Here is a 493,073-nt window from a genome sequence, read left to right on the forward strand (position 1 = left end):
GTGGCTATGGCGAAGGTTCCCTTTTCTCCACATACTCAACAACGCTTGTTATGGCACGTCTTTCTGAGAGTGAAGTTGAGCATCTTCTCATGTGTCTGTTGGCCATCTGTATGTCGTCTTTGGAAAAATGTCTATTCAGGTACTCGACCCATTTTGTTTGTTTGTTTTTTGGTGTTATGTGAACTCTACATATTTTGAACACTAACCCCTTATTGGATATATCATTTACAAATACACTTATTTTAGGATTCTTTCTTTTCATTCTGTAAAAACTACTGTTGGTATTTTGATAGAGATTACCCTGAATCTGTATGTAGATTGCTTTGAGTAGTATGACATTTTAACAATACTAATTCTCCCAATCCATGAGCATGGTATATCTTTCCATTTGTTTGTGTCATCTTCAGATTCTTTCATCAGTGGTTTTTAGTTTTCAGTGTACAGGTCTTTCACCTCCTTGAATAAGTTTATTCCTATGTATCTTATTCTTTTTGGTGCAATTGTATAAGGAGTTATTTTCTTAATTTCCCTTTCTGTTACTTCCTTATTAGTGTATAGAAACATAACAGATTCCTGTATATTGATTTTGTATCCTGAAACTTCACTGAATTTGCTTATTACTTTTAATGGTTTATTGGCGGACTCCTTAGAGTTTTCTATATATAGTATCGTGTCATCTCCAAATACTGAAAGTTTGCCTTCTTCCTTACCAGTTTGGCTGCCTTTTATTCTTTTTTCTTGTCTGATAGCTCTGAGTAGGACTTCCAGTTCTTTGTCGGATAAAAATGGTAGAGTGGACATCCTTGTCCCTGATATTCAGGAAAAGGCTCTCAGTTTTGCACCTTTGAGTATGTTAGCTGTGGGTTTTTCATAGATGGTCTCTAATATGTTGAGGTATGTTCCCTCTAAACCCACTTTGTTGAGAGTTTTTATCATGAACTGATGGTGAATTTTTTCATATGCTTTTTCTGCATCTATTTAGATGCTCATAGGAATTTTAAACTTCATTTGGTTAATGTGGTGTATCGTGATAGATTTACAAATACTGAACAACCTTGCATGTCAGGAATAAATCCCACTTGCTCACAGTGAATGATCCTTTGATTGTTCAGTGTGGTTTGCTAATATTTTAAGGATTTTTACATCTATGGTCATCAGAGATCTTGGCCTGTAGTGTGTTCTCTGTCTCTGTCTGTCTGTCTCTCTCTTTGTAGTGGCTTTATCTGATTTTGATATCAGGGTAATCCTGGCCTCATAGAATATATTTGAAAGCTTTCCTTTCTCCTGTATTTTTTGGAATAGTTCATGGAGATTAAGTATTAACTCCTTTTTAAATGTTTGGTAAAATTCACTGTGACAACATCTGGTCCCAGACTTCTGTTTGTTGGGAGTTTTTTCAATTATTAATTCAGTGTTGTTACTAGTAATCAACCTGTTCATATTTTCTATTTTTTTATTGGCTAGGTTTTGGAAGACTGTATGTTTCTGGGAATTTATTTCTTTCAGGTTGTCCAATTTGTTAGCATATTATTCTTCATAGTAGTCTCTTACAATCCTTTGTATTTCTTTGTTGGTGGTTATTATTTCTCCTCTTTAACTTCTGATTTTATTTATGAGTCCTCTGTCTCTTTCAGGATGAGTTCGGCTAAAGTTTTATCAATTTTGTTCATCTTTTCAAAGAACCAGCTCTTGGTTTCCTTGATCTTTTCTATTGGTTTTTCAGTCTATATTTTATTTATTTTCACTCTTCCTTCTTCTAACTTTGGGCTTTGTTTGTTCTTCCTCTGGTTCCTTTAGGTGTAAGGATATATTGTTTATTTGAGATTTTTCTTGTTCCTTGAGGTAAGCCTGTATTACTACAAGTTTCCCTCTTAGAACAGGTTTTGCTGCATCCCAAACATGTTGGACCATTGTATTTTTATTTTGATTTGTCTCAGTATATTTTTTATTTCCTGTTGGATTTCTTCATTGACCATTGGTTGTCTACTGGCATGTTTTTAGCCTCCATATGTTTTTTTATTCCAGTTTTTTTCCTTATAACTGGTTTGTAGTTTCATACAGTTGCAGTCGGAAAAGATGCTTGCTTTTATAATTTCAATCTTAGCAAATTTATTGATATTTGTTTTATGGCCTAATAAGTGATCTGTCCTGGAGAACGTTCCATATACACTTGAAAATAATGTGCGTCCTCTTGTCTTTGGATGGAATGTTCTGAATGTATCTGATACATCCATCTGGTCTAATGTGTCATTCAAAGACACTGTATTGTTTCTTCACAAATTTTCTGCCTGGATGATCTATCCATTGATTGAAGTAAGATGTTAAGTCCTCCCACCATTGTTGTATTAATATCAATTTCTCCCTTCATATGTGTTAATATTTCCTACATGTATTTAAGTGCTCTTATGTTGGGCACATAGATATTTATAATTGTCTTTTCTTCTTGTTGGATTTATCTCTTTATCATTATGTATGTCTTTTTGTCTCTTGTTACAGTCTTTGTTTTAAAGTCTATATTGCCAGATATAAGTAAGTATTGCTACTCCAACTTTCTTTTCACTTTTATTTGCATGGTAAAAGTTTTTCCATCTCTTCACTTTCAGTCTGTATTTATCTTTAGGTCTAACGTGAGTCTCCTATAGACAACATATAGATGGCTCTTGTTTTGTTTGTTTGAATCAAATCAATCACTGTATGTTTTTAATAGGAATATTTAGGTGTGTATTTGTTGTCGTTTTACTCATTGTTTGGGGCATTTTTTAGTTGTGTTCCTTCTTTTCTTGCTCTCTTTCCTTATGATTGATGACTTTTTCTAATGTCATGCTTGGCTTTTTTTTTCCTGTTTGTTGTTGTGTATCTATTACAGGTTTTTGGTTTATGGTTATCATGAGGTTCATATATAACATTTTAAGTATGTAGCATTCTATATTAAGTTGATGGTGACTTAAGTTTGAAAACATTCTAAAATAACTTCATTTTTACTCCCACCTCTAAGTTTGATTTTCATGTCATCATATTTTGCATTGTTTTTGTTTTGAAAGTGCCGTTAAATAATTTTTTTTTGAATAATTTTTTCCAGTTTTATCCAGATAAAAATGGGGACAGATTCTTTTTTTTTTTTTTCACAGTTTCGCTGTATTTATTTATTTTTTTAATATATGAAATTTACTGTCAAATTGGTTTCCATACAACACCCAGTGCTCATCCCAAAAGGTGACCTCCTCAATACCCATCACCCACCCTACCCCCCCTCCCACCCCCCATCAACCCTCAGTTTGTTCTCAGTTTTTAACAGTCTCTTATGCTTTGGCTCTCTCCCACTCGAACCTCTTTTTTTTTTTTTCCTTCCCCTCCCCCATGGGTTTCTGTTACGTTTCTCAGGATCCACATAAGAGTGAAACCATATGGTATCTGTCTTTCTCTGTATGGCTTATTTCACTTAGCATCACTCTCTCCAGTTCCATCCACGTTGCTACAAAAGGCCATATTTCATTTTTTCTCATTGCCACGTAGTGTTCCATTGTGTATATAAACCACAATTTCTTTATCCATTCATCAGTTGATGGACATTTAGGCTCTTTCCATAATTTGGCTATTGTTGAGAGTGCTGCTATAAACATTGGGGTACAAGTGCCCCTATGCATCAGTACTCCTGTATCCCTTGGGTAAATTCCTAGCAGTGCTATTGCTGGGTCATAGGGTAGGTCTATTTTTAATTTTCTGAGGAACCTCCACACTGCTTTCCAGAGCGGCTGCACCAATTTGCATTCCCACCAACAGTGCAGGAGGGTTCCCGTCTCTCCACATCCTCTCCAGCATCTATAGTCTCCTGATTTCTTCATTTTGGCCACTCTGACTGGCGTGAGGTGATATCTGAGTGTGGTTTTGATTTGTATTTCCCTGATAAGGAGCGACGTTGAACATCTTTTCATGTGCCTGTTGGCCGTCCGGATGTCTTCTTTAGAGAAGTGTCTATTCATGTTTTCTGCCCATTTCTTCACTGGGTTATTTGTTTTTCGGGTGTGGAGTTTGGTGAGCTCTTTATAGATTTTGGATACTAGCCCTTTGTCTGATATGTCATTTGCAAAGATCTTTTCCCATTCCGTTGGTTGCCTTTTAGTTTTGTTGGTTGTTTCCTTTGCTGTGCAGAAGCTTTTTATCTTCATAAGGTCCCAGTAATTCACTTTTGCTTTTAATTCCCTTGCCTTTGGGGATGTGTCGAGTAAGAGATTGCTACGGCTGAGGTCAGAGAGGTCTTTTCCTGCTTTCTCCTCTAAGGTTTTGATGGTTTCCTGTCTCACATTCAGGTCCTTTATCCATTTTGAGTTTATTTTTGTGAATGGTGTGAGAAAGTGGTCTAGTTTCAACCTTGTGCATGTTGCTGTCCAGTTCTCCCAGCACCATTTGTTAAAGAGACTGTCTTTTCCATTGGATGTTCTTTCCTGCTTTGTCAAAGATGAGTTGGCCATACGTTTGTGGGTCTAGTTCTGGGGTTTCTATTCTATTCCATTGGTCTATGTGTCTGTTTTTGTGCCATAAATAATTTTTATAGATCTAATTGATTTAACTACTTTTGTGTTTCAATGTCCATACTGGTTTTATAAATGATTGTCCTGGCTTTACTGTATGCTTTCTTTTTGTTTGTTTGTTTGTTTGTTTGTTTTGTTTTACCTGTGACATATTTTCCTTTCATAATTTTCTTAATCATAATTATGGCCCCTTTTTTTCCAATTAATAAAGTCCTTTCAACATTTCCTGTAAGGCTAGTTTAGTGCTGAAGAATTCATTTAACTTTTGTTTACCTGGGAAACTCTTTAGCTGTCCTTCAATTCTAAATAATAACCTTGTTGGAAAAAGTATTGTTGGTGTAGGTATCTTCTTTTTAACATTTTAAATAAATCATTCCAATCCCTTCTGGCCTTCAAAGTTTCTGCTAAAAACTCAACTAATTCCCTTAATGGGGTTTCCCTTCTATGTTACTAGTCGTTTCTCTCTTGTTGCTTTTAAAATTCTCTGTTTTTAATCTTTGAAATTGTAATCATTATGTGTTATATGTAGACTTTCTCGAGTTCATCTTGTTTGGAACTCTCTGAGCTTCCTGAAACTGGGTGTCTATTTCCTTCCCCAGATTATTGAGGTTTTCAGCTATTGTTTCTTCAAATAAGTTTTCTTCCCCCTTTTCTCTCTTCTCCTTAAGGAATCCTAATAATGCAAATGTTTGTTTGCTTGATGTTGTCCAAGAGATCCCTTATCCTATCCTCATTTTCATGGTTGCTTGCCATTACTCTTTCAGATCACTGATCTGTTCTTCTTCATCCTCTAATCTGTTGATTCCTTCTAGGGTATTTTCATTTCAGTTATAGCATTCTTCAACTATGATTGGTTCTTTTTTATATATTTTCTATTTCTTTTTTGAAGTTTTCACTGAGTTCCTCCACTCTTTTCTCCAACCTAGTGATCATCTTAATGACCGTACTTTGAACCCTTTATCTGGCATATTTCTTATCTCCATTTCATTTAATTCTTTTCCTAAGGTTTTGTTTTGTCTTGTTCTTTCCTTTGGAGCATATTTCTTTGTCTCCTCATTTTGCTTGGCTTTCTATGTTTGTTTCTATGAATTAGGCAGAATAACTACTTCTCCTCATCTTGAAGGAATGATCTTCAGTATGGTCATTCCCTGTGTAGACTGTGTGTGCCTGGTGACTTTAGCTGACTGGCTGGAGCTGTATCTGGCATGGGCTGACAGGGAAGTTCATGCTGGGGCCATCCCAGTTGGATAGCCAGAGTTGAAATGGACACAGGCCAGGGTATTCCCAGGGTTCTCCACCAAATGAGCACCCTGGCAGATCAACTGAAGCCAAAGTGGGTACAAGCGGGTAGGTTTGGGGACTCTCCATGCTGAGGGTGCCCTGGCAGGACAGCTGAAGCTAAAGTAGGTACAGGCCAGAGGATCCCAGGACACTGTGCTGGGGGTGCCCTGGCAAGTCATCTGGAACTGAATGGTGTAGGCCTGGAGTTTTCTGGGATGCTTTTGACTATGTCCCCTTAGCAAGATGGCTGAAGTTGTCATGAGTGCTGACCAGGGGCATTTCAGTGTGCATGTGCTGGTGCCATGTTTGTGAGATGGCTGGGGTTGATGTAGGGTAGGGGTCTGGGGCTCAGCAAGATGGTAGGCTCTCTGGGACACCAGGACCCTACCCCATTTTCACTACCACAGTGGAGGGGAAAGTAGACCATGGTGCTTGCCAGTCCCTCCGAAGTAAAACGAGTTACAGCATCTCCCCTGCTGTTTAGTAGAGTTCTAGGGCTTGATCTTGTATCTAGTTGTCCTGGTTTTTCTTTGCCCCTGCAAAGGTGAATCTGCTCATAGTCCTTCATTTTTATCCCTCCCCACTGTAGTTCACAACACTGGGGGTGGAAGTTCCCCTCATTACCATGTCTTACCTTTGCCATTCTCTCTCTATGTGGTCTCTCTCTTTTTTGTTGCGCAAAAGATTTCAGTCAGCCCTGAACTCTTTTTTAGAAGGAATTGTTCTGTAAGTGATTTAGATTTAGTGTGCATATTGAATAGGTGAGTTCACAGTCTTCCTGTGTTGCCATCTTGGACCCTTTCTCTCCCACTTTGCTTCTTTTTTGTGTCTGACTCTTTTTGTCTGGTTCACACCAAAAGAGGGGATCCTGATTCACAAGTTAGATATGGAGTGGATGTACTGGCTGTAATTTTTGATTAAGTAAAACAGCCAGAAAACTATTGTAGTTTCTACTCCTGCGCTTAAATTATTTTTCTCTTACATATCAACACATTTTGGTCCTAAGATGATGTGGGGAAATATAATCTACTCCCTATAAAGATGTGCTCTAAAAAATAATTTTAGTTAGGAATATGTAAATAAGGGAAACCTACTAGGATTTACTTTTTATTTACAGAAGAGTTAGTTCTGCCACCAAATACATTGGTTTTTTTCCACACCATAGCCAATTCTTCAACTCTATGGACACCAATTGGGTATCTAATGATTCAATTCAATTTTGATACTGTGTACCTGGACTTAGGACAGATCCCACAGTTTAAGGGCTCAGACCCACAAGACCTCCACTTCACATGCCCATGGCAAGGAAAGAAGGAAGGGAAGTGAGAAAGAAAACAAAGGAAAGAAGGAAAGAAAAGGAAAGGAGGGAAGGGAAGTGAGGGAAATAATAGGATAGAATAGAATCTGATTCTGATCAAGGTCCTAGATCTAGTTACTGGTGATAGAGGAAAATGATCACAGAGAGATATAATGAACAAAGTCTAGACTTGAGGAATGCTATAGGATAAATGGCTGGGTTTCCTTACCAAATGGCTAGAAAAAAGAGGGAAGGATAACTGTTACAGATTAAAGTGTTTTGGGGTTGGTTTTTTTTTTTTTTTTTTGGCAGTTCATTTTATTATAGCTTTTTTTTTTAACTGTTACAGATTAAAGGGACTTGATACATATTAAGCGCATGGATGAATCTTGGTTAGACCTTGATACAAATAAACCAAATATAAAGCAAACATTTATGAGAGTTGCAGAAATTTGAACCCTAGCCATATAATTGATAATATTAGCTTTGTTGACTTTAGGTATACTAATAATGCTGTACTTATATTAAATATATAAATATAAAATTATATTAAAGAATGCAATTAAAATCATCCTTATGTTTTAGGAATACACACTGGCATATTTGATAATAAAATAATAAAATATCTACAACTTGCTCTTTAACAATTCAGGGGTGGAAGAGGAATAAAGAAATAGATGAAATGAGAGTGATGGTAACTGTTGAAGCTGCATGATGGGTACGTGGGAGTTCATAATAATATTCTTTCTTCCATGATGCTTGAAAATTCCATGATAGTTTTTTTTTTTAATTTTTTTTTCAACGTTTTTTATTTATTTTTGGGACAGAGAGAGACAGAGCATGAAGGGGGAGGGGCAGAGAGAGAGGGAGACACAGAATCGGAAACAGGCTCCAGGCTCCGAGCCATCAGCCCAGAGCCTGACACGGGGCTCGAACTCACGGACCGCGAGATCGTGACCTGGCTGAAGTCGGACGCTCAACCGACTGCGCCACCCAGGCGCCCCTCCATGATAGTTTTTTAAAACTCTCAACTGTAATTAAAAATAAACTAAAAAGTTTGGAAGTTATAGTGAATTAAAGGATTGAAGTTGTTTATATGAAAATGCAATCATTTTTAGAATCTATGCATCGGATGAACAGTTAAGGAAATTTAGCAACTGAATGAATGTCATTAAAGTTTAAATACATTATTTTCTAACCTAAGATGCTATTTATTAAAAACTTATTACCATAAAGAAAAATTGTTGAGAAATTTTTATCTTAATTATGTATTTTAAAGAGAATGTAAAAGACGGTATAATGTAAACATGCCAGAACCCAGTATAAGTCAATTCAAACAAGCAATCCATCTATGTGAAGTTGCTCCATATAAACTGTAAGAATTGTTCAGAGTTGTGCAAGAAATTCTTGAATTTTGCTTTGTTGTTGAGGAAAATGTGTTGTGTAGCATTGCAGATACTGTGAAAAGGACATGTATTCTGGATGCTTAAACAGAGGCTGAGCACCCGAGAAACTCCAATAATAGTTAACAATCATGGAACACTTTGGGAATATAAGATCTTGTGCTAAGCATATGACGTTACGTCTGCAGAGTAGTGGTTTTAATGTCTCTCTTCCCTCTCAGCTTGAGAAACCTGCAGACCAGAGGTGGGGACGATTTCCCTGGTCTCAGACCTGTGTTGGGTTTGAGCTCTGGCCTCTGACTTCAGAACTATAATTTGATCCTCAGTATAAGACGTGACTTGTGACAGAAGGGAGTCTGACTTACTTTAACTCACTTTATAAAATCCAAAAATCTGAAATCACGTTGTTCTCCAAAGTAATGCATTGTATCATAGCACGAAATCATTTCCTTACATTTTTTTATTGTTATGCTCATATCCACCAGCAGAGGGAGTAAAAATTCACCCATGACAGCTCACATCCCCAAAAGCAAATCAAAGAATGATAGAATTAAACAGGAATTTAAATCCTGTAATTTTATAAATTAAGAATCGGAGATTGCGAAGGTGAGGTGAATTTATAGCAGTTACCTGACTGACTAAGAGCGGGACCTGATGAAGCATTCACACCTCCAAGCTTCGAGAACAAGGCTAATTTTCACTCCAACTAAGTCTTACCCTTTGAATGCATACACTATTTCCTTCCTAGCCCTGTAGGTGGTCATATGAAATGTTTCAGAAAGTCAAGCTTAGTTTCTTACGAGTAAAACTGACGTAGTGGTCTCATAGGTGGGATTTCTCTTTTCTGTTTTAGGGTATTCTATACAGAGAATGATCAAACAAGGCCACGCTGGGGAATTTGGTATGAGTGAATTGCTGCTCTTTGCCTGCTAATAGGTGCTATACCTTTCCTACACTTGCAATATGCTGTTACACCAATTTTTCTGTTTCTGCTTAAATGTGCAAAGTGAAGGAAAATAATTGTGCAAGCCCTTTCAGCTCGCTCAGATATTTTTTAATCCTAGAATACGCAGGCACGTATTTATTTCGTGCGTGCCCTTTTTATTTAGACATAGTTTTTTTCCAAACCGTGTAAGATTATCTGAAAATGTTTCTCCGTGGAAGACTTTTAAATATTCAATGGATCCAGCTCACCTCAGTAAATACCTTGGAGGTAACTGTCCAAGCACATTTGGAAACCGAACAATAGTAAGAATAGTAACATTTCTGACTCTAAAACAAAATCTAGATGTAATCAAAAGCTGATAACCGGGCCTTCCATTCTCTAACCTGCCTGCTAGGGCAGCTCCTGCTCAAGCCGGTAGTAGTTTAATGATGACTTCATAATTGGGGTGTCAGTGGAGCATTTTCCCCACGATGAAAACTGTAGAGATTAGCCATGCGATTGTGTGTGTGAAAACTAAGGTGTGTGTTAACACTGAAGGCACCGTAAGTTCACCATACTTTAAATAAGTTCACCATACTTTAAATATATGCGCTAAATAGATAAAGCAGATTTTTAAAAACTGGAAGGTGTCTATTATGTTTCTCTCAAAGCAAAAAAAAAAACAAAACAAAAAAAAAACAAAAAACAAAAACCGCACACACTTCAAACATCCCCCACTGGTTTAAGATGAATTTCTGTGTAGCTAGGATGAAACAATTGCTGACAAATTTCCTAAAACTAACGTTAATGTAACAAATGAATATACTGAGCAACCTGGGGCGAATGTTAACAAAAGCCGGGTTGATAGCTAAAAAGAGACGGACTTTCTCTTTGGGTCTTTAAAAAACCCAATAAAATATTTATGTAATAAATTATTGGGACACCTGGGTGGCTCAGTGGGTTAAGCATCTGACTCTTTTTTTTTTTTTAATTTTTTTTGGTAACGTTTATTTATTTTTGGGACAGAGAGAGACAGAGCATGAATGGGGGAAGAGCAGAGAGAGAGGGAGACACAGAATCGGAAGCAGGCTCCAGGCTCTGAGCCATCAGCCCAGAGCCCGACGCGGGGCTCGAACCCACGGACCGCGAGATCGTGACCTGAGCCGAAGTCGGACGCTTAACCGACTGAGCCACCCAGGCGCCCCAGCATCTGACTCTTAATTTCGGCTCTGGTCAGGATCCCAGGGGCCTGGGACTGAGCCCCATGTTGGCCTCTACACTGGGTGTGGAACCTGCTTGAGATGTTCTCCCTCCCTCGTCCTCTGCCCCTCCCCCACTCATGCTGTCTCGAAAAACTAAATAAAAAATAATTAAACTATTAAATGTGTTTGAGTACATAAAGAACAAATACACCAAACTGAACTATAAATCAATGTCAAAATAAATGTTCGTATTTCCGTGTAGAATATGAAATCCATTTAAAACATCTTCTACCTAATCGAACTATAATTCTCTTTCGGCTGATAGAATTCTGAAATTCTGCTTGAGTCCTAAAAATGGGCTGGCTTATAAAACAATGGTGGGCAGTTTGTGGCATTAGAATACTGTTTAAATATGGAGGCTGCCCCAAGATCTGGAGTAGAAAGAGGGCAAGCGAGTTAGAACAAATTGATATTTTACTACTGGGTGTGAAAAGAGTATATTCGTAAGTCTACCTGAGAAAATTGGGCCAAAGGAAGGGTTGCAGTTTAAAAGTGGGGTGGGGGGACCGAAGGGAGGAGGGAGGCCAGGGAGCGAGAGGAAGGAAGGAAGGAAAGCAACCCAGAAGGTCTCTTGATGACTAGGCTTGTGAAACAAAAATTCCGGCTTCTGTGTGTTTTACACTCATCCATGGCTCTCTCCTTTACTTCCTGCCTGACAGGAAGCGAATGTAAAGCCTAACTTGCTCCTTGGGAGCAGAATGTTTTATCTAGCCATATCCACGGCTGTGTCCGCAATTTCTATGCCTGAACTAGGAACACAGACCTGCTTTGTACTCACTCTCATTTTTACTTTCCCTTTCTTCTTTTTCTGGTGATCACAGGAATGGGAGGTACTATTTCAGCCTCCGGGCCTGTGCTGAGTGTTATAATCCATTTGGGGTTTATTTTTGTGTGTGGTGTTAGAAAGTGGTCCGGTTTCTTTGTTTTGCATGTGGCTGTCCAGTTCTCCCGACGTCATGTACTGAGGAGAGTGCGCTTTCCCATCGTAGGTTCTTGGCTCTTAGGTCATAAATTAACTAATCATATAAGCGTGTGTTTATTTCTAGGTTCTGCTGATTTCTGTATCTATTTTTATGCCAATACCGTATCATTTGGATTACGGTAGCTTTGTAATGTAGTTCGAAATCATGAAGTGTGATGCCTCTGGATTTGTTCTTCTTTCTCAAGATGGTTTTGGCCCCAGGATGAGTATTCTAATCGAGACTTGTATTAAAGAGGTCTGGCAGTTATTAGGTGCTGACCTAAATACAAGCGAATTACACTTAAATGCACCTTCTGCTAATTTTTTCGTAGACGTGGTTCTAAGAGAGCGAGTGCAGGAAGGGAAGTGTGCCCTGTAAGCCTGCATCACTTCAGAGTTCCTGGAACCCAACAGACCCCACGAGAGCCACATAATAGCCACATCTGGTCTAAGAGTGAGTAGAGTTGGAGCAAACTGGGAATCTCCAAAGTTCCTGTGGCCCTTTAGTTTGAGGCCTACACGAGGCTCACTGGAGCACTTTCTTCAGGCTCCTAGCCTGGTCTTTCTTTTGCCTTTCAAGGCTAAAGACACCTACTTCCTGCATCCCTTGTTACACCAGCGACGTGATAGGAAAAGAAAAGAAAAAATACTTATCTAGGCCAGTTCTGTAATTGTTCGACTTCTCCAGGCAATACCTCTAACCTCAGCCCTCTTGTTCTTCAACTGTTTTCTTTCTTGGAAATGGCACTGGGGCTGAAACAAGCCCTGAGTCTTGTCAGAAAAGAGGCTCTAAATGCACACCCCCCCAGTGGTACCCACGGCAGACATCACTGACAGATCACAGCTCTCATTCCTGCTGAGGTTGGATGTAGTCTCAGAATCTTTCTCTACACAGTACTCAAGGCAACCACCACCAATGAAACTCGACACTCAAGGTAAAACACGTTTACCGTTCCTGCCGTTCATAAAGAACCAGAGCTGGGGCGCCTGGGTGGCGCAGTCGGTTAAGCGTCCGACTTCAGCCAGGTCACGATCTCGCGGTCCGTGAGTTTGAGCCCCGCGTCAGGCTCTGGGCTGGTGGCTCAGAGCCTGGAGCCTGTTTCCGATTCTGTGTCTCCCTCTCTCTCTGCCCCTCCCCCGTTCATGCTCTGTCTCTCTCTGTCCCAAAAATAAAAAAAAAAAAAAAAAAAAAAAATGTTGAAAAAAAAAAAAAAAAAATGTTGAAAAAGAACCAGAGCTGGACTCTAGTTATAGTGACAAGGACAAATTTTATTAAGAAGGTATTGCAGTAGAGAAGAAGAGACTTCAGTATAGAACTGACCTCAATTCTGGACACAACAAGTAGGGACTTATAGCCAAAGAGGAGAGTGAAGGAGTCAGGGGATGAAAAATTAGTAAGAGTAGATATTAAGGGTAATGTAACATCGAAACCAACATAACAGGATTCTTAGCAGGCCAGGGTGATCAGGTCAGCTACCAAAGGTGAGGGATGAGGAGTGTGATCAGGTATCGAAGGTGATCAGACGTCAAGGGTCGTGGGTTCTCGTGAAACTGACTTCGTGGGATTCTTGCTAAAACGAGTCTTCGTAGGGATAGACGTGGAATTGAAGCTCAAAATCAAGGTGTAGTTGGGGCACCTGGGTGGCTCAATCAGTTAAGCATCTGACTCTAGATTTTGGTTCAGGTCATGATCTCACAGTTTGCGAGTTAAAGCCCCGTGTCAGGCTCTGTGCTGGCAGTGCGGAGCCTGCTTGGGGTTCTGTCTCCCTCTCTCTCTCTGCCCTTTTCCGGTGCGCACTCTCAGAATAAATAAAGAAACTTGAAAACATTCTTAAAAGAAAGGATCAGGGCGTGGTTGAGAAGAGGGTTAAAAAGAGCCTAACCAGAGTTTGGTCAAGAGGGAGAGTCTTTGCCAAGCCCTAGAGTTGAGGCCACTCACTGCCTACAAAACCGTAGCTCTCAGCCTATAGTTCCAAATAGACAAAATCATATGCATAAATAGCTGGTTTTGATAGTGGACAGTTAGGGGCTCGAGGCTCAAATGGGTACACAGGTACCCCTTGCTCCTCACGTTTGCATTAGGTCACTCTGCTTTTGCAAAAGACCTGCTTTTCCTGCCTGTTTTTGCTAACTGAAAGAATTCTAGAGAGGACGTGTGCTTTTATGAAAAAGAGGCCAAAAGCGGAAATAGTGTTCAGCATTGGTTTATGGAGGCGACGCACATCTGAGCGGCTCCTTCCCTGGAAACCACGTTCAGCCCGGAGCCTCCACAGCTTTGGACTGAGTCTGTGAGCATCTGGGCCTAATCTCGATTTATTTTGTGCATTTGCTAGCAAGATGTGTCCTAAGGCATCAGAAGAGCCTAAGAGAAGTTATATTTTGGGTCTAGAAATGCCTCCCCCCAAATCTTCCCTATAAATTAATAGTAGCTGCATCTTGGCTTAATGCCGTTTCCGCTTAGGGCAGGTTTAATAGGACCGCTCTGCTTTTGGATAGCGGGGGAAGCTGTGTGTATGTATACATACACACACACACACACACACACACACACAAATTGAGTCATGTAGTACAATTTCCATCTTTCTTGGGACTATGCGGAGAAAACTGAACAAGCATTAAATAAGCTGCTTGGCAATTCTCTACGGCAGCTTTCTCGCCTTCCTCTCTCAGAAATGTCTACTCCACATTCTGGTTTAGGTCTGGGCTGCAGGCTGGAGGCTCGGCATTTACCAAGTACCCCGAGGGATTTTTATAATCAGCGATGGTTGGGAAACACCCCTGCAGGCAAATCCTCAGCTTTAGGGTATCAAATAAGAAAACGTTTTGGGGACGCCTGGGTGGCGCAGTCGGTTAAGCGTCCGACTTCAGCCAGGTCACGATCTCGCGGTCCGTGAGTTCGAGCCCGCGTCAGGCTCTGGGCTGATGGCTCGGAGCCTGGAGCCTGTTTCCGATTCTGTCTCCCTCTCTCTCTGCCCCTCCCCCGTTCATGCTCTGTCTCTCTCTGTCCCAAAAATAAATAAAAAACGTTGAAAAAAAAATTAAATAAAAAAAAAAAAGAAAACGTTTTGAAACAGGGGTGCCTGGGTGGTTCAGTCAGTTAAGTGTCTGACTCGTGGTTCTGGCTCAGGTCACGATCTTGTGGTTCGTGAGTTCGAGCCCTGCGTCTGGCGGATTCTCTCTCCCTGCTTCTCACTTTCTCTGCCCCTCTCCCACTCGCTCACTCTGTCTCTCTCAAATAAATGCACTTAATTTTTTTTTTAAAAAAAAGGAAAAATGAAACCGTTCAGTAATGAGTTTGATGTCTTTTATTCCAAGGGACCATAATTCATGGAGGGGGAAGTATGGTGCCTCACAGGCAGCCTGAGGGATTTTGGCCAAGAGCAGCTTTCATAGAGCTTTAGAAGTGGCGATGAAGATACAGGGCATGATTGGCTGGGGTTGCCTACCTGACCTTAGTGAGAGAGATCAAGGAACAAGGAAATGAACATAGATCCCAGCATTGGCTTGGAGTTTAGGAATTGGCTGACTAGATCTACTGTTTCTGGTCAAGTGGAGTATTTACCGGAACACAAAAGTTCAGTTTATTAACATGGCACCCCAGCAAGAGCAGCTCCATTTTGAGCACAGACATTTGTTTCCGTGAGGGGCTAAAAGATTTTCAAAACAAAGCCAAGGATTTGAAAGACCACACACAATGGAGAGCCATCATGGTGGTCACCCTTCAGGCTAGATTAAAGCTCTGAGTGGCTGCTTCCTCTGCAGACCTATGCAAGCCTGTTCCTTCTTGAGTAGCGGCAAAGAAACGCAACGGGATGAGGGAGAAGAGCAGAGACATAGTAAGGACCCCACAGACACCCTGAGTGGCTCTTCCCTGACTGGCTGACATTGAGCCAATGTTATTCTGTCAAGTCACAAGAAGTCTCAGAGGATTTGACAAGAATACACTTCTGCAGATATTCCTTCCATATTTTGTGGAAAGCTAAGCACCACCCTCTGTAACAAGATATTTCATAATATCACTTTTATCTCCTGACAGTGACTTTAATAACATCAGGGATTCAAGAGACAACCTTTGCAACTGACTGAGAAAAGCATCCAGCCAGCAGGAAAGTTTCCAAAAAAGACTCAGGGGGGCAAAGCTGGCCGGATATGAATGTGTGAGAAGTAGGGATGAGAGAGACCATGCGAGAGAACAAAGGGTAGCCAAGGACTTTACTCACAACCTCTTCCTCCTTGCAAAATTGTGCCTCCCGGCTCTGCAGACTGAGCCAAGTCTGGGCAGAAGTCTAAAGGGAAGCAAGGTTATTGTCACTGACCCTGCTTCCCAGAGTGGCTTCATGGCTTCTTCCCTGTGGGCTTTTGGGCTATGCTGAACCCCCAGAAAGCGTCCATCTAAGGAAGTGACATACCTTGGAGTTAAAGCATCAGTGTTCTCCTGTCTGAGAAATAGCGTTGTCCTAGACGAGAGGAAAGAGTGACAGCATGGTGGCAACTTTCTTGAGCAGAGGGTCTTGAGGAAAAGGAAAGCAATTTATGGAGGATGTTATGAAGGGTTTCCTGGGTTCCTCTGTGAGAACCACATGCTACTCTGCATTATTCCTCCAGGCTTCTGGAGTCACACTGACAAGGCTTTGAGTGCACTGCCATTTGAGAGACAAGTCACCAGGAAGCAGCATTGTATAGACACAATCACACTGCAGAACCCTCAGCCTTGCAGATCAGTGGCCACCTCTGCAGGGGAGGTGAGCAGCTTGACCACTAGGGGGCTCATGTGTGGTGGTGCTTTGGACCGCAGCACTCTGGGGACAGCGGGACTCCAGTCCCTGTCCTGCAACTGGGATTTCTGCCAAGCTGGTAAAATCTAGCAAGGGCATGGTTCACTGAGGTACCCTGGGACCTAAATGCAAAGTGGAAATGGCCAGAGGAGTTCTCCATGGGGGCATGGAAAGTGAGGGAAGCAGAGGGTCGCGTGCTTTTTCAGGAAAAGCAAGAAATCAGGATTTCTTTCAGTTCCCACCAATTTTCAACTCTAAAATAGAACCAAAGAGTACAATGATAGATGAATTTTGCACCTCTCCCCTTTTCAAATGAAATAAAGAATATAAGGAAAGTCAAGAAACTGCTCAAGACCTCTTAGTAATTGCAGGGGTCGGGAGGCACCGACTGCAAAGAAAGCAAGTGAGCTGCAAAGTGTTAATTTTTGCCAAAACCATAAGCGACCCTCCTATACCTCAGACTAAAGACAGCTTCTGTTTTCACCACTGCCCGCCTGCAGGAAGGTTAGCTTAAGCCGGACGGAATGAGCAGGGCACGGGGTTGAAAATTGATTGAACGTGAGCATGGTGTCCAGAGCGAAACGAATGTCTACAGGATTCACAGGCAACGTGTACACAGTGTCCCCAGAGGGACAGTGGGCTCTCAGTGGGTGGTGATTTGGACAACTCACTTGTGAAAGTTGCTTTGTACTTTCAGCACAAACCGGATTTAAAGCAAAGATTTTCTTTAAAAAGACAAAGCCCTGCTATGTACAGGCATACCTGTTGCAAATCAAAGATGACATTTAATTGCCAACTATGCTTTATTCTAGGAATGTGAGACTGGTTCAACCTTTAAACGATCGATGTAGTTTGGCATATCATACTAATAAAAGCTAAATCCTATGATCTAAATAGATGCACAGAGATTATTTGACCAAATTCCTATCCATTTGTAAGGAAAACTATCAGTAAACTAGAATAGAAGGGAACTCCAATGAGCTGATAAAAAGTCATTCATGAAGAGCTTACATTTTCTCTTTAATGATGAACATGAAGACTTTCCCTCCAAGAACAGAAACAGGACAGGAAGGTCAACTCTCTCAATTCTATTTTGTGCTGTATTTGAAGTCCGAAACAGTAAAAAGGGCAAGAGAGAGAAAGAAAGAAAGAAAGAAAGAAAAGGCATACAGATTTGAAAAAAAACAAACATAGGTTTAATATGCTTGTTTACATTAATATTGCAAATAATTTTTTTTCCAACGTTTTTTTTTAATTTATTTTTGGGACAGAGAGAGACAGAGCATGAACGGGGGAGGGGCAGAGAGAGAGGGAGACACAGAATCGGAAACAGGCTCCAGGCTCCGAGCCATCAGCCCAGAGCCCGACGCGGGGCTCGAACTCACGGACCGCGAGATCGTGACCTGGCTGAAGTCGGACGCTTAACCGACTGCGCCACCCAGGCACCCCAACAAATAATTTTTTTAAAAGCTATTGAAATAAGTGAGTTTAGTAAGGTTGCATGATCCAGGTCAATATATAGAAATCAAAGGTCTTTCCAACAGTGAATCATTGAAAATTTGAATTAAAAAACCATCCGTACTAAAAATGAGTGTAACGATTGAACATAAATCTAACGAAATATGTGCAAAACTTTTTTTAAGCTCTAATTTTTTTTTATTACTGTGGTTGACCTACAATGTTATATTAGTTACAGGTGTACAACATAGCAATCCCACAATTCTATACATTATTCAATGTCACCATGATAAGTGTAGTTACCATCTATCACCATACAGCATTATTACAATGGATACTTAGGTTGCTTCCATAACTTGACTATTGTAAATAATGCTGCAATAAACATAGGCGCTTACATATCTCTTCAAATTAGTGTTTTTGCTTTCTTTGGATAAGTGTCTGGTAGTGAAGTTATTAGTTCAAATGGCATTTTTAGATTTAATTTTTTGAGAAACCTCCACACTCTTTCAGCAGGGGTTCTACCAATTTATATTCCTACCCACAGTGCATGAGGGTTCCCCTTTTTCCACATCCCTGCCACCACTTACTACTTCTTGTCTTTTTTTTCTTGTCTTTGTTAGATTAGCCATTCTCATAGGTGTGAGGTGATACCTCATCGTGGTCTTGATTTGCATTTCCCTGATGATGAGTGGTGTTGAGCATCTTTTCATGTGTCCGTTGGCCATCTGTAGGTCTTCTTTGGAAAAATATCTTTTTAGGTCTTCTGCCCATTTTTCATCAGAGTGTTTATTTGGCGTTGAGTTTTATGAGTTTTTTTTTTATATTTTGGATACTTAACCCCTTATTGGATATATCACTTGCAAATAACTTCTCTCATTCAGTAAGTTGCCTTTTTGTTAATTTGGTGTAGTCCCAATAGTTTATTTTGTTGTTGTTTCCCTTGGTTGAGACCAATCCACAAATATGTCGCTTAGACCAATTTCCATAAGAATTACTGCCCGTATTTTCTTTTAGGAGTTTTTTGCTTTCAGGTCTTATGTTTAGGCATTTAACACATTTTGAGTTAATTTTTGTATATGGTATAAGGAAGTGGCACAGTTTCATTCTTTTACATGTAGCTGTCCAGTTTTCCCAATACCATTTGTTGAAGAGATTCTTTTCCCATTGCATATTCTTGCCCCCTTTGTTGTAGATTAATCAACCATATAAATGTGGACTTATTTCTGGACTCTTTGTTCTGATGTATATATCTGTTTTTGTATTAGTGCCATACTGTCTTGATTACTATAGCTTCGTGGTATATATTGAAATATGGAACTGTGATACCTCGAGCTTTGTTCTTCTTTTTCCAGATTGCTTTGGCTACTCAAGGCCTTTTGTGGTTCCATACACATTTTAGGATTGTTTGTTCTAATCCTGTGAAAAATGCTACTGGTATTTTGATAGAAATTGCATTAAATCTGTAGATAGTTTTGGACAGTATGAATATTTTAATGATATTAATTCTTCCAATCCATGAGCGTGGTATGTCTTTCTATTTGTGTCTTCTATGTTTTTCATCAGTGTCCTATTTTTCAGAGTCTAGGCATTTCACCTTCTTGGTTAAATTCCTAGGTATTTTATTCTTTTTGGAGCAATTGTAAATGAGATTATTTTCTTAACAATTCTTTCTGCTACTTCGTTAATAATGTATAGAAATGTAACAGATTTCTGTATATTAATTTTGTATCCTACAACTTTACTGAATTCATTTATTAGTTTGAATAGTTTTTGGGTGGAATCTTTAGGGTTTTCTATATATAGTATCATGTCATCTACAAATGACAGTTTTACTTCTTACCAATTTAAATGTATTTTACTTCTGTTTATTGTCTGATTGCTGTGGCTAGGATTTGCTTTACCAAGTATACTGAAAGTGGTGAGAAAAGACATTCTTACCTTATTTCTTATCTGAAAGGAAAAGCTTTCAGCTTTTCACCATTGAGTATATTATTATCTGTGTTTTTCATATATGATCACTGTTAGGTTAAGATATATTCTTCTAAATCTACTTTGTTGAGAGTTTTTATCATGAACAAATGAATTTGTAAAATGCTTTTTCTACATCTATGGAGACAATCATATGGTCTTTTTCCTTCCTCTTGTTAATATGATTTACAAATATTGAACCTTCCTTGCATCCCTGGAATTAATACTGCTTGATTTTGGTGAATGATACTTTTTAATGTACTACTGAATTCAGTGTGCTAATATTCTGTGGACAGTTGTGAATTCATATTCATCAGGGAGCATGGCCTGTATTTTCTTGTTTGTAGTCTTTATCTGGTTTTGGTGTCAGGGTAATGCTGACCTCATAGAATGTATCTGGAAGCCACAGCTGCAGGGCATGGGAAGGCAGGGCTTACTTCCTGTGCAGCTAGCTAACAAGTCCACCTTCAGGAACTGCTGGCAGGATGGTGTAAGGGCTTATCTTCCCCCATCTCCCCCAAGCAGGAGACATTTTGAAGCGTTCCCAGCCAGGGCTGCCTACCAGATGTGGTGGGGCAGGAGCTGCTTTCGACAGACACCTGTCCAGGCAGACAGGTTGGGTGGAGTGCATCCGCAGGGGAATGCCAGGACAGCGCATGTAATGCCAGCGGGGCAGATGGAGAGTGTTAGCACCAGCTCCATCAAGCTTTCAGCTCTCCAGGTAGAGAGAGGGGAAAAAGAATTAGTGGCTGCCAGCTCTTTTGTCCCCAGAGAAATCTCCAGATCCCTGCCCCTCCAGCACATGTTGTAAGATTAGTCAACAAATCTCCATCCTGATTACCCCAGATTCTTTTCCCAGTGATGCTTTCGTGCTGTGTCTCAGGCTGAGTAATTTAGTATCTGGCTTTCTAAGAATGGGGACTCAATTTCCTATCACGCGGTGGCTCTCCCAGAGCGAAGTCCCACTGGTTTTCAAAATCAGACGTGATGATGACTCTTCTGGTGCAGATCCCCAGTTCTAGGAGTATATGGCAGGGGTCTGATCCTCTTGATTTCCCCATGCTTGTGGTATCCCTCCCATTTGTGGTTAGTTGGTCTGGGGCTTTGGTTCCCAACTACATCTGCCACTCTTACCCCTTTCAAAGTGGCCTACCCTGAATGATTAGCTCTGGACGGTCTATTCTGCCTGTCTACAAATCTTTTTCAGAGTCGGTTGTATAGACGTAACTCTTGGTTTGGTGTCTCTGTGGGACAGGGTGGGGTCAGGATACTCCCACCCTGCCATCTTCCCTGAGCCCCACCACTTTAAAACATTTTTGATAGAAAAGAAAGTGGCCATAAATACATGAAGAGAAATACTGTGTCACGTCTAAGAAGACTCAATATTGGTAAGTTGCTCGTTCTCAAATCAACCTATAAATTCAACTGCAAATCCAATCAAAATTGCAGTAGGCTTTTTTTTTTCTTTTTGGTGGAAAATAGCAAGAACAAATCTAAAATTCCATGGTTCTTATTTTGTGCCATATCCAAAATGCAGCTCAAAATGGATAACAGACCTAAATATAACACGCAAAATTATAAAACATCTGGAAGGAAATGTAAGAAAAATCTCTGACTTGTATTAAGCCAAGTGGGATGTTTGGAAAACAGTTTAGACAGCTTATTAATTAAAAAAAAAAAAAAACCCTTACTATGTAAGGCAGCTATTCTTTTCCTGGGCACTTTCATTCAAAGGAACAAATAATTATATGTTTAATTATATGTTAATGTTATATATGCTACATACTTGTACTCTGGAATACAATTTAAACAGCACAGAGAATATGCAACGAAGACCAAGCTTAGCACAAAAGGCCTGGCTTTCTGCCTGTCTCAGCTTTGACACACACCTTCCTCACTAGGCTTAGTCATTTCTAGCTTTTGATTTAAAGTAAGACACATTCATCTCTAATATAGGGCACCACCTTATTCATTGTACATACTTAGAAATAATTTAGTTTATCTCATAATTCATCCAAGGAGGATGAAACAAAGAAAAAGAAGCATCAAACAAGGAAAGGAAGAGAGTTCTCGTTTAATAGAGAAATGTATTCTTACACTCTTAAGGACTGAGACCAAAGATACCTTTTTGGCATTTCTCTGTTTCCACGAGCAATCACTCTCCCCATGAGAGCCATATACTTGATGTAGCAGACATTTTGAGGGACATGTCACTGAACTACGTTTAGAAAAGTAATGTGACGGGGTGCTTGGGTGGCTCAGTCGGTTAAGTGTCCAACTTCGGCTCAGGTCATGATCTCATGGTTTGTGAGTTCGAGCCCCGCGTCAGGCTCTGTGCTGACAGCCTGGAGCCTGCTCCGGATTCTGTGTCTCCCTCTCTCTCTGCCCCTCCTCCACCTTCTCTCTCTCTCTCTCTCTCTCTCTCTCTCTCTCTCTCTCTCTCAAAAATAAACATTATTTTTTTTTTAAAGTAATACCACTTATTCTAAGTAAATATCTAGAAACCTTTCAGTCCTTAGGAAGCAAAAGAAGTGTTATATCTCCTGGCTACAACTCACAGATTGTCCAAAGGACAGAAGCAATGCACTCCGATACATGGTCAGCCAGTCAACTAACAGCTTTTTTCCTGAGTAGTGCAAGAATTCTTTGAGAGATACTTGTTTCAAAGAGGTTGAAATGCTACTCTACGTAATATCACATTTGAAAGAAAGAATAGATGTATGTTTCAATGTGTAAAACCACAACAGAAATTAGAATGTAAACTCCATGAAGGCAGGGGTTTGCCTTGTTCTCTGCTATAATCCCAGTGCCTGACACGTGTTAATTGGTCCGTAAATCGTCAATGATGCGAGTAAAGGTCATGGTGCAGACAGAATTGGAGTTTCCATGCCCAGTGTCTTTAAAACATAAAAAGACAAAGAGAATATATTTAATCCTCTGCCCCCATAATTTTAATTATTTCTCCTCTAAATTTATAAATTTACAAACCACATCTTGATGGGTGATTTTATCATTCAACCTCTCATGCACAGGACCGGGAATTAAAGCTGTCGGTTAGTGTATTAGGGGTCTACAAAGAAACAGAAACAGTAGGATGTATGTGATGTTTAATTTTGTATCAACTTGAGTGGGCCAAGGTGCCCAGGTAGGTGGTCTGGATGTTTCTGTGAAAGCATGGTGTTGGCAAGACATTAATATTTAAACCAATAGACTTTGAACAAAGCCCATTACCCTCCATAGCATGGGTGGGCCTCATCCAATCAGTTGAAGGCCTTAAGAACAAAGACTGAAGTTTCCTGAAGAACAAGGAGTTCTACAGCTTTACTGCAGATGGCTTTGGGACTTGAACTGCAGATCAGCTCTTCCCAGGTTTCCGACCTGCCAGCCCACCCTGCAGATTTGGGGCTTGCCAGCTTCCATAATCACGTGAGCCAGTCCCTTAAAGTCAGTATACCACTCTTTTCCCGTACTACTGTATTAAGTCAGGGTTCTTTGGCGACACAGTGAGAGAGAGCATATGATTATTTTAAAGAGTTGGCTCATGCAATTCAGGAGGCTGGCAAGTCCAAAATTGGAAGGATAGGCCAACAGTCTACAGACCCAAGGAAGAGTTTATACTGCGTTTCAAGTCCAAAGGGAGTCTGCTGACAGAATTCTTTCTTCTTAGGCGAGGTTGATTTTTTCTTAAGGCTGTCAACAGATCAGATAAGGCTTACCCATATTACAAAAGGTAATCAGCTCTATTTGGTCTACTAATTTAAATGTTAATCTCATTTAAAAATGCTTTCAGGGGTGCCTGGGTGGCTCAGTTGGTTAAGCATCAGACTTCGGCCCAGGTCATGATCTCACAGTTCATGGGTTTGAGCCCCGCATCAGGCTCTGTGCTGACAGCTCAGAGCCTGGAGCCTGCTTCGGATTCTGTGTTTCCCTTTCTCTCTCTCCCCTCCCCTGCTCATGCTCTGTCTCTCTCTGTCTCTCAAAAGTAAATTAAAAGTTTTAAAAAATTAAAAAAAATACTTTCGCACAAACAACTACAATAATGGTCAACTATATATCCGGGTACCGTGATCTAATGAGGTTGACACATAAAATTAAACATCCCAGCACAAATTTTTTACCTTTTTGAAAAAGCGAATTTAGGTCAAAGGCTTAAATCTGCTTTTCATAACATTTTATTCACTAGCATCTGAAAGCACATCATATAAACCTTGTCCACTTAGACTTCAATTTTTCCCAAAGAACTTTATTACCACTCTAATCAGGTATGGTCTTCTTCAAACTCAGTAAGTCAGTCCTTCAACATTTTCTTATCCATCACCCTGGTCTTTTCTGCCCTGGAAATTCTTACCAGGAAATTAGAATATCTATCTGTTTGCCTCTAAAGATACAGCTTGCAAATATGATAAAAATCACTATTTTCACGGTTTATCCACATGTCTTCCCATCTCTTTAAATAATTCCAATAAAACCATCACAAATTAAAATCTATCTTTGGAATCGGCTGCTTTCTTAATATAATTGAACATTCTGGTTCAGAATAGCATCCAGCTGGAATGCTCAAATCGTTTTTTTCTTTAGCTTCTAACTAAAATGCCAAAAAAAATTGGGGAGGAATGGTTAAAAATCATAACACAAAACAAACAGGCATCCTCATGTCTGACTGTGCAGCATTTGAACGGTGAGCGTGAAAAAGATCAAACTGAACTGAGAAAAACCCAAGCTAGAATTTAGCACATGATATCCAGGTTCACGCCACAAGACACAGACCGCTTTGAAGAGCTGAAAGGTTCATGTTTTCTGAAACTGAAGTATATGTAGCAATTTGTCCAAGTTTCTGGAAAATGGAATAATAGGAGTTAAATTTCTATCACCTTGGAAAGTTTCTTTATGAGCTCTGTTGTTGACAGTATTTGTGTCCCCCAGAAATGCGTATGTTGAAATCCAAATCCCCAAAGTGATGGGATGAAGGAGTGGGGCCTTTGGGACGTATTATGAAGTGGAGCCCTTAGGAATGGGATTCATGCCCTAGTAAAAAGATATAGAAGAACTTGCCTTTTCTCTCGTTCTGTGCTGGCCAAAACCAACCAAACAAACAAAAAAACCAGTCACTATGGCTATGTGACACATTACACCAAAACTCAAACGGTAAACTACAACAACAGGAATTTGGGTCAGGTATTTGGAGAGGGCAGAGCTAGGATAGCTTGCTTTGTTCCGCGATGTTTGTGTCTTTAGCTGGAAGACGCACAGGCTAGGCACTGGAAACTTCTGAAGGCTTGTTTACTCACATGTCTGGAGATGGATGCTGACTTTAGGCTGGGGGCCTCACTTCCCCTCCCCTTGAACCTCTCCAAATGGTCTCTCCACAGGGATTGGTTGGGACTTGCTCACATCATGGTCGTCGGGTTCTCGGGCTCAGGTTGAGTGCGTGTGAGAGAGAGACCCGGTATCACTACTTTAGCTGCGTTCAATTTGTCAAAACACTTGTAAAACCACTTGTAAAACCACTTGTAAAGAGGCAGGAAAGTAAATAGCCTCTTTTTTGTTTGTTTTAACTTCCCTTGACCTATTTCCCCTCACCTTACCCCCAGTAATCATCAGTTTGTTTTTCTCAGTGTTTATGAGTCTATTTCTATTTGTTCATTTGTTTAGTTTTTTTAGATTTCATATTTAAGTAAAATCATATGATATTTTGAAACGCCCAGAGTCTAAGAGACCCCCAAAAACGAACCACCAGAGTCCAGAGTCAAAGCTAAGCAGCAAAGGTCATTTATTGCAGGTTCGAACCTGGACCTCTGCGCCCCCGTTGCCGGTGACGCCAAGAGGCCCTGAGAGAGGTTTTCACACCCCTTTTATAGACAGGTACAAACAAGTCATGGGGAAATCAGGAATTTTCCACAGTTACAGAGCTGCGATTGGTTGGTGTTTAAAGTTGGACACTTAGCAGTATTCGATTGGTTCCTGCCTTTAGGTCAGACCACACCTGGGGGTACGGGTATCACAATGATTGATCAGGAATACACGGATGTGCCAGGCAACAATGATTGATCAGGAGTACACGGATGTGCCAAGTAACAATGGTTGATCAGGAATATACGGATGTGCCAGGCAACAATGATTGATCAGGAGTACACGGATGTGCCAAGTAACAATGGTTGATCAGGAATACACGGATGTGCCAGGCAACAATGATTGATCAGGAATACACAGGCGCGCCAAGCAATTGTACACAAGCGGAACGAGCTGGTTAAGCTTGGTTAGGTTTCAGTTTCCCGTAACTTAAGCTTTTAAGTTTTAATTTTCTCAGGCCTCTCAATTTGTCTTTCTCTGACTTCGTTCACATTGCATAATGCCCTCTAGGTCCATTCATTTTGTTGCAAATGGCAAGATCTCATTCTTTGTATGGGTAATAGTCCTATATGTATACCACATCTTCTTGATCCATTCATCTATCAGTAGACCCTTGGGTCACTTCCGTATCTTGGCTATTGTAAGTAATACTGCAATAAACAAATCTTTTTGAATTAATGTTTTCATTTTCTTTGGGTAAATACCAAGTTGTGGGGTTATTGAGTTGCATGGTATTTCTATTTTTAATATGTTGAGGAACCTCCATATTGTTTTCCATAGTGACAACACCGATTTACATCCCCACCAGCCGTGCACGAGGATTCCTTTTCACCACATCCTCACCAACAATTGTTATTTCTTGTCTTTTTACTTTTTATTTTTTTAATTGTTTTAAATGTTTGTTTATTTTGAGAGAGAGACAGAGCACAAGCAGAGGAGGGGCAGAGAAAGAGGGAGACACAGAATCCGAAGCAGGCTCCAGGCTCTGAGCTGTCAGCACAGAACCTGATGCGGGACTCAAACCCACAAACTGTGAGATTGTGACCTGAGCCGAAGTCAGACGCTTAACTGACTGAGCCACACAGGCACCCCTTGTCTTTTTAATACTCTCTCTTCTAAATGGTGTGAGCTGGTATCTCATTGTGGTTTTGATTTGCATTTCCCTGATGGTTAGTGATGCGGGGCATCTTTTCATCTCCATTGACCATCTGTATGTCTTCTTGGGGAAAATATCTGTTTGGGTTGTCTGCCCATTTTTAAGTCAGATTATTTGTTTTTGGTATTGAGGTGTATGAGTTCTTCATATATTTTGGATATTAACCCCTTATCATGTATATCATTTGCAAATAACTTCTCCCTTTGAGTGGATTGCCTTTTCATTGTTTGGATTGTTTCCTTTACTGTCCCACAGCTTTTTAGTTTAATGGGGTAGTCTCTGCCTGTTGATGGGAATGGAGAGATTCTTTAAGAACATGAAGAAATCTTACTGTGGTTATTTTGGGGAAAATACAATCTGCCACATAATCCATCAACTAAAAGTTAGATAAAGATATTTGGGAACATGCAAGAATTTAGACAGTTGACCACAAATATATGTTTTCTAAAACATCATTTCACAAAATCATTCATAGCAAGATAACAGAATTACGTTTGAGGAAATAAAAAATAGACATTTAAAAAGGGTGGGAAAGGTAAGTTTAAATTAAACAACGTGTAGTAATGTCTAAATAATTGCTGATATACAATGTTAAAATTCATAATCTGGAACTAAAATTCTGAATTATTTTAACGTAAACATGTTGGAGTTTTCCGCAATTTGGGGCTTTTTTTTAATGTTTGTTTTTGAGAGAGAACGAGAGTGCAGGGGAGGGGCAGAGGGAGACGGGGCAGAGGATCTGAAGTGGGGCTCAAACTCAGAGATCGTGACCTGAGCCAAAGCCAGATGCTCCCCCGACTGAGCCACCCAGGTACCCTGGTCTTTCCTCCATTTTTTAACACTAATTTTAGAAACCAGTAGGAAAATAACATACAATATATATTAGAAAATAGGAGAGTAGCTACTGGACAAATAGAACAGCATGATAAAACAACAATAACAACAAGAGAAGCAATGAAAATTCAGTTAATCCCAATGAGATAGAAAGGGGTCTGGAAAGTGGAAAGAAGCCCACCCACCCCACTCGGAGCGTTCCTGCACAAGCCATTGCAGCTGACAAGTAAGGTCTGAGGGACCCAACGGAGCTCCTGAACTGGGTTTTGAAGGGATGGTGCTGACAGAAAAGAGTCAGGAGGCTGGGTTTCTACACCACACACCGTCTTCAAAATTCACAAGCATTACATGTGAAAGGGGCCGTGGCTGGCAGTAAAGTGGCCTGTTGGCCTCCAGAGTTACCCCTGTGCTGATTGTCGTTTGGATTTAGGGAGAAACGCCATCCCTACAGACCGGATTACGTGTATATGTAAGGTGGGAGATGATACCAACTTCTGAAGCTTACTGTAAGAACTAGATGATATTTTTCAAAGACCTGGAGCGGGTAAGGAACATAGATGATGAGACGTGTGGGCCTCACGGGTGCCTGCCTGCGTGGCTCTGTCGGTTAAGCGTCTGACTCTCGATTTCGGCTCCGGTCACGAGCTCACGGTTGGTGAGTTCAAACCCCAGGTTGGGCTCTGCACTGACCGCATGGAGCCTGCTTGGGATTCTCTCTCCTACCATCTTCCCATCCCCCTCCCCCTCCATCTCTCCCTCTCTGTCTCTCTCAAAATAAATACATAGACATTAAAAAAAAAAAGAAGTGTGGGCATCATAATTTTCATAGCCAGCCTCACAATCTCTGAATTAGAAGATGGCCGCAGTTTTTCTCTTTTGCCTTTCTTCTAATTCACATAAGGATCACGTTGTGCTCAGAGAGGGAGTATAATAAAAAGGCACAAACCATAGAAAAGAAACAAAACAGGGTAACTCAAAAGCACGGCAAAACCAGCTCAGATACCGGAGTGCTAATAACGTCAACATTGTTTACCAAAAACACCTTACCTGTCTCCTGGGCTTCATGTTTAGGGTTTGACACGAAAAAATACCAGTTGAGGAGCTTTCTTCCTTTTTTTTTTTTTTAACGTGTCTAATTTTCTTTTTTCAGTTAGATCATTTACAATCAATTTACTTTATTTCATAAAGGGCCCAGAAGACTGCCTCTTGAAATGTAAGCTGTAGAAATAATGGCAGCTGGATATTATGATAAAAATGCTGACTTTAAAAGCACCTGGGAAGTAAAGCATATTGATTTTTATGAGAACATGTCCTGTTTGATATCTGTCCCGGAGAAAGCCAGGCCGACATTGCTGTAGTATGTTGTTCTAGAGAATGGAGTCAGCTGACTTCCATAGAAAGAAAGAAAGAGCGTTTGGCTATGAGTTGATACACTTTTAACATTCCCTTTTGAGAAATAGATGTAAAGCTCTATCAACCATAGCTCCCCCTCCCCTCCAGTCTTTTCTCCTGACTCCCCTGTGTGAACTATTTACCAGGCTTTTTGCTGCCCCACTAACCTATCATCATGCCCCGTCAGGCTCTCTCTTCCTTCTGAACGCTCTCCCAGTCTAGCTTATTCTTCAAGGACTAGTTCAAGGCCGACCTCCTGCATGAGCTTTTCCTGACCACTCAGGTTCAGTTATCTCTTTTCTAATGAGGAAGAACACTTCTTTTTTTTTTAATTTTTTTTAATGTTTTATTTTTTGAGGGAGAGGGAGACAGAGTGTGAGTGGGGGAGGAGAAGAGAGAGAGGGAGACACAGAATCCGAAGCAGGCTCCGGGGCTCCCTTGGCAGCACTTAGCAGTAAGAAATGGACATTAATGTTCCGGGAAAGAATGTTTGGGGTCCCTGCCAGCTCCAAATTACTCCTTCAAACCCTTGTCAGCTCTGGTGACACTTTCTTCTTCTGTATTAATCTTGCCCCCGGTAGAGCGTTACTGACTCTGAGTTAGAAGCCATAAGAATGGTGACAGGGGTGGTGGCCAGTGCTTTATCTGGTGAATGCAGAAATGAAAGAGGACAGTGCCCTCATCCGGTAATGATGTACATACTTCCAACTGGTTTATGTTATGTGGCCGTGAAGTAAGGTCAGTAATTACGGCCCAAATTAATTTTATCCTGTCATGTTCCCAAAAGTATCTCAAGAAACTACCAAAGACAGCCCAAGTTGATCTCGTCAAACGGAATTCCGACATCTGGAGGAGGTCTTTTTTAATGTAAAGCTTTTTTATCTTAGTAATTGTTCTGTAGATGGTTGGTTTCTATCAGAAACTGAGGCCAGGAGGCTTTAAGCAAAATCTGAACAACGTTCTGTTGTTTCTGTAGTAGGGTTTGCGTGATGCGAGGACCACTGTGTTAGGACAAGGCGCTAAAGGCAGTTTGGTACTAGGTCTTCTTACCCTGGCTCTTGTCCCCATTTTTCCATCTGGCAAATTCCTGTTCCTTCTTCGGTAATCCACAACCTTCAGGGCACCTCTGTGCAAACTGTAGTCTGCTGAAAAATAGGCAGCCCCCAGCAGATTGTGAAATGCCAAGGGTAAGAACAGAGTCTTACCAGTCTAGCTTATTTCGGGGTAAGAACAGTTTCATGGTCAGATGAACACTGGAATGATGGGACCCCGAAAGAGGACCATGGATAAGTAAGACAGTAAATAATTGATTAAACTGACTGTAGCCTTCATTCTGGGGCAGAGCAAGTCAATTTAACCAGTTGCTTATTTAAAATTTATAACCCTCTCCTCTTAGTTACTTGAATATATTTATAGATAATCTTAGATTGAGGCCCCCCCTGCATCTAAGAATATGTACTTCTTTCAACTTCCTATTATATTTACCACTAATGCCACTCAATATTTGGGTAATAGTCCAAAAAAATCTAGTGCCTTTTAAGCCACCTTGCCACCTAAGGGTCATTCTCTCAAAGTGCATAATAGGATGCCTTCCTGTGTATGCTGTGGATTTTAGGAGTTCTAGACTCCGATTTTTCTGCAGAATGGTAGAATAAGGCAGGGACTCCAAGAGTGCGACTCTTGGTTTCCATCCCTGCCCCCATCACTTACTGGTTGTGTGCCTCTGCGAAAAATCACTTAAACTTTCTGTCTCTAAACTTTTCCACATGTAAAATGAGAATAAAAATGGTCATACTTGGAGCACCTGGATGGCTCAGTCGGTTGAGCATCTGATGCTTGGTTTCAGCTCAAGTCATGATTTCACGGTTCATGAATTCAAGCCCCACGTCAGGCTCTGTGCTGACAGTGTGGAGCGTGCTTGGGATTCCCTCTGTCTCTCTCTTTGCCTCTCTCTCTCTCTCTCTCTCTCTCAAAATAAATAAACTTAAAAAAATAAAGATAGTCATACCTACATCACAGATCTGCTGTGACAATTTAAGTGACAGTAGGTGGGCCAGAGTCACCCCTTTACTTACAAGCTACTTGTGTAAGATGCCTGGCACTCAGCAGGTCATACCTTTCATTTTGATTGATTGATTGGCTCTTTTGTCAAGGGCCTTTCATATGGTTGATAATCTATGTGGACCTACATCCTAAGGCTTTGGTTGCTTCTTGTTAATGCCCAAGGAAAGCCCTACCCACTTTCTTCCCCAGAATCACTTCCCAAGACCATGAATGAGGTTGGGCACCCACTCTACAAATTCTTACTTCCTCATTCACCACCTTTGGTTCTGATCCTGCTCCCTTTCCAACTCGTCTCCATGGTTGTCTTTTTATGAGCCCAGGAAGCCTTCTAGGACATTAAGAAGGTCTGGAGGAACAGGAGAATGGAAGTTTGCTTCACTGTTCAGGGATTGCCAGTGGTCTCTGTTAAGGCATTATTCTTGGTTTGATACTCAGGCCTAGGCCTGGGGTCTTATATCTATATTGTGATACTTATTCTACATATCCTGCCAAGATACTTCTCTCTGGATAGTTTTAAGGTACAGCAGAGTCACTGTTTAATGTGAAAGTCCTAAAACGATTTCTCCTTTTTTTTAAGGGGCTTCATTGTGGTGTGTATGTATATATAGGTACATATATATACATACACATACACATATATGTGTGTGTGTGTGTATATATGAATGGAATATTACAGAGCCATAAAAAGGATGAGATCTTGCCTTTTGTGACAATATGGATGGATCTAAAGGGCATTATGCTAAGTGATAGCAATCAGACAAAGACAGACAAATATGATGTTGCTGCTTATTTGTGGAATCTAAGAAAATGACGAATGAATGAACAAAAAGCAGAATCAGTCCTATAAATACAGAAAACAAACTGATGGTTGCTGGGGTGGGGGGGTGGGATGTGCAAAATGGCTCAAGGGGAGTGGGAATACAGGATTCCAGCTATAGAATCAATAAGTCACAGGAATAAAAAGTAAAGCACAGGGCATATAGTCAGTGGTAAGATAATAGTGTCTTATGCTAAATAAACGTAGCAGAACGTATAGACTTGTTAAACTGCTGTATCATACACCTGAAACTAATGTACCATTGTGCCTCAACTATACTCAAAAATGTACTGGGGCACCTGGGTGGCTCAGTCAGTTAAGCATCTGACTCTTGATTTCCACTCAGGTCATGATCTCACGGTTTGTGAGATTGAGCCCTACATCATGCTCTGTGCTTACAACACAGAGCCTGCTTGGGATTCTCTCTCTCTCTCTCTCTCAAAATAAATAAGCAAAAAATGTACTGTAAAGAAAAGGAGTTTTAGAATCTGGGTTCTAAAAGGCCAAGCAAAGTGGACTAAATAAATAATGGCCTATTTAATTAAAATAATTGTCTATTTTCATACAATATAGGTTCAGTTAGATTTAAAATTTTTTAAGAAAATGCTTTATAAAGAGAAAAATTGGCCCACCATTTCCTAGGAGAAGAAAAAAGGCTTAACTAATTTTAGTTTAGAAGAAAGAAAACATGATTTAAAAGTTAAAAAACAATGATGATGTTCCTTCACATTTGAACCTTTCATAGTTTTAAAATGTTTCCTTCATAATTATCTGAATTAATGTTGAACAGTCCTTACCAAGGGCAAGGCCATCATTGTTGTTGACATTTTGCAGATGACACAGCTCTAGCTTAAGTTCACACAGAATTCTATCCTAGGTCCTCTCACTCCTGATCCGGTGCTCTTTCCAATAAATCTTACTGCAAGTGAGAGAAAAAAATGGAGTTAGATAAATAATAAACTCATTAAAGACATCACTTCCTGGGTTCCCCGGGTGGCTCAGTCGATTAAACGTCCGATTTAGCTCAGGTCATGATCTCACGGTTTGTGAGTTTGAGCATCACATCAGGCTCTCTACTGACAGCACAGAGTCCTCTTCGGATCCTCTGTCCCCCTCTCTCCCTGCCCCTCCCGCTCTCATTCTCTCTCTCTCAAATATTTTTTTTTAAAAAGGCATCACTCCCTTCAAAGGTGAGAATCTAAGAACTCAGCATGTAAGTACCATAATGGCGTACCCACACAAAAAAGGAACCTTCGGAAGGTCTTGAAAGAAACCTCTTCTATTACACACTTTCCTCCCACCTTGAACATAAATGGGCTTCTAGTAGTAATCATATCATTAGAAACATCCACCCTCCTCTAAAATTGTCCATGGAAATTAAAAGGTCATTGAAGAACGTTGCAAATATTATCAGCTGTTGCTAAAGTTGCAAAGTAAGAAATCTGATGGGCTGATCTGTGCTCCAAGGGGACTCTTTTTCTATGAAGACTCATTATCTCAACCCAGCCTTTCCAGATAATAAAAGAATTTAAAAAACATGTGTGCTCATATGGGGGGGGGGGGCGGTGGAAACAGATGCATGGTAAGCTAGTAAGACTTCAAGACAAAATTTTTCCTTAAGAATTATGAGTAATATGTTTAAGAGCATCTTCTCTTTTAAATTAGGAAGTACCAAAAAGTGTGATGTGGGTCAGGAAAAAAAATTATCCTTTGAAAACTTCATTTTTGCAAGTAATGGAGCCTTTCTGAGATGTCAGAGATGTATGTACTCAGACTTTTTATACCATTTGATGTTTTTAAGCTGACTTTAAAATAGACATAATAATCACACTGAGTTTAAACCGGAAATTTAGCAAAACCAGAAGAAATATAAATTGTTTACAACCAACCAAATGCCAGAGACAGAGAAGCAAATAAGATACCCTCTCTCCCTTCCCGGAGTTTACAGCAGTTTAGAAAGAAAACAGAAATAGAATAAGAAATGGGTGGTACTCAAATTGCAATTTGGCTAGCCTTCCAAAGTGTAGAGGCTGGTATGGAAATGAAGGAAGATTTCATGAGGAATAAGGTCTAAGCTTAGATTCCCCGCAGGAGTGACCTGATGACCTTTTGAAGATTGATGACTTTTCGGGGTTGTTCGTCTCAGCCCTTTATTTTCTTCCAGCAGCAGTCACGTACCTTGGAAAGAGCAGGCAGGTGGGGACCACTTAGATGGCGGAGGCAAGATGAATCATGTACTTTATCTCCTTAAGATCAGGTACTTAGCATGGTTTAAACAAATGTAGAAATCCTGAGTTATTTTTAAATATTTTTAAAGCTATTTTTAAAAAAATTTTAGGGAGGAAGTGTGCACAGGAGCAGGGGGAGGGGCAGAGGGAGGGAGGGAGAGAGAGAGAGAGAGAGAGAGAGAGAGACAGACAGACAGACAGACCCAAGCAGGCATCACACCCAGGGCAGAGCGCAGTGCAGGACTCAGTTTCCCAACCGTGAGATCATGACCCGAGCTGAAATCAAGAGTCAGATGCTTAACCGACTGAGCCACCCAGGCGCCCCCTTTTTAAATAGTGACCTAGCTGTTTCTGAGAGCATTTGTTTGTTTGTTTGCTTTTTATTAGAGTTATTCCTCAATTTGTAAATTTGTAGGAACGAGTTCAGTCTGTTAACAGTTTTGGTAGAAATGGGGCAGGATGCCTCAATGTGGTCTTGCTTCCCCAGTGAGACATTTTTCAAATTTGCAATGCCAAAGTTACACCACTAAAGCAAGGGGATTTGGTCTTCTGCCTCTACCCTCCACGTGGAATGTCCTTACAAGGACCCAAAATATTCACATTTGAGTGATCAAAGAATCCACTGTTTGAAAACTGCCACTAATTTAGTGAGTATATTTGTAAAAATCAAGAATATAGGGATCGGTACCATTTCCCCCTGCTCTATGACTTGTCTGGTGTTATCAGCCTACCTAGGAAGGAAGTGGATTTTTTTTCTCCCAAATGAGCTTTTTTTTTTTTTAAAAAAAAGCTTATTTATTTGTTTTGAGAGGCAGGATGTGAGTAGGGGAGGGACAGAAAAAGGAGGAGAGAGAGAATCCCAAGCAGGCTCCCCTGTGTCAGCACAGAGCCCAGTGTGGGGCTCAAATTCATGAACTCTAAGATCATGACCTGAGCTGAAATCAAGATTTGGACGCTTAACCGACTGAGCTGCCCGGGCGCTCCTTTCGTCGTAACCATTTTTAAGTGTGCAGTTCTGAGTGCTTGCAAGCAGGTTGTTGTGCCACCAATCTCCAGAGCTCTTTCTGTCTTGCACAGCTGAAACTCTGCATGCATAAAACCCAACCCTCCTCCCTCACCCCCTGGCCTGTCCCCCTCTGCTTTCTGTCTCTATGAATTTGACTTCCCTAGGTAGTCACAGAATTGGAATCATACACTACTTGTCTTTTCATGTCTGGTTCATTTCACTTAGCATAGTGGCCTCAAGGTTTGTCCGTGTTGTAGCGTGAGTCAGAATTCCCTTCCTTATTAAGGCTGAATAATATTCCATGGCACGTACAGACCACATTTTGTGTATCCATTCACCTGTCAGCGGACGCTTGGGCGGCTTCCCCCTTTTGGCTGTTGTGAATAATGCTGCTGTGAACACGGGTGTGCAGATATCTCTTTGAGACTCTGCTTTTAATTATTTAGGATACCTACCCAGAGTGGAATTGCTAGATCAAATGGTAATGCTATTTTTAATTTTTTGAGGGCCCACCATACTGTTTTCCATAATGGCTATACCATTTGCCATTACCACGCCAGGAAAAACTTACATTTCCAAGTAACACCGTAAGTGGAAGTATAGTTAGTAAAAAGTATACGTATGTCAGAGCACCTGGGTGGCTCAGCCCGTTAAGCATCCAACTTCAGCTCAGGTCATGATCCCAGGGTGTGTGAGTTCACACCCTGCATGGGGCTCTCCACTGTCCGTGCGGAGCCTGCTTTGGATCCTCATAGGAGCACCTAAGTGGCTCCGTCAGTTAAGCGTCCAACTCTTGATTGAGGCTCAGGTCATGATCCTAGGGTCATGGAATCCAGCCCTGCATCGGGCTCCACACTAAGCGTGGAGCCTGCCGAGGATTCATTCTCATTCTCCCCTCTCCCCTCTCTTCTCTCTCCCCTCATCCCTCTCCGCCTGCTCACTCTCATTCTCTCTCTCTTTCTCTCAAATAAACAAACAAACAGGATCAACATCTAGGGTGAATGAAAGAAGCAGGAATGCGCATTGAATTACATTGCAATGAAATCACAACAAAGGCCTTGGGCAACCCCACAGGGAGTTCTGTGGCCTTTAGAATGGTCTCAAGTTGGCCTAAGGGACCCAGGCCTCTAGACCCCAGTAGTCATAGGACCTGGGTGGTCCTTCAGGAAGAAAGCACAGTTCCGGGTGAGGCACCTCTCCTTAGTCTGTGGCGTGGCCCAGAGAGAGACCCCTATGAGACGCGTCAGCTGCTACACGTCAGTGTCAGTCTCGTGATGGAATGCTGCCGGGTCCACCTGACCTGATGACTCTGTGAGTCTCAGCCCCTGCTGAGCAGCTCTGGGTGCACTGGCTCTTGTTCGGTGGGCAGTGCTCCACCTTTACGAGGGACCAGGCTCTCTCTTGCAAAGTGCATCGTTCTGCACTGCGGATAGCATGGATGTACTCCAGACCCTAGGGGTCTAAACTGTAATTATCCCATTGGGGCTGCCATAAACTCCACACACACACAGCTGTTTTCACACCAGACGTACTTCTGCTGCGGCAACGTCTGCCAAGTTGTAGGACCCTCGCGGCAGAATCGCTTGTACTTGAGCCTGGACGTGCTGGAGAGCTGTTTTCTGCTCTGGAAACCACACAAAGCTGGTTGCTTTGCTTATCAACTAGTGTGGGGGGCAGAGTAGCGCTCGCATGTATACGATAAGCTGCCTCCAGAAACTGGAGTTGTGTTTCCATCTTGGTGGTGAGAGTTGCAGGGTGTAAATTGTGTCTTGTATTGTTGAGGGGATGTCCCAGCATGCCTCAGACCACCGGACCACCAAACTCTTCACTTTTGTGGCGTTCTGGAAGGCATGTATATTGTCCAGTCATCCGGTGGCTTTGCCACCTTTTGCTTATTTGGTCCAATTAACGTAATGCATCAATACAGTGGATCGATCCAGTAGATGGATGTGGTGCTTCGTGGGATGTCCAAGTGATCGCGATCCCTTTAGACTGTATTATGCAGGGGGGCGGGGAGTGAGCCCTGGCACAAGACCATGAACGTCCCAAGTTCACGCAGACTGCTTCCGATCCTTTCTCACGACAGAAATGGGGAAGATTGCACTGATGAGGTTAGTGACTGCTGACTAGGTACCTGAGACCATGTCACCCTGTCCCCACAGCAGCACAGCTGTGCGTGCAGTGGGCCTCAGCCAGAGCTGTTAGTAGTCCATTGTCATCCTCTTGGGCCCAGCTGGCCTTTCGAAGGGTCTGGCTGGTGAATTTAACGCATCCTCGCCTGGGATAGGTAGGCATCCCTGCATCCTTTGGGTTTTTAAGGCTGGCACTAATTTCTGTTGCCTCCAGGATGTGATACAGACAGTTCCTGACTTAGGATGAATTAACTTGAGACTTGCTGACTTGGTGATGATGTGAAAGAATTCAGTAGAGCTTGTACTTCAGCCTGTTGATTTTTCTGCCCAGGCTAGCAACAGGCAGTACGATCCTCGCTGGGGGTGCTGGGCAGCGGTAGTGAATTGTAGCTTCCAGCCTGCCACCCAGTCGGGAGAGTCGACAACCAATGCGCATATAGCCATTGTGTACCCATACGACCGTTCTGCTTTTCATTTTCAGTACAGTGTTCAATAAATTACATGAGCTGTTTGACACTTCATTATAAAAAGGCTTCGTGTAAAATGATTTTGCCCAACTGCAGGCTAATGTAAGTGTTCAGAGCACATCGAAGTCGGCTAGGGTAAACTCTGAGGTTCAGTAGGTTAGGTGTCCCAAATGCATATTTGACTTGCTATATTTTCAACTTAGGGTACATTCACTGGGACACAACCCATCGTAAGTCAAGGAAGAGCTATATCGTTTTCATTTAATACTTTGACCAAGGGGAGGAGGGTCATGGACAGTTTGAATTTCTTCTGTTTGTCTTTTCCCGCTACAATAGCTCTTGGCACTGGCCAAGGGACCAATGTCAGGGCCCTGTCAATGACAGAGTAAGCCCATGCCCGAAGTATATGCAGAACAAGGGAATGACCTCCTGGTCCCCATTTACCTTCATTCTAAGAGGGAACAATTATGACACTCTGATGATACATATAAATGTCACCTAGGACTCTATACCCAGTTTCCCAAATGTTTGGCTATTTTCTTTTCCCCAGTACACCACTGATTAAATGATGGAAGGTCTCTTTGGAAAAAGAGTGGCAAAATCACTACTGTATGTTCCTGCTGCGGTGTTTCAGGGTTGCTCCCCCTGGGAATCCAACCTCTCCTTTAGTCAATGGGCTCACAATCTGAAAACTGCTACGGGTGTGGAAACCGAGTAAGGGATCGTGGCTTTGTATTGAGGCAGCTTCTGATCATCCGTCTTTGGTTTCTTTGGATTTCTTGGATCACCCATCTATGGGTTGGCCAATACCTTTGCTGACTGGTGTGTTCCTATTGATCCTGAGCACAGATAGCCCCCTCCGGGTCAGGCAGAAGGCTGCTATTCCAACCTCACCAAGCATTACAATGATTGTGCCCACCTAGCTTCTGTAGGTTAAGTGCTGCCCCTTGGGCACTATTATTTTGACATCCCGATTGTCCTGCTTTCAGAGAGTCCAGTTCTTCCTTGGTATTTCCTACCTTTTGCTGAGTATAGAACTGGATGCCTACACCGAGCTTCTCAGTCAACGCCTCTTTCGCCAGTGAATTTCTTCTTATAGCTTTGATTTGTACCAGTTACTTCGGGCGCTCACACGGAGCATGGTCATCTGGTTGGGTTTCTGCCCAGTGATCTAGCTACTCTATACCCACTTTCTGAATCTTTTCATCCCTTCTCACAGCAACTTGAAAAGAAAATTTGAGCGTTCTGTCTCACACTTAGCATGAACTATCGCTTTCTTCAACTTTCCAAGAGCCATACTCCGGACGAGTTAGCACTGTTTCCTGGGTCTTTGCCAAGGTGTTAAATGATCACCCAGGAGGATGTTGCCATGTTGATAAGCTCTCGCTTGTACAACTTTCTGTTTCAGTCCCCTTGAACCAGCCACTTCAGGGTCCATATGGACTCCCTGGCCCTTGCCCATACGTGTTGGGGAAATTGCCCCATGATTTTGGGGGGGGGGATATAATCTCTTTTTTGTCTTACTAGTCCTAGCATTTTCCTAGCATACTTTTGGTGTGTTTTAACGCTGATGTCAAGGGGGCAGGAGGGGAGACGGCGGCAAATCCTGACTGGGGCATTTGTTGTCTTGCAAGGCAGAGGCTTCTACATCACCTTCAGGCGAGGGAGGAACAATAGACTTTACTGCGAAGAGTGGGCCATTTCTTCGGGTCTTCTTAGGGTCTGGTTATGATAAGCAGCTTCTAAAATGGCTTCCAATACTCCCTACCCCCTGGTACTTAGGCCCTTGTGTAATCACCAATCTTGAGTGTTGGCAGGACCTAGTGGCTTGCTTCTAATAAATAGAATACAGCCAAAGCGTTGGGATGTCACTTTGGAAATTCGATTATAAAAGACCATGCACCTTTCTGTGCACCTTTTCCCTCTTTGGTTCTGTTCCCTTGCTTGTTCTCTTACGAGCTTCTCTATGAAAAAGGCGCACATGATGAGGAACCGAAGGCAGCCTCCAGACAAGAGATAATGAGGAACCTAGGCCCTCAGTTCACACAGATCACAGAAAGGGAATCATGCCAACAATCGCAGGAAGAAGCTCAGAAGTGAGTATTTTCTCCAGTCAGCCCTGAGAGGGCTGCATCTCCTCAGCTGACCCCTAACCGTAGCCATGTGAGAGACCCAGCTTTGACCAGCCCAGCCAAAGACCAGAATTACCCACAGAAACAGAGGTAACAAGCGTTGTTGCTTTAAGCTTGTAAGTTTTGGAGTAACTTGTTACACAGCAACGGATGACTGATATGCCAGAGATTCAGGATATTTAAATGGACTGACCTGGATGTCCCCATTCCTGTTCTCTGTGTTCCACCCCTTCTGAATCACATTCCCGACTTGGGACAGCAGAGCTATTGGGACTGGGAACCCTACCTCCTCTAAAGCTCTGCTCTTCTCGTAATTAATTTCTGAACCTGATCTTGAGTGTTTTTCTGCCTTCTAGCTAAAAGAGGTGAGAATCTTGATATTCTTCTAAAGCCAGGTCCTCTGGCTTTTACAATTAGCTTTTAATTGGTGTTTAACTTTTCATTGTCTTTCTCCAGAGTATAGATGGCTTCAGCCACAGTGATCCAATTCTGTGTTCCTGATAGTTATGATGTCCTTACATTTCTTAAACACCTGATATATTGCACCCACCAGTGCGTTCTTTTCCACTAATAAATCCTTGAAATGCACAGTAGGAAGCAGCTACAAAAACTCTGAAGCCCTGAGAAAGCTATGCCTCGAAAGCCAACCTAAGATGCAGCTATCGCACTTAATACACAAGAAAGAACTCACAAAAGAAAACTGCAATCTGTATGTCTTACATCTGAAGAATAGTACAAGACCTACAAAAATTGCTTAGAATTAGCAACTGCCAATTCTTGGAGGTTTATTTTCGTTTGGTTTTTCCATGCAGGGGTTTCATTCACATGTATGTGTCTGTATTTGCTTTTGACCCCTGGTTCAAGTGGCTACCAGTTCTATATTTGAGGGTGGGTTTTTTGTACCCAAACTAAGAGCATCATGCAGGGCTCGGCCCCTGGGAAAATCGGTTATGTTCTGCAGGGAAGAGTCACCTCCAACATCCTGGCTTTGCCCATAAGTTTAATGAGACTAGAGTGTTGTGTGAATATGAAGCATTTTCTGATAAAACTGGTGTATTTTTACCTACTTCCAGAGAGGGTAAAAAAAGTTTAAAGCCTATTAAACTCAGAATTCCTATTGGGGGGCCTGGGGGGCCCAGTCAGTTAAGCGTCTGACTTCGGCTCAGGTCATGATCTCACAGTTGGTGAGTTCTAGCCCTGCATCGGGTTTTGTGCTGACAGCTCAGAGCCTGGAGCCTGCTTCGGATTCTGTGTCTCCTTCTCTCTCTGCCCCTCCCCAATTTGTGCTCTGTCTCTCTATGTCTCTCAAAAAATAAATATATGGAAAAAAAATTTTTTTAAAGAATTCCTATTAAGATTAGCTTATAGGAACTGATAAGCACATACAAATCTAACAAAGATTAAAAAAAACTTAAAAATATTGAAAAGAAGCTGAACTTTTATTTTTTAATTATGAAGTCCCTTTAAAAAAAAATAAAACCTTTCACAGAAACTAACAAACCAAATTATAATGATGTCATCACTGAGAGATGACAGGAAGTGCAGCCACTAGTCACACAAAAAAATAATAAATAATACACTAAAAAATCTGAGGCACTTCCAAGATTGATAAATAAATGGATATTTGTATTTGAATCTAGATTTATTTAATACTCTTAATTAATATGAATCCTTGAACAATCTTGGCCTCTTGAGGGTGGGTGGAATCCATTAATTTTCCCATCAAAATTATTGGAAATAAAAATATATATTTTTGGAAGTGTATGCTACTTGACTTTTCAAGTAGCAACAGAATTTTCAGACACAGTTAACAAAATCGCTCTTTAAGCGAGGAATAAAGGTAATACACTCCCGTGTTCTCCTTAGTCCTTTACGAAATACACAAGTCATGGAAAATTGTGTTTCCTCTGTGAGCCCTCCCACCCCCTCACCTGATTCTGATTACTCTAAAGCACATCAGACTTCAGAGACCTATCACTGTGTGTAAATATTCCGTTAGGGATCTCTAAAAGGCACTGCTTTTGTTTTAACTTAAAACACTTTTATGTCTTTTAAAAAATAATACTCTAATATTGTCAATATTTAGCATTTGCCTTTTAATTTTGTATTAAATAATTTTTTTTATTAATTTTTTTTAACGTTTATTTTTGAGACAGAGAGAGACAGAGCATGAACAGGGGAGGGGCAGAGAGAGAGAGGGAGACACAGAATCTGAAACAGGCTCCAGGCTCTGAGCTGTCAGCACAGAGCCCGACGCGGGGCTCGAACTCACGGACCATGAGATCGTGACCTGAGCCGAAGTCGGACGCTTAACCGACCAAGCCACCCAGGCGCCCCAATAATTTTTAAAATTATAGTTCATTTCAGGGCACCTGGGTGGCTTGGTCATGGAGTGTCTGTCTTTAGCTCAGGTCATGATCTTGCAGTTCGTGAGTTCGAGCCACACATCAGGCTCTACACTAACAGTGTGGACCCTGCTTGGGATTCTCTCTGTCCCTCTCTCTGGCCTTGACCTGCTCTTTCTGTCTTCCCCCCTCCTCCCTCCCTCCCTCAAGATAAGCTTAAAAAAGTTAAAACAAAAATCCATAGTTGTTTCAAACAAATCCATTTATTACAAGTGGTTAATAGGTCTCAATTCTCTTTTAATCTTTAGGTTCCCGGGGCGCCTGGGTGGCTCAGTTGGGTGAACATCTGACTTTGGCTCAGGTCATGATCTCCCGGTTCATGAGTTCAAGCCCTGCATTGGGCTCTGTGCTGACAGCTCAGAGCCTGCTTGGGATACTCTCTCTGTGCCCCTCCCCATCTCTCTCTCTCTCTCTCTCTCTCTCTCTCTCTCTCTCTCTCTCTCTCTCTGAAAAATAAACATTTTTTTTAAAAATCTTTAGGTTCCCCCCATATCTTTTCTTCATTCAATTTTTTGTTGGAAAAGGTAATGATTTGTTGTTGTTCTGGAGATTTTAGTGTAGTTTGAATTTTGCTGAATGCTTCCTGTAATGTTATATGTGCACCTGTTCCCTGTATTTCCTGATAATTTCTAGGTATATGAGTTGCAGTTTTGGAAGACAAGACTACTCCATAGGTGATGTTGTGTACTTCCTTCTAGTTGTCTCTTTATGATGTTAGCTGCTGAATATACGGTAATTATGTGTTACCACGCCTTTCCTGTGATGTGGTGAGCCCTTTGGAGAGCAAAGGCTGTATTCATCACTTTATCCGTACTATGTAGTACAGTTTAATATAATAGGTGCCCAATATTTCCTAAAAGTTTAGTGAATCCAGGTGCTCATGGTTCAGGGTCAGCTTTCACTAACTCTTTCTAGATCATTGGCAAGATAATTAATTTGTAATGAATCTTGTTTTCATGGTCGGTAAATGAAGAGATTGGCTTAAACATGGCCTCTATGCTTCCTTCAATGATTATATGAAATGGTCATACAAAGATCAAGAATATGAGCTATCTTTCCCACACCAAAGATTTCAAGAAGTAAGGGAACCCAGCCCACGTGCACATACTGAGTAAGAAACAATCTTTTCTGGGTTTTTCTTTAAAGCTTTCCACAGGACTACATTTGTAAATAGTGCACCAAATTTGGAATAGAATATAATTTGTTGGTTGCATCTATCAAACTGAAGCAAATAATGTTAAATTCCCTTCTATGATGGATAAGAATATATCAAATACATGATATTTGAACACATGTGAATAACTGAATAAATTCTGCTAAGAAAAATGCTCCAAGCAGAGAGAGAGCCAGTTGTCCATAAACAGGTACATAACTTAATTATCAAACCACCCTCCATCCTTAAACACCGTTTACTTAATTCCCACCAAATAGAAAAATGAACTAATCACCTTGAAGACGGTGATGAGAAATCAGTCATCTTTACATAGATATATACAATCATATACAACTGTTATTAGAATAAATATTAAAATTCATCTTTAGAAGTAACACAGTATAGACCTGAGTAAATGGAAGTAAAAAAATGCAAGTATATTATATCATGGGCTCTATTTTCAAATATATAAAAATAAACTGCCTTTTGAAAAAGGCTTTGTAGGTTTTATTCAAATTTATACCCAAATTACAAGAAAATATTTAAAAGTATAAAACAATGTCAGCTCTCAGATTACTGTCTTAGGTTTAACCTTACATTTGTTCATCTTTTTTTAAAGTTATTATTTCATTGTTCCTTTTAAAAAATGTTTTTAGTGTTTATTCGTTTTTGAGAGCGAGCGAGAGAGCACAAGTGGAGGAGGGACAGAGAGAGAGGGAGACACAGAATCCGAAGCAGGCTCCAGGCTCCGAGCTGTCAGCCCAGAGCCCGACGCGGGGCTCCAACTCATGAACCATGAGATCATGTCCTGAGCTGAAGTTGGACACTTAACCAACTGAGCCACGCAGGCATCCATTAAACTGTTAATTTTAATTCCAGTTAGTTAACACACAGTGTTGCATTAGTTTCAGGTGACTACGTAGGGATTCACCACTTCTCTACATTACCCTGTGTTCCTCACAACAGATGAGGAACATCTGTTGGAGAGGATTAATCTCCATCCTCTATTTCAGCCATCCCCCCGGTACTTCCCCCCTCGTAACCATCAGTCTGTTCCCTATAATTAAAAGTCTGTTTCCTGGTGGCCTCTTTGTTTTTATTTTCCTTTTGCTTGTTTGTTTTGTTTCTTAAATTTCACCTATGAGTGAAATCATATGTCATTTGTCTTTCTCTGTTGGACTTACTTTACTTAGCATTATACTCTCTATAATGGCAAGATTTCATTCCATTTTATGGCTGAGTGATATTCCATTATATATAATGGGATATAACACACACACACCACTCTTCTTCATTCATCAGGCAATGGACACTCGGGCTTCTTCCAAATCTTGGCTATTGTAAATGCCGCTATGAATATAGGGGTGCGTGTATCCCTTTGAATTAGTGTTAATACATTCTTTGGGTAAATAACCAGGAGTGCAGTTGCTGGATAGTGCATAAGGTAGTTCTATTTTTAACTTTTGGAGGAACCACCTCCCTCTTTTCCTTGGTGGCTACACCACTTTGCATTCCCACCCACGGGGCACAAGTGTTTCTTTTTCTCCACATCCTCAAAATACCTGTCATTCCTTCTGTTGCTGATGTTAGCCATTCTGACGGGTGTGAGGTGATAGCTTATTGTACTTTTAATTTGCATTTCCCTGATGGTAAGAGATGATGAGCATATTTTCATGTGTCTATTGACCATCTGGATGTCTTCTTTGGAGAAATGTCTATTCATGTATTCGGCCCATTTTTAAATGGGATTATTTGGATTTTGTAAGTTCTTTATGTGTTTTGGATACTAACTCTTAATCAGCTATGCCATTTGCAAATATCATCTCCCATTCTGTGGGCTGTCCTTGACTTTTGTTGATCATTTCCTCTGCTATGCAGAAGCTTTTTGGTTTGATGCAGTCCCTATAGTTTATTTTTGCTTTTATTTCCCTTGCCTCAGGAGACACATCTAGAAAAAAGTTGTTATAGCTGATATCAAAGAGGTTACTGCCTTTGTTCTCTTTTAGGATTTTTTGTTGATGGTTTCTGGTCTCAGTTTTAGGTCTTTAATCTATTTTGAGGGTATTTTTGTGTATGTTGTAAGTACGTGGTACAGTTTCTTTCCTTTGTATGTTGCTTTCCAGTTTGCTCGGCACCGTTTTTTGAAGAGACTCTCCTTTTCCCGTTGGATATTCTGTCCTGCTTTGTCAAAGGTTAATTGACCATATAATTGTAGGTTTGTTTTTTTTTTTCTGGATTTTCGGTTCTGTTCTCTTGGTCTATACGTCTAGACCTGTGATGCCTCCAGCTTTTCTTTTCTTTTTCAGGGTTGCTTTGGCTCTTGGGGGTCATCTGTGGCTCCGTACACATTTTAGGATTGTTTCTTCAAGTTCGCTGAAAAATGCTGTTGTTATTTTGGGAGGGATTATATTAAATGTGCAGACTGCTTTGGATAGGGTAGACATGTTAGCAGTATTCTTCCGATCCACGAGCATGGAATGTCTTTCCATTTCACTGTGTCATCTTCAGTTTCTTTCATCAACATGTTATCGTCTTCCGAGCAGAGATCTTTCACCTCTTTGAATAGGTTTATTCCTAGGTATCTTACTATTTTGGGTGCAACTGTAAATGGGGTTACTTTAGTAATTTCTTTCCGCAGCTCCATTTTTGTGTCTAGAAATGCAACAGATTTCTGTACATTGATTTTGTACCCTGAAACTTACGTAAATTCATTTGATCAATTCTGCCAGTTTTTTGGTAGTCTTTCGAGTTCTTCCATATAGGGTATCATGTTATCTTTAAATAGTGAACGTCTTACTTCTTCCTTACCAATTTTGATTTCTTTTATTTCTTTTCGTTGTCTATTGCTGTGGCTAGGACTTCTGATTCTATGTTGAATAAAAGTGGTGAGAGGGGACATCTTTGTCTTATTCCTGGCCATAGAGGAAAAGCTCTCCATGTTTCCTCATTAAGAATGATATTAGCTGTGGGTTTTTCATAGACTTTATTATGTTCTGCGAAACCCTACTTCGTTGAGGGTTTTAATCATGAATGGATGTTTTACTTTGTCACATGCTTTTTCTGCATTTATTGAAACGCTCATATGTTTCTTAACCTTTCTCCTATTGATGTGATACATCACATGTTTGGTTTGTGAATATTGAACCACCCTTGAAACCCAGGAATAAACCCCACTTGGTTGCAGTGAATGATTTTTTAAATGTATTATTGGATTCAGTTTGCTAGTATTTTATTGAGGGTTTTCGCATCTGTTTTCTTCAGGGATATTGGCCTGTAGTTCTCCTTTTAGTGGTGTCTTTATCTGATTTTGGTATCAAGATAATGCTGGCCTCATAGAATGAATTTGGAAGTATCCCTTCCTTTTATATTTTTGGAATAGTTTTAGAAGAATAGGTCCGGGGGCATGTAGGTAGCTCACTCTGTCACGTGTCTGACTCTTGGTTTCAGCTCAGGTCATGGTCTCATGGTTCATGAGTTTGAGCACTGATAGTGCAGAGCCTGCTTGGGATGCTCTCTCTTCCTCTCTGTCTGCCCCCTCCCTGCTCACACTCTCCCTCTGAAAATAAATAAGTAAATTTAAAATAAATAAATAAAAAGAAAGAGGGGGAAGAGAAGGAGGAGGAGGAGGAGGTCTGAACTCTTCTTAAATGTTTGGTAGAGTGTCCCTGTGAAACCATCTGTCCTGGACTTCTGTGTTTTGGGGGTTTTTGGATTACTCACTAACCTTTGTTGTTGGTTGTCAGTCTCTTCAAAGTTTCTAGTTCCTCCTGTTTCAGTTTGGGGAGTTGATATGTTTCTAGGAATTTATCCCATTTCTTGTAGATCGTCCAAGTTGTCGGCATGTACTTTTTCATAATTTTCTCTTATCGTTTGATTTCTTTGGTGCTGGTTGTTACTTCTCCTTTCTCATTTGTGATTTTATCTATTTGAGTCCTTTCTCTTTTTCTTGGTAATTCTGGCTAGAAGTTTATCGATTTTATTGATTTTTCCCCCCAAAACACCAGCTTGTTGTTTCATTTACCTTTTCTATTATTTTTCTAGGTTATGTATCATTTATTTCTACTCTAATCTTGATTATTTCATTCCCCTGCTGATTTTAGGTTTGCTTCTTTTTTCTTTTTCTGGCTTCTTTAGGCGCAAGGCTTAGGTTGTATGTTTGAGATTTTTCTTCTTGAGGTCAGCTTGTATTATTGCTATAAACTTCCCTCTTAGAACCACTGTTGCTGCCCCCCAAAGATTTTGAACTGTTGTGTCTTCATTTTCACTTTTTTCCACGTACCTCTTAATTCCTTCTTTGATTTCCTGGTTGAGCCATTTATTGCTGAGTAACATGTTATTTAACCTCCATGTATTTGTGGTCTTTACAGATTTTTTTTCTTGTAGTTTATGTCTCGTCTCCTAGCATTGTGGTCAGACAAGATGCATGGTGTGACTTTGCTCTTAATGAGTTTGCTGACGTTTGTTTTGCAGGCTAATGTGTGATCTATTCTGGAGAATGTTACATGTGCCCTCAGGAAGAACGTGTATTCTGCTGTTTTAGGATGGAGTGTTCTGGACGTATCTGTTAAATCCATCTGGACCAGTGTGTCATTCAAAGTCATTGTTTCCTTACTGAGGTTTTACTTAGATGATCTGTCCATTGATGTAATTGGGTGTTAAAGTCCCCTACTGTTATTGGGTTATTATCGATTAGTTCCTTTATGTTTTTTTTTAACTGTTGTATGTATTGGGGTGCTCCTATGTCAGGTGCATATTTGCAATTCTATCTTTTTTTTTTTTTTTTTGGATTGTTCCCTTTATTGTTACAGAGTATCCGTCTTTATCTCTGCTTACAGTCTTTGTTTTAAGGTCTATTTTGTCCAATACACGTATTGCTACTCTGGCCTTCTCTTGATATCCATTTGTATAATATTTCCCCATTCCCTGACTTGGAATATGCAGGTATCTTTAGGTCTAAAATAGGTCTCTTGTAGGCAGTATATAGATGGGTCTTGTTTTTTAATCAAATTGCCACGCTCTGTTTTGATTGGAGCATTTAGTCCCTTTACATTCAAAATAATCATTGATAGATTTGTATTGCCATTGTATTACTTGTTTTCTGGTTGTTTCTAAAGATTTTCTCTGATCCTTTCTTCTCTTTCTCTCATGTTTGCCAAATTTTCTTTAATTATATATGTGGATTTCTTTTTCTTTATCATGTTTATTAGTGGTTTTGATATACAGTTACCATTAGGTTGTGTATAACCCTTCTGCATACAGCAGTGTGTGTTAAGATGATGGTAATTTAAGTTTAAACCCATTCTTTTCTCCTCTCCTCCCCACGCTATAGGTATATATTGTTATATTTTATATCCTTTTTCATGAGTTCCTTGACTGATTTTTTTTTACAGAAATATTCACTTTTACTGCTTTTGTGTTTTCTGTATTTATACTGTCACTTTTGATCTCTCCTTTCCAATCAAAGAATCTCCTTTAAGATTTCTTGCAGGGCTGGTTTAGTGGCCACAGGTTTAGTCTTCATCTGGGAAACTCTTTATCCTTCCTTCTATTCTGAATGATAGCCTTCCTGGGTAGAATATTCTTGGCTGCAGATTTTTCCCATTCAGCACTTTGAATATATCATGCCACTCCCTTCAGACTTGCTAAGTTTCTGTTGAAAAACCTCCAGCTAGCCTTATGGGTTTTCCCTTGTAAGGTAAGGACTTCTTTTGTCTTGCAACTTCTGAAATTTTCTCTTTTATCACTATATTATGTAATTTTATTTCTAATACGTCTTGATGTATAATATGTCATATGTATAATACGAATATCTGCTTTTGTTAATTTTGCTGGGAGTTCTCTGTGCCTCCTGGATCTGGATGTCTATTTCCTTCCCCAGATTAGGGAAGTTTAGAGCTACTTTTTCTTCAAATCACTTTTCTGCCCCTCGTTCTCTCTCTTCGTCTGAGACTCCTATGACATGAAAGTTACTACACTTGATGGAGTCACTGAGTTCCCTAAGTCTGTTCTTTTTTTTTTTTTTCAATTTTTTTAAACATTTATTTATTTTTGAGAGACAGAAACAGAGCGTGAGTGGGGGAGGGGCAGGGAGAGAGAGGGAGACACAGAATCGGAAGCAGGCTCCAGGCTTCCAGCTGTCGGCTCAGAGCCCAACGCGGGGCTCGAACTCACAAACTTTGAGATCATGACCTGAGCCGAAGTCGGACACTTAACCGACTGAGCCACCCAGGCGCCCCTCTAAGTCTATTCTTGTTTTGCATAATTTATTTTCTCTCTTTTGGGGCTCTTGGATGGCTCAGTCTGTTAAGCATCTGACTCTTGATTTTGGCTCAGGCCATGATGTTACGATTTGTGAGATCAAGCCCCACTCTCAGCACAGAGCCTGCTGGGGATTTTCTCTCTCCCTCTTTCTCTCTGACCCTCCCCTGCTTGTGTGCTTGCTCTCTCACTCTCTCGCTCTCTCAGAAGATATATAAACTTAAAAAAAAATGTTTTTCTCTTCTGTTCAGCTTGATTACTTTCCATTACTGTGTCTTCCAGGTCACTGATCAGTCTTCTACTTCTTTCCTCCTGCCGTTCGTTCTGTCAAGCGCGTTGCCCGTTTCATTTCGTGTATCCTTTATCTCGACTGCGTTACTCTTTCTCTGTTTTAAACGTCTCACTCATGTCTCCCACTCTTTTCCCAAGTCCGGTAGGTATCCTTATGATCGTTGCTTTAAAGTCCGTATTTATCAGGTCTGTTACTTATCTCTGTTTTGCTTAGATCTCTGGCTGTGGCCTCATCCTGTTCATTGATTTCGGATAAATGTCTCCGTTTCCTCATTCGGTCTGCCTCTCCGTGTCTATTTGTCCGTGTTAAGAAATGCACCTGTGTCTTCTGCTCTTGAAAGTAGTGGCATAATTAAGTCACTGCCCTGCACTGCACTGTCTCCTGTTCACCGGAACCTGGCCCTTCGGGAGAGTGTCCTGTGCGTGTCGCTTGCGCCCTGCTCTTGTGTCTGGGTCACTTATCTTTTCAGTGAAGTCATCTGCGTTGACTCTCTGCCTGTCGCGGGGCTGTGCTTGCTCCCTGTGGCATTCGTGGCACCAGCCCTTGGGGGGCATACCACTGGGGAACTTGGGAGCAGAGCAAACTGAGCGCTGGGACACTTGTCCTATGCCTTATCCCCTGAAGTGCTGCAGCGGCCGGCAGCTGCACGCCAGGGGTATGCGGCTCGGCATGGTGTGGTGATTTGGCTCGTATTCAGCTATTTTGTTTTTTGTTTTTTGTTTTTTTTTTTTAAATTTTTTTTTACGTTTATTTATTTTTGAGACAGAGAGAGACAGAGCATGAACGGGGGAGGGGCAGAGAGAGAGGGAGACACAGAATCGGAAGCAGGCTCCAGGCTCTGAGCCATCAGTCCAGAGCCCAACGCGGGGCTCGAACTCACGGACCGTGAGATCGTGACCTGAGCTGAAGTCAGACGCTCAACCGACTGAGCCACCCAGGCGCCCCCCGTATTCAGCTATTTTGAATCGTCTCCACGTTTATTCGCTAGCTCAGCGGTCACAGAGCCCGTGGTCACATAGCCCCTTGGCAAAAACACACAGGACTCAGTAGAGCCTTGTTGAACTCATTATGGAATCAAAGTACAATTCATTTTTCTATTCCCAACGAAACTATTTTTCCACTCTGTGTTAACAAACCAGATACATTTGTATCATTCACTGGAAAGTAATGGTTGGATCAGAAATGAGAGTACCTGATTACCACCAGAAAAGGCAGATTCGGTAGGCAACGTCTAAAAGCAACAAAAATCAATTGGTTTTGAAACAGGCATCTTCATCATTGACCTCCCGTAATCGAAACAGAAATGTGTCCTTGTAATAAATGGTTTCCTAGGGTGAGAGCATTATTGCAAATAACAAAGCACAACATCTAAATAACCCTTTATTTTTTTTTAAAGCTGCGGATGCTATTATTATTCTTGAAAATCAACTTTAAAGATGAATCAGTTGGCTAAAACACATAATATGCACATGTACACACTCATACTCAAAAGCATTCTCTGATGTTAAACTCTTTAATGGGGAAAAAAAAAGCAAAGTAATTGCTTTTATGAATTTAAAACGTTTCTGTTCTAGAAGTGGTAAATACAAAATATGAATAAAGCTTATGATTCTAACATCATGATATATTCCTATATGTCGTATGATGTTCCACAGTTGAACTTAAATTCCTCTCTGTCACCTTAAACAGGGTGATTGCAAATGTGACTCCATTATCCTTCCGGTGGTAGACAAGCATGAGCTGACCCCAATTAGGATTTGCCCCAACATTTCAAGAATTTGACCCAGCTAAGATCATACTCCTCTAAACATTCTAATTACCAGATAATCTCTTGGTACCCACTCAATTTGTTACTGAATTCTTACCCTGTTTATTACTGTTACATTATATGTCCACGGAGATTTTGAGTACATTTTTCTCCATTTTGGCTTTGTCCTGTATTTTACAAATCCAGTTTACATTCAATCTTTGGTTGTTCTGTAGACCTCTGCTAAAATAAATACTTATCAACAACATAAATATTGAATAGGATTAAAACCAATACCACTTCTCCTCTAAATTTTCACCAACACACAGTTTTAGGAGTTTCACAAAAGTTGTGATCAATATAGGAAAGCTGATGTTACCATTGTGTAGAACATCGCACTTTTTGTACTGTACGAGATAATTTTTTTTCTTTCTAAATTTTCTTTTTTTTTTCAGTGTATGAAATTTATTGTCAGATTGGTTTCTATACAACACCCAGTGCTCATCCCAAAAGGTGCCCTCCTCAATGCCCATCACCCACCTTCCCCTCCCTCCCACCCCCCATCAACCCTCAGTTCTCAGTTTTTAACAGTCTCTTATGCTTTGGCTCTCTCCCACTCTAACCTCTTTTTTTTTCCTTCCCCTCCCCCATGGGTTTCTGTTAAGTTTCTCAGGATCCACATAAGAGTGAAACCATATGGTATCTGTCTTTCTCTGTATGGCTTATTTCACTTAGCATCACACTCTCCAGTTCCATCCACGTTGCTACAAAGGGCCATATTTCGTTCTTTCTCATTGCCACGTAGGACTCCATCGTGTATATAAACCACAATTTCTTTATCCATTCATCAGTTCATGGACATTTAATGCTCTTTCCATAATTTGGCTCTTGTTGAGAGTGCTGCTATAAACATTGGGGTACAAGTGCCCCTATGCATCAGCACTCCTGTATCTCTTGGGTAAATTCCTAGCAATGCTACTGCTGGGTCAAAGGGTAGATCTATTTTTAATTTTCTGAGGAACCTCCGCACTGTTTTCCAGAGAGGCTGCACCAGTTTGCATTCCCACCAACAGTGCAGGAGGGTTCCCGTTTCTCCACATCCTCTCCAGCATCTGTAGTCTCCTGATTGGTTCATTTTGGCCACTCTGACTGACGTGAGGTGATATCTGAGTGTGGTTTTGATTTGTATTTCCCTGATGAGGAGCGACGTTGAACATCTTTTCATGTGCCTGTTGGCCATCTGGATGTCTTCTTTAGAGAAGTGTCTATTCATGTTTTCTGCCCATTTCTTCACTGGGTTATTTGTTTTTCGGGTGTGGAGTTTGGTGAGCTCTTTATAGATTTTGGATACTAGCCCTTTGTCCGATATGTCATTTGCAAAGATCTTTTCCCATTCCGTTGGTTGCCTTTTAGTTTTGTTGGTTGTTTCCTTTGCTGTGCAGAAGCTTTTTATCTTCATAAGGTCCCAGTAGTTCACTTTTGCTTTTAATTCCCTTGCCTTTGGGGATGTGTCGAGTAAGAGATTGCTACGGCTGAGGTCAGAGAGGTCTTTTCCTGCTTTCTCCTCTAAGGTTTTGATGGTTTCCTGTCTCACATTCAGGTCCTTTATCCATTTTGAGTTTATTCATGTGAATGGTGTGAGAAAGTGGTCTAGTTTCAACCTTCTGCATGTTGCTGTCCAGTTCTCCCAGCACCATTTGTTAAAGAGACTGTCTTTTTTCCATTGGATGTTCTTTCCTGCTTTGTCAAAGATGAGTTGGCCGTACGTTTGTGGGTCTAGTTCTGGGGTTTCTATTCTATTCCATTGGTCTATGTGTCTGTTTTTGTGCCAATACCATGCTGTCTTGATGATTACAGCTTTGTAGTAGAGGCTAAAGTCTGGGATTGTGATGCCTCCTGCTTTGGTCTTCTTCTTCAAAATTACTTTGGCTATTCGGGGCCTTTTGTGGTTCCATATGAACTTTAGGATTGCTTGTTCTAGCTTCGAGAAGAATGCTGGTGCAATTTTGATGGGGATTGCATTGAATGTGTAGATAGCTTTGGGTAGTTTTGACATTTTGACAATATTTATTCTTCCAATCCATGAGCAGGGAATGTCTTTCCATTTCTTTATATTTTCTTCCATTTCCTTCATAAGCTTTCTATAGTTTTCAGCATACAGATCTTTTACATCTTTGGTTAGATTTATCCCTAGGTATTTTATGCTTCTTGGTGCAATTGTGAATGGGATCAGTTTCTTTATTTGTCTTTCTGTTGCTTCATTGTTAGTGTATAAGAATGCAACTGATTTCTGTACATTGATTTTGTATCCTGCAACTTTGCTGAATTCATGTATCAGTTCTAGCAGACTTTTGGTGGAGTCTATCGGATTTTCCATGTATAATCATGTCATCTGCAAAAAAGTGAAAGCTTGACTTCATCTTTGCCAATTTTGATGCCTTTGATTTCCTTGTGTTGTCTGATTGCTGATGCTAGAACTTCCAACACTATGTTAAACCACAGCGGTGAGAGCGGACATCCCTGTCATGTTCCTGATATACGAGATAATTTTTTAAAGGATATTCCTTAGAGAAAAGTAAAAAGTGGGAAACAAATTATAAAAATTGTTTTTAAAAAGAAAGCCTCCTGTATCCCTTGGGTAAATTCCTAGCAGTGCTTTTGCTGGGTCATAGGGTAGGTCTATTTTTTATTTTTTGAGGAACCTCCACACTGTTTTCCAGAGCGGCTGGACCAGTTTGCATTCCCACCAACAGTGCAAGAGGGTTCCCGTCTCTCCACATCCTCTCCAGCATCTATAGTCTCCTGATTTGTTCATTTTGGCCACTCTGACTGGCGTGAGGTGGTATCTGAGTGTGGTTTTGATTTGTATTTCCCTGATGAGGAGCGACGTTGAGCATCTTTTCATGTGCCTGTTGGCCCTCTGGATGTCTTCTTTAGAGAAGTGTCTATTCATATGTTTTCACTCTAATGTGGATCCTGAGAAACCTAACAGAAGCCCATGGGGGAGGGGAAGAAAAAAAAAAGAGGTTAGAGAGGGAGAGAGCCAAAGCATAAGATACTTTTAAAAAACAGAACAAACTGAGGGTTGGTGGGGGTGGGAGGGAGGGGAGGGTGGGTGATGGGTATTGAGGAGGGCACCTGCTGGGATGAGCACGAGGTGTTGTATGGAAACCAATTTGACAATAAATTTCATATTTAAAAAAAAAGAAAAGGCTGCTTATGCTCAGGCTATTTGCAAAAATAATAATTTGGTAATTTAAACTGACTTGAAATGTATCTAATTCCAAATGTGTCTGCTTATTCCCAGTGAAATATTTGATGATGTATCAGAGACAGTCCAAAAAATGGTCAAAATTATTATTCATTACACAACATTCAGGCTGAATGTGTTCACTTAATGAGCAATTATCAATTTAATCTCTAAGATTGGTCATCCTCCAGTATTACTTGCCAGAATATTTAAAATCAGGTAGTTCTGCTACTTTGTCAGGAAAAAAAAAAAAAAAGTCCTGTTTATACATGGAGATGGTTCCTACATAAATATTTGGTAATGAAATCTACAGCAGAGTAGACAAACTGAAATTATTCCTCCCTCCCCCCATCTGCAGTATCTATTAGTTGTAACCAAATACAATCCCATTTTCTGTGATCATGTAGCTTACATAACAATGTGTGGTCAGTATGTCCCAAACTCATCTGTTGCAAACAGGCATAAGAAATAAAGTAACATGTTTAAAAGTGACGTTCTCTAGGGGCCAGCAAGAATCCTACGTAATTTACATTTTTCATACGAGAATACAATTGAGGTGGTCATTCCGCTGGTAATAGTCAAATGATTTACTTAAATTAGAATGGTCAAATTCTTTGGTCTATCCACTTCAACTGAGTATTAGGAACTTAAATAATGTTAATAATTGCGCACGATTCTGGCAGTTGATTTCAGAAGACAATGATAGATGTTTTGCTATCCTTATTCCAAATCAAATGGTCTTGTGTAGATTTTACGTATCTAGAGTCTCAGAATCCACTGACTGTTTTTGAGAAAAAGACATCCCCCCCCACCCTGTTACGACATATGTACTGTTTTCAGCCTCACAAAGCCTCCAGCCTATACACAAGCTATACACAAACATTAATATATTTAGTTAAGGACTTCCTACTTATTAATTTTACAGTGAGGAAGCCACTGATAATATTTTGAATGTTTAAAAGACTTCTACAAGGAGATGCCATTAGAGGAAATCTGAGACTTTGCCTTTGATCTTGATGAGTTGCTTTCTTATTGTCAGTGTTTGAACAAGCTACTGTTTCTGTGTAGTGAAGAAAAACATTTCAAGACTTTAAAGTTACACACCTCATTTTCAGGTGAGATACTCTACTTGGCAGACAATTTTTAAAGGGCACAGTTTCTAGTCAGCATTTTTGCTATTGTATAAGTTAAGAAACAGAATTCTATAAAGAGCAAAGGAACATACAGTTAGCAACGTAGTAATTCATCCCCAGCATCAAGATAAAAGTGTCATACACTTAAAAAAGAGTTTAGCTGCCATGGTTAATATTTTTAAGGTTCAATTATATGAAATTTGGAACATGGATTTAAAACTCATCTCTACTATTTAGTGTTGGTTCTGACTAGAACATTTACACATAAATGACTCGATGGGTAAAGTCCTAGACATAACTTACACACACACACATATACACATACATTTGACTCCATAACCCCACCACAAACCATGACTTAATGTTTCTCAAATATCCTTGATAAAAACAGTTAACAGAAGAACCTTTTTAAAGCCATTGATAGAACTTTCCAAGGAGATTCTGATTATCTAGACAGAGATTAGCAAATATATGAGATCACTTTGCGTCTTATGTATATAGTTGCAAATCACCAACTCCTCCTGTGTGACAGTTTTGTTGCAGAACTTTATAACGCTAGAAAACATGTCTCTAATTTCCTGCAAAGCACTCCAGTAACAAACCTCAAGGTGGTCCTAAATAGCTTTTTGGAGTGACTGAGAGCCATAGTTCATGAAACCATAGTTTACCTGTGCGTTTTTTCCTTCTCCTAGACTTTCAGGATTATTAGAGCAATCAAATACTGAAATGAATTATTAAAGAATATTGTTTTGAAATATTTATACAAGGAAAGCAATCTGGTTCAGATATTTCCTTGCCGAAAGAGATTATCAATCTAGAGCACAGTCAGCACTCTACCTAAGGATCTATAGCTCTTTGATTCTTGGTACATTTTAACTAAACTCATTCAACGACTTCATAAATTACCAGACATCAATTCAAAACAATTTGCCAGTGACATGAATAATAATCTTCAGTGACAAAATAAGAAGCCAATGTCTAATAAAATCCAATAGAATTTTGTATTTCGCTATTGCTTTCAAATACTGTGGTTATTGAGAAGAGCTCTGCCATATAGTTCATTCTTTATCTAGTTGAACATGCAACACTCGAGAGAAAGAGACCACATTTAAAAATTTTTTTTTCAACGTTTTTTATTGATTTTTGGGACAGAGAGAGACAGAGCACGAACGGGGCAGGGGCAGAGAGAGAGGGAGACACGGAATCGGAAACAGGCTCCAGGCTCCGAGCCGTCGGCCCAGAGCCCGACGCGGGGCTCGAACTCACGGACCGCGAGATCGTGCCCTGGCTGAAGTCGGACGCTTCACCGACTGCGCCACCCAGGCGCCCCAAGAGACCACATTCAGAATCATGACTACAGTCACCCAATGCTACCAGTGCCAAGTGAAAACTTTGCTGTGGTTTGTTGCTGATGTGTTGTCATTCTCTGTTTTCAGCCTGTCGCTGTGTAATGAATCAGTCATCCCACTTCTCTCTTGTTGTTCCATTTGCTTGTGTATGACGGTGACACATCATTTGTTTTCCTACAAGAAAGCTTCAAAAAGTGGGGGGGAAAAAGCAAATGCTTTATGACACCCATTTGCAGTAAAACTTTGCACACTGTTTCTCCACGTGAATACATTTAGCATTTTTATTTAAAATCCTTGCCCGCCCACGCCTCTGTCCCTGAACCATATTCTCCAGTTAACATATAACTCCTACGTTCTGTATTTCTCTTCATAAGCAGAATTAGAGACTGATTCAAAAGGCTGAACCCACAGAGCTCATAAACTAGAGACAACCTCCTAAGAGTGCAGGTTTTCTCGACTACCCTGTGCTTCTAGGCATCTGTCAAGAGGGAGGCAACCACGAAAATGAGTAAGACCTTGAGAAGTGTGTATACCTTGTCAGCAATGCTTTGTGTTTTAAACAGACTCCACTTTTACTAGGTTCTTGTTGGTCACTAACGGAGAGGGTTTGCATTTAACCCTATCTGTGTCATTAGAACGACACACAGAGAACATTCTGGCTGTACACAGTGAGACTATAATTCTTCTGTATTCCTTTCTGAAATTTTGGTTCAGGAGCCCATATATAATTGCATTGAGGCAGCTGTTGAAATATGCCATATAGTAACTTGCCACAAATAGCCACTCTGGGATCCTGGGTACCATGCTGGCGGGGTCTGAAGCCACGGCAAGACCAATAAAGTTGAGAGGAGCCCAGCAAATGGCAAAAAGTACAAAAACCACAAACATGGTGACAAAGTTCCTGAAGTCCTGTGGTTTCATCTTGGGTTTACTGTCAGGTTTCACCCTCCGCCTGACCCGAAGAACCAGGATCCATATTCTCAGGTAGCAGAAGATGACTACGGTCATAGGAACGAGGAAATGAAAGACCACTACCGCGATTGTGTATGCTGAGCTGACAGACTGCGTAAACGTGCAGGAGTAGATCCTCGGGTCGTACTGCAGAGTGCCGGTACGCAAGTTGGGCACGATCGCCACGAGGGTCAGCATCCATATCAGGAACACGCAGCAGAGGGAATTCCTGTTACTGTACAGCTTGTCGTACTTGAGGCTGTGGCAGATGTAGCAATAGCGGTTGATGGCAATTCCGGTGATATTGAATATTGAGCCAATGACACTCAAGCCCATCAGGAACCCGCTAATTTGGCAGTGCAGATGGCCCAGATTCCACCCGTTGTTAAATATAGATATCAGCACCAAGGGGTATGGATACACGGCCACCACCAGGTCTGCAAGTGCCAGGCTCACCACGAATAGATTTCCTAAAAGAGAAAGGTTTAGAAAATACAGGTTGTTACCGATCTTGTGCGGATTGCAGGGGTTTTCTTTCACAGTTCTTTGTGCTCAAAGAGCTCTTCTTACAACTCAGCTAACCGGGCTTCACGGCCGCTGCCGCATGATAAATGAAACGGAGGCCATCTTCACCCGGAAGTAAGCCCACCATTGCCCTGGTCAAATCAGTTCTGCTGTTCACAAATTCCCACGTCCCTAAAACGAGGCATATTCCATGTCAGAAACTGATGTTCTTCAAACCATTTGGTTTCTCTTGTAATTAAAAACAAAACAAAAGAAAACAAAAAACTCGAGTTCAGTATACTCGTGTTACATATTTTGTTCTGGAATATTCTACATGACCTGAGAAACCTCATGTCCCACATTTTCCCAAGTGACGTGTGACTTCTCTGAGTTCTGAGCTTTCTGTCCCTCTAACTCTCCAGCCACCCTCAAAGGCTGCCTCTGACTCCTGTTCTTGGGGAGCAATAAATCCTTGGCCATAGTGTAACAGTTAAGAGGAAAAGGGTTCTTTCGTCAACTGTCTGGGTTAGAATATTGACTTCACCCCTTGCTAGCTGTCTCCCTGAGGCAAGTATCATCATCTCACCAGATGTCGACTTCCTCTAAGATGGGGATAATGATAGTACCTTCTTCATAAGGGGATGATGAGCGCGAATTGAGACAGTCTATGTCAAGTACCAAGCAGAATTTGTCACGTGATAAGCACTCCACAAATGTTGGTATTCTACAACACTCACCTCAATCCAAAGGAAAAGGGAGAAATACTTGTAGATTTCATAAAGAACTTAAGGTCTAAAAATTAAACCCTAAATATTTTCTATGTTAATAACGCAACACATTTTAAAGTCTACAAACAAGGAACTCTAGTCAAATTTTAGAAGATACTCTGCAAGGATGTTCTTTACTTTGGTGGCTCATTTTGTCTTTGTTTCTTACTCTTCTTTCTGCCTTGAATGGCTCCTCTCTCTCATTTTTAAAATGGTACCCATTTTTCCAAACCCATTTTCGATAGAAATGCCCAAAGCCTTTACTTATTTGCCCAACTATGGGGAAAACCTTCCTCTTTTGAAGGCGTCTAAATCACATTTTTATGCCACATTTAATTTGGATTAACTTACGATAAATTTCATTCAATAATACCTTACCGAATGCATTTAATAGGTGGTGCAGAAACAGAAATGTACAGTGATCCTATAATCCTTAAGCTTAGAAAAATAAGATAGAAAGAGTACAATACATACAGAAAAGGAATGCAGTGAGCATGAGAGAAGCGGGGAGGAACATTCCAGGCAGAGTGACCTTATGTTTTGCATTTTATTATATTTGTGCACTTCACTTTGCTATATTTCCAGACTGTAGTACCCTAAAAGTGTGTCCACCTCATAAATGCATCTGGAATAGTACCCACTTGGGACTTCTGTTCAAATGCTTGATGGCAGATATTAAATTGTCATCTCCCAATACCTGAAATAAAATCACCTTTGTAGGGGAAGTTCCTGTCTGGTTAATTTTATTTCACAGTCCTCCAAAAATTGCAAAGAAGTGAAGTAAAACAGTTGTGGCTAAAAAAAAAAAAAAAAAAAAAAAAAAAAAAAAAAAAAAAAAAACACAACTCATGGATTTGCCATTTAAGTAGGAATTTCAGATAAATTGTTGTAAATACAACTTCTTCAAAAGCTGGCTATACGAGGCCAAATTAAAGCAATCAAAACAAATTTATGTCTCCCCAGAGAACAATTCCAATCGCCAGTGAAATATGTAAATTCCAACGTGGGCATGTTTTAATGAATTTTTAACTCAAAGTGGGTAATACTTTAAAAATAGGTACCGTATGTGAAATTCAGCTACAACTTGTCATCGAAGCAGTACATTTTTACCTAAAACGTCATGATGACAAATGGACATAAATAGATTTATTTTTCAAGAGCCTAAAACTGAGATCATCAACCGTGTCACAGGTTTGTTTCATAGCATTCATCCTCTGCCCCATGTAGTTCGCAGCAATTAGGCTTCTTTTTTTTAAGTCGTTACATTAATTAAATCACTTGTTTAGTTTTCTTTGAACTAATCCCATTTTACCAGAGTTGGGAGAAAAAAACAATTAAGCCATAGGCTCTTTGTAGATGTGGCTAATAGTGTCTCAGCTGGAAGCTTTATCACATCTGCAATGTGTGCGTAGAGGGTGTGTGTGTTGGGGAGAAGAATGATAAGGTAAGAGTAATTAACTTAATCATGATCATCCACATTATAAGATCACCTATTTCATCTCAGCCCTGTGTGTGTCCAGATAGACCGCCATCTCTCCATTTTTGCAGACACCCAACCCTCTGTACAACCAGCACAACAACGCGTTATGAAATTTCAAGTAAGTCCTGTGAACGGCTAGCAATTCCTCTTCTGTTGGATTTACGTCCAGCCCTTGCCCCAGAGGAACTGTAGACTCAGGGGATGTTAAGATGGGGAGGAACACTAGTGATCATGCAGGATAATTCCTACTTTTTAGAGGTGAGGAAAGCTGAGAAACGGGGAATTCAACCGGAAGAAGTCATACCATGAATGCAAGATTGCCACGGCGCTGTTGATTTGTTAATGTCGCTCGGTGCATTTCCCTAAGAGAGTTCCTGTGGCTAGAAGTAGGTGAGGGTTGGGTAACGGGCCCTCTGGCCAGGCAGGCCCTGGCTTAGAGCCTCTTTAGGCATAATTCTAAAAAAGCATCTTAGAACCAGAATGAGGGGAAGGCAGTTACGGGTCTCTGTACCGGTAACAAGAAGATACCGCAAACAGCCTCACGATGATTAAAGACACGGGCAAACTATAAAGTGCTGAGCAATCATTCTGGTGAATAAAACCTTAAATTGTAAGTGAAATGTGGCACGGATGTGAATAAGATCAGATAGCAGACAGCTGAAGAGTTGCCTTGTCTGAACCGCCTCCTTCAGCACAAGTGCGGGGACTTCCCTCTGGGAATGGCCAGAGCAAGGGGTCATCGCCTTTCTATTTATAAGTACTTCTCTTCTTATCATCTTCCCACAGCTCAAGCTGTTAAGTCCATGAGGGCGGCACCCACCTTACACATCTTTCTCCCCCTACGACAGGGCCTGGCACAGAGTTGTGTCTTGACACAAAATGCAGAGTGGGTCTATCTTATATGGACTAAGCTGAAAGGGCATTTGCATGCAGAGCTTCAGGGTTTTCTGTTCCCCGGCAGAGACCATTGCATGAGGGGCAAAAGGTGGAAGCGAAGCAGCAGTCGAGTCCTCTGTGCGCTTCCAGGTGGGCGTACGGCCCCAGGCACTGTGGGGGCTCTGGCCCTCTCACTCCTGTCCCCGGCCTGCAGTGAGGGCTGCCGATGCAGGGGGCCCACAGCGTCTCCTGCTCCTTCTCGGAGCTCCAGCCTGGCTTGGAGAAAGGGAGACTGACAAGAGTTCAGTCCGTCCTCCTGGGTTCCAGCCCTTCCTCCAACGATCTCGTTTGCCCTTGCTTTCCCTCTTGACATCCATCTTTTCTTCTCAGGTGCCTTATCTATAGACTCTAGGCTCCTGAAGGCTAATTTGATGTGTCAGCACGACCAGGGTCAGAGGATGCTCAGGGAGCTGGTTAGACGTCACTTGTGGGTGTGTCTGGAAGGGTGGTTCCAGAGGAAATTAGCATTTGAATGAACAGACCTGGTAGAGCAGAGCCAATCCAGTAAGGGCTCCAACACAGCAAAGTTGAAGGAAAGGGAAACTCCGTCTCTCTGCCTGCCTCCTTAGGCTGGAACATCAGTCTTCTCAGTCTGTAGAATGGGATGACAGTACAGGTGCTCTCGGGTCTTGGGATTCAGACCGGAACTACACCAGCTCTCCTGGGTCTCCAGCTTATAGATGGTAGACTGAGGGACTTCTCAGCCTCCACAGTCAAGAAAGCCAGTTCTTGATAATAAATACAGTAAGCCAATATAATGTTATAGGGTATATAACATATTAATAAAATAGATCTATTAATAAACTAATAGAATATACTATTCTAAATAGAATATATACTAACACAATAATAGACTATTCTGTTATTTATTGTATATATCCTATGCCCTACTGCTATTTAGAGAACATATTCTCTGAATAGAATATGTTGAATATACTACTAGAATATATATATTTTGTTGGCTCCGTTTCTCTGACGAACCCTGGCTAATACAAGGCCCCGGCACCAGACACAGAAGCAACAGCTTCAACTGAATTGTTTAATCAGCTCCCATAATTGCTCTACTCATTTTGTTTCTCAGATTGATTGAACCCTGACTGATATAAAATTTGGTACTAGGGGCGCCTGGGTGGCGCAGTCGGTCGAGCGTCCGCGTCCGACTTCAGCCAGGTCAGGATCTCGCGGTCCGTGAGTTCGAGCCCCGCGTCGGGCTCTGGGCTGACGGCTCGGAGCCTGGAGCCTGTTTCCGATTCTGTGTCTCCCTCTCTCTCTGCCCCTCCCCCGTTCATGCTCTGTCTCTCTCTGTCCCAAAAATAAATCAAAAAACGTTGAAAAAAAAATTTTTTTAATTTGGTACTAGAAGTAGACCGAGAAACTTTAAGGAGGGTTTCTCTGTGTTGGTTCTTAGCGGCCTGGATCTAATTCTCTAATGGCATTAGATTTAAAGGCATTAAAAACCTTATTTCCGGGAGCAAGGAGGACCCTGGTAGTTCATGGCATACAGTGGCAAAAGAGTTATTTAAATTATCACCTGTATTCATCTTCCAAGGCGAAGAACGAGTTGGTGCATCACCCTCCTACCACTAAATACACACACACACACACACACACACACACACACACACACACACCCCTAATTTTGACACGCTGCACCAATCCGTTTACTGAGTAACCCAAAAAGCAGGCAGTTTCGAGTAGAGCCGAGAATAAGAAAAGTCTCTGAAAGCTATTCTACCATTGGACTTATATGATCCACTGGTGTTTGAATTGTTTGTTGTAGATCTGGAGATGTAAGGCTCCCTTACCAGGCCCACAGGAGTGACTTATACCCATAGACTCAACATTTTGTGACAAATCTACGCCTTCCTTTGCAGACTAGAATTCCCCTTTAGAGAAACAGTCATTGGCTTGCTCCTCAGCATTAGCAGAGTCTGAAAACTTGACCACAGATGACCAAGTGACCGTGTGATCTGAAAAATCTCTTATGGACTACGTATTGTCTGACCCACTAAAATCAATCAAGTTGGCATGCACCGTATAGAACAGAAGTGGTGTAGACAAAATCTGGCCCAAGCATGTATTGAGGGCACAAGGAAATTTCATGAGCAAGTGTCACAGATGCCCGCGGCCCACCTTCCTACCACATTGCCCCCTTTTTCACAGCCTCCACCTATGTCCTCATGAGGAGTCCCCTGTGGTCAGTTAATAAAGAAGGAAAAAACTGGCATGCTTTACTGATGGTTTCTCGTGACATGCTAGTCCTGTCCCAAATTGGATGTTGCAGCACTACAGGCCAACTATACCCAGTGAATAGAACTTTGAACAGAACTTCAAACTGCTTGTTGATTTTGCCTGGAAACAGAGATGGCCCCAGGCACACACTTACCCTGATTCATAGACAGTGGCTAATGGTATAGGGAGATGGTCAAGGACTGGAAGGAACAGGTTTAGAAAACTGGTAACACAGGAAGCCGGAGAAAGAGTAGGAACACAGGCCTCTCAGAATGGGCAATGAGTATGAAGATACGTGTGTCCCATACAAAACTCACGAGAAAGCAATCTCAGCAGAAGAGGATCTGGGGTATTTTGTTGGTTTTGTTTTGTTTTGTTTTGGGGGGTTTTTCTTTTGTTTTTAGCCAGAAGAGGATCTTTTTTTTTTTTAATTTATTTTTTAAATTTACATCCAAGTTAGTTAGCATATAGTGCAACAATGATTTCAGGAGTAGATTCCTTAATGCCCCTTACCCAAGCCAATCCCACCTCCCACAATCCCTCCAGGAACCCTCTCTTTGTTCTCCGTATTTAAGAGTCTCTCATGTTTTGTCCCCTTCCCTGTTTTTATATTATTTTCCTTCCCTTCCCTTATGTTCATCTGTTTTGTCTCTTCAAGTCCTCAAATGAGTGAAGTCATAAGATATTTGTCTTTCTCTGACTTACTAATTTCACTTAGCATAATACCCTCTAGTTCCATCCATGTAGTTGCAAATGGCAAGATTTCATTCTTTTTCATTGCTGAGTAATACTCCATTGTATACATATACCACACCTTCTTTATCCATTCATTTGTCGATGAACATTTGGGCTCTTTCCATACTTTGGCTGTTGTCGATAGGGCTGCTATAAACATTGGGGTGCATGTGCCCCTTCAAAACAGCACACCTGTATCCCTTGGATGAATACCTACTAGTGCAATTGCTGGGTCATAGGGTGAATCTACTTTTAATGTTTTGAGGAACCTCCATACTGTTTTCCAGAGTGGCTGCACCAGCTTGCATTCCCACCAGCAGTGCAAAAGAGACCCTCTTTCTCCGCATCCTTGCCAACATCTGTGGTTGCCTGAGTTGTTCATGTTAGCTATTCTGACGGGTATGAGGTGGTATCTCATTGTGGCTTTAATTTGTATTTCCCTGATGATGAGTGATGTGGAGCATTTTTTCATGGCTTGGTTGGCCATGCAGATGTCTTCTTTGGAGAAGTGTCTATTCATGCCTTTTGCCCATTTCTTCCCTGGATTATTTGTTTTTTGGGTATTGAGATTGATAAATTCTCTATAGATTTGGGATACTAACCCTTTATCTAATATGTCATTAGCAAATATCTTCTCCCATTCTGTCGGTTGCCTTTTAGTTTTGCTGATTGTTTCCTTCCCTGTGTAGAAGCTTTTTATTTTGATGAGGTCCCAGTAGTTCATTTTTGCTTTTGTTTCCCTTGCCTCCGGAGACATGTTGAGTAAGAAGTTGCTGTGGCCAAGGTCAAAGAGGATTTTGCCTGTTTTTTCCTCTAGGATTTTGATGGCTTCCTGTCTTACATTTAGATCTTTCATCCATTTTGAGTTTATTTTTGTGTATGGTGTAAGAAAGTGGTCCAGGTTCATTCTTCTGCATGTCGCTGTCCAATTTTCCCAGCACCACTTGCTGAAGAGACTGTGTTTATTCCATTGAATATTCTTTCCTGCTTTGTCAAAGATTAGTTGGCCATACATTTGTGGGTCCATTTCTGGGTTCTCTATTCTGTTCCATTGATCTGAGTGTCTGTTTTTGTGCCAGTACCATACTGTCTTGATGATTACAACTTTGTAATACAGTTTGAAGTCTGGAATTGTGATGACTCCAGCTTTGGTTTTCTTTATCAAGATTGCTTTGGCTATTAGCAGTCTTTTCTGGTTCCATACAAATTTTAGGATTGTTTGTTCTAGCTCTGGAAGAATGCTGGTGTTATTTTGATAGGTATTGCATTAAACATGTAGACTGCTTTGGGTAGTATTGACATTGTAATAAGACTTGTTCTTCCTATCCAGGAGCAGAGAATATTTTTCCATTTTTTTGTGTCTTCTTCAATGTCTTTCATAAGATTTCTATAGTTTTCAATTTTAGATTTTTCACCTCTTTGGTTAGATTTATTCCTAGGTATTTTATGGTTTTTGGTGCAGTTGAAAATGGGATCGATTCCTTGATTTCACTTTTTGTTGCTTCATTATTGGCATATAGGAATGCCACTGATTTCTGTGTATTGATTTTGTATCCTGCAACTTTGCTGAATTCATGGATCAGTTCTAGCAGGGTTTTTTGGTGAAATCTTCTAGGTTGCCCATATAGAGATCATGTCATCTGTGAAGACTAATTTGGGTGCCTTTTATTTCTTTGTGTTGTCTGATTGCAGAGGCCAAGACTTCCAATACTATGTTGAATAACAGTGGCGAGAGTGGACATCCCTATCTTGTTCCTGACCTTAGGGGGAAAGCTCTCATTTTTTCTCCATTGAGGATGATATTAGCAGTGGGTCTTTGATATATGGCTTTTATGATCTTGAGGTATGATCCTTCTATCCCTTCTTTCTTGAGGGTTTTTATTAAGAAAGGATGCTATATTTTGTCAAATGCTTTCTGTGCATCTGTTGAGAGGATCATGTGGTTCTTGTCCTTTCTTTTATTGATGTGATGAATCACATTGATTGTTTTGTGGATACTGAACCAGCCCTGCATCCAGGTATAAATCCCACTTGCTTGTGGGATAATTTTTGAATAATTTTTTAATGTATTGTTGGATCCAGTTGTCTAATATTTTGTTGAGGATTTTTGCATCCATATTCATCAGGAAAATTGGTCTATAGTTCTCCTTTTTAGTGGGGTCTTCATCTTGTTTTGGAATCAAGGTAATGTTGGCTTCATAGAAAGAGTTTGGAAGTTTTCCTTCTGTTTCTATTTTTTGGAACAACTTCAAGAGAATAGGTGTTAACTCTTCCTTAAATGTTTGCTAGAATTCTCCTGGAAAGCCATCTGGCCCTAGACTGGTTTTTTGGCAGATTTTTGATTACTAATTCCATTTCTTTACTAGTTATGGGTCTGTTCAAAGTTTCTATTTCTTCCTGTTTCAGTTTTGGTAGTTTATATGTTTCTAGGAATTTGTCCATTTCTTCCAGATTGCCCATTTTATTAGTGCAGAATTTCTCATAATATTCTCTTATTATTGTTTGTATTTCTGCTGTTGTGGTTGTGATCTCTCCTCTTTCATTCTTGATTTTATTTATTCGGGTCCTCTCCTTTTTCTTTTTGATCATACTGGCTAGTGGTTTATCAATTGTTAATTCTTTCAAAGAACCAGCTCCTGGTTTCATTGATCTGTTTTTTGGGTGATTTTTTTTTTTTTTTTTTTTTTTTGTTTCAATAGCATTGATTTCTGCTCTAATCTCTATTTCCTGACTTCAGCTGGTTTTGGGTTTTATTTGCTGTTCTTTTTCCAGTTCTTTAAGGTGTAAGGTTAGGTTGTGTATCTGAGACCTTTCTTCCTTCTTTAGGTAGGCCTGGATTGCTACATACTTCGCTCTTATGACTGCTTTTGCTGCATCCCAAAGGTTTGGGGCTATGGTGTTATCATTTTCGTTGGCTTCCATGTACTTTTTAATTTCCTCTTTAACTTCTTGGTTAGCCCATTCATTCTTTAGTAGGATGTTCTTTAGTCTCCAACTATTTGTTATCTTTCCAAATTTTTTCTTGTGGTTGATTTTGAGTGTCATAACATTACGGTCTGAAAATATGCACGGTATGATCTCTATCTTTTTGTACTTGATGACAGCTGATTTGTGTCCGAGTATGTGATCTAATCTGGACAATGTTCCATGTGCACTGGAGAAGAATGTATGTTTTGCTGCTTTAGGATGAAATGTTCTGAATGTATCTGTTAAGTCCATCTGGTCCAGTGTGTCATTCAAAGCCGTTGTTTCCTTGTTGATTTTCTGTTTAGATGATCTGTCTATTGCTGTAAGTGGGGTGTTGAAGTCTCCTACTGTTATGGTATTATTAGCAATGAGTTTCTTTTTGTTTGTAATTAACTGATTTATATATTTGAGTGCTTTCACATTTGGCGCATAAATGTTTACAATTGTTAGGTCTTATGGGTGGATAGACCCCTTAGTTATGATACAGTGCCCTTCTTCATCTCTTATTACAGTCTTTATTTTAAAGTCTAGATTGTCTGATATAAGTATGGCTATTCTGGCTTTCTTTTGTCTAGAAGAGGATCTTAATGACACAGCCTGTGTACATTGATCTTCGTTCAGCCACCACTGTCCCTGACCACTAGGCTCACAAAGTTATGCACCGGAAACAGAAGTTATTAATGGGCCCACCAACACAGAGTACTCCTCATTAAAATGACCTGGTTATAGCCACTGCTGACCTGGTGTGTCAGCAACCTGTAAACAGCAGAGACCAACACTGATATGGCACCATTCCCCAAGAATATCAGCCAGACAATAGCGGTAGATTGATTACATTGGACCACTGCCATCATCAAAGGGGAAGTACTTTGTTCACAGTGGAATAGAAGCATATTCTGGATCTGGATTTGCCTTTCGTACCCTTAATTCTTCCACCAAGCTGACATTCATAGACTTACAAGATACCTTTGTCTTTGTTTACGGTAAAAACACTGCTTCTGATGGAGGAACTCAATTTACAGCAAATGAAGCAAGGCATTGCGGTAGAATGCCTTGTGAAGGTTTAGTTCCAGCCCCAGCTGGATGAGCCTAGGGTGTCCCCCAGGGTGTAGTGTGTGTTCTAAATCAGTGACTGGATTCATGGATCAGAAAATCAAGGGTGGAAATGGTCATTTTTCTTCACATAATTATCCTAGTGATACCCTAGCAAAATATTTGCTTCCTGCCCTCACAACTATAGGTTCTGTTCTCAAGTCTTAGCTCCCAAGAGAAGAATGCTCCACCAAGAGACATAACATTGGTTTCCCCAAACTGGAAGTTGAGACTGCCACCTGGCTGCTTTGGGCTCCTCCTCCCAGGGAATCAATAGACCGTCCTGAAGGGGGTGATTAATCCTGATTTTCAAGGGAAAACTGGGTTGTTACCACACAGTAGGAGCAGTGATGTGTGTGTGTCTGCAATGCAGGAGCTCCCCTGCAGTGCCTTGGTTTTGCCACACCCTGTGATTAAAGCCACAGGAAAACCAAGCATCCCAATTGAGGCAGAAATGCCAGTGTGGGAAACTTTGAGAAGGAAAGTTTGAGTCACCTGACAGGCAAGAAATCTGTCTCCCTAACACTGTATAAAGTTTGGGCCTTGAGTTTGTCCTCATCAACATGTTTCTACTCTAGCTATCTTGTTCCTAATTTGGTAACAATTAAATCTGTGCAATGATGTAACCTGCGGAGAATTCTTTTGCTTATGTGGACCCTCTTCAAAATGCTGGCAGGGGGAGCCCATTACTAGGGCAGGCTGGTCTCTGGGTTGTTTGTTACCTCTTCTCTATGTCACAGGCCTTGGAGTAGATGTTGCCGATATCTTTATCAAGTCCCTTTTTCAAGTCCCTCTGCCAGGCTGGTAGGTGACCTTATCCCTGGAATTTTGATGAAGGTTGGGTGCTTCCATTTAGTTGCAGCTACACCCTTCTCCAGAGAATTGCCCTCAGTTGAGTAGACAATGGATGACCAATTGACAATGGAGTACAAAAGGCCAGCCCCTTCACCTTCAATGGCTACAACTCTGTGGTTGGATTTACACCCGGAGGCCTCAGCTTCTCAGATCAGGCCAAGTCTCCATGTGACCTGAGATCCTTTCCTTGCTTGCCTCTCCCTGCCCTAGTCAGAGTCCTTCACCCACCACAGGTCTCTCCCGAGAGCACTCCCTCAACAAAGCAGGAGCAGCGAACATGCCAGCTCCCTCTCAGGTTCTGTTTCTAGGCAACCTGAGATAGACGTTCAGCTCTGTGATGCAGTTAGGTAGTTTTCTACACAAGTCACCCGCTTCTAAGATAAAAAAAAAAAAAAAGAAAAACTACTGACTATGCTATCTTACAGAAACAAACCAACCAGCCATATTGGGTAGAGGGTCCAGAGTTTAAATGCTTTTTGGTATTGCTTATTTTTTTTAAGTTTATTTATTTTGAGAGACAGAGAGAGAACATGCGTCCTCCTGAGCAGGGAAGAGGTGGAGAAAGAGGGAGAGACAGAGAATCCCAAGCAGGCTCCACACCGTCAGCACGGAGCCTGACGTAGGGCTCCAGTTCACTAACCATGAGATCATGACCTGAGCTGAAATCAAGAGTCAGATAACGGACTGAGCCACCCAGGTGCCCTGGTACTGCTTTTCAATCCTTTCATCCTTGTTATGTGTACACGTTTCCAACATCAAACCCCACATGACCCCACTCATGTGCGTAGAAGTCTGTCTCCCTCTAAAGACCTCTTGAGGTCCAGGACTGTGACTGCACGGTGCCTGGCACGTAGCACATGATCGGGAACAGTTTTCTGGGTGAACAAATGTACCCTTAAGTCGCTAAACCTCACTCATGCAAAGGTAGAAATTAGTTCCTTTTTATTTATTTTTATTTATTTATTTATTTTTTTTTTTTTGGCTCTTATTTGCCAAGATGTTGGTTTTCTCAACAGGCCAGTATTAGCCTGGAGTTGGACTTGGAAAGCAAGATTAGAGACCCCCTGAGTTATTGTTCATAATTAAAAATATAAAACCCTGGCTGTGCCTGAATTGTGCCTAACATCAAAGAGATAAAGACCAGTTTAAAGAGCGAAAAAATACACTTTGGCTACTCTTGAAAACATTTTTCATTTGTTTTACGCAACAAATCCCGTAGACTCACATCTAAGAAGTCTGGCTTAAAAGAAGAAGCTATCTATTTTGCATATCAAAGCTCACAGGCAGTGCCTTACATTCTTAGATTTCAAAGGACTATATTTGAGAAACTTGTCTTTTCAGGTTATTGGAGGCAGTGTGGACCGTAAGTTTAGAAACGAAAACATCTGCATTCAGATCCTGGCTATGACACCTGCTAACCACCCTCGGGTTAGTCACAGCTTCCCGGAGCCTTGGGCTCCTAATATGTAATAAATCAGGGTAACAATGACCACAGTGAGGAGTTGAGAGAGCGCATAGAGCACATTTGGCTTTGGATATTTATTCCTTCTCTTCCACCGTGATGAAAACCACGTGTTGTGCTTCACAGAAAGTTCCTCCCCGGTCAGAAAGCCCTGGCTGAGGTGGCCTCTCTCCCGGCAAGGACTCCTCTCCCAATCCCTGCCGTCTTGCAGGGCTCTTCCTGGACACATAAGCCTCCTTTTATCCTTCTGGCTACCAGCCCTTTCCTCTCCCCTCAAAGGTATCCCCTCTCTTGTCTTCCCACCTGCTTTCAACTCACCTTCCTGTAACATCTGGATTCTACCCACACCGCGTTGCTGAAACTTCTCTCCAGTCATCAGGGGCATTCTTAATGAGCCTTCACTCAGCCCTCCTCCTCCTTATGGTCCTGACATCTAATACCCTGTCCACGCAAACCGTCCATATACAACCCTGTGCGAAGAGTGTAACATACTATGCATGTGATACCTGATCACACCTTAGATTTTCCCTGTCTTGCTTCCTTGACCCCACTTGCCTCCCTGGCTCTTGACGCTCTGTCTGCATCTCACTGTTTTCCCGGTCCTACTCCTTACCTTGGTGGGGACTCTTTAACACTGTAAACTTGAGTTGATCGATGGAGTGTCTTGACTGTTCTGTTACCATACAGTAATATATGTAGTATAAGAGACTAAGAAAACTTCCGCACATCATAAAGCGACATAACCCTCGAGCTGTAGTACAGTTTTCAATTTTTAAAAGTGTGAAATCCTGCCAAGAACTCTCCTCATTTTCTAGATCTCATTACTCTTTTCCCAGAAGGGTGGTTTGGGGAGATGTTTGTAATATGTAAATATCCACATTACAGTCCCATTGATTCGGCCTTTCATGTATAAGCTAAACACAAACTACCGATGTCAGCGGGGAGCCTGGGAAGACGGCGGAGTAGAAGGGCCCTGAGCTCACCCTGTCCCACGTTGACACCTAGACATCATCCGCATCCAAGTTAGTGACCTGGAGAGCGACCTGAAGACTGGAAGGGCAGACTCCGCGACTACATATAGAGAGGAAGCTGCATGCAAAAGGTTGGGAAGGGCAGAAAGGTGGAGAGGGGCTGGCTGCGGGAGGGAGGGAGCCACCTGCATGGAGAGGGCAGAGAAACGGGCCCTCGCACCAGGGAGCTCACACGGGGGAAACTAATCCCCATACGGTTTGACTACAAGAGCCAAAGGGCAGGCTGACTTGAGTTTGTAAAGCCAGTGGGACTTGGAGCCTGGAGCTTTAAGAGTCAGCTGACTCAGCACTGGGCCACCCAGGCACCAGGGATGGCCAAGTGGCTGCCCTTAAAGAGACACAGCCTGTGTGGAGAGGCAACATACGCACAGCCATTTACGCGAGGCTGGGAGGCAGAGAGGAGACAGGTCTGTCGGTAATGGTTAGGGAGTGTGTTTATGCCGCTTCCCGGCATAAACATGGGGCCACCTGAAGGGGGCAGGGTTGCACACACACGTGTACCTCAGCACAGGCCTCAGGGCAAATTTGGCGAAAGCTGTGCCCGTGCCCCACCCGGCCACTGCTGCGTGCCTGGCGGCACCCCGTGCCCAGACGCTGGGTGCACAGCTGTCTCCCTGCCCCGGGCCCAGCCGTGTGCTCGACAAACAGCCCCCAGCCACCACAGCGCTGCAGAAGATCTGGCCTAGGACTAGTGGCCCAACGTGAATTTTGCTACCACCAGTGCCCCGTTCTCAAGGTCCCTGCAGACAGGCACCCTCAGAGCTGGCCTGCCTGGGTCCCGCTAATACCACACAAAGCAGACAAAACCAACAACTGGCAAAGAGTCCGTGCGGACGACTGCACGGAAAGGAAAAGTGACTCAGACACAGCAGCAGGGCATAAGCAACACACACGGGACACTCTCCTGAAGTGCCAGGTTCTGGTGAACAGGGGACGCTGCACTGCAGGGCACTCGAGGACCTCTTCTTCATAAAGTCACTACTTTCGAAGCAGAAGACACAGCTGCCTTTTTTATTTTTTATTTTTTTAACAGAGAAATAGGCACGGAGAGGCAGACAAAAGGAGGAAACAGAGAAGTTTATCCCAAATGAATGAACAGGACAAGGGTACAACCTGAGATCTAAGTGAAACAAATATAAGGAAGATGCCTGATAGAGAATTTAAAGCACTGATCATAAGGATATTTACCGGAGGAGCACTACTTACATTAGACAAAATAGGTTTTAAAACAAAGACTGTAAGAAGAGAAAAAGAACACTATATAATTATAACATAATCTTCAATAAAAAGAACAATTGTGAATATTTTTTTAATATAATATTGTCAAGTTAGCTAACATACAGTGTATACAGTGTGCTCTTGGCTTTGGGAGTAGATTCCCGTGACTGGTCACTTACGTACAACACCCAGTGCTCATCCCAACAAGTGCCCTCCTCCATGCCCATCACCCATTTACCCCTCTCTCCTCCATCAACCCTCAGTTTGTTCTCTGTATGTAAGAGTCTCTTATGGTTTGTTTCCCTGTTAGTAACTATTTTTTCCCCTTCCTTTCCCCCATGGACTTCTGTTAAGTTTCTCAATTCCACATATGAGTGAAAACATATGATATCTGTCTTTCTCTGACTGACTTATTGCACTTGGCATAATACCCTCCAGTTCCATCCACGTTGTTGCAAATGGCAAGATTTCATCCTTTTTCATTGATGAGAAGTACTCCATTGTGTGTGTATGTATATATTATATATATTACACATATATATACACATATATATAATATACATATAATACATTAAATATTATATATATATATATATATATATATATATAGCGCCACTTCTTTACCCATTCATCTGTTGATAGACATCTGGGCTCTTTCCATGATTTGGCTATTGTTGATAGCCCTGCTGTAAACAGGGATACATGTGTCCCTATGAATCAGCACTCTTGTATCCTTTGGATAAATTCCTAGTAGTGTTATTGCTGGGTCGTAGAAGAATTCTATTTTTAATTTTTTGAGAAAACTCCACCCTGGTTTCCAGAGTGGCTGCATCAGTTTTCATTCCCACCAACAGTGCAAGAGGATTTCCCTTTCTCCACATCCTTGCCAACATCTGTTTCCTGAATTTTTAATTTTAGCCATTCTGACAGGTGTGAGGTGGTATCTCATTGTGGTTTTGATTTGTATTCCCCTGACAATGAGTGATGTTGAGCATCTTTTCATGTGTCTGTTAGCCATCCGGATGTCTTCTTTAGAAAAATGTCTGTTCATGTCTTCTGCCCATTTCTTCACTGGATCATTTGTTTTTCAGGTGTTGAGTTTGGTAAGTTCTTAATAGATTTTAGATACTAACCCTTTATCTGGTATGTCATTTGTAAATATCTTCCCCCATTCCGTCAGTTGTCTTTTAGTTTTGTTCAGTGTTTCCTTTGCTGTGCAGAAGCTTTCTAGCTTGATGAAGTCCCAATAGTTCTTTTTTTCTTTTTTTCCTTGCCTTTGGAGACATGTTGAGTAAGAAGTTGCTGCATCTGAGGTCAAAGAGGTTGTTGCCTGTTTTCTCCTCTAGGATGTGGATGGTTTCCTGTCTCACATTTAGGTCTCATCCATTTTCATTTTTGTGTGTGGTGTAAAAAAGCGGTCCAGTTTCATTCTTCTGCATGTTGCTGTCCGGTTCTCCCAGCACCATTTGCTAAAGAACTATCTTTTTTCCATTGGATACTCTTTCCTGCTCTGTCAAAGATTGGTTGGTCAAACATTTGTGGGTCCGATTCTGGAGTCTCTATCCTATTCCATTGGTCTATGTGTCTGTTTTTGTGCCAATACCATACTGTCTTGATGATTATAGCTTTGTAGTACAGGCTAAAGTCTAGGATTGTGATGCCTCCACCTTTGGTTTTCTTTCTATTTATTTATTTTTGTGAGAGAAAGAGCATGTATGGGGGAGGACTTGAGAAAAGAGGGGAAGACGTGAGTGAGACCCTTAACACAGAGATAAGGAATATCATAGCAGGGATAAAGGACTTAATAAATGCAATGAGAAACATGCCTGATGGAATGAATAGCAGGATGGAAGAAGCAGAAAAACAAGTTAATGACCTAGAAGACACAGTAATGGAAAGTAATCAAGCTAAATGGAAGAGAGAAAAAGAATTACACAAACTAAGTACAGACTTGGAAAACTCAGTGACTCCATGGAACATAATAACATTCATGTTTTAGGAGTCCCAGAAGAAGAGAGAGAGAAAGATGAGGCAGAGAATTTATTTGAAGAAACAGTACCTGTAAACTTCCCTAATCCGGGGAAGGAAACTTCCCTAATCTGGAGACATCCAGATTCAGCAGGCACAGAGAACTCCCATCAAAATCAACAGAAGCAGGCACCAAGGCATATTATAATTAAATTTACAAAATAGAATGATAATAAGTTTTAAAAGCAGAAAGACAAAGGAAGCCCTTAACTAACAAGGGAAAACCCATAAGGCTAGCTGGAGATTTTTCAACAGAAACTTAGCAAGTCTGAAGGGAGTACCGTGATACATGCAAAATGCTGAATGGGAAAAATCTGCAGCCAAGAATACTCTACCCAGGAAGGCTATAGTTTAGAATAGAAGGAGAGATAAAGAGTTCCCTAGGCAAAGACTAAAGGAGTTCATGACCACTAAACTAGCCCTGCAGGAAACAGTAAAGAGGACTTTTTGAATGGAACGGAGAGACCCAATGTGGCAATATAAAGGTAGGAAACATAAAAGCAGTAAAAATGAATATTTATGTAAAAAATCATTCAAGGCACCAACAATAACATATACCTAAAATGTGGGGAGGAAAGGAGAAAATAAAAGGTTCAAACTTAAATGACCATTGGCTGCATATAGACCTTTATATGCAAAAGAGGTTGTATACAAACTTAATGGTAACTGTATATTAAAATCCACTAATAAATATGCAAAGAATAAAGAGAAAGGAATCCAAATATATAACTAAACAAAATCCACAAAACACGAAAGAAATACAGGAAAGGATCAGAGAAAATCTTCAGAAACAACTAAAAACAAGTAATAAAATGGCAATAAATACATGTCTATCAATAATTACGTTGGATTTAAATGGACTCACCACTCCCATCAAAAGACAGAGTGACAGAATGGATAAAAAACCCCAATATTTATGTGCTTCCTATAAAAGAATCATTTTTGGGGCGCCTGGGTGGCTCAGTCAGTTAAGCGTCCGACTTCGGCTCAGGTCACGATCTCGCGGTCCGTGAGTTCGAGCCCCGCGTCGGGCTCTGGGCTGACGGCTCGGAGCCTGGAGCCTGCTTCCGATTCTGTGTCTCCCTCTCTCTCTGCCCCTCTCCCGTTCATGCTCTGTCTCTCTCTGTCTCAAAAATAATAAAATAAACATTAAAAAAATTTTTTTTTGAAAAATAAAAGAATCATTTTAGACCTAAAGTCTCCTGAGATTGAAAGTGAGAGGATGGAGAAAAGCTGGAGTAGCAATACTTACATTAGACAAAATGGGCTTTAAAACAAAGACTGTAATAGAAAATAAGAACACTATAATATAATATAATATAATATAATATAATATAATATAATATAATATAATATGATATAATATATAATTAATATAATATATCTTCAACAAGAATATAAAACAATTGTAAATATTTATTTTTTAATGTTTATTTTTGAGAGAGAGCGTAAGTGGGGGAGGGGCATAGAAAGAGGAAGAGAGAGGATCCCAAGCAGGCTCTGCACTGTAGGCACAGAGCCCAGCATGGGGCACAGTCTCACAAACTTGTGAGATCATAATGTGAACGAAACTCAAGAGTCAAATGCTTAACTGACTGAGCCACCCAAGTGCCCCACAATTGTAAATATTTATACACCCAACATAGAAGCACCTGAATGCATAAAACAGTTGATGACAAACGTACAGGAACTAATCAATAGTAATACAATAATAGTTAGGGACTTTAACACCCCACTTACATCCATGGACAGAGTATGTACACGGAGCATCAACAAGGAAACAATGGGTTTGAATGACACGCTGGAACAGATGGATTTAACAGATAATTTCAGAATATTCCATCCTAAAACCACAGAATACACATTCCAAGTGCACATGTGCACATGGAGCATTCTCCAGAATGGATCACATGTTAGGGCACAAAACCAGCCTCACCAAATTCGAGAAGATCAAAGTCATACTATGCCTCTCTTCTGACCACAAAGCTATGAAACTAATAGTTAACTATAAGAAAACAGTCTGAGTGGACCACAAATACATGGAGGTTAAATAACACGCTACTAAACAATGAGTGGGTCAACCAGGAAATCAAAGCCAAATAATGAAGTACATAAAAACAAATATAATAAAAACACAACAGTCCAAAACCTCTGGGATAGAACATATGTGGTTCTAAGAAGTTTATAGCAATACAAACTCACCACAAGCAGCAAGAAAAATCTCAAATACACAACCTAACCTTAAGCCTAAAGGAGCTAGAAAAAAGGAGTTAGAAATGAGCAAAACCTAAAAACAGCAGACAGAAGGAAATAATAAAGGTTAGAGCAGAAATCAATGATACAGAAACTAAAAAAAAAAAAAAAAATCAATGAAACCAAAAGGTGGTTCTTTGAAAAAAATCAGTAAAATTCATAAACCTCTAGCCAGACTTAGCAAGAAAAAAAAAAAAGAGAAAGTACTCAAACACTCAACTAAATAAAATCACATATGAGAAAAGGGAAATAACACCACAGAAATAAAATCATAAGAGAACATTACGAAAAGCTGTATCCGAACAAATTGGACAACACGCAAGAAATGAACAAATTCCTAGGAATGTAAAAACTCACAAAACTGAAACAGGAGGAAATAGAAAATTTGAAAAGACTGATAAACCAGTGAAGAAATTGAGTCAGTAATCAAAAAACTCCCAACAAACAAAAGTCCAGGAGCAGATGACTTCACAGGTGAATTCTACCAAACATTTAAAGAGGAATTAATACCTATTTTTTTTAACTACTTCAAAAAATAGAAAAGAAGGAAAACTTACAAATTCATTCTATGAGGCCAGCATTACCTTGAACCAAAACCAGATGAAGACACCAATAAAAAAAGAGAATTACAGGCCAATATCTATGGTGAACATTGATTCAAAAATTCTCAGTAAAATACTAGCAAACCAAATCCAAAATACATTTAAAAAATCATTCACCATGATCAAGTGGAATTTACTTTAGGGCTGGAAGTGTGGTTCAACATTTGCAAATCAAACAAGACACATCACATCAATAGGAGAAAGGGTAAAAACCACATGAGCCTTTCAATCGATGTAGAAAAAAAAGCATTTGACAAAGTAAAACATCGATTCATGATTAAAAAAAAAAAAAAACAAACTCAACAAAATAGGTTTAGAGGGAACATACCTCAAGATAATTAAAGTCCGGCTATGAAAAACCCACAACTAACTCATTCCGAATGGGGAAAAACTGAGAGCTTTTCCTCTATGGTCAGGAACAAGACAGGGCTATGTACTCTCACCACTTTTATTCAGCATAGTATTAGATGTCTTAGTCACAGCAATCAGACAACAAAAATAAATGAAAGGAATCAAAACTGTTAAGAAGGAGGTACAACTTTCCCTATTGCCAAATGACATGATGCTCTGTATAGAAAACCTAAAGACTCCAATAAAAAACTGCTAGATACAAAAGCACTGTATGGAAACTGGTTGCATTTCTGTACACTCAGAATGAAGCAGCAGAAAGAGAAATTAAGAAAACAGTTCCATGTACAATTTCACCCCAAACAATGATACCTGGGGAATACATCTAACCAAAGTTGTGAAAGACCTGTACTCTGAAAACTCTAAAACACTGATCAAAAAGACTGAAGATAACAGAGAGAAATAGGTAGACATTCCATGCTCACAGATGGGAAGAACGAATACTGTTAAAATGTCTATACTGTCCAAAGCAATCTGCACATTTAATGCAATCCCTATCAAAACACTAGCAGCATTTTTCACATAGCTGGAACAAAGAAGCCTAAAATTTGTATGGAGCCGCAAAAGACCCTGAATAGCCAAAGCAATCTTGAAAAAATTTCTAGATTATAGGTTATATTATAAAGCTGGAGTAATAAAAGCTTGAGGGTGCTGGCACAAAAATAGACACGTAGATCACTAGAACAGTATAGAAAGCCCAGAAATTAATCCACAATTATACGGTTGATTAACTTTCAATAAACCAGGAAAGAATATCCAATGGGAGAAGGACATTCTCCAACAAATAGCGTTGGGAAAACTGGACAGCAACAAGCAAATGAACGAAACTGGACCACTTTATTATACACAAAAATAAATTCAAAATGGATTAAAGCCCTAAATGTGAGACTTGAAACCATAAAAATCCTAGAACACAGGCAATAACCTCTTTGACATCAGCCATAATAACATTTTTCTAGTCGTGTCTTCTGAGGCAGGGGACGTAGAAGCAAAAATAAACTATTGGAACGCCATCAAAATAAATAAGCTTTGCACAGCAAAGGAAACCATCAACAAAACTAAAAGGCAACCTACAGAATGGGAGAAGATACTTGGCAAACGCCATATCTGATAAAGGGTTAGTATCCAAAAATATATAAAGAACTCAACACCCAAAGACTAATAATCCAATTAAAAGATGAGCAGAAGGCATGAACAGACGTTTCTCCAAAGAAGACCTCTCAGATGGCCAACATGAACAGATGCCCATCATATCTTACCATCGGGGAAATGGAAATCAAAAGTACAATGAGCCACCACCTCATCCCTGTCAGAATGGCTAAGATCAACAACCAAGAAACGACAGGTGTCACTGAGGATGTGGAGAAAAAGGAACACGTGCACTCTTGGTGGGACTGCAAACTGGTGCGGCCACTGTGCAAAACAGTGTGGAGATTCCTTAAAAAGTTAAAAATATAACAATTGCACCACTGGATATTTACCCCCCAAATACAAAAACACTGATTCAAAGGGATGCATGCACCCCTATGTTAATAGCAACATTATTTACAATAACCGAAGTCTGGAAATAGTGCAAGTGCCCATCAGCTGATAAATGGATAAAGAAGTGGTATGTATATATATACAAGTATGTATGTATGTATGTATAGATATATATATGTATATGTGTGTGTATATATCTATATATAGATATAGATATAGATATATAGATATATAGATAATGGAATATTAGCCATGAAAAAAAGTAATGAAATCTTGCCATTTGCAACATGGAAGGGGCTAGAAGGTATAATGGTAAATAAAGTCAGGCAGAGAAAGACAAATACCGTATGATTTCACATGTGTGGAATTTAAGACACAAAACAAATGAGCAAAGAGAAAAAATATATGAGAGAGAGAGGTAAACTGAGAAACAGACTCTTAATTACGGAGAACAAGCTGATGGTTACCAGAGGGAGAGGGGGTTGGGGGATTGGTTAAATAGGTGATGGGGATTAGGTAGTTAACTTGTCGTGTGGAGTCCTGGGTCATGTATGGAAGTGTTGAATACACTATATTGTACACCTGAAGTTAACATAACACTGTATGTTAACTGGAATTAAAAACTTAACCAAATTACTGATGTCTACACCATTATTTATATTACAAAATCAAGAATAAAACTTTAAACACAAACAACTTTAAAAACATATTTTAACCACATTAACCGGCAATCAAAAAAAAGCTCGTGTTCACTCTGAGATCGTAGTCTTTATTTTCTTTATCTTGAAGAATTCTGTGAAATCTCAGCTTATAAAAGCAAATCAATGGCACTTAGTAATATTTCTAATTAGACAAGAGCTCTAAATTGCTAAATTCCAAACAAGAATTACTGTCATTATTTAAACAGGAACAATCATAGTATCATCCTATTTATATGCTAAAATGGGAGGAAAAATGAAATAAAAGCTAGTACTACAAAAGTATAAATTAAGATTCTCATAAAGTTCATTTTAGAAATTCAAAATGTGACTCTCTTTTTTATGTTCTTAGAATTTAAATACTTAGGGGCACCTGGCTGGCTCAGTCAGATCATGTGACTCATGATCTCAGGGTTGTGAGTTCAAGCCCCACGTTGGGTGTAGAGATTACATAAAAATAAAATATTTTAAGAAACAAAAAAGAACTTAAGTACCTAAAGTAGTGTTAAGTATTGTACTCTGCCTTAGAAATAAAAATACATTCGAAGATGGCGGCGTAGGAGGACGCTGAGCTCACCGCGCGTCCTGCTGATCACTTAGATTCCACCTACACCTGCCTAAAGAACCCAGAAAACCGCCAGAGGATTAGCAGAACGGAGTCTCCGGAGCCGAGCGCAGACGAGAGGCCCACGGAAGAGGGTAGGAAGGGCGGCGAGGCGGTGCGCGCTCCACGGACTGGCGGGAGGGAGCCGGGGCGGAGGGGCGGCTCGCCGGCCAAGCAGAGCCCCCGAGTCGGGCTGGCAAAAGCGGAGGGGCCGGACGGACTGTGTTCCAACAGCAAGCGCGACTTAGCGTCTGGGAGGTCAGAAGTTAACAGCTCTGCTCAGAAAGCGGGAAGGCTGGAGGACAAAGGGAGGGAGAGCTGCTGAGCCCACGGACGGCAGAGCTCAGCTTGGCGGGGAACAAAGGCGCTCGCCAGCGCCATCTCCCCCGCCCATCCCCCAGCCAAAATCCCAAAGAGAACCAGTTCCTGCCAGAGAACTTGCTCGCTCCGCGCAAAAACCCAACTCTGTGCTTCTGCGGAGCCAAACCTCCGGCAGCGGATCTGACTCCCTCCCGCTGCCACAGGGCCCCTCCTGAAGTGGATCACCTAAGGAGAAGCGAGCTAAGCCTGCCCCTCCCGCCCCCGTGCACCTTGCCTACCCACCCCAGCTAATACGCCAGCTCCCCAGCACCACAAGCCTGGCAGTGTGCAAGTAGACCAGACGGGCCACGCCACCCCACAGTGAATCCCGCCCCTAGGAGAGGGGAAGAGAAGGCACACACCAGTCTGACTGTGGCCCCAGCGGTGGGCTGGGGGCAGACATCAGGTCGGACTGCGGCCCCGCCCACCAACTCCAGTTATACACCACAGCACGGGGGAAGTGCCCTGCGGGTCCTCACCACTCCAGGGACTGTCCAAAATGACCAAACGGAAGAATTCCCCTCAGAAGAATCTCCAGGAAATAACAACAGCTAATGAACTGATCAAAAAGGATTTAAATAATATAACAGAAAGTGAATTTAGAATAATAGTCATAAAATTAATCGCTGGGCTTGAAAACAGTATACAGGACAGCAGAGAATCTCTTGCTACAGAGATCAAGGGACTAAGGAACAGTCACGAGGAGCTGAAAAACGCTTTAAACGAAATGCAAAACAAAATGGAAACCACGACGGCTCGGATTGAAGAGGCAGAGGAGAGAATAGGTGAACTAGAAGATAAAGTTATGGAGAAAGAGGAAGCTGAAAGAAAGAGAGATAAAAAAATCCAGGAGTATGAGGGGAAAATTAGAGAACTAAGTGATACACTAAAAAGAAATAATATACGCATAATTGGTATCCCAGAGGAGGAAGAGAGAGGGAAAGGTGCTGAAGGGGTACTTGAAGAAATTATAGCTGAGAACTTCCCTGAACTGGGGAAGGAAAAAGGCATTGAAATCCAAGAGGCACAGAGAACTCCCTTCAGACGTAACTTGAATCGATCTTCTGCACGACATATCATAGTGAAACTGGCAAAATACAAGGATAAAGAGAAAATTCTGAAAGCAGCAAGGGATAAACGTGCCCTCACATATAAAGGGAGACCTATTAGACTCGTGACTGATCTCTCCTTTGAAACTTGGCAGGCCAGAAAGGCTTGGCACGATATCTTCAGTGTGCTAAACAGAAAAAATATGCAGCCGAGAATCCTTTATCCAGCAAGTCTGTCATTTAGAATAGAAGGAGAGATAAAGGTCTTCCCAAACAAACAAAAACTGAAGGAATTTGTCACCACGAAACCAGCCCTACAAGAGATCCTAAGGGGGATCCTGTGAGACAAAGTACCAGAGACATCACTACAAGCATAAAACATACAGACATCACAATGACTCTAAACCCGTATCTTTCTATAATAACACTGAATGTAAATGGATTAAATGCGCCAACCAAAAGACATAGGGTATCAGAATGGATAAAAAAACAAGACCCATCTATTTGCTGTCTACAAGAGACTCATTTTAGATCTGAGGACACCTTTAGATTGAGAGTGAGGGGATGGAGAACTATTTATCATGCTACTGGAAGCCAAAAGAAAGCTGGAGTAGCCATACTTATATCAGACAAACTAGACTTTAAATTAAAGGCTGTAACAAGAGATGAAGAAGGGCATTATATAATAATTACAGGGTCTATCCACCAGGAAGAGCTAACAATTATAAATGTCTATGCGCCAAATACCGGAGCCCCCAGATATATAAAACAGTTACTCATAAACATAAGCAACCTTATTGATAAGAATGTGGTCATTGCAGGGGACTTTAACACACCGCTTACAGAAATGGATAGATCATCTAGACACACAGTCAATAAAGAAACAAGGGCCCTGAATGATACATTGGATCAGATGGACTTGACAGATATATTTAGAACTCTGCATCCCAAAGCAACAGAATATACTTTCTTCTCGAGTGCACATGGAACATTCTCCAAGATAGATCATATACTGGGTCACAAAACAGCCCTTCATAAGTTTACAAGAATTGAAATTATACCATGCATACTTTCAGACCACAATGCTATGAAGCTTGAAATCAACCACAGGAAAAAGTCTGGAAAACCTCCAAAAGCATGGAGGTTAAAGAACACCCTACTAACGAATGAGTGGGTCAACCAGGCAATTAGAGAAGAAATTAAAAAATATATGGAAACAAACGAAAATGAAAATACAACAATCCAAACACTTTGGGACGCAGCGAAGGCAGTCCTGAGAGGAAAATACATTGCAATCCAGGCCTATCTCAAGAAACAAGAAAAATCCCAAATACAAAATCTAACAGCACACCTAAAGGAAATAGAAGCAGAACAGCAAAGGCAGCCTAAACCCAGCAGAAGAAGAGAAATCATAAAGATCAGAGCAGAAATAAACAATATAGAATCTAAAAAAACTGTAGAGCAGATCAACGAAACCAAGAGTTGGTTTTTTGAAAAAATAAACAAAATTGACAAACCTCTAGCCAGGCTTCTCAAAAAGAAAAGGGAGATGACCCAAATAGATAAAATCATGAATGAAAATGGAATTATTACAACCAATCCCTCAGAGATACAAACAATTATCAGGGAATACTATGAAAAATTATATGCCAACAAATTGGACAACCTGGAAGAAATGGACAAATTCCTAAACACCCACACTCTTCCAAAACTCAATCAGGAGGAAATAGAAAGCTTGAACAGACCCATAACCAGCGAAGAAATTGAATCGGTTATCAAAAATCTCCCAACAAATAAGAGTCCAGGACCAGATGGCTTCCCAGGGGAGTTCTACCAGACGTTTAAAGCAGAGATAATACCTATCCTTCTCAAGCTATTCCAAGAAATAGAAAGGGAAGGAAAACTTCCAGACTCATTCTATGAAGCCAGTATTACTTTGATTCCTAAACCAGACAGAGACCCAGTAAAAAAAGAGAACTACAGGCCAATATCTCTGATGAATATGGATGCAAAAATTCTCAATAAGATACTAGCAAATCGAATTCAACAGCATATAAAAAGAATTATTCACCATGATCAAGTGGGATTCATTCCTGGGATGCAGGGCTGGTTCAACATTCGCAAATCGATCAACGTGATACATCACATTAACAAAAAAAAAGAGAAGAACCATATGATCCTGTCAATCGATGCAGAAAAGGCCTTTGACAAAATCCAGCACCCTTTCTTAATAAAAACCCTGGAGAAAGTCGGGATAGAAGGAACATACTTAAAGATCATAAAAGCCATTTATGAAAAGCCCACAGCTAACATCATCCTCAATGGGGAAAAACTGAGAGCTTTTTCCCTGAGATCAGGAACACGACAGGGATGCCCACTCTCACCGCTGCTGTTTAATATAGTGCTGGAAGTTCTAGCATCAGCAATCAGACAACAAAAGGAAATCAAAGGCATCCAAATTGGCAAAGATGAAGTCAAGCTTTCGCTTTTTGCAGATGACATGATATTATACATGGAAAATCCGATAGACTCCACCAAAAGTCTGCTAGAACTGATACATGAATTCAGCAAAGTTGCAGGATACAAAATCAATGTACAGAAATCAGTTGCATTCTTATACACTAACAATGAAGCAACAGAAAGACAAATAAAGAAACTGATCCCATTCACAATTGCACCAAGAAGCATAAAATACCTAGGAATAAATCTAACCAAAGATGTAAAAGATCTGTATGCTGAAAACTATAGAAAGCTTATGCAGGTAATTGAAGAAGATATAAAGAAATGGAAAGACATTCCCTGCTCATGGATTGGAAGAATAAATATTGTCAAAATGTCAATACTACCCAAAGCTATCTACACATTCAATGCAATCCCAATCAAAATTGCACCAGCATTCTTCTCGAAACTAGAACAAGCAATCCTAAAATTCATATGGAACCACAAAAGGCCCCGAATAGCCAAAGTAATTTTGAAGAAGAAGACCAAAGTAGGAGGCATCACAATCCCAGACTTTAGCCTCTACTACAAAGCTGTCATCATCAAGACAGCATGGTATTGGCATAAAAACAGACACATAGACCAATGGAATCGAATAGAAACCCCAGAACTAGACCCACAAACGTATGGCCAACTCATTTTTGACAAAGCAGGAAAGAACATCCAATGGAAAAAAGACAGTCTCTTTAACAAATGGTGCTGGGAGAACTGGACAGCAACATGCAGAAGGTTGAAACTAGACCACTTTCTCACACCATTCACAAAAATAAACTCAAAATGGATAAAGGACCTGAATGTGAGACAGGAAACCATCAAAACCTTAGAGGAGAAAGCAGGAAAAGACCTCTCTGACCTCAGCCGTAGCAATCTCTTACTCGGCACATCCCCAAAGGCAAGGGAATTAAAAGCAAAAGTGAATTACTGGGACCTTATGAAGATAAAAAGCTTCTGCACAGCAAAGGAAACAACCAACAAAACTAAAAGGCAACCAACGGAATGGGAAAAGATATTTGCAAATGACACATCGGACAAAGGGCTAGTATCCAAAATCTATAAAGAGCTCATCAAACTCCACACCCGAAAAACAAATAACCCAGTGAAGAAATGGGCAGAAAACATGAATAGACACTTCTCTAAAGAAGACATCCGGATGGCCAACAGGCACATGAAAAGATGTTCAACGTCGCTCCTCATCAGGGAAATACAAATCAAAACCACACTCAGATACCACCTCACGCCAGTCAGAATGGCCAAAATGAAGAAATCAGGAGACTATAGATGCTGGAGAGGATGTGGAGAGACGGGAACCCTCTTGCACTGTTGGTGGGAATGCAAATTGGTGCAGCCGCTCTGGAAAGCAGTGTGGAGGTTCCTCAGAAAATTAAAAATAGACCTACCCTATGACCCAGCAATAGCACTGCTAGGAATTTATCCAAGGGATACAGGAGTACTGATGCATAGGGGCACTTGTACCCCAATGTTTATAGCAGCACTCTCAACAATCGCCAAATTATGGAAAGAGCCTAAATGTCCATCAACTGATGAATGGATAAAGAAATTGTGGTTTATATACACAATGGAATACTACGTGGCAATGAGAAAGAATGAAATATGGCCTTTTGTAGCAACGTGGATGGAACTGGAGAGTGTGATGCTAAGTGAAATAAGCCATACAGAGAAAGACAGATACCATATGGTTTCACTCTTATGTGGATCCTGAGAAACTTAACAGAAACCCATGGGGGAGGGGAAGGGAAAAAAAAAAAAAAAGAGGTTAGAGTGGGAGAGAGCCAAAGCATAAGAGACTGTTAAAAACTGAGAACAAACTGAGGGTTGATGGGGGGTGGGAGGGAGGGCAGGGTGGGTGATGGGTATTGAGGAGGGCACCTTTTGGGATGAGCACTGAGTGTTGTATGGAAACCAATTTGACAGTAAATTTCATATATTAAAAATAAATAAATAAATTAATTAATTTAAACAAAAAAATAAAAAAATTAAAAATAAAATAAAAAATAAAAATACATTCACCTGTCTTAATTCTACCCAAGTACTAAATAACAAAGAATTTATTGTGTTTCCCAGAATGTTATATTTAAAGCATAATGAACTTTAAGTTTAGCAATCCTGTAATCCTTACAGCATTAGTACTGTCCTGAATTAATAAGTGAGGAAATTAAACAAATAAATTTCCCAAGGTCACACCCATTGGATGGCAGGGCCAGGATTTTACTCCAGGTTATCTGGTTCCACAGCCCACATTCTTCAGAGGGAACGTACTACCAAAAATAATTGAGTCTATAAAGAACTAACTTTCCACAGATAAGGAATGTTTCATATATAAAGTATAAAATATGAAACAACTTTATATACGTGTAACCTCCCTCTATCTCTATCTCTAACCTGTTTTGTAAACAAGCTTTTAAAAAACTTACGTGGTAAAGAATTTAATACCTGCACGCACACACATACACACACACACACAATGGAATATTACTCAGCCATCAAAAAGAATGAAATCTTGCCATTTGCAATGACATGGAAGTAGAGAGTATTATGCTAAGTGAAATAAGTCAATGAGAGAAAGACATACTGTATGATTTCACTCCTAAGTGGAATTTAAGAAACAAAACAGATCAACATGTGGGAAGGAGGGGGAAAAAGAGAAGAAACAAACCACAAGAGAATCTTAATGATAGAGAACAAACTGAGGGTTGATGGAGGTGGGTGGGGGATGGGCTAGACGGGTGATGAGTATTAAGGAGGGCACTTGTTGGGGCGCCTGGGTCGCTCAGTCAGTTGAATGTCCATCCTTGACTCCAGCCATGATCACATGGTTCACGAGTTTGAGCCCCACATCGGGCTCGCTGCTGTCAGCTCAAAGCCCGCTTCATTCCTCTGTCCCCCTCTCTCTCTACCCCTCCCTCGCTCACACTCTCTCTCTCTCAAAAATAAATTAAAAAAAAACAACATTTAAAAGGAGGGCACTTGTTGTGATGAGCACCAGTTGTTGTAAGTGATGAATCATTAAATTCTACTCCTGAAACCAATATTGTACTGTGTGTTAACTAAATACAAATAAGTAAAATAAAAGGCTAGAAACAAAGCCCGTTATCCCTTTCAAGATTATAAGAGAGTTTTGTATTTCTAAATATGTTAAGAAAATTAGAAGAGGATATAACTAGTTATTGGTTATAATATTATCATCTTCCCTTTAATAACTATGTCAGGAAAGGTTTTAAAATTTAAGTTAGCAGGCAAGTTCTCAAACCTTCTCCAACAGGTGTTTTTTCAGGCTGTATCACTTTCTCCAAAAGATATGAGCCAGTGTATTATTCGCAAATTGCTAGGCTGTGTCTCCATTACTGACAATTACTTGGAGGTTCTCTCCTTAATTCTGCCCCTTGTGTGAACTCACTTTCATATTTCCCTATTTATTACCTATTTTTTCATCCTGCGGTAACGTCTTTTATTTATTTATTTTTAATTTGAATTTTAGCTACACCATGAATAATTTAAATTATTTTAAATTTTTTAAGATTTTTCATTGGAATAGAGCTGACCTACAATATTATATCAGTTCCATGTTTACAAACAACACAGTGATTCGACTTTCCTGTACATCACAAAAAGCTCACCATGGTGAGTGGAGTTAGCATCTGTCAGTCAAGCAGGATCTTTTTTTTTTTTTTTTTTTTTTTTTGAGAGAAAGAGAGAGAGAATGAATACAGGAAGGAGGGGGAGAGAGGGAGGGGAACAGAGAATCCAAAGTGGGCTCCACGCTGACAGCCAACAGCCCGTGTGAGGCTCGAACTCATGACCGGAGCTGAAGTCAGCCTTAACCAACTGTCACCCAGCTGCCCCTAGGCAGGATCTTGTAAAACATCTCATAACTTCTTCAGGCTTCAGCTGCCATCTAACCAGCCAACTTTGCAAATTCCTCTTGAAAAATTTTTCTGCTGTATAAACATGTTTCTAGTCTTACACCTCTGTATGCCAGGTCTTTATTTTTATTTGAAAATAAAAGAATTTTAAGTGCCCGAATGAAAGCAACCTCTTTGGAAGTAGGATCCAAGCTTAGCATGTCGCCTTGTATTTTGACAAACCAACAAGTATTTGCTGACAATTTATATTCTGTCTTAAACTGTAGGTATGCAATAAATATTGACTTAAATGAATATTCAATCCAGTAAGTTCCAAAAGCGCTCACTGTCAGAGCAGGCAAGCATCCTTTTAAGCCGGAAGTGCCACAACTCAAATTCAATCTAAGTAGCCTGAATAATATTCAGCACCAAGTAGACTTGTTTGTTGTTCTTTTTCTTGTCCCCTTTTTCTAAGACGAATGCCTTCAGTGTGATTGCCAAAAGTGGGTAGCTCTGTAGAAGCATAAATTTTAGGATATCTCAATCGAAAATCCAGAAGTTTATTCCACACTTGCAGTATCATTGAATTTCACTGAAATTTCTTGCATGTCACATACAGCCCCCGGGTGTCATGTAAACTTGGTTAGCCAACCTATTTGAAAGGTGAAGAACTTAGGATGCTGATTAAGGAAGCATCTTTACAAAGGCGGGGGTAGGTGACACTGGTGTTACCATGCGGGCTTCTAAGCACGAACAACTGCTTCTTTAAAAACAATCCATTAATTGCCTCTGGTAGCCTAGAAAAATCCTGAGAGCGTGCATATTTCTTATGTTAGAAAATAGGGCATTTCGCTCAGCTAGGCAACTTAAAATCGCTTAAGGGAGGAAATTCAAGCCACCTTAGGAAGATCGTCCTATTCACCTCAAATACTCCAATTATCATTTTTAGAGATACTAATAAAGAATTAGAACAATGTCCAGAGACTCTATGGAGATTTAAAACGACGTCCAAAGCAGATATTTTTCCAAACGGGTATTTTTTTTAATTGACGTATAATTGACCTACAATGTTGCATTAGTTTCTGGCACACAACATAGTGAGTCAACATCTGTATCTGTGATGCTCTGCTCCCCACAGATGTAGCTACCATCAGTCACCATACACTAGTGAAATACCATTGAATACGTTCCCTTTGCTATACCTTTCATTCGTGTGATTTATTCATCCCATAACTGGAATCCTAAACTTCCCATTCCCCTTAACCAATTTGCCCATCTCCTATCTCCCTCCTCTCTGACAACCACCAATTCTCTGTGTTTATGGGTCTTTTCTGTGTGTGTGTCTCTGTGTGTGTATGTGTTGGGTGATTCCACATATAAGTAAAATCGAATAGTATTTGTCTCTCTTTAACTCACTTCACTTAGCATAATACCCCCTAGGCCGACTTATGTTGTGGCAAATGGCAAGATCTCATTCTTTTTTATGATTAATATTCCATTGTGTGTGTGTGTCAAATTCTATATCCACGCATCTATCGATGGACACTTCAGTTGTCTCCATATCTCAGCTATTATAAATAATGCTACAATGAATATGGGACATAGATCTTTATAGGTTGGTGTTTTTGTTTTCTTTGGGTAAATAACCAGTAGTGGAATTATTGAATCATGGGGTATTTCTATTTTTAATTTTTGGAGGAAGCTCCACACTGTTTTTCACAGTGGCTGCACCAATTTCCATTCCCACCAACAGTGCATGAGGGATTTCTTTTCTTTATGTCCTTGCCAACACTTGTTATTTCTTCTTCTTGATTATAGCCATCCTAACCGATGTGAGATGATACTTCATTGTGGTTTTGATTTGCATACTCCTGATTATTGGCGATATTGAGCATCTTCTTATGTGTCTGTTGGCCATCTGTATGTCCTCTTGAAATAATTTCTGTTTATGTCTTCTGTCCACTTTTTACTCAGATTGTTTTTTTTATATTGAGTTGTATAAGTACTTTATATGTTTTGGATATTAATTGCTTTTCGGAGGTATTGTCTGCAAGTAACTTCCATTCAGTAGGTTGACTTTTAGTTCTGTTGATGATTTCCTTCACTGTGCAAAAACTGTTTTTCTTTTGATGTACTCCTACTAGTTTATTTTTGCCTTTGTTTCCTTCACCTGAGGAGACATACCTAGAAAAATGCTGCTATGACCAGTGTCAGAGAAATGACTGCCTGTGCTCTCTCTAGGATTTTTATGGTTTCACATTTAGGTCTTTAGTCCATTTAGAGTTTATTTTTGTGTATGGTGTAAGAAACTGGTCCAATTTTATTCTTTTGCATGTAGGTCTCCAGTTTCACAGCACCATTTATTTGAAGAGACTGTCTTTTCTCCACTGTATATTCTTGCCTCCTTTGTCATAAATTAATTGATCATATAACTGTGGGTTTATTCCTAGACTCTCTGTTCTGTTCCATTTATCTTTGTGTCTATTTTTATGCCAATACCATATTGTTTTGACTCCTACAGCTTTGTAGTATATCTTGAAATCTAGGATTGCGATGCCTCCAGCTTTGTTCTTCTTTCTCAAGATTGCTTTGGCTATTCCAGGTCTTTTGTGATTCTATACAAATTGTAGGATTGTTTATTCTATGTGGAATAATAATATGGCATTTTGATAACGATCGCATCGAATCTGTAAATTGCTTTGCGTAGGGCAGACATCCTCACAATATGAATTCTTCCAATCCATGAGCATGGTATATCTTTCCATTTGTTTGTGTCATCTTCACTTTGTTTCAGCAGTATTTTATCATTTTCAAAGTACAGATCTTTCATCTGCTTGGCTAAGTTTATTCCTAAGCATTTATTCTTTTTGGTGCAATTGTAAATGGAATTGTTTTCAATTCAGATACTTTTCAAATCAGGTATTTTAAAAACAGAACCATCAAATGTTGGTAAGAACTAAATGCAGGAGGTTTAATTTAGGACATTTTATCTTTGGTTACCTTTCAGAATAGCCAAGGGAAAAATGATTGTGAAAGCTAGCAAAAATAAGCTCCATCATATCCACGATTAATGCTGAAAGTTGCTACTTTCTTATGCAATGAACAGGTGGAGGAACCAAAGATCAGATCCAAATTTAATCCTGTAGACCAAAGCTCAATGACATATTTAGGAGTCTTAATCCAGTTTCCAGGCAATTCTGAGGATTACTTTGGCAAATTTGGATAACATTTGGGGTTCGATAATAAAATACTACACAGACCAGAAAAAAAATCAGAAAAATTTAAACAGTAGCCAAGCATGCAAGAGAAAAAAAATCAATAAAATGTCTTTACAAATAGAATATTGCCTTGAATCAATAATTTTAAATATCATGAAGAGCTGTAGGAAGAGAATGTCAACAGTACAGAGAAGAATTCTATCAGATAGTGAATTGTGTTAAACATTGACTTTGTTAGCTTGAAATCATTTTCCACGTCTGTACATACATTTAGGTTATAAGTTTTTGAATGATAAATACTTGTCTGAGAAAGTTATTGTAGCTTGCAGAGGTGATTCATTTTAAATTAGAGAATGGCTTGGATATTGAAATAATCAGCCTCTCAAAGGTTGGATATTGAAACAATCAGAATCTCAGTCCTACATGCTGCAGGGGAATAATGTTTATTATGAAAAGGAAAATGGACACCTAAGAGAATTTATGCAATTTCCATAATGTTGCCAAAGAGAATTCAATCCTAAATCTTTAGTTTCTGACTGATTTCACTTATCATTCATATTGTCCACTTAAAAAAAATGAGCATTAAAAAAATAACATAAAAAGTACTAATTATAGAATACATACTAATAATAACATAATAGCATTATTTCTGTAGTATTTTATAATTTCAAGGTGATAGGTAGGTGGATGGGTGGGCCGAATCTAAATCTATTCTCCTAGCATCCTGTGACACAAGATGGGGAACTAAGGCTTAAACAGATTGAATAACTAGACCCAACACATAGTACAAATAAAGGTATCGCAGATAGAAAGGACTCAGCCTGGGTCTTCAGATTTTAATTCCTGTGCCCCTTCCGCTGTTCCGCACTGGGTTATATGCTGGAGTAAGAAATACTGGTCATTTATCTGTGAATTTGGAGTTTCAGGGTTGTTGTTTTTTTTTTTTTAATCTACCTGAGGAGGTCTATATAAGAACAAATAAAAGAAAATGTGGGGAAGTGCTTTGAAAATTGAGAATTGCTCTATGTGCACAAGTACAAAGCACTAGGCCTCCTAAATAAGAGGTTATTTTTATACTTCATCTGCAGAAATCAGATCAAAATAGCTGTCTGTGAAACGTGCACCGCACACAACAATCTCACAAGTTGCCTACGTTCCTTTTCTCAAGCTTGAAAAACGTCTCACACGTGAATTAATAAATTTGCAAAATAAAATTGTAGGATTGAAAATCTAAATGCCTTTAATAATAGGGGTTAGCTTGATAAGGGCGCTGGAGAATACTCCTGTTTTAAATGGAAATGTTCATCATAAGATGACCAGCAGTTTTTGCAAAATCAGTTATGGATGAGAACAATATAAAAGAGGCTTTACTTTTATCACAAAAGGTTTAGATTTTTAATTAAGACACCGGAGCTGAGTTTTGAGGAATACTCTGGATCTGTTCTAATTGCCCATGTCCCAGAAGTCAGACCTTTGTTAGAATTCTATTTACTTTATATCTGAATTCTCTGGATATTAAATGAATCATAGGACAGCATCACTTTAAGGAAGAAGAGACTATAACAGGCAAAATGAACCTTTATGAAAAAAAGATTTCTGAAAGGAGAAACTGACTCAATAATATTGTCCAAAATGTATTGGCTTTTGTTTGTTTTAATGTTTATTGAGAAAGAGAGCACGCATGAGCAGAGGAGGGGCAGGGAGAGAGGGAGACAGAATCCGAAGCAGAATCTTGGCCGTCAGCACAGAGCCTGACGTCGGGCTCAAACCCACGAACTGCAAGACCGTGACTTGAGCCGAAGTCGGACGCTTAACTGAGCCACCCACGTGCCCCCAAATGTATGGTTTTTATTTTTATTGTGGGATTGGGGCGTTTGGTTCATAAACGGATATTTTGTTTGATGTTTTGGGCTTTAAAGATCCCACAGAACACTGGTTTTTAAATCACCAGTAAACTATGAAACTAGCCACCTTCAGGACCCCAGTAGAGACATCCCAAACTGATTTTGCAGGAGAGATTGTCTGATTCTTTATTCTGTAACACGGTGAAGGGCTTCCTTCTATCTTCGAACACCTATCTATCTTCCTTCTATCTTCGAACACCTAAGAGTGACGTGCTCACTCATGTGAACCCCCCGGTTCTTTAGACGTGTGTTGTCACCAACAAGCGGCCAGGCTGGCTGCCAACCTAGCCTGTTCCTCCTAAGTGGTTACATTTTTGAAGGCGTCACTACAGGCCTAGAAGAGCCAGTCCAGGTGGTCCAACCAGAGGCCAGAAAGCTCCCCCAGGGGGACTGTTCACGCCCATACCCCATGGGTCAGTTCATCATAAGTGTCCCCAGTGCATCCCACCCAAACTCACAAGAACCTGCATAAATCCCAGGGATCCAACCTATTGTCTCTGTGTAGTCAGTTACTTCGTTCTCTGCCAAGAAGGGAGAACTACTTGGGAAATGTCTAAACCTTGGGAGCATTTCTTGGGAAATAAAACAGGGAAACTAGATGTTCTGCTGAGATATTTTTTAGCAGATAGGAGACGAATCACCTAGACAGTTTAGGACAAGTGAGACATACTTTCATCATAACACCATTTCCTAGGTCTGTGATGCCTGTTATCACTGTATGTGTACATAACATTGCACTCACAATTCTTTTTTTAATTTTTTGTAATGTTTATTATTTTTGAGAGAGCGAGCATGGGAGGGGCAGAGAGAGAGGGGGACAGAGGATCCAAAGCGGGCTCCATGCTGAGAGCAGCCAGCCCCATGTGGGGCTCGAACTCATGAACCGTGAGATCGTAACCTGAGCCAAAGTCAAATGCTCAACCGACTGAGCCACCCAGGAGCCCTGCACCCACAATTCTTATTGCTAGTCAATCTCATAACATTAGAATGTCCAACTTCACAGTGAGTTTAATCACCATACGAAAAAGGATACTAGAAGCAGAAAGACTCAGATTTTGTCCCACCCCATCATTTTGCTGATGTGAAAACAGTTCGGGGAGATGGTGATTTATCTGTAATCGCAGATCCATTCAGTAAAGAAGACCTGGAGTCCAGGTTCTAGATCAGTTCTCTTTACAGTCTCCTCCCACACTTCCCTGTAGGATCCGGTGACAGGTTTGTCCCCAACACAGGAGTACTTGACTATAAGAACATGCATATACTTGTTTGCACCCCATATGTGATGACAAATCCACCTCTATCATCATGCCTTGCCCCTGAACTTTCTCCTGACATTTGAGTTAATAAGAGAAGCTTCCATATGCCCCTTCCATACCACCTGTCCCCATTCTCACAGGATCCCAAGCGAGTCAGAACTTAGAACAAGGCGGATTGCCCTCAGGAGCTCATGAATGGCAGGTGACCCAGATATTCTGAGTTTTATTTCAGACATATTACTGCTCTGAATTATTTTGCAGGGTAGCACAGAAGCCAAAATATAGATGAACTTTTCTTTTAAGGCATTTGTAAGAGAACTTCTAGAATATGATACATTTGTAAGTTCAGGACTATCTTTTTTTCCGATGCATGACACAATTAGGAAACAGATGCACATGTGACCTCTTTGAAGAGATCAAACCTAATGATGGTGATTAAAAGATATTGAAGAACAGAGTCAGAAACCGTGGTGGAGAAGAAAAGAGAAAGCAAAGGAAGAGAAGGAAAGAGAGCAAAGAGAGAATGACAGCCAGGGATACAGTGAACAGAGTGGTCAAGGGCTCAATCAAGGTAGCTGTGAACACATTCAATGGGACCTAGCCAGGAATACTGGTGAACTGATGGTGAGGGTGGCCAAGGGCAATGGGGGAGGCAGTGAGCCTCAGCTTTCCTTATCTGAGCAAAGGATACAAACAGAGTCAAGTTCAATACAGGCAACCAATTGTTTGTGGATGGTAAAAGAGAAAACATTCACGTTGGCGGTTTCCAGTACTTAGACTTGGCATAAGTTCTAGTTCAAGCTGTGAATAATAATAATAATACTGCCATCTCTCAACACCCTTATTTCATTTCCAAAAGTGACAGTCATGTGTGTATACATAAGGAAAAATATATTAAGCTGTGTATTTATGTTTTGTGTACTTTATTGTCTGCATTATGCCTTGACTTCAAAATAGTGGGTTTTTTTTTTTTAATTTAATGTTTATTTTAGGTGGGGAGGGGCAGAGAGAGAAAGAGACAGAATCTGAAGCAGGCTCCAGGCTCTCAGCTGTCAGCACAGAGCCCGATGCGGGGCTTGAACTCACAAGCTGTGAGATCATGACCTGAGCCGAAGTAAGACACTTAACTGACTGAGCCACCCAGGCGCCCCTCAAAATAGTATTTTTTAAGTAGGCATGCCTGCCTAAGACTGTAAGAATCTTAAAAACAGCCCTGGGGCATCCAAGGTTTGCAGCTTCTCTGAGTAGAAACGCAAGGATAGAGACAATACAGGCCTGAAAGAAACCAGTGCGTTGTCTTGTAACTAACAGGAGTTACACTCCAGCAGAGAACACAGTGCTGATGATGATCTAGTCTTACAGTCATTCTGGGAACTTTTTAATTTGTTTCTTTTTATAATACTGACAGTTTACCCCACTGCGTACCAGATTTAAAAATAATAATAAACTCCTATAGACAGGTATCTTTCTAAAATAGTATGGTGCTGTCTTCTTAAACAGAATACACCTGCTGTTTCAGGAGGAATTAATGGTGAGCAGAGTTCTTCTTCACAACATTCCCTCCAGAGATTGTGCTTTTCAGTTTTTCAGACCTGTTGTTAATGAGTCAGTTTCAACCCGTGCTGTTGGCCATGTGTGTTGTTCCTTTAAATGTGTCAGTCATCCTCCTAATTTATGGCTTATAATCTGGACACGAGCCTCAGCGCTCTACAGTGCTGTAAGAACAAATCAGGGGCGCCTGGGTGGCTCAGTCAGTCAAATGTCTGACTCTTAATTTCAGCTCAGATCGTGATCTCATGGTTCGTGAGTTCAAGCCCTGCATCAGGCTCTGTGCTCATGGTGTGGGGCCTGCTTGGGATTCTCTCTGTCCCTCACTCTCTGCCCTTTCTCTCCCTCTCTCTCAAAATAAATAGACTTAGTAAAAAAATTCTAAGAACAAATCAGCCATCAGGGCGTGTCTGTTATTTGCTTCTTTCCATTTACTGGCTCTATTCTAGATAGGTTAATTGCCAGATCACTGAATTTTCAATAGGCAAGATACTAGACTTTTGCTTTATTTTTTTTTAGTAAAAGTTTTTAAAAAAAAAAATTTTTAACGTTTATTTATTTTTGAGACAGAGAGAGACAGAGCATGAACGAGGGAGGGTCAGAGAGAGGGAGACACAGAATCTGAAACAGGCTCCAGGCTCCGAGCTGTCAGCACAGAGCCCGACGCGGGGCTCGAACTCACGGACCGCGAGATCGTGACCTGAGCCGAAGTCGGCCGCTTAACCGACTGAGCCACCCAGGCGTCCCTAGTAAAAGTTTTTTTAAAGCATAATATACATAGAGGAAAGTATACAAATTGTAAGTTTAGAGTGCATGGTTTTTAACAAGTTTTAACAAAAAAGACTTAAGAGTTTTTAATACACCCTCGTTAGCTATACCTAGAAAAAAAGAACACATAACATTACCTACTTCGTCCTTTTCAAAGTATGCATCATTTTCCACATGCGATGTGTCCTCTCCCATACGCATGGTCTCACTAGGTAACTGCAACAATTGTGTGAGGCTAAGAGATGAGAGGTTTTCTGTACTTGACAAATGGGGACGGTGAGGCTTGGATAACTTACCTGATGTCTCAGATCACAAAGTAGAGAGCAACGATACTAATCCTAGTGTCCCAGGGCAGGACTCTTCCCATTACTAGGCTGTGAAATTGACTCAGAAGATGGAACGTGGTGTTACCAACTCTAGTCTCACAGTTTGGACAGGAGAGAGCTGCACCCCAGCAGCTAAGAGCCTGGTGGCCTTTTGGAGCCCGTGTCCGCTCCGACTGACCAGTGCCCCTGAGATACGGCTGTGAAACATTTTAAATTTCTTCTCGGGGAAGTCACCTGTCAACGTACCCTCTTAGGCAAGGGAGGGGCGTAAATTAAGCCCGCCATTATACCAGATTTCCAAAGGAAACGTCAAAGCTGCAGATGCCTTAGTTTTCTTATTTCCTTACCTCATTTCTTCTGTTCTCTTCTTTGAGTCTTATCTCATTAATACCAACACAATAATTTAACTGAAATGGGAGGATCGAACAATCATGAGAACTTTTGATAAGCATCCTATAACTCATTGGAATCAGCGCTCTCTCTCTCTGTTTCAAAATTACCAACCATTCTAGAAAGCCTCAAATGGTTAGAATTGCAGCAGTGGTACAAGTGAAGAAACAAAATCCCAATTATAAAAATATGACAGGTCTAAAGCTTTGCAAATGAAAGCTCACAACGGGTCTCCCGGCTAGCCACAGAAATGCAGTGTGCCCTAGGCGGCCTTATTGAAGACTTGCTATTGAATACAAAATACAAAGTAGTGTGGAAGGCACCCTTTGTACAACTATTTTTCACAAAACAGAAGAAGCTGAATTGTTTCAGGCATGTGAATGTTTTTTAAAATGAAAGTTCTTGCAAGACCCAAACTTCCCCAATGACGTAATAGTTGCTATCAGCAAGGCAGAATGAGCTCTGGGGACAAGCTCTGTGGGTTCGATACCCTGCTTCACCGTGTGCCTAGAGTGCACACGACCAATCTGTGTCCTCAGTTCCTCCCCTGTGAGGAGGCTAAGGGTAGCACCCTACTACAGCGCTTCCCCAAGGATTCAGTTTACGTGGCTTTCAGAACTGTGTCTGGCCCACAGAAAACTGCTTTTATTGCTAGGAGGGAAGGAGCCTCTTTTGTGTCTGTTTTTGCAAGGAGACAGGAATGCATTGAACAGGTCAGAGCAAAAGTCCAGTTATCAAATCCTAATCCAAGAAATTAAAGCAATCACTAACACAATGAGGAGGCTGCGAAGCAGATTAACCTACTATAAGCAGAGCCAGCACCCCCCAGATCCCAGAAATAGAGGGAACAGTGGAGACTGGCAAGAAATCAGCCATGATGAGAAAGCAGGCTTCCCCCACTGCTTTGCTCCTGGGGATGGCAGGTAATTTTTTAAGATTTTTTCTAATAAGACCTTTTAAAAAATTTTTAATGCTTCTTTTTGAGAGAGAGAGAATGTGACAGTGTGTGAGCAGAGGAGAGGCAGAGAGAGAAGGAGACACAGAATCTGAAGCAGGCTCCAAGCTCTGAGCTGTCAGCACAGAGCCCCCACATGGGGCTTGAACCCATGAACTGTGAGATCGTGACCTGAGCTGAAGTGGAATGCTTAGGCAACTGAGCCACCCAGGTGCCCCGATTTGTAATTTTTTGAGGAACCTCCATACTGTTCCACAGTGGCTGCCCCGATTTGCATCCTAACAATTTACAACAGTGCACAGGGTTCCCTTTTCTCCACATCCTCACCAGCCCTTGTTATCTCTTCCTTTTGTTAATAGCCATTTGATGGGGGTGGAGCGATACCTCATTATGGTTTTGATTTGCATTTCCCTGATGGGTTACGTTGAGCATCCTTTCGCGTGTTTGTTGACCATCTGGATGTCATCTTTGAAAAAACTGTCTATTCAGACCTTCTGCCTGTTTTTAAATCAGATTACTTTTTTGCTGCTGAGGTGTATGATTTCCGTATATATTATATATATCGTATTATATATTCTGTATATATATTCCATATATATAATATATATCGTATATATATTATATATATCTTATATAATACTTTAAGTATTAGCCCCTTATCTAACATGGATCGCCAATAATCTCTCCCAGTCACCAGGTTGCCTTTTCATTTTGTTGATAGTTTCCTTTCCTGTGCAGAAGCTTTTTAGTCTGATGTAATCCCAGCTCTTTATTTTTGCTTTTGTTCCTCCTCCTTTTGGTGTCAGATTCAAAAAATCATCACCAAGACCGATGCCAAGGAGCTTACTGCCTATGTTTTCTTCAAAGAGCCTCTTCTTGAAGGCAGAATTCCTCTAGTTTAAGCCCAATCGTATGTGAAATGAGGTTATTCAATGGACTAACTCAAATTCACTTTGTGTTAGCAGGTGATAATCAAGTTAATTCTTTTTCTAAAAAAGATTTTTTTTTTTTTTTCAGAGAATGTGAGCAGGGCGGGGGGTGGGAGGTAGAAAGCAAGAGGGACAGAGGATCTGAAGCAGGTTCTGTGCTGCCAGCAAAGAGCCCCGCGTGGGGCTCGAACTCACGAACCAGGAGATCATGACCTGAGCTGACATCAAGGGTCGGATGCTTACCTGACTGAGCTTAAACCATTCACTGTCGCAAGCATTATACAGAAAAAGGGGGCCCTCCCAGAGGGCAGCTAAAGAAAATTAGAGTGTGACCTACTACCTTATTAGAACAAAAAATACTGCTTTTTGACAAACATGTAAGTAAGTGCAAGGTTCTTTCCCCTCCCCACCCCCACCTCCAGAAAGTCAGCCTCCAGCTGAAGAGCTAAGTACCTCATCACTTAAAGATCTGAACACCCCCTGTCCTATGCAAGGCCGTCCATGGTCTCCCACCCAAGATAAACCAATTTCAGTTCATTGCTTGGACGATAAAGCAAGTTAAACTCAAACACAAAATTAGCTTTAGGTAGTAGATTATATGTAAATATACTCTTTTCTGTAACAATTTCTTTTAAAATGGCAACAAGTTTACATTCTAACTTGGAGGAGTAATAACCTCATTTAGGAGCCTTCCTGAGTCTTTGTCAATTGCGTGCCCAAAACTGAAAACTACTCCTGACAACAAAACTAAAATAATGGCATTATCATTTCACCAGCTTTTATATTTTCTCCTATTTTAACAAAGTTGGGAGGAACAATTGGTAAGCTCATTGATCTGATTGGCAAGGACTTCTTGAGGAACTTTCTGCAATCTCTCAATCCAGTAAAAGCTCCGAAACCGAAAACCGTACGGTGGGGGTTTCCCCTAAAATAAAGAGGATCTGACTCTGGTCGAGTTTTCTACCCCCTTGGGGACTTCAGACTCCCTGTTTTCTTGGAGGGGAGGGGAGAGAGAGAGAGAGAAAAGAGAAAACTTACACATGCGGGTTAAAGGAAAAGTAAAGTGACAGGCTTCTGTCCCTTTGGGGAAAAATTAAGCCCCCAGTTTGTAAGAAAAAACGCACTTTTTTAGAAAAAGCTAATGGACAGCTGGGGCCGGGGGGAAGCGTTCCGGAAAGTGGCCAGGAAGGAGGGGAGGCGGCCGTCGGGTGAAGGTTGGGGGGCGGCCGGGCCCCCCGCCCCGGAGCCCCTACCTGCGTTTCGCAGCTTCTTGTTCCGATACACGGACAGGATGACCAGGAGGTTGCCCAGGACGTCCACCACGATGGTGAAAATGAGGGTGAAAGCGAGCGTGCAGGCCAGCCAGGAGGGTCGCGGCCGCGCCCCCTCCCCGCCGCCGGGCGCCCGCTGCGAGGCGTTGAGCAGCGCGCTGCCGTTGCCCTTCAGGGTCCCGCCCGGGGCGCCCCACGACCCTGCCATCGCGCCTGCCCTCGGAGCGCGGCGCGGCGCCACCCGGCCCGCGCGGCTCAGGGCTCCTCCGGGCCCTGCCCGCGTCTACGCCCCATCCCGAGCGCTCCGCCGCTTCCCCGCCACCTGCAGCCCGGGGACACAGGGCAGCCGCCCGGAGGCTCCTGGGTCCCCCGGGGTTCAGCCCGTGGCCACAGCGCCCCCGTGCGGGCTGCCTGCGCCGGGCCGCCCGAGCTCCAGCCTGGCAGCGCGCCCCGCGAAGCCACAGGTGGAAAAAAGTGAAGGAACTTTCTCAAGTGTTGCACCATTCATGGAACAGAAATCATTTTCCCCAGCTCCTCCGGCCCCCGTACTGCAAAGGCAAGCCAGAATTTTCATAATCTTCCCCCCAACAAAGCTACTTTTATTTTGATCTTTCTTGAACATTGTAAAGGTTCAGTAGGTCAACTCTGTCTCCTTCAATTAAAAATAAAAATAACTTTTCCAATTTAAAAATTCCAAGTTCTCAGCCTCAACCTCTGTGCGTGCCTCTGGTTGCTGCCCCCGGTGGAGAATCTCGACACTGGAAACGGCCCCTTGAAATGGCGGGAAGATTCCACCGGGAGGGCTGATTCAAAGCAAGTGTGCACTTTTCGTTTCGATTTCAAACGTCAGCGGACTGAATGGTTTCAGAGTAGCCGCAGTCTTGCTTCGGCAGCCGCTTTTTCTCCAGCTGACTTCTTCCAGGAGTGGTACCGATCCTAGCCGTGTGCTCTCTCCCTGTAGACGTCCAAGATTAGGTTTGGCACATACTCACCCTCGAGCTTTTAACAAGAGCTTCACTCGGGGCGCCTGGGTGGCTCAGTTGGTTAAGCGTGGACTCGACATCGGCTCGGGTCACGATCTCCTGGTTTGTGAATTCAAGCCCCACATCTGGCTCTGTGCTGACAGCTCCAAGCCTGCTAGGGATTCTCTGTCCCCTGTCTCTCTGCCCTCCCCCCTTCGTGCGTCCTCGCTCGCTCTGTCTGTCTCTCGCAAAAATAAATAAGACTTAAAAGCATATAACTTCACTTGGCCACTGAAGGTGTCCAGGCAATCTGCAAAGTCCTAGGTTCCAATCAATTCCATGGCATTCATGAATGTACTTTTCGGGAAGTAATTCACAGACTTGGCTCAAAACACAGCCCTTACCCTCCAAATGGCAGGGTGTGTGTGCTATGGGGCATTTGTGAGCTACAGAAGTGACGTGCAGGAAGGGCAGCATTAAGGAAGGAACTTAGAAATTAATAGGCACATTAAATAAGTTGAGTAATAGAGGTTTTTAATTAATTTAAATTTTTAAGTAGGCTCCTTGCCAGATGTGGGGCTTGAACGCACGACCCTGAGATCAAGAGTCAGAGGCTCTACCAGCTGAGCCCCCCAGGCATCCCAATAAATGTTAGTTTTTAGAACAGTTTTCGACATACAGCAGAATTGAAAGTACAGAGATTTCCCAGATACCCCCATCGTCTCAGATGCACAGCGTCCCTACTGGCTACAGCCCACATCACCGTGATACATTTATTGCAATCTGTGAACCCACACGGACTCATCGTTGTCCGAAGTCACAGTTGACAGTAGGGTTCATTCTTGGTGGTGGACATTTTGTGGGTTTGGACGATTGGATAATGACACGCATCTACCATTGTTATGCGTCCACTGCCTACGAATCCTCTGTGCTCGGCCTCTTTTTCGCTCCCTGTTCTCTTCCCTCAAAACCACTGATCTTTTTAGTGTCTTTAGTTTTTGCTGCTTTCAGAATGTCCCGTAGTTGGTATCGTATGTTGTGTCACCTGGCCAGGTTGGTTGGCTTCTTTCACTCAGTAATCTGATTTTGGGTTTCTTCAATGCCTTTTCATTGCTTAATAGCTCATTCTTTGTAGTGCAGAATACTATTCCATTGTCTGGATGTCCCACAGTTTACTTATCCATTCGCCTAACAAAGGGCTTCTCCATTGCTTCCCAAGTTGTGGCTGTTGTGAATAAAGCTGCTATAAACATCCACGTGCAGATTTTTGGGTGGACATAGGTTTTTAGCTCCTTTGGGTAAATGCCAAGGAGCACCGTTGCTGGAGTGTATCTTAAGAGTGTGTTTAGTTTTATAACAGTCCACCAAATTGTCTTCCAAGTGGCTGGACCATTTTACATTCCCCCTCCCCACCCCCCCCCACCCCCCCCCCCCCCGCCAGCAATGAGCGAGAGTTCCTGTAGCTCCAAATCCTCATCAGCATTTGGTATCGTCAGTGTTCCAGATTTGGACCATCCTAGCAGGTCTGTAGTGTTATCTCCTCGTTTTAACTGCAGTTCCCTAGAGACATAGGATGTTGAAAGTCTTTTCATATGCTTCCTCATCTGAATGTCTTCTTTGGTGAGGTGTCTGTTCAGGTCTTTTGCCCGTTTTTTAAATTGCATTATTGTTTTCCTCACTGTTTTTGTTTTTTTTTTTTTAACAAAATCTTTTTTTTTTTTTTTTTAAGTTTATTTTGAGAGAGAGAAAGCAGGATAGGAGCAGAGATAGAGCGAGAGAGAATCCCAAGCAGGCTTTACACTGTCAGCATGGAGCCCAATGTGGGGCTTGATCCCACGAACCAAGAGATCATGACCTGAGCCAAAATCAAGAGTCAGATGCTCAACTGACTGAGCCCCCCAGGTGCCCCTCACTGTTTTAAGTATTCTTCTTGTATTTTAGATAACAGCCCTTTATCTGATGTGTCTTTTGTAAATATTTTATTTTTTTTCTTTTTTTTTTTGACTTTTTTCTTTTTTTCTTTTTTTCAAGATATGAAATTTATTGTCAAATTGGTTTCCATACAACACCCAGTGCTCATCCCAAAAGGTGCCCTCCTCAATACCCACCCTCCCCTCCCTCCCACCCCCCATCAACCCTCAGTTTGTTCTCAGTTTTTAAGAGTCTCTCAGGCTTTGGCTCTCTCCCACTCGAACCTCTTTTTTTTTTCCCCCTTCCCCTCCCCCATGGATTTCTGTTACGTTTCTCAGGATCCACATAAGAGTGGAAACATATGGTATCTCTCTTTCTCTGTATGACTTATTTCACTTAGCATCACACTCTCCAGTTCCATCCACGTTGCTACAAAAGGCCATATTTCATTCTTTCTCATTGCCACGTAGGACTCCATCGCGTATACAAACCACAATTTCTTTATCCATTCATCAGTTGATGGACATTTAGGCTCTTTCCATCATTTGGCTATTGTTGAGAGTGCTGCTATAAACATTGGGGTCCAAGTGCCCCTATGCATCAGTACTCCTGTATCCCTTGGATAAATTCCTAGCAGTGCTATTGCTGGGTCATAGGGTAGGTCTATTTTTAATTTTCTGAGGAACCTCCACACTGCTTTCCACAGCGGCTGCACCAATTTGCATTCCCACCAACAGTGCAAGAGGGTTCCCGTTTCTCCACATCCTCTCCAGCATCTATAGTCTCCTGATTGGTTCATTTTGGCCACTCTGACTGGCGTGAGGTGATATCTGAGTGTGGTTTGGATTTGTATTTCCCTGATGAGGAGGGACGTTGAGCATCTTTTCATGTGCCTGTTGGCCGTCCGGATGTCTTCTTTAGAGAAGTGTCTATTCATGTTTTCTGCCCATTTCTTCACTGGGTTATTTGTTTTTCGGGTGTGGAGTTTGGTGAGCTCTTTATAGATTTTGGATACTAGCCCTTTGTCCGATATGTCATTTGCAAAGATCTTTTCCCATTCCGTTGGTTGCCTTTTAGTTTTGTTGGTTGTTTCCTTTGCTGTGCAGAAGCTTTTTATCTTCATAAGGTCCCAGTAGTTCATTTTTGCTTTTAATTCCCTTGCCGTAGCAATCTCTTACTTGACACATCCCCAAAGGCCAGGAAATTAAAAGTAAATATTTTCTTCCATCCTGTGGCTTATCTCTTCATGTGGTTGTTCACAAAGCAGAAGTTTGTAATTTTAACGAGGTCTAGCCGACCAATTATTTCTTTTATGGATTATGTCTTTGGTGTTGTATCCAAAAAGTCTTCTCCACATCCAAGATCATTAGGCGTTCTCAGCATTGTGTTCCAGAAGTTTTAGAGTTTTGCATTTCACATTTGGTCCGTGACCCATCTGAGTTAATTTTGTGAAAGGCAGAAAGTCTGCGTGTAGATGTGCACATGGATGTCCAGTTGTTTCCGTACCGTTTGTTGAAAAGACACTGTGATGAGGGGCCTTGAGGCAAGCTGAGGGCCAAGCCCAAGCCGGCATTACCCACCCCACAGGCGGGATATGTGTGACATTCCTCAGGCACTCCTGGCTGCCCAAGGACAAAGGAAAGGACACAAAACAAATGGTTAAACTGATAGAGATATTTACAAATATCTCAGTAAATGACAAGAAAAAGGCAATCTGATCAATAGCCTATCCTCTAAAAACCTGCAGACTCCGTGTCCTGGGGCCCCTAGTATCACCCTCCCCTCCATAGTGAGGTGGGGAACAAAGGCAAGAAGGAAATGGCAGGTAAAATTAAATTTCCTTGTAACCTGCAGCCTCATGACAAATACTTGAGGCAAATCCAGAGTAGAATGTCTCTCCATGAACCCCCTTCTTTCCTGATGTTAATGTCTTTCGAGAGGGAAAGCAACCTTAGCTTGACAAAAGCAAGGCCTCAGGTATCTCAAGAGTCCTCTTTAGCATATCCAAGTCCCTCTGGAGGCTTCGCTTTTGTCTTTACCTCCCCAATTCCACAGTATGTAACCAGTCAGTCTTCACAAGCCCAGTGCAGCTCTTCCTGCCCATGAAGAGCTGTCCCCGTGCTTTAATAAAATCACCTTTTTGCACCAAAGACGTCTTCAAGAATTCTTTCTTGGCCATCAGCTCCGAACCACCCCACCATCACCCCAAAACTTCCACCAACTGTACTGCCTTTGCTCTTTTTCAGGGTCAGTTGACTCTATTTGTGAGTCTGTTTGTGGGATCGCTATTCTGTTCCATTGATCTATGTCTACTCTTTCACAATCCCATACTCTCTTGATTACCGTAGCTATATAGTAAGTCTTGAATGCAGGTAGTGTCATTCTTCTGACTTCGTTCTTCTCTATTAATACTCAGCTGGCTGTTCTTTGTGCCTCTCCATATAAATGTTAGAATCGGTGTGTCCAAAGACACAAAAAGCTTGCTGGGAATTTAATTCACGTTGCATTTCATCTAGAGACAAAGGTGGGAAACTGACATCTTGACAATATTACGTTTTCTAATGTATGAACACAGGCTATGTCTCCCATTTTTCAAGTTCTCCTCGAGAGCTTTCATCAGAATTTTACAATTTTTCTCATGTAGATCTTGTACATATTTTGTTAGATTTATACCTAAGTATTTCATTTTAAGGGGTGATCATGGAACGGTGATGTTTGTTTTGTTTTTGTTTGTTGGCTTTGTTTTTTGTTGTCATTGTTTTGGTGCAAAAAGGTGGTTTTATTAAAGCATGGGGACGGGACCTATGGGCAGGAAGAGCTGCCCTGGGACCATGAGGAGAAGAGACTGATTATATACTTGGGAGTTGTGGGAGGTAAAGGCAAGGGGAAGTTTCCAAAGGGCTTTTCAGGTGCTAAAGAAGACTGGAGGCCTTGCTCTTGTCAAGCTAAGGTTGTTTTGCCCTCTAGCAAAGCATTGATGTTAAGACAGTAAGGAGTTCCTGGAGAAACGTTTTACTCTGCCTGCCTCAAGTATTTGTCAATGAGCTGCAGGTTATAAGGAAATTTAATTTTCTCTGCCATTTCCTTCTGCCTTTGTTTCCCACGTCATTTCCCCCTGAACAATTTTGACCCTTAAATCTTTAAGGTTGCTGAGGGTGGGAGGTCTTCTCTTCTGTAACTTCTTCTTGCTAGATAGGGACATAGAGATGTCAGTACCTATGGGTCAACGTTGGTCAGTTGGGGACTTTATATATATATAGGAGTTACCACAGGCAGAGGCAGCCAGTCAAAGGTAGACAACATATGTGAACCTCCTTGAGTAGAAAGGATCATCTGTCAGCTAGAAGTTATGGAGGTGAAGGAGTCTTGGCAACAGGCAGGGGGACACCAGAAAAGACAACCAAATAAAGTTAGTATGATGAGAAAGAGAAGCCTAAATAGACAATCTTTCAGAGTTAATCAGAATTTTCCTCATGTCCTTTATAAATTGTTTTTTTTTAATGTTTATTTATTTATTTTTTTTAATTTTTTTTTTCAACGTTTTTTTTTTTTTTATTTATTTTTGGGACAGAGAGAGACAGAGCATGAACGGGGGAGGGGCAGAGAGAGAGGGAGACACAGAATCGGAAACAGGCTCCAGGCTCCGAGCCATCAGCCCAGAGCCTGACGCGGGGCTCGAACTCACGGACCGCGAGATCGTGACCTGGCTGAAGTCGGACGCTTAACCGACTGTGCCACCCAGGCGCCCCTTAATGTTTATTTTTGAGACAGAGTACGAGTGGGGGAGGAGCAGAGAGAGAGAGGAAGACACAGAATCCGAAGCAGGCTCCAGGCTCCGAGCTGTCAGCACAGAGCCCTACGCGCAGCTCGAACTCACAAACCGGGAGATCATGACCTGAGCCGAAGTCAGACACTTAACCAACTGAGCCACCCAGGCGCCCCTCCTCATGTTCTTTATTGTCATTTGAAGAGAAATTCAAGGTCTTGCACTGTGGTGGAGCCCCTCCCTAAGGAATCTGGTGGAATTCTTCTCAGTACAAAGGAAGGCGACGTGCAACATGGCCCAGTCAACTCCTAGACACGTATGCACAGCTCTGACCCGACACTGTAACTTGCTTGGACTGTCTCCATTCAGGCTAGATGTGTCACCAAATATGGGAGACAGAGAAGTAGAAATTTCCTAAAAGGTTCCACCCTGCTCTGCTCGGGGCTCAGCCTTATGGCGGGGGGGGGGGGGGGGTCTTAGCCCACTGAGCCCATGCCGGCACAAGTAAAGTTGCTTCCTGGACAAAAAGCCTCGGCGTCCTGTCTCCCTGTGCGAGAATCTGGCTACGCCACAGGTTCACCACAGGAATAAAAAGGCGCATTAGTTTGCTCATTGGTTTCCTGCGAGGGAGGTACAGGTTTAATTCTTGATGGAGGAGTCCGTGAGGAATGTCCTAATTTTATTGCAGGGGAGTACGTGATATGACCTGGCGGGGCCCTTCCATTTGGGATTAAATCCCCTGCTGTATTAGACTTCCAATCAAATAAACCAGGTTTCCTGGGTTTATATGGGGTGGGTTGCTATTTCAAACTTCGCTTGTTCACTACTGGTACACAGGGAAGCAATTGACTTTGTACATTAACCTCATATTCTGCCACCTTGCCATAACAGCTTATTAGCTCCAGGCATTCGTGTGTGTTCTTTTGGGTTTTCTACCTAGACGATGGTGTCATCTGTACAGTTTTATGTCTTCCTTCCCGATGCGTATGCCTTTTATTTCCTTTTCTTGTCTGAATTGAATTAACTAGAATTTCCAGTAGGATGATGAAAAGAAGTAATAAGAGGGCGCATCCTTGCATTGTTTCTGATCACAGTGGAAAAACGTCTGCTTTTGTACCTTTAGGTATAACGTTCGCTGTAGATTTTTGGTAAATGTTCTTTATCAAGTAGAGCAAGTTCCCTCTATTCACAGTTTACAGACAGTTGTTATCATTAATGGGTATTGGATTTTGTCAGATTCTGTTTCTGCATCTACTGATACGATCGTGTGATTTTTCTTTTTTAGTTTATTGAAGTGTCAGATTATGTTGATTTTCTAGTGTTGAACCAGGCTTGTCTACGTGGGATTTATCCCACATATATGCTATAAATTTCCCTCTAAGCACTGCTTTCAGTGTATTCCACAAATTTTGATAAGTATTTTTGGTTTCATTTAAAATTATTTTGCAATTGCTCTTGAGATTTCTTTTTTGGCTTCTGTGTTATTTATTTGTTTAATCTCCAAGTATTTGGAGATTTTCCAGCTATCTTTCTGTCATTGATGTCTGGTCTGAAAACAGATATTGCATGATTCCTATTCTTTTCAATTTCTTGAGGTGTATTTAATGACCCAGAATGTGGTCTTATGACCCAGAATATGGTCTGTCTAGGTAAGCATTCCCTGTGACCTTGAGAAGAATATGTAACGTGCTCTTGTTGGATGTCTATAGATGTTAATTACATCTCGTTGACTCATCATGCTCTGAACTTCAAACATGTCCTGATTTTCTACATGCTGGATCTGTCCCTTTCTGATAGAAAAAATGTTAAAGTATCTGCCTAAATAGTAGATGCATCTATTTCTCTAGTTTGATCAATTTATGCCTCATGTATTTTGAGGTTGTGTTGTTAGGGGCATACGTGGACAAATGAGCCCTCTATCGTTATGTAATGCCCCTCCCTATCCCTCCAAACTCTGAAGTCAACTCTGTCTAAAATTAATGTAACTACTCCCATTCCCTTTTGATTAGTCTTAGCGTGATACATCTTTCTTCCTCCCTTTAATTTTGATCTATATCTGTCCTTATATTTAATGTGAGCATTGTTTTAGACAACTTATAATTAATTGGGTATTATTTTTTGATCCCTTCTGGCAATCTCTTTTAAGTGGCATATTTAGACCGTATATGTTCAAGGTGATTATTGATATAGTCGGATTAATATCTACCATGGTCAGTATAGTTTTCCATTTTTTGCATTTCTCCTATGTTCCTGTCTTTGTCATCCACTCTTTTGTTTTAGTTGAACATTTTATATGACTCTATTTTCTCCTTTCTTAGCATATCAATTCTTTTGTTTTTAACTTTTTAAACACTTATTCATTTTTGAGAGAGAGAGTGAGAGAGAGACAGATAGATCATGAGCAGGGTTGGGGCAGGGAGAGAGGCAAACATAGAATCCGAAGCAGGCTCCAGGCTCCAAGCTGTCAGCACAGAGCCCGACGCAGGGCTCGAACCCATGAACTGTGAGATCATGACCTGAGCCGAAGTCGGACACTCAACGGGCTTGAACCCACCAACTGTGAGATCATGACCTGAGCTGAGGTAAGATGCTTAACTGACTGAGCCCCCTGGGCACCCCAATTCTTATTTCTTAACTTTTTTTAGTGGTTGTCATAGAGTTTGTAATGTACATTTGTAATCAATCCAGGTCCACTTTCAAATAACATAAAACGACTTCATGGGTGGCACAAATACTTCATAATAACAAAATATTTCTAATTTCTCCCTGTCATCGTTGGTATCATTATTATTGTTCATTTCACTTAGACATAAGCATACAAAAGTATATATGTGTATATAGCATACATAATCAAATACATTGTTGCTCTTCCAATTTTGAGCACACTGTAATGTTAGATCAATTAAGAATAAGAAAACTAAGTTATTTTACCTTTACTCATTCTTGAATACCCTTCCTTTCTTTATGTAGATCCAAGTTTCTGACCTGTATTTTCCTTCTCTGTAAAGAATGTCTTTTAACATTCCTTATAAGGCAGGTCTGCTGGCAATAAATTCCCTCAGCCTTTGTTCGAGAAAGTCTTTATTTTGCCTTTGCTTTTGAAGGATAATATTTCAGGGTACTGAATTCTAGGTTGGTGGGTTTTTTTCTCTCAACACTTTCAATATTTCCCTCCACTCTCTTTTTGCTTATATGGTTTCTAAGAAGTCAGATGTAATTGTTACATTTGCTCGACTATATGCAAAGCATTTTTTTCCCCTCTGACTTTTTTTTCCCCTTATTCTTAATTTTCTGCAGTTTGAATATAATATGCCTAGATGTCGGAGGGGGGGGTGGTTGGTTGGTTGTTGCTTAGGGTGGGGAGGGCGTTTGTGTGAGTTTTGATGCATTTATTCTGCTCGCTGATCTCCAAGTTTCCTGGATCTGTAGTTTGGTGTTTGACATTCATTTGGGGAAAACTCTCAGTCATTATTGTTTCAAATATTGTTTCTGTTTCTTTCTGTCTGTCTTCCCTTTCTGATATTCTTATTACATATATGTTATAATTTCTGTAGGTATCTTACAGTTCTTGGACATTTTGGGGCTTTTTTTTTCAAGAATATTTTTTCTCTTTGCTTTTCCATTTTAGAATTTCCTCTTGTCATATCCTCAAACTCTGAGATTCTTTCCTTAGCCATGACCAATCTAATGATTGCATCAAAGACATTCTTCATTTCTTAGTGTTTTTGGTCTCTAGCATTTCTTTTCTTTTCTTTCTTAGAATTTCCATCTCTCTGCCCACCTTATCCATGTGTTCCTACATGTGCCTACTTTTTCCATTAAAATCTCTTAGCATAGTAATCATAGTTTAAAAAAATTTCTGATATGATAATTCCAACATTCCTACTATCTCTAACTCTGTTTCTGATGCTTCTTCTCTTCAAACTGGATTTGCCTTTTAGTATGCCTTGTGATTTTCTGTTCAAAGGTGGACATGCTCTATTTTATCCACTAGAGAAAAGGAACTATGGTAAATGGGCCTTTAGTAAAAAGTGGTAAGGGGTGGGGGAAGGGGGAGTATTCTGTAGTCTTCTGATTAGGACTGTTAGTGACGCTGTGCCCCTGGAATGTGAACTTCACCAGTGGTTCTCACTTCCCCCAACCTTTGGTGGGACAGAATGGCTGGAAGGGATTGAGGATTTGTATTTCCTTTCTGCCACATGGAAGTCTAGAGCTAGCTGGAATTGGGTATTTCTCTTCCCCGCCCCCCCCCCCCCCCCCTCAGGAAATGAGGCTTTGGTAAAACCCCAGCAGTTTAGGTTCTGGTTAAACTGATTCTCCCAAGGGTGGGCCTTGTTAAGAAGAACAGAAAGCTTTGGCATGTTTTGAAATATTTTTTCCCCCTCATCCTGCTGGCATCAGTAGGGAAGCACAGAGATAATCACCGTGAAGAGCTGAAAGGACTCCTGGAGGTAAGCTCACATAAGTGCGGAGGCCTCTGTAATTGAGTCCTTCTGTAGTTCTGAACTCTCAGGCTTGTCCACACCAAGTCTCTAGTAATGACACTGCGGGTCACATCTTCCTGTTCCAGCCTGTGGGCTTCTGCTCCGCTAAGTTGCGATTCTCTATAGCCGCCCGTCTCTCGAATTTTGGGGGCAGCAGGAACCAGGTAGAGTTGCTGATTTTCCATCTTTTATAGGTTTTTACTTGATGTTAGAACAGAGTGGTGGCTTCTAAGCTCATTATATGCTGGAAGTAAATAAGGATTTACAAAAATAATTTATTACGACCAAATGGGGTTAATTGCAGAAACTTAGGGTGTGTAGAGTATTGAAATATGTTAATATAAGTTACCATACTGATAAATCAAAGGAGATAAACTACATGATTATCTTAACACAGGCTAAAATGGTATTTAAAAATTCCCTGTTCATTCCCAATTTGGTAAAGTTTCCATAAACTTTAACGAGAATGGACACCATAAAGGATATTTCAAAATAATGTCTATCGTAGACTTAAAAGAGAAATAGTAATTTTCCTCTAAGTTGAGCAGAAGAGGGAGTGCCTGCTAATAACATGCCTATTTAGCATTGTACTGGATGGTTCTGATGATGAAATGAGATTAAAAAGAGAAAAAAGTAAAACTCAACATTTGCAGACGATAGGAGTGTATGTACTTTGTTAAATGACAGGAAAAATGAAATAGTACCCATAATAGAAGATCTGATATATAACAGCAATCCATGTAAAATTACTGGGAACTGGCTTAATCAGCAGTATGCAGGCCAGTGTGTAAAATTCTTTTAAAAACCTCAAAACTTTGCTAAGACTCATGAAAGAAAACACAAAGGGAAAGACACAGTGTTCCTGGACTGACATCTTGAAAACGAATGTCCCTTACGCTTTTTGCCAGCCAACAAAAAGACCAATAGAGGTTTTTAAAAATGACGAAATTCCTTGAAACAAAGTGTAGCAAAAAAGGATTTGAATGAGTGGGAGAGGGTGTGAGTTGCCAATGTTAAAATGTACATTAAAAGTCACAATAACAAAGAGTATGAGCGTTGTCGATAATTGAAGATCACGTAAGACATAGGTTTGATGAAGTTAACATTTCACATCAGTGGGGGAGGATTATATTATGAAAACAAAGATTCATTGTAAGAAAATGTAAGTAAAAACTAGGGGCGCCTGGGTGGCTCAGTCGGTTAAGCAGCCGACTTCGGCTCAGGTCACGATCTCGCGGTTTGTGAGTTCGAGCCCCGCGTCGGGCTCTGTGCTGACAGCTCGGAGCCTGGAGCCTGCTTCGGATTCTGTGTCTCCCTCCCTCTCTGCCCTTCCCCCACTCATGCTGTCTCTCTCTCTCTCTCAAAAATAAATAAACAATAAAAAATTTTTTAAAAATGTAAGTAAAAAATGTAGATACATATTTATGTAACCTTGGTGAGAAGAACTCCCTGACGTGGAAAACAAGAGAAGACGGAAAATACTCATAACCATAGAAAGAACAGTAGTAGCTACGATTTGCTGCACACTATCATGGTCCAGCTCTCGTAAAAGTATCCTCCGTGCGTTACCTTCCACAATCTGCTAGGGGTCCTAAAAGCTGGGGCATTTCTAGTATTTTATGTATGAGAAACATACATGAATGGCTCCGAAAGGTCAAGTGGTGCACCAAAGGCACGCAGCTAATAAGGGTCTAGTAGAAGCAGAATTTGTAATTTCACCTCTTTGATTCCAAAGCATCGACCCTCGTTACTGAGCTACGGTAGTGTTTCTCAGTCAGGACAGATTTGTCTGCAAGAAGGTTAAAAGTTCTTATATTTAAAAAAAAAAATGCCATAAATAAGTAAAAGCTAGAGAGACCGTGGAAATGGTTTGCAACCTATCAAAGTATTAATGGCCTTGATTATATACAGAATTTTTTCAAAAAAGAAAAATGACAGACATATATTTAAAGGACGTAATTAAAGAATTAAAAACTAAAAATATATATGCAACCTCTGGTTTTTTTTATTAAAATTTTTTTTACCATTTATTTATTTTTGAGACAGAGAGAGACAGAGCAGGAACGGGCGAGGGGCAGAGAGAGAGAGAGAGGGAGACACCGAATCGGAAGCAGGCTCCAGGCTCCGAGCCATCAGCCCAGAGCCCGACGCGGGGCTCGAACTCACGGACCGCGAGATCGTGACCTGGCTGAAGTCGGCTGCTTAACCGACTGAGCCACCCAGGCGCCCTGCAACCTCTGTTTTAGGAAACAAAAATCAGAAGTATGGGCAGTTGCCATTCCAGCTATCACTTTTGAAAACAGTACAAGAAATCACTAGTACTAAGTGTGATCAAAACAATACTAAAATGTGAGGAAAAGCATTCCTGTGCACTACCTATAAGTCTTAAAACTGCATATCCTTTGACCCAGTAATGGCACTGTTAGAAAATAATTGGACACATGTTCAGATGTGAATGGACATGAGGTTGTTTGTCCCAGCATTGTTTGTGGTATTTAAAACCTAACCCTCAGGGCACCTTGGTGGCTCGGTCAGCTAAGTATCCGACTTCGGTTGAGGTCATGATCTCGTGGTTCGTGGGTTCGAGCCCCGCGTCAGGCTCTGCGCTGACAGCTCAGAGCCCGAAGCCCGCTTCGGATTCTGTGTCTCCCTCTCTCCCTCTGCCCCTTCCCCACTCGCTCTCTATCTCCCTCTCGCTCTCTGCCTACCACCGCCCCCCACTTGTGTGCACACGCTCTCTCAAAAATAAACATTTTAATAAAAAAAGAAAACCTAAACCTCCTATAATTGGGTCTTTCATAAACTCACGCAATGAACAGATAAATCTAATGGCACAGATGGCCGTCTCTCTCCCACATAGTGGGGGTGCATATGGAAAACCCCCCAGTCTTTCTGGCTGGGGATGAGGCAAGGGAAGCTGGAGAACCACGAATAGGCACAGAATGAGAAATCTCTGGGAGGAATGAGCCAGAGCAGGGATCCTCAGACTCTGACTGCCCCGTCAGAAAGCGAGCAGTGTCCGAAACCACACCCGTGAGGAGAACACTCACAGCAGCCCCAAAGTCAGGGTCTCACTCAGACTGGAGTGGCCACCCTTCAATCACGCCCACCGCTCCTTGGAATCCAGCCAAATTTTCCGAGGCTTCCCTCGCTTGGCCTTTCCGGCCTTGACCTTCCTAACCATCCTTTCAGCCGGTACACCTGGTCCACTCGCCAACCCATGAGAGTGGGGGGGTTCTACACCCTTTTCGGGACTCGCTCTGATCCTCCCGTGAGGCTAGTCCCCACGTGTTGGTCGTGCTTTCCTCCTTTGCACTCCCGCCGTTCACTGCGTCTCCTCTGTCCCATTACCACAAGCCCTACTGTACCTGGTTTCTTGCTGGAATCCCACCGCAGGACCGTGGAGCCAGGCTGGTGGCTTGTTCTTGGTCGCACCCCAGGACCGCACGCGGTGTCTGGTGTTCAGAAGACACCGACAGTTATTTGTTGAATAAAATGAGAGAGTCAGTGAATCAATGATTGCCTGGTGGCCTTAAGATAACATAATTTCCATGAAATTATGCCTTTCATCATATTTGGAAACTTGTAATTTATCAGAAAAAAATGGCTATTTGTCAGACTAATGGGTTTTTAATGCATTTGTCACCCTCAAGTCATGAGACATTTTCTCCGTATTTCTCCGGTCAATGGCAAGAAGGAGGAAGTGTATTTTTTCACTCAGAGAATTTTTGTGTTGCATTTTAATAGATTAGTTAATATGGATTTTATCTGCTTGCCTGCTACAAGAAAACCATTACAGTTAGGTGTTCTGGAAGATGTAAAACAACAGAAGAGTTCACATTTTACTTAGGGTATATATACTTGCCCTAAATGTACGTGTATCCTCATTTCATGAGCTAAGTATACCATTAAATAATTTTTTGCCATTACTTTGTGTAATTTGCAAGCTCTCATTTTCATACTAATACAGGTGAAATTTTGCTGGCAGAAGCACATAGTTTGTCACATATTTATTATATTCATTATATATAAGAAATATTAGGGATAGTCAAAGTTTTCATGGCGGCATGTATACATATGTGTGACGAAAGTAGTAACGTGACCATTACATTTATTGTGGTTATTTTATAACCACCACGTTTTTGTTTTTGTTTTTGTTTTTGTTTTTACCCCATGATTTCTGCTGGAAATCTGCCTTCTGACTCAGAGGCCCCGCCTGCTGACCCCAGGGGATACAGGCTGGGGACCGTAGGCTGTTTCTGGGGTCTTTGGTGGGCAAGACGAGAACATAGAAAAATCCCAGTGAATTCATGATCAAGTTCCGAGGTGTGTATTACAATACTTCTAGTAGATGAAGTATAAAGATGGATGCAACTTAAAAATAAAAAATCGAGGCTACTTTTCTCCAAATTGCAGGAATATATAAGGACTTAGGCAGAAGAGATGGGTGAGGTGCCACCGAAACAAGAGCGGGAGCCCATTATCGGATGTGCCGGGAAGGCAACGAGGTCGATGCGGAAGAACGGCAACTCGGGCCGTCAGTGCAGAGTGGTGGAGAGGGATTTGTTCTGCAAGTTACGGTGAGAAACTGCCTCCGTTTGTTTCTCTCAAACTTACTTGCCACGCTTTGAAAAAATTACTGAACCTAAGAGCTAAGTACCTTAAAACACCTGTTAGTTATTTGCTGTCCTCTAGGGAGAAGGTGCTCCGGTCAAGGGTAAGTATTTGAATATTGCCCGCTATCCTCAAATAAAATGATGATAAAATGGGTGTAAACAAGCAGACACAAGCAAAATTCCCCGTAGCCAGTGGTCATTAGGAATGTTCCTGCTGGTGAACACAATGGAGCCTTTGTGGAGGCGGTGATGGGCTCAGCACGCACTCGGGGTGGCACTGAATGGGAGCTTCCCTCGGCAGGGCCAGGACCCCAGCGTAAACACCTCCCTAGGGGCCTCCGCCCCGTTGGTCTAAGTCGGAACCCTCCGAGCGAGTATTTGCGGAGCACGTGTGAGAAATGTCAGGAGGTCAGAGCACGCTTAACCCAGAAAGCACGATCGTGTCCACGAGGGTTCGGCGCACGAACCAAAACAGCATTGGCAATGGCCGCGAGCGCCGTGGGCCGCCTGCCGGGGAAGGGCACTCGGTCAGCGGAGCTCCCTGCACGCAGATGCTTTCATGGGTGACTCGTGACGGCACAGTGACACAGCCCGGCGTCCCAAGTCCGTTGCTCCCCTTTCCACCTCTGTGGCCGCGTTCACATCTGCAGCCGGGGTGGGGGCGCATCCACCCGGCCCCGGCCGCCGTGCCGCTCACGGTTCCTGTCGCCAGGCACTGGCGCATCAGCGACCCGCCGGGGAGAAGCCGTGTTCGCTGCGACGTCCTTCACTGCTCTTTACCGACAAGCGATCCCCTGGGCCCCCAGTTACCGTCACTGCTGAGGTTCTACAGACGAACAGGACAGAGATCACGCCTCTGGAGTTTCGAGTTAACGTGTAGAGAACTCGTAAGTAACTAGGAAACGTTTCTGATTTTGCTTTCCCGTGACCCCACGCGTGTAACTCTTCTTTGAGCCACTGACCTGTTCTAGAGCGTTTTCGGAGTTGGGACAAAGAGCGCAGCACCTCATAGTTCAGTTTTTATTAAATAATATGTTGCTGCATTGGCACACAAGCCTCGACCACACTGGAAGTTTTTTCCCAAAGGTCACATGATTGCTCACAAGCAAGTTCTGCTCACTTTTATGAGCCCGGGGGCCAGCAAAGGGTGGACTGAACAAATATTAATGCAACTGAGAAAATCAATTGAACCGAGTGAACGAACGAATGAACAAACGAAGGAATGAGCGAACGGTTGGATGGACAGACGGATGAATGGAGACGAGGGGCGGTGAGTGAAGAGACGCACCCGACCCCGGAAGCACTAGTATTTGGACCCCAGGTGAATGCAGAATATATTTTTGTTACATTCAGCAGGTGGGAAAACAAGACACAGGAAGCTGTAAACTTGACCCTGAACATTCTCCTCTCATTCCTAAGACGGTGGGGGGGGGGGGGGGGGGGACTTGATCTTGTTCATCATCCAAACCTGATGCTTCTGCCATTGGCGGACTGGAGTGGATTCTCAGAAACAGCTTTTGGGTAAAGGAACAGCAGAAGCGGCACCTTGTGACTCGGCTGCCCCCACGTCACACATCCTCCCGTGTGGAACGCATTTAGCAAAAACAACCAAGGTCCGAAGACCAAAGCTGCCCTGGATTGGAGGAGGTTGGTCCGGTGACGACAACCTGATCAGGAAGCTTCTTGGAATCGTAGCACCAAGAAAATGAAAACTTGCCCACGATACGTTTTAAAAGGCATCTATTAAATGCCAATTTGAAAACGGGGATGGCGGCGAGGGAGGAAACAGTAACGGCAATGAAAGCATTTGGTGAACGTCTTTGTTCCGGGCTTTGCCGTCTGCCATTTGGTTCGTCTCAGACACGCTGTTCAGAAAGGAGGTCTGTGGGAAGCAGCTTGGAGACCAGAGTCAGGGCTTTGAATTTCAGTCTCAACCCTGATCTTTGGCATGACATTCGGAAAGTTAGGTTACGCCTGGGTTTCCTGATCTGGAAAGTGGGGTGATAATGAGGGGGGGTGTCCCTGGACGGATTCGAGGAGTTACCAATTGCAAAATGTTTGGCATGGAATGAGCTCTCCTACGAACACTCGTCCAGACGGTTAGTGTACATTCCACGTAATTCCTGGGCGGTACTTATTAGCCACACCTCCTTTTCAGTTAAGCAGTTGGTTAACGTCATACAGCTAGTAAGTGACAGGGAACACTTTCCGCCTGAGGTCTGTGGGTCAAAAGCCAGCAGTCTCCACCTCCCACTGATGCCTGAAGGCACGGGAATTTACAGGTGTACCCTGAGGGCCCATGGCTTTAAAAAAGAGCCCTCCAGTCAGCGGAGTTCAACTCCACCTCAAGGTCGCACAGCTCCCTAGTCAGGGGTGGGGACTATCGGCCAGTGCAGTCACGGAGGCCCCGAGGAAGCCAGGCATCTGCCGGGTGTGGCAGCCAGCGGTCTTGGTGACAAGGATAAACTCTGGTGTCAGACCCCCAAGGTCAAATGGGGCTTTACCACTTGCCCGCTTTGTCGTCATGGACAAATGTCTGTTTCTCTGACATCAACGGCACCGGTAAGAGACACTCCCAGACGTGATGGTTGCCAAGGATGACGGAGCCAAACATCACACGACAAAGCGCGGCTCGCTGACACCAGTGTTCGTTGCTGTGGTTAATCTAGTAGAGAACCAACCTAGGTCTGTCATTCATCGTGAGGCCATCTCCAGAACCACGGCGTGACTCGAAACTATCGCCCAGAAATTAAAGGTAAGACCATGGTTTTCACTGACCTGAGGGTATTTTTCAAATTTGTGAAGTTCCCCATTAGAAGTAAAAATTCAACCTTTTAGATGATTCTTAAAAACAATTTCAATCTGGTAGGAGCTTTTTAGTTGGAGAAACTTTGTGCGTTTTTTAAACAAGTTCGGGAGAGACCCAGAGAGCGTGAGTGGGGGAGGGGCAGAGAGGGAGAGAATCCCAAGCAGGCTCAGGGCTGTCGGTGAAGAGCCTGACAGGGGGCTCGATCCCACGAACTGTGAAACCAGGACCTGAGCCAAAACCAAGAATAGGATGCTTTCACCAACTGAGCCACCCAGGTGCCCTCAACCTTTGTGCATTGTAAACATTTGGTTTAATTGAAATTATGCATGAAATTTTATTTTGTTCCACCCTAACTTAAAGCATCTATTTAAAGTAGAATTACCCTTGAAAGGAGAGGAAAATACTCATTTGAAGTAAATATTTAAAAATGTAAGTCACAAGAGCATCTCTGAAAAACCTTTGCAGTCCTCATTTGCAGGTGGGCTAATATTCCAAAGTTGGCAAGAAAGTGGAGCTGTGCCCTAACAGGCACGAGGAGGTTGACCCTCCTTCTGGGTGGATGATTTGTGCCTCTTCCCGGACTGTCCCCTTATCCGAAAACTGTTAGGTTTTGAATAATGAACTGAAATGAACTGAAGCAATCATCATTAGACATTTTGAGAATTTATTTTTGAGAGAGAGAAGGCAGAGAGATGGGGGGTCGGGGGGAGAGGGAGAAAGAGAATCTTAAGCAGGCTCCATGCCTGGCTCGAACCCCTCAGGGCTCGATCTCACAACCTGAGCTGAAATCAAGAGTCAGACGCTAAAGGACTGAATCACCCAGGTGCCCTGAGAATTTTTTTTACCCGAGGCAACTGGCTAACAGCTCTGGTTTATTTTTTTATTTTAATTGTATAGGATGTTTTTTTTTTATTTTAATATAGGAAACTTATTGTCAGATTGATTTCCATACAACACCCGGTGCTCATCCCCAAAGATGCCCTCTTCGATACCCATCACCCACCCTCCCCTCCCTCCCATCAGCCCTCAGTTTGTTCTCAGTTTTTAAGACTCTCTTATAACAGCTCTGGTTCAGAATCACTGAGTTCCTATGTGTCCTCCTTCCTAGAGACCCTGCACTCGTAGCTCTAAGATCTATTTGGTCCAAATATTACACGTTTTCTGTCTAGCATCATTTGAGAACGTAGCTTCTTCCAGGGTCACGCTTTTGTATAGCACGGGGACAAGTGCATTCGTTGCCTAAGTGTTCACACAAACAGGTTTTCTTGGGAAAGAAAATACTTGTCATTCTTTTCAAGTGGCTCATTCTGTTTGCAGTAGAGGCAGTAAACTGCTAGTGAGGAAATTAAATTCCGACAAACAACTGTCTCAGCCGGCCCACTAATTGCAATTGAACCTAATGCCTCTGAGGAGGAGCAATCAGAAAGTACACTGAATGCTGGTCTGCAAGGGAGCGGCCCACATTGACCTTGAGAAAGTTACTGAGCGGATTCAGTGGGCTGGGCGAGGGTGGGACAGACCGGAGGCAGCGAACGGGGCGTCGGGGGAGTTTTCCGGGTCTGGCCGCCCACAAACCTCACAGTTACCTTTATAGGAGGTCACTGAAAATCGAATGGAAATGAAAGCCGATTTTACGAAGATCCAGTTCCTGACTAGACTTTTATTTTCCACAGCAACAAATTCACAGGAAGAGGAGAGGGAGCAGGATTACCCAGAGTTCTGTCTCCCAAAGCTCCGGTGCACCCAGACGTTGACCTTGTAGCCCTCCGGGCCGCTGGGAGGAGCCCACGAATCACCTGGGCATCACCTCAGGCGGCCGGCCCCTCTGGGTTCAAGCAGTCTCCTCCCTCGTGCCGTCTATACCCTCAAAGTGGGACCAGCTTCTGCATGCGCCATGACAGGGAAAAGACAAGGTAGGGAATTTTTGTCTTTTCACGTAGAATAACCTATGGTAGGTGACCAAAAAAAATGTGTTTTGGGTAAATTCATGAAATAGTCACAAATTTTACACAGTAAAAGAAAAATGAAGGCAACTGTCTCAGAAAAAGTAGCAAAGTAAATGGAAAGAACCTCCTAGACCGCTTGGCTCAGCAGTGAATACTGACATCGCCAAAACAATGAAAAGCGTGTTCGTGGATTAATCCAAAAATTATGGTGTAACTCAGTGGGGGTTGTTTAGGTTACATGGCCTTATGCAAACATCACAATCAATAAGCGATTCCTAAAAAATACTAGTGACTCTTGGAACAATATACAGACCCTAACACATGAACAGGAAAATGAGAAAAACAGCTGGGGATTGTAAGTGGTTACAGCAGAGGGTTTGAGTTTGCTGTTTGTTCAATTATACCTATTTTAGCTCTTTTGCTTATACATATACATATATATGTATCATTTGATAAAATGAGGCGTTTACTTAAAGGGAAAAAGTATCTTTCTAAAGTTCTAAGAAAGCTTGATTCTTTGTCGTTCATATCACAGTGGTTGGCACACGGTATTTGCTGGATGGATGGATGGATGGATGTCGCTGTATAAAATACACATGGAAGATTGTTTCTGCTAGATGTCCTAGGTGAAGACCCTAGAAGCATTTAAATTGTAACCATTAACTAGCGAAAGAAAGGCATAAGGGAAATCTTTCTTGTAGTTGGCAAATACGTAAAAAGGGTGCGGTTTTAGTTACACCTGGATTTCTGAGCGGGCTCGAGTAGCCATGTACTGCCACCTAGCGGCTACATCTGTAGGTACAGCCTGGTTGGGCAGGGTGGAACCTTCCACAGTTAGGGCCACCAAAAGCCAATGTGGTTTTGGCTTTTCATCCATCCGTCCCTGTCAGTTCGTTGACTGACTCCCAAACAAAAGCATAAATACAGAGGAAAAACAGGCAGTAAAGCTCAAATATTTTATTAATAATTTATTGTCAGTAAGAAAGACTGGCTAATGGTAGTTTTCAGTAAAAACCTTTACAAGACCATCGCATCACAAATATACAGACACTATAAAAACTGTGTCATGATGGTTTTGGTTCTAAACAGGTATGCGGAAGGTCCCCATTACACTTTCCAATAATGAAAAATGTTTATAGTTCTAAAATACAGTCACCCATTTAAGACATGTTCATGTATACAATCTTTCCTCATCCTATGTACAGCTAGAAACGAAGGACTATATTGAAATGTCTTCATGAAATGTCATACCTCAATGGAAAAGGACATATAATGAAACCCTGGTTATATTGAAAAATCAGGGTGCTAGGTAATGACACTAACACCACCAAAATTCGGTCAAAAACAAATGCACAAAAGGTCTTGAAAATCTAGTTAAAACTATGAAAAATCAAATCTGTACAAAACATTTACAAAAAAAAAAAAGGGAAATTAAAATAATCAAATCTCTATAAATACATGAATCATGCTAACAAGATGAAAGGACTGATTTTCGTTTCATTATTTTTAACAGACGGATGTAAAATGCAAAAAAGATGTTCAGAAATGGACCTGTCACCCAATTACAGTAGGTTGGGACGCTGGGAATGGCCACCACGCCAGGCGGTGCGTGACTCCGTGCGGCCATGCCCACCCCAGCTCGCCAAAAAAAAAAAAAAAAAAAAAAAAAAAGCGCTTAAGCACTTCTGCAGAGAACGAGGCAGAAGATCGTTTACGGAACGATCTCGGGCTCGTTCAAGTCCAGGCACTTTGGGGGGAGTCGGGGCGTCAGACCTGCGTGTGTTGCTGCGCATCCAGTGGAGGCACTGTCACCTCTTCGAAGTGGCCGTCGTCTCCGCTCTCATAGTCACTCATCATGACCTCAGACTCCACTTCACAGCACGCCGACACATCAGAGCAGGAAGCCGTGGAGGGGTACACAGACAGGGGCATGTTCTCTACGGTGGGGGCTTCAAAGTTTCTTGGATACCCTGGAGGGCAGGGGGCATAGGGTTCTCTACACGGACCGTTGTCACCAGTGCCTGTCTTTTGAGGTTCAGACAGATCGATGGGGTAGAAGTGGGGCAGATACTGATTCAAGTGGAACCTCTGCCGGCTTCTCGATGAAGAACCCAGACTACCAGCAGCGGGCATGTCTCTCGGAGGGTGTATGGATTCGAACTGATCGCTGAACTCCGGAGGTAAGGGGGGCAGTTCGTCTGGCACAGGGAAGTCTTCCGGGGGAGGTGGAAAGTCACTCTCAATGTCGTAACCTCCAGGGTAATAGTCCGTATCGATGGCATTCGGATCTGCCGAGTACAGGGGGGTCTGCTCATCGATAACCTCATAATTGGGGAATTCTTGTATATCCGGCAGAGGAACACTCGGCATCCAATCCGACGTATCCCAGTGATACCCTTGGTAGACAAGAAAACAGATTTCAGAGTCTTTTCTCCCCCAGCGTCTGTTACACTGAGCTCTTTTTCAACGTGCAAAGGCAGTATCTTTGCTTTGAGGGCCTCCCTGCTACCCAGTGACCCAAAGCTCTGCTTCAAAATGGGGACTCAGAGCTTCCTGTAAGTACCTAACGTTCAAGGAAGCGACACGAGGCTGAAGAGAAGCCGTGTGCTAGCGTCTAGGTTACGTGCACTCTTGCACACGTGATTCCAATCAGCCCTTCCGCTTTCCTGGTCACAGAGAACCCACTGCCCTATTAGTTCAGGCTCGGGACACCAGTAGGTAAGTTTAGGCCTTCAAAAAACACGAAAGCAACTCTTTAGAAGAGCCAAGGTAATTTTAAACATGGTAAAATTTAAAAAACAAACTTCCTCTACAATAATATAATGAACTTTATATTAGAGACTGCACCGTGCTCAGCCCTAAGAAAAACGATGAATTACGTTAATCTAGGTACCAAAGCATGCCTTCAAATCAAGCAAAATGCAATCAAGCGCTGAAAAACAGAACCCCATCTTTGATAGATTGCAACAGTCAGTTTTGTTACTTTCACAAGGCCTAAGGATCATTTTAGACTATATAAAAGGTTAATTACTCTTTTCAGAAACCTCCCCACTGGGGGATGCCCCCCCTCCCCGAGGATTACTGAACTCCTCTGCCAGGCAGGCAAGGCAGTACACGTTTCAATGAAGCGCACAAACAGCCCTGTACTTAGTAAGGGCGGCACCCGCGGAGCAGAGAAGTGAAGCAAGGCGGGCCCTGGGGTCAGATCTTGACCAGTTTTGCTGAGTGAGTACCAATGAACAACTGGCATGCATCAGTCACCTCTTGATTTGCTGAGGTCAGGAGCAGCCAAAGACTCTTTTGGTGGCAGAGTAGAGAGAAAAGAAAACATTCATAATTAAAACAGAAAGCCGGCTGAAAAGGCAATAAAGGTAAGTACACAATACAATACAAACTGTTCATCAAGGCCCAGTCAGCCATGTATCGTGCCTTTAAGCCATCCTCTAGGAGAATTCCAAATGCTCGAGAAATGCACGCAGCACAAATGAAATGGGGCAGGGCAGGGGGGGAAGACACTGATGAACTCTGCCAGGAAATTCAAACGTGAGTTTACCTCCTTTTCCATTTTTTTCTGGCAATCTGAACCTGAAGGCACACGATTTGGTTAGGAAGAAGTCAAGTCTATAGGCTCTCATCAAGTCTAACTCGATAAGGAGCTTCAACGTGCGACACCTTTGTGATACTGAGGGATCCCGTGACCCAACGCAAACACATCTAACACTACAGAAGAGACACTTTGCCAGCCCTCACGTGGATATTACCTACAGACGAATTCACAAACCCCCTTCAAATCGTGCCTGTTCCGAGTGGGACTTACACACTGACATTGTTCACCTCTCCCGGGAGGCCTCCGGCTGCACTTACTCCAGTCCCCACCCCCAAAACTCAAGCTCGAAGGCAGCGAAAGATGTCAATCCCACCCCAATCAGGGCCACGTGGCCCTGGGCAGGGTGCTTACCCTGGCTAAGCTTCAGGTTTTTATCTCTGAAAGGGGAGTGGAAATCCCTTCACTGTGAGGATTAGATCAGAGAATGTAGGTCAAGCCCTAACTCTTAGCTATTGGCAGGATTCTTATTATTGAAAAGTAGTAATCACGGTAGAATCAGGGCCACTTCGGTGCTGTTCTAAACAAAACCAGTGCTTCCTATGCATTCTACACTGTTCCTGAAAACCCATTTCATCATTTGGAACAAAGAGGATGTGACTGATGGCTCTCTTCTAGGAATTTAAATCAAAAACTGAAATGAACTAAAAAACGAATCAGCTCGTATTTTAGGCAATGCATACCTATAGAATTTTTTTTTAAGTCTCCTAAAAATGTAGCAATTTCTTTTCAAAGAGAAGACCAACAACGTGTTTACTCCACCGGCACTCAATTCTTGACATTGAAGCTAGCATTCAACTTCAAATACAATTTCTTAGATATGCCAAGATAGATTTTTCAATGAAGGAGATCTAATGAAAGAACTGTTTCAGGTTCTGCTTTTTAAAACTCCGTCATTACTTTCTGCTTCGCCAGGTAAAGACACAGCACCTGTTGTCAGGAAGGTGTGTGTATGATTCATGGATACCACCAAATCCCCCCCCATCGGGCCTGCCCCCATCACGTCTGGCACAAAACTATCCTTCTCAGCTCAGTCCTGAAAACATCTCCTAGCAAGAAGATTCCCCCGTGCTTCATGCACTCTGGATCGTCTATTGCTGCAGTTCTCAAAGTAGGATCCTTAGACCAGTAACATCAGAATGAATGGAGAATGTGTTAGAAAGGAGAATTCTCAGGGCCCAACAATGAGGCTTTTAAACAAGCCCTGTCGGTGATCATCACCTCTAGATGCTCTGATCTGCAGTTTAAAAACTACTAGCTTGTGCAAGTTACATGGGATGACTCAGACTTCAGTGCATTAATAAAGGGCAGACTTTAAGTAATTTTAGGTGGTGATCAATGCCCTTTCTTTTGAACAGAGAGATAAAGCTTCAGATGAACTTTCACTAAACCATATAATGCAAATAATTATTTTCTGCCGTGGAAAATTCAGACGTGAAGAGTCAGTTTTAGGTAATTATATAAGCTGTGTCTTAGTGGTATTCCTGTGAAAAGGATCTAGAAAAATTCAAGTGGTCAAGATTTAGGGGTCACTTCTGATATCTATATAGATTCACCACGAGGGGCCAAAAGTCACAAAGACATAACACACGTGGGAGTATTTATGGGCATATACACACACCTGCACACACGTACCCAACCCCCTCAAAACCACGAATGGTTTTTAAGACACCACGATGGGCGAAAGCACACTAGTCTAGTAGCAGTCGCTATACACACAAACACAACACACACACTGTGACTATACCTTCTTCATTCACCGTGTCAACTACAGCGTTGACAAGGTGTATGACAGTCACTATGGAAGCTTGTAAAAAGGTACAAAAGGAGTAAATTAGGAAAACCTTCAGTTAGAAAACAATGCATTAAATAGGATTCCTTGATATTACACAATTCCTACCTCGTAAAAACACAAAGTGAATACTTTAACAGAACACATAATTATGCATGACTCCTATGTTCTTGCTGTGATAGATCTTAGACATTTTTCTCATCAGGCTACGTATTATTCATCAAATAAGGTAACCACGTTATACCATAATTGAAGCAATTTTGTTGCTCTAAGTTTTCTGACTTAGGGATCTAGTCATTGACAAAACAATCCTTATGTTAACATCTCAGGGCAAAAGCGTTCAGATTTAAATAGGAAAATACTTGCTAAGCCAATTTTCTGGGTTTTTTTTAATGAATTCATACATTCCCAGAAAAATTTGGCATTACGTAATACAACAAAATGTGTAACATAAGCACAAAACTGGCTTTAACTCTGTTCTGTGTACGCCCACTCCAAATTACTTCTTTTTGCAGACAAGCTAACAGCTGAGGAGCTAACATACTAGCAGAGAAATGCAAACTGGCTGCTTGGCTGTTTCCTGGGTAAATTCCCTTTTCGTTTGTGTATCAGACTGTGTGAAAGCATGGATGCCAAGATAAACGTGTGTGTGGTAGACACAATGACGGCCCTCCAAGATGTCCCCATCTAATCCCACGAGCCTGTGAATGAGTTACCGTCCCTGACTTTGCTGGTGTGATTAAAGACCTCGGGAAGATTTTCCCGAACGGCCTATATGCGCCCACTGTATTCTTCACAAAGGTCCTTAAAAGGGCAGAAACTCTCCCGGCTGCAGTTTGAGGGAGCTAGGACTACAGAAGCATGGCCAGGGAGAAGAACGTGGCCTCTAGGAGCTAGAAAAGGTGAGGAAACAGACTGTCCTCTCGAGCCCCCAGTAAAGGCACCCTGACGTTAGCCTACTGACCTGTGTTGGATTTCTAAACTAGGGAACAGTAAGAGAACACATTTATCTTGTTTTAAGCCACAACATTTGTAGGAACGTGTTAGAAGAGCTTTAGAATTTAAGCAGAGGTTCTTAATACGGTCTTTATGACTGATAATGATTACAATTATGTTAAGGATTAAAATACAAACACTCCTGGCTCTCACACGGTTTTCTGGCAATTAACTCATAGCTAATGTGACCATACTTTATTAAAAGTATTTAGGAGGTAATTAAAAGCAAGGAAGGGGATTAGCAAAATATGACAAAACTCTGAAACGTATTTATGAACAACATAATCTACATAAACTAGCAACACTAATGTTTTAAAGATTAAGCCTAATGATGGAAAGAATTGTATCCTGTTGTTGTTGGTTTGATAAGCAAAGCTAGGTTCATACACTCTGTCGCTGAGGAACAGACACTGTACCTGATATCACACAGAACACGCTAGAAGTCAGAAATGAATGGAGGATGCTTATGGCCATCTTTAGTCTGGAAAAGGACTCCACAACATGTTATGAACCCTATTACTCTGGGTTTAGAAACAATCAAAGAATAATTAGTGGGGTCATTTCTTTCCGCCTGTATTTGAAATGTTTAAACACATTACGTTTTTATGCAGGAAAAAAATTAGTCAAACATACTAATTCTGAGATTCAAAAATTTCCACTAACAACGATTTTGTTACTGAATAGTAGCAATTTTCTCTACTGGCAAGTGTTACCGTGGTGAAGCTGGGAACACAATTCACCTAGGGAAATCCGAAGATCCCACTGTCAAACTTTCTTCATCAGAAATAGAATCAAACTTACTAGCAATCTCTTAAACTGTGCTCTCAGTCAGTGCGCTCTGATCCAAGCAGGAGCTGGGCCGCAGGGGAGTCGGGGGAAGAGATGAATAGAACCTTGTAATCCCAAAGGTGCTGCTGGAACAGAACGTTTCCAACCACCCCATCGGGCTCCTCCCGGGGGTGCGAGCGTGAAGGGTGCGGGGGCCGCGCTCAAGATTAAGTTGCTACGAGCGTGCTTTATTTATTTATTTTTTTTCAGCCCACAAAACCTCTAAAAACATTTACTGTCGTGGAAAAAAGGCCGATATGAAGCGAGCCAATCAGGAAAGATCTTTCAGTGAGGCAGGCGTTCCTCCCCATTTCTGACAAGCGGCTCCTGTCCGCCCGTGAAGGAGGTTTTAACTACAGTCCCCTGCAGGCGTTCATGCAAGTCGTGCGAGGTCCAGGTCACCAGTGGTCCCGAGTGGAACTTGGCCACAGTCGGGGACTCAACAGGGGCACCTGGCGCACCTACGAGGTTGCACATACCAGCCCGCGCTGCCAGCCACGGTGTTTCCGAACGACTCACTCACCATTGTCGTCACACGACTCCGACTGGAAGCTGCTGAGCGACTGCACCTCCGACAGGCTCTCCCGGGCGCTGTACGGATGCGAAGGCTTCTCCTCCAGAGGTTTCTTGGAGAGACAGGGATCGAGATCCACTACTTTAGCTGAAAGCAAGAGAGGACAACAGTGAGCTCCGTGAGGGGGCAAGGCCTCCGGCACGGTCACTGCTGAATGCTCGCTCCAAGCAGGTGACACCAGAGGCCCGCCCGACATGGACTTCATATGGGAACGACTGGAAAAAGGAGAAGCATCTGAAAAACCGAACCCGTGCAAGTATCCTTGCAGATTCACAGAACGGAAATTCCCAATGAACCCCCTTATGGAGACCGTTAGTGGACACGGGCATTAGAACTTCCTTTTAGGGGCGCCTGGGTGGCTCAGCGGGTTCAGCATCTGACCTCCGTTCAGATCATGATCTCACGGTTCGTGAGTTCCAGCCCCACATCAGGTGAGCACAAGCCCTGCTGCTCTCTCTGCCCCTTGCTGATTTGTGCCCTTTCTCTCAAAATAAAGAGGTACATAGCATTTTTAAAGCATCAAAAGACAAGTCAGGCCACCACTTTTGGCCATATTTAAAAAAATCCTACCATGCAAATGCCCTTCCTAATTTGTCATAAAAAGCCCTCAGAATCATACTTGAGAACCTATATCCATTACAATAATGGAATGCTCTCTTCTGAATATTAATACAAATAGGACTAGACTCAATTCCTTGATTAAGGTAACATCACAGCCACAGGGCTCAGCCCCGGAAGGTTTTTCAAATCCTACTAAAGGTCTTCAGAGGCTGAGCCTATCTGTCACTGCCAGAGGTTCCACACATTGTGAATGGAGCCACCAGAATCTCTGGCAGAATTTACAAGGTCACTATTGAGCTTAGTGACATTTTACTCAGATGGAAAAAGCCGCTCTTACTATCATAGTCGAAGTCCCAGCTGGGCTTTTGTATGGAGTCGCTGTCGGAAGGGGAGTTGGAAGGTGGTGGGGGAGGCAAGTTCGGGGCCACGCTGCAGACGGCCACTGCCTTCCGGTGTCCGTGCACAGACTCGGGGTTAAAGGTGCTGAATTCGGGATGCTCCGGGATAGCAGATCCCTCAAAGGAATTGCGGTCAAGGTTGTTCCTGGAGTCACTTGGAATGCTTGGAGTGTAGGATATAGGACGGACGGGCACCTGGGGTGGGATGTCCGAGTAAATGTTCTTATTTAGCTTTGAATCGAAATATGGTCTCTGCAAGAAAGCTGTGGTTGGTCCCAAGTGCTTGTCTTCAGGTTCGGCCTGGTGCTTCCTCTTCCGACTGATCATCTTGCGGCAGAGGACGAACACCACCGCCAGTAAGAATATCCCGGTTACAAAGACGAGAATTCCTATTCCTTCAGCCAGTCCGATATTCCACGGCGTGGACACGTACTGATTGGGGGCAGCATCCTCACAGTGTTTCCCCCTATAGTCGTGGCTGCAGTTACAGTGGTAGGAGCCGTGCGTGTTCTCGCAGAGGGCTCCGTTGCGGCAGGGGCTGGCAGCGCATTCGTCAATGTCACTCTGGCACCTGCAAGGAGGACAGACAACGAGCAACGGAAATCAGAATACACCTGGCCTGCAACTCTCACGGAAGGACGGCACCCAAACAGAGGAAAATCTGTAACTCCCAAAAACACACAGCTGACAACAGTGATCCCAACAAAAACCCTTCGGGGTAACTGATCATGTGATCCTATATGTGGTACCTGTGGGAGATAAACATTATGTCAAGCCATATTCAAACGCTACTCTTCTAGGATTCCACAGCTGACTAAAGCAAACTCACAGACTGAGCTGAGTGCACCAGTTTGTTACAGATTCTTTAAGAAAGTGCATTTTGAGAAATGGTATGCTGGAAACTGTTCTAATATGCGAGCCTCAATTTCTAAGGAGATGTTCCTGCTTGGAAAGATAACAGTTTCCTAAGACATGTGAAAGGTTAGGAAACAGTCGGGGCATCTGGGTGGCTCAGGTGATTAAGCATCAGGGGCTCTTGGTTTTGGTTCACGATCTCATGGTTCATGAGCTCAAGCCCTGTAATCAGGCTCTGCACTCACAGCACACAGCCTGCTTGGGATTCTCTCCCTCTCTCTGCTCCTGCCCCACTTGTGCTCTGTCTCTATCAAAATAAACAAACTAAAAATGTTTCTCTTGTGGAAAACCTCCCAAAGCCCATCACCTGACCTAACACTTCACATGCCACTCTGTCCCCTCTGCCTTTCCAAATGGGGGCCCTGGGAGGGTGCACCTGACACTTCTCAAACCCTCCCTCCTTTAATAAAAGGTAGCTACTGCCCTGGCCCCACACTCACCTGCCATTGAAAGTTTGAGACATTTTTCTCAAATATATCACGGATTGATTCACTGGAATTACTAAAAGTCAACAACTTAGGAACTAAGACCATGTGACTGATGGCCAAATTCAGGGCTCTAACCACCACTTGAGCAAAAGCATATGCAAATACCTACAAGCAGCTCACACTTAAAAGCCTTGCAACAAGATTGACAGTGAACACTTCAGTGAAGCATCAGGCACTTAGAAATAACATGAACGGTTTTGTTTTGAGAGAGCGTGCACATGCGAGTCAGGCAGGGACAGACAGAAAATCCTAAGTGCGCCGAGCGCTGTCAGCATGGGGCTCCATCCCATGACCCTGGAGAGTCAGATGCTCAGCACTGACTGAGCCACCCAGTTGCCCCTCACCAAGTAACTTTTGAAATTTTTTTTTTTAAATGTTTATTTTGGAGGGAGACACCGAGCTGGAACAGGGAAAGGGCAGAGAGACAGGGAGACACAGAACCTGAAGCAGGCTCTGAGCTGGCAGCACAGACCCCGATGCGAGGCTCGAACTCACAAACCATGAGATCAAGACCTGAGCCGAAGTCGGATACTCAACCGGCTGAGCCACCCAGGCGCCCCATCACCAACCTGCCTCTTTCGCGGTGTCTAGCAGGCAGCTCTGAGCCTCATTTTCCTCCTCTCGGAAATAATCATCACCTCTTAGCATTATGGTAAGGATTACAAAAGATAATGAGAGTTGAAAGGGGGTCTAGATGCTATCTAAATGTTAGCTATAAGAGATTATGAGAAGAGGTCATTGTCATCCCACTCAAGACCGGTAACAACGTCACGTGTATCCACCTTAAAAAAATCGTCACTCTTCCCGCAAACATATACTGCCTCCAAGAACCCGTATGTTCTGCTTATAAATATCTTTGACGTCCGCAAGTATTGTCAAGCATTACGCTATCACCTGCTCGCTGTTTTTAAAGAGTGAAGAGAGAAATTCTACAAGGAGCTATGTGAGGATTATGAAAATCTGAAGCAACAGAGTCCAGATTAATCAACTTCTGTTCCATCTGCTATTTGATTTGACACTACACAGAAGAGCAGATACAAACTCTGGAAGAAGCCACTTACCTTTCTCCCCTAAAGCCCGAATCACACTGACAGACGGCACCATCCAAGCTGTCAAAACATGTTCCACCATTTTTACAGGGCTCATCTTTGCAATATGGACTAAGCTGGCACCTGAAGAAGGAAGGGGAAATACGCATAAACTTAACACTTTCTACTGTAGATAAATACAGTGCAAGAGAAAACAACACGTAAATTTAGTCAGATGTATGTATCAAGCATCCATCTAAAAAACTTTTTAATACTGTAATTACAAAAGTTAAGAAAAACACACATACCTCTGGCCAGTGTACAATCCTCGGCATTGGCAAACGAAGTCTCCGTTGTCCACAATGCACGTGCCACCATAGAGGCATGGGTTGGAGGAACACGGGTTGACGCTCAGCTCACAATACGTCCCTATGTACAAAGCACTGCATTTACAGTAATAACCTAAATGAGCAAAAGGGAACAAAGAAGTCCAATCAGTAACTCAAAAACTGTATCTCAGTACATTGGTTTTTACTAAGAGGAGACTCGGAGACCCATAAAAGTTAGTAAAATTCCTATTCCCTCTGGGTAAAATGTGGTCTAGATCAACAAGCTATCCCTTCCGCTTTTGGGAGAACCCTAACACAAAGAACGGAAGAGAGAACTCGTCGTTAGCTTTAGTGAATCATAGTTTAGGTAAGGTTGTTGGGCCAAGCATATAGAGTAGGGACCAACAGTCCTTTATTTGAGGGACCACGTAGACAACACTTACTACTGGACATTTACGTCAATTCACAACTCACAACCTTTTAGGGGCTAAACAAGAGAACAGTAAACGTGAAGGCACTGTGAGACTATGAGCTATCATTAACGAAAGGGGATTATCAAATCTGTCCAAAGGAACATAAAGACTGTGACATGAGACAGAGCCAGTGTCTAGCTGCCACAGGGACTGCAGGAGCACGTTTCCAGAACATGCTTCTCTCAGCCTCATGCATGAGTGACGCAACAAGAGAGCCTCCCGGCTGACCTCACGAGCACAGTCTACGCTTTCATTCAGACTATTACTGTGGGGCTGACCTGGCCCGTTGTTTGCATATAGTGTGCACAGATGCTTTCCACAGAAAATAACAAAAAAACCGAAGCTTCTGAAATCTCACCCAAGTGTTATTTCGATATTTGCTCTATCCCTTACACAAAGCTCTATTTCTCAGGCACCAGGAGTGTCATAATTTCTATTACTGGGAAAGGAAACAAATGGGGCCAGGTGAAAAAAGTCTCGGCGCACTCTTCCACGTCAGGGCTTCGGGAGAGGACTGGTGACGCTTCAGGAGGGTTTGAGGCCTTCTGGAAAACCACACCCCATCTATAACTAGCACGACTAGCAGTCGTTGGGTGCTGAGCCATCAGATCAAAGAAGGGCACTCAAAAGAACAAAGTGTACAATTCTGAGTCCCGCTGGGTCAATGTCAGTGTGGGTGGAGAAAAAGTGCAGAGTTAGCCGTAGTTCACCAGTGGCTCCTGGTGCGGAACGAGGGGTGTCTGGACACACTTCCTCTGGGTGCACCTGCCACGTGTCTGCAGGACCTCGGCAGGTAAGACACCACCCACTGCGGCCTCACCGCAGGGAAGAATCCTAGCCCACGCCCCGGTCTGGTGCAACATGCACCAACCACTCGATTCCAACACTGACTGCAGTATCTGACCTATCATTTGAATGAAAAGGGGGAAACAGAAATACTTGAGGAACTGCGTGTATTCGTGTGTAGCGTTTTAAAAAGGACCACGTCACGAAGCCTACCTCCGGTAGGGGATGGCTGGCAAACGCCTCCATTCTGGCAAGGGTTGCTGGAGCAGTCTTCGGTAGCCGTTAACAAGCACCCAGGAGAGACGTCCACCCATTCTTCAATGTGTGCATGGCTTCTTGGTTTGTTGTTTAAAGGGAGCTCCTGCCCATTCAAATAAATGGAGTCCATACAACCCCTGAAGCCATTACCCACTTGGGGGCTTCTTCCGTGCCTTGTGCCTTGCTGGCGGATGTGGCCACCGAAAAACACATGGTTATCCAGGTTCAGGGTTTTCAGAGTCCCAGGGGCTGTGCCTGATGCAGTGTGAACTTGGTCGAGAACCAGCCGAGCGTAGTTTCCATTCACTTCTAGAGACACTGCATGCCACAGCCCATCGTTGACCTGAATGCTTTGAACAGAGACAATTCCAGGGCCGCTTCCACAGTCAAATTTGTACTGTAGCCGTCCATTATGAATCTGTCATGAAAACAATGGCCGTTCACATTACTCCCACAGAACCTGCAATTATGAACTCTGATCAAACATCTAAAGGAGAGGCACGGTGAGCACTTGAAGGTAGAAAGTCAGTGAGGCCTTGCACTTAAGTACTACAGAACACAGGCTCATCTGCTCACGGCAGAAAGAGTAAAAATGGACGTTACAGGGATATCAAGTTCAAACCGCACATCCAAAAAGCATCACAGAAATAACAACTAACTGTTAACTGAACAATAAAAATAGTATCAGGTAAGGTAAAAAAAAAAAAAAAAAGGGGGGGGGTGGAGGATAATTACCACTTCAAGCATTTACATATGTTCTCTACAAATTCTCTATGACACGAATAAGATGTAATATCGCTTAGAGTTTGAACATTAATGGTCATGTGACCTGAAAAGGTTGTGAAAAAAAGAAGTCAATCTCTATGTTACTGCAGAGCAAATAAAGGAGCTTTTTGGCCCACAAAGTCTAAAACTTAGAAGTATCAAGAGACCATTTAAGTGTGGAATAAAACCATTTCCTTTAATTGTTTTTTCAAAAATGGACCATAGAAACAAAATGGGAATTTTGTATTTTTAAGTCTTCCGTAACGTGAGGTTCAAAAATGTACCTCCAAGATGCTGTAGTCAGTCCCGCGAGCATACATCACAACTGCGTGAGCAGAGTATGTTCTGAGCCTCATGGTCAGTTTCATCTCCAATCTGTTTTCGTTTTCCATTAGACGGTATTTCACAAAGCTGTTTCCAGTAAATGTTACAGATGAACTCCCTGTGAATCACAAAGAGGAAAACATAAATCAGAACCAAGCTGATCTTTTAAAAGCTATCTTTAAAAGGGAGATTTCGCCCCAACACTGATCCAAGTTTTTATTTAAGGTTACAACATTATAAAGTTCAATCTGATGGAAAATGTCAATTTGCTTTAAAAAAAGCACAGCACCACTGGGTCTCTTTTTGGAAGAGAATTAGACTACTGTTATCAGGAATGAGTTCTAAAATAATGCAAGATCTAAATATAAAAATGTTCAGGAGTGGCTTGGTTAAGTGTCCAACTCTTGATTTCAGTTCAGGTCATGATCTCACGGTTCATGAGTTCAAGCCTCACGTTGGGCTCTATACAGACAGTGTGGAGCCTGCTTGGGATTCTCTCTCCCTCTCTCTCTCTGCCCCTCCCCGACGCACGCACGCACACGCGTGGACTCTGTCAAAATAAACTTCAAGAAATACGTATTTAAAAAAGTAAATATAAAAATGTTCAATATAAAATTATTAGAAGACAACTTAGGAAAATATTTACACAGCCTCACACGGTTTGGGGAAACTTTTCAAGCAAGATCTAATTCCCAGTCTCCAAAAATAATGAAAATAATATCACTCTCCAGAGATGGAAATGGCTACGTAAAAATTAGAACAGGCAAAAGTTGTATTTCAAAATGACAAAAGATACTGTAAACAATAGACAGTAATAGACAGACAGTGGGTTGGAGATAATGTTCATGCTCACAGCACACAGAGTGATCTATACACTGAAACAAAAACCAGACAGATAAGCTGGACAAACTAGCAAAGACTGTGAACAGTCCCGGAGAGGAAATGCTACTAGGAATAAAAAGAAAACAAAACATTCACAAAAAAGCTGGAGAAATCCACAGTAAACTAACTAGATATCATTTCATGCCCACCGGATGATGGAATTTGTTTTTTAATTGAAAACCTTGCATTGCCAAGAAAATGGGGAGGGAAACGGTCACACGTGACTGCAAGGAAGGAATTGGTATAACTTTCTGGGAAACTAACATAATGGTACATTTAAAAATTAAAAACGTAGTTAATCTTTGACACAGTAAATCCTTGTTTTAGAAAAGAAAGCACCGATAAATAAGGCTGTATGTATACAAGTGCTTTTGTAAAAACTGAAGTATAATTAACATACAATGCCACATTAGTTTCAGAACTGCCACAGAATGATTCAACACTTGTATACATTAGTCAAAGCCTCGCCGCGATTAAGTGCAGAAAAGGATTCATTTTTAACACAAGGAAACATCTTAAGAACCTCAAGCTCTATGAATAAGGAAAATGTTGAATAAATCATGGTAGAGCCATTCAGAAGCATTAGGTTTACGTGCAATGACCTGGAAAGATGCCCATAACATACATTAAACAGGGGGAGAAGCAAGCAGTAGACTATATGAGATATGGTAACTATTTATTCTTAAAGGGAATGTGAAAAAAAAAAAGCACCATGAATGTGCACATATGGACTGTATGTTTACATGAGCACGATGATGAAGAACAAAGAGCATCGCCGTTAATTCGGGTGAGTTCTGTGGAAGAAGTTACTACTGCTCCTCCTTACTCATCCACACCCTTGACTTGTTATTATAAACGCACTTGACAATATTTACCAAAGCTAACAGAAAAAAAACAAAAAACAAAAAACAATGGCAAGGAACACTGGAAGTGACTTTTTCAAACGGAAGCACCCCTCATCACTGAACTCTCACCTGGGCACTGACCAAACTTGCCACCCGGGCAGACACAGGTGTATTTCTCCTCTCTGGGATCAACGATACACTCAGATCCCTCAGGGCATGGACTGTCTTCACATCCATGATGGACGACTGGGCATCTTCCCTCTGTAAAAAACAACAGAAGAAGAGACAGGAGAGGGGGGAAAGCCCATTAACAGGAACTTCAAGAAATTCAAGAAAACGATTCGTGTGTAGCCTTCAAAGGCTGCCCGCGAAATGATCCGTACCGCCTGTTTCCCGACTTATGTGCGTTACCTTGGCAGAGACACACAGCTGTCCTGTGGTGGCGGGGAGTCACGAAACTCAGTCTGGCCGTGCTGTGCGTCGACATAATGTTCTCGTCCACAGTCACCTTTTCATCACAGAACTTCCACGGGCAGTCCAGCCCTGCACAGAGCTTCTGGAACACGTCCAGGATCCTAACACCCATGATTTCCTCGAGATCAGTCACAGAAGAATTGATCTTGTGCAGAAGTAGTTTGGTTGAAACCTGGGCACTCCCTGATTTCTCTACGAAAAGCAAGACATCCAGATGTGGATGGGGTTCAGAGGGCTGCAAACTAACGATCTGGACGTCATTCCTCCTCACGCCCAGGATGTTCCGCAAAGCTCGCTGGAAGTTGCGCCAGTAGTCACCAACGAATTCTTCCGGAGTGAGGTTGGCGAAGCGGACGGCGACGGTGTGGTTCAGCATCTCCTGGGTTATCTGTCTGATGTGCACCGTGATGTCCGCCACTGTCGTGAATTTCCCATCGGTTACGCTGACGTTGAGAAGGTACTGCCCTACATCTAGCTTTCTGTGTGCTATCAGCTTACCCCCTGTGCTGGAAACAGAGAAGAGGTTGCCCATCTGCGGATCAAGACTATAGCTTAAAGTGTCATACACGTCCTGGTCTGTTGCGTGAACCTTCCCGATGACACCGCCTGAGTATTCCTCTCCAAAAGCAGTAATGAAAATCTCTAGTGGCAAGATTGCAGGCGGATAGACACTCTCCTCAATGACCCGAATGTCAATATACGTCAAAGACGACAACTGAGGCTTTCCGTTATCGGCCACCTATGAGGAAATTAAAACCAAAAACACAACAACACCTTGGTCTTAGGTCATCGTTAACTTCTTAATAAAAATTTGGCTTCCCTCACTCAAGTTTTAAAAAGTTACCATGAAATACTTCTAAACAAGAAGCCTATTAAGGACAAGAATAAATACTTCTTTACAGCCCTTTCACGAATTCCTAAGGAAGGTGAGCTCCATTAACATCTGTGATAAAGTATCATGTGGATACATGGGCCCCGCAAAGTGCAGTGGGATAAAAACGAAGGTAAGAGGGCACCTGGGTGGCTCAGGCAGTTGAGTGTCTCCCTTCGGCTCAGGTCATGATCTCACAGTTTGTGAGTTCAAGCCCTACCTCGGCCTCTGGGCTGACAGCTCAGAGCCTGGAGCCTGCTTCAGATCCTGTCTCCCTCCCTCTCTGCCCCTCCCCCCTTTGATGGCTCATGCCCTCTCTCTCTCTCTCTCTCTCAAAAATACATATACATTTAAAAGAAAAAAGGAACGGCAAAAAGAAGGGAAAAAGAACCACCACAGAACAAAAACCCACACTTCTACTCATTTTTATTTCTAGAGCCAGCAAAGGACCCCTTCTCTAGAAATCCACGATATAAAATCCTGAAGACCTTCATACCTTCACATGCAGTAGGTAATGATCTTTCACCTTCCTCTTTATGGCAGCTGATGTGAGAAGGACCCCTTGCTGGTTCACTTCAAACACTCCATCGTCATTCCCACTCACAACGGTAAAGAAGAAGGGTGGGCCGTTATGCGAAGAGTCCCTGTCGGTCACTACCAGCTGCAGTACGCTGAAACCCACGGGCTTATTTTCCTGCACCGAAGAGAACCAAAACGCACACGACTTGCAATAAAACCCAATCTACATGGCAAGAGACACAGGCAAGTTTTCTATAAAATGGAGTATACGGAAAACAACGTCTCACTGCAGCTCCATTTGACAGGAAGGTTCGGGGGGGTGGGGGGGTTGTGGTGGGCACTGACGGGAAGGAAAGAGGGGAGGAGGGGGGAAGGTGGGGATTTGGACAGGGCTGGAGGGGAGGGAATGTGTGAGAAGAAAGCATGTGTGGGTAGCGGGAGTGGAAGAAGGGTGGAGTGGGGGAGGAGTAAAGGAGAAGAGGTGGAGTCGATTCTCTGATGCCTCTCGGAAACCGGCGGGCAGATGGGGGCGCCTGGGTGGCTCAGTCGGTTAAGTGTCTGACTTCAGCTCAGGTCGTGATCTCACGGTTACTGAGTTCAAGCCCCTTGTCAGGCTCTGCACGGCCAGCATGGAACCTCCTTGGAATTCTCTCTCTCCCTGTCTGCCCCTCCCCAACTTGTGTGCATGAGCACTGGCTCTCTCTCAAAATAAATCAACTAAAAAAAAAAAAAAAAAGCCAGCAGAAAACAAGATTAAGGACCAAGCCAGTGAGAATGTCTTAAAAACCAAAGTACAAAAAGAAGAGAGAAAGCTTGGTTGCACCTTGAAAATGCTCATCTCAGTACTGATGGAGACCCCCCCCCCCCCCCCTCATTTTACTCATCTCATTTTCCTAAAAGTACTCTTTGGAAAAGAAAGAGATTTCAAACAAACAATGAAGCCAACGCATGAGCTCCTTTCAAAAGGAATGTGCCCGACAAACTCAGCGCCCCAAGGTTACCTGGATAATGACACTGTAGTTTCCCTTGGAGAAGACCGGAGCGTTGTCGTTGACGTCTGACACGTCGATATTCACGGTAGTCGTGTTGACCCTGGGCGGACTGCCGTTATCAGAAGCCTGGACTGTGAGTGTGTAACCTGAAATCTTTCCCGGGACAAGACAGAACACATGTCCACTTCACGAGGCCTGAGAACGGGGCTCCATCAGAAGCAGACTGCTGACCACCCACAAGGGCAGACCTGGGCGACCGTCATCCCCGGCCGCGTGCTGCCTTGGATGTGGGCGACTCCCCAAGCTACAGACGGGCGCGCCGTGAAGAGCTACACAACGGAGCGTGCGCGACAGGGGCAGCCGCCTCCTCTAAGGCCTAAATGGGACCGTCAGCCAGAAGCAGAGGGGAGCTGTCGTAGCCCCTCTTCGACACCTCAGGATGCTCCAGATCACCCTCCCCCATCGCTCTTACACGTGGACCGCAGCCAGCTGTCTGACTCTCTCAGGACAAACTGACCTCGTCAAAAGAAGCTGTATAGAGTGAGGTAGATTCTGTTCTAGGGCAGTCCCCTGTTAAGCTCTCTCCTTCCAGAATGGGAGGTGGAAGAAGCCAGAAAGGGGGCTAAATTCCCAGCGGATGTTCTGCCGACTCTTAGTCCTAAAGGATGCCCAACAGAGAAGGGCAAATGGCCTGGGGCGCACGCGCCATCTCCTCTGCGGGCTCCTGTCGGACGTTAGCGCATTAAAGGAGCGGACAAGCGCACCGGTCACAAGTCCTAAATTTGTTCAGCCCAACAGTACAGCAGCCTGAAGGCTAACCAGTCATGCTTCCTAAACTCTTGGAAAGTCTCTGCTCAAAAGAACAGGTCAGAGAAGGAATGAAAGAATTCGGCCTTTCAGGAGGTAGCTCATCACTATTTCCCCAAGTCCCTCTAATCTTCCCTTTACCTGTTACTGTTCTGAAACTAGACTCTCTGATCAGCAGTGTCCTATCTTTGCACTTCCTCACTTCATGACCTCCCTAGGCAGCTCCCTGCCTGTGAGTGTTAGCAGAGGGACGGAGAGACACATGAGGGACAGAACTTCCGCCTGGCCTTCCTCTCGTCAGTTGCTTGCATTTATCTAATCACCTCGGACTGCCTCCACAATCCTCTCCGGAGGCCTGTGCCATCTCCGTGTTCCTGGCTTTCAAGTTTCTGAAGTTTGAGTAAACTCTCTGAATCCTGGCTGAGTATTTCTACTTACGTACGTCACTCTCCTCTAAAACAACGTCAAAAACCACGTGCCACAACCTCTCCCGGCGCTAGGCTTCCGCAGCCTCACAATGCCCCGTTTCTCTCGGAGGGCACCACCCCATTACCATTACATTGGAGGGGAGCCGGCATCTCGGCCACCACCGCTTCCTACGCAGAGCCGTGTCTCAGCTTCACAGATTCTAAGGCCTCCTTCACGAAGCTTCTGCATCTGTCTGCTCGCGCGTCACGGCACTTCCCAATCAGCCTCTCGGTGTCTCACCGCGGAGCCTCGGGCCCTGGGCTTCCTACCTGCCTGGTGGCTCACGATGTTACACCCCACTCAGGCCTACCGTGGTGCTCACCCGCACAGTCACCTCGGCGAGTCGCTCCCGGGCTCACCAATACTCAGCGGCTCCCTGTGCCTGCAGCAGCCAGCGTGAACCTCTGCTCTGTTCCTAGAACCCCGTCCTAGCACGCGCCCCTCACTTCTCACCAGGACTCCTCTACTCCAACACAATCTAGTATGATCACCTAAGTACTTGCCACATCTTCCACGTCTCTGTTCATGCGGTTCCTCACGGCGACTCGCCTCTCCACAGCTATGGCTTTCTGAGCCTGCCATTACTGAAAACCCAGCTTCTAGCTCCATGAAGTGCCTCCAAACACCAGAGCCCATAGGAGTTTCTTCCTGAACATGAACTTTTGTTATGCAAACTTCTATCAGTATGAAACACATCTCTTCTGTTCTAGAGATTTTCGTACTGGAATTGCTTTTCCAGTATTTATGTCTTACTTCTCACTGCCTGAGAACAAGGTTGGTTGTACCCTTCTGGTGCCTCCCATTAAGTGGACAAGGAGCTTCTATTTACCGACTTGGTAATCTGTAAACAATTTAAGCCAAAGTTTTGCACGTACTGTTTCCCGGTCGAGAAGCCTGGTCACTTTTACTTCTCCCCGGGCAGGGTCAATTGTAAATGGACTTCCTTGATTGCCATCTGTAATTGAATAGCGGATGTGGCTGTTCGAAGGTCCGTCAGCATCGTCAGCCATAACCTAGAAGACATCACGCTCCTACTTAGGAGACAGCTGAGGAAGGGGTCTATGAAGCAAGCTTTTCTGCCATCAATAACTAGCTGTTATAAGGCAATCATTTCTAATAGAGTCAGTAACTGACTAGGGTAACAAAAGACATTTCCCCATCTTCCAATTATTTTCGAGTAAGGCCACAACAAAAACTGAATCGGTCTTCCTGAAATTTCTTGCAAAGACCCCGAAGAAGAACACGGTAGGGGAGGAAATACACACCGTGATGACAGACTGCTCAAGGACGGCATCTTCGCTGATCACTGCTGTGTAGGTGTCTTGGCTGAACACAGGGGAGTTGTCATTGACATCGGTTATGTTAATGCTCACAGTGGCCACATCACTTAATGAAGGTGTCCCCCCGTCAGTGGCCTCTACAGTCAGGTAATATTCATGAGAGCTTTCATAATCCAGGTTCTCAATGATAAAGATGGCCCCTGCACAGAAAATGAAAATGACCTTCATCACTTTAAAATGCCACCACTTCCTCCTACTGTGACTGAAATCGAAACTTTTAAACAAACCATTTCTAATTTCTACTTCAAACATTTATCATTTTTTTATATATATATATACATATATATATATAAATATATATGTATATATATATATATATATAATTTAATGTTTGTTTATTCTTTTTTTTTTTTTTAATTTTTTTTTTCAACTTTTTTTAAATTTACTTTTGGGACAGAGAGAGACAGAGCATGAACGGGGGAGGGGCAGAGAGAGAGGGAGACACAGAATCGGAAACAGGCTCCAGGCTCCGAGCCATCAGCCCAGAGCCTGACGCGGGGCTCGAACTCACAGACTGCGAGATCGTGACCTGGCTGAAGTCGGACGCTTAACCGACTGCGCCACCCAGGCGCCCCAATGTTTGTTTATTCTTGAGAGAGACACAGCACCAGCAGAGGAGGGGCAGAGAGAGACACAGAATCCGAAGCAGGTGCCAGGCTCTGAGCTGTCAGCATAGAGCCCAACGTGGTGTTTGAACTGAAAAACTGAGTTCGTGACCTGAGCCGAAGTCAGATGTTTAACTGACTGAGCCACCCAGGCGCCCCTATCATTTATATGTGTTTTCTAATTTCTTCATTCAGCAATTTAAAGTTATGAATTTGCCTATTCCTAGATCCTTATTTATTTCTCTGTGATACATAAATTGCTTTCCCAGTCAATACTACCCAAATTCCACTATAAAATTATATTTCTTCTTTCTTCTAAACCATAGTTTACTATGGATGCCACTACAGTACAATAAAAAGGAGACGTAAGAATTCTACTTTTTGGCTTATATTTTCCTCCTCATTGTTTTTCTTTTATAGAAACGTATATCTTGTTTTATGTCTCCAGAATAACTATTTACATCCTATCATTAAAAAAAAAAAAAAATCTCTTTTTTGGGAATGCAAGCTGGTGCAGCCACTCTGGAAAACACTATGGAGGTTCCTCAAAAAACTAAAAATAGAACTACCCTACGACCCAGCAATTGCACTACTAGGCATTTATCCAAGGGATAGAGATGTAATGTTTTGAAGGGACACATGCACCCCGTGTTTATAGCAGCACTATCAACAATAGCCAAAGTATGGAAAGAGCCCAAATGGCCATTGATGGATGAATGGATAAAGAAAATGTGGTATATATATACAATGGAGTATTACTCGGCAATCAGAAGAATGAAATCTTGCCATTTGCAACTACGTGGATGGAACTGGAGAGTATTATGCTAAATGAAATTAGAGAAAGACAAAAATCATAGGACTTCACTCATATGAGGACTTTAAGAGACAAAACAGACGAAAATAAGGGAAGGGAACCAAAAACAATATAAAAACAGGGAGGGGGACAAAACAGAAGAGACTCATAAATGTGGAGAACAAACTGAGGGTTAGTGGAGGGGGTGTGGGAAGGGGGATGGGCTAAATGGTTACGGGGCACTAAGGAATCTACTCCTGAAATCACTGTTGCACTGTATGCTAACTAATTTGGATGTAAATTTTTAAAAATAAAAAATAAAATCTTTTTGATTTAACGATTCCTTTAACACCTTTCGTTTCCTTACAGTCCGTCCTATTAAAAAGCCCTAAAAGTAGTAATTCTACAGTATGCATTAAAACTACGTTTTAAAATCCCATCAACACACACCTGCTCCTCATCTGAAATAGTCACACTCAATTAAATACAGTTTGAATGCAGTGACTTTGTAGAACATTCGAACAGCTTAGACCACAGGTTAACAAGATGACAAAAGCGTGTATGGAGCAGGAGTCAATACCTCCTGCAACTCTTGACCTTGTGGATAGTTATTCATTGAGATTCAAAGTACTTCGGCTATTCTATATACCTAGCGTATGAAGACGTCAGTTTTAATGAATTATCAGATGCCTCCTACAGACACTGGGATCGAAGAGGCGGAAACTATGGTTTCCCTTAAGCTACTTCACGTGGACTCGATATGGAGAACGAGTAGCCATTGCGCAAGACCCCCCACCACCTCCCACTCTTGCTCTTTACTCGTGTAATGCATCGGACATCTCGACTGAATTCCTGGAGTGTGTTTTCATTTCCCCGCTTAAACGTCGAAGGCACTTAGAACCTTCATCTTTTTAAAGGATCTACTGCCGATCTATCTACGAGCTGGCACTCTGTACTGCCTGACATGCTGGGCCATCTCGCCTTTTTTGGCAGAATAAAGGCCTTCTTCTCATTTTCAGGGCAGGTTACCTGTTTTGGAGTCTATGCTGAATTTTCCATGTTCGTTTCCACTTATTATCGAGTAGGTGATTTCCGCATTCGCTTCGATATCCCGACTGGCCGCATACACCTGGAGAACTTCTGTGCCGAGAAGAATGTCCTCAGACACGGTGGCGCCGTACTCACGGTATTCAAACACAGGGGGGTTGTCATTTATATCCAAGACAGACACCACAACAGTGCCGGTAGCCGTCAGCCTCCTCGGCAAACCCTGGTCTACGGCTTTCAGGGTAAGGGTGTACACGGCCCGCACCTCTCGGTCCAAGGGCTTTTCTAACTGAAGGATTCCGGAGAATTCATTAATGGAGAACTGCCCGTCAGCAGAGTTAATCAGCGAGTAGGAGATCTTCCGATTCAGTCCTGTTGACACACGACATCATGTCAGAGTGTTTTATTTCAAGAAATTTAAATTACTTTTTGAAAAAACGTGTAGCATGTTTTAAAAGGAAAATGCGAACACTCGTTACTGAGACGTTCCTAGGACTCTGATCTTTAAAAAGCAAACATTTTCACTGACAACTTACTAACCTAAAACAAATACAATTCCATAGCTACCTGGCTTTTTAAGACTGAATTCTACAGCATATGGTCCTGCAGTACCCAGCAGGTCTTTTAAAATGAAATCTATGATTTAGCCGCAGTGTCAAAGATGTATTTGATGGGGCGCCTGGGTGGCGCAGTCGGTTAAGTGTCCGACTTCAGCCAGGTCACGATCTCGCGGTCCGTGAGTTCGAGCCCCGCGTCAGGCTCTGGGCTGATGGCTCGGAGCCTGGAGCCTGTTTCCGATTCTGTGTCTCCCTCTCTTTCTGCCCCTGCCCCGTTCATGCTTTGTCTCTCTCTGTCCCAAAAATAAATAAAAAACGTTGAAAAAAAAAAAATTAAAAAAAAAAAAAAAAAAAGATTTATTTGAAAAGTGGTATTTTTGTTATTGCTTTAATTCTTCAGTATTAGTATGACTTAAATTGTTTTCTCTATCGAAAGATTATAAATATGTATCCTAGACTATTATATTCTCCATAAAAATTGTGAAAGGTTTATAAAACTACAGCAGTGTGACATTTGCTGTTCTGTGCCCACATTAAAATCTCTACGTCACTAATGGTTTATTCATAAAATAACACTTCACTGATTAATTCAATTGGATATGAAGATCAGTTAATACAGTCTCTGACCGCAATTTTAGGGACACCACAGATGTCTTACAATGGTACGTGCACAGGGCACAATTTTGAGACTTCAAACGTGAATAACAAATGGATTCATTACCCTAAAGATTTCATTCCATTTTTAATGCTGAGGAATTAAGAAATACAACAGTGAGTTAATCAAGATGCATAAGGTCAGTAAGTGAAAGAGACCGAACTGGGGATGAGGTTCCTAAGATCTCAGAGCACAGACTGAAGCCAACGGCATCAGCTGGACGGTACCTGCATCTGTGTCCGTGGCCTGGACCCTAGTCAACAGCGTCCCAGGCTCTGTGTTCTCGAACACGGTGATGGCGTACGGATCGGCTGAGAATTCAGGGGCGTTATCATTCACATCTTCTAATGTGAGCACAATACTGGCTTGACAGAATCTACCCCCTCCATCTGTGGCCTTGACGAGCAGGTTATAAACTGCTTGCTCCTCACGATCAAGGGGGGCTAATGTTTTCAGTTCACCTGAAAACAAACAAAGAAGTGGATTCACTTGAAGTTTAAGGTGTGAGATGCAAATGCACATCTATTTCTTCCCCTTTCCCTCTTACAATGACAAAATTTTGGAGCAGCAATTTTATCAATGCTATAGAGTCAACGGCTGCAGGAGCACACGGAGATCCAGGTTTCCAAACCCTGCTGGGAGCTAGCTTTTGAAAAAAAATAAAAAAATAAAAAAAAAAATAAAAGCTACCTGTTTTCCAAATTTAAAATATTTTTAAATTGACTTACAGATTCATATGTTTACAATTAGTTCTGGGGGGTGGAACTCCCAGAAAACTGTTACTTGGACTCCTGATATTAACAAAATACAAACTGTAAGAGAGAAAACAATCTAACAGTCTTAAAGATATAAAGACAATACCATTCATCATGGTATACATCAACTATATACAAAACAGATAAAGCACAAAGTTTGAGATATACTTAAATTATGGAGTTGTGTGTTTTTTTTTTTTTTAATGTTTATTCATCTTTGAAAGAGAGAGAGAGACAGAGCATGAGCAGGGGAGGGGCAGAGAGAGAGGGAGACACAGAATCTGAAGCAGGCTCCAGGCTCTGGGCTTGATTCACGAACTGTGAGATCATGACCTGAGCTAGAGTCAGACGCTCAACCGACTGAGCCATCCAGGCGCCCAATTATGGAGTTTTTTTTAAAGTTACTATTAAAAACTAAATTTTAAATTCTGGGTTCAAGTAGGCGATATTGTTGTCAATTTTTTTTTTATCTTATCCCAAATTTTACACACTAAATTGCTGTGTAGATTTCTAATTCTAAAAGATGCCAATTTTGTAGCATCAGAGTAAATTTTCAAGGAACGGGATAGAATTTCAAATTTTATATGTGACCTCAGACCACCTATATCTGATATGACTTTGCTGGAACATGGTTAATTTTGCCCCAAACCCCATCTTACCTGTGTCTGGATTTAGTTTGAACTTTTCTGCCCCTGGACCAAATAATGTGTAAGTAATTTCAGCATTGGAGCGGATATCTGCATCTGTAGCAGACACCTGCATGATCAGCTTCCCGGGAAAGGCATCTTCTGGAATCGTTTCCGAATATAAGCTCTACAAAGATTTTGAATACCACGAACATAAAACATTAAGCGTTAACATGACTGCCAAGGGAATAACAGAAAAAATAATCATTTAACTTTGGTCACAGAAAATGTGGGAAATGACAGAATTTAAAAATCCGAGGAGCTTTTGAAACCGATTTTTCTTATAAAACATATTTAAAACAAAAAGGAGTCAAGTCACAGGTAATTCCTCTGTATCAATGAAAGAGTCTGATCTGACATTTAACCTACAGAATTCTGAATACTTTGTGTCTTTAAGTTGGTTTCATGTTTAACTTATCTGAAAATTGGTGAGTCAATGCCTGTTACATCCTGTCTATTTTCAATACAGGAAGTTATTATTTGCAATCTTTCCTAACACAGAGCCAGGTAACTGCAGTGGAGACAGACGTGATCCTCATGTCATGGAGAAAACAAAGATTCCCCCAGGTCACCAGGGTGAGTGCAAGTGACACCATGGCCAGGACTCTTCTGTTACCCTGCCCCCGCCCTTCCCATCTGACTGAACTCAAACATAATCAACCCTTTTTTCCAGTTCCAACTCATTAGAAATCCATGCTATCAACCAACACACAAGGCTAACAGGTAAGAGTCTGTTGATTTTTTTTTTTTTCTTAAGATGAGCTCAATTCTAGATAAACTACACTTTATGACTCATGAAGCAGGATACTTTGCAACACTGATGATTTCAAATGAGCTAATATCTTAATTTTATTATTCTCAAAGATGACAGCGCATCATATCCAAGTAATGTGCGAGTGTTTAAAAGAAAAACACAGTAAGACGCACACATTTATTTTCTGTACGACACACACAGACTTAACCAACCCCCAGCCGTACACGATACTGTTGCCAAAAAGTAGAGACATGGATGGGAATGAAGTCCTCCCTCCTCTGAAGCTCCCTTCCCTGCTGACTGTGCTCTATTTCCCTGAGAACGGCTCTGTCCCTTGCCACAGCTGTGACACTGCTCATCTCCTCTGTCCCTTCTTCCAGACCGTCTTCCCCGCTCTCTTCCCCAGCCTTCCCTTCATCTACCACTCTTCTCCCTTCCTCAGACTCTCCTCTTTCTTCGGTGGACAAATCTATGTGCGTACTGACACGCGCCCTCCCTGCAACCAGGCACCTGTCCGCATCATGATGCCGAGCCCTCCGCCTCCAAGCCACTCTCAGAGTCCCACAGTTCGCTTCCACAGCTCCGTCATCTGTTCAGCAGCCAAACCCCCATTTGCTGTCCTGCCTCCTAAAAATCCTCGGCTCTTGCCCTCTCAGTAACACTGCCCTGGTAGGGGTCTCCTCCTCCCGCCTCTGCTTCCTCCTCCCTTCTCCCTAGGAGAGGAAATACCCACAGGTACTCTGTCCCTTTTCGTGATCATCCTCTCAGATGGATTCCATTGTCCGTCATCCAAAGAAACAGCCAAGTTTGCATCCCTGCCCATCTTCAATCTCACTGTCTCTAAACGTCTACAAAACCGATTCGACTGGATGTCCCGTGACCCTACACTTAATGAGTCCAATACAGACCACAACACGCTTCCTCTTAAGCCAACCCCACCCCAGGCTTCTATCTGGGTCTTTCTCCCACTCGCTTCTGTAGGAAATGGCAGTCAATCCCGACATCACACGCCTGCCACGTTGTCACCCGCAGGCGGCACCACAGGCACCAACTTGCGCTCTGCACCGTCTTTTGTCCCTTCGTGCCTTTGGCCGCCTCCACCCCGTGCTCTCACTCGCGCTCATCCAAGTGTACACGACACTACCGAACGAACATGTCTTCTGTAAGGAACTCTTGGCTCATGGCAGCTCCACCTTCCAAACGCAACGGGTTCCGAGGTCCTCTCTTCTCTAGGACGGAGTCCCAACTCCTCTGCCGATCTAATCACCACCTCCCAAAGGCTGACACCCCCGCCCCTCCCCGGGAGCTCTCCTGCCCCGGTCCTCCCACCGCAGGCTTGGATGGGAACGGCCCCTTCTTGGTGTATGTGTTCTCATATTCAACGGGCCCCAGAGCTGCGGAGCACCCTCACAGACCTCGTGTAGAACAGCCAGTGCCCCCAAAATGGGCTCAGCCCCCAATAAGGGGAATGAAATCTTCACAAAGCATTTTTAGAGTTAAACATAACTGCAATCTTGTCTGTAATTTACAGCATCTGTGAATGAGCTGTTCCAACTACTGAGCATTTCCCAAAATAGTTCTGGAGCTGATCCAACTCTTGCCCCACTCAACACTCACCTCTGCTTAAATGCTCACCGGCTATCATACGAAACGCATCTGAATTACAGCCAGCGCCACAGGAGAGTCCGAATGAAAGGTCCAGAAAGAAATCCAAATTCGTAATACATAAAGAAAGAACCGCCTACCTTTTCACAGACTGGACTGTTGTCATTTGCATCAAGAACTTTCACTTCAACTATGGCTTTTGAGGAGAAGGTCCCATCGGTTGCTGTGATAGTCAGAAGATAATTGTCCCTTTTTTCCCTGTCCAGAGGTTTCTTCACAAACACCTTCCATTCATTCTGTATATTTTCAATAGCAAACTGTCCCAAAGGATCTCCTCCTATTAAATCAATGGAGGAAGAGGACAAATTGGCTGAAATAAGTAAAGATCTAATTGACAGGAGAAATAAATACATTTAGTGTTATGGTTTAAAAGAATTAAGGGTTTTTTAAAAAATTACTACATTTAAATTTGGCTTATTAACTTTCCCAGTTACTCCCACCACCACCAAAACATCAAGGCATTAAAATGTGTACTGAAACACAGCATTAAGCCTAAGAAAACATAAAAGCCTACTAAACAATACGTTACCCTATATGGAAACTATAGTTGTTATACATATTTATCATTTGCTAAGTTCAACAGAATGAGTCATAAAAATCACAAAACAGTCTAGGAGTGGGCCTGGGTAGCTCAGTTGGCTAAGACTCCAACTTCGGCTCGGGTCATGATCTCACGGTTCGGGAGTTCAAGCCTCACGTTGGGCTCTGTGCTGACAGCTCGGAGCCCGGAGCCTGCTTCAGATCCTCTCTCTTTCTGCCCCTCCCCCGCTTTCACGCTCTCACTCTCAAAAATCAACATTCAAAACAAAAACAGTCTAATGACAACTGTTAGCCTTCTTCAATGTAGCCTAAGAGATGTTACTGCTACTTATTTTAGACTTACTTAACTAAAATCATCCCTTTAACTCCCGATCTCCCTAAACTACTGTATTTCAAAATTTATACCTCTAATCCGATTTATTTTTAGCTTAAACCATTTTGCTTCAATGTTTTACCTGTTATGTAATAGGTAACTTGTCTATTGAGTTCTTCAGAATCGGCATCTGTGGTACTCAGGATGGCGATGACACCACCTGGTGGGTCATCTTCGCTCACGGTCCCTTTGTATATCTCTGCCGTGAATCGTGGGGGGCTGTCGTTGACGTCGGTGACAGTAACATCCACGATGGCCGTGGAGGAGAGCTGGACCTTTTCACCGTGATCTGATGCAACCACTTTAATCTGGTAATGGTCTCTCTCTTCATGGTCAAGTCCCTTGAGGGTCGTAATCCAGCCTGTCTCCATGTTAATGGCAAAAGAGTCGATGACTTCCACACTTTGTGACTGATCTAGACTGTACATGACTTGGCCGTTGGTTCCTGAATCCAGATCAGATGCCCTGGCCTGGATGACTCTACTCCCCGCTGGCAGGTTTTCAACAATAAAAGCCTCATATGGGTTAGACTCTAACACAGGGCTGTTATCATTTGCATCTTTCACTTGGATGCTAACATCCACAGACGCCACCACCTCGTAGTCCTCATGAGCGCACCTGGCAAGTATGGAAAACTGGTACCACTTCGTCGTTTCATGATCAAGACTCTTTTCAAGTTTCAGTCTGCCGCTCTGTCTGTCAATGACAAAGAACTCATCCCTGTTACTTTCAGGAGTGTTCCCTTTGATTAGGCTGTAAAGAACGGTCCCACTATGTTCTGCTCGGATGAGGTCTATCTCTGTTCCAATAGGCATGTCTTCTGAAACCGTATAGGTATAAAACGGTTCCGAAAATTTTGGAAGTTGTATTTCTGGTGGAAGTATTTTAACATAGACAGGAACCACAGATTCCCTTGACGGAGACCCACTATCCACAGCTCTCACGAAGAAAGTGAAGAACTCATTTTCTAAGCCAATTAAGCTTTCTTTTGTAGTAATTATGCCAGATAGTTTGTTAATTTCCAAATTCTCCTTGACACTTTCCGAATCTGCTTCAATGGCATAGGTGACATCAGCATTGGATCCCTCATCGGCATCACTTGCAAGAACTTTAATGACGGATGTCCCTTTGGGAGCACTGGACCCAATGTCCACTTCATACTTGGTTGCTCGAAACTGGGGTGCGTTATCATTGTCATCTGTAAGGATGACATTAATGGTGCAGAAAGCAACTTTTCCACCGGCATCCTTAGCCATTAAACGAACTGAGATTACTTTCTCTGCTGGAGTTTCTCGATCAAGTTTCTCCAAAGTAAGTATCTGTCCTCTGTCATTTGTGTAAAATCTGTCTTTGGCAAAGTCATTTACAATATGGTAAGTGATGTGACCGTAAATACCAGAATCCCCATCAGTTGCTTTGACCTCGATCACCAGCGTGTGTAAGGGAGCATTTTCAGCTAACTCCACTTCATACTCGCTCTGAAGAAAAACAGGACTGTGCAGATTGCCTCCAATTACAGTTACGTGAACCTGAGCTGAACTCCTAAAAACTCCATCAGAAACAGAAACGTTAAGACTATAAAATGGCTTCAAGGTGTGCCGGCGCACGTTTGAGAGCGTGACGATCCCCGTTTCACCGTCAATGACAAAATTCTTATGATCGTTGCCAGAGAGAATGGAATAGTCCAACCTGTCTACGTCTGAGCTGTCTGCATCATATGCTTTCACACAGGTCACGAAATGCCCATGCATGGCGTGTTCGCTGATTTTGGCTTCATAAATCTGTTGGTCAAACAGTGGCGGATTGTCATTGAGGTCCGTGACATCCACTGTCACAACCACATCACTGCTCAGGGGGGGCATGCCACCGTCCAGAGCCCTTACAAAAATCTTGTGCTGCTGGGACTGCTCGTAATCCAAAGTTCGGACTAGCGAAATGAGGCCAGTGCTGCTGTCTATGTGAAAATGATCATGACTCTTGCTATGGTTCCCAAACATATGGTATGAAATTCCCCTATTTGGTTCTGAATCAGAATCTGTCGCTCTAACCTGAACGACAGACGTGCCGATGACAGCTGCCTCGGACAGGGTTGCGGCATAAGACTGCTGACCAAACACAGGAGGGTTATCATTGATGTCTTCCACTATAATGTCAACAAATACTTCAGCATGAGCACCGGTCAAGGAGTCGGTTGCTCGTATGCTCAGTTTATAAGCCGGGTGGGACTCAAAGTCCAGAGGGGCTATGACATTTATAACTCCAGTGTTGAAGTTAACAGTAAACTGGCTGAAAGGATCTCCATCCGTGATGCTGTAGAACACTTTCAACCCTTCTGGACTGTTGGCTTGTACGTGGACAACCGGACTGTGCATCTGGATATTCTCTGGAACCTCTGCGCTGTAGAAAGGTTTTTCAAACACAGGCATGGCTTTATTCATAACAGTGATCGGAACTATCACTTCAGCCGAAAACGCTGGGTCTCCTCCGTCTTTTGCAACCACTGTGACAAGATATTCTTTATTTAAGGTGTCAGGTTCAAACTGCTTTTTCAGTGAAATTTCACCTGAGGATCCGATCTGAAAATGCTCGTGATGCTCTTTAAGGTAGTAATGCACTTCTCCATTTCTACCACTGTCTCTATCAACGGCTGTGACGTAGCGAATAATGTGACCCACCACGGTATCCACTTTAACAACAGCATAGTAAGGAAGGTTGACAAACACTGGTGCATTGTCATTTTGGTCTTCTATGTTGACCTTGACAATGACATGGGCCACTGCTGAAGGCTTGTGTTCTTGGGTCACTTCTACCACCACATCAAATGCCTCCTGCTGTTCACGATCAAATGGTATGCCAGTGGTCGACAGAACTCCTGAAGTCTGGCTTATTTTAAATCTGCGATCTGGGTTGAGGATATGGTAAAACAAAGGCTCGTTGATTGGGTTCCCAATGGCAGTAATGACAGCTAACGTTCTGGCTTCGGTGGAATTCTCTTTCACTACTGCAGAGTAGAAATCTTGGGTAAACTTCAGTTGACTTTCTTTGCTTTCTTTCACATTAATTTTTACAGAGGTGAAGCTTACAAATCTGCCATCAGAAGCTCTAACGGTTAACTCATAGCGGCTTCTTAGCTGAGTTGTGTTTTGTACAGTTATAGTGCCAGTCTTGTAGTCCATAAAAAACTTCTCCCCAATGTTGCCCTCGGTGATAGAGTACATCAACTGTGAGAATGCACTTGAATCAGCGTCCGTAGCATTTACCGTGATGACTTTTACTCCTCTGTACGTTGGCAATAAAAGAGATGCTTCATATAATGATTTGGAGAACACAGGAGGGCAATCGTTAATGTCTATTACACGTATAGTCACATTAGCTGCATACTCAGCAAATAAACGTGGTGTCCCCATGTCATGCACTTGTACGGTAAAGTGAAAAGTACTTGTTTCTTCATAGTCCAAACTCAGTACCGTATGAATAGCACCAGTGGTAGAGTCGATAGCAAAATATTTGTGTATAGATGGTTCAACAATGTGATACACAAGCAGAGCATTGGATTCTTTATCAGCATCAGTTGCTCGAATCACTAATGGGACATTTTTGTCTGTTAGGACCACGCTGTTAGTTGAAGCTGATTCGCTAATGAGTCCCGTATATTCTGCCTGCATGAAGACTGGCAAGTTGTCATTTTCATCCTGTAGATGCACTAAAACACTTGTGTTAGTAGACAAACCAGCCATGTTAGTTCCTTGTATTATCAATGTGTAAATGGGCAACGTTTCAAAATCCAGGGCTTTCTGAGTGACGATACTTCCAGAATGTGGATTAATATCAAAAGCATCAGCTACATTTCCATCTTTTATTTCATATACCACTGACGACTGACTCTGCGCTGTAACCATTCCGACAAAACTCCCAATGCCGACAGTTTCGCTGATTTCAACAGAATATTCTTTTGATGTAAACTTAGGAGAGGCATTGTCAGCAATTGTCACAAAGACATGCACAGAAGTTATTTCACTCATTGGTGGATTCCCTTTATCGGTAGCTTTCACCATTAAGTCATATTCCACTTGGCTATTTCGATCTAATTCTCTGGCAGTTTTTATTAAGCCCAAGATGGGATCAATGGTAAAAGAATTTCCAATGTTTCCTAGGAGGAGAGGGGGTAAAAACATGTTACAGAAAAATGCAAGCACCAATACAAGTAATAGCTGGAGATACACAAACTTTTTTTTTTTAATCTTTAAAAGTGATTATTCTGCAATTATACAGAAATTCAGGGGTTCTCAACATTTGAATAGAACTCACTTCATTTTTATCCACCTAAAATGAGGCAGACTTTGATTTAGAGTTTTGTAAGTTATGAAAAGCAAGAAACACAAGAAATATTACTCTAGGTAAAGCCAGAACTCACTTGCTATCACCTGAACCAGGAATATGTTGTAGAAGGTTATCCTTTTGTAAGGCAGTTGATAATTTTCCAACGGTCCCTCAAAAATCCTTTGAACATACTTCTACTTTCAGCATTTATCACTTGCAAGTTTTCAAGACTCTTACTCATTATGAAAAGGAAGACTTCAATTCACCAAGAAAATTTAACAAGGTTCGAGAGAGCTGCCCCTTATTTTAAATATTCAGGGAATTGTTGAATGCTCTTGTGCATTACCTGCCCTACTGTGTCGCTTTCGAAGATTTCTGTAATATTCCCTTCTTAATCTTTTTCAGGTCACTCTACCCTCTACGTCAGTGGTTCTCAACTGGGGGCGATCTTGTCTAGATGGACGTGTAACAATGTCTAGACACAGTTTGAGTTACCACCACGTAGAGGGGGAGGGCGCTACTAACTTTCATTGGATAGAGATCCAGTATGCTGTTAAACATCGTACAATGCACAGGGCAGCCCCACAACAAAGGATTTTTTGCTCCCAAGTGTCAACAGTGCTGACAGATAAACTCTAAAATAGACGGCTTTACTTGTTCGCTTTGGGCCTTTTCCAGCTATACTGTAGGTGCCTTTTGCTGCAAATGCAACTCCACAATAGTCCAGGTTTTGTATCATCAACTGAAATCTTTCTGAAGACACTGGCAGCTTACTGAGGTCTAGCAGTTTACGATCTCTTTGGATAGATTACAGCAGTGTGAGGGTCCTCAGAATGGATGCACCTACACACACTCCGTCTCCGTTCTGTTTCACCTCCATGAGTCCCGAATCCATCATCCCCCTCACGGAACTGAGTTTATTTTCCCCAAATGAACTATCCCACTTCCCCAAAACAAACCTGACTTGCCACTTAACTGTTTTTTTTCAAGTTCTGTTTTCGTCTAGGTTTGCAACCACGTGTGGCCCTTCATAGGCCAGAATCACTTAGTGCGATTTGGCAACGGGGGATTAACCAAGCACTCCTTTCTCCACATCATTACTAGTAAACACTTCCCCGACAGCCTTCATTTCCTTTCTTTAATACTTTTTCCCAAAATCCGTAATATAATTTTTTCTGAGGCCAGACCGGGTCTGGTTTTCATTAAGCCTGCCCAGTTCCACATCTCGGCCCCATGGCCATGAGGAATAGTCTACAACAGGGCAGAGGCCGGGCTCTCTTCTCTACAAGCCCCAAGTTCCAAGCTGAACCCTTGCCCATGAATGGGTGAGCCGTGAGGCCTTTGCCACGCCTCACAGACCCTAACTTCTGCCTGTCCGCATGTATGAGTCAACAATCCCAGATTCTCTCACTGTGCTTTAGTCAGTCACCAGAACTCCAGGGACCTTTCTCACCCTACCTGGGCGCCACCCAGGCCTTCCAATACTGACTGTTTGCCTGGACTAATATGGAGACTGAGAAAACCTTTGTACAGTGGTCTGCATCCCCACCCCTTGGGCTTTCCCTAAGTCTGTACTAAAGAAGCAGCCGACCTAACATATTTTATATTCAATCCTCTCTTTGGCATTTCTCTTATCTTGTGTAGTGAAATCTTAAAGCTTCAAACATGCAAGGCCCAACATGGAGGAATGAATAGATTTTCTCTGCAGTGAAACAAGCTGGTGGTATTAGAACACTCTACTTTCCACACAATGCGCTCCCTGCCCTCCCAGCCTTGCTGGCTCTTCATGCCTCATCCCTGCCAGAACATTCTCATCTCAGGATGACTGTATTTGGTGGGTTCTTTCTAGAACAGTCTTCCCCAGCTATTATCATTGCTTCTCCATCCATCCATCCATCCATCCACCCATCCATCCACCCACCCATCCATCCATCCATCCATCCATCCATCCATCCATCCATCCATCCATCCAGGTTTTACCCAAATGCCCTTCTGCTTAGAGAATGTGGTGAAGGCTTCCTTTACCTCCCTAATCAGAATGGCTGTTTTATTCTCTTATCCTGTTTTTTCTTTATAACACATATTGCAACCTTCTTATCCGTTCTTCCACTAGAATGTAAGCCCAATTTAAGCATGGCTTGTTTTATACATTCTTTTATCACCTGTGCCTAAAAAGAATGCCTGACACACAGAGACATATCCTATGTCCTATGTAAATATTTGATGAATGACACAACTTCTATGCATGGATGGAAAGATAAATTAAATACCAAATAAGTAGACCAGAAGCCTGAAAAATATTAATACATTCATCAAAGCACCATATTTATATTTTTACTTGGTTCTGTTTTTCTGCAGTTTACTTCTATCACTACCAACAACCACGTGTTAGATTAAGCAGTATATTCTGAAGTACATTTTGACAAAAGCAACACATACTAAATGGAAATTTCTGATAAAAATTCTCATCAGTATATAGGGGCGCCTGGGTGGCTCAGGTGGTAGAGCGTCCAGCTTCGGCTCAGGTCATGATCTCACGGTTTGTGAGTTCGAGCCCCACGTCAGGCTCTGTGCTGACAGCTCAGAGCCTGGAGCCTGCTTCGGATTCTGTGCTTCACTCTCTCTCTGCTCCTCCCCCACTCAAGCTTTCTCAAAAATAAATAAACATTAAAAAAAATTTTTAATCAGTATATAAAATTCAGAAACATTACTACCAGAAGTATCTTAACAGGAAGGTTAAACAGGAACCCAGCTAGCCACTTAACAGTGGGTTTCCGACATACATATACAGTATGGAAGGAATCATCAGATTTGCAGATGGGAAAGCAACATACTTATGTGGAAAAACACTGCAGGGCAGCTGAGTGGCTTAAACATGCAGAAATACACGCATGTTATTTGTCAAGAAATTAATAGGGCAGTGGTGGAACTCTTTACTACGTTGGGGGCTTAAGTCATTCACTTTAGCTGGAGATGTTGGTGATTTCCGTGTAGCCCTAGATCGTTGTGTCTGAAGTAGGCAATTATCTGGACAAACGTGTGAATTTGGGCACATTAGCTATGACTGTATTACACACATACACCCCAAAAGAAATGTCAGAGAGCTATGCACAGAAATCTCTTTCTTCCAATGGTGGACATGCTGTGGACCCTCAGTAAAGCGCCGACTGCCCAACAGGATTGGCAGCCTCAAGTGTGAAACGTACAGTTGCAATTGCACTTCTGTTTAACCTAAGTGTGAGGAAGAAAATCAATTCTAGTCAATAAGGATATTTACAGAGTATCTTCTATTTCCAGGCATTATGACAGTTTGGAAGTTACAAATAATCTACTTTAAACACACACACACACACACACACACACACACACACACTACACGGTCCAGAATAGGGCGCTGATGTCTCTGAACACGTTAAGTCAGTTGTTACTGAAAATATCCTTTAATTAATTCCTTTTTCCCTGAAGGCTCCTAATGAGACCAAACTTTTTGCTCAATGAATTGCTGCTAATTAAACATGCAGTATTACAGCCTGAATTTGTAACTCGTTTTCTGAACTTTATTAAATGTAACCTGACAAATGAGAAGGTGAATATGAGTAACTTAAATGAAAGGTATTATGACCACTTTACATTTCCACCTATCCCAACAGATTCACACACACACTCTTCTGCATTTTAACAGTAGGTGCTGCCTACAATTTTTGAGCACACTTTTTACATTACCAAATCTATAAAAATTATCTTCTAAGAAGTTCAAATGCTACACTGAAATAGGCCCTTGGTATTATCTACTGTTTGAGTGGAGATACAGTTCATTCTTGGAATACCAAATTACTAATCCCATCAGTCATCGCAAGCATTTAAAGAATGCACATGCCTTTAGTGAGGCACCAAGAATCGTACTTTAACCACCCAGTTGTTGAAAATTATGTGAAAGCTAAGGGGAAAGTTGAACATTTTCTCCTACACAAACCCAGGCGGTTTGTCTGTGAGAAAATTATTTTACTGAAGTGAGCAGGCATGCACAAAGGGAATGCACTGTTTTTTTAACAACGAAAGTTCTGACCCCGTGGAAAAACCTTCATCTTTGTTCAAGGCACTCACTACATTTTTAACCTTGAACTACGAGCAGCACATAAGATCTTATTTGAAAGTAATGGACTAAATTTGGTTATTTTCAGGGAAACAGATGAAGCTTCAAAAATACTAAGAAGTAAAAGTAGTTTAACCACATGAAACACATTTTTTAAAAAATTATTCTCCATGTACCCAGCTTTTGATTATATGACCTATAGTCAATTCATACCTCTACACCAATACCAATGTCTAGGAAATGCATAATTTCTAAATATGCAGAGGAACAGAGTTATAAAAGAGTGAGAAGAATGAAAGAGACTATATTCTTTGTAGTAACAATGACCTTGAGAAATATGGAAAAAATGGAAGCTGCCTTCTTGATACTTAATCACTTACTCATTGTATTTGGCATAAGGAGGGAAAGTTCCAAAGCAAGATAAATTCTGACAGTACAAAACATATGCCCTAAAGCAGATCCCTGTGTCAATCAGGGGCTTTCCTTTGCCATGAACATACATTTGTGGAGCAGTGATAGCCTCTACCTATCAAGTTCCTAGCACGGCACCCATGGAATAAATAAATGAAAGACCGAATAGCATCATAAAAGAGACAGAGAACAAAATATTTCACTTTGGTACAACTATTTCTGGGTGATCCTCCTTGTGTTCGCCGGCAAGACCCTGGATCTCTTGCCCTGCCACACCTAGAAGAAAGGTCCACACCGACAGTTCAGTTGGCCTTCCTTGCCCAATTCCAGCAGGCTCCTTGGGCTTTTCAACATTTCCAGTCCAAATCGCCACGCTGGGCCCTACTGCAACAACCCAATTCCATGAAGGAAACTCAACTGTAAAAGGTGGATGACAAGGGCAGAAAAACTAACCCTGGAAGGGGTAAGCAGAGGCAGGACACCAGCACTCTTGTCGTGGAATTTCCTGCTCTGCCCAAGAGAAAATACTCCCTGGCTAAAAGTTAAATTACTAAGGCCAGTGGTTTCCTAACAATGTTTCATAGTTAACAAGTCTTATGGAGGAAAATGTCGAATGGTTACAACATTGTGGAAATAAGGAACTGGACCGGTTTTCTTCACTGCAAGACTTCTCAGAGCCTTGAATCACGCTAAGAATGTGAATCTCTTTACTGGAATGTAGGAGTCTCACGAGTCTCACCTTGCTTTCTAAAGAGGCTTCTTTCTCCTAATATGTAAAATGGTAGCTGAAGATCAATTTAAGCCATTTTTACAGTGACACACAGAAATGTTTCTAAATGTGGAATTTTAGAAAAGAAATGTACTTTTTAAAGTTAACATACTGAGGGCTCCAAAATTACCTGATTCGATCGAGTACAGCACTTCAGCGTTCTTCCCTTTGTCCTTGTCCAGAGCTGTAACCTGCAACACTACTGAGCCAATAGCTGCAGATTCATAAACCCTCCCTTCATAGGAGGAACTTGTGAACCAGGGGGCATGGTCATTGGTGTCACTGACATTGACAATAATCCGTGCAAAGTTGCGCTTCACAGGAACATCTTGATCCCGTACCTGAAAGATTCAATACATTATCATTCCTGTGTGTGTGTGTGTGTGTGTGTGTGTGTAGGGGGGGGGGTCCCCCTATATGGGATTAAAAATCACTCTTAAACACAGGAAACCTTTCAGAAACCAAATACTGGCCAAAGGATGAGCAGAAAGCCGTACCATGACGGTAAGAACATGTTGGTGGATGGCTTCATGATCAAGTGTTTCAGAAGTATAGAGAGAGCCTGTCGCAGGATCAAGACGAAATTTCTTGAGACTCAATGGATCAATGCTGCTCTGCAGTGTATAGATGAGCTTGTTTTTTTCATCCTTATCCACAGCACTGATTTGTAGAATTTCTGTTTCTGGCACTGTGTCTTCAGGAATAACAACTTCATATTTTGATGTAGAAAATTGAGGACGATGGTCATTTGTATCTATTACTTTGATGAATACCTATAATGACCAAAAAGACCCATTATAATATCCCTAATTATAATATTTTAATATTTATAGAATCAAGGGGAAAAATCAGGTGCACAATGGGGAAAAAAACGGATTTAGCAAAATAAAATACAAAATTGGGAAATAAAAACAAAAACCTAGAATAAAAAAAAAAAATCCTTAAAACTTTTCATTGCTTCTTACCTGTATGAGCAAGATAATGAACACCTCTCTAAATTCTTGAGAGTAACTTTGGAGGGCATATGTAACACCTTTCACACACTTCTTTCTGACTGAATACTTAATTCTCTTAGGTCACCACTAGAGAGATATTTCTAGAGTACTCATGGAAGAGTAACCAAGAATTTACTTCAGCACGATTTACAGAAGGCTAATTTCTTGTATCAGATTTGAATCTGCAACCACCACACTAATGAGGAGAGTACGATACTAGATGATTACTGTGTTGATCTATTTATTTTTTAGATGATTCCTAGTATTTAAATTTCTCATTCTAATCTTTAGGACTCCAAATTGCTATTGATAAATTAGAAATGTGCTTTAAAATCTTCATTACATTTTTGTGACCATAAAACTTACATATAAATAGGAAACACATTCATTTCCTAAAAAAAATTTAAGGACACTGAAAAGATACACTCTCTTAAATATGTCAGCACAGGGGCACCTAGGTGGTCCAGTCTGTTATATATCTGACTCTTGACTTCAGCTTGGGTCATGATCTCACGGTCATGGGATCGAGCCCTGTGGGCTCTGCCGTGGGCATGGGACCTGCTTGGGATTCTCTCTCCCTCTTTCTCTGCCCCACTTATACTCTCGCACTCTTTCTCTGGGGGGGAAAAAAAAAAAAAGTCATCCTAGAATAAAAACCTTAGAGGGAAAAAAAGCCAATATTAAAAAAACTTAGTCCTAAGCTGAATTAAAAATATTTTTTTTTTACTTTAACAGTAAGAGGATTACTTTTCAGATTGAAAAGATGTGTGTGGATAAGGCATAGTGCAAATCAGTACCAATTATAATAAGATGGTTTAGTTACGAACAAGAAATCTGAGCTTCATAAAGAGGTTCACTAGTCCAAATGGCACAGTAGGACAAAGTCCCGGGAATGCAGAGGTTTTTATTAAGCACACTGGTGCAGGAATGTGAACTAGAGGTCTTTCCATGGAAACTACACCAGTGCTCTCATAAAACCCTACAACATCACTGATGGACTTGTAACATTAAACTTTATATACTTAAGATATGCATTCACTAAACCACAGAAAGATTTTATGTGAAAGTTATGTAAACATTGAAAATTACAGACCATTTTTAAAAGGTCAGTGATGATCCAAAAGAGATGGTTATAATTTCTCTAAGTTAAACCATTATATATTCATTTCCACTATAAATTTATGTATTATTTTTCTAACGAAGTTAGTGTTGGGCAGAGGTACTTTGGCTCTAAAGTCAATTAATCACAACTAAATAGAAGAGCTAAAGTAACAACCTTTTTAAAAAAAATTTTTTTTTAATGTTTATTTACTTTTGAGAGAAAAACAGAGACAGAGTACAAGGGGGGCGGGGCAGAGAGAGAGAGAGAGAGAGAGAGAGAGAGAGACAGACAGACAGAATCTGAAGCAGGTTCCAGGCTCCAAGCTGTCGGCACAGAGCCTGACACAGGGCTTGAACCCAGGAACTGTGAGATCATGACCTGAGCCGGAGTCGGACGCTTAACCAACTGAGCCACCCAGGTGCCCCAGTAACAACCATTTTTGATACAGCAACTCCACTGAAACAGGGCCGCAGGGCCCTTATACACTCGGCACTCACCTACACAACACTGGGGGGCAAATATATGTGCAACAGCCTCTGCCCTGGGTAGCTTTCAACCTCCGCATGAAATGTCTTACGCATACGAAGCCACATATTATCAGGTAAGTTATCAAGTAACTTTTTAGGAGCCCAGGGATGGTGTGGGACATTTGAAAGCTTTTAAGGAGGAGGTAAGCCTTGGCTTGCGTAGATGATCAATGTATACTGGGATTGGGGGGGACGCCTCGGTCAGACGTGAAGGCAAGTAGTAGCATCACACATCCTAGCTTCTGGAGACTGGAGAGGAGGACATCGAACTAAGAGATGGTAAAGGAGAAGGGAGAAGGGAGGATCCAGTATGCAGAGCCTTGAGAACAAAAACTCCCGTGTGCTTTGAACTATTTGTTCGGAGGAAATTCACCTTTACCTCCTCTTCTCAACTGGCAGACCATTCTAGCAGAGCAAGATGAATCGCAGGCATGGAGAATGGGGACAGGGAGGTGACTCACGTGTCAAGTGGGGAAAAGAGTCCAAACCAGTGCTGATACGCAATAGCGAGTGCTCTGTGGGCGCACAAGGGCAACTGGTTCCAGGGGCTTCAAGCACAAACACCCCGTGTGCTACCTCACTCACCCCTCAGAAGTGCCTGTGAGGACAAAATCACGATGCCCAGTTTCCAGATAAGAAAAGGGAAACACAAAAGGTTTTAGCCACTTGCTAATGGATAGGGTTAAGAGATTCAACCAAATGACCTGAGCATCATGTTGACCGATGCTTGAAAGAAACCGTAAGAAAACATGAAAGCAAAGCTGTTTTGAAGAAAAGAAAAGCCTTAACTGGATTTCGTAAGTTACCTCGAGACACCAGATAAAGCAAAGTGACTTGAATCAATACCCATCAGCATCCTAAGTGGAAAATGGCAGGACAGGAAAACATGGAGCAGTGATGTTTCCAGAAGGTACTGGGGGTTACACTGTGACCCGCCCCCCACCACCACCCACCTCTGCTGATGATGCACTCACTATGGCTTAACCCCACATCTCCAAATCTCCCCCAAATCCCCAAATCTCCGATTTGCCCTTGGCTATTGACCTCAGTGCAGCAAAACTCACTCTGTTGGTTCCGGACTTTTACCTACAAACCTGAATCTACTGGGCTGTGTTTCTGGTACCTTTATCAACCTGGTTCTGATCTCGGTGATGCTCTTTAGATGGTATCTGCTGCTGTGTTCTCACTCATACTCCTATCTCCCTGTCATCCGCCCCACATGGAAACGTAAACCTAATTACTGCGTCCCCTCTGTGTCACACTTTAACAGGTCAGCGTGGGCTCTGTAACCACTAATATTCTGACTACCTCTCCCCGCCAGCAATTTCATTAGAATATTATCAAGACCCCCTGAAAATGACTCAAAATAACTTACAGAAGTATAAATGAAAGATTGAAACTGAAGACATTCTGCATCCCTCAAAACACTAGAATCTATTTGCCAGGATCTATGCGATATTTCAATCAACCTGCACCACATTTCACACTAAGCTTATGACTGTCCTAGCTAACACTACAATTATTGGGGGAGGAGCCCTCTGCTAATTACTCACCTATGTAGTAAGTAGTAAATCCTACAGGTAAACAGAGCATCTTCATTAATGAGAACGCCTGGCACAGAGAGCCATTTAGTTCCTTTTGCTAGATTTCTGGCTAGTTGATTATTTGAGCTGGTCCACATAAAGTTATACTCTTTGAGCCTTTCAAAATTTATCCTGTTAAATTTATTACAATTCTTGATATTTTTATTCTCATGTTCATGCTCTAAAGCCTAACTTCTATAATGGGAACAGTTACTGACAAAAATGAAATTTTAATACTGTGCTAAAACGTTTACATGACAATCTCAAAATGACCCCAAAGCATGGTACATATGTCAGTTGCAAATACACTAAAAATCACAAGCATTTAGAGAAACAAATAAGGCCTTTTCATAACTGGCTCTAAATTATCTACTCACTTATTCGTTGAAAAGACATCTCAGACTTTTAGTCTTCAATCCTACGAGATGATTTGACAGATGGCTGTCTCATATCAGATTTAAATTAGTATAATTTAAGATAAAAAAAAAAAATTGGTTGAGGAGCCTGGGTGGCTCAGTTGGTTAAGCTCCAACTTTAGCTCAGGTCACGGATCTCAGAGTTTGTGACTTTGAGCCCTGCATTGGGCTCTATCCTGACAGCTCGGAGCCTGGAGCCTCCTTCAGATTCTGTGTCTCCCTCTCTCTCTGCCCCTCCCCTGCTCAAACGTGCGCATGCCCTTTTTCCCCTCTCAAAAATAAACATTAAAAAAATAATAAAGATAAAAAACTGGAATCCAGGAGCATTTTATTCAGTATTTAATTTCCTCTTCTTTCAGAGTACAGCAGATTATACATAAATCTTAGCTTCTACAATCCTAAGGTAAGCTCCAAAGGTGCAGGATTTTGTTTCCTAGTATTTAGCTTCTAGAAGAAACCTGCCATATAACGAGTGTTTAACAAATTCTCTAACAGTCCACAATGAGAATCAAAGAGAATTTAGACTTAATTTATAGGATTTTTGCCATTTCAATTTGAATTCCCAGTAATCTGACCATCTCTTAATCATCAGATAGGAACAAATAAAGATGTTAAGTGAATTATGACAACAATTTCACCATTTTATACAGCCCTAAAGTAGCCAAGGTGGGGGAATTGAGAAAAGGGATTTAAGACATAATCAATCACTTTAATGAGCTTTAATGAAAAGGACTCGGAGAATTCATCCTCAAGAGTTATAAATTTTATATTAATATTGTTCAAAATCAGCAAAAAATTGAAAGATTTTGATTAATTAAAAGCGGGCTTTTTAAGTCTTCTTGCAAAATTTCCAAAACTGGGTAATTACATGCCAAACCTAAACTGAGATGTGCAGTTAATTTTCTTTCCCTAAATACAAAGCCTTGGTGTGCATATGTGGAAACTCTAACAACACAGTAACTCTGTGAGCCTCCGAGGGCAGAATCAACTGCCCATACCACCCCCGGACCCCGAATATCAGAAGGTCATACTAATCTTCCTCTGATAAATGCATCCTCAGTAAGTTACCTACCTGTGTAAGTATGGCGGTGGTTCCGTCTGTGGCTTCGACTGTGAGGTTATAGTTTGATTTCTGTTCTGCATCAAGAGGTTTGGCAACAACGATCGTTCCGGTGCCCTTGTCAACATCAAAGTGACTGTCATAGTTGCCACCTAGGTTAAATTAGGACATACAGAAGAGTAACAACAGGTAGGTCATAGGATGAAATTCTGTCATTTTGTGGCTTTCTACTTGTGAATGACAGGGGGGAGAAAAAAACAAAACACTTCTGATATTGATCAAGGTGATTCCAAGGAGCTTTCATTTTGCAACACAAGAAAAGATGGGCCAATTAGAAAGACAATGCTTACTAATGCAAAGTTGAGCTCTCTAATTTCAAGGGAAGCTAATAACTGAGAGGAAAGCAACTCTGAAAACAGAAAAATGTTGCTAATATTGCCAACGAATTACTTTCGATTTGCTCTTTCAGGGGTTCTGAATAGGTCTTTAATTTATATACCTCAGTAGCTATATAAAGCATCACTTACTAACAAAAATCGGCTATTTAAACGTTTAATTACACACACAAAAATTATGACACTTGAACGAACTGCCCTAATAAATTAACTATTCAAAACAAATGTTAACTCTGGAAAAAATAATGGCAGTTAATGTCAATTAGTCCTGGCTCCTACATACTCGAAAAGAAACTTTCCCCATTGTTGCCAAACACAAAGCTTAAGGAAGCAAAAGTTTCTGTGCTACGAGCATTATCCAAATGCATTCCCAATTATATCCTAGATAAAACTCTTTTCAAATCCACTGCACTGGAGATACTTTTATCAATGAAGCGAAATGGAATGAAAATAAAGACTTAACGTCATGATGATGTTCTATTACAAAACGCACCAGAAAGCAAAACGAAACACACAGAAAAGCCACAATCTTAAGCTCAACCTAAAACTAAGGATGATCTGGAGATGTATCAGAAGTCAGCATGTCTGCAGCTGGGATGGGTGACCATGCGCACACCATGGAAACAGAGGGCAATGAGAGAGTCACTGGACATGAAACAAAGCTTTAAAAACTGACGCTTTGATCTTAGATCGCATAATCTGAGGCAAATTATGTGATCTCAGCAGATACCTTCTGCTGTACAGTTCAGGTCACAAGTCACCTGCAAGACGTGAAACGCTTCTCTAGCAAGTGTGTCGCCTGGCACAGCCAAACAGAAGCAAGCGAGCGTGGGAGGCAAGCACAGAACAAGGAGGAGCAGTCAATCAAACCAGTTCCAAGTGCAGTCAGTGTTACACGGGGAAGTTACACACGGCACAGCCTGCTCGTCTGCAAGCGTGACAGGAGTTAACAGACAGCACTCACACTATTTTGACCGCAGTTAATTACAAAAATAATCCTTTTCTTTAAAACTAAAGTAACGGCTGGGGGGCCTGTGTGGCTGGGGCGGCGAAGTGTCCGGCTCTTGGGTTTTCAGCTCAGTCATGACGTCACAGCTCGGGAGCTGGAGCCCCACGTCGGGCTTTGCGCTAACGGTGTGGAGCCTGCGTGGGATTCTCTCTCCCTCTCTCTGCCCTCCCCCTGCTGCTGGCTCTCTCTCTCAGAATCAATAAATAAACTTAAAAAAATAAATAAAGGGGCGCCTGGGTGGCTCAGTCGGTTAAGCGGCCGACTTCGGCTCAGGTCATGATCTCGCGGTCCGTGAGTTTGAGCCCCGCGTCAGGCTCTGTGCTGACGGCTCGGAGCCTGGAGCCTGTTTCCGATTCTGTGTCTCCCTCTCTCTCTGCCCCTCCCCTGTTCATGCTCTGTCTCTCTCTGTCTCAAAAATAAATAAACGTTAAAAAAAAAAAAATTAAAAAAATAAATTAAATCAATCAATCAATAAATAAATAAATAAAAATAACAGTTTCATAGGTGTTGATGACATCAACAATTTCATACAATGACCCAAACTGGGAAAACAGGTTAACAGTCTAGTGTGGAAAATTAAAGAGGTAAAAGCCTGTACCCCCCTCGCCCTGTGGCCCTGGCAGCCTAGTCCCATCGGCTTCAACCCACTGAAGTAGCATTTGGGGTACGGAGGGTGGCTAAAGGACAGAAGAGGGGAGAAAGGAATGTAAAGATCCAACTGGAGAGGAGTTGCAATACGTACTTTTGCTTTTAAGTATCTTTGTGATTAAGGTAACGTGAAGAAACAGCACTTAAAAACCTAAGATGTCAAAGTTTAATGCGAATTTCTTTTTTTAAGTATGTCAGAATAAGGTAACACGTTCCAGGTCTAAACTAAATGGCCGAGAAAAAGGAAAACTGACCTAGGCATGTCATTTTTATTACAGGGTTATTTCATCTAGTGAACCCTGCTTCCCACATTCCCAAAGTGCGGTAAGTCAAACTTAAAAAGGCCATAGTTGGCACTATCATTGTTAAGTCATACAAATAAAATTTGTAAGCTTATTCCCTATAAAGTACTGACTGACCTGAGACAGTCAAGCAGGCAGTTATTTTAAGCATCCAAACCATATTCACTAAAAATAGCCATGTGCCATGTTATGTATCAAGAAGGAAAATCAAGAAGCTGTGCTTCTGAACCAAAAACATTCAGATTTCTAACTCTTTGATGCACTTCTGAAAACCTTATTTTTAGGTTCATGATACACAGCACCTATTTTAAACAAGGTGAGTACGTGCTGGATATTGTAACACATTTGCAATCAAAATACTGCAATTTAAGACAAATTCCCCACTTCTGGCTCTTGCTCCCAATTTTAAGTCCTGAGATGGACACAAAAATCAGAAAAAGAGACAGGTTCTCAAAGACAGAAATAAATCAAAGACACGTTCTCCTCAGTGTAACCCACACACGGACAATGAAAACTCTGAGCCACGCTTACCAATGATATCAAACCAAAGAGGCGTGCCAGGGGGCTCCACAGATATCACTCCAATCATGTGAGCAACCGGGTCACTTTCCATGACAGTAAAGGTAAAAAACGGTTCTTCAAATGAAATTGGCTCCAGGGACGGTTTGGGCTTGGAAATCCATTCAATGTGGAGTCGCGTGGTTGATGACTTTTGGGGCCGACCATTATCAACTGCCTTAATCTATAAAATGTAAGCAGAGGGGATAAAAGGAGCAAATTAGAAGTTACACCCGTAAGTGAAGCACAGATCAGTTTGGTCTTAAACTAAGTTAATTTCAAACAGTATCTATATCTGTGTATTCCCCATGTTTAACGTTTGATTAAAAAGAGCAACCTCTCAGGGAGTCTGGGTGGCTCAGTCGGTGTTCAGCATCCGACTTCAGCTCAGGTCAGGATCTCGTGGTCTGGGAGTTCGCGCCCGACGTCGGGCTCTGTGCTGACAGCTCAGAGCCCGGAGCTTGCTTCGGTTCTGGGTCTCCCCCCCTCTCTGCCCCTCCCCTGCTCACACAGTCTCTCTCTCTCTCTCTCAAAATTAAACAAACATTAAAAAAAAAAAAAAAAAAAAAAAGAGCAACCTCTTCATGCCACAGTCAATGTAAGTAGTAACTGGAGTGACAGCTGAAGAGGACAACCTAAGCCACATTTCCCAAAGTCAGGTCACAAACACTGAGGCTACTTATTGAAGAAAGAAAAAGTTACAAGAGAAGTGATGTGAGACCAGATTAACAGTCAAAGTATGTGAGAAATTCAAAGACCAGATCTTAACTCACTGAAAGGATATCATATTCTCCAGCTCCAGAGAACTTCTTGGACGAAACCACTCCGGTTTTTGGCTCAATGAAAAATTTGCCATGCTCGTTTCCATCTTCAATGCTGTAAGAGATCTCTGCATTGGGACCTTCGTCTTTGTCTGTAGCGATAACACGATAGATGGGCTCGCGCTTGGAGTTTCTTTCTCGTTCTGGTCTTTCCCGCTCTGGGAGTCTGATTTTGTAGAACTTTTGTAGGAACTGGGGTTTGTTGTCGTTTTCATCAAGGATTTTCACAATTACTCTTGCAATGGTTGACTTGGGGGGGCTACCATTGTCTGTCACGGTAACCTGTGTGTGAAAGGGAAAACAGGTCAACAGAAGTTTTTAAAAATAGAACTACATAAAAAGCGACTACCTTCCTCCTAACTGAGGATACCCTGTATTTTGCATAAACCTGTATTTTGCATCTCACCCAGCACTAGGACGCACACCATCTCCTCTCCTGACAACAGGAGGCAAGGCGACGTGTCCCATTCAGACAGGGACCCCGGCAGCAGGCGGGGGGCTAAGGAGGAGGCACAGCAGGAGCCCCGCCTCTCCCCTCACCACGCTGCCTGTCCCAGGGCTGCCACAGCTGTAATGCGCATGTCGCCAAAATGGCAAACTATCAGCAACATCTTTTTGAATCACGGAGGAGCTACAGGGAGATTCTGCTTTTCAATAAAGAGTCCTCTTAGGAAAAACATCCACTCTCTACCCTTAAAAATCACATCTCCACATACCGCATTAAAAATCATCAGTTTAAAATATGTGCAAAGTCACGTGCCTCTTCATACTAGCCGTCGCCCTTTTGTTCTGTTGGACCCTGTTCCTGCACAGGAGTCCTCCACATTCAGCAGGGCGGACATAAAAACTGTCATTCCAAACCCACTTATTCCATAAGATTTTCAGTAAAAAGAACATAAATAACAACCTGAGGTCTTGAGGACTGGTGAATGCTTCCATATGCGCAATTTCATCCCGAAATCAGATGTCCACTATTATTTTGGTGTGTACGTTCAAAGCAATAACCCTAGGAATAGCTCCCTCACCACATCCTCCAAAATTAATCACTGAAATGCATTTTTAAAAATATTGAAGTATACTGCAGGTTTTTGTGGGACTCATTTTGTTTTTAAAGCTTGGTGAGTATAAATCTGTTGTTTATAAAAATGTGACTATAGGGGCTCCTGGGTGGCTCAGTCGGTTAAACATCCGACTTTGGCTCAGGTCATGATCTCACAGCCCGTGAGTTCGAGCCCCGCGTCGGGTTCTGTGCTGACCACTCAGAGCCTGCAGCCTGTTTCAGATTCTGTGTCTCCCTCGCTCTCTGCCCCTCCCCTGTTCATGCTCTGTCTCTCTCTGGCTCAAAAACAAATAAAACGTTGATAAATAAATAAATAAATAAATAAATAAATAAATAAATAAGTGACTATATCCTAATAGTACTCATCAAGAGTATTTAAGTCAAGTAGCTGTTTCTCCTTAAGTACATGATTGGGGCACCTGGGTGGCTCAGGCGGTTAGGTTAAGCATCTGCCCCTGGGTTTCGGCTCAGGTCACGATCTCACGGGTTTGTGAGTTCGAGCCTCGAGTCTGCACTGTCAGTGCAGAGCCTACTTGGGATTCTCTCTCTCCGTCTCTCTGCCCCTGCCCCCCACCCCCATCAAAATACACAAGCTTAAAAAGAAAACAAAAATGAAAAAAAATCAAGTGCATGATTTACCTGCTCACACTCTCAAAATAAAAACAAAATTTACAATTACTATTTAATTTTAACCTCCCTAAACATTTCCTTTGGATCAGTTTTCAGATGATCTTTAGGAAAAAGAAAGAAAATTAAAGAGAACTAGAAGCAAGCACTATGTTTTGCGGTATCATCACCAACATGGTTTTAAGTTTTGGTTCAATAACCAGCAGCCAGTAACACAGCTTTTAACACGGAACTGAAAAACTCTTCCAAGACAGGCCAATCGACACCGGACTTGGCCCTCAAACACCCCACCAAGAAGGACTACAGAAAACATACGAGGTATGTAAACAAACCATTACAGTCTTATTTCCCACCAACGTCTTACTATCATCTTCAGAGTCCTAAGTACCTTACAACTTGTTCCCATCCAGCCTTTGACAGGTGCCACCAACAGGTGGCTCTGGAGTAGGGCGCACAGCCAGCAGGTGTCCCGTGCAGCTCTGACCAGGGCATGGGCCCAGCACGATCCCCATGCCAGGGACCGGCCACTCGGGACAGATTGCCACCGGTTCCTTTTCTTCAGGAACCACATTCTCCCTTCTGTCAATCACTGTAGTGACTGGATGAAAATTCTAAGCTCTGCTCTATCAGAAGGAAAGAGAATTCAAGGGACCTGTACCACCGACGGCTGGATGGAACACACGAAGAAATTACTAACTGTAATGGTGGCTGTGAAGCACCTTTTCTACACAGGATATTCATGTGCACACGTTACACAGCTATAAAAACTACGTATTTTACTGACAATTACAAAAAAATCAGACCAAGGGGGCACCTGGGTGGCTCAGTCGGATGAGTGTCCGACTGTGGCTCAGGTCATCTCTCAGTCTGTGAGTTCGAATCCACATCGGGCTCTGTGGTGACAGTGCAGAGCCTGCTTTGGATCCTCTGCGCCTCCCTGCTCATGCTCGCTCTCTCTCTCTCTCTCTCTCTCAGGAAGGAACAAAAGGAAGGAAGGAAGGAAACTGGACCAGGGATGAAATGAAATTAAGCAGGCAGCATTATGAACAGCAATAATATAAAAAGAGAGATAGCTACATATTAATATAATATATATAATATAAATAATATTTAATTATATATATAATATTGAATAATTATATATATTATTGAATAATTATATATATAATTTGAATATAATATTCAAAATAATAATAATAAATCACAGCTTAGAACTTTCCCCAGGACCCACACTGGCAGAAGGGAAGATTCATGCAGAGAACTCGACAAGCACTTGGGTCTTTTCCAGCTATAGCTCCAATGATCAACACTGGCTATTAACGTGTGACACAGAAATGCCAGCAGAGGTTACATGTCTGCTCTGCGTCCCTCCCCAAGTGCTGTCTCTTCTCAGCCCCCTCCTGGCCTAGAGGCCGTGGCTCCCGGCCGTCGCATCCGGCCCGCCGTCCACAGGACACTACGTGCCCCCCTCCACAGACTCCTATCCCTGCGCCTACAGGGTGCCGACCCTCTACCAGCAAACTAGTGAAGGACAAGCTGTGTTTCTTCTTTCAGGGACTAGAAGACATTTTAAGTGAGCTGTGAGCATGAGAAGCCTAGCAGAAGAGACCCTGTCAGTCTTCAATCTTTTAGTTTAGAAATGTTTACAAAGCACAGGCACCTGGGTGGCTCCGTCAGTTCAGCGTCCAGCTCTCAGTTTCAGCTCAGGTCATGGTCCCAGGGTTGTGGGATTGAGCCCCACGTCGGGGTCCACGCTGACAATGCAGAGCCTGCTTGGGATTCTCTCTCTCTTCCCCCCTCTCTCTGCCCCTCTCCTGCGCTCTCTCACGCACTCTCAAAATAAACTTACTTCTTTTACAAAACAAAACACAAACTTTCTACAATTCAATTTAAAATGCAAAAACAAGGCAATTACTTAAGGATAACGATAACAAAAACTGGAAACTAGCTACAGTTGAATTAGACCTATTATCATAAAAAATCCTGAAAACAATACTGAGGAAAAAGATGTAGAAGGCCTATAGAAATACATCTCATGTAAATGAAAAGGAAATTTCAATAATACCGCTTTCATTTGATTGCTCTGTGTGTGTTGTGCATGTGTAAAGCACAATAATTTGAGCAGTCCTGTATTCTGGGGATAGAAAGGGATTTTTTAAAGGGACATGAACCACACTCACAAAGGTTTGGTTTCCCCTTTATTTTCCTTTCTAATAATGACCAGGAGGCAATATAATGAAATAGTAACAATTATGAAGACTAGTTAATGTGACCACGAATGTTCTTTCCCATGATATTTATAATTATAGTATTTTTAAAATAACTAAAATAAAGAAATGCTTACTTCTAATATATGTTCATCCTGCTGCTCTCGGTCCAGTTTCCTTGACGTTGTTGTGATAAGACCTAGGAAGTGGTAACAGTTCATTAATCGTTACAAATAAAGTCAAAATATTTACAAAATATCGTCACTGAAACCTCACTGAGCACAAAAGTCTGAGCAAATCTCTGATCCTGAAGGGAAAAAAAATGATTAATCCAGGTTCAATCATTTTATTTACAACCAACACACTTCGCACTGTCTCATTTTAATGGCTCTTAAACACAGTAAATGACAGAAGGATGAAAAAGTGGCAAAACTCCAGTCACCTTCTTGATGTGGCCAGTGGTTTGAATATACATTGTTGTCAGAAGGCATTTTTTAAAAAGTTGAGATGAAGTTATCCAGGATTTCAAACTCCTCTAACTTCTGCAGAGACAATTAAGTATGAAGTGACAGAAAAAATCTTCTGTAACTGTATTAGAAGAACCAGTGGAACACATGGTCTTATTACCTCCCAATCACTGACCCTCCCATGACTTATTACCTCCCAATCACTGACCCTCCTAAGTGGAGACTCGTTATAAAAGTAATGTGACTTTCCAGGAAATACTGCTCAGATGTCAACTAATTTCCAATGGAAGAAAAAAATAAATGATCCTCAAAGAAACCCCATATTCTTTATCTCCTTGATTCTTCTATCAAACTAGAAAATCTATAGTTTCAATCTGTCTCCAGAACTTTAATAACAGTCGATGTGAGTGTCCACATAGGTTGGATCCTGGAAGACCGTGAAAACTGATTAAATCCTTTCTGTACTTCACAAAATACACACAAAATTGCCCCAACCACTAACACAGCCTCCGCAGCCTGCGCTGACAATGGTCAGGGGTGTATACGGTGGATCTGACGTCAGATCAGCAGCTCAGGTAAAACCTTCTGAGGCAAGACGACTGGCAGGAACAACCTTTCTCCGGCCCAGCTTTTTGTGGTTTTTTCCACAGGAAAATACTTCAAATAATGTATATTTAAGAACAGATTTTATCACTATAATTGATTTTCCCCTATTATCCCTAAGTAATTTCACACAACTACCAATTAAAGGCTATTCAAAACGATTCTCTAAATTTGTAAATGAAAGGTTCGTGTTTTTATTTAATTTGATGAGGATTTTTTTTCTTCCCTAAAATAGTTTACTGAGGATCTCGATCAACATGATCTTCCCCACAATTCAGTGAAGCAACGCACTCTTGCTGATAAGAACAACAAAAGACTATATTGTAAACTAGAATCTGGGGGGTTTCCCAAACCACACTTATAGATTGAAACAGGTTCAAGGAAAATGCACGGCAATGCTTAACGGCGTAAAAATGTTGCTTAATGTGGCAGAGGTTTGATTTTCATTAGTCAAAAACCTTTTAAAGTTAATCCCTCTTGTTTCCTATCAAATGTTTACCGCTTTCTGATGGTGGTTTTAAGTAGTTCAAGAATGACAGGAAATCACTGTGATTCGTCCCATCGAACTGTCCTAAGGTGCCCATCGAAAAGCTGTCATCAATGGTAACATCACAAGGGCAACAGCTTGGCACATTCTCAGCAAAACAGGATCCTGCTTGTGAAGAGCATCATCACTTGTTGCAAGAATGCCTGCTAGCAAATAAGTTTCTACAGCCAATAACCAAATGCCCATTAGCAATACAATCCCCCACTTCACGGCTTGCTTACCGCACACTTAACAAAGGGTGTGTGCCCACATCCACGCGACAAATTCAACAGAGACAAAGAGCAAACCCAGGTTTATTATTTGCACTCTCCATATGCTTCAAATTAATTCTCCTCTGTTAACTCAAACGGAACATTAACTCCGTCTGAATGCAATGAATTCTAATGTTATGTTCCCTTCCTACACACCCTTTCAGCCTAGTTACTGCTATCCGCTCCCCCACCTCTCGGCTCAGACGTCACTTCTGAGGCCTGACCCGACAGGTGTGCCTGGGGTCCCGCGGCCGGGCTCCACACTCACATCTGCCGTAGCGCGGCACGGCCCCACAGGACTACGGTCACTCACTCCAATCTCCTCTTGCTGCCTGCAAAGCCTAGGAGGACAGACTGCCTTTCTCGCCCATCTTGGTTATACTGCTACACCTCTATTACCCTAAAAGAAAATACTTAAACGTGTGAACCAAAAAGGGGCAGCATTAAAACTACGTATTTGAGCGAGACAGACACATAAACTACCCTAAACTTGGAAATAACGATACACATTTAGGGCTCACGTAGGCGCCAACAGAAAGTGACGCAGCATCTATTTACAGGCAGGACGTGCCAGGCGGTCCAGGGGACGGTGGCGTCCAGCAGGCACGTAGAGGCCCAGATCCCTCGTGCGGGGGGCAGGTTCCACCCCAAGTACACCTGGGTTACAGGTGTACCCAAGCACGTCTGGGTTCCACCCCAAGTACAAAAGGCTGTGAGGAATAAAGGGAACGGTGGGCCAGTTTTATGAAAGTAGGGTCCAGCCACGTTTAGAAAGCCACGAAGAAGCCGAGGGAGCGGCAGGCTGAAGAGAAGCACCACGTGTCGCAGGAACCGGGGACAGAGAGTTTTAGGGAGGAAGTCCCTCCCCCGAGTACGTCAGAGCAGCTCAGCCGAGGAGCTAAAAGGAGAGCCAGAGAGGCAGGAAGGAGACCAGGACGGGTGTTTCTTTTATGAAGAGGAGACTTTAGCAGGCCAGCACGGAGCCATGCAGAGAGTGAGCTCTGAACGCAAGGGAAGATGAAGCCCGAGACCAGAGCTGACCAGTACACGAGCCACCCGAGACCAGAGCTGACCAGTACAGGAGCCACAAGCATTGTGAGGCAACAAATTCAAATCGCACCTACAATAGCTCGTGAACACAGAACACACTTCAGACTGACAAGACGGCTTTTCTGGATTCACAACACTCCTACCAGAAGAAATCCCATCAGAAGCGCCACGGTGCTTTCTTTTGCCCAACGCCAAAGGGCGAGGCTGTGCCTGTGCATCTGGGGGCGTTGGGGGGGCATGAGGTGCCCTGCCCCTTAGAGAAGAGAGAAATTAATGCTTCTTGTGGAATTTGCACACCAAATGAACCCCGGTGAGAGAACACATTTCCCAACCAGGAAGGAAAATCCCAGGAAAACCGGGACGTCCTTGGAGCCACCCCAGGGAGCCACATTCCAGCCACGCTCACTTCGCACTCACTTCCGCTGCAATTCTGCACATCTCGATGCTGCTAATCCCTCCGCCTGGCCTACCTGACAAGCACCTAGTTCGAAAGACGAATCCGAAGTGTACCTTTTCTATATGCCCAGTACGTGTTATTAACCCTGTAGGCATGGAATATCCTAATAAGGATATCCATTTCTTTCATTTTAAACATCTGTGTTCATCTGTTACGTTTATTACTAAATCCCAGGAGGATCTATACTAGTAGAAACAGCACGAATCTTCAGAACTAGAGAGAAACCTTCAACATTAACGAACTCGCCTGCCTGAGTCAAAGAGAAGTTAAACAGTCCCAAGACCACCAGTAAGTCATCATAGCCAGGACTACAAGTGTAGTTTTCCTGAGGCCCCGTTGAGAGCGTTTGGGGATTCTTCTCTTCCCCATCGCATCACGCTGCATCGTTTACTATACTTTAGGACTTCAAGTCTCCATCAACTCTGAACTACGACTTACATAAAACTTAAGGGAGCACACACGCAATCAGCAATAGTTAATCATTATTCATTTAGTAGGTCAAAAAAAGGGAGACAAGGAAAGAGTGGGCAGGAGCAGAACAATGTATATGCAAGTGCTGCCTTTTCTCACTCTTGCGTTCCATCTTTTTTGTGGAGCACTATTAAACTAAAAATAGAAATGCAAAGACAAAGTTTCTTTGGCCTACAAAAACATCTCACTGTGCAGACCAATACTATTATAAATGTAAGTGAACTGAGACAGCAAACACCCTACATTCTCACCAAGTCGCAGTGGCCACTTTACTCCATAAACCTATGTGAAACTAAGAAGCCAAACTTCCCTGTTTGACGATCAGTATTAAAAAAAAACCATTCAGAGTTTTCCAAGGCCACGTTAGCATTTACGGAAGAGAATCCATTTAAGGATACAAGAAAATCAGATTAACTAAAATGTTTCGATACAGAATTTTACTCTGACGTTTCTTACGATACCAAAAGCCATCTCTAAACTTCTCAAAGTTGAAGAGGTCAAATGGACACCACGAAGTAGGGTAGCACTTAAAGATGAACGTCAAAGAATCAGCAGGTGAGGATAAGGTGAAATGGTCCGCAAAGGCGGAGCTATACGTAGGTATTCATTCAACCATCCTGGGGGTGCGCTAAGAACATAGAGATGACAAAGAGGCTTGTTTTCAAGAAACAAGGGTGAAAGCAAAGACCGCATTCAACAAACTATACACAAGTTAGACTAGAGTGGAGGGTACACAGAGGACGCAGGGAGAAAGCAAGGGCTCTTGCTGAGGGTTCTGTATTCCAAGAAAGCTTTAACTTGGCTGGACGATGAGACACACGTAGTCTAGCCATCTCTATTGTTCCAGGAGACAACCAGCCCACCACTCAATGTGCAAGCAGCCTCGGAGAGAACCAGCCGAGCGACCACCGCTGCATGAAACATCAGCCAGGCCCGGACAAGACCAGAAGCGCCCAGCAGAATCCTATAAGAAATTATGGTGGTGGCTGTTTCGAGCCACTAAATTCTGGGACGGTTTGCTCCACAGCAAGGGCAAAATAATGCATCAGATGACCTCACCTCTAATTGTTATCTGACTTACTACATGCCAAGGTGGTGAGCTTTCAATAAATTTTCTCATTTAGTCCAGATGTATGCAGGTAGCGGTATCTGTATCATGACACGTTACCCTTGTTACAGGCTCGGAGAGATTAAATTGCTTTCTCAAGGTCATTCAGCAAGAGGGTGATTTGGAAGTTCGATACACCAGATCATCAGAGTCTGAAGTCCACAATAAGAACGAGAGAACCCAGGGAGGCACTGAAAGATTAGGATCTATAGAAAATGGTTTGAAACGTCAGTACTGTGGATGTAACTAGATGGCAGTCAGAGATGAAGGAGGGGGAACAAACAATTTCTTAGTAGGATTAAGATCCAACCACAACGAGAGAACAAATACTTGTGATCGGTAGTAAGAGTTTTTAAAGAACCAAAACTGTAAAAAAAAAATAAAAATAAAAAAATAAAAATAAAAAAAAAGTCTGGCCATGTGTTCACCTTGTTTGGCAAGAATTTACTTTGAACCATTTTCCAATTATTCTGCTTGACAATAAACAGAAAAAGGGGAAATATCAAGGAAGGGGAGAAAAGGTCTACCCACCTCGTTAACATTTCCCATTACTCTGATTATTTTCCTCTAACCTCTGCAACTACTTTGGCTTTTGTATACTTTTGCTCATTTTACAATAATGCATAAACTACAGCAACATATGTTCTAGAAAGGCAGGTGTCCACCAGAATTTCCTGTGATGGGCGAGTTCTTCAATGTGCACTGTCCAATATAGTAGCCCACCGCATATGTGGCCACTAAGCATTGGCAAAGTGGCGAGTGTGACGGCAGAACTGAATTTTTTAAAGCTAATTTCAATGATTTAAATTTAAATAAGTCATCTCTGCTCTTGTAGGGCGCCTCCAATTTTCAAATCATCCACATCAAAACCAAAAACTGTGATGCCTTCAATATTCAAAATCTTTTTCCGTGGTTAGGATTTGAAACAGTAATTCAGTGGCAAACAAATAATTGTTATCAAAATTCAAATTCTGTAAACATCTGTCTTAATTCAAAAGAGTGAAAAAAGGAAAACTTTCCAAGATCCTGATTCTGACCTGCTGATGCTGTTCCATGTTCCCTTCCTGACACCCCCTTTCACTGGTCTCCTTTCTCACTGGGCTCTGCAGGCGATGAAGAAACCTGGTTGGTTGCTTTGAGTTCACAGTTTCACCCAAACACCTAAACATCAAGAGTCTCTGTTTAGGGTTAGGGGAGCCTGGGTGGCTGTCAGTTGAGGGTCCAACTTCAGCTCACGTCATGATCTCACAGTTCATGGGTTGGAGCCCCGCGTCAGGCTCTGTGCTGACCGCTTGGAGCCTGGAGCCTGATTCGGATTCTGTCTCCCTCTCTCTGCCCCTTCCCCACTCATACTCTGTGTCCCTCTCACTCTCAAAAATAAATAAACGTTAAAAAAATTTTTGTTAACGATTCTCTGTATTTAAAGGCTCTTGGGGAAAAAAAACTCATTATACCAACTTGTATTTTTCGCTTCTCATGATCTCTAAGAACACTAATCCATGAAATGTATGTTCATAAGCAGTGATGATGTTGTCATAAGGTTTACTAACTCAAAGTCACTTGTTCAGTCTGTATCACGTTATTCAACTTGCTTTTTCATTATGTCTTCCCCAAATGTGTCACTTTGAAGCATACATATAAAAAACCTAGGAAAAGGCCTATGTCCTCAAAAGCATACAATTCACTTAAGGAAACAGCCCTTACACCTAAAAGGTACAACTAAGTATTATACTACGGTCTCATAGCTCACTTTTTAGGCAGCACTAATTGTGTGCTTCCCAGGACCGAGCTCTGGGCTAAGCATTTTATATAGGTCATTCTCAATGAATAATCACAGCAACCCCAGAAGGGAGCTACTAACAGAGTATCTGAAGATATTTGAGGCTTTTGAGAGGTAAAGTCACAAGGCTAGTAAATGGCAAAGTGGAGATCTGACCCTAAGTCCGTCTGATCCCAGAGCCCAAACTCTTGGCTCACACAAATAATTTTAAGTGTGTAGATCATAAGTCCTTATTTAATATGTATAATGATCACACCACAAAATTATTCAGTGAGCACAAACGAGTCTCTCACATTACTCCAGGATTACCTCTAGCCATCCAGTCCGGCTCTCTTTGTGGATGTCCTCACGGTTCTGTATCCCTTTCACGGTGCTTTAGTAACCACAGCACTATTTTGAGCAGCCTTTGACTGCAGCCATGCAATTTAGGAATATTATTTTCAACGGTTTTCCCCACTGATTTTGCTGAAATACTTTAATACGTTCTGTTCTTCAAAAAGTTTAAGAACTTTAATTGTGGCATATTTGGTGGTATAACAAGTATTTAGTTTAAGTCTTAGGGTCCATCAGTGAGGATGGTGATTTCTTTAGGAGCTGTTACCACTGGGATCCGGAATTTGATTTCTACCTTTCTACTTTCAACCCTTACCAGGGATTGCCCCGACGACATTCACTGGGCTTTAAACATCAGCAACATTAAGGACAATTACTAAAGAACTGTAACACCCCAGTGAGTAGACGGTCAAACTAAACACTGCTCAAGCAAGTTTTAGACAAGTATTACAAAAACTAAAAAAGTAATATATTTATATATGGTATGTTTTATGTGTATACACCTTCATAAAAGGTTAAACCCCAAACTACCTGTGGTGCCCCTTAGGAAATGGTATAGGAGGGGCCAAAGGGAGAGGAGAAGAGAAGAAAAGGCACTTTCACATTTTACTTTATACAGTTCTTTATTACGGCAATCTTTTATTTGTAACAAGTACATTTAAAGTATTTTCTGTGTATTAAGTATATTATTTAAACTATCAAAACAGTTTAAAGGCCAATATGAAAAGACAGAAATGTTTATTGGTTGAAAACTAATTTTAGGCTGGGAAGTCTCAAATAAATGATTTTTTTTTTTTTTTTAAATCTGGAATATCCGGCCATGCATATAATAAAATATTAAAACTTCCTGGGGGCTCCTGGGTGGCTCAGTCAGTTAAGCATACGACACCTGTTCTTGGCTCAGATCATAATCTCACAGTTCTGAGTTCGAGCCCCATGTTGGGCTCTGAGCTGACAGCACACAGCCTGTTTGAAATTCTGTCTCTCGCTCTCTCTGCACACTCCCCAGCCACCAACTGGTTGTCCCTCTCTTCCAAAATAAATAAACTCAAAAAAAGAAAAACTTCTTAGAAATACGACAGTAGTATATCTTTTACAAGTTTTTCTAATAAAACTTAATGAAGTGTATCATACATTCTAGAATGTACTCTTACCGTAAAAACTAAGTTTGCTAGAGCCAAAGGGTGTTTTACAGTCTAGCCCAAATCCCGCACTTTAAAAACAAGAAAGTGAAGCTCAGGAATGTTGAATTAATTCCTGAAAGTCAGAAGCAGCAGCAGAATTGGAACTAAAATTGAGTTCTTCCCAAAGAAAGTGTTTCCAAGTCTCTCTGCTGCTCTTGGGGCTCTTCAGCCAGAGGTCTGCGGGGAACTCTGAGGAAGGATTGGGTCAAACCCACTTCCTTTCTGCCCCTTAGGAGAACCACCAAATCTGAATCTCCACTTATTCAGAGCACGATCTCATAGTTTGTGAGATTGAGCCCCAAGTCGGGTTCTATGCTGGTGGCATGGAGCCTGCTTGAGATTCTCTCTCTCTCTTCCTCTCTCTCTGCCCCACCCCTGCTCGTGCTCTCTCTCAAAATAAATAAATAAACATTAAAAAGAAAAAAAAATCTCCACCTGTGAGGACCCAGCTCAAACAATGTCACAGAGGTTTCCAGACAATCCATCCCATGCTAACCATCTTGGGACAAGAGCTTACAGAAGTTGACAAGAGCCTGTGCCCTCTTATTCTAATAGTTTCCTAAACACAGGATCGTTTTTAGTAATTGTAATGATCACTAATGGCCATACTCTGGAAGAAAGTGTATTATCTATTTATCAGAAATACACTTCATTATAGACATAGAGAAATATAACAGAGGACTATGGATTTATCAAAGAAAAAACATCTTTAAGAACCATAATGGGTGGGAATGCAAGCTGGTGCAGCCACTCTGGAAAACAGTACGGAGGTTCCTCAAAAAAACTGAAAATAGAACTACCCTACGACCCAGCAATTGCACTACTAGGCATTTATCCACGGGATACAGGTGTGCTGTTTCAAAGGGACACATGCACCTCCATGTTAATAGCAGCACTATCAACAATAGCCAAAGTATGGAAAGAGCCCAAATGTCCATCGATGGATGAATGGATAAATAAGATGTGTGTGTGTGTGTGTGTGTGTGTGTGTACACGTACACACACACACACACACACACACACACACACACACACACAATGGAGTATTACTCGGCAATCAAAAAGAATGAAATCTTGCCATGTGCAACTACGTGGATAGAACCGGAGGATATTATGCTAAGTGAAATTAGTCAGAGAAAGACAAATATCATATGACTTCACTCCTATAAGGACGTTAAGAGACAAAACAGACGAACATAAGGGAAGGGAACCAAAAATAATATAAAAACAGGGAGGGGGACAAAACAGAAGAGACTCATAAGTATGGAGAACAAACTGAGGGTTACAGGAGGGGTTGTGGGAGAGGGGATGGGCTAAATGGGTAAGGAGCACTAAGGAATCTACTTCTGAAATCACTGTTGCACTATATGCCAACTAATTTGGATGTAAATTTAAAAAAATAAAAAATAAAACAAGTTAAAAAAAATGCAACAACAAAAAAAGAATTTTTTCACGGTTTGACATTTGAAAAATTAAAATAATCAGAGATGGCCTACTACCCAATTTAAAAATAAAAGGTTTAAAAAAAAAAAAAAAAAAGAACCATAACAGGGGGCGCCTAGGTGGTTCAGTCGGTTAAGTGTCCGACTTTGGCTCAGGTCATGATCTTGCGGCCGGTGGGTTCGAGCCCGTGTTGGGCACTGTGCTGATGGCTCAGAGCCTGGAGCCTGCTTCGGATTCTGTTTCTCTCTCTCTACCCCTCCCCAGCTGTCTCTCAAAAATAAATATTAAAAAAAAATTAAAAACAAACAAAAACAAGAACCATAATGAACACTACAGAACTTACTTTGCAGAAATGGTCTGGTGAGCCTACATGAAGATTCCTACTGCTCTTAAGTTACTTATTAAAGCCAAAAACATCTCAGAAGCTTCCTCACAAATCTACAGCTACAGGCCCCAATCATTAAATCCTGTTAGAACCTACGTTAAATGAAATGTAGTCTTTCCAACATAAAAAGAAACAACAATCTAAATGGCTAAATCAATTTCCATTTAGCAGCATATTTTCCTTTTTTCTAGAAACTACCTTTTGTAGCACAAACGAATGCTGGTCCCTCCCCCAAAGATACATCCACCCTGAAACCTGTGTAGCTGTGACCTTATTTGAAAACTAGTCTCTCAAGATATAGTTAATTATCTCAAGGAAAGATCCATATTTATCAAGGATCCAAAATTCGACGCGTCCTTTGAAGAAAGAGAGATGTGGCGTGTACAGACGTGGGCCACAGGGCCACGTGGAGGAGGAGATACAGGTCAGAGTACTGCTGCTACAAGCCGAGAAAGTGCCAGGAGCCCAGGAGCCTGAAGAGGCAAGGAAGGATTTTCCCTGCGAAATTTCAGAGGGGGTGTGGCCCTGCCAACACTTTCACTTCTGACTCCAGGCCTCCAGAACTGCAGAGTATACATTCCTGTTGTTTTAAGCCACCCTGTAGTTTGTGATAACTACAATAGCCTGAGAAAATTAATGACCTTTTCATTCGGATATCAAACAAAAACACTGAAAAAATACGAAGGAGTGAGAAGCGAAGGGGGGAGAGAGTGGAGGAGGAGGAGGAGGAGGAGGAGGAGGAGGAGGGAAAATTAGGTACCAATGGCAAACAATTTCATAATCCAAAAAGAACCACTCATACTGGCTCTCTGTATTTTATTATTGTCTTCATTTGAAATATGACTTTATAGGTATCATTCTATCAAGAGATAATTAAAAGGCAGGTCTTACACCCAAAGATGCTTTGGAGTGGGAAAGTGCCGAATGCTCCAAATAATTCAAATTAATTGTATGCTTTCCCTCAAAAGGCAGGGGAAGCGGGCTCTCAGCTCTGGGGGGACCTCCTACACTAGCCTGGCTGAGAATCACACACAAGCTAACTCAGCTCCTTTTTTTTTTTAATTTATAAAACATGCAACAAATTGTACATCAGTTGTATCTTTATAATTTTTCATACTTGTCCCTCCTACATAGTAAAATAGTGAAATAAAAAGTGCCTAAGCATTTTTCAGTAACCCTATTAACAATAATGACAAAAACTAGCTTAATGACTATAAAATACAAAAATCACGATTAGAAAGTTGTTTCAACTAAAAACCAAGATAGAAAACACTCTCTTATTCTGAATAAACCAAAACAACTTCTTCCTGCTCTTCCTTTTCCCTCTTTTTCACCCCCCTGCTGATCTTTTAAGAGTTCACTGAACAAGCACCATGGGCCTCAGGGTACCATGAGAATAATAAGAGAAAACATCTTCAAAAACCATTTACCATAATAAGAGAAAACATCTTCAAAAACCATTTACCCGGTAAAGTATCTTTTGTCAGAAAAAATTTACCTGTGTTTGCTCTACATTCGCCACAAGGATCCTCTCCACTTTAGCCATAATGACCTCTCATTCATCTTGCATACATTGTATGCTAAGAAAAAAACAGTAAAATGCCTACTGCCAGGAAAAATTAACATAAACTAAAGAAAAGAAACAGGAGAGGTCATAAGTTAAACAAAAGCATTTTAGCAACTTTATGGGGTATGGATTTTAAATTTCGGGCTCCTGAATAATTTTGTTGTTTTTTAATTTCCATGGTGCGCTACTGAAATATAACCTGCTTTAAGTTAGTTACTACCAAAGAACTACAAGGACTAATCAAACGTCTGGACCACAGAAGCAGCAATACAATTAGTACCTTTTTATTTTAAGTATTTATTTCGAGAGAGAGCACGTGCACAAGCAGGAGAGGGGCAAAAAGAGGGAGAGAGAAAACCCAAAGCAGGTTCCACGCTGCCAGCACAGAGCCCAACATGGGGCTCAAACCCCTGAACCATGAAATCACAACCTGACCAACTGAGCCACACAGCAACGCCCCCCCCATAAATTAGTATTTCTTTTTTTACTTTAATTTTTTTTTAATGTTTTGTTCATTTTTGAGAAAGAGGGAGACCGAGTGCGAGCGGGGGAAGGGCAGAGGGAGAGGGAGACACAGAATCCAAAGCAGGCTCCACACTGTCAGCACAGAGCCCAACGCAGGACTCAAACCCAGGAACGGTGACATCATGACCTGAGCTGAATCGGGTACTTAACCAACTGAGCCACCCAGGTGCCCCTAAAATTAGTACTTGTTAAATAAAGTATTAAAGCAAGGAAAGCACAGTGAGACAAGGAAGCAGGAGACCGTAATTATAGAATTCCATGCAGCACATGATTGTCACTCAGTAGAGTTTTCCATGGGATACTCTACCCTACCGATCTGTTCCTGACCAGCTTTAATCAAATGAAAATGTTCTCATTATAGGCGGATTACTGCAATTTACAAAGATCCCAGCTGAGGGGCGCCTGGGTGGCTCGGTAAGTCAAGCGTTCGACTTCAGCTCAAGTCAGGATCTCGCAGTTCTTAAGTTCGAGCCCTCGTCGGGCTCTGTGCTGACAGCTTGGAGCCTGGAGCCCGCTTCAGATTCTGGGCCTCCATCTCTCTGCCCCTCCCCCATTCGCACTCTGTCTCTCAAAAATAAACAAACATTTAAAAAATTAAAAAAAAAAAAACAAAAAAAACCACAAAGATCCCATCTGAAGTCCTGAGGACCACACAGCAGGTTGACAGAGGGCACCTCAGGTAGAAGGGAGAGATAACTTGACAGGAAACGGCATTTCTCTGTTCAAACTTTTAAGAACCTCTTCTAACAGGTGAAATGAAAATCCTATGAATTCCACTGTTTTAAAAATCTATCGCTCAACTGTAAAATGAGTATTGGGCAGCGACCACATGCTCGGCACCACGTTTGGTTCTAGGAGGGATACAGTAAACGAATATGGGTAGGCCCTGACCCTCGGAGCCCTACACCAAGGCTGGACGCACCCACACGGAAAAGGCAGAGCAGACTCGGAAAGACAGGCAGGGAGGCTGGGCAGTGCTGCCCCAGCCCATTCTAAAAATACAGACTGCCTTACAGGCCAAGAGCGAGCCTTCGATTTTTCCTACAGTTATCATTCAACATCCATCCCCTTGGAGCTGCAGACCATGAGCTCAGAGATACTGTGCACTATTGCGCGGTCTTTATTTAGGTGGTGTTGTAAGATTGCGTTTGACGACAGCCTGTCTCGAGCTCTCCTGGCAGCTGCGGCCATCTGAGCGGCTACTGCTCGTCACTGCAGTCCTGGTGCCGGCAGGATTAGGCTTAGAGCCAAAAATGGAATTCTATTCGTAGACTGTCAAGGCTGGAAAGGCCCTCGGAACTCACTTCGTTCCCATAGTTTTCAGAGTCCCCTCCCTAGAAAACCCTTTCAAAATGAAATACTTTTCAGAGTCCCCTAGAAAACCCTTTTAAAATGAATCAAATGACCAACCTAAAGTCACACGGGTAGTGGCTGGGTAGGAATTTATACCCTCAAGTCTCCCAGACTTCCCTTCTGGCTTTAATTCTATTTTACTAGCTGTTTCTTGTTGAAAGTTCATGGTATTAAAGCCTAAGATAAACAGGAGATCAAAAGCCAAATGCAATTTATTGGGAATTGCCTTCAACATTCCTTTCAACGTCAGACAGAGCATAGGTAGAGAGGGAAAGACAACTTAACCCATTTTATAAGATTCACACCACGTTGACAAAAGAAAGCACGTAAATGGAAAAATCTTAAAATATCGGTCCTTAAAATAATTTTAACAAATGATACTCAGCAACGTATATACATAAACAAAACAGAATGCCCCTGAATAAAACTGATCCTAAGGGTTCAATATTAACAGATTTTAGGAGGCAAAGCATATCCACTTCAATATGCTCAAAAAAGTCAAGGAATAAAGCTTTCCCTTCTTTCAGACTTTAAGGATAACACATTTCACTAGAAAATAAAAAATAAGCAGAGGAACAGGTAAGAAAAACATCTACAAATTCTTCTTTAAAACATGTGCCCATCTTTGAAAGAAGTCCACCAACAGGTCAACTTTTTCCCCCTTCACTGAATTCCTGCCATTGTGAAGTGACCGGCCCTTTACTTCCTTCCTTTGCGGCTATCGAATGTTGCCGGAAACGCGTGGAAGTTGTTTGCGGCTGTAGCCACTTCCTATTGCACTTTGTTCGGCCTCCGTTCCAGCCACAATAAAACACCATTTACTTTGAGAAACAACAAAAAAAAAAGTAGTCGCGATGTGACGGTGGACTACATGGGCGAGTTCCCAGCAACCCAGCATACCTGCAGACTCGACAATCACAGAATTTTAAATCCTCGCCACGCTTTAGGGATCACTCCATATAAATTACACACACGCGTGCACACACACAAACAACACACACACGTGCGTATGTATGTGTATGACTTACCTATGTATAAATACCACCAGATCCATCTGCAGTCAAATAACACGCCTTATACCGAACTTAAACTAATTCTACATTCAATGGTCGATCCTCTATGTAAACAAATGGATGAAAAACAGGCCCCTGTATAAAATGGTCCTCTACAAAGTGTAAGCTGTAATTTGTTACTTTAGGTGTGAATATCTTAACTCAGAATGAAAGAACGGAAAAAAAAAAAAAAAAATGCAAGGGCGCCTGGGTGGCGCAGTCGGTTAAGCGTCCGACTTCAGCCAGGTCACGATCTCGCGGTCCGTGGGTTCGAGCCCCGCGTCGGGCTCTGGGCTGATGGCTCGGAGCCTGGAGCCTGTTTCCGATTCTGTGTCTCCCTCTCTCTCTGCCCCTCCCCCGTTCATGCTCTGTCTCTCTCTGTCCCAAAAATTTAAAAAAAAAAAAAAAAATGTTGAAAAAAAAAATTAAAAAAAAAAATGCAAGAACTGATCAAAGATGTGATAAGTATACATACAGCTGACTCTGAGAGCTGGAACTCCAAGCTCTGAAATATTTTTAAAAGGATACAGCAGGGGGCGCCTGGGTGGCTCAGTCGGTTGAGCGGCCGACTTCGGCTCAGGTCACGATCTCGCGGTCCGTGAGTTCGAGCCCGCGTCGGGCTCTGTGCTGACAGCTCAGAGCCTGGAGCCTGTTTCGGATTCTGTGTCTCCCTCTCTCTGACCCTCCCCTGTTCATGCTCTGTCTCTCTCTGTCTCAAAAATAAAATAAATGTTAAAAAAAAAAAAATTAAAAAAAAAAAAAGATACAGCAGGACAAAGGAAAAGTGTGAAATCTCAAAACTTGGAAATATTTTATTTTCTAATGACAATGTTGTTTTCCTCAAAGCAGAAGAGATCTAATAGTTTATCATCAACTTGTTAAATTTTATCTGAGATTTTGACCTTGATAACTAATATTGAACTATGATTCTTTCAAAAAATAATTTTAATATCCTGGAGAAACAAAACACAGATTCTCTTTTGTAAGCATTCACTGCTTACAGCAATGGGAAAATTTTTCTATTTTTACTTGAAGAATATCAAATAATCTACCCCCTGAGAAATAAACCAACAATTTAACTAGTCCAACTAGTTAACTAGTAACTACATCAACCTATCAAGGGCCAGAAAACTACCTGTTTTTGTATGGCAGGCGAGCTAAGAATGGCTTTTACATTCTTAAAGGACTAGATACAACAATCAAAGAATAATGTATTGTGACAAAGGAAAAGCACATGAAACTCAAATTTCAATGTCCATAAATAAAGTTTTATGGGAACACAGCCACGCTCATTCACGTCCATATTGTCTATGGCTGCTTTCAGTCTACAGTGACGGAGCTGAATGGCTGTGACAGAGACTGTATGACCCGCAAAGCCTAAAATATTTACTACCTCGCCCTTCACAGAAAAAGCTTAATGGTGTTTGCAGTCCATGGTTAATAAAAGTAAGTTTAAACATCTAGTGTTATTTAGAAGGTTCCTGCTTTTCGGCCAGAAGATATAAAATGTTTTTTAATGTTTATTTACTTTAGAGAGAGAGAGAGACAGAGAGAGAGGGAGAGAGAGGGAGAGAGAGAGCGCGTGAGAGCGCATGCTCAAGCAGGGGAGGGGCAGAGAGAGAGGGAGACACAGAACCCGAAGCAGGCTCCAGGCTCCGCACTGTCAGTGCAGAGCCCGATGTGGGGCTTGAACCCATGAACTGAGAAATCACGACCTGGGCTGCAGTCGGTCACTTAACCGACTGAGCCACCCACCCAGGTGCCCTGGCCTTAACTTATTAGAGAAGATTAGCCTAAAGAGCAACTATTATGTCACACAGGAATTCCTCAATACAAAAAAAAAAAAAAGAGAGAAGGCACAGAAAAACTGGCTCCCAAACCATGTTTACATCCCAGACCCAAGGGCACACCAAGTGAACATGGGGCTGTGCTTCCAGAAGCAGCAGTCATGGAATTTATGTCTTTCTGGCACCGACCCCCAGGTGACCTTCACCTCTCTGAAGTCATGTAGTTATTACAAAATGGGGAAAAGACAGATGGGGAAGACAGCCGACTCTTGGTTTGCAGTCTGTAGCTGTCTCACAGGGTTTCCTATAAAGATTATGTGAGGTCGCCTGTAATATACGAAGCACAATGCACATAATACATGATAAGCTGTGATTGTCACTGGCCCTGTGACTCCTAACGAAAGTTTTGTTCCGGCCTGATCTAAAAGTGAGGTCAAGGGATGGCGGCAGGGTGGAAAAGTGGTACAGGAAAGATCAGAGAAAAACACAGAAGGGTAGCAAAAGAAGGAAAGCCACAGTTTGCTGGTTTCTCTTTGGCGGTCTTTTTCAAGCTCAACTCTCAAAGGTAACAGGCATGAGAGAGCCTGATGGAAATCAGCCCAAAGAGACAGAACCAGCAGGATTTACAAGATTCAAACTGTGCAGTGTGCTCCAGATCCAATAATGAGAAGAAATCAGCCACCGAAAGAGGTGAAATTTTAACTCTATAGAATTGATAAAGGAAAAGCTAAGAAAACAGCTGAAAGCCGCCAAATCATTTTTAAACCATTTAAAATTCCAAGTGGGTGGAAACAGATCCAACAGCTGTCAAAGAGCCTAAACCCTTTTATGATGCAATAGAGACAGAGAGAAATCACATACACACATACACATTTTTTCAAAAAGGATGCCTCTATTTTCACTTAACATTTCTGATGCATTTATTTTTAGCCATAAAAAATTCCTTTTCAGTATGTTTGTTCCCAAACAGGAAGATGCACATCCACAAATGCGAAGGTATAAAAAATAATACATTTACTAGACAGCATAAAACCAGGGGTTCAGCAAGAAGGGTGGTGAAATTGACATGGACATGGGCATATACTCCTGCAATAACATGGCAGCCCACTGATACAGTTATTCTCCTAAAGCACGGTATCTAATACTGTTACAAGAAAAACTCGAGATGAATATCACTATGTATACTGTGCTGGTACCCGTTGAAAAAGAGGGGAAAAAAAGAGTAACATGTCTTCTTGCTTGTTTAGGAAAAGAAACTATAAACACTAGTTGCCTCAAAGTGTTTCAAAATGTAGGTTTTCTTATTATTCAAGTACGGTGAGACCAACATGTCAGAGGAGAGCACTTTCACTATTAACAATTCCTACGAGGAAGGGAGGCACCATACCACAGATGCGGTGCCCAGGGCCACACTGGGTTGGCCAGGAGGAAAGAAAAAGGAGAAAGCTGGGGTGGGGGTGGAGGGGTAGGGGACAAGAGATTTTGTTGTGGTTTCTACAGAATACACAAGGCAAAGCAGGAAGAGCAGGTTTAGACTGGAGAGTCTGAATTACTTCAGCGGGCTTTGGAGAGGGCTGAGCTGGTTGTCTGGTACCTGAACCTGGGATGAATGGGGGAAGGTGCATGGATTGTGGCTCCATAAAGGAAGGGATTCCAAGTACGGGTTCTGGATCGGCTAGTGTGCATATGAAAAGTGGATCCTTGGGAATCTCTAAGAGCTGGCTAGTCCTGATAGGTGCAGTATCTACCCAGGTCAGAGACTGGGCATCAAGAATACAGAAAATAAAACATAGTTAATATATTAAGGAAGAAAGCAGATCATCTACGGAACCGAAAAAGAAGAAAAAATTTTCACTGGGTATCTTTTTGTACCTTTGGCATTTTGGACTCTGAATGCACTACCTACTTGTAACAAGCAATATAATTTATGAAGTATGTTATCCACACACAGGCACGCACGCATGTACACACACACCTGCTTTCCAGTCTCGTGAACGGTATATAGTGATAACAAGTGGGACCGGCCAGAACCTGAGGATCACCATTCTGAGCATTAGGCACAACACTGTGACACATTTTGTGGACAGAAGTGTATAATGACCTGTATTTCTACCAACTCCAGAAACACACCCAGGATGGTGCCAAGTTTCTGTTTAAGATAAACCTAGAAACTTTTTTACTCCTTAAAACCACAGACAAATTTGGTTAAGAACACTCGTACTACTTAGTCAATGAAGCTTTAACAGTATATACAGGCTTACTGGCAGTTAAGCATTTATATATATATTTATTTATTTTCTAAGGTTTTTTTTAATGTGTACTTATTGAGAGACGGTGAGGGGTGAGGGAAAACACAGAATCTGAAGCAGGCTCCAGGCTGTCAGCACAGAGCCTGATGTGGGGCCGGAACCCACTGACCGCAAGATCCTAACCTGAGCTGAAGTCGGACGCTCAACTGACTGAGCCACCCAGGTGCCCCTGAATAAATATTTTTTTAATTAAAAAGCAAAAGCTGAACTTCTGCTTCCTGCCATGGGATCAGATTTACCCTCCCACATGAAACAAGCAGACAAAATAAATGAAATAACAGTTTATGGGACACCAGCTATCAGAAGAAGACAGTCACCCCCTGAGATGGGAAACCAACAGGGCGAGACTGACAGATGGCCCAGCTTATAGTGTCGAGACCATTTCTAGACAGTTTTCATTCCTAGGTGAAAATCGAAGAGAAATGGAAGTACATGCCCACACAGCGGTTGATTCTCAAATGTTCATAATAGCTTTTATTTGTAATAGCCGAAAAGTGCAAGAACACAAATGCCCATCGACAGGTGACCGGATACGCTGCAGTGCACCTATGCAAAGGATTTTAGCAATAAAAAGGAATATACTTTGGGGGCCTCTGCATGGCTCAGTTGGTTAAATATCTAACTCTTGGTTTCAGCTCGGTTCTTGAGTTTGAGCTCCACACTGGGCTCCGCGCTGCCAGTGTGGAGCCTGCTTAGGATTCTCTTTCCCGGTTCTCTCTGCCCGTACACGCTCTCTCTCAAAATAAATAAACTAAAAAAAAAAAAAAAAAAAAAGGCAACATGCTTTTGGTACTCACTACAACATGCATAAATCTCAAAGTAAATATCTAACTACAAGAGGCGTTACCAAGAAAAGAGTAGCTACTCCAGTAGTCTATTTACATAAAATTTTGGGAAATGCAAACTAGTACATAGTGACCAAAGCGGCCGCATGGAGCGGGCAGAGAGGAGCTGGGTGGGGTGGGGATACAAAGAGCTGTAGGGAATGTTCTGGAAGAGATGGACATGTTCACGGCAATGGTTTCACTGTTCTATCGCTAAGGCAAAACTTTTCAAATTGTTGACTTTAAATATGTGCAATTCACTGAAGGTCAGTTATACTTCAACGCAGCTTTTTAAAAATAAAGAGTAATATTTGTTTGCATCCAAAACTTGAAAATGCCAAATATATAGATAGGAGAATAAAACCATGGTCTTTTCTAAAGCATGTGCACATGAATCAAAGTAACACTTCAAAAATTATTGCCAATTATAAAAATAGCGTATCACTCCTCAGAAGTTAAATTGTTAATATTAAACAAAAAGACGCTTTGCTCGGGTGTTTTCAGCTTGTGAATAATGAAACCTGTGAAGTGCACACTGGTCTCTATTGTTCAGGATTCCCGTTCTACTCTGTCCTTGACGTGCACCGGACGAAGCCGTGACGCGTCTGTCTAGGCTCAGATAATCTAGCCTTCTATGCTCTTTTTCTCTCTCGCACTTCAGCAACCACAGAAGTTATGTTAAAAGAAGCAAATATAACAAACAAAAACAGGCTTTTAAAGACAGAGTACTGATAGCTGCCAGAGGGAGGTGGGAATGGGTGGGAGGGGGAAAAAAGCAAATTTACCCTGATACTGGACACAAGCAAAAGAAAGTTACAAAAATTCACGGTGTCAACGAGCATAAAACAGAAAAAGAAAACAGATCAAATCTCATCTGCTTGTACGCCCTGACAAAGAACCCCCCAGTCCCCCTACTTAAACAGTGTAAGAACCATCTGAGATGCAGAAACACAGTTCCTGCCATAATCACGCACAAAACCTTTGGAAGAAAGAAAACATTCAAAAGTGTTCATTCAAACCTGCCATTTAGAACCCCAAATTCAGATGATCAAAAACAGTCCTAGGAAGGATTTGTGTTTTTCAAAACAAATATTTTGTCATACCACGAAAGGAGAAACAGATACGGCAGCCAGGTTTCCCTCCTCTCCAAAATGACTTAGAGAGGTCATCAGACTCCTATTTCTACAAAACGTTCAAAGAATTCCATACGTGTTCTTGAAAATAGGTCATTATTTATAAAAATAACATAAATATGATCTTTTAAACCTTATTCTGGTACTGAAGGCTTTCCATCAAGTGTAGCCAACCCCCCACATCCTCATCTAACTTGATCTCTTGGCCGCTAATACTCATCACGTCACCAAACTGTCCCCCAACGTGACGAACATCCCTTACCTCCTGTGCAACCATCCATTTTCACTACCTTCAAAATCAGCTCAGTAACTTGCCCAAGGGGCCCCACCCTCCCAACTGCACCTACCACATCAGGCAGCTCTCACCTCCCAGGGGGTGTTTATCCGAACCCCCGGCAACACCGCCCTGGTTGCCTGTTCCCACAGGTTTTTCTTTGCCACTGCACTTAGGCAGACTATCAATTTTCAAAACATCGCTTAATGCGCTGTATACAGAGGAGAGGCTCAGTAAATACTTGATGTGAAAACAAATGACTGAATGGCAGTGAACTGGGGCTTTCTCTGGTCTGCTGGACATTTTGATAAGCACCAGGGTCCTAAATTTACCTTCACCACTAAGGAGCAGGTAGATTCATTTTATTCCATCAAATGTGTTTATCCTTCATCAATTTACTTAAATCTTGATTATCTTACACACTGTGAATAGAGCAAATGTAGTACACACGAGCACAAGAGGTGGTGACATCTCTCCCACAAATGATTCTGAGTGCTCGGCACGCACAGACATCCTGTAACAGGCATGCAAAAAAATCACTAATCACAAGACAGAAGGACCAGGAAGCCAGTTTTCCCCATGATTCCTGGGGGGGGGGGGGGGGGAACAAACCTCACTACTGCCCAGATCTCTTGATTTCCAGCCCAGCGATTTTCTCACTCAGCCATTAATTCTTAAGGAACATGATTTAGGGTCTCCAGGTGGTGTTATGGTTGGTAAATCAGGAGAACTTTCTTCTAGCAGACTCTTGCATCAGCTTTCGCAATCTGGCCTCCAATAATACTGATCTACCCATTAAAAATAGGTCTGCTTTCAAAGTTTCGAGCCAGATGTATACTTTGAAGCATTGCAGTTTGGGCCCTGAGGATCATACTCAAATTTTCTGCTGAGTTGGGGGAACAGAATCATCTGGAGACAGGCTTTGTAAGGCTGTATTTAATCTTTAATAATGCCCAAGTCAAAATAATGGTTATTTCTTGATCATCAGAGACTTTACATGATCTGTGAAATAGTCAGACTTCTTTACTAACCATAGTTTGTAATACATCTCACAACAAAATCTTTCTTGTGTACTAACTACAGTTATTCCCTACTATTACCGGTCTTCAGCTCATAAAAAAGTAAAACCTCTTTGGAATCCTTATGAACTTCCTCCCGCTGTCCCGGCAGCAGGATGCATGTGCTTCCCACCCAGGGGTTCAGGAGCTAGCTGTGGACTCCTGGAGGGGATTTATTCTCCCTGAAGATCAAGAAGTCGTCTCTGCAGACATCCCCTCCTAGGAGCTGTCAGAATACAGAGATGTTAAGAGGAAGCAGCAATGCCACATTAATCACATTTCAGCAAGACATAACACCACAGCAGAGGGATCTTCCTTTGAGCGGCCCCCAGAGATAACGAAGGCTTCAAGGCTGCCCACAACAGCTCTAACCGACATCACTTCTTTACGTTTGCCTTCTTCTTTCTCCAAAACTATACTTTATGCCCAGACCTACAGTACTGGCTCAGGTATTCTAAAGGACATTCATTGCTTGCTGGTTAGCATGTCTCCTCATAGAAGACTTGCCCTAATCTAGAAGGGGGAGAGGAGACAGGAAAAATGAAAGCCTTTTAAAGTTTAGTTCACAAGCAATTTTAAATTGGGGGAGTTATATTCCTGAATTATCACAAGGCTTTAACTTGTAGATTTCTCTGTCTCCCAAGGTCTGTGAACTCCCCTGCTTCCACGCAAAGTTTCTTGACTCTGAAATCCTCCGCAGAAATGTTTATAAACTGCTAATCTTTCTTCTTTTGTATCTGATAGTGCCTGCTCAATTTTTAGCTCTTAGTTCTCTTTCATTTTATTTCACAAAAATGAAGCTAAACTCGGTTACCACTTGTGCAGCAGAAAACGTATGCAAGTATGCTGTTTAAACAAGCCTGTGAGGAATCATTTACAGACACTCATTCCAGTCTTTATGTTCTTGTATAATCTCTTAACCAGTCCTTTTTCATAGGCTCAGGGTCCTGCACCCTATGCCCTAATGCTTCCGAAACATAATTCTGAGATCCCACTTCTCTTTCTATGGTTAAATTTGTATATGGCCCAATTATTCTTTTTTAATTTACTTATTTTTTGGTCTTTATTTTATTCATTTTTTCATCATGATAAATGTACTCTTTAATCCTCATCACCTACTTCACCCACCCTGCACACACCTCTACTCTGGTAACCATCAAGTTTGTTCTCTATAGTTAAGAGACTATTTTTTTGGTTTTTTTTTTTCTTTTCCTTTGCTCATTTTGTTACTTAAATTCCACGTGAGTGAGATTATATGGTATTTGCCCTTCTCTGACTTACTTAGCTTATCATGACACTCTCTACCTCCATCCATGTTATTGCAAATACAATATTTCATTTTTCATAGCTGAATTAATATTCCTGTGTGTGTACGTATGCGTGTATCACTTCTTTATCCATTCATCTCTCAATGAACAATGGGTACCTTCCATAATTTGGCTACTGTAAATAAAGTTGCAATAAAAATAGGGGTGCAAGTATCCCTAGTGTTTTTATATTTTTAGTGAATAAGTGTTTTTGTTGTTGTTGTGGTGGTGGTTTTGTATTTTGGGGGTAAATACCCAGTAGTGCAATTGCTGGATCATCGGGGTGGTTGTATTTTTAAATTTCTGAGGAACCTCCGTACTATTTTCCACAGTGGCTGCACCAGTTTACATTCCAACCAACAATGCCAGAAGGTTCATTTTTCTCCGCATCCTTGCCAACACTTTTTGTTTCTTGTGTTATTGATTTTAGCCATTCTGACAGGTGTAAGGTACCATCTCATTGTACTTCTGATTTGCATTTCCCTAATGATGAGTAATGTTGAACATCTCTGCATAGATCTATTGGCCATCCAGAGGTCTTCTTTGGAGAAATGTCTGTCCATGTCTTTTCATTTTGTTAACTGGACTATTTCATTTGGGGGGTACTGAGTTGTATCAGTTCTGTATATATTTTGGATACTAGCCCTTTATCAGATAGGTCATTTGCGAATATCTTCTCCCATTCTGTAGGTTGCCTTTCAGTTTTGCTGTTTCCTCTGCTATACAGAACCTTTTTATTTTGATGTAGTCCCAACAGTTTACTTTTGTTTCTGTTTCCCTTCCCTCAGGAGACCTATCCAGAAAGGAACTGCTACGGCCCATGTCAAAGAGGTTACCGTCTGTGTTCTCTTCTAGGATTTTTATGGTTTCTGGTCTCACATTTAAATCTTTAATCCATTTTGAATTGATTTTTGTGTACTGTATAAGAAAGTGGTCCAGTTTGGACAACACCATTTGTTGAAGGGACTGTCCTTTTTCCTTTGAATATTCTTTCCTGCCTTGTTGAAGACTGACCGTATAGTTGTGGGTTTCTTTCCGGTTTTCTATTCTGTTCCATTGATCTGTGTGGCTATTGTTGTACTGTCAAAACAATACTGTTTTGATTACTACAGTTTTGTAATATAACTTCAAGTCTGGAACTGTGATGCCTCCAATTTTGTTATTCTTTTTCAAGATTGCTTTGGCTATTTGGGGTCTTTTGTGGTTCCATACAAATTTTAAAAGGACTGTTCTAGCTCTGTGAAAAATGCTGTTGGTATTGTGATAGGGATTGCATGAAATGTGTAGACTGCTTTGGGTAGTATAGTCATTTTAGTAATACTTGTTCTTCTAATCCATGATCATGTAATGTCTTTCCATTTCATTGTGTCATCTTCAGGTTCTTTCATGTTTGACATGTGTTTGACAGTTTTCAGAGTACAGGTCTTTCACCTCTTTGCTCAGTTTTATCCCTAGGTATCTCATTATTTTGGGTGCAACTGTAAATGGGTTTGTTTCCTTAATTTCTCTTTCTGCGGCTTCATTATTGGTGTATAAAAATGCAACAGATTTCAGTACATGGATTTTGTATTCTGTGACTTTACTGAATTAGTCTATCAGTTCTAACAGTTTTTTGGTGGAGTCTTTGGGGTTTTCTATACATAGCATCATGTCATATCTGCAAATAGGGAGAGGAGAGTTTTGTCTTCCTTACTAATTTGGATTTATTTCTGTTTGTTGTCTGATTGTTGAGGGCAGGACTTCCAATTCTATGTTGAAAAAAAGGGATGAAAGTGACATCCTTGTCTTGTTCCTGACCTTGGGGGAAACAAGGACTCATCAAGGATGAGATTAGCTGTGGATTTTTCAACCAAGGACTTTATTATGTTGAGAGATGTTCCCTCTAGATCTACTTTGCAGAAGGCTGTTACCATGAATGGATGTTATACTCTGTCAGCTCAATCATTCTTAATAATTAATTACTAGGTTTATAAGTATCCAAACCTCACTCTTATTCTCTAGCAGAGATACATCAAAATTTAGCCAAAGAGCTAGACCATAATTAACCCAAGTAAAACTAACTCTCATACATTCAAAATAAATCTCGTACTTACATTTAATTTTCAACAATCAAGACAGACTCTATGAACGACAACGTTTAATTTTCAACAATCAAGACAGACTCTATGAACGACAAAAGGTTTAAAAAAACCAACATTTTAACATGCTTTTTAAGAGACAATACGTACATACTGATCTACCTGGTATCTTTGTACAGTCATTTTGGTACACAGATGCTGACCTCAAGCTTCCTTCTACCTTAAGAACTGCTTTCTTTGGGGGCAGCTGGGTGGCTCAATTGGTTAAACATCCAACTTCAGCTCAGGTCATGATCTAATGGTTCGCGAGTTTGAGCCCTGCATAGGGCTTTGTGCTGACAGCTCAGAGCCTGGAGCCTGCTTCGGATTCTCCGTCTGTCCTTCTGCCTACCTGTGTCTGCCTCTCTCTCTCTCTCTCTCTCTCTCTCTCTCTCTCTCTCTGCCCCTCCCCTGCTTGCATGTGCTCCCTCTCAGAAATAAATAATAAAAACATTTAAAAAAAATTTTTAAAAAGAATTGCTTTTAAGTTTAACAAAGAACATTATGAAATAAGAATGGTAAGGATAGGAGATAATGGTAAGGGATAGCAAAGACTGGTAAGGAAGCAGAGAATGCCTCCTTAATTTTGATTTGTGTTTATTATACTTCCTTAAGTATCAAATAGACAACCCAGTGACTGAACAGGCCAACTCACCTAGAATAAGGGAAGACAAAATTAGCAAACACAGGATGGAGGTATGCACATATATTTCAGCCAACCCTCCCCTTCAGAATGTTCTGTTAACCACATTCTACCATAAAGTGCCACATCACTGAAACATCCCTAAGCTCAAAGGCCAGTGATCTATTTGATAAGAAGTTTCATTTCCTGCAAATAAACCGTCTTCTCAATTCATATGGTGGTTCTGTTTTAATGGTGATCAAGAAATCAATGAGTACAACAAAAATGATAGCTACATGGAAGCTCTTTTTCATGTGAAATAATGCAAAAAAGAAGCAAGAACTAAGAAAAAAACAGAGGCACTGTCAAATCTGTAAAAGAACAGAGTAAAAGTTGACAAGGATTTTGGAAGAGGATTCTGGAGTTGAGGAGCTACCCACTTAGAAGCAGGGGGTCAGACACGGAGAAAAGAGAAAGGAAACTTGGTGTATCAGCTCAGGAAAGCAACTGCTGCCAGTCTGAAAACTGCTTAATCTTGATCCCCTACTGCCTACAGAGACAGAGCACTGCTTGACGGAAAAACTCCAAAACCACACAGAAAATTCGGAAAAATACTGAATTGTCAAATAAATTCCTTTGATAATTCTTCGTAAAAAGCAGAGTTCAGAAAATGGTAATACTTAGCGGCAGCACAACTTGCAGGAAGTCTAGGATGTATCAATAATTTAGGCGCTGTTACTGAAACACTGTATTTGTTTTTTAACCTGGAAGTGAAATTCTAATGAGCAAAGTCATAAAATAGCTTCATAAAAACAATTTCAAACAACTTCAAAAAGAAACACAGCATTTGGACTAAATTTTCATCAGGAAATAAAGCCTTGTTTTGAATAACCTGAAAAGGAAACAATTTACAAAAATAAAGTGGTAAATTAAAGAAAATTCTTCATTTCCCCATATCAAGAAGCGTAAGCATGAACCTTTCACATAATACCATTAACACATACCTGTTTTAGGATGTATTGAAAAAAATCCTTGTGGATTTCCACTTGTAATTTTGTAGGTCAGCTTGTCATTAGAGCTAGAATCTGCATCAAATGCCTCTATTTGGACCACAGATACATCCTTGGGAGAATTTTCTATTATTTCTGGGTAATAAACAGGCTCTGATGTCTGTGGGGCGTTGTCATTGACGTCCTCGACCTCTATGTAGATCTCTATAAACGATGAGAGAGGCACGACACCCCGATCAGCTGCATAGACTGTTAGCCAGTAATGGGAGGTGGACTCCCGGTCAAGTCCGTCTGAGGTCTCTATGACACCTACAGAGAAAGAAGAAGACACGTCAACAACAACCACAAACTGCCACTTTGACCAAGTGTCAACCTCACTAACAACTCTCACTTAGCAAAGTCTTATGTGTCGTCAGAGCTGCACGACCCTGGGCAAGTTGTCTGACGTCTCTGTGCCTCTGTTCCCTTCCTATAAAATGGAAATAATTAAACGAACTAATACACACATTAACAATTAGAATAGCGTGTGGCATGTAGTATTGGCTATAAAGTCTCTGTCATTGTTGGTTTTAGGTGTCGGGCACTATGTGGACACGATACAAATATTCTATCCGTTAAGTGTCCAAACAACCCAGCGAGATGGGCACCGAGAGACCATCTAATGGCCCGATGCTCTGTTTCCACAGATGAAATTTATGACCACTTGAGATTTGCTGATTTTCCCAGAGGTTCCCAGAGAAAAAATCAAAAAGCTGGGGCCCGGATCAGGGTCCCCACTCTCTAGCACCCCAGTACCCACGCTGCATTCGCTTGTCCACTGCTATGGTTTAGACAATGAGGCTGCGGCAACACTTCTCGACACATCTCAGTTTGGAACACACACCCCTTACGGCGGCTAACAAAACAGAGTACAGTTATTTCAAAATCCAGAACAAGGGTTTGCCCAAGTCTCCTGCGCACTGAAAGAAACCCTTCAGTTTCTTTTACTTCCCTTAGGCAAACGGCAAGACAACTAGGGTGCCAAACACAGAAATTCTCCCGCTGCTAGGAGCTCCACAAGGGCAAAGGCCACATCCCTCTTAAATGCCAGTTTACCCTGCTCCTTACCCAGAGGCCAGTAATTATTTATCAAATGAACAAACAACAATGAATAGATGACTTAACTGAAGTTGGCACAAAGTCCCTCAACTGGGATCCAAACTAGAACATGTTTCTTACTAAGTCAACTAGTGATACAGGAGTTCTGTAATTACAAAGAAGAGGGTGAAAGTGTCTGTCACGTTTTGGCCCAGCCATTGAAACCAGTTGAAACCTTACTTAATCTCAGGATTAACCACTTCCCAGGATGATGATCAAGTAGAAATAGCCATTTCTCTTAGCAAATCCCACTTTTTTACTCAATGGTGTGATCCTGTCCTTTTGCTCTCCCCAAATACATCCTTGCAGTTTTTTCTCCTGCATTAATATCATTCCGAACTAATGCTATTTTTAAGGTTTCTACACTACGGTTCCAGGCTGGACTTTGGAAATCCTACAACTCTAGAATTACTAAAGTTTCCCATTTAACGCAAAATACTATGGGAAAAATAAGAGATGTCAATTTGATCTGCACTCAGAGATGAAAGAGTATTTATCTCAACCAAGCATAAATCTGTATTTTTACTTTTTGATCATTGCATAAATTTAAATCTTTACTTATTTGAAATAATATCAGAAAAACTCATTTATTTTAAATGTCAGATAATCACATCTAACACTTCCCAAAAGACTTACAAGTTATAAATACCAAACTTAACTAAATATTAAAACGTGAAAGAGATGATCATGAAATGAGTATCACTATCCAGAAAGCATTGTAGTTATTTACAACTGTTTCATTAATTCTTAGCAAACCCTCAAAACGGATCTGTAATACTCCTAGAAATAACGAATAAAGCCTCACAACTCTCAAATAAAAAGGAGCTAGGGGCGCCTGGGTGGCTCAGTCGGTTGCGCATCTGACTTCAGCTCAGGTCATGATCTTGCGGTCCCTGAGTTTGAACCCCGCATCGGGCTCTGTGCTGACAGCTGCTTGGATTCTGCGTCTCCCTCTCTCAAAAACAAACATTCGGAGGAGAAAAAGAAAAAAAGGAAAAAAAAAAAAAAAAAAAGGAGATATCTGGTCTCCCTATGCAACAGAGACAACTGTCAGATAAATTCAACATGTTTTCCTTCTTGTCTGGTCCCAACATAGTGTATAGTTACTCAATCTGTCCAATAAATTAGTAAAATTCTACCTGTTTTTAGTCTGAAAGAGGGTCCTTAATGACCAAGGGAAAATAATCTTTTCCAGTTTCTCTTTTTCATCAAGGCATGCAGAGGAAGTCAGGGAATAACGACGTTTTCTCTACTAGGACTAAACACTGACAAATGAGCGTACCTATGTTCCTCCCGTATTCTGCCATCAAAATGTAACATAATTCATTTGACAGGTGAAGTATTAGCAAATTTCAAGAAGACAGCTACCTGGTGCTTGTAATCCTCCTCTTTCTGGTTCTAATACTCAATAATTCATGCTGCTATCCACTTAGTAAAATCGGGCCCCTCTAAATGTGATCTGCAGGCATTTAAAAACTGATAATTACAGAAACAAATTAGTTCAGTGTTTACTATATGCCACGCACTATGCTGTCTTACATGCGCTACTTTATTTAGTCTTCACATCCAACCTGACTACACGTGTGGTGTTGTTATCCCCATACCGCAGATGAAAAACTAAGATTAAGAGATGAACTTTCCCAGGGTCATAGCAAATGGCTGAGCTGGAGTTCAAACACTCTGAATCTCTGATGCCGGTGCCAACGAAATGCCGTCAGTCTTAGGGCTAGCGTGACCAAAGCATGGTCAACAAAAATGTTTTTAATCGAGAGTGAACAGTGCACACACGTGCATGCGCGTGAGCACAAGAGGAGGAGGAGCAGAGGAGGAACCCCAAGCAGGCTCCATGCCATCAGCGCAGATCCCGGCGCGGGCTTCAAACCCATGAACTGTGAGATCGCGTCCTGAGCCAAGAGCAAGAGTAGGATGCTTATTATCTGACTGGGCCACCCAGGTGCCCCAGCAATTAAAATACTAAATAGGCGTAAGTGGGATGCTCAGATGTTCTAATTTCATGAATTCAGGACTGTATATATTTCCATCACCTGGTGATTGGTAAGATGTTTATGCTTTGATGTATTTTGATTACATCCCTGTAAAAAAAAAAAAATGATTTAATACAGCTCAGAGATAACAATAAAGTGAATTTCTGACTGCCAAAGAGGAAGGAGAGCACGCTGAGTCATCCCTTCTAACCAAAATGCTCAAATTCATAACCATTCAACTCAGTTTACCGTGTTTGCAATACTACAGTATTTACAAGAGAAGTACACAAAAGGCTTCACCGGGTGCCTTTACATGCATGAAATCGCACGACACAGACAGACTAAGATATGTTCATCTCAGCTTCACAAATGAGAAAGAGGACAAACTTTTCCAAGCCTTAGAGTGGCTAAGAAACATAGGAGGTGGAAGCAGGATCTCAACCCCCGGACGGACGCCAGAACTCTGAGTCTCCACCACAGGCTGCACTGTCATGATCACACGCTCCACGGCACCAAGGGAACTGGGGGGCCGTGAGGGACTGATGCCAAGAGGAGAGGCTACAGGTTTTCTACTGCTTAAATAAGGGTCCTTCCCCACACTTAAAGGACAATAAAAGAAGATTCGAGGATTCCGCTTCGTCGCAGAAGTTCAGGCTGCGGTGCCTAAGTGCTGTTCTAACCGCTGCTCATAATTCTGAGCACTATTTTAAAAGCAGAAAAAGTAGGCGGGAAAAGACCACACGCATGCAAAATTCTTTTATGTTCTGCTTGTTCGTCTGTCTGCTCAGCCGCAAGACACAGCCCTTAAGCACCCCGGGCAGAAACTTCGGAAGCAGGCATACAGCGCTGCACTGAGCACCATCTGCAACCTAGGGAGAGGAGACCAGTGGCCCGGGAACGGCTGGGAGCAGTGCAGAGAACACAGGAAGCGTAGCAGACCCAGCCTTGGCAGCCGCAAAACCACGGCAACGGACTGGAAACCCCTCAGCCATCCAGCAGCTCAACTCCCTTGTTTTTAAAGAAAGTTGAAAGCATGTGCCCAAGTTCGCGAAAGCTACACTGCTACGGAGTCTAGAATCCAGAATGAGGCACCTCCTCGGTCAGGGGGGGCTCGTTAGAACCGATCACGATGTACAGAGGTCTCGGCCTCTGAGACGACCAACAGACCCACTGACCACAAGCAGCGTCCACGCTTCCGGCCATGGTGTTCGTACCGCCGGCCTTTGTCACCCTTCTCGACCAAGTGCTTCCTGTAGCCGCAAACAGCACGGATAGGTGGACTTCTTCTAGAACTTCAGCAGGACGTTCATTCCTAAAAGAGAATCTCCAAAATGTCACCCTGTGGACTTCGAGTCTGGACCTTCGACGCCAGAAAACGACAACTAAGCCTCCCGGCCAGCACACAGAAATAAGCCGACTGTGCCCATCCTCAAAACTCCACCTCACTCCTACTTCTATCCATGACCCTCCACCGACCAACTTCCGAAAACTACTTTTTTGCGCCCTAGGTTATAAATTCTCCTCTCCTGAAACAAGTTTCAAGGAACCGACAAAATCTTAAATATCAAAGCCTAGTTTTTCAGACACTTCTCACTAACATCTACCACAGCAGAGCCACACTTACTCGGCATATGTGTACGTCCACACGCACACACTCTTCGTCTGTGGCCTTCCGCCTGTTTACGAACTTCTCCCCTACTTTCTCTGCCATCTCTGCTCCTATTCTTTATTTCCGCTTCCACTCTCCGAGAGAGGTACGACAGCATGCAACCAGACGATCCCCAAGCCCGGGCTGTGAAAGACAGAAGCGGTAGCCCGGGCTTTCCACAGAGCTTCCTCCTGCCAGACAAGGAGAGATCGATGCTCTGAGAGAAAATGCCAGTGAGCACGGTAATAGGCGAGCACCACCTTTCTCATCATGAGGTTATGGCACAGAAGCAGGAGACAAGGTAGGGGTGCTGCTTCCCGATCCCGGGATGTATATTTTGAGTACGGAGACAAGTTTAGACAAGCCTGTTATATGCGCCACCCAGCAATGTTACAAGGAATCGTTCCTTTGCTTTAATGAAACATGACAGAAGCAATAACTGACTAGCTTTCCAACCTCAAGAATACAATGAAGACATTTTCAAGAAAAGTTGTTAATAAGCTGAAAAATTTGAAAGAAGCCGGAAATCTGGAGCTATTAAAGTAAAAATATTTATCATTCCAAACATACCCGCTAGGATTGCAGAGCCACCACCAGATGTCACTATGGAAACTGACTTTAAATGTGCATGCAGTGGAACTAGACTGAAAGGGGAAAAAAAAAAAATCACAATGTAATTGTTAAAAAAAGAGTTTGGCCGAGGTGGCTGAAAATACAGCTCACAGCAAAATGTCTCTCTAGAAGATTCGTCATTTTCCACGGACAGTAATTAGGCACTCATGTTGTTGTTCCATAGTCCAATTATTCAATGGGTACAAGGTACAACGCCTGGATGGCTCAGTCGGTTAAGCATGTGACGTCCGCTCAGGTCATGATCTCACAGTTCGTGGGTTTGTGCTGAGCTGTCAGCACAGAGCCTGGAGCCTGCTTTGGATTCCCTCCCTCCCTCTCTCTCTCTCTCTGCCCCTTCCACACTCATGCTCTGTGTCTGTCTCAAAAATAAATTAAAAACATTAAAAAATAATTAAAAAAAAACAAAACAAAAACAAAGGGTACAGGGTACAGTTAAGTACAGTTGCTCAAGCCAATGATCCTAAAGTAGTAAAGGGTTTCCAAGAGTAATTAATTCCTACTATCCACCACTGAGGCTAATGATGACGTTAACTTGAATATGCCCTCAAAGAGGAAAGGCCAGCATTCGCTCCAGCTGACAAGGTGGAACGGGATGCTTTCAACACATTTTCAAGGCAAAAGTAAAATTCTATGTAGTCACTATACTGCCAAAAAATAATTTAACTAACTCAAATTTCCATGGTCACAGAACATCTTTCTCCCTGGAATTTTCCTATTTTCTTTGTTTAACAGGTCTTGGCCCCTTATCCAGCCCCAGTGCCAAAGTTTCAACAAAACCTTGCTATTTCAAATTCTTCAGCAACTCCAACTCAAAAATACTTATAATCTTTCTTTTTTTTTCTTTTTTTTTTTTTTTTTACTTTTCTGGAACCAAACTTAAGGCAGCAATTGTATGAAAAGCCTCTTTAGTCAATCACAAGAAAAACTTAAAACATAAAATAGAGTTTTGGATAATATTTTCCCTACAGACAGTAAGTGACTAACTACCCCTTCCTCCAATTCTGTAGTGTCATCATGTACAGAGTAACTCTTCTGGAGATAAATGTTTTCCCAAATATAAAAACAATACACACTAGAGATGCAATATGTATGTATCTGACATTAATCCACAAAGGTCACTCAAGTGGTTAATTTTTTCCTAATTATGGTAAAATCAGAAGTCTCATAGTTGTCATATTAAATATGCTGCTACGAGACATTCTGCTTTGAAATTACATGTAAAAAGTAGACTATGATTTCCCTATTAAAATGCAAACCCTTTCAGGGCAGGGATGTTTTGCCAGGTGAATAGTGGGTACTTGTTAAGCATGTGTTGAAAAGAATGCCCATCATCAACAAGTTAAGTCTGAGAAACACTCACAGCCAAGAGGAGCCAGGGGAGACAGGACGACTAAATGCAAGGTAGGAAACTGGAGAGGATCCTAGACCAGAAAAAGCACATCAGGAGGGGGAAAAAAAAAGAAAAAAAGAAGAAAAGAAAAAAAAAAAGCTAAGGAAATATGAGTGAACCCCAGGCTGTAGTTAATAAGAATGTATCAATATTGGTTCACTAGTTATAACAGATATACTAATGTAAGATGTCAATGGGGAAACTGTAAGTGTAGGAGCTATATGGAAACTGTACTATCTGCTCAATTTTTCTGCAGATCTACTTAAATTTGTTTCCTTCAAGTAATGAAACTTTAATGAAAATGAGATAAATTCAAAAAACAGTAAATTACATATATATACATACACACATACATATGTCAGTATATATATGTAAGTCAAATTAAACAAAAAATTTATAAAGAGAGCAGAGAAGGGAGGCGGGGGGGGAGAGAGAGGGACTCTTAAGCAGGCTCCACTCAGCACAGAGCCCAATGAGGGACTCGATCCCACAATCCTGGGGTCATGACCTGAGCCAAAATCAAGAGTCGGACGCTCAACCGACTGAACCTCCCAGGAGCCCCTCGTTTTTGTTTTTGTTTTTTTTTAAGTAAGCTCTATACCCAATGTGAGGCTTGAACTCATGACCCCAAGATCAGGAGTGGCAAGCTCTACTGACTGAGCCAGCCAGGCGTCCCTGTAAATCAAAATTTTAAATGCCTGAGACCACACAAAGTAAATATCCCATGCTTTTGCTAATAAAAAGAAAGGTCAAAGTAAATAAAATCAACAGCATCCCTCATGGGCCAAGCAAACTGCTCGGCAGTTTCCTAGCACATGGAACAGTTGGATAGATGCCTCTCTGCCCTCTTACAGCTAAAGACCAAGTCAGTCATGTCGTACAATTATCTTTTCAGATTAAAGACATGGCACTATTACCATGACCTGACCTTTCAAAATCAGTGACATGCTGTATCATTTGATGAGAAGCCGTTTGTGGTTGGAATCACAGCAGGCTCACCGAAATGTTAATAATGATGCCGATGATAACATTATAACCGCAAATACATATACACAGCTCATGACGTGCTGGACACTACTTTGAACACTTCCCGTATATTAACTTATTTGATCTTCACAGTAACTCTAAGTGTTAGGTAATATGATCAACCCTATTTCACAGGGGAGGGAACAGTGTGAACAACTTGCCCAAAGTCACAGCTTGCTCATGGTGGAACTAGGATTCAATCCCAAGGAGACTGGCTTCAGATAATCATGCTGTAGCACCTCCCAGTCTCTGGCATTCTCTAATTAGAGGGAAGCATGAAAGCAACTGAACACAGCCTGCAGTTTCCAGAGAAAAAGCCCTGGCTTCAATGGAATATAATGACCAGATGGGAAAAAAAAATGGTTTTGCTGTCTTCACAACATTTGGGGTTCTAGGTGAAGTATCTGATGCTACAAAAATTCTGTTGTTCTGTGCCATTAAGACATTAAGCACATTCCGTAGTTTCAGGAGAGAAAGGAAACTAGTGTAATATAAAACAGTACATATGATACAGCTTTAAAAAAAGGTATGTATATTAATTACACAGAAATGTCAGTGATCTACAAGTTAAGGAAACAAATGAGAAAGAAATCTTTATGAAGTACATAAAGTATGACCTTGGTTCTGTTTAGTTCTGAGTTAAAAATAAGAAACACACAACACACAATTATACGTGCAGGGAAAGATAAAGGTCTACAAATAAACAAGGTAATGGAGAGACAATAAAGAAAATCAACTCAATGAACCGAATTTTTAAATTTCTGTAACAATGACTGTTAAGCTGCATTTAAAATGTGCATGAGGGGCGCCTGGGTGGCGCAGTCGGTTAAGCGTCCGACTTCAGCCAGGTCACGATCTCGCGGTCCGTGAGTTCGAGCCCCGCGTCAGGCTCTGGGCTGATGGCTCGGAGCCTGGAGCCTGTTTCCGATTCTGTGTCTCCCTCTCTCTCTGACCCTCCCCCGTTCATGCTCTGTCTCTCTCTGTCCCAAAAAAAAAAAAAAAAAAAAAAAAAAACGTTGAAAAAAAAATGTGCATGAAAAATGACAAACCGTTAAGTATGAGCAGTCCTGTAGAGGTTGTGCTAGAATAACCTTCATATTTTATTTTCCCTTTATATTTTTTTGATATACTTTCATTTCCAAGTATTTTAACGGTTTCATTTCATCTAAATAGATGGGGTAACAACAGTCTATTCAGTCTGACAGTTTCAACACTTAAAATTCAAAAGTATTTATATGTGAAACTTACAAAGTTTTAGGTAGGTCTAGGAAATTCTAAAATTATATTGCTCAGAGGTAGGTCATAAATTAATGATTAAAAGGAAAGCTTTTTATGCAGTAACTGCCAATCTGTTTTTTCGTTATTTAAACTGCCTATTTACATCATCTTAATTAAAATGGAGATCTAACAACTCTTTCCATTAAACTTGTTGCAGTAACTTTAAAATTAGCTGAGGAGGCTTTCTGACTTGCAAACTTACTAAAACATATTAAGTTCATAATCAGATTTTAAGCATCATGTTTCAAGTCCAAGGATTTCTTCAGCTTTGCAAAGAGTCAGTCCCATGGCAAGTTCTGCTAAACCATGTTTTCATGCTTTGTTGAGAAATGATTCCAACTTCTGACTTCCATGTCAGAGTCATTAGTGTTGTTAATGAGGGCTTTCATGGATAAGCTCTCTTAAAGAGGATCATCCTTGGATATCAAAAGTATCACCTGAAGACATACTCATTGGATAAAACTACATGCACAAGACAGACTTTGGAGGAATTAAAATTCAAAAAATACAGTTCACACACACCAATGGTAATGTTTCTAGCAGTTTGTTCTGTATGTTAGAAGTTGTACAAGTTCAATATTGATTATTTTTTCCACATTCTATTTCTTGGATGCACACTCAGCAAGTGCTTTATATATGCCACATATTTAATCCTCACAGTTAATTCTGGAAGCTCGGCAGTCTTTCCTCATGCTTCGTATGCAGAGGTTTTCGAGCTGAAAAGTCACTGTTCCGGGCATTTACTCACCATAAGGGGAATACATTAATCAACGAATTCATTAGTGAATTGTCTTACCAGTTAGCCATCATTGCACTTACATATAATAACTTGATTAAGCCTCAAAAGTTAATTGCCTTGAGCTACTCAACTAGTTGCAGAGAAGAAAAAATCTAAAACCTGGCCTACTAGCTCTAGAGCCCAAAGTCCTATGCAACAGAGTACCTCCCTCTGCCTTTCTTACTCCTATGGGGTAGCAGGGCTGTGATTCAACAAGGGATGCCTGCCTCTCAAGGCCTGGCTCTTTTCTTGTAAGCCTGTGTAGGTGACCTTCATTAATCTATCTCTATTAATGAAAAGAAAAACTAACACATAACAAAAGTTTACCGGCGTTTGGCCACGGAAGGAGGAATGACAGGATTTAAAAAGTATAAACCCAACCAAATGTGGGCCAAACAGACTCCTACTCAAAGTTCAAAAATCCCATCTAAGTTTAGGATAAAAAAGGAAAAAGGACATAAAATAGGATCCACGCTGCTCTGTATTCAGAAAGTTGGTACACAGTTGACCTTTGAAGTACATGGAAATGCAAGGATCCCCACTCATACGTGGATCTTCTCCAACAAATGCAGTATAGTGCTGTAAATGTATATTCTCTTCCTGATGATTTTCTTAACCTTTTTATTTCTCTAGGGTAATTTACTGTAAGCAAACCACATATAATACATGTAGCACAAAAATGTGTTAAATCGACTATTTATGTCATCAGCAAGGCTTCTGGTCAACAGTAGACTATTAGAAGTTTTAGGGGAGTCAAGTTATATGTGCATTTTCAACCATGAGGGGGCGCGGTCAGCGCTCCCAGTCTGCACATTGTTCAGGGGTCAACCGTATTTTCCTTCTTGCTACATAAAGTTCAGACTAAATTTATATTACATGCAACACAATAGGTGGTACGTAAGGCATCCTGTAACACTGAAGATCACTACGAGGGTATCGTAAGTGAGCTGTGAGCGCAGTTAAAATACGGAGCAGTGGGTGGGAGATCCAGAACTCCAAATGCTAAGCCAGCTGTAAAGTTGTGCGTCAGATAAAAACAGGTATTTTAAGGATCACCCCTCTTTGGAAAAGAAATCTGTGACTTTTTTTATCTAGTCCCAATATTTTTTTTTTTAATTTTTTTTAACATTTTATTTATTTTTGAGACAGGGAGAGACAGAGCATGAACAGGGAGGGTCAGAGAGAGGGAGACACAGAATCCGAAACAGGCTCCAGGCTCTGAGCTGTCAGCACAGAGCCCGACGCGGGGCTCGAATTCACGGACTGCGAGATCATGACCAGAGCCGAAGTCGGCCGCTTAAGCGACTGAGCCACCCATGCTCCCCTAGTCCCAATATTTAAACAACAGGTTTTTAAAGAACTTTATCCTATGATTTCCTCTTCATTAAAAATGATTTTACGTTGCTTATAGTGGCCTGGATCTTGCTAGCAATTAATCTTGAAACTGGCGTTATTGATTTACACGTTCTTTCATTCATTCAACAAATATAGGGTTCCTACTGTTTGCCAAGCATGGTATGAGGTGCTAAGGAAACCAAGAGTAGTAAAACAGAGTCCTGTGAGAAAGACAGTTAAATAAAAGAGGAATTTATTCTATGGAACAGTGGAGAGAGAGGGGGAAGAAAGCACAAGTATTTGAGAAGGGCAACACAGTAATTTAACAACTATTTAATATTTTCTATTTGTTTTATAAATATTTTTCATACAAAGGTCAAATAAATCTTTTCTTAGGTTTATGAGTCCCTGCCTGAATTTTATAATGCAACATGTAATTAAGTTAATTAAAAAATAAATAAATCGTAACAGGAGCTCCTGGGTGGCTCAGTTAAGAGTCCAACTCTTGATTTTGGCTCAGGTCATGATCTCAGGGTTCGCTGAGATCCACTGTCAGCACAGAGCCTGCTTGGGATTCTCTCTCCGCCCTTCCCCTCCTTCCCCCCCCCCCCCCCCCACCGGCCCTGCCTCTCAATAAGTAAACTTTAAAAAAACAGAATGCCCAATCCATTTTGTGAGCAGAGACGGGGAGAGGAGGCGGATATACACTAAAACGGTGGGCTATAGGGGTGAGTGAATTTTTTCTTTGTGTTAATATTTTCCAATTTTCCTACAAGAAATACGTATGCATTGCAAAAAATTATTTTTGTAAACCTACACATATAGAGGATTAATCCAAAGTGTATCCAAGAGAACTTAAGAAATCTCAGAAATGTAAAAGCAACCTTTCAAAGTGAAGACTGCCTTACAGGTTTCCATAAGCCGAGTAACAGCTGCCTGAAACATTTGTATTGCAGAGTATGCTTTAGCATGAAGAAGACAAGGCACTATTCAGTGATTAAAATGTCAGTTGACGTGACTCCGCCTCACGCCCAACTCCTTCCAGCGCTCCCTGGCTAAAGAAGGAAAGGAATGAGATTCCTCCGCTACAGTCAAGTATTACGCTGGCCACTGTATAAACACAGCTCTTTCCAAAAGAGACAGTTGTCTCCAGAGTCCTAGAATGCACAAGGCTCGTAGAAGAGCAAGTTTTCCTTTTTCTAAGGTTTGTTTAGGCTTCCATAAAACAGATCCTAAATACAGAAAACTGCACCTATTTATTTTTCTTAAAACAAAACCTGAGACCCACATGCAGTTCAGCTAAGCCAAAAGGAAGGCATGTTTTACATGAACTGAACACCGGTTGAAGCAAATACCCTGTATAAACCACCCCCCCTTTCCTATTACCCCAAAGTCGCATTTTTCTCCATTTTTGATTTTAAAAAAAAGTTCTCTGTTAAATTGCATTTTAACTACAAAGCAGTTTTTCAGTTTTAAAAATTCAAATTATTTTACAAATGTAAAAGGTATAATTCAGAAGCAGTATTCAGCTACTTGAAATATTCAGTGTGCTGCCAAACCCAAACCTACAAGAACTCAGAAACTTAAGCTACGCCTCAATTTCCTCACATGTAAAATGAGGAAAACGGATATACTGTGATGCTTGAGAAACTAAAGCAAAGTCAAGATTTAGGAAGATTCTAACCAGAAGTGTAACACCTTCATCCCTAACCTCTAGCTAACACAAACCACATTACGATGAGGCAGTGTCTGAAATAGACTATCAGAGTCACTTAAAGAACAAGTGACTAAAATACCCCTAAGCATTCTGAACTGAATATTGTAGAGCAAAAGAAATTTAGACCTCTATGGCAACATTTTCAAATAGACATAAGTTGGGGCGCCTGGGTGGCGCAGTCGGTTAAGCGTCCGACTTCGGCTCAGGTCACGATCTCGCGGTCCGTGAGTTCGAGCCCCGCGTCAGGCTCTGGGCCGATGGCTCGGAGCCTGGAGCCTGTTTCCGATTCTGTGTCTCCCTCTCTCTCTGCCCCTCCCCCGTTCATGCTCTGTCTCTCTCTGTCCCAAAATAAATAAAAAACGTTGGAAAAAAAAAATTCAAATAGACATAAGTTATTTCCAGCGATAGTAAAATCTTCCATGTGCACACAGCACGCACCAATCCTGCTCAAGTGGCCACTGAGATCTGACATAAGCTCTCCCCTGAACCCCAATAAAGTACAGAGGAACTTTTATGAGACATTATAAAGTCCCATTTTCAAACATGGCATGATAGTGGGAAGAATCAAATTAGAAATTTTGGGAGCAAAGACAGCATTATGTCTGTCTCTGCTTCAGATACTATCTGCTTCCCCACTTATTTTCATCAAATTTTGATCAAATTTCAGCAAGCTTTCAGTAGTTGCTACAGATTTAGGAGTTAAAACTAACCAAGTTCAACAGAAGTTGCTCGAATGTACCATGATTATTTAAAAGAATTTATTTAAAGCACAAACCTTATACCTATGTACCAATTAACCCTTAGTCACCACAAGTACAAAACTATGAATATCACATGGAGGTGATGAACATTAGAGGGCCTTCTTATCCAAGATCTGGGAAGAAAAGCTAAGATTCCCACCCAGGTACAAGAATATGAATCACACACCTCCCAAGATGTTTTTGTTTTCCAACCTATCAATAACTTACCTTCTGAACTGCTAAAAACTGTACATGTTTCTAACGCAAGACATTTTAGGGACCTATACACGTAAAGACTGTTTTGAAACAAAAAACATTCTTCTGAGAGAAAAGAACTGGCTTTTAATGATTTCCTCTAAAAGTACTTATAAACAGCAATCTTACCCAAGGGTTTATATGCAAAACCAAAGAGGAAAATTGGTTTGGCAAACCATCAAAACTGACAGGAGTGGTAAGAAAACTAGAGGAGTGGGGGCACCTGTGTGGCTAAGTCGGTTCAGCCTCCGCCTTCGGTTCAGGTCATGATCTCACGGTTCGTGGGTTCGAGCCCCGCACCGGGCTCTGTGCTGACAGCTCAGAGCGTGGGGCCTGCTAAGGATTCTGTGCCTCCCTCTCCCTCTCTGCCCCTTACCCACGTGCGCTCGGTCTGTCTCTCAAAAATAAACATTTAAAAAAAATTAAAAAGAAATTAGAAGAGCATTTTCCTTTACCCACTATCACAGGGGTCCTCAAGGAGCCGAGAGTCAAGTCTGGGCTGGGAAACACACTGGTAATTGGGCTTGTGGGGCAGGAAGACAGCAGCAGGAAAACAGAAGGGGGGGGGGGCAGGCATCTACTGTAAATGTAAATGGCCCCTCCCCCGCTGAAGCAGACTGCCTGCTCCCTCCCCTGGCACTGACTGCCCTGTGCCCCCGCCATTCACCTTCAGTCATGGACCACAGGGCTGCAGGACCCTGTCCCTGTCTGTCTCCCCTACCTCCTCCTGACTTCCGGCTGCCGTACAAGCTGCTTTGTATTTAGGGGGCTGCCCTTCCCAAGGATCAAAAATTGCCCTCAAAAGGCTGGCTCTCCACTCTGGTCATTCAAGTCCCAGCTTACATTTCCTCCTTGGAAGTCCTTCCCTGAGAACTCCATTTTACTTACTTATTTATTTTCTTTTTTTTTTTTTTAAGATTTATTTTTTAGAGAGAGAGCAAGCAGAGAAGGGCAGAGAGAGAGAAGGGGACAGAAGATCTGCACAGACAGCAGGGAACCTGCTTGGGAATCTCTCTCCTCTCTCTGCCCCTCTTTCTCTCTCAAAATGGTTAAGAAATTTTTTTCATCACAAAATACTGCATATAAAATTTAATAAAACTGTGTTTTCCCGTTGTTTTCAAGAGTTATAACACAGTAAGATTACTACTTAATTCCATTGTGCTAACACCTAGGCATTCTGTAATTCTCTTAAGCAAATGATTCAACGAGCAAATTAATAGTTTAGTAAACTATAGATATACGCTTACCTATTTAAGAAAATAAGCTAGAATTAATCATGTTTATTTGTATTTAAGAATGTATTAAACCCATAAGAGATTCTTCATCCCGCATGAACCCTATCTACCCACTCAATGAGGTCATTATGAACTATGGGTATCTGACAATAATAAAATACGTCATCATCTTTAAAAAACAATGAATTTTTGGGGCGCCTGGGTGGCGCAGTCGGTTGAGCGTCCGACTTCAGCCAGGTCACGATCTCGCGGTCCGTGAGTTCGAGCCCCGCGTCAGGCTCTGGGCCGATGGCTCGGAGCCTGGAGCCTGTTTCCGATTCTGTGTCTCCCTCTCTCTCTGCCCCTCCCCCGTTCATGCTCTGTCTCTCTCTGTCCCAAAAATAAATAAAAAACGTTGAAAAAAAAAATTAAAAAAAAAAAACAATGAATTTTTTAAAGATATTTTTAATTACACTTTTTTTTTTTTTTAAGGGTGTGATTTGGACTAAACCTCCTCTCCAACTGTATTATACCCCACCCCAGACAGAGGTCCCACAGCACAGGACATATTAGTGCTTTGTGCTCCCACTGAAATGAGACTGTAGAAAGGCCAGGCCCGGCTGTGAGAGGGAGAAAGTGCTTTTGCAAATTTCCTGTTGGCTCTCACACAAGACTCACCAGCTACTGTTAACTGTGCTTCCTCCTGAGAAGAATGTGCCTGCCTTCCATACCTGAACATTCCAATACACAGAAAATAGAACTGACCCTTGGCCTATTTTCAACAGGATGGAAGGAAACTTCTTTAGGAAACTTTAAATAATTACCATGTATTTTCCAAAGCAATCAATATTCTTTTCACAAGTCAATGGCCACATGTTAATCATTAACTTTAGGGTTAACAGGGGAGGAGAAAAAAAAAAAAAAATCACACGTCCCATTACCCCACCAGTGTTAATGGCATCATAGTGAAACACTTTCAGGTAAATAATTCAAATAGGGTAACAAAACAAAAATATAACACATCTAAACTAAAAGGGTAGTATAACATATTAAACATGAAGCGTAGTTTTCATTTAGCATTCTGTGTTCAGTTTGAACTGAAAACGTCCATCTCTTATTATTTTTGGCAACTTCTTTTATGTCCAAAATCAAGTCATGAATTTCAGGAATTCAGCAAGCAAGCCCCATCTGTGCACGAAACACTGTATCTAAAAGGAAGAAAGTCAAACGGTGTCCTAATCCCTTGGGCAAAAAGTATAAAGTAGATCGCCACAGTCTCAAAACCAAAATGCCACAGACTAGCCAAGAAGCACATTCCCATCTTATCTGGCCTGACTGTGGTTCACCTCACCTTTCTTTCATTACAGGAAGGGCACTCCAAGGGCATTACCCTTAGATCAAACAAAGCATTCCAAGAAGGCAAAGGCATTCACATGAAGCTCTTTTCGCAGGGACAGCAAGAACAAGCCTTACATTTCATGAATGAGTAAGCTGTAATGAAGCATTTCTGCGTCCCTTAAATAAAATTTCAAATTGCTGATAGTGTGTGGACTGCAATCAGAGAGCATTAAAAGACCACTACAAGGAGAAAGTTAATAGGAAAGCCAAACTTCTCTATTTTTCAGTAAGAACATAAAATACATGAAGGCCTAAAATTTTACTTCAAATGAAAAATCTTCATTGAGATTTTCTTAAAATGACAGATTTACAACCTGCAAACACAGGCCTAGATTGCTATAGTGTTTCTAGTTACTCCTTAGCTAAGGATTATGCATTCAACATTTTGTTTCACTCTAGTTAACTTGTCCTTTGAGTACATCTCAGATGGTATTTCAAGCATTTAGCCAGTAATTTTCAACGTCAATAATGCTTTCTATATATGGGATTCTGTAATTAAAGCAGATCTCTGATTTCCATAAAGCCAACCTACATTTGGTTACTTTAAAAAAAAACAGTGAAGACTTTTTGTTCACTTCTACAAGAGCTTACTTTATTCCCTTCAACTTAGGCAAGAAGCAGGACACTCTACTAAAAGAGAACACAAGGGCAGACCCTGAAGTCTCAGATCTGTTTGGCAGGTAGGCAGACAGGTAGGCTGAACCACAAACACCTCCAAATTCATCTTATGTTATCTATAGACAGCAGTCCATTTCTAAGCACCCAGGTTGGGGAATCTGCTGTAAGGAAATCCACTTCCCTTAGTTAAACAGTCTAATTGTAATGTTACCCAAAAAACCTAAAATTAATCAAATCCTACTCTAAATTCTTTGACTCTCTGACTCACTTTTAACAATCCCTAAAGCTTGAATTCAAATATGTACAGGAAGTAAGCATTGGGAAATAAAGCCCTGAAGAGCTGTAATCAACCAACTGTTCCATTAAAACAGACAACCACTGTCTGGTTTAGAAAAATAATGGATTTCTTACTTCCAGATGATTAAAGATGCATCCATTCAGTACGGCCGCCTTTAGAATGAGTCCCCCAAGGCAAGTAAGGCAGAAAGTTTGTGTACCATAATTATTTGTGAATTTTCTTCTCCACCCAAAGTCTGAAGAAACCAAGTAGAGATTTGTTTTCCTGTATAACTTCCTCCCATCTTCATCATTTACTAGTAAATTTGACTTTAAAAGAGTTTTTGTGAGTTACTGCAACCACAAGTATGTACTGTGAAGCAAACAAACAAAAAAAAAGGAGTGGACTTCTGAATATTCTTTTTTCCAAGGGCTCAATAAAATCACTTCAGTATATCTAAAATCAATGTATTAACCTCATAATATCTGGGCCTGTATCACAATTCTAATATTTAATTCTTAGATCCACTGTCTAAATCAACTAAAACTTTATCCCTGTGTTGTTACTGCTGCTTTAAATTGTTCTTTGCCCAATTATGTTTTGAACAGAAACCTGTGTGCTTTAATCTGCTTCATACCCTTTTGTCGGTACTGGAGTCACCAGCTGTCAAGAATTGCATGTTGCCTGATAAAAGATCTTGGATAATTTTTCTGAGATCATCCCATGAATAAGGTAACTTGTCTTAATTCAATCACTATGCTGCTGAGTATGTATAGCTATGGACTCAGGTTAGTCAATCTACAAGGACCACTTAGGAATACAGAAGAGAGCCTGTATTCTTGGTTGTAACAGTAAGATCACTTTTTTTTTTTTTTTTTAAATGACTGAAGTGTAGTTGACATGCAATGTTATATATCAGTGCTCAACCACAGTTACTGCTGTCACTGTCACCATCCAGGGTTATTACGGTATTAGTCACTCTAGTCCCTATGCTGTGCTTTTCATCTCCATGACTTACTTTATAAATAAACACATGTGTATCTCTTATTCCCATTTTTAATCACATTTATTATTTGGAAATCCAGACAATTAAAAATTCATACTAATCAGAGGCTTTTATAAAGAGTAGCTAAGCAAGTGAAATAAAATGGTCCCCAGGACCCTTATCTGGCACTCAGGAAACACCCATTTAAAAAACAAAACAAAACAAAATTAAAGAAATAAGCCTCAAGAGGTCACTTGGGACAAAGATCCAAAAAAGCTAAGTGAATCAGAATAGCATCTCAAAAAGTTGATGTATAAAAAAAATAAGAGTTTTCAAACATAAAACCAGACACAAAATGAACAATCACCATTTCAATTATGATAGTTCCCTGAATGAAGTAAGTTTTTCCACCAATAATATACTGGCACCTTTTCATTTTCTGTTCTTAAATCCAAATGGTTAGTGGTAGCAAGAATGCAGAGAGGAACACTCTCAAAACTGCTAATGAGACTTTTCTTTCTGGATGAATATGTGGCAATTTGTTTTGTATCAGAGAAACATTTTTAAATTTTTATTTTCTTTAACCCAGTAATTCTACTTCTTGAAACTTATGCGAGGGCAAAACAAATACATCAACAAGGAAATGATTTAAAACTGGGTGTTATCATATGTATTAGAGTTTATTTCTCTGATGGTATTCTATGTAATCAAGAATCACATTCTGTTAGAATACTTAAGAATCATAAAAAGCTGGGGCGCCTAGATGGCTGTCAGTTAAGCATCCGACTTCAGCTCAGGTCATGATCTCACGGTCCGTGAGTTCAAGCCCCGCATCGGGCTCTGTGCTGACAGCTCGGAGCCTCGAGCCTGCTTCGAATTCTGTGTCTCCCTCTCTCTCTGCCCCTCCCCTGTTCATGCTCTGTCTCTGTCTCAAAAATAAACATTAAAAAAAATTAAAATAAAATCATAAAAAGCTGTGAATGTTAAAATGCCATCAATAATATATATGCACTATATAATTTTTTTAATCCAGTACCTGTAGAGGGTGAATGGGTGTGCATGTGTACATAAACAAGTTGGCAAAACTTCAATGGCACTCTAGGCAGTAGAATTTTAATAAGTTTTTTCTTCTTTATAATAGTCTACATTTTCCCAGTCTTCTACAAGGTGATATATTATTTCATTGGAAAATAAAGCTCATTTTCAAATGTGGGTTAGGTCTCTGCCCATTTTTCCCAAATGCTCTAAGAGATCTCTTCAAAGAAAAAAAAAAAAAAATCAACATTATATAATCATTTTCAAACTCCCCTTCCATGACCTTTAAGGGGACTTCTAAAGCTAACAGACTCCCCAGCAGGAAATAAACCTGTTGCTAAAAGGATGCACCCACAGAGTTATGGCAAGATGCACTGTCAGTGGCTTTGGCAACAATTTCCTTTTATTATGCCTTCGCTTCCAAGCGCTTTTCAACTGGGGGAGAATCCTGAAGAAGTTAATAGGTCCTTAATACATGCTCTGCTGCCTGAATGGATTCCTGTTCACAAGGTAATAGTTGAGACCCCCACGTGGCCCTTTCACAGGGACTTTAGCAAATCCCCTGCAGTGAGATGGCCCCAGGGCAGCTCTGTTTTCTGCAGCCCAGGCTGTGACCTAATCAGTGAGGTCCCCAGCAAGACAATCCCTACATTCAACAGTCCTGAAGAAATGAAGCGGGAGTGGGGGAAGAGTTCAAGCTTTACTGAGGAAAGCTATTTACCTGTCACAGTGATGGTTCACCCAACAGGGCTTTTAAAAAAAAAAAAAAAAAAAAAAAGGCAAAACAAAACAAAAAACCCTCCAGCTGCTTCAGCAGATTCCTGGCCAGCAGCCAGCACAAAATAAACATATTTACTTAAGCTTCATTCACAACTTTTGATGTGAAACTGTTGAAGCCCAAATGGAAACAGGTAGATCGCTGATACACAAAAATAGCAGTGGCAGTATAGCAGAATAGGTTTTAACGGTCTGTGTCCATTTCAATGGCACGAAAAGCGTCATGACGAGAATAAATAGGGCCCAAAAAGTCATCTCAGTGTGCACACCCCAAAATCGACACAGAAAATTCCAAAATCTAAAAATGTGCCTTTTTAACTGCGGAAAGAATAAACAGAACAGCGAAACAACACAAGAGTGAGTCTGCACAAGGGAGACTTTTCATTAACTGTCCATAATCCCAAAGAGAAGGATGGAAAACAAGGGTTTTGAATTACACAGGTTAACAGTTTTGTTAACCCACAGGAACTTGTTTGTTAATTGCTAAAGGATGCTTTCACTTGGAAATGATAGACCTCATCTAATCAAATCTTTTGCAAAATAAATGTAAATTTGTCTTAAGACAGCATACTTTCACAGAAAGATTTACATCTCATAGGTCAAATGAAATCAGAATTTCTACCAACCTGCAAAAAAGCAATTTGAATGGGGCAAATTAAATAACAGATGTTTATTCTGAAGAAGAAAAAAGACACATGATTCGGAATTTGATAAAAGCTGTCACTGGACAACTTTTAATTGAAAACAAGGTTCTAATTTGAAATTAACTGGTAGGTTGTTTTCCCACATCCATTAACAGAAAGAGAGAATCCGAGTCAAATGACTGCAAAATGAGTTTCCATCTAGCTTTGACACTAGTTTAACATCACAAGAACTGCTTCACTGTAATATTTTAAAAGCCATGCCAGGATCTAGGCCATCAGCATCTCCGACAAAGAAATTTTCTGCAACACCAGCATAATGGGTTTTTAACGTTCTCACTGAATGCCATTAGAAGACTGGGTATCCTATCCGACTCCCACACAGCACTGAACTCAACATGCAGAGCGACTTAACCCTTCCTGCTTCCCCTTCCAGCCAGGGCACACCAGCCAGTCATGGAGGGACAGGCCACAGGGCCACCACCTCACCCGAGTGGCTGAGCTTTGCTGTGAACCAACAAATATTAAATCTCTGCTTTAATAACCGGCACTGGGATGGGGCCAGTCCAAACTGAAATGTACTCCTAAGTACAAAATACACACTGATTTAAAGACCTCATGCGAATGCAAGAACGTAAAAGATCTCATTAATATTCTTCTATGTTGATTTCATGCGGATGTGACACTTTTCAATCTGTTGGATTAAATAAAATTTATTACAATTAGTTTCACCTGTTCTTTTTTAGTGGCGACTAGAACATTTAAAATTACGTACGTGGACAATATTACTGAGCAATGCTGCCTTAACTTGTTAGTACTAACTCCTTTGGTGATTTGAAAAATTAAGCGGCAAAGTAAACACTGGCAGAATTCACACAGTTGTGCCAATCTGTGAAAATCAGCTCACATCTTTCACATGAGTACCGGTGTACGTAAACAACAGAATCTAAACAATGGAACATTTCCACTAAACGGTTTTATGGTATATTCTGGGACATGAATTATTTTGCTGTGTTTGTTTTCATTTACACAGGTTGTACTGATTAGGGATCTATAATGCAGGATCATCTCTAATCCCAAAACAGAGAATTTAAGACTGTTACACTCTTAGATACAATGGTCTTTTGCAGACCATATTCAAGATGCACTATTAAAATACCAAATTTTAGATCATCACCTCTAGATGAGGTTTCTCATGAAACCTACACTTCTGTTATAGAATCTTAATTTCATCCCATGAAAGAATTTTGACCGTTTTGGGGGCACCTGGGTGGCTCAGTCGGTTAAGCATATGACTCTTGATTTCAACTCAGGTTAAGATCTCACAGTTTGTGGGATCAAGCCCCATGTCAGGCTCTGCACTCTCAGCACTGAGCCTACTTGGGATTCTCTCTCCCCCTCCCCACCCGTCCCCTGCTCAATCTCTTCAAAATAAACAATCATTAAAAAGAAAAAGAAGAAACCTGACTGTTTAGTATTTAATGATCACTGAACTCTCCTAAGGAGTGAACAATGGGCAAACACACTTTACTGAGATCACTTATTTTTTTCATCTCTGTCCATTATTTTACTTGCTTGTTTTTCTAATGTCTTTGAGATAAAGAATACTAACCAAGGTTTCATTCTATCTTCTCTAAAAGAACCCTGTTAAAGATAGGTCAAGGATTCCACATACAGGTCAAGGTGTTTAGAGACACTTAACTCCCCAAAATTTCCAGACAGAAACATCAGAATATTTAGTAAGTCAGTACATCAGGAGTTTCTGTTTCAAACCGTGCGATTTCTCATCATGGAGCATTTTCCTATTTATTCTTTTGCAAATACGTCCCATAACAGATCTAACACAAGCCAAACTTAGCATAATAGTAAGCAGCACTAAGTACATCTTCAATTTATTTGTAACAAGCTGCCATTTAAGCTGAAACTAAGCACAGGGATGTGTGGGAAGCCAAAAGACACCAAAGCAACCCTCTGACGTTCTCACTCTGTTCTGGCTTCGATTTTCATGCCCCCCCACATCTTCCACCTACTTCTCCAATTCCTCCAAGTCTTTCATCCCTCAAGGGAAAGCACTAAATGAATGAAATAACTTGTGACAAAATAATTCGTAAGAAAGGTGGTGCTAACAAGCAAAAATAGTATCTGCAAGTGAAAGGCTCTCGTGGAGAACTCCTTGCTGCCTTTTACCACTCGACAGTCTCTTCCTTTGGCATTTTAAAATGCCATGCAAAAACGGGGATTCCCAAATCCCCTTGGGGGCAAGCAACTTAAGAAACCTTTGTGACAAAAACCCGAAGAGTGAAGGAACGGAAGACTAGTGCTTTAGTGTCTTTACACTTCTGGCAATACGCCGGGCATCTCTTAAAGTTCTAGCTTAAATGGAAAGATTGTAAAAATACTTTGAAGTATTTTACTACCACTAAATATTTTCACAGTATTAAAACCCTGAAGTACACAGCTGACTGTGGCAGAAATTTAAGATAGCATAGATATTTGCACAATTTTCAAAAGCCTTTAAATTCTTGTGCACATTTAACACCCAAAAGGAATGTCCTCATCAAAGGGGAAGAAAATCAGATAAAGTGCCTCGGCGGTAGACTGAAAAACGAACCCAGTATTTTGCAGCTGCACCCAACAAGAGGTGCAGACTATTTTCCGAACTGTTGCATCACCTTGCTCAGCCAATAGAATGGGAGAAGTGAGAAGGTAGGAGTCTGAGCCTAGGCCAGGAGATCCAGCTACTTCTCTCCTTGAGCTCTAGGGACCCTGACGTCCAGGCTAGGCTGTTGACGGAGGACAGACACAGGGCTTAGAGGCCCCCGCCAACATCCAGCCAACTCCCACGAGTCCCGCCACCCAGCTGACCAGCAACTGACCCAACAGGAGCAAGCCCAGCTGAAACTGGCGAAGGACACACACCCAGGGGAGGTACGGCCCAAATTGCCAACCGACTGAACAGTGACCTAAATAAACGGTGGCCGTTGAAAGCCACCAAATTTTAGGGCGATTTGTTTCCCAACGAAAGGCAAAGTAACGCGAGTCTCTATAATTCTTTTCACAAAAGTAGTATCAGGCCACATAGTAGTATCATAGTTTATCATAGTAGTATCATAGTTTATCATAGTAGTATCAGGCCACATATAATAAAAGCTCCAATTCAGCTTTGCACGTGTCTGCACCTACTCCATCACGTCTTCTATCTCCCTCACCAAATCTAACTGAACTTGGCCATTGTCTCCTCATTCCTGTGACTCTCACCCGTTACCAGGTGCCAAATGTGCCCCCTCTGAACACATCTCCACCCGAATACGCAGAGAAAACTTCCACAAAGGTTTTCCGACCTTCCTTTCATCATCCTAAGGAGTTATTTATAAATGAGAAAAACAAAATTAACTGACCATGGACGAAAAGTTTATAGGATTAGACGCCCAGGGGACAAAAGGAGACAAAGAACAAGCAAGAGTTTTTAGAAATTTGTTATTTAGATGCAGCCACTTGAGTGTGAAAAATATTTTTAGTTTCTGCATAATGTGTTCTCCTTAAAATAGCCTCATCATTGGATTTCCCTTAATTCAACTAGGCTTTAAAAGAAGGGTTTGCTTGTAAGAGCACCCCATCAACAGAAACAACCGAAGATTTACAATACAAATAGCTTTTTTAAAGGTTACAACTACAGGGGCGCAATTTAATCCAGGAAACGGACAGTTTCAAAGACTCTGGATTTCTAGAACTACTTACACGAAGCTTTAGGAGACTCACTGATAGTGAGTGATACTAACAAAAATAGAGCCTACTAATCTGACAGCCTTTTCAAAAGTTCAGAATTTTGCCACATAATGTACGATGTAAATGGATATTCGTCTTTTACATTTAGAACAGAAGCATTTTTCAGTTCAGAAGATAACAGGCAATAGCACCACTATGCAGCCCAAGAAAATGGCAATGCCCCGCCTGGTATTCTGTGCCCGGAAAGCCACTGAGCCGAAGATTTCCAGTTCTAGGCTGTGGTGCTCCATCTGACATATTTAGTTGCTTCTGCAGAGAACACACCATCAACAAAAGGAAAGTGCGCTGCTAATGAAGCTTTTGTTATGGCTGTTGGTCTAATTTCCTCATTTTTTAGCTGCTTCAGAGGTGTGGAAAACGAGGGCAGTTTTAAGTGCATTAAAAGGACAGGCAGGCCTGGGGCGCCTGGGTGGCTCAGTCGGTTGAGCGTCCGACTTCGGCTCAGGTCACGATCTCGCGGTCCGTGAGTTCGAGCCCCGCATCGGGCTCTGGGCTGATGGCTCAGAGCCTGGAGCCTGCTTCCGATTCTGTGTCTTCCTCTCTCTCTGACCCTCCCCCGTTCATGCTCTGTCTCTGTCTCAAAAGTAAAATAAACGTTAAAAAAAAAAATTAAAAAAAAAAAAAAAAAAAAAAAAAAAAAAAAAAAAAAGGACAGGCAGGCCTGAGGCACACACAGCACTTCAGCTGGATCCAGAGACGAAATTCTAATTGGGACCAGAGAACAAAATTTAAAAGGTCTTGCCCAGTCATAGTTACTTAGATATGGGTTTGCTTTTAAATTTTTTTTTTCAACGTTTTTTATTTATTTTTGGGACAGAGAGAGACAGAGCATGAACGGGGGAGGGGCAGAGAGAGAGGGAGACACAGAATCGGAAACAGGCTCCAGGCTCCGAGCCATCAGCCCAGAGCCTGACGCGGGGCTCGAACTCACGGACCGCGAGATCGTGACCTGGCTGAAGTCGGACGCTTCACCGACTGCGCCACCCACCCAGGCGCCCCTGGGTTTGCTTTTAATATTCTGTCAAAGTCTAATTCAATTTCAAACTACTCGTCCATCAAGTATTTGCTGGCTGTCTACCATGTGCCAGGTGCAGTTCTAGACGCCAGCAATCCAGGGCCAGAGTCCCCACCTATGCTCACAAGGCTGGCGCTGTGAAAGAAAAATGACTAAAGCAGATTTTTTTTTAATATGTTAAAATCATATTAGCTTTGAAACGGACAGTCTCAAAGACTCTGTGAATCTCTAGAATTACTTATATGAAGCTCTAGGAAATTCATTGAGAGCGATACAGGTCCTACGAATCTGACAGCCTTTTCAGAAGTTCAAAATTTTGCCACGTAATGTATGATGTGTATGGATGTACGTTAAAAAAAAAATCATGAACCTCAAATTATAAAACTTGGTGTTCTTTAGACGTGATGATCCTCAGTTTGACTTCTTTCTCAAAATCAACAGCGCTGAGCTAATTAAAGCCAAACACAGGTATTATTCACGTTCATGCTTTCCTAATCAGCTTTCAACTTCTACATGAGGTTAACACGCTTGTAAGCAAAAATATTTCCCTAAAAAAAAGTTTGTTTAGATCTAGCCTTTAAAAGCAACTCATTTCCATTCGGAGGCTTCAACCAACAAACTAACTTGGTATTTACATAGCAAATTCATCTTTTTTTCATTAAAAATGTAAACACCTTCAGCTGAGCAACAGATCAAAAGGACACCATTATGTGACAAACATTTACTGCGTTTATCAAAAGATGAACATCACTGAGTAAGTATCTACTAAATACCAGCCGTGTGCCAAGCACTGTCATGAGAGAAATAAGAATGTCTGAGACTGCCTGATGTCAAGCAGCTTTAGGAGTGAAGGGGCCAACAGAAATAGTAAGAACTAAAAGCAAACAGATTTTAGAGAATCTTTTAACTAAGAATTTATGGTGGGACTGCTTTAACGTATTTTAAAGTTAATCTAACTTTAAAGTCATTTTCCAAAGAGCAGTTCTTGCTTTCAACAGAAAGTCTTCAACTCATGATAAAGAAAACACTGCTTCATGAAAGACTCCAAAATCACTGTTTACAAAATCTCATCTCCAGAGGTTTAAAAAAAAAAAAAAAACTGACTAGAAGTGATACGAATATCAACGCCCGTAAATCAGAGATCAGGACATTTTGCCACATATACATGGATTCCGCCTGTCACTGTAAGGTTGTTTAATGCTCCCTTTACAAGGGCAGGAGAAGAGCAACACTTTTATTATGAGAGGAGCAACCTTTAACAGTTAAGAAGCATTTTTCAATTTTTTTCTCTCGTACGGAATAAGGGACTATTAACAAAACTAAAAATGGTTTATTAAGTCTCAAATGCTCTGATCTTTAAGTCCATTTATATAAAAATCCAGCCTGTTAGGGAAGTTAACTTTATGATTAGAAGCCTGAGTTTCCTGACAGATTATTTACCTTAATAAATAAAGGCATACTCGCTGAGCAAAGAGGGTTTCCATGGTAAACGGGCGCCAGGGAAGATCAGATCCTGGCCTAGAGGGCTGCTAACTTAAAAATAGATACAGTGTGTATTATGTGTCGTAATTATTTTATCACAATCGTCCTGTACGCTCACACGGGGAGACAGGGCTCTGCTGATACAGGTGTGTGAAGAAGTGCACACGACTGGATCACCGGGAAACCATCTTGAATGACAGACTGTCTTGAACCGTTTTAAGCACACATGCAAGTCCTGTATGTAGCACAGCAGTTACTATTTGTGCACCGTAAAGGCTGATCTACCTCATTTATAAAACAGAAAGGAAACCTACTGTGTCAATAACAAACACGCATTAGACTAAGCGCCATGAAGTGTATACAAAAATAGGCTCAGGCTGCTGAGCATTTTTGAAATGCTGGTCACTACCACCGTCCCCGTGATCCTCCTTCAGAACTGGTGAGGGCCTGGAAGCCCCAGAAAACTCTAGAACAGAGGGACGTAAAACCAGCGGTCCAAGGCCAAGGAGGTTCAGCTCTTCGTAAGCCTCCTGGTATTAGAAGCAAATCACTGTCTCTGAAGACAGAATATACAGTTTTCAACAGATTCTCAAAAGTTTCTGTGACGCCAAAAATATTACGAACCATTGTTTTGGAAGTCTAGAAACAGGGAGAAGAAAAGCTTTCACTCAACCTTATGACTATCATTATTATTATGCTACAGTCAGCTTGTTTGTTGAGCAAACAAGGGCTACGTAGGGCCACGTCAGCCACTGTGCTCAGGAGAGGCCTTGAGGCCCGAGATAAACAATACCCTGAGTCGTAACACAGGAACATACAGACAGTGCCACTGGAACAAAGAAATGGAGACTACGGGTTTCGAGAGAGGCAACAATGGCTTATTAGGGCCAACCGGACCAAAACTTAACGAGTGCCCCTTCTATGAATCTGGTGGTTAAAGATTTAGCATCTACCCACACAAGAAGCTGCCAATTCAGAGGAAAAGGACAGATAATAACATTCCCACTAGAGTGATACTTACAATAGTGTAAAATAGAAAAAAAAGAAGAAAAATGGGTTCCACAGGAGGGAGAAGGCTTGTCATGGAGGATTTATTACGCAGACGGTTAAGAAGTCAAGGCGTCGCCCAAAGGCAGGGAGCTAGGAAACCAGGGGGCAGAGAAGGCGGGGAGGGCCGGGCTCCAGGTGCCTCAAGCACTGGGGTTGAATGGGAGCTGGGAGCGGAGAAGCAGAGCAAAGCAGGAGAGGGAGGAAGTCTCTGAGGGCGCAAGAGCCTACGAGGCCAAAAAAGCTTGGGCTTTATGTAAGGGAGACCCTAACTGGTCTTAAGAAAGATCCGATGAGAGATCCAACACCTCTGCTTCGAGAATCAGCTGTGTGACCATTAATCCCTCAAAGCGCCACACTTCAAACACTTCTATTACAGCACTTAATTAAAAAAAAAAAAAGAAAGAAAGAAACAAACAAACAAACAAACAAACAAACAGAGAAGGTTTCAAAATTCAACAGCATGAGGTCAGTGTGTACCATAATCCCCACCCCTGTCGTATCTTTAGAATTTAATACAGGCACTACGCGGACACAGCATATTATCGTCTAATTTTACTCACAAATTATCGTGACGATCTAGGGAGACAACTTACAAAAAGAGCTCAAAATAGGGCTGGTTCACACTGAGCTTTCAATAAATGTGACCTATAATTATAAACGGACGATGATAAAGAAGAAAAGGCTCCCCAGTGATAAAAAGATAATATTGGTTGGGGGCGGCTGGGTGGCTCTGTTGGTTAAGCATCTGACCCTTGATTTTGGCTCAGGCCACCTTCTCATGGTTCGTGCTGCCAGCGCGGAGCCTGCTTGGGACTCTCTCTCTCCCTCTCTCTCTACTCCTGCCCTGTTCACGCTCTCTCTCAAAATAAAGGAGAAAACTGGTTAAATTACCACAAACTAGAAAGAAATCTTAAGAAACCAGGTAAGCTGCTGGGTAACTTATATCACAAAAGAAAAAAATTAAGCTGAAATTAAAAAGACTACCTCTCGGACCTTCCTCAGCATAGTAATTCTCAAGAAAGAAAAACCACCAACAATTCTGAAGAATCCCTTCCGACAACAGGTCGGCTCACTCGGCCGTGGAGGCCCAGGGACGCAACGGGTGTGACAGGCCGTCAGACACCCTGAGGAGACCCGGTGCGGTTCACAGGAAGGCAGTTGCGCTGGGAAGAGCGGCCCGTGAAGTACGAGCGTGAGTAGCATCCTGGCCCTCCTCTCACGGCTGTTACACTGGGTCACAGCCGACTCAAGCGGTACAGGCAGGTGCCCGACGAGCCATCTTTCCAGGTCCGTCTATTCCTAGTAACGAAGACCCGAAAAGGCCGTGCTTCCTGGCATTACGTCTTGGGCAGCATGCACCGTTCTAACAACGTGGCTTGATTTCTTAAAACCTAAGGGCCATAAAGGTGACTGCAAAGTAACGGTGCACAACGCAGATAATAAAATCTTAACAAAGCCAGCCTTCTGAATTAAAATAATCCACAAAGTTGGGGCGCCCGGGTGGCTCAGTCAGTTAAGCGTCTGACTCTTGATTTCAGTTCAGGTGACCATCTCATGATTTGGGAGAGTGAGCCCCTTGTCGGGCTCCACACGGGGCCTGGAGCCTGGTTGGGATTCTCTGTCTCCTTCTCCCCTGTGTCCCTCCCCTGCTCGTTTGTTTGTTCTCTCTCTCGTTCTCTCTCGTTCTCTCTCTCTCTCTCTCTCTCTCTCTCTCTCTCTCTCTCTCTCCCCCCCCCCCGCCCCTCTCCTGTGCCCGCATCCATGCTTGCTCTATCAAAATAAATCAAAGCTTAAAAAAAATAAAAGAAAATAATCCACAAAGTCAAAACAGGAACTAAATGGTTAAAAAAAAAAAAATACAACAATGGAAACACACCTAAAGTTTTAAAATCTATTCAATTTTCCTAATTGGGCAAGGCAGGCCATATGGAAAAACAACCAGGCCAGATATTAACTGAGCCTTAAATCTCTATACACAGAGGCCACTCCATCAGGTTATCAACACTCAACTCTTAAACAACTCTTAGAACATAAAAATGGTGCCTTGTCAAGAGGGCTGAGTAGGAGAACAAGTTCGCTGGCTTTCCTGCCACAAACCAGATGGCCGGTGAGGACAGACACTGAAGCCAAGATCTCAAGGAGGCCAAGGCCAGACAACAGGGATTCAGCGGGGGGCCGTGTGGACTGCAGCTTAAGCGATTCAGGGGGTTAAAGTGGTTTTAAAGGCTAGACAGGACCCTAACAGCCATCTAAGACACTGTTTTGATGAGAAAGTGTTCCAGTTAACATGCTGTACGGTTTGGTCCAGCAGCACCTTTATTTACGAGAACGCTGTACCTTCACAACTGCAAGCACAGATGAGACACCCGTCCATCTCCACTAGACGACAAAACTCACTACTGGTCTCGGCATAATTCCCCCACTGCTCAGCACTTCATCGAAATAATCTTAAATTGCTTAAATGCCACCCCTATGTAATGCTAAAATCCTGTTCTCTTCAATGTGCTAAAGACTAATATGCCATCTGGAGAAGAAATGATGGAAGAAGACTGCTCGATTCAATACATCTTCTTCAAGACCAAGCCTCCAATCTGGGATTCAAGCCTCCAGCCTGGCTCAGCCCAACCCAGTTCAGTCCAGAATCCCATTCAAGCAGTAGTTTTCAAATGGGTTCTATTAGAGCACCTCCAGATCGCTCTACAAAGAGTGAGAGGCAGTAAGATGTGGTGTTGGGGTACGCAGGCCCCCACCCTTGTTGTCGCCCTTAGTACCCAAGTGGTCTTAGACAAGTTACTTAGCTCCTCTGTGAACATTCCCTCGTCAATAACACGGGATAAAAGTATCTATTTGGTAGTTGTAGCAAGAAAATTAATATATAAATTAATATAAGAAAAAATATAAATGAGAAAATTAATATAAAAATTAAATTAGAACAGCACCCGGTGGTAACAGTAAGTGTCTGTGGTTTATTATACTGATGCCCTTTATTATCATCATCATAATCACGGAAAGCACAGAGCTAAAGAGACCATATTTTAGGTTGTTTCTACTCTATCCCGTCCAGGTTCTGGCCCTTACCCACCTTTGAGGATTCTATGAAGGCACGGCAGAACTTCACCACATTCTGCCTCACAACATGATACCACCCTGGATCCCAGCCCAGCTCCTCCCCCAACCACTATTTGGTCAACTTGTTAAATACCATACTAGTAACTAAAGAAAAGCGGATCCTGTTTTCTCTTAAAACAAAAAGAGTTTCCTTAGGATTTCTAATTAGATTCTGTTTTCACCTTAACATCCTCCAGTTTCAGAGGAGGATCCCGTCCCCAGGCGAAATTACCATGCCCTCCCTGCCTTGACTCAGATTCACATACACACAAAAGGGCAGATTATCATAACCTCATTTCTGCCAAGGCCTGATTTTCAATCTCACTGTGGCTCAGAAATCAGTTTTTCTCTTCAACTTTCCTGGGAAGAGAACAAAATGTAAGAACAGGACAGTGGCTGCGGCCACATAAGGCAAGAGATGCCAACACAAAAGGCCACTTCACCAGCTGATCTGTGAACTCCTTGATGGGGCCTCCCCCAGTGTCTGTTCAAGTTCCTACTGCCAGGAGTTCCAGATCCAGCTCCAGCAGAGGTAGAAGGGTCCTACCACAGCAGACCACACTCCTAATGGCCACACAGCTGTCAGCCACTCTTACAGATTCTTTGGTCATAACCCTGGAGGCCACTGACATTCTACATTCTATTTTCTGCCATGACAACAGGCCCTAGGAAAAAACACAGGTCCCTGCCATGTATAGAAGACATCCTACTTGAAGCTGGGAAAAGGTTTTCTTTTAAACTTGAGTAATTAAGGGGCGCCTGGGTGGCTCAGCCGGTTAAGCGGCCGACTTGGGCTCAGGTCATGATCTCACAGTCCGTGAGTTCGAGCCCCGCGTCAGGCTCTGTGCTGACAGCTCAGAGCCTGGAGCCTGTTTCAGATTCTGTGTCTCCCTCTCTCTGACCCTCCCCCGTTCATGCTCTGTCTCTGTCTCAAAAATAAAAACGTTAAAAAAAATTTTTTTTTAACTTGAGTAATTAAGATAATAATTAAAATATTCCGAGTTCTGCCAAACCAGACAGAAACCCCAAAAACATTTTCCCTCTCACTGAGGTCAACAATAAGGTTAGCCTGGATTGGAAGTCCCTTCTGGTCCCACTGCACAAACGCATTCATCCCGCGTCCCCTAACTGAGCAAGTCCAGGAGCCAGTCCCCAGATGGGCATTACAGGAACCATGCAATACCACTCCCCCATGATGAGAATGTAGCCATGTTCTCTTAAGAAAAATGCTGTCCCTATTCCCCCTCCCATTTTTCATGAATGGCGATTTATCTCATTGCACCAGCTGTACTTCCATATTAATTCTTCCCAAGTCTTTTCATCGACATGTAAATTTCAATTCTGAAACCACAACTGGGATTCTAAGAGCAACACAGCATTAGTAAGTTTAGAAATTCAGTCTTATCTTAATGAAAAACATGGTCTCCCCAAGTAAGCAGAAGTGGAAGGGGGAAACACTCTTACTGGGTTGCATTATTCTAACAGCGAAACACTGAACCAAAGTACTCCAGACTGAAGGGAAAACATACTTAAAGGCATCCCAATTACGATACGTAGGTGAGGGGAACAGACTTAACTACCTACCTACAATTAAAAAAAAAAAAAAAAAATCTTTCAGCCAAGCATTTTTCTAGACATTACTTTAGTTTCCAAACTAACAAAAAGCTGCACCTCTTTACTGATGCTCAAGTAATAATTAACTTGGATGCATCCGCCTCAGCCAAGAACACTAAGCTGAATTTCTAATTTATTCCATAAATCTGCAAGAGGGCTTCTCCAGATTTATTCTGCTCAACTCTGAAAGCTTACCAGGCACATATCTGCAGTGAGAATGGGGGACAAATCAAAACCTAAATGTGAAGTTGCACATGCTTCAGAGATCCTCCACTAACATTTCTGTTCAATCTGCTTTATCACCTTCTCTGTAGATTTTTAAGGAGACTGGGCGGGGGGGGAGCATAAATCTTAATTAGAACCCTGGAGACTGGCTCTCTAACCAGACCCATTTCCCAAATAATTTTTCACGTAACCTTCCAAACCTGGAACGGACGAGCTATCACGTGGGCATGAATGTGTCAGAACAGTTCACCAACACCCAGAGGCCTCTCCAGGAAAAGCATGTGATTTGGTGAGAGATTATCAGATGAGTCAAGTGACAATTACCCCCCAACTGCAATTACATGTTACCTCCCTGCAAAGCCAATTAGCAAAGTATGTATAAAATGCAGAGCTCACAGGACCGTACATTTGGCTACATATTTTAGGTAGTTCATAGACTCTCTAGTTAAACAAACAAACAAAAAAAACTAACTAAAAACTACTTTTCAGGGCATGTTTCACATTTAAGCAGACTTTTTAAAGAAAAGGATCATAAAAATAGTAAGAACGAAATTCAGATTGCGGATTTATGTTCTGTTCTAAGACTACAAATGATACATATATGTGGCAATGCTGAAATAGGTAAAATCCCACAAAAATTTATTTATATTATTCCGACAACACTATAGTTTCAAGTCAAAGGCAGGAGGCGAACAATGAAGCGGGCAGATTGTTGGTCCTGCGCAGGCCCTTATCAGCTAGTCCAGCGTGACAAGAAGAGAAAGTAACAGCACAGCAAAAACAGGCGATGAACAGTGTCTGAAGTTCTAGAAAGGTGCTATTAAACCTGACCTGAGCCAGGCCTTCTCCAGCTCACACTGAGTGCTATTAGGGTCGTGTCCTATGGAGTCCCCACCTGTGTTCCTGAACTGCCCCTACTTTTCTTCTTCGGACAGGCACCGCTCCACACTTTTAGACCCGCACTAGGAATTAGACAAACCCCAAATAAAGAACATACCTGATTTAAGAATTTCTACTGCACAAAACATACTGACCTTTCCTGAAGGAATTCTACACTACGCTACCAAATGTCTTGCCAGGAATCTCTAAAATAAGTTGGGCCGATAATTCTACTGCCAAATCACATCTCGTAATGTACACCAGGCCAACGTGTGGTAATGTGTAAATACTATTATATCACTTTGATTCATTTCCAAAAAGCACAGAAACATTAATCTACTATACATGAAACATTTTCTTCTGTAAAGCCAAGGACTACAGAACAGATGACTGATAGATTTCCAACTTTTCTCTCACTTTCAAATCTCAGTAGTTACACAGATGCACAAAGTTTCTTATATACTTCCCAAGCCCAATGCCCACAGTCCCAATTCATCCCCTGGCCCCCCACTAAGTTACCACCAGAAAAGTCTAGCACTGCCATTCAGCTTTGAAAACCACTCCAGATTTCAGAACCCTGCCTTGTTTGGTTGGTGGTTTCCTTTTTTCTTTCTTGGTAGTAAGAATATCCCAATGTCTTAACTTTACAAGCAAAAAAAAAAAATTACTAGTTTCTAAATGAGTCTTTAAAAAGCAACAAAAATACTCTTTTCACTTGAAAGAAAAACCCAAAAGGCAGTGCTCATATAATTTAAGCCTTCAGGGAATGTAAATTAAGACTTGGGTTCTATTTTCTGTCTCAACTTTAACTTGTAACAATTTTTTATAGCTTTTCAGAAGCTATTTTAAAAAAGGAAAAAAAGAAAGGGTCAGGAATAATTGTCCTTAGGAAAATGCGCAAATATATTCGTTGTTTTGGGTGAAGTTCTTAAAATGTGGGTACTCTTCCAAGTTGACACAATGTACCTGAACATTCGAATTAATATTGGAGTACGGCAGGATATACACGTATATATCTACAGATACAAGAGGAGTGACTAGAATAGCATAACCAACAGGAATCCGTCAACTGTTATCTAACAATCTGGCTCTAGTGGCCATCTTGCATCCCCAGGGGAGTGTGCACCTCATCGCGGCTGGTCCGCCCCAGACCCCCTGAGCGCCAACGCTCGTCCCGAACCCCCCGCCGTGTGCTCCATTTCTGCTCCGACAAAATGAAAGAAACTCTCCGAAAGCAGGAGAAAACGCCACACCCCAAGCGCGTGTGCGCAGTGGTGGGGAAGGACCGGCTCCCCAAAAAGGCAGGCGGTGGGTTCACAGCCGGGCTACCGCAGCTGATAGAAACCTCAGTTCTCCTTAAAGGAGCCAGGGGTACACAAGATCCCTGGCGGGGAAGAGGGGAGTATGTTCACAACCAAGGCGCCATGATCCGCTTCCACAGCGCTCAAGTGCAGGCATCCGGGCAGCGAACACTCGCCCGGTTCCAGACCAAGCTGCAGGCAGAAACGCTACCCAGGATCCAACGCGCTGCGGACGGTCTGACTAGTTCAAGACCACAGGCCGAAGCCAACTGCATTGAGGCAACTTGTGAGGTAGACAGACCTTGACGATGTTGCGGGGGTGGGCGGGGGGGCTCTATTTTACATTACGACTGCTTTTTTTTTTTTTTTTTTTTTTTTTTTTAATTTTTTTTTTTTTTCAACGTTTTTTTTAATTTATTTTTGGGACAGAGAGAGACAGAGCATGAACGGGGGAGGGGCAGAGAGAGAGGGAGACACAGAATCGGAAACAGGCTCCAGGCTCCGAGCCATCAGCCCAGAGCCTGACGCGGGGCTCGAACTCACAGACCGCGAGATCGTGACCTGGCTGAAGTCGGACGCTTAACCGACTGCGCCACCCAGGCGCCCCACGACTGCTTTTTAAAATGTTGTTCATGGGTCTGACAAAACCTAGATCTCTAATATTTTTAAGCCCCCAGCCCCTGGGACACCGCAGCTCTTTTCCATTTTTGCTTAGACACAATTCATTCTGTGCAGCTAATTAAGCTGAAGAAGACTGAGAATAAAGTTTGAAACAAGGTTAATAGAGTTCTTTGCTCAGTATATGGTTTCAGTTTTTATTTCATTGACACTGATTTGCACACAGAAAGCAAAGTTGTTTCTAGAGAACTAATCACGGCTTGTGGCTGGTAATCTTTGATGAAATTGGATTAAAGATTCTAAATGGCGGCATGATGTAAAAATAAAAACAAAAATCTGGTATTTTATCCTTTAATTATACCGGAATTAAAAAATAAATTAAAATTTTTTCTAAAATCTAGAAACTAACAAAAAATTTCAAAATTAAAAAATTAAAATCTGGCATTTTAGAGGAATGGATACACCCAACACATGCTAATGGTCTACAACTCATTACAAAAAGAATCCCTTGAATAAACAAAAGTACATTAAAAATATGATGGCTTCTAAAATAACTTTTTCTAGGATAATGATTGTGTTTCTTATATTAGATGTAGGCATGCTTAGTGGGGTGGGTATTAAATAATTTACTTGTAGCATTTTAAAGATAAACTTAAAATTTCAGTGTAATAAGAAAAACACCTTTTTTTAGAATGGATATATTCATAAAGGACATATCAATGAGATCAACAAATGAACTGAGCTCCCATCTATGGCAGTTCATCTAACCCTGTGATTACCCAGTTTCCTTCTATTTCCACTACCGTTCTCAGGAAGCGGGACATTCATTCATTTTAATGTGACACTCATCAAAATAATCATTTGTTTGCTCGTTCGTTCTCTTCACATTTAATGAGCAGCTTCTATACGCCTAGTACTTCTTGCTGGGGCTGAGGACAGAAAATGCATGAGCTAAATAAAAGCCTGTCCTGAAAGGTGGTTTTTGGCTGAATTGTGTCCCCTAAAATTCATGCACTGAAGCCCTAACCCCCAGTACTTCAGAATGTGACCGGCTTGGAAATAAATAGAGGCCATTAGGGTGATCCCTAATCCAGTATGACTAATGTCCTTATAAAAAGAGAGTAGGACACAGACATACACAGAGAAGATGGTGAAGACACAGGGAGAAGACAACCATCTACAGGCCAAGGAGAAAGGACTCAGAAAAAACCTACCATTGCCAACACCTCCAAACTCGACTTCTAGACTCCAGAATTGTGAAAACATCAATGTCTGTGGCTGAAACCACCCAGTCTGTGTCCTTTGCTACGCTGGCCCTTGGCAAACTAATACAAAGGCTCACACTCCATCAGGGGAGACTGACATCAAACTGTAATATCCGAGAAGAGCAGCTAAATTAGAGATATGCACAAAGTGCAAAGCAACAGACCGTAGCATCAGTCGGCCGTCCCGGATGTTCTGGTTTTAGGCTCTTATTCCAGGTGAAAGGGTATGCTAACAAAGCCTCCTTACCATTTCGAAGACATTAACAGACTAACACGCGCTCGGCAGCCTTCCCATGTTATTTCACTTTATCCTCACATAAATCTTGCAGCCTTTTTGAGCGTCCCCATCATATAGATGGAGTCAGTTTCGATAAGATAATTAACTCGTCCAAGATCACCCAATTAACAACTCGAAGAGCCAAGTCCCTACAATTCAACATTGTACTTCCCTACGTCTGTCTGCCTCTCAAACAAAACTTGGAAGAGGTACTAAGGAAAGCAGACCACATCGCGGAAGCTTTAGCAGTGTGTTCTCTCTGTGCACTGCACAATTCTGCAGGTGTGCAATCATCTCTGAAAAGCATGCCAGACAGTGGGCGGTGGCGGTTCTAAGTGTGCAAAAAGACTAGCTTGAACAGCTCTGGAACAGTTTCTCAAAGTTACAGCAAAACCACAGTGACGCTTCTGATAATGCAGAGCACAAACTTAAAGATCAGGATCAACGGTAATGATTCCAACTTTCTCCCGTTTCCTTACTCATTGTACACCAGGTCCTTCAAGTTCCTTCGGTTCCATACTCACGACTTACTACACACAGGGATGCTTCTAAGAGGGCAAAAAGCACGCACGTGCACTTCTGTGTGGAGCCCTGACAGAGGCCAACAGGGAACGTACAGGAGCCAGCGCAGGGCAGATCATTACTTTGGGACAAATGGGAGGGGAGATCAAACCAGAAGAGTAATAACGTATTTACCTGTCTCTTCATCTATTTTGAAAACACCAACACCAGAACCATCTCTTATGGAATAGCGGATCTCCCCGTCTCTTCCTGTGTCCTCATCGTGAGCAGATACTGTCATTACTGAGGAACCAATAGGGACATCTTCTTTCACTACCGCCTTCTCCACAAAGCTGGAAAACACTGGTGGGTGTAAGTTCTCATTCACATCAATGACCTCAACTTCAACATAGCAAGTGGAAGACAGAGAAACCGGCTTCCCTTTGTCTTTGGCCCTCACGGTGAGATTATACACTTGCTTCTTCTCAAAGTCCAAATGCTGGACAATTCTGACCGCTCCGCTGAGTTTATCCACATCAAAGTGTCCTTCTCCGTGGTCCAGCAGACTGTATCTCACTTGGCTAGACTGACCTAAATCGGGATCATAGGCCTCCAACCACATGATTATGGTTCCTTCTGGAAGGTCTTCGCGAACTTTCACACGGTAATTAGGTGGAATGAACCTAGGTGGGTTGTCATTAACATCCTCTAATGATACTTTCAAAAGAACAGTGGAAAGCAACTGGGGTTCTTCTCTGGCTTGATCCCTGGCTTCAATCTTTAAGTAATGCACATGCTGTACTTCGCGATCCAAAGGGGACACAATTTTAACAACTCCAGTCACGCTGTCAATGGAGAATTTATCTGTGTCTGTGAGAATAGAGTAGGTCACATGTCCATTCGGCCCTAAATCTTTATCTGTGGCTTCAACCTGGATGATTTCACTATCTATCTCTTTGTCTTCGCTCACTTCAACAAAGTAGCTCTCCTGTAAAAACTCTGGGGGATTATCATTGGCATCCAGAACCCTGATGTCTACAAGACGCCAAGCGGCCTTCTGTGGTATACCAAGGTCAGATGCTGTAATGTTCAGGGTGTACTTGTCTGTTGTTTCACGGTCAAGCGGAGATAAAATCTTCAGCATTCCAGTTTCCATGTCAATTACAAAGCAACTATCCTCATTTCCTCCAGAAATGGCATAGACCAGTTTTCCATTGAAGCCAGTGTCCAGGTCAGTAGCATTCATGAAAACTATGCTGGCACCCACTGGATGGTTTTCCTTTACCTCAACACCAGTGGGGAGAGTACTTCTGAACTGTGGCGCGTGCGCATTGACAGAGTGGGAATCAAAGAAAATGTCCTCGACCTCTCCCTGACTGTGTAACTTATTTGCCTGCAGGAGTTTCTCCGCCAGCATTTTGGCGACGCCCGTCTCTTCGCACTGCAAGTGTACTGGCTTGCGACTAGCAGCCACAGTTATGTTGATGTATAACGGTGTGGCAAAATTCTCTCCATCTGTGGCCGTGATTCTCAGGCTGTGAAATGACACCTTGGTCCCTAAGCCATCCAGTAGCGACTGCTTTAGGGACAACACCCCAGAGCTGGGGTTTAGGCTGAACAAATCTAGTTCGTTTCCAGCTTCAATCTGGTACCGGACCAACTGAAGTTCGTCAGCATCAATTGCAGAAACAGTAGTTATTTGCTCCCCCACACCTAGATCCCTGGGGATAGTTCCTTCACAATTGATTTTCTCAAACAAGGGTGTGTTGTCATTCAAGTTATTGAGGGTCACCGTGGCGAGGACTTCAACTTCCCGGCGGTATGGCAAGCCCCAGTCTGACGCTCGAATCCTCAGAGTATAAACCCGAGGCATCAGCTCATAGTCCAGGTTTTCTGAAGTACTCACGGCACCAGTGAAATGGTTAATGACGAAGGGCACGTGGTTTAAATTGGCAATACTGTAAGTCACATAGCCATTCTCCCCCTCATCGGGGTCCACAGCACTCACACTCAGGACCGTCGTACCAATGGGCACGTTCTCATCGAAAGATGCTTTGTAAGCAGTCTGGGTAAACTCAGGGGGATTGCTGTTTGCACCTAAGACTTTAACCAACACTCTGGTCGAGGCTCTCCTGTCACTTGTTGTTACTTCAAGTTCAAAATGGGATGCCTGCTGTCTTTTAACTGGCTCCAAAATGGAAATGAGACCAGTGTTGGGATTTAAACTGAATTTAGCTTTCCCAGGGGTACTTTTGAAAACATACCTCAAATGAGAATAACTAGGCGTGGCTTTCACCATGACCACAGGGGTATTGGAAGGAGCAAACTCACCGATTTCTGCTCTATAAACATCCTTTTCAAACTTGACTGGCCCAGCTTTGAACTGCGGAGAAGTCACATGAATTACTTTCACAGAAGAGAACTGGGGAGGGGTTCCTTTATCTTTAGCCTGTAGTGTCAGATTGTAGCCGAAAGGATGACTGTCCCAATCAATGCCACCAACTGCCTTGACTTTATATTCTTTACTCCCTGGAGAGGACCTCACTGTTCTAAACTGTTGAAGGAGGTCACCTGCCAAAATGCTTAAAGAAGCTATTTCCCCATTGGGCCCCTGATCACAGTCGTCCACCGTTACGATTGCATATGTTGGGTCCTTGTCCAGTTCTGATGGAGACAGCGTCACCGCCGTGATCACAGGAGCACATCCGTTGGCCTGTTCCACGTGAACCGTCAGCTTAGCCATGCTGCTGATACCGCTGCTACCATACAATTTCATCCCACGGTCCACAGCAAGAATCTCCATCTCATAGAGCTTGGTCTCTGCGTAATCGAGCCTACCAGTTAAAACTATGGCACCGCTGGTCGGGTGAATAGCGAACACATCTGTTCGATCTTTGAAACTGTAGTAAAACTCTCCGTTGGTTCCTATGTCTGCATCTGTGGCGCTGACTCTGGCAATACTGGTCCTTATGGCTGTGTTTTCAGGTAACGAAACACTGTACGAGGTGGGGGAGAACAGCGGTCTCAAGTCATTTGTATCCAGCACTTGCACCCTGACCTTGGCTCGGGCTTCAGCATTAGTATTTTTTTCAACTGCTTTGACTATCAATGTGTAATGGTCTTTTACTTCCCTATTAAGAATAGCTGTATTTCCTCCTTTGGTCCTTATTCTTAAGAAGCAAAAGTCTCCAAGGACATACTCTTCAGCTTTGAAAAGGTTTTCGTTGTCCCCGGAGATAATTCTGTACCTTAACTCCCACAGTGGATTTGTAAGGTAAATACCCATCTTTACAGGATGGCCCACGTAGGTTTTAGCTGCAGAGTTTTCGTGCACAGTGACATTGTACTGGAAATGTGTAAACTGGAGAGGACTCTGCTCAGGGGTTTGGCTTCCGTCACCGTCTCCAAAACGCTGGAGGAGCAGGAGCAGGAGCAAGGCCACAGGTCTCCCCATCGCTTAACCCTCAGGAATCTAAAACACAGGAAAGAAAGAAGAATCGTGACCTCGAAGAATAAACAAGGCGGCGCGTAAACTTGTTTCGGGAATTTTAGACTTTGCATTTTAATGAAGTATTGTACATATGTGTGAAATACAAATATGTGCCATAGTTTTTAGATTTTTTTCCGTTGTCCAAGTATCAATACCTCTAACATGTCTAGAATTACTAAGGAACAATCTTTTTCTTGTACTTTGAGGACTCAAGAATCATAAGGAGCTTCAGATCAAAGACTCCCGCCAGCTACATGTAACACCAAAGTTGAATTGTTCTACTTGATTCTTCAAGGCAAATGGAACCAACTGTGACAAAGGGAGATAACGAACATTGTCTAGGTTTATTTATATACAACAGATGAAATGCCCAAAAGCTCACAAATTTCATGCTGCCACAGTATCCCAAGCACAGGAAGCTTTGAAGAACTGATTCAGACAAGACCCAACCTGAAAGGTGGTTTCATAGGACCTCCCCTAATGACATTCTATAACCTCATCTCAAAAGTGATCCAGAAATTATTTCTTTCTAGGAATAATTTAGTTGACTCCCTCCAAAACGTAAGGGTTTACTGTCTCATTTAGCATTATGTAACTATTTAAAGGTATTAAAATACTTATAAAATCATTATATCATTTTGATACTGAGGTCACTTCTAAACCAACAGGAGTCAAAAAGAGTCCATTTACAAATGGGAAACCAGCAGCCTGATGTCAAACAGCAAAGCGAATCTTACCAACCACATCAATGTTTTATCACCACTGCAGTCAACAACCAGTGTTCACAACCAAACACAAGACAGACAGACACACACACACACACACACACACACAGCTACAGCATCCAGGCTGACACACAGAGAGGGCCCCACGAACGCAGCAAGGTGGTCGGCCCCGCAGAGAAGGTCAGAGGGGAGACGGGAAGGCAAGGGGGCATTTGAGAAAGGGTTCCCTTTAGCACGCGGAAGGTGGGCAGTCCTCCGGGCTGGCCTTCCAGAGGAGCAAGACAATTATTTTCAAACCCACCGTTCCTCTAAATGCCAACAAATTCACCTTGCAAATCAACGCAGCCTCACAAAACACCCCAGCACTCTCCAGAGAGGATAGCACTGCACCCTCAAACAAGTGCTCCCAGAACGGGAGCCCCACCCAAAGGTGAAAGCAGCAGAAGACTGGAGGGCTGGTTGAAGGGCCGGCAGGAATTCGCGAGGCAGCATTAATTCACAGTATCTTCACCGCACGCCGTCAGTCATTTCATTAGGGAAAAAAGAAAAGCCCTCCTTCACACAAGGCTTAACGGATGCTCAATCACATTCCAGGCGGGCCCCCTGACATGTGCCTTCGCTCTCATGCCATCTCCTCAGCGATAAAGTCAGAAGACCATACAGACTTCCAGCGTCCCGGAGAACAATGATCACTTCAAAATAAGAAAACAGTTTCCTCACAAAACAATCTCTTCATGTGGTCAACGGTTCTAATATTCAGGGAAATCTGAATGACATAATGATGCAGGAACGTTCTCTAAACCAGGGAAAACTTCAGTTCAACCTATAGGTATGGGGAGTCTAGTTCAGGACAGACTGTGGAGGGTACGTGAACCAAAGACTATTTCCAGATCCCGAGGCATTTACGAACTAAGAGCAATATAGAGAGAGAAAATGCTTTCAGTAACACTTAAAAAGCTCATGTGAAAGAAGCAAGCACAGTGCTTCATCCCAGAAGACTTGTTACTGCTATCCACTTTACAACAAAGTATTATGCCGGGATTCTATTGTAAACAATTAAAATATTATTGCTTAATTCTACATATAAAGTATTATGCAGCCACTAAAAAAGAATAAGCCACCACTCTGAATGGTGGTACCTAGAGACGTCCAGATATGTTAAATGGAAAAATTAAACTGATCCCATGTATGTGTGTAAAAAAAAGGCGGGGGCAGGGGGGGTGGGGGATGAATTGTGTGCACAGTATATGAATATGCTGAAAAATGGACAGAAACATTCTGGATCAAAAAAAAAAAATCAACTGTCAACAGTGGTAATTTGTGGAGAACAGGCAGCTAGGTGAATGTTCATGCTTTATTTCCACGACTCTAGCTGAATATTTTAGCACAGGTGCAGGCCATCTGTTCCACTCACTCACTCCCTTCATCAATTATTTGACTTCATTCAACGAATATTTAATGCTATGTGCTAGGAATCGTTCTAGATGCTGGGGATACAAAAGTGAGCCAAAGCAGCAACAAATCCTCATGGAAGACATATTTCCTGGTGAGAAACAAGCAAAGAGTGTATCCCATGCTGATGATGAGGCACTAAAAAGACAAATAAAGAAGGGTAGGAGACTGGTCGGGAACCTGAAGGGAAAGACAGAACTAAATTCAAAAGGCCCAAGGGGCACCCGGGCAGCTCAGTGGGTTAAGCGTCCGACTCTTGATTTCCGCTCAGGTCATGATCTGAAGGTTCGTGGGTTCCAGCCCCACATTGGGGCCTCTGCTGTGAGCATAGAGCCTGCTTTGGATCCTCCTTCTTGTTCTCTCTCTGCCTCTCCCCCCTACTTTCTCTAAAATAAATACATACATACATAATACATAAATAAGATTCAAAAGGCCCAGAGTGCATCTTAGGATGTTCGGTGTTATCCTGGTCTCCACCCACTCAAAGCCTGTTGTTATCTCCTCCAACTCACTCCACACTCTCCCACCAAAAAAACAAACAGACAAAAAGTTTCCAGACTTTGCCAGTGTTCCCTGGGGCTCAAAATCACGTCCAGTAGAGAGGCATTAGTCACAAAAACAGAGACCACCGTGGCTGGGGCACAGATGAGGGGAGAGCAGTAAGGGAGGGTTTTTTTATATATAAATTTTAACCCTTAGAATCATTTTAGATTTACAGAAAAGTTATGAAGACGGTCTCTCCTGTTGGTAACCTCTCCCATTATTATGGTGCACTTGTCACAACTAACAAACTAGAGAGGAACAGGACCTAGGGAATTAGATGAGTTGTTTTGGAAAGTTAAGGTGAAAATGCCCACTGTTACCCAAGTAATGATTCTGAGGGGGCAGGCTGACGTGTGGGAGAGGTCCAGCCTGGAGACACAAATTTGAGAGTTGCCTGAATATACAGAGCATGCTATTTCAACCACAAAACTGACTGAGATCATCCAGGGAGAGAGCACAGGTAGAGAGGAAAAGAAAACCAAGCACAGAGCCCTGATGACCCACGCCCCCAAAATGTGGAGGACAGAAGAGGAGAACATGAGACGGGACAGCAGTCAGTCACTGACGCAGAAGCAAGAAACGGTGGTGTTATAAAAACAGGATGGGTCCGTCAATCTTTCTGAACATCTGAAGCCTCACATTAGAACTTGGCAATGACGCATACACACTGGCTGCTACCACGCAGCTGCACACACTGCTGGCCGGCCCCGGACACGCCCTCGCCCCCCAACCCGGCACAAGGAAAAGGCCAACACATCACATTACTGCAACGGTTCCCTCCCCACCGCATCTCGGCCGCCACCCTGCTCTCACAGCTGCATTCCCCACGCCTGCTCACCTTCCTGAACCCACCCCGCCAGCGGATCTTCTCAGGGACAGCTCAAAGCCGGACTACCCCTGCTGGACCACCCTCAACAGAAACCGTTCAAAACCTGGAATTTACTCTGCAAACCTGGCTAACAGACTGCCACTGCGATTAGGATCAATGAGTAAGGGCAACTTTTTACATCAGACAACAAAAAAAATCCATGGGGCGCCTGGGTGGCTCAGTCGGTTAAGCATCCAATTCGATTTTGGCTTTGGTCATGATCTCACAGGTCGTGAGATTGAGTCCCACACCAGGCTCTGCAAGGACGGCATGGAACCTGCTTGAGATTCTCCCTCCCTGTCTCTCTCTGCCCCTCCCCCGCCTCACTCTTGCTCTCTCTCTCTCCTGCTCTCTCAAATATTTAAAAAAAAGAAAGAAAACAATTCACTTTTTAGGAGGTATTAACCTTTAGTAAAGGAACCTAGAACCGTGGACTCAGGTTCTGCTACAAAATGCGTGATCAAAAAAGTGGTGGCTGTTCCCCTGTGCAAAACAAACAGCAAATATGAGGAAGGAAAAAAAAAAAGATACTAATACCATTTCTACTGAAAAGTACATTACCTAGAGTTCATGCTTATGAAAATTAAACTCCAGAAACGATTTTAGCCAAAGGCTACACTTTGATATTTAGAAGGTGATCATACTACTTCAACTCATCGTAGTTTAGGCTTTCTTCTATGCATTTTGCAAAGTGAAAACCAAGAATGTTTACTTAGTGCAGCCTGTAGAGGAAAGGGCCTCAGGTCCGAAGCTAAAATATCTTTAGTATAGATTTCTGGAAATCCATAAATAAGAGAGAAAAATAATTTTTCTAGTAGAAATCAGATATTAACGTGCTCATATTTCTTCATTAGGGAGACCTTCACACAGAGTGTTCTAAGTCAATTACCGTGACTGCCCCTTCATCACAAAACCGAACACAGCCCCAGTGCTAAGAACAAAACTGCATAAATTCAAATATTTAGATCTAAAGCTGAAGATTCAGAAATGTTGCATATGCTTCCATGATAGGACTAGGTGGGACACAGCATTACACATGCATAAAATCCCCTAAATGTTGTACATCTATTACTTAGAGGTCCCAAATCTTAACATGCCTTCAGCCCGCCATGCAACAGGCAAAAAGTAAACAGCATCAATGCCACCTGTGATGATAAAAACACACAAAAATATTCACCTGAAGAACTCTGTGTTCTCCCTCGGCGTGCCCTCCCACATTCTCCCATTTTGTATCAGCAGCAGTGAGAGCACTCACTAGAATTGAACTTATTACTGAAATTCAGAGCTTAATGTTCAGTTTGAATAGTGTCACATTTTTAAAGTATTTTTGAAGATGTTTCAACTGCAGGGAAGATAACCACAGTTTCAAAGAAAAATGTCACCAAAAAGCCAGTATGAAATGTAAATGACTCCTGTTTTTTAAAAATAGTGTATATTAAATGTTTAATGGTCTCTAAAATCAATAGGGAGGGAGGGGGAGGAAGGGAGAGAGAGGGAGGGGGGAGAGAGAGAGGGAGGGAGGGAAGGAGGGAGAGAGGGAGGGAGAGAGGTAGGTAGGGAGAAAGGGAGAGGGAGAGAGTGAGGTAGGGAGGGAGAGAGTGAGGTAGGGAGGGAGAGAGTGAGGTAGGGAGGGAGAGGGGGAGAGGGAGGGAGAGGGGGAGAGGGGAGGGAGAGAGGGGAGGGAGAGAGGGGAGGGAGAGAGGGGAGGGAGAGAGGGGAGGGAGAGAGGGGAGGGAGAGAGGGGAGGGAGAGAGGGGAGGGAGAGAGGGGAGGGAGAGAGGGGAGGGAGAGAGGGGAGGGAGAGAGGGGAGGGAGAGAGGGGAGGGGGAGGGGGAGGGGGGAGGGAGAGAGGGGAGGGAGAGAGAGGGGGAGGGAGAGAGAGGGGGAGGGAGAGAGAGGAGGAGGGAGAGAGAGGGGGAGGGAGAGAGGGGAGGGAGGGAGAGAGGGGAGGGAGGGAGAGAGGGGAGGGAGGGAGAGAGGGGAGGGAGGGAGGGAGAGAGAGAGGGAGGGAGGGAGAGAGAATTAGATCTTACTAAGAAAGCCTGCTATTCAGGTATTACTAATTCACAGCTTCCAGATACCATTTACAAGACGGAAAAAAGTCACTTTCCTAATAAATTATAATAGCCAACAACAGTACTTTTAAAAGTTTTACTGTTACACTGAAAGTGTAATGGGTGGCTCCTGTTTATTTTCTGAGTCGTATCAAATCTAAGTCACGTTCGGACATGTGTCAGTATCAACAGGGGTGGGGGGCCCACTATGAACCCAGACTGAACAGCCTTAGGCTGGATGTGTCTCCTGTAACTGCTCCCGGTGTTAATTCTGAGAGGGGCCGCGCTAAGTCTGGTTGCTCCGGCGACGCCTCGATTTAAATACTGCCTTCGAATGATCAACAACTCATTCCATTTAACGCAGTCTTCAAACCACTAATACATGACGGTGACAACCCCAAATCTCTCCCCTCAGCACAACGTAGCTCTCTTCCAGCACTTAAAAACCTGAAGAAAATTAGGGAGTTCCTAGTTTGTAAGCAGCCTCCATATAAAATCTGCTATGTAAGTTACCTGCTCTATGAACCCATAAAACACATCTGCGGGCATCTGAAGGTCACTGGCCGTTCCGTGCTGTTGTGACATACAAGACAGGCCAGGAGGAACACGGGCTGCGTAGACATTTCTGGCTGGGCGAGGCATCCATGGGCTATTCACTTTCCTCTCCTCTTTTTACAGCCCAGACATGACCACTACTTGTTACTCACCCTGCAACCACTTTCTCCTCACCCACGCTCCGGGGCAAACACTGCTCACGGAGAAGTTCCAGAAACACAGTTTACCGTCCGTGATTTTAGATCATCTCACCTAACGTACTTTTTCTCTGCAAACAAATAGCATTTAAATGTCATTTTGGCAGGGTGGCCATTAATTAACACCAGCCACTTCCTCCACTCCCAAATTAGTAAAGCTTTTACTACTGGCCAAATTATGATGATAATTATTTAGGTACACACACAGATATTTCACTAAATAATGGATCGGGAAGGTGAAGGTTCCATGTAAAAGAAAAAAAAAGGAAAGTCATCATATACAAAGTCCCTCCTCTTCCTCTCCTTAAAATGTTCTTTCCCCCTATTGGTTCTTCTTCCCACCTTTCAGAAGACACGGGACCCTGCCTGCCTGGCTACAAATAAAGCCACCCAGGGTGCCATACATAAAATTCTGCCCCTTCCGCAGCTCCTCCCTAAATGACCGCTCCCTCTCAAACATCACACTCAGATGACCCAGCCATGACCGGCCCTTTTTCCAGGGTCTACAAACACACACAAGTTTATCCCTACTTAAAAATAAGCTTCATTCAAACCTTCGCTTCCTTCCAACTCGCACCCTGTATTTCCCCTTCCCGTACAGGCAGAGAGTTCTAGAAAAGAACTTGCTTAGGGCTACCCTGACTGCTGTCTCCAAAGAGGCTACTTCTACCTCAACCGCTCTACAGGACCTCACATCCATCCTGGCACCAGACACAGCTTCTCCTGGCATCACAAGTCAGTGTCAAATCAGAGGACTTTTTCTCAGTACTCCCTGAATTAACGTCACATGTGACACCACTCACTACACCCTTGCGTCCTTTACAGGTCACAGACTGCCTAAAGCATGGTCAATCCACAACACATAAAGGACAAATGACACTGTCTTCCTGATTTCCCTCAACATTCTTTTACACTCTACACTCTCTCGCCTTAAAGTTCGCCATCACAAACTTCTGTCTTCCGACTCTTCTTACATATGCACGTAGTATCGTTCTTCGAGGTCTCATCCACTCAGTCGTACTCAATCGGCCAGGAGCACTTTGGAATCCCGCATTCCAGCCTTAACTTCCCCCAAGTGTGGGAACACGCCTCCTGAGATGCCATCACACCTGCCACACAGCCTTTCACCAGCTCCCAACCACAACATGCCAGCCATTCCACTCTACTATCCTACTGCACCTCGCCAGCAACGGAACAGTTTCACCGCTTCCCAAATCACTCAGGCTTGCAACCTAAGAAATCGATTAAGAAAGAAGGGGCTGGCAGGCATAAAACCTGTGATCTAGCCTTGGCTTTGTCCCTAAATCAATTGTGTGAATTCATGGATGTTACCTAATGCTTGGATTCCATCTCTTTATTTGAAAAACTGTACTAAAATCTTGATAGCCTCCTGCCCTCCAGAGAGACACTTCTCTCCTCCCCACCCTTCCCCCACCACTTTCCTCTCTCTCACACTTGTACAGACACGGATCTTTTATTTCTAACTACCAAACCTCCATATCTAAAGTTATTGAGACTGTGGACAATTTTCTCCTCTCAATTTCTGAAAACTGTTCCCTTTCCATTTCTGTCACCTAGTTCCTATCTGTATTTACTCAGGCACAGGATCTCATAGCTTTCAAAGCAGTATTCCTGTGTTCTTACCGCCCCCCCTCCCCCATTTAGCCCATCTACCACAGTCAAATTAATCTCATTAAAACTTCTTTGCAATATTAGTCCCTAGTTTGAAAATATTCCGTGTTTCCCCTTAGCCTGCTGATTAAGTATATTCTTCTTATAACATGGTATGCTTTCAGCATACCGCAAATCATGTCATAACTAAGGTTTCTACAATTTGCTTTATATGTGTCATTTCCTCTCCTTAAATTATTCCCTCCTGATTCACTCTTCCCTCAGAACTCACCCTATCCTACCTAATATCCACCTACCTGCCATGCCCAGCTCAATGAAGTGCTAGGATGAACTCCCCTGCTCTTATCACACTGGATATAACTATTTTTTGTCCTCCTCCCGCTCTGTGCTGTAAGCTCCCTGAGGGAAGGAAATGTGATTTGCTCACCCTGTATCCTGTGTCTAGCCCAATGTCTGGCAAAGAGGAGACCCATAGTCGCTGAGTTCATGAATGGACAGATGGCTGAGGGTGGAGAATGGAAGGCAGGACTCTAGGAGAGGAGGGGTAACAGGGGAAAATACACATCCATTCTTCTGAAATTAACAGAATATCCAGGTGCAACCACCAGGCCAGTAACAACAGTGCAGATGGCTCTGATTTCTAGCAGCTGAGCAAAAGAGTCACCACCCACCTCAAAATGCTTCCAAACTGGCTGGAAGAGATGCCAGATCAGTTTCTGTGATGCAGAGCTTATTTTGAAGCTCTATGCTTGGATATTCTACGAAGGATTAAATACCACTTGGTTTTCCTAGTTTGTAAAAAGACTACAGGTTCATCTCCACACATATAATAAACCTTTCGAATTAAGGATTTTGGCAATATATTTAAATCTGGGACCTACAGGTTAAGTTTCTAAAAACTTTAAAACATGAAATATACAGATTCATCATCTGACTGAATACGTTTTAAAGTCAGCAAAGAAAATGACAACTCTCTGATCTTAAATGAATTACCTGAATCACTGATTTCAAAAACTTCTTTCCAGTGCCTAAGGATAAACTAACACTTGCAAATTGACCAATTAAGTGAGACAAAAAAAAAAATAGTTTGGCGTCATCGTCTATATAATTTGGTCAAAAGAAAGCTTACCTACTGCAATTTCCCACTCATAAAAGATTAAACAGACACCTAGCCTTATGGCTTCCTGCTATTAAATCAGGTCCTTTAGGCCACAAATTAGGCCACTGAGACAACATTTTATGCAACAATAATGCACTAATTTGATTCAGTTTACTGAGTCTATGTAAAATCAGCCAAACTTGGGTGGAAAGCAGGTGGTGGTAGACTTGATAAGGGAGGTTAAATAATCTGTAAGATCCCTTTCACCTCTAACATTCAAAGAAATAACTGCTTCCAAGGTGGCTCACGAACTAAGTCTAAAGATACACATGAGAGGGGCAGGGTTGCTGGTAAACCAAAACAGTTGTTAGTCTGCACGTAATTTTCAGATTCCCATCTTGGCACTTGTCCACAAAGTGGATTAAATGATCTATTAACATGATGAGAACTCACTGGGGGTAACTTCTAGTGACTAATTAAAAGATACAAGTAAAATACAGGTGGCCTAAATGCTTTTATTAAGTCCTCTAACAATCTTACCTTCCTTTCAGAGTGACAAAGAATTTGGCTCATTTAAGACGTTCTTTTTCAAGAAATGGGTACACAAATGCACACTTTATTCAAATCAAACCTTACACTGAACCTGTTAAATGCCATGTTTGGCTTAGAGTTAGATCAATTGTTTTTTTAAAAATTATGCAGTGTTGGGGCGCCTGGGTGGCGCAGTCGGTTAAGCGTCCGACTTCAGCCAGGTCACGATCTCGCGGTCCGTGAGTTCGAGCCCCGCGTCAGGCTCTGGGCTGATGGCTCGGAGCCTGGAGCCTGTTTCTGATTCTGTGTCTCCCTCTCTCTCTGCCCCTCCCCCGTTCATGCTCTGTCTCTCTCTGTCCCAAAAATAAATAAAAAACGTTGAAAAAAAAATTAAAAAAAAAATTATGCAGTGTTTTAAGTATTTTTAAATCCATCTTGAAGTTTAATGATGAGAGACAATTAATTCCAACTGTGGAACCAAAGCTGTCCTTTTAAAACTCAAAAGATAAAGCCAAAACTGACCTATATAACTTGCAGAAAAAACACATTTTCATGAATAACTATCAACTGGATATGTTGGGTTAACCACTACATCTCCAAGAATGGCACGGGAAAACACTAAAACCTAGTTTTAACACGTGCAGAGATCAACTACTGAACCCTATATGTCGCAACCCACAAAGCCTCAAGAGGCTGCCTTTCTAAAAGACAAATAAATGAAGATCGTCTGCCTTTTAAATGTTTCCCAATTTTAAGAGTCAGTGTAAATATCCAGGAAAGAAAGAAAGAAAGAAAGAAAGAAAGAAAGAAAGAAAGAAAGAAAGAAAGAAAGAAAAGAAAAGAAAATTTACTCTACCAAGCACAGTTAACAAAAGCCACTTAATGAAACTATAGTTCAAACACATGCCCCCCCCCACAAAAAACTTACATGCATAAAAAATACTTGAGTTTACTCTTCTAAAGCATACAATTGTGTCCCTGTTTTCAAAGCTCTGCAATTCACATCAATGGGAACAAAAAAATCTCAAAGAGACAACAGAAAGTTAGCTTCCTGGAAGAAAGCACTCTAAGTAAGAAAAAGCACTGAAGAATGAGGATCCCTCATTTAAAAAAAAAAAAAAAAAAAAAAAAGACCTTACAAGTTTCTCCTCCAGGGGAAAAAAAAAAAGACCTTACAAGTTTCTCCTCCAGGGGAAAAAAAAAAAAAAAAACTAATAAACAGCACATTTTGCAAATGTTTAGCCCCGCAATTTATCAATCGCACCTCGTCTACCTACATTCAACCAGTTAGTACTTAACCCTCAGAGCAGCGCTCCCTCGGGGCACAAAACATCTAAGAGAAACTGCGACTCCATTTCAAAGATCCCATCTCCTTGGCTACTGGCCTCGCCTTTCATCTCCCCAACGCTGGGACTCTCATAAATTGGAAGAATTAACCTAGGGCGAGATCGGTTAAGTCATTAGCGGGCTCGAGAATTACCCGGGAAGAGGAGCGGAGCGCGGCGGCGAAGTTTCCGAGCTCCGGGGCGCAGCGGAAGTCCTCGCCTCGCCCTCCGGCCGCCCGGTAGCCCCGCGCCGCGGCCGCCGCTCTGATTTCCAGCAATGGCTCCAGGACCAGACCCGTGCAGCCCCGGCCGCCGCCGCAGCCTGCAGCCCGCGCGCGGCGGCACTCGGCTCGGCAATTACCATTCGGTTCACGTTGCAAACTGTCCCCCACCCCCTTACCTCTCCACCCCCGCATCCTCCGCCGGCCGCCCTAATCCTGAGCGGGTCCTGAACTTTCCAAGTGGGCAGGCGCCACGGCACTACCAACCTTCCAGCCGGGCTTGCTTTCATCCCTTGTCCCAGAGTACCGGCAGGAGCGCGCTCGTGGGCCGGACGGTGCGGGGAAAGCACCCAAAGAGCCGAAAAGTCCGCCACCCAGAAGCAGCAAGTTGCATGCCTACCGAGCGCAGACGGCTCCGGCCCGGCCGCGCACGGGCAAACGCGGCGCGGCGCTGCGCCCCTTGCCCACCCGCCCTGCAGCCCCAGCTTCGTTTCTAGCAAACTTACAGCAAAGTTGGCCCCAAGTGGCAGCGGCGCTCTCGGGGACGCGCGCCTCGCCGCCTCAGCGCGCGCCCGAGCGGGGGCCAGGTCCTCCGGGGGCCTCACTGGGCCCACGGGTCCGCATGATGTCGGCGGCCCTGCCTCCCTCTCAGTGCGCCCCGCTCGGAGGCCACTGCTCGCCGCCCGCGCGCCCCACTCCGCGGCCGCCCGGCTAAGCACCGGCGCCTCACGCGCTGGACGCGGAATATATCCCTCCGCCCGCAGCCACGCCTGCGAGCGCCGGCGCTCGTTTCTCCCGCGCGGAAACTCGATCTGACTTTCCCTGGCGGCCAGACTCTGAGCTTGCGGGTCTGGGGCAACAACGCCCCGCCACGGGTCAGTGATCCCTTGCCGCCAGAGCCGCCAGCTCCTTCCGAGGAGACGAGCGAGTGCCCAGGGTGATCTTGCGACACTCCGAGGAACAGTGTGCGGCTTGCTCTAGTGCGGATGTTGGTTACGGCTAGCACACAGATCTGTGCAGGGAATTGATATGGAATGTTTCCTGCTAGGAAAGGGGAAACAGTTTAGCTTTTAAAAAAAAAAAAAAAAAGTGAGCTTCCCCCGTCTCCCTTTAGATTGCCTAGCACCTTCAGGGAATTCTTAAATCTGCATCTGAAAGCCTCGGTTCTGGGTCTGCAATTGCTCGGTGGAATAGAATCTTCCAAAAGGTCTCAAAAGGAATGCAGTTAGATCGGATCTACTTCCTTCTGCAGTGTGCACGAAGATCCAGGGAAAAATGAAAGCGCTTCCTCTGCCACCTCTTTATGCAGAGCTGGTTAAATCCCATAACCTCCCCGACCCTGGTTACGAACCCCAACGCCGGCCTCTTCCGGCGGACACCCCCGACTCCCACGTCTGCGGGACAAAAGGCTGCTCTGCCGCCTCGTGCGCTTTCCCAGCCGGCAAGTCAGCGGCACAAAGTGTGAACCCAGTCTAATGTTAAACTACAAGTTCCCTAGGGACAAGGGGAAGCCCCCGAGCGTCTAGCTGCCCCACTCGGGGAAGCCCGCCCCCCGCCCCCCGCCCGAGCGCGCAGTCCCGGTCCTGGGGCTGTGAGACCATCCTCGGCCCCGGGCAAATCAGACGCGGGCTCCGCACAGCTGAGACTCAGCCGAAGCCCGGAGTGGTCCCGGGCATTGGAAAACAGCCCACAAAAGAGGGCGGACATGATCTCGGAAAGTTTGTGGGACTCGAACATTTAACACTGTGAGGACAAAGAGATCCGATTTCCCCGGAACCGGTGGAGGGGACTTCAGGGAGAACTGCGAAGCACATGCGAGCGAGGGTGTCTAGGCTTAAAGAGAGACATTCCTTGGTTCAAAGTTAATGCAGTCTCTTCCTAAACCATATAAAAGAAGGCGTTTGACAAAATGAAGGTGTCTAGCAGGTTATGGCTGGGAAGGAAAAATAACGCCTGCAGAATGTACTGATTCGCAGCACTAAGAGTATCTGGTGTACTCCCTGCGCAGTATTTAGAATACACACATATTCATTCACACACCCAGCAAACACCATCATCCAAACGCTTGGCCATCGTCATAAATGCGCAAAGTGCTCCTGGAGTTACAGGTCAATTTTATACTTGGAACACCTCGAAAATAGACGACCTGATCTCCAAGCTCTACCGGTATGCGCCCCTTGCCGAATTCTAACTCTCACGAAATCACAGTCACGCAAGAACGCCAACAGTGTGCTGGGGGAGTGAGGTAGAGTTGGAGGACAAGGAAGAACACTGAAAAGTAAAAAGACACCATCCCGTAACATAAAATCACAAGATGCTATAAACGCCACGAAAGAATTCCTGAACAAAATTACCATTCATTAATAAATAAAAACGCCTATCGGAGCTAAAACATCTGTTTGGGAATCCCGATTTTCCAGGCTCACTGCGAAACCTAATTGCCTGAAGAAGTTGCACTTTTTCGCCACAGGAACAGCCGAGAGCCAGAGATGGAGATTCCAGACTCGCGACGACACGTTTTTCTGATCCTTTAGCCTAAACGAAACGAAATAGAGATGGCTCTTTGCTACCATCGAATTACCCTCACAAGAAAGAGTAATGTAGTTGAAGCTCTACGTTCGTCCTTTCAATAGTCGGCCCTCCCTAACCTTGTCCCCAAAGGCTTTTGGAAATAAGGGGAATAGGGGACGGTTCCTGAAAACAAAAACGCTTTCCTCCAGCCCTGCCTTTCTATCCAGTCCACCCAAGCCAGTATTTGGAAATTAGAGAATGGGCCGTAATGGGTGGTAAGTGAAGGCTGGGAACTCACGCCCACGTCCCAGGAGCGCCCAGCAGGTCCAAGTTCTCGGTCCGCGCGGAACCCAGCAGGGATCGCGCGCCTTGCCGGGTGTCCGGACTAGAGGGCGCTGCGCCACTGCAGATCACGCGGCCCCCGTTGCGCCCTCCCTGGGCACCATTTCTATAATAAGTTACATTCAAAATAATGCACAAACAGCATAGCTTTTCAAGTTCTTTTGAACACTGCTATGTACGTATTTTATGAATTCCAAAACCTGTGCAGACTGATCTTTCATTCCCGAGGCATGTACAACCAGAGGGGTGTGCAGCTCGCCAAGAAGAGAGCCTGTAGGATGCACACGCTTCCCTGCACTAGCTCAGAGCCAAACAGCCCCACGTAATTTCATTTACGTTTAAACTTAAATACAAAAGGCTTGCACCAAACAAAGAACTTACCAGTTCAGCCGAGTCCTTGGATGCAGGCTTTAAAGTCCTCGGTAGCTCCGTAATCCCCACGCAATTTGGATATTTATTAAAAAGCCGTATCTGAAGTACCAACTTTGACTCCCTCGGATCTTCAGCATGTCCCCAACGAGAGCGCGATCCGCCGCCGGCGCTGCCCGGACCCAGGTGGCCACATCTCCGGAGGCTCCCGTCCTGGGTGGAAAGTTGAACACCAAAAGGAGGCGAAATGAGAGTGCGCGAGGGCTACGGAGAGGGCCGAGGAGAAGCCAAGTTTGTCAGGACATGTCCAGGCAGCGAGCCGCTGAGTTTGGGAGTTGCGGCCGGGAACTGCGGCGGATCGCTGCCTCTTTCCCCACTCCCTCCCTCTTGGAGGAGGTGGGGGAGGGGAGGTGACGTCAGCGCCCCGCCTCGCCCCCCGCCCCGCCGTGAGGATGGGATTCTCCTGCGGGGTCCGCCTCCCCGACAGTAGCACCGAACGAGCTAGGGGCCGGAGCGGTCTCCGCTGCCGCAGCGCTCTTTTCCCGGAGGCTTGTGTCCCTCTCCACCGTGCGACGTCTCCCCGGCTCTACCGCGCGCCGGCGTTCCTCGCACTCAGCACCGGAACGGCCCCGGAGCCCCGCGGCGCGCACCCCTCTGCTTTTCCTTTCGGGCAAGCCCCCTCCCGCAGCGTTTCCCACGCGTCGAACTGCAGGTGATGCTCTCCCTCTTCTGCAGCCGAAATTCGTCGCGACGTGTCGCTTGCCGGGTTTTTGCAAGGCGGAAGCGAGGACAGTCTCTGCAGACTGGCCTGGACGACTTGTACTTTGTAGCCCTCCAACTTCTGGATGTGATGTATTTTAAATAGCTCTTGTCCTCTAGCGCTGTTTGTGGTCTTTGTATTGAAAATCACAGAGCCATATTTTAATTTTCAAATCCTTTGCAACATCGCCTACGTTTTGACACGGTACTCCGAAGCGTATAAGGTTCCGAGGGGTGTGGGGGAAGTGATGGAGGAGGAGCCAATTTTTAACGTTTCTTACAAATCGTCCTTAGGGATAGGGGCCAATACACAGATCAGTCGTCTACTCGTAATGTAGAGCAAGATAAACGCAAACACTATTGAAATTTAATTTATAAATGAATGTGTCGTTTTTATGTAAGCGTCCAGACTCCTGGAAAATATCTACTGTGGAACGTGTGTTGGTTGTGGTTGGGTGTTTTGTTGTTTTTTTGTTTTTTGTTTTTTTCCCTAATGCCGCTGATGTACCAAAATAAAATCTATCCTGAACAGCGTGAAATTCCCAGGGTGCCATTTCTGGGAGTTGACACTGTCCACAGAAGGTTGTCATTAAAATAAAGAGGACCCTGAAAAGGGCGGGGACGCTGGGAGCAGGATCTATCAGTACATTTGCAGCCATTGATGTAAATCTGCCTGTCTGTTTAGCTGGTCTTTCTCTTTGAAAGGTAAAGAGCAAAAACCCTGAGGACCCTGGAAACAAGGCAAGGAGTTGAACAGAAGGAAGATTAAATGTTGGAGCATTGTATGTGCTTAGCCTTGAGGGAAATCCTGTAACTTCTCTAAATTTCAGTTTTCTCATCTGTGGTAAGGGGATAATATCTGTTTCACTCTGAAAAATGTATTCGTGTATTTATTCATTCAAAAACTATTTATTGAATGCCATTTCTTTGCCAGAGAGATAACATTCATTCACGTGGGCCACACTTCCACTGAGCATCATATAAAGTGACGAGCAAGCACACAGTAGTAAATCAATAGCAGTTTTCTTACCCTCTCTATTTTCGCAGCGTGTCAGCTTTCACATCCCTAAAATTAGGAAGAGATAAAGGGAGGTTATCACAAATGATTCGAGATACGTTTTGATTTAGAAGGGAGGAGAGGGCAGGGAGAAGCTAGGAGACAGAGAATTTGGGGAAAGGACCTTAGAGGCCTCAGCAGACCAGAGGGCAGTGGAAGGTGCCAGATTCCTGAGGAGGGAGGAGACAATCAAAAGAAAGACTGGCTTGGGAGGCCAGCCTGTCCCTGCAGAGGACAGACTTCTCATGCTTCACTATTTCAAGTACACAGGCCCACTCCTTTTATGTCAACAGCTGAAATTAGAAATTGACCACATATTACAAGTTCTCATAAATGAGGCACATCAATTTTTCCCAGATGCTGCTGTGCAAGTCAATTCAGTGTGCTCTACAAGTCTTTAGAGTTATCCTGTAAATCAAAGTTTCCCCATGTAAAAAAAAAAAAATCATAAACAAAAGAAACTTATCTATAATTGATGGTATTAATCAAAATAGCTGTTTTTAAAAACACAGCGTGAGACTGGGGCACCTGGCTGGCTCAGTCCATAGAGCATGTGACTCTTGATCTCAGGGTTGTGAGTTTGAGCCCTATGTTGGGTATAGAGATTACTAAAAAAAAAAAAGAGAGAGAGAGAGAGAGGAAGAAAAGAAAAAGAAAAAGAAAGAAAGAAAGAAAAACTGGAAAAAAAAAAGTTAACAAAGTAAGAGGAGAGAAAACTTTTAACAGCCTCCAGACCTGCATGGTCCAATACCATAAGTAGACACTAGCCACAAGTGGCTGTTTAAATTTATGTACCATTCAGTTATTTTGGTCTCACTGGCTACAATTCAAGTACACAATATCAGCTTGCGACTAGTGGCTACCTGTTGTTCGGGGTCAATTAAAGAATATTTTCGTCATGACAGAGAATTCTATTGGACAGCATTGTTACGGACTTTGCTATTGTTTTTGGAGAGCTACACCAGGTATTAGAGTTTTTCATGCACCCAATATTGAGTCACTTGCAAAGTAAAACAAAAACAACCAGAATCACAGCAGATTCACTCATTCCACAAATATTTACCAAGTACCAGCGATATGCTATGTGACATTATAAAGGACTCGAATTTTAAGGAGTTATATCTGTTTGGTGATTAAGAAAGATTAACATGGCGTAACATAGGCTTTTAATTGTTTTCTTTCATTGCTGAATACTAAAACCAGGGGGAAATCACTACATTTAAAGCAGAAAAGAATTCTAAGACATGTTTAGGCCTTGCCCTAAGATTAAATAATTCTAAGTAGTCTGGCCTCTGGTATCCCACCCTCTGTGATCCTTCTCACTGCTTTCTCCTCCGCCTGCACTCCCTTTCTGCCTACACTTCCTGGAGGTAACACCCTCTTCCGCCCTCTCCACTTCCCCAGCTTTGGAATTATTTTACTCTTTGCATTCAAATACAGCTCTCCTCCGGGATCTGCTTGTACTCTCCAAGGGGGCCATTAGAGCAGACAACTACTCAATCTAAGAATCAGTAGCAGTTAACTATGGGTATGAATATGTTAATATTTCTAGTCCCTTCCAAGGGCATTATAACAAGGGCTTTCTTAAACCTAAATCTTAATGATGAAATTTTATTCTAATGGTGAAATTCCAGATGCCATGGCCAATTAGGCAAATATTTGGAGGTATTACAATTCACCTACTGGATGACTATTAAAAAAAAAAAAAAAAGGTAACCTTCATTTTAGAGATAAACACATAGTAGAATAGGCTGGTTGTGGATATTCTGTCATGAAAAATATAAGATCTTCACCCCCCCCCCCCCCGGCTGGTTTGGGAACAGATCTTGCTGGATAGATGTAATTCTTATGATGTTTTTCTCAGCTCAGTGATTGAATGATCTCAAGCCTACCTTTTTGACCAGTAAGCAATGAATCATTCAGAATCTGTTAAAGCCCTTTTCCAACAGAGGTAGTAGAAAGAACATCACACTCGAGGTCAGGAGATCTGGTTTGAGTCTTGTCTTTGCCACATAAAATCTAATGCATTTGCTTATTACTGAATTTGGGGAGTCTCACTTTCCTTAATAAAGGAATCTCTAAGAAAACAAACAAAAATGTGCCCCGACAGTTGGGAGATACCAACTATATCAAATTGTTTGATACAATGTGATAATTACTACAGTATCATTATTCTCGATTTACACACAATTTCTCACCTTACCACTACATCCCAGCTATGAGGCTTTGTAGAACCAAGAGTAAAAAGTAACTTTGATTTGATGCCAATTATGCCCCAGACTCTGCTCCCACCTCTTTGTATGCATCATTTCATGTAATTCTTACAAAATCCTATAAGGTATTAGCAATTAATACCCTACCACCTTGTTCCAGATGAGAAACTAAAGTTAGGTAGATTAGGTAACACTCTTATCGGTATAATGCACTAACTCCAATACCCTGTACCTCATTTGAACCCTTTATGAACCAAGGTGGCTGTTGTCAGCAATGCTGTGGTTCAAGAAGCAACCTAAGAGAATAAAAATCTATCAAATGATGGCTGGAAGAAGGTGTTCCTTTGTAGCAGCTACACCGAGTATGGAGAAGGAACTGTCTTAAAGTGGGTCATTTAATCACAGAATGAGAGCATCACTGATTGTGTTTAGGAATATATGTGTAATACACATTATTTGTTTGGCTTTCCTATTTTTCTAGGCAGATATACATACTCTTAAACTCATTTTGATTCAAAATCATTGTCTGACTTCTAACTTCTTTAATCTGAACAGCAGGAAAAAAATGCACACCAATTGTTCTCAATGAATTCTGACAAGGACCATCTCACTGGATTTCATGATCAGTGTTTCATTTTCCACTTCACTTTTCTTTTTCCTGGTCTGCAACCACTAGTGTTTCTATCTCTCTCCAATTCTCCTTTCTTTCTTTCTTTTATACTTTCCCATGTGACTATGTGGGAAATTCCCTCTACCAATACTTTTTGACTACTAAGATCCCATCCCTTTTCTTGGTAGAATTGTTTTGGACATCAAAGCTAATATGATACAGAGATGAAAAGAATCCCATTTCGGAAATGAGACTTGTAATAGTCCCCCAAAGACCTTTCTCTAAAAGATGATCTATCCCAGCCCAAAGGATAATTCTGTATCATTTGTCATGAGCATATGGGCCAACTATAGCCAATGACATGTCAGAGAAAGTTTCCTGAAGGCTCCTGGAAAAAGAAAATGTTCTTCCTCCTAAGAGAGACCCACAAGAGACAGTATGTGTCTCTGTGGACATTGTCAGATTAGGATGTCATGCCTGGGACTAGTACAGTTTTCTTACTTGCTGAGGATGAGGCCTAAACCAGGGAAAGCAGATAAGGGTTCTCAGTGACATTGAATCAACTGTCTCTGAAGGCCATCTTAACTCAAGACTACTTTTTATAGGAGATCGTAAGTTTCCATCCTATTTAAGCTGGATTGTGTCAGATCTGGGGTGCTTGTAACTGACATCATCTCCTACAGCTAGATAATCCTTTTTCAAATATAGTAGGAATTATTTGAAAGAAAAAACAAATAGATGTACCTCTCAACTCATGGGTCAACAGGAATTGAGCCTGACTCTAACAACAAGATAGAACGATACGTGGAACTTTTCCTTAATGGTTAGAAGGAAGTTTTTAGATACATAATGATTCAGTCTCGCACACTGCCCGTTCTCCTACCATAATGAAGATGAAAATAAGGATAGGAAATTTTATTTGTTCAACTAAAAGATTTTCCTTCATTCCTACTGTTCCTTCCTCTCAAGGGCCAAAGCATTTTTTGCATATTTCCCAATATCTTTGTACGGAATTCCCAGAAGTAATTTCTTAGAATCTGCAGTGATTGTTAACCAAACCATGCTTTCAAATAATTACCAGAGGATAAAGCAGTCAGCTGTCATGCCCACTGGCAATACATGCATGACGTTTGGGATATGTATCTATTTGTTCTTCCGATTCTCAGTATCTCATGCCAAACCAAAAAGTGAAATCGGTTTATATTCACCATGGCCCACTTTGCCCACACTCCGCCCTCCATCGAAATAGAATCATTCAAGCAAAAACAAAAACAAAAAACTTTTTTCCAATTAAGATGGGCTATGGTTGAAGATAAGGTTATCTTCGAGTCAGCTTTATTGTTTTGCAGCTTTAAGAAGGAAGCTAGTCTACCTCTGCCCCTTTTTAAAGCAACGATAAGTAAAAAGCCTCTTCTCCTATGTGGGCAGATGTATGAGAGACAAAGAACAAAGCAATCTTTGTAGGGGAAGGTGGGTGAGAGGGGATTCTGGCCAAACTGACCTGACGGGATTCTTGCTGAAGGCAGCCAAGGTGACCCAATATTACCTGGGAGATGGCGGGACAAGGACATTTGATCAGATAGCCAGGGTGGGGGATTGTAACTTAGCCAACTCAACAGGATCCTTGCTACAGCTGGGTGATTCAGGCCTAACAAGGACAGACACCAAGGTCGAGGCCGAGAGTTTGGTCCAGGGGAGAGTGTTGTCAGTAGCTGGCTCCTTTGCTTGCTTCTACTCCCCTGTAATTGTTTTTCCTGGAAAAAAAAAAAAAAAAAAAAAAAAGAGAGGGACAACTGTTATTAATCAAGCTTCTAAGACCTTTTGAACCTTGGCTGTAATGTTTGCAGGTTAACATTATTAGTCTGTGTCGTTGGTTTATAAAAAAGCCAAACTGTTTAATTGAGGCAGGATCCAAATGGGTGAAGGCAGAGTTTGTAGAAGAGAGAGAAAGGAGTTAGAAGTCTGAGAATTTAAGTGAGTTTTGCCTCTAACATTTACTGGTAAGTTACTCAGCTTTTTAAATAGTGATGTGATTTGCTGGCCTCTAAGATGGGCCCCAGTGATCCTCACTTCTGACATTCATACCTTTGGGTAATCTCCTCCCACATTTTACCAACCAGGGTCTGTGACAGTAGAATAAGCCCAAAGTGATGATATGTCATTTCTGAGATTAGGTTATAAAAAACACCAAGCATGTATGCTCTCTCTCTCTTTCTGTCTCTCTTATTATTTGCTCTGGGACAAGCCAAAGACCCCCATAGTGAAGAACTGAAGGCTTCTTCCAACAGCCATGGTTCCAACCAACTTGGAACCAACCAATTTGAAACTCCAAGCCTGAAGTAGATCTACCAGCCCCAGTCAAGCCTTCAGATGCATGCAGCCCCCAGAGACAGCTTGACTGCAAACTCATGAGGGACCCTGAGTCAGATTACCCAGCTAAGCTGCTCCCAGATTCCTGCCCCTCAGAAACTATGTGAGATAATAAATGTTTGCTATTTTAAACTGCTAAATTTTGGGGGGAATTTGTTGCTCAGCAATAGATAAAAAATTTGGAATACTGGCTTCCTTCCAATAACATACCGAGGACTCAGAATAAGCATGGATTAGAAAATATTTGGTAAACCTTAAAGTATTAAGTGAATGTTGGAACCATACAAATAGATTGGAAGATAATATCTAGAACACCACTACCCCAAAGAACTTTGTGTGCAGATGGAAATGCTCAGTCCACGTTGTCCTGTATGGTACTACTGAACACTTGACATGCGGTGAGCACAAAATGAGGAACTGAAATTTTTATTTAATTTTGAATCACTTAAATTGAGACGGTCATAGGTGGCTAATGGCTACCATTTTGGACAGAGTGGGTCTAAGGGTTTCTACCCACAAATGACTTTTCCAAAACAGAGTCAAAAAGAACGCAACATTTAAAAATCATGATCATGCTATCTTTACCAGTTACGAATTTCTGAAAGAGGATTTGTGTTTTTTATGAAGTCCGGAAATGACAGATTGAGTGGAAGTAATTATGTCTTTCCTTGTGTGAAAAAGAACCACGCATTTTATAAAACCGGGGTTTTCTTGAGACCTCAGAGAGATTTCCTCTTGTATGTATGTGTGCAATTTATTGAACATGAAATTATGGACTCAACTGACTGTCTCACACGATGGCTAATTTGCACGATTGACTGAACAAGCGTGCAATGAACCAAGTGCGCCCACAGTTACCTTAGCCACACGGGGCACGGCTGACTCATCCACCTGACGGGTGCGAGAGACTTAATAACTGAGTGGTTCTTGGCACCACCTTATTTAGTGATGTCATTTGGTAAATATGCCACCCCAGATGCTAACACAACTGCCCTAAGTTACTTGTAATGATAGTTAAGCCTAACTAGACATCGACTTAAGAGATCGTACTAGTTAAGGCTTGTAGGACGCCAGGCATGTCATGATGTTGGTAGAGCATACACGTTCATCTCGATGTTCTTATTCTTCCTAAATAATATATGTTGATTTGTGCTCTGTAATAAAGCTGATATCACTTAAATGTTGACTCTGTCCTTAACCTAAAATCCCTTTGTCGTGTCACCGCGTGCCTTATATCCTCAAGCTTGCAGTCACATAATTGTAAGACATCCACTGCTGCTCCTGACACTGAGACAGGATGAAAGCGAATGGTTATCCCCATCCATGGAGAAAAGTACAATCCGATTCTTACTTCATACTACGCACAAAAATATCCCACTGCTGAATTAAAGACCTAAGGCTCTAAGTCCCATTGTAAAAATAGTTAGAAGAAAATATAAGAAAATAATTTATTTGGGGCCATGGAAGGATTTGCTAGATAAGCCATACAACGTTCTAATTGTGAAAAAAGATTGGGCAATTCGATTACATAAAAATCAAGAACCTCTGTTTATCAAAAAACAGCATTTTAAAAAGTGAAAATGTGGGGTGCCTAGGTGGCTCAGTAGGGTAAGCATCCGACTCTTGACTTCAGCTCAGGTCATGATTCCACGGTTCATAGGTTGGAGCCCCATGTTGAGCTCTGTGCTGACAGCGTGGAGCCTGCTTGAGATTCTCTCCCCGCCCCCCCTCTAGCCCTCCTCAGCTCACTTGCTTGCTCTCTCTCTCTCTCTCTCAAGATAAGTAAACTTAAACATAAATAAATAAACTGAAAATGCAGGCCAAGGGCTGGGAGAATGTTCATTTAACAAATATAATTGACAAAAAATGTAATATCTTTAATATAAAGAAGTCCTGCATATCAAAAAGAAAAAGACTCAACAGAAAAACAGGAAAGATTCAATAGAATAATGGGAAAAGTCACAAACCTGTAACTTGGAAGAGGAAATGAATAGTGATCGTACACATCACGGGGTAAACTGTGGCCCCCAAAATGTGCCTCCCTAATCCCTAAAACCTGTGAATGTGACCTTTTTGGGAAAGGGGTCTTTGCAGATGCGATTACATTAAGAATCTGGATCATTTTAATCATCCTTGATTATTTGAGTGAGCCTAAATCCAATGGCAAGAGGATTTAGAGGACATTCAAGAGAGAGACACCCAGACCAGTAAGGCCACAGGAAGGCAAAGGCTCTCTAGTCACGAGCCAATGAATGCCTGGCACCACCAGAAACTGGGAGATGCAAAGAAGGATTCTTCCCGAGAGCCATCAGAAGGAGCACAACCATACCGACACCTTGATTTCGCACTTCTGGCCTCCAGCACTGTGGGAAAATATATTTTTGTTGTTTCAAGCCCCCCAGTGCAGGGTAACAGGTGAAGGCAGCCCTAACAAACGAATGAGGTGCATAAGAAGAGAAACGTTTACTAGTAGAGAAATAAAAGTGAAGTCGTCAGTGTAATACCCTTATATACAAATCATACTGGCAAGGGGCGCCTGGGTGGCTCAGTCAGTTAAGCACCTGACTGCGGCTCAGGTCATGATCTCACAGCTTGTGAGTTCGAGCCCCGTGTCGGGCTCTGTGCTGACAGCTCGGAGACCGGCGCCTCGTTTGGATTCTGTGTCTCCCTCTCTCTCTCTGCCCCTCCCCCGCTCCTACTCTGTCTCTCTCTCTCTCTCAAAAAAAATGAACATTAAAAAAATTTAAAAAAAACAAATCATACTGGCAGAAATTAAGATGTCTGATCATATCAGAGGTGGCTCAACTTGAACTCTTATACTGCACTGGTAGGATGCAACTGTTATACTGATGCACGTATGTGGGAGAACAATCGTGAAGATGAGTCTGCATATCCCCTCAAAATCCAGCAATTTCCACCAGGCTTAGTACACCCAAGAGTCACATACCCGAGTGATATGTATAAGAAAATTTATAGCAGTTTTTTTTTTTTTAAGATTTTATTTTTATTTATTTTTTTTTTTAAATTTTTTTTTCAACGTTTTTTATTTATTTTTGGGACAGAGAGAGACAGAGCATGAACGGGGGAGGGGCAGAGACAGAGGGAGACACAGAATCGGAAACAGGCTCCAGGCTCCGAGCCATCAGCCCAGAGCCTGACGTGGGGCTCGAACTCACGGACCGCGAGATCGTGACCTGGCTGAAGTCGGACGCTTAACCGACTGCGCCACCCAGGTGCCCCTAAGATTTTATTTTTAAGTAATCTCTACATCCCACATGGGGCTTGAACTCATGACCCTAAAATCAAGAGTCTCATGCTTCACTGACTGAGCTAGTCAGGCGCCCTGAAATTTTATAGAAGCTTTGTTCATAATAACAAAAAACTGGAAACACACACACACAAGAGAATGAAAAAATAAATTACACCATCTTCACATTGTGAAATTTTCACAGGGAAAATGAAATGTACTGTTGCTACACGTAACAATATGAATGCTTTTTAGGAATAGAATATGGGGTAAGAAATAGAAATTCTAGAAAATTTGTTCAAAATCCAGCAAAACGAAACAATATGTTGTGCGGGAAAATATGCATAAGGTATAAGCCTATTTGCTTTTAAAAAGGATCATGGCTACTTGAGGAGAGAAGGGTGATGGATGGGATCGCGAGATACATTCTGGCATAGGAATATTCTAGTTCTGAAATAGGGAATGGGTGCCTCGTCTGTTGTATTCATTCTGTGCTCATTAATTTAAAAATATCTTATGTAAATTCTTCTTTTAATATGTTATTATTAAAAATATATATGGGGCGCCTGGGTGGCTCAGTCGGTTGAGCGTCCGACTTCGGCTCAGGTCACGATCTCATGGTTCCTGAGTTCGAGCCCCGCGTCAGGCTCTGGGCTGATGGCTCAGAGCCTGGAGCCTGCTTCCGATTCTGTGTCTCCCTCTCTCTCTGCCCCTCCCCCATTCATGCTCTGTCTCTCTCTGTCTCAAAAATAAATAAACATTAAAAAAAATTTTTTTTTAATTAAAAAAAAAATGTAATACCAAAATGATACAACAGGAAAAAGAGAACGTTGTAGTAATTAGGGCGACCTAAAGCTATCGATGTGTCTGTTGAATACCTTTTGACAGGTATTTGGAGAAATGGAAGGTAGCAAGAATGGATATAACCTCAAATTCAGGAACGGAAAGAAATAAAATGACCCCGGGCACATGTGTTGAAGTGAGGCTAGCTGGTTCAGTAGTTGGTAGAGAAATGGGCCAGCTCAGAGGAAGGGAGATAGATAAAAGTCTGCCACATCACAAAAGGCTTTCCTAGACACCTAACTCCTAAGAGTCATGCTTTGAGGAAAGATAAATTAGTGAGATCAAGAGGTCAATGGGAACAGGTGCTCTCTGGAAAAAAAAACATGTCAGAGTACCCAGCTAGGATACCTACTTGGGCCTCTTGGCCAGGGGACAGACGGATATAACCTCGTAACTTGGCCTTATGTCAGCTGTTTGAAATGATTGTGTGTGGAGATGGGCAGAGCTCAGGTGGTTTGTTTGTGTGTGTGTGTGTGTTTTGTTTTGTTTTGTTTTTACCTGTATGCTTAGGTCTTTGGTACAAAGCCCCAGGGCTTTGCACATTCACTTACTGGCTGTAGGGAATTACCCTATTTGAAATGTGCCATCTGTTTCCAGTTGGGACCCCAACGGACACAAGCGGGCCTATTAATTACCTCTCTCGAACCAGCTGTTGGCAATGCTGGGCGTGGTTTCCTGGCAGCTAGTACTGCACACTATTTGCCTATATTCTTTGTAAACAGAGGCGTCAGTACAGAGCGGTGATTCTCAAAGCGTGGTCTCACACAGAGCAGCACCAGCACCTGGGAACTCGTTAGAAATGCCAAGTTTGGCTGTACCCAAGACCCCCTGAATCCAAAACCCTTGCGGGGGGCTAAGCAATCTGCTTTAATGAACCGTTCAGGTGATTCCAGCAGGAGACCCATCAGCCGAAGGAAATCCCAATAGATAGTGCAGCATCCTGAAGCCCAGAGCAGTCGAACTTTTATTTTTAGTAAAAACTGTATCTTGTGTACAATGTGACGCTTTGATCTACATACGCGGAGTAAAGTTATTACTAGAGTCAAACTAATCAACATAGTCATCTCCTCACATAATTACCTTTCGCGTGTGTGTGGTAAGGGTAGCTCCTGAGATCAACTTTCTGAGCAGATCTCCAATCTACAATACTAATGCCTATAATCATCATGGTGCACGTCAGATCGCTAGAATTTATTCATCCCACATAACGGAAACTCTGGACCCTTTGACCAGTATCTCCCCATTTTCCTCATCTCCCCACCCCTGGTAACTATCATTCTACTCTCTGCTTCTATGATTTTTGACTTTTTCTAGATTCTACACGTATGTGAAATCATGCAGTATTTTTCTTTCTGTGTCTGGCTTATTTCGCTTAGCATCATGTCCTCCAGACTCATCCATGTTGTTGCACGTAGCAGGATCTCCTTCTTTTTAAAGGCTGAATGACACTCCTTATATATATATACCACCATTTCTTTATCCGTTTATCCATCAATGGAGACTGAAGTTGTTTCCATACCGTGGCTATTGCAAATAATGCTGCAAAAAACGTGGGAGTGCAGATATCCCTTCGAAGTATTGTTTTAATTTGCTTTGGCTATATGCCTAGAAGAGAGATTGTTGGATCATATGGTAGTTCTATTTTTAATTTTTTATGGAGGAAAACCTCCATACTGTTTTCCATAGTGACTATACCAATTTACATTCCCACCAACAGTGCACAAGGATTCCTCTCTTTCTCCACATCCTTACCAACATTTGTTATCTTTTGTCTTTTTGATAATGACCATCCTAACAAGTGTGAGTTGATATCTCACTGTGGTTTTGATTTGCATTCCCCTGGTGATTAGTTACGTAGACAATCTTTTCATGTGTCTGTTGGCCATGTGGATGTCTTCTTTGGAAAAATGTCTATTCGTGTTTTCTGCCCATCTTTCAACCATGTTATTATTATCATTGCTATTCTTTCCATTAAGTTGTATGAGTTCCTTATATATTTTGTACACTAACCAGATATATAGCTGACAAATATTTTCTCCCATTCTGTAGGTTGCCTTTTCATTTTGTTTTCTTTCATGTGCAGATGCTTTGTATTTTTTTATGTTTATTTTGAGAAAGAGAGAGAGAGAGTGAGAGGAACAGGGACAAAGAGAGAGAGGGAGAGAGAGAGTCCCAAGTGGGCATTGTACTGTCAGCACAGCGCCCCACATGAGCTAGGCTCAAACTCTGCGATCATGACCTGAGCCTAAATCACATGTCAGATGCTTAACCAGCTGAGCTACCCAGATGCCCCGGAAGCTTTAAAAAAAAAAATTATTTATTTAGAGAGAGGAAGGGAGTGCACAGTGGGGGAGGGGCAGAGAGAGGGAGAGAGAGAATCCTAAGCAGGCTCTGCGCTGACAGTGCAGCGTGGGGCTCGATCCCACAAACCACGAGAGCACGACCTGTGCTGTGATCAAGAATTGGTTGCTTAACTGACTGAGCCACTCAGGCGCCCCAGCTCCCATAAGCTTTTTAGTTTGATCTAGCCTTTGTTTATTTTTGCTTTTGTTGCTTGTGCTTTTCATGTCATATCCAAAAAATCATAGCCAAGATCGATGTCAAGAAGCGTTCCCCCTGTATTTTCTTCAAGGAGTTTTACCCATCCCAGGTATTTTGTCTAAGTCTTCGACCCATTTTGAGTAGATGTTTGTTTACAGTGTAAGGGTCTTAACTTCATCTTTTGCATGTAGATAATCTAGTTCTCCCAGCACCATTTATTGAAGAGGCTCTCTTTAACCCACTGTGTATTCTAGGTGCCCATGGTGGAAATTAGTTAACACTGGGGCACCTGGCTGGCTCAGTTGGTGGAGTGTAGGACTCTTGATCTCAGGGTTGTGGGTTCGAGCCCACATTGGGTATGGAGATGACTTAAAAGTAAAATCTTAAAAAAAAAAGTTAACACTGTATGCTTGGGTTTATTTCTGAGCTTCCTATTCTGTTCCATTGGTCTATTTTTATGCCAGTATCAGTGTTTTAAGAACTATTACTTTGTAATATAATATAGCCCGAAGGGAGGAGGAAAGGGAGGGGTTATTAGGAACCAGGAAGAAAAGAGTCAGGTTTGGCCACCTTGAGAAAGAAGGGGCTTGCCAGTGCAAGGAAGGTCAGTGATATCATCTGCAAGGCCCCATCTCCGGGGCACAGAGTTGAGTGCAAAAGGGGAGCAGGTGACAGATGTTAGGTACCTGCCAACTCACGTCTTTCACTTAGCAGCCCTAACTGCAGATGAAAGTGGACAATGAGGGGCGCCTGGGTGGCTCAGTCGGTTAAGGGTCCGACTTCGGCTCAGGTCATGATCTCGTGGTCCGTGAGTTCGAGCCCCGCGTTGGGCTCTGTGCTGACCGCTCAGAGCCTGGAGCCTGTTTCGGATTCTGTGTCTCCCTCTCTCTCTGACCCTCCCCCATTCATGCTCTGTCTCTGTCTCAAAAATAAATAAACGTTAAAAAAATTAAAAAAAAAAAAAAACTGAGTTAGAAAGTTGACAATGAGATGACGGTTCCAGCCACAGGCAACACACGTTCTGAGTTCTTGTCCCATTTTCTGCCATCATGCGAGGAACCAGCACAGTCTGAGTCTGGCTGACTGAGATTTGTGGGATTCTCCAACACTACAGAAATAGAAGAGGTTAGGAGGGAAGCTCAGAGACAAGGGGAGACCATTTCCTCCACATGAATTTAATGTGGGGTGCATCTCAGGGGATCCTCATGCCATGATGCAGAGTGACCCAAGGCCATTTCAACAATGTCCTAAATAGATTACTTTATTGGAGATTAATGACCCGAAGGCTCCTATTGAAGAGATTTGTGTTAATGGCATCATCATCTGATTGTACAGCTCACACCCTTCCCAAGCCTCAGAGTGAGGGGAGAAAAACAAAGCAAGACAAATTTCAGCCTGCGATAATGACTCTCGTCAGTTGCGATACCAGGGCAGAGGCAGGCCAGGGTGTAGCAGCTCCAGCTCCTTAGCTTATTGGACGTTCACCGTGTTAATTTTGTGGGTTGGCTATGCCCCAACCCGAAGCCGTGACAGTGGGGAGAAAAATGCTTTTAATCTTCCTGCAGGATTTACCATCGGAGAGGGGGCTTCAGGGGATCTCCGCCACCACGTCTACCTTTCAGTGCATTGTGACAAGCAACGGTGTAAGTGGGTGACATCATTGTGCTTGGGAGGACATTATGAGAGCTTAAGGAATGGTTCTCTGATGCCCTATCTGTCTTAGATAATGACTAAAAATGATCCTATGAAAAACTAGAGTTTTGTCATGACCTCATAAATCATCGATAGCCTAATATTCCAAGATCGCCACCTGGTCAGCTCCTAGGATGGACGATCTTCCAGGGGGTCAATATTTAACGCCTACTGCACAGGGCAGGGCACCTGTGCGGAAAACCCAACAAAAAGCTCATTGTTCAATGTTTAGTTTGACAGAAGTTACTAGTTCTTCATTTTTAACACGTTCTGATTATTACTATTAATTTTTTTGGAAAGCCTCCTGAATCATGTCTCTTAATGATTCTCTGAGGCAAAGTGCATTTTGATGAAATAGTCAGCCATAAAGCGCGTTTCCATTGTGCTTCATTTGGCACTGACTCCCTGAGATCATGTGGCTCGGATGTGAAACGAAAGATTCTGGAAATGAATTGAGTACCTTGACTACAGACGCCAGAGTAACTGGCTTACCTCTGTTTGGTTTTTTGATTTTTCTTTTTGGAACTTGTACATTTGTCTTCTTTGGTTTGTTTATTTTCACTGTGAAGAGACAACAGAGAGGTTTCAAAATTTTGTCTGAACTAAAGAAGAGATATATAATATAATAAATACAAATGTACATAAAGATATATAGAATATGCTACATATATTATATATATACATACATATATATGTATATATATACATATTTATGTATGTATGTATATATATGTGTGTGTGTGCATATATATATATATATATATATATATGGATAACCATTTCCCCAGAAATATCTTAGTTCTGAGATGTCCTGTTTAAGTAAAAAATGTATATAATTTGCCTTTAGACAATGTGTATGCATTTTAGACAGGTTTAGTAATGGGAATGTATTCTCGACTACCTTTAGCACCAGAAACTTCCTGTTGAATAATAATTTTTGAATAGTGTTTTTATTTCAGTGCATGTTTTAAATACAGTAAGTGCTTCTTCGAAGAGGGCTAACTTCTTGGTAGACCTTAGCCTTCCAATTCAAGTAAACTCATTTCTGAAAATCTTCAGGATGCCCTAAACTCTTTCTCTGTTAAGTTTAATGTTCTTCTGGGGCACCTGGGTGGCTCAGTCAGTTGAGTGTCCGACTTCAGCTCAGGTCATGATCTCACGGTTTGTGGGTTCAAGCCCTGCATCGGGCTCTGTGCTGACAGGGGGAGCCTGGATGCTTTGGATGCTGTGTCTCCCTCTCTGCCCCTCCCCTGCCCATGTTCTCTCTCTCTCTCTCTCTCTCTTAAAGATAAATAAACATTTAAAAATTAAAAAAAAAGTTTAACGTTCTTCTGAAATGGATGAAAAGTTGTTTTTTTAATTCTACTGTACAGACAACTCCTATTTGGTATTGCATTTTATTTCAACCCTTTATTCTGTCAAACTTCAGTTTCACAACCAGCTATGGGAAAGCAAGAGTCTTATGAACACTGCAGCGTTTTGATGGCTGAGTTTCACCTTCACTTGTGCTGCCTCAGACAGGCTGCATACAAGAGGACACAGTGGCTCTGATTCTGATACTTCTTGAGAAGGAACAAGGCAGACACAGCATCCAGGAGAGCGGCCACGAACCCTTGGCTGTTTTCATTAGGCAACTTTTTCGTAACCAATTGTGCCATTGTGATCAGTATCTTGGCAGACTGCATCAATTCATTTTTGGATAAGATTGCATAGCCAAATGCAGATAGCTAATTTGAAACACCCACTTCAAAAACTGGTAAATGTTTTTATTCATTCTATGAAACTACCAACCAGTTAACTTTATTTTAGGCTCAGATTCTGACCCCTTAGTTGGCTAAATTTATACTGCACTTTCCAAGTGCACAGACGCCTTTTTCAATGCATCCACCCAGTAATTATGCATGGAACCTTCATGGAAATATCGTTTTGCTGAAGTATACAAGTGATACAGGGGAAAGAGCATGAGATTTGTAGTCAGACGTGGGATGAGTTACTTCACAGCTCAGAGCCCTAGTTTTCTTATCTGAACAGATACGTGATAATATTTAGCCAGCAGATTATTGAAGTATCACGTGTAAGTACCTGAAAAAGTATGAAATGTAGCATGTCCTCAAATACAGGTTTCCACTTTCTCCCTTTTAAGATACATTTGTTATCTATTAGCTGTTGTAAAGTGTATTCAAATTCTACTTATTTGAGCAATAACCTAAAAGTCTGTTTTATATCTTTAAAAGGCATAGATTAGGAAATTGTTATATAGGAAATTTTATCTCCTAGCATAATACAACTCTTCATGCTGAACTCTAATACGCTTTCTTCCAAAGATTTGGGTCTTTAAACTATCTTTAGCCCTGTTATCAGTGTTTCAGATAGGGCCATTTGGATGCAAATTAGCCAGAAAATGAACTCCCGTAGAAGTATTCATTTAGAGACCAATATTGTAGTACTCTGATCAAAGAACTCCCTCACAAAATGGGATCACACAAAGGTCAGTTGTAATAAAACAAAAGCATAAATCAAAGTAGAATCTTCCCATAAATCAACAGCAATACACACAGTAATCACATCCATCAAGATTATTTATAAATATGTCGATAAATAGTGTAGCATCTCTTGGTTTCTCTTCATGTTTCCTAGTTTATACAATTTCAATACTTTATAATGCGACCTGTAATGTAAAAAGAATCCCACTGTTTAATAAATATCTATCCATTCACTTCCCTTAAGGACATTAAAGAGAACTTACCCTAGGATGTTACTTATGGTTGTTAGTCCTTTATTCTTTGGTGCGGGTGGTTCCCAAACTTTATCAGGCATCGGAGCGAGCCACCATGCGCTTGTTGAAACACAGATTGCTGGACTCCACTCTCAGAGCTTCTGATTCAGTAGGTCTGGGCTGGGGCCTGAGAATCTGCATTTCTAGCAAGTTCCCTGGAGGTGCAGAGGCTGCTCTAGCTCTGGCTGGGAGGGCAGGAAAGGGAGTGCGCATGCTCAGAGAGAAGAGAGAAGCCCGCCCCTTTTTTTCCTCCTCCTTCGCTCTGCTCTCTCCCGCCCCAGTCTTAGGATGGAGCTGTAGCCGAACCACCGTCCCGTGGACAGAAAAATAAATGTTTTGTGTTGTAAGCCTCTGAGATTTGGGGGTTGTTTGTTATCCCAGCAAAAGCTGACCAATGCGTATCAGTTCCCTGTTGCATTGTTTAAATAGCAACATTTGGAAACGATCTAAGTATTCATTAAAAAGAATAAATAAATTGTAAAATATTCGGAGGGTGGAATAAAAGTTAAATGGAGTGAGCAACCGCCATCGATGTGAATATATAAATCTTCAAAACAAGGTTGAAAAAAAACCTCGCTGCAAAAGACTATGTGCAGCATAATAAAATTTATAGAAATTTCAGAAAACACCAAATACTGTTCTATATTCCTTACGGATATATATGTAGTGAAACTATTAAAATGTGACTAGAATAATAAATTCTAAACTCAGTAAAGTGTTACATCTCACACAAGAGTGAAGAGAATGAGATTGATGAGTAGAGAATAGAAAGCTTCTGTATCTAAAAGTTCCGTTTCTTAAAAAGAAAAATAGGACTAGATGTCAAGATGTGACAAAGGTAGACGATGGGTACAAAGCTAGTGGACGTGCTCTTCTACCTGTGTTCCTTCACGGTCCGAGTTGTTCTAGCACGATAAACATACCTGTTAAAGAAAAGAGCCTCCCTTAATACTGTTTCATTGACGACTCATTATGTCCAGGAGCTTTTGGCGTGTGGCAGGTGAGTGAGGCTGGGATTTTGAGATTCTCAGATTTTAATAAAACCAAAACAATAGAAATAAGCGGTACAAACACCTTGTGGATTGGCCTTGTGTGTTAAACATGGACAGATATCAAGCCGTGTGGCGTTAATGGTGTGCAATACCAGTTATTTTCTGTTTCTAGAGTGCTGTTTCACTTCCTTGGCTGGACAATTTGATTTGATTTGAATTCAGTAGAAAAGCTTGGATAGGCTTTGAGAGATTACACGTGAACCCCGATTTCCCCTCCTTTTGTTTTAAGCGAAGACAAGAAAAGAGAATAACTGGGGTGGGTGTGATTCTGTCCAAACTTCACCCACTCCTACCCTTCCCTTCAGGAGGAAGGCAAGGGTATAGTGTTGCCTTCAATATATAGCTCATCAGAATAATCTGGAGAGCTTTGGGGAAGCATAGTTTTCCAGGCCCCACCTCAGATCCTACCAAACCTGCATTTTTCCAGGTGGAAGGCAGAAGATCTTTATTTTTATTCCTTTACTTTTTAAACTTTTTTACAATTATTATTATATTCAAGGGCCACAATCCCCCAAATCTCTACCACCTGAGCGTTTCTCTTCTGGATTTGCTCCTCACTGCTAGATATTGTCCATTTTATCTATTGTATAAAGCAGGAAGCAGGCGCTAAAGACAAAGCAAACCAAGAAATACAAAAAGTGATCACATTATATAAAAATTGATTTGCACAAGTATTAAAAACTTCTATGGGTCTGTCAGGAGAGCAAGCCGGTTACAGAATGAACCCTACTGAGCCCTCGATTTTGAGTTTTGTTTACAAGTTGGCATTTGTAAAAGATTTCCTTGTAGCTGTGCTAAGAGTATTTTGTGTTCCCTGGCTGTATATGCCTTTTATCCAAAGTACGTACCATGACTCCTATTCAAGGTGCAGGATATGGAACTGCAAGGTACACGGTATGGAGAACATTGTTTTGGCAGCTGGGATCTTGCCAACTGAAATTGTTGTAATGATAACCTCTTACAGGTTTTCTTTCAAAGACCTCTGTGTGTTCTTAGTTGACAGTGTTTTGCTAGCATTTATTAAAATATTAATATATTTTTATCACTAAAACTTACACGCTAACTAACTCTTCACTGATGTGTGTGTGTGTGTGTGTGTGTGTGTGTGTGTGTTACAACCCCGGGAAGCAAGAAGAAAAATCAAACAGAAAAGAAGGAGAAAAGGAGCGAAGCAAATCCAAGATAGCGGATCACCAGTTAGCTGCAGTTCTATGCCACAAGGGACATCTTCTGAGAGGCCATATGGAACTACTGCGTGTTGGAACAACGTCAATGGGAAGGAAGGGTAAAGAACTTGCCAACTCCTTCCCTTCTCCCTTCTTGCATTGGTCAGAGTTGGCCTGAGTTCCTGGTTCTCTTACTGAGCCCTTCAGGCAGCCTGGGAGACAGAGCCACGGTAGGGAAGTTATGGCACCACCAACTACAGCCTGCAGCCTTGAGCAGGTGCACTTTGGTGATGACGTAAAAAGCGCAGGGGGGGGGGGGGCAGAGGCACGCAGCCCGAGGCGTACGATGAAGGGCTATGGGGCTGTGCCATGGGTGACTCGGAACACTGGGAGCAGCGGAGGCAGTGCGCCCACAGAGGGAGTTAGGACGTAGCCTGTCCTAACAGGAGCCTCTCCGTGCCTGGATGCCAGCCTGGCCTGTTGGAGGTTCTTCAGTAGCACCAAGCCAAAAATCCAAGGCCAAGCACGTCCCGGGAGGCATATGAACCGGGTCTGCTACGCCAGGTCTACAGGGCAGGCAGTCAAGAACACGATTCTGGCGCATCTTGTGTCAGAAGGTAAGGAAGCTGCCAACCTTGGGTCTTGTCAAAAGGACACAAGTGCCAGCTTGAGAACGCCTGCTGGCCGAAGACATGGTCATTTCAGCAGCAAAAAGGACCAGGGCAATGGATTGCGACACATCGAATATATAATACAAAAATGCCCAAGTTAATAGGGATACTCCAAAAAATTAGTTGCGCTCACCGGAGGCAGGGATGGGGGTGGCGGAATTGGGTGAAGGTGGTCAAAAGGTCCAGCGTCAGCTCTGAGATAAAGAAGTACCGGGGATAGAAGGTACAACATGATGACCACAGTTAACGCCGCTAGGTGGTACACTTGAAGGCTGCTGAGCGGGTAGACCCTCTAAGTTCTCATCACAAGGAAAAAAAATGTACGAATATACGAGGTAATGAGTTTCTACGAAACGTACCGTGGCGATCATTTTGCGATATCCGCATGTCACTTCAGATGTGTTCAGAGTGGTATGTCAGTTCTATCTCAGCGGAACTGACAACGAATGAGTAAATTAATTAATTAATCCACAACTAAATAAGATGCAGAAGGAGCAATAGAATTTGAGAATGTTCATCTTGCACCTTTTCGTTGAATAATGGATCTAGGCGGTAATAAACCAAGGCTAGAGAAAACGAAAGTGGGCAAGGGAGACAGTACCTCTTTAAAGAGGTTTGGAAAACAGGTCAGCCAAATACATTTTTGGGATCTTGTTTGGATTTTGATTCAAACAAACCAGCCTAAAAACACATCTGAAAGAAAACCTGGGAAAACTGAACACACGCTGGGTGTTAGATGATAGTATGGATTCACCACTAACTTGTCGAGTATGAGCATGACGTTGTGATTACGGTTGTCGTAGTTTTTTTAAGTCCTTTCCTGTTCGCTATATATACTGTCTCCGTGCATGAGATGATGTGGTGAGTGCAGTTGGCTTTTAAGAAATCCAGAAGAGGGCAAAAAATTGGGTAAGAATAGATGAGAAAATATGGACAGAGGGTGGCTGGTTTGTTGGGGCAAGGTGGGAATACGTGGCATTCATTATACCGTGATGTCGACTTTTGGGTTTGTTTGACAATGTCTATAATAAAAGGCTAAAAAATTAAAATACATGAACAAGTTCTTTTTAAACAAACATACAAGCTCCCCAGGCGGTTCCGATGAGTCGGCCAGCTTTGGGAATCATTCAGGTAGAGAGGACCTTGGAAGAAAGGAGAGGCAAGGGTAGAGAAGCTGAGACAGCTTCCGCCTCCCTGCCACCCCCAACCCCAGCCCCACGGCTTCCTGTGACAGCTCTCCCAGAGCGGGTCAGCAGGTTATTCTCCAGGACTCACCATCTCAGTGATGGGAAGACAATGCGGAAGAACTCAGGATGCCTGATGTGATAGCTGGCAGTTCTATTAAAATTTCTTCTCCGATAGAAGAAAAAGATTAATGAGTGTTCATATTTAGCTCCTATTTCCATGAGAAAGCCTGTAGAAAAAGCATTTGGAAAAGCATCTATGGGAACTAATCTGGAAAATAAATCAAATTAGTCACTGTTGAGGCTTGCATTACAATCCAAACTAGGATACATTTTGTTGTTGCTGTTGTTGTTGAGTGGCTAGCTGGAGGGAAGAACTTTATGGGGGGTTTTCTGACACAACACTTACTATTAATTATTTCAGAGTTAGTTTAGCTCAGAGTGTAGTGTAATTCTATGGAAATAGCACTGGACTGGGTGTCTTGAGATCCAGGTTTGATTCTGGATCGTCCCCTGACAAGCTGTGTGACTTTCTTCACTTTACCCTCTCTGAGGCTTAATTTTCTCATTTCTCAACCAAAGAAGTCTGGGGTCCTTCCCGCTTTCAGATTCAATTTGTGAATACAAATGCACTCATTCCTTTGCATGCACTGTTTCATTTACTCCTAACAACTAACTTATGCCACAGGGTAGTTTTATTATTTGCACCAGACAGATGAAGAAACAGAATTAAAGGGAATAAAAATCTGACGAAGCAGATTCTCAATAGGTGTTGAACAATGAAAGTTTAGGTGAGCTCCAATTTTCATTCTCATAGAAATATCCAGTCATTGACTGTGTGTGGGTGGTAGTGTTCATTTTTAGTAGTTGAGACTCAAAGGATTTAGACATTTGAAGTCTTTTGAAGCTCGGAAACGTTAGAGAAATTGGATTTCTCTAACCATTATGAAAATTTTGCATCTCAATAGAAACCATTTGTAAGGTCCAACAAGAGCATTTCTACAAAATAGATTCTTTTCCACCTGGATTTGTGTGGGGGGTATGTGCGTGCATGTGGGTAAATTTCTTAAAATTTCAAGGGAATTAAGTGAATCAATAGTATGCATTAACTCTAAGGTGTCTTATAAAATAAGTGAAAGTTCTCTAAATTTAAAAGGATGAAATTCTGGGGCACCGGGGTGGCTCAGACGGTTGAGTGCCTGACTCAGTTCACGTCATGATCCCAGCATCGTGGAATTGAGCCCACTCATGCTGCACGTAGAACCCGCCTGGGATTCTCTTTTTTCTCTCCCTCTGACCCTCTCTCCCGCTTGCCCGCTCTCTCTCTCTCAAATAAAAAAAAATTTTTTTTAATTAAAAAAAGGTGAAATTCATTTATTTAACAAGTATTTAGTAAGCATTTACTACAGACTCCTTTGTTCGAAGTGCATCTGAACCTTTAGTGTGGTTCAGGAACTGCCTGGACAGGAGTGGGATCAGCTCTTATCCAGGCACCTTGGGATAGAGCCTGGTGTTACCTGCCTGATTTCCAGGGCCGTTGTCCTTTAGGCCACCCACAATGCATTGCGGCCCTGTGATCAACATCCCGACATCCACGAGAAAGTTCAAAACGCCAAACCACTTGTGGTAGTCAACAGAGCCTTGCATATAATACAGGACTTAGTGAGTGAACACGGAATTAAAGCTAACATGAAGATTGGCTTCTCGAGGAAAAAGGCTGCAAAATCCAAGGCCATTTCAGCGGGGGGGTGGGGGGGTGGGGGGTGGGGGGAGGTGGGATTTCAGATGGCCATAAATCGTGTTATCGTAAGGGTTTCTCTTGTGCCAAACCAAACTTGCACTGTTGGAAAGATTTGATTTCCTCAATGACATTCAGAGTAAAGATATCTGTTTTTCACTTCTTCTTCTTTTTTTTTTTTTTTTGGTTTTTGCTAACGTTGACAGGTGAGCATTGACTGTTACTTTGAAAAAAAATTGTAAGTGACCAGCTGAAGGAACCGATTACCAGAGATGATTACTCTCAAGGCAGCTGTCACACAGCAGCCACAGTAGCCCCAAGTGCGCACGGAGCACCTGTCACGGGGGCTCCTCTCAGGGACCTGAAGAGTAAAAGAAACACAGAGAGTCTCTGACCTTGAGGAAGTCCCCACCTCACCCACATCCAGTGCCATGTGGATGAGCCCCAACGAAAAGAGGCTGTTTAAAACTTTTTGATGCTTTAAAAAAAAAAAAAAAGTATTCATTTTGAGAGAGAGAGAGGGAGAGAATCCCAAGCAGGCTCTACACTGTCAGCACAGAGCCTGATGTGGGGCTCAAACCCAGGAACTGCGAGATCCTGACCTGAGTCGAAATCAAGAGTCGGACACTTAACCAACTGAGCCACCCAGATGCCCCTTTTACCTTACATTTTTTAAAAACACTTTGGTTGTTATTTCATTTGATTTTTAAACACATTTTTTAATGTTTTATTTATTTTTGAGAGAAAGAGACAGAGTACGAGCAGAGGAGAGGCAGAGAGAGCGAGACACAGAATCTGAAGCAGGTTCCAGGCTCTGGGCTGTCCACACAGAGCCCAAAGCGGGGCTCGAACCCACAAGCTATGAGATCATGACGTGAGCCAAAGTCAAGAGTTGGACACTTAACCGAGTGAGCCAGCCAGGTGCTCCTCATATCATTTTTAATGTCAATTCTTGAATGACACTTTCAGGCAAGCATTGGCTGAAATCTAACCTGGAAGATGGTCAGACCTCATTTTTTGGTGATGGTGTCTTCCTGCTGAAAATAACGTAACAAAAGGAGTACATTCTGAAGGCGGCCCTCACTTCTCCGTTATGTGAACCGTGTATAGTTACAACGCTGACGTTGGCTACAAAAATCCGATATTCTTTGGGGGCAACTTCTTTGATGCTAATGCCACCCATGTAGCTCTGTAGGCTCTGGTGAGATGGAGGGGAACTTTGAGGGCTGTTAAATTGACAGGCATGTTACTCTGTCTTAAGTTGTATGACCATGGAAATTGTAAGCCTTTACAAAACCGTTTTTCTAATTTACAGTGCATTTTAATAAGCATAATTCGGTTATGAATTCCCAGTAGCACAGAACAGAAAGCAACACTGTAGGTGGCTGATTAATAATTTATGTTTATCTTTAGCAACTAACCATGTCAATATGTGAAGATGTTTTGAAAGAAACAACAGACTTCCTTTGCTATGTAACTTCTTTGGGATATTTCATTTTTTAAGTGTTTATATCAAAATGTATTTAAAAATGCACTGCTTATCCAAATAGTATTTGTAACTCACATTTAATGCAATTTATATAAATGTTGAAGGGTGGAATATTATTGGCTCAACAACTGTTGAAGGAAATTTCTTTCCTGTTATCACCTGCTATGTTAAAAATATCCTTTTTTTTTTTTTTTTAACATTGTTCACATCTCTAGTCTTTAATATACTTTGGGATAAACCAAAGAGACCCAGGTCATTTCCTCTTAAACTTCTCAAAGTTTTTCCAGACTGTCCTCTGTGTTAGCAATAATTGTATTATTATTTTTGTCTTGTGCCATTACATACCGCTAATTTATGTTTTCTCAGCTCCTCATAAATTGCTTGGTGCATCAAATCTTTATTTCTCTGGTGATATATAGTATTTGGTAGAAGGTTGGATCTTTCTTAAAGGAAGTAATTTCAGTCAATATCATCATTGAGATGAATTAGTAAACTTATTGATGAGTATTTTATAAATATTTATAAAATATTCCAAATATTTAACAACTGATAAGGCGAGGACATGGACCAATCAGAAGAGACCCGAGCCATAAGCTGAACAAAGTCCTGCAGGCTCCTTTAAGGGCAGATGTCAACCCTTCAGTTGCTGGATCCTGAGAAGGTAGGAGGAGAGGAGAGCCAAGGGAGAGGCAGAGGAAGGATGGAAAGCCTTCAGGGAGCTCATAACAGTGACTACACGCCAGGGGTCTCAACTCTTGACATTTTGCAACCACTAATTCTTTGTCGTTGGGAGCCGTGCTATGCATTGTGGAAGGTGTAACTGCATCTCTGGTTCTATGCCCTAGGTCCCCTTATGACTTCCCCCTCAGTTGTGACAACTGGAAATATCTCCAGATATTGTCAAATGTCTCCCGCGAGGAAAATCACCCTAGCTGAAAACTGCTGCTATATCCTGTCTGCTACAGAGATATTTCAATATTTTTATAACCATTGCATTCATACCATCACCCAGTGTCTTGAACTGTTACCTTCCTTGTAGTGCTTAATAAAGATTTATTCAAGAAAGGATTTGTTCAAGTAATCAACACTAGGAGTAACCTCTTAGGAAAGGGTAACTTACTACTTTGTAAAAAACTTTTAAAGTTTATTTATTTTTGAGAGAGACAGAGACAGCATGAGCAGGGGAGGAGCAGAGAGAGAGGGAGAGAGGGAGAGAGAATCTCAAGCAGGTTCTGCATTGCCAGCAAAGAGCCCAATGTGGGGCTTGAACTCACTAAACTGTGAGATCATGACGTGAGCCGAAATCAAGAACCAGATGCTCAACTGACTGAGCCACCCAGGCACCCCAGGGTGACTTATAAGTTGTCTATTGTACTTTGAGTGCAGGTATGTTTTGATGTACAACTAAACAGGTGTTTAGTGAGACCCTTCAACATGTTGACCACAATATTTGACCCTGTGGAGGCTTCTGGAACATGAGCCCAGGGCTTGCTGTCTGTAATTCTTCTCACTCTACACTCTGGATCATTTCCCCCACTGTCAAGGTTTTCACTTACGTGCAGATAGACTCTACCCCTGCATTTCTATCCCTCTCCCTCTTTTTTTTTTTTTTTTTTTAATTTTATTTATTTGTTTTGAGAGAGAGTGAGAGAGCCGGGGAGGGGCAGAGAGAAAGGGAGAGAGAATTCCAAGCGGGGCTCAAGCCTATGAACTGTGAGATCTTGACCTGAGCCAAAACTAAGACCCAGATGCTGAACCAACTGAGCCACCCAGGTGCCCCCTCACCTCTTTTTGAACTTAAGCTGCATTTTTTCTGGCCTTGTGTATATTACACCTTAAATATGAAATCTAGAGAAGTGAACTCAGTTTTGCCTCACCTCCCTGAATCAAGACGAACTCCATGTCCTGCTTTGTCTAAAGGAATTAGATCATGATCACCCCACTCACGGTGGTAATCTAGAGATAACACTTTCCCTTGCAACTTTTACATGCAAACAATAATCACTAAGTCCATTCAGCCACCAAATGGTCTGGACTCCATTCCTTTCACTTTCTTTTCTGCCCACTTGGATTAATTCTCATCTCCTGACTGGTCTTCCAGACTCGGGCGTGTCCTCTCTCAAATCCAAACTTCATACTCTGCTCCTGGTATCATCTCTCAAAATGGCAATGTGATGCCATATTAAAATGCTTTTGTTTTCTAAAAGATTAAATCTAAGCTCTCTAGCACAGCTTTCTAGACCTGGCCTCCGCTGGGTCTTGGAGCCTCCAACTTGGCCTTTCCTGCTCTAGCAATGCTGAATAACTGTCAATTGGCCCTTACACTAGGACCAACTTCTTCCTTTGATCTGGAATGCCCTCTTGACCCTTTGTCACCACACCCACTCCAAATTTTAGTTCAGGTGATACTTCTTCTGGGAAGTCTTTCTTGAATTGTTTATCCTGGGCTCAATGGCTCTTTCATTTATGGTAACCTGGGCCCTCCTAAATTGTAGCATTGTCACCCTAGGTTGAAAAGATCTGTTTAACGATTAATTGGTTTATCACTGGGGCTGAGACTATGTCTTATGCATCTTTGATTTCTTAGTTGCTGGTATAGGGGTTTAATAAATGCTTCTGGTAGGGGTGTCTGTGTGGCTCAGTCCAGTAAGCGTCCCACTTCGGTTCAGGCTGTGATCCCATGGTTCATGAGTTCAAGCCCTCCATCGGGCTCTCTGCTGTCAGCACAGAACCCATTTCAGATCCTCTGTCCCCCCCCCTCCCTCTGCCCTCCCCCCTAGTTCTCTCTCTCTCTCAAAATAAATAAATAAACTTAAAAAATGCTTCTGGTATGATCTGAATTCTGGAAGAAAGAAAAAAGCTAGATATATGGAAAAAAAGGCTGGAAGGATACCCATGTAACATAGCTAGATTCTATGCTTTTGACATTTTATTGGAACTTTCTCCCACCTTGGTCACAAGAAGTTATCAGTGTGAGGCTTATCCACCTTACTACATGACATATGGAAAACACAGTTGCAACCCTGAGGGAAGGCTGGAAAGAGATGAAGAGGGGAGAAAGAGAAGAAGGAAACAGAAATAACAAAAGCATAACTTTGCTAATTGTATCACATTAAATCCTGTTCTCCCAACCTATAACCCTACTTCTACTGAGAAAAATGAAACAATTTTAAAACAGAGTGAAAGCCCAATTACAACAGCGCTGCTTGCTTCCTTTGTAAATTGTGAACAATGCCCACCCCTCCTTCCTCACCATCCTGCACCCACCCCACCCCCAGAAATAAACCTTACTGCAATACAAATTAAGTTTTGTGATTTTTTTTTATTCCTGCTGTTTTCAAGGACTCTAGCTCAATTGAGGACATAAGGCTAGCAGATGGCATAGTTTTAAAGAAGTTATAATATTTGGGTTGAAATTCCCTACTCTGTTAATTATGGCCCTGAAGACTTCTTGTCACAAAAGCAAAATTGTACAACCCCTTGACATTAAGAATGTTGATACTCAGGCCCTAATGCAGCTGCCTGTGCATGAGGCCAACAGATGGGCACAGTGTTTTTAAAAGCAGTAAAAGCCTGCATTGCTGCGGTTTAAATTCTCTAACCCGGTCACCAAGGCTCTGCAAGCTCGCTGCTTGAAAAGGAGGGCTGGGTGCTGCTTCCTCATCTGAAGAACCTGCTGGCTCTTCGGTACCCTCACTCTCCCAGCCCAGCCTCCTAGAGCCACTGGGAGAAGGATGCTAGAAGACATGACCAACCCAATGAGTGTGTCACAGAAGATACTCCTGTGGTCGGCTCGTCGTCATGAGCCTGGCCCTCACCTGGTTCTGTTCTAGAGGAACACTTCAGAATAGGGCTAAAGGATAAAGGCGACAAGATGGAAAACCAAAAGAATTATGCTATTTGCATATTGTTTCTAGAACATGGCATTACATTTGCAAATCGACGAGGATCTATGTATAGTCTGTCAACAAACAAGGGAAACGTTACAGACCTTTTTTATCTACAACAGCCTCTTTAAAAGAAACATTCCCATGCAATCCGTGTGCACGTTTCCTAAGCTTGATAAATATCGTAAAATGTGGGGTGATGAACATAGAAATGGAATGTCTGTGAATGGAAGCTGAATTTAATCACCAGAGAAGCCAAATTTGAGCAACACGGCATGGTGGGAAAAGCCTAACTTTTCCACCAGTCCGGCCTAACCAAGCTCAGATCTTGTTTCTGGCACTTATGGGCTGTGTGACTTTAAGGAAATCACTCCATCCACTGGCCCCCAGTTTATTCAAATGTAAAACTGGAGACATAATAACCTCTTGACAGATCTTGGTGAGTTCTGGTGAAACTTGGTGCAAGTCTGAGTTTAAGGTATCACTGCTCATTAAGTGATACTTCTTCCTAATGGAGATTCAGTTTGTTTGCCAAAGGCTCACCCCTTGTCTTTCAAAGGCCCTGTCCATGGCCCTGAGGCCTGACCTGGACTTTTGCTTCAGTCTTCTCTCCTGTGATCTTGGCCCAGACATGTGGTCATTTTCCTGTTCTGCTTCACCTCCAGGTCTGTAGGCTGGGGTATGGTCTTCTGTACTATACAGGTGCTTTAGAGGGACCATTCATTTTATTTTCTGTTGTGAAGGAAGTGACAACTAAGGTTCGGATGTTGCTTATTGATAAGAAGATAAGTTTCGTTGCCCAACACACCGACATTAAATTGTTATCGGAGGAAACAATAGGTGTTGGTGAGGATGTGGAGAAAAAGGAACCCTCGTGCATTTTGGGGATGCAAGCTGGTGCGGCCACTGTGGAAGACGGAATGGAGGTTCCTCCAAAAATTAAAAATAGAACTACCCTACAATCCAGGAATTGCATTACTGGCATTACTGGATATTTACCCAAAGGAAATAACACAAATTCGAAGGGACATATGCGTGCCTATGTTTATGGCAACATTATTTATAGTGGCCAAATTATGGAAGCAGCCGAAGTGTCCATTGATGGATGAGTGAATAAAGAGAAAGTGGTATATATATATATATATATATATATATATATATATATATATACACAGTGAAATATTTAGCCATAAAAAAGAATGAAATCTTGCTATTTGCAACAATGTGGATGGAGCTAGAGAATATCATACTAAGCAAGATAAATCAGAGAAAAACAAATACTATATGATTTCATTCCTATGTGGAAATTAAGAAACAAAACAAGCAAAAAGGGAGTGTCAAACCAAAAAGCAGACTTTTTTTTTTTTAATTTTAGACAGAGCACATGTGCACGCACAGTGGTGGGGAGGGGTGAAGGGACAGAGAGAGAGAGAGAGAGAGAGAGAGAGAGAGAATCTTAAGCAGACTCCATGCTCAGTGTGGAGCTCAACTCAGGACTTGATCCCATGACCCTGGGATCATGATCTGAGCCGAAATCAAGAGTCAGACGTTTGACAACTGAGTCACCCAGGTGTCCCCAAAGAGCAGACTCTTAACTACAGGGAACAAACGGATGGTTACCAGAGGGGAGGTGGGGAGGGGGCATGGGTGAAATAGGTGATGGGGATTGGGGAGGGCACTTGTCGTAATGAGTACTGGGTGTTGTATGGAATTGTTGAATCACTATATTGTACACCTGACACACAGTATGTTAACTACACTGGAATTAAATTTTTTTAAAAAATGTGTAACTTTTATGGAGTGAAGAAACTAGCTATGAAGAAAGTCTGAAAACATCAAAAATCACAGATATTCTTGGGATCAGTATCAAAACATTAATTGAACATTGACTGGATATTAACTGGCACTCTAAAACATATTGACAGAAGAAACCCCTTGTGTCGTACATACTAATGCTGGACTGCCTGCCAAGTGGTTCCAACATTCGTGAGAGGCTGAATGCAGTTTGCTTTAGTTAATGAGGTGGAGTACGGCGTGGGGGGAGGGGGGAGAATTTAGGGAAATCCCGTGTTCTTGCTGATTCTGGAAGAACAAGCAGCAGCAAGCCCCACTTGTCTTTTCCAGCAGTAAGTTTATACTTGACTAGGGCAGAGAATCGCCTCAAAATAAATCAATTTCTATTAGTCACCCACTCAGGGGAGGCTGTGGGATTGGCTCAGGGGGTTGGCTTAAGGAAGGGGGTTCAGAAGCCTCATTTCTGTTGACCCTTGTGGACTGATTGCCAGCAAGATCTGCTCTCAGGACAGAATTGCCCTCTCCCTGCGGAACTGGTGGACCTCCTCCCTCTTTTACCCACTCTGTCCCTAGAGGATGGACAAGCAGATAATTATTTACGCACAAACCTAACTTAATCCTGGTTTTATACCTTAAGCACCTTCTCGCTCCTATTCAGCCAACTCTCCTGTCCAGGTCTAATGTTTGGACCCCCTTGACGACTGAACACTTTCTTCGGGCCCCTTAGTCTTTATTATTATTATTTTTTGATCACCCACTACCCCTCCTCTGTTGCATTTTTCCCTCCTCAGTCATCTGTTAGCCCCAGTGTTCCTGTTCTTTCCACTGCTGGTTCCTAGAAACAATCTGAACCCAGCAGTGCATAATTTAATTTGAGTTTTAAAGTCAAAGGGCATCTGAGCACTTGAATATCATGCACGGGGCCTAACTGTGAAATGGAAGGTTCTCGCTTCAATTAATGGCATGTTAGGGATTAGCAAGCTGTATGGAAAGGTATTTCATATCAGGGTAGGAAAGCCTGGATGAGAAAATGGGGATCTCCTGAGCAATGAAGTGTCTGAACTCAGATTTAGTAAACATTGGAATACGTGGTTTGATGAACAAAATTATCTTGAGAAGACAGCAGAAACGAACTTAGAATTCACAAATGATTTGCTTGGAAATTTTAGAATGGTGAATGAACGGCACGTGATGGCGTTGCCCTATCAAAAATTGGAAATTTTCGATGGCGTTGCCCTATCGAAAAGATACCACCACAAATCATACGATTCCACCTTCCCCAAATTTACATCTGTTTTCTTTCTCCCCATCTTTCCTTCCCTACAACTTCCTCCACCAGCTTCCAGCCACACACTCATTGGGCACTTAAACACCACCAGCCCCTAAATATTCTTTCCTGGTTGTACAGAGAAAAGTTTGTTTTGAATTTGATGCAGTGACCTCTGTGTGTGCTACCTTTATTCAATCGCATACCGTGTGTTCTAAGAAAAAGCTTTCTTTGAGATCTCTCCGTGAAATCAATTGCAAAAATAATCAAGTGTTCCATTTAAGGGCCTTCCCCTTGGGTGTGCCCCTGCCATACAGGACCTGGCCAGTCTCAGCAGGTGCTTCCCTAATTGTCCTTTCGTGGGTTGAGGCAATCATGGAAGCAGCCACAATATCAACTGAATCGTAACCATCACTTGCCACGTGCTTCCCAGGCGCCAGGCATTGTTCTACGCACTTTGTGAATAAACTCATTTAATCGGCATGACGGCAGGACGTTTCATCGGCATGACAATCCTACAGGAAGGTACTAATCGTCTACTCCCAAGGGACAGGCAAGGGCCTGTGCCAGTCTTCCACTTGTCTAAGAAGGCACCAGGTTCCGTGTTGTGCCTTTGGCCCAGCTCAAGAACACTTCCCTGGCGAACAAGTGCCAACGTCGATCCCTACAGGGATCCCTACCAAAGTGTGACCCAGAGGCCTGAGGCCAAATGGATTTGCAGAAAAGTTAATTTAATCCTATTCCTGGGCACTGAACACATCTTTTTTTCTTATTAAGAACAGTGGATTAAAGGAACTAAACAAGGGAAGTTAAATCGGATCCAAAAGCCTCATAAAATAATTAAATACTGAACATGACCTATTGAAGGCCAAATGTGTCCATAATTAATACTAAATGAATGTCTGCAACACATTTCTAAAGTATGCTTTGTTTTACCAGCCACCGTAATTGGATGCAATTCAGCAATTCACTTAACTTTTTTCTGAAAGAATGGAATTCATGTGTTGAGGAATTGATGTGTGTTCTAATGATTGTTTTTGCTTAGTTTGTTGCTGATGAGAACCAAGTCACAGAACAAAATTTTTAGGAAAGAGCACGAACTGCAGATTTTATCATAAAAGGAACCAACTCAATTTCCCTACGCACGGGTACCCTGTCCTGCTGCTGTATAAACTCTGTGTTTTGACCTTGGAAAATGGGGCCTCCCCTTGCATAACGTTGCTCAGTAGGAGGATGTGGCCTTGGTTAGTGAGGATTTAAGGAACCGCATGCAGACCGACGCGGATGAATGAGCGGGTGCGGGTGGAATTTGGAATTACGGGTTGAAGCGAGCAAGGATTTGTTAAAGACTTTAAAGCTTTGAAGCTGAGGACTGGTCTTGCTCTCATCACGGCTAAAGAATGAAATTCTCCGAGCAAAAATATATTGAGTGATAAGATAATTTGGGTTGATCTTTCCCACCAGCCTCACCTTCTACCTTTGAAGTGTGTGAGGTACAAAAGCAAAGAGAAACCAGCCAATTGTGAATCACTACTTAATTATTCATGAGGTATATGGTATGTGTTAGAGAAAGGGATTGAAAATGTTTGATGTGTTCTGCCTGAGAGACAGATATTATCGTGGGGTATATTTATCTCGGGAAGAGAATATAAAACATGCAGCCGTTATATGTTATAGGGCAGGAAGAGCAAAGGATAGAAGTTTTGTCTCTTACAGACGGAGCAATGCTCTGGGACAGGCACTCGTACATCTACACCAAGCAGAGGGCTACCAAATGTTGTATGAAACCTGAAGACAATGGTGCATTCCTCACGTTTCTGATTCTTCCCCACTATCTGGAACATTTGCTAGGCTGCCGCTTCTACTTGCCGGTGAACTTGAAATTCTCGCTGTTCAAGTTTTGGCCAGGAATATGGCACAAAATACCAATCCTGATGGCACCCACTGATAGGGCTGCCTGGATTCTGACTATGACATCAGTGGTTGGGATCCCTGTACCCAGTGCCTCAGGGAGGGACCTCTCAGAGAGAGCTGGGCTCAGGTCCGAGAGGCCCAAGGGGCAGGGCATCTGGCCCCATACTGCCTCAGCATCACTGTGGGGTCGTGCTTTCACTCCAGGGGGCCTAGAGGGCAAACCATTGAATCAAAGATGATTATTTGTCAGCCTTAAGATATTTAAAAAAATTTTTTTTTAACGTTTATTCATTTTTGAGAGACAGAGTGTGAGGGGGGAGGGGCAGAGAGAGAGAGAGAGACAGACAGACAGACAGAATCTGAAGCAGGCTCCAGGCTCTGAGCTGTCAGCACAGAGCCCAATGCGGGGCTCGAACCCACGAATTGTAAGACCATGACCCGAAGTCGGACACTTAACTGTCAGCCTTAACATCTAATGGAATTTATCTTGCTTGGGATAGGTCTCTCCTGGTTTTGTTTCTCCCTTGAAGTGGGAATGTCTATCCTATGCTTACTCCATCACTGTGTTTTGGAGGCTCACAAACTCATCTGGTTTCACACGTTCACAGCTGGAGAGGAATTCTGCCTCTGGATCGGGATCATATCTCAAGTCTCCTCCATATGTGATTCAGATGATATTTAGATGAGACTTGGGACCCTAGGCTTAAAGTTGATGCTGGAAATAAGTTAAGGCTTCTGGGGCTGTTAGGATGGAAAGAGTACATTTCACATGTGAGGACATGAATTTGGGGGCAGGGGCAGGGGCTGAATTCTATGTACTGAAATGTGTCTCCTCCCACTCCAATATTCATGTGTTGATACCCTAACCCCCAATGGGATGGTATTTGGAGATGGGGCCTTTGGAAGGGAATTAAGTTCAGATGAGGTCATGAGGATAAAGCCCCCGAGAAGGGATTAGCATCCAGATACGAAGAGACCCCAGAGAACTTGCTTCCTGTCATTCTCTCTCTGCCACGTGAAGAGGACCCAGGGAGATAGCCGTGTCTCTGCAACCAGGAAGGGGACCCTTACTAGCAATCGAATCTGCCAGTACATTGGTCCTGTACTTCCCAGCCTCCAGAGCTGTGAGAAATAAGTATCTATTGCTTAAGCCACTCAGTCTAGAGCATTTAGTTGTGGTAGCCAGTAGGCTAAGACAGTAGGCTTCCTAGCTTTAGGCCTCAAACATATGGGATAGTGTCAGCATTTTAATCTTAATAATTACGACTATACTAGTAATGGCCAACATTAATTGGGTGCTTTCTACCTTCCAGGTGGGGATGGAGCTGTGGGAAACTCTACAGACCTGGGCTTGGTGGAGCCTTCCTCCAAGGGATCTGGGAGATACGGAAATGGGGCGGACTGTAGGAAGCAAGGAGTTTAACCACGATTTCAGCTGCGCCACAATTTCCACAGGGCATGTACAGATTAGAATGTGTTTCAAAAGAAAAGAAAAAAGTTTTGAAATCCAAAATAATTACATGTTGACTTAATCACTAATCTTGATGAAAACTTCATTTAAACTATGTGATTTCCATTTCAGTTCTGATAAAAATGAAGTGCTCTCTCTGCATGACTTGTGAATAATATGCTTTTGAGTACCAATAATTTGACAACAACGGGCTGAACAAACTAAGCATTTTGAGCTCTAATCAGAGAAATGAACACCTGGGAGAATAAGAATAGAAAGTTGTTGTACGATACACATTTCTAGAGAACGTTAACTGTTTAGGAGGAAAAAAAAAACACTTAAAAATTGCTACAAATCAATGTTTGCCTGGTAGGTTCAGAATTGTTTTAGAATTCTTAAGTCTTTAATTTTCTATTTGAGTGAGTGTTCTTTTTAAAGCAAACAATGGAAAAAAGAGAAAAGCTTGAAAACTTTCAACCCAGGTGGAGGAGAAGGGTCCTTCATTTTCCTGTCATGTGTTAAGAACAACTAGATGTATTCTCCAAATAAAGTAGAAGGAGAAAGGGTGATATGAGAAAAGCATAAATCAACCCTGAAGTGTGTAATTATTATGAAGTATGACTCTCCCTTACAACTTTGCAGAAAAATATAAGAAATAGTAAACGCTTCTAAAGTATTCATGGTGTCCTAATATGCTCTGACTTCTCATTTCTGCTTTTAGAAACTCTGACTTTATAATCTGTGTATTCTTATTTACTGACTTACATTACAACGGGTAATATCGTTGCGGCACAAGTGACTTAGACTGTTATAAGCTCTCCTTTGGTTGCTGTGGCATGCTTCAACATTTTGGCGAAGGGCTCCGTGCAGAAAGCCATAAGTGCTGAGCGTCCCGCTATTAACCTAGTACTTCAACAACCCCAAGTATGTCTTGCTTCCAACCCGGGGTGGATTCCTGCAGGCTTCTTAGCAGGGGCTGACGGTCGCTGTTGCATTTCAAACTCTGTGAATTCGTGTGTGTGGCTGGTGCGGCCATAGCGCTGCCTCCGACCTCCAGGCATGCACGAAGGGGGTGGGCGGGGACCTCCGGGAAGGACTGGGAAGGGTTGTGCTGGTTGGCGTTTGTCACTAGTTAGCGGAACACTCTATGTCATCACATGCAAGTTAACAGGGCTAGTCATTTTCCACTCTTCTGTTAAGTTTTGTTTGTCTCAGGAAGAGAACATGTTTTTGAGCTTTTATGTAGCTGGTGCAGTTTTCTATTCTTTTCTTTTTTTTAAATGTAGAGCCCTAGACGTAGTCATCTTATCCTGTTATTAATGATTAGTGTGAATTGCTAGGTGATTGACAGCACTCCATGGCCTGTTTATTCATCCTGGGAGCATCAGGGCTAACCCGGACTAATCATGTTTGTTTTCTGCAGCATCACGGTCTGGTTGGCCCTTTGTCCCCTCAAGTTCCGTCTTCTTTTTGATGTGCTGGGCGTGCTTGGGGCAGGCTGTCAGACTCAGGGCTGCGCTCCCTCCCTGCATTCTCTGCGTCCTTGTGCCCGGCGGAATGACAGGCCTTCATTTGCGCCCTCCGCGTACCCTTGCGCTCTTTGCCCCTGCCGGGAGTCCTAATGGGAAATGGCCTCAAATCCCTGCATTCAAGTTCATTAAAAGCCCTGCTTCTCTTACAAAATCAAAGCATTCAGTCTCTCATTGATCAGTCTACGGACCAACCAAGCGATTGAGAAAAAAAATTCATCTTTGTGCTCCAAGGTTCCCAGTGTTTGGAAATTATTGAACAGGTGGCAGATATTTTCTCTGTTTTCACAAACAGAAGGCAGAGCACCTCCCTGGGGTGTGTGTGTGTGTGTGTGTGTGTGATACAGATCTGTTAAGTAAGGCCACCCCAGGCCACCTCTGTGGCTGCAGAGAAGCCGGGAAACACACAGACCCCTGATAAGTAAATGATGGGGAACGCTCGCATTTGCCTTCACAGGGACCAGATGGAGTTAGGGAGCACTTGATAAGATCCCTTCTTATCTCTTCTGAACTGGTCACTGACTTCTCATTCCTGCCCCCTCCCCTGTGGGGAGAGACTGCCCAGGGGGTTAACTGAGAACGATCTGAAAGAGGTCCTTTCACCTAGATGGGAAGAGGCTGTTAAAACAAGTCGATGGAAACACTGGTGTCAGAAAAATCAGGGATGTAGTCCACTCTGGGGCACAGGAAATTTTGACCTTGGAAAGTATCCTATTGCTCCCCTAATTATTTCAGGATGTTTTAAAGACTAGCTCCTATCGTGCAGTGTGCTACTAACCGGAGATAATTCACTACCTGTAGCTTTGGCCCTTAACCTGGAAAATCACTTATTCACCTGGTGATCTCCACCACATTTTTTTTTAAAGGACCCCTTGGGAAGTGGATCACACAGGTTTTCCCATTTAATCTCTCCCAATATTACTGTGAGGTGGATACCACTTATCACCATCTTCAAATGCAGCATCTGAGAGAAAAACTTAGCCTTCCTCTTCCGTAAAGCCCATGCTTCTTCCACTACTACAGAGGCTCACGTCTTGAATGAGAGGAGAGGATAAGAAACAGAATGACGTCTTATCTTTCCTCTTTAAAATTACTCTGAAGTTGATGTCAGTCTGGTCCCATCTGCGGAACAATGTGCTCTGCTACCCGCATTATTTTCTTCTCCCCCCCCCCCCCCCAGAGCCACGGCTCAGAGCTACTCCTAGCTCTAAGAATGCCTCAATTGTGTTAATATTACTATTTTCAATCTCATATTTGCACCTTTTTTTTTTTATGTCTATTTTTGAGAGAAAGAGAGAGGGAGGGGCATAGAGGGAGGAGGACAGAGGATCTATCCGCAGAGCCTAAATACAGGGCTCGAATTCAGGAACCATGAGATCATGACCTGAGCCAAAGTCAGATGCGTAACCAACTGAGCCACCCAGGAGCCCCTCCTATTTGCACCATTTTAATGGACGTTTCCCAGCAGAGCTCGACTCTTAAAATGAACTACGTAGAAAACCTATGGTCCTTTTAAAAATGTACATACCTAAAATAAATATGCAGGGAGCTAATTATATGGCAACTTAAACAATATCGTTTGATGAGATTCACTTAGCAGAAAGTTCCTGGTTCCCTAAACGTTTGTTCTCTCCTTTTTAAAAAAATATTTTTTTTAATGTTTATTTATTTTTGAGAGAGAGACAGAGACAGAGTATGAGTTGGGGAGGGGCAGAGGGTGAGGGAGACACAGAATACAAAGCAGGCTCCGGGCTCTGATCTGTCAGCGCAGAGCCTGACGGGGGCTGGAACTCACCAACCGTGTGGTCCTGACCCGAACCCAAGTCGGAGGCTTAACTGAATGAGCCACCCCGGCACCGCACGTTTGTTCTCTCCTTAATCTCAATCCAGTTTTTGTTAAACACAGGGTTGCAGAGCTGGAGGCCACATTTCACATCATCCACAGCAGCTAGGTTTGGGCATGTGACTAAGTTCTCACTAACGGAACGTGAGCGGAAGTCACATGGACACCTGCTCCAACCCTTCTCCAAAAAGAAATTGCTCGCCCTCCGAGTACGCTCTCCTTCCTCCCTGAAAGTTGGATTGTGGATGCGGCATTGACTCAAAGGCAGGCAAAGTAATGCCCCGTTCTCAATTTGTTGTCCTTAGACCTCTAGGGGTTCCTGAGACATTTTCTGTGGGTCTACGTGGTCAAAACGGTTTCGATGATAATACTAAGATGAAGTCTGCCTCACCCACTGAGTTGACATTGGCCCTGACGGTACAAAAACAGTGGCCGGTGGAGCTTCTAGTGCCTTAGCGTGAATCCAGGTGGTGGTAGGAAGCAGTCCTTGCATTCTTTGCTGCCACACGCAGAAGAAAAATGGCGGTTTGCTTAAAAAAAAAAAATCACTGATGAAGCTGTCACAATGATCAATATTGTTAAATCTAGAATCTTACGTTCACGGCTGTTTAATAGCATGTGCGAAGAAACGAAAAGTAGGCAGGATACACCTGTGCGTGTTGGAGTAGGGCTGTCTTGAGGCAAAACACCCGTACAACTTTTGAGTTCAAAACTGAATAATTCACTTTCTTTTTTAATGTCGCACCATTTTTACTTGGAAAAAAAAAAAACCGACAGACAAATGCAAACCATGGTTCTTCAGACTTGGGGACTTGGCAGACATTTTCTTGAAAAGGAGTAAAGGAAGCCTGTTGCTTCAAGAAAAACAACGGTGTTTGTTGCCAGAGAGAAGGTTCAAGATTGGAAGAAAAAAATTAGAATTGGAAAAGTTATATCTGCCATTGTGAACTTGATAGCTTCCCAATGTTTAGAGGATTTTCTAACGAGATTGGTCGTGATATTCATAAATGTTGTTTCATGTTGCATAATAACATGTTCTAGTAGTCAAAAGATATGCAGAATTCAGTGGACCGATACTTTCCAAACGATGAACATACGATATCACAAAATCATGTGTGGAAAGATATCAAAGTGAAAGCTGGAACAGCGGACTTTCACGTGACAGAGTCTGAAAACTACATTGATATTATTTCAGATTCCACGTGGTGGTCAACCTTTAATAAAATGGCACTTGTCAAGTTGAGGTGTAGTATTAAATAAGCAGATCCACAATTATTTGAGAAGTCTTTAAAAATACTCCTTCTTTTTACAGTTATACGACTGTGTGAAAATGGATTTTCTTCCTATACTTCAACCAACAGAACACATTACAACAGATTGAGAACAGAAGGAGGTCTGAGAATCCAGCAGGCTTCTGCTAAGCCAGTCGTTGAAGAGATTGGCAAAATGTAAAACGATGTCATTCTTCTCACTAAACTTTAGTTTGAGTTTTGGAAAATACAGTTATTTTTCATGAAATCTATTTTATTTATGTTAAAATGAATGGCTTTCCTGTTTGGGGTAGGCTGAATAATGGCCCTGGAAGACATCCACACCGTAATCGCTGGAACCTGTACATATGTCATTTTATAGAGGACTTTGCAGTAGTGCCTGGGTGGCTCAGTTGGTTAAGCGTCCGATTTCAGCTCAAGTCATGATCTCAAAGTTTGTGAGCTCGAGCCCCGCATCAGGCTCTGTGCTGACAGCTCAGAGCCTGGAGCCTGCCTCAGATTCTGTGTCTCCCTCTCTCTCTGCCCCTGCCTTACTCACACTCTGTCTCTCTCTCTCTCAAAAATAAACAAATATTAAAAAAATTTATAGCGAACTTGGCAGATGAGATTAAATTAAGGATCTTGAGATTGGGAGACACTGTGGGATTAGATGATTGGGCACAATGTGATCACTAGAGTATTTACAAGATGAAGACAGGAGAGGCAGGAGCAGGAAAAGGAGATGTGATGAACGAACTGGAGATTGGAGTGATGAGCCTTGAAGACAGAGGAAGAGGCCATCAACCAAGTAACGCAGGAAGTATCTGAAGCTACAAAAGGCACGGGATGGAATTCTCCACTGAAGCTTGCAGAACTAATGCTGCCCAGCCAAGACCTCGATTATAGATACATGACCTCCGGAACTATAAAAAAAAATACCGTTGTATTGTTTTAAGCCCCTACACTGGGGTATTTCTTTTGCAACAGAAATAGGAAACTAATATAATGTTATTTTTAAAAGAATTAAATAAATACTTCAAACATTTCTTTGTTTTCGTTTTGCATATGATACATACTGACAGATACAATACATACAAACAAAAGCTTTTTGGAATCCCGGTAATTTTCAAAAGTGTAAAGCAAGTCTGAGGGCAAAAAGTTTGAGAATCGCTGTCCTAAGAGATGGCAGAGAAAGACAGAAGAAATATGAATCCCTGAATGAATTTATAAGCTCAGCTGTCTGGCCAGGCTGGACTGTCTGCCCACACGTGGACTGCTATTTATATTAAGTGATAAACTATCTTATTTAAACTACTGCATTTGGGGTCTCTGTGTTACAGCAACCCAGCCTGTACCTAAACAGCTAATGTTAGCATTATGTTTCCTTCTAAGTGCAGAATCTCCTCTAAAAACCAGTTTGAACCGATTTCATGAAGATTTTAAATTCCTGGCTGATTTTTAATAACAAAAAGGCCAAAATACAATTAGAGACCGTTTTAGAAAAATTTATCCTTTCTCTATTAAACTCTCTAATATGGAGACACTATTTTCCCTGCTTTAGAGAAAAAAAATCTTTAATATGATTTTCCTAATCCCTAGATTCATTCAGATGAGAACTTCTATCAGCAAATTACTGATACGACCACTTGCTGTTGGCTCTTTCGTTAATTCTTGCGATTCCTGGGGTCTATCCGCAAACTGAAATCATTTTGAGAAATGAAAGTAATGATGCTTATAAGTTTGCCTCTGAAAGTATCTTGATTTTTTTTTGTTGTTGTTAAATTTCTAATCACCTGACGAGATAGGTGGGAAAGATGCTATCACCGCTGGACAAGTGAGGTTGTAATAGGAATGCAGAGAAAGTAAGAGACTTGGTGCAAATGATAAGTATCTCATGGCAGGGTTAACCAAAAACCAATTTTATGCAGGTGTGCTAAAAGAGCACAGTTTTGTTGATAACATACAATTGGTTGTTTTCAGAATATTTGGTAGGTTATTAACCGGCAACTGTTTGAATTAGAAATAACTGGTTTCCAAATAGCTTTTTAAATGTGTAACCTCATCCTATCAAAACTCCATAGGCAGTGAATATAGGTAATAATCATTAAAATGACAATTTAAGCCCAGAAACAAATATTACCACAATACCCTCAATTGTGCTATTTACGTGAGAAAAGACTCAAGGTCCAGAAGCTTTTAGTGAATAATGAGAAGGCGGAAAATTACATCAATAGAGTAAAAATAAGCTAGAAGACTTAAATAGTTAGAAAGACCACCAAGTCTGTATGTATAAAAGGAAGCAGTGAGAGCAGACAAGATGTCACATCACAGAACACAGTCTTTGTGAGAAAAAGCTCAGATATTCAAAACAACAATGTCAGAACAAACTTGCATATATTCACATGGCACATGACATTATGATTATTTTCTGCTGACAGAAATAAATTATATAAATAGGACATCAAAAGGAGTATGTGGCTTTGATCTCATTTTTAATTAATTGCACCCAGAGAATTTTCAGATCACATAAGTGTGGGATAGTAAGTGTTACTTATGTAAATAATTAATAAGCATCTATGATCTATTGGGCTTTTATCTGTCCTTCCAAAGAGGGGAAAGTTATCTACAGTTCAGCCAGTAAGAAATAAACTCATCCTTCAACTCTCTTCTCTAGGCTTATTTCTTTACAGCTTGGAGAAATGTCCTCAGAAGCAAAGCCACTTCTATAATCTTGTTTAGAAGAGGATATTCTAGAGCACGAGCTACAATTAAGAGTTCTTTTTTAAACATACGAGAGGCAAGGAGTTTTGGTTTCGTTTGTTGGCACCAACATCTCTTCTCTCCTTTCCCCTTAAAAATAGAGTCGTAGCTAGTTTGCAATTACCCAGCAAGGGACTTCATTTTCTAAGCCCCCAGCAGTGAGGTGTGTCCATAGGACGTAGCAAAGCAATGCGAACGGAAGTGAGGTCTTTACTTCCAACTAACGTCCCTGAGAGGAAATTTTTGTCCCTCAACAGCTGGTGATGCCCAGAGCCACCTTGAAAGTCATGCGTTAAAGATGGCGAGGCTGTGGACACCTTGGGTCCCTGAAAGACTTCATGGAATAGAACCTCCCTCCGACCAAGAACACTCACCTCAGACTAAGGACAAAAAGAGAAATACACAACTTTGTCACTTAAACCACTTGCTAATACACTGCTGGGTGATTTGCCACTCTGTTCCACCTAGATTGTTTGGTGGGGGGTGGGGGTGGGGGCAGAATAAAAACTGGATGATCTCCACCTCAAAATCTCTATCTCAATATACCCCCTCTTTCTAGAGTCTTTCTAGAGTCTTTCATGCAAAATCTTTACCTAATGCCCTTCAGGCACTGGCTGTATGATTTTTTTCCCTCTGTCTTGGACACTGTATTCTTTTCTTTGGTCTTTTCCTCAAGGCGCTGAAGTATGCTTGGGTTTTCCATGTATTATGAAGCATTTTCTTATAGTCGTTAACTCTATTTCAAATTACCACCTTGTCTTTTTCTGTTCCTTATCTTTCTCCTCTTTTCTCCCACTAGGTCTTTCTCAAAATTCTTGAAGGAATGGTTAACCCTTCCTGCCCCAGTTTCATATGACTTGTTTTCCAACCCCATCCTTCTACAAAAACTTCTTTCTTTCCTCACGAAGCATGAATCCAGTTACGTCTTTGTGAGTGCTATTCTTTCTAAAGACTTGCACAATTCTGATGGATACTATTTTTTTGTTCTTCTTTGATCATTCTTCCGAAGTCACGACTTCATCTCATCTCCACCTGGTTCAACAAATGCATGTAACTCCTGAGCCCTGTCCTTTAACCGTCCTTCTCTTTCTGTCTCTTGACTATTCTATCTACCACCATGGATTGTCTCATGGGGGTGAACTCCCATCTATTGTGCACCGGTTTTGTATATTTACATGGATGTCTTACCTGCAACTCAAGCTCAACATTCCTCAGAGAGATTACATTTCTCTCATCCAAATTACCTCTTACTCCTGATTTCTACATTTCTGATCATGGTTACTTCGCTTTTCCCACATGCAGGCTGGAAATTTCACAATACAATTTTAACCGGTCTCTCCCTTTTGCTTCCCAGCATTGAGCTATCTGCCGTGTCTTTAGTCTTGTCTTTTTGTCTCTACCTTTGAAATAATCCTCCTGTCCATTCCTGTGTTGACCTTGCTCCCACTAACACTCTAATGCAGGTTCAAACCCTTGTTTTTCCTAGGCTTTTGCAATATCCTCCTCATCTCGAAATCTTTCTTCCTGCAATCCCGTTCATATGCTACTGACATCGTAATTTTCCTATTGTGCAAAACTCAGCATATCATTTTTCGCAATAAAACACCCCTCCAGCAGCTCCCGTTGCTTATTAAATAAAGTGCTTTTGCTGATTTACAAGACCCACTGAAGTCTGATTTTAAGATGCTTTCTCACCCTGTTTTGTACAAGGTGTAATTCATGAGCCAGCCATATGGACCCCTTGATCTCTTCCTGATATGTTCTGCCCTTTCCCACCTCTGTGGCTTCCCTTGTGTAAGTCTATTTCCAGGAATGTTGTTGTCCTAGTCTCCATTGGATGAATTCTTACTCCAAATTTAGGTTTAGCTTTAATGCCACCTCTTTCATCAGATGAAACAGTATCCCTGTCCAAACACTATAGCAAATTATCTCAATCACTCTTCTGTCACCCTTCAATGCCATGTGAGTTACTGTCCTTTGCGGCAGGAGAAACAAGACGATATTTGAAGTCTAACGCTGACTCCAGTCATGGCTCTAGCACTAGGTGAGCGGGCTATTTTACCTCCCGAGTCTTCATCTCCCTATCTGCGAAACAGAGATGATAATATCTCTTCTCCCTCAGGGGTTCTCCAAGGATCATATTAGACGATGGATGTGATAGGAGTTTGGTAAATTATTAAACACTCTATAAACATTACTTGTTATTGGGGCACCTGGGTGGCTCAGTCGGTTAAGTGCCTGACTTTGGCTCAGGTCGTGATCGCACAGTTCGGGGGGCTCTCGGCTGACAGCGCAGAGCCTGGAGCCTGCTTCCGATTCTGAGTCTCCCTCACGCGCTGTCTCTCTCGTTCTCAAAAATAAATAAAAACATTAAAAAACATTACTTGTCATTATGATTATTTATTATTAGAAACTTATTTCTCCAAATACTTTAAGCTTCTCAGAAGTAGGAATCGTGCGTTGTCTTTTTCTTCTGTCCTAAAATATTTACCAGAGTGAACTTGTGCATAGAATTTGGGGGGCGCCTGGGTGGCGCAGTCGGTTAAGCGTCCGACTTCAGCCAGGTCACGATCTCGCGGTCTGTGGGTTCGAGCCCCGCGTCAGGCTCTGGGCCGATGGCTCGGAGCCTGGAGCCTGTTTCCGATTCTGTGTCTCCCTCTCTCTCTGCCCCTCCCCCATTCATGCTCTGTCTCTCTCTGTCCCAAAAATAGATAAAAAACGTTGAAAAAAAAAAAAAAGAATTTGCTTAATAGGTATTTGTTGCACAACAACAAAAACAAACCTAGAATTAAAAGAATAACCAAAAATTAAGATAAAACATTCAAGTGGTCTGCCTACATAATACTATATACCTCATTGTGATGGAACAAAGTTATAAGACATTTCATTTGTTTATTTGATACTCGTGTTATTGATATTGCTTATGATTCAAAATGTCTGCACGTTAGTCTACAGAAAAAGGAAAAGAAGTAGACACAAGTGAGTTATCTCTCAAATGCTAAAATACCCCCCAATACTTTAGGTACCCACATAGAATGAGTGATTTTCCTCATCTCTAAAGGACACAAAACCCAAAAAACAAAACCCAAAGCTTTAACGCAGGTGGAAATGCCACGAATGAACATGCCAATTTCTTTAGAACATTAAATGGATGGTATTCATTATTTCCAGACAAATCTGTGCGAGTGAAATCATCAGGCAAGCATTTGTTGATATCACACAGTGATTTGTATAAATCAAAACAAGAAAATCTCTGTTCAGACAATAAATTCCTCTGGAGGTTGATTAGAATAAGACAATTTTTAAAGAGGATTAGAAGATAATTTTCAGCAGGAGGCCAATAACATATAAAAACGTAGTCATTAGCATTCTCAAGGGATGAATGAGAGGTAGACAAACCAGAAGAAACAAGGCCTTCTGATCTCTGCTGAGGGGCTTCAAAATTAAGTGCCAGAACCCACCTTATTGGAGACTGAGTGCCTGATGTATAATTGTCTCACCAATAGGTCCCCCCCACCCCAAACAAAACGATGAGTAGATTCATATATCCCCAAATGAGAAAAAAAATGTATTTTGGTCCACTCGAGGATATGTTATTACAAGAACCTTAGCATTCTAACTACTTTGTTCTAACAAAAAGAATTGCATTTAACACTGGAAACTCAGGCCGGATGGACGACTGTTGAGTTACAGTCAAGTCTTTCAAATGGCAATAGGAGCCACATTCTCCCACACTTCTCGCACACCCTCACCCCTCCGCCTTCCTTCCCCGATGGGCAAAAGGTGGTTGAAGGAGACACCCACCCACTGTCCTTGGTGCGCCCATCAGGACGGTTAAACCTCCATAGATGTTCTGGTTCTCTGCAGCAGGCTTGGCGTTCTCTGCCATCTCCTCTGTGAGTTGCTGGTAGGAAGGTCCCTGAATCGCTCCCGTCTGCCGTCCTCTCATTTTATCCTTCAGATCGGCAGCGCCAAACACACAGCTGGAAAAGAGCGGCTGGGCGCTTGCTTTCCTTCGCCAGTGGTTCCAAAAGACGTGACTCCTCGCAACGGAATTGTAAGGTAAAACGTTGCCGCACGTTGACGCGACAGTTGCTGAAGTGGAAGGAGGCTAGAGGAAACCGGGCGAACCCGACTCCGCGCTCCACACGGGGCTTTGCAGGCCCAGGCCATCCCTGCGGCACCCGGAGGCGGCTCAGGCTCAAGGCACCCACCCCACCCCCAGCTCCCCGGGCGCGTGCCCCCCCTGCTGGGGGATTCTGACCTCTCTGTGCAACACCGCCTGTCCCTCCTGTTTCTCCAGGCCCCCGGGCCCCAGAGGTGTGGGTGCACCTGATGTTCGGAGGGCCGGGCTGAGGGATGGCAGTTTCCTCCAGCAACGAACGCTGAGCGAAATTCTCATGTTCCAGGCACAGTGAATGATGGCGCCAGTGGGTCCTTCCTCTTTCCCTTTTTAGACTTGTTTGAGAACTTCTTTTTTTGGGGGGGGGGGGGCGGGTGGCAGGGGCGTGGGGGGGGGGGGAAGGCTTTGTTTTTGTCGTTTGCTCCCGAGCTGGACTTCCTGCATCCCGGATCTCCGACTCGGTGCTCGCTCCTGGTCCGGACCTCCTCTTACACACTCATTTTGTAGTGTATTAATCTACTCACATATTCAGCGGAACATTATTTCACTTTGTGAAATAATATAGTATTTCATTTTGTCCAGAAGAGTGCTATTGGCATGTTTAGACTCAAAATAACATTATACTTGGAGAAAAATGCATACATATGTACACACACACACCCCTGAAATGTTTCATATATATTTTTTAATACAAGTTCCTTTATTTTCTGGCTTTGAAGTTAACATATTCCAATACTTGGGGGATCAAAACTGCAACAGGGTCATTTCTGATGTTCTATTTGGAAACTTTTCTCCACTTTACGTTCTGGCTCGGATCTGCAAGTGACTCATTTATTTGTTCAACAAGTGAATGTTTTTCTATAGCTGGGTACCAGCCGGACAAGTACTAGGCACTTACAAGTTTGGGGACAAGGGGGGGGGGCCCTGGGAGAGAGAATGTCTATATCAGCTCTGCTGTGGGGGACTCACAATTTCACAGGCCATAGGAAAGCAAAGAGATGGACACGTAAATAATTAATTGTACCTCAACTCATTAAGTGTTGCAATAAAAGTAGATATAAAGTCCCGAGGCAGTAATTACCACGGAGTGACCAACTGTGGCTCAAGGAAGCAGGAAATGCCTCGAGACGAGCCTAATAATTATGATGCTGCTGCTGTACTTTGTACCATTGTTTGAGATTTATGCCCAATCTAAAACCGTATGACCTATTCTTTCTATTTGCTTGTGGCTCTCCTTGGGGAAGATGGTGAAGGGAAGGAAGTAGAAATTACTTCGGCTACCTTTCTGCCCCAGGATTGTGGCCCTGACTTCTTTTTGTTAACTTCCTGACCATGCTCACTACAGAAGGGGAACTTTATGTCTGGGGAGGCAAGGCCCAGGGCTCAACGTGGGGATCCCGGAATGCTCCCTGTGTGCCAAGTATAGTCCTGGGGAGATGCTCGAGGAAGTGGAGAATACAGCCTGTTCCTCCAGGCAGAAAACATTCATCTGGTAAATCCTTCTTGCTTCCGTTAGATGCCTGGATGTTTGTGCACTGCCTGTCTCAGGAGACTGACTCAGAGTGACAACAGGTGGGCCTGTATTCTTGCTAGAATTGGAAGCTTGCAAATACACATCATCCATCTTTCACTGGAGTTTCTGTTTCTTTTCTTTCCTTTTTTTTTTTTTAAAGCATTTCTTGGGCTATGATGTTTCCTGAATTAGTCTTTTCAAAATATTATGCCCATCCAGATAAATCTTACACGAGGCCTAAGGCACTGCAATTCATATGAAGGCAATTTGTCAACTGGTGAATCCTGACTGATTCAATCAATCAGTATTATCTTTTGCTGAAGAGATTCCCCTTTGATGTCAGTATGAACCACGCATATTTAAGGTGATAAGATAGAAATATCATTTTGCAAACAAATTTTAGAAAGACTCTTTCTTCTCTTGTCTTTGTGGTGATGAGACTGTGGTCACACATCTGCTAGCCAGGCCCCAGGGCTTTTTGTTCACTTTCTTTGAGGGCTTTCAGAGCAAAGCTCAGGAACAAGTTTTCCGGGAGTTCGCTTCTCAGCAAGGTCAACACCTACCCCGACTTGCTGGGGCTGCGTTCTGAGCTGCGTTTTACCCTACGAAAGATGTAAAGTTTGCCTTCCCATACAAAGGACTAGTGTTTATCACTTTTTTTAAAGTTGGCCTTCCATCTGTCTTTCAATACATTTTCAATCTCTTCCCTCCATCATTCCAAACTGTTTACTTCCCCCCCAAAATAAGAGAAATGCCATTCCTGGCTTGTCTTGTCTAAGCCTGTCCCTTTTCCTACTAACACTACCTCAATTGTTAGGCGAGGTTTGCGTTCGGACATGTCTTTTTTGAGTCACAGGCCGCAGGGTTTAACGTGGGGAGATCATTGCTATAGCTGCTCAGGAAATGAAGAACATTAGTGAAATTCCTTTCATTAAAAAGAGCAAATAAAAACGAGATAGCATATCATTTGCAGTTAATTATCTGAATACAGAGATTCGTCACTTATTAACGCCAAACAGAAGTCCTTTCAAAAAACTACAGTCCCAATGCACCTATATTTTATTTACTTTGGCTCATGCGTGACCACTAAAGAGAGAATACGTCAACTGGCAACCTGCTGATTTATTTTGCATTATCTAGGTAATTGTGAGCCATTGGATCAAAATATTCTTTACATATTTTGAAAGTTTTTAAAGTAGACTTAGCATCAAGATACCAGAAAACCCTGTATCTGTTTCTCTTCTCCGTAGTCCGTCTCTTTGTTATTTGTCTGCTGTTTCAGTGATGTTCCAAAGGAGGTGCAATGAGCATTTAATTTCTTGTCTCAGACGTTCAGGACTAACTCTATGATAATTAATTTTGGTCTTTTCTTCTCTTAATTAAAGTAACCTGCTAAGTAACATCCCCCAGAAGATACTAGCTTATTATTTTTACCCTCTCCTCTCTCTACTCGCGGTGATACACATGAAACCTGGTGATAGATGAAGTCGCTATTTGGCCGTCAGGCATCGCCGTTTCCATGGACGGTACACGAGGTTGGTATTTCCATGGACGGTGCGCCACAAAGAGGGAATTTCCTTTCCCCCACCAACTCTGAATCACTGTCCTATAGCAGTTTTTAATGTCGTCCTAGAGTGGTCTTGCAGTTAGTGAAAATGGTATCACTCCTCTGCAAACTTGCAAATGTTTCAAATGTAAAGGAGGTGAAAACTTACACTTCGATCCCTGCAGAGCTGTTTCGTGATCTCTCTGTTTATGGTCAACACGGATACTGGTACAGAAGCACTTCCTAAGATTCCAGACCGTGTTTAGACCAGCCCCTTCTCATTGTCTCCAATTTGCTTCCTTTTTCCCATGAACTTTAAAAAAAAATTTTTTTTAACGTTTATTTATTTTTGAGACAGAGAGAGACAGCTCATGAATGTGGGAGGGGCAGAGAGAGAGGGAGACACAGAATCCGAAGCAGGCTCCAGGCTCCGAGCCGTCAGCCCAGAGCCCGACGCGGGGCTCGAACTCACGGACCGCGAGATCGTGACCTGAGCTGAAGTCAGATGCTTAACCGACTGAGCCACCCAGGCGCCCCTCCCATGAACTTTTATCTGGGGTCTTGTCCTATTCTCCCAAGGTCCAGGTGAGCATATTATGAGTAGATTACCTGATAAACTAACTTCATCATTAATATTAATGTTTCAGCTTATTTCCCTAACTATACAATGCCTGCCTTTTAACCTACGTTTCAGGGTTTCAAATCAGAGGAATGATCAATAAGAGATATTAGACCCTCCTATCTAGACATTTGTATTTAAATATTCACAGAACTTTTAAAACTTTAAGCCTTTAAAAGGAACAAGTGACTTAGTGTTGGAAGAAACTCCTTCCCACTGCTCCTAGGGACTGCCGCACCCTCCTTTCATTCACTTATTCATCCCAGCTCTTTTGTTTCTACTTCGTGTCTAGTACAGGATGAGACATATAGCAACGGACAAGGCAGTAAGCTTAAAAAAGTGCGGGTTCCCACCCGAATATGTCAGAGCCCACAGATATCATTAGGTACTCAAGTTCCTTTTACCTTCCTGTTCCATCATCATAATGTGAGTTTTTTTCCTCATGATTCTAAAAAGTTGGTTTGTTTTACATCTAGACATCACTCATGGGTCAAGCAGAGGGAAGGGAGAGGGAAAGATAAAGGCAGGGTGCAAAAGGCAAAGGTGCATGCCAAGTGAGTCTTTCTCTTTAAAATATTCTTGTAAGCCCCCCTAGGACACTTCCAGTGAGCTCTTATTGGCCAGAGCCGGGTCACATGACCTCTCCTGCACAGAAGGTGAGCGTTTTGGCTGGCCACCTTGCGGCATGAACACCACCCAGGTTGTTATTGTGAAAGACGAGGAGAGTCAATTTGGCATAGGAAAGCAGCCAGGCTGTCTCAGGGCTCTAACCGGCTTGAGAGCTGGGGAAGGCCAGTCTTCAGAAGTCATATTATTGGGGTGCCTGGGTGGCTCAGTCGGTTAAGCGTCCGGCTTCAGCTCAGGTCATGATCTCACAGTTTGTGGGTTCAAACCCCCATCAGGCTCTGAGCTGTTAACTCAGAGCCTGGAGCCTGCTTGGGAATCTGTGTCTCCCTCTCTACCCCTCCCCTACTTGTGTCCCCCCTCCCCACCCCCCCCCCCCAAATATAAATAAATAAAGAATAAAAAAGAAAAAGTCATATTATCACAAGTACCATGAAGAAGTGGCCAGGCCAAAGCAAGGGTGGAGTTCAAGCTGAAAGAACAATCTGGAATGAAGGTAAGTACTGAGATGGCTTGAAGCTTTGTATCTCAAATTGCATAAAGAAAAACAAGTTAAAGATAATGCCTGTGGCAAGAGAGGAGCATAACGGTCTATTAAGGCTAGAAGGATAAAGCAGCAGCATTAGAACTTTTAGATTTGAATCCATGAACACAGAAAAGTACTGACATAGTCCAGAGAAGAATTGGCTTCATGAGTTTTGCATTTTAGAACGCGTTGGATTTTTCCAATTGGGACTAATGAGGACAGACGGGAATATGAAACACCATTTTTCCTCAACAGAGGAAAGAGCCGTTAGCCTGGACGAGGCTAGACGCAGGGGAATGGAGAGTGGTAGAATCCTTTAGGACAACAGGATTTGGTGACTGTCTCAATGTGCGGTGTGGCAGGGAGAGGGGACTCGTGTGAAAGAATAAAGAGCCCAGGGCAATGCCCAGGTTGCCCACCGAGGGACAGAGTGATGGCGGCCTGTGCCCAGCTGGGGAACGCAGCCTCTGGGGGACGGTAAACAGTGATGAGTTCCTTCTCAGATGCTGGTGCTTGAAGTGCCTGCAGGATATTCAGGGGGTGTTGTTTAATGTGAACTTGGATGTTAGATCTAGAACTCCCCACTCAGGGTAGAATATTGTGGATGTAAAGATCATAGCCGAAGCCACAGGAACGGATGAGATTGCCCTGGAAGAGTAGGTAGAGTGAGAAGCCCAAGACGGGACCTGTGTTTGGACGGAGGAAACGTTCAAGAAGGTGGCTGGAGGGACGGTGGTAAGTTGAGAAGGCAACTCCAAAGGGAGGGCAGAGGTGCGCGAGAGAATTTCCAAATGGATAATGTAACAGCATCTTGTTCTGTCGCTGTAGGAGTTTCATGAATAGTAGGCACTACCGACCTGCCGAGTAGAGAAGTCTGCCACACCCAGGCAAAGTCAGGCAGCATTCAGGCCAACGCACTTTGTGCCCAGCCAAGGAGAACATTAAATACCAAAAGTGCATCTACATTATCTCCGGTTTCCATCACTGAGGAGACGGGCGGGTCCTCGGGAAAGCTATGAAGTCGCAGAGTGAAGATCGGGTCAGATGCCTTTGGCCTGCCCTTCCTGTTTCCTTTCCTCCCGTGGCCTCCCTGCTCCTATTCCAGCTCCAGTGTTGTGTTTAGCTACAGAAATTTCTCTCAATTAAAATAAGACAGGCTCTAACTGTAGTTATTTACTCTTTGTAGAAAATGTGTTTATGCCAAAGTGTCATTTTCCAGGCTTTAAAGAAACCTTACATTCTAATTGAACAGTAAGATTCATATTCTTTTAAATTTGTAAATGAGAACTGCAGGTTATTGGGACAGTGGAGGCTTAGAAAACAATCTTTCAAAGCACGCTCAGGGGGTTGGGTAAGAACATTTGATAAATGTCCCTCTCTAGACTCCCCCACTTGCCTAAAGAGAGCGATCTGTGGATACAGGTGCTGGGGGTCTAATGCTAAAGGCTCTGGACCTGTCTGCCAGCTTTGGCTGTATTTGAAAGCTATGCCTATCGACTGTCCCCTCCTTGCTTCCCCACTCTGGTCTTCACACCCTACCTCCATCCCGCTGCCTCAAGATTCCCAGATGCCAGGAGAACATGCTCTTGAGGTCCTTCTCCTCTTTCTGCCCTGTTGGCCCTTGGCCAGGATTTCTCACTCCCCAGGCCAGGAGACTGGACTAGTGCCCAAAGGGTGCCTCAGCTGTGTGTGAGAGGGATGGACATTGGATGGGAACTTACAGCCCTTTCTAAAACACAAGGGATCTCAGACTGGGGCATTTAGGTATGACACCTTACTGTGGAGATTTGTAATTTCCGTTACTGAGAAATCACATCGGAAGATTTTGTCTGTTTCCGTGTCGATAACTTGTGTGCGTATGTGTGCGAGTGGGGAAAATGGAAGCTAGGATAGCGTGGATGGGACTGGTTGGTGCCAGGGCCACCATGTTCAATCAAAAATACATGGTATCAGATTTTACATATTAGACTCAGATTTTGGATATTGGAATATGGGGGGAAACACCTAAAACTCCAGCCTGCATTAAAGTAAATTTTAATTTTGTCATTAATGTGAACCCTTTTGATGCCTAATAATTATATAATAGGTAGGCATAGCCTACTGTATAGACAAAGATACATATGCATATTTGACATATATAAATTGAATGTACACAGATACATAAATCTTTGACCAATTAAGAAATTCCACATCAGTTGAAACAGCTACCCCTTTCTCTTTAGTTCATCAGCAATTTCCTTGAGCCACTGTCATGTTTAAACATCTTAAACTTTTATGGCATTATGTATGGAAGGTTCCAAAGCAAAGGTCTACCACAGAGTCTGGGTTACTAAAATGCTGCTCTTACTTTTTTAAAAACTGAATTGCTTGAAAAAGTGATATACAAGTTAAAAATGGATTATCAAGTTTTTCATTGTCACCTCACACAACCTAAGTGAGAAACAACTCACAACGTCAAAAGGATGCAGAGGGAACTCGTTCTGTTCTACAGAATGGTTGCCATTGAGTGGACCATGTTGACCTTTTGAAAGCCAATCTTTCAACTGCATTCATCTGTGACGATAAATTTAAGGCTTATACCAACAAAGAGAGTGGAGAGAGAAAAACGAGACCCTTTGCTAGAGCTAGGCTCTGGGCAGCTGTTATTTTTTCTTAGGGGTGTAAGAGTTTATAAGCAAGTGCCCCTTAAGGAATGGAATGCTTATAGGTACATTCTTTACAGATGAAACTCCTAAGGAAAAACGTACTGACACAATCCTGGAAATATACATATACAGAAGCAGATGAGGACACAAATGGTCGTATTTAAAATGATCTGATACATTTTCACAAGCCAGCAAAATGCAAAATAACCCTGCATTCTTCCCTTTTCCTTTAAAAAGTCATTTCTTTTTATGTTTGTCTTTTCAAATAATGCATGAGAGGTCCCGACCTTGAATCTCTCAACTTGAGAAGATCTGCAATTGCTCTCCTGGGTGGGCGAGCGTTCTTCCATCCCCATGGGGACCGGAACCAAAACTTCAGCCTGTTTAACCTCTGGGTGCTTTTAGAATGTACAGATTTCCAACCCCCTGTCCAGGATTCTGATTTAGCAGGCCTGAGATGAACATGGGAATCTGTATGTTTAACAAACAAATCAGTGAATTTTAATACAGGGGGTTTAGGGAATCACACCAAGTAAATACTGCCCTGGGGCTAATCTTGTTATTAATTAGTTATTGTCAGCTAAAAGCATTTCTTCACTAGAGATGAGAAACAAAACCCAAACTTAAAGCTTCAGGGAAAGTTTCAAATTGACAATTATTTTCTAAAGTGTGTTTTTCACCCTAAACTTCAAGACCATTATTCCAGATAGCATTATTCTGGTACAATAATCAGAATTTTAAATTCTTTATTTCACTTCGAAAGTATTCCAGAAAGGCTATTTACCAGCAAGTAAGACCTGGAGTTACTATCATCTCACTTTCTATCTTTTTGTTCTAGCTCCAAACCCAACGCATACGAGGGATATTCAGAATTATGATTCTGAAATTCCACGGTGTCCTGGCAGCTAAATCATTGTGGGTGCCCTTAATTATTTACTAAGGCTGAATTCCTAAAAGTGGAATTTCTGGCTCAGAAGCTAATGTTTAACCTACAGGCTTTGTGTATATTGCCAAATTACAATCTTAAGAAGTGATAATCATAATGGAACCAAACACAGGAATGCTTATGGCGTGCTAGGCACTGTATTTTAATCTGCATTATGACATTAAAATTTGATTTTATCATTATACCCATTTTAAAGATGGTAAAAAAAAAAAAAAAAGGCGGGGGGTGGGGGGCTAAAGGACTTAAAAAACGGCCAATTTCACATGTCCGGGAAGTAAGAAAACCAGAACTGAGACGAAGGTCTTCCTGACTCCAAACTCCTGTCACTGACCACTAGACAATGCTGCCTTTTGAAAGCCTGTATTAATGGACACTCTCATCTGAAGTGTATGAGAATTCCTGTGTCCCTGTACCCTACCCAATCCTGGATATTGCTTTTCTTTTTCTTTTTTTCCTTTTTTAAGTTTATTTTGAGAGACAGAGAGAGTGGAGGAGGGGCAAAGAGAGAGGGAGAGAGAGAATCCCAGGCGGCCTCTGTGCTGTCAGCGTGCGGAGCTCGACGTGAGGCTTGAACTCACGAACCGTGAGATCGTGACCTAAGCCGAAATCAAGAGTCAGACACAACCAGCTGAGACACCCAGTCACCCCAATTACTTTTCTTTTTAAGTTGCCAGTTCAGTGGGAACAATCATTGGTTTAAGGAAGGACTATTCTTTTGCCGGTAGTTCTAGAATTCAAGTTAGGCCCGTACACAGAGACTGATTCCTTCCCCAAAGGCGTCCTACTGTGTAGCTGCTCAAGGAGGCCAGATCACAGAGTTTATACACTTGCTGGTAAAACGGTTCTCAGACGCTTTCTAATGCCACGTTTATAGCTGAACAAGGTGCCATGGCGAAGCTAGGAGTGATGCTGAAGTGCCTGTCACTGATTATGTGATGTCTTTTTTTTTTTAATTAAAAAAATTTTTTTTTAATTTTTTATTATTATTATTTTTTTAATATATGAAACGGAATGGGCAAAGATATTTGCAAATGACACATCGGACAAAGGGCTAGTATCCAAAATCTATAAAGAGCTCACCAAACTCCACACCCGAAAAACAAATAACCCAGTGAAGAAATGGGCAGATTATGTGATTTCAATTGAAAATTTTTAATTGGTTTTACTAGAATCTATTTATGTATGACTTCTGAGCTCAATTTCTTCTCACATGGATTTTATATTGTTTTGAATCTTCAAATACATAATAAACAGGACAGTTAAACAATTTTTTAATGTTTATTCATCTCTGAGAGAGAGAAAGAGAGAGACAGAGCATGAATGGGGGAAGGGCAGAGAGAGAGGGACACAGGATCTGAAACAGGCTCCAGGCTCTGAGCCGTCAGCACAGAGCCTGACGAGGGGCTCACACTCACGAACCAAAAAATCATGACCTGAGCCGAAGTTGGATGCGTAACTGATTGAGCCACCCAGGTGCCCTTACACAGGACAATTTAAAAGAAAACAAAAGAGGGGCGCCTGGGTGGCTCAGTCGGTCAAGCATCCGACTTCGGTTCAGGTCATGATCTCACAGTTCATGGGTTCGAGCCCCACATCAGGCTCTGTGCTGGCAGCTCAGAGCCTGGAGCCTGCTTCCGATCCTGTGTCTCCCTCTCTCTCTGCCCCTCCCTGGCTCGCGCTCTCTCTCTGTCTCTCAAAGGTAATAAATATTAAAGAAAAAAGAAAAAAGGGGAAAAAAAAGAAAAAACAGAGTTGGTCACTTAATCTACTGAGCTGCCCAGTGCCCCTGAAACCTGTCTTAATACGGGGCCATTTGTGCTTCAAAACATATTAATTCTTGAAGCTTTTAAGTGTACCTCAATGGTGAAAATCCATGGCTTCTTCTCTAATCACAACAAGTTCATAACTTCTGCATGGAATCCACCCTCCAAAAAAGGCTTTGCCATGAAGAGCTGTTCTTTGGGTACAATATAACTGAAATCTATTATATTAGCAGAGGTCTAAGGTTATTTATATTTTTGCAAAGCCTAAATTTATTAACACAGTCAAAAATTAGAGTGCTGGCCATCATCATTTTAGCTACTTTCCAAAGAGGTTTATCCACAACTATTTTGAAGAATCAGGCATCTATTCCTTAAAATATAATGTTGGCAACTTTTGACCCAGGATTTCTACTTTTGGATATTCATGCTAAAAAAAGTATTCAAAATGTAGGCAAAAATTTTGATCTTTAGTAGTGCTATATGGAACGTGAGACATTACGAGCCCTGAATGCCTGATTGTATGGAAACATTTTAATATGGTACCCTGGAGTATTTAGCTATTGATTATGGTTCACGGAATACTCAGAATATAAGCTCCTTGAGGAAGGTAATTTTGTGTGTTTTGTTCTTTCCCATATCCCCAGTATCAGAAGTTCTCATTATGCTTTTATGTGCACTCAATAAATATTTGTGGGATGAATGTGTATTTAGTCATTTATTAACTAAGTTTTATTCAGCTAACCTTAAGCAAGTACCCGGCATTGTTCTAAGTACTTTAGACATTAACTCTTTTAATTCTCACAACACCATGAGGTGGTTACAAGTATTGTCTTTATTTTACAAATAAGCTAGAGAAAGAGCTCAGTGTTTTAGCTGGCACTTGACTGAACTCATGCAAATTGTTTCCACTGTCCATGTTCTTAACAATTATTGCCTGGTTTGATAATATATATAAAATGGTAGCTTGAAAGAATGGATTCTAATCTTTACATTTGGCTTGTTGGGTGCACTGTAAAACAGTCATCCTCTCTCCCTCTCTCTCTTCCCCTACCCCACTCACACGCTCTCTCAAAAATAAGGAAAACATTCATTAAAAAAAAAAAAATAGTCCTCCTTATCAGAACAAATGAGAAGTTTCCTTCTCTATGTCCAACTATGGTTTATCATGAAGGACCAGCATATGGTTTTAAAGAGCTGAGTTGATTGGCCAAAAACTGTTTGAAATTAAGTCTAGTTAATTTATCAAGTCATGTTCATGCCCTGATTTTATATACTTGTATCTATCAATAAACACTGTGATACTGGAAAAAAAAGAAAAACAGAAAAAAAAAAAAAGCTGGGTTGATTAGCTGAAACTGTTTGAAATAATATGTTAATGTAATCTATTTACACAGTTCCTCTTTCACAATGACCTGGATGTAAAAACAAAGTTACTAGAGCAGAAAGAAAACAGAGTTTTGCTGACTCCCTAGCCTTCCTCCATGGAGATCCCAAGCAGCTTAAATTCTGGCCCCAAGGAATTTTGAGATCACTTTGGGGATGCTTTGTGGAGAAATACCACGAGTGGTTTTAATTTTTCTTTCTGGATGGACCTTTCCCTTTGTTGTGATTAATTCTGCCAAGGGGATATGCCTGAGGGCCCTAAGGGGCCTCATGGAACTCTCCTGGATTTGCTGGCACTGGTAGGTCCAGCTGTCTCCCTCAGTTCACTGAGTTCTTGCTTCTGATGCTCAAAGTTGAGCAACATTTTTGCAGAAATGATAAGACGGTTAGCCTAGTAGTGCTTTTGTTCTTGGTGGGATTGTAATATATGGCTCTTTTGGGTCTTCTTCCCGGTTTTAATTCAGCTCCTTTTCCTAGAACTTAAGCATAGTGGACACATACTCAAGAACATGTCAGTGACAGAAACGATCTTGTGCTCAGAATCGCCTCTGCAAGGCACTCTGCCGTCCTTTCACTAAACGTGTGTATCTTGAGTAAAGCCTCCCTCGAGATAGATCTATTTCAAGGAACCTTCCCACCTGTCATTTAAATAGAGTCTTGCCAGGTTGACCTGACTCGTCTTCCAGATATGCCCAGACATGTCAAATCCTAGGTTTAACACAACCTAGAGTCAAACTGGATTTCATACTACACGAAAAAAAAAAAAAAATGACTGCATTTTGCAGATGTTCTTGTTTGATTATTCTTGGTGGTGTCCCATTCGACTTGGAATAGAGGTGAAGTTTGTCCTTCAGAAAATTAAACCGTAAGATCAGTTCCTTAACTGATCATCTCAGATCACAAGGAGAAGGAAGAATGACTTATGGGTCTGTAAGACTGTAACTGGGTTGAGCGTGTTAACATATCCAAGGGAAGAATCGCAAGGATATGATCAAGAGAGGCTGGGCAATATTGGAAGCCTGGAAAAATGGAATTTAAACAAGCAAAGTGTGGCAGAGCCAGGCGAGGAAGAAGCAGCTTTGGCCAACAGGCTTCAATTCTTTCTATCCTAGTAGTAAGGACATTCCTATTAAGAACGGGCTGCAAGATCTCCTTCTGCACGGACTATTCAAATTCCATCGGCAACACCATCCTACTTGAGAATGATGAATCAGATTATCATGCCTAATGCCATGAAATATTTAATTCAGTTCTTTTCCCTTGTTCTCATTCATGTACTTTAATATTACAACTTTTCCTAATGCTACTACTGCTGGTTCTTTTGAATGCTTAATATGTGATAGCATTCAAATACATTTTCTCATTGAATCTTCTGATTAACCACATGAGGCAGGTGAGGACCATTGTCCTAATGATTTGGGTGAAGAGACAGGTTTAAATATGTGAGTCCCGATTTGTCCGACTAAATTCAGTCTTCAACCTGAGATTTGACTTCAACGGGTGTCTGTAGGAAAATAAGGGAGGACCAATGAGTCATTAATTGGTCTTACACAATAACTAAATTCTCTTTTGAGGGCTAAGTGAATTCTAAGCATGAAGTATGGAACACCATATGTTCATTGGGGCTAAATAGTTGCCTGCGCTTTTAAAGCATAAGATTTTATCTCCTTTTAGTGAAATTGGGTTTTTTTAGTCACAAGTTTTGCTTCTCGGATGTTATTTATTGTTTTAATAATGGCAGAAAAGTGTATAGAGTATAAAATAATCAAAAACTGATTTACTATTGAAATTGGACCAATGTATCTAGGATTTATTGTTTTCACCACCGAAAGTCCACATTTTTCTATTCATTGGCTTATGGTTCCTTTCTGTCTCCACACACTTCATGATTATTTTGCTTTTAGTTCCTGTACAAGGTTAAAATTGATTTTTCAGAACTTCCAATAACAATTTATAAAGGATATAACTCCAAAGGTGGCATTTCCAGCTGAAGTGCTTAGCTTATATCTGTTAATTTAATATCACAAACTCCTTTCTTTAGCACAATAATTTATTTCTTAACAGAGGATGTGTGAAGGACAAAAAGTGGGCTAAGTTAAATGGTACTATTTCTGCCAAAGTGTTCTCGAGACATTGACATTATATATGGAATGTAATAGCCACTATCATTAACTCAGAAAGGCTTTGATGTGAAGGCAGATCTCTCACTAACACACATTTAACATTTATACCACGATCATTCTCCAAAATTCAGATTTATTGAGTTAGATATCAACAATTTACTAACAACGGTTTTTAGATTTGCTCTTTCGTATGCAATATGTGACTACGTGTGCATGACCTGTAAATTATTAGTGTCTCTTTGGTCATATTATTCTTTGAGGTCATTGGGGTGTGTTCACTGTCCTTATGTTAACATCTTGAAAGGCTCCATATACACCATACTACTTTTCTAAACCTGTACGTTGCTAAACACTGGCAGAGCTGGAAGGAGAGCTGGAAACTTAAAAGTTAGAAAAACACCATGCAAAAAGAGGCTTATCTATGTAGTCCCAATGTTTTCCAATCATGCCATAGCCTCAACATTTTTTTTTCCTTTTGGCATGTTGCTTTTTATATAGGGTAATAATTGCTGTTTTTATGATCAGCTAATATCATGGCTTAGAAACATCACAACAATGACCAACACTGAAGTAGTTTTTGGACTTAAATCCCAAGGTAAGTTTCTGAACTAGTTTGCAGTGCTGTTAACGCACATTCATAATCACGCCTTCCTTCTTAAAAAGTCACTCTGAGTCTCTATTGCCTCGGCGTGCATATCTGGTTTTAAGTCATTTGTAGGTCAGGACTCATGTTGGTACTGACAGTGCCCTAGGACCTGGCCCTTGCCTGCATGTGACATTGCAGATGTTGAAAGAATATGGGCTGTAGGTAGATGTGGGCTCAGCTGAGAACAAGATTACTGATTTCTGGGGTCAAGTATTATGTGCCAGCAGTTTTCATCTTGAAAAGATCTTAGGAAGGCCATTTTCCAAGTCTTGATTAGAAGCCTTTCAAAGAAGGCTACAGCATTATTAAGCCCCAAATATGTTAGGTCCTGTTTTATTACTTGCCAAGAATATGAGCAACGTTCTAAAATAAATACTACAATACGCTCAGAAATTTCTGCGGTTCTTTAAAACTTGAAGCTAAGTGAGAGAGTTTCATGAGAGCCCAGTGAGTTGGCCGCACTGGCTATGTCGCCTGGAGCAAAGGGGAGACATGGAAATAAGAAACTGACGTTTACTTCTAGGAAATAAGCCTTTTCACAAATAAGATATTCTTTCCCCACTTCTGTACTCTTACTAAGTTTTCGTTGAATCCTTTTGGTCTTCCCTCCCTTCCTCTGGTGGTTCCTAGTTACTAAATGAGCTAAAAGCATCACCAGTCCATTCTGAAGTGAGAAAAATTAGTATAATATAGTGGCCCTTACAATCATTTTTTCTTCTTGAAATATTGTTCTCTATTCTGATATTGTACCCTTCCCACTATTTTGGTATTAGAACATTCTTTTGAAATATGGTCACTGTTACAATGATTTTTTTCTTTTCTTTTAAAAAGTGTTCTTACTGGGGGCAGCCGGGTGGCTCAGTCAGTTACATGTCTGACTCTTGATTTCGGTTCAGGTCATGATCTCACGGTTGGTGAGTTCGAGCCCCTCAGTGGGCTCTCCACTGGCAGCAGGGAGCCTGCTTGGGACTCTCTCTCTGTCTCTCTCTCTCTCTGCCCCTCCCTCATTTTCTTTCTCTCAAAATAAATAAACTTAAAAAAAATATTCTTACTGGACAAGAGCTTTAAAGGTTGATGACTCTATGTTAATCCCCAAATTTATATCTGAAAGTCTGTCAATTTATGAAGTTGAAAGTTGGCAGCCACAACTGTAGACAAACCTATAACTGAACTGTAGTATTTATTTCCAGATTTCTCTGAAAGGGGACACACTTAGCAACAGATACTGGAAAATACTCTCAAGAATATGACAGATGATTTTTCATATCAAATAGGTAAGTAAGTCACTTCCTGTCCGGTTTCCACTTGATTATTATCTTTTTTTTTTTTTTAATTTTTTAACGTTTATTTATTTTTGAGACAGGGAGAGACAGAGTGTGAACGGGGGAGGGTCAGAGAGAGGGACACACAGAATCCGAAACAGGCTCCAGGCTCTGAGCGGTCAGCACAGAGCCCAACACGGGGTTCGAACTCACGGACCGCGAGATCATGACCTGAGCCGAAGTCGGCCGCTTAACCGACTGAGCCACCCAGGCGCCCCTTGACTATTATCTTTATCCAACATTTACCCTCTCTACACCTCTAATAATCAGCTTTATTTGCCAACATCAACTATACCAGTGTGTATGATATAAAATCATACGTTATTTTCTGTCCATATGGATTTATCATTTGCCAAATGCTTCAAAGTCCATAGAGAAACAAAGAAAACATTATATACCATCCACATTTCAAATAACTTTAAAGTTATTTTATTGCCAGAGTTAAGTTATATATAATTTTGTATTCATCTTAATTTTTATCCATAAATAGTCCTTAAAAGAAAGCAATACAGAAAAGCAAATTTTGAAATGAGTTTACAATAATCCTATACAGCATAGATATGAGCAAAATGTTGTCTTTCAATTTTTTTTTTTCCAAACACATTTTAGGGTCTGTGTCTACAGTTACCACAAATCAAATAGCAATAGACAGAATTAAGTTTTAAAATCTGGGGCAGTTTGTCACTGTGTTAAGAGTTATAGAATGAGAGAGAGAAGCCCTGAGATGTACTTCTGCTTTTTTCTTTAGAAAATAAGACAGCTGGATTCTAACATCTTTAGTATTTCTGCAGCTTTATACTTCTAAGCTATAAGAAAGACGTTCCAAACGTTAGCTGAAAGGCTAGTAAAACAAAGGTTCATTCAAAAATATGAATGTTATTCAACAGCTTTGGAACAATTTGTTTTGATTAAATGCTTTCCATCTCATTAAAAAGTTTGGCACCTCCTCCCTATTCCTTGTCTAATTTGCACAAAAATTCACTTACGCTCTTTTATGGAACGTGTAGCGTTTTGTGTTTTGTGTTTTGAATACAGTGACACGTGTACATTAGCTATCTTCCCTCCAGCAGCCCAGGGACCGTACCACACTGCTCAGCTTTGTAAACCACAACAACGGTGGGCATTGTGTCTTACACAAAATGCTAAGCAAACATTTATTAAATAATTGATGGAACTATTACAGAAGATCTTAGCCAGGGATTTGCTAGGTAAGCTACAGCGTTCAAATTATTCATTTATTCATTCGACAAACACTTGCTGAAGGTGTAATGTGCACCCGACGCTGGGCTGGAGGCTAAAGACATAAAGGTAAACACAGTGGCTGGAAGTAAAGGATCTCATAAAATAGGAGGCTGACATTTAATGAAAAAATTCCCATACAGTGTGATGTACCAGCAGCGTAGGAAGCGATGGCCTACGGATGACAGTAAAGGGTCCGTGGACCAGAGATTGTTACTTCCGAGAAGGGTATTGAAGGAATGCTACGTGTCTGTGAAGCAGACCCATGTGCTTGCAGTGTGTGTGTGGGTGTGTGTATCGATTCCAGGCAAAGAGAGTGATCTGGGCTTTCGGAGAGGTGAGAAGCAGCATGGCATGTCTGGGGCAGGCTTGGTGGAGGAGGAGATGATACACAGCACAGAGGCGGGGAAGAGGGTGGTGACAGAGGAGTCTGAGTAGTTGTGGGCAGAGCTACAACTGTAAGTCACGGGGTGACAATGACAGGTTTTTTTTTTTAATTTTTTTTTAACGTTTATTTATTTTTGAGACAGAGAGAGACAGAACATGAATGGGGGAGGGGCAGAGAGAGAGGAAGACACAGAATCTGAAACAGGCTCCATCCAGGCTCTGAGCCATCAGCACAGAGCCCGACGCGGGGCTGGAACTCACAGACCACGAGATTGTGACCTGAGCCGAAGTCGGACGCTTAACCGACTGAGCCACCCAGGCGCCCTGACAATGACAGGTTTTAATCAGGGCAAGTGCCCATCACTCTACTGGCTCTGTAGAGGATGGTGTGGAGACAAGAGATTCCAGAAGAAGGAAGACCCGCTTCTAAGTCCGGGTGAGGTCCCGAGCACCAGGGCTCCGCTGGGGTCCGAGGTGCCCGGACTCAGCAGCTGGCCCCCCAGCCGCTTACCTCTCTGACACAGAAAACGTTAGGTTTTCACGTGCATTAACTTGGCTGGATTTTTTTCTAGAAGAACATTTGAAACTTAAACAGTAAAAATTATGACCATGAAGCTGTGGAGAAGTCCACAAGTGATGGTCACAGGAGAGAAAAAAACTGGAAAAAGAAAGACATGCGTACTCTATCCTTGCTAATGAGTAAAACCTGTAGGACGCGGTGAAAAGATTTTCATGTCCCTACATGTCAAGTCTGTCATAAGAGAACATTTCTGAAAGAATTCAAAATGTACCCCTTCAGCTTAGTTGACTTGATTAGATATGAACTGAATTACCGACGTCCACGTATCCCTTTGTGTGCATGTGGTCATTTTAGACTTATTTTACCGTGCAAATGCAGTCTGTAGCATTCCCCAGAACCTGTACTTGGGAGACGGCAGTGAGCTTCGCGCAGTAGGTAAGCTTTACCCAGCAGCCTGAAAGGGGCGCGGGGATAAATGTTTGGTGCATTTGAAGACAGACGTGAGTGAGGAGCATAGAGCTGTGCGGGTGCTCTCTGTTTGTGTTTCCTGCATAAATCTCCCACAGAGAAATCCGACCCCTCCTGGGGAAGAAACGGAGAAGAAAGAGCCTGAGTTCAGCACTGCCCAACTTCAGCTAGCCTGCCTGATGCGTGGTGGACCCAGAAGAAGCGTGATTTGAATACAATTTAGGTAGAAGTGTGTGAAGGATTCCGTCTTAAGAACAAACTACAAATCATATTGCAAATGAGCCGAAAAACACAAATCCTATATTTCCTGAATTTTGTTAAACAAACCTAAACAGATGTATTTTTTTAAAAAATAACTGTTTATTACGGCTAACCAGAGAGTGAATTCTTTTTTGTTTAAGCAAGTACCAGAACTAATTTCATGCCCAAATAAATTACTTATATCTATTCCTTTATTTATCGCTAATCATTAGTAAAACTAGTCATAAAGAGGCATCTTACTTTATATGGTATTCTACATATATTTTTACCTTTTTATTATGGAAATTTTAAATAGCTACAAAAGTAGACACAGCACAGTAAGCCCAATGTACTTATCATCCAGTGTCCACATTCATGATCTCTCGCAATCTGGTTTCATTTTACCCTCTTAACCCTTTCTCTTATTATTTTTTAAATTATTTACTTATTTGTTCTAAATTTATTTATTTATTTTGAGAGAGAGAGAGAGAGAGAGAGAGAGAGAGAGCAAGCAGAGGAGGGGCAGAGAGAGGGAGAGAGAGAATCCCAAGCAGGCTCTGTGCTGTCAGTACAGAGCCCAACATGGGGTCTATCTCACGAACCATGAAATCATGACCTGAGCTGAAATCAAGAGTTAGAGGCTTAACTAACTGGGCCACCCAGGCACCCCTAAAATTTTACTTTTAATTAATTTTTCTCCCTTTATCATTTTAAAACAAATCTTAAACATTTTCTTTTTAACTTCAAGATTTTAGCATGCATCCCTGTAGATAAGCATTCTTATTTAAACAAATATTTATTTATTTTTGAGAGAGAGAGAGAGAGAGAGAGAAGAGCGTGAGAGAGTGGGAGAGGGGCAGAGAGAGAGGGAGACACAGGATCCAAAGCAGGCTCCAGGCTCTGAGCTGTCAGCACAGAGCCTGATGCGGGGCTCAGACCCACGAACCGTGAGACCATGACCTGAGCTGAAGCCGGATGCTCAACAGACTGAGCCACACAGGCACCCCTAAAGATGAGGATTCTTAAAAACAAAACAAAACAAAAAACCCCACATAACTACAGTAAACTTATAGCTAACTCTTAAAAACTGACAGTAATTCCTTCCCTATATATATTTAGCCAGGGCCCAAATTTGTAGTTATCTCTTAAATGTCATAAACTGATTTTTAATTGTTTGAGTCAGGACCCAAATAAGGTAAACACATGCAATTGTGTTTAATATTTTATGATGTTTAAGATTTTAATATGTTTAAGATTTTATTAATCTGTAGGTTCCATTACACCTCACTATTTTTCCTTGACAGTTATTTGGTTAGGGCACTAGGAGGCCATTATCCTATAGTTTTTCCCTGTCTGGATTTTGGGAGTTGTAGCCTCATAGTGTGATTTAGCATGTTTCTTTGCTCTCTGTATTTTCTGTTAATTGGTAATTGTATCTAGAGTTTAGATCAGATTTAGGTTCTATCATTATTAGTAGGAGGAGGAGGAGGAGGAGGAGGAGTATTTTTGGCTAGACTTCTTAATGGATAAAGCTGTGTTTTTTCATTAGGAGGCTCATAACTTCCAGTGTGTTGTCTTATTATAATGTTAACAACTGCTGATACACAACACCTAGATCTTCACATACACATTTAAATTTTAAAAGTTTTGATGTAAAAGCTATTCAGATGGATTTTCTGAACAACCAAGATTTGTTGAGAAGAGGTAAGTGCCACCTGAGATTAACAATCACAAAAAAAAAAAAAAAACCCACTTCTAAAAAAACCATGAATGCAAATAATTCCTAATGATCCCATCAAAGGTTTGTTTCATTTATCCAAATTATATGCCATGGATCAGCAAGCACCTTGACAAGGAAACTTCTTTATGTGTGATATAAATCACCAATTGCTTCCTTATTTAAAACCTGGATGATGATCACAACTCTGTGACTCCATAAATTTGAGTTTCTAATATTATGCAGAAGAACATAAAATCTGTTTATGCATTATAATGCAGCAATAATGTATCTTTTCGCAATCATTGGCATAACTAAATCTACTAACTTGCCTATAGCATGCATAATGACAAGTTTGCAAAATGATCGGAATTTTAAATTTTAATACACCTTCAATCCAAATCCCTGCAGCAATTAAAGAGAAAACCACACATATCAAACCAACAAACGCCTTTAACTAAGTAAGCTGCAGTTTACAGGGAGAGTTTCCATATGCCCTTTGAGGCTACAGCAAAACTAGAGTCCAACAGATATAATTGCCTATTAAAATAAGTCCTGATCGAAATGGTTTGCTTCCTCATCTTCTTTAAAATAAAGATTTACAGAAACTCAACATAAAACATAATGTTAGTTTAGGCTGCCCAAAGGGTTATTCTCCCATGTTTTGGGCTCCTTCTATGGAGGCAAGATTGACGTGGAGAGCTGAGATATTTATCTGGCTCAGGATTTGGCAAATTTCTTTCTGCAAATGTCCAAACAGTAAATATTTTAGGCTTTATGTGCCATTTGATCTCTGTCACAACTATTCAACTATGCTACCACAGCAACCTTGGACAACGCATAAATAAATGAACACACTGTGTTCCAATAAAACTTTATTTATAAAAAAAAAAAAACCAGGCAGCGGGCCTTGTTTGGCCTGTGAGTCATAGTCTGCTGACCCCTAATCTGGATGGTTCAAGCCAATTCTTACTTGTGTGAAGAAAATATTTTTTTCTTCCTCTAAATAATTGAGCTTGGCAGTCCACACTAATTGAGTTCAACAAAAGGGAGCTTAACTTTCCCCTTCATTTGATATGTGTAGACACAGGTTTTGTTATATTTTTAAAGCAAGTCCTTTGAGAAGGCCAGCCACCTGTCTGAGTTTATTAGAATTAATGAGGGAAAAGAATGGATTGTCCTATGTAGAACAAAAGAAATCTGTCAGAAGAAGGTTCAATACTTAATGGAGGCATTGTGCATTTTTACTTGGTTTTATAAAGCAACCACTTCAAAGCTGAAGACCAAAGAAAACTTGAGCACCAGAGAAAAAAGAGAGAGAGAGAGAGAGAGAGAGAGAGACAGAGAAAAGGATTTTAGTTGTCAGGGTCAGAAATCAATCATTAACTGTAACATTAAACATGAACTTTGTATTCCTGTTACTTCAAACAACAACAACAACACCAAAAACCTCACAATTCATTTAAAGTTGGCAACTCACTTTAAAGAAACTGGATGAATTGTTCCATTGTCTGAAATTAAAAATGTTCACTCTATCTTTAATTTGTTTCCAATTAACTTTTGTTACAACACTGATTATTCAATTGTATAAAATAATCATTCCTTGTAAGGAGGGCCTGTAATCTTCAGGGTTTTAAAATACTACATGTCTGATATGCTTTATATGCCCACATGAATGTATTCCAGAGAGAAATGACCGTTTATTTTAGTCTGAAATTAAAAAAAAAAAAATGTATGCTTTGTCTTGAATTTTCCAAGATTAATTTTTGGATGAATTTGGCAGAGGCTAGATCAAGATTATATTTTACTTTATCTTTTATTTTATCTTTTAAAATATATAGAGGAGCCTAATGCAGACTCCATCGTGGACACAGAAGAAAAGTGCACTTGAAGTTATGACCGATTCAGATGCACTAAAAACCTAGAGATCTAGAAGGAATTTTATTTCTTAGGGTGAAGTGTTTATTTTCTTTGCGGGGAAGCAAAAATCCTTTTTTTTTTTTTGTGCTTAGACTTATCTCCAAAGGACATTTTCTGGAGGTCGTCCAACTTGTTTTGTTAATGTTAAAAAGATAACTCGCAAACATTCAACAAATTATCTAACTCTTGCCATTTGCACTTTCCTTAATTCTCTGAAGTGTCAGGTATTGAAGACTGCTCCAAGGTCCACAGGCCTAATGTTCTGGCTCAAGGGAAAATTAAATTTTTGAGACATAAGGAAGGATTTTTTACAATATATGTCTTTTCTGTCAAATGAGGCTTGACATTTGAAAACTTTAAGATTGAGGACACAGATAAATGATCTTTTTACATACAGAAGGAAGAAAAGGAATTGGCAAACAAGTTTATAACTGCTGTTTATAAAATCTGCTGATGATCCTGCTAATGGGAGACAGATTAAAGAATGTATTTTCCATGGATTTATCCCTGTAGCGGCTACAGAGAAGAACTATGATTTTGGCATTCAGTTCCCAAGACAGATTTTATAATGGGAAAAAAAAAAAAAAAGACAACACAGATTACACAGTGATGGACACTGTTTGTTAATTATATTTACATAATCATGGACATGGTCTTTAAACTACGTGAGCCTAAACTTGAATTTGGATATAAAAAAGTGTTTTCATCTAATGATGAAACTAGAAATATGGAACATGTCCTCAGTATTTGTTCTTGCTTGTGCTTCTGATCTCATCATAGCGATGCTTGTTTTGAGGGCATTTCTGGCAGCACTATGCTCATTTGTACAGTCTTAGATCTGATGACCTTTAAATTTATGACCTACTAAATAATCTTCTTCAGCTTTGGAGGAAAAAGAGATGGGTCAATAGAGTTTTAATTACGAAACGCCTGGCAGGGACCCTGCTAATAGAATACAGATCCCGCAGTACATAATGCAACCTAGTCATCCTTTACACTGTTACATTTTGTTCTAGCCTAGGATGTGCCAAACTTAAGAAATAAGGTTTTTAGAGCACTGTAAAGAAAAATGGCTCCTATGCTCACTAAGTCTGAGAATATCCTCGTGTGACTGCTTTTTGTGGAAGCACATTTTCCATTGAAGCTACACTGCAGTGTTTTGAGATGCGTAGTGTTTTCTGGAAAAACACGTATATGGTCATAGCTAAAGGACAGCTATTGCGCGAATACATTTTTCTGTGAATATCTTTTTAGTTTGCCAGCATTTCCAGCTTTAACGATAGTGTCATACACAAGTGAGTAAGTAAGTTTTGTCCCTGTTGAGGGTGGTACATCCCTGAAAGGAAGGGATGTACAGAATTCTGACAGGGCGTCAACAAGTTCTCGCAGATCCAGACCAAGCCAACTACAAGGGGATAACAGCATCCTTTCATGATGTGACGAATGGATGACTTTTAGTTAGAGGCTTTTAGTTGAGGATTACAGTGCCAGGCAAGATGACTAAGTTGAAATGCTTTGGAGAAAAACTCATCTCTGTGTTGCCATTTGCCTTCTAGACATTCTCCAACACATTTGGCCATGGGCTGGGATTTCCTGTAGAACTCGAAGAGTTTTAAAGGAGTGTTTTACTACTAAATAATAGGAACACCCCACACAAGAAAACATCTTTGGGAAGGGAATTACTAGAGATTTTTATCAAATAATAAGAACTAAGAGGGAGGTGTGACATGTGGTTTGGAGAAATGATTGGCTTTGGTAGAAAAAAACCTCACAACGTTGCCTTTGGAAAAAGTTGTTCCCGATGAATTCTTTTTCCCCCCATGTAATAGTTAGGTTGTAAGTCAATTCTCTGGGTAATGAGGTTGTGCCTACATAGTCAGTTTGGGAATTTTTGTAGAATGTAAGTCAATTTAATTATGTATTTTTTAGTTTTTGAAAACTCTTTATTGTAGCCCACAGAGAAAAGTGCACGTAATCTAAGTGTAAACAGCTTGACAAATTTTCACTGTGGTATCCAGCATCCCCATCAAGAGACATAACATTAGCAGCATCTGGAAGCTCTGCTTATGTTTCTTTCCAGATGCTTCTCCCACTTCTAAGGTACGACTATTCCTTATTTCTCCATTATAGATTATTTGTGATTTTTCCTAACTTGGTATAAATTGAATCATAGAGAATGTATTCTTTTGGGTCTGGGCACTGTATTTGTTAGATTTATCTATATGACTAGAAGTAGTTTTAGATTATTTATTTTCATTGCTGCATGTATTTTATTATATGAATACACCACAATTTATTTTTCCGTTCAACCATTTTGCGGGTAGTTCCCAGTTTTAATGATTATGAATAGTGCTGCTATTAGACATTAATGTACGTGGTTTTTGGTAAATATGTCTATGCATTTCTATTGTATACATTTTTGTCTTTAAAAAGCACACTTTGTTATAGTTATTTAAAAGTATTTGTCCACTCCAGTACTGAAATCTGTGGTTCTGCATCTAATGATTTATTTTTTCCTCTTGATTATTGGTCATATTATCTTGGCTCCTATATACTTAGTAATTTCTTATTTTATGCTCTAAACTATAATGAAAAGACTCCTAGAAGTCCCAGATGCCTTTGTCTTCCACCGAAGGGCAGGCAGACAGAGACAGACTAAGGGGAGCATCACTTGAATCCAGAGATTGCACTGGACTGGGGCTGAATGGGTTGCAATGTCAATAAAATTTAATGACATCCTGCTTGCTGCCATTCCTTGAATGTAGTTGTACGGTATTTTTGATTGAAAGGCCGTTAATTACCCTTCTCTTCCGTCTTTCCTTAAAGACTGTAAGAGATCCAGCTCTGTGTTTTAGAAATTCCCAGTCCGGCTCTCAAGCCACCTTTCCTGGGCCACTTGGAGAGACCGCAGCAATCTTAAGGACAGGACTGGTCATGTACGTGAGGCAGCTCTCTCCCCTGGCCCGTGTGTTTCCTAAGCCCTATGAAACCGCGGGGAATCTCATTCCGTCTTTTAGGAGTTTGGGCCCTGGCTCTACACCCTCCTGCCAAACCTCAGAACTCAGCAAAGGCCCTAGGATGTAAAACAGCAGTGTATCTGCAGCTCCCCCAAGTTTCCATGTTGTCCTCTGGCACCATACAACTGCTAAATGCTCTTCTGGTTTCTCTTCCCCGTGCTAAACATCTTTGATCGGACCCTCGGCTATCCTCAGCCTGAGCCTAGAAGCAGCAAATGCCCTGGTCACCAGATATCCCTTATAATATTTCTGGAATTTTAGTCGGTTTACTCTTTGTCGTTTCCACAGCTCTCCGATGTCGTTACACATCTCTTATCTTTGAGGATATCTTTCTTTTTCTACTTTGGCACCACAGAAGCATTGGTCCCTCACAACCTACTACATCTCAGAAACAGAGGTCGAGTAAATTAATTTTAATTACAGGTTGTTGTATATAATTCTTTGTATTTTGCAGGGTAAGTTCAATATCTCAATTTGCATTCTCGCAGCAATCCCATGACTTCCAATTCCAATTGGAATTTGCCTTCTCACTTCCAATTCCAAGCAGATGTGCATCAGTCTTTCTATTTTATGGATTAGGGACTAGGGTCCAAAAAATTCAATCTCTTGCAGAAGATCAATCTGCCAAGGGGCAGAGAAGGACCTTGTATCTTTTAATTCCCTCAAGGCCAGCACTATTTACTGCACACCACAACTATTTTTCACAAATAAATACAAACACGGTCACAGACAGTTTGGCAGATATTTACATATCAATCACAGATTTGGGATTAGTGCGATAATTTCATATGTTTTTTTAATTTGATACCAGTGTGTGTGGGGAAACATAACTGGAAAGCTAACACATGAAGGGGGTTTATAGGACACGAAAACTATAACCCTGATCCTCAAAATTCATCCTGCCCACTGTCGTGAGTAATGCCTAGAATGTCATCTTTCTGACTTTAAACCTTTGGGTAAATGGAATCTTCCTGAGACTGTCAAAACACAGATATTCCTGTTTTATACATCATAGTGACAACGAAACTTCCGGAGGATGGAAACATATGCCCTAAGGAGTGAGCCAAAGTGCTGGAGTGCGCAAAAGCGAAAAGAACGGGTAATGCACAGACGGACAACGCACACATCTCAGAAAGCCAACGCAGGTGTAGGTGAACTGTGAATAGCAGATGGTCAGAGAAGACCAGTACGGTGAGGGGTCAGTTAACCATAAAATTGTAGATGTTATAGGTGAAAGAAACATGAGCGATAGGTTGAAAAGTCGGTCAGCTAGTACAAGGTAGAGAAGGGCAGGCTCAAGGTCAGATCGTGTGGATGTGCCTGTTTGGACTCACAGTAGAACAACTTTTAAATTGGATATGAATGTCATTAGAGGACAGTAGTTTTCAGCTGAACACCATCGCCAAACCTTCCTATTATCTTTTGTTCATTGATGTTTCATCTCTGCCTCTTGAAAACATTTGTGCTTATAACCCTTGACTAGTTAAATCATTTTATTTTATAGATGAGATCCTGAGCCTGGAAAGTGGCACGTCCAGCTTAATGAAGCATGTCCTTCTTGTCATCATTCTCAGAAAGCACCTCCTCATATTAGTTCATAACCTATTCATCATTAGTTTACTGCACAACATGCTTTATAAAACAAAACAAAACTTTTCTTTCCACTAGACTGTCTCTTTCTTTCCCCACCCACAAAAGACTAGACATTTTTGTTTTAGGCGATTGATAGAAGGCCAACGGGCAGAAAACATGAAGCAGATTTCAACCTAACTATAGTAATTAACAATCTATAAATTTCAGCTGTCTCAGAAAGGGTTTTGGAATAACACACGCTCGGGCATGGGAAGTGTTCAAGCCAAGATTAGGGAGACTGAAGAAGGAAATCCTATATTTAATGGGAGTTTGACTCTGAGATCTCTAAATTGCCATCTGAGTTAAGAAACATATAGAAGTCCTGATCTGGATCTGTAGAATCTGTAAATTTAGCATCCGTATGCCTACCTCAGAATCGATCTCCATTCCCAAACCCACACCTTTCCTATTATAGCTCTGTGTCTCTCTGTGTATCATAAAACATATACACTCATATGTGCACATATTTGTTTCATATAAATGTATCTCATATTTATTGAGAACAACACAGCATTTTTGTGCTGTTGAGGATATAACAGTGGACCAAGATGTTGTTGCCAGAAAATAGCCATGTTCAGTGAGATTCTTTAGGATTAAAGGACACAATTTTGGAATAAGCTAAAAGTGAAAGACGTTGAGGATTCTGTTAGTCATCTTTGATTTAAACTGTGAGTTGATGAAACATTCCCATGTAATCCTTTCTAGGGTTTAGATCTCTATCCAAAGCAGTCAGAGGCCTTGTATTACAGGACATCGTGCTAATGTAAGCAAAACATTGCTGTGTCTGGGCAGAGATTGCAACCCTAGAAATGGCTGACAAAGAGTCCTTTTGAGAGATTTTGTATCTGTGTAAGTAAAGAATTGCAAAGGAGTTCAACCTTTTGTTTTAATTTTCTTTCTTTTTCTTTGTGAAAGAGAAACAAAACAATTTTTGTTCCATTACAAAATTTGCAACTAATGAAATGTTTGGAGATCCATAAGGCTAGACAATATGGCCATGTGGAGTTTTTAGAAAATTTCATTTCTTTAAATAAAATGTGCAAACACATGGAATAGTTTGCAAACTTCTTATAATTTGGAAGCAACTACTTTCTTGGCTCAAAATTTCAATAGTTTGTTTTCCTACAACTAATGTGACAGATTGGAATGGAGAAAAGGAAAGTAGAAAAGGACGGTGTTAATCCTCTAGTTTGAAACCTTCAGGAACTCAGAGGTCATGGACTATAGTACAAAGTTCTGGATTGTTCTACTAATTTCTTTTAGGAAAACCATTTTGTAGGGAAAGAAAACGACTTTTTTACCTCATGACACATCATTCCTTTTCCAAATACTACCTGTAAATATGAGCAAATTTCTTTCTAACATCTTGCCTCATGTAGGACCTTTAGATTGTAATAAATATTTCTATGAGGTAGGCTTAAGTCATTGTATCTAATAATCCATTGCCAAATCTGAGGTTATGAATATTTAACCCCTATGATTTCTTTAAGAGGTTTATAGTTTTAGCTTTTACATTGAGATTGTATCTATTTTGAGTTAATTTTTACATATGATATGAGGTAAGGGTCCAACTTCATTATTTTGGGTACGGAGATCCACTTGTGTTCTCCTTAGTATCTTACTGAGAAAGAAAACTAACTTGCTGACCCATAGGAAAACCATCCCATTTCTTTAAAAAAATTTTTTTAATGTTTATTTATTTTTGAGAGAGAGAGAGAGAGAGAGAGAGAGAGAGAGAGAGAGAGACAGAGCGCAAGCAGGGGAGGGGCAGAGAGAGGGAGACACAGAATCTGAATCAGGCTCCAGACTCTGAGCTGTCAGCACAGAGCCCAATGCAGGGCTCAAACTCATGAACTGTGACATCATGACCTGAGCTGAAGCTGGGCACTCAACCAACTGAGCCACCCAGGAACCCCATTAAAAGCATCCCATTTCTAAATCACTGTAATTGTTAGCAAATTTATTTCCAACATGCTGCTACATGGAAGACTTTTTATACCATGATAAATTTCTTTTTTTTTTTTTTCAACGTTTTTTATTTATTTTTGGGACAGAGAGAGACAAAGCATGAACGGGGGAGGGGCAGAGAGAGAGGGAGACACAGAATCCGAAACAGGCTCCAGGCTCCGAGCTGTCAGCACAGAGCCCGACGCGGGGCTCGAACTCACGGACCGCGAGATCGTGACCTGGCTGAAGTCGGCCGCTTAACCGACTGCGCCACCCAGGCGCCCCTACCATGATAAATTTCTAAAAAGTATGCTTGAGTTATAAACGTTGAAATTTGAACTTGCCTTCTATCAGTTGAGAGGCTAGTGCATTTCAAGACGTGTAGTAAGTTAGTATTATTTAATAATTATTTATTGAGGAGGAATTGTTGGTAGAGTGAAATGTACTGAGAGAATATCTTTGGCTTTTGACTTCAAAACCAAACTGCTACTACCCATTTCTATGACAATGAGGAAGTTACCCAACCATTCTGAGCTTTGTTTTCTTATCTACCAGATGAGGACAGCAGTATCTTTTTCCTATGATGTGTTATGACAATTAAATGTGATAATGTATTGTAAAACTGCCTTGAAAAAAAATAAGAACTCAATAAATATTAATTAGGATTGACTTGGCTCTAACACAAATTTATTTTTAGGATGTAGATCTTCATATATTCTTTTTTTAGAGCAGCTTTGAGGTACAATTGCTATTATAAGCGCACCCATTGACATCAAATTGCACATATTTAAAGTGTGCAGTTTGAAACATTATGCTGTTTGCATCCATCCATGAAAGCACCACCACAGTCAACAAATAATGTCTTCTTGCCTCCTTGTAGTCACTCTTTCCTGCCCCTGCACCCCCAGCCCCCAGTCCTTCCTTCCCCAGGTACCCACTGATTTCTGGCTTGTCATTGTAGATTAATGTGCATTTTCCAGAGTTTTCTGTAAATGGAATTATGCAATATGTATTGTCTAGTTCCTCTCACATATTAGTATAACGACACGGAGATTCATGCTTACTGTTGAGTGTATCAGTAGCTCATTTATTTTTATTGCTGCTTGTATTTCACTGCATGGATATGCCAGTTTGTTTATTTATTGACCTGTTGAGGAATATTTGGTTTGTTTCCATTTGGGGGATATTAAATATAAAAGATGTGGGAAAGAGGGACGAACAGGTGAAGCACAGAGGATTTTTAGGGCAGCAAAACTACTCTATATGATTCTATAATGGTGGACGCATGTCAGAATAATTTGTCCAAACCCAGAGAATGTACAACACCAAGAGTGAAAGCTGATGTAAATTAGGGACTCTAGGTGATGATGATGATGTCAGTGTAGGTTCATTAATTGTAACAAATATATCACTCTGGTAGCGGATGTTGTTAATGGGGGACGTTATGTATGTGTAGGGGAAGGGCGTAAATGGGAAATCTCTGAACCTTTCACTCAACACCTAAACCTAAGCCTAAAACGACTCTAATATATTAAGTCTGCTAAAATTTTTTTTAAACATCCATACGCAAGTTTTTGTGTGAACATCTGATTTCAGTTCTTTTGGGTAAATGCTTAGGAATACAATGGTTGGAACATATTGCATGTGTATGTTTAACTTTTTAGAAGACTGCAAGACTGTTTTCTGAAGTTGCTGTGCCATTTTTTTTATTTCCACCACTCATGTATAAATTCCCAGTCGCTTCTTTCCTCACCGTCACTTGGTATGGTCAGTCTTTTCGATTTTATTCATTCTAATTGGTGGGAAGTAGTCTCTCTTTGTGGTTTTAATGCACACTGCCCTAATGATCTACCATACTGAGTTTTTACTTACGGGCTGCTTTGTCATTTGTACAAATTTGGTGAAGTGTCTGTTAAAACATTTTACCCAATTTTTGTTTGGTTGTTTTGTTTTCCTGCTGAGTTTTGCGAATTCATCTTGGAGTCGGGATAGAAGTTCTTTATCAGGTATATATTTTGCAAATATTTTTTTGCTAGTTTGTGGCTCATTTTTTCATTCTCTCAGCGGTCCTATTAAAGAACAGAAGTTTTTAATACTGATGTAGTTAAATTTGCCAATTTGGTTTTTTTGTTTTTGTCTTTTTTCTTTTTGGTGTTGCGTCTAAGCAATTTTTGCCTAGCCTAGGTCACAAATATTTTCTCTTAAGTTTCTTAAAGAAGTTTTACAGTTTTAGATTTTACATTTAGGTCTATGATGTGTTTTAGTTTTTGTATATGATACAACATATGTATCAACATTTATTTTGTTGCATATTTATATCCCAATTATTCTGGTACCATTTGTTGAAAAGATTTCTTTCTCTACTGTGTGATCTTTGCATCTTTTGCAAAAATTAGTTGTTTATATAAGAGTCTATTTCTGGACTCTACTCTGTTCTACCGATCTATCTGTCTACTTTGATGTCAATAACACAGTGCCTTGATAACTATGGCTTTTAATAAGTCTTGAAATTAGGTAGTATAAATCTTCCAGTTTTGTTCTTCTTTTTACAAAGTTTTTTAAAAAATTATTATTTTTAATAAAAAATAATTTTTATTCTAGGTCTTTTGAATTTCTTTATAAATTTTTGCATCCGCTTGTGAATTTCTAGACACACAAAAAAAACCTATTGGATTTTTTTTGTAAGCTCATTTGGTTGTTTTTCTCATATTATGTTGAATCTATACCTGTATTTATTAAGAGTCAAATCTTAGTATTGAGTCTTTTGACCCATAGAACAGTACATTTCTACTGTTGTTCAGGTTTTATTTATTTTTCTCATCAGTCTTTTGTGGTTTTCATTGTACAGGTATTTGTCCCTAGGTAGTTCATATTTTTGATGCTATTCTTAATTGTAGTCCTTGTTAAATTTCAGTTTCCAATTGTTCATCACTAGTCTATAGATATAACATTGACTTTTCTATATTGATCGTATATCCTACAAACTTGCTAAAATCATGTATTAGTTCTAGTAGTGTTTTTGTAGATCCCAATGAATTTTCTACATAGACCATTTTGTCATTTGTAAATAAAGGCAGTTTTATTTCTTTCTTTCCAATCTGGATGCATTTTATTTCTTTTTCTGTGTGTTACTGCACTGGTTAAAACCTCTAGTTCAATGGTGAATAGAAATAGTGAGAACAGATGACCTTGGTATAGTGTTCTTTGTGTTTCTTGAACTTTGTGTTTGTTGAAATTCTTCAATCTGTGGTTTTATAGTTTTAATCAAATCCGGAAATATTTTGCCATTATTTCTTCAAATATTTCTTTGTTTCCCCCTTTTCTCTCCTTTCCTTCAAGGATGCCAAAGAAATATGTGTTAGGCTTTTTGATGTTGTCTCACAGTTCACTGATGCATTTTCACTTAATTGTTTTTTTGCGGGGGGAAGGGTATTTTCAATGCTTTTTTTTCTTCAAGGTCACTAATATTTTCTTCTGCAATGTCTAGTCTGTTGTTATTCTCAGTCAGTGTATTTTTTAGTCCCTTCCCCTTGCCTTCCCCACTAAGGCAATACCCTTCTGAGTATTCTCCCCAGTGCTTTGGAATTATGATGTTTTCCAGTATGACTAGTAGCGCAGGAACTACCTCTTTCTCTGTGTGAGACCCTGGCAGTTTCCTTTTACTCTTCTAATGGTTATTCCCCTTATCTTGGGTGGTTTGGTCACTGATCGGTACTCTTCTGGATACTCAAGGGGCTCTCCACAGATCTTCATAATCCTCTCTCTGTGAAGTAGATGGGCTTCTGTGGAAAGGACATACCTCGTAGAATTATTCACACTTTATAAACCTAGGGTCAAAAACTTCTTCTGTAAAGGGCCAGATGGCAAATATTTTAGGGTTTGCAGGCCATATGGTCTCTGTTGCAACTATTGACTCTGTCATTATAACATTAAAGCACTTATCATATGTAAATCAACGGGCATGGCTATGCTCCAATAAAGTTTCATATACAAAAGCGTGTGGCAGGCCAGATTTGGCTTATGGGCCTTAGCTTATTGACTACTGACTGTCTTTTGGATTTTGTTTTATTTTGCTTTTATAGTTACTCGCTCCTGGATACAATTTAAGCAGAAAACCTTATTCCAAATTCAAAGCAGAAAGAAGAGTATACTGCTATTGAAAATGTTCAGGCTGGTATATACTGACGCTCGGATTCGTTATTTTTGTCTTCTGTTGCTGGAATGCTAAGTAGTGAATCATTTAAGGCTGACATTTAAGCTAATTGCTCTTTAATGTACATTTGACATACGAAGCAACATATTGCAATCTAAAAATGATTAAGATAAATCATTTGCTTCTATTGCTGTGGAAGAGACAAACTATTTTCCAGCTCCCTCCCTCCTACTGTCTGAACCAGAGTGTGCTGCAGTCAAGAGAGAGAATTGGGACTCGCTGCTCACGCTGCACCTTGGTGTCTCCCTGAAATAACCGGGAACAGCACATGCAGCGCGAGTGGCAGCCTCCTGGATGCGAGCTCTGTCATCAGACAACCTCCCCAGATGGGACTGCGTTCCAGGGGCTGCGCTCCGGAATTCCTCTGGAGCGCTTTGGCAGGCAGCCAGCGTGCTGTGAAGGATTAGACTCTGCTCCCTCCCTCCTACATAAACCCCCAGAGGAGTTCCCTCTTTAAGTTTAAAAGACTGGCTGCAACCAGCAGGTCCAATAAGTGGACCTATTTGTAAGTTGGATATCTTGGGAATTATGCTGCACAAATAGGTCAGAGTTGAATAACTAGTATGTGCAAATTGACTTTTCTCTTAGGGGCGGGTGGTGGGAAACCCTCAGAGTTTTCTCTAGGGGGATTATACCATCATACAACAACTGTCACAGGGGCGCAAGACATGTTTGAGTAGAATGGATCATTTGTTTTTGTAGGCATCTCGCTTTTAGTTATAAACTTAACTGATCATATTTCAAAAGCACGTTGTAATGTATGTTCTTTAAAGGAAACCTTTTCTCCATTTACGCTAAGCAAGTAAAGGTTTCCAACTTTATTCTATGTGGTTACATATTATGAAATCAAAAGGCTGCTATTTCTCTACAAAGCCAATGCTAATTCCTTGTAAATACAGATTTTTGGTGAGCTTTAAAATAAAATGCATGGGCCATTTTTCTATATTGTAATTTTTCTTGAAAAGAGGTCAATTCTATGAACAAATTTACCATATTTGATTGAATATATATTTATCACATATTATGTATGTTGTGTCTTTGCTACAAAGCAAGCTCTGTGACAGCTAAAATTGTGTACCTTTTCCATTGCCGTGTCCCTAATGGCTAGAGGAACCGGACGCGTAGTTGTATCATTAAATATTGGTGCAGTAAATGAATGCATGGATATAACTGACCTCACCGGGTGGGGTGACTGAATAACTATTGAAACATGTCTACAGAAAATAGTAACTTCATTTTTATAGGGTTTAAAGGTGGGAGTCTCCTCTATTGAGCAGAAATTAACTATGCAGTGTGATCTTCCAAGAAGGTCTTTGGTGGCAAGACACTTTATAGAGAATATCGGCGAAAAGAGTCTTACTTCTAGGAATAATCCTTTTTGTTGTTTTTGTTACTCATTTCTGTCCATCTTGAAATGTGGTCAGAAAATGTGGCTTGTATTATAGCGGTTCTTTGCAATTTGTCTTACGAATCAATTTTTGTCTGCCTCTGCGAAGTGGTTTTCTAACCTCCACTCCCCGCCCCCATTTTACCCTATCACTGATGCTTATAGCCTTTCTGGGTTCTGGGTTTTGGCAGTGATCTCAGACCCTATACAGACACGAAACCAAAGTTCAAGGCCACCCAAAACTGGTAGATGCTTAACTGCGTAGGACTGTTTTCACTTCATTTCTGATCTTATAGATACTTCCTTATTTTCTTCCCCAAGCTCACCCATTCATCTGTAAGGCAATATGAATATTTCACATAGCACTCTTACAGGATTCACAGTGGAATGTCCAGATATCTTGCTGAAATATTGTGAGACATAGAAATCTTTTCTCAAGGTTCAAGGTTCTTTCTCCCCCTGTCTTTAGGGCCATGAAGGAGGGGTAAAAAGTGAGAAAGTGAGTCACAAGTATTCAGTTTTCGCATTACTGTCTACTCAATTGGAACAAGGTTTGATCATGGTAGAGGTGGTTAATGCAGCAAGCTGCAAGATAGAAATTTGGTTTGGAAATGTGGCTTATTTTTAAACTAATTAAAACTTCTTGATTGTGTGCTACTGGTCAGCCATCTCCTGTGCAAAATGGGAGTAAGGACAGAGCTGCTAGTTTCTAATTCGGTTTGCGATATTTGACACGAGCAAAGTGCCTTTTTAAAAATAATCTTAGAGTTCCATAGAATTTTATCGCCTTTATGCCTTGTTGGAACTAATAATAAATTGTTTATTATAGCATGTTATAAATGTTACTTTTATTCATGTAAAATAATATAGTCTATTACCATGATTTAGCATTTTACTTAGGGCCATTACCTTGCAGTGACTATAAAAAGATACTGCTCTTGTCTTCCAGAAGGGGGGACAGTGTAAGTTGAGCAGCAATGGAACCATTATCACTAAAGAACAGGCTATATTGGTAGTATACTTTGTGTGTAGTAACATACTTATGCCCTTTATTTGCAAAATTTTATACACTTTTCTCAGTGTGTGTGTGTGTGTGTGTGTGTGTACCTATTTTCCAAGTTGATACGTGAATAATAAATAAGGACTACAGTAACACAATGATAGAGAATGGAATATCTTAGGAATTTAAGGGAAAAAATATTTTTCTTACATTTTACTACTAAAGGTGTAAATAACAAATACTGGAAAACCTATATAACAGGAGTTAATAAAACCAAATTTTAGTAATTCAGCAACGACCTCTCCTATACAACACACATTGTACACTTGCAGATCTAGTGGCTTAAATTTCACTATTCACTTGTTACTTAGTTGTTATTCCAATGAGAGTGAGTCATGAAATTGCTGTTTCCATCATACTTAAACTCAGAATTTTGTGTTGTTTTATGTAACCTACATACTTTCAAGATATTTTGTTTTACCTCCTTTTTCCTTACTGTTTAACTTGGCAACTGCATAAAGCTTCTTAACTTACTACAGAGTAATCAAGTTCATCTTAAGGCTGAGGCAGGTAACAAGTTGCCAACCATATTATTTTTAAGTGCTTTATAGAAATGATCTGACCATTATAGCATTAAAAAAAAAATCACACAGACTAAGAATCCAGGCACTGGAGTATGAGGGGAAGAGCTCAGGATTGGCGTTCTAGCTTTTGCTTGCTAACCACATGAAGATATAGGTCAGAAAAGGTGAAATACCAATTACACACACTTCTGCCTAATCCCATCTACATATTACCGGCACATTTCTTAACGTCATGAGCTGTGGTGTTGTCCACTGAAAAATGATGATACTGTTCGACACAGAAGATGGATGTCAGGCATAAACCAAGTGTTATATTTTATTACCTTTTAAACCGTGAAGCACTATAAATATATGTTGCAATCATTATGAATTAGTATCATGGATTCTAACTTACATTCTCACTTTAATCCCTATGATTTTAATTCTATCTGGAAATTACATTTGTATGGATTGGAGCTAAAGAAATGTGATAATATTGGAGGAGCAGAGGTTAGGATCACACACAACCAAGGGAAATGAAAAGGTCATGTTTTAGGAAAGAAAAAAACTAACTGTGAGATTTTATTTTATTTTTTTAAGATTGTCAAATAAGTTTTAGAAGTGATTGGGCTGCTCATTTAGGCAACTGGCTGTCTTCATTGTCTTCATCATCACATCCTTATCCTCACCCTCATTCATAGATAAAAACAATAAAATGGACCCTCTCGTTAACGGTGTAAATTCTTGACTTGGTGGAATGAAGGGAGTCTCCAAAAAGGTGTACAAAGGAGTGATAGTGCAAGAGGAGGTCTCTGCCCAACACCTGGCAACAGTCTACGATAAAACTGTTCACACCCAGGTTCTGAAATACTTACGGATGACTACTAAGAGATTTTTAATATTGTTATAAGAACTAAGGAAAAAATAGAAATTCATTAATTGCAGGGAGGTAAGCATTTGAAAAAACAGATCTCTCCACACACACAGGCACGTGGCAACACTGCTCGCTTCCAAATTTACCAAGATGAAGCAAGCTACAATCTGGTAAAGGTATTGGACCCTATGCGTTTCCCATACATTAGCAAGTCTGGAACAATTCCTCTGTGTTAAACCAAAAAATGTCTGTCAGGAAAGCAGGCAAGTATCTGCCCCTAACAGGGCTGGAAGAAAAGGACACATGAGCACAGAAGCTGATGGGGTTGTTTACAAAGTCTCAGACTGGTGGGCATCTCCCAGGGAGAGAAGGGCCAGTGAGTGGAATGGCAACAGACCATAAGGTAGAGCACTGCCCGCCATGATGGACGCCAGCTGGCAGGTGCACTGAGGGACGAACGAAAGCTGCTTGCATGCATGGCTGCTGTCTTAAATTGTGATGTCACAGCTGGCTTGGGCATCACCAATTCCCAATTTCATGCTTTCTATGAATAGTTGCTCAGTGGTTAGTACCCAGCCAGAGGAATTCAGAATAAAAGAAGTTTTGTTACTTGTGACACTTCTTAGGATAAGCACAGAAAGCAGAATTTCTTGTACCCTCCAGTCAATGTATTGTCTACCAATATACCTCACAGAGAAAAAAAAAATTCAGATGGTTTTCAGAACAGAGATCTGAGAGTCTTGAACATGTCAAGTTGACATTTCTAATTGTTTCCAAACAAAGCCTCTAAGGAGACCACAAAATACATAAGGATTTGAAATGATACTCAATTATTTCAACTTGTTCATAGTCATTATAAACATATACTGTGTTTATAATGTGTGTACATAACATATTACATGTAATTACACATATAATTACATACAATATATAAAAAATGTGTATATATGTGTATATATTCATATGCAACGGAGTACTGTGGAGCACACAAAATTTTAACGAGTCCCTCTGATATTATCAGTAACGTATTGATTTTTCTATTGCCCTTCAAAGATTTTGTTAAAAAAAGACGAACAGAGAGGAATAGTATAATAAATATGAAATGAGTTTCATGACTCGTTTATCCTTAACTTAAAGGGTGCGTGGGTGAGAAACAGCCTCTGCAGTGACACCTGGGTTTGAATTCTAGCACTGCCATTTTATAATAATAATGAAAATAAATTGAGCTAGTATTTACAGAATGCTTACTGTGTGCAAGGTGCTATGTACAAGGCATTATCTATTATCATTATCTATTATCCACAGAATATTGTCTATAATCCTTATAGTAATCCTAGGAAGTGGATGATTAGAAAATTTATGGGCTCTTATGGCTACAATTTTTAGCTCCTCAAAGATTTCCCAATTTATACCTCCAGGCCCCGTCACTCTCCCAGTCTCCAAACCTCCATCTCTGCTTGGCTGACAGGTGTCCCAACATTCTCTCAAATGCAACATGCCAAACACTGAATTTATCAACTCCCCTTGCCCCCACCAAATTAGTGCCCCCATGCTTCCAACTTCCTTATTTATAGCACACGTACCTGATTTTAATGAAATGTTACCCATCCCCTAGATAGGATTTCTTATTTTCCCTTTCCTAAATATTTATCCAGTCCAACTTTGCAATATCTCTTTTCATCTTTATTTTCTCCTTTCAATTCCTACCGCTTTTAGGCTTAATGACCACTGGGCTGACGGGCCCCTTTATATTCTTGGATGTGGACATCAGTTAAATGTTTCATTTTGCCTGGGAATGATACCACATCCAGAGCACTCACTCATTTCATACTTTCTCTCTTCTCAAACCTTCGGCACCTACAGCCCTAGCTTTACACTTACGTGATGATGAAAACGGGAGTAGTCACAGAGGATTTCCAGCCTATGTTGTCCCCCTTGCCACCTGTACAATACACCTGTATATTCTGCTCTGCTTCCTATCAGAAATGTTCCCATGGTAGATAAAGTAGCCCTCACAAAGCTATCTATCTCCTAATCACCAGGACCTGTGAATATGTTAGGTTCAATGGCAAAACGTGATTTTTCAGATGGAATTATGGTTATAGACCTCAATGGAGGGAGATTATCTTGCACCTGAGCCCTTAAAAGCAGAGCACTTTCTCTGGCTGAAAGCAGGAGAGATGTGGCAGAAAAGGTGGTGGAATTCGATGCCTAAGAAGGACTCCATGTGATATTGCTGGTTAGCACAGAGGAGGCAACATGACAAGGAATGCTGGTGACTTTAAGGAGCTGAGAGAGTCTCCTGGCTGTCAGCCAGCAAGGAAATGGGGACCTTGGTCATACAACCACAAGGAACTTAGTTCTGCCAACAACTTGAATGAGCTTGGAAGTGGACTCTCTCCCACAGTCTCCACATTAAAGTCCTCAGTGGCCAACACTTTGCTTTTGACCTTGTGATACTGTGAGCAGAGGAATCAGCGAAATCTTCCCAATCCCTGCACACTCTGACCTACAGAGCCTTGCAGATGATCAATTTGTTTTTTTTTAAGCTGAAAACCTATGATAATTTGCTATAATAGTTGGAGAAAACCAATACAGGTTCCATTTCTGTTCATTTATTCAATGACCTTGAATGCTACTGCCTTCCTTTTTCTCTTTGGCATCATCAGCTTTTCCTCTGGCGAATCATTTTCATCAGCATATGAAATGATATTATTTCTTCCCTCTTAAAACAAAAAAATCTCTCTTGGCTCTACTTCCCCCTGCAACTACTGTTTTATTCCTCTATTCTACCTCTTCTTCCCTATTTTTCTTCCCTACCTCGTCTTAAGTTAAAACTCTGAAAGAGTTGTCTCTTTTAGTACTTGTGTCTGTGCTTCCCCTCTTTCCGTTTTTCTCTTCCCACTAGAATCAGGCATTTGCCTCTCTCACCATTACACTTAAAATCCACTTGGAAGAGTCACCAGTGGCCTACATGTTGCTAAATCCAAATGTTTAATCACTGTTCTCATATGACTTGACCTATATCCAGCATTTGACACAAGTAACCCCTTCCTCTTCTTTGAAACACTTTTTCGATTCATCTTCCAGAACCCCACAATTTGATTTTCTTCCTAACTCACCACTTTTCCTTTTCAATTTCCTTCTTTGGTCTTTCCTCATTTTCCCGCAGTCTTAATATTGTGTTGTCACAAGACTTAGGGCCTTAGACTTCTTCTCTATCTACACTCATTCCTTTGCTGACCTCATCTAGTCTTTAAATGCCATATATATGGTCAACTCCCAAATTTCTCTCTCTAGCCTGGACCTCTATTCTCAAGTTCAGACTTGTCTATCTAATACTCACTGAGTATCTACACTTGGGTGTCTAATAGTCATCTCAAGTGTAATAATGTCTAAGACTGAGCTCCTGGGGTGTTAGGGGGAAAAACAGGCAAAGGGGATTAAGAGGTGCAATCTTCCAGTTATAAAATAAATAAGACATCAGCATGTAAAGTATAGCATAGGAAATAGAGTCGATCATATTGTAATTATTTTGTAGGATGACAGTAAATAGACATACTGTGGTGACCATTTCATAATGTATATAAATACTGAATGGAATCACTATGTTGTACACCTGCAACTAATGCAATATTGCATGTCAGTTATTCTTCAATTTAAAAAAGTTGAAGGTGATTTTGGTCCAAGATAGCCACATAGGAAGCCCGTAAACTCACCTCTTCCATACACATAACAAATCTACTTCTATTTATAGAGTAATTTCTTCTGGAGAACTGAGGCCTGACTGAACAGCTTCTGCACAACAAAAAAAGCGAGATCAAATAGTGAATGGCAAGAAAGATGAAAATATAGTAATGAAAGGAACCTGCACACCTGACCCTGTGAACTGCAGTGGGGAGGGATAGTACTAAAGGACCATGAACACATTCATGTGCCCTGGGACATAGGAAAAAAGCTGTGGCTTAAGAGGGCAGTCAGAATATAAAGGAACCAGTCCTAGAACCCTACCAAATGATAGGAGAGCTGCTGGAATTCTCTCTAGGTCAGAGGGGCTGGTGAGCACTATGGTTTACATTTCCCATCCGCCTTGATAGCATGGATAGGAGCAGGGTCTGGGTGCCCTCACTGTGAGTCCCTAAGCCACACCACCTCCCTAGCCCGCCCACCAAGGTGGCATCAGTGTGACACGCACTGCGACACACCTGGTTGGTATTCACTACAGCTACAGCTGTCTCACCAAGGTAACACAGTCACAAAGCACCCTAGAACACTCCAAGCCTGTACCAATTCAGTTCCTGTTGACTTGCTGGGGCACCCAGTAGTGCACAGCGCTCTGGCATCTCTGAGCTCATGCCTGTTAAGTTCCATCTGTCCCACATGCTCCCCTGCACAAAGCACCCCAGGACACCCTGATCCAAGCCTTGCCTTTACTCCAGATGCCCCACCAGTTTTCCCCCTGTGTAGAGAGCCCCAAGACTGTTCAGCCCTTCACCTACTTTAGCTTCAGCTGTCCTGCCATGGTGCTCTATGTGTGAAGAGCCTCAGGACACCCTCACTGGCACCTGCCTCAGTTCCAGCCATCCTACCAGGCTGCCCTCTGCATGGAAAGCCCTGGGACCACCCTGGCCCATGCCCATTTCATCTACAGCCATCCCAGCAGGCAGTCCAGCATGAAGTATCCTAGGACACACAGCCCATGTCAGCCACAGCTCCAGTCAGTCAAACAAAGTCATCAGGAATACACAGTCTATACAGGGGATGACCATACACAAGATCATTCTTTCAAAGTTAGGAGAAATGGCTGTTCTGTCTAAGTCATGGAAACAAAAACAGAGATAGAGGAGATAGAGGTATTTTTTAAATTGTTTGTTTGTTTGTTTGTTTGTTTAGATAAGGGGCAGAGAGAGAGAGAGAGAGAGAGAGAGAATCTCAAGCAGTCTCTGCACTGTCAGCAGAAAGCCTGACACGGGGCTTGATCTCATGAATCACAAGATCATGACTTGAGCCAAAATCAAGAATCAGATGCTTAACCAACTGAGGCACCCAGGTGTCCTGAGGAGATAGAGGAATATACTCCAAACAAAAGAACAAGACAAAACCTCAGAACAAAATTAAATGCAATGGAGGTAATGAATCTACTTGACAAAGAGTTCAAAGTAGTGGTCATAAAATTGTTCACTGGGCTGGAAAGAAGAGTGGATGAACTCAGTGGTAACTTCAACAAAAAGAAAATACAGAAAAGAACCAATTAGAGTTGAAGAATACAATAACTGAAAATATACCAGAGTGAATCAATTGGAGATTAGAGGATGAAGAAGAATGGATCAGTGATCTGGAAGAGAGGGTAATGGAAAACACTCAAATTGAACAGCAACAATATAAAAGAATTTAAAAAACGAAGATATATTAAGGATTCTCTTAGATAATGTCACGTGAATAAACATTTGCATTACAGGGGCCTCAGAAAGACAAGAGAGAAAAGGGCAGAAAACTTATTTGAAGAAATTATAGCTGAAAAATTTTCTAACCTGGAAAAGGAAACAGACATCCAGTTGCAGGAAGCACAAAGAGTTTCAAACAAGATGAACTCAAGGAGGTTTACATCATGATACATAAAATGTCAAAGATTAAATATAAAGAGGGAATTTTAAAAGCAGTGAGAAACAATTAGTAACATACAAGGGAAACCACATAAGATTGTCACCTTATTTTTCAAGAGAAACTCTGTAGGCCAGAAAGGAGTAGTATTAATAGATTCAAAGTGCTAAAAGGAAGAAAACCTACAACCAAGACTACTCTACTCAGCAAGAGTAGGTGAGTATCAAGACTATCAATCAGAATTGAAAAAGAGACAAAAGTTTCCTAGACAAACAAAAATTAGAGGAGTTCATGACCACTAAATCAGCCTTAAAGAAATGTTAAAGGGATTTCTTTAGTGGAAAAGAAAAAGCCATAATTAAAAGTAAGAAAATTATGAAAGAAAAAAATTTCATGAATAAAAGCAAACATACTGTAAAAGTAGTAGACCAATCACATTTAAGCTAATATGAGAGTTAAAAGAAAAAGGTAAAATCAATTAAATCCAAAATTTTAGCTAAAGGGGGTCACAAAATAAAAATGTAAAATACGATAACATATAGATAAAACATGGAGGGGGTGGTAAAAATGAAGTTCTTTCAGAATGTGTTCAAACTTGAGTAACCAACTTAATATAGAGTGTTATATTCTTAGGATGTTATATATGAACCTCATGGTAACCACAAACCAAAAACATATAATAGATATACAAAAAATATAGAGAAATAAAGCTAAGCATAACACTAAAGAAAGTCATAAAACACAAGCAAAGAGAGCAAGAAAAGAAACAGAGAAGAACTACAAAAATAACCAGAAAAAAATTAACAAAATGGAAATAAATACATACCCATCAATAATTACTTTAGTTGTAAATGGTCTAAATGCTTCAACAAAAGGCATAAAGTAATGGAATGGATACAAAAAAAAGATTCTATATGCTGCCTACAGTAGGCTTCAGACCTAAAGACACATACAAAACAGACTAAAAGTGAAGATATAGAAATACATTCCATGCCAATAAAAGCCAAAAAAAAAAAAAAAAAAAGCCAGGGTAGCAATACTTATCTCAAATGAAATAGACTTTAAAACAAAGACTATAACAAGAGACAAAGAAGTGCTTACATAATGATAAAGTATCAATCCAACAAGAGGATATAACATTTATAAATACCTATCCACCCAACTCGGAGCACCTAAATACATAAAGCAAATTCTAGCAGACACAAAGGAAAAAATCAACTGTAATATAACAATAGTAGGGGACTTTAACACCTCCACTTACATTATTACACTTAAATTATAGATCATTCAGACAGAAAACCAACAAGGAAACAGTGGCTTTGAATGACACATTAGACCAGATGGACTTAACAGATTTATACAGAACATTCCATCCCCAAACAACAGAATACATATTATTTTGAAGTGCACATGGAACATTTTTCAGAACAGATCACATTAGGCCACAAAACCAATCTTAATAAATTTGAGAAGACTGAAATAATATCAAGCATCGTTTCCAACAACAACAGTATGAAATTGGAAATTAAATTTAAAAGAAAAACTTGAAAAAAACCCCAAACACATGGAGGCTAAACAACATACTGCTAAACAACCAATGGGTTAATGAAGAAATGAAAGAAGAAATATAAAAATACATGGAGACAAATGAAAAGGAGAACACAACAGACCCAAACCTTTGAGATATGGTGAAAGCAATTCTAAGAGGAAAATTTAATTTGATACAAGCCTACCTAAAGAAACAAGAAAAGTCACAAATAAATAATCTACCTTTACACCTAAAGGAACTAGAAGAAAAAGAACAAAGAAAGCCCAAAGTTAGTAGAAGTAAGGAAATAAAAAAGAGAGCAGTAATAAATGAAACAGAGACTTTAAAAAAAAGAAAAAAAGATAAATGAAACCACGATGTGGTTCTTTGTAAAAATAAAAAAAAAAAAAAGTGATATATCTTTAGCTAGACTCATCAAGATAAAAAGAGAGAGGACCCAAATAAATAAAATCAGAAATGAAAGAGAAGTAACAATTGTTATCACACAAGGACAAAGAATTATAAGAGACTACTAAAATATGATATGCCAACAAATTAGACAACTCAAAAGAAATGGATAGATTCCTAGAACCATACAATCTTCCAAAACTGGATGAAGAAGAAATAGAAGATCTGAACAGACTGATTCCTAGTAATAAAATTGAATAGATAATCAAAAAATGCTCAACAAACAAAAGTCTAAGACCAGATGTCTTCACAGGTTAATCCTATCACACATTTGAAGAAGGGTCAATATCATCACAAAGGCCACATATGAAAGACCCACAGCTAATATCATCCTCAATGGGGAAAAACTGAGAGCTTGTCCCCCAAGGTCAGGAAAATTACAGGGATGTCCACTCTCACCACTGTTTTTCAACAGAGTAGTGGAAGTTCTGGCCTCAGCAATCAGACAACAAAAAGAAATAAAAGGCAACCAAATCAGTGAGGAAGAAGTCAAACTTTCACTCTGCAGATGACATGATACTTTATGCAAAAAACCCAAAAGACTACCAAAAAACTGCTAGAATTGATACATGAATTTAGCAAAGTCGCAGGATATAATATCAATGTACAGAAATTCTGTTGCATTTCTATACACCCATAATGAAGCAGCAGAAAGAGAAGTCAAGGAATTGATCCCATTTACAACTGTACCAAAAACCATAGGATACTTAAGAATAAACCTAACCAAAGAGGTAAAAGATCTGTACTCTGAAAACTACAGAATACTTATGAAAGAAATTGAAGAAGACACAAAGAAATGGAAAAACATTCCATGCTCATGGATTGGAAGAGCAAATATTGTTAAAATGTCTATACTACCCAAAGCAATCTACACATTCAAAGCAATCCCTGTTAAAATAAAGCCAACATTTTTCACAGAGCTAGGACAAACAATTCTAAAATTTGGATGGAACCAGAAAAGACCTCGAATAGCCAAAGTAATGTTGAAAAGGAAAAGCAAAGCAGGAAGCATCACAATTCCAAACTTAAGCTGTATTACAAAGCAGTTCATCAAGACAGTATGGTACTGGCACAAAAACAGACACAAAGACCAATGGAACTGAATAGAGAATCCAGAAATGGCTCCATGTCTATATGGTCAACTAATCTTTGGCTAAGCAGGAAAGAATATCCAATGGAAAAAAGACAGTCGCTTCAACAAATGGTGTTGGGAAAACTGGATAGCAACATGGAGAAAAATGAAACTAGACCACTTTCTTATACCATACACAAAAATAAATTCAAACTGGATGAAAGACCTCAATGTGAAAGAGGAAACCATCAGAATCCTAGGGGAGAATACAGGCAGCAACCTCTATGACCTTGGCCGGAGCAACTGTTTACTAGATAAGTTGCCGAAGGCAAGGAAAACAAAGGAAACTGAACTATTGGGACTTTATCAAGATAAAAAATTTCTGCAGAGTGAAGGAAACAATCAACAAAACTAAAAGACAGCCTACAGAATGGGAGAAGATATTTGCAAATGACATATTGGATAAAAGGCTAGTATCCAAAATATAAATAATCCAGTTAAGAAATGGGCAGAAGAGATGAACAGACATTTCTCCAAAGAAGACATACAAATGGCTAACAAACACATGAAAAAAATTCTCAACATCACTCATCCTCAGGGAAATACAAATCAAAACTATGATGAGATATCACTTCACACCTGTCAGAATGGCTAAAATTAACAACTCAGGAAACAATAGATGTTGGTGAGGATATAGAGAAAGGGGAACCCTTTTACATTGTTAGTGGAAATGCAAACTGGAGCAGCTAGTCTGGAAAACAGTATGAAGATTCCTCAAAAAGTTAAAAATAGAACTATCCTACTACCGAACAACTGTACTACTAGGTATTTATGCAAAGGACACAAAAATGCTGTTTGCAGGGGCACATGCATTCCAATGTTTATAGCAGCACTATCAACAATACCCAAATTATGAAAAAAAGCCCAAATGTCCATCAATTGATGAATGGATAAAGCAGATGTGGGGTGTGCATGTAAGTGTGTGTGTGTGTGTGTGTGTGTGTGTATAATACATACATTACTCAGCTATCAAAAAGAATGAAACCTTGCCATTTGCAATGATGTGGCTGGAAGAGTGTATTATGATACTCAGCAAAATAAGCCAGAGAAATACAAATACCATATGATTTCACTCATATGTGGAATTTAAGAAACAAAACAGAGGAACATAGGAGAAGGGAAGGAAAAATAAAATCAGATAAAAACATAAAGGGAAACAAACTGTAAGAGACTCTTAAATACAGAGAACAAACTGAGGGTTGCTGGAGGGGAGGAGGGTGGGAGGATGGGCTAGATGGGTCATGGGCATTAAGGAGGGTATTTGTGATGAACACTGGATGTCATAAGTAAATGATGAATCACTAAATTCTATTCCTGAAACCCATACTATACTATATGTTAACTAACTTGAATTTAAATAAAATCTTGGAAGAAAAAAACACAAAGAAGAGTTAATATCTATTCTCTTGAAACTATTCAAAAGATAAGAGAGGAAGTAAAGTTTCAAAATACTTAAATGAGGCCAGCATTACCCTGATATCAAAATCAGACAAAGACACTACAAGAAAACTACAAGCCAATATCCCTGATAAATATAGATGCAAAAATCCTCAACATAATATTAGTAAACCACATTTAATACGCTAAAAGCATCACTCATCATAACGAAGTGGGATTTATCTCGTGGATGCAAGGATTGTGCAATATTCACAAACCAATCAATGTGATAAAACACATTAACAAAATGAAAGATAAAAATCATTTGATCATTTCAGTTGATAGAGAAAAAGCATTTGATAGAACTCAACATCCATTCATGATAAAATATCTTAATGAAGTGGGTTTAGAGGAAAATACCTGAACATATAAAAGCCCACAACTAATATCATACTCAATGGCACAAAACCGAGACATTTTTCTCTAAGGTCAGGCACAAGACAAGGATGTCCACTCTCCCCACTTCTATTCGACATAGTACTGGGAGTCTAGTCACAGTAATCAGACATCCAAATTGGTGAGGAAGAAGAAACACTGACACCATTTAAAGATGACATAATACTATACAAAGAAAAACCTAGACTCCACCAAAAACCAGCAGAACTAATAGAGGAATTCAGTGAAGTTGCAGGATACAAAATTATATACAGAAATCTGTTGTATTTTTATACACTAATAATGAAGTACAGAAACAGAAAATAAGAAAATAATTCCATTTACAATTGTGCTAAAAAGAATAAAATACCTAAGAATAAACTTAGTCAAGAAGGTGAAAGACCTGTACTTTGAAAAGTATGAAGTGTTGATGAAAGAAATTGAAGATGATGTAAAAGAGTAGAAAGATATACCAGTTCATAGATTGAAAGAATTAGTATTATCAAAATATCTATTCTACCTTAAAGAATCAACAGATTCAATGCAATCTCTATGCATATATCAATAGCATTTTTCACAGAATTAGAACAAATAATCCTAAAATTTGTATGGAACTACAAAAGACCCCAATTGCCAAAGCAATCTTGAGAAAGAACATAGCTGGAGGTATCATAATCCCAGATTTCAAGATATATTACAAAGCTATAGTAATCAAAATTGTATGATATAAGTACAAAAACAGATGCAGAGGTCAATGGAACTGATAGAATGCCCAGAAATAAACCTGTGCACATAAGGTCAATTAACTTATGATGAAGGAGGCAAGAATATACAATTAGGAAAAACCAGGCTCTTCAATAAATGGTGTTATGAAAACTGTACAGCTACATGCAAAAGAATGAAACTGGACCACTTTCTAACACCATACACAAAAATAAACTCAAGATGGATTAAGGACCTAAATGTGAGACTTGAAACCATAAAAATCCTGGAAGAAACCATAGGCGTTAATCTCTTTGACATCAGTCTGAATAGTATTTATCTAGATATGTCTCCTCAGAACAAGGGGTTGAAGGGGTTACCATTCAAAATCTATAAAGAATTTTTACAATTCAATCCACAGAAAACACAGAATCAGATTTAAAAATGGGCAGAGACCCTGAGTAGACATTTTTGCAAAGAAGGCATACAGATGGCCAACAGACAAGTGAAAAGGTGCTCAACATCACTAATTATCGGGAAATTGTAACTCAAAGCCATAAGGACGTATCACCTTACATTTGTCAGAATGGCTAGAATCAAAAAGTCAAGAAATAACAAGTGTTGGCCAGGTTGTGGAGAAAAGGTAACCCTTGTGCACTGTTGGTGGGAATGTAAATTGATGCAGCCATTGTGGAAAACAGTGTGCAGGTTTATCAAAAAATTAAAAATAGAAATACCATACAATTCCATAATTCCACTACTGGGTATTTACCCAAGGAAAATGAAAACACTAATTCAAAAAGATACATGCTTATGTTTACTGAAGCATTATTTATAATATCCAAGACTTGGAAGCAATCGACGTGTCCATAAATAGATGCATGGATAAAGAATATATAAAATATATATACAGTGGAATATTAGTCACAGAAGAGAGTGAAATTATGCCATTTGCAGCAACATGGATGGATCTAGAGGGTATTATGCTAATAAAATAAATCAGACAGAAACATAAATACCATATGTTTTTAATTGTATGTAGAATCTAAAAAACAAATCAAATGAACAAACAAACGAGTAGAAACAGACCTATAAATATGGAGAATCGATGGTTGCTGGAGAGGAAGGGGGATGGGCAAAATGTGTAAAGGGGAGAAGGAGGTACAGGCTTCTAGTTATCGAATCAATAACTCACAGGGATGAAAGGTACAGCACGGGGCATAGAGTCAATGGCACAGTAATAGTGTTGTATGGTGACAGATGGTAGTTACACTTGTGGTGAGCGTAGCATACGGTATAGAGTTCTTCAATCATTATATTGTACACCTGAAACTAACGTAACATTGTGTGTCTACTATATTTCAATAAAAACATTAAAAAGGTGAAGGCTATATATGAGAATCAGAAAAATTCTGAATCAAGTTTTATTTTTGACCATTTAACTCCAAATATTAAATTTAATGAATTAAGAAATAATTCAACGATTACTTCATTGAATCAATCAATTCGATCCAGTTTTCTTAGCATCTTGCGTACAAAATCCTATTCCCCATTCAGTTCTCAATTTCAAAGATTATACGTCAAAGAGGATAACTGAGTTAATAACATGGAAATTCTTATCAACTATCCTAGTCAGTTTAGATGAAAGAAGCGTTTTCTTTAATTTTCCAGAGAATGATCTTTTTTATTTTCTTGCATGAGTGAACGAGCCTGAAGAATTTTGACCTTTTGATAGATTTTATGAGGTTACTCTTGAACCTTATACACCTATACACTGTGGTGCCAAAAGACAGTGAACATGTTATTTGTGGAAAGAGCTCAGAGCCAGAACTTGCTTCACATTCTAACTTAGCCACATTCAGTATGAGCTTCGTGGTAAGTTATTTAATTTGTAAGCCTGTTTCATCTTCTGTAACAGGAAAATCATAAAAACAGCTAATACTCAGAAATAAAACAGCTACCCGTAGAAATCTGAAAACAATATGTGAAAAGCCCTTAGTAGAATGGTTAGGGTTTGTGCAAATACTTATTTTAACTTTTCATTGTTGTTGTTAGCCCACTTATGTTCACCACCGTTGAATACAAGAAAAACCCCAATTATCACAAAATTTGTAATATGTATGTCCCCGCAATATAACTTAATAAACTATTTAAATATTTTTCTTTGAAATTTTTTCAAATGACTAAATATTTGGTCGCTTATTCTATATTAGAAAAACAAATGCTGATAGTGTTATGATCATGTCTACACTGGTTTTTCTTTTTATTCAAAATTACTACCTAGCTAATGTGCATATTTTCAGATAATTGCACAACAGATAATTGTGGGAATTGTACAATTCAGATTGTGCATCTGTAAAAGCACCTGTATACAAAAAGTATTTATCAGAAAACCAATTTTTTGAAATGCATTAAGTGTCCTGTGGCTTATTTTCAGACATTAAAAATTTAGTTTTAGGATATTAAAAATATAATTAATTTATCACTACCTATAAAAATGAAGCATTTCTTTTGTTCTTTTACTGGTAATTTTAAGAGTTGCTTTTAATTCTTAGCAGCACAATGTTTGAAGAAATGTTAAATTGGCAAATGAAGACAAGTTTAGAGACTTTGTAAGTAAAAATTTAGAGAAATTATAGATTTAAGTGAATTGAACTGATCACATTTTAAAATGAACAAATAAAAATAGATCAAGGTTGCAAGAAGCAAAATATATCACAAAAGTATTATCACCAAAGTCCTAGATAATATATGAATGTAGCATACGCTTGATTGTATAATTCTAAACATAAATGATACTAAATTATCTTAGTCCTTTATCTTCCTTGAATTCTTCAGGCTTTTTTTAAAAATATTGATTTATTACACTCTATACCACAAAGCAGAAATAAATCAATGGGTAAACTTTGGGAAACTAATTTTGTTCTAGAGCTGATGATTTATATAAACAATAGGTTATAAGCAGAACAATTTTGGGTATCTGCTCTTAGAGTTTACTAAAGAACATATTCTAGATAAGGGTATATAAAAAGAGGTCATGGGTATATGTTGTAAGATTTCCTTACAATCACAAATTAAAAACAATTTTCAATAATACAATGAAACTATTATGTCCTTGAAGAACAGAACCCTTATAATAATATTAGCATCTCTTTGCTCCCTCCCTCCTTTTTTTCCCTTTCTTATCTTCCTTCTTCTATCTCATCCCAAAAATACTCAAGTTGCTTACCTCTATACTAAATGCTCTTGGAAAAAGTGAACTTTTGCTATTAATTCTGTTGGATCCGTATCTTTGTTAAAGTGATCTGAAGAGACTTTATATATAACAATTAATAAATACTGGTTTACCATGTGACGGAAAGAATCAAACGTATTCAAATGAACTAATTTTACTGTAATTATTAATGGAATTGTCTTAGTTGAATTCACTCAATTCCTCACTGTGAAATGCTGAAGAAATAAAATATACTGGGAAAACATGAATCTGGATAAAAATTAGAATAGAGGGTTCAAAGGGACAGGTTGAAACATTAGCAAAACCTAGTTTCTCACCCTCTGATGTTATCTACGTGGATGACTTGGGGCAGGTCACCTACCTTGTCTGGACTCGGGTGTTAACACCTGTAAAGTTTGGAGGTAGGAATTCATGATCTGTAAGGATGTTTCCAGCTGACATAAGGTGTCACAGATAGCCAATCTAAGTATTGAGAGGAGGATATTTTACTTTGATTCATGCCATCTAATGTAATGCATTGTATTGTCTCTTGTCTCTGATGAAAGCCCCATGAGAACTGCTAATGAGGAGTCAAAGGGCCTCATTGAGCTCTAGCTCAGAACTCTGTTCTTTGGGCCTCTGATCTTCACATGTTAGTGAACAGGTACATGGCTAAAGGGAGAGAAGCCCGAAGCCTAAAATGAGAAAACGGTAGAAGGGGAGTATGGTTAATCTCTAACCTGAAAAGTCTGTTGTTGGACAATTGGGAATGGACCACCCCCTGTAGCTAATTGCATTCTAATTGGTTGTAGCTATGTTTTTAAACTTTTCATAAACTCGGTTTATAGGAACTATGTATCAGGACATCAGAAATGGATTGTTATGTGCCTTATATATTTTTTGTACTAGAATCCATAGTACATAAGGATTATTTGGGGGTTATTTTTTCCTCCCCTTTATTTTTTTTATACTTGTTCCTTCAGTTTGGATGGAATCTTCTCAGAGGAAGTGCAAAACTTTTTATATGCTTCAGAAAATGCATTTTGGTGTGTAACTGTGCATAAATAAGTCATAAATTAGTAACAAAGAGCAAAGTGGGAAAGTGAATTAAGTAAAAGATTTGCGATTTCACAGGATATACTCAGGAATCTAAAAATACATCTTGTATTTAATGAGTATAACGACATGTATTATAAGTACACTGTCGTTTCAGAAAAACACTACATTTGAATTTGTGAAAATAGCCTACTTTATAGTATGTGGCATGCAGTTGGAGAATGAATGAATGAATGAATGAATGATTGGGAGAAAAGAGAGAATGATGGGAAGGTTACTTTATTTATATCAGAGCCATTCTAGGGAGGAAATTAATGACGGACCGTAGAATGTGTACAATTTCCCTTTATAGAGCAATGATTACCAACCATTTTACCACCATGGATCTTAAGGTTTGAAGAGTTTTATCTGCTAAACACAATAAATTTATTTGGTGGAAGTTTGGTTTTTTTCCTTTCTAATAACAATGACGTAGAATCATAGTATTGACAGAACGATTGCATGTTAGATTCATTACCTATTCAGGTAATAGAGCACAGTGTTGACAGCATGGATTTGTAATGGACAGCCATGGACTCTTAAGCCCAGTGCCTTGGTTGAGACCCCAGTTCATTAGCGGTGTGGTTTTAAATGAGTTTTTAAAAACTGTTTCGTGTCTTAATTTCCTCATCCTAAAGAGTGGGATAATAACTGTTATCCCATGCAAATTCATGTTGTTTTGAATTAACCCATGAAAAGCACCCAGAACAGTGTCTAGAACACAGCGAGCACTCCTCATTACATAATCTGAGTGCTTACAAAGATTATTCCCAGTATTTGTAGGAGCATGCCACAGTCAGCATTATGCCCAATTTACAGATGAGAAAACTGAGACCTGTTGAGATTAAAAATCACCCAGGTTACCAAAGACTGTTCAGGTCTAGACCTAAATCCTGTTTCTTTGCTCTTGTCTCTCTTCTTCCTCCCTTACTTTCCCTTTTCTCTGTAACAGAAATTCTGATCCGCAAGAGATGACGAGTGCTGCCACATGACATCAATTTAATTCCCGGCAGAATCAAAGGTGCCCCACATTTCAATTAGCCTGTGCAACTCTTTTGAAAGTGAACTTGCAATTTCTGTTTAACTCTCAGAAATACTGGAAATAGCTTAAGGGACTCCTCCATTTCTTTCGGATCAGGGATCCCTTTATAAGCGGTTTATGTAAAAGAGAGCATCCAGTTGGCTATTTCATAATTCCTGGCACTTCAGTTTTAGTTAAGTCATTTAAATATCGCCATAAATAAGATTATAGGGGAAGGTAAAAAGTCTTATTTTTTTAAATGTAGAATTCTTGGTTTTATAATGTGCCAAGTATTAAGATCACGGACGTTTTCAAACGTCTGTATCACAACTGCCTTGAGGTACAACGAAAACTTTCTGCAAATGATGACTTACTCCATACAAAGCCCAGGACACACATTCTTTCTGTTTCTGTTTCAGAAGAAAAAAGCACGAGCGCCATGGCCACCGCTAGTCCTAACATTAACACTGAGGTTTGTAATCCATTTTCTGGCTTTTCTGGCTGCTGCTGTTATTATTAAGGCGCAGGCTGGGCGGGCCCCAGGGCCACACACAGACAGCGTTCATGTGTGACAGTATCTTTTATGGAGCAAAGAGAGACACACCCTCACAAAGGGAGGGAGGCCAGAAATGAAGCAAAGCCACAGAATACCCCTCATTATCCTAACCACCCACAGAACCGGGAAATGGAAACTCACGTCTTGGCTGGAGCCGGAGGAAGGCAAAGGCTGAATAATGGGTAAGTCCTGTGAAGTTAAAATATGGTGACTTGAAGAATCCAAATACTACTTTTTCTAAAGTAGGACCTACTTATTCACGTCTCTGACTTTGGGGAATGGGACTTCATCGACCCTACCCCTACAGCTCACCACTGGTTCTGTGCTGTAAGAAAATACCCTCTGCCTTGAGGCACTTACTGGGTCTGAACTCCCGCCCCTTCCGCCAGGCCCAGGTGGCGCTTTTCTTTCCACCTTTCTTTTCCTGAGACTCTTCCGCCTCATACTGCTGTCCTGAGTGGTGGTGTTTCCCTGTGCCCCTCCCTCCCTCTTCTCTGCCCTCTCCTTGGTGTGCCGCCTGCTTTCCCCGTAGTTTGGCCAAACACTTCCACTTCTGTCTTTGAAAAGTCTTCAGGTGGGGCGCCTGGGTGGCTTAGTCGGTTGAGCGTCCGACTTCGGCTCAGGTCATGATCTCACGGTCCGTGAGTTCATGCCCCGCGTCGGGCTCTGTGCTGACAGCTTAGAGCCTGGAGCCTGTTTCAGATTCTGTGTCTCCCTCTCTCTCTGCCCCTCCCCTGTTCATGCTCTGTCTCTCTCTGTCTCAAAAATAAATAAATGTTAAAAAAAAAATTAAAAAAAAAAAGTCTTCAGGTTCTACGTCGTCCTTTGGGATTTCTGGTCACTCAGTGAAGCAACCTGTCCATCCCCACTGCTTATGGATCTCACTCCTGCCTTCCTGAGGCGCAGCTGGCCTTGCCCCTGGCCTCACCCGGTGGCTGCCTTTGTGATAAGCAGCCCTTTTCCCCATGTGGCTCCTGCTAAGAGACATTGGTCTTGGAAGATGCCCCAGGAGAACTTTCTTGTCTCTGAGTGATATGTTAAAGCACAGGTCACCGGTAAGGATGAAACCACAAATTAATTTATACCACCAAAGCTGTTGGTGCTTCTCAAATCCCAAAGAATGCAGAGTCTAATACAATCCTGCTGCTTATTTGAGTGAATACGTGAACTGGTGATCAAGGTCAGTGGCACGAGAGGTTGGAAGGATACTGCGGACGGTTCACATTCTGTACGGTTTCACCCAGGGCAGGTGCTACTGGACAGAAAATAAATTCTTAACCCCCGATGTTGACGCCAGTTGTATTCATTAAAGGGCTTGATTTTGGCTGCCACTTTCCCAATGTTTTTGCTGCTGTCATTTTCTGGCTATAAAAATTTTTTTTCTGATTTTTTTTTTTTTTTTAACAGAGCCTTAAACTCTTCAGAGTAAATGTACTATGTGAAGCTGTGAAATCAGTCAAAATGGCAACACAGCTTTATGGAGTATTTTTATTAGTTATATAGTTCATTTTCCCCAAGTTTCTATATGAGTTCTGAGGTTAGCCTGGAAAATTTTTCCTTTTTTTTAAAAAAAAAATATAACTTATAGGGGCGCCTGGCTGGCGGAGTCAGTAGAGCATGTGACTCTGAATCTCAAGGTCGTGAGTTCAAGCCCCACGACGTAGGGCATGAAGACAACTTAAAAAAAATAAAAATTAAAAACGTAAAAAATAAAAATATAACTCATAAAAATAGTACATGTTCGTGGTAAAGTCAAACAAACAAAAATAAACCCAATAGTTCAGCAGAAGAGAGATGAAACATAAAATCTTCCCTCCAGCCTCATTCTGCAGAGCCGTGGTCCCCGACTGGGGACTGTTTTGCCTTCCAGGGGACATTGGGCACTTTCTAGAGACATTTCTGGTTGTCATAATGGAGAGGGGGTGCTCCTGCTACTGGCATGTAGCAGGGGGGTACAGAGTTGCTGCCAACCATCCTACAGTGCCCAGGACAGTCTCCACAGCAAAGATTATCCAGCCTGACCTGTCATCAGTGCCTCTACGGAGGTGCCCTGCCCTAGACTGACGACTATTAGCTGTGGTTTACACATTCTTCCAGAAAGTGTAAAATATATATGTATATTTTTTCATTTTTTTTTTAAACAAACAGATTGAGTGTATCCCCAATAATCTGCAACTCGCTTTTTTTTTTTTTTTTTCTTTTTTCAATTTATTTTTGGGACAGAGAGAGACAGAGCATGAACGGGGGAGGGGCAGAGAGAGAGGGAGACACAGAATCGGAAACAGGCTCCAGGCTCCGAGCCATCAGCCCAGAGCCTGACGCGGGGCTCGAACTCACGGACCGCGAGATCGTGACCTGGCTGAAGTCGGATGCTTAACCGACTGCGCCACCCAGGCGCCCCTGCAACTCGCTTTTTGCACTCAACAATGTCTCGGTTATTTTTCCATATTGAGACGTACAATTTACCTCATTATTTTAAACGGTCGAATGGTTTTCAATTGGCTCATTATCCCATAAAGTATTTAACCCGCTCTGAAAAGTAGATAATTTGGTTGTCTTTCATTTTTCCTCACTATAAACGAATCTGCCAGGAAGGGTTTGAAAGAGAAAGAGAATTGGACAAAGGGCTGGATTCTCCACGGTGCTTTTGCTTTACTTTTGCTCAAAGTCTGACTTAGCGGTGACATTCACAATGACAGGGGTGAATCAGTCTCTGCTTTCCAAACCCCAGTTTTCTCTTGACTGTATCACACAGGAGTGTGGGAGGAGGAAATAAGAGCAATTTTTTTTTTTTTTTTTAACCACACCATGGTGGAGTTTCTCCAATAGACGTTTTTAATGTCTCGCTTACAAGCCAGCAAATGAAGGCAGCTGTGGAAATGTTAGGCTTAGGGGGCTCGCCGTATCTGAATCACATCCAAAACTTTTTAAAGAACCCGGATTAGGTTTAAAATATGCTAGAGATTTAGGTTATCCCTTAGGTTACTAAAGCAGCAACCACTTCAAAGGCAGCCCCTCACTAAGTTTGTCTTCTTTCCCCCCCTCCCTTGAATGAGGTCAGTCCAGGAGTTCAGTCAGCTGACATCTTCTGCTTTCTTGCGTCTACTCTCATTCTGGATTACAAAACTGGGGCTTATACATGTTACATCGTTGGTTATGAAAGGAACATCTGATTCCAAACTATACAGTGTTGCTATTGTTTGGGTAGGGATGCTCACATTGATCATTTAAGGTAAATGTTATTTTCATGACCCCAAAGAGGAGGCTCCCACAAGGAAAATACTATGTAATGATTTCCACTTTGCAAGAACATAACTGACCCCAAGTGCAGTATGTTTTAACTCTTTTTTTTTTTTAAATGATTTTACCCTTTATTTTTTTAAGTTTATTTATTTTGAGAGAGGAGAGAGAGTGTGGGGAAGGGGCAGAGAGAGAGAGAGAGAGAATCCCAAGCAGGCTCTGCACTAACAGCACGGAGCCCTGCTTGGGGCTCAACTACATGAACCTCACAAACCATGAGATCATGACCTGAGTGGCAATCAAGAGTCAGACGCTTAAGGAAGGAGCCCACCCAGGTGCCCCTGCTTTAACTCTTACACCATGTGGACTTACCTCTTTCCTCCCACTTCAAGCAGCATGGAATGTGCTTTTCTGTCAAATTTGTTTGTGCTTCTCGTGCCAAAACTGGTCAAAGTTCATAACTGAAGGAATTGCTTTAAAAGAAGAAATCATTGTTTTAAGAAACTCTTGCTTCCCACCTATAGGGGTTGCAACATTTCTCTGTTAAAATGCAAAAACAAAATGGGAAAACTGCTTTCCATTGTCCCCCCCTTTAAATATATTTATATCAGTTGTTACGTCTTAACCTGTTACACTCTTTCTTTAGACTTGCTGCATTTTACCCAAGGCAACGGGCCGCCATCCCCATATAAACAGCTTCCTGTTTTTTCCACAGAGATAAAAATAAAAGAGTAAAAGTGACCAACTGTCTTGTAAGGCCTCAAATATAAACAGGATTATTTTTAAGGGCTCTCAGAAATGTCTGGAAGTCGCTGTAGGTTGTGAAGGGCTGGTACTGAACTCCTTGGCTCCCTGTTTATGATTTTGCTGTGCATTCCCTAAGGGCTCTCTCATGGATGAAATGAAAGGCCACACATGAAGGGCAAGCAGGGTCCAAAAGTCAGTTATTGCTTCCCCTGCCAATGATTCACTAAGTGAATAATTCACTCATTTCTTCCATCTGATAAAGTGAGTTGACATGAAGGAGTGGCAAAGTTGTCTTATCTTCTCGGGAGCAGGAAGCTGTCACGACAGGGCCGTAGCCAAGTCTACCTGCAATGGTTTCTCCTTAAATCCTTCGTGAGGGCGCACTTACCGGGGCTCCGTGGTTGGAAGACAAGCAGATGGGAAAGGCCTAACTGTGCAGGTAGCAGTGAACGGGCAAAAGGGACTTAACACAAGAAGACCGGTTAGGAGAGAACAGGAATGGGTCAAAAGTTTTCATTTGGACTATGAACTTTCCTTACCTTTGAACAACGACATGTTTTAGACGTCATGGCAGAAGTTTAAAAGGGTGTTTAATGATGTCTAAGAAAGAAGTATTCTTCTTTTTTTAAATTCCTTTCCCTGGGGATTAAAAGTCCGGGAAGATTCTCAATGAGGGACCCACACAAAGCTCAGCCAACCGGTCCCTACTCCTGCTCTTCTTCTAGGCCGTTTTCCCACATCTTTCTCAGCTGACTTTCCTCACAGTAACTGGTGAATTGTCAGAACATTGTATAGCAACATTATCCAAAAACGATTTGTATTTGTTATATCTCACCATCCCTAGGTGGTATTAAATAGCTCAAGAGATAAGACATTCTCTTCCTAAACTTCTATACCATAGTTTAAAATGGTGCCTTGCACATGAGTTAGCCTCTTTCCAGTTAATGTCTTTAGGTTTTGGAGAGTGATAAGAATGAAGAACAAAAAGTGTAATTTCCATGTCCTGCTTTGTGCCATCACAGCATTATTAAAAAAAAAAAAAAAAAAAAAAAGAATCTCTTCATTCTCAACTTCAGTGCTAAGTGAACTGAGTTCTTACCAAACCAAAACAGAAAATAACTTATTTGCACAGTTCAGGTTTTTAAGCTTGTATGCCTAGAGAGTTGCATGAAAATAGTACAGGGCTGAACCTTCCAGGGAAGTTATTTTTTTCTAACAGAACAATTACTGAAAATTGGGACTGAAATTATAGTTTGCACATTTGTAATGCACTGAAATTCCCTTCTACTTGACTCTGAAAAGCATTGTACTATATCCAATTGTGGGGATGGAATACAATTACCACAGGAGATTTCTGATATCATTCTTAAACCAAAATGCTGCCTGTTACACATGGAAACTCCATGAATGGGGAAAGGTAGCAAAGCAAGGTGACATTAGTTGAATTAATGCTTTGTGAATTATGTCCTTTCTTAATGGAAAGGAACAAATTTTCCACTTTTTGTACATGTTAAAAATATACGTATATGTCCTATTATGCATATGTACACATACGAATCCACATATTGTATTTTTGAGTTTACTCTCACATATTATAATTTGGTACTAAAAGCTGTGTCATAAGGACATATTCCTACAACTTTTTAACATAAAAAACTTTTGAATCAAAAGGGACTTAAAAAGAAATCACTTTTTTTCCCCCAGAGATAGACCAAATTTTCCATGATCATACACCAGTTATTTATAAATAGTAAATAGCAATGCCCTGGGAAGGGGATCTCAGGGAAGTCAAATTAGTTTTTTAAAAATGACTCCTGATTTATTGTATATTTCATGAAACTATTAGCAACTTGCTTTTCCTTAATATGCAAATGTCCCTGCTCCCAGATTTTCCCGTAGCCCTATCTCTTTGGTTCTAATAGCTCACTTATTGTCTCATTTGTCAAAATGGGCTGTTAGTATATGTGACCTCTCTGAATGTTATCCATTTCTTACGTTTGGTTCATTTCTTGTAAGCTTTTATAAAAGCCCATGTGTATGTGTATTACTCACTTCATTTACTGACGTGGTTCAATATACACTTTTGTGGCATTTCTGCCCAAAGTACCTATCTTGAATCTAATCATGAAGAAACATTGGACAAACCCAATCTGAAGGACACTGTACAACATGGATGACCTATAGGCTTTGAAAACAATGGCAAAACACACAGAAAGGCCAAGTGACTAAAGAGACAGGAGCATTAGATGTCATGGGTGATCCTGGCTCACATCCTAGACTTGGAGGGGCAAAAAAGCTATAATGGGTATTATTGAGACAATCGGCAACATTTGGAGATGGACTATAGACAATTACATTAATGTTAAATTTTGCTTTTTTTTTTTTTTTTTTAAAAAAAAGTGTTTATTTTCGAGAGAGAGAGCCTGAGGTTGGGGGAGGCACAGAGAAAGAAAGAGACAGAGGATCTGAAGTGGGCTCCGAGCTGACAGCAGCAAGCCTGATGTAGGGCTCAAACTCACAAACTGTGAGATCATGACCTGAGCTGAAGTTGGATGCTCAACTGACTGAGTCACCCAGGCACCCCTAAATTTCTGTTTTTCATAATTGCACTATGGTTAAAGAAGGGAGCACCTCTGTTCTTAGAAATTATATGCTGAAGTGTTTAAGTGTAAAGGGGCATGATGCCTATAACGTGCTCTCATATGATTTGTAAAAAATTTTATATATATATATATATATATATATATATATATATATACACATATATATGTTTTATATAATGAGGGACAAAGAGAAATTCAGCAGAGGGGGTAAATGTAACAAACAGTAAGCCTGTGTAAAGTGTATTCTGAACTTCATGATATTTTTGCAACTTTTGTAAGTTTGGAATTACATGAAAATAAAAACTTAGTGAAATGAGTAATAAATATTTAATTTATTGTATTATATTATTCACCTTTCTTAGGACATAACTTAGGGCTTACTATTGTGGGGAATAATAGTCCTTATGTTCATATATATATTTTTTCTAAATCTGTTCTTGGGGTCCACATCACGCACCACAAGAGCACCAGCTTTTACAAAACCTTCTGCTAAAATTAATGAGGAATCTGGTGCAGTGTTAATTTTGAATAAAAAAGATGTGGGTTGAATGACAGCACCAGCTGATGGGAGGCATTAATACTGTTTGATTCCATGCTGGCAGAACACATCCAGCTGTGGGGGCCTGGGAGGCCTGGAGGAGAAAAATGTGAAAAGAAGAAGTTTTGTAAAATGCATGTAGTCTGGAAAATAAGGAATGCTAATTATTTTTCAAGAATTTTGGAAGGAAAATTAAAGCCTAGTAGAAGCATGGAAATCAGAGCAGAAAGAGAAATATGAAAAATGTTAAACTCGTTTCTTTTAGCTGTGGTCTTTTGTGCTATTATTTAGCCTTTTCTGTCTTTTACTTTCAATTAAATGCAGCTCTCTCTAGGTTTCGTTTTTATGATCAGAGAACAAAGTCCAGCCTGACACATTAGGGTGTAATAACTGGGAATATATATACTAGATGATATGTAATGTATATATCATTCAAAAAACATTTGTTGAACATACTGAACTATATACTAGCCATTGAACTAGATCCTAACAGACTCTAAAGATACAAAGACTAATAATAACCTAAAGTCTGTATTTTGTAGGAACAGTGTGAAGTTCAGAGTGGAGGGGACAGTTACACGGATTATGAGAAGATTAAAATTCTGTGTAGTAGACTAAACGTTGTGATGGGCGTGCAGTGTTCCGCGAACTGATGTTAGGGGCATTTGGGAAGGAGTGGTTATCAGGGAAAATTCCAAGAAGAGTCTTAGGTCCAGGGAATAGTAAAGATAAGTCCAAGAAGTGAGCGCGAGGATGGTAAGCATTTCTCCACTTTCCACTTTTCTGACCCCTTGGAAGGTATAATCAAGTGATTTTAGATTGCTGTGTCTGTAATTTGAGTTCAAGCCTTTAGCAGTCAAATTGTAGACGTTCCGCATCTTCGTGTCCTTTCTGAGGCCTTGGCAGACTTACTCTAGGGTTTTTCTGGGTCTGCGACTTGGCATTGGTGTGACCTCTGATGCCACTAGACTGAAGCTTTTCTGTCTCGTGGCATCCACATCTGCTGCCCTGCTGGGGTTCCTGGGACAAGTTTGGGGACCAGTCCAGCCACTGATTAAGGAGTCACCCCTTTTAAATTACAGGTAGCTTTTAATGAGCATGGCCTTCATTGTCCTGGGGCTATCTGAAGCATCCATGTCTAAGATGCCATAGTGCACTCTGCCCACAGGACTCACCATTTAGAAGGCGCTCTGTCATTATCTCTTTAATATCACCCCTTCAGCTTTTTGTTAAACTCTGTTTGAAAATATGGTAGATCTTGCTTGCTTTATTCTTAAAGTCTCTTAAACTCTTTTTGATATTTTTCTTTTTCACTCCATTAGCTGAATTTAGGATAGTCTCTTTGGAGATTTCTTCCAGTTTACCAATTTCCTCTTCAGTTGTATCTATTCCCTTTACTCTGTCCATGGAGTTTTTAATTTTTAAGACTTCTATTTGATTCTTTTAAAAATTCTTTTTTCCCTCTATAGTCTCATGTTCCTGGGTATTTTCAAATTCTTATTTTATTACTTTATGATTACAAGCATAGTTACACTATATTCTGTACCTAAAAATTCTAATATTTGAAGTTATTGTGGTTATTTTCTGCTGTCTTTTGTTTTGGTTGACTTTATCTTGTATCGTTTCCTTGGATGTTTGTGACTCTTGTTACAGGAACTTACATTCTTTTTAATCATGGAATTTCATTAAATTCTAGATTAAAATAATGTTCCTTCAAAGAGAGTTTGTATTTGCTTTTTTTCCAGCCATCCTGGACATACATACTCTTTAACTGACCCACTTTAAATAAAATTTCTCTCCTAAAAGATCTGAATCACATAGGTAGGTGAATTTGAACTTAAATGACATAAATTCTCAATATATCTTCCTCTTTAACTTCTCCTTCTTCTTTTGCGTTGCTCCAGGGTTGAGTTAGGAAAATTTTTGTGCCGTCCATTTCTATGAAGGGGGTTTATTTTTCATTTGTCCTAAGGCAGAGCATGTGTAGCTCTTTAATGTCTCAGCACGACGTGGACATAGCTTCCCATTTACTTTCCCATCGTGGCACGTATTTATCTCCTGTCCTCTACACTCCGTGCAGCTGTCATGGTGGAAAGTCAAGGTTTTCAGTGCTTAGCTCAACCCCTCAGAGGGAAAGCTGGCTTTGGCTCTTGCTTAATTCCTGGGTTTCTTCTTTCATTTTAATTTTGGCCTCTGTGGATTCTGTTCATTTGTGCCAGCTTAGCAATGCAATTAAAGATGTATTTTTTTTTCTTAATTCAACATTTTAGTCATTTTCATTGGCAAGGTCTTTCAAAATATCTGATCTATAAGAGCGCCAGAAACAGAAGTTGGCTCTAAGCTTTCTAGCAGGCACTGAGAAGAGGGAAATCTAATCAATTACATGGTCACAAGGGCCAGGAGAAAAATGATTCTCAGTTGCTTTGGAGAGATACAACAATTTTTGGCACTGAGGCCAGACTGGGATTTTTCTCCGCAGCCATTCTAACAGGCACCCTCGTCTTTCTTGTTGCTTGGATGATCCAGGAAGCCGTTCCATCAGTCTTTAGAACTGATGTCCTTTAGAGTGCCAAAGCTAGGTGGTATGTGGCAGTGAAGAAGATCCTGGAAGATAAATTGCACTTTCCACTTAGTGTTATACTCGGTAAAATGGGTCCCAAAGTGATGCGGCTTTCCCAAGAGGCTTCTGAATCATCCTGCCTATTCTTACAGTTTCTTAGACATGCTTAAGACAGACTGGAATCTCTTACAGCCCAGGCACAGAAGGTAATTTTTTACTTAAGCAGCACAGAGTTGGCCTCTAAATGACATGGGTGGAATGGGTCTACATCCATGTAGTAAAACTGAGTCATAGCACCTTTTACAGCCTTCTTTATGGTATAGTTCAACCACCTAAAGACATGTCTCTAGATAAGCTGAAATCAAAGATCAAAATGTTTTGCAATTAATGCTTTCTGTAATTGTGGGGCGCCTGGGTGGCTCAGTCGGTTAAGCATCCGACTCTGGGTTTTGGCTCGGGTCACGATCTCACGTTCTTGAGTTTCAGCCCCACGTTGGGCTCTGTGCTGACAGCGCAGAGCCTGGAGCCTATTCGAATTCTGTGTCTCCCTCTCTCTCTCTCTCTGCCCCTCACATGCTCACACTCTGTCTGTCTGTCTCTCTCAAAAATAAACATTAAAAAAAAAAAGAGAGGAATACTTCCTGTAATTGTTAGCTATTATATGTTTTATATCCTGTTCTAGTTATATTTGAGTGCAGTTTGCTGGTAATTAAAAGTGTATAAGGTGAAAGAATACTTACTTGATGTGATGGGACTGCTAAGAAGATTAAAGAAGTGAACAATTACTAATTACATCAAAATTGGGACAGTTGTGAATGATATTTGGCTAAACTTGCTTTCTAGACTAGTGAATAGATTATATGGCAAATGGAATTCTAGATTTATATTTCAATTTAAATGAAAATATGTGGAAATATTAAAAAAAAAACTGTTGGCAAGGCAAGCCAGGTGAATCTTATTCTGAGAACAGCACTAAAAACACAGTTATTTAAAGCTTTTCTACCTGAGAGAATTCAGAAGGAAAAAAGTTTATGTTATAAAGTTAAGAAAAGTTCAGTGAATTGGTGATAGCAATTATCAAGAAGGGATTTTGGGGGTGGGAATAAACTTCAGTCAAGGGAGAAATGACTGCTTTGCAATTTCAGCTGGATTTTAGGAAAGAAACAAAGGGTTGAAAGCAATTGTGTGAGTTCCCTTATCCTGTACAGTGAAAACAGAACTAACACTCTTGTCATATCTCAGAAATAATAAAAATATTGTAAGGTTTCCATGAAGTGAGTTTGAAAATCTGTGAAATAAACCATTCCTTATTGGATCGGACCCCTGCTGAAGAAAAGCCTTTCATAACAGATGGTGATTCTGGCTACGTTGTAAGTTTAACAAAAGCTCTTACCTATTTCTGAAACTGTTGGCTTCAGTAAACTTACTAAATTATACTCTTCGTCTTAATTTTTAACGCAGCTATTGTTTTCTCTCTCTTATAGCATGGGTGATAAAAGGAACTTAAAATTTATAGTCAAGTCTTCTGTTTTTCAGGGTTTCTGTGGTGGTTCTTTTGGTTTCTAACCATTTTTCCCCATCTTAGACAAGTTCTCCACAATGGCATAGAGGTGACCCAGCAGGTACAATATATAGATTCCCACCTTTGCTTCATAAGCAGGAAATTACTGTTCTTAGCTTCAGGGAATCCCCCACCCCCACCCCAGCCCCAAGAATAAGAAATGGTGTTTTGCCAGCTTGAAGAGCTCTATTCCTAAGCACCAGACTTCACTGTGAATGTTCAAGCCCGTGAGTAAATTCTACATCTACAATTTTGTCAAAATTTAGAGAAAGAGCTTGAAGAATAACCATTTCCTTTCTCATCTCCACTCGACTGGAGCTGAATCAGTTCCAATAATGTTACCACATTGGTTTCCCACTGACCATTTTCACACGAATTTGGAAAGCACATAAAGAAATAATTGTTTTCAAGGGTGTGTCCTTGTGAAAAATGCACGAGCTGTACACTTACTATTTGTATGCTTATGGTCATATATTACACAATTAAAATGTTTAATGCAAAAAAAAAAATAATTGTTTAATCCAAAGATGCTTGAAACTATGATAGGACAATAATCACCCACTTTAAGGGTAGGAATGGCTTTTAGTTTTGAACTTAAGCTGTTATGTTGTTTTAAGGGAGGGGAAGCAGGGGCGACCATACTGATACTCAAAACCATGTCTGTAAATTTGCAAATCAAATGGAAATACTCTTTTAAGTTTATGAAGTAAAACAATGCGGAATTCCTCATTCACTTATTCATGCGAATGATGAGATTTCTTTGGGTGGTGGTTTTCTTTCCCCACAGTATAAAATCTAATTTAAGTGAATTTCCTCCTCAAGATTTGGGTATAAAACATCAAGACTTACCTGATTTCTCTTCTTTTTTTTAATGTTTATTCATTTTTGAGAGAGCGAGCGAGTGAGCACAAGTGGGGGAGGGGCAGAGAGAGAGGGAGACACAGAATCCAAAGCAGGCTCCAGGCTCTGAGCTGTCAGCACCGAGTCTGATGTGAGGCTTGAACTCATGAGCTGTGAGATCATGACCTGGGCCGAAGTTGGAGACTTAACCAGCTGAGCCACCCAGGTGCCCTGTTTTATTTTCTATTTAAGTATTATATTTTCCAAACTCATGACTTCATATTAGTCACATTTTAGGATTTTCAGAAAATTTCAAAAGGTCCTCACCCACATAAGGAAATATGATTTACAAATGACCACTCATGCATTGGTTCAGGTATAAATGATCTTTCAGTGCTGATTGGTTTAAAAGTCTTCACAAATGAAAACGCATAAAGAACCTATAGGATCAACGCTCTTTACTGGGATAATCTTTCCCACATTGTAGAAATCCGTTCTCTAGGGTCTGTAGGTTGATCAGGAAGGTAGAAGGTGTGCAGTGATTGGTGGAAGCTGTAGTTTTTGTCTGCTTAGCATCATTCCCCATCCCCTTCCTTCTACGCCTTCCCCATTCTTAGTGCTCCAGGTGGTGATGTCAATCAGAATGGCCAATCCCCATTTAGTGGGCGAGTGGGTAACCAAGGCTAGCTATTAGAGTGCCAAGGATTAATTCAAGAATGTGCATGTGACTCAAGAAAGATAAATTAGTGTCTTTTCTGAGATTGATATAGGGTTTTAATGGGTGGGGAACATATAATTCCACCGTGACTGGTAAGCAGGGCCAATGTGCATCTGGGGCTGATGAACGCCATCATGTCTGACACACACAGGAAAAGCCTGCTTGCGATACAAGTGGAGATAAGCATACTGAAAGGTGAAGAAGGAGAGAGGCAGGACTCTAAGCACACTGTTTACCTGTGGATCCACCCATAATTAAAGACACATTGACTTCTGACTTCCCGATCACAGAGACATTACATTCTCCCATTTTGGAAGCCAGTGTGAGTTGGGTTTCTAACATGTCTAACCAAAAAGGGTCTTAGCTAATGTAGTCCCTATTGCAGAACTTCTGTTAAGATTTGACTGCAATTCTGCTAACATCTTTCTGTCACTCTTTCCTTTCGTCCTATGGTCTGACCAACAGCCACATGAGATACTTTGAATTTTTTGTGCTAATCTGAACGAATTCACCACAGCACACAGAATGATTTCGCAGTGCAATTCAAACATAAATTCCCCATTGAGAAAACACGGAGATGTTTGTAGTTACCATGGCCTTGTGCAATAACTTTGGGTGTAGTGCTTTTATTTACAGTTACTGTTGTGTAGAGCTGCAAGCACCCTAGGAGTTAACCTATGCAAAGAGGAGCATATATTCTTTCAAGGCACTTGTAGCTGTCATTTTATTTTTTGAGCGTTATGAATGGAGGTATTGTTGCAAACAGCTGTACTGTGAAGGCATTTAAGCCAGTTATTACTGCCTGTGGTGTCTGCACTCAAAATGTTGCAAACACTGAAATTATGATTTACAGAGGTGAAAAATGTAACTTTTATAAGATCTGGCATGCCTGGCTCTGTCTCTTTCTATTATTGGACAGATTCTTTTGCAGTGATGATTCTTAAGCTCAGTGTTTGTAATCCTAATTAATTCAAAAGGGATGGCCAGAATATATCACAGAACATGTAATAACATGTTAATTTGGAAAGCAATATGGTAACACTGATGTTATTTTTAATGTATTTAATTATTTCTCAGTATGTTATATTACATGGAACATAATCTGAAGACTTAGAATATAGTAAAATAATTTTTAAATGTTACGTATCTTAGATGATGATGAATTTGGCTGAATTGAACTGAAGTGACAAATATATTAAGGAATTGGAAAAAACTAACTTGATGTTTCCTGGAGGAAGTCTTTGATATATTGTCTGACAATTCACTTCCTTCCAGTAAAAATGACCATCCTTAATAACTGTCACACCCACTTCAGTTGACTAATCTCTGCTAAAGTTCCTTCTTTTCTTATTTGGCCCAAATCATGATGTAACCCTTCACCTAGATCAAACTGTCCCTTTGGTTGAGATCAATATGGGAATTCAGTATTTGGGTTCCCTCAGTGTTTCATGGCTTAGCACAGCAAATCCCACACCAGTTTACATCTTTTGGTTCTTGGACCAGTTAAGAGTTCTCTCCAGAATATCTGCCAAAGAGTAGCCAATAGAAAATTTCTCAGTTAGTTTACAAGTTAACAGAAGATAAGATCTCTCTTCAATTTGTATGCAGGGCATTGTCCAGATACTATTGTGCTAATCTAATTCTTTTTTTTTTTTTTAATTTTTTTAACGTTTATTTATTTTTGAGACAGAGAGAGACAGAGCATGAACAGGGGAGGGTCAGAGAGAGGGAGACACAGAATCTGAAACAGGCTCCAGCCTCTGAGCTGTCAGCACAGAGCCCGATGCGGGGCTTGAACTCACTGACCGCGAGATCATGACCTGAGCCGAAGTCGGCCGCTTAACCGACTGAGCCACCCAGGCGCCCCTCTAATTCTTTAACTTAGAAGATTTTAAAGGTCACTGATTTTTTTTTTTTTTAAGGGAAGGCATCTTCTAGTTCATCTAGGAAAATATTCTCTCTTTACAAATGTCTTGGTTAGGATGCTTTGGGTTGCATGTAACACAAAACTGATTCAAACTACCGTTAGTAAAAATGGTAATTCTGGGGCTCATAGAACTGGATGTTCTAGGTGACAGAAGAGGCTTTATCCAGAGCTCAGGCTCTGACCAGGCCCCGGTGTCTCCCCAGTTTGTCGTACAGTACAGACCACAAAATGGGGATAACAGCTCCTTAGCCACATGCTTCCTCACACTTCCACTAGGAAAGAGTCTGCCTTCCTGGTAATTCAAACCAAATCCCCCAAGTGAGTTTTCCTGGCCCTGATTGGCTTGATTTGGGTCATGTGCCACTCTTTCTTTTGAATTAACCTCTGTGATTGATGGGATTGGATTTGCCGAGTGGGCTAAGGGAAACAACTTCCAGTCCTGGAGGTGAAGCCAGGATCAACACCATACTAACCACATTTTAGGGACCTTCAGGTTGTTGTCTTGGGTCATGGATGCTAGAGAGGTAATAACAAACTGCAAGAGCGTAAGTATGAAAGAATCCAAGGGTGTTGGCCTCGTCACATACTAAGCAGCATAGCTGCACATCTAGAACCCGATTCAATATCATTTGTCAATAAAGGTACATAAACTGCATATAGTCATACACTAAGCACTCTGTCTTGGTAGATTTGTGGAAGCACTGCAGTTGCCTAGCACAGTCTTTATCAACGTGTGTTCTGAGATTCATTTTATAAAAGACATGGGGTGCCTGGGAAGAATGCAGATTCCGGGGCCCCAGCCCTGATTTGCTGCATCAGAATTTGGGTGGGACTCAGGGATTTGTATCTTAAATATGTTTCCTTAGCAAATCTCTTGCATACTAACACATGCACCGCATACGTTGGTGTGTAACCCACAAACTGTTAGCGATTAACAAACACTCCACCGCATCTTGGACTGTATTTGGAAATGTCTTCTCTAACATTTCTTTATGTCGATATTCTGGTTAAGATTCTAACTGTTTCTCACCAATAATCCAGTCACCTCCTAACCCTGCTAGGAGGATTGTAAGGACGTGCTAAATTTATCAGGTGAGGAGGAAACTCTGCGGAAGACTGACAGGCACAGCGGAAAACCATCTCTGTGCTACACTCTCAGGGAGTGTCCACAAGTGTAAAAATCGTGGCATTAGGACCAGCAGGAAAAATATAAATATATTTGCTATGACAAATACATCAAAGGAAGCATGCTATTACCTAATTATATATATTATTTACTTTTCAGAACTCTTCTCAGTTGTCTTCAGGATATGATTGATACCTTAACAATTTGCTCAATGTGTGCTACTTAGATAGTAAAAGTAGGGTGTTGACAGTAACTATTAAAAATCATATGAATGCTGACTGTGACTTAAAATAAAAAATACAACACTCACTGTGCTTTGTCACATCCCTGTTTTTGTCTGACGGCACAGATCCCAGGACAAGTTTTCCACCAGTTTTCCTGGAAATGACCTAGATAGAACCTGCCATCTCCCAGGTAGCTTCCATGGAAAGCCCAAGATGACTTTTGCCATCTAATAAGCAGTGTTTCTTGGATATCTATTGGGGCCTGATTCTTAGTATTGCTTTTAGAGAGTAAAGGGTGCTTGTAGCGCAACAGGAAAATTAAGATTATCATCAGAGTAAATCTGATTATTTTCCCTGCATTTCTTACAATGCTATAGATTGTGAGATGTGATATTGAACTATTGTCTGTTTAGGAAGAAGTTGGCATAATTTTTACGCGCTGCATGAGGAGAAAATAACGTAAACAGAGTGGAGAAATAAAATCCCATAAACAACAGTGATTTGAAATAAAATATCAGGGGTGCCTGGCTGGCTCAGTTGGTAGAGTGTGAGACTCTTGATCTTGGGGTTGTAAATTCAAGCCCCATGTTGAGTGTGGAGATTCCTTAAAAATAAAATCTTAAAGAAAAGAAATAAAAGATCAGTGGAATATAGTCTCTCAAAAGAACAATAATTACTGAGTATTTACAAATACCGAGTCCTTAGTCTTACTGAGTATACCAAACTGTATTCTAAGCAATTTACATTGCAGTAACTTATTTAATCATTAGGACAACCCTATGAGGTAGTTTTTGCTATATACCCATTTTACAGTTTTTTCTATATACCCATTTTTGCTATATACCCATTTTGCTCTATACCCATTTTACTGGGGCAGAGGGAAATTAATAAATTTGCCTAAGTTCATACACCTAGTAAGTTAAGAAATTGGAACTTAAATCCAGGCACTGTGGGTCCAGATTCGTGCTCTTAACCACCAACCCATAGAATGGTTACATGTAATTTTAATGTGTCATAATAAATCAAGAATTATATTAAAATTTCCTGATAGCTTTTAACAATGAGTTCAGGGGGGCAAAGGAGATAGAAAAACATAGCAACTAACAGTAGTAGATAGCAGTATGAAGATTTTATGGCTATGATTTCAGGCCATGTTCAATCGCTGACAAATACAAGATTTGGTTTAAGAAAGGCCTCTGGCGTGTGCAACAAGAACTAGATGTAAAAATATGGACCACCGTCCTCTATGATGACAATGTCATCAATCTACCATTAGCTGGCTAGTCCCTCTGAGCTGCTTTCAGAGACGTGCCTGCAGATTTGTTTAAACCGTGCAGAGTTTTTCATCTGATTAAGTGCGGTCAGCGTAGCCCATGTGTGTTGCAAATTCGTGTATGGTTAGGAAACTACACATGATCACCCTAGAATTTCCTCAGTACCTAAAACCTCTGCCTCGTTTTTCTAGCAATTTTCCTAACCAAAAGGCAGATGCTGTGTGATGACAGCAATGCTATATAGCTATGAATGTTTAAAGTTTGTGTTACTTCTCAAGTAAACTTTTAATACTAGTGATGAAAATCATATAATAAACTTGAAATCTCACCCATCATGGCAAACAATTATTTGCACTTTTTATGTATCGCCCTTCAGCCTTTGTCTTTCTACGAACAGAATTGTATGTTTATAATCTTGCTGAATATATAATTTTAGATCCTGGTTTTTGGTTTTGTTTTTGTTCTACCCAACATTTCCCAGGCTCCTACAATTTTTTTTAATGTTTATTTATTTTTGAGAGAGAGAGAGAAAGACAGAGCGTGATTGGGGGAGGGGCAAAGAGACAGGGAGACACAGCATCTGAAGCAGGCTCTAGGCTCTGAGCTGTCCGCACAGAGCCAGATGCGGGGCTCGAACTTGCAAACTGTGAGATCATGACCTGAGCCGAAGTCTGACGCTTAACCAACTGAGCCACCCAGGCGCCCCCCCAGGCGCCCCCCAGGCTCCTACAATTTTTATAGTTGTTATCACAATGGCTACACAATCAACCATTGAGTTGATTATCCTATTTTATAAAACTATGTTCCAATTGTTGACACCGTTGTTTACATTTTTCCACTCATTTGCCATCAATAACACTGTGAAGCTGGGTTTAGGCCACAGGCCAAATCCTGTCCACTACATATTTTTGTAAATAAAGTTTCACTGGAACACAGCCACACGTACTCATTTGCATACCATCAATGCTGCTTTCTTACCACGATGGCCCACAAATCCTAAAATACTTATTATCTGGCCCTGGACAGAAAAACACTGCCAACTCCAAATGATTATCGTAGTACCCACATTTCTTCTGCATTTTGGTTAATTTCATAAAGGTAAGTTCCTGGGACTGGATTTACTTGGCCCCAGTGTAGGAATGTCATATGGTCTCAAAAAGATGTTTGCTCCTCTGTTAGTATGAAAAAAGCTGTTTCCCTGTATATTTATTAGGTGTTTTTTCTTTGATGAAATGTCTGATCATATTTCTTATATGCTAATCTATTAGAGTCCTACTGCTATACCCACATGTTAATTTGTATGAGCCTGTGGATGATTTTCTGACTTACATTAAAAGAGCCAGCAATAAGATGTGTTGGTTGATAACCAACTGTACATAGATACATATAATTCATGCAGGCATTCATTAAAGCAGATAGAGAAGTCAGCTCATAATAATTATGAATACCACCTTTTAAAGCTAGAATATCTGTGTTGCTGATGTAAATAATACCAGTAGTTCTTTTATGACTCTCTAAATCTGTAAGCTGAACTCCTGTAAGGAAAATATGTCTTCTTTACGTAATGAAAATATTTGCTTATGTAGTATTAAATTTCTCATTTGTGTAGGACTCATTAAAGTAGACACCCGACTCAGTTCTGGTCCTAAATAAAAGAACCTGTTGCAATAATCTTTTTCCTCAAGATGCAAAATGTTGACAAGCTTGAGTCTCTCCCACTCTGGCTGCAAAAATTAAAGAGGGCTGTGATAAAATTATAGACGGCAAATCTCTGGCCAAATACAGGACGAATTCCCCAGACTGAAATGCAGAATAGCCCCAAGGAGAGGGAAGTAAGAAGAATTTACTTACAGTTGTTTATAACCCTAAGGAAGGTTTTTAGGCATGTATCTCTTGGTAATATCTTGAAGATATTAAATCAATGCACTTTAATTTCCCTTTTAATATCATGTTCCCTGCCAGCTTCCTATGTCTACAGATGGGCCTTGAGGCTCAGTGCCCCACAGAATAAGAGGACAATTCTGCCTAGAACAAAGATAGGACTGATCAGCTTTGGTCACAGAGCTGAATTTCTCGAGTATGTAGCTGAGGCAAGAATTTTGAAATCCAGGCTTCGGTGCGAAGGCGATTCCTTTTCTAAGTTTCTTTAGGTGCCATTAACATAACAATGTGGTTGATTATTGTATGCAAAGTGTAACTGGCAATCAGAATTGGAGACGGAGAGAAATGAGAAATACTTCCCCTTTGACCTGAGAGACGAACTAGCTGAGTACAGAAGACAGAGGGCGGTGCGATAGGTATTACCGTTGTAACTCCTCATCCCTGGGAAATACATTCCCAGACTCCTCCTAGTGGATGCCTGAAACCACAGATCGTACCAAACCCTACAGATACTATGTTTTTTCCCTAAACATACACACCCCAGATCAGGTTTAATTTATAAATTAGGCCCAGAAAGAGAAGAACAGTAGCAATGAAATGGAACGACTATAACAATATGCTGTAGTGACCGTTTGTGAATGTGGTCTCTTTCTCAAAATATCTCATCGTCCTGTACTCACCCTTCTTCCTGTGATGCTGTGAGATGATAAAATGCCACGTGAGGAGAGCAAGTGGAGGGAATGACGCAGGCATGTGACGTAGCAGTAGGCGACTGTTGACCTGCTGATGCTACGTCAGAAGGAGGAGCACCTGGTTCTGGACCTCTTTGAGGTGATTGCATGTAACCGCAACAGCAGATAAAGGGACTCCCGGATGGGGCGGGACGCAGCCAGTGGCCGTGTTGAGCGCAGTGTAAAGGAAACAGTGCCTAGTGACCGTAGGAGGATGTGCCTGAGGCAGAGGTGCTGGTTCTCGTGCCTTTAAGGGCCACGTGGGACACCCAGGTGTTCTTCCATGCTTCGAGAGAAGCTGGGAGGGCCTACACGGAGCTCAAAAGGGCCACAGTCTGTGGAGACAGGAGTGCCCAAACGCCACGGTTAGGGCCACGGAACCTAGTAGCCCTTGCAGCTTGACGGTCAGAGGGGATCCACTGCCCCCCCAGCATTCAGAAGCCTAGGGCACAGGTGGAACCATCAGATGATTAGAGATTGTAAGGACCCGAGGGACTCATTTTTCTCAGTCCTCTACACACCCAACTTCTTGGTGTCAGCCAAATGTCGTGGCTAAGAGCATGGGCTCTCAGGTCAGGCTGCCCAAGCTTGATTCCTGGTTCCAAAATTTATTAGATGCCCAATCCTGGTAAAAGTATTCATTTTCCTCAATTCTCAAGTAAAGATAGGGTTGTTATGACAGTTTAAATATTTTTTATAAAATGCTTGAAAAGGTGCCTCACACAGATTAACCCCTCAACTGTCTCATTGATTTAGGTGTTCTTGGGGGAGGAGCTGGGCGTTAATTTGAAAGAGGCTGACTCACCAAAAGAGACCATATAAGCTAAAGAGAACGAGCCCATTTATAATAATTATGTTGATTCCACTCTGCCCAGTGTAAGATTAAAATAGTTACAGGAAAATAAAGAAGTTGCATTTTGTTTGTGTACCTGGGTGAGGTACTTGAGAATTTGTGATTTCGGCACAGAAACATAGAGCCAAGAACCGTCTCTCATCCCTTTTGTGCCTCTCGCCACTGTTGCTTCTGGACCATAACCAACCTTCTAGACCGAGTTATGTTCAGTCAATTTCCCTTTCCACACCTCCTCAACTCCTTCTCCTGACTTCTCACCTTCACAACCTGAAATCTATGATTCCATCTAAACGGCTCCCCAGCATCACCAACGCTGCTTCATAAACCCAGCGAAGAATTTATAAACAAGTTTCTACTCTTTAACCTCCTGCTGTGGACATTGTTGTTGTTGTTGTTGTTGGGCTCTGTGACATGGCTGTTTGTTGTTTTAGTTCTTCCCCTCTAGATGCTTCCTTTAGCCTCTTGTAGCCACTCCTCCTCTCTTGGTTCTTGAAATGGTTTTCTGGTGCCATAGTTGGCTCTTGGTTCTTCTTACTCTATTTTTCCTAGTGTCCAACTTATGACATCAGTTGCTACTTGGGAAGGCAAACACATCTAAATCTGAAATCTGGACTTTGTTTTTGAGTGCAAATACCACATATTTAATTGCCTATGTAATGAATGTTTCTTCTTACTTGGGCGTCCTCAAAGTCAACCTGTCTCCAGCTGAATTCACTCTTCATTCCCTACTCCCATTTTCAAAGTTCTCCAACTGTATGGTAAGTGACATTCAACCCAGAACCTGGTGAGTTATCCTACCTTTCCTCCATCTCCATCAACCCTATCAGCAGCCAATTCTGTGGAGTCTGCCTCTTTGATCCCTTTCCTATCAGACTTTTCCCCTCCAGATCCTATCCTCGGCTTCTGCCTGCTTTGCTGCCCTCATTGAGTCTTGCCTAGAACACTGCAAAACCTCTATATGTTACACCTGTCTTGAGTCAGCCCACCTCCGTTCCGCATCAGAGAGATCTTTGAAAATCTAAACCAGAGCATTTCAGTTTCTTATTCAAACTCCATTAATGAATCTCCATGCCTTCCAGCAATAGTTGTGAGTTGTAAGTCTGAATTTGTCATACAAAATTCTTGTTGGGGCCAATGCCTCATCCTCTAATCTTGCCCCATGGCCACACCAATCCAGAGATTCGGCTCTATCCTGCTACTGAAATTTATGCAATTTTACACATCCGGCCCTTTGGACCTGTTGTTCCATTTTCTTAAATGCTTCCCCTTAGGTAACCACCATACATCTTTCAAAATTCAAATCAGTGTCACCCTGAGTGACCTTTTAAACTGCCCTTAGTTCCATACCTGCTTCTCTACCTGCCCCCTGCTCATTATTCACTCATTGATTAGCTGTCTAGTGTCCTCTATGAAAAACCTGAACTTCTTTAGCTATAGTGTTTGTTTTGTTTTGATGCCTTCCCTAATGAACTTTAATCTTGAGGGCAGAGATTCCTAACTACTTCTTTAGTGCCTGGTAAATGGTAGGCACAGAGTTAGTGTTTATTGAATAAGTTAATGTATGAGTAAATGAGTGTGGCTTAATGCAGGTGAATGGATCTCTGGGAGATGCACTTGTGTGAGATCAAAGACTAATGAACATCTTTACTCTTCATAACCATGGGAAATGGGCAGTAGCTTAAATAGCAGAATAGGTGAATACAAATGCTCTTAACTTATACAAACCTCTTACATCTTATTTATGTTTACTATATCCTCCACATATTATTTTATTGTATATTTATCATATAATTATAATATATGTCATAATTTATTATATTATGGTGCATAAAAAGTATATGTTATTTAACTTATTTTATGTTTAGTCTATAGGCCTTTTTGTAAGAAAAACCCTCTTCCATGTTCCTGTGAATTTATTCTTTATTGATAGATACTCTTTTAGCTTTTAGCCATGTTTCCTCTGGTATCATTCAGTGAATATATAATCATCCGACAAGAGTTTACATGAACCACATATCATTGTGCAACAAATAATAATTGCACAAGCTAACCTATAAATTAGATTTAGACACTAACTAGGATAGTGTCTGGGCATGTTGAGTGATGTCTCTATATCCACTGTTTGGGACAGCCATTTGGCTGTCCTACAATTTCAAATGCCCTTTTCATTTTTCTTAAGCCCCAGGAATTTGGCGTGATTTCATTTTTGGGAGTTGACACTTTATTACTTCCTCCTGGGTTTCTTTCTGTCATGAAATGGAACACTTTTTTTTTTTTTCTCAATAATCCCTCCCTCAATGGCCCAATAAATAAATTGAGAAACTCAACTCTTACAACTTGATGTTCTTTCTTAGGTGTTTTTGGAAATTTTCTTGTTTTTTGTCCAGAGAATCATCCAATGAAAGTGCCTTCACCATCTGGTTCTTATCCTTTTCTCTGGATAGGATATCCAGGTTGGCCCCTGAGGCCCCAGGAATGAAAATAAAACTTCTTCATTGGGCTTCCCCCCAAATTTTTCCCAAAGCTTCAGACAGACCTTCAAGCTGTGGAAATTTGTGGAAGTCACCTCCTTCATTCTTAGAAAACTTCTCTTTCACTCCAAGCTTGGAAGCTTAGACCTTAAATATGGTTTAGTTTTTTCACCTTATGGTATATTTTGGTTAACAGCTATTCTTAGCATTAATTTAGTTTATTTTATCAATTACTTTTCCTTCATAGTTTTGTGTAAGAAACTCTTCTCCTCCCAAAGAGACTAACAATATTGTCCTCTATCTACTACTAAAAGATCTAGAAATTGGCCTTTTGCAGTTAAGTCTTTAATAAATGAGAATTGATTACCAATTACCCAGGCATCATTTATTAATCTCTCCCCAAGTAGTCTACAGGATGTCTGATATCAGTCAAATATCAAGTTTCCACATGTGTGATAGGCTTCTGGCATCTGTTTTCCTTTCCATTGGTCAATCTGTCTGTTTGCGTGCCAGAGTCACATTATCTTTATAACGTCACATTTATAAGTCTGGATACCTGGTAAGGCAAGTACCCCTTATGTATTCTTCTTTAGAAATGTCTAGTCTATTGTAGACCCTTTGGTCTTCCATATAATTTTTAGAATGGGCTTGCAAAGTTTATAGGAAAAAAAGTTTCAGAAGTTGATCTGAAACGGTGTGGAAAGAATTGACATATTTACAATATTAAGTCTTCCTGTCCATGAGCATGGTATTTATCCGTCTCTGTCTTGGATACTTCTTGTACACCTCTGCAAGTTCTCTCATTCTAGACACGGCTGCAGTGACCAATTCCATGCCAACTTCAACTAGCTTCACATATGTGGGTAGGACAGTGCCTCACCTCGCCCTAAACTTCTGTCAAGTCTTTTTGCTTTCTAGGCAGGGTCTTTTTTATTGTAAGATGTTTGCGGGAAACCACTCAGAACATACGTGTCACATCCTGGAAGATGGGGTGGTTCATACCCTGTTAGGCAACGCTTGATCGCTGGAGAATGGGAATCAATAGATGCAACTGCCTTCATTCACAAGGAAGGGAGGTAGTGAGACCCTTTTCATAAAGCTTTTCAGATGACTACATGGCAGTAAATATCCAGTTGCCTATAGCAACAGCCAACTCAGTAATTCAGTAATGCAACTTTGCATTGATTCTGTCTCCTTCCCTGTTTAACTTCCTTTATCCCTCATTCCTTCCTGTAAAATCAGACTAATAAATGACTTTTACAAAAGGCTTTTTCTCAGGTTTCTACCTTTAGGGGGTGGAGAGACCCAGACTGAATCAAACTTCTTTTAATTATGTTTTCTTGAGTGACTTTTAATACAGATTAATAACATTCTATATACATCTCTGTGTATCTTTTGTTAGACTTTTTTTTAGGTTATCATATTTTCTTTTAAACGGTTTTCTCTTTTTTTAAAATATTTTTTTAATGTTTATTTGTTTTTGAGAGAGAGAGAGAGAGAGAGAGAGAGAGAGAGAGAGAGCATGAGTGTGGGAGGGGCAGAAAGATAGGGAGACAGAATCCTAAGCAGGGTCCTGGCTCTGAGCTGTCAGTGCAGAGCCCCATGTGGGGCTCCAACCCATGGACCACGAGATTATGACCTGAGCTGAAGTCAGATGCTTAACTGACTGAGCCACCCAGGCGCCGCTAGGTTATCATATTTTTATTGCTATTGCAGATAGTGTCTTTTTTCCACAATATTTTCTATTAATTACATTAATTGCTAATGTATAGAGATGAGTTTAATTATGCATATTGATCTCATATCCAGTCTCTTTGCTAAACTCTCTCATCCAATTAAACCTATCTGTATGTCTTTTGGGGATTTTCATGTAGACAAACACATTTTTTCTGTAAATAGTGACTCTTCTTTATGCATTTTATCTGCCTTTATATCTTTTATTTCTTTATTTGTCTTACTTCTCTAGCTCCAGTATTGGATAAGAGTGGTGAAATTAGGCACCTGCTTTTTCCTAAGTTTTAAAAGTAGGTTTCTAATATTTTTACTATTAAATATGATGTTTTCTGTAGGATTTTGATAGACACTCTGTTTTTAGGTTGATAATGTGCACTTCTGTTGCATCTTAAAATTTTTTTAAAGTCATGATTTAATATTAATTTATATCTAATGCTTTTTCTGTTTCTCTTGATACAATCTTAATTTAACAAGATAATGATGTTTATACATTTACTACTTTGAAATGAACCTTGCATTTCTGAAATAAGCCCAGTTTGGTCATGGTGTATTATTATTATTATTATTATTATTATTATTATATATAACTGGGTTTGATTTGCTATGATTTTGAATAGGCTGATTGCATCTACATTCATGAAAGAAATTGGCTTGTAATTTCCTTTCTCTTTCTCTTACAGTTATTGTGTGATTTTGTTGTCAAAGCTATATGGACTTTGCAGAATGAGTTGGTTGGTAATTCCTTCCTTGCTATAATGTGAAAGATATTTTTTAAGATTGGAAAGACCTTGAGGACTTGGTAGATTTTGACTGTTAAAGCATTTGGACTCAGTGTTGTTAAAGAATTATTATTATTTTTTTAGCCACTGATTCAATTTCTTTAATTGTTAGAGAAGTCTTTGGGTATTGTAGATCTCCCCGAGTCTGATTTGTTAGGAAAAATTCTCTAGACATGTATTCATTTCATCAAAGTTCCCAAATTTTTTGGCATTTTTTTTTTTTCATATTCTCCTGGAACTTTTGCTATCTCCTTACTTTTATTCCAAACATTTTTTGTGCCTTCTCACCTTTTCCTTATAGTTGTGTTGGAAGTTTATTAGTTTTTGCAAAGTCCAAATTTTGGCTTTGTTGATCTTCTTTTTTTTAAAAGTAATCTCTACATGCATTGTGGGGCTCAAACTCACAACTCCAAGATCAAGAGTTGCATGCTCTACCGACTCAGCCAGCCAGGTGCCCCATATTTTATCTTTTAGTAATTTTGTTGATTTATTATTTTCTAACTCCAAACTCTTTCCAATATTTTGCTAATTTGGGCATGTGGCTCATTAAGTTTTAGCTTTTCTTCTTTTTTTAAATATAATGTAAGCTGGGGCGCCTGGGTGGCTCAGTCGGTTGGGCGTCCGACTTCGGCTCAGGTCATGATCTTGCGGTCCGCGGGTTCGAGCCCCGCGTCGGGCTCTGGGCGGATGGCTCGGAGCCTGGAGCCTGCTTCCGATTCTGTGTCTCCCTCTCTCTCTGCCCCTCCCCCGTTCATGCTCTGTCTCTCCCTGTCTCAAAAATAAAAATAAAACGTTAAAAAAATTAAAAAAAAAAATATAATGTAAAATGTTGTTATTTTTCAAAGTACCATTTCTGCTATTTCCACAATACATCTCAATTTTGAGCCTTTTAAGTATCTATTCTGATTTCACCTTTGACAACTGAGTTCTTTGGTAGCGTGTTTGACAAACTGGCTTTTTTTTCCTTTATATTTCGTTAATGACACCTAGTTAATTTGCATTGTCTAAAGTGAAAGAGCCCATAACATAAACCAATATTTCAAAATTTTTGAGATATTATTTATGGTCAGTTACGCAGTGAATTTTGCATTGCGCATGAGAAAAATACTTATTTTCCAGTTTGGGGGTGGAGGTTCGGTTAACTGTGTCGTACATTCTTTTCCATCTTAATTTTTTTCTCTCGACCCAAGTGAAAGAAGTGTGTTGAAACCTCCCATCCGATGATGGCATTACCAGTTTAATCCTATAGTTCTATTAAATTTCACCTGCTATATTAGTAGATGCGTATAAATTTATAATTATCATTCTGGGTGAACTGAGACTTTTATGATCACATAATGACCTTCTCTATCCCTGAAATGTTTTTTATCTTAATCTATTTTTTTCTGATAATGTCTTCTTTAGTTTAGAATTTAAACGGTCATCTTTTTCTTCATTTATAAACTTTACATGTCATTAGGTTATAGGTATGTTTTTTTTTCCCAAGCAATCTGGCAATCTCTTTCAACTGCCATGTCAAATTTATTTACATTAATTTTCAGTATATGTGCTGTCGAAGCGAGCACTACATTCGTTTTCATTATGGATATTTTAAAATTGCTTTACTCTTTTTTTAGGATTTCTAGAGTCCCTGCTTCTTCTATATTTCTTGTTAGTTAAATCAGTTAAATGAGTTATTTTTGAAAATTAAACACCTTATTTCTATTATTTTCATAATTACTTCTCAAATATTGCCATGCATAATAAAATAATCCCATTCTCAGCGGATTAGAACAATTTAACAATTTAACTCAAATGACCTCATTGCAGCTTTTATTCTATTTTGTCAAAATTTTAATTCTCTTTTTTAAAACCCCATAAACTTGCAACATGTTTTATAGAGACAATACCTCTTTGTATTTATTCACATATTGACTTCTCTTTTGCTTCCCATTACTTCTTTGATCTCAGACCATCCTTTTGGGGTAATCTTTCTTTCTCTTCAACTATCACTTTCCTTTCTTTTTCAGCATAGATTTGTTTGAGGTTTAAAAAATTTCTCATTTTTTAAAATCTGAAAATGCTTTCATTTCACCTACGGTAACTTAAAAAATTTATTGATGTATAAGTCATATGTAGTTAGGCATATAAATTTTATATATACAGCTAAATAAATTTTGCACATATAAATATATCCATTAAAATTTTGCATGTACACATGCACACGCACACACGCACACGCACACACACACACACACACACATTTAACCACCCTCCAAATCAAGATATAGAATATTTCCAACCACCTGGCAGGCTCATTCTTCTTGTTTCCATTTAGTATACTCCAAAAGTACTGTTTTGACATTTATTATTGTAGATTAGTTTTAAAACTTCACATTAAGATAATTTTATAATGTATACTCTTTTTTTTTAGTATGGCTTATTTTATTCAAAATTTTGTCTATGTGATTCATTCCTATCATTCCATGTAGCTGTAACTCATCCCTTTTCACTGTTGTACAGAATTGCATTATATGCAACTGTCATACTTTATTCATTCTATTGTTGATTGATATTTGATTTGTTTGAACTTCTTTGGCTATTATGAATTAAGTTGCTGAAAACTTTTTCTATATATCTTTAGGGACCATAAGCCCTTATTTCTTTTATGTATATATTTAGGAATGGAATTGCTGGGTAATAGATATAATAGGAAAGGAGTTCTTAGTTAATATATTTAAATATATATAAATATTTTATATATATGTTTACTTTTAGTAGGTATTGCCACAGAGTGTGCTAAAATTATTATACTAACTCATATCATAGAAGCAGTAATAAGAGTTTAAGTTGGGGGTGCCTGGGTGGCTCAGTTGGTTGAGTGTCTGACTTCGGCTCAGGTCATGGTCTCGCAGTTCGTGAGTTCGAGCCCCGCGTTGGGCTCTGTGCTAACAAACAGCTCGGAACCTGGAGCCTGCTCCGGATTCTGTGTCTCCCTCTTTCTCTCTCCCCCTCCCCTGCTCACGCTCTGTCTCTCAAAAATAAAAAAAATTAAAAATAAATAAATAAGTTTAAGTCATCTTCTTACTCTTGCCAACACTTGGCACTGTTTATCTTTTTAATATGCCATTCTGATATGGATGTGGTGGGATTTCGGTGTAGTTTTAATTTGCATTCTCCTAGTAACAAAAGATTGATGAACATCTTTTGTATTCTTAACGGCCATTTGGAAATTCTTTTGTGAACTGCCTGCTCACATGTTTGCTCACTTTTAATTTTTTTCTTATTAATTTATAAGTTTTTTTAATATATCACCTTTGTTCTTAAAAAGCAATTTTGCTGAGTACACAATTCTCACTTGAAATTTCTTCATTTTTTTTTTTAATTTTTTTTTAACGTTTATTTATTTTTGAGACAGAGAGAGACATAGCATGAATGGGGGGAGGGTCAGAGAGAGAGGGAGACACAGAATCGGAAGCAGGCTCCAGGCTCCGAGCTGTCAGCACAGAGCCCGACGCGGGGCTCGAACTCGTGAACCACGAGATCATGACCTGAGCCGAAGTCGGACATTTAACCGACTGAGCCACCCAGGCGCCCCAAAATTTCTTCATGTTTTTATCCTTAATGGCTCATGGTCTCTAGGTGCTGGCTTCTTTTTAATTTACTTTGGTATGCAAACACCGTGTTCTGTTTTGTGAATTGCGAGCTTCCATGATATTTATCTTACACATTGTTCTTTTCCATCCTTTTTAGTTCCTCATTCAAACGATCCAGTTAGACACATACAGACTTCCTTCTATGCTTCCTATGTCTTAACCTCTTTTTGTGTCTTCCATCTCTGAGACTCACTTGTCTGCATTCTTCTTGATTCATAAGCTTTTTTCACCCCTAGTCCACTGATCTCAACTCATCTATATCTGTTTTCTATTTAATCTGTCAAATGAGCTTTTAATCTGATTTTTTTTATTTTTTTATTTCTATAATTCCTTCTGGAGCACTTTTCCAACATGCCTGGTAATTTTGGTCTTGCTCAATAATTCAAAACAAGTAGAAAGAATTCTAATACTCCCATACCTGAAGACTTTAAAGGTCTAAATTGGCTGTTTCTGCTGACTTCAAGGTGATTTTTTTCCCCACGTGTGTATGCTGATCTTTCATTGTAAATTCATGCTGTCGATTTTACTCCAGGGTAACCTGGGAGTTAAGAGAATTTAACTGACAGTTAAACTTGCTGTAAGACATATGGAGAAGCTTGCTGGGATTATAGAACATGTTCTTTTGCAAAATCTGAAACTCACTAACGTATCATGTAACTTTTTTTTTTGGCCTGTTTACTAAGTGCCAGATGCATTATCTAAAGTTTCTCCTGAGAGGATTTGCATTTGCTGTTAGTAAGATTCAGGGGGCACTATACATTCTAACTTCTTTAGAAAACACATTCTCAAAATGTACAAGGTATGTTTCCCTCTCTCTCTCTCTCTCTCTCTGCCTCTCTCTCTCTCTCTCTCTCTTTCTCAGTTTAATATTATCTAGACCCTGCCAAGTCCCGTGGTTCCATCAGTCCGGGCTTCAGCCTCCCTACCGCTGCCATGCTGGTCTAAGCCTCATCCTGGCCACAGAGATGAACCGGGCACCTGCAGGCAGGTTAACACTGCTCTTCTCTCGGCCCCTCACTGACCACTCCAGTTTCCTTTCACTTTGAGGGGTTTGGGGAACCTCTTGGAGATTTCTTTTACCTCTTGTGAGCTCAGCAATTACTCTTTATGCAGAATTCTTTCTGCTGCCAGAAAACAGAAGTCATCCTTTTCCCAGACAGATTATAAAGAGGCCATTTTCACAGTGATCTACAGTTTCGAATGGTGCTCTGTGGAACCCTCAGCGCCACCTTGGTGGGGACCGTGGTAGTTGATGGGGAAGGAGATGAATATGAATGAGGTGGGAACAGAGAGACAAGAGTCCAGGCCCTTTAGCCCTGGCTTTATGTAGCATTTTTCAATGTGGCCTGCAAATGGGATTCTAATGACAGAAGGGTTCCAAATCTTTAACATTTACCCAAATCGAATGATTTCATTATTCCCAGTTAAGTTTATCCATTCCACACAGCCCTAAAAGATTTGGGGATGATTTAATGTCCTTTAGGAAGTACAGGTTTTTAATGTCAAAATAGTGTAAACACACAGAAGCAAAAGAAGAAAAATCTAGCATAGGAAGAAAGAAGTCACTGCCTCAGGAGAGAAGATCATACTTTAAGGGAAGATTGGACAGAGAATTGATCAGAGTGGGTAGATTTTAAGAGACAATAGTAACAATAATCACATTAAACATGTCATAAACCATGATCTTTCTCTGTTTAACTTTGATTCATAGGAAACTCTTCATGCCATCAGATTCATTTACTCGTGATATTACAAATATATATTGAGAATTGCAGTTTGTTCAAACATAGTCTTCTTGGAGATCTGCCTCCAGGTAAATTGTTTTGCCTGATTTTCATTCAATCCATTTTTATGAGTCTGTACTAAGTCAAAACACATACTGGAAAAACAATTATATTAAAGTCAAGATTTGTATCAAAATATCACCACGTCTCTGAGAGTGCTAAGCTTGCTGTAAGACATGTGGAGAAGCTGGCTGCAATCACAGAACAAGTGCTTTTGAAGGATTCTGAAAGTTACTAACATATAAGTCTTCTTCCGTGTTTTGTCTTTTTTTTTCGGTGTGTTTCGGAAAACAGTGTGTTTACTACGTGCCAGATGCATTATCTAAAGTTTCTCATCCAGTTGTATTTAACACTTACAACTATTAAATTGTATACACTTCATTTAAAAAGAAAACTGGGTGAAAAGAAGTTCAACAACTTGATTAACGTCCTGTAGATTGTAAGTGGTGGAACTAAGTTTGAAACTCATGTCTGGTTCCAAAGTTCCTGTGTGTGCGTGTGTACATATATGTATATGTGTATATATATGTATAAAATTTACGTGTACATATGTGTGTGAGGGTGTACATATAAGTCCATACTGCTTATTCTGGAAAAACCATTCTCAAAATGTAGAGGATGCAGGTTTCTCTCTCGCTTTTCCTTAGTTAAATACCGTTTCTTTGGTCATCGTCACCCATGAATGTGGTTGTCATGATTCAAATTTCACAGTTAAATAGCATTCTTTTGCATCTTATTTTATAAGATTTCTGCTACCGTAATAGTTTTTTGTTCATAGAAATCTTGTGAGATTAGTTAATATTGCTCTTTATTTTTTTTTAAGTTTTTTTTTTAACGTTTATTTATTTTTGAGACAGAGAGAGACAGAGCACGAATGGGGGAGGGTCAGAGAGAGAGGGAGACACAGAATGTGAAACAGCCTCCAGGCTCTGAGCGGTCAGCACAGAGCCCGACGTGGGGCTCGAACTCACGGACCGCGAGATCATGACCTGAGCCGAAGTCGGCCGCTCAACCGACTGAGCCACCCAGGCGCCCCGATATTGCTCTTTAAATAAAGAAAACAGAAAAAAATGGTTTGTGTGAAGTCACAACAGAGACCTGACTGAAGTCGAATCACATTAATATCCTTGGGGAACTTCAGAGCCATCTTCTTACTGTAAGTTTCTTACGTTAAAATGTCAAGGAAAACCCACTCTTGAAATTATTTATGTTAGATAAGCCTATCCTTTTAGATAGAAGAGTGGGATTTCTGATCCTTTTTTGGTGCTATCTTTAACAGCTCCAAAAAACCTTCTTAAGCGCATATCATAAATACTTGCCCTTTCTTAGGACTGTCAAATATATTTTATTAACTGACTCCAGGAGCATGTGGATAAACTCTGCATAATGGCCAAAGAAGCACAGTGAATTGTTTTGAAAAGTAGAATGAAACCTTGCTGTTTTTGCATAGCATCTTTTCTTTGTCCTGTATTTCATAGTTTCCTGATCTGTATATTAAATGAGAGAAAGGCATTGTAATTTTGGTGAGGTCAACACTAGGATACATAACTATGCCTTTTTAGTTCCTATGGTTCATATTGATAGTTTTAGGTGCTTAAGGGAAGTGACAAAGAGCTCTCTGGTTATGTCATAAAACTAAAACTGCCTCTATTTATGAATTAACTACTTAAATACTTAAAGTAACTTTAAATTAAAAAAAAAACAAAACCTAATGGTCCTGTATTTTATAAACAAGTAAGAAGAATACAAGAAGAAAGCAAGGTGAGTGAAGACGTTATTTGACCAAGAGACGGAAAACCAATGCCTTGGTTAAACCACTTAAGCCATTTGGCACTTCTTATCTTTTCGGAACAATGAGGAGACTGTACCCCAATAATCAGATCTTTTATGCTGATGCCTACAGCTGGCGAACCATTTATACAGATGTTATAGGTAAAAACCCAGCAGCAGCAGACTGCTCTACTTGAAGTCAGAGTGTGTGTGTGACGTATGTGTGTGGAGAGTGTGTGTGAGTGTGCCATATGTGTGTATGCGTGCACACGGATGCGCATGCACAGTGTGTGTGTGTGTGTGTGTGTGTGTGTCTGCGCCTGAGCCCTGGTCTGAGCCCTTTCCTGCAGAGAAACTGCCACAGCATTCCTTCTACTTGCAGGACTTTAATTTGAAAATCATTATTTAGAGAATTTCTAAAATCCAGCTCTGTTATTTTATGAATTCTTCTTGGTTGGTTAAAGAAGACTCATGTACTTGTCTACAGTTAACATAAATCTCGAGTTGCCGAAAATATTTTGCTTAGAAACTAGCCGTTGTGATTCCTCGAGTATAATGTGAGGCAGTTTTTGATATTCATGTATGCGATATATTCAACTATAAATCAGAGAATACATTAAAGAATCTTACATTTTCCTATGGGAAGAACTTTAAAATCATAGCTGAAAGGCCAGGAAAATAGGAGTGGCTTTAGGAGTATAAATGAGGCTCACCGTAATTATCACAATCAATTACACAGTTCACGTAACTAAGGAAAAGCATGTGGGGAAAGAATACATCTTACGTGGGGGGGAAAAGGAGAAAAGAAGAATGCATTTCCCCAGAAGAGAGAAGGGAATAATAATGAGTAGTTTGGGAAAGTTATTTGTTATAGAATCAAGGCTAATATGCCAAGAAAGTGGAACCACAAAGATTATGCTCTCTGGTGTCAGGCAAGCTGGCTTCGCAGCACACTGTGAAAGGGTGCTGTGGTGAACATCTGCTTTCAACAAAAAAAAGACAAACGTCATGGTACCAACAATTCCAGGCATCTTACCAAGAAGTCTCTTTGCTCAAGCTAATTTATGTGAGATGCTCATTTCCAGTTTCTGCCGGAATTCAAGGCAGTTTGTTGGTTTGGTCAGCGAGCCGATGGCATTGGCAGATCAGATGTAATCAAACGGGTTGCTGTCCTCCCTGCGTGCACGGGAAGGCCGGCTCCTCTGAAGGCCTCCAGGGAAGCTCCTGGGTACATTGCAGAACGACACCCAACAGAGAGAAGGGCTGCAAGACCGAGCACAAAACCTGCAGCCTGGGCTTTAGAGATGGTTTAGATATTTTAAAAACACACTCAAGGCTTTTTCAGTCTATTCAGCTTGCATTATGCAAGGAGGCAATTAGAAACCTGGTAGCCGATTTCAAACTGTACTTCCTCTACTCCTAGAAGAAGCTCTTCTCACACAAAGCCGCATTCTCAGACATCCTCGACAGTCATTCAGTTGGCAGTAAGGGCCACATTCAGACGCTACGGAAACGCATTTAGAAAACTAGGTGAGAGAAATTGTGCCATTTTGCAAGGTTAACACGGTACTGAGACATGAGTATCAGATAAAATCTTTAGCACACTTAAGGCTTTTGTTGCTAATGCACCTGTCTCAATTCTGCTGCCTAATAACACATGCTCAGACGGTCCGCTAAAAAGACTGCAATGACGATATTAGTAATCAGTCAGCACAACTATCAGGATGCTCTTAGACACTGAATAGCAATGCAATCAACTTGCAACTAAGTCTACAGAACTATCTACAGATAGTTGATCTAGAACTGACAGTAAGAAGTCAGACCCATCACAAATGAGAATCCCCAAATTCAAAAATGCTGTATTAATATTACCAACAGGTCCTGGAAGGTAAGAATATAGATGAAAGAACATTTTTCTAAGCGGCTCTGGAGCAGTAACCTGACACGGAGACAGGGGATTCACTGCATTTCGTGCAGCATCGCTGAGTACAGTTTGTGAAATGCAAAGAAACAGTAGCAGAGGAACCACCAGGACGCATGATAGTAAGAAACAGAATTTCCAAGTGACTCGCGATAGAGAAAACTAAGTAAGTTAACAGGCTAATTGTTTTTTACTTGTGAAATTTGCCATTTGTTTGAATCAACAGAGATATTTTACTCATTATTCTAGATAGTCCAAGATACCTGTGGAACTTATAGTTGATGCCCTCCTGCTTTCTGGAGCCCATATAAAAACCCTTACCCCTAGCTGCTCCTGGGGCTATGCTCTGTAGGATACTCCCACCTGCCAGCAGAATATGTCTTTCTCCCTTTAATCTATCTATTGCCAGTTCCCCCACCCACCCCAAGTCAGACCTAGATTGGTGGAGAAGTTTTTCCTTCTCCCAACTGCCGCTGCTAGGCACGAACACCGTGGCTCGCACTGCCAAGATCGACATCACAGGACACCGGACAAAGCTGTTGCCTTTGAAAGCAGGTGTGGCCGCAGCGACTACTTGCCCCTCACGGGCTGGCAGCCTGTGCCTAGCTCCTGCCTTTTCATGTCCTCAACTGCCGCTTGAAAGGCAGTGGGTCTGTCTGGTGGGTGGAGCCCCCACCGTGCAGGGTGACCGCTGGATGCCAACCCCCCAGCCGCCAGGGCAAGGTTTGGGCATTTTGTTTCAGTATTAGTAACTGGACCCTCTCTCAAAAGGTTCTGGATACCTCTTAAAGAAAGAGAGTTTTTTGTTTTTTGGTTTTTTTTTTTTTTTTTAACCTTAAAAGAATAAAACAACTCTCTGAAAACACCGTATAGGCTTTGAAATCTACCAGGCTTCTTTACCTGGATTCTAGGGAAGAGCAATTTTTTTTTTTTTTTTTGTCTTTTGGCCGCACATTTAGGAATGCTCATTTCCGATCGTAGACCGGACACAATTTGAGGCATTAAATCTGCGACGTGGCATTTAGCCCTACACATAATTCATGTGTTAAATACCTTGCCTATTAAGTGCAAAGTTTACACGTCACGACAAGATTGCTCTAACTGCCAAATTAGAAGCTCAGGGTGCTATGCTCCAACAATTTTGCCTTAAACATCATTACCAGTAATAATCTGTGGGATCGGAGTCTGGCTGGATGTTTGGCTGGTGATGTGTGAGGTGGAAAGGAATACAGCTGACCGCTCATCAGCTCAATGAGCTAAGCATGGCTAAGCAGCAGAGACTTGCTTTTATGAGCTTGTCCAGTATAGGTCTATATAATTTTTATTTAGCCATTTATGAGTCAGGAGACGCAAGGCTGTCTAATTAAAAATGCCCTTCTGTACAGGCTCTTTTCAGACCCAAACCACACTTTCATACAAAGGAATGCATAAATATACATGATAATTGACTCTAATGACAGGAAAAGAATGTGATGAAACATTTCCTGATAAAATCTGGTCTCAGGCATGCAAAGGGGATGAGGACTCCTCTTCAGTCACTGTGATTTACAACATAAAGGGAGAAATTCTAAAGGGTGAGGTAATTTTCCTCTAAATGCAGAATATATGTATGAAGAAAAGCAGAGGGCCTTTGTGTTATCTGGACAAGGAAAAATTATAAATATTCCCTAGATGGAAAAGGGAAATCCCATTTGACAAGCCAGCCTTCCTTCATGGCCTTTTTAGTTTCTAGGTACCTAGTCAATGTTTCAATTCCTCTTACAAGTTCGCCGTGCTCCTGATTACAGAGCAGTTAGGCTTTGTAAGCAACGTGAAAAGGACATTGTTTCTGGGCTTTCTTCCATTGTTGTTTTAGAGCATGCCTCTAGACACACGTCCCCTATTCTATTATGAATCTGGCATTCTTCAGAGATATGGAATGCAATTATAATGACCAAAGATCTTAGTGTTTGAAAATGAATCTTTAAAACTAGACACAGTTGTTAGAACACAATGGCAAGGCCTTCAGTAAACATTCCATGCATCTTGGAGGTAGTGGAATTTACAGAGACCTCCTTGCACACATGCTATATATTAATAAAGCCCAATGTGACAGTTAGCAGAAAGATAGTTTATCTGATTTCTTATCTTATAGGCATTCACTGTTGAGCTTCTCACAGAAATAGCTTTAGTTCTCTTAGGAATAGAAATTGAGAAAATACACAAACAAATAAAACCCTAAAGCAATAAACAAATATTTCATCTGATTCAAAAGAAAGGATTTTCACAATCAAAAGAATCGTCAACAGAGTAGCTTGCTACCTGCATGAATAGCGAGCACCTGACAGATTTAGTGTTTACAATGCACATTATATAAGAAAAGCAGGCAAAATCACATGTTTTACACATTGATGTGCTTCCTTTGTAACAATGGAAGTGGTTTTAGTAAAGGATATGGAAATACTCTTAGCTGATTTAAAGGATATGTTTTCAAAGAGTCCGAATTATTTACTGAAACACAGTTCTTAAACTAAGTGATGGGACTAGTGGCTCACAACTGCACCAAAATAATGGATAATCTTTTACAAATATCCATGCAAGTTAAATATTTATTCTGTTACAAATTTAAGAACCAGATAGTTATGAGTTTTTACTTTTTATTTTTTTAAAAAGTGTACTTATTTATTTTGAAAGAGAGAGCACAAGTGGGGGAGGGGCAGAGAGTGAAGGAGAGAGACCATCCCAAGCAGGCTCCATACCATCAGCCCAGAGCCCACTGTGGGGCCTGAACCCACGAACCTGTGAGATCATGACCTGAGGCAAAACCAAGAATCTGACACTCGACCGAATGAGCCACCCAGGTGCCTCCGATAGGACTTTTTAAATAATGGCCATCTACAGCCTCAGAGACTCTGTCTTACACTTTAACCTGCTTTTCTCACCTTTTTCAACTTAAAGGACTCTGCCAACTGAACCCTTGGCTTTCTGGTTGACACAGCAGGCTCCTGCAACGTGGCAAACAGGGTCCACTGAGCTCGGAACACTAGCACAATGGTCAATCTGTTGCCTCACAGAATTACAGGGGGAAGCTAGAGGTAGAGAATGTCTGTTACCTCCCTTCCTCCTCCCTGTCTCTCCTACTCCACCGCCCTGTCTTTAGATTTCCACTGGTCCTCACTTTTTTCCCCTTGACTTGAGGAAAGCCTTACGAGTCAGAAAAACCTTTCTGTGACAGCATACCTCAGTCCTCGTGGAGGACAGCTTGCATCTAAATAAGATTTTAGGGAGGGGGGGAACCTTTTAAAGAAGGTTTCGCTAAAGGAATCTTTCTTGGCATCTTTTGACTCCCTAGCCCGTCACAACACGTTTCTTTCCTCGTTTTCATTCATTTACTGAATTGGGCTTCCTCTGTCACCGTTTGGGGGCTCCTCTGCCCACATGTTATACGTTGGCATCCCTAGTGTTCTTTCACTTCCTACTGCCTGCTCTTCTCCTTCCAACACTCTCCCTAGTGACCCCATCCATGTTCATGGTTCCAGACACCCACCTGCCCTCCAGTCAACACCTTTCTCCTGAGCTTCAGATTAATATCCAACTCCTTTCTGGAAATCTTCATGCCATGAACTGAATGTTTATGTCTCTTTAAAATTCAGATGTTGAAATCTTAATCCACAGGGTGATGCTATTAGAAGGTGGGGCCTTTGAGAGGCTAAACCCTCATGAATGGAATTAGTTCCTTTATAAAGGAGGCCCTACAGAGATCCCTCTTTTGTGCTATGGGAGGTCAGGGTGAAAAGACATGGTCTATGAACCAGGAAATGGGCTCTTACCAGACACTGAATCTGTCAACATCTGGATTTTGGATTTCCTAGTCTCCAGAACTCTGAGAAATAAACTTCTCTTGTTTATAATCCACCCGGTTTATGGTGTTTGTTATAGCAGCCCGGAAGGACTAAGACACTTCACCTTGCTATCCTTAAATCATCTTAAATGCAACTTTCTCCAAACAGAATGCTTTGTCTTCTGGACACCCTTGCTCTCCTTCTGCTGTCAGTTGGTGGCATCTACATGGTCGCACAAGACAGAAAACTGATTGACAGCAAAACCTAAACCCAATTTTCAACTGAGCGAGGGCTCCTGGCCAAAGGGAGACATGGGAACGCCACGAGGGAGTAGAGAATCCCACCTCTTTGTTTTTGAATTTGGGTTTCTCGTTCCAAGTTCTGCTTGACTGCCATGGAGGATGGCCTTGAGTCCAACTAGCTCCCTACAACGAAAAGAGACCTGGAGTGGTAGAGAGAATGGGAGTTTAGTTTTTGTGGTGAAGTGAGGCATATCACTTAGTGGCAGTTGCCAGCAATAGAAGAGTCAGGGCCTGTGTGATGGTGCCACGATGACTTCAGTGTCCCAGGCTATTGTATTTTTAACTCCTCCATCCTTAGCAATTAGTGCTTATCCTCAAGGTGCACAGAAAAGGCTGCTGAAGCTCCAGCCATCATACCCATGTTCTCTTTAGAAAAGAAGGGAGAGGAACAAAGGAACTTTCCAGCAGCTGTGTCCAATGCATTTTTCTAGCTTTTCATTGGCTACTTCTAGAAGGAAAAGTGGCTGGAATCTTTTTCTGTACCTAATAATGTACATGTTCTATTCAGTAAGAAGATGACTTCATGGATATTAGGTAGGAAACTAGCAGTATCTGGTACTGGGGATTCTAAAAAGAGCTTGAGCTTTTAAAAACATGTAAATGTTTGTGTCCCCTAGATTCATGTCACTGGCCAAAGCCCCTCCAGAGTTCTCTGGAAGTTTCAATTCCGGCATCTCTTCACCCACCACACGTAATCAGTTGCCCCAAGACCTGCCCATTTTAATTCCTTGAACATAACCTGAATTCATATCTTCATCTTATGTTCCTTCCACCACTCCCCTAGTTCAGGCCCTTGCCCTTCCCAGTTCAATTACCGCAACCACCTCCTGACTGGGTCCTTCTAGTCAGGGGAGGGTAATGTGTCCATGGTGCCAACTCTGGAACTGGAATCCTGGCTTTTCTGGGAGATTTAAGAAGATGATATGTATAAAGCACTTGCACGGCACCTGGCTCCCAGTAAGCAGTCAATGTATGTTAGCATTTACTACTATCTTGTTTTAAAAAATAGAGTTTGTATGTTGTATCCGAGCAATTTGTTTAAATAACGGATTCTTTCTCTACTAGGCGCCTAAAGGCAGGGACCTTCCTTGCTTATTTTTTCTTCTCCCACACCTCACACAATCGGAAGCACACCCTAGGCTCTAGAATGAATGAGTATCAGTACTCATCAGAAGTACTCATCAGAAGTTCTCATCAGGGGGCGCCTGGGTGGCTCGGTCGGTTGGGCGTCCGACTTCGGCTCAGGTCATGATCTCGCGGTTCGTGGGTTTAAGCCCCGCGTCAGGCTCTCTGCTGACAGCTCAGAGCCTGGAGCCTGTTTCAGATTCTGTGCCTCCCTCTCTCTCTCTGACCCTCCCCCGTTCATGCTCTGTCTCTCTCTGTCTCAAAAATAAATAAACATTAAAAAAAAAAAAAAAGTACTCATCAGAAGTACTGATACTTCTGAGGACTGATATTCTGCAGGCAGCCGAGCCGACTTCATGAACTCCACAGATCAGACATACGGGTCTGTTATTTCTCTTTATTAGGCTTGTGTCGGCAGCAGTCCACGTGTCCCCAGTTCTCCGATCTTTTTCTTCAAGCTCTGTCTTTATTCCCATTTTAGGCTCCTGATACTTCCCCTTTGAATATTTTTCTAATCCTCTAGCAATCTATCTATCTATCTATCTATCTACCTATCTATCTGTTATAGTCTGTAAGATATATATTATATATTTTCCAGGAGAGGCATTTTTATATAAGAATATATATAAATTACATGATATAATATAGATTCATATTTCTTAGCGTAATTACATATTTTTATGCAAAAACAACACACCTAGCAAACAGTGGTAATAATGATGATAACAGTGAATATTTTCAGCCCTTGCATTGTGCTAGAGAATTCTCACAATAAATCTGTGAGGCAGTCCAGTTTTCAATCTCCATTTTCCAGAAGCACAGAGGTGTTCGATAATCTGCCCAAGGTCTCCGGCTAGTAGGTGGGAGAGTAGATGTTCAGTGGATACTGTTTGAATCTCAGTCTCCCCATTTTTCTTCCTCATGACTTTGATCCCCACCGACCCCGTATTTCTACATGTTTTAAAGTCTCAGTCATACAGTGTGTCTTAATTTATAAATCCCTCTCACATACATTATCTTATTTGATCTTCATAACAACTATCTGAGGTGGGTAAGGAACATTCTGTTACTTCTACCTGACAAATGAGGAAAATGGCGCTCACTGACATCGTTACTTGGATATTTGGGTATTAATTCAGGAAGTGCGGTAGAGAATATCTAGGGCGGCCCACTCATTAGCCTCAGAGACAGAACCGTCTTTCCCGGTTTCCCCAGCTAGTTGCTGAGCCAAGAGCTTGTCTTTGAGTTCACTGTCAGCCCGTGGAAGTTACATTGACTTTGGAGCCAGGGATTCAATCTCTCTGAGCTACAGTTTTGCTCGTTTGTAAAATGGGGGCTATTATTTACCTCATGAGACTGTTGCAAAAAATAAATGCGATTAATAGGGAACATCAATCCAGGGACCTAGTAAGTATTCACCAGATGTCTGTTTGCTTCCTCCTTTCTTTCTAAGGTTGTTGCGCGGATCTAATAGAGAAACATTCTTTTCCGTGTGGTGGATTTCCTCCCATACCGTGGAGCTATGGAACCGGGAACCACCCCCCCACCCCCATCCTCTCTGACGTCCCGTCTGAACTCGGGGACACTTCCCTCTTGTTCACCGCACCGCTTCCTCCCTGTAATCCTCGTTGGCCACAAGCAAACTTCCAGGCTCCATCCATCAGGTCACTTCTTCCTTTGCCAGGTTCCATTTCCAGCGAAACTCTCCAGTCCATCATGTCAATTGCTCTCTTGCCACTGTTTTTTAACTCCCTTGCGGGCTTTGCTCAGCAAAGCTCCGAGCCCCCATCAATCCCGACGCTGGAGGGCCCTGCCCACCCGCCCCAGGCATTGCGCCCTCAGAGGCGCAGGTGCAGCGGGTGGCCGTGCATTCCAGGTCCCACGGCTGCCCCCGATTCCACGCAGCAGTGGTTGTCAGTTCTAGTCCAGAGCCTTCGACTGCCTTCCGTGTTCACCTCATTCCTCAAACTCCTGACCCACCCCCTCCCCCCCATCCCTTTCCGCAAAACACCCTCCTTTGCATTCTGCGGAGAAAATCAAGCTGATCCTGATGAATACACTGCTAACATCAACTGAGCGCTGATTGTATGCCAGGCACGGTGCCAGGTCCTTTATTCACATCACCTCATCTAACCTTCAGTGGATACGGTTATGAAGTCTCCACTTTGGGGCGGAGGCCCCCGGAAGCTGGAAGAAGCTGGCTCATTTACCCAGGGTGGACCAGCTGGGGGTGGCGGACACGAACCCCTGCGGGGTTCTCCAGAACGGACCTTTCAAGCATCAGACAAGAAGTTCTTCAACTTTCTCTCCTGTAGACTACAAACTTACCTTCTTTAATTTTTAAAAATTAGGTTTGAAAAAATTTCTCAGAGCTATTCATGCACTTAATTTAAAGAGACAAATAGGTCAGGAAAAAATAAATAAATAAAACAGCAGCCCCTGATCTTCCTATCCTTAATTTTCTCTTCCCCAGAAGCACCCACTTTTAGCTGACTCTCTGAGCACTTATATCCATATTCCTAAATATCACGCATAAGTTGCCATTCACCGATCTGTCCACTTTAGCCGCTTTCTATTGCCCTCCCCAAGGAAGCATGAGGAATTAGCTAATCACCATGGCAAAACCTCGGCCCCATGAACACGTGACCGTATTGTCCTTCCCCATGCTGCTACAGGTTATATTCATTTATGTGTTTTAAAATGTGAATGCCAATCACGACTGAGCCACAGGTATATTACAATGACTTTTCCTTTCCTGAATGCTGTGGTGTAAGGCCTACAATTAAAGCACAATATTATGAGCTGCCTTGACATCTGGTGAAACCCGGAGGGCCTCAGATGGTTTCTCTACAAGTTTCCCTTCCCCACTCTGCTCTCATGGGGAAGGTCCCCTAGCCAAACAACTGTCCGTATCAAGGGGACCAGGTGTACTTCCTGCTTATCGCTTGGTAATGAATTTCAGTGCCCTGCTAGCACTTGGAATTATTTTATTTTTTTTATTTTCTCTGTTTATTTTTTGAGAGACAAAGACAGAGTGAGAGAGAGAGAGAGAGAGAGAGAGAGTGAGATAATCCCAAGCAGGGTCTCTGCTGTCAGAGCAGAGCCTAATGTGGGGCTTGAACTCACAAACGGTGAGATCATGGCCTGATCCAAAATCAAGAGTTGGATGCTTAACCGACTCAGTCACCCAGGCGCCCCGCACTTGGAATTATTAAGAAGGCCAATCACATTCTAGGGACACCTGGGTGGCTCAGTCGGGTAAGGATCTGACTTTGGCTCAGGTCATGATCTCATGCTTCAAGAGTTCCGGCCCCACGTCGGGCTCTGTGCTGACAGCTTGGAGCCTGGAGCCTCCTTCGGATTCTGTCTCCGTCTCTCTGCCCCTCCCCTGCTCATGCTCAATCCCTCTCTCTCTCAAATATAAAATAAAACATATTAAAAAAAAAAAAGCCAATCACATTCTCGTGTGGGGAGGGAGGGGTCACCTCCCCCTCTTCACACTGCAAAGACTGCCTCTCACAGTCCCTGAGTGCAACCTGGCTGTGGTGCCCTCCTCCCCGGGGCTCTATTTGTGATTAATCAACTGTTGTCAATCTCACGTGCCTGGTGCTGTGTTCAGCCATCCCACAACCCTAGGATGGGAATTCATCCCTCACCAAAGCCATGAATGGGAGGCAGTGAAAACACACATCCCTCTGAGTTTTTAGGATTGATAATAATCAACTTGGCTTCCCCTATCCTCTTCCTAGTCAATCCCTTCAACCTCCAATGTTAATTTCCTCTTCTTGGGAAAGTCTCTTGGTGGAGCCCCTGACCTGTTCCAGTCTGGCCTGGCTGACTGCTATGTCTGCTTTGCAGCCATCACCTTTCTGAGATTTTGCATGTCTGAAAATGTTGTTATTCTCACATTTACTTGATAGTTTGGCCAGGTTTTGAATTCTTGGCCGGAAATTGTTTTTCCTCAGAATTCCGAAGCCATTTTCCATGGCTTTCAGTTTCCAACATTGCTGTTGAGAAGTCCAAACCGCTCAAATCCCTAATCCTTCTTATGTGACCTGTTTTTCCTTTGCTCTGTGGAAAACAAAAAAAAGAACCTTTTTCTCACCCATCTCCCCCTCCTTCGAATGTACCAATGAAATGTACTGGTGTGGTTCTATTTTCATTCATTCAACTTGGCACTTGCTGGGTCTTTCTAATCTGGAAACTCATATCCTTCAGCTCTGGGGAAATGTTCTTGTCTTATTCGCTTAATGATTTTCTCCATTCCATTTGCCTTACTTACTCTCTCTTTCTGGAACTCTTATTATATAGATTTTGGCTCTCTTAAATAGTTCTCTAACTTATTTTTTCTTTTCCTCCCTGTTTTCTCTGTTTTTCTAGATTTCTACTGATTTCTAGACTTCTTCACCTTCTCTTCCAATCTTTCTATTGAGTTTTCCATTGTTATTGGTATATTTTATTTCATTTTAAGTTTATTTATTTATTTTGAGAGAGAGAAAGAGTGAGGTAGGGGCAGAGAGAGGAGACAGAGAATCCCAAGCAGGCTGTACACTGTCAGGTCAGAGCCCAACGTGGGGCTCAAACTCATGAACTGTGAGATCATGACCTGAGCCAAAGTCAGACATTTAACTGAGTGAGCCACCCAGATGCCCCTTATTTTAAATCTCAAGTTTGTTTGTCAGTGTTCTTTTTGGGCATCTGTATGCTGCTGGTTGGATTTTCTTGAGAGTGGGTTTCACTGTATGGTGATTTGGCTGGCTATTTTCTTGTAGAATCCCCAATGTCAGTAATTTTTTTTCCCCCCTTGTAGGTGGGCCAGATTCCCCAGGGAAGGCTCTTCCAGACTCTTGCCTGGAGGAATGCCCTATGCTGCCAGCATTCTGTAAGAGGATCCCTCCAATTCTTGGGTCTTCGGCAGGTGGGAGATGTAAATTGGGTTATTTTTTATCTTTCTCTACTTTACGAGGTCTGCTAAGTCAATTACCACTCACTCATCTACTTTTCAGTTTCCAAAATTGTACTGCTGATGTTTACATTCCTTTTGGATTTTTATACTTGCCATGTACTAATTAGCTTTACTGCTATCTAAATAGGATTTGGGAAAGAGTTCGAGGCTAATGCAAGTGTTTAACGTTTGTTCCTTTATTTCTATTTCTACCCATGCTTTCCTCATTTCCTCTTAACTGAAGTCTTTTCTAGTCTAAGGCTCTTACTTCACCTGATATTGGAATTCAATGTCTTAACGTCTCTTCAGAGTTACTGTTCCAATAGTCATCCCTTCCCTGTCTTGTACTTTTCAATCTATATTGGCTCTTTCCTGTCAGCTGTAAACACACGGAGATAATTCTATCTTCAGATATTCCTTTGAACTGATATCTTCCTCATGTTCACATCCATATTTCTGCTTCCTTTTACAGTCAATCTCTTTGAAAGCATCCTCCGTGCTTTCTATCTCTTTTTCCTCTGAGTCCATTTACAACTCCACCCATGGAATGAGACGTCTAGTAAAATTGCCAAATGACTTCTATATTGCCAAAAAAATAGACGCTTCCTTCCCTTAGATCTACTGCTCTATGGTCCTCTTGACCACATTGACCTTTCTTTCTTTCTTATCAGTTTTTGTTTTATTATTAAAAGTAATACATATTCATTATGTAAAAGTTAGAATATAGAAAAAATACAAGGAAAAAGGAAATCCAATCCCTAAATCTGCCAAATGTTAATAGGAGATAACCCTTATTAAACTTAGGATGTATTCTCCTCCCAACTTTTTGCTCGGAATATATTATTTATATAACTGTGTGTGTAGATATAAGCCTCAAACTTAACATTTTCAAACAATTTTCTAGAAAATTGGTTACCTTTAAATTTCCTATCTCAGTCAATGACTAGTATCACTACTCAACCAACTGATAAAGCCTGAATCCCATTTGACACCTTCACCTTTTCCCTCTCCCCCACCTCTTGCAGTTAATGAGTCATGGAGTCATGAATTCAACGTCTTCAAACAGGTTAGCCACCTACCTCTTCTATCCTAGCATCCTCACTTTAAGTTAGGATTTCACCCTGCGTGCCTGAATTATTGCATTAGCCACCTAATTACAATCCTCGCCTGTCTTTTCAACTATTATTCAGAATGCTGTCAGAACAATTGCTATAAGATATTTGTCCAGTAATGTCAGTCACTTACATAAAAATCCTTTGACGTTTCTCCAGAGCCTGACGGATAACAAATTCCTTAGCCTAGGACTGGTGGCTTTTGTGTGTCTTTTAGAAGTGTCCTCTCTCTTTCCCTCGCTTTATTTGTTCCTTTTTCCCAAATACCTCTGGTATGGAAACAATGGGTCACACTGTTTCTTTCCTTTAAAACTTTCTTCATGCTCTTCTCTTTTTCTCCCTTCTTATTTAGCTAACTTCTACAAAACGCTTCAAAAGTTTGAGCATCACTTCTTCAAAGAGACCGCTTTTATCTCCTAATCTAATTGAGAAGTTTCTCCTCGGTGCTTCCATATTACCCCCTAAAGTCAGCTATCCTACACCGAAATGACGATTTGCTTTGCTGCTGCTTCTACTAAAGTAGACACATTTTCAGAGTTGAGACTATATATTGTTTGACTTTGTATTCCGAATGGCTTAGCCAGTGCTTGACAAAAGATGGGCTGGCAATGTTAATCAATGGAGTCGTTTTCCATTCTGATTTTTATACAGATGCACTGTTTTCAAGGCTAGCCCTTTTTACTTTACAATTTCTCTAAGAGTATGTGAGGAGAGGTTGTGGTGTGGGTAATCAGGAAGAGAAGAAAGGAGAGAGAAGTTCACATAGATCATCACAAAGCATTACTCTAAGTCGTCCTATGGGTTTGCCATTCTGGTTTTTAGGATAGAGCTAGAACTCAACCAAAGTGTAGAAGCAGGAAGAGATGGGAAGTTACCTCATTTGCAAGTCTAATGCAATGTATTGTGTGTTTTCAAAGGGAAATCACCTCCGAGTCCGCATCATTCAAGTACTTTAATCAGCAATTGTTTGTGTTTGTGTGTGTGTGTGTGTGTGTGTTTTCTTGACAAATTACATGTTATGACAATGAGAAAAGCCCTACCTCGTAAAACTGCACACTTAAAAAATACTGAATTTCAAAAATCACAAACAAGCTGTCCTTCTCGCAGTTGAGTTGCAGAACCAAGCAGGCCTAAGGACAACCACAACATCCCTCTAGCTGGCAAACTGTCCTGATCCCCTACTGACCAGTGGGAGTGGTAAGCGCCATTCGGACCCTGGGCTGTGTGGCCTTAGTTTCTCCACAGGAGGTGAGGGGCACATAAGTGCAGAGAAATGTGCTGGGGAGAGCCTGGCCTCGAGAGAGGGGAAGACAGGAAGGATGTGGAAGCTAAGTGGTCAGACTACACGGAGCCTGGGATAAAAGGCAGGTAGGACCGGCTTGCTCAAGTGCCTAAAACAAAAGACAACTCTAGAGTCGGTAGGGGGGGTGGGGCAGGCCGGGCTGGAAGACAGCAGCTGCGTTTAATGCCATGACTGGAGAAATTAGGATTCAAACCTCACACTGGACACCTCCCCCTGGACCCCAACCGATAGTCACTAATCCGTACGCACACCACCGACGATGTCTTTACGTTGGGCTAAAAATTAATAAAGCAGTAACTGACTGCAGAGAGGGGTAAGTTCTAGAGTGGGCTTCCAGCTCCACAGTGGGATCCAGGAAAACAACAGATCGTTCAAAGTTTGCTTATCCTGCTTACAAACCACATGAAGCAGGGTGGCAAAGCTGTCAGCTGATTTTTAGGAGTTTGTTTGGAACAACTGGGATTCAGTTCAAACAGAGTTTCAAGTTGTGTGGATCTGCAAGTATATTACTGGACTTTTTCTCATTATTTCAGCATGGGATAGGGAGCTTTTCAATTCAGATCACATCTGAAATCATGTAGCAGAACGGACTGAGGCGACACATGTTGGCCTTTCCTCACATGCTATCTTCCTCCACCTCCCAGGTTTAATCCAGTCCCATTGGTTTTTTTTTTTCCTTGGTGACGACTTCTGATTTTCTCCTTCACTATCACTCTGCCAGCATGCCATTTCCCAAACTTGCTGCCTAAAAAGAAGAGTGGCCTGGGACCACCTCTTTTCCCTCCAATTTAACCTTATATTCAGATCATTCTGAGCTTTCCAGAGAGCAAATCTTTTCTGTACTCAAAAGCCTTCAAATGACTTCCCTTTATTTGTATAATAAAATCACCTCACACCTGTCAGATGGCTACAATCAACAACATAAGAAACAAAAAGTGTTGAGGATGCGGCAAAAAAGGAACCCTCTTGCACTGTCGGTGGGGTCGCAAACTGGTGCAGCCACTTGGGAAAACAGTAGGGAGGTTCCTCAGAAGGTTAAAGATAGAACTGCCCTACGATGCAGTAATCATACCACTGGGTATTTACCCGAAGAATACAAAAACACTAATTCAGAGGAATACATGCACCTCTATGTTTTTTACAACATTATTTACAATAGCCAAACTATGCAAGTAGCCCAAGTGCCCAGGGATTAATGAATGGACAAAGAAGATATGGTGTATATATACACAATGGAATACTATTTAGCCACAAAGAAGAATGAAATCTTGCCATTTGCAACAACATGGAAACAGTAGAGAGTATAATGCTAAGTGAAATAAGTCAGAGAAAGACAAATGCCATATGATCTCACTCATGTATGGAATTTAAGAAACAAGACAAATACACAATGGAAAAAAGAAAAGAGAGACAAACCAAGAAGCAGACCCCTCCTTTTTTTTTTTAATGTTTATTTTTGAGGGCGAGAGTAAGCACAAGTGGGGTTGGGGCAGAGAGAGAGGGAGACACAGAATCCGAAGTAGGATCCAGGCTCTGAGCTGTCAGCACAGAGCCTGACATGGGGTTTGAACCCGTGAACTGTGAGATCATGACCCGAGCTGAGTCAGACGCTTACCTGACTGAGCCACCCAGCTGGGACTTAACTACCCTGAAACAGACTCTTAACTATAGACAACGGACTAATGGTTACCAGAGGGGAGGTAGAGTGAGGGGCTGGAGGAGACAGGTGATGAGGATTAAGGAGTGCATTTATGATGAGATAAAATAACAAGCAAAAAAAAACAAAAAAAATCCAAATGTGATCCATCTGATCCAGCCTCTGTCCCTCCCTCTACACTGTGAGCTATTTGGATAGGGCAGGGAGGGAGGGATATTATGAAAGGACAATGGAGAAAAGTAGCATTAAGATTAGGAGCAGACAAGATTACAGTAAAGCCAAGAGATCTTCATATGCCAGGGCTTTGATATCTACTGGTGATTATAATTCATTTTATATACAAAATCCAATATTCATAAGGCTTACACGTTTGCCAAAACTAAGATTATATCTGCAACCAAATGTTCCCATAACATGTGTCAATAGGTAATACTCAGCTATGAGTAGGGTACGACCATGAAATATCATATATTATCTGAAACAGAGATATAAAAATTTAAATCTGTTTAAAAAACAAAACAAAACAGAAAACCCTCCAAAGGATTCTGTGCAATCACTAACTTTTAATATTTGGAGAAAGTGTGAAAGAAAATAAAATATGATCAAACTTAGTGCCGTGGCTTTAGCTTTTGGATAGTCAGGATGTCTTGTTACCTACTTAAATTCCTTAAGTAAAAAGAAAGAGAAATTTTTAACTTGCCACTTCTCAATATTTATTTATGCAGATGAGACATGAGTCACAAGGATTTGGAGATGAACTCTGATTTATGACAACATCAGGAAAATGGCTAAAAATAAGTGTGTCTCAGGATGATTCAAAGTGCAATAAGGGAATTTCCAATGATTTGGTAACAAATGTAGCAGCCCAAGTCCATTTATTTCTCTAGCAAATATTCCCAAGGAGCATGAAAAATGACAGCTGCATAATCTGAACAGTTAATTTTTCCATGTTAGTCAATTCAAACTGTTGTGTCAAGAAAAGAAAGAGAGGAGAGGAAAAGAAAGAGAAGGTGTAAGTAATAGATCAAGTTTGTTTATGAACAACTTGGGAAATGAAATCTCCAATAATCTATCAGTAGCCAAATATTAACATTGGAGCCATTAAGCCTAACTGCATAGAAATGACAGACTAAGGAACAGGATGAGGCTATGATTTGCTGAGCTGCTTATGTGAAAGTCAGAAGTGCAGAACCCCAGGGGCGGGGCGCCTGGGTGGCTCAGTCTGTTAAGCATCAGACTCTGATTTCAGCTCAGGTCATGATCTCACCGTTCTTGAGGTCTAGTCCGGTATCAGGCTCTGCTCTGACAGCATGGAGCCTGCTTGGGATTCTCTCTCTCCCTGTCTGTCTGCCCCTCCCCACCCTACCTCCCTCAAAATAAATAAACTTAAAAAAAAAAAGAAGTCTTTGGGGCGCCTGGGTGGCTCAGTCGGTTAAGGGGCCGACTTCGGCTCAGGTCATGGTCTCGCGGTCCGTGAGTTCGAGCCCCGCGTCGGGCTCTGTGCTGACAGCTCAGAGCCTGAAGCCTGCTTCAGATTCTGTGTCTCCCTCTCTCTGACCCTCCCCTGTTCATGCTCTGTCTCTCCCTGTCTCAAAAATAAATAAATGTTAATTTAAAAAAAAAAAAACAAAAAAACCCAGAATCCTAGAATTGAAAACAACGTGTGATATCAGATATCACTAAATCCAACCTCTGGCCCTGAGCAAGAATTATCTCCAAAACACTGATCTCAGAAGTAGAATTCAGCCTGCTCAATACTTACAGCAATGGGAGGCTCACCACCTGTACCTTAGTGACTCAAAAACCACAAATTTATCATCTCATAGTTCTGGAGACTAGAAACTTGAAGATGTTCAGCAGGAACACACTCTCTACAGAGACTTGGGGAAGATGACATTTCTTGCCTTTGCTAGTTTCTGGTGGTTGCTGGCTTCCTTGGCTTGTGGCCACATCACCCTAATCTCTGCTTAAGTTTTCACATCATTTGTCCTGTGTGTCTCTTAAAAGGACACCTGTAATATATTCAGAAATCAATCATATAATCCAGAATGAACTCCTCATCTCAAGAGCTCCAACTTAATGACATATTCAAAGACCCTCTTCCCATATAAGGTAATATTCACAGGTGCTGGTGATTTAGGACATGGCCCTATCTTTTGAGGGACCATCATTCAGCCTACTGTACAACCTCCAAAAGAAATCCACTTATTTTTCGACAGATCTTATCAGCGTGCACTTCTGTTGTTTTGAACAGTACCTACCCATTTTTACTACTCGGAAGTAATTCCAACATAGGTGAGAGGTAAGGCTCTGTCTCCTACTCTTGAGCTGAAATGGGGAGTTTCTTCTCCTCTTAGACCCCGGACCCTAGGGCAAGGGCACATGCATAAGCAGAGCCAGTCAGATGCCCATGTTCTATCCCTGCCTAGCTCCTCTTTCTGTCTCCATCCATGGCCCCAACCTTCACTCACACCCTGATTACCCTACTCCAGGTCTCATCTCTTTTGAGACACTTCCTCAAGAATACCCTTCTCTCTTCTTTAGATCCATAAATTATGTATTATTATGTCACCCACTGCTTCCCAATTATTGACCTTTCTTTTTGAACAACTATAATGATCACTTTTTGCATTTTGGCCATACGCATTTGATTCCAGTCAACCTAGAACTTTATAGTAGGCTGTCTCAGTTTTTTTCCTAACGATTTATTTGCAAGCCTATCTCCCCAACAAAATTGTAGACTCTTAGAGGGCAGGCATGTTCTTATTTCTTTAGTATAATGATCCAGAGATGCTTAATGGGCACAATAGATATTTACTTTTTCCTGTTTATGAGCAACCTCATAGTAGAGGACTTATAAACATTTTTAATTTTGCTGAAGCAGGACTTTTATAATTATAAAACTTAAATAAGCTCTTTAAAAATAAAAGTTCCTTGAATTATTCCATCTTTCAGTCCTACTTGATTTTAATTTTGCCAAATTAAGGGTTTCATGTATAATCTTCCAGAAGTTTTCTTTTCAAACACAAGCATAGTGTCTCTTTAAATACCAAAAAATTATGCCCCTTAAAATATTTTTATAAGTATTGCCAAATTGTGTCTTGAAAAGTCTGTAGAAAGTAAGAATTTGAATTTTTAACGGCTGTAAGTTTGGTGGGCAAGGATGAGTCGCTTAACCGATGAGCAGAAGCAGCCCAGTTTTCATATCTGAATGAGGCCTGGGGCTCTCTGCACCTTTATGATGGCAGACCATGTGGTATGCAGTTTAGTTCACTCTCTGGGGAGCGTTTCTCAGAAAAGAAGACAGTGCTGCTGCTGCTGACAGCAATGGAGGAAAAGAAAAAGATGTCTAAAAAAGTGCCGGTTTGGGTCAGAAAATAAAGTTGTTTTTTTTTTCTTTTTGTTTGTGAGAAAGACACATAGCATGCGGTAATGTGTCCACAAATCCCAAAACCTCCTGCTGGGGATGTTAAGGGTCTTCTGATTTCAAGGGAATGGAATTTAATTTAATGATGAAGGAGAAGCATGGACGCGGCATGTCGTGCCATGGGTCACGGATAGAGTATTGACTAGCGGTGGGAATCTACCCCCCCAAACCGAGAGCACACCGTATACACTGTATGTTAGCCAATTTGACAATAAGTTATATTAAAAAAAATAAATGTATACATACATATAAAGTGTATTTTTTCCCATGATTCAGGTGTGCCATGAAGTATAGAAATTTACAACTATACCACACAACTTCTAATATCCTGACTATTCTGAACCCATTTATTATTTTGAAACTTATCTATTGCTTGCATGATATTTGTTGTTAAAAATCACACAAAGTTGAAGCATGTCTCAAATAATTTTAAAGTCCTCTGATATTTCACACAACTGAGAAAATGAATACTAACATTTTGGTGCCTCTATATTTTGTGCCATGCTTTTAAGGCCACAGAATATTTACTTAGTCTTTAAATCTGTAACTTTTATGAAGTACTTTTGTAGGTTTAAAATTCTGATGAATCAGGAAATCACTTGTTCATCTGAGACTAAGAAACGGTTACTTGGTTAAATTTCTTTTCCAATGGATAACTGTGCTACTTGCTGAATTTTCTTCCTATTATTTTGCAATGTCATCATTACCGTATTCTGAATTCCATATATGATCCGTAAAACTTTGGGCTTTATTTTTCTATTCCTAAGCTGGATCAAATTTTATAATTACTATAATTTAACAGTAGTTTTTAATATTAAGAAATACTTGCTGATTTATGAAAAAAAGGTTATAAAGGTGAATAAAGCAGAAAGTGAATGTTTGCCATGTAATCCTACTTCCCAAAGATCAACACTGCTCACAGGTGCATATTCTGGAATTTTTTTCACACAATATGCATAATGTAAATGGAATCATATTATATCCTGATGTATAACTTTTTTCACTTAGCAATTTATTGTGGGAAGTTTTCTTTTTTCTTTTAAAGATTTTATTTTTTTAAAGTAATCTCTACACCTAACATTTGAACTCACAACCCTGAGATCAAGAGTTGTGTGCTCCACTGAGTCAGGCAGGCACCCCTACTGTGGGTATTTTTCAAGCCTACACAGATAGGCACATCATACACTTTTAACTGAATATGGTTGGTTTTTAAAAAATTTTTTTTAATGTTTTATTTTATTTTTGAGAGAGAGAGAGACAAATCACAAGTGGGGAAGGGAAGAGAAAGAGGGAGACACAGAATCTGAGCTGTCAGCACAGAGCCTGACATGGGGCACGAACCCAGAAACCTGGAGATCATGACCTGAGCCAAAGTCAGATATTTAACTAAGCCACCCAGGTGCCCCAACTGAATATGTTGTTGTATGACTATAGCATCATTTATTTATTCAATTTCTTATTGAATGCTTTTATGGTTTTTTTCCTAATTTTTTTTTTTTTTTTTTTACTAATACCAAGACTACTCAAAACTTTTCTTTCATATAGCTTTGTGTGCTTTATTTCTAAAGGGTAAATTTATTTAAAAAAAAAATGTTTGTTTACACTGAGAGAGGGAGCATGAGTGGGGGAGGGACAGAGACAGAGGGGGAGAGAGAGAGAGTACTGAGCAGGCTCTGAGCTGTCAGTCCAGAACCCTATGCGGGGCTCCACTTCACAAACCATGAGATCAAGACCTGAGTCAGGAAATCAGATGCTTAACCGACTGAGCCACCCAGGCGCGCCTCCAGAAGTAAGGTTGTGTGGTACAATTTTAAATTGTGGCAGTTACTTCCCAATTATATGCCCAAAAGGTTAATTTGTATTGGTAGAGCAGTGAGGAGGAACTCGCTTAACTCTCCAATGTTCTGGACTTTTTTAGAGGGCACAGAGATACAAAAGGAGATATAAAGACTAAAAGCAGAGCTGAGAAGAAGGTGGGTTGAAAGTTACAGCTTTCTCTTGGTTTGTGTAAAAAAAAAAAAAAGATGGTGTCGGGAATAAAGGTAGGTTGGATAAGAAAATAATCGATTTAACTCTGTCTTTCCAGAGAAAACCTACTTCAGAGTCATTCAAGTGAGCATAGACAGAATAGTTACAATATTTATTGAGGGAGAACTTCTCTAAAAAAACATGGGCATAATAATTATCTGTTAAGAACCTTTTGATTTTTTCCTGTAATTGTGGAGGTTTTGGTATCTTTAAAAGAGAATTAATAAAAATTAAACTGAAAATGATAAATACCTCAAAGGAAAAAATGACCACGTCTTTCAAGGTAAAGGTAAAATATTGTATTCAATGTGTTTTAATTTAATAGTGTTAAATGCTAGACTTAAAAGGGGAAAAACCCCATCTCTTTTCGGCCTTTGGCTAAGATCAAGTGTAAAAGGGTAAAAACCATTCAACATTGTGAAATTAAGAGAAATATTTGAATTAAGACCCAGTCATTCAAAGTTGTGTTCAGCAATGACAGATTTCCTCTTTCTTTTCTTTGTTCTTTCTGGCAAGCGGGGGCGGGCAGGGGTTGGCTGTTATAATGCGCGCTATCTCCAAGGAACCTTAATCCAGATGTCCATGATGTTAGGATTGTACTTCTTACAAACAAAAAGATGGTGAGGGACTCAGGGGCTTATTTTGTAAATTGTTCCATGTAGAAATTTGCCTGTCCTGGCATCAAGTCCTGGATAGAAGCCAGAGAGAGGGTTACAGAAAGAGATTAAGGTGTCAGTACTAAAGGTAGGAAAAGAATACTGGGCAACGCATTTGCCTGGTTGTACCACAGTTCTCATTTCCACCCTGACTACGAAAATCTTAAAATGGGTAAAATGCCAATAGCTGCTCCACTAAGGTGGTAGGTTTTTGAGTGATTTAACTCCTATATTTTAAGAATTTTATGTAATGTCTTACTGTTTTTATAACAAATATTTTTGAATTTTTTTCTGTAAAATATATGCGGGTGCTAATAGCATAAATTATGTAATACATAGAATAGGATAAAATTTAATACATACTGACACATTATTTTTAGAGATTAAATACTACCGCTATGAGAAGTAAGGGAGATGATTCATTTTCAGAAATACTAAAAGAAGCTGTCCTGTCTAGTTAACGATGGGTTTACAACCTATTGGAAATATGTAGGAACCACCACCCCCACCCCCACCCACACACCCAGTGGAGTCCCAAGCCCTTAGACACTTCACTTCCTGGTTCTTCTTCCCCTCTCTGTTTCCTGGGCTTATTTTTGCTGGCTTTGCAATGAGCATGCACCAAAGAACAAAGGGAGGAGGGACTGAAAGTCTCTGCCTCACCTTAGGGAATGTACATTTGTTCCAATCAGACTACTCTTTGCCTTAGGTGGGCATAGGTGATGTCTGGGTAAGGCTGTAACCTCTCTAGTCCTCAGCCAATGAGGAGCCAGGGGAGGGACCTGCACGCTAAGAAATAAATTGTCTGCTGTAACTGCCCCAAGTGTGCCTGACCTTCAGAAACCTGCTCTTGCAAGAACAATGATTAAAGCGTCACTTCACTGTGCTCTGAATCTCCATGTCTCTCCTTTGATTGACTTGGTGAGCTTATTCCTCACAACACCAAAACTAGATAGTAATGTCATTGATAGTTAGAAATTATCTTCACAATACAAATATTTAGAAATGTACCCAAATCTGTATGTATAGCATAATCAATATATTCTAAATAATACCTATAATACAATTAATTTTACTGGAAAGATGGATTCAGTGTTAAGGAATAGAGTTTCTTGGGGCAACTGGGTCACTCAGTCGGTTAAGCGTCAGACTTCGGCTGGGATCATGATTCATGGATTCAAGCCCTGCATTGGGCTCTCTGCTGATCTGTTAGCACAGAGCCCGCTTGGGATCCTCTGTTCTCCTCCCTCTGTCCCTCTCCCACTCATTCTCTCTCTCTCTCTCTCTTTCTCAAAAATAAACATTTAAAAAAAGCAAATACAGTTTCTTTAAGTCATTTCTAATTCCCTACACATTATGCAATCTATGTAAAAAGGCAGAATTTTCTAATTAAGAGTATTATTTAATTTCTAATTAAGAGTAATTATTAAGTATTATTTAGCAGAAGGCAAACTTTTCCTTCAAGTTTACTCTGATAGTTCATTTTATGCGTGCTTTAACAACATTATTAAAGAACTAAGATTTAAAAGTTTTTGGTATCACATATTTTAGCTCTTAACTTATTTTTTAGGATTAAAATTCATCTTTAGAAAGGTAATAAATATTAATAAGTAAACCTTGGCCAATTAATGAAGAATAAATGGGAAAGTCAAGGCATTTTAAGTGTATGCTTTGTAGATTATGAGGACCTCATGGAACTGATAGGAATCTGTGGTTGCAGAAAAACAAAGCAGGGAACCAGACTCTCCATTTCGCTGCTTTAGAGCTAAGAGGTCCCCTACCTCCTTCCTCTTCTTTCCTCTTCTTTCTCCCTCCCACCTTTTCTCCCTCCATCCCTCTCTTCCTTTCTTCCCTCTTCTTCTGCAACATTCTTCTCTTCCAGCCCACCACCCCTTCATCAGCTCCTTAGGTTAGCTACTATGCATCATTCCGATTACATTCAAAAGTCTGTACCTCTGGAAAGAGTTTGCTGGCAGCTTATGTCTGGTTTACTGGGCTGCTTCCTTTCCTACACGTTTCCGCCAAATGAGGCCTATTTCATTATGCTGTTATTGCCTTTCCTGTTATCTGTCCCCCTCCCTGCAATGCTTGTGTCCACCATGTTCGCTGCATATGGTCCAGTATGGTATTTATGACTAGTGGGGGCTGAACATTTTCTTGTTTCTTTTTTAAGTTTATTTATTTATTTTGAGAGAGGCACAGACAGCTTGAGTGGGACTGGGGCAAAGAGAGAGGGAGACAGAGAATCCCAAGGAGACTCTGCCCTGTCAGCGCAGAGTCCGACCGTGGGGCTCAAACTCACGAAACCGTGAGATCATGACCTGAGCCAAAACCAAGAGTTGGACACTTAACCGACCGAGCCACCTAGGCACCCTGAACGTTATTTTTCAAATGAACATCAAACAAATAATAAATAAGCAACCAAACATAACCTTTTTTTTACCTTCAGAAGGCAACGTAAGGGATTTGTTCATCTATTTACTCATTAGATATTTATTAATTGTGTGTTATTTAAATATTTACATCAGGAAATGGATGAGATTCTACTGAAAAGAATGAAAGCACATATTTAGATTTTTGTGTATTTTTTTCCTCTATCACAACTTAATCCACTTTTTCCCCCTCAAACCCTTACTATAAAATGCAGAGTATTTTAAATTATTCTTTTAAGCTTTTGAAAAAAAGACTCCACTCTCTTTTCTTCATTCTATGACATAATATTTTTGTTTGACCACTGAGAATGGGTGGTGATTGGCATTTTTAAAAGAGCTTATGGTCTTATCTAAGCCGAGTATATCCTGGGGTGAGCGGTTATAATTTATATGTCCAAGGAGAAGTGACTCATATTTACATGGGTGGTAACTGGGGCTAAGAAATGTGGGAGGTAGGCAGAAAGGAAAACAATGCTGTAGGTATTTTCTTCTTAATGTGTGAGTATGAAAGCTTTTACTGCCAAGATCCTGATGATTAGTGAGTTTAAAGGGAAATGTACAAAGTTGTAAAAACACTGTGCTAAAAAAAAGTCAGCGGTTTTTCTTTACTGTCTTTACTCAGCCTCATGACAGCTGAACTACTGTAGCTGGTAAAGTATAGCATTTTCATATTAGTGAGAGGTTTGCAGACAATAAATACGTTCAATAGAAGAAGGAAAATGTTAAAGACTTTCCTCTTTAGTTGGTAAATAAAGCCAGAAGTATGACCTGGGTGCTCTGTTTTACCACTCAGATTTCTGCACAGTTTATAGCATAGTTAGCGTGACTAAAAGCAATTTACAAGCGGTTTTCTATACAGTGCTCAAGCCGGAGAAAGGCGCGTGAGACGCTTTGAAATGAATTATTCAGTGCTTGTGTCTTAAATGGTGGACGACTTCAGGAACAGATACCTGAGGGAGAGTTAGAAATAGCAGTACTACGAAATGTCTGCAGAGCCCTCATCTATGAGATTAAGGCAGTCGAGGACAAGGTGTAAATTCCTCTCGAGAAATGATTTCGTGCACCACACTGCTTAGAGTACTATGCTTTTATCAGCTAGATTGGACCAAACAAAATCTCGAAATCAAAATATCACCACATCACTCATCTGATGTTTTCTTCCAAATTTAATACAAAGAAACGATAAAATAGTTTGTTTTTTATCTATGGAAGAAGGATGGGAATACTGAAGTAATTATCTGCAATTCAGACCTCAAAACTCCTTTCTACCAGAAATACTCATATGCTAAAGTGTTTTCTTTAAGGAATATCCTGGGAACTTCCATCGGTGATCAAGTTCATGTGCTCTGTGTAAGACCTTACACAAACAGCACCACATGGATGGAGACAGATTGGGAGCTTCATGTGAGACGAAACATATGTTATAGCCACAGACAACCATCACTCGTCACACTGCCCACTCTCCATTGTCTTCATCTTGTCTACTGCCTTCCTTGGGTCATGTTCTTCAGTCAATGCTCCGCGGTATTGACATGTGCTTCCAGAGAAGTCCAGTGTCATCTTTTGTAAAAGTGCTGATGAATTATTCCCTTAAAAGTTTTGTTGTTGTTATCTTTTCTCTAATACATACCCTAACTAGGTTTGCCTGTGTTTTCAGAAAGTGGAGATACTGGAGGGCTTTTTCTCTCTCCTGGTAGTGGAGGAAAACATGTGGGCAGAGAAAAATAGGACACGAGGGGCAAGCGGAGGACAGGGAGTACGTCATATGTCATATATCAAATACTGTGAAGTGGGGGAGGGGTTGGCCGAAAGGGTCTGAATTTAATCGGCACAAGATGGAAGTTATGGCTATAAATGAAGATGCCTGTTCTGAAATGGATAATGTAGCATGTAATTTAGCATCTACTAGTATCTAAGAGTGGAAACTGACAGGTTGACTGAATCTTTCTATTCTGCAAATTGAGAAAAATGACAGTGACCTAAGAGCATCACTGTGAGAAATCAATGAGCTATCAGACATAAACATCTATTAAAGCAGGTGATAGTTTATACTTTCTAGATGACAGTTATTACAAAAATAAATATTTCTATCAAGTTCTCTAAATTAACTAACTTGGCTTTTCAGACCCATTTCCTTGACATCGAAGGGATTTGGAAAGTGGTTCAAAAGTTAGATGCTCAATTTTGGGAGATTTAGAGGATAATATTTCTCAGCCAGGTCTATTCACTATTGGTCTATTAGTCTGAGGCAGATGTGAGGTCCTCTTGGTAGGTGGGACGGACTTGTTACCAGGATTTTCTTCTGCACATGCTCGGCCTGCCTGCCATAGATTATCCCCTTGCTGCCTTTAGTTCTGCTGGTAGAAACTGGTGTTTCCTCTAATTTCTAATTTGTTGCCATGTTGATCACTAAAAGAACCTTTGCTCTGGACCTTTACTGGACAGGAATGACTCAGTGTGTTTCTCCTTTGTGCTTACATTCCTGGCCATCATCAGGCCCCTTGAACTTCATGGTTATATGACATGTCGTTGCAGGTGACTCTGATCTGTCTTGTGCACTGCATTACTCAGGAAAATCTGGCATTTTTATTTTCATGTGCTATGGCAGTGACCTTGTTGCAAACATCTGCCTATTGATTTGAAGAGTCTAGGAACTTGATTTAAGTAGGTCTCTAGGAACTGAAGAAAGTGTCCAATCCTCTAACTCAGTGGTCTCAAAATGGGATTTCTGGATCTTGCTCAGATGTGTTCTTTAGGATCTGTGAGCTCTCCTTCAATATTTTTAAGCAGTGCTTGTTCATTTGTTTTGTTTTGTTTTGTTTCGATGATAGGCTAAGAAATTAATCAGCTGAAGCATGTTCTGCATTATCTTGATGGCCTCTTTATAATTAAATCCCGTTTCCAAGCCTGCTCCTAGCTTTGTTTACTGGCTTGCTAGAGCTGTGATAACAAAGTACCATAGCCTGGGGGCTTAAACAACAGAAGTTGATCCTCTCACAGTTCTGGGGGCTAGAGGTCCAGAATCAAGGTGTTGGCAGGACTGGTTCTTTCTGAACCAGGGAAGGGTGGTTACACCAAATGAAAGCCTAATAAATATTATAGCATGTGAAGTTTTCCAATTGAAGAGAAAAGTGTAAGCAATGGTAAAGAAAACCTGATTCATGCTCAATTGATATGAATGAATGATACCTCACATTTATTCATTTCCATCAGTGGTTTGGCAGTAAAGTTTATGCTGAACTAGAAATTCTTTTCAGGGGTGCCTAGTCGGTTAAGCATCCAAATTTGGCTCAGGTCATGATCTCACGGTTGGTGAGTTCGAACCCTGTGCTGACAGCACAGAGCCCGCTTTGGATCCTCTGTCTCTTCTCTGCTCCGCCCCCCTCCCGCCCCCTCATTCTCATTCTCTCTTTCTCTCTCTCTCTCTCTCACACACACACACACCAATAAAAACATTTAAAAAGTTTTTAAAATTTTAAAAAACAATTTTTAATGTTTATTTTTGAGAGAGAGAGAGAGCAAGCGAGAGAGAACTCAAGTCAGGGAGGGGCATAGAGAGAGGTGGACACAGAATCTGAAACAGGCTTCAGGCTCTGAGCTGTCAGCAAAGAGCCCTAAGTGGGTCTCAAACTCAGGAACTCAAACTCAGGTAAGATCATGAACCTGAGGTGAAGTAGGATGCTTAACTGACAGAGCCACCTAGACACCCCTAAAATTTTTTTTAAAAAGAAATTCTTCTGTCTGCAAGCACTGAAAACTAATTTCAGATATTATTTTCTTGATTGATTCCAACAATAACTGGATTGGGTTCACATTTCACGCTCATTTTAATAATTTCACCATGTTTTTCTTTTTAAAAAAGAAAGTTTAAATTAATCTGGCAGAGAACTTTTTTTTCTTTAGAAGTCTGTAGCATACAGTTTAAATTTGCGAACCACTGCTTGATAGGAATAAGCCAGCCATTTGAGGGGACCCTCCTCTCTCTTACCTAATTTTGTAGTCCTAAAATAGCCAGACCTTTGAAAAGCTCTCCTCTAGATGTCGTATCTTTATTGCACTGAATCATTTCTGTGATATAAACTTACTTTCTTAAAATAAAGACTTCCACAAGGGGGAAGGAAAGAGAGGATCGCTCCTATGCTTTAGAGGAGGGATTTAGAGGATTAAACTCAGACATCTGGGGATAAATCAGATATCAGACCTCAGACTGAGACCTATTTCCTAACAACGTGATGACCTAGGAAGAAGCCCATCAGAGATCTTCTCACCTCCTGAAATAGCCAATGATCAGAGACACCCACCTGTGGCTTGATGTCATAATATAATAACCTGCTGAGAGCAAAGCTTGAATTAGGCCTGTCTGCAATTTAGTCACAACTATCAGATTTTCTCCCAATGTTGTTAATTTCATTGTTATTTTGTGTTGTCATTTACTCCAGAAGTAATTTATGTATAATGGCATAATTTTATTTATTTTTATTTATTTGTGTATAGCATATTTTATTTTTTTTAATGTTTATTTATTTACTTTGAGAGAGAGAGAGAGTGAGTGAGCAAGGTGGGGGCAGAGAGAGAGGGAGGGAGAGAGTCTGAAGCAGGCTTCATGTTCAGCTCAGTGCAGGAGCCTGATGAAGGGCTCAGTTTCACAAAAGTGAGATCATAACCTGAGCCCAAATCAAGAGTCAGACGGTTAACCAACTAAGCCACCCAGGCTCCCCATGTAATAGCATAATTTTAATGTAATTAATTGCACGGGAATTCTTCAACTCATAGCAAAGCAACTTACAGTAGTTTTAACAGCCTATGACAATGTTCATACCTTTATATATGTATATATATATATATTACAGTAAGTCAAGTATTATACACACGTCTATGAGCATATACATATGTTTATGAGAAAAATGATCTTTTTCTTTGTGTCATGATAGAATTCTTAAAAGCTTTGTTTATACAAAAAATTCAGAACTGTATTGTAGTAGCTATCCATGATTTGGTTGGATCATAGTTCTGTAAATTTTAATCTTAGAATCTTAATCTTGCTAATGATTAAGATTCTAAGTGGTGGTGCAGACTTGCCCAGGAAGAAGAAAGTAACTTTATGTCATAACAAGTTATGTTTGTTGATAAAGTATGGCAGAGCTCAAAGGAAAGGCTTTTATGGAATTCTGGCTCTGGCACTTTTTGTCAAAATAAATCAACTAACACAGAAAAGTTGAAGGGTCTCCCTGTGTAGTACACTTTCCTGGATCATTTCATTGGCTTTTGTATTTTCCCTTCCTCCAACCCCTCTATGGGTGTTGCAGTCCATAAGTGCCATATTTCAGCTACATTTTAGAATAGTTAAGCCTTTTTCTATAGAAGTTAGAAGACGTCCATGCATTCAAAATATATTTATTCGGTACTTATTGCATAAAACATGCATGTTAGAGGCTAGAGATATCAAGTAAAGAATCCATAGTTCATAGTCCCTACCTTCAAGAAACAGTGTATGGTGAGAAAGGGAGCATAAACATAAGCTCAGAGCCCCACCTACCTTATTACGGGGGCACCAAGGACACTACTCCTCACTGTGCCTTGGGAAACCAGGCAAAGCTAAACAGTGGATATTGCATTTGACCTACTCTCTGGGATAAACAGGAACTCAGCAAACGACAAAAGAGGAGAGGGAGCAAAACTCCATTCAGGAAAAGGTGAGAACAAGAGCAAGATCATGGAGTTTTGAAAACCTATGATGTGTCCAAGGACTCAAAATAGCACAACAGTTATTTTGTCCTTCCTTTGCCATATGAGAAAGAGAGATGAAACCAAGAAGGAAGATACGAATAAACATGGAGGTATAGAACGCATTTTTAAACAAAAATAATTCAGAGAGAAAAGGAGGAGATTAACAGTTCAAAAATAAGTGAGCAAAATATCTCATTTCAATCAACTGTAAGTTTTAGCCTGTATTGACACACAGAAGTAGTTAAAAAGAAGAATCACACTTAGGGAGGTAATATAAATAGAAAGAGGCAAAGTGAAAAAGGTGACTGATGTTGGGTACGGCAGAAACAAATAAACAAAAGTCTTTTATTATTGCATGGTAATAATTACTAGCATTTATTGAACACTTACCATATAACAAACACTGGGTAAGCACTTTATTATCTCATTGACTTCTCACTGTCTCTTAATAAGTACCACTCAGTTAATAGGGATTGTTATTATAGCCACTTTATAGAAAGAAAACTGAGGATTAAGGAGATTAAATAACTCGCCCAAGTTTATATATTGATGAACAGCTAGATGCAGGCTATGAGCCAGTCTCTCACTCCAGAGTCCTGAGGGCTTAACCACAACATAAACTGCTCCCTCACGTGTTGAACTAAAATAACCCCACTAAGTGGCAGACTCGAAGTTTCTGTGGCCATGTGGATGCTACAGGGAGGCAAATCTTGACATACAGAACAAATGCAAAATAAAACAGGACACAATAACGAGAGTAAACCTTTCATAGCACAATTTGGACATGTTGGTTCAAATGAGAGCTGGTTGGAGTAGTCGTAAAGTGGTATGATGAGGGCAAAATACAACAAGTTGTTCTACCCTTGAGATTTTGGTCAGAGAGGGATAAAAGCATCCAAGCTTCATAGTGATATATGCTCAATGGAAAACGGTCCTGTGGGGGTGATGTCAATAATGACCTGTGGTAAGGATCCTTGAAGGGAATAAAAGAAAATGTGTGCACAAGTCCATGCATTGTTCTTTTTTGGACATTGCTAGTTTTTCTCATCTGCTTAGCATACTTTATCCTAAAAAAAATGATTATTTCTTTCAATCATGTGTAGATCTCCTTGTTATTCTCTCTCTAGGCCTTCTTTTCTTTTGTATATTTTTCCTGGGTAAGCAGTATATATAAATAAGACCATACTCCTTTAGCCACACATCTGAAGTCTGTAGCTTTATGGAATGCTGTGGGAGCTGTGTGCAGGACAAAAAGAATGTTCCTACTCCTGGATGATGGAAGTAGCCAGGGAAGGGATGTGAGGTGAGTGGTTTGTTCTCTGCTGGAGAGGAGAACAGAGAGGTAGCCAGAACACTAGAAACCGCGGGTGGCTATCTCTCCTTCGTGTTAAGACTTACACTTAGTTTCAAATGTATTTCCTGTATATTTAGACAAAATTTATTGCCTCTCATGTTGGTTGGAAAGCCCAATTATCACTCAAAATACAGGTTTGCTGATACAACTCAACACCGAAAAAACAAATAATCCAATGAAAAGTGGGTAGAAGACAGGGACAGACATTTCTCCAAAGAAGACATCCAGATGGCCAGCAGATACATGAAAAGATTCTCATCATCACTTACCATCAGGGAAATCCAAATCAAAACCATAATGAGATATCACCTCACATTGGTCAGAATGGCTAAAATCAGCAACACAAGAAACAAGAAGAGTTGGCAAGGATGTGGAGAAAAAGGAACCCTTGTGCATTATTGGCAAAGCAAACTGGTGCAGCCACTGTGGAAATTACTGAAGCCCAAGTATGGAAGCAGTCTGAGTGTTCATCGATAGATGAATGGATAAAGAAGATGTGAGATATATATATATATATATATATATATATATATATATATAATGGAATATTAATATACATATTATAATATATAACATATAATAATATATAATAATATTAATATATAATGGAATATTATTCAGCCATGAAAAGAATGAACTTGTTGAGGCACCCAGGTGGCTCAGTTGGTTAAGCATCTGACTCTTGGTTTTGGCTCAGGTCATGATCTCATGGCTTATGGAACTGAGCCCCAAGTTGGGCTCTGTGCTGACAGCATGGAGACTGCTTGGGATTCTCTCTCGCCCTCTCTCTCTGCCCCTCCCCTACTCTCTCTCTCTCTCTCTCTCGCAAGATAAATAAACTTTAAAAAAAGAACTTGCCTTTTGCAACAACATGGATGAAGCTAGAGAGTATAATACTAAGCAAAATAAGTCAATCAGAGAAAGACAAACATCATATGACTTCACTCATACGTGTAATTTAAGAAACAAAACAAACAATGGGAAAAAAAAGGAGAAAGAGACAAACCAAGGAAGAGACTCTTAAGTATAGAGAACCAACTGATGGTTACCAGAGTGGAGGTGGGTAGGGGGATGGGTGAAATAGGCGAAGGAGATTAATAGTACAGTCTCATGATGAGCCCCAGGTGCTGTATGGAAGTGTTTAATCACTATATAGTACACCTGAAACTGACATAACACTCTATGCTAATGATACTGTAATTAAAGGGAAAAACTTAATAAATTTCTAAGAAACGAAAGATACAGGTTTGGGGGTGTCACATACCCAGAGGGAAAGAGTGTGAACAAGGCCTTTGTGGGCATGTGCTGTGCAGCTTTCAAGACTCGGGGCCTCCAGAGAGTCAATAAGAGGAAATGGCAGTGAGGACGGCTCTGCCTGGTTCCTTCCCATTACTGCATCTGATTTAGACTGCCCTGGGGTGAGGCAGGGGTAGACGCAACATAGAAACTGGTCTTAATAACAAATACTCTCTTTCCCAAAAAAACACCACGTGTAGAAATCAAATGGGGCTTTGGGCATCTGACAGGGATCATGGGGAGGGTGGGGAAGAGGAAGAGAGGGATTAGCAAATACAAAAGAGGAAGTTCAGATCCCATGAAGAATACAGCAAGAGTACAGCCGAGTGATACATATCGCGTGCCATGGTGATCTTAGACATTCATAAAGAACTTCTCAGTTCCAAACAAAAAGTTTAAACAGACAACTTACACGATTTTTACTATTATAAAGCAGAAACACACTAAGGTGTCAAATGTTAAAACCACTATTCATCACCGTTCAATCGAAACAAAGCAGGGAGAGGTGCAGAAATTGCTCAGAGAGAAGTATTAATTAGCATAGGAGCTTAATGACACCTTTCGTTTACTGGTGTTTTAGCAAGAAATCCTCAAAAGTTATTTTTCTCAGAGTTTAAAAACAATACTATATTCCCAAGAGTTCTAACAAATCAACTTGAAAAATATTCAGAAATGTTTAAAAGTTTCCCAACAACTGTATTCTGTATATACAGTCAGGTCTGATTTTATTAGACTTTGACATTTTGGTTACATAAAGGATTCATCCACACTAAAAATATACTGCAGATAATAGATTTATAACCACATGGTTTCTATTTGTTAGTATTAGTGGACTGAACAAGTGCAGAACAGAAAGAAAATATACTTTTGTGGGGGGGGAGAATTCTTTTCACATGGCCTGTCACATTCTGACACCGAAGGTAGTTAATTTCTCCTTCTCAGTTCAGTGAGTTTATTTTCTTAGAATCTATTCTCTGAGTTAGTTTCAGGAACTGGGTTCAATTAAGTGCCATATTGGAAATACCTCAATATATAGCTGTGGCCAAAATAAGGAGAAATTATATCCAGAGAAGAAATTCAAATCTGAGAATTAAAAAAGAAGAACAACAATAAAGTGCTATATATCACTGAGAAAATGAGGATTCATTATTGTCTAATGATTAAATGAGCTAATGGAGGAAGAGTGTTCAGAGGGCATGCCCAGGCAAAGGGTTTTTCCTTTTATAATTCACACAGAAAGAGCTATCATGAGATTCTCAAAGGCAGCTCTGGTTTCTGGGCTGAAATGTAGTGAATGCTACTATTATATTGCTCTTTGTAGTGAGATGCAAAATAAAAGGAATATTTTATTGGTTTTTGAAAACAGTTTTCATATGGATGTTCATTGGAAGGTTTCAAAACCTAGAAGATTTCAATGCTTTTCTTTTGAGATGTAATAGAAATCTGATGGCAAAATTAACCCAGATTTGTGTCGATTTACTTCATCCCATCAAGTAGTCATAGGGATTATTTACAATTTGAAATAGAAAATAATGGAAATAGACAAAACAATATATCCATTCTTATTGTTCAGTATGACTTGCCTACATAAAAGTCAATGCATTGAAATATCAATCCAGAAATTGCTTTTTTGTTACATGCTGCTGTGTGGGTTGTCGGGGACTGAAGACTTTCTGAGCAACTAACAGGAAATAAGATCAGGTGTGTTATATAAACCATTGATCTGTCCCTGATGAATTCAAGTGAAATTGCACAATTAAAATCACACAAACTACTTTTAAACCATTTCAAAAAAGCTAATCTGCCTGGGTTTGTTTATTTCAAAGTATCCACCTATGTGCACATGTACACAGATAAAGCAGATTAAATGTCTTACTGCTGCTAGGAACTTGATAAGAACACCATCAAGCTTCCCAAGCCATGGTTTTCCTACATGAGAAGAAATCCTAAAATGTCAAGTCAATATAAATATAAGGATTAATCTTTTTAGAAAGATTCATGCTAAGTTTGTTTTCTTTTGTTTATAAGATCAAGGAAAAAATGGCATGCATCACAAATATTGCCAGCAAGAGACACATTTTGGGGTTGAATGGAATAAATAACTTCATTTGAAAAATAAATACAACTTCATTGCTTTGTAGATTTTGAATCTTGGATTGTTTTAAATTTTTTATTTAAAAAAATGTTTATTTATTTTGAGAGAGCGAGAGAGAGCGCACACTCACATGAGTGGGGGAAGGGCAGAGAGGGAGAGGGAGAGAGAGAATCCCAAGCTGGCTCTGCACTGTCAGCGTAGAGCCTGACATGACATGGGGCTTGAACTCATGAACTGTGAGATCGTGACCTGAACCAAAACCAAAAGTGGGTTGCTTAACTGACTGAGCCACTGAGGCACCCCTGGATTTTTTTTTTTTTAATTGGTAAAACCATATATATAATTTGATTCCAAGGTACTGTGTATAGGCTAACAAGACTGACCACTAATATGGAAAGTTTTTCTTGCCAGATTTTTGTACACTTGCAAAGAAATTGGTTATTTTCTCTGTTCGTACTTCTAAAAGCAGAAAAGTAGTAGAACATCCTAGGAGTTTCTGATCACTATGCACTTCTCTCGCATATTTGTTCATGCTTTGGTATCATAATGATTTCAGGTCACATTGTTAGTTTTTATGTTTTTTAAATTTTTAAAAAATATGTATTTGTTTTTGAGAGAGAGAGAACAAGTGTATGTGTGTGTGGGCGGGGGAAGGACAGAGAGAAAGGGAGACAGAGGATGCTAAGCAGGCTCTGGGCTGTTGCAGGGCTCAAACTCATGAACTCATGAGATCATGACCTGAACCTAAGTCGGATGCTTAACCAACTGTGAGCCACCCAGGCACCCCAAGTTTTTATTTTTACAAAATGGTTCTTGGGACAATCCTTTAATTTGAAGATCCTAAATTTTATTCTTACTAATTCAGTTTTGGTTTTTGTTTCCCCTCCCCCACAAGGAGTTTAGTTTTCACATACATTTCACAGTTTGGTTTGGACTGGGACAAATGGCAAGCTCTAATGAAATTTCCAGTTGCGTTTGCTCTCTTTCCCCTGGTCACATTTTACACTCTGCACGCAGCCTCGGCAGGCATTACAGGTCTCGGTGGCCCAACTGCCAGTTTCCACAGAGCACATGACAATCAATTCCCTGTACTGAGGAGGATGGAACTCGGCCAGAAATCATTCAATCCCCAAGGGGCTTCAAGATGGAATGATGTGACGTCGGCCGGGTCCCAGGGTGCAGTACAAAGCTGCAGCGGAAAGGACAAATCAAGCTGCTCACGCTTTCACGTTGATCTTAGTCCTCACGAGTGTTCATCTGATCCCAAGAGCAGAGGGAAAAAACATTCAAACTACCCCATGTCTATTGCAACGTGTTCTAAGAGAAAATTCCCTTCTGATTTCAAATTTTGGCAGACTGTTAAATGTAGGAACATGATTCACCAGAATAAAGCATATAATTCCATTTATAGTCTGAAATCTCAAGTGGGTAATAAAGGAAGTCACATATTTGAAAATTATGTCCCATTGTTTCCTGAGAGTGAGGTGGTAGACTTCAGAATGAAAAATCAGTTTTAAGAATCAATTACTTAATATTTTACCCTGTATTATACTTCTAGACTTGATGGTGCCACATAATAAACTCCAGCAATTCTTTATTTAACTTTGCTTTCCAAGTAAAATCTAAGAAATAATTTCTTTGGAGGCAAGATGTTGGCTTTATGAACATGGAATTTAAAAATTCCCTGTAAAAACATACTATAGGCTGAGCAGTTTTTATATATTTTTATGATTGCTAGCATAAAATATGCAAAGATAATGTGATTCTTTTCCATATTAAATACACCAAAGTTTATGTAGAAAGTGTACAAAACATAGTAACTTATATTCTTAATAAGATTAACCTTTGGGGGCGCCTGGGTGGCTCAGTCGGTTAAGTGTCTGACAGGCTCAGGTCATGATCTCGTGGTTTGTGAGTTCGAGCCCCTCATCAGGCTCTGTGCTGACAGCTCAGAGCCTGAAGCCTGCTTCGGATTCTGTCTCCCTCTCTCTCTCTGCCCCTTCCCCATTCTCACTCTGTCTCTGTCTCTCTCTCTCAAAATAAATAAACATTAAGAAAATTTTAAGATTAACCTTTGGTTCCATTAGCACTATAGTTTATATTGGTATGTTACTAAACATGATAAGCATTTTATATTATTGAGTTGGAAGTGTTAAGTTCGTTGAATTTATCAAAGATGATAAAGACAAAGCTGAGGACGAAGATGAAAAATGGAAATGAAAATTCAAGTCCTCAATATATGGATGTTTTTGGCAAATTTCTACTTCCTAAATAATTGTTTCCATTATCAGCTTAAAACTGTAAAAAAAATTATTTCTGAGAACTCACTGAGGTAAATAAACTTGTTTGCCCTAATCTATGCTTTTTACCCAACTATTCTAATTATATGTAAAAATTTAAGCGTGTCGTCCAAAAACTTGAAATTCTCCATTGTTTCTCATATTATCACTCTCAAAAATGATTACATTTATCAAAGTGTTTATTTGCAGTTTATATTTGTAGACTTGTGCTTACAAAATACCATGAGAAATGTGATAAGCCTATTTTTCTATATATGAGAAAAACCTTGTTACTACAATTTATCTGAGATAAATTACAAAAAGCAAAATGGTTTTATGAGGACAGTAGAATATTATCATTTAGTAGTTGCTGATCTGTCTTTATACTTAACATTACCTTTTCTTTAAGTTTGTGGCTTGGCAGAGAGTTATCCCTGGACATAGATTAGACAATAGGTTCCACCTGAACATTTATTTCAGTCTACAAATGTTCAATCAGGCTTTTTCATAAATGTTTGTTTCATTCTGATGAAACCTCTGATAAAGATAAAAGTTCAATGCTATCATTATAAAGAATTTCAATTTCTATTAAAACTACTGATTTCAGGAGTACAACTTTTTACATAGTCAACTAATCTTTCACAAAGCAGGAAAGAATATCCAATGGAAAAAAGACAGTCTCTTCAAGAAATGGTGTCGGGGAAAACTTGACAACGACATGTAGAAGAATGAAACTGGACCACTTTCTTACACCATACACAAAAATAAATTCAAAATGGATGAAAGACCTAACTGTGAGACAGGAAACCATCAAAATCCTAGAGGAGAACATAGGCAGCAATCTCTTTGACCTTGGCTGGAGCAACTTCTTACTAGACACGTCAGTGCAGCCAAGGAAAACAAAAGCAAAAATGAACTATTGGGATTTCATCAAGATAAAAAGTTCTGTACCATGAGGGAAACAAGCAACAAAAAAGGCAGTCTACAGAATGGAAGACGATATTTGCAAACGACATATCTGACAAAGGGTTAGTATTCAAAATCGACAAAGAACTTAGCAAACTCAACACCCAAAAAACAAATAATCCAGTGAAGAAATGGGCAGAAGACATGAATGGACATTTTCCCAAAGAAGACATCCAGATGGCTAACAGTCACATAAAAAGATGCTCAACATCACTCATCATCAGGGGAATATAAATCCAAACCATGATGAGATACCACCTCACACTTGTCTGAATGGTTAAAATTAACAATACAAGAAACAAAAGGTGTTGGAGAAGATGCAGAGAAAGGGAAACTCGTTTGCACTCTTGGTGGGAATGCAAACTGGTGCAGCCACTCTGGAAAACAGTATGGAAGTTCCTCAAAAAGTTAAAAATAGAACCACCCATCGATCTAGCAATTGCACTACTAGGATACAAAAATACCCAATGGATACAAAAATACACATTTGAAGGGGTAATGCACCCTGATGTTTATAGCAGCATTATCAATAATAGCCAAACTATGGAAAAAGCCCAAGTGTCCGCCGACTGATGAATGGATAAAGATGTGGTATATATACAATGGAATATTACTCAGCCATCAAGAATAATGAAATCTTGCAATTTGCAATGACATGAATGAAGCTAGAATGTATTATGCTAAGTGAATAAGTCATCAGAGAAAGACAAATACCATATAATTCCACTCATATGTGGAATTTAAGAAACAAAACAGATGGACATATGGGAGGAGGAGAAAAAGAGAGAGGGAAAAATCATAAGAGACTCTTAAATATAGAGAACAAACTTAGGGTGGATGGTGATGGGCTAGATGGGACATTAAGGGGGCAGTAAGGAGGACAGTAAGGAGTGTTGTGATGAGCACTGGGTTTTATATGTAAGTGATGAATCACTGGTTCTACACCTGAAACCAGCATTGCACCGTATGTATGTTTAACTAACCAGAATTTAAATAAAATTTTGAAAAAAGAAGATAGAAAAAAAAAAGAAAAATAATAGAACTTTTGTTAAAAGAAAGCTATATAGTAGTTAGAATAAACTTTGGTGTGAATTTTTATTGGGATGATTTAGAATGTGATTTTTAATTCTCTAAAAGACTTTGAGCTGAATCATACATATTCTTTTCAATGTCTCATTTGAACAGAAACTAAGATTGGTCTTCACTGACCCATTATTAAAGAAAGTTTGTGTGTGTGTGTGCATGTGTGTGTATTTTAGGCACTCGGCGAGGCTTTATTTAGAAGCCTCCAGAACTGGAAAGTGCACTTTCTCTATTCTAAATGAGTGATTCAGTCCCTATCCATAGAGGTGGAATATGATCTTCATATTTGTTTTTTGAAAGAAAATACTATGTATTATAGAAGATGGAATTTTTGGATATTACTCAAATCTAGTGTTCAAGTCCCTGAGGATGCCTGGGTGGCTTAGTTAGCTAAGCATCCAACTTCAGCTCAGGCCATGATCTTGCCATTTGTGGGTCCAAGCCCCCTGTCGGGCTCTGTGCTGACAGTTCGCAGCCTGGAACCTGGAGCCTGCTTCGGATTCTGTGTCTCCCTCTCTCTCTGCCCCTCTCCCACTCGTGCTTTACCTCTCTCTTTCTCTCTCTCTCTCAAAAGTAAACATTAAAAACATTTTAAAAAAAGAATAGATTGAACTGTCTTCAGTAGTCTGTTATAATACACACCGACTCATGCATTTATGAATTATATTTATTTCAAGGCATAAAATAGGTCTCTGTTTTTTCTCAGTGTTATGAGGAGCCAACGCACTAACGAAGATTTTAATTTTAGGGGAAAACCATGTCTGGCATAATAAAGCCAGTTTTGAAGCTTAATTCTTTCCACATTATGTAGCTGAAAAAAGGGGTTTTATTTAATAGTATTTTAGTTCATTAAAGGCAAGTGACTTTAGTCATTGAAGTCTGATGATGATTGAATTCTCAATGTCTTGAGAATTTAATTCTCTCTCAGTTCTCTACAAGAAGATACTTACCTGTTTATTGGTTAAAGGAAGGAGCAAAGTGGAGAGAAAGTTACTGCAAATTGAGACTGACAAAACAGAACGAAACCAAAAAATTCCCGAGTTAAAACATCATTATTGAATTTTTTAAAAATAAAAATTGAAAATTGAGAATAACATCTGCAGACAATAAAAAAGTTTATCTTTTATTATGTATTTTAATAAAGCATTGAGAATTTAAAAATCCAATTTCAAGTTTTAAATTTACCTTTCATATTCCTTTCTTGAGGTGTATCCTATCCAGCAGTGGTGTGCAGGAGTTAGACTACACTTGGCAGAACAGGACATCTAAATAATATCACTTAGCTGTGGCTCTACCTGTAAGAGTTGCCACAATCTGAGCCTGTCTGTGCCGGTGGCTAGGGTCCCAGGAGCTCATATGGACCAATAATGTTGGTATGTAATTATTGTCTAGTTAGGGGGAAGAAATGGAATCATGGTTGGGAACTGGCAAGGGAAACAAAAGTTGAAGCAGCACCAAGGCTTGATGGAAAAACTATGATTCATGAGGCCAGACGATAGGATGATTTGAAACAGGATAGAGAGAAAATACAAGATGAGTCAAGAGGGTGGTTCAGAACTAAGTCAGAATGTGTCAAAGGTCGAAATGTTGTAGAAGCAAATGGATGAGACAAAGTTATCTGTAAGTTTGGAAGGGAGGCTTATCCCTAAGTAGTTTCCCTGCCGGGGTGACCAACTGTCCTAAAATGAGAGAATATTATAGCCAAGTGGGGTCCCATTTCACATTAAACATGTTTCCCACTTAAAAAAAAAGTTTATTTTTGAAAGAGAGAGAGAGAGAGAGAGAGAGAAACAAGCAGAGGAGGGGCAGAGAGAGAGGGAGACAGAGGATCTGAAGTGATAGCACAGAGCCCGATGTGGGGCTCAAACTCCCGAACCTTGAGATCATGACCTGAGCTCGGACACTTAATGAATTGAGCCACCGAGGCGCGCCGCTCCCCCGCCCCTGCCCCGACTTCCGTTTTTTAAAGTAGGCTTCATGCGTGCTCAGAGCCCAATGCGGGTCTTGAACTCAAGACCCTACGATCAAGACCTGAGCTGAGATCAAGAGTTGGACACTTGTGGGGTGCTGACAGCACACAGCCTGCTTCAGCTCTTCTCTCTCTCTCTCTCTCTGCTTCTCTCTCTCAAAAATAAATAAAAAAACTTAAAAGAAGTCAGACCCTTAACCGACCGAGCCACTCAGGTGTCCCAGTCCCCACTTTTCAAATAAAGAAAATGAAATGTAAATTTGTCAAAAACCAGTTGTATTATTATTCTCTTTTTTTCAAGGTTAATTATAATCTGTGCTATTATTATTAGTGTGGTTAATATAAATAGCCAATATTTTCCAAGCACCACTGTGAATAGAATATATGGTGTGCAGACAGTTGACATGATTTAAGAGAAGGCTTTGAACTGCGTTGTGCGGCATATGGAGTAGCTTTGGGTCTTTAAAGTAGAGTAAAACATAAGAGCTTGGAAGAGAGGGATAGAACATTCTGGTGAGGGGGAAACTGAAGGAAGGGCCACAGGTGGGAGCATACTCCTAGGAATCTACTCTCAAGGTGGAGGATTAACTGGTGGGTAAGCCTGGCTTATCTGGTTGACTCATTTCCAACTCGAAAGATGGAGTAACTTAGTGTCTGCCCAGCTGGACCTGGAGATTTAGTTCAACCCAGGTTCTGGCATCATTCTGGTTGTCAGAATTGAGGGCATTTAATTAGAATTTGACCACAATAAATCAGTTGCAGTTTGCTGCTGGTTTCACTATTTCCTCATTCTGTTTATGGGGTGTCCAGCCTGTGACTTCCCGGGGGGTAACTGTGTGTGTGTGTGTGTGTGTGTGTGTGTGTGTGTGTGTGTGTTGTTCCCAGGTCTGTGAACTGTTGCTCCTAAGCCCTACCTGACTTCTGGAGTTGTGGGCTGAGCCTCAGTATCTCCAGTTTGAGTTTTAGATACTTGTTTTAAAGAGACAGATGATAACCACAGGCTGTTGGCTGAACATCGAGGGTACTTTGACCCAGATACAAGAAAGAAGCTGCTGGAACTTGTGTCATCTCCTGAAATAGTTCAAAAGTTTCAGCAATCCTGCACAGTCAAGATAAGGCTTTAAATAAGTGAATGCCTGTTAGAATTCTTCTTAACAAACAATACTCTATAAATAAAATTGTAATAATTATAGCTGGAAAATATCTCCCAGGGCCCCACTATCTTAATAAATCAACTTTATTCATTTTCTCCATTCTCCTTTTTAGTTTTTACTCAATGAACATACAGTTTTTACTTAGTCGTAACCATAGCTGAGATGCAAATGAGGATGTCAAATCTAGTCCACAGAGAAAAGGTAAAGGCTCATCTTTTACTACCTGCTATGCCCTGAATGATCGTGTCTTCCTAAAATTCACTGGTTAAAATCCCAAGCCCCAAAAGTCATGGTATTAGGAGGTAGGACCTTCAGGAAGCACTTAAGGCCTGAGGGTGGAACTCTCATAAATGGGATTAATGCCTTATGAGAGGCTTCAGGGAGATTCCCCACCCCTTCCACCATTAAGGATACAATGACAAGTATGTGACCCATAAGAGAGCTGTCACCTGACTACAGTGGCACTCTGATCTCAGACTTCCTGCCCCTAGAATGATCAGTCATGTATCTCTGTCCTTTACAAGCTACCCAGTCAATGGTATTTTGGTATAGCAGCCTCAACAAATGGATTAGGATACTACCCAAGATGCTGAAACAAAAATAACTTATCAAAGAATATGCTATCACCTGCTGAGCAAGCTGGTGGGTACTGTGGCTCCTAGAATGCCTATTTTGGTAAGTGGAGCGGGACTTCCTTTGTGGGAAAAAGATGATTTCACTGCCACTGGTAGGAACATCCTTGAGAAGTGTGGAAACTCTTTGTTCTACGCACTGCAAACATACTGTCAATTTTATCTGCTACTTTGGTCCTAAACTTTACCTACACTCATCTTAAAAATCAACTTCCTGAGGTTTTATTCACCATCATACTCTCCTTCCAGGCATGGTTTTGAGAGACTCTGGAACAGTCTTTCAGTAAGGAAAATGCAGCAGTGATGAACACAGCCTGGGCTATTAGGAAAGGGCTACTAAGCCCTGGAGAGAGGCACTGTTGCTGCTGTCATTTCTCGGGGTATTTCTGGATGATGTTGCATTACTTGAATTTTTAAGTTTTTATTTCAATTCCAATTAGTTAACACACAGTGTAACATTAGTTTCAGGTGTACAATATAGTGATTCAATACTTCCATACCACACCCAGCGCTCATCACAAGCACCCTCCTTAATCGCCATCACCTATTTCACTCATTCCTCTTTGGTAACTGTCAGTTTGTTGTCTATAGTTTTTAGACTATAGGCTATAGTTTTTAGACTATAGTCTATAGGCTGTTTCTTGGTTTGCCCCTGTCTCTTTTTTTCCCTTTGCTCCTTTGTTTTGTTTCTTAAATTCCATATATAAGTGAGATGACATGGTATTTGCCTTTTCTCTGACTGACTTACTTTGTTTAGCATAATACACTCTAGCTTCACCCATGTCATTGCAAATGGCAAGATTCCATTCTTGATATCTGAGTAATATTCCATTGTACATATACATAGTAAAACCTTGGATTATGAGTAACTTGTTCTGTGAGTATTCTGCAAGACAAGCAAACTTCTAATAAATTTGAACTTGATAAACGAGCAATGTCTTGCAATATGAGTAGTATGTGACACTGAATATCACATGATCACAACCGAGCCAATGGTTCTTACAGTTTGCTTTGATATACAAGTGCTTTGGATTGTAAGCATGTTTCTGGAATGAATTATGTTCACAAACCAAGGTTTTACTGTACTGTATTTTCTTTATCCACTCATCAGTTGACGGACACTTGGGCTGTTTCCAGAATTTGCCTATTGTAGACAATGCTGCATGTGCATTATTTGCATTTGATGACACAACTTTCAAAGGTGCACATAAAAACTGTTCTAAAATATAGAAGAAAAACAGAATTTTGGTGATAGAGATCCCAGTCTGGAGGATAGGAAAGGAAGCTAGTTTTAGGCAAGTTGGTTGATGTAAAATTTGTCTTTGAATTATTTCATCCCTTCTTTTTCTACTCTTTCTCCTGTTCTACTCATGGATCTCATGTATTCCCAAACTATACAGAGTTCTTCTTGACGGATTAATTAACACAGAGGTTTTAGTGGCTTAATTACCAGCCGTCTGGAAGGATATAAATTTTATAAGGAGAACCTCAGGGGACAATATTTAACCAAGTGAGTAGTTCTCCAATAGCAGAATTTCAAGAACTGCATTCCTGGAAGGGGAGGCTTTGCTGGACTTCCTGACCTGCAATTATATCATATTAGAGTAGAACTGCTCAGTATGTATAAGGACACCTTGAAGATATTCAGGATCTTTGGAGAGGCAGTGGGGTAGATAATTTCAAGACTTAGAGAAAAATTGGAAACAGGAAATTGCAAATCATCTTTACTGAAAGAAAGTGTAGTTGTGTCTGCTGTGTGATTGCTATATGCCTATCATCTCTCCTACGGAATGACAAGGTCAATTCCGTGATTTTCCGTATCCATCAAGGCAAATATTTCCCTTCAGGGATTTAGTAAGCGATTAAGTGAAACCACTCCTTTGAACACTCTTGTAATATCAGGACTTCTTGGTTTTCTTAACATTATATTTTTCTTTAGCACTTGGTTCAGGAGTCCTAAAGTTCCTCCCTTAAGGAACATTCAAAATTCTTTTCTGGTAACTAAGGCTAAGAGTAGATGGAATCATTGCCACATCCCTCAGAAGTCCCAAACTCTGCTGGGGTACAGAAGCATGGCTAGGTTGGTTCTTTGTCCTCTGGGGTCTTTGGGTCATGAGACATGTTAGGGGACAAGGTGATTTGGGGCATATAAAGAAACAAAAATCTGCAGTTGGTTTCTTGATTGCTTTGTAGTTGCTAAAATAGTACATATCCACTTAAATAAAATTCAGAGATATGTTGAAAGAAAAATGACAAAAATAGTAATATTTATTTGGTTTTATAAATACATTTACCAGTCTACATTCATTGGAATTACATATAAACATCACTACACCCCTTAAGCCAATTCATGAAGGTTTTCTTCATTTCCTTTCCTAAGGAATATATTGACACAAATAAAACAATACTGTTTAGAAAAACTACTTATGGATTCAATTAATTAGAAACTTTTTCTCACACTAATTTGGTTTTAAGAAGGCAGCTCATTTATGTGTTCCTATAGCAGTTCACGTCACAAGCAAATTAAAATAAGAAATGTCTACTTTTAGAAATTTTTCTTTTAACCATAACCACAATCTGCCATAACCACAATCGAGAGAAATATTGCTATAAAAGTTCATACCATTGCATTTGGCCAAATACAAAAAATTGCCTTGGGTTATTGGGTATCTAATAGTTAGCTAAACTTATATTCATTGGTATCTAATGCTTCATTGTTATATGTGTATGGCTTTATTTGGCCTCACAGGTTAAACTGGCCTCCCTGTGTTCTTTCTAAGGCTTTCAAACACAGAACAAATCAGGTATTAGCTTTCTGTCGGTTCATTAGTGGCAAACTGATGAGATTTACATCAAATCATTCTTGACCAGAATTCACGGTTGCTCATCATTCGTTCAAATGATTTTTATTTCTTTCTATATGCTGCAATTATATTCTTGGCCAAAGACATTTTTCTCCACTTGGGAAATAATCATTAGTTTATTTATCTTCAAGGGTTTGAACCCCACAAGATTATGATTAAGAATGGGAAAATTAAATACATACACCAGGTAATGCTGCCTTTTGCATGACACTTCATGGCGAAGGAGTGTTTGTATGCTCTTTGTTCAGACAGTCATGTCAGCTGTAATGCATCAGTGTGGTGAGTTGACAATTGCCTGACCTGAGTGAGCCGTCTGGTTTAGAAATTCTTTGTTCTTTGTGGCTCTGTCCTGTGACACTCTGCTATTTCCTTTTAAGTGGAGGCTGGCATAATGGACTGTAGAGAGGATGACCTGGCATAACCCAACCTACACAAATGGACTGGCCTTTATTCAGTTCGACCCTTTGACGTGCCTTTCAACATGGTACTATCTCAGTATTATTTTGGAATGGAAGAATTTAATTACTTTGGTAATCAATAGCCACTCCAGACATTTTGAAACAAGTTGAGCAAGATAAACTTGCTACTTTTTCCTCCCTCCATTTTTAGACACATGACTCTTTAAGGGAAATTTAATCCGTATGTTTCTGATTCCTTTACACTTAACTCATCAAAATGTTGTTTTGTAAGAGCCTTTGAAGTCAAGGAAGCCTTTTAAGTCATTTTTTATGAGACTTTTTCAAGCCTCTTTTCTTAGGAACAGGAAGTGGCATTTAGCCAACAGTTAACAAACTCAAACACCAAAAGGTTCAACTTGGGTTTGAATCCCTGAACCCACAAGTGTTTGGATGGACTTGTGACATGACCCATCTTTGCTGTATATGTAGTGCCAACAGACATCATAACAGTTCTAATTACCAAGATGACTCCAGGATCCTAACTGCCTGCCAACTTGCAAGTGTTTCTCTAATCAATCTACTTCATGCTAAATTATGACTCATTTAACTTTAAAGGAACTACTTTATTACCCAATCGGCCTAGCGTTTTCGTGACTTCTGGTGAGAGCTATTTAAATTGTCACTCTCACAAAGCTAGCTAGCTAGAACTTTAAAATCTGATCACCAGTAAAATCACACAAGAGTTCAAGTTCACAGGACAAGTGGGCGTTGATTGACCATGAAGCGTTCTACCCGACACAGAGATTATTTCAGCCACTCAGTTTCTGAGTAAAGAAGATAACACGGATCCTGCAATCCTTTAGAAAATACAATGTACATTAAAATAACAAATGAAGCATCTGGCTTCAGAAGTTCTCGCTTGATTTATACTCAACAGTTGTTGTAAGTAGAAACTAGCTTCCATTTCTCAGGAAATTTATGGCCCAAACAAGCACAGTACTGCCATGGTAGTTCCCTCTGCCTACTGAATTTGAAGTGATTCTGTCCGGTACTATTTGAAATCACCCCAGTAAGTACTCATTCCACAACTTGCAAATTATGCAGCAATGAACATGCCACACAGCAACAGCAGATCTACGTGGTTAAAAGCTTTAAAATAGTCTCAAAGATAGCCCAGAAAGGAGTAGTGAGAATTCTAGAAACAAGAGAGTTTTAATAGTTAACATTAATGTGAAGAGAGCTCAGACAGAATGCTATGCCTCTTTTTCAGGGGTGATGTAACTCAGTGCTCTTTCGACCGTGTTTATTATCCAGGCTAAGGAGCGTGGGACAGCCCAGACTACCTTCTTACAGAATATCGGGAGAGCATTGTAGCTAAACGCCCAGGGGCTCAGGATTCAGACCATCTAGTTCACAACCTGACACCATCCATCACTGCAACTGTGATCTTGGGAAAAGGGGATAATAATAGGACCTATCTCACTGGGCCATTGTGAAGATTCCACAAGATGATACAGGTGGAGTGCCTTGCGGACATTCAATACGCTGTGATGTTGAAGCTATGATGATGATGAGGATGATGATGATGATGGTGGTGGTGATGATAATGTTGCACAAGACCAGGAATGGTATAACAGGAAAGCAGTCAGTTAGGTATAAGTCGCACACTAGAAATTATGAGCTCTTCGTGTACTTGAAGTCTTCCTTGTAATTCTTGTCCACGTCCATTGCTTTCAGTGACACTCATTTCTTGAGGATTCTCAAGTCAATGTTCTTCCTCTAGGCCTCTCTCAGACAAGGCTTACAAGCCACTAATAGCCTCATCTTCAGCTCTTCTTGCTGAACTACAGGCCTTTTGTCCAACTTGCTTGTGTTTTTCATATTCCATAATTTGGAACAAGATGCGCCCACTATTTTTAATGACCCCAGTCCTTGACTGTCTGGCAAAGTCCTGCTCATCCATCAGTGCTCATGCACCATGTTCTCCATAAAAGCCGTGAACTCCTCTTTTGCTGATTGAGGTGCCTGCACCCCCTTAAATGCTTTTTTTTTTTGCACCTCACTCCTACTTCGTTATAGCATTCATCCTATCGTGCTGGAAGTCACTTGTATATTTATCTGCACGCTCCCCTGTGTGCTGTGAGGTCAGGGACTGCATGTTACATCTTTGGATGCCTGTACCCAACATAGCACTCTTGTGCAGAGATTCTATGACTAGGTTGTTCTCTTCAACCATTTCACAACCTTCCTGTTTAGCTATTGTGGTTCCAAGGGTTTTACAAAAACCAGAAATCATAGCTTATTAATTGGTCATGAAGCTAATTTAAAAATCAAATAGAATAGAACACGCCAGTATACTTTATATAGTGACAGTATGTATGTTCTATGAAACTTCTGTGTTATTTAAAAATTTATGCCTTGGAGCACCTGGGTGGCTCATGTGGTTAAGCGCCTGGCTTCAGCTCAGGTCATGATCTCACCGTTCATGGGTTTGAGCCTCACGTCGGGCTCTGTGCTGACGGCTCAAAGCCTGCTTGGGATTCTCACTCTTTCTCCCTCTCTCTGTGCCCCTCCCCGACTCGTGCTTTCTCTCTCTTTCAAAATAAATAAATAAACTTTAAAAAATAAAATACTTACACCTGTGTGTATCAGTTGTGGGGGATGGGTGGTAGGCATGATGTGTGTATGATGTGTGTATGATGTGTTTGCTGGGTCTTGATGTAATATTTATTTCTCACTCTGGGTTGCAGTAAGAATAGTTTGAAAGCCGCTGTCTTAGAAACTCTGAAGCAACCTGGGTTTTGGATGTTGATCAAGGAATCATAACCACCCTGTAACACCAAACAACTAAACTGGAATATGGCTGGGCACAAATTGATGTATGTCACGTGGCTTTTACCAGTGCCAACTCTCAATTATTCATAGAAATGGAAGATCTGAAATTTACACATTTCAGGTTTCTCGGTTATAATTTTACTCATTTTTTCCTTACTTTGAGAAATATCTATTGCATATAATACTGTCAAGGGCTATTCTAGATGCTAGGGAGATAACAACATAAAAGTCACTCAATTCATGGAACTTAGGACACTTGCAAATAAAATGTCTTATAATTCTGAGTTATAAATTGTATTACTTTTTAAATCTCCTTTTCTCTAGCTGTCAACGTTTTCTGATAAAAAGGCTAATGAACAGAGATCGGTCAAGTAGGTGAACAAATGAAAGAAAAAAAAGGAGAAAAATTTAAGCCTGGAAAACACAAAATGAGCTCCTTGGTACTCGAGGTAATAAGGGAAGTAATAATGCCATCACAAGTTTGACTTCTAAAGTTGGCCCCAAACCCCGTATTGTTAGTTCTATGTGTGAGTCCAGAATCTCTGAGGGTTGTTGTGGCTATTGTCATGGACATCCTGGGTTTTGCTGGTAGGAAGCAAATGAGAAGACCCACCATTCAATTCTGATGCAGACTTCGAATTCTCTGGGACTAAAGCGAATATTGCAAATTATTTTCCCCCTGGCTATTTATTTTTCCCTATTTCTAGTTGCTCTGTGCTGGATTGTAACATTTAAGGATCACTGTGTAAAATTCCTTCAGTATAACCAGTCATAAACATTCCATGTTTTCTTAACTATAAAAATAAGGAAACAACATACTTGCTTTTGAAGGAGGAAAACAGTATATGCCATGGCCTCTAAAGGCCTCTAAAACGGCTTTTCCATGTTTTGTTTACATTGGAATTTCAAAAGCTGACAATATCTTCCCTTCCTTCCTGCTCCTTGATGTAGTGAAAAGCTTCCCATGTTAAGTCTGATCTTTCCAGTTGAACAGATTTATACAGTCTCTCATGTACGTAAGTACTCTTCTGCAACAGGATTCTACAGTGTAAGGGCTTGAGAGTTTCTAAACTGTTATTTTTTCCCTCAATAAACTTAACTTGTCTTAACTATCATATAATTTAACTTTATGATCCATTCCACATTCCTGCAGGAAATCTTCTTTTAAACATGATTATACACTTCGAGAATGGAGCTGCTAATTTTTCCCTGAGTTGCATTTTTTATGGTTGCTCCCCTACTTCCTGGTAGCATATTTTGGATGACACATCCATAGCAACAGTAGTTTTGTTTATAAGTAAACTGAAGGAGAAACATGGACTTTGGTTTGCCTGGGCATACAAATCACATCCAGACTGCAATTGTAATTATGTCCACTGGTGGTGATGTGGGCCAGAGTTTATCAGGATTTCCACAGAAACCTGTTCTATGGGAGGAAATCTATCAGCCATCAAAACACAAAATGAAACAAGCTGGTGTGGAAATTTCCATTCTTTTAAAACATATTTTAAACTTAGTGTTTAAAGATAAATGTAAGTTGAAGAGGCATCCATGTGGGTAACGAAGTTAAGCTGTCACTATTTGCAGATAACTTAGAAAATCCTAAAGACCACCACAAAAAATACCACAAAAAACAAAAAAAAACCCTATTAGACGTAATAAAAAATTTCAGTAAAGTGGTAGGATATAAAATTAATACCCAAAAATTGGTGGCATTTCTATACGTTAACAACAAAGTCACAGAAAGAGAAATTAAAAAACAACACCATTTATAATTGTACCAAAAAGAATAAAGTGCCTAGGATTAAACTTAACCAAAGAAGTGAAAGACCTATAAACTACTGATGAAAGAAGCTGAAGATACACAAGGAAATGAAGTTATTCTATGCTCATGGATTAGAAGAACACATATTGCTAAAACATCCATACTATCCAAAGCCCGTTATAGATACAATGCAATCCCTATCAAAATACCAACAGCATTTTTCATAGAACTAGAACAAATAATACTAAAATTTGCATGGAACCATAGAAGAGCCAGAATAACCAAGGCAATCCTGAGAAAGAACAAAGCTGGAGGTATCACAATTCCAGATTTCAATATACACTACAAAACTATAGTAATCAAAATAGTATGGTACTGGCACAAAAACAGACACACAGATCAATGGAACACAACAGAAAACCCAGAAATAAATCCATAATTATACAGACAATTAACTTATGACAAAGGAGAATGAGGAGAATTCCATATTGAGTAAGTAGGGGAATAAATGCTGATTTTCCACTTTGACTTGAGAGTGCAGAGAGAACATCCAGCAGGCAGACTGGGGCTCAATTTTGATGGTCTTGAATGTTACGGCACAGAGTTTACACTTTACAGTGTGTAGAAAAGGAAAGTTCATGAAGACTTTTGGTTTTATTTTTTGTTATTTGTTTTCATGGTCTTAAATTTTTTTTTGTTGTTATTTTGGGTTTTTTAATTTTTATATTTATTTATTTATTTATTTATTTATTTTTTGCTTGTTTCTTTTGTTTTAGAACAGTGAGCAGTAAGTAGCTGAGAGTAAGTGGTAATGCATTATAAGAAAGGCTGGAGGGAAGGTGTCCAGTTTGGACGTGATCCTAATAGTCTATGGGAAAAGGAAATTCAATATGTAAGTTAAAGAGGACAATGCAGGAGAAGGACAGACCTTGGTAGTCAAATGGCCCAGACTTGGCAAGTGATGGACTGGTAGTTGAGGGTGGGTAAGGAGAAGTACAGGTACAATCTAGATTCCAAAGCTTTTGGCTATTTTGACCTGGTAGATAGTAAAATAATAATGGACTAATGGCTCACTGCAAAAGGAAGAGTATGTTTTGTGGTGGTTGTGGGGAAGGGAGGGATGACTATTTTTGCTTTGGCTGAGATAGATGGAAATACATATTTAGAGCAGTGATTCTCAGATTTTCATACAAATACAGATCACTGGGAGGCTTGTTAAAATACAGATTCTGACTCAATAGTCTGAATGGAGCCTGAAATTCTGTTTTTCCTCTTAGCTCCCAGGAGATGCCAATTCGGTTCATGTGACACAAATCCAGAGCCTGGGAAAGAAATGAGTTTTGGAAGATTTGGAGCCATTTTAATAGAGGTCATGATTAAAGTCATGGGACCAGAAGGCATGAACATTATAGAATAGTAAATAAAAAGAGATGTAGGAGGGGGATGGACAGCAGATGTGCCCAAACAAGAGGGTCCGGTGGGAAAGGTGAGCCAGTGAAACTATGAGGAATAGCCAGAGGTGTTTTAAGAAAACAAGGGATACTTATAATCATGGAAGCCAGTGGAAGAGTTTGAAAAAAATACAGTGGTTACCAGAGTCAAATGCTAATTTGCTAATTTGTTAATGAGCAAATTTTAAGTGACTTTCAAGATACTGCTCTCTGTGGAAAGATAAGGGCATAAACTGGGTGACAGAACTAAATGGAAGGTAAGGATGAAGCAAAAATGGGTATATATTTTACCGTTGTCAGACAATGGCTTGTGTATGGAAGCATATGCATTGACAGTTTCTTGGATGTATTATTGTTTCAAAAGGGGCTTTTTTGTTTGTTTGTGTTGGATGATAAGACCGCAAGACCATGGCACATCATAAGTGAAAGGAGGCTGTCGAGAAACAAAGTGTTGACTTCTAAGAAAGATGAAGAGAGATCTCAACAGCACAGAAGCTAGCTCTGGAAAAGAGGGACTTTTAGATCTGTGTCAGTCATGTATGGCTGTCTAACAAACCACCTCAAAGCTGGTTTAGAGGCATAAAGCTATACCATTTTATTACTTGTCCCTCCAGATGGCTCCTCTCCGCTCCAGTCATCTCAGCTGGCCCATCAGACACAGCCCCAGTTTGTATGAGGGTCCAAATTATCAGACTCCTTTGCCTCCCTGCCTTGGCTTGGATGCTGAAATGCTGAGGCCTCTCTTTTCTCCTCCTGGGTCTCTTTTTCCCTTGGTCTTTCCAGCAGCATAGCCCAGGCTTTTTTACAAGGTGGCTCAGGGAAGAGACCGTTGTAAGGTCTTTGCGGGTCTAGGCCCTGATATTGACACAGCATCGCTGACGTCAGATTCTTTAGGTCAAAGCAAAGGATTCCATAGGTCACAGGCAGCTGAGGTCCATTGTGAGAGAGGACAACACAAGGGCACAAATATCGATGCACAATAGCTTAGGGCCATTTTATAATAGCTTACCACTCTGCTTCTAAGACAAAAGGGAAAGAGAGAAGACTGGTGAAGATAAGAAACATTTTGAAATGCAGAGGGGAGCTGAGGTAGTTAAGGCTGAAAGGCTTTATTCAGAAAGAATAAAAATGAAATGAATGAAAGAAGCTCATCTCTTCAAGAAGTTAGTCATGAAAGCATTTTTATGAGTCAGAGTGTGATTCCTTTTTTCTTACAAAATTTCTTATGAACTCTGGAATTTTGAAATAAAGCTGATGTTAGAGGCTGTAACATGATACTAAACTTGGTTTTAACAGAAATTTCAAAATTTTGAGTCAAGTATTTTTGAAATGCATGTGTCATTTGCACCTTCATATAAAATGTGTGATCTAGTAAAAATAATGTCAAGGACTGTGAAGGGTCCAAGGTTTTACTCAAATTGCAAGCTAAGAAGTTAGATTGCCACAATTTCATGGATGCCGGCAGAAGACACGAGCCTCCAGTGTCAGAGACAAAGGACTTTCTTATTCACAGCAATAGCAGTTTGCAGAATATTTGCAATCTCTTGGGCTGCTTCCCTCAGCCCTAAGCCTCACAGGGTAAGGCAAAGAAGGCCAGGTGACATCTGAACACATGGGGGTTGTGTTAGAGGAGAGAAGTCTGACTTTAGGAAGCCTGATATTTTATAATTGGCAGTAGGCATGCTTGCTATTTTTCGGAGGGAAATACCATTTTCATTATAGTGTACATGAAGCATGTCTGTCCTCTCTCATGACAGGAGATGCTATTGTTATCTTCCATGGCTGTAAGTAAGTCTACCCTTTGCTCCAGAGAGAGATGCTATCTCTATCTTCTCAACAGTATTTATTATACAAGGAATCCTTGAAAAGACAGCCCAGAGCAAAGACAGCCATTGCCTATTTGCAAGACATGTGGATGTGGGAGACACATGGAGAGTTGTCTCCCAACAATTAATTTTGCAACACTACTTCATTGTGCAACAAATGAACAAAATAAAATCCAAATAAATTTCTACCATGAAAAAATATCTCATAGGAACCTTCAGTAAACTATTACTTAAAAATATTCTTTAAATGTATGACATGTTTATTTATATATCAAATTTAATATCAACAGACTTTTTATGTAGTCAGTAAAAGTACAAATAAGCCTCTCTTATTATGATTCATACTGGAGCCTGGGTGATCTGTTGGGATTTTTTAAATGGGAGCTTTAAAATATGGTTAGGTGTACATCAATTATCACTATGGTAGGCCTTCTGTAGAACACATTAATAGAAAATACAGAATAATCTTTAACATATTTTGATATGTCTGGGTGGCTCAGTCAGTTAAGCTTCCGACTTCAGCTCAGGTCATGACCTCGCAGTCCCTGAGTTTGAGCCCCACGTCGGGCTCTGTGCTGACAGCTCAGAGCCTGGAGCCTGCTTTGGATTCTGTGTCTCCCTCTCTCTCTCTGCCCCTCCCCATCCATGCTCTGCCTCTCTCTGTCTCTCAAAAATGAATAAAAGTTAAAAAAAAATTTTAAATAAAAAAACATATTTGAAGCTGTGCTGTATTGAAGACTGAATGAGTGAATTCATCATGCACATTTAAATAAGAGATATAAGGATGAGAGTGTCATAATAGAAGTTGTAAGCAATTTAGGACACTGATTTCAATGTTTAGCAGCTTGATTGAGTCTTTGGGGAAATCACAATCACCAGGGTACTGGTGGGTCTATTGGGCATCTGTCACCAATGCCCGCCCACCCCTCCCCCACCAGGATGGTCCTGTGCAGGTGTCCCTGACTTTACCTGGACTCCAGCTCATCTCTGGGGCTTCCCTATGCCTCTTATGGAACACCTGGAACAACCTGCCAGTTAGGATTTAGGTCATGTCCAAGTCTACAAATGCTCCAAGGGGTTTGTTCCAGCCCAACGTATGGGGTGAACACACAGGGATATGATATGGATTTACATTTCAAATCCACCATGGGACAGTGTGGGTGTGATGAAATCCGAGGAGTAATGGGACCCAGAGATCTCTTTAAAGCAAGGATATGAAATTTAGAGTGCCCATAGAATGCTTTCACTTATTGGTAAAGTTTGTAGACAGTATTTATTAATCATCATGGAGTTAGATTTTTCTAAAAGCTTTAAAGACACCAAATATATTTTATCTATAAACAGATACTTATCTTTTTGCATATTTAATTTTGCTCAAGAGGTCATTATGGCAGAGGGTTGTTAATTCTGAAACACGGGTAAATAAGTAAGCATAGAAAGAAGCGACACTTAGCAAGGAAGGAAGGACATGAAATGGAATTCAAAATGTTCAATTTCTTACTTCAGGCTTGCAACACAAACAATAATTAAATTTCCTGTTGTTGTTTTCTCCTAAATTTGTGTTTGCATTTCTTTTCATTGGTTCAGTTCAGTTGAAAATACAATTTTATATTAAGGGGCAACAATAAATCAATTATTTATCTTCCTAATGTTCCAGTAGTGTCTGGTAAGTTGATGAAATACTGAAGTGGTTTGGAATATTGCATTAGTCAATATAGCAAAAAAGAATAAGGAAAGAAACCAGTGGAAAAAATACATACATCAATATTCACTTTTTTTTTCCCAGCACACAACCTGCTTACTTTTTCTCCTGCGACCACATTAACCCCTTGCTAAATATTGGCTGTCTGGACATGCGACTATTTTCATATTACTTTACTTATTTAAACATTTATTTTCTTATTATTTACTACCTTTCCTTTTCTATCTACTGTCGTCTTCTCTCCTTTTTTTCCCCTCATTTAATATTTTTCGAATACCTACGTTCACTACCCCGTGGCAGGTGAAATTGGGTAGTTTTAACATTTTTAAGAGTCGAGGCATTGCTACTCGAATGAGAAAGAAATGGGTTCGGAGACATTAATTAATACATCAGTTGTTAGTTCTGTGAAAAACATTAGTTCCCTGGAAAGTAATAAACGTCGGTCTATGGAAAACCTCATACTTCATGTTAGGAGATTTCGGTTTCCAGATGGGGACCTTTATCATCTGACTGCTCTGCAGCTCTCCTTGCTAACTTTTAAGATTGAGAACACTGCCCAGACTCACTGAGGAGCATGATCATTGAAAGGCACACTGGTTCACAGACCCAAACTCTCACACCCCATACAAGTGACAATGGTGACATAAAAGTGAGAAATAAGACCCTTCTGCAAAACTTTAGGCTTCTTAACCAGTGTTATCAGGCTCTTCTACAAAGCACAGAAATTATTCACAAAGAGGGCCTGGCATTTGGCCACACTGACAAACATCAGAGGGCATGATTTCTGCTGGGCTAGTGATGTCAAGAGGAGCAGGCAGGGTCAGTAGAGGGAGCTGGAAGAGTAGGACTATGAGCAGAGGAAAAGCTTCAGGGAAGAACCAAACATAATTCAGATGTTGCCATTATACAGTGAATTGGGGGGAAATGGCTGTTGTTAGAGTCCTTCCCAGGAGCATGAAAATCAAACGTGGCTTTTTGAACCAGGAGCACCTCCTGACTGCTGGTGTCATAACGTAACTATTCCAAGAAGTTATCACTCTGCTACCTTTTTCTCAGGTTGAAAGGACCTTGGGGTCATGCAATCCTCTTTCCTTGAACCCCTGTGCCTGCAGACCGCCGGATAGAGACAGAACACCGTAATGTGGTTGGCAGCAATGGGTAGGAGGGCAGGAAGAAGGCACGGAACCGGACGGTCTGGATGAAATTGGGCAAGTCATAAAGAACAGATGTCATCATTTGATTGACTGCTAAGGGTCAGGCTCAGGGCTAGGATGTGGAGAACTGAGTCAAGATGAATTGAATCTCTGCCCTCAAGTTTATAGTGTGATGCAGATTAGCCAGAAAACAGGGAATTCACAGGCGCTGATGGTGAGCCCACGGCTTCAAGATGCCAGATGAGACGAGACAAAATGTCAGAAACACAAGCAGCAGATGCTTTAGGACAGAGATCTTGAAAGAGAAGCTGTTTCTTCTTCAGCCAAGAAGTCCTGTTCGGTATGTGGAGGGGCAGGAACCTGTCAATGGATGTAATGAACCAAGGTCTTGTGGAAGGGAGCAAAGAGGCCAGGCAAGGGCAGGGAAGCAGGCTGAGCTGGAGGAAACAAGGAGAAAAAAATCCAGCTCTACTCCTTCTTAATCGTCTTCATTTTTCTTCCTATCCCTACTTCCCACTGATACTTGAGGCTCATTATGTCTCAGGAAACTTGCTTTTGGCTAGGGCAGTTTGAACTTGGACTTCACCAGGTAAGAGGGTCAGTCTCCATTAAGGGAGGTGGGAACAAAGGATGACAACACTGTGCATTTAAGTGCTAAGGGAGGCATGTCCAAAGTATAACCCCAAAGGTGGAATCTCTAATTCAAGGGGAGGAATTTTAAGGGAACTTCCAAAGAGGAGGTGACATTTATGAAGCATTCTGAAAGACAACTATCATTTGTCAGGTGCATGGTTCTAGGGGTTTGGAGAGAGGAAAAGATACTCTAGGCAGACACAGCCCACGTGAACATAAAAAGAGGTGAGAACAGGGGCACCTGGGTGGCGCAGTCGGTTAAGCGTCCGACTTCAGCCAGGTCACGATCTCGCGGTCCGTGAGTTCGAGCCCCGCGTCGGGCTCTGGGCTGATGGCTCGGAGCCTGGAGCCTGTTTCCGATTCTGTGTCTCCCTCTCTCTCTGCCCCTCCCCCGTTCATGCTCTGTCTCTCTCTGTCCCAAAAATAAATAAAAAACGTTGAAAAAAAAATTAAAAAAAAAAAAAAAGAGGTGAGAACAAACAAGGAATTCAGGATATTACAGGACTGCTGTTGTATCAGAAGAGTTAGAGAAGGGAATGAGGCTTATAAGGCAGGCAAGGGGCAGATAAGAAAAGGCTTTGTTTGTTGCAGTGTACCTTAACTGGGGGCACCTGCCCAGACCATGCCTTTCTATGGGGCCTGCTCATCATTCACAACCTTGCTTAAGGTGTAAGTCAACCTAACATGTTTGCCTCTGGCTGCCCCTGGCCACAGCTGATTGGATGGAAGGTGGTTACATGACCCCAGAGGAACCAAACCATCGAGGAGACCGAACCCATTAAATACTTCTCACCAAAAATATGAACTGAGAGTCATACTGGCCGGTGATGGAGATGTGCGCAGAGGTCGCCTGGAGCTGGGGCTGAGGCAGCCCTTCTCCCCTGTGTGCCTCCCAAAGTAGAGCTGGTGGGTCTACAGAGAGAAATAAGCTTATTGAACAGGTGCTCAGAGAGAAGCAGAGACATGACACCATGTGACTCAGGGGAGAGGTTCTTGAGGTGACTTCCCACCTTTGTGTGTGTGCCATGAGATACCACTGTAACTTTTAATAAAGACACCTTTTGGGGGAAGGCGAGTTATGTTCTTTGCAAACAAACAACCTTAAAATGCAAACTCTCTAAAGAGTTTGGATTTATCTTGTAGGTATGGAGAAACTACACAAAGAATTAAGCAAGGGGTAACATAATCAGAATTTATTTTGTTGTCATAAAATAACTTGGCTGCAACATGGTGAGTGCTCAGAGAGGATTCAAATAAGAAGGAGAGAAAAATTCTAGGAATCCATGGGAATAATCTGGGCGAGAGCCGAGGAATTAGTGAACTAAGGAAAGGACATGAGGAAGATGATACAGAGCCAGGAGGTATTTGGAAAGTCCAGAAAAAAGGACCCAGTGAATGACTGTTGTCAAGGATAAAGGATAGAAAGATGGGTGATGAATTAGCTTGTGCGAATAAAAAGCTGGCAATGATGATAAGGACTTTAGGAGGGGAGATAGATTTGCAAGTAAAAAAAAAAAATGAGATTAGTTTCAGAGACCTTGAGGAATGCATGGGACACTTCCAAGGAGTGAGAGCTCTGAGGAAAGTTCTGAGCTTCCACAGACATAGGGTCGTTGAAATGATGGGTATGAAAGTGATTGCCGATAGGAAGTAATGTGGAATAGGAGTCTAAAGGTATAAAACCGAACTCAGAAAAACAGTGCTTAAGGCACAGGCAGAGAAATAAACTGAGAAAAAGACTGAGAAGGGATGAATAAGAGGTAGAAGAAAAGCCAGGAGAGCAATGGTCAGAGAAAAAAAAAAAGATACTTTAATGTAGACAGTTTAAGGGCCATGATAGAATAAGGCAGGCTGAGATCTAAGGAACAGACTGATGGTTTGGGGAGCCACCGGGCAGAGGTTAACCTGCAGGAGTAAGCAGGTGTCCTCAGGCCTGGGTCAGATGCAGGCTTGATGTCCAGGAAAGCAGGAAAGGCTGTTAAGAATTTGTTGAACACCATTTGCAAGTCTAGAGACTTTTTTTTTTTTTAACCACAGGCTTCCTTTACTCGGAAATTTAACAACCTAGCTATCTAAGAGAGTTTAAGAACTGCATTTTTTCCCAGGCTTATGAAATGCAAAAGGGCAAACCTCCCATTTTGCTAATGAGAGAATACAATTACTGTCTAACCGAAATAATTTAAAGGGCTAAGTAAGATAATTTAAAGAATCTGGAAGAGTCATAAATGCAAATGAAGAATTTTATATAATGTTTACCTACCCCTCCCAGCTGAAGTCACTGATCCCAGGATCTATACATCCAGCTCTATTCAGTCCTGATGGGACTGTGCCCAAGGCTTCAGGGCTCAGTCAGCTGTGGGGTGAGCCGGGGCACCCGGAACTGCAGCCTCCTGCAGGTAGATCCTGGGGCTTTTCTGTCTCTCCTTTCCTATCTAGACTCAAGAGCACTTGCCACCTATACTCCTACCGCTTTCTTATGTGGTCTGATAAGAACTCCATGGACCCTGACATTACCCTGACCCGGACGTGAATTAAGTCAGAGTTTCCCCCATTACTCTGCGACCTCAGCATTGACCCCACAATGTGTGTTTCCCACAGTTTTTCTCCAGCTGCCTCCACCTCTTGCTTTGGCTGTGTTCCTGAGGGCTCAGCCTGCTGGCCCCCATTCATTAAAGGGCATGATTTTTAATCACAGATAAATGGCTACTTTCACAGAAAAAGCATTCAGTTTGTTTCGTATTTTTCCAGAGACCAACTGAAGAAAAGGAATGAAGTATCTATCACATTCAACCTAAAATGGGGACTTCCTTCAAAAACTTTGCCCAGATGTCCCTATTTTTTCAGAGACGGGAATAAATGAAGGAGAGGATGTGAACATTTTTCAGGGGAGTTTTGCTGCTCAGCCGTGAACAAAGAATACTGAGGATATTTATGAAATTCTTACTTCAGGATGAAGAGTCCAGACTAGTGTTTGTTTAAAAACAAACAAACAAACAAAAAAAAACCATTAAAGGGAAACCTCAGCTGTGACTGATAGTCTGTTGTAATTTGGTTGGGAAAGAATCCCGTCTATACATTTTCTTTGAAAACTTGGCATTTTTCCTGTTGTAAAAACTGATATACCAAATTAAAGAAAGACAAATTTTATTGTTTTCTGAAGCTATTTTTACATTTAAGATTAGAGCTATCAGAGGAAAGTATATTATGGTAAAAAAGATGTGTGAATTTTTAAAATATATCATTGCAATTCAGCTGATTCTGTTTGGGGATACTCTGTTCTTTTACCTCCTCCAAGCTTAAAAAAAAAAAACAAGAAAAAAAAAAAACTCCTAAATTGTGCATACTTTAATTGGCCTTGGGAACATTTTTGGCTTCAAAAGTTAAAGATTAGTGTTTTGGTTTTTTTTTTTTTTAATAATGATTATTGATCATTTCCAGTTTGGAAATGTTTTAAGATTTTTTTTTAACATTAACTGATTTTACTATGCCTTAAAAAAAAAAAAAAAACAACCTCCCTGTGACACCAATATTTTAGAATTGCAGGTATATCGTCTGTGCTGATGAACTATTTGGGTGGTTTCTGGCCAGAAGGGATGAATAGAATAGGGGTGCCAATATATATTTGTCAATATACTGAGATGCTTTTTATTCCCAGAACACAAATGTACAGGGGAGGGGAGAGCATTGCTTTTAAGGAAAGAGTCCTCAACCACTAAAATTAGCTCATAGAATATGAAGTCACTAAAAAGACACCACGAGCTTCTCGTGGGAAAACGACAGCCCTGTGATTGGCCTTCTGTGATAAGAAAATTTCAAAGTACATTAGGGACTGGGCTGGGACATCAGACTGGCTCTCATTCCTTCCCCCAGAGGGGTTCTTTTGGAAATGCTTACAGATGACAGAAACATGTTTGCACACGAAACACTCAGAAGAAAACACACTGTACTGGCTGGGCTAGTGACAGTAAAGGCAGCATTGCTCTCCCAGCATTCAGATCAGGAGAAATCAGATTAGGAACTTCATTAGCTTCTCAAATGCCTGGCGGTGAAGCCTGGCTAAGTGAGGTGAAGGGAAGCCAGAGAGAAAACCAACAGCCGCCGGAATTAGTGTAGATCTGTGGCGTGTGCCTTGCGGGTGACCTGAGCCATTCGAAAGACCTCAGAACATACCTTCTCCTTTTCCTGTCTCCCATTAATCCCCGGGCTCGCCTGTGTCTTATATTTCTTACAACAGAAGTGTCCACTTGGAAATGATCTTCAGGTTCAATGCTCTCCGGGGGTATTTGGCTCTTGTCATGTTTCTGTGGCTTCCCCGTCCAAAGGGGACATCGTCCTTTCCTATGGAATCTCCAAGCACCTATTCCCTCCAGCCATAGAGTCAGCGGCGGTCAGGCTGGCATCCAGGAGGGGTGGCAAACTGGGAGCATCGAGGGGCTCGCTCGCTCTGGACTCCCTGGCCTCCCGTCTCAGGCCCCACGTTGGCAGCAGTGCCCAGCATAAGGTGGGGAGTGATGGGGGTGGACGAGAGGAGGCTGGGCTTCTTCAGCCTCAAGCATCATGTCTGTCAGGATGTCCTTAACGACACCGGCTTCCCTGCTCACTCACCGCCCTAAGCAGACTGGACCTGTCACGTGACTCTGAGCTCAGGGCACTGAAAGCTCTGGGTGTTGCTGTGCTTGTTTGGTCACAACAGAATCAGACGTCCAGTGAGTGCCAGGAATGGAAGACAGACTTCCAACCTTGCTAATCGGACAACCAGAAACTCCATCGGAAGTAATGTCGGGGAGAGCTAGAGAGTCTATTCAACACGAATGTCGATTTTTCTGGAAACATCATAGTCACTTGTTTCCCGTCCCCTGTAGGGGTAGCCTTTAGAAAATCGGAGCATGGGCTCATTCAATTCTTACAGCTCTCAGAGAGAACAGTTGTAGCAAGGAAAGAATTCCCTGCAGACACCTCTGGGCTTTCATGTATTAAAGCTACCTTGTGGCCCCTTAGGACATACATAAACATCAGTATAGCCTTGTGTCATCCCTAACAGCAACCATATGATCTGATAGCGTACATCTTTATAGAAAGACTAGTTCAGCCTTGGTTTGAGATCCTGCCTTTCCTCCTTAGTTACTAGAATTATGTCCACAGGCAGGCACTGAAAAGCTCGGAACTTCACTGTCCCCACCTGTACAAATAGGGGTAGTAACACTGTTCAGGAATTTTATTAGAAATAACGTACCGTGCTTATTTCATCTACCACGTGGCAGTTATTCAGTAAGCCAGTAGTATGCATAATTATTAGTCATTGAAATCTCAGGTACTCCTGTATTCATACTCCTGGTAATCATTATAGAGGCATTGCCTCTACTTCCCAATCTTTTTATATCCTCTCTCAGGCTACCTTATAGACAACTGAATTTGAATCTCCAAGCTTGTGGGTTTAATCTTTTACTGCTGAAGAATCACGGAACATTTGCTAAAATACAGGTTCCCTGGCCCCACTTATAGAGGTTCTAATTCTGTAGGTTTGCAATGCGGCCCACCATTGCATTGTTAAAAGCACCCCAGGGTCTTTGGCCAGGTAATCAGACTGATCACAGTTTGAAAAACCGGACCCTGTGTCTGAAATGCAGTGCACTCACCTGAGCCTCTGGTATCTCAGGATGTTGCTACCTGGCTACAGTTTACCGAGTAGCCAACTGTGTTCAAGGCAGTATGCTAGGATCTTGCACACGTTATGCTATTTCATCTCGATAATAATCCTATGCTATGGTGATTAGCGTCCTGGCTTTATGTTGAGAAGACAGAACTGGAATATCCCTGGAGCTCCTTCGTTCACATGTCTGGCTGCTGGGCGGAGATGACTGGAGGTGCTGCCTGTTTCTCACTCTTTATTTTGTGCCAATCCTTCTTTTACATATACACACACAAACAATATGCGTACGCTTTGTACACGCGCACACACATATAGATACATGTATGTATTCCTAAGCAATATGTTATTACGTTTGTAAGGTAGATTTCCTATTGGCATATGTTCTACAGCTCATTCATTTACACTGCTATTTAATACACAAGCGAGTGAACATAACGCATATTGAAGAATAACCAAGGATTAAGAGCAGTATGTGATGAGTGTGAATTTAATTTTTAGAACGGCATTATTCTTGTGTGAGTTTAGTGAGTCTTTCTGAAAACTCCTTCCAAATAAGTTAGGGTTCTGAAAGGCACTTTTTAATGGAATACAGAAGGGAATTGAGAAGCCTTTCTTGGCATGGGTTATTATCATGGCCTGATGGATTTGGGGAAGGCATTAGATCTGGTCCAGTTCTCTGCAAGGTTGGGGATGAGTCACAGAAGACTCACGTAGGCTTAGGGTCAGGCAGCAGTCAAGTATGTTAGCACACGTACAAGATTGGGCAGAGATTTCTTTTAACATGCAGTTGAATTAGCCATTCCCTTTGTCAGTGGATGGTTGTGTTGTTCTCTGATTCTTTGTTTTCCATTAAAAATATTGCTGCTGTGAGCATTTTGGACATGTGTCCTGATGCACATGGGGAACTTTCTCAAGGAACTATACCCTGGAGGGGAAGATTTGGGTCACAGTGTATGTGTGTTTTCAAGTTTATTAGATAATGCTAGATTGTTTTTGCAAAGAATTTGTGCTAGTTTATACTCCCATAGCAGTGTATCATACCTGCTGCTGTACATTCTAACAACACCTTGTTCCTTCTGGCTTGCGATGAATGAATAGATCCCTTCCAAGTCAATTTGAGAAGTGATAGGAGAGCTGAATACATGCAACATTGTGAAATCTACACAGAAACAGCATTAGAGATCTTCAGGGAAGAGCTTAGTTTATCTTTTGTTTGTATCCAAATGCGTTGCAGAGTGCTGGCACTTACAGGCTTAACAAATTCATATTTACTTGCTTGTAAAATTCTAGTCCCTGAATTGCCTTTCTATCTGGTCGGTTACATTAAAAATCCTTAAAAGGCTTGCTTGCGTTATAGATGCTCTGAAATAGGCATAATTCCAATCTATCATACAAGATTTTTGTGTGTGGGGGGGTTTATAAAAATGGGCTTAATGGCTAAAGAGCATACATAATGTTTATATAAATAATGAGTTCGGTACCTCAAAACAAAAGTGAGCGATATGTAGAGGCCAAGTTAATGAGAGAAGACATAACACACACGTGAAATCTTTGAATGCCTTTAAGTACAGTAAAATTTCAGATGCGTACTTATTTAGGGTGAGCCAGGACGCAGAACAGCTGTGTCTGCCTAGCTTAGCAGGTGCCGGGTCCTCAGCCAATCTCTACAGTGGTAGCAAATTAAGGTCACTGGGAAAGGCAGCTCTTGCTGTTCCTGTCACTTTCTAACCATATGAAAAATGATGCAACGTTGTTCTGCAGGAAGGCTAATAAGCCTTCAAGGAATCATACAAGGATATGGAGAACTCGCAATGTCCAAGGGGCATGGGAACACTAGGAAGAAAAACGTGGAATTTATCCTCTTCGCTGTTAACTTTCCAGAATGCTTCCTGCTCAGGCTGATCATGACTCCGAGTTAACATCTCTGTGCCCGGCAGCAGCCTGTGAAATGATGTGACTCAGCTCTGTCTTTGAGAGACAGGTGTCCACTTTAGAAAATCACCAACCCACTCAGCAGCCCTCATGACAAAGGCAATCAGTGACTGAGTAGTCAGCATCTGAGTCGACTGCAGGAAGGCATCTCTGGGAGAGGGAGAACAGAAGCAGCTAGCCTTCTGTTAAAAATAAAATTCAGTTCAATCCAAGAAATTCATACTACATTTTTATTATGTTCACAGCAGTGAATTGGGCATTGCAGGGGAGACAGAGAAGGAAGACAAGGCGTTTGCTTCAGGGAGCTTGCAATCAATGTTCTTTGCTTGAAGAGGGCAGAGAGGCAAGAAGAAAAAGAAGTTACATTTGTGATCAAACTGAAGCCTTCACCCTACCTTGCTGGCAAAATTATAATTTACCAACTTAACATCAGTGATTTTCAGAAAAAGATGGGCAGCATAAGTAAGGAAATTAGAACTTTCTTAGATGTATTTTTCCAGCGAAAGAGGGGGAAAGTATAGAACAGAAGTCTTCTCTGAAAACGGACAGCTGGGGAAAAGTAAGGACTCTCATATCAAAGAGATAACTCTCTTTGGAAAAGTGTTGCTTGCTTCTGTGTGCTTGACACTACAGTGGGGGTGAACTGGACCAAAGTCAACCCAGAAAAATTGGAACAGCCTGAGTATATCTGGAAGCAAATACTCCACAGATGGAGAGAGATGTGGGAGGTTAGCTCAGACCACTTGATTTTAATTAAACGGCTTTCAGTTTTGTGAATGTGGAAAAGAAAAGGCAAGCAGAACTGATAAGGTCCATGTGACATTGACTCTCTTTAACACCTCGATAAAACACAAGAGCAAAGTCTATTAGTGCTAACTGTTGCAGTTCCCTTTTCTAGGAAGAGTAGTGTTCATGTTGCTGGGGTGAAGTGTGAAGCATTTGAGAAGCACAGAATCATAGAAGGAGGCTTGAACCATCGTTGGCATGTATCTGAAGGAAGGATGGACGTACCCGCGGAATTTGCTATTTAGGGATGTTTGACAGAACACCTCTGAGGGAGGGAACACGGCTTCATGGTTAGTAGAACAGATGGACCGAAGGGCAGCTCCAGCCCTGCTTCGAAAATTGACTCCAGGGCTCTTGGGTAAAATTGAGAATGCAGCCATTTGGAAACATTGTGAGGCCAGATGCAGGAAGCTTGCCAGGGTCCAGGCGTACACAGGTTGGGGGTGAACTAGTTTTTTGCTTACAACTTAAGCTGGCTCAGGTTCTCTTTCCGCTGAAGGCGTTTTAAGAGCCCAGTGAAACAGGGAGAAGGAGACACAGTCTACGGTAGCCTCCATCATCTTCATTCCCATCCCTAACATTAATGCCAACATTTTCTTCAGCATCCCATATTCTTATTTGAACAGGACTAGCCAGGAAATACAAGTGCAGCCATTATAGACATTCTAGCATTGAATGTATGAGGTTTTGGGTGGTTGTCCTCAACTAGGGGTGATTTCCCCCCACACGGGGACATCTGGCAATATCCAGAGATGTTTTGGGCTATCACAGCTGGGAAGGGCAGGCCACTGGCATGGAGTAGGTAGAGGCCAGTGATACAGGCAAACATCCTACCATGCAAAGGCCGGCTCCCCACAATTCAGGATTAGTGGGCCTCGAATAACAACAGCACCAAGATTAAGAAACCCTGGGCTAGGCGATGATACGATTTTTTGCTGAAAACATCTTGGAAAGGTTGAGTGGGGCTGGATGAAGTTGTGTTGACTGTGACCTAATTTTATAAGGTTGATTTTAGGCTTTGTTTTATTGGCCATGATGTATTAGCATGCAGTTTTCATGATGTTTTTGTCACAAAGTTCTTCTTATTGCCTCAATCATTAATCTTTTTGAGAATGTTACAGATCACACTTGTGAACTTCATCTGGGCTCTACTGATGGCTGACTTTGACGTACAAGTGAGACTTCCTACCTAGCCTTCAAATCTAGATTCTCTTATTTTAGGTAAGTGGGAAGAATCTCCCTGTCGATGATCTTTTTTTGCTCCTGAGGAAATGATATGCTCAGCAAGAATCAACATATTTTGGATGGCCACTGCTTAAATATTTCCTGTCTTTTCTTTTATTTAAATTTAATTGAAATATTTTTTATTTATAGCCACGTTATTAATATTGCAAATACATTTTTTCAGTAAGGTAAATCAAAGGGTTTTCCTGGGAATCCTGCAGAAAGGTCCTACACCTGTGTTTACTCTTCCTTCATGATCACTCAGAGTTACTGCTGCTTCTAGGGCAGATGGCACGAAGGCTCATTTTGCTGGGCTGAACGCCATTACTTGGTATATGGCAGAGATTTGGAGATTTCGTGCAGATGCCCAAATATCTGTTGCCCTTGAATACAAAGCATTCTTTGATCCTTGAGTTGTTTGTTTGTTTGTTTGTTTGTTTTCTACCCTGAACAAATGAACATTTGGGGATGTAGGTAAACTAATCAACTATGGAACTAAAAATATATAATAAATCGAGTTCTCTGTATGTATTTAAAATCCTATTATTACCTAATATAATAAATGAGCAGTATTTTTTCCACTTCTAACTTTTGTAAAATAATTTAGTCTCACTTGTCATGCAGATTTTTAAATGGTAGATTTTCACCATCACCAGAGCTACCCTTTGAGCTTTCTCCTCTCACATTTTCTGTGTTGTATTCCATCCATTTTTGAGAATTGGGAGTTTTGAATTAGATATGATGTTATCATTGGAAAGTTTATTCCACACCACAGATGTCCATTCACATAACATTAAGAATTATTATTTTCCATTATATATATATATACCACATTTTCTTTTTTTTTTTTTTTATTTTTTTTTTTTATTTTTTTTTTAAATTTTTTTTTTTTCAACGTTTTTTATTTATTTTTGGGACAGAGAGAGACAGAGCATGAACGGGGGAGGGTCAGAGAGAGAGGGAGACACAGAATCGGAAACAGGCTCCAGGCTCCAAGCCATCAGCCCAGAGCCTGACGCGGGGCTCGAACTCACGGACCGCGAGATCGTGACCTGGCTGAAGTCGGACGCTTAACCGACTGCGCCACCCAGGCGCCCCTATACCACATTTTCTTGATCCACTCATCTAACACTGGACACTGGTTGCTTCCATATCTTGGCTACTGTAAATTATGCTGCAATAAACATAGGGGTGCACATATCTTTTTGAATTAGTGGTTTCATTTTCTCCTGCCATTTGCAACACATGGATGGATCTAGAAGGCATAATGCTAAGTGAAATAAGTCAGGGAAAGCAAAATACCATATGATTTCACTCACATGTAGAATTTAAGAAGCAAAACAATGAACAAAGAGGAAAAAAAGAGACCGACAAAAAACATAGACTCGTAACTATAGAGAACCAACAAGTGGTTACAAGAGGGGAGGCGGGTAGAGGGATGGGTGAAACAGGTGATGGAAATGAAGAGTTCATTTACTGTATAGAATTATTGAATCACTACTTCGCACACCTAAAACTAATATAACATTGTATATTAACTGTACTGGAATTTAAAAAAAAAAGAAATTTTTTCATTTATTTTTTAAAATCTATATTTACAATATTCACTTGTAATTGGTCATACATTTCCAGGAATAATGATATTGATTCAAAAAGATTTCTTTAACCAATTCTGAAAGTTGACTTCCATAAACATCAACAACTAGCACGACAGAGGTCATATCAGGAAAATTTGTCTGCCATAAACCGTATTTTGTTGTTCGTAATAAAGTAATAGATATGGGATCCTCTAAGTTGTATGATTTGCTATTTTCTGAAGTACAATTTTTTTAGGGAAAAATCTCTGACCTTAATGTTTGGATGTACAAAGTATGTAAATGTATATTTATTTAATTTGGTTCATTAGGTGTTATTAGGAGACTGACACTTGGCTCTAGTCTGCGAAACTCAGAGGTACCTGGCTATGAATTGGATACACTGAGAAGAATCTAGTGTTACAGTTGGAAACTGTAACTGGCTGAAGAATATACATAATTTTAAATATATATTTTAAATATTTTTACATATTTTTAAATATATGTTTTTAAATTCTAAACTCAGTCAAATGGTAGTTAAACAATTCCTTGAAAAGCTACTACCTATATTCATCCTAGACTCTGTTCCCATCCCTAAACTGTAAAGAAGACTCCTACTTATTGCTTAAATAAGAGCTCCCTGAATAATACCCACATGGGGGAAACCACAGAGCCCAGGTGCTTCGTTTGTATGACTTCATCCTGAAACTACCACATGTGCACCCCAGAGAGGCAGTAATATGTTTCTAAAATAATATGTAGATTAAAAGAAAGCGTTAAGGTAAAAAAAAAAAAAAAAAAAAAAAAAAAAAAAGAATAAAATATCAAGCCAAAGTACATGGGTTCCAGGTGCACATCTACGATGGCTTTTTGACAGATATAAATATTTCCTGAGAAATTGCCCTTATTGTGATATGTATCTTAAGGTCATTTGCACAACATAAATGCTGGTAAGTAAGGCAGTAAAAAAGAGAATTCCACCTGGAGTTTAGCCTCAGCTGCAACATTTATTACCCGGGTGACTTTGGACAAGTCACATGTCTGTTCAACTTTCTTTATCTCTAAGACTGCTTCTTGAGGTAGTTACCAAAACATGAGAGATAATATATTTGGAAATGCCTGGCACATAAATATCAGTTAAAACTTGTTAATAAAAGTATAAAACTTTATTGGTAGTTCAGTATTAGTTATATCTTTGCTTGCCAATAGTTTATTTCTACCATTTTGACTGTAAGGATATGGAGGGTTTTTTTGAGGGGCTGCAATAATATTCTGCATTTATAATTTGGGGAAGAAATATAAATAGTTTTGCTTTCAAAATCTGTAATAACAGCAGCTAAGAATTTTTAGGTCATTTCAGGCTTTTTCCAGTGGAGTTTTTCCCTGGTTCAGTTTTCAATGCATATGGGGATATATAAATTTCCTCCCAGGTTGTGGAGTGTTTTATTTCCTGGAAACTTTTTACATTAAGGCATCACTTGTTCTGTGTTCACTTGGGCCTATGGCCATGTCTGAATCTGGTTGGAGTATAAACTTTTTGGCCAACATACTAAGACTTCTGGACAAGACACCAAACTATTATGCAAGCTGGCTCTTCTCTAAGCTCAACCAGGAAACACTACACAAGTAACAAGAAGAATGATTGAAAACAGAATTGGGGGTACCTGGGTGGCTCAGTCGGTTAAGCATCTGACTCTTGATTTTGGCTCAGGTCATGATCCCAGGGTCTTGAGATTAAGACCCATGTCGGGCTGAGTATGTAGCCTTCTTGGGATCTCTCTCTCCCTATGTCCCCCCTTCCCCCCGCACTCAGGCTCTATCTCTCTAAGAAAAATGATAGGAAAAAAAAGAAGAAGAAAAGAGAGTCGAACCAGTTGAATTCTAGTCATAAGAAAGCCTATCAGGGCCTTTTTCTGAGAAGTGAATAGCAATCCAAATCTGAAGAGAACCAGATGCCACTACCTAAGGGCTGCTGAGAAGGAGTGTTCTAATTGTCCTTATCTCTTTATTCTACACTGCCCCCGATAAATCATTGTTTTCCCCAATGCCCTATAGGGAGGGGACACAGCAGCCTCATGCCAACACCAATGGATGAGGCAGTTAATATGAGAGTGGAGGAAGGAACACTGACAGCTTCTATCTCAAGTGGAGAGGCAAGCTCCTTCTCCTTGTTTAATGGACAAGATAGTTACAACAGAGGGAAGCAGACCCCAGAAAAAGCAGTCTGTATGCAGAAGAAATGGGGAGCTCCGCGAAGGGCAGGATTGGGGCTTGTATGGAAACAAAGGCTTCCAGATTTGCAATAGTAGAGGCTCTTGTAAGTCATTTCTATACCTCCTAAATGTACCTGGAAGAGAGCACACACTAGGTCTAAGGTTTCATCAGTATTCCTACTACTACTAGTTAAGGTGATCAATAGTCCTAAAAGAATTTGAGTGATAGTGGAAGGAGCAGAAAGATAACTGAGGAGGAATACTAGCTCTTTATTTACTTATTTCTTTCTTTTTAACTTTTAAAGGGTTTATTTTTGAGTGAGAGAGAGAGAGAGAAAGGGAGAGAGACAGCATGAGCAGGGAAGAGGCAGAGAGAGAGAGGGAGACACAGAATCTGGAGCAGGATCCAGGTTCTGAGCTGTCAGAAGGGCTCAAACTCACGAACTGAGAGATCATCATCTGAGCTGAAGGCAGATGCTTAACTGACTGAGCCAACCAGGCGTCCCAGGAACATGAGCCCTTTAAAAAACAAATAGGTACTGAAGGACCTTATAAGAGGGAGTTGAATTAATGTCCCACCCCCAAACAAGAATGTAAAATCAATACCATAAATATCTTCAGAGAGGAGGGGGAGGAGATACTACAAATATGAAGCAGAAACAATCAGTGAAAAAAAAAAGGATCGAATGGAGTTAAGAAACATATAATAGCAGAACAGATATAGCCAAAGAATAAATCAGTGAGATCAATGATCTAGTAAGAGAATTTTCCTGGAACATGCAATAAAAGGACAGAGAGATGGAAACTAACTAAGAGAATCTAAAACACAGGGAGAGGATAGAAATAGGTCAACTTTGACCTATTAGATAAGATGAAATGATGCAGAGAATTGTCGTTGTTATTGAAATCATGATTGAGAATTAAAGAAAGATGGAAGAGTCAGATCAGAAGGACCCATAAAGCAATAGACAACACTGATGAGGAAAACTCTAAATCTTGACGCATTATACTATCTTAGAATATAAAAGACAACTTTCTAGAATCATCTAGAAAAAAAAAATTTCACTCTAAATTAATTGACATCAAAATTCTCACTGTAGAACAGTAAAGTAACATTTTAATATTGAAGGAAAATAATCTCAAACCTAGAATTTTATATGACTCAGCTATTATTTAAACACTAGACTGAATAAAATGAAGACATTCTGAGTTACACATACACAAAGATGCATAAGACCTTAGAGAAAACTTTGTATAGGAGGTTCTCTATAGATAGAGAAAACACATGACTTCAGAAAGAAATAAGCAATGGCCAAAAAAGTGTGTGTGATTATTTGTACATATCTACAACAGTGCTGTCCAAAAGAATTTTTAGTTTTGATGAGAGCATTCCATTTGCGTGTGCAATATGATAATCTACGATCATATGTGGCTATTAAGATGTTGGTGAGTGTGGCCAAGGAACTGTTTTATTTTACTTAATTTTAATGAATTCAAATTTGAGTAGCCATAAGTGGTTAATGGTAACTGCACTGTATAATGTAGCTCTGTAACAACCTAGATATAAAGTTCTAGATCATACCAATATATGTTAAGGGGTAGGGAACAAGCAGAGATTAGAAGATGGATAGCAGCCTATGGTCCTTGTCTTGTTCAAGAGGAAAAAAGAGAGAAGAAAAGAATGAAGTGTAAGACTGAACACATTAGCAGAAACCAACCAAAAGATAGACCATTTTCATTTTCATACCAAAAGGAAAAGTCTAATGAATGGCAGAAAGGAAAAAAAGAAAAAAAAAAAAAAAAAAGAAGGGATGGTACATAGGAAGTATGAAATAGACTCACCATAATAAATCATAATATGACAATAATTAAAGTAATGTAAACAGATTAAACATGCACATCAAATCTCAGAGACTCTCAGGGAAAATAAGATGCCATAAGACATTGTCAGCAGGAGATAATTAAAATGAAATAGATTGAAAAGAATTAGTTAAAAATGTATGAAGCTATCATTAACTTTAGTAACGGACAAAATACAACTTAAGCTGTCAAACTATATAAGTAAAAAATGAATACTGTTTATATTAGAAAAAGAAATAGGAGATAAAAAAAAGTGACAGGAAAAAATATATATCTCCCGGTATTATGAAGAAAGATACATTAGGAGGGAAAAGCAGCAAAATCAGCGATTGCAGTTGGAGCTGGTAACACACTTTTGATCAGCTGATCAAGAAGATAAAAAATAAAAAGAAAGATTTAGAAGATCTGGAAAAACTCTGTGATCAATAAACCTAAACCAACAGATGTATACAGAATTTTATACTCCAAAAACATAGAATGTACATTCTTGCTGCACATACATGGATATTTATAAATGCAGTATCATACTCTATAAAGTCAAAATCATAAAGTAAGGGATCGATAACCAAAACATAACTTTAAAATACCTTCAGATAACCATATGTAATAGAGGTCAAAGTATGACAAAAATAGATCATGAACAACAGAATGGCTAAAAATTTGAAAACTAAGATGAAATGGGTGAATTTCTCAAATTACATACAATACCAAAATTATTACAGGATTAAATAAAAACTTGAATAAGAATTATCAGGGAAGAAATTAAAATGTAATCAAATAACTCTTCCCTCGCAAAAGAGCTCAAGACCAAATAGTTTGAAAAGTGTATTCTAAGCAGAAGTTAAGTAACTCTCAAGGAAAAGATCTCTATCTTATATGACAAAAAGCTTCCAAACTCAATTACATCTAATAATATGTTAAAAATACATAATAATTGAATGTATTTCTTTCCCAAAGAATATAATGATATTTCAATATCAGACATTCTATTAAAGTAAATAACCTTCAGCAGTGATCATACCTATTGGAAAAGCTTTAGTTTTATAGTCTTTAAAAATGGAAAAAGGAAAAAAAAAGATTTCCCCTATTATTGCAAATGTTTAACATAATATCAGAGGTGTTTGGTAAGGCAAGAAAATAAGAAAAACAAGTAAAATAAAGAGTCAGAAGGAAAGCAACAATAGTCTCATTTATTTGCAGACGATAGGACTGTCTAAATAGAAAACCACACAAAAACAATAGAGAAATTTAGAAGTGATCAAACCGAGCAAAATTGTTGTAACACAGGATAGACATGTCAAATCAACAGCATTTGTTAATGCCAAACTTGAAAATACAATAACAAAGATGATACACAGTAACAACATTTCTAAAAGTATTCAAGACTTAGCATAATTAAGATCGCAATCTTTTCTATAGTTTAGGAAGTGGAGCAAGGACTAGAGTGAAGACTTACTTAAGCAAAATTTAACTGAGCCTAGAATTTAAGAAAATATGTTCTTAAGTCCGTTTCCAACTGAAGTACCAGATTCTTCTCAGTGCATCCAATTTATAGCCAGGTAATATAGAAGTTACTCAGAGTAGCACCCAAGTCTAAGTGTCATAAAATACCCAAATGATTGCCAAATTATACAGGCAGTGTGGTAGGCAACCTCTAACAAGGCTCTCCAAGAAACCCTGCCTCCAGGTATTCATTGCTTCACGTAATTCTCTCACACTGGGTGTGGACTGAACCTACTGCCTGCCTTCTAACACAGAATATGCAAAGGCTATGGAATATCACTCCAAGATGAGCTTACAAAGAAACTGTGGTTTCTATCTCGCTTCCCTTCTCTCTCATTCTCTTGCTGGCTTCCTCTGAGGGAATCCAGGCTGGTCATGCCATCAGCAGCACTATGAAAAAAAGGCCCATGCGGGGAGGAACCAAAGGAAGCCTTTTGCGACATGCAGAGGGAAAGAGAATCCTGCCGGCGATCATGTGAATGAGACTGAAAGCCAATCATCCCTGAGTTGAGCCTTTAGACGAGGCTGTGGGCACTGCTGACGGGCACTGACTGCAGCCTTGTGAGAGAGACCTTGAGGAAGAGAGTCAGCTGGGCCACACCTGGATTCCTGATTCACAGAAACCATGAGATAATACATGTTTGCTGTTTTGAGTTGCTAACTTTGGTGTAATTTGCTATGTAGCAATAGATAACTAATGCAGACAATTATCTATAATAAAATAAACAATTAGCTACAGAAGAATGTTGATCATTATCCGCTTCAAAATGAAAACTATGATTTACTTTGGGTACTTATGGGCTAACTAAATAACAACAAAAACAAACCCAAAATGTGGTCACATTTCCATTAAGGCCTTAGAATCATTGGGTCCATGTGGCACAAAAGTGTGTCATGAGACCTGACGGATACTGCAGATTGATTCATTTAACACTCATTTGAACTCCTTCATTTCTTGCCTTACACCGTGGAGCTGAAAGAAAATACTGAATTTCCAGCTTTCCTTGCAGCTAAAAGTGATCACGAACACAGTCCTGGGCAATAACACAATGGCAGACGTTCCCCGGAAGATTTTCATTTTTCATATGAAAAAATAAATCCTTCCCAGGGAGTGGATTTTGCCTTACCCCCTGCATGTTCTCCCTGCTTTGAACATGAAAGTGATATTGAGAAATACAGGGCATCTTGCAACCATGGCCACAGGGAGAAAAACCCATGTGCTAAGAATGTGGAACAGGAAGTTGGAAGGCTCCTGGTTCCTAACAGCATTGTTGAGGTGAAGGACTAGTTTTGACTCTTTATTGCTATATCTAATATACGACTTATTGTTGAAGCCACTGTGGTGGGGTTTTCTGCTCTTCACAGTTGACTGTATTCTTTTTTTTTTTTTTTTTAAGTTTATTTATTTTGAGGGGGGAGAGGGGAAAGAGAGAGGGATAAAGAGAATCCCAAGCGGACTCCATGCTCACAGCTGAGTGTATTCTTAACTGAAACAGGAGAATGATTTTAGATTTTTGTATCAAAATTTCCTGTGGCATATAAACATAATTTAAATTGGATACTTTGAGAGAGGCATCAATTCTCTCAGTTTATGTTAGTCAGTAATAGGTAAAATGAGAATATCTAAATGTTCATTCCAGGTGTCATTTTTGCTTTAGCAGAAATTAACCAAAAAGAAAGCCATGAAAACCTAGTTGGAGCACCAAAGACCTAAATCTTCACTTGGTGTTGGTTTGCTTGTGGAAGATCCAGTGAATCTGGACTGAACTGTACCCAATTCCAGGAAGTTTCAAACTCAACCCAGGTACATAATAGCTGAAAAGGGGTCCTCTTTTATTACTGTATTTAACTTCAGGGATTATTCCAGGCTTATTAAATGGAATTCCTATGACAAGCTGAAATCCGGTGTTAGAATGAGACCAATCTATTCAATATAATGAATCTAGCTCTATTCTACCAGTTTCTTTTGGTTCCTAAGAAATATATGTAAGTTATAAATTTAATGCACCATCCAGGAAATAATACACTAATGGCTTAAGAGCCCAATAAATCTCCCTATTTTACTCTGGATACTTTGTGGCTAGAAATAGAAGCCAACTTTGGCTGGTTTAAACAGAAAGCATTTTATTAAAAGGATCTTGGATAATTCACAGAATTGCCAGAAAGGATGGAGAATCAGACATGAGAAATGGGTAGGCACCAAGGGAGGTGGCCGATGACAACCACAGCCAAACTTCCATCTGGGACAGTCTGGCAGGAATACTTCTCTCCTTGTGAAGGGACGATGGATGTCAGGGCTGGTCCTGGATAGTGCAAACAATCCTTGCCTCTCTTGTCTTGGAAAGAGCAAAGTGCTACTACTGCTTTTGGAACAGAATTCTCCTTTGACCTAGCTTCTTTGCTCACTTGCTCCAAACTCGTGGTTATCAGTGTCTGTCTGAATTTAGCAATGAGATTAAGGAAAACTTTTAAGGAAATGAAAGGTGGACAAAAGTTAGTACTTACTATGTCCCAAAGGATTGATTTTTAACTTATTCCCTTATCCCCAGATTATTTTATTAAAGAAGGGATGGTGTAAGAATGGGGCAAAGTAATTTTTAAAAATTATGAAAAATGATTGGTTGTTGAATAATTAAATGGGACAATCAAAGATTGCTAGAGACCTTCGTGTATTACACACATATAGCAAGAATCTAAAACGAGACTCTGGTGCATAAATTGGAGTAATTTGGCTTTGGGTGTAGGGCTGACACAGGAAAAGTAAATAAATATGTATCTAAGCTTTCTCCTTTTTCTTGTTTCAGGCAACTCAGTCAGATGACTTTTAAAAATTCCACGGTGATTGGGCATTCAGACCTTCTCCTTCTCCTTCTCCTTCTCCTCCTCCTCCCCCTCCCCCTCCCCCTCCCCTTTCTTTTTAATACAATTTAGAATACTGAATACCTCTGCATGGCCATTTATACAGTTCAGTGTCTTTGGCAAATCACTTCTACTTTTAGATTTACTTCCTCAAAACCTTTCCCTTTCTTTTTTGTTAATTTTGATTTATTTCTTTCTGTTCCCATCACCTCATTTAACTTAGTTCACATGATATTCTGAGTAATAACTCACTGTTGTAATTGTCATCCGGGATTAATCCTGTTTGTACTGGAGAGTTACGAAAGTTCCTACCAGAGGAGATGCTTTAGCAAGTTTGCATTATTCACGTGTAAAGCAAACACACAAATGTTAAGAGTTGGAAGGAAAGAAAACCAAGAATTTGGTCTAAAGTTCTTTCTGTAGAACTGAGGAAGACAAATGGCCTGGAAGATTTTTGGTGTCAGATCTGAACTCTAATCAGTCAAGGAGAGATATCTGCAGAGCTGGGTGGTCAAAATGGCATCTCAAGAATTTTCAGATTTCGTTCTTGAAAAAAAGAGCCTAAAAGTCAATTCAAAGAAATGCTCACCCTCAAGCATTTTTATGCAAAATGACGAACTTTAGAGGAAAATTAGAAACAGCCAAATTCTGAAAATTATACACAATGAATAACTGTGGTGTGGTCATGATATGTGTTAGTGCCGTTAAATGTTTTGGGGAATTTTGTTTGACCAAAACCAGGATTTTTTCTTTTCCCAAATGACTAGATCAGGTATTACTGATATACATTCCCATGGTGCTCCTTCGCTGTGCTAATAACATATGTAATTTCTTTATTGTTTGTCCTTCCCACTAGTTTGTAAGTTTCACAGGATAGGAATTGGGTCTACTTTGTTGTCTGTATTCCTGTCACCTAACAAATACGTGCATTGGCATATAGCAAGTCGTTCATTATTTGTTGACTGATTGGCAAATAGGAACATGGAGGCAAATGAGTTATATTCAGAAATTTCATCCTGAAGATACTCACAGAGAGTAGAAGGCAGAGGGTAAATATTCTGTTGAATTCTGTCTCATATCCTCATTCCTTAAAGCTCTTGCTAGCCTTGACTCAGGTCCAAGATTCTGTGTCTGGCTTGTGATTGTCCTCTGCAAGTATTTGGAAAGGACTAATCCTTGTGTTCAATAGATTTTCCGCAAATATTTATTTTTGGATATTGTTTATTGTTGACCAATCTGACAGTCTTGGCTGCAAAGTTTCAAATTGAGTTTTGTATGCATTTAATTGACTACAGAATCTGGAGTTATCGTGAGCAGCTGTTAAGCCTAGAATTGATTCTAACATATATGATATAGAAATACATATAATTAGTTCTAGCATATTTATATATATTTGTTACATATATAATTGGAATCCACTAGATTTGAGATAATCTATCTGAAGCTGGAGCAAAACATCCCAAATATTCCACGTACGTTACCTTTTTCCATCGGGTGTTTTGTTTTGTTTTGCTTTTTTGCCTAGTGGTTTGCAGAAGCTTTTATTTTTTAACATTTATTATTTATCTGTTATATTCATTCCAGATTTTTGCTGATCTTTCACTTAGGATTTAACATTTCTGAATGATGTCAATTTTCTTTATTTATCAAAATACTTTAATTTTTTACTGTATAATTTATCAGTGATTTTCTCTTTTGTCATGATTTCTAGGTTTTGGTTCTAACTTCCAAAGACATTTTTTAGCTCAAGATTATAATTTTTCTGTTTTTTTCTTATACTATGATAGTTTTGCTCTATAACATTTAATTTTTAAAACAATGAGACTTATATAGGAGTATGGTGTAAATTAGAGGTATTCTTATTTTCCAGATGACATGTTAAATATTTCATTACAATTTGTCAAGTTAGTCCAGACTTTTTTCTCCTCATGTACCACCTTTATCATCATCTAAATCTATATATTCACTTGGGTTTATTGTTCACCTGTCTACCTGGATCTATTGATCCATTTATTAATTATTGGAACTTTACTTAGATATGTGGTAGGTCATGTCTTCACTCACTGTACTTACTTTCAACATTTCTTTTACTATATTTGTTTTTCTATTACAGATAAACCTGTGAATAATTGTCAAGCAGCTTAGAAACATTCTGTTTGGGATTTAAGATTACCTAAAACTTATGAATTAAATTGGGAGAACTGACTTCTGTATAATATTGAGTTTTCTCAACCATGATATTTGTACCCATTTCTATTTTTCACATCTTTTCAGATGTATACAACACAATTTTACAGGCTTTGTGTATAGAACTCTTTTTCTCATTAAGACTATTTCTCATTTTCTAAAAAAAAAAAAAAAAAGACTATTTCTCATTTTCTGTTTTTTGTTGCTATTGTGAATAGTATTTTTTTCCTTTTATATTTTCTAGTTGATAGTAGACTGTTGGAAAACTACTGTTTTTTTTTAAAAACTGTATGCTTACTTTTGAGAAAGAGAGAGAGAGACAGTGCAAGGGGGCGGGGGGAAGGGCAGAGAAAGGAGGAGACAGAGGATCCAAAGTGGGCTCCATGCTGACAGCAGAGAGCTCAATGTGGGGTTCGAACTCACAAACTGTGAAATCATGACTTGAGGTGAAATTGGACACTTAAACAACTGAGCCACCCAGGCACCCCAGAAAACTACTGATTTTTATATGATGATATTGAATCTGGCCACTTTAAGGAGTGCTGGTACCTTTTTATAAAACTTTACCTTCTTGGATTGAACCTCTAGACAAATAATGAAATAATATAAATAGTGAATATAGTGAATATAAATAGTGAATATCTAGAAAGATAATGTTATCTCTTTTACAATATTTATGCCTTACTCTTTATTCTGTTCCTACAGAATACATTGATGATGAGGGGGAGGAGGAGGAGGATGATATGTGTGAGGGGTGGGTGTATGTGTTTCATGGTCTCTTATACAAAATTGGACTTGACAATCTGAAAAGAGACTTGCATTAAAAATAGAACAAAAATACAAGGACAGTGAAAAGTTAGGTCACTGTGATACTAATTGGTGCCTGTAAGACAAAATTGAAAACAAACATATGGCCGTTTGCCAAATTTTGAATATAAGAACATAATGTGCTTTACATACTTAAAAATAGCCACAAATAATAATAAAACAATAATACATGCCAAAAGACACTGTTTCATAATCTCTCCAATTATTCATTATACTGACAACATTGCTAAAGGAATTGCAAACATAGACTCTTTCTCCAAAAATATATAGCAATGAAATGTATTAGTCATTGGACATGAATGGCCTAGGAAAAGACAATAAAAAGACAAATATGTAACGAGAATACTAGTCAAGAGTGTCAGGACAAACCATGATAGTTTAAATTAACTAATACACTTTAAAAATCCAGAAAGAATAGAGATGAGATTAACTAAGTAAACCAATTTCTGCTTGGTTGGATGTTTTCAGTAGACAAAAATGAAATGATAGGATTTTCATGCTGCCCTGAGTGTATCACTAAGGGTGAAGGGCTCATCCTTTTGACTTTTAATACGAAGGTGTGTCTTCTGTAACCTACTCATCATTCAATGATCAGTTGTTATGACCTTCCTTCCTCCCTTTTTAATTTTCTTGGGACAATACATGTATTTTTAAATATAATTTATTATCAGGTTAGCTAACATACAGTGTATACAGTGTGCTCTTGGCTTCGGGAACTATCTGTAGGTTCCTTTAGGATAATACTCTAGAGGCTACTGTGATCAATCATCTACAACCTGTAATAGTCCTTGTTGAATCAATTTCAGTGAGACCTTTAGAAATAGCTGAAGAATTGTTATTAGGATAAAGCTTTAAATTCACAAAGAGAGATCATAAAGACCTACACTGAAAGATTCAAGTCGACAGTTTATACCTAACAGAATTGGAATAATATTGTCAAGTATAAAGAAAAAATGCAACTGAGCTTAGCATGTTATACATTTATATATATAAATATGGTACTACTTAATATGTTAAATATGTATGTTTAATGCTAGACATATATGAGGTTCTATAAGTTAGTTTTCATTCTCAAATTATATTGTAGTGTACAAAAAAGACATTTATGAATAATTTTAGATTCAAAATTTTTTATCCTGTAAAAGATAAATACTTTAAGAAAAATTAATCTTTATTTGAATCAATTCAAAAGTGACACTGTTCTTCCACTTTTCTTAACATATATAAAAAGACTGGATCATAAAAAACCAAAAACAAAAAACCCTCAAACTAAGGTGAGCTTTCCCTGGACCTGTCAGTTAGATAAACATGAGGAATTCTGGGGATAAAAAGTTAAGGATTATTTAACACCATTTATGAAGCAACTTTTTCTCTTAAGTTCTTCAATAAGTTAGTGTGCAGAACACAAGGGCTTGTTTAATAACAGAAAGCATAACCCTTAAATCTCAAGACTTCTGCTTAAACTTGGCTATGCAAAATATTCTTCTTTACCAATATTGTAATATTGTCTACATACGATAGTAAACGATTTAGCACATTATCATTATAATTTAGCATTCTTCAATTTAATTTCACATAGAACTCATTAATTGTAGATTCACGAGTCTTTCTCATTATTTGGCTTCGCATAAATCCTCAATCTGAGGCTTTGCCTGCAAAATCACTTTAAGATACAATCCAGCTCACAAATGTTACAAATCCTGGTATAGTAGTTTGCCCGAGATTCTGCACACATTTTTCCGGTGTGCTATGAAGCAAAGATAACTGAAATACTATATAGTGGATGGATTTGGCATGACAATCAACTGAAAGACCTACTAGGGTATAGCAAGGCATCAGACTAGGTCAAATAGGAACTCACAATATTTCAAAAAGATGAATTCCACACAGACAGTTTTCCCCCTCTCTCTATAGTAAAAGTTTAGTGAAAATCTCTGGAATGATTGTATTGGCAGTACGTAGAATATCAAATAGTCTACTGGGGATTAATTGTTCCTAAATGTGATATGAAGAAATTTCCTTAGAGCTCCTTCTGTTTTCTATAGATAGCTGTAATATGTGCTATGCTTGATTAAAAAAGGATGCAAAATGACTTTTCCATATTCAACTGTTTCTCAGACACTACTCAAATTTTAACCAGTAATGAATTCCAGTGATGAGAAAGGTGGTTGTCGATGAAATGGACTGCAGTACGTATTTCCACTGCTTACAATCAGGGAGTAGTAGAAGGGAAAGTGATCACAGAAGTAATTTGATTGGTTAATTAATTCTTTACTTAGCCAAGTTATTTAAGATATTAAATAAAAAGCTTTGCATAGTAACTCCTAACTTCACTGTGTCCAACTACCCTACAAATCCCCTCTAGATACTCTGTTTCTCATCTTCTCTCTTCCCAGCCAGAGCCTGGATTTGCACCATTTGAAATCAGTTCTCCATAAACACATGTGAGATTGAGAGGAAGAGATAAGAAAGTGGGGGTTCCTGAGATTATGGTCCTGATGGTTTGAGATGAAAATGTTACCCATGTGAATTTTCCTCAATTCCATTGTCCAACTCTTTGTTGGAGTGGCCCTTAGGCAGAAAGCCAATATATGGAAATGCAAGGGAATCACGGAAGAATGTCTCTGAAGGTTTCTTCATCCATTATAATGGTTCTGAAAGTGTGATCTACGGTCCTTTGAGGGTTTCTGTCAGTACCTCTCAGAGGATCTTTGAGTCAAAACTATTTTCATGGTTCTACTAAGACACTATTTGGCTCTTTCACTAATATTTATACTAGTGACAAAAAAACAATGGTGGATAAAACTGCTGGCACCTTAGCAGAGATGAAGGTTGTGGCCCCAAACTGTTGTGGCTAAAACACTTGCATTAAACACACACACACACACACACACACACACACACACACACACGCTATTTTGGCTTAAAAATACTCTTGGTGAGAAGATGCTCAGCATCACTCATCATCAGGTAAATAAAAGTCAAAACCACAATGAGATACCACCTCACACCTTTAAGAATGGCTAAAATGAACAACTCAGACAACAACAGATGTTGGCGAAGATGCAGAGAAACGCAAACACTTTTGCACCGCTGGTGGGAATGCAAACCGATGCAATAGTCTGGAAAGCAGTATGGAAGTTCCTCAAAAAATTAAAAATAGAACTTCCCTATGACCCAGCAATCGCACTACTAGGTATTTATCCAAAGGATACAAAAATGGTGATTTGAAGGGGCACATGCTCCCCAATGTTTACAGCAGTGCTATTAATAATAGCCAAATTATGGGAAGAGCCCAAATGTCCATCAACTGATGAATAAATAAAGAAGATGTGTTTTACACATACAATGGAATACTACTTGGTGACAAAAAAGAATGCAAAATTGCCATTTGCAACAACATGGATGGAACTAGAATGGTTCCAGTACATAGAATAAGTGTACTTTTCACTTATGCTAAGTGAAATAAGTCAGAGAGAGAAAGACAGATATCATATGATTTCACTCATATGTGGAATTTGAGAAACTCAACAGATGAACGTATGGAAGGGGAAGGAAAAATAAGATAAAAACAGAGAGGGAGGGAAACCATAAGAGATTCTTAAATACAGAGAACAAACTGCAGGCTGCTAGAAGGGAAGTGGGTTGGGGAGAGGTGGGCTAAATGGATAATTGGCATTAAGGAGGGCACTTGTTCGGATGAGCTCTGGGTGTCCTTTGTAAGAGATGAATCACTGGGTTCTACTGAAGCCAACACTACACTCTATGTTAACTAACTTGAATTAAAAAAACATTCTTGGTGAAGCAGTAAAAAATTATTAATTTTATTAACCTCGATCTTTGAATACGTTTTTTTATTTCTGCGGGAAGAAATGGGAATATACATGAAGCACTTTCACTGCTGACTGAATTATAATGGCTGTCTTTAGAAAAGTCCTCAAGCAATTGTTCAAGTTGCAATCTGGCCTAGCCACTTCTTTTATGGGACACCATTTTTACTTTAAAGAATGACTGCCAAACTATGACTAATCAGCCTTGTGTATTTGGTAGATGTTTCTTGAAAATTAATGAAGTGAGTGTGTCACCTCAAGGGAAGAAAAATCATAATGTTTGTTGCTGGTGAAAATTTAACTTTTGGAAAACTTGTGTCTGCCCCTGTGAATTTGACTACTTCCTGTACTTACAGACTTTTCCAATGAGATCAGTGATGATACTTAATTAAGGGACTTCTGGGGAAGATGACAGAGTAGGAGGACCCTAAGCTCACCCGTCCCATGGATGACACCCACATTAGTGTAAATAACCCAGTAAAAGTCCCAAAGATTGGCAGAACAGACTCTCCACAGCTAAATGCAGGTAAGAGGCCACATTGAAAAAGGTAAGCAGGGTGGAGATGTAGTCAAGAATCAAACTCACCCATGAGACTGTCAGCAGGAGGGAGGGACATTTCAAGCACAGAAAAGGGAGAGGAGCAGACCCCACGTAACATTTGGCTTTGAAAACCAGAGGGGCTTAACTTTGCAAGTTTTTACAATCAGTGGGGTTTAAACCTGGAACTTTCAAAATCAGCTGCTGGGCTCTGAGGGAGTCAGACGGCAATAGGAAATGGAGTCCCTGCCTTTAAAGACACAACATAACAAACAATCCCACTGAGATACAACATAGAAGCAGCAGTTTGAAACGTGCCTGGGGCATACGGAAGATTTATTTGCTGATCTCAGAGCATGTGATGGGGGGATGCAGGGATCTTCTGCTGCAGCGTAAAGATTTTGGACCATTGTGTTTTCATTTTCATTTGTCTCTATGTATTTTTTAATTTTCTCTTTGATTTCTTGGTTGACCCCTTCATTGTTTAGTAACATGTGATTTAGACTCCGTGTATTTGTGCTCTTTTCAGATTTTTTCCTTTGGTTTATTTCCAATTTCATAGCATTGTGGTTGGAAAAGATGTATGGTATGACTTCAATGCTTTTGAATTTGTTGAGACTTGTTTGGGGGCATATTATGTGATCTCTTCTGGAGAATGTTCCATGTGCACTTGAAAAGAATCTATATTCTGGTGTATTTGCATGGAATGTTCTGAATATAGCTATTAGAACCATCTGGTCCAATATGCCATTCAAAGCCACTGTTGCCTTGTTCATTTTCTACCTGGATGGTCTATCCATTGATGTAAGTGAGATGTTAGAGTCTCCCAGTTTTATTGTATTACTATCAGTTTCTTCCTTTATGTCTTTTAGTAGTTGTTTTATGTATTTTGGTGTTCCCACGTAGGTGCATACATTACATGAACAAGAGAAGGGATAAAAACCATATGATTATTTCAATAGATGCAGAAAAAGTATTTGACAAAGTACAACATCCATTTATGATGGAAACTCTCTACAAAGCAGGTTTAGAGGGAACATACCTCAACATAATATAGACCACATATGAAAAACCCACAACTAACATCATACTCAATGGTAACAAACTGAGAGATTTCCCCCTAAGATCAGTAACAAGATAAGGATGTCCACTCTCATCACTTTTATTCAACATAGTACTGGAAGTCCTAGCCACAGCAATCAGACAAGAAAAAGAAATAGAATGCATCCAAATTAGTAAGGAAGAAGTAACACTGTCATTATTTACTGATGACATGACACCAAATATAGAAAACCCTAAAGATTCCATCAAAAACTATTAGAACTGATAAATGAATTCAGTAATTGCAGGAGACAAAATCAATGTACAGAAATCTGTTGCATTTCTATACACTAATAATGAAGTGGCAGATAAAGGAATTAAGAAAACAAGGCTATTTACAATTGTACTAAAATAATAAAATGCCTCAGAATAAACTTAACAAAGAGGTGAAAGACCTGTACCCTGAAAACTATAAAAATTGATGAAAGAAATTGAATATGACACACAGAAAAATGGTAAGATAATCTATGCTTTTGGATTGGGAGAACAAATATTGTTAAAATGTCTATACTACCCAAAACAAAACTATCTACAGATTTAATGCAATCCCTATCAGGGGACCAACAGCATTTTTCACCAAACTAGAAAAATCCTAAAATTTGTATGAAATCACACAATATCCCAAGTAACCTAAGCAATTTTAAAGAAAAGGAAGTAAAACTGGAGGTAGGACAACCCCAGAATTCAAGATATACCACAAAACTGTAGTGATCAAAACAGTATGGTACTGGCATAAAGATAGATACATATAACAATGGAACAGATGCTCAACATCACTATCAGGGAAATGCAAATTAAAACCACGATGTGATATCACCTCACACCTGCCGTAATTGTTAAAATAAAAAACACGAGAAACATCAAATATTGGTGAGAATGTGGAAGAAAAAGGAACCCTCTTGCATTGTTGGTGGGAATGCAAACTAGTATAGGCACTGTGGAAAATAGTATAAAGTTTCTTCAAAAAATTAAAATAAGGTTACCATATGATCTAGTATTCTGCTACTGAGTATTTACCCAGTACAATAACACTAATTTGAAAAGATATTTGCATCCCTCTGTTGCAGCTTTATTTATAATAGCCATATTACGAAAGCAGCCCAAGTGTCCCTTGATAGATGAATGGATGAATAAGTGGCATTATATATATAAATACAAATATTTAGTTGACACAAAGAGGGGAGGGTACTGCTGCCTCTGTTGGGTAGGGGCAGGGATTCTGGTAAATATCCTAAAGTGAACAGAACAGCACCCCCCTCCCAAAACAAAGAATCCCCTGGCCCATAACGTCAATAGTGCTGAAGCTGAAAGACCTGATTAAAAGTAAAAAAATTTCCTAATACAGTGTTCGCTAATGGAGTATGGCCGTTCCCAAAGGCTATTTGTATGACTCAAATTGCAGAAGTAGAGATTTACTTTATATTTACCTTCCTTAGGAGAAGGTATGATTATGTCTGTTTATTTCTTCTTGGCACAGCTTACAGGAAGTCATGGAAGAAAATAATCAATTTCATTGATTTGCCCCCAGAAATTAACAAAAGTAATGAAGGGAGAAATTCTATTTGCTAGTTTCAGAGTTCTGGTTTATATCAAATTAATTTGACTGAAATGACTAAACCAAACCTTTAAACAAGTTCTACTACACCCCATGTTTTTATTTACAATACAGCTCTGGATAAAATGTTGAACAGGCAAAAGTTGTTTTTTTTTTTTTTTAATTTTTTTTTTCAACGTTTTTTATTTATCTTTGGGACAGAGAGAGACAGAGCATGAACGGGGGAGGGGCAGAGAGAGAGGGAGACACAGAATCGGAAACAGGCTCCAGGCTCCGAGCCATCAGCCCAGAGCCTGACGCGGGGCTCGAACTCACGGACCGCGAGATCGTGACCTGGCTGAAGTCGGACGCTTCACCGACTGCGCCACCCAGGCGCCCCCAGGCAAAAGTTTTTATTCCCCGAATTTTACGGAGCTGCTCTCAGCACTGAGTATATTTGCACCTTTTAGCACAAAGCCAATGTGTTTATGAGTGGTTCACAAGATAATTGCATTAGAGAACTTTATGTTCTGGTTCAAATAAACACTGATACTTTGTTACGATATACTTAAATTTCAAAGAATAAAACATTACTATAAATCAATTAATTAATTAGCCTTGACTTTGACCTGGAATGGCCCATGCTGAGTGCCATGTATTCATGGAAATTAGGGACTTTTCATTTCTTATAAGTGTTAGTAGGGCTACTGGTTGCATCATATTTTTTTTTCTCTCTAAATTGTCTTGTCAGAGTGATAGTTCCACTACGTGTTATGCCCTGTCGACTAAAAGCATTTTCAAATTCTTTGCAAAGAAAGAAGCTGCTTCTGCTGCTGCTTTTTTTTTTTTTTTTCTCCATACAAGCTCTTCTACTTTTATTCATTTGTCTTCACTCCATTCTAACCCCAAAACTGGGAGCAAGAATTCTTTTTGGTTTTCCTGTTCATGAACGTGCTTATATATAAAATGTCTCGCTTTTACAATAAAAGATTAATTGGCAATAGGCCTTTTGGCTCAATAGCTTGTCTTTTGTTCTCCAGCTCTATTATCATTCCTGGCCCAAGTTCAAGCATCTCCTTTGGCATCTCCTTCTGTGATGTGTCCTGTCTTTGCAGGTAAGAACTCTAGGTGTCTGGTCTTAAGCCAAATATTCTCACCATAAGTAGAACTGGCCCCGTAAATCCCTTTGATTCTGCCCTTAAAGAAGCTCACCTTCAGCTGCTCCGGCTTACTGTGGATTACATATTGCACGGGTTTAGGTAATGGATAAAGCACGAATATGTTCCAGGCATTTTGAAAGGAAATATACTCTGAGAATTGAATGGCAGGTATGCTTTTCTTTTTCTCTAGCAGAAATCACAAGAAATTTCTCGGTCGTCCTTTTGGTGAATTTGAAAAGTGAACACAATAAATACAAATGGAGTCATGGTCTATTTCATTGCTTTGAGATGTCTTTTTTTTTTTAAACACAGATTTGAGGCTTGAAATGTTGACAATCTAATATTTCCTCCTTTAATCTCTAAATATAATGGGTTTTTGTAGCACTTTTCCAGTTCACAACTCAGAAATAGTTTAAAACTGGATTACAGACCATTACATTTCCTTATTATTTAAAATGTGCATTGGTGATACAAATTTTACCTGTAATGGCCATACTTCTAACTCTGGTTTGTGTGGTAATATATTGATTACAGGTGTTTGCTGGAATTAGAATAAGATTTCGGAGATTAGAAAAGCTTTTGTAACTCAAACAGTCTGTCATTATGGGTATCATTAATAAGCTGTATTAGAAATTATGTGTCACAGTGATGATTAGCTAATGACATTTGAAGCAAAGACTGTCTTCTGCATATTGTGCATTCTTTTGTTTTTCATAATCCCTAGTGAAAAATAAAATTTACTATGTAAAGATTGGTTGATGCTTTCCATTTAGTTTTTTTCAGAATTTTTTTTTTTTTTTTTTTTTTTTTTTTTTTTTTGCCCCAGTAGCTTATTGGTTTGGATACTGCTTATTTTGAAGTTTCTTCTTTCGCCCACCTGCCCCAACCCCAGTTTGGTGTAGTTGTTACCTAAGTGTCAGAGGCAAATGATGGATGGTTGCTCAGCTTCTTACAAATGCAGCATGTTCTAGTGCCTTTTCATACTTGACTTTCATCGCTAGTGTTGATTGATGATGTGTTATTTACCAGACATTGAGGGGCTACTAGTTTATAACATTCAAGGTACAATGTTTGAAGCAGTATGCAATGCAGAAATTTTCTTCCACTGGGGCAGGTTAATGGCTTATCAAAAGAGGAAAGATCCATGCGTGCTGGGAATGGTTCACATCTTCTGAAGCCAAGATCTACTTGTGGGGTATCCTTTTGATAACTGAAGTAGTAGATTCTCATCTGTTAATTTCCCTCAATTGCTTTAGAATGGAAATATGGGAGGATTGGTCATTAATGGTCTACTTGCTGAAAATATCTATACAAAACTTGTGTTTAGGAACCAGATTACTTCTTTTCTTTCTCTATTTTGACAATGTTGTTGCACATAACACCTACTCACTGTTTGTACAGGGGATACATTTTTATTGCTTGCACTAGGGAGGCAGAAGACACACCTTCTATTTCACTTTTATTACCCAGACTATTTAATACAATATGGGTTATGTGACAGAGAGCACAATTCCTAAATGTTAGTGGCTTAGTGAATGACTGACAATGAGTGATCTAAATCCTAATTTGTCAGTCTCACTTTATCTTTCTATTTTGAGAAAATAAAAAATGTCATCAAGCATCTTGTTAAAATATGATTTTTGGATTCTGGATTGAGCATCATGAACTGTTTTTGGCTATTCCATGGGTATACGATAGATGACAGAAAGGCGATTGTGAATCAAAGTGGGGAAAAATAGAAAATATATGTATGTAGGCTGAAGTAATTTGGATAGTTTGATGCAATGAATGTGAATAGCAGCTCCACTGGGCACTAGTTTGCTAATCTAGCACTTTAAATTTCTTTACAATTCATTTTCAGGTCATGTTTTCATTTTATGTTTCTTACAAGAACAAGTTAATTAAGCATCAAAAAACATTGAACCCTTTTGGATAATATAGGACTTCAAGTAATCCATCTTAGATTTTTGAAAGCAAAGCAGCACAAGTAAACCAGAATTTCTATAATCTTGACATATAATCTTGAAATATCATTTGTTGACTTTTAAGCAAACTTGAGATTGATTTGTTTTTGGGGAGAAGACCCTTTTCTATCATTACGAGTGGGCATTTGCTGGCATTTCCAAATGGTTCCAACTCAGTGGAATTAATAGTTAATGTGCCACTTAACATATACAGATTATGAAGTTGGAAAAAAGTACTAACACAGTGTAATGTGAATTTATCATCAATTTCACAAAACGAAACTGAAGAAACTAGTTTTTGTTCTGTTTTAAGGAAATCCTATCATTATTAAATGATACAACACTAAAGCAGCATTTTGGAAATAAATCATCAGGTATGTTACAGGTTCAAAGGATGACTAAAGACTGAGAAACTCTCATATAGCGGATAAGAATTCATAACAAGTTCTGACAACATTGTTAACTGATTAAAAATACTTAATAAGGCTGCTGGATTCATTAATGGGTTCCTTTAAAGAAAAATTGGCAATAAAACAATAGCATTTGTTTAAACAGAAAAAAAAAATCCCCTGCATTCTTTCTTTTTGAAAAGAAACAGCCGCATTATGGGTGTTCTCATAGTTTTATGTTGAAACAAGGCACCTTTTCAAAACTATCAAGTTCAGTGCTTCAAAGACATGCTGAAGAATTAAGACAGTGGGTGTGTAAATAAATGTGCTGATTGCGTAAAAATGGTTTCTAGTTTTGCTCAAGTGATTGTAGAGCTTCTGAAGGGGTATGGTTTTAAAGTGAATCTCTAGGTCAGTAATTTTCCTTTAGTTATAATGTATATACAAAGTGACCTTAAAATGTTCCTTTGCCTAAGAATTCTCATCAGTTCAGGACACAGTACTGTAGATCAATCCTTATTCTTTAATTCTATAAACAAAAGTCTAAAAACATTCCAAAATTTTTCCATTGATGTAAGAGGTTCCAGTTTAAGTGAGTTATATTCAAAATAGAAGAAAATTCGGTTATCAACCAAAACATCAAGACGAAAGGCACCTGGCTGGCTCAGTGGGTGGAGTACGCGATTCTTGATCGTGGGTTTGTGAGTTATAGCTGCACATTGGGCGTAGAGATTACTTACAAATGAAATCTTAAAACAAAACAAAAAACTCTTTCCAACATGACATAAGTGAACTGAAGTGAAAGGTATCTTCAATTTCACTTAAATAACTTGTAATTTAATTGGTAAAATTGATCAGTATACAAAACCATTAGAAAAATGAATCCATAAATAGTCAATTGGTAGTTAAGTTTTTGAAGACTAAATGTCAGGTATTCTATTTTGTTGCATGTCCTCTAGGAAGCTCAAACCTTATGTTTGGCTGATTCACTACCCTATTGAATCTTTGGCCTGACTTAAAAAAATAAGCAAAAACAAATAAAACAAAAAAATTTTAAAAGACCCAACAAGGACCAGTCTCCTGCCACCCACCTTCACCCACTGTTAAAAAAAAAAAAAACACAAAAAACAAACAAACAAACAAACAAAAAAGCCCACAGCAATAACAACAAAAAACAAAGTACTCAAATGATCATGGAACATTTTTTGAAGTTGAGTTTCTGGACTTGTAATTATTTTAACTTAATTTTTAAAAATATACTTAAAAAGTAATCTCAATGTGTAGATTTAAAAAAATTAGGTGAAGTTCACATAACATAAAATGAACCATTTTAATGTGTGCAATTCAGTGGCATTTAGTTCATTCACAGTGTTGTGCAACTGTCCCTTCTATCCTGTTCTAAAATATTTACATTGACCCCAAAGGAGACCCTGTACTTATTACACAGTCCCTTTCCACATTACCCTTTTCATAATCCTGACAGCCACTCATCTGTTGTCTCTCTCTATGTATTTACATAGTCCAGACACTTCATATAATTGGAATCATACGTTGTGTGACCTTTTGTGTCTGGCTACTTACACTCAGTATAATGCTTTCAAGGTTCATCCATGTAATAGCATGTATCAGTATTTCCTTTCTTTTTATGGCTGAATAATTCCATTGTACGGATAAACCACATTTTGTTTACCCATTTGTCCCTTGATGACATTTGGGTTTTTCCCACCTTTTAGTTATTGTTAATAGTGATGCTATGAAGATTCATGTACAAATGTTTGTTTGGATGTCTATGTTCAAGTCTTTAGGATACATACTTAGGAGGGGAATTTCTAGGTTATCTGGTTTATATAGGTTTAATTTTTGAGGGAAAAGTCAAGCTATTTTTTACAGCGGCTGCACCATTTTACATACCAGTATTGTATGAGGCTCCAATTTTTCAAAATTCTCACCAGTACTGGTTATTTCAGTGTTGTTGTTTTTTTAAATTATAGTGGGTGGATATGAAGTGGTATCTTACTGTGATTTTGATTTGTAGTTCCCTGATGACTAATGATTTTGGCCATCTTTTCATGTGCTTGTTGACCATTTGTGTTACCTTTTTTGGAAAAATGCCTACTCCTGTCCCTGTTCCGCTTTTAAATTGGTTTGTGTGTGTTGTTGTTTTTTCATTGTTGAGTTGTAACAGGTACTTTTTTCTTTTGAAATATATATTCTGGATATTAGACCTTTGTCAGATGAATTGCAAATATTTTCTTCTGTTCTATACATAGTCTTTTTCCTTTCTTGATAATATTCTTTAATGCACAGAAGTTTTAATTTTGATGAAGTCCAATTTACCTATTTTTTTCTGTAGTTGCTTTTGCTTTTGGTATCACAAATAAGAATCCATTACCAAATTTAAGGTCAATCAACATCCTTATGTTTTCTTCTAACAATCTTACATTTAGGTCTTTCATCCATTTGAGTCAACTTATGCATACAGCATAATGTAAGGGTCCAACCTCATACTTGGTCTTCAACCTCATACTTGAATGATCTTCATACCCTTGTCAAAAATCACTTGACTGTAAATACAAGGGTTTATTTCTGAGCTCTCTCTTTTATCCCATTGCTTTATATGTCTATTCTTATATCAATACCACACTGTTTTGATTACTATAACTTTGTAGTAAGTTTTGAAGCCGGAACATGTGAGTGGTACTAGTTTGTTTTGTTTCAGCAAGATTACCTTCCCCATTCGGGTTCCCTCGCAATACCATATGGATTTTAGGATCTGTTTTTCTAGTTCTGCAAAGAAGGCTATTGAGATTTTGACAGAATTGTATTGAATCTATAGATCATTTTGGAAGTGTTGCCATCTTAATAATGTCAAGTCTTCTAATCCACAAGCACAGGATGTCCTTCCATTGATTTACGTCTTCTTAGAATTTCTTTCAACATTGTTTTGTGGTTTTCACTGTACAAGTCTTGTACCTTCTTGGTTAAATTTATTCCTAAGTATTTTATTATTTTTATGCTAATGTCAAGAAGACTTTTTTTTAAGTTTCATTTTTGATTTATTCATTGCTAGTCTATAGAAACACAACTCTTTGGGAGTGCCTGGGTGGCTCAGTTGGTAAGCGTCCAATTTCAGTTCAGGTCATGATCTCGCAGTTCGTGGGTTCAAGCCCCCCATCGGGCTCTGTGCTGACAGCTCAGAGCCTGGAGCCTGCTTCAGATTCTGTGTCTCCCTCTCTCTCTGTTCCTCCCCCACTCACACTCTGTCTCTGTCTCAAACATAAACATTAAGAAAAAAAAAGAAAAAAAAAGAAACACAACGGTTTGTGAGTTGATTTTGAATCCTGTGACTTTGTTGAATTTACTAGTTCTAAAAGCTTTTTGTGGTTAATTCTTTTGGATTTTCTACATATTGAGCAGCACCTTGTTACTCTTAGAGGAAAGTTTTCAGTCTTTACTACTACTGAGTATGATGCTAGCTGTGAGTTCTTCATAAATGCCCTTTATCAGGTGGAGCAAGATTTCCTATTTTTTGTTTGTTGAATGTGTTTTATCATGAAGGGGTACTGGACTGTTTAAAATGCTGTTTCTTCATCAGTTGAAGTAATCATGTGACTTTCCCCCCTTATTTGATTAATGTAGTATATTACCTTGATTGCTCTTTGTATACAGAACCACCCTCACATTCAAGGGATAAATTCCTACTTGGTCATGATATACAGTCCTTTTAAATATGCTGCTGGATTCAGTGTGCTAGTAGTCTGTTGTGGATTTTGCATCTGTATTCATGAGGTATATTGGTCTGTTGTTTTCTTTCTTTGGGATGCCTTTGTCTGGCTGTGGTATCAGAGTAATTTTGACCTCATAGACTGATTTAGGATGTGGTCTTCCTTTTCTATTTTTTCAAAGAATTTGAGAAAAATTGGTGCTAGTTCTTTAAATGTTTGGTAGCATTCACGAGCGTGAAGTCATCGTTAGAATTTTATTTTTAAAAATGGGCAAATATTGGGGCACCTGCGTGGCTCAGTTGGTTTAGTGTCTGACTCAATTTTGGCTTAGGTCATGGTCTCATGGTCATGAGATCAAGTCTCACGTTGGGGTCTGCACTGGGCATGGAGCCTCCTTGGGATTCTCTCTCTCTCCCCTTCTCCCGCTGGCCCTATCCCCTCTTTAAATAATGGTAATGATAATAATAACAAAAATGTGTAAATATTGACAAACCTAAGGCTCAAAATTAGATGGAAATGTTTTGGATTTGACAATGCAGAATTTATAAACATAAAACATTTCTGCCAAAATAATGACTCATACTACTTCCAAAATTATATATTTAGGAAGATTAAAAAGGGGGGGGGATAAAATCATTTTTAATACCATACCCAAGATACAGATAAAACTTAACTTCCATGAGGTAAACTCTACATGTATAAAATATGCTGGAAGGCAATTATCTAAATAAATAGGAATATAACTGAGAATTGAGTGTTATAACGTATTCAGACCTGCACTTTGATTCTCTATTTCACTTATCCATATACAAATAATCAGAATTACTCTTAGTTGGGAATTTGTTTAAACTAGTAAGAGAAGAATATCTCCAAATAATTTTATAATTTTATTTTCTTTCCTAGGTCCATTATTTTTCTGAAATGTCAAGTTAATCTTTAAAAAAAACTTTTAAAAGCTTACATATATATAGATGTTAGCAATATACATAATAGTGGGTCATTCAGATATATAACTAACTGTATTTGAAAATTTTAAGTTATGGTTTATACATTACCTATAAATCTCCTAGATACTTGAATTGACATCATCATCATCATCATCATCGTCGTCATCAGTATTAGTTCCAGAAAGTGTAGCTCAGAGAATGTGCTTGGAAAGACACATGGGAAGTAATGTCTTTCAAATTTTTGAGTGATGATGATGAACAGCCATGAGAATAATGAAACTGAGTATCAATTTGTTTTTGAGTGAGTGGTAATGATGTTAATGTTTAGCTGGTTCCTGTCAGCATTAAAGAGATAGATAAGCAAAGACCAAACTTCAGGGGCAGGAAGTTGGTAATTTTGCTCCCTCTTGAAATGAGTATACCATACAAAAAGCACTATTTGCCTGCTTGAAATTTCAGAAATGTAAATACTTTGAACTGGCATAATGTTTGGGGTATTAGCAAACCTTTTAGAAGAAGAAGTTTATAGGTAACTTCTGGGTGAATCAGACCAGCTTTTCTCAAGATGAAGGGTTAGTATCAGAAATCCTGACTCATGACATTTTATGTGGTTTTCTATTATTAAACAACTCTAAAGGTTTTTTGCGCATTCTTTTCAGGGTGTTACTTAATAGTACCATATGTCAGGCCCTGGACTTTAAGCTGCTCATAGGCCGAGTTCACATATTATTTTGAATGGCTGGCACGTGTACAGCAAGTGTTTGACAAATACTTATTGAATGAATGATCCTATTGTGAAGAAGCAGCATGAACTGGGAAGCACATTGTCTTCTAGTTCTAAAAGCTTAAGAACATGCTACAAAGTCTGCCTATTTAGATCTGCAATCTTAACTTATCCAGACTTTGGTTTTCCTGAATTAAGGAGTTGGGCTAGCACATTTCTTAAATCCCTTCTACCTCCTGAGTATCATGACATGGGTCCAAGACTAGATTTGCGAGTATCTTTTCAACTGATCTCAGTTTTCAACGTCTTACATTAAACCTTGTAAGAAGTAAGTCATTGAGTAGTCTTGCGATAGCACTTTTTTTTTCTTTACCTGAATTGCAGTAAATGTAGTTGGAATTAATCAGCACCTACAAATGCAGGGCCTATACGCAGACATTTTTCTAAGTATAATACATGGCCTCTACCCTCAAGGAGCTTAGAATCTGGTGTAGAAAACAAATATGTACCAAATGGTGTAACTAACACAAGGAAACTTAGGGTGAGATGAGCAAGGCTTTAAAATGACTTTGCTAGGGATCGAGATTTAGTTGAAACTTGAAATGATGAAGAAGGAAATAGCAGAAGCTAGAAAAAAAAAGAAACCCATTTGCAAAGGAATAAGAAAAGCCTGTATTTTAAAGAGCATTGCACTAGTCTCTGAATCCAATCTAACCTTTGGTTTTTCTGCTGTAAGCTTCCTGCAGATAAAATATGTGACACCCTCTAGGGCAGTTTTTTTCAGATTTTGGTCACAGTTTGGTTATACTGAAGTATGTTGATGGTTTTTGTCTTTTACCTTTTCTCCCCCTATGTATGTAATGTTTTCCTGTGTACTTTTCTATGTACTTAAGGTTTTTTCTTCAATTGACTTATTTTTACTTAAGCAAATGAATGCTAGTAGTTTTATAGAATCCCACATCATTATATATAGATGACAATTATAAAATCAGCTCCAATGAAAATAATATATTATTAAGTTCTTTCTGGGTACCGTTGCCTTCTTAAAGCTTCTGCGACTACTTGAATCTTGTTATTCCCTCTCTTTTTTTTTTTCCCAGCTCAACTGATTGATTTTCTCCTGAAAATAGTTTTGTTTAAAGCCTCCATGGATTTTCCATATCTCTTATCCTTTACTACATTATATTGGATGCATTAACATCATCTTCCCTAATTCTATCCTCTTCACAGTCATTCATGACCTGAGCAACTTGTCAAATTTCTTCCTGTAAAGTGCCATATACTTTATAAAAGTCCTTGAATATTCAATACAAGATTGTTGAATAAATAAAATCATTATGCAAATAAAACATTGATATTTGTAAGATGGTAATACTTTTATATATTCTATCTTTAAGGCTTTCTTCTTCTTTTTTTTATTTAAAATTTTTTTTTTTCAACGTTTTTTATTTATTTTTGGGACAGAGAGAGACATAGCCTGAACGGGGGAGGGGCAGAGAGAGGGAGACACAGAATCGGAAACAGGCTCCAGGCTCTGAGCCATCAGCCCAGAGCCTGACGCGGGGCTCGAACTCACGGACCGCGAGATCGTGACCTGGCTGAAGTCGGACGCTTAACCGACTGCGCCACCCAGGCGCCCCTCTTCTTCTTTTTTTTAAAATGGAAACTTAGCACAAAGTTAAAGCATTTGGTAAAAATGTATTGTCCCCAAATGGAGACTTCCTTTTCAAAGAATTCAGAAGTGCTGAGCAAAGTTGAAAAAAATGGAAAGAGGGTAACTCTATGGCCACAGTCTTACGATCTGGTGGCTTTGTTTATGCATATTTCTTCTAAAAGGAAGATATTGTGCTTATCTGCTGGGAGGCTGGAGGAAATGTTAATAATGTTCCCATAACTTCTGTCAGATGTTAAACTTGAAGAGATATTCTGTGGGTTTAGGGATTCACAGACTGAAAATAGGGATTAAGACAACCAGCAGTCAGATTTTCTAGTTGTTAAATATAATTACAGTGGATTCTCTACTTGAAGCTGAGTAAAACAGGAAAATGTACCATTTAAATTCTTCTCCTTTTTCCTCTTGTCACCTGTGGTGAATTTTCCAATGATAAAATCAATTGGCTTTCCTTTATGACAGAGAGGTCGGGAAATAAATATAGGAAAACTGGGAATTGAATGTGATTTACAATAATTGGACTTCACTGATAGCAGTGATAGAAACTTGGGATTTAAAAAAATATAATTTAAAATATTCTTAATTTTTGAAGGAAAAAATATACACACTGGCAGGTCATAACTAAAATATTTCAAGTACACATACTAGCCCCTGATGAGTGAGACTCTTTGGTTAGAGGCAGTGGTTATTCTTGTTCAACACTAAGAATTCCCAACTGTGTGCTTGAATTCAAGTCCAAGTTCAATGATGTAATCAATATCATCCTCGTTACAGAATATATTAAAATATTATCCAATTTCTGGGGTTTACCTTTCAATTTAGCCAATATTTGAGTACTGTGTACAAACAAAATATTATGTCAAATGACAATGGGGATTAAAAGATGTGTGGGGCACAATTCCTGTCTTCTAGGAGCTTATGATCTACAACTGTAATAAACTGTAGCAAGGAAGGACAGCACAATGAGGGGCAAAGTCATGTTGTGGGGATATAAAATAAGAAAGGAGCACACTGATACATTAGGTGGTTTTATGAAGAAGGTAGCATCTGTCTGATGTGGACCATGAAGAAAGAACAGGCTTTTGACAGAGAGTGAGGCAAACTGCAGGGCATTTAGTAGGTATCAGTGAGAGGGACACAAACTGTAATAGCAGTGGGAGAGCTTGAGATGTGTTTGGTGGTTAGTGAGAAGTCTAGATTTACTGGACTCTAGTGGAACAGGGAAAGTGCAAATTAGAAGAACACGCTGGGACAACGTGAAATAAAACAGATTCATGACTAACACAGAACACAGCCAATCACAAGATTCAATGTGGGTGTGATGTCAAGGACAGACCCAAATGATGGCTCCAGTATTAGAAAAGCCACATGGCCCTTCCTTCACCACCACTGGCAGAACTCTTAGATAGGTAGTCATAATGATAACAATTACTATTTGTTGAAGGTACATCAAGTGCCAGGCATGATACTAGGTACTTCACATATATTATATGGTTTAATTTTTACTGTAATTCTGTGACATAGATGCTATCTTTATTGTTACAGTCAAGAAAACAGAGCTTCTTAAAAGGCTTGAAGTTCAGAAGAAACAATTTGTATCAGTCTAGTAATAGACACTTACTTTATTACGCAGGTATCTTTGAGAAAGAGTGGGCTCATAAATGTTATGTAGTTACATGCGAAGTCATAGAACATCTCCCAGATGAGATGCCTAAGCACTTCTTCCAATCTATAATGTTTGGCAATAAAATGTAAATGACAACAGCAACAACAACAATAAAAGAACCCAGGGCCGTTTAATAACCATTGTTAATAACAAATTACAAGTGTTTTCCAAAGAAAGCAGCTTATTAAGAATTGCAGTCATGATTGATATGGTCATCAGCCATTTTTCAAAATGCCACATTTCAAGCAGAGCTATTAATAATCCCATTTCTTGGGTATTTCAATCTCATTTCACAATGTGAAATTGCTAAGAGACATACATTTATCAAATATGTTCTATAATATTACTTGCTTGGCATTACTTCCCTCAGTACATTGTATTTTTGTTGCAAGATCAATGTGAGAGTCTTCTCTCTAGAGAAGGCAACTAATCCCTTTGCCTAGTTTAAAGTGGGTGACTTAAAGCCATTTACAGAAATCCCTCTGGTTACTTTTCCTTCCCCATATCCTCCTTCCTTATCCTCAGACTCTTTTATAAATAAGCTTGTTTCTTTTCTTCATTGTCTGTGGCCTCAAAACATGAATGCTTATTGGAATACCAGATTTAGTTAGTAGCTGTTTCTACTAATGGACAAGGTGACCCTGGTTTGGTCTGGACTCAGAATATTTTCAACCCGAGATGAGGAGAGACTGTAAAACTTCTCATTAAAAATGATAAAAAGTGGTTTTGCTTTCTAAGAGGAGTATATTATTCAGGGTTCTCCAGAGAAACAGAACCAATAGGGTGTGTGTGTGTGTGTGTGTGTGTGTGTGTGTGTGTGTGTACATATACAATTTATCTTAAGGAACTGGCTCATGTGACTATAAAAGTTTGGCAAGTCCAAAATCTGATAGAGGTGACTGGCAGGCTGGAGGCCCAGAAAAGAGTTGAAGTTTGC

The 493,073-nt window shown here is 40.8% G+C and overlaps 2 protein-coding genes and 2 long non-coding RNA genes across 14 annotated transcripts; 1 reads left to right on the top strand and 3 right to left on the bottom strand.

Annotated features, from left to right (window-relative positions):
* Nucleotides 1–57,831: 57,831 nt before the first annotated feature.
* MTNR1A (melatonin receptor 1A) lies at nt 57,832–102,373 on the bottom strand. Its single transcript, XM_058720019.1, has 2 exons — nt 102,148–102,373; nt 57,832–58,948 (listed from the first exon to the last, which is right to left on the bottom strand). Exons 1-2 carry the CDS (start codon nt 102,371–102,373, stop codon nt 58,083–58,085), a joined length of 1,092 nt encoding a protein of 363 aa, XP_058576002.1. The 3' UTR covers nt 57,832–58,082.
* Nucleotides 102,374–123,601: 21,228 nt separating this feature from the next.
* FAT1 (FAT atypical cadherin 1) lies at nt 123,602–258,637 on the bottom strand. Of its 8 annotated transcripts, XM_058720022.1 has the most exons (30): nt 258,241–258,631; nt 257,361–257,541; nt 240,510–243,786; nt 202,321–202,635; nt 175,447–175,508; nt 171,368–171,697; nt 170,568–170,778; nt 167,695–167,834; nt 162,497–162,772; nt 162,130–162,340; nt 152,489–156,556; nt 151,574–151,770; nt 149,048–149,201; nt 147,861–148,094; nt 146,404–146,793; nt 143,902–144,116; nt 143,512–143,649; nt 141,371–141,514; nt 140,347–140,544; nt 138,917–139,718; nt 138,635–138,766; nt 136,739–136,896; nt 135,645–136,107; nt 134,152–134,305; nt 133,877–133,987; nt 131,352–131,983; nt 130,403–130,540; nt 128,011–128,070; nt 125,921–125,956; nt 123,602–125,055 (listed from the first exon to the last, which is right to left on the bottom strand). In XM_058720022.1, exons 3-30 carry the CDS (start codon nt 243,766–243,768, stop codon nt 124,427–124,429), a joined length of 13,857 nt encoding a protein of 4,618 aa, XP_058576005.1. In that variant the 5' UTR covers nt 243,769–243,786; nt 257,361–257,541; nt 258,241–258,631; the 3' UTR covers nt 123,602–124,426. The 8 variants fall into 8 exon arrangements, 7 of the variants coding, with proteins under 7 accessions (XP_058576005.1, XP_058576003.1, XP_058576004.1 ...); XM_058720020.1 differs by lacking the exon at nt 257,361–257,541; XM_058720021.1 differs by lacking the exons at nt 257,361–257,541; nt 258,241–258,631 and adding an exon at nt 255,513–255,706.
* A 14,212-nt stretch (nt 258,638–272,849) lies between these two features.
* LOC131506428 (uncharacterized) lies at nt 272,850–397,312 on the bottom strand. Of its 4 annotated transcripts, XR_009258926.1 has the most exons (8): nt 397,201–397,312; nt 389,223–389,342; nt 362,975–363,075; nt 359,504–359,551; nt 277,215–277,259; nt 276,307–276,521; nt 274,053–274,121; nt 272,850–272,976 (listed from the first exon to the last, which is right to left on the bottom strand). It is a non-coding gene; the product is annotated as an uncharacterized LOC131506428 (long non-coding RNA). The 4 variants fall into 4 exon arrangements; XR_009258929.1 differs by lacking the exon at nt 359,504–359,551; XR_009258927.1 differs by lacking the exons at nt 272,850–272,976; nt 274,053–274,121; nt 276,307–276,521; nt 277,215–277,259 and adding an exon at nt 318,254–318,522 and having other exon boundaries at nt 359,500–359,551.
* LOC131506429 (uncharacterized) lies at nt 323,628–331,799 on the top strand. Its single transcript, XR_009258931.1, has 3 exons — nt 323,628–323,690; nt 329,553–329,700; nt 331,633–331,799. It is a non-coding gene; the product is annotated as an uncharacterized LOC131506429 (long non-coding RNA).
* Nucleotides 397,313–493,073: the final 95,761 nt, after the last annotated feature.

This window comes from Neofelis nebulosa, chromosome 3 (assembly GCF_028018385.1).
Source record: "Neofelis nebulosa isolate mNeoNeb1 chromosome 3, mNeoNeb1.pri, whole genome shotgun sequence".
Classification (NCBI taxonomy): Eukaryota; Metazoa; Chordata; class Mammalia; order Carnivora; family Felidae; genus Neofelis; species Neofelis nebulosa.

Bases quoted from the DNA above. Each gene is read 5' to 3' on its own strand.
- MTNR1A (XM_058720019.1), bottom strand. From the start codon at position 102,373: ATGGCAGGGTCGTGGGGCGCCCCGGGCGGGACCCTGAAGGGCAACGGC. The intron at 58,949-102,147 runs GTAGGGGCTCCG...TTTCTCTTTTAG, and splicing joins CAAGAAGCTGCGAAACGCAG to GAAATCTATTCGTGGTGAGC.
- FAT1 (XM_058720020.1), bottom strand. From the start codon at position 243,768: ATGGGGAGACCTGTGGCCTTGCTCCTGCTCCTGCTCCTCCAGCGTTTT. The intron at 138,767-138,916 runs GTAACGCACATA...TGTTTTTTACAG, and splicing joins AGCTGTGTGTCTCTGCCAAG to AGGGAAGATGCCCAGTCGTC. The intron at 128,071-130,402 runs GTGAGTGAGTCG...CCTTTTTACAAG, and splicing joins GGAGTCGTGTGACGACAATG to CTTCCATAGTGACTGTCATA.